This window comes from Geotrypetes seraphini, chromosome 5 (assembly GCF_902459505.1).
Source record: "Geotrypetes seraphini chromosome 5, aGeoSer1.1, whole genome shotgun sequence".
NCBI classification, from domain to species: Eukaryota; Metazoa; Chordata; class Amphibia; order Gymnophiona; family Dermophiidae; genus Geotrypetes; species Geotrypetes seraphini.
The window spans coordinates 206553588-206971833 of NC_047088.1; the positions used below are offsets into that span (position 1 = coordinate 206553588).

Here is a 418246-nt window from a genome sequence, read left to right on the forward strand (position 1 = left end):
GGCATCTTCCAGCTTCCCCCCTCTGTGGTTCCTCTACATGTGGCAGAAAGAGCACTGAAACCTGCCATGCTGGCCAGCGAGGTCTTTCCTGTACACATCATATCCACAAGAAGTTGTACCAGGCAGAGGTGGGACACACACAGTAAAGGCCCTGCCAGCTAAAGTGCACTCTCTGTCCTATATAGAGGACCTACAGTGGGAGGACCTGGAGTGATGCTGGACCCAGGAGGGGGAGAGCTGGTGCAATGTTGAACCTGGAAGGGCAGGGGGATAGCTGGTGTGGTATGATCCAGAGGCAGAGGAAGGTGCAACCTCAGGCAGCCCCTACCAATTGACAGCCCTGGTCACTATATTTACATTTATATGATTAAAGAGGAATGCTTACCTGGATGTTTTTGCAATTTTTTGCTTAGCATTTATTAAGCACACATGAATTTTTTTGTATCTGACTAACTATACTGCAGTCTGTATGTTTACTAAAACTACATGATCAAATGCATTGTTATTTCTTTTTCCTAATACAGGTAGGTCTAGCCTTGCACCAGCTCTAGCAGACATAAATTGAAAGTGCAGAACAAATATCTTCCACGATGATGTTATGCGGTTCTTAGACTTTAAGATCAATAATGGACTTTGTTTTCTGCTGCCATCTCTTTTATAAGAAAACTCATTACAGAAGATCGTGAGCAAGAAAATGGATTAGATTTAGTATTAAACACAACCAGCAAAGTATTATTTGCAGTTAAAAGACATCAATCCAGTAAATTGCACAAGTGAACTGTGCCTGATATAATGAGAAATTCCATAGCATGTACAACTGCAGAACTTCAGTTCTCTTTCAGTGTTCTGGTCAGGAAACAAAAAGATGTTTCCTGGAGTTTAGTAGTCTTATTGTCTAAGTCGAGAAGGCAGGACTGGGTATTTAAAAACAGATGAGAGTGATGGGGAGAGTTTAGTTTTGATTGTCAGTGAATTGTGGGGTTCCTTAGGGTTCAATCATCTCCCCCTTTCTTATTTAACATTTCTTTGTTTCCATTGCTAAAATCAATTTAGCCACTAGGGGGATAATTTTATAACAGGTCACTGGGTTAAGATGGTAGGAAGGCACTTATTTTTAGCCTATTTTATAAAGACTTATAGATGCCTATGGGCTCCTTTTACAAAGGCACTTTAGGGCCTTAACGCGTGGAATAGCGCGCGCTAGCTGCTACTGCCTCCTCTTGAGCAGGTGGTAGTTTTTCGGCTAGCGCACACTAATCCTGTGCGTGCACTAAAAACGCTAGCGCACCTTTGTAAAAGGAGCCCTATATGTCTTTACAACTACCGTACTAGAGGTAAGCTGGTAGAAATCATGGCTAGCTTGAAGCCTTGGACATTTACACCAGTTCAGGAGCTGATGTAAACATATACATCAACAATCTGCATGACTGTATTTTATAAATAATGCACATACTTTCATTCATTTCTGATATATCTCCGTGCTTGTATTTTATGGCGCCCCTCCCCCGTCTCGCGCCCCATACCTTTTTAACTTCTCTGATGCGAGCAGCATGTCGGCTCGCCCTTTGATGCCACTTCCTAGGCGTGGGACCTGGAAGTGACATCAGAGAGAGCTCTGATGCCAGTGTGGGCAGCAATATTATTTTTATTTAAGCATTTATATACCACTTATAGTCTAAGTGGTTTACATTCAGGTACTCAAGCATTTTTCCCTGTCTGTCCAGGTGGGCTCACACTCTGTCTAATGTACCTGGGGCAATGGGGGATTAAGTGACTTGCCCAGGGTCACAAGGAGCAGCAATGGATTTGAACCCACAACTTCAGGGTGCTGAGGCTGTAGCTCTAACCACTGTGCCACACACTCCCCGGAGAAGTAAAAAAGGTACAGGGGAAGGCAAGGGGCGGGCACTAAAGATATAAAATCTAAAAGCATACTGCCCAGTGCAGTTTACATAAAACTATTTAAAAAAAAAAACCAATGACACACTAAAAACATTTAAAAAACAACTCACCCCCACAAATAGCAGAAAGCGTCCATCATTCGCCCTACCCCATTAGCAAACTCCCACAAATCAACATTCCTCCTCTTCCTCCTAAATTACCAGCATTCAACATCCAAGAGCATATTATTCCAAAGATCTGGTTCTCTCAGAGAAGGCTCCAGTCTGGAGCCCACATTTTCTCAACATCCCTACAATTGGCACCTGTAACAAGATACCCTAAACTGATCATGAGAAAATAAGAATAGCCATATCGGGTCAGATTAATGGTCCTTCTAGCCAGTATCCTGTTTTCACAGTGGCCAATCCAAATCACAAGTACCTGACAAAACTCCAAATAGAAGCAACATTCCACATTACCAATCCCAGGGCAAGCAGTGGCAGAGGGTAGGAGTGAAGGGCCACTACTCGGACTGGAGGAGGGTAATGAGTGGTGTCCCGCAGGGGTTGGTGCTCAGACCGCTGCTTTTCAATATATATATCAATGACATAGAAAGAGGGATGAAGTGCGAAATAATAAAATTTGTAGATGACACCAAACTAGTGGTGCTCGGACTAAAGAGGACTGTGAAGAATTACAAAGGGACCTGAACAAGCTAGGGGAGTGGGCGATGAGATGGCAGATGAAGTTCAATGTAGAGAAATGTAAAGTATTGCATGTAGGAAGCAAAAATCCGAGGTACAGCTATACGATGAGAGGGATGTTATTGAGTGAAAGAACCCAGGAAAGAGACTTGGGGGTAATAGTGGATAAGACAATGAAGCCGTCGGCACAGTGCGCAGCGGCCGCTAAGAGAGTGAATAAAATGCTAGGTATAATCAAGAAGGGTATTACAAACAGATCGAAAGAAGGAATCCTGCTGTTGTATCGGGCGATAGTGTGTCCGCATCTGGAGTACTGCGTCCAATATTGGTCGCCTTATCTTAAGAAGGATATGGCGTTACTCAAGAGGGTTCAGAGGAGAGCGACACGTTTGATAAAGGGTATGGAAAACCTTTCATACACTGAGAGACTGGAGAAACTGGAGCTCTTTTCCCTGGAGAAGAGGAGAATTAGATATGATTTAGATATGATAGAGAATTAGATATGATAGAGACTTACAAGATCATGAAGGGCATAGAGAAAGTAGAGAGGGACAGGTTCTTCAAACTTTCAAAAACTACAAGAACGAGAGGGCATTCGGAAAAGTTGAAAGGAGAAAAATTCAAAACCAATGCTAGGAAGGTTTTCTTCACCCAACAGGCGGTGGACACCTGGAATGTGTTTCCAGAGGGCGTGATAGGACAGAGTACGGTATTAGGGTTCAAGACATGGATGACCCGTTTCAGAATTTTGAGTTCACACCTGGGGACGTCTACAACGAACTGGCAAGGCTAAAGGTAAACAAGGCCATGGGACCAGACAATTTACACCCAAGAGTGCTCAGAGAATTGAGAAATGTTCTGGCGGAACCGTTGGCAGTGCTCTTCAATCTCTAAGTACGGGGATAGTTCCGTTGGACTGGAAAACAGCCAACGTCGTTCCTCTACATAAAAAGGGTTGCAAGGCTGAGGCTGCGAACTATAGACCGGTAAGCCTCACCTCAATAGTGTGCAAACTCATGGAAACACTAATTAAATATAAATTAGATACGATCCTGAACGAGGGAAATCTCCGGGATCCCAGCCAACATGGATTCACCAAGGGTAGGTCATGCCAGTCCAATCTAATCAGCTTCTTTGACTGGGTAACAAGAAGACTGGACTCAGGAGAGTCCTTGGACGTCATGTACCTGGACTTCAGCAAAGCGTTTGACTTCTTTGAATGCAAGACAATCTTGCTAATCTCACATACCATGAACTTCTTATTTACCTCTAGCTGAGATCATTTTAATGCACCTTTTTTATATATATACATACTCCACAGTACAATTTTTCCTTTAAGTTAGTTAACCTGCTCATATCATTGTAAAACACTTAGAAATGTTGATAAGCGTTAAAATCAAATTTTATTTTATTTTTTATAATTCTTTATTGATTTTTAAACAAGAACAGTGTTATATAAATAAAAGAACAGTATATTATTGCATTCAGTCATAACACTATTATCTAAATAGATAACAGAACTATCATTCAATAATTACATTGTTTTGCATATAGTAATAACATAAGAACCAAGTAAATAATATAAAATGAAACCAAGTTACCTAAAATATCATTATCAATATTTCCTCCCAATCCCCCAACTCCCCACCCTCCCTGGATGTGTAAAGATAAATAAACCAAGAAAAAAGTAAGACAAAATACTGTATTATATTTGTACAAATGTAGTCAATGGGCACCAAATTTTGTTGAATATTCCACTAAGCCCCTACATTCTGCATTAATTCATTCATATTTGTATATAGTACACACATTCACCCACCAGAAAGTATAATTTATTCTATCATGATTCTTCCAATTACTTGTAATCAATTGAATGGCTATACCTGTAAGAATTAAAAATAGATGACTTTTATACTTTAAATAAACTTGAAACTTGATAAGCTGTCTCTTAAGAGGTTTTAATATCTATTGTGTTAGCACTGTAAATACCACGCTGTCATAATGCATATTGTAATTTGAATATTTTTACTGTTATAATTGTCTATTGCCTATGTTTGGCTTATTCTTGCTGTATACCACCTTGGGTGAATTTCTTCAAAAAGGCGGTAAATATACATGATACTTACAGTATTTGGATTCGGCATTCAAATGTTGAATAAAAGTGCCCTCTTGTGGTATTTTCAGAAAATGACATCCTGTCAGTTAAACTAAAAATTTCCTTTGTAATAAATCTTGGGTAATATGCGTGTTTTCTCCAAAGCAGTTAACCTGGATAATGTGCTGGCACTGATGCTGTGCAATCATCAGATCAGAGAAATATTTAGTATTTTTTTTCAAATCACTTTTATTGCGAGCGCATTATTACAAAAGAATCAATCAAATCAGCAGTACATCTTGTTATTGAACATGAGAAACATAAAATGCAGCAGTTACAAATAGAATACTAATCCTTCCCAATGACAGCAAAAATGACATAAGTAGAATTGTGTTTATTAAAATTTGATATACTGCTTATAATATTTCTAAGTGGTGTACATATATTTAAAAAGGCTAAAAATATAAAAATTGCTCAGGTAATCATAATGACAAAGACATATATACGTGTATGAAGGGGAAGGCGGGGGAAGAAATACAATATTCTATAGGAAATAAAGACAATGAAAGGAAAACACAGAAGGGAAGGATTAGCATCGTGTCAGATAGTGAATGCTTTGGGTGATATTAGCAATCAAAAGCATCCTTGAACAGAAATGTTTTAAAGTTTGTTTTACATTTTGAAAGGGAGACATCTCCACGAAGATGTGATGGCATATTGTTCCATAGAGTTGGAGCAGTGACGGAGAATATAGATTTTCTGGTTGTGTCATATATTATGGGCTCTTTTTATCAAGCCGCGCTAGTGGGGTTAGTGCGTCAGACATTTCATCACACGCTAACCCCCGCGGCCGGCTACAAAACTAACGCCTGCTCAATGCAGGCGTTAGGGGCTAGCATGGCAGATGGTTTAACGCACATTAAACCCCTACCTCAGCTTGATAAAAGGACCCCTATGTGTCGGGTTGAAGGGATTTCTAGTAGATTATGATTTCTGGAGTGTAATGAGTGAGAGGGAGTATATGGGCAAATGAATCCCGGGGATTGCATCGTTTTTGTTTTGAAAGTTAGAAGAATTTTATAACATAAGGAGGATAACGACATAACAAGTAGAGCTTGCATCACAGTTTTCTAAATTTAACCTTGACCTTAACAGTCCTCCTCCCAACACTTTGGGCTCCTTTTACTAAGGTGTGTTAGCGGTTACCTCCATAGAACTTGCATTAGTATTTTTCATTTAGCGCAGGGTTTGCGCACGCTAATCTTCAGCATGCACTAAAAACTCTAGCGCACCTTAGTAAAAGGAGCCCTTTGTCTCTAACCCTAACAAAAACACCCACCCTAACCCTCCTCCCAAACCTTATGCAAACAGTAAGTTATTCAATATAGAACTGCATTGCTGATGAGAGTATTCCAGTATGGCTCCCAAATTGACTGAAATATATTTCAACGATTTGAATCAGTATCTCAGACACTTCTTCTTTCATACAGTACCAAAGTAAATATGGAATCTTAGCTATAAGTACAGTACCCCTGTGAATATTGAAAAACTGCGAATATGGTTTTTCATCTGGGGAGGCAGGATAAGGCAGCTGGAGCGCGGAATGAAGGAAATCACTTGCGGTTTGCTCCGACCGCCTCTTCCTGCACTAAAATCAGGCTTTACCAATCAGGAGCTGCTTTGACACGCAGCTCCTGATTGGTAAAGCCTGACTTAGAACAGGAAGAATACCGCGAATGACCGGGACAGCGAACCACGAATGACCAGGGGAACATTGTAATGCTTTGGCCAGAGACAACTCAGACTCCTCTTGAGGCTTAGCGGCTAAAAATCTTCCTCTGAAAAACACGGCTTCAGGTTGAATTGGTAAATGTGTCTTGACCACAAAGGACAAAAGGGCATGTAGTTACCTCCAAAATCTATGTAAACTCGGGCACTACCAAAACATAATATGTAAGTGTTGCTCTTGGTGCTTGACATTTAGGACAACTGCCATCCGTCTGTAATCTGGCTTTATGGGCACTCCAAGGGGATATATACACCCTCAACAAAAAACATATTGGGGCGTGTGTGGTGCAGTGGATAGAGCTACAGCCTCAGCACCCCCAAGGCTGTGGGTTCAAATCCCACGCTGTTCCTTGTGACCCTGGGCAAGTCACTTAATCCCTCATTGCCCAAGGTACCTTAGAAAAAGTGTGAGCCTACCGGGATAGATAGGGAAAAATGCTTGAAGTACCTTTATGTAAACCACTTAGGCCATAAATGGTATACAAATACTTAAATAAATAAAATAAAAATATTCTAACTCGATAAATAACACATATGAATATCAGGGGTATACTCAATATCTTTGAACAAAATACTATTCAATGGACAGCCAAGGCCAGATCCTCAGTTCGAGGCCAGAGCGGAAAACGAGATCTCAGGCATCAGTTCACCAAAGTACACATGATAAGCACTTAGTTTAAGTTTGTGGTGTTCTCTTATTTGTAAGCAGTTATCTATAGCTTGTGTTCTTTCATATGACAGGGAAGTGGATGGCAAACTAGCAATATAATGTATCAATTGCAAATACCCATAAAGGTCTCCAGATCTAAGATTGTGGGAGGCCTGCAAATCAGAAAATGAAATCATGTGTGAATGAGTCTAAGACATCCCCAACATATACCAGGCCTTCCGATTTCCATCTGGGAAGACTCTATGCCAGGCCTAAAATCTTGGTTTCCTGCAATTGGGAGAAAAAATGAGCAAGAAGGTGTTCCCCTCACATGCTTCTGAAACTGTCTCCAAACCCACCTCATATATTTTCACAATACCTGACCTTTATATATATCAGGGAGTGCACTCATGAGTGCATGAAGTAAGCAAGCCCCTGACATAGGGGACAACATGGAGACTTCAAGTTGTGTAAGTGTAAAATCCTCAGTATTTCTTAGCCAGTCTCTAAAATGACGCATACTACATGCCAGATTATAACATGATAAATCTAGTAATCTCCAGCCTCTCTTATTGCCTGTCAGACACAGCACACAAAGGAATTTACACACCCTCTTTTTTGCCCCAAAGGTATTTCCCCCAAATATTTGTTAACAAGGGCCTGATCCTTATACTTAAAGATGGGCAGTGCTTGAATGATATAAAGCCATTTCAGCAGTAATAATATGTTATCAAGGAATATTTTTCCAGAAACCATAAGGAGTCATTTTTCCCATACTGCGAGTCTATCAATTGTAGCTGTTAACACAGGTGGCATATTCAAATCATATAGTTTAGTTACTGTATCAGGGATCTTAGTTCCCAAACAACACAGCATTGTGGTTGCCTCCTTTAAGCAAAAATTCTCTCCAAAATCTTGCATTGTGCAATTTACAGGGAAAGCCTCCGATTTGGTAATATTTAATTTGAGCCCAGAGAGTTCTCCATAGACTTTAAAGGTACAGTATGTAGAATGTGCGGTAGAGCCCTTTTAGGATCAGCCATTAGCATTATGTCATCTGCAAAGGCAAGACACTTAACGTCACTACCAATTTTGACTCCCATAATATTTATATGTTGTTTTAAAGTAAGTAACAGGGGCTCCAAGAACAATATACTGTATATAGTAAAGGAAATAGAGGGCAGCACTTCTGAGTGTGTCTCTTTAACAGAAAACTTGCAGAGGGTCTTACATTTATCATTATTTTGGCCGATGGATTATCATCTAATACCTTTAAGGCATCACAGAAAAAACTTCAATTAAAAAAAAACAACCTTTTTTATTTAAATGTATTTAAATTTCTTATAAACTTACAAATCAGTCAAAGCAACTGCTGCAAGAAAATCTATACAAAATCAAAAATATTCAACTAACATATTTAGCATTCTAGCCCACATTATGGAGGATGGATGAGTGAAAGACAATGCCCAAAAGAATAGAGTAAAATTAAGTTACATTTCCAGAACTCAAAAAACCCCCACATTTTCCTTTTTACCCTGAAAAACCCAATCAAGTAAATATTATATGGTACTTTACTGTGAAGGAAACTTTCTAAATGAGTAGGATCCAAAAAAATATACTGTATATAAGAATTATTCCCTGTTGTTACCAGACACAAGGAAATTTTAAAAAGAAAGTACCTCCCATTTCTAAAATCAATTATGAATGATTCTAAAACGCTTCTTTGTACTCTGGGATAATGAAATATATAATTCAATTGTCATTCATATGGTAACACGGTCACAGCCTATAAAATCATGTCTAAGCCTGTGTTTCTCAAACTTTTATTCAATATGGCCACGTCTTAACATCTGAAAATTCATTCGACTCTACATGAAACAAAATAGCAGGTTTCTACCCTCTTTTTCCTTCTTCATTCCAAAGCAGTTGGGGCAACAGTCTGGATGAATGTTCTCAAGCTCACAGGCCACATACTGACTGCTACTACTGGGCATAGGCCACAGTATAAGTCCAGAGGGAGAGGACTGGCACTGTTTCCATGGCCTTATCCATTCATGATGTCACTTCATTCAGGCTTCCAATCTACAGTTCAAGAACCACTGGTCTAAACAGTCTGCAATAGAAAAAATACATTTGCCAGGGACAGGAAGACTAAATATTGGCAATCCTTAAGCTGTAATCTAATATAATAAAATGGTAGGCCACGCATGCGCACTAAAAAAAACGTGTTCCCTGATCCGTCGCGAAAACACAATTGCGCATGCGCGGGTTTTACGTCACCACTTGCTCGCGGCGGCTTTCAAATAAAAATAAAAAATTACACAGCTGCAGCGGCGTTCCTCACCCCCGCCTCTCACTGTCAATGGTACCGGCTCCTCTCTCGAACTGCACCAGGATCGAGAGAGGAGCTGCAGCGCCGGCTTTCAATTTAAAACAAAAAAAATTAAAAAACCCCAACTGGAGATCGCCGCTCTCACCCGGCTCCCACTGTGCAACCCCCCCCCCCAACTGGAGATCACCGCTCTCAACCCCCTCCCCCCCAACTGGAGATCGACGCTCTCAACCCCCTCCCCCCCAACTGGAGATCGCCGCTCTCACTGTGCAACCCCCCCCAAACTGGAGATCGCCGCTCTCACTGTGCAACCCCCCCCAACTGGAGATCGCCGCTCTCCCCCCCTCCCCCCCAACTGGAGATCGCCGCTCACACCCGCTTCCACTGTGCAAACCCCCCCCCCCCCATGGGAGGATGCGCCGCAACAAAGTGCTGCACAGGTACTGGAGGGGGAGAGACATATCGCTTCTGCACCGGTACAAACATCCCTCCAGCGTTGGCACTCGCTGCACGTTAAACAGGCTGCTTCGGCCTTTCTCCTGCAGTTGAGTCCCTTTTCCGCGTCACTTATTACGTCATCAATGACGCAACAGAGAGCCTCAACGGCAGAAGAAAGCCGAAGCAGCCTGTTTAAGTGCAGCGAGTGCTAACGCTGGAGGGAGGTTTGATATTAAAGTCTTGCTAGGAGGGTCGCAGAGTCAGCGGGGGTTGGGCTGGGAGGGGAGAGAAGCGTCTGCCTCGGGTGCTTCAGGCAGCAGCAGCGTTTACAATTCGCTGCTGTTGCTGGCTTCAGACCTTCCTCTCTGGCCGGTCCTGCCTACTTCCTGTTTTCATGAAGACAGGACCGGCCAGAGAGAAAGACCTGAAGCCAGCAACAGCAATGAATTGTGAATGCTGCTACTGACCAATGAAGTAGTTAAATGAGGAAAGGGAGCAGAGGGGGAGAGAATGCATTGGAGGGAAGGAGGAAGGTATGCCAGACCAAGGCAAAAGGAAGGAAGAGATGGAGAGAGGCCATATGGGAGAGAAAGAGAGAGATAGAAAGAGAAAAGAGGGCAGTGAATGGAAGGGGCAACATAGAGGGTGAACAGTATTCTAGCACCCGTTAATGTAACGGGCTTAAAGACTAGTATAATATAATTGGTCACAAGGTGATAAGTTTTTGACATGCAATTTGCAGAAGAAAGATTTTTTAAAAATGCAAAATATTTTTTTTCTTTTGAAATGCTGACTTTTTTGGTTTATCTTTGTTTTGTAGAACATCTATCAGTATCTGGTATCAGTGGCCTATATCTTCCATTTAGGAGAATTCTATTTGAAAAGGGACCCTTCTCTCCACTCAAGCCCTGCAGCAAATTCTAGTAGCACTTAGTTAAAGTAGAAATATTTCCACTTTGGCTCTCAAGAGGAATTTTCCATTCACCAAGGTCCTGCAGAATAAAATGCACTTCCTAATTGCATTGTTGTTATGATGTTACCATAATAACGAAGACCTAACTGTCTCCTGGGAGATTAAATCATACTGAAATGAATGTTTCATGAACACTTCTGTAGAGAACAGGTACATGTTAGTGGGGGAAAAAGGGAGAGGGATGGCAAACAGCTTTCACGAGAATTTTAAAATGATTTTATCTTTATTTCTATTCATTTTTAGCAAACAATTATCAATAGAAATAGGTGGACTTCACTATCCATACAAATTAACCAATTAAAAGCAACAATACAAAACAATAAGATATCAATAGCAAGATATATAAAAGAGGATTATGAGTCCCATCAAAAGAACATGTGAATCTGCGTCACGAGGATAGATAAGGGTGAGAAATCTAGAGGATTAGGAAAACACTTGCCAACTGACCTACTTCCATGAGGGCCATTTGAGGCTAAGTCCTGGATTTCTGGCTACCCGAGCCAATATAGTATTGGAACACAAGCACAGATTTGATGGGTAGAAGCTTGGAGTACAAATGCCAACACACCTTTTGGAGGGTGGTGCTAAACCAGCACTGTAATCAAAGACTCCCTCCAGGACCAGGCTAATTTGAAGCTTAAGAAGCTCATGGAAAATGGAAATAGAAAGTCATTTCATGGGAAATAGTCAGTCTTTGCTATGGCCTGAATTGGATGGTCCTGGAGAGCAAGAAGTCCTTACCATGTCCTAGAGGCAGAGCTAGCCACTCAGTTTACTGATTTGGGAGTATGGCCCTAGCAAAAACTGGAAGTAGTAAACATAGTAACATAGTAAATGAGGCAGATAAAGACCTGAATGGTCCATCCAGTCTGCCCAACCATACATGCTCCATAACTTAATCATTTAATTTAAATGGTCCTTTTTCTTAGATATTTCTGGGCCAGAAACCCAGAGCCCTGCCTGGCAGTGTGCTTAGGTTCTATCTACTGGAGTCTCCTTCAAAGCTCATTCCAGCCCTTCTTAACCATCCCAGTCATCGAAGCTCTCCCCAGCCTGTCCTCAACTGAATGTCCATATACAGGACACAGACCGTGCAAGTCTGCCCAGTACTGGCCTTAGATCCTGCAATATATACCCATTTTCTGATTAGAGATCCTCTGTGTTCATCCCACACTTGTTTGAACTCTGTCACTGTTTTCTTCTCCACCACCTCCCTCAGGAGTGCATTCCATGCATCAACCATCCTCTCTGTAAAGAATAATTTCCTACCATTACTATTAAGTCTACCACCCCCAACCTTAAATTATGCCCTCTGGTTTTACCATTTTCCTTTCTCTGGAAAATATTTTGTTCTACATTAATACCTTTCAAGTATTTGAACATCTGAATCATATCTCCCCTGTCCCTCCTTTCCTCTAGGGTATACATATTCAGGACTTCCAGTCTCTCCTTGTATGTCTTCTGGCGCAAACCTCCTACCATTCTTGTCGCCGTCCTCTGGACCGCTTCAAGTCTTCTTTTGTCCTTTACCAGATACATTCTCCAAAATTGAACACAATACTCCAAGTGGGGCCTCACCATCAACCTGTACATGGACATCAACACTTTCTTTCGTCTACTGGTCATGCCTCTCTCTATAAAGCCTAGCATTCTTCTGGCAACAGCCACCACCTTGTCACACTGTTTCTTTGCCTTTAGATCTTCAGACACTATCACCCCAAGGTCCCTCTCCCCATCCATGCATATCAGCCTCTCACCTTCCAGCAGATAGGGCTCCTTCCGATTTCTAATCCCCCAAATGCATTACTCTGCACTTCTTTGCATTGAATTCTAGTTGCCAGATATTAGACCATTCCTCTAATTTTTGCAGATCCTTTTTCATATTTTCTACTCCCTCCTGAGTGTCTACTATGTTACAAACCTTGGTATCATAGAAACATAGAAAATGATGGCAGAAAAGGGCCATGGCCCAACAAATCTGCCCACTCTAATGACCCACCCCCCTAATTTCTTCCTTGAAGTGATCCCACATGCTTATCCCATTTTTTCTTAAAATCTAGCACGCTGCTGGTCTCAACTACCTGCAGTGGAAGATCATTGCAATGATCAACGACTCTTTCGGTGAAGAAATACTTCCTGGTGTCGCTATGAAATCTCCCACCCCTGATTTTCAACAGATGCCCTCTTTTTGCCGTAGGTCCTTTAAGAAAAAAGATATTTTCTTCTACCTCAATACGGCCCGTGACATATTTGAACGTCTCAATCATGTCTCCCCTCTCTCTGCGTTCCTCGAGTGAGTATAGCTGCAATTTACCCAGCCGTTCCTCATACGGAAGATCCTTGAGTCCTGAGACCATTCTAGTGGCTATTCGCTGAACCGACTCAACTCTCAGTACATCTTTTTGATAATGTGGTCTCCAGAAATGTATACAATATTCCAGATGAGGTCTCACCATGGATCTGTACAATGGCATTATAACTTCAGACTTCCGGCTGACGAAACTTCTTCAGATACAACCCATCATTTGTCTAGCCTTGGATGAAGCTTTCTCCATTTGATTGGCAGTCTTCATGTCTTCACAAATGATCACTCCCAAGTCTCGTTCTGCTGCAGTTCTTGCTAAGGTCTCACCATTTAGGGTGTAAGTTCTGCAAGGATTTCTGCTGCCAAGGTGCATGACCTTACACTTTTTGGCATCTGCAAAAAGACAAACTTTTCCTTCTAACCCTTCAGCAATGTCGCTCACAAACAGGATCAGCCCAAGCACCAATCCCTCAGGGACTCCACTACTCACTTTTCCCTCTTCCAAGCGAATTCCATTAACTACTACCTCTGGTGTACATTCCTTGGATCTCCAACAATCCCTCTTAATACCCCATCCCTGATCTGAAGTCCTCCCCGCACCTTTGCTGGGTATTGATTCATGCCATTTGCTTTTGTCTTGACCTTTTGACTCATGTTTCTCCACTTTTTTTCAGGTCATTGGAATCTCTATTGTTATAGTACACAGCACTAACTTTGTGTGGCAGCTGATTTTAGTGCCTGCATTTCCAAAAAGTTTTTTTTTCTTTATGTGTTACCTCACATTCCATCAATTCTACCTCAACAGAGGCAATATTAGCCATTTTATGTAGAATATTATTTGGCAACAATTCTACATGTAAGTGCTGACAAGAGTGTACACTGCCATTTACATGTGAAAACACCAGATACATTGAAAATGTTTATGGGAATTTTGGTTCAAATATGGTTTACTATTGGGGGCGGGGGGCAGAGAAGAAGATGTTAATAGATATTTAAATGTATGCATTTATAGATGATTCAGGAATGATGTTTTAATGACTATTTTTAGATATGTTTATAGATAAGGGTAAGGGCCATGGATTTGATCTGCTACCTTTCTGAGGTACTTTATTATATGCAGGTACTTTATCCCTAGTGGGCTCACAATCCAAGTTTTTGTACCTAAAAGAACATAAGAATAACCTTACTGGGTCAGACCAATGGTCCATCAAGCCCAGTAGCCCATTCTCACGGTTACCAATCCCGGTCACTAGTACCTGGCCAAAACACAAGGAGTAGCAATATTCCATGCTACTGATACAGGGAAAGCAGTGGCTTCCCCCCTATCTAATCTAATCTAATCCTTAGGTTTGTATACCGCATCATCTCCACGTTCATAGAGCTCGACGCGGTTTACAGTAGGAGAAATAGGAAGGAACTACAACAGAGGGTTAGAGGTAGAAGTGTGAAGAAAATTTAGAGGACTTGGGATGCCAAGATATAAGAGTTTCCTTGATTCCTAAATTGGAGAGAGACTTACATTTTTTGAGAAAAGCCAGGTTTTCAGAAAACTTGGAGAGAGATCAAGTTCCGAAGAGGGGAGGTAAGGTTGTTTCAGAGCTCAGTGATTTTGAAGTGGAGGGAGGTCCCTAGCTTTCCTGTGTGGGAAATGCCTTTTAGCAATAATAGACTATGGCCTTTTCCTCTAGGACTTGTCCAAACCTTTCTTAAAACTAGCTATGCTATCCACTCTTACCATATCCTCTGATGCATGGGAGGGTTAAGTGACTTGCCCAAAGTCCCAAGGAGCCATAGTGGGAATCAAACCCAGTTCCTCAGGCCACTGTACTAACTATCAGGCTACACCTGAACTCATAAGAATTTGCTTTAGTTGATACATTGACAAGTACACTAACTTCAATGTTCACTATTCACTGTACCACCTCAAGGGGTTGTGGTGCCTCAAACCAATATTTACTTTGGCAGCCCTATTCGGAGGCCCAGATCAGCTCCCCCTTCCCCTGCTCACATCAACTCCCTTTAAATTAACTCTCCCTCCCTCCTGCCCCTCCCATCTGCTTCAGCTTCTTTCCAGCCAACTTTCTATGGGTAGAAGTAGCTATGAAAATAGGCTGCCTCTACCTGGCACTACTGTGATCTTTCCTCTGTGTTCTATCTCTTTGATGTAACTTCCTGTGGGTGAGCCACAGCGGAGGAAAGGCTTTGACCTGCCAGTGACTTGAGAGATGCCAACTCATGCAGGGGTGAGAGAGTTATATAGATGCCCAACCTGCAAGAGGAGGGGATGATGGACTTGTAGGAGGACATATCAACCTCAGGTGGCCCTGGGCATCCTCCTGGGCTTACTCAGTGGATCAAAAGCACTAGACAAATTAAACTGCAAAAAGTAAAGATGATCTCCTTTTGCACAATGATGCTTCAATTTCCAATACCAAAGGGCCCAGCCCAGTCTTTGCACTATACTGTATTCCTTCCAAAATCTTAATTGAGGCTCATATACAATATAAAAAAGTTATAATACAATCAACCCTTCCATAATTTTTACATTCAAAGGAATGGAGACTACAGGTCTATAATTAGTAATTTCTTGTAGTCCAACATTTAGATTTTTGGGAATCGGGGGTCAGAAATACTTCTTCCAAATAAATCAGATTACTCTGTAAAAAATTCCATACCGTAACTTTAAAACTTAAAGCCCCCTACATAAGATTTATTGGACAGGCATCTAAAATATAATGGGCCCCTTTTACAAAGCTGCAGTAGCAAGTCCAGATGCAGCAAGAATGACACAGCCCACAGGAATTGAATGTGCTGCGCCACATTTGCTGCATGGGAAAAGGGGCCCAATGTGAAACAGTATATTTCCTAAATAAAATACCAACTTCTGCAAATTGTATCGACAAATTTATCCCTGTTATAAAATCATCCTCTGTATTCTCTATTTTAAATCTAATTATCTGCTCACTAACGGGTCCTTTGACACAGCTGCTTATAAAAGCCAGCTTAAATATCTCCACCTTCAACTTAAAATATTTGGCTAAAGAATCTGCACTTGGATGGGTAAAATTTCTATATAAATCAAATCCTTTGGCTAGTTAATCTTAAAACAACTTTTTTGATTCAGGGCATCTTCATCTATCTATTATACAACTCTGTCTTGGCTTCTTTAAATTGGATTTTGTATCTTGCAAACATTTCTCCACAAGATTAATTTTCTTCTGTGAGAACTGACGGCAGCCATTCAGGGAATGGCGCGGGCCCAGTCTGAAGCGTGACAAGCTTGCTCCTGCCTTGTGCGTCACTGGCCCTGACATAATGAGACAGCCGTCCAGTGACAGAGGGGCAGGAGCGCGGAAAACTCGCTCTTGCTGATACATCACTGGACCACCAGGATTTAAGGGGGATTTCAAAAGGTATGGAAGGGGGGGTGTAAAAAATTGTTAGTTGGCTGGGGTGGATCCCTCCTGTCCCAGCCTACCACTAGATCACCAGAGGGGGGACAGAGTAGAGGGCAGGGTGGTGGGACATAGTACAGAGCTTGATAGGGAGGAGGGACAGGGTGCAGAGCCTAGCAAGGAGTATGGGGCTGGCTACAGAGCTTGGCAAGGAGTGAGGGGGGCTGGGTGCAGAGCCTGGTATATGTTATGAAACATATTAGTACACCATTTGGCTCAGAATATTTCTTTTTTCCTTCTCTAAACCTATGTGTGTCTTATGGTCAGGTGCGTCTTATAGAGCAAACAATACAGTAATTTGTACATTGTTTTCTCTATTTGTCTCTACGCTTTTGTTACGCTGATCTAAAATGTTCAGACTTATGAAGTAATCTATAATAGAAAGGTAGATAGTTTCTTATAAACATGTCCCTTATTTATAAAGAAAAATAAAATATTCTTTCACTTATCAAATATCATGGAACACAGTGCTGAGGGACTTTGTGGTCCAATTATTCTTTGTTGTCTCTTAAATCTTTGTATATTCTGTAAAATGTAGCAGGAGAGATGGTGGGTGCTGTATAGAATTGGGTTTGGGTTTCCTGAACCCTATTCCTCATGGCTCACTCAGTAACTGAGCCCTGATTTCCATCCAGACTCTCTGAACAGCTCAGCTACAAGCTCACTTTTGGACTGTTACTCTTTTGACTGTGTGTGACAAGCAAGTTAATTAGATTTAGGGTTCATTTTACTAAGCCGCGTTAGGGCTTTAACGCGTGGAATAGCATGTGCTAAATTGCCGTGCACACTAGACCTTAATGCCAGAATTGAGCTGGCATTAGTTCTAGTCATGTAGCGCGGGTTTAGTGCACGCTAAAATTCTGCATGCGCTAAAAACGTTAATGCAGCTTAGTATAAGGAACCCTTAGAATTTGAAAGGGTGTAATATGTACTTATTGGTTTAAAAGCTAAGGTTCAGGATTTTTTTTCTCTTCCATATTTTGTACCACAAAAATATATCTTGCTCTCCATTTTATTTTTTGTTTTTTTGGAAAACAGAGATGAACCTATGCTATATCAATCATGGTGGGTTTACATGGAAAGAGAGGCCTCATCCCCAGCATTTCAGACGGATTTTTTTTTTACATTTTAGCTAGTGATTGTCAGGTATGATACCGTCAATGGTCAGCAGAGGGTGCCTATGCACTGAAGCAGAGCTCTAGAAATTCAGATGAGGGTAATTTGCTTTCTGTGGCTGAGCTGCAGTTCCATGAACTTAGACTGAAAATTGAGACTGTCCCCTTCTGTGAAGCATCCTGACTTTTCATTTTGATAAGGCAGAAAGATATCTCCTTCTCCATATCTCACAGGGGCCCCAACTGCTGGGAGAAGGTCCCAAAGCCTGTCTGTTCTCAGCAGTGGCGTACCTAGGGTATGTGGCACCCGGGGCCCATCATTTTTTGACACACCCCCCCCCCAATGTAAAAAAATATTTTCTGTAATGACCATGAAACGGAATAAATGGTCAGAATAGAAACAGGCAGTGAAAATTTTCTTATATTCCAAACATAACATAACATAAATTATGTCTGAATTGTTATGACATCAGAAGTACATATGGAGTAGTTGCAGGTGATGCTTGGGACAGTTCTGATTGTGTTAGTTCGGTTTTATGTGTTTTTTGAATAGAAGGGTTTTTATTTCTTTTGAAGGTTTTGCAGTCTGTGGTCGATGTCAATTGGTTGTAAAGTTGGGGGTCGAGTGTTGCAGCTCGAATGGCTAGGAGGTTGTCGAACAGTTTTTTTCTTTTGACGTTTTTGGTTGGAGGGTGTGTGAATGGTGCGTGAGTTCTCCTATGTCTGGTTGAGGTGGATTGAATTATTTAGCTGAAGAAATTAGCTGAAGAAATTCCACACACATTAATTCTCTTCCATTTTTGTTCCCATTATAAAAAACACTGATAAGTTCCCAGAAAAAAAATACATTAAAATAAGAAGTGAAAACAAAGGCCCCTACAGATGAGAACATAACATAAGAATAGCCTAACTGGGTCAGACCAATGGTCCATCATGCCCAGTAGCCCATTCTCATGGTAGCCAATCCAGGACACTAATACCTGGTCAAAGCCCAAAGAGTAGCAACACTCCATGCTACCGATCCAGGGCAAGCAGACACTTCCCCCATGTCTTAATAACAGATTATGGACTTTTCCTCCAGGAATTTGTCCAAATCTTTCTTAAAACCAGCTACACTGTCTGCTTTTACCATAACTTCTGGCCACTTCATTTTTAAGTTTAGATTTTTCCTTTCAAACAGAGACGTTGCTAGATGTCAAATACAGCACAAGGTAACTTCACATGGACTTAGCTGTGCAGGAAATGTGAATCTCCTCATACACCCACCATATAGTGCAAAAATGTGCAAAGGTCTGTTTTTTTCTTTCGATCACTACATAGCCTAATGCCACACAAGCAGCGCTGTTACAAACATATTCTGTAGGTCAATGCTAAGGATAACAAAGTTTCCTTCCTTGGACCAGAAGGAGATACTGATAAACCACTGGAAGAGATCCCAAAACAACACCCAAAGACCCACTTAGTGTGTGAACCAGTTGAGTGGAGTGGACTAACTGGGGGGTGGAAAAGGGCCCGGAGTTTGCTCAGCAGAATTTCCCAGACCACCTCTTCCTCTCAACACATTGACACGCTGCCACCACCACCACTAGGAACACCTCACTGGGTAGGCCAGCTATGCTATAAACTTTATAAAACACATTATTATATTTTCTTATAAAGCACATATTTTAACTGAACTCTCTGACATCCTCAGCCTTTCCATTCACAAAAATAGAAGGAAGAAAAGTTCCCATTTCCTGCTGTCTCATGTCCCCGGCCTATACAATATTTTTTTTCTGCAGACCCTTCAAAAGTCTGACCAAATCCTCGTTTCACTTTCATTATAAAGTCCTGAGGATGCCATCTTTCCCCAATCCCAGGTCCTAAAGTCTAAGACAGTAGCGCAAACTAATGCTGCCAGATTCAGGAAAAAAAATTTCGATTCGATTCAGCCTATTGAATTGGTTTTTCAATTCGATTTTCCTGCCCAGTTGGGTGATTTTTTTCAAAACTCCTGGTGGGTTTTATAGCTTTTTCACCCCCTTTGGCTTCTCCTAACCACACTGGCGCTGTGGTGTAAATAAAATAAAGAAACAAAAAGGACTTTTCCTCTCTCTGTTAAATCCTAGCTCACGTTTGCAGTCCAACACCAGCTCTGGCAGGATACACATTTCAAATCTGACATATTATAATCACAAAACAGAAAATAAAATTAATTTTTCTACCTTTTGTTGTCTGGTTATATTTCAAATCTTGTTGGTCCAAGGCTCTGGTTTTCTTCTGATAACTTGCTTGCCAGGGTCTCCTTCTTTCTTCTTTCTGCGTGCTAACTATCCATCTACCAACTCTGTCCTCCCTTTCCATTTCCCTCCCCTCCCCTCCCCAGGAAGTCTGGTATCTTTCCTTTTTTTCATCTCCCTCCACAGATCCACCTTTTACCCTTTCATCCGGCATCTCTCCCTCCTTCCCCACCACCCCAGAGTCCACCATCTCTCCCTTTCTTTTCCCAATTACCCTCCTATCCAGTATCTCTATCCCTCCTCCACACCATCCCTTGTGTCCAATTTCTCTCCCTTTCTGTTCCTTCCCTCCCTAAATCCCATGGTCCAGTATCTCTCTCCCTCTCCTCTATTTTCAGACCCATTATTTCTTCCTACTCCCCCAAAGTTTGGCATATGCACGTCTCTTTGAACACCCCCTTCCCTCCATGTACTTCTAAACCAGGGTCCCCCCCAAAGGCCTGTCCCCCCTTAAAGGTCTGCCTGTCCCCCCTTGAAGGCCTGCACCCACCTTGAAGGCCTGTCCCACCCCCTTGTAGGCCTGTCCCCCCCTTGAAGGCCTGTCCCTCCCCCTTGTAGGCCTGTCCCCCCCTTGAAGGCCTGCCTGCCTGTCCCCCCCTTGAAGGCCTGTCCCCCCCTTGAAGGTCTGCACCCCCCCGAAGGCCTGCACCCCCCTGAAGGCCTGTCCCCCCCTTGAAGGCCTGTCCCACCCCCTTGTAGGCCTGTCCCCCCCTTGTAGGCCGGCCTGCCTGTCCCCCCCTTGAAGGCCTGCACCCCCCTGAAGGCCTGTCCCCCCCTTGTAGGCCTGCACCCCCTTGAAGGTCTGCACCCCCCCGAAGGCCTGCACCCCCCCGAAGGCCTGTCCCACCCCCTTGTAGGCCTGTCCCCCCTTGAAGGCCTGCCTGCCTGTCCCCCCCTTGAAGGCCTGTCCCTCCCCTTGAAGGCCTGTCCCCCCTTGAAGGCCTGTTTCCCCCCCGAAGTCCTGCACCCCCCCTGAAGGCCTGCACCCCCCCCCGAAGGCCTGTCCCCCCCTTGAAGGCCTGTCCCACCCCCTTGTAGACCTGTCCCCCCCTTGAAGGCCTGCCTGCCCTCCCTTGAAGGCCTGCCTGCCCCCCCCTTGAAGGCCTGTCCCTCCCCCTTGAAGGTCTGCACACCCCCCCCGAAGGCCTGTCACCCCTTGAAGGCCTGCCTGCCCCCCCCTTGAAGGCCTGTCCCCCCTTGAAGGCCTGCCTGCCTGTCACCCCCCTCCCACTTGAAAGCCTGCCTGCCTGCCCACCCGCCCCACCCCGAAGGACCGCTCGCTCCCCTGGCCTCCCCGCACCACCTATGAAGCAGCACTACCTATGCTCCCGGCCTTGCCGTTCAGTCCCCCCCCACCACCACCGAAGGACCGCTCGCCCCACTGACCTCCCTGCACCACCTATGAAGCAGCCGCAGCAGGATCGTGACGTCAGCTATCCCTGCGCTGCTTAGGCGCTGCTTCCTGCGCCGCGGTCTCGCCCCTCCTCTGATGTCAGAGGAGGGGCGGGACCGCGGCGCAGGAAGCAACGCCCAAGCAGCTCAGGGATCATTGATGTCGCGATCCTGCTGCGGGCTGCTTCACAGGTGGTGCAGGAAGGTCAGTGGGGCGAGCGGTCCTACGGGGGTGGGGGGGACTGAACGGCAAGGCTGGGAGCACCCCCTCAGGGCTGGCACCCGGGGCGGGCTGGCACCCGGGGCGGACCGCCCCTCCCGCCCCCCCCTTGGTACGCCACTGGTTCTCAGTGAACCTTTCCTAGGCTTGCTGAGGGGGGACCTACCCCTGGCCTGATCCCACCTCCTGTGTACATACACCAGGGGGCACCAGTAAGCCCTTCCTGGAAGTCCAAAGTAGAGATCTGCATGGGAACGGGGATTGTGGGAATCCCATAGGTCCCACAGGACTCCCGCAGGGATCCCTCCAGGTCTACAAGATTACCGCAGGGAACCCCCCTCCCCCCCCTCCCGGCTAACGGGACTCCCACGGGGATGGAACCTGGGTTCCAGAGGCCTGAAAAAGAGAATTAGTAGAAGATAGACAAAAGCAGAAACTGGGACTAAGATGATGGAAAAACAAAATATTCCACCAGCTACAGAAAGGGAGATGTTTATTTTGAGAGGGCCTAAGCACGAAGTGGGAAGCCAAACCCCCTCTCATGGTTATGCCACCAATTGTATTTAGTACAAAATGAAGTACTTTGCTGAGTTTGTTTTGGGGTTTCCAGTTCAGTTTTGGCACATTTTTCTTATGCAACCATTGTCCTGAAAAGTGCCTCTCTCAATTCTGCTTTAAATGATTTTGATGCTGTATTGCTGCATTAAAAACCATTTGTGGACCTTGGAAGGACCTCTCACAAATTACCTATGCCAAATGGTGGAACTTGATTTTTTTGCTCTACAGATATGAGCTTTATATTGCCAACAAATCCAACTATTTTATTTCTTTTAATCAGAAATGGTCGACCCTACAGTCACATGACCTAATGTCTATTCTAATTCTTTCCGGTGATGTATGCATCTCTTATTTCTGTTCACTGTTATTTGATTATATTGTATTTTATTGTTGGTTTAAAGAAACTAAGACTTTAAAAAATAATCAAAACTGTCAGAAGTAATTGCTGCTTTTTATGGAGACAGGTAACTTTTATGAGGGGACGAACAGGGACACAGGAGATTCCTCATGGGGACAGAGGGAATTCCTCACAGTGATGGGCGGCGATGGAAGAGATTCCGGTGAGGATGGGCGGGAACAGGTGGGGACTGGCGAGATTTCTGTCCCCGCACAACTCTCTAGTCCAAAGCCTGATGTCACCTTCTGAAGGGGTACTTTAACTTTTCATTTTAACAAAAGAGAGGCACCAGCTCTCCATCTCCTCTCTCCGTGTCCCCATGAAAGGGTAGGGGCTACCACCCTTCCTCCAACCACTGATCAAGTTGGCATATTGGACCTGAATGGGGAGTGCCCTTGCAGGCAGGCTTGTCCAACGTTCATGAAAACAGTTTCTCCTTACCTCTTTGAATACATTCCTGAGGACTCATGCTCAGCAGAGCCAGGTGCCATTCTGCGAGGAGTCAGTCATCAGCATGGCGAGACTGAGATGGCCGCAATCCCCCACCATAGACAACTGAGCTCAAGGATGTGAAAAGGGTCCAGCCCTTTCCCTGCAGTCCAAAGAGAAAGGTCCATCTATCTGCCCCACTCTTGTGCAGCATAATAAGAGGTAAAGGGTGAGAAAAGAAAAAAAAAAAAAATCTAAATTGTTATGATGATGGTATCACAATGCTTATATTTGCAAAAATAAATATTGTAAGTACAGTATTAGGTCTTTCTTTAAAAGAGTTAGATTGTTTGTTTTTGTGAAAAACATAGATTAACGATCTGATCCTCCTGCACAAAGCAGAGAGTCTGGAAATGGGGGGTCCTGGATCCTGGCAGAAGATCAGTATGTATGGGTGGCAGTGATGTTCTTTTCAGACCAGGTAGAGATATAAAGAAGAGTGGAGCTAGGGTTAAGGAGGTGTCAAGTTCTGGACATTAGGCTAAGAGGAGGAGGTGCATTTGATAAATACATATGGCCCCCAGAGCAGGTGGAACAGGAAGCAGTTTTTTTCAGCAGAACCAACCTTATTTGCATATAGTAAGGTGGGTAGTGTGTGGGGAAATCCAGATAGGCTCCCCAAGTCAGCAGGTAATTGCGTCGTCAACGAGGATGACCAATCACCTCTTGGGCCTCCCAGGCAGCCAAATTATGTACCAAGGATCTCCAAGTCCAATAGGAAGGAGGCTCAGAAACAGTCCAGGATTGCAAAATGCATTTGCGAGCAAGAAGACATACCTTACGACACCATAGGAGACCCCCCTTAGGGAGGCTGGGGAAAGCCCCAGGTAGATCTAAAACCAAGTGCTCCACAGTACCCGAAATTGGGCCCCGAAAGAAGCCCTGTAAGTAATGGACTATGGACTTCCAAAAAGCTTGTATGGTCCAACAGTCCTAAAAGAAATGAGAAAAAGTATTGGGATCCCAGCCACATTTCAAACAGAGGGTTGAAGCAATGCCTCCCACTTTATGTAATTGGACCTGAATATAATAGGCTTTGTAAATCACTCTGACGTAGAATTTTTGAAACAGCGCTCCCATTATTAAGCGAGGAACCCCCTGCAAGGCACGCAGAATGTCTCAATGGCTAAGGTTTCTGTAGAGTTCCCGACCCCTACCTCCCTGTATCCGCGAGATATCTTTAGGTCGTACAAATTCAGAAAGGGCTTTATACAACGCTGACACCGAGGTAGAACAAAGCTCCACCCCAGCAAAGAATGCCCGAAGGCATACTCTCATCGGCTGTGTGATTCGCTCCTGAGGAAGAGAGAAAACATAGTGCTTAGCCTGAAAATAGGCAAAATTATCACCCTAGCATCCACCCAAGCGATCATCAAAAGCAGCAAGGGGTTTCAAACTCCCTTCCTTAGTCAACAAGTGTTCCACAAGAATAATACCTCAGACTGCCCAACTATGAAAAGTAGGGTTATCCCGGCCCGGCAGAAAGGCCGAGTTTCCATGGAGGAGTAACTGATTTGTCACCCTGGGGTCTCCTCCCAATTTACTGATCAAACTCCCCCATACAGCGTGCATAAGAACACTGGGACCGAACAAGGCAAGAAGCTCCTTAGCGGGCATATGTAAGAGACTAGATAAAGAATGAGGTGCATAAAAAGCACGTTCAAAATCCAAGGGAGTATGTTGGTGCGTACCCTGTAACCAGTCTTTACCAATGGGGGAAAATCACCATACGAATCAAGGCGATACAGCCCATCAATGTTAAAGGGAGATCACCCCAGGCCTCAAGATGAGCCCTAGTATCAGCCAAAAGCCTAGAAATATTAAGCAAATAGAGTTGCGCCGTAGAGACTGAGAGATGCACCCCCAAATATTTAAAAGAGCCCACAGCCCACCGCAAGGGGAAGAAAGCGCCCCACTGAGCCTTCAAAGCCAAAGAAGATGGTAGAGCCTCAGATTTAAGCAAATTCAAACGAAAACCAGCATAATCTCCATATTCTCTAACAGTTTCCAAAAGGGCTGGCAGATGAGACAAAAGATCGTCCGTGAAAGCTGCAAGTTTAAAACTCTGAGACCCCAGGGTGACCCCCTTAATATCCGGGTTAGAGTAAATATCACGAAGAAGCGGGACAAGGGCCAGGACAAACAATAAAGGGGACAGAGGACAGCTCTGATGGTTTCCTCTATAAATCTCAAATAACGAGGATCTACAGCCGTTAACCCACAAAGTAGCTTGGGAGGTAGCATAGAGTGCGCGAATAGCTGAGACAAAGCGGCCCTGAAAACCATAAGTGGTCAAAGTAGCAAACAAATAATCCCACCTAACATGGTCAAACACCTTCTCAGCGTTGAAGCTAATAAGCAAAGACGGCGACGCAATCCGAGCGCTATATTCTAACGAGGTCAAAATCCTACACAAATTTTTTGCCACTGAACGGCCCTTAACAAACCCACCTGAGACTCCCCGGGCCAAACGACTGGCCAAGATCTTAGCCAAAAGCTTGACATCAAAGTTGAGCAGTGAGATCGAACGATAAGAGCCCGGTAGTGTAGGATCTCTCCCAGGTTTAGGAAGAACTATAATTTGAGCCACATTAAGATGTTCAGGCATCGCTTCAGCATTGACCATCACATTAAACATGTTAACCAGGGGTGACACTATTTCACATTTCAGCAGTTTATAAAACTCAGTCCTATACCCATCAATGCCAGGGGCTTTCAGAGTAGAACTTTGAGAAATAGCGAGCTCCACCTCCCCAACATCGATAGACACATTCAATCTTGTCAGCTGCCCCTCAGTAAGACAAGGGAGATAAATGCCATCCAAATAGAGGTCCCCAGGGAGCCCCAAATCTGGGGGCGGAGCACAAAATTTGGCATAAAAACAGCGAAAGACCTCACAAATGTCAGCATCACCTGTAACCCGATCTGAAGCACTGGTCCAAAGGTGCAAGATCTTCTTACGACTCTCCCTCTAGGAAACTAGTCAGGCCAAAAGAGTGCCCCCCTTATTGCCATGAACATATAAGCAGTATTTATAATAGGCAAGAGACCACGAAGATTGGAGATGCAAAATCTCATTCAGTGCCAAATTCTGTTTGTTAACCAGTGTAGGTTGGATGTCAAAAGCACAGCGAGTTTTCATCAATTGTCAGACAAACGAAGCAACTCCCGGTCGTGTGCTTTCCAAACCCTACCAACATAGCTAATAATAGCCCCTCTAAGAACCGCCTTTGCCGTTTCCTAGTATAAAACTGGATCTCCCGCATACTGGCCATTATGGAATTGGTAATCCTTCCACGCCTTCATGAGATAGGGCAAAAAATTAGGATCTTCCTGGAGCCATAAAAGGTAGGCCCAGGACCCCGGGGGACGAGGTTCTATGTCCAAGTTCCCTTCTATCCACACCCAAGCGTGATCTGAGATCGTATAGGGCCCAATCTCTGCTCACTGTACCTTGGAGAAAAGAGACCGAGATAGCAACACATAATCGATACAAAATTGAGTGGAATGAGCACGAGACAGATGGATATAGTCCTGCTCCCCGGAGTGAAGGAGTCGCAAAATATCCAAAAGGCCCAAAAGCTGACACAACTGGGGGAGACCTATAGCCTCAGTGACCACACCACCTGGAGCAGAATGAGATTTATCCAAAGAAGAGTCCCAAGCTACATTAAAATCCTCGCCCAAAAGCATCGGAGGATGAGCGCGCTTCAAGAGGAGAGCCTTCAAACAAGCATAGAAAGATTTATCATATGTATTGGGAGCATAATCACAGCCAACCAATACCGTAACTCCCACGATCACCGCCGTACAATAGGCATAGCGGCCATTTGCGTCAACTACCACCGGCGTAATCTGGGAGGCCACGGATTTACGAAAAAGGATAACCATTCCTCGCTTTTTCCCAACAGCAGCCACGGTTATACAGCATTCAACCAACCCCTCCGTAATTTAGCATGCTCTAAGTCAGTAAGGTGTGTCTCCTGCAACAATGCAATATCCACTGAGTCTCTGCAGGTTTTGTATAATTTTTGTTCTTTTAACAGGAGAATTAATACCTTCAACATTCCAGGTAACTAGTCGCACCATTCAACCATCATAGAAATGGATCAAAAGTTGCAAAAATGGAAGAAAAAATAGGAATAGTCACCAGGATGCCATCCCAGCCTACAGTATCCAGCAACAAGACAAGCGCTCAAAAAGAACTGGGCTCCCAGGGTCAATCACCACCATAACAAAAGCAAACAGACCCACCCAAAGAAATGGAAGACAAAAGAGAATCGCAAAAGCAGACAGTGCAAAAGAAGAGAACCCCCACCCAACCAAAGCACCCCAAACCCACCACCCCTCCCCCCTGTCCAAACTCCCTGCTTCCTCCCAAAACCCAAACCCCCAGTACTCCCCTCCCTATCTCCGCAAACCACCACTAACCCTGACCCCCCTCCCCCTCGCCCCAAAGATCCAAGTCACTACCAAAGGAACCAGGCCCAAAGGGACACCACCCAACCCAAACTTAATTAAAGGGACAAAACAAATTCTCTTCCGAGACAATGAAAGAACACACACAGGCCCATATAGCCAGTTAGTATAGACCCCTCCAAACCCAACCACAAAAGCACCCCACCCAACTAGCAACCCAAGCACCCAAAGCACACACGCCAGTCATCCACTACCCCTCACACACTAGAAAACAAAACCAAGTCGAATGGGTGTCCTCAAAGTGCCAAACTCCGGCCAGTCCCCAGGCAGGGGAGCTCACGATCAGGAAGATAGTCACACCACAGCCCCCCCTCAGGCTCACACATCAAACAGAACCCACCACCAGCCAGCACCCCAGTCCAACCATAGAGTCCAGTTGAGGTAACCAGAATCCACAAGACTCATCACGGTAATATTCCTCACAACCAGGGATGACAGGGAAGTCCAAAAAGCAGGCAAACGGGTAGTGGTGTCCACAGAATAGACCAAAGGGGGGTGCGAGCCAAGATGATCCAGCAGCCACAAGGAAGGACAGCCACTGAGGGGCAGAGGCCACAGCAGAGGACTTAATCCAGAATGTAAGCCCAGTACATAGCAGTAGATCCAAAAGAAGCTGTCAGCTAACAAATGTGGGCCTCAGAAGCCGGGCACAGAATGGCAGGGCAAACCCAAAGAGGTCTCCAGCAGGGTAGTCGGAGCACAGGCCAAAGAGGGCAGCAAGTGAAGTCAACAAAGGTCGCAAACATCAGTGGGAAAAACAAAGACAGTTCAGCAGGTAACAAAGTCAAACTGGTAGCAGTAAGAGGGCAATCATGGTGCTGTCGAAGATGGAGAGCCACCTGAATCCTCCAGGTGGTTAAGAAAAACCTGGAACTCTGCTAGTCTCATAGAAGCAGGTGGTGCCATTATGCATGATTCGTAACTTCACTGGATACAACAGAGCGAAGCGGATCTTGCAGTCAAATAATCTGGAACAAATAGGGCTAAACCTCCTTCGCTGCTGGGCCACTCCCGAGGAATAGTCCTGGAAGCAGAGCACCCTGCGGGACTGATAAGTCAGCTGACGGCCCCCTCTAAGTGCTCGCAACCCCGCTTCCTTATGGGCAAAGTTCAAGACATGCAAGATGATTGCCCGCGGCCTCTCAGCTCCCTCCCGCCTCGCACCAAGCTGGTGAGCGCGTTCCACCATCAAGGGGCCCAAGTCTTCCGGAAGCTCCAGAAACTCGGACAGCCACCGCTCAAAATAGACATGAACATAAGAACATAAGAATTTGCTTCCGCTGGGTTAGACCAGAGGTCCATTGTGTCCAGCAGTCCGCACCCGCGGCGGCCCATCAGGTCCATGACCTGTCATGTTATCTTGATAGCCCTATAGCCCCCTGTTTTTATCTATACTCTTTCCATACTCTTATCTACCCTTATCTGTATCCCTCAATCCCCCTATCCTTCAGGAATCCATCCAATCCCTCTTTGAATCCCCGTAGCGTACTCTGCCCGACCACTTCCTCCGGGAGTGCGTTTCATGTGTCCACAACCCTCTGTGTGAAGAAGAACCTCCTGGTATTTGTTCTAAACTTCTCCCCTTCCAGTTTCTCCGAGTGCCCTCTTGTGCCTGTGGTCCGGGTCAGGCAGGGTCTCCGGAAGACCCACAAAGAGCAGGTTGTCCGGTGGGCACAATTCTCCAAATCATCCAACCGCTGCTCCAGCACTTCCAATTTGCGCCACGAAGTAGTCTGGCTCTCCATCACACTGCCAACGCGATTCTCCAGGTCGCTCACCCGCTGCTGGAATTGGGTGAGATCACGACCCACTGCCTCCAACTTGCCCTGCAGTGTGTCCAATTTTGGATCCAGGGTGAGGCAATCGCCGCGGTAACCTCATGTGTGATAGCCGCCACCCATGTAGGCGCTGACAACGGACTAGCAGGGCTCGCATCCTGTGCCATCTTGGGCTCCGGTATGCGGCCCCGATCTTTAGCCTTCTGGAGGGTTTTTGAGGCGCCGGCAAGATTCTCAAAGGGAACACAATAAGTGCTGCGATCCGTAGAGCCCCGGGAGAGTGAATTAAGCAGAATATAAGAACATAAGTAATGCCTCTGCTGGGTCAGACCAGAGGTCCCTCATGCCCAGCAATCAGCTCACGCGGCGGCCCATCAGGTCCAGGACCTGTATAGTAATCCTCTACAGTGTTCTCCCCAGAAATTTTTTCAAGCCGGGTGGCATGAAAAAGTAGCCGGGTGGGGCGGCACGGGGAAATTTGGTGGTGGGGAAAATTAAGGGCTCCTTTTACTAAGCTGCAATAGCGTTTTTAGCGCGTGCAGAATTGCCGCGCTACACGGCTAGAACTAACGTCAGCTCAATGGTCATCTAGCACGTGAGGCAATTCTGCGCGAGCTAAGCGCACGATAAAACCGCTATTGCAGCTTAGTAAAAGGAGCCCTAAATGTGTACTATTTGTATTAGTTAATTATTATTAGTTACTTTCCAATGCTCAATATGACTGCCTTTCTTAAGGATTGACACTTGTTCCATAATTTTTTTTATTAAATTTAAGAAGTATCCAATTCTAGATGTGAATAATTAGATATTTACCCTCTTTCAAATGGTACAGAGCAGCGTGTCTCAAACTTTTTTTTAACTCCGGCACACTAAACAGAGCAAATGTTTTTTGTGGCACACTAAATGCAGCAAATGTTTTTCATGGCTGGAAAAAATTTCTGGGGAGAACACTGTTGCCTTTAGTTTTCAAGGTCCAATCACATCAAAGAATGATGCTTATCTGGGCAGTTGTATAATAAAAAGAATGGATAAGATAACATGAGAAGTGAAATTGTCATGAATCAGAGGGATACATACCCTGTAGGTCCTAAAAGCAGGCTTGTGGATTAGATATAAACTATGAAGGCAGTGGTGTATCTAGCATATGTGATACCCGAGGCCCATCATTTTTGACACCCCCCCATCTGTATGAAAAACATGACTTTTAGTAACAATCCACACATCACACAAGAGTGTACCTAGGAAAAGGCAGCATCTTACATATTGCAGTGAGCAGTACATCAATACACCCATTGTAAAACTAAACAAGCCAGACTAGTACAGATCAATCCTACACAGTCAATCCTAACTGAAAACCATATCTTTCGAACACACAGAACACAGAAAACACCTTTGCCTAGTAAGGAATATGTAATCACAAACTAACCCCTCTCCCTTTTACAAAACTGTAATGTGTTTTTAGCCATGGTGGTAACAGCTCAGACTCTCATAGAATTCTGAGCAATTACCACCATGGCCGGTGCTAAAAAACACTCTACAGTTTTGTAAAAGGGGGGATAAAATAGAAAAACATAGACAAAGGTTAAATTGAACCACCAAGAAGCTGGACTCCGCATACAATGCAACACCACAGAAACAGCGATGCATCTCCCCTAAAGCAAAAAAATAAATAAATATAATTTTTTTCTACATTGTCTTCTCTGGTTTCTGCTTTTCTCATAGTCTTGTCACTCTCTTCTTTTCATCCACTGTCTACCCTCTCTCTGCCCCTTCTATATATGGCATCTTCTCTCTTTGTATTCCCCTTCCATCTCTCCCTTCACCCCTATTATTCTGGCATCCATCTTCTTCCCTTCCCTCCTTCAATGGTCTGGCATCTCTCTCTTCTTCCCTTCCCTCTCCCACACCCCCATGGTCTGGCATTTCACTCTCTCCTCTCCCTTCCCCACACTTCCATCAGCATCTGCCCCCTTTCTTTCCCTCCAACCCAATTCCATCCAGTATCCTTCCCCCTTATGTCTCTCTCTCTCCTTTCCCTGCACACCAATTCCATCAGCATCTCCCCCTTTCTCTCCCTCCACCACCCTTCCATACCATCCTGACCCCCTTTTTCTCCTTCCACCACCCTTCTATGCTCCTCTCTCCCTCCAAACCAGCAAGGTCCCATGATGACTTCTTCTGTTGCCTCTGCCTCTGGAAGATGTAAGTGACGTTGGAGGTGGTGGGCCAGCAGACGCAGGGAGTTGCGGCAAGGTTCCGCAATGACTGCAGCTACCGGTCCACCCCTTCCGACGTCACTTACGTCTTCCAGAGGCAGAGGCGGCAAATGCAGTCATCGCGGGACCTTCCTGCACTTCAGTGCGGCTGCTGATTCTGCTTCGGAATAAGTACGGCAGCCGTGCTGAGGTGCAGATGCCATTTAGAGCAGCTCGAAAGTTCTGGATCCAGTCGGCTATGTACCCCCCTAGGGCTGGCACCCGGGGCAGTCTTCCACTGTATGAGGGGACAAAAAAAAATAAAAAGAATGGATAACTTGACCGATTTAGACGTCATACAATTATAACCACAAAAATATGCCATAAAATGTAATTCTAAACTCAAAAGACTCCAGACGAAAAGCAGACTATAGAAAGGAAACCAGAAAAGACCAAACCCATAGTACTAAGATCCAAATGCTAAAATCGGACATGTCCATTATGAAGAGAAGTGTGGATCACCGCTAATTAAAACGAGTGAGTCTTTAAAATATTAGACAGTAACGGATAGCCAGACCTGGTGGACGGAAGTGACAAATACTGGAGCCAAAACCAGAGCACCGTGATGAAACTTGAATGGAAATATGGATACCTATTTGTACTTTTGAGTAAAATTACGATGCAAACATGTCATAGCAAATAATAAATATGTGTAAACTAAAACCAAGAACAACATATTGTAACACCAAACTCAGAATTAATGAAATAACATGCTAAAAGAACTTACCCCCCCCCCCTAAAATGGGCATATACATACTTAAAATGATGGCTGGTTACGAACAGTATGCCTAGACTATATAGACCTAAACAGGGCAAAAGTAAACATATGGGAAATGAACAGCTGATAATACAGAGTGTATTTTCAAAACATAAGCCCATAGTAACTCAAAGACAAGCCGACCGGGTAGATGAAAAGTGAAACCTGGGAAAGATCTAAATTATTGTTCAAATGAGCTTCCATTAAAACCAAAGAATAAAACCACAGCATCAGGAAAGTAAAAAAGGGAGAGTAAAATGGACTTACCAAAAAGGTCTCTGCACTGATGAGATAAACTCGTACGCAGAATAAATGTGACATGCGACAGTGGGGCTATGATATTTGATCCGTTGAAAGAGGCACCAAAAAAGTGTCGGCAGTGGATTGAATGCACACTGATAGGGGAGGGGCATCGGGCTGTTAAAAAAAGGCTGCTTTAATAAATAAATGAAAATATTGGTGAAAAACTAAATAAAAAACCAAAACCATGATAAAATGCCGAACCTAACTGCAAGTGGTAGTGAAAGTAGCATAAGGCACCCGTAGTACTGTTAGTGCCAGAGCAGCTCCTTGTGACCCTGGGCAAGTCACTTAATCCTCCATACCCCCAGGTACGTTAGATAGATTGTGAGCCCACCGGGACAGAGAGGGAAAAATGCTTGAGTACCTGATTGTAAAAACCGCTTAGATAACCTTGATAGGCGGTATATAAAATCCTAATAAACTTGAAACTTAGAATAAAGGACCATGCTGTACATGAGGAGAAAAAGCAGTTACTTACCGTAACAGGTGTTATCCAGGGACAGCAGGCAGCTATTCTCACATATGGGTGACGTCACTGACGGAGCCCAGATGCGGACACCTCGCAAGCAGACTTGTTTGAAGAAACTCGAAGTCTCGAGTCGCCTGCATCGCGCATGCACGAGTGCCTTCCCGCCCAGCGCAGGGCGCGTCTCCTCAGTTCAGATAGCTAGCAGAGAAGCCAACCAGGGGAGGTGGGTGGGTTGTGAGAATAGCTGCCTGCTGTCTCTGGATAACACCTGTTACGGTAAGTAACTGTGCTTTATCCCAGGACAAGCAGGCAGGTATTCTCACATATGGGTTACCTCCAAGCTAACCAGAATGGGATGGTGGGAGTGTTGGCAATTTAGGAGAATAAATTTTGTAATACTGTTTGACCAAACTGTCCATCCCGTCTGGAGAAAGTATCCAGACAATAGTGAGAAGTGAAGGTATGAACCGAGGACCAAGTAGCAGCTCTACAAATTTCCTCAATAGGTGTAGATCTGAGGAAAGCTACTGAAGCTGCCATTGCTCTGACTTTATGGGCTGTGTCTCTACTGTGAAGGGGTAATCCAGCCTGGGCACAGCAGAAAGAGATACAAGCCGCCATCCAGTTGGAGATGGTACGCTTAGAAATAGAATAGTCCAACTTATTTGAATTGAAGGAAACAAAAAGTTGAGGAGCAGTTCTGTGTGGTTTGGTGCGCTCCAAGTAGAAAGCCAAAGCACGTTTACAGTCCAGAGTGTGAAGAGCTGATTCTCCAGGATGAGAATGAGGCTTTGAAAAAACACTGGAAGTACGATGGATTGGTTGAGATGAAATTCCGAGACCACTTTAGGCAGGAATTTAGGATGAGTACGGAGAACCACCTTGTCATGATGGAACACAGTGAATGGTGGGTCAGTAACTAAAGCTTGCAGTTCACTTACTCTTCGAGCGGAAGTGAGGGCTATGAGAAACACCACTTTCCAAGTGAGATACTTCAGATGAGCCTTATCAATTGGTTCAAATGGAGGCTTCATGAGTTGAGTAAGGACAACATTGAGGTCCCAAACCATAGGAGGCGGTTTGAGAGGAGGTTTAACATTGAAGAGTCCTTTCATGAATTTGGAAACCACTGGATGAGCAGAGAGGGGTTTCCCTTCAATAGGCTGATGGAAAGCCGCAATTGCACTGACATGGACTCGGATGGATGTAGACTTGAGGCCAGAATTGGATAAGTGCAACAGGTAGTCCAAAACAGAAGATAAGGAGGAATGCTGAGGTTCCGTATGATGAGAAAAACACCACGTAGAAAATCTAGTCCACTTTTGGTGATAGCATTGTCTAGTGGTAGGCTTCCTAGAAGCTTTTAAGATATCTCTTACAGATTGAGAAAACTGAAGAGGAGTTACATTGAAAGGTACCAAGTTGTCAGGTGTAGAGACTGCAGGTTGGGATGAAGCAGAAATCCTTGACTCTGTGTAAGCAGAGAAGGAAAAACTGGTAGAAGGTATGGCTCCCTGGTGCTGAGTTGAAGTAGAAGGGAGTACCAAGGTTGTCTGGGCCACCGAAGAGCGATTAGAATCATGGTGGCATGATCGTTTTTTAACTTGACCAGAGTCTTTAGAATGAGAGGGAATGGTGGGAATGTGTAGAGGAAGAGATTTGCCCATTCCAGAAGAAAAGCATCTGCCTCGAGGCGGTGAGAAGAGTATATCCTGGAGCAGAACTGAGGCAGTTTGAAGTTGTGGGGAGCCGCAAAGAGGTCTATCTGAGGGGTTCCCCATTGTGAAAAAATATGATGAAGAGGCGAGGAATGGAGAGTCCATTTGTGAGGTTGCAGAAGATGACTCAAGTTGTCTACCAAGCAATTCTTCGCCCCTTGAATGTAGACAGCTTTGAGGAAGGTGTTGTGGCGGTTGCCCAGTCCCAAACCTTCAGAGCTTCTTGATAAAGGGAGGCAGATCCCGTCCCTCCTTGTTTGTTGACATAATACATGGCGACTTGGTTGTGCGTCCGAATGAGGACTACCTGGTCACGAAGAAGATGTTGAAAAGCGTTGAGAGCCTTGAAAATCGCTCTGAGTTCCAACAGATTTATGTGACATTGACGATCCATACTGGTCCAGTGGCCTTGAGTACGGAGACCATCTAGATGAGCGCCCCAAGCGTAGGTCAAAGAGTCTGTCGTGAGGACCTTCTGATGAGAGGGTGTTTGAAAAAGCAAGCCTCTGGAAAGATTGGAAGAGAGCATCTACCAACGGAGAGACTTCTTCAAGGAAGGAGTGATTGAAATGTTTCGAGGAGGGTCGCAAACTTGCGACCATTGAGATGCCAGGGTCAACTGAGGAATTCTGAGGTGAAGTCTGGCAAAAGGAGTCACGTGTACTGTGGAGGCCATGTGACCCAGAAGTACCATCATGTGTCTCGCTGAGATGGAAGAGCAGGAAGACACTGTATGACAGAGTTGAAGAAGAGCTTCCAGACATTGTGGAAGGAATGCTCTGAGTTGGACAGTGTCCAGAACAGCTCCAATGAATTGTAGATTCTGAGAGGGCTGAAGCTGAGATTTGGGAAAGTTGATTTCGAATCCCAAACTTTGTAGGAACCAGGTAGTCCGTTGGGTTGCTACAATAACCCCTTGAGATGTGGATTCTTTGATGAGCCAGGGAAATACCTGAAGACCATGGTACCGCTACCACTACCACTACCAGGCACTTGGTGAACACTCTGGGAGACGAGGCCAGGCCGAAGGGTAGTACTCTGTATTGATAATGCAGATTCCCCACCCAAAATTTGAGGTATTGACGGGAGGCCGGATGAATGGGGATATGAGTGTAAGCCTCCTTGAGATCCAGAGAGCATAACCAGTCGTTCTGCTCGAGAAGGGGATAAAGAAATGCCAGGGACAACATTCAAAACTTTTCTTTGACTAAAAATTTGTTGAGAGCCCTGCGATCCAGAATGGGTCGCAGATCGCCAGTCTTCTTCGGAACAAGGGAACTGGTTCGATGGCATGGAGAGAAAGCAGAGCTTGAGCTTCCTGAAGAAGGGCGGTCTGGGATGGATTGGAAAGATACTCTCTTGGAGGAAGCTCTGGTGGAACCTGAGTGAAATGAAGAGAGTATCCTTCTCTGATGATGGTAAATACCCAGAGGTAGGATGTAATTAGAGACCATCGGTTGTAAAAATGATGGGGTTTGTTCAAAGAGGTCAAGGCAGATGACTCTATGCACGGTCACCTCAGTACCAATAATACAAAAATAGAAAAATACCCCATCCCTTTTTACTAAACCACGATAGCAGTTTTTAGCGCAGGGAGCTGCGCTGAATGCCCAGCGCTGCTCTCGATGCTCATAGGCTCCCTGCACTAAAAACCTCTATTGCGGTTTAGTAAAAGGGGACCACAGTGTAAAATATAGACAGCAGATATAAATTCAGACACATTTTTATCACTAAATTTAAAATAAAATCATTTTTCCTACCTTGTTGTCTGGTGATTTCATGAGTCTCTGGTTGCACTTTCTTCTGACTGTGCATCCAATCTTTCTTCACTTCTTTCAGCCTGTATGCTTCCTCTCCTCCAGACCTCATTCCCTCCCCCAACTTTTTCTTCCTGTCTCCCTGCCCTTTCTTTCTTTCTCTCTTCATGCCCCCTTTTTTTCTGTTTCTCTTCTTTCCTTCTGTCTCCCTGCCCTCCCCCAAGCCACTGCCATCGGGGAACAGGCCCTCAAGCCGCCGCCATCGGATAACAGGCCCCAAAGCTGCTGCTGCCCCAAGCTCTCCCTGCTTCGGGCCGACCAGCATTCCTCTCCCCGACGTCAATTCTGCTGTCGGAGAGGAAGTTCCGGCCCAGCCAGGCAGCGATTGGCTGGCCAGAACTTCTTCTCCGCCGGCAGAATTGACGTCGGGGAGAGGAAGGCTGATCGGCCCAAGATCGCAATCGACCTATTGGGAGAAATGCTGCCGGGTCCTGCCTTCGCAGAAACAGAAAGTAGGCAGGACACGGCAGCAAGAAGATCAAATTGTAAGCTTCACTGACCTGTATCCTGCCTTAGCCCGTAGCGAATGCATGCTTTGGGGCTCTAACATGTGCGTGCCGGCTTCTCTTCTCTTCCTCCCCCCGGACATAACTTCTGGTTTCGGAGGGAAGCCGGTATGCACACGTTAGAGCCCCGGGCATAAGTTCGCTACGGGCTACGGCGTGAAATCTCCAAGCTGGGTTTTTAAAAAAATGTTGAGTACCGGCGGCAGCAGCAGAATTCACGAGCGGATGATAGCCGGGTGGTCATCTAAATTACCCGGGAGGACCGCCCAGGCTAAAGGCCCTAGGGAGAACACTATACCCTTCTATCCCCTTTCCTTCAGGAAATCATCCAATCCCTTCTTGAACCCCAAAACCGTACTCTGTCCTATCACGCCCTCTGGAAGCGCATTCCAGGATTAAGTAGGCTGGTGGCCGGAGAGGAAGCTAACCGCGTCCTCCTCGGAGCATGGCGTCACGTGACCTCATGATTTTATTTTTTAATATAGTGATTGATTTACATCTGCTGTCTGTTCAGGAAGAAAAGCATTTGTTTCTTTTCCTCTGGGGTTGTACTGCATGCAGTCTTGCATCTTAGGGTTTGTTTGTATATATTAGTACTTTAAGTTTTTGGTCCTGTATTTGCATGGGGTTATCTGTGTTCTGGTAGGAATGAATATTGAGAAGCATACAGTGTGCTTTGTGTAGTTTAATTTTGTGGTTAACCATTATGTGTTGTTAAAACGATTATATTGTGTGTGTGTGAGTATATATATGAAAAATGAATGGAAAAAATGCTGTTACAATTAGTACTATTATGGGGGTGGGGTCTGGAGTGGAGATGGGTGAGGTCTGGCCCACGACTTAGCTCAGTGTTCTTCAACTGCTGGTCCACAAAATACTGTACTTTTTCACTCCATAAGACGCACCCTGGATTTAGAGGAGGAAAACAAGAAAAAAATATTCTGAACCAAATTCCCCTTGCCAGGCTCTGCACCCTATCCCCCCTCTGGTGGTCTAGTGGTAGGCCGGGATAAGGCATAAGGCAGGTAGGGACAGGAAGATGACTTTTTAAAATATGCAATGAAAACTCAGTAACAACTATAGAAAAAGACAAATATAGAGCAAAATATAGACAGCAGATATACATTCTCAAAACTGACACAAATAAAATCATTTTTCCAACTTTTGTTGTCTAGTGATTTCTTTCTTTTTTTCCTTCCTCAGGCCCAATTGTCCCTGCCTCCCTCCCTCCTATGTTCCCCTCACTGCCTTCCAGCCTTTGTCCTCTTCCCCCCCCAAACTCAGGCCCTCAATGCCTTTCAGCCTTTGTCTTCTTTCTCTCCCCTTCCCCCCGTTGTCTGGTGATTTCTTTCTTTCCTTCCTCAGGCCCAACAATTGTCCCTTTCTCCCTCCCTCCCTCCTGTTCCTCTCACTGCCTTCCAGCCTCTGTCCTCTTCCGCCCCCACCCAAGCCTGCCTGCCCGCCCACTGGATTTAATTATCTCCTGCTGCTGCTGTGAGGACACATCGCCGAAGCAGCAGTGGGGGGGGGGGGGAGGGGGGAATCCTGACTCAGCAGTGCAGCACCCAGATGGGCCAGGCGGGTGCAGCGATTGCACACTGCCGGCACTGAAGCCTTACCCCCAATGGAGGTAAGGCTTCTGGGTGAGCGGCATGCAATCGCTGCACCCGCCTGGCCTTTACCTTCTACTTTCGGCGACAATGAGCAACCAGCAGTGGTGGCGACGGTCCTGCAAGGTAACGGGGGGGGGGGGGGGGGATTTGGGTATTTGCTCCATAGGACGCACCCTTTTTTTCCACCCACTTATGCATCTTATGGAGTGAAAAACACATTGCTCTATCCAATTCTCTGGGAGGGCTGGAGACACAGCACGGAGGGGTGAGAGAAAGGGAGAACTAGAGAAACATCATGGAAAGGAGAGAATGATGGAGAAAAGGACATGGAGTAGGATAGTGCTGAATGGGAGGGGAGACACAGAAACAGCAGGAAAGTGAGGGGCACCCACAGGGAGGGGGGTGGTGCTGGAAGGTGGGGGGGGGAGAGAAGCACCATGGGGAAGGAGGATTGGAAAAGTCAGAGAGAAGCACTAAAGAGCTATACAGAATGGGAAGAGGGATCAAAGAAAAGGTGGAATGTGGGTGTTGGGAAGAGAGAGAGAAGCACCAGTGGGGGAGGAGGATTGGATAAAGCAAAGAGAGAAGCAATAAAGAAGTACAGAGGATGGGAAGGGGAATCAAGGACACGGGTGAACGAGAGTGCAGGTAGGGTTATGTGTCCTCTTTTTTGTCTTCACAAATATGGTAACCCTACTTATGGATATAATTATTTCTAGAGCGGGCGTGAAGAAGAAGAAAATAACTCCCGGTGCATTAATGCTTCCCGTTTTGGTGGCAAAATAACATTGTATAAGAATTGCTCCAAATCATCGCTTCAGTAATTCAGTACAGCTGCATTCGCTTTCATTCTCTACCTAAGTAGATGCACCAAAGCTCGCACTGACACCCGTATGGGCCAGCAACATCAGATATCAATACCTGCACTACTGGGGCGTGGGCACAGAGGCTGCACGAGGAGGAGGTTGCCACACACACGCGCCAGTAGATCAGGTGACCTCTAATGCTGTTGGGCCCGCGCAGGTTCTATTGCGAGCCACATTGCATCCGTATGGGCAGAGAACAGGTATCCGCTAAGTTGAATTTATTGAAGGATAGAGAAAGCGGTCTTTGGCTCCTACGAGGACTCCGCAGCAACTGCCTCCGTCCTCGCAAACCCCGTTTCCGTGAACCTCTCTAGTTTAGTTCTTTGAGATCACCCGCAACAGGCCCCGCAGCTTTCCTTCTCTGGCGACTCGCCCTCCTCTGACGCTATTTCCTGTTTCCGGCAAGGTGTCCCACCTCAGAGAGGGAGAGGTTGTGTCATAGGGAACAACAAGCATCTGAGAAGGAAAGCTGCAGGATTGTCGGTGGGCAGCGTCAGGTAGGAGTTTGCTGGTGGGGAGTGTTTGAGGGAGAGATGCCGGATCACGGGCAGGCAGGGAGAGGGGAGACATGCTATACCTAGGAGAACGGAAGCAAGAGGGAGAGATTGCAGACTACGGGGAGGAGAGACACAGGTCCTTTGGTCCTTAGATGCGTGTGCGGAAGGATGCTCAGTGTGTGAGAGCAGCGGCATGCATGTGACTTGGTATTTTTGTATGGATTCGTATTTTTTTAAATGTCTTACCTCCCTTGTACGCAATACAGTCTGCGCTTTTTGCTTCCACACTGAGTGGTAGAATCCATTTCCAGATGAGACCAGACCAGTGCTGCAGCCTGATTGATTTCTCTCTGTCGTTTTGAGAGTACTGTCAATATTAGAAGAAAAAAAAAAAAAAAAGAAGACACTATACGGCAATGAATGGCTTTAAATGTAGCGTTCCTAAATATATTTTCCCCATAACGGTACTAGTTACTGACTTTGACCTTGAAAAGATGCTTCTTCATAAGAATTGCCATACTGGGACAGACCGAAGGTCCGTCAAGCCCAATATTCTATTTCCAACAGTGGCCAACCCAGATCCCAGGCAGTAGGACATACCTGCAATGAGACATCACTAGATTCCAGACTTTAGAAGTGGTCTAAATAACTTTATACCAGTCTATTGTAGAAAATACTGTGTACAGTATATACACTGGGATTAGTTTGCGGTAGGGCTAAACGGATTTCAGCCAATAAGAGAAGATCCCATGGTGGAAATAGCTTGAAGATGTCAAGGGATGTAATTAAGGAACAGCAAGAAGAGTCATAATTCTCTCTCACTTTTTTTTTTTTATTATATGACTTTAAAAAACCACTGTAGTTATTAAATTTAGTTGTGTAAAACATATGTGTAGTGAAAAAAGCTCAGGGTTCTCTTTTTGTTTCTCTGAATGTTTGTACATAATGTTTTACTGTACTGGAATTTATTCTTGTACTTTTGCATATGCTACCTTGTCTCTCCTGTTATGGTAATGCAACCTTTTACAAAATACTAGTGACACATTTTTATTTAGATGATATATTTATTTACATTGATGCATTTATTTGCTTTGACTTGCCTTACTACTAATGTATTCAATGTGAAGAAAACAAACTCAGTTTGGCAACAAAAATAATTGAAGCAAATGATGTGTTGATTTAGACATGCTAGTTTATAAAAGGAATCTAGAAATGACCCCCCTCCCCCCCAAACTTCACAACCGATAAAGGAAGGAGGGGAGTTGTGCCTTCTTTCAGAAAACCAAACCAAAACAATGTGTTTCAGGTTGGGAAATTTTGCTTGTTTGTTTTATCTGTAGTTCTTTTTCCTATAGATCTTTCTAAATATTAAATGATTAATTCCATGTTTTTTTGTAAGTTTCCAATCCTGTCCATAGATAACTAGCACTCCTGTCTGTTGATATTTCACCATATGCTAATTCAGGCCAAAAATTAATCTGTGTACTTAGAATGTTCCATAGATCTTTTAAGTACCATCACTTTACGTTTTTGCTTTAATTACTTACCATTGTTCAGGACAGTTCTTTCACAATGAAAAAAAACAAATTTCACTACAGCATACCAAAGTACTTCATGCGAGCAGATAGATATCAGTTTTTCAGCTCTTAAAACATTTTAGTAATAAGATCAGTTAAATAAAATTCTTATCCTTAATTTTACACTAGGTCTTTGTATTACATGAGATATTTACAAAAGAAACTTGAGATTACTGATGATCTAAAAAGCATGGGTATAAAACTCGATCACATAAGGGGCCGAAATCTAAAACGCAGGATAAGTTGTATACCGATCGGTAAAACACGCAAAATATCTGCCCAATTTAAAAAAGCCAGCAGAAGCCCTGACAGCAGTGACAGGAGGCTGTTTCTCCTGTCACTACTGTCGGGGCTTTAGCAATCCGTGCAGTTGGCTGGGGGCGTGCCAACAATCCTCTCCATTTGCATGCAGGTTTTTAGTGAATTTGTTGGCCTGCATGCAAATGGACACAGATCGGAGGTTAGTGAATATAGCCCTTAGTCTTAGTAGAAGTATAGATCCTTCCTCACCCTGAGACATCATTCCAGCAATCCACCTGGTTATTTTCACCTCATCATTCCAGCAATCCAATTGGCTATTTTCACCTCATAGATGTTACCATACTTAATCTCAACTTTATTCAAATAGTCATTCTAGGCATAGGCAGTGGAACGCTTTTTTGTTTGGGGGGGGGGGCGAAAGCTCCGCCCCAGACCCTGCCCAATCTCCACCCCAGACCTCGCCCCATAATAGTACTAATTATAATACAATTTTTCCCATTCATTTTTCATATATGCACACAGTATAATTTTATTAACAACATAGTTAACCACAAAATTAAACTACACAAATCTACTGTATGCTTCTCATCATTCATTCCTACCAGAATACCCAGCCTTGGTCACACATGTAGAACACTATGCAAATACTGGACCACAAACTAAAAGTACTAATATATACAAACGAAACCCTTGACTAAGCACTCGGGATTCCAACCACCTTTCAGTGCTTGCTGGAATTTCAAACTAGAGACCCAGTATCGCCTGACTCCATATACTTTCTCATGCCAAAGAAAGGCTTTGAAGAGTGGCAGCCTTTTCTAGATCTTCAGCATGTGACTGCAGCTATCAAGATTCCATGATTCCGAATGGAGACCGTGCATTCGGTCATTGCAGCAGTGTCTTCAGGACAGTTTCTTGCTTCTCTGGATCTTACAGAAACGTGCTTGCACATCCCCATTTTTTTGCGGGTTCAGATTGAAATGGCATTATCAGTTCTCAGCCCTACCCTTTGGACTGGCTTCAGCACCCCAGACCTTCACTATGGTAGTGATGATGGCTTACCTGCGACAGATGGGTCTCCAGGTAAATCCTTATTTAGAGGGCTGGCTGATCAGAGCTCCCTCATTGGCCAAGGGATGCCGCATGTTGGAGCGGGTGCTCCAGGTGCTGGAAGACCTGGGATGGAGTCAGATTCAAAACATTAAAAAAAAAAAGACACAAAAATGCACCAACTGACGCCCACGCACTCGCTTGGATACCTGGAAGTTCCTTTCAACATGGCAGCGGGCCGTGTCTCTCTGCCAGACAGAAATTGTATGCTCAGCTTTCTTTACTTCTGGAGCGGCCGGTTCTTTCGGCATGGGATTGTCTTCAGGTTCTGGGTTCAATGGTTTCCACGTTGGATGCAATTCCTTAGGTGACGGTGCACTTGCGTCCTCTACAACATGCTTTGCTCTCTCGCCAGGTTCTGCACAGGGATGCTTTGCAGACCTGTCTAACTTGGACTCTGGAAGCTGAGCAAGCATGGCCTGGAGGCTTCTCCTGCAACCGCTCCGCTGGGGTGTTCCACTACATGTTGCCTCCTGGATTGTGGTGATGACAGAGGCCAGCCTTTGGGGCTGGAGAGCTCATTACAAACGTTGTCCTGTTCAGGGGTGTTGGACACCATCTCAGTGACTGAGGTCATTCCATTGGTTGGAGCTCAGAGCCATTCGACTAGCTCTGTTGAGAATATAGAAGACGTTGGTGGACCAAGAGATCCTGTAATAGGTAGGGCGATAATTGGTAGGAAAATCTTATCAATTATCTTCCTATCAATTTCATCCTACGAATTGTCTTCCTACCAATTGTTTGAATCCCAGAACATGCCTACTCTTTACTCCAGACTTTCCCTCAGTGTTATTAAAACCTATTTTTTAGCACATGGGAAGCATATGCAAAACCTACCACAGGACACCTCAGCACACTCCGCAGTAGTGCTTTTTAAGCTGCAGCAAGCACGTTAGCCTTAGTAAATGGGCACATTTCTATGCTGCCTTTCAAATGATCAAAGCACCCTCACAACAAATTTAGGGACTTTTTTTACAAAGCAGTGATAGTGATGCTGCTGCAGTAAATGCACCAAACCCATTCAATTCCTATGAGCTTTGGCAGCACTGCTACCGTGGCTTTCTAAAAGGGCGATGCAATATAAAGTACTGTCGATAATTCATCAAGTCTTGTATTCTAAAGCACCTGGTTGTTTTCAAGATATGCTGGAGTGGTATTGTCCAAGAAAGACATTAAAATCTGAAAATGATATGAGATTATCTACATAAAATGAGAGGAACATAATACATGCTAAAGTTAGAAATTCAATGTTCTCAGTTGTAGGTGTGACATTCTAGTTGCTAGGTCAGTTGCGCTTATGTAAGCCTAGAGATATCTTTAAGAAACTTTTGAAGACACAACTATTTGTTGATGTGTTTATGTGAATGGATTGTGTATGATTGGTAGTTATGTTAAGATCTGCGATATCTTTAGAATTTGGAGGAGATATTGTTTGTTGATGGAATTATATGACTAATTATAAAAATGGACAGACGTGTGGGTAGTAGCAGCTTTTATTAGATATAAGATGTATTGTTTTAAATACTGTGTTTGTTGATTGTAAACTGACTACCGTATTTTTCGCTCTATAAGACGCACTTTTTCTTCCCCCAAAAAGTGGGTGGAAAGAAGCACCGTCTTATGGAGTGAAAACCCAACCCCCCTCCGGCAGTCTGGCGCTGCTCCATGAATGCCTTTAAAGCCTGTCTGGCCGTTTTATGTGGATGTTTGTATGTTAACAAATTTGAAAAGGAGTTCTTGTATCCATCTGAGTATCATCAACATATACTATTGTGGAAGCAGTACATCGACGATGTGTTCCTCGTGTGGACAAGTTCTGTAGAACTTTTTCAATCTTTTTTAACCTGGTTAAATGGTTGTAACTCTCATTTTCAATTTTCAGCTCATACAAGTTTTGTTCAGGTTCCGTTCCTGGACATTCTAATAACGCTGGATGGGACAAGTTTCTCTACTACTTTGGTTTTGCAAGGATACAGATTGAAATAACCTTTTACAGAACACCAGTTTCTACCCCAAACATCTGAGAATTTTTGAGGCTTCGCCGCTTAAGCTCACACAAAAATGAGTTTATTGAACGAGCTAAGGAGATGACAAACCGGTTCCTGGAAAGGGGTTACCCGGCCCAGGTGGTTAAATGGGTTTACAAGCATGCACTCTTAGCTCTCCATGAATGCCTCTTATAAAAAAAGATAATTAAACAGCATTGGCATGTGATGGGTACCCACACAAAGTGTGTTAACAATTTCCTCATTTTTGCATTCGCTTGTCAGTGCAATTTGAGGGAACGCTTGACTAAATCCCAGTATTTACCTCCTACTGAAATCTCAGAGTCTTCTGTTGGACACAGACCATGTGCTGCTGTACAGTGTGTGCTTATGCAGTTAGCACACAAGCTTTCATTCACAATGGCAACACTTAACACAGTACGAGGCACGTATGATTGTCTCACAACAGCAGCTGTATATTAAAATTTTTTTTGTCCCTGCCCAAATGTTTATGTAGGTTGCATTATAGAGCCGTATTCATGAACACCTTAGCAGAATTCGGAGGGAGGTTATGGAAGCTCCCTTAGCACAGCACAGGAAAGATTATCTCACAAAGTGACGGACCTTAGATTTCTAGTTTTGGACACTGTCTCTCTGCCACGTGGAGGGGATCTGGCAAGAGCCCTATGGAGAAATGAGCAGCATTGGATTTACCATTTACATTCCATGCACTCTGATGAACTTAATCGAGTGGTGGAATGGTGTGCATTTTAATGATCAGTTTGTGTTATTCTGGTTTAATTCCGCTGGGGTTTCTGCACTGGATTATCATCTTCATATGGTTTTCCCTTATTTATTTTTCATGGTTTTTCACACATTCTTTATATATATTTTTTTACAACGAAAGTTAGGTCTTTAAACCTCAGGTAGTGTTGAAGTTCACTGCAACAGACCCGTTGACTACATGAGCTATGATGTCACCAGAGCTGGCCTTTTAGCCTCGTTCTGATGCCGGTCTTTTTCCCGGGGCGTCTTTTTTTAAGCTACAAGTGTCAAAGTCAGAGGGTTCAGGTACCTGCCTGCTAGCCATGCTAATGTGATTTTATTTTTGTATTGTCATTGTTAGAGTAGTACATAGGGCTAAATTCACTAAGCTCACTGATCATGTCCCGACCAGTTCACGAGCCTTTTCTGACCCCGACCCAATTCACTAACCTGCCCGATCCTATCCGCACCCGATGCGCACATGAAAATGAGGGGAAATGCATGCATAAGTAGGAAGGCAACGATTCACTAAACCAACGAAGGAATATCGATTGGGCTGACCAATCCAAAAAGAAGCAACTGCTGAGGACCAGTCGTTCATGTCCTTGCCGACTGTCCTGAAACCATCAAAATAAAAAAAATCTCCCTTGTGCAAAAAGTTATCTGCCATCATTTAAAGGCAGTCTCTAGGTTAAGAACAAGTTAACTTTTTTAAAGTTGTTCTTAAGTCAGATTTTTATGTAACTCAGAATTTGTAGATTTTAAGTTTCTTGCTGCTTACTCTGCTCCCAACTGACAAAAGGGCCAACTGTCCCTACCACTCTTCCCTCTTAAGATACTGCATGCACAACCACAGACTGTGTTCTTAATGTAGACATGCATCATTCCCGAATCTGCTACAGGAGAAGTGTAGGAGTCTATGCCACTGGAAATACTGCTCAGTGAAATCAAATGTAGCCGTGACCGCGTTCTTAAGTCTGAGTCGTACTTAAGTCCGGCGTCTGTAACTCGAGGACTGCTTGTACTGTGTTGATCAGGGACTTGAAACCAACAATCAAGTCATTAAAGATTATTCTAACATTTTTGGAGCATCTGTTTCACAGTTCACAAAACCGCTGTACATTCAGTGAAAACCTGTGGAGAAAGTAATATGATTGCTTTGCTAGACCACTTGAATGTGTAGAAATAAAGACCAACAAAAAATTAAAAATTTTAATACATCTTTTGACTAGCTTTCAAGAGAGAATCTGCATCTCAAATGCAAGAAACACATGGTGCTTCTTTTTTGTTTTTTTAACAGTTATAAGATGGGAGAAACTTGTGTGTAATATGCACACTTCTCTTGAATTTGCAGATAGGCCAAAGTGGATAATATTGCATCAGTGTTGATCAGTTTTACTTCCTCTTTAGTTTGGTACCCATCTGTCCAGTACAGTGTGTTCTAGCCAGTATGCCTGCCTTGTTTAGCTTGTGAATGATGAGATCTGAATAAGCTTTGCCAGAGAATTATTTTTTTTAATCTGAATTAATAAATCTTCAGATGGAAAATCAGATTTACCCTGATATATCTAATTAGGACAAGTAGGTCCAGGGATCTTGCTAGACCACATTTAACATTTCTTGCAAATATTAAGGCCTCCTTTTATGAAACTGCGAAAGCAGTTTCTAGCTCGGGGAGCCACGCTGAATGGCTCGCGCTGCTCCCGACGCTCATTAAACATAATTATAAAGTTTTACAACTATTTCCCCTCACTTGAATGTGGCTTTGTCAATGAAAGGTAATGTTTTTTATTGCATGCAATGAAAGTAATTTTCATAACTTTGCTTAGAAATTGTTCTCCCACTCAGAGGAGGTTAAAGTATGCATGCTATTTAATTCTGAAAATCAGCTCGAGTAGAAAAAACTACCCATGGGCCTGCACATCCTAAGCATAGTTTAAAAATTGGCCTCTATCTTAATTCTTGCTCAAAATACATTTAAATACTCTAAGACAGGGGTGCCCAAAAGGTCGATCGCAAAGGCAACACGTCAGAGAGGAAGTTCCGGGCTCTCTGACTTCAGAATTGATGTTGGCGGGGGGGGGGGGGGGGGGGGGGAAAGGCTGCTGGTCTTTGCGGCGTCGGGAAACAGGGAGAACTCGGCAGCAATGGCGATGGTGGTTTGGGGGCCTGTTCCCAGATATCAGCGGTGGCTTGGGGGCCTGTTTCCAGACGATAGCCCCGGTGGTGGCTTGGGGAGAAAGTACGGGGAGACAGAAAGATGGGGAGGCAGAATGGGGAGACAGGGAGGCAGAATTGGGAGACAGACAGGGAGACAGAAAGAATGAAAAGGGGCATGGAGACAGAAAGAAAGACAGCAGAGAGAAAGAAAATAAGAAAGGGGGCAGGGAGACAGAAAGACAGCAGAGAGAAAGAAAGTAAGGAAGGGGGCAGGGAGACAGAAAGAAAGGGGAGGGGCAGGGAGAAGAAGGAAAAGGGGGAGGGAACGGAGTGTGGCAGGGGGCAAGCAGGGAGAGAGGAAGAGAAAGTTGGACTCATGGAAGGACAGAGATGTTGGTTGGGGAATGGAATGAGGTCTGGAGGAGACAAAGCATGCAGGAGGCAGAAAGGAGGGAAGAAATATTGCATGCACAGTCAGAAGAAGAAAGTGCAACCAGAGACTCATGAAATCACCAGACAACAAAGGTAGGAAAAATGATTTTATTTTAAATTTAATGATCAAAATGTGTTCATCTTGAGAATTTATATCTGCTGTCTATATTTTGCACTATGGCCCCCTTTTACTATACCGCAGTAGCAGATTTTAGTGCAGGGAGCCTATGAGCGTCGAGAGCAGCATGGTGCATTCAGCACAGCTCCATGCGCTAAAAACTGCTATCGCAGTTTAGTAAAAAGGGAGGGGGTATATTTGTCTATTTTTGTATAGTTGTTACTGAGGTGGCATTGCATATTTTAAAATCATCTGCCTTGACCTCTTTGAAAAAATCCCCCCCAATATAAATGATAATTAACATTTTCTCTGCGTACAGTGTGCTTTGTGGTTTTTTAAATTTTATTGTTGGTAGGTCATTTTGACTTGGTCATTTTAAAAGTAGCTTGCAAGCTCAAAAAGTGTGGGCACCCCTGCTCTAAGAGACCCTCTGGGACTTCAATCTTGGTAAGAGGTTCATATATTATTTAGTGTTGCAAGCAGATAAAAAAAATATTATTACAGAATCCTGTGCTGGAATCATGCAATGGTTCCGAAACCATATAAACTAGAGACAGGGAAAGGGGATGTGGGTTTGATATGTTGTCTTTCTGTGGTTATAGTCAAAGCACTGGATAAATGCAAAGTGATGCACACTGGGAAGAATAATCGCCAAATCATAGTTTCCAGATGCTATTGTCCACATTAGGAGTCAGCACTCAAGAAAAACATCTAGAAGTCATTGTAGATAGTATGATGAAATCTGCCCAGTATGTAGCAGCAGCCAAAAAAAGCAAACAGGACGTTAAGAATTGTTAGGTGAGGGATGGTAAGAACTCATTTTGAATATTGTCTTTAGTTCTGGTCACCATATCTCTAAAAAGGAATTGATCTTTAATTTCATTTATGGACTTCGGGGCCGTTAGTGCAGCGCGGCTTTGTAAAAGAGGCTGTATATTTACATAGGTTCAAGGCGATGGGGAGCATACAGAGAACAGTTAACCATTAATAAACCAAGCAAGAATATATATACTTATAAAATAAGAGACATTGTCCTTAACTTCTGGATTTAAAAAGTTTCTTACAATGTAGTAGTATACAAGATATTGAGAAGAGACAATTGTTTAACATAATAACATTATGTCAGTAATGTCGGCTAATCAATATATTATTCAAAAATTACCACTCTTGAGTAGAATATTTTAGACCTTGGAAGTGTAGCTGCATGAATCGGCACATTCCATGCAGATTTATCACACCATTGTCTTCAGTCCAACAAACTCATAATTTAACAGTTTAATTTTTCAATTTCTATATCTCTCATCTTATAAACTGTTTAAACTCAATGATTTAGTATAAATAAATAATATTCATCTTTTAAGTTTAGAAACGGCTAGGGGGATCTCACTCCGACATAAAGCTACAGCAAAACATAGGCTTTATCAAGGATATTCCCCTGTAATAAAAGGTATACCTAGTTAAGGTATAAGTTCTAAATATTTTTCTTAGACTTAATTCTAGTGGTGTAGACAGGGCAGGAGTGATGTCCCAATCATGGAGATATTTTGAGAGCAGAGCCAGAATGAGCAGGAGAAACAGGGGGGGATCACTCCTGCTCCAACTACAACCCTAGATCACCAAGGACTTCAAGATAGGCCCAGAGAAGGAAGGGGGCAACTCCTGTTTGGGGGAAAGGCAGCAAATGGGACAAAGCAGAAATTTTCAGCTTCCACTAAAAATATATTGTCATTTCCAACCAAAACTGAATATATGGTCAAAAATTATTAACCTTCCAGTTAAAACTGAAACTGGGCAGAAAAAGTATTTGGGGCCAGTTCTGGCATTCCAACCATAACTGCAACCAAAAATTCAGTTGGCCTCTAGTGCTTAGGCACCCTGGTAGCATTTATGTGTATATGATTTCAAGTGCAACTATGCTAAACTTTTGTGCCTAAATTCCATGATGTAGCAAGGGTAGGAGGCACCTGGGGCGGTAGCGCCCCCCACTTCGTGCCTTCCTCTCCACCCAATGATCCTTCCATGCTCCACCCCACACTCGCGCCCTCTCTTCTCACCTCTGTACCTCTTTAAATCTTTGCCAGTGCGAGTAGCTTCTCTGGCCTGCTGCTCACTGGTGTTGGCTTGCCCTCTGATGCAACTTCTTGGCTCTGCGACTCGGAAGTGATTTCAAAGGGAGCCAGGCCGGTGTGAGCAGCAGGCTAGAGTAGTTACTTGTTCTGGTGAAGATTTTAAAGAGGTACAAGGGAACGGGGAAGGGAGGGCGCGAGCTTGGGGGAGGGGGAGTGGAGAGGTGCTGGCACCCCCACCAAAACGGCACCTGGGGCAGTTCTCCCCCCCATCCTTTGCTAAGACACTGCCTAAATTCTAGAACTGCTCCTGTTCCTAAACTTTTGGAATCCAGTCTGTTGAGTTTTTCAATGCCTAAATTGAACTGGAGATTTCAATACTATTTGATTAATAAATGTTGCCTAATATATTAGGGCTAAAGTGATTTTTATCCCTTCCAGGTGACTTATTCCAAGTCTGATATATCAGTGTTTTTCAACCTTTTTGTACCTATGGACCGGCAGAAATGGAAGAATTGTTTTGCGGACCGGCGGTTGAGGAGTGCTGGTGTGCACTTGGGTGCTGCTACTGGACTGCCAAGGGAGATGGAGGGGGGGAAGGTAGTGACTTTTCCTATTAGGAGGCTGCTCCTCAGCCTACCTGGGGGTTCGGAGGTCGCGTCTCGCGCTGTGTCTTGCTGCTCCAGTTTTGTGCCGTATGATACAGCAGCGGGACCTTCATTTCTTTTGGCCGGGTATGGGAGCGGGGAGACCTTCCGGGGAGGACCGAGAGGAGAGCGCATGCCGGGGAGGTGGTGGCTTTCTTTGCATGCACAGCGGATGCCTTCGGGCAGCACAGTCGGTGGACTCGCCACGCGGCGGCCGCTTCACACGCCTCCAGCTCTCTAGTGGCCTTTGACCCAGAGTTGCCTATTGGCCACTGCACTAGGTTCGTGCAAGCTCTCCGTTGGCGGCCCCGGCACTGCCTGGTAGTGTTGGAGGACGGCTGCACTGGTGTTTTTGCCTGGGTGGTCCATGAGGCGTTTGAAGTGAGCCACCTTTTTAACTTGGTGCTTGCAGGGAACGCACTCCTTCACAGACCGGCGGGAGATTTTTGCGGACTGGCACCGGTCCACGGACCAGCAGTTGAAGAACACTGTGATGGATGTTTATTCCTGTATATAATATTGAAAGCTCAGGCATTCTTATTTCCTTTGCTTCTTTAGTGAACAGAGCTAAATGCAAGATGTCAGAATGGGAAATGAGTGCCAAGGAAGTAGTCACATTAATTATTCAGAGAATTTTGCACAGTGAGCATAAGAAAATGTTATTTTATGACCTGCTCTGGTGATTCACTCCCATATTTATCATTGGAAAATTTCCAACATTGCTTTAAGGCAGTTACTAACCACTTTTTCCAAAAGAAAATACCATCTTCAATTTAGTATTCTTGTAAAATGAGTTTATTTATCATATATTTCACTTAAAACTAAGCGGATAACAATGTGGTTAGCACTACAGATTAATTTTTGTATTTGTGTGTGATCAGGTTCTCTACTTGTGTTATGAACTTAAGGCTTCTTTTACGAAGGTGTTCTAAACGCGTGGAATAGCGCACATAGCTGCTACCGCCTCCTTTTGAGGTGCGTGCGATAAAAACGCTTGCGCACCTTCGTAAAAGGAGCCCTTAGTAATGTTTGGTTGTACATTCATCTTTTTCTTAGATGTATTTAACGCTTAGGGGGCAGTTATCAGCATGGGCACAGCACAGGTTCAATTTTATACAGTTAAGACCTGTTACTAATAATCTGGGTTAACAGTAAAATAATCCATTTTAATGGTATCCCATGTCAATAATTTCCTCACCTAAATGAAAATAGCTGTTTGTGTATTTTTACAGAAAGACAATATTTAGGGTCCCTTGTACTGAATTGTGGCAAGTACCGTATTTTCACGCGTATAACGCACACCCGTGTAAAACGTGCACACGGGTATAGCGCACGGGAAAAAGAAATTTATGTAAATAAATTAATATATAGCGCACACATGCGTATACCGCGCATGCTGCTCATTGAATTAAAACCTTCTTCTGCCCCCCTTGAAGTCCTGTCCCCCCTTAAAGGTCTGCCTGTCCCCCCTTGAAGTCTTGTCCCCCCTTAAAGGTCTGCCTGTCCCCCATTGAAGTCCTGTCCCCACCCTGAAAGCCTGATGCCCCACCCTGAAGGACCGCTGGTCCCCCCACCCTGAAGGACTGCTCGCACCCCCACCTGAAGGACCGCTCGCACCCTCCCCCCCGATATCCGATTCATCCCCCAGCTCCCCCCCCCCGCACCGTTTGCGGTGGAGAAGCAGCCTACCATGGGTTCGCGATGCCAGTGAGCCCTGCTGCTTCCTCTGCCGGCGGTCCTGCCCCTTCTCTGAGCCCTGCGCTGCTTCCTCTGCCACGGTCCCGCCCTTTCGGGGCAGGACCACGGCAGAGGAAGCAGCACATGGCTCAGAGAAGGGGCGGGACCGCCGGCAGAGGAAGCAGCAGGGCTCACTAGCATCGCGAACCCACGGTAGGCTGCTTCTCCACCGCAAACGGTGCGGGGGGGGGCTGGGGGATGAATCGGATGTCGGGGGGGGGTTGCGAGCGGTCCTTCAGGGTGGGGGGCCAGCGGTCCTTCGGGGTGGGGCATCAGGCTTTCAGGACTGAATCGGACGTTGGGGGAGGGGAACCAGCAATGTAAAAAAAATTGTAAAACGCGCTCACGCATATAACGCGCATGGTTATGCTCGGTTTGTAAAATCGTGTATAACGCGCACGTTATATGCGTGAAAATACGGTACTAATGTGTGATTACTGTAACAAAAATTGGCTTACAGAAGGGGCGCTGAGGAGTCCCACAGTAATGTTTTGATGTGCGCGTGCTACCAACTTGCTAAAAAATAAAATATGGGGTTTTTTTTTAGTGCTGGGGGCAGGTCTGGTTAGTATGTAGGCATTGCTGTGCGCTAACTGATTAGCGCAAGTTGGTTGATTTATTTATTTATTTAAAGTACTTATAACCCACACTATCTTGCCATTCTACACAGGGAATAGCATGTGAGTCCCTACTGCTTGCAAAATAGGTGGTGGTAGGGGAAGGCCCTAACGAGCCTTCGTAAAAGGAGCCCAAAAATTATTTATTCGCAAAGACCCAACACTTGGGGCTCCTTTTACAAAGGTGCATTAGGGCTTTAACGCGCAGAATAGCGCACGCTGAATTGCCGCATGCGCTAAACCTTAACGCCAGCATTGAGCTGGCGTTAGTTCTAGAACTATAGCGTGGGTTTAGCACGTGATAAGTTCGTGCGTGCGCTAATTTCTTTAGCACACCTTAGTAAAAGGAGCCCTAAGTGTTTCGACGAAAAGCCTGCATCAGGGGTCTCAAATAACAAACAAGCAAATATCAAACATATACCGTACATTCCAATATATGAAAAAAGGATATTTTTCTATATTCTAATATATGCAAACAATACCAAAAAATTTAAAACCTATTTCATTGTGTTAAAAATACAAATTTATAAAACATCTCATCGTGTATTCTAACATGTAAACATAAAACGTTAGCGGCGCATGCGCTTTTAAAAAAGCGTGATTCCTGCCGCTGTGGTGTGTGATCTGTGGCTGTGTTCCATTTTAGAACCCGGCCAGGGATCACTCTGGCCACTCCCCTCCTCCCGTCTTCACCAACCCGAAGCAAGTTCAACACACCTCCCGTCCTCACCTCACCAACCCGAAGTAAGCTGGAACATACCTCCCGCCCTCGCTCACTGCTGCTGCCGCTGCCGTTGATCCTCCTCTTCGGGGCAGCCTGCGATCGTGGCTGGCTTTGACGGGCCTCGCGGGCCGCTTTCTGGCCTCGGTGGCACGTTCCCTCTGACGCACGGGATCGCATCGGGGGGGAGCGGCCTGCGAAGTTCGCTGGGGCTGGCCACCATGATCGCGGCCTGCTTTGAAGAGGAGCAGGTCAGAAGACGCCGGGATGGAAAGAGGGTAAGCAGGGGGATTAATTCAGGGGGCCAGAGGGAAAGGGGGCTGCTTTGGGGGGAGGGGTGTGCTGAGAGGAGACAGAAGGGGCCATGGAGAGATAGGGAGAGGGAAAGGGGGCTGCTTTGGGGGGGAGGTGTGCTGGGGACAGACAGTTTTGCTCTGGGGGGAAGACAAGGGGCCATGGAAAGACAGGGAGAGGGAAAGGGGGCTGCTTTGGGGGAGGGGTGTGCTGAGGGGAGACAGAAGGGGCCATGGAGAGATAGGGAGAGGGAAAGGGGGCTGCTTTGGGGGGGGAGGTGTGCTGGGGACATACAGTTTTACTCTGGGGGGAAGACAGAAGGAGTCATGGAGAGACAGGGAGAGGGCAAGGGGGCCGCTTTGGGGGAGGGGTGTGCTGGGGGGAGACAGAAGGGGCTATGGAGAGATAGGGAGAGGGAAAGGGAAAGGGGGCTGCTTTGGGTGGGAAGTGTGTTAGGGACAGACAGCTTTGCTCGGGGGGGAAGACAGAATTGGCCATGGATACACAGGGAGAGGGAAAGAGGGCTGCTTTGGAGGGAGGGGTGTGCTTAGGGCAAACAGCTTTGCTCTGGGGGGGGGAAGACAGAAGAGGGCCATGGAGAGACAGTTAGGGAGAGGGAAAGGGGGCTGCTTTGGGGGGAGGTGTGTGCTGGGGGCAGACAGCTTTGCTCGGGGGAGGGGGTGGAGACAGAAGGACACAGACAGCGGCCAAGGAGAGAGAGATAAAGAAACACAGACAGATAGATACATCTATTCTAGCACCCGTTAATGTAACGGGCTTAAAGACTAGTGTAAACAAATATATTTAAAACATTGTAATATCTAATACCATCTGATGAAACTCAAAATTAAAATCTTGTACCATCATGTTATCAAAAATTCAAATATATAACACATATATCATATATTCCAATATACAGTATGTGCAAACAATAACAGAACCTAAAACTATATTCTAATTAAAAATAAAAAAATAAATGATCACTTATCTTCCATTACTATGAATTGCATTATCAAAAACCATTCAATATTTTAGAAGCCAATAGTACATTTACATTAATATTGTACGTATATAGTTGTCTGATATAAATTTCTCGACAAACAATTGAGTCACAAATAAAAATAATCCTTTAATAAAAACACCTGTTAATACTTGTATGTCAAAATGATTTGTCAGCATATGTATTGTGACAGGGACCCCACGTAGGTTTACCATATTTTCTTCTGCAAAATATCAGACACATGACCCCAGCCCCATCCAGTTCTACTCCCAGCCCCGCCACCACACAGCCTCCTCTCTTCCCTGATGAACTCCAGCCATGTCTGGAGGGCCTGGAGCATGCGTGGATGTGTGTGATGCTCAGAGGCCCTCCAGATGCCATCAGAGCTCAGGGCTTTCCAAAAACCAGGACAAACTGCCAGGTTTTGGAAAGTCCATCTGGGAACCCAGACAATCCTCTAAAAAGAGGACATCTGGTAATCCTAACCCCACACAGCGCAGCCATGACATTGAGTCATGTAACAGTCAAGTCCCTTGTCCTACCCCTGAGTTCATTGCTAAGCTGAGGGTGCCCCAGAAGAGAAAGATAAGACAACCCAGAACCTGGAGTTTATACTATGCCTTTCAGAAGCAAAAGATTAGAACCCAGACTAGAAAGTAAAGGTCCCTTTAAGAATCTGCCTGAGGCTACCGGGGAGGGGGGGTAGGGGATGGGGGGTGGGGGAGTGCATAAGGCAGAACCCTTTTCTTGAGGAAGCTTCACAGGTGAAGGGAGGAAGAGGGAAAAGTTTAGAGAAGCTGACGAGCTGAGGGAGAATGACCAGCACTGTGTGAGTGACTGGGAAAGGTCTGAGGAATTAAAGCCTGAGAGAGATCCAGGAGGAAAGTAACTGTCAAGACCCTGAAATGGACCAGGAGAATTCCTCTTGCCAAGACCTCAATGCTGAGGAAAGCATGGACCTGTGCTAACAGCTAAATGGCATGTTAGAATATTTTTCTGGTTTTTCTTTTGGACATTATTCTGTGCTGTATGGGGGTTTTTTTCCTGAGCCACCTGGGTGTGGCACTGAAGGCTGAGAATTTATCTGTTTGAGCTAGAGTTGTTACTAGCCAGAAAGAGAAAAGTTTGGGTTGGGGGGGGTTGTTTTTTCCCTTATGCAAACTGAGCCCTAGTGTATGTGCTGGGACTATTCATTCAGTTCTAACCAGGACTTTGTGGACTACAAACGTAAAACTCATTTTTGTGGAGATATTTTGTTTTCGTTTTGGCCATCTGACTTAATTGAGGAAAAGTGTGAAACATTATCCTGATGTGTTTGGTGTTTTTTGCAAGAACTGTGAGCCTCATAGCAATAAAGCCTCAGAGTAGTTCACAACAATGTGCATAGGAGACACTATGTGCTCCTTTTACTAAGCTGCGATAGCGTTTTTAATGCATGCAGGATTTTAGCATGCGCTAAACCCATGCTACGCAGCTAGAACTAACGACAGCTCAATGCTGGCGTTAAGGTCTAGTGCGTGCGCTAAAACCGCTATCGCAGCTTAGTATGTATTCTTTTGAGTTTATTGGTGTTTATGTCCATATAATTAACTAACATGTTTGTGATATTATAACAATAATAAAAGAACTATGTATATGGTTGAAAAAGCATATAATTTGGTTTCTTTGCTAGAAATGACTGCATTTTAGTATGCATTTTAGTATTTTTAATATCTGTTATTCTCTCTCTCAGTATTTATACAAGAGATTATGCGGTAATTAAAGGTGGAGGATAAAAAGATGGCACAGCCAAGTCTTGTACCACCAGGACCTGAAAACTTCCGGTATTTTACTAGAGAATCTCTTGAAGCTATCGAACAAAGAATTGCAGATGAAAAGGTTAAGGAATCCAAACAAGACAGCAGAGATGAAGATGATGAGAATGGTCCAAAACCAAACAGTGACTTGGAAGCAGGAAAGTCATTGCCATTTATTTATGGCGACATTCCTCCAGGAATGGTTTCAGAGCCTTTGGAGGACCTGGATACATATTATATCAATCAGAAAGTGAGTGCTCATTCACAGGTGGAATTTTAAATAGTGCTATGTTTAAAATATTCCTGGTTTTGGAAGTGACTTATTTTTTATGCCATCTTGTAAATATAAAGGTAGTGATATAATTTTACTCTGATATGGCTGATTTTAATTCTGCTTTAGTTATGATAAGTTTCTACCTTTTTAATATTCTGTGTATCAGGAAATGATGTAAAGAACATCTGCAGAACAGAATCCAGAGTTTTTGCTACTTGTGTATTTAGAAATTTTATATTTTTACAGCATGACAGAAGAGCCTCTTTGGTGACAGATATGCTAGTATGTATTTGATAGTGTAAATCCCTCAATGATAAAATTATTTCTTTTAATCTAGAAAACATAGTAATCCAAGTATCCAAGTTTATTTTTCCAATTGGTCAGATGTGCTTTTGGGTATTGATGCTTTCTTTCCATCTATTCTTTGTAGACATTATGGGGTCCTTTTATTAAGGTATGCTAACGAATTGGCATATGTTTTGTACCATTAAGCCCAGAGGTATTTAGTGGGCTGCATGGAATTTAGCATATGCTAAATCCATTAGTGTACATTAGAAATTTTTTTTTAAAAAACCTATATATAACAGTCAATCTTTTCTGCAATAATTGTATTTAGGGTTCAAATTCTTATCATTTTTATATTGCTGGTGTTTTCTCTGCTATGTCAAATATCGAACAGTATAATCTCGTTATAACGAACTCACTTATAACGGAACCTCATCTATAGCGGATGAGGTCCACTGGTCCTGGCCGAGTGCCTTTATAAACATGCAGAAAATCATCGCATATAGTGGACTCACATATGACGGACTTTTGGATATAACGGACAACCAATTTGGTCCCCAGAGCCACTGTTAGCTGTAGTTTTGTTCAGCTATAACGGATATGCAGGCTCCGCCTACAAGGCGCGTGGCGTGCCAGTGATATAGTATCAAAATGCAGCCCAGAAGAAAATGACAGATTATTTTTCTTTCCAGTACAGTACGACATAATGTTTTAGAACATTGTTAGGATTGTTAGTGTCGGGTCCCCCACAAGGTAAGGTGGTAGGGGTTACATGAGAGGCGCCCTTACAAACGCCAGGTCCCAGGTTCAGTTCCCTCACTGAAGATTCACCAGGAAGTAGACTCAAATAAGAAACAGCCAGAATGATTGCATAAAGAATATATTATAGAAATAGTCTTACAGAAAAGCAATATTCAGAAGCATTACCATTAAGCATTACACTTAAGGAGAGAGCAAAGCAGTTTCCCTGCCTTACAGAGTTCAGAGGCAAAGAGACAGAGAAGCGTGAAGTTCTAGGGAGAGCCAGAGAGAGAAAGGGGGATGGGGTGATGGACTAAGTTTCGGGTTCCAGAGATCGTCCAGAGAGAGAGAAAGAGATAGAGAGAAGGATAGACACAGAGATAGATAGCTCAAGAGATAGACCCATGTGTGTTGCAGAGAGGAGGCTTTTATAGTTTGGAATCTTATTCTGAATATAGAAACTATTGAGCTTCAATAGAAGTTAAATCTCCCCCTCCTTAGTAAACTGTGCTAGACAGAAGAATAATAGGCTGAAGTCATATATGTATTTCCAGTATGTCGTTGACAATAGTTTCTGATTAACTTTAGTTATCTGTGCACCTGGACCCATCGTCCTAAGCACTGGACCCATAGTCCTAAGCACCTTCTTAATGAGACATTAACACATTAACACCTTTTAGCTAATCATGATTTAATCAGGGCTACTTAAAACCGTCTTCCTGGATGCTTTCTGTGAATAAGCATTCAGGATCTATTTGCATCTACATTCCAGAGTGAGATAATTTCCCATAGGCCTTTGCTGATATTAGTTCTGCCAACTGAAAATTCTGATTGCTAGCAATAGCTATGCTGACAAACATCTTTTAGTATTCTGGTTTTGCAATCATTTTGTGCCATACCAATGTTTTGCTGAGTTTTGTTATTGATGTTGCTGATATGCTTATGCAGTGACTGTTGTTCATTGATTGTACGTTGTTTCAAGTTGACCTAAATAAAGTTTTTAAAAAATGCAACTCTGGATATAATGGACTCTGGATATAATGGACTGTTTTTCCAGGTCCCTTGAAGTCCGTTATAACGAGATTATACTGTATCTGACTTCTTTTGTTAAATGGTAATAGATAACAACCCAAAGCTGTTGCTAAAACCAATTGACAGTTTAAAAATCCCTAAAAGCTAAAGATTTTACTCATCTGAATACCTTTCACTTGTATCTCAACGTATCAAATGAATAGAGCTAATCTAATGGAATAGACCAAACTGTAGAAGGGAGCAGCTTGGCTATATTTGAAAGTCAGACTTATAGACATGCCCCTTACAGCTGTGTTGCACTAAGATATGGAGCATATGCTTTTCTTAAGATTCTTGATACCTTATGGGAGAGGACTTAGGCACTTAGGCCAATCAGAACATTAAGGAGGATGTTGGGAAGCTATCGGGGGGGGGGGGCAGGGGGCTCCGTCGACAAGAGGGAATGGGCAACCCTCCTGCCATCTTTCATTTTAAAGGTGTAGGGGGAGGGACCCCGGCATCAGGAGGGAGTGAGTGAGCATCCCTCCTGCCGATCTTGTACAGGCTGTGGGGGGCCAGGAAGCGGAAGATGAGTGGGAGTGTCGGCAGGAGGAGGGAATGTCTGTGTCAAAATAATGCCTTACTGAACAAAGCTGTTGTAATAGGAAGAAGCTGGTTTTACAAAGGGATAATATCTGATTCATAAAAGATAACTGATAGTCAAATATAATACCTAGATGACAAACTAACAGGTTTAATAATAGAATTGAAAAGATTTAGGTCAAACTGTGGAGCTGAGCGTCCTCTAGTAAACCAGCACGCAGTTGTTGTTTTTTTTCTGCATTAAGAACAAGTTTGTGCGATGCTAGCTAATCTGAAACTAGAACGAGACAATCTTGTAATGGTTTAAGTGATAGAGAGTTCTGATTTGTAGGAAAGAGAATTAGTATATCATCTGCTGAGAAATGGTAGGAAAGAGGATTAGTATATCATCTGCTGAGAAATGAAAGCAAAGACCAGTGGATTGAATAAGAATAGCTAGTGGGCTAAGAAATAAATTGAATGGAAGTAGAGAAAGGATAGATCCTTGTGGAACACCACATTGTAGTTCATAATTATGTGAAATTGAAGATGTGGGAGATACATTGTATGTTCGATTAGACAGAAAAGAAGAAAATCAGGATATAACTGCCCCACTAAGTCCAAGAGATGAAAGGTGAGAGAGAAGTGATGAATGATCTACAAGATCAAAAGCTGCAGAAAGATCTAAGGAAACTGCAAGAACAATGTTGTTTTATCTAAATGAGAACAGCTGTTATAACAATTTCTGTGCTATGATGGCAAAGAAAGTCCTACCAAGATGATAACAGAACAAAACGGAGTTCATAGCTGTGCCTGTGAAGCTCGCTCCTCCACATATTCACTGTATCAAGTGAGGCTCACCCAGAAGTAGATGACCTTGGCTGTGAAAGGCAGGATCTATAATATCTTTGGAGAAAAAGATGGTTCATGGCCTAAACCAGGCCTAAAACCTACAAAAGGTAAGTAGAGACAACCCTACAATGGAGAGGGTGGTGGATGCTTGGAATTAGAGAATGACACGGTGGCGGTTTACCCGCGGACACCGCATTTTAGCCGCGGGTCACCCGCCGAAAACGGGGAAGAAAACTAGCAGTCGCTGCGGCGACGGGGACAAGGCCATTCACCGCCCGCGGGGCGGTGAATGGTCTTGTCCCCCGCAGTGAGGCATGAAGGATCGCGCGGTCCCCGCAGCTCACACCCGCCCGCCCAATCGATTCCAGTGTCCAGCCAGCTCTCTCCCCTCTCCTCACCCCAGTCCGCAGATCCTCCTCCTCGGCGACCCGCACGCTACCAGAGAGCCGCGCACACCCGCCGCTGCTCAGCCTCGATCTTCTGCTCTGACGCAACCGGAAACAGGAAGTTGCAGCAGAGCAGAAGATCGAACACTGAGCAGCCGCGCGTATGCGGCTCCCTGGGAAAGCGCGCAGGTTGCCGAAAAAGAAAACCCACAAACCAAGGTGAGGAGAAGGGAGAGAGCCGGCCAAACACCAGGATCGACCGGGCAGGCAGGTAGTGGCCGCGGGGACCGTGCGATCGCTAGTGTTCCCGGCTCAAATTGGAAGGAGGGAGTGAAAGGAAAAAGGCTTATATGGATGCAGCGGGGACGGTGACGGGGCGGTGAATGGGATGGCAGTGGCGGTGACGGGGTGGTGAAAGGGATGGCGGTGACGGTGATGGGACGGTGAAGGGATCGGCGGTGACGGGGCGGTGCAGAGGATGGTGGGCCGGTGACGAGGCGGTGACGGGGACAGATTTTTTCCCCGTGTCATTCTCTACTTGGAATGCCCTGCCAAGGTAGGTGGTGGAGAGGAAAGCATGGGACTTGTCACAAGTCTGATGGAACTATCCCTTTGAGGACTCATCAAAGGAAACAGAATTTCTTCAGCCTTTTCCAAATACTTATCTGGAACATTTCTTCAGCCATTTCCAGATCAGGTGTGCCATAGATAGTACTTCCTCAGCAACATTGAAGTCTCTTCCCATTAGGTTGACAGGAAGTGTTGGACTTATGATGGAAACTTTTTTTTTTTTTGTGTGACGTGGAGCCTACTTGCACAACTACTGGCTCAGATGTAACATGCAGAATAGAGCTACCAGGCAACCTTTCTGCATGAACAATTTTGCCCGATAAAGAAGCGGAGAAACTCTGAATTCTTTAGCACTGAATGTGAAGCTCCAGTCAACCAAGAGGCAAATTGGTTGTCCATTCACAATGGTACTGAAAGAACACTCTACAGAGAGAGGAATAAGAGAGTTGAAAGTATCAACTTGAGAGTTGGCCATTTGTTTCTGCGACATTATTTAAGTATAAGGTCTGGATAATACTGGTCTCTGGAAGTCCGCAAGGAGTGTGCTGTGGGTACTGGTTTTCCAACAGAGGGAACATTTACTCTCCGGGGTGGAGGGGGGGCAGGGATTACTACACCTAATAATCATTTCTATAACACTATTAGATGTACTTAGTGTTGTCCACATTTATATGCTGGTCCTTTCTCTGTCCCTTTTTTCTTTTTAGACCATAGAGCAGGGATAATCCCAGAAAGATAAGGTAGCAACCAAGCAAAGGTAACAGTAAGCTATTAAGTAAACAATAGTACTGAGTCAGATAAAAACACCTGGAATATGTAGACACCGTGCACTTACATAGAACAACTTAGGAATTCCTCATTATATACAACAGCAAATCCTCACTATAATGACTTGTCACAGCAGTGCTAAAAAATAAATTCAGTTCATCTACATTCCATAAACCACTAGCCAACTGCACCACCACCCAGCAAAATTCAAATAAGAAAAACAAAGCAGAATAAAATATTATCTTGCTCTAAACTCTGTGATCTGAGTGTTGGCCAGACTGAGTCACAGCACAGCCTGTTAAGGATTTACCTTGAATCAAGAAATTCAGTGAAAAAGAATGTCTAATAAGTCATTAAAATGTGATTGCTTTATTCATTACTGTGTACAGTGATTTTGTCAGCAATGGAAGAAAATCAGAACCCAGAGGGACAGACTGGCTTCCTGAATTTGATATTCTCCAATCAGCAAAGTTCACTTTTTTATAGCCAAAAATGTCTCAAAACTGAGATAAACAAGAATCAGAGAAAAGCAGGACACAGATGTCCTTGGATCAAAGTGTTAAAACAGTGCTAAAATAGGTGGAAGTTTTCTGTTGCCACCACCTAGCTGACCAATGTCCTTCTTAACAGATCTTGTTACTTCTCGTTTCTGGAGAACAAACTAGTTTTCTTGCCTTGCTTAGGCTTGTAGTTTAAAACTAATTTCTAAGGTATATATTTTTTTCTTCTTAAAACAGAAATGTTTTAAACTCTGTACTTCCACAAAAACTACTGACTGAATTCTGTAGCTTGATGTAATATATTGTGGTTTGCTCTGATAGCCCAGTGGGAGGAGAAGAGAGGGTGTGTGAATACATTCCGAACAAGGAATTTACGTTGTGTCCTACAAAATCCCTTCTCCTGAAATACTCAGTGCGGAACTTAATAGGAAGTATTTGGTGATCCTACTTTACCCCCGCACTAGCGTTTATAGCGCCAGCAGTAACAGTTCGGACACTCATAGAAATTCTATGAGCGTTGGAGCTGTTATCACAGCAACCAGCACTAAAAACACTAGTGTGGCTTTTTAAAGGAGGGGTTAATGAGGAATACAATGCAATAAATGAAGACCGTTGTATGTTAAATATTAAAGTATCTTTTATTTTATGTTGCAGACTTTTATAGTATTGAATAAAGGGAAGGCAATCTTCAGATTCAGTGCCACATCTGCCTTGTACATTTTAACTCCTTTCAATCCTCTTAGAAAAATGGCTATTAAAGTTTTGGTACATTCATATCCTTTTTAAGTATTTGGTTTAAATGTAATGCTGCAAAACTATTGTTTCCTTCTTCTATAAAGTTTTTCTAGTATCATTTTGTTACAGTATATGCACATATTATTTTCTGGAAGGATATTAACATTTTTCTTGTTCTAGAAATACAGAACATATAGATTATTGAATTCTAGCTGTTTATGTAATGAGGTGATCATCCATTAACTGATGTAATGAGACGTATAATTTATTTCTGGTAACCTGATTTAAAATATTTGGATACCTATTCATAAGACCTATAAGCCATTATGTTAATATAGGTGATTGTGTTATTTAGGGGTACATTTACTAAAGCGCACTAGCCGTTTTAGCACGCGCTAAATACTACGCGTGCATAACGCTAATGTGTGCATTATAGTCTACGGACACGTTAGCGTTTAGTGTGCGCTAATATTTAGTTTGTGCTAAAGCGGTTATCATGCTTTAGCAAAAGGACCCCTTAGTGAATAGGTCCCTTGGATAGAATGGGGCCCATATTAAATAACATGTGTGTTAATTTGCATTTAGGCTACTTTGAACCACTCATTCATGAAAAGGCCTACTTATACCACACACATACCAAAATACTATCTAGAAGAATATAAATATATAACTGTATAACTTCAAAGGAACAATTAACCAGTTTCTCTTAATAAGTGGAGAAAAAAGACTTCTACAAACTCTACAAACTTTTAAGTCCGCTTCCAAAGCAAATACATACTTCTAAGAAATTAAGAGGTCCGACACACCATAGGTCAAAATACTCCACTTAGTCACGAAAGTGTTTAAATTCAATAATCCAAATGAAAAATCAATAAATCCATATAAGTATTCAAGTTCTATAATCCCAATTTTCAAACAATGTACTTTTCTTCGCATGGGTACTGTTGCAGGAATACAGAAAGGCCCTGATTCTGCAAAATGTGTCTAAAGTTAGGCGCTGTTTAAGCATCTAGGTTAGGCGTCCTTTGTAGAATTGCGCTCAGTGTCGTTCAGCACTGTTTAGAAGTCTAACTTTTTAAGCGTCCTTTAGAGCGGTGTTCTTCAACCACCGGTCCATGGACCAGTGCCGGTCCACAGAAATTTCCTGCCGGTCCACAGGGCCAGCACGTGCATCAGGCCCAAAACAGTGTTCTTCAACCGCCGGTCCACGGTGTGATCGATGCGGCATTATCTTCGAGCCAGCTCCCTCTTCCTAACTGATTCAGTGCACAAAACCACAGGCAGTGGCTCCTACGGGCATCCTGCGCCTGAACCGGAAGCCTTCTCTCTGACGTTGCAACGTCAGAAGGAAGGCTTCCAGATGAGGTACGGGACGTGCAAGGTGCAATTAGTACTGTTATGGGGGTGGGGTCTGGGGTGGAGATTGGGTAGAGATGGGTGGGGTCTGGCCCACGACTTAGCCCAGTGTTCTTCAACCACCGGTCCACGGACCGATGCCGGTCCACAGAATAATTATTTTATTTCTGCCGGTTCATAGGTGTAAAAAGGTTGAAAAACGCTGCTTTAGAGAATAAGGTTTTAGGTGAGATTTAGACGTCCAAACAATGTCCTTAATGTTATAATATTTTATTGTTATGTTATTAGAATGGCGATTTTGTGCTGTTTTTCATTATAATCATAATACTTGGAGTTGGATCTGTTTAATGCTTTTATTTACAGTATTTCTCTTCCATCAGACAGGGTGACTGAGATTTGAACCAGCAACATTAGGGTAGAAGGCTTTAAGTTTAACCAGTGTGCTACAGAGTGAGCTAGCAAGCTGCATAGCAATTGTAAAACTAGGTCTTATAGGCATTGTAAGGAAGTCTACTTTTGAGCATAGTTTAGGCTTCAGATAGATCTGAGTTCTAAGGATGGAACTTAGGCACAGTTTGGACATCCTTAATGCGATCTGCTAAATAGCTCTCTGGGTTTTTATTTTTGCTTTATTAAACTCAAAATATATTTAATACATTTAATAATAGGCAAATGGGATCTCTCAGAGAGAGAAAGAGATAATGGTTACTGTGGATGGGCAGACTAGATGGACCATTTGGCCTTTATCTGCCGTCATGTTTCTATGTTTGTACCACATAAACAGGGCACATCAATACAAAGATATTGCATGCCAAACCTTCTATTTTTCTGGGCAAACAGAGGAAAAGATCCATTAACTGAAGCACAGCACATGAAAAAAACAGCTTTATGTTTCTTGCTAAAAAGCTACCCTTTTTTTCTCACTAAATATTGCTCTAATGAGGTCATTTTTGAAACAGGTAGATTCAGCAAATAAAGCACATGACAAAAATATATAGATTGCATACATAACTTACCTTAGCATGGCTTCTTCTTCTTTTTTTTTTTTGTTCAATAATTTTTATTGAGTATTTTGAAAAATACAGGGAGCAGTTCAAATACATAAAAACAAAATAAAGCTTTGTGTATAAAGAATCTGCAAATATGTATTTAACTGTAGAAGACCATAGCAGTAAGAAAAGCTCCAAGTATTGGAACTGCGTGTGAAGACTATATAAGAAAAAGATGAAGGAGAACAAGAAAAGAAAGAAAGAAGAAAAGAGGGACAGGAGTGTCTACGAAGTAGAGCGTACATAGGAATCCAGGAATGACCAGGGTGATTTTTTGCTCTTCAAATTCATGGAGGTTCGGAATGCAATTTTATTCTCATATGCATAGGATTCAAATCTATGATACATACTCAGAGAGTTCCACCAAAAAGTATAGTCTAGTAACGAAGATGATTTCCAATTTTTCAGAATGTGCATGAGAGCAGTCACAAACATGGTATCGATGAGCTTAGGAGGACAGTTTGATTGTGCGAAACAGGGATGTTGAGAGCGAAGGATTATAATGTCCATAGAGATCTCTTCCGAGCAGTTGGTGATAGATTGTATGGTGTTCCAAATTTGAGTCCAAAAGGATCGGACCAGAGTACAATGAAAAAGCATATGATCAAGAGTTCCCTCCTCTTTCAAACAGCATGGCTTCTACTTCATTGCAAATGGAGGTTTGCAGCTGCACAATGGTGACCTCATTGTGAGATCATCAAGGTGCACCTGCAAGATAGAATGCCACAATTAAAATATGTGCTGGGGGGGAGCTGGTTGGGATTCAAACCCATGACCTCTGGAAGATGAGCACAGGGCTTTTCTTTATTGAGCTACTGATGCCCAGTGATATGATAGCTTAGTAGATTCCTATGGATGCTCTAGGTCGCTCAGTGTTATGCAATTGAATCGAAGAACGCCCAAATTGAATCATTATCCAAACCACACCCATTCCACGCCCATACCTATTGAGTTAGGTGTGAGTTTTAACATGGGCATCCATGAAATTGTGGCTGTGTCTACAAAGTGGTGTCTACGTCCTTTGAATGCCTAAGTACCAATTACCGCTTGTTAACCAACCCAGCCAGCTGATTAACCGTTCCCCTTAACTGTATCCATGACATATTGTTTGTCTGTCTTGCCTGTTTAGATTGCAAGCTCTTTCGAGCAGGTACTGTTTTCTTACTCTTTGTGACTCTGTACAGTGCTGCGTGCGTCTGGTAGCGCTATAGAAATAATTAATAATAGTAGTAGTAATAGTTAAGACCCTTAATTGGCTCATTAACCACTTAGATTGGACGTCTAAAGCGCGCCTAACTTTAAGCATGACTTAAACATAGAAACATAGAAATAGACGGCAGATAAGGGCCACGGCCTATCAAGTCTGCCCACCCCAGTGACCCTCCCTATCTATCTTTGCGGATAGATCCCACATGTCTATCCCATCTAGCCTTAAAATCTGGCACACTGCTGGCCTCAATAACCTGAAGTGGAAGACTATTCCAGCGATCAACCACCCTTTCAGTGAAGAAGAACTTCCTAGTGTCACTGTGCAGTTTCCCGCCCCTGATTTTCCACGAATGCCCCCTTGTTGCCGCGGGATCCTTGAAGAAGAAGATGTCTTCTTCCATCTCGATGCGGCCCGTGAGATACTTGAATGTCTCGATCATATCTCCCCTCTCTCGACGTTCCTTTATAGAATCGGGGCCAAAATGTTTTTTGTAGTTACAGACAGCTAGTTTCTTATGGTGCCCACTTCATAGTGTCTTCTCGCCGTTAGTTAATTCATACAAGGCTCTGTTGTTCTGGGTAACACTGAGGCCTTTTTCCACTTATTAAGAGAAACTGGTTAATTGTTCCTTTCCAGTTACACAGTTATATATTTGTATTCTTCTGGATGGTATTTGGGTGTATGTATAGCAATTTCCAATCAGCTCCTGATTTATAGTCTTAGGCCTTTTTGTAATCATTTTAAGAGCTAATATTATTAGTAATTGATGGATTTTAAAATATTAACAATTAAAATCTAGGGAGCTGATTTAGTAAGGTGCAATAATCCATACTATCATTACCTTAGGTCACGCACATATTTACTCCTTTTTGTTCCCCATTATTTTCATTTTCAGGAATGCACTAAAAAAGGCTTAGTTTGGTAAATGGTATCCTTTAAATATAAGTGTATTCTGTTGAATTATGAGACTTTCTGATTTAGATTCCTTGACTAAACTCTACCTTATTCAGTATGTTTATTATGTGCACTATTTTGACCAATTGTGTGTTCATGACCATGACTAGCCCTCCAGAATGGACCAAGAATGTAGAGTAAGTAATTTTTATTGCACTAAGAACTTTGGTTTTTGATGTGACTTAAATCCTGAGAATGCCTGAAAAGAGAGATTTCTTCAGTCGTGTCATTAAACCTAGCTTTATTATTGCTGGCAACCGATTTGAATTGTGTGATGGCTTAAAAGGTGTAAGGCAAAATTCATTTATTTGTTTATTTTAAAATTTTCTTTCCTGCCTAACACCTAGGTGGGTTACAGCTACACATAACACAATTCATTCATAGAGAAGACAAAAACTACACACATTAGTACATAGTAGTGCTGCCCGATTTCCGATTCAAATCAGGTGAATCGATTTGCTTTTAAAAAAATTGGCCTTCTGAATCGGTGACCAATCCTCCTCCCCATGCCTTCCTAAAGCAGGAGTGGCAGCGTTGCCTGTTGCTGGCTGTCCACTGCCGCTGCTGCTTTAGGGAGCGAGGGGGGAGGATCAGTCGGGAAGGCCTGCCCCCCTCCTCCGAAGGCCTGCATGTTCGGCCAGCTTCCCTGCTCTTACCTTAACATAATACGGCAACCTGCAGGATCACTGGTGCTGTAGTGATCCTTGCAGCTGCCGTTGTCATCAGCGGCACGTTCCCTCTGCCGCGGTTCTGCTCGCGGCAGAGGGAACGTGCAGCTGATGATGGCAGCAGCTGCAAGGATCACTACAGCACCGGCCATCCTGCAGGCTGCTGTATTATGTTAAGGTAAGAGCAGGGAAGCTGGGGGTACATGCAGGGCTTTGGAGGGGGTGGGCAGGCTGCAAGAGAAGCTGGGAGAACATGCAGGCCTTTGGAGGGGGAAGGTAGGCCTTCAGAGGAAGCTGGGGGAACATGCAGGCCTTCAGTGGAGGCAGGCCTTCAGGAGAAGCTGTGAGAACATACAGCCCTTCAGGGAGGGGGGGGCATGTCTTCTGGGGAGGGTGGCCCTGGAGTAGAAGTGCATGGAGGGAGGGAAGAGGGGGTTCAAAGAGACATGCATATAACGGGGGAGAAATAATGGGACTAAAAACGAGAGGGAGGACATTGAGATTTAGGAAATAAAGAAACAGGGTGAGAAGTTGGACACAAGGGATGGTGTGGAGGGGGTGGGGGATAACAATACTAGATAGGAGGGTAGTTGGGAAGAGAAAAGGAGTGCTGGTGGACCCTGGGGTGGTGGGAAAGGAGGGAGAGATGCTGGATGAAGGGTAGTTGAGAAAAGGAGAGATGGTGGAGTCCATCGCTGCAGCTCCAGGGGGATGGAGATGAAAAAAAGGAAAGATGCCAGACCTGGTGGGGGGTGGGGGAGGGAAGGGAAACGGAAGGGAAGGACATAGATGGAAGATGGATGGTTAGCAGGGAGAAAGAAGAAAGAAGGAGACCCTGATCAGAAGACAACCAGAGCCTGGGACCAATATTATTTGAATAATGATCAGACAACAAAAGGTAGAAAAAAATAATTTTATTTTCTGTTTTGTGATTACAATATGTCAGATTTAAAATGTGTTTCCTTCCAGAGCTGGTGTTAGACTGTGAACATGAGCTAGGATTTAACAGAGAGAGGAAAAGTCTTTTTTGTTTGTTTATTTTGTTTACACCACAGCACCAGTGTGGGTAGGAGAGGTAAAGGGGTGAAGAGGCTATAAAATAAACCCACCAGGATGTTTGGAAAAAAAACCCCACCCAATTAGGCAGGAAAATCGAATCGAAAATCGATTCAGTAGGCTGAATCGCATCAAAAATTTTTTTCCCTGAATCGGGCAGCACTAGTACATATTACCCTTTCTTCACACATTAGTACATAGCATCCTTTCTTCTTTTATATTGACCTCAGCAACAAAACTCCTTCACAAATAAATGAGTCTTGAGCAGCTGTCTAAATTGCTGAACATTTTTGCATGAGCATAATTGACCTGGTAATAAATTCCACAACCTGGCCCTTCCTATTGAAAATGAGTCCTGATTTGTTGGCATATAATGTGCTGAATCCACTAACAAATGCATTGTTGTTTCTGGTCTTATTATTCCTAGAGTAAGCAGCATAAAATCTGTTTTACTGCTTGGATTTTGCTAGGTACTTGGGACCTGGTTCAGCCACTGTTGGAAACAGGATACTGAGCTTGATGGACCTATGGCAATTCTTATGTTTTTATCTTTTTGGCATACACAGTGCTAATGTTTTTTGTAGATACCCTGTTGCCTGACCATACAAAGCCTGATGAATTCAGAACCTTATATTGAACCCTACATCTTACTGGTAGCCAATGTATTTGCTTTAAAATTGGTGTTATATCAAAACTCGAGCTTCTGCATTTTGAATTAACTGTAGCATTTTGATTTTGCAATTTGCTTTTCCTAAATATAATGCTTTACAGTCATCCACTTTACACAGAACAAGACGCTGCAGAATTGTATGAAAATCCAATTGTGAGACCAATGGTTTTAATTTCTTCAACCAGTATAATTTGAAAAATGATGATTGTACCACTTGTACTATTTGTGCACTCATTGTCAACTTGGAATCTAACATAATTCCTAATAAATGAATCTCTCTCTTTATAGCTATCACAAAATCTCCTATTTATTTTCACTTCCATAGGCCAAACCTGTTCTGTTTTTCTTACGAACATGACTTGTGTTGGCCTCATTCAGAATTAGTTTATTCTCACTCATCCATTCACCAACTGAATTCATACATCTGTTTAATCTGTTAACAAATTCCTCTCCTTATCCATGTACAGGAAAGAACTGTATGTCATCAATGTAAAGCTGAGATATTCTACATTCAGTTTCTTAAAATTTCACCTATGGATGCCATATACACATTAAAAAAGAAGAGACAATAAAATAGACCCTTGAGGAGCACCTGGTCCCATTCGCACCAGTTCAGAAATTTCACATTTATTCAAAACTTGCATTGTTCAATCTGTTAAATAAGATGAAAACCATTCAAGGACTTTCCCATTCACACCCAGTCACCCACCTAGCTTTAATAGAAATAAATTCAAGTCAATAGAATCAAATGCTCCAGAAACATCTATAGAGACGAAACAAAAATTCTGATTTTTATCCATTCCTTTGCTCATCTGATTGACAGTTGATATTACCAGTGCCTCTACACTCTGTGCTCTTCTAAATCCATCTACATACTGAACTAATTGATCCAATACCACTTTCTCAATCATTTTTCCAAGAAAAGGTAAAACTGAGATTGGATGATAATTACTTAATATATCTTGATCCAGTTTTTCTTCTTTCAAGAGTGGCTTCACATTTTACTTGACTTGGAAATTCTCCCGAAATTAATGATTTATTGACCATAATTGTCAAAATTGGAGCAACTTGATCATTCATTGATTTTAATATTCCTGATGAACATGGATCAGCTAGTGAATGCGTTGGAGTTATCTTCTTCACAGTTTAATATAATTCACTTTTTCTAGAGTTTTAAACTCATCCCAATTTCCTAATTCATTATCACTCATAATACTTGCATTCCGCAACTGCACAGAACCTCCAATTTGATAATCTCTCTATTCTATTTTCTTTCCTAAATTCCTAGCAATCACAGGTCCTTGTTTCAAATCTTTCTGCTCATATCCTTTCACTAACAGTTTTACTGTACTAAACAATTCGTTTGATCCATTCAAAACTGTTTTCACTTTTTGTTTATAATATTCACCTTTCTTCTGTTCACATAAGGCTATACAAACTCCATCAATTGTAATTTATACCTCTAAATCATCAATATCATTTGATTTCTGCCATCTCCGCTCTGTTTGGTGCTCTTCACATCTAACCCATATAATAGCAGAACATTGCCATGGACAAGGTATATAATTTTGTCTCACCAGAATCTCCCGTTCAGGTGCTATCTTATCTAATGAGTCAATCAAAGTTGATTTCCAACAATTAAGCATTTGATCTACTGACAAAACTTCATCAAACTTAAGTTCTAGTATCCATGCTGCAGCCAAATCTTTTATTTCAAAGCGATCCCTCACTTCAGTCTTCATAAATATCTAAATCCTGTAATTTTTTCCTTTTTCACATAAAAAGAAAACAGCTTATGATTACTCTATCCAATGGCAATATGAGGGGTGTTCAATAATTTAACTACTTCAGTAGGAAAGAAAAGAGTTATCAAAATTTTTTTAATTTAATTTTCGATATACCATATATACTTGAATATAAACTGATCCGAATTTAAACTGAGGTGCCCTTTTTCCTCAAAAAAAGGATAAGAAAAAGGTTGACTCTAATATAACCTGAAATTATAAATTTGGGTAATCCTGGTGAGAGTCTGCAAAGATTAGATATCATTGCGTATATTTTAACACACTAACCATGAGACCATTGTAGGAGGTCTGAGAGACGCAAGAAAGGGATAGAAGATCACCAGAGTTTCTTCACAAGAATGTTTCTAAGGTTGCCTGGGGATAGGATCAATACCTCCATAAAGGCTGGAAACACAGACCTGGTGAGGGAATTGACACAGCCACACAGGCTAGAGACAGCCAAAGCTATGGGGATAGGACACAGAAGCAGTCAGTAGCGGCCAGTGAGGACAGTCAGTAGCAGCCAGTGAGGACAGGGAAGAAGAAGTGCATCAGCAATAAATTTTAGGCAGGTAATGGAGACAGAGAGCCTTACCATTGGTGCTCCAAGTAGCAGATTCCAGAAGAGGAAAACAGCTGTTGCTGGTGTATGCCAATCCAGTGCGAGCCCTTGAGCATCTGTGTGCATGCTCAAGGCCTAATGACTCCTGTCCCCTCTGAGATTCCCGGACATCGGTTGGAGATAGTAAGAATGCAGCATCATTGGGGGTGGGGAGGGAACAACATAGAAAGCATCAGTCAGGGAGGAGACACTTTCTGCCAAACTTCCCGAGAGAGAAGGAGAGTCTGAGTAGCGGTGGTGTTTGACATCACATGCTGCTGCCGAACCAACTGCCTAAAAGATCTGCCCGCCAATGGCTTGCTGGAGGAGGCACTTTCCGCTGGACCCCTGGGGAGAGAGGAGAAGCTGAGTAAGCAGCATCATTTGATGTCAAACGTTGCCACCAAAACAACTGCCTAAAAGATCAGCCCACCAGTGCCTTGCTGGAGAAAGCACTTTCTACCGAACCCCCCTGGAAAGTGGGAAGGAGAGGCTGAGTAGCGGTGGCATTTGATGTTTCATACTACCGCCGAGCCAACTGCCTAAAATATCAGCCCTCCAGTGGCTTGCTGAAGGATGCACTTTCTGCTGGACCCCCTGTGAGAGAGAGAAGGAGAAGCTGAGTAACAGCGGCATTTGATGTCACATGCTGCCGAATCAACTGCCTAAAAGATCGCCCCTCCAGTGACATGCGGCCACTGGGCATGCAGCGCTGGGCATTCCCTTTGGATCCCTGAAAGGAGCTGAAAGGAAATAGAGCTTGATTTATGACTCTCCTTGAGGTAAAAGTTTCTTTATGATTTTACTATCATGGTTAGACGGAAAGGAAAGGTGAAGGGTGCAAGTACACCAAAAACGATTTGTCCTATGGACAAGTATGTTCAATCTAAAACACCCATTGTGAATATGGGTGACTTGTCCATATTGGGTGCCTCTTTGAGTGACGGTTGGATGCTCTACTTCTTCCCCTCCTTTTACTCCTCCTGTTTGTCTACTTGGGGTAAGTTTCCAAGAAGGTACAATCCCAAGAGACAAAATATCTACAGATTCAAGTTTAACTCTTCAAGTGCAACCAAAAGCTGTTTCTTTATCGTCCCTCCAGAGAGGCACAGAAAGGGATGAGTTTACACTCCTCTACCAGCAGGTGGAGACTGAGACACTGACTTCTATTAGTACAAGTGGGCTGTGCAGTCCCTCTTACAATCAGTCTTTTCTCAGTCTCCAGCAGGTGGAGTGGTCTGTGTTCAGTCTGTGCTGAGGTTTGTTAAGACCTGTTGGATCTGGTTAGTGAATCTTTCTTGTCTCTTTGTCTGTCTGGAGTGAGCTTGGGGGACTTTTGGGGGTCCTACCAACCTCAGGGGTGTCACACTCAGAAGGATTGAGTCCCTTCCCCCACCTCCCCACGTTTCTCTGAATCTAGAAGAGCCTCAACTGTATGCCTTGCCATCAATACCGACACCGACTTCAGTTTAGAGTGCCTTTGGTCTGCTTTTTTCTTGATACAGCTGGTTAGCTGTGAGAAGAAATAAAAAAGAGAAAATAAAAGACACAAGAAATAAAAGGAGCTTTGTATTGAGGGGAAAAAAGGCCTGAGGACGCCGTTTTTACATGGCGTTGTTGTGTGTGGGTTTTTGGCACTTTCATTATGAGTGCTTCAAAAAAACAGAAAAAGTGCACCTTTTGTGGGCGACGTTCGGTGGATGTGGTTGGCAGCTGCACGAAATGCTCCGACTACCTCGAGGGAAACCTGGCTTCGGGTGTCGGTGTACTGGTTCCTCCTTCACGTGTGCATCGCTCGTTGGCGGGGGTGAGCCCCGGGCTTTCCCTGTCACCCACGCTGGGGTTTCCTCAGCTGCCGGTGGTCTGTCGGATTCGGTGTTGTGGTACGCTGAGGATTCTATTTCAGCTGCATCTGGGACTGCTGGTGTTTCTGTAACAGCGAGGGTCGGCTATGCCTTGGTGCCGCTTATGTTTTATGGTGACAGTGTAGCAATTTTTTCCCTCAGTTTTGGTGGAAAGCACGTCTAATTTGCCCACGGCCTTAGACAACCTTCCTCCTGTTTTGGAAAGGCAGGAGCAGTCTTATATGTGTCTTCTGCTCCAAACATAAATGCTGTGTTGCCACCGGGGGTTTTATCCCCTGATTTGGTGTTGGCTCTGTGCAAGGCTTATTTACAGGCAGCTGGGAGTCCTGCTTTGGTGCTGGGAGTCTTGGGGTCATCTAGGGGGGGGAGGTTTGTCCCTTCCATGTCCGTCCCCTTTCAGTCTCCTGCTGCAGCTGCCTCAGTCCAACCCCCTCAGTCTTTGTCCAAGCGGCTACAGGCATCTTAGGACGAGGATTCTTTTATGGCTGATAAGTTTTTTCTGGATCAGGGATGGGATCTTGGGGAGAATCTTACAGATCCGTCAGGAGGGCCTGATTTTTTGGGTGGAGACTTTTTAGAGGCACCAATTGGTTAAGATGTGTCTGTTGTGTGCATATTTCAATGGGAAGAGTTGCATGAGCTCATTCTTCAGGTGTCTTCGATTTTACACTTTGAAGAAGAAACTAAGGACCCCTCTTGTTGTGGACCCTGTCCTGAGAGAGATCCGTTCAGCATCTTGCTCTTTCCCTATGCATTAGGATATTTGGGATGTAGTGCATGCTTAGTGGAAAGTTCTGGATGCGCCTTTTCGTGTGGTGTAGTCCGTGGCATGCCTATGTACCCCATCCCTGATGGTGATAAAGATACCAAGTCTCCTGTGGTTGATGCGGTGGTCTCAGCATTCGGTGCAGACATACTGTGTTGGTTGAAGGCTGTTCATCCCTAAGAGACCTTCAGGAAAGTAAAATTGAGGCTCTGCTTAAATAAAGTTTTGATGTTGCAGCCCTGGCTGACCAGGCAGCGATTTGTGGCGGTCTGCTGGCCTGGACTTGTTTCCGGTGGTCTGAGAGAGTTCTTGACCGCAAGTCCGCTGACTGGTCCTTAGTAGATCAGGAAGTGGCTAAGATTGAGCTAGGCAGTTCTTATCTCTCTGATGCCATGTATGATCTTATGCGTGCCTCGGCTATGTCCATGGCTATAGCAGTAGCTACCATAAGAACATAAGAAATGCCGCTGCTGGGTCATACCAGTGGTCCATCATGCCCAGCGGTGGCCCTTTGGTCAAAGACCAATGCCCTAACTGAGACTAGCCCTACCAGCGCACGTCCTTGTTCAGCAGGAACTTGTCTAACTTTGTCTTGAATCCCTGGAGGGTGTTTTCCCCTATGACAGACTCCAGGAGAGCGTTCCAGTTTTCCACCACTCTGGGTGAAGAAGAACTTCCTTACATTTGTACGGAATATATCCCCTTTCAACTTTAAAGAGTGCCCTCTCGTTCTCCCTACCTTGGAGAGGGTGAACAACCTGTCCTTATCTAAGTCTATCCCCTTCAGTACCTTGAATGCTTCGATCATGTCCCCTCTCAGTCTCCTCTGTTTAAGGAAGAAGAGGCCCAGTTTCTCTAATCTTTCTCTGTACGGCAGCTCCTCCAACCCCTTAACCATCTTAGTCGCTCTTCTCTGGACCCTTTCGAGTAGTACCGTGTCCTTCATGTATGGTGACCAGCACTTCAGGTGAGGGCGCACCATGGCCCGATACAGCGGCATGATAACTTCTCTGATATGTTTGTGATCCCCTTCTTTATCATTCCTAGCATTTTGTTCGCCCTTTTTGCTGCCGCCGCCACAACACATTACGTAGACGGCTTCATCGACTTATTGATCAGAACTCCCAAGTTCCTTTCCTGGGAGGTCTCTCCAAGTACTGCCCCGGATATCCTGTATTCATGCATGAGATTTTTGTTACCTGTGGCTTCGGGATTGGTTGGCAGATGCAGCATCTAAGACTAAGTTCAGTAAGTTCCCCTTTCGGTGCTCCTTTCTTTTTGGGGATTTATTTAGGATCATACAAAAAATTTTTTTAGAGACTGCGCTTAATACAAAATACAGCAGTCCGTTTGATTTTTGGCCTTAGAAAGTTTGACCATGTAAGTCCTTTTTATTTAAAATTACACTGGTTGCCTTTTGAGGCGAGAATCTTATTTAAATTTGGATGTATCTGCTTTAAGCCATTATTTGATTTAGCTCCTGGATATCTTTCTTCTCTGTTTAAAGTACATAACCCTAACAGGATTACCCGAATTAATAATATGTTTATGTATCCATCTTTGAAATCTGTCCGATACAAGAGATTTCATGAATGAACATTTGCTTTTCAAGCAGGAAAAATGAATGCCTTGTTGAGCTCCCTTATTCCTTCAGTCGATTCTTATTACTCTTTTATGAAGTTATTAAAAAATAAATTATTTGAAAAAATGTAATTTGAATTCTTGTATGCTTTGTTAAATCTTTACTGTTTTAAATTTTTATTGCACTGCGATGGTTTTTATTATTGTATGTATCACTGAATTTGTTCAGTTTTTTCTTTTATGTAAACCGTCCAGAACTTATGGTTGGGCGGTATATAAAAATAAAGTTTATTATTATAGATAAGCTGGTTCAGGCTTTGAGTGACTCTAAAGTGCCTCGGTTACCGGAGGATCGACCTCGCCAGGCTTGACTCAAATATAAACAGAGACCTCCATTTTTGGGCCTTTTTTTAGCCCCAAAATCTCACAAGAACATAAGATTTGCCGCTGCTGGGTCAGACCAGTAGTCCATCATGCTCAGCAGTCTGCTCAAGCAGCGGCCCTTAGGTCAAAGACCAGTGCCCTATTTGAGTCTAGCCTTACTTGCATATGTTCTGTTCCAGTAGTAACTTATCCAACCTTGTCTTTAATCCCTAAAGGGTGCTTACCCCTATAACAGCCTCCGGGAGAGTGTTCCAGACCTCCACCATTCTCTGGGTGAAGAAGAACTTCCTTACATTTGTATGGAATCTTTTCCCTTCTAACTTTAGCGAGTACCCTCTCGTTCTCTTCAGTTTATATTTGAGTATATACAGTACAGTAGTCCCCTGATAGCTCCATACACTTCATCCACTTTTCCTGCAATGACTTTAACCCCTTTGAATAGAATTCTTCTGTTTGACCTTCAGACCAGGACGTCACAGCTTCCTTGATGTTTTCATCACCTGAAAACTGCTGTCCATAGAGAGATTTCTTCAAAACTCAGAACAGGAAATAATCCGAGGGAGCCAGGTCAAAACTGTAGGATGGATGGGTCAACTGCGAAACCCACATTCTTGGATGGCAGCCTGTGATTGTTGTGACATGTGCACCGGTGCATTGCCGTGAAGAAGCAGCACACCTGCTGTGAGTTCTCCTCGATTGACTCCTGCAAAGCGATTATTGTGTTGGTGTAACTCTCCCTGGCTATGGTTGTTTTCTGTGGCATGAACTCCAGAAGCAAAAGTCTTTCATCATCTTGGAAGACAGTTGCCATGACTTTGCCTGCAGACTTTTCTGTCTTGAATTTTTTTGGGATGAGGGATGACTTGTGCTTCCACTGCATTCACTCCATTTTGGACTCAGGATCTCTGAGATAGATCCAAGTCTCATCTGCAGTCACCAAATGAAAAAAATTCACTTAGTTTTCATGGAGCACCTCCAAGTTATCCTGACAGCACTGGAGCCTCGTGGCCTTCTGACATGGCGTCAGCATTCTTGGACATGCCCAACTTTTTCATTAATTATTTTCCAGCTATTCAGGAACCCTTAATTCATCTGTCTGACAAAATTAAATCCTTGACTTTCTTGCATATTTCTGTGGAAGATGTTTTCACAGGCCATCCAGTGTGAGGGTCTTCTTTAGTGGACTTTGTATCCCACAAACTGACGCTCAGAGTTTTTCACTCAGCTACGTCAAGAGGCTTTACAGTTTTTGAACCAGTGTCCCCTGAGAAAGGCATTTGTATACATTGAAACTAGGATCCTTGTTGGGACAACGTTTTCAAATAAAGACTTTGTTTTTGGTTGAAAGGACATCTTCCTTGCCAGCATTATCATATAACATTAAAAAAGTTTTAAGAAGACATTGCCATATTTTAGAAAATAAGCCCTGTTTTCAAAATAAGAGACATATTGTAGCAAACTTTAGGGATAGAAATATCAAAGAAATAGTTATTCCTTCCACACTACCATCAACACAATGAAGAACATACCATACATATGGTCGTTTTCCCGTGAGAAAGGTTCAGTGTGTGTAGTATCATTAAGTATTACAGAATTCATACAACCACCTACCAACAAGAGATACATTTTGAGACATCTCTCCAGTTGTAAACTACAGAATGTAATATACATTATCATCTGTCTGTGCATTATTTTATATAGGAAAGACTATTAGGAAGATAAAAACTAGAATGATTAAACATAGGCATAACATTAGGAGGCAACGTTTAAATGCACCTTTAGTTGACCATTGTATATCTTTGAATCATTCCTTTAATGATCTATGTACACAGTACTCCCTCGAAATTCGCGGGGGTCCTGTTCCAGGAAGTCCTGCAAATTTTGAAAAACCACAAATATGGTTTTTATAGGCAGGAGAGGGCAGCTAGGGCGCCGAAGCAGGAGAGAGCAGCTGGGACACCAGCAGGTGCAAAATCACTCGTGGTATGCTCTAACTGCCTCTTCCTGTTGCTAAAGTCAGGCTACACCAATCAAGAGCTGCTTTGACATGCAGCTCCTGATTGGTGTAGTCTGAATTTAGTACAGGAAGAGGCGGTCAGAGAATACCACGAATTAGTGAGTCTGCGAACTGCAAATTCGCGGGTGAACACTGTATTTTTGTATTTACTATAATTGAAAATTTCAGCGGGGGGGGGGGGGTAATATGGATCAAATACTCTTGCATAAGGAACAGTATCTCATATTTGATTTTGATAATGTTTATCCAGCAGGCTTGAATCAATAAATAGACTGTGCAGGGTGGGTTTTTTTTTTTAAATATAAATAAAAGTGCTTCAGTAATCTTTATTATTCATTTATTTTTTGCTGTATTTTTAACATAGTTGGGATTACATTCATATAGTATTGTACATGCATGTTAACGTACATTGAGCATCACTTAATTTATTGAGACCTTTAAGTTTTGCTGGCGGTGAATAGTCTTGTTACTTTAGTTTTTCATAATTTTTTACATAATATTCTTTTTACTATGGCCCTCTTATATTAAGCTGCGGTAAAGGTTTCTCCCATGGCCAGGACCGCTAAATGCTCAGATGCTGCTCTGATGCTCGTAGGAATTCTATGAGTGACTAAGCAGTATCAGAGCATTTAACGCTGTGAGCCATGGTAGAAAACTTCTACCATGGCTTAGTAAAAGGGGGAGTAATATCTTTTAAATTTTAGTTTATTTCAAGTTAGGCCTACTTTTGATGGCATCATTAACAAGTGTCCACTATGCTGAGACATATTTAAAAAAAAAAAAAGGAGACGTAAAGTCTGCGTTTTTTCCACAGGGAGGAAATTGGGAGCGCAGTTAACAGTAAATATCTCAAACGTTTATGGTCCAAATGTGGTGACTCAGTATTTCAGAGATGTTAATATTGGGCTTTTGTATTTCAGTTCATTTTCTTGTGAGAGTTGTTTTCTACATTGTTGGAGTAAGTCAAATTTTATGTGTCGCAGCACTTAACGTCACACTTGTAATGGTATAAACAATGGTGCTCCACCTAACACTTTAAAGATGTTATTGAACAATTCACCAGTTCATTCACTATGGGGTAGTATATGTTAATATAAAACTGTTAGGTGGTATTTCCCAACTAAACAAAATCAGTCAAGGCCTTAAATTAGTGCTCAAAAATTAACAATCCCAAGGTAGATAAATAATGTAGAACACTGAAAACAACATATGATGCACAATAATATCCAAACAGAGGAGAAAAGACCTCAAAGAATCCCTGGAGTCTAGTCAATAGAAAGACACCAATTTAGTGTTTAGGGTATTATCATAGGTCAAAAACCTCTGTTTGATTAATTTTTAATTAAATACTTATGTTTAAAAGATTTTTTGATAATTTATTTTTTAATTTAGATTTCTTTAGATTTCATTTTCTCTCATGCTCAAATGAGAAGAAGAAAGCCAGCAACCATTCAAGATCAAACCATTAGCAACGCTGTACATGACATATTGAGTTGAACACAAAAAAGGCACTTATCTTTTCTAACCCGACGGAGACCAGATCTATTTCACACTAACAGGCTTCTTCAGGGGAAGTGCTGTGAAACTTAATACTGCCTATACCAGCTAATTGATGGTTGCTCGATCTTATGTTGCACGGTCGCCACTGACATACTCTCATGTGGGGAGTGTGTGGCGCAGTGGTTAGAGCTACAGCCTCAGCACCCTGAGGTTGTGGGTTCAAATCCCACACTGTTCCTTGTAACTCTGGGCAAGTCACTTAATCCCCCCCATTGCCCCAGGTACATTAGATAGAGTGTGAGCCAACCAGGACAGATATGGAAAAATGCTTGAGTCCTGATTATAAACCACTTAGGCTATAAGTGGTTTATAAAAATAAACACATTTTATATACTTGTATTTATATACCATATTTTTTGCTCCTTAAGAGGGTGGAAATGTAAGTACATCTTATGAAGTGAAGATACAAATTAAAGCCCGCTACAACCGCCACATCTTTTAAACCCCCCGCCACTGCATATTTTAACCCCCCCCTACCGCCACATATTTTTAACCCCTCCTCCGCTGCCGCATATATTTAAACCCCTGCCACCGCCGCATATTAACCCCCCCCGCCATAGCTGCATCCTTAAAACCCGCCCGCCCGCTGCCATTGTACCTGGTGGTCCAGCGTATTTTCCAGACAGCGGCGCCACAGGCCAGAAGCACAGAGATCAGGAGTAAGCCCTCTGCGCTCCTGCCTGGGTCCGTGCCGATCTCCGAATTACTGCAGTCAGCTGTCGCGGGACTTGCGAGAACTGACTGCAGCCATTCAGAGATCGGCGTGGGCCCAGGTAGGAGCGCAGAGGGCTTGATCCTGATCACTGCGTTCTGGCCTATGCACTGCTGGCTGGGAAAGATGAGAGCCATCCAAGGAGGGAGGATTTTAAAAAGGTACCGAGGGGGTATGATTAAAGGTACGGGGGGAATGTGTGTGATTTAAAAAGGTACTGGGGGTGTGTGTGTGATTAAAAAAGGTACTGGAGGGTACGTGAGGGGATGATTTAAGGTATTGGGGGGGGCACGTGGTTGTATGGGGGGATGATTTAAGGTACATGGGGGTATGGGAGAATGATTTAAGGTACTGGGGGGCACGTGGTTGTATGATTTAAGGTACTGGGGGGCACTTGGTATTGGGGGATGATTTAAGGTACATGGGGGATGATTTAAGGTACTGGGGGAGTACATGGGGGGTATGAGGCCTTCCTTTCTGCCTGCCTGCCTGCCAGCCAGCTACTAGGCCTGCCTGCCAGCCTGCCAGAGAGCCACTAGGCCTTCCTTCCTGCCTGCCTGCCTGTCACTAGGCCAGCCTGCCCGTCACTAGGCCACAAGGCCTGCCTGTTCTGTGCCCTGTCCCGGCCTACCACTAGACCACCAGAGAGGGGGACAGGGTACAGACCCTTGCAGAGAGGGGGGACGACAGGATGCAGAGCTTGGTAGGAGAATTTGGTTCAGAATGTTTTTTTTCTTGTTTTCCTCCTCTAAATCTAGGGTGCTTCTTATGGTCAGGTGTGTCTTATGGAGCGAAAAATACAGTATACAGATTTTATTTTTAATATCTTATTATAGGGGTCTCCAAAGTTTGGCCCGTGGGCCACATCAGGCCCATGAAGAATTGTGCAGAAATGCGCCAATTGGACTAATTTTCCAATGAGAATCCTCACAAAAAAACCCTCAAACCACAGGGTGTTGACAGAGTTTAAATGTATTAATTAAAATTGTGTTCAAAATATATTATTAATCCATATTTTTAATAAAGTTGTGAATAATATTAATAAGTTGTGAATAATAGTAATACTCAATAATAAAGTTGTGAATAATATTAATACTGAATTGTAATTGTATACTTCACGGTATTTCTTTGTACTTGTTTGGCCTCGATCGACAGTGTCAATTTGTGGCGTTGTAGGTAGCTCTGGTGCCGTGACTACCGTATTTTTTGCTCCATAAGATGCACTTTTTCCAACCCCAAAAAGGAGGTGGAAATAAGGGTGCGTCTTATGGAGTGAATACCCAACACCCCTCCCCCCCCCCGTAACCTTTTTTTTTTTTTTTAATTGTCACCCTCCCTAGCTAGATGCGGCTGCCTGCCTGGTCCCGGCAAGTAGTGATGGCTGACGTGGCTTGCGGGACGAGTCCTCTTCTTTTCCCTTGCAGACAGGCAGGCCCCGGCCCTCTCCCCGTTACCTTTTTTTTTTTTTTTTCATTCTGTTGCCCTCCCTCGCTAGAAGCGGCTGCCTGCCTGGTCCCGGCAAGCAGTGATGGCTGACACGGCTCGCGGCTCAAGTCCTCTTCTTTTCCCTTGCAGACAGGCAGGCCACGCCCCCCATTACCAGCGTTCACATAGTTTATTTTGCAGCTGACTTAGGTCACTATCCCGCGGCTTCCCTATTTTCGGGGTTCTACATGTCAGGAGTGTTTCAACAGCTTTTGCCACTATTGCAATGATATACCTTGTGTGTATGTTTCCCCACTCTCTCTGCTTGAAAAGACTTAACTACTTTAATTGCAACTGTACTGTTATGCCTCACGGTGCTTAAGAAAGAGATTCTGCCCTGTTCTCAGCCGCCCAATCTTGGTTTTTTTGCCGTTATGGGTCGACAGAAGGCAAATTTGCTGCACAGTGATGTCAGCGGCATGAGAGTATCCTGTGTTTCATACGGGTATCTTGTCTCTCTCGGTGTCCCTGAAGGCTGAGTCTATGTAGGTTTAGGGGTTTTCTTATTCTTTGTGCCTCTGTGCAGCGCTGTGTGTTTCTGGTAACACTAAAGCACTGTATGTGTCTGGTAGCACTATAGAATTGATTCCTGAACTGTCTTTTCTATTTCTAGTGTGCCAGGGACTGTAATTTTCAAAGCTTCTTGCACAGATTTCTCAGGTCGCCATCTTCTCATGGCACCTGCTAGTCAGTCCCTCAAACTGGCAGGAAGAGCCGTGTGGCTCCTTCTAACCAGGGACAAGTTATCTATTCTCCCAAACCCATAGAGTAGCAAATGCTATGTGGCTGTTGGAATCATCCCTGAAGCTCTCTTTAGGGATGTGAGCTTTATTTGATAACAATTAGGGTGCAGATTGTTTCCTATGGGGCGGTCAATGCAGCTTCTGAATTACGTCTAGTACGTCTTCACTTTAAAGGCAGTAAGTTTTTGGCTAACATTACATGGAGTTAGCACTGTTTTCAGAATTCCAACATACTTCTTCTTATATCATCGCAAAGCTGGATTTTTCTGGGAACGTTCCTTTCTTCTTCCAGAATTTACAGCTCTTGTCCAGCCGTTCCCCGACTGTCTGCTTTTAAGTGTTACTTGTACTCGGGGCAGTAGTTTTAGTTCTTCCGGAACTAAGGGAAGTTATTCCATTTGCTTCATAGTGCCTAAGACGTGGGAATTGGTCAGTCGGGGGCTGGATCTCATTCTGGTAAATTAGTTTCTCAGAGTTAGACATTTCTGGAGAAAAACTGTGAGAATATTTACAATTTCCCTATGGACACCGAATTTGCACTATCTTCGCTTAGCTCTCATTGAGCAGCACTATCAGTTTTGGCAGATGCCATTTGGCCTAGCCATGGCTCCATGAACATTTTTGAAAATGAGGGCAGTGGTGGTGTTTTGGCACAAACAGGAGATTCAGGTACTTTCTTTCTTAGACGACTGCTTGATTCGGATGTCTTCCAGCCAGGTCAATTTGTCAGGCACAAACGGGTGATTTCTTCTATTTGAACTTCTTTTCTTCAATTCTTTGGATGTGAATCTTCAAATTTCCAAAGAGCTCTTTTCTCCTGTACTAATTATTGGAATATCAGGGGATGTTGTTCATGTAGGAGAGGAATGTGTTTCTTCCCAGAGACTGGGGCGACAGGTTACAGTCTCAGGTTTGCCTTCTTCAGTCACCAAGAACAAGAGTATGGGATTCTATACAGGTTCTAGGATCTATGGTGGTGACTCCACTTGGAACTTCGGCTTGCTTTCACATGAGAATGCTACAGCAGTCGCTTTTTTTCCAGTGGTTCCCGGTATCTCAAGACTCCAATTGTAGTATCTAGAAGACTCCTCAAGCATCGCTCAATATAATTTGGTGGCTCAGCGAGATTAATCTTTTCAAAGGCATGCCTCGGTCTTTGCTGGACTGGCTCAGTCACCAAACATCCCAGGCTGTCGGGTTGGGGGGCTCAGTGCCTTCAATCCTTAGCACAAGGAGTCTGGTATTAAGAGGAGACTCAGTACTCGTTCATTCTTCTGGACTGAAGCATGGTCAGACTACTGTTTCAGGAGTTTCAGACCATTCTTCTGGAATGACGATAAAGGTCTTTTAAGAGAGTGTTATGACAATGGTATTGCTCTATAACCAGGAAAGTACATGATGTACTCAGTTGGCAAGTAAAGTAATGGTTCTACTTTAATGGGTGGAATTTCATCTTCCTCTTCTGTCAGCGCATCATTTTACAGGACAGGAAAAGGGTTTAGATAGACTTTCTCACCACAAAATCTGAGCATGGACTGTCTATTGTATGTTAAAATGTACAGCGCTGTGTACGCCTTTCAGCGCTTTAGAAATAATAAATAGTAGTAGTAATAAAATCTTCTACATCCTGGAAATTGGGAACTATTTGCTCAGGCGTTCCAGCTCTTTGTATAAAAGTGAGATCTCCTAGAACTAGACCTCATGGCCTCGTCTCGAAATTCAAAGCTCCCTAGCTTCTTCAGCAGACGCAGGGAGTGGCAGTCAGAGAGGGTAGCAGTGTTGCTTCTTTCTCGTCTCTGGTTTCTCTTTTTAAGTGTTTTCCCCTGGCTGTTAATTGGATGGATTTGCCATCTCAAGCTCGCTTTCAGGGCACAGTAATTAGAGAATCTCCAGATTGGCTGCACCATCCTTGCTATGCAGATATGATGAGTCTTTCGACGGTTGAACTGTTGAGATTCCTGGTGTCCCTGGATTTTTTCACCTAGGGTCTGATCAACATGAATATTCATCCTATTTTGGTATTACGTCATAGCTTTTGAAAAGTCATGGCTGATGTGTAAGGTTTATGCGAAGCAGGTTATTTCTTCTCTTCTCCAAGCGATACAGACGTCTTCACCTGTGGCTTATGCTTCCGTTTGGAGGCTTTTCCTTTCTTGAGTACTTCTCAACATTGACACCCTTCCAGAGTTCTATGATTTATATTCTTTCTTTTTTGGCACAAGCGTATTGCCAAGGGCTTAGCATTTAATTCCCTTCAGCTTCAAGTGGCAATCTTAGCTTGTTACAAGGGCTAGGTATCTCACTCTTTACTTACTTCTCAGCTTCATGTAGTTCAGTTCCTAAAAGGAGTACAGTATATTCATACACCTCTTAAGAAGCCCTGTCCGGAGTACAGTCTTAAGGTACTTCTTCGCAGTTTACAGAAGGCTTTGTTTCAACCTTGTCTTTTAAGACTCTTAAAGGCTGTGACATTGAACACGGTGTTTGTTGTGGCCATGGCTTCAGCTCAGCAGTTTTCTGAGTTGTAGGCCTTGTACGGCGGAGATTCTTATTTCTGATTTACAGATTCTGGGGTGTCAGTTCAGACAGTACCACAATTTCTTTCTAAGGTGGTGTCATCCTTCTTTTTATGCCGCTCTCGCTTTTCCTTCCTTCTTCCTGGGAGGAGGAATGGGGAGGCAAGCTTTTCATCACTGCATTTTTAAAAAGTGCATAGCATTCTCCGCAATCTCTAGGTTTCTAACGACTTTTAGTCATTTAGATCACCTCTTTTTCAAGGGATGCGACACACGTATGGCAGAGTCCAAAGCCTCCATCGCTTGAAGGGTCCAGGAGGACATTCTTTACGCTTACTTGGCGGAAGAACTTCATGACCATTCAGCCAGAGCAGGCGGCTACTTGGACATAATCCACAGGTTTTTTTCCTTGGAGGAGTTTTGTCATGCGGCTACTTGGTCTTCCAAGAATACTTTATCTCAGCATTACCGATTGGATGTGGAGGCAGCGTTTAGTGCTTCGTTTGTTGCAGAGGTGGTGTTTGCTTCCCACCCAGATTGAAGATTGCGTTGCTATATCCCATTGGTCTCTGGATTCATCTGCTGCTGTTGCTAAGGAAGGAAAAATTATGTTCTTACCTGTTAATTTTCTTTCCTTTAGATGCAGCAGATGAATCCAGAGCCCTACCCTTTCTGGATATTGACTGTTGGTTTTTTCTTTTGCAACTTTCGAAGTCTGTTATTCTTGATAGTTGTACTCTGTGTTATTACCTTTTGAAATTTGTTATGGGAAAGAAGTTTTTTACATGCTAAGCATATTGATGGTTACGAATGCTTGGGCAAGGAGCAATACTGAAGATGCAGGAGGTGTGCCAGCCAATAGGACCACCTGTTAATCAGTCTCTATCTCCACCTGCTGGTAGATGTGTGTATCCCATTGGTCTCTGGATTCATCTGCTGCGTCTAAAGGAAAGAAAATTAACAGGTAAGAACATAATTTTTCCTTATTATTTCTGTAGCGCTGTCATTTAACCCTGTTGGTACTGCCTTTCACTTTCCTGAACTTTATATAATATTTGCTATATATGAATGTTACATGAAATGAATGTATTATGTTTAAGGCCAGTATTACAAATGACTTATTCGGGTAACTTTTGCAACGCAGTGAATACCCTTTGTTTTAAAAATTTTGCCAGTGGGCTAAGAGGGATACAGTTTGGCTGTACAAGTTCATGTCAGGTCAAAACTTAGGCCTAGATTCACTAAACTAACCAATCTGGATCGTTGTTGGGTGATTCGTGGCTGAGTTCTGCCGAACGACCGATTCACTACAGATTCAGCATGCAAATGATCTGATCGGATGCACGCCTACAAGCGATCCCACAGATTGATGTAGGGCGATCGAGACACATGCGCAGGTTATCCTTGTTGGTTGTAGATGTGATTTGCGCATACGCTTGCTCTTGTCAAGTTATTGTGCTTGGAATAGTTTTTACATGTGTAGTTGAAGAGCTAACGTGTGCCTATACAACATCAGAAACAGGCTTTACCTGCAAGAGACACTGCAACATCCACCGCAAGCCCCCGACGGGACTTCCGACAGCAAACAGCAGCAGCTTTAAATCCATCCACACTAAACTTCACGAGCCCCGCTCCCATTCTGCGTTTAGGCAGGAACCCGGGGAAGCACTGCCCACTCTCTATTTCATAATGTCCATCCAATCAGCGCTACAGGGGGGAAGGAGTTCCTTCGCCCACAGAACGTTGTGCATCCAATCATGTTAGGCGCTACCTGTGGCTCTCGGCCAGCGTCTGCTAACTCCTCTTCCCTCTCTCTCAAGCTTTGCTGCAGTCTCCCATAGGACAGAAAATATAAGGGGCTGGGCGAGAGCAGCCAGATTATGGAACAGAATATACTTTAAACCCGCAGGTTAAAACCATGGGCTCGCACTGCACAGCGCTTTTTGCAGAATATATAGGGAGTAGTGTACAGTTTTAGTTTTATTTTGATGGCTGTTTTGTAACCTCAATACTGGGATTTCAGGGCGGCAGAGAGCAGGAGAGTCGGCAAGGACAGTAAGCGACTGGTCTTCAGCAGTCGCTTCATTTTGGATTGGCAAACCCAATTGGTGTGTCTTCTTCTGTTTAGTGAATCGATGGCTTCCTATTTATGCATGCGTTTTCACCTCATTTGCATGATCGGATCGGATCGGATCAGGTAGGAGATTGATCGGCCAGAAGATTAGTGAATCGGGTTGGGGAACAATCGCAAACTGGTCGGGACACGATCGGTGAGTTTAGTGAATCTAGGCCTTAGTCCTGTAAATAAAGGAGCAGACATGGGAGGGGAGGGGGGTGTCCAAGGGTGGGGCTTCAATTTAGCTGACTAGTGACAATATTCAACTAGTCTACTGTGCTATCTAGATGTCTTGGCCATAGAAATAGTAGGTTTAGAAATAATCAGGATATTTGTATATTGCTGAGCTGCCATAGTCAACAGATCAGAGACTGGCATATCTTTTTGAATATCCATAAAAAGACATCTAGATATCTTTGCAGATTTAACCCCACTGAATATTTATGTTTTCATTTCCATGCATTTTCTTTCATTAGCACTTTCAAGCAATAGAGTATGCCTATAGAATATTTCAGAAGGGTTTGAATATAGTGGGTCAGATATATTAAAGGCCCTTTCCCATTTTGTTTACCATGGAGAAAGTACTACATCTGGTGGATCGTGAAGATCGATATATGTGCTCTGAAGATGTGTTGCTTCTAACTTTCTTGGACACTGTTCTTCAGGTACACATTCACTGGAATCTATACATTTGAATCTCTTATAAAAATTCTGGCAAGGGGCTTCTGCTTAGAAAAGTTCACTTTCCTTCGAGACCCATGGAACTGGCTTGATTTCTGTGTTATTGTTATGGCGTAAGTATTTTATTTTGCATTTTCTCAGCAAAGCATGAAGTTAAAAGCATTAACTATTAATATTACTATTGAATGTCTCTGTTTGTATTTCTTTAGCCTAAAACAGGGGTTCTCAACACAGATCTTGCCAGTCTGGTTTTCAGGATGTCTATAGAAAAGGTGCATGAGAGGGATTTGCATGCACTGTCTTGTGTGTCCTGAGGACTAGTTTGAGAACCCATAGTCTAAATAATAACACCTTTGTTAATGTTTATGCTAGTTGATACATTTTTGTATTTCATCTTCTTAGTGGCTTAGTGAGGGTGGTAGGCGCCTGCAGCGGTGACTCATTCTCCTCGCTCCTTCCCCACATGCTCCTCACCGCGCATGCACCCTTCCCCGTACCTCTTTAACTTCAATGGTGCGAGCAGCATCTCCAACTTGATGCCTGCATTGCCTTTTCTTCTGTTGTCACTTCCTAGTCACGGGACCCGGAAGTGACATCAGAGGGAGATCCAAGACCGGCGCGAGCAGCAAGTTGAATCTGCTGCTCACACCATCAAAGAGGTAGAGGTACGGTGGGGAGGAAGTGAAGGCACATGCATGGTGCGGGATGAGTAGGAAGGTGCGAGGGGCAGAGAGGAAGAGAGGTGCCGACACCCCATCAAGATGGTGCCTGGGGCAGTCTGCCCCCTCCTTACTATGCCACCGCATCTTCTAATGATTAAAAAGAAATTGCAATATGTTTTGACAGTGCTCTGCTTTTCCTGTTAATTTCAGGGGATGCTGTTCATCATATCTCATTCTAAAGTTTTTCAGAAGAACATGGATTAATGTGAGGTTTAAAGTGGCATAAACATTTTGCAAAAAATCTGTTGTGTGATTTTGTTCAGATAAAATAGCATGAGATTGTCATGAAAGCATATTAAATAGTTAAAGGCAAACTGCAAAGATATAATCCTGAACAGAGGCGTTTAAAAACTTCAGTTATTTATGGTTTAGACTGTCAAAACTATGAATATTTTTTGCAACATAATGATTCTCTTGCATTTTGTAAATTTTTTATAAACATGTTCTGAATAATATGCAACAACTTCTTTTATTTTTTTTCTAATCTTTATACCTCTAGGTCCCTCTTACCATTTCATCTTTCTTCAACCGAGATATAAAATGTTGTAAAAATAGTTGGTCCTTCAGAGTCTTTTATTTTCCTTTCTCACGCTAACACTTTGTTACACAGGCTTCGTTTAAGAGCTGTTTAACTATAGTGTACTGAAAGAGCTGTTTAACTATAGTGTACTGAAATGTGGGTTTAAGATGGCTTAATGTGGGATTTTACCATGCACTAAACTCATATTTAATGTGACAACTTTTTATCGCTCTTATTCTTCCTATTCAGGTGGCATTAAGGGCCTGATTCTCTATAGGATGCTGATCTTGGCGGATGTCTAAGAGGTGACCACTGATTTTGGCAATTACACATCGGCATCATAAAGAGAATTGTGTCTACATCACTGAATAGACAACTTAAATGTAGGGGGGTACGGCTTCTGTTCTTTAAGACAACACAATTCTGTATAGGACACCGGTCTCGGTGACTGAGAATTGCGCACTGGTATCCTATACAGAATCTCATCTTGTCTTAACAGATGGCTAATTCCTCCCCCGCCCCCCCCCCTCCAATTCTCTAACCAGCGCCCATGTAACCTGCACCATTTAGCCAATTCTGCCTGCCTGATTGCCATCAGCTGATTGCGGCAAAGGAATCCCCGATCAGCTGAGCGAACAGGACTCCCCAAAATCATGGCTTCGGGGAGTCCTGCCAGCTCAACTGATTGGGGTGTGTATAATGTGGTGGCGAGAGAGCTTGGGTATATCTCCCGCTGCTGAAGAGGGTTGGGAGTTGTTGGTTGGCGACGGGAGAGTGTGGGCATCTCTCCTGCTGCCGAGGAGGGTTGTATCGGTTGGTGGTGGGAGAGGGTGGGCACCTCTCCCGCTGTCAAGGAGGGTTGAGGGTTGTGTCAGTTGGCAGCTGGAGAGATTAGGCATCTCTCCCTCTGCTGGAAGGGTGTGTCAGTTAGTGATGGGAGAGAGTGGGCATCTCTCCCGCTGCTGGGGGGGCTGTGTTGGTTGGTGGCGGGAAAGAGTTGGCATCTCTCCCACTGGCAGGGGAGTGTTGCTTGTCGGCAGAAGAGAGTTACTTGTGGCTCAGTTTTTTTTGTTGTTGTTGTTGGTTTTTTTGCCTTTATTCTGTGCATGTGCCCATCGCTATCGCCAGCAATGGGCACATGCAAATTTAGCAAATCTTCACTACTATCCGCCAACCTCATTTGCTTGAGCAATTTTTTAAAAATGACTCGCGTTTTTGAAATCGCTGCAAGTATGCCTACCACAGCATCCCATCTGTATTTAATGCCAATTTTTGAGAATTTATAGCATAACTTAGTAGCTGGAATATTGGTATTTTGGTGGGTGTATGCACAGACATGCACATATTTGCTAGTATATTGGTCATTTACACACATTCCTGGTGCCTAAATGATGGTAAAAAATTGCCCCTTAAATGTGAATCCCTCAGTTCAGAAAACTAATGATGACACAACTCTAACATGAAAGAGGAGAGCGACGTTTCTGATAAAAGGGATGGAAAACCTTTCATACGCTGAGAGACTAGAGAAACTGGGTCTCTTTTCCCTGGAGAAGAGGAGACTTAGAGGGGATATGATAGAGACTTACAAGATCATGAAGGGCATAGAGAGAGTAGAGAGGGACAGATTCTTCAAACTTTCGAATAATAAAAGAACAAGAGGGCATTCAGAAAAGTTGAAAGGGGACAGATTCAAAATGAATGCTAAGAAGTTCTTCTTTACCCAACGTGTGGTGGACACCTGGAATGCGCTTCCAGAGGACGTAATAGGGCAGAGTACGGTACTGGGGTTCAAGAAAGGATTGGACAATTTCCTGCTAGAAAAGGGGATAGAGTGGTATAGATAGAGGATTACTGCACAGGTCCTGGACCTGTTGGGCCGCCGCGTATGCGGACTGCTGGGCACGATGGACCTCAGGTCTGACCCAGCAGAGGCATTGCTTATGTTCTTATGATTCCTGTGCTGACTCATCTGCATCTCAGAAACATAAAATACCCCGCAAGCATAAAAATATAAACTGTATATGATCTATGTATGATGTGGATATATGTTGTTTTAATAAATTGATTGTCCTCACTGTGGTTTGACTTTGTGTCCCTTCCCCACTCCTTTTTCATTCCCATATCCTGTACGTGGGGTTGTGATTTTTCCTTCGTATTGTGTGATACGATGTTACCTTTTAACCCATTCTGAGCACTCTGGGAAGGATGGGGTATAAATCAAATAAATCTTAGGGAGCCGCCCACGGCTTTCTGCACACTGCGGCAGTGAGGAGGAGGGAGCCGGCCAGAAGATAACACTGTGGACCACATTGCACCATGGGCCACATAAAATGGCCAGGCAGGCCGGATTTTGAGTTTGACACCTGTGGCTTAAAGGATGTGCCTTTTGTCTGATTTTAGTGATATTGTAGAGAAAGAAACAGCAGGTTTTGGAAGTCTGTTGTATATGTGAAGAGAAGGAGAGAGATGAGTGAAAGATTACCCCAAGTTTGCGAGCTGACAGAATAGGGAGAATGAGGGTATTGTTCACAGAAATAGAGAACAGGAGAAGATGAGAAGAGACAGGTTTAGGTGGAAAGATAAGGAACTCAGTCTTGGTACATGTTTAATTTTAGATGGTGGTGAGTCATCCAGGTAGAGAGATACTGTAGGTCTGCGAGTCATCTGCATAGAAGTGATACTGAAAGCCATGGGAGGAGACTAGAGCACTAAGGAAATAAGTGTAGATGAAAAGAAAAGAAGTGGTCCCAGGACAAAGACCTGAGATACACCGTCCGAAAGCAAGATGGCAGTAGAGGAGGATCCACCTCAGCATACCGTATGTTAAAGTTGTGATGGGAAAGACAGGAAGAAAACAATATGATAGCAGAGCCCTGAAATCCAAGTGAGGACAGTATATAGATGATAATTTACCATGTCAAAGGCTGAGGATGGAATAGAGGCCTTTGGATTTGGTCAAGAGCAGGTCATTGGAGACTTTCGTAAGCTGCAGTAAAGGCAAGTGGTGCTTCTTACTAGAGAATGACACGGGGAAAAAAATCTGTCCCTGTCACTGCCCCGTCACCGGTCCACTGGCCCCTTCACCGCCCCGTCACTGTCACTGCCATCCCATTCACCACCCCGTCGCCGTCCCCACAGCATCCATTTAAGCCTCAGAACTGCAATATTTAGCTTATTCCTTCCTTATAAATCAAAGTTCCTGCTGCTTTGTTTATAAATTTTTATCAACACAACTAATATACTACTTTATCCTAAAGAAAAAGAAAATAAATATAATTATTTTTTCTACCTTTGTTGTCTGGTTTCTGCTCTCCTCATCTTCTCATTCAATTCCTTCCATCCACTGTGTGTCTTCTCTCTGTGTCTTCCATTTGCTCTGTTATTGTGCCTCTCCCTTCACTCCCCTCCCCAATTGGTCTGGCACCCATCTTCTTCCTTCCGCTCCCCCATAGTCTGGCATCTGTCTTCTTCCCTTCCAGCATCTTCTCCCCACTCTGTCTTCCCCATTTCCCTTCAGGGTCTGTTCCTTTCTACCCTCCTTCAATGTCTGTTCTATTCCTTTCCACCACAACCCTTCCCTCCCTCCTTCACCATCTGTTCCTTTCTACCACCCTTCAGTTCCTCTCGCGTGGCTTATCTATCTACCTCCCTCCCTCTTATTTTCGTGGCACGTTACAATGTAATTTGTGCAAGCCGCTAGAGCCTGCGAGCTTGGTCCCAGTCCCATCCCCACAAACCATCTCGCTTCTGTGTTCCTATTTTCCCCATTTCTAATATCTCCCCTATGTATCTGGCATTGCCCCCCCCCCCCTGTGTCCATATACCATCCCCATGGCATGTCCCCTTTATGTCTCTGTCCCTATGCCCCATGCACATAATTTCCCCTCTTTCTGTTACCTTTCTGTGTCCAGATTTCCCCTATCTTCCATTCAGTTTATAAAATGGAAGTTCATGCTGGATGATTCCAGCACAAGAATGTCCCTATCACTTATTTTCAAATAGGCTGTATCCTGTTCCAAAATACATATAAGATGGACGTTTGTGTGGGAAATTCTGACTTGGTCGTCCATGTGAAAATGCCTCTTCACATGTTTCATTAAATCAAAATAGATCAACCAACAGCTACCCCCGCATTTACTTCTGTAGGAAGTTTTTTTTCTGCATCTATAAGTACATCTGTAGAAGGTGATTTCCTATGCTCTGATGTTCCTGAAGACTGACTAAGCTACATTTCTGCCATGCCAGACATTATGCATGGGGTGTGGGGGGATATGTGGTCCAGCTATACAGGATCCCATGCCCCACTAAAACCGTGCCCCATCCACTGTCAGAAAAAGGTACTCTTTTGCCTGTATGTATTAGATATCTGATTCAACTGCTGAAGGCATTTCTCATTGTACTATGTTTTCAAGCAAAACCATGCATAACTTTATGTCTGGGGTTGGCATTCCAGCTGAAACAGTGAAGGTATGCTTTGCAGTTCTGTCTCAATATGGATAGAGTTGAATTCAGGTGATACCTGGCAGATACACTTTAAAATCTGCACTTACCATATCTCTAATAAGGACTTCATCTTATTGCTATATGTAATTATTAAATTCTTGCCTGAACCTGGACCCAAAGGAGCTTTTCTGTTGTTTGTCAAGTCAAATTGTGACTGTAAGCACATGGGATCTCTTAGAGATAGGAGGAGATAGTAGATGGGCAGACTGGATGGGCCATTTGGCCTATATCTGCCTTCACGTTTCTATGAATCCAAACTGATTCCTGCAACCATGGACCCTCTTTTTTGAGACACTAAAATCCATGCCCATGAAAGGTGCTATTTCATGTGCATTCTTTACTAATATCTGTGTTTTAATTACAGGGAATCACTGATCCAGACCCTTCTACTAGGTGGACAAATCCTTGTTTTGTGGCTCTAGATGAGCCATTATCCAAAAGGGAGATTCTTTTATTTGTATGTAGAATTAATGAATTACTTTTTCCTCTAATAATTCTAGCTCTGGATTTTGCTGCTGAACTTCTGGCGAATCTACTGGACTATATAAATATAGATGGTGGGTGTACTAGTGCTGTGAGGTAGTTGAAATATATATCTCTTGAATCTGACCTTCCATCCACAGTTGCCAAGTATATGCTCATATGAGGTGTTTTTATATATGTGTTCCATAATAACAAAGGTGTGTCTTTTCTAGACCTGGTTGTTATGCCTCCAGAGGAGAGTGTGGCATCGTGGTTAGAGCTATAGCCTCAGCACCCTGAGGTTGTGGGTTGAAATCATGCGCCATTCCTTGTGACCCTTGACAAGTCACTTGGTCCTCCACTGCCCCAAGTACATTTGATTAGACTCTGAGCCCACCGGGACAGATAGAGAAAATGCTTGAGTACCTGATTTATAACGTATTCTGAGCTCCTTTGGGAGAACGGGCTAAAAAATATTGAATAAATAAATAAAACGATGGCCTCTGAATATGAACCTGGATACAGGTGGCCCTATGGAGTCTCTTGAGAGTGATATTAAGGGGGAGGATATTAGGATAAAGACTGGCTGATCTCACTCTGTTGGATTGCTGGAGTGGGAGAGTGGAGCTTTGTTCTTGAGCCAGCTAGAATTAGATATTGGGAAGGCAGTCGCTAGGAGCCTGTTCTATGAGGGAATGTAGGTACACCTGTGTTCCTTTATAGAATACCTAGTCTTTAAGCCTGTTACATTAACGGGTGCTAGAATAGATGTGTCTGTCCGTCTCTTTGGCTGCTGTCTGTCTGTAGGTCTGTCTTTCTTTCTTTCTGTGTCTCTCCTTGACCACTGTCTGTGTGTCTGTCTGTCTTTCTGTCTCTCTCTCTCCTTGGCCGCTGTCTGTCTTTCTTTCTGCCTCTCTCTCTCCTTGTCCGCTGTCTGTCTTTCTTTCTTTCTGTATCTGTGCTTGACCACTGTCTGTGTGTCTGTCTTTCTCTCTCCTTGGCCACTGTCTGTCTGTCTTTCTTTCTGTCTCTGTTGCTCTGTGTGTGTGTGTGTCTTTCTGTCTGTCTGTCTCTCTTTCTCTCTCTCCTTGGCTGCTGTCTGTCTTTCTGTTTCTCTCTCTCTCTCTCTCTCTCTCCTTGGCTGCTGTCTTGTCTGTCTCTCTTTCTCTCTCTCCTTGGCTGCTGTCTGTCTTTCTGTTTCTCTCTCTCTCTCTCTCTCTCTCCTTGGCTGCTGTCTTGTCTGTCTCTCTCTCTCTCTCTCTCCTTGGACATTGTCTGTTTGTCTTTCTGTCTCTTTCTCTTTCATTGGCCGCTCTATGTCTGTCTTTCTGTCTCTCTCTCTCATTGGCCGCTGTCTGTGTGTGTGTCTGTCTTTCTGTCTCTTTCTCTCGTTGACCGATGTCTGTCTGTCTTTCTGTCTCACTCTTTCTCTCATTTGCCTCTGTCTTTCTGTCTCTCTCTCTCTCCTTGGCTGCTGTCTGTGTGTCTTTCTGTCTCTCTCTCTCTCTCTCTCCTTGGCTGCTGTCTGTGTGTCTTTCTGTCTCTTTCTCTCTCTCTCTCTCCTTGGCCGCTGTCTTTGTGTCTGTCTGTCTCTTTCCTTCCCTCCCGTTCCCCGCCTGTGCCCCGCTTCCCTTCCTTTGGCTGCCCCCCCCAACCCCCTCTCTGCGGCAGCGCCACCAGCCTCCAGCGCCATGGCAGCGAATTAATAAATCCTCATCCTCGACCCACCCAACAAACTCAAATTCTGAGGTAAGGAGTGTTGGTTCGCTGCCGGGCGGACAGAGAGTGCGGCTCCTGCGAGCTGCAATGGTACTCTGACCCAGAGGGGAGAGTGGAGACAGAGGAGAAGGCCGTGCGACCAGGGAGCGGCAGTGGTTATGGCCTTCCCTCCCCTAGCTCCATAGTTCGGTCACCGCCGCCTCCTTCTCTCCCTGATGTTAGCTCTGAACGTCCACACGCACACGCCGGACTCTTTAACATTCTGCCGGCCACAGAGCTATGGACACATGGAGCCACCAGGTTTGAAGTGTGCATGCGCGCTAAGGGAATTATTATAGCGGATGATTCCATAGAGCAGGGGTGTCAAAGTCCCTCCTGGAGGGCCGCAATCCAGTCGGGTTTTCAGGATTTCCCCAATGAATGTGCATGAGATCTATTAGCATACAATGAAAGCATTGCATGCAAATAGATCTCATGCTTATTCATTGGGGAAATCCTGAAAACCCGATTGGATTGCGGCCCTCCAGGAGGGACTTTGACACCCCTGCCATAGAGCATCAAGTGCATATGATCTGATATATATCTTAAAACGCTAGCCAGAATAGCCAGTGATCCTAAGTATGATGGCATATTTTCATAGTATGCATTATACGCCAATACTAATAGCAAACTTGATTCGATAGTTAATGAGTAGCCAGTGTTGCTTTATGAATAGTGGTGTTACATGATCACATTTAAGAGCAATACTCAATAAATAGATTGGACACATCCCGACCTGGATGTGTCCAATCTATTTATTAGACAACTCAGTTCTGTAGCTTATCTAAAATAGGGTGATTTACATGCTTAATTAAAGTAGTTTAATAATATTGTACAAATTCAGACAGTCCTTAATAAAAATAGCAACTCTGAGTAAGCTTTTTCTTATATGTGGTTATGGGTCTGTGATGGGTGTGTCTTTAAATTAAATGCAACTAATATGAGTATGTATGTGTGTGTGTGTGTGTATATGTAGTTTACCTGCCTAATTTTCCATCAAGAATTTTTTTGAATTCTCCTGAATTGATCACCTCAGTTTTATCCTCAGCAACAGATCCACAGCATAATTATGCACTGTGTGAAACTATTTTCTACATTTTGTCTTCAGTATGCTGGTCATTAGTTTCATGGAATATCCTCTTCTTTTATGTTTAGTAGGATGTTCACTATTTAACTTTGCTACCCCACTCATGATTTTATAAACTTCTATCAAATTCCCTCTTGGTCATCTTTTCTTCAAACTGAGGAGCCCTCAGTCTCTCTCCAAAAGTGAGATGTTCCATCCCATTTATCATTTTTGTCACACTTCTCTGACCCTTTCCTAGTTGCACTTTATCCCTTATTGAGAGGGGGCTGTAACAGGTATCTATACCGAGGCATAATGATATTCTCAATTTTGTTCTCCATCCCTTTTTCAAATGGCTCCTAATGTATTTTCTTTTTGTAGCAGCTACAGTGAAATGAACTGAAAATTTCATTGTATTATTCACAGTGATGCCAGGATCTTATTTTGTGTGTGTGTGTGGTGCTTCCTAACTTGGAACCCTGAATTTTGTGGTCGAGATTATTTTTCTTATTTACATCACTTTGCATTTGCCAACATTTATTTATTTTTTCTTGTTTTAAATTATTTTATTCTTTATTTCACCTCAACCACATTGAAGGTTGTTTGGTCTTTGACCTTTTTTAATGCCCATCCATCCTGCAATAACCAATATCTCTCTGTTGACATATTCAAGGTCTGGTAAACAAAGGAAAGAAACTATTTTCTATTTCTATTTATTTATTTTAGTATTTATTTTAGTATTTAGTATTTATTTTAGTATTTAATATTTCCAGTGGTAGTTCACGATGAGTTACCATTTAGGTACACCAGGTACTTCCCTGTCCCATTAAATTTCATTTGCTACCTAGATGCACATTCTTGTGGTCTCAAAATTCTCACAATCTACTTCCATATTAATGACTTTGAATAATTTTATGTCCTCTACAAATCTGATTCCCCTTCTTGTCACTCCTGTCTCCAGATCATTTATGAATATGTTAAACAGCACAGGTTCCAGTAGAGACCCTTTGAGGCTCCACTGGTGACTCTTTTTCATGTAAGTAGTTGACTGTCCTCATCTTCATTTCCTGACATAAGAACATAAGAATAGCCTTACTGGGTCAGACCAATGGTCCATCAAGCCTAGTAGCCTGTTCTCACGGTGGCCAATCCAGGTCCCTAGTACCTGGCCAAAACCCAAGGAGTAGTAATATTCCATGCTACCAATCCAGGGCAAGCAGTGGCTTCCCCCATGTCTTTCTCAATAATAGACTATAGACTGTACCTCTAGGAAATTGTCAAACCTATCTTAAAACCAGCTACGCCATCCGCTCTTACCACAAACCTCTGGCAATGCGTTCCAGAGGTTAACTTATCTCTGAGTGAAAAAAAATTTCCACTTATTGGTTTTAAAAGTATTTCCCTGTAAGTTCATCGAATGTCCCCTAATCTTTGTAATTTTTGACGGAGTGAAAAGTTGATCCACTTGTACCCATTCTACTTCTTTCAGGATTTTGTAGACTTCAATCATATCTCCCCTCAGCCGTCTCTTCTCCAAGCTGAAGAGCCCTAACATTTTTAGTCTTTCTTCTTACGAGAGGAGTTCCATCCCCTTTACCATCTTGTTCGCTCTTCTCTGAATCTTTTCTAGCACCGCTGTATCTTTCTTGAGATAAGGAGACCAGAATTGAATGCAGTACTCCAGATGAAGTCACAAAACGATATAGGGACATTATAACATTCGTAGTCTTGTTAACCTTCCCTTTTTTTTAACAATTCCTGTTTGCTTTTTTGGCCACCGCCACACATTGGGTGGAAGGTTTCATCATATTGTCTATGATGACATCCAGATCCAGATCCTTTTCTTGGGCACTAACCCCCAAGGTAGACCCTAGCATCCAGTAACTGACCTTTACCCAGTTTGCAGTCTATTAAAGGGCATTGCCTTCTATCCTTTAACTTTTAATTTCTTAAGGAGTCTCTCATGGGGGACTTTGTTAAACATTACCTGAAAATCTAACTACCTTAACATCAACTGGTTCCATGATCTCTACTTATTTGTTTATACTTTTTAAAAAAATCTAAGCAATTAGTAGGCAAGACTTGCCTTTGCTGAACCCATGCTGGCTCCTTTCCATTTAGCCATCTGCTGGCAGTTATCTGGTACTGCTGGCATTCAGATTAGTACCTGGATAACTACCCAGATAAAGTTAGAACAGTCTTTATGCTGTCCTTTGACTGGATAATTACTTGGGCTCTGCCCAAAGATCACTTCTGTAGTAGCCAGATAGTGCTGAGGTGGTCTGACTGGATATTCAGTAATATTACTGTATCTGGATAATTCTGGTGAAAATCCAGATACAGACCAGGACAGTAGGACTTATCTAGGTTCGTCTATCTGGCCAGTAATTTTGTGATTTTGGTATAGCTTTGATCACTTTGCCCAGCATCAGTATTCGGCTCACTAATCTATAGTTTCTCAGATCACCCCGGTGCTATTTTTAAAAAATTGTTACATTGGTTTTAAGGGGTTGCCTCCTTCCCCTAGGTAGTGTGTATTAGTGTGGAAGAATTCAGGAAAAATTGTAATAAGAATACGAAAGACTGCTCAGATTAATGAAGTTTTTGCACATCTCTAATCACTAAAGAAATTTGAATGAATTTGCATATGATTATCACCAGAGGTTTTGATGAAAGATCAAAGCAAGTAAATAAATTCTTGATAACTATGTTTTTCTATAAAGATAATATTTTCTATTTGTGGTATATCAAATAAAATTGAACACCAAATCATTTAATTCAACAGGTATGTAACAGAATTTGTAAACCTAGGCAATGTTTCAGCTCTTCGAACTTTCAGAGTGTTGAGAGCTTTGAAAACTATTTCTGTAATCCCAGGTAAGAAGTAGTCACTATAAGGCAACTAGGTCCCTTATACATCCAACTGTTTTTTTGTGTCTTGTCATTGTGTTTGTGTGTGAACTCCCCTATTACAGATATGTGACAGAATTTGTGGACCTGGGCAATGTCTCAGCGTTGAGAACATTCCGAGTTCTCCGAGCCTTGAAAACAATATCAGTCATTCCAGGTGAGAACCAATGTAGTTTAAACACTTAGGCTGACTTTCATTAGAATAAAACTGAGCTTACTGTGTTGTGTTTTTTTTTTGTAATAAACATAAGCCTTGTTGCTTCCATTCATGATGCAAAAGTATAAAAGCAGAATCTAGAGAGAACAGATTTCTTGCTTTTTACATAAGCTTTATTTTCTTATTTAAGTCAGTCTTAAGAGTTTAACAAAATTTGCATGAGACATTGCAGTATCTGGCTTGTGATGCATTTATCTTATGATGTCAAGTTTGCTTTTATATATTCAACCCAAAAAATTAAATAATGTACTCAGTCCAAATTTTCCATAATGTTAGTAATTCCATGAAGAAATACCCAGTTTTCTAGTCATTTACACATGTATGTGAATATTTATGCACATAAATGAACAGTTTTCAGCAAAATGATATTCAGTAAGTATACACCTAGTTGCAATAGCAGTTATTTTGTGGACAAAGTTAGGATGGCTTGTGGATGAAAGTGCATAATTACATTCATAGCTTATAAAATTTTATAACCTACTGACTGCCTTTTGCAGTATAGGGCATGAGCATTTACACCAGCTGTATTGCTGGGCCCCTCCTTCTTGTACAATAACCTCTGGAAGCTTCACCTGTGGGTTGTGTATCTATTCCAGCCTTTGATGCAGAACTTAGAAATAAAACCAACCCCCTCTGCGAGGTCACCTCTGCGGACACTCCCCTTGAAGCTTAGTTTGTTTCTGCAGCCTTGCTGAGAACTTCTAGTTTCTTCTGCTCGTGATTTTATTTTTCAATTGCTAGTCTTTTATTTTCTTCGGTGCCGCAGGTATTGCCCAAATGCTGCGGATTCACTCTGAGAGTGTTCCTTCGACGGGAGATTGCAGACTTTTCCTTAAAGATTGTCTGCTTCTGGAGGGTGCTCTGTAAGCTTAAACTGCAGTAAGCCCTCTAGACAGCCTGTAGATTGGATCATGTCTCTGGGATTGGGAGCCATCTCTCCCCTGGTTTGTCCGCAAAGGGGTAGCGTGCAGGCTGCTGTGGTTCCGTGGAGGTACGCTAGGATCGGAACTGGACTGCGTGTCTTCCTTAATTCTCCTGAAGGGTCCTGCTAGTCGTGCTCCTCAGATATTGATCTCCCTTTGCTTGGACTGTGTATTGCTGGCTGCCATTGAAATGCATTACAGCACATGTATCAGAGCTGTCTGTGTACCTCTGGGTTTGGCGATTTTGGGGGTGCTGAAATCGGGGTTTTGAATGGTTTCCTTGTATGCCCTGGTCCCCCCACCTGTAAAACAATAAAAATCATCTTTTTTCGTGGTTCCCTGCTTTCTTAACAGGCTGTTCTCAGTCAAAATCGGCACCCGCAGTGGCTATGTTGAATTTTCATTAAACTTTTTAAAAGTGTATTTTTTGGACTTAGAAGCTTTGTTTTTGCTCTAAACTTCATATGTTGCCTCCTCAGGACAGGATGGCATGGATTCATGCCTTAAATGCGGCAGATGGTGTCTGGATTCGCAGCTGTGTATCCTGTGCGCTGCGGGCCACGAGGGGGTGTATGAGATGTGTGTGGATCCCGCGCTCCCCTCCTCCTGAGAGGCCCTAACTCCCTTTAATTCCACCGGGAGTCGTGATTGCTGCGTCTGGGGCACCTAAACTGGGCGCGGATGGCGCTTTAGCGAAATGTAAGCACAGTTCCAGAGAAAAGTCTCCTCAGTCTGCTAATCTTGTAAGATCTGAGACTACAGAGCGGTTCTGGCCGCCAGTGACTGTTTTCCCCCAGAATTTGTGGATCTGAGCTATCTGGCTGTATAAAAAAAGGGGGGCTTTACCTGTATCTCCCACTCAGACTCCAGTACAACAGTCTGTTCCACCTTCGGATGTCAATTTGTTTCTTTGCTGGAGTACCAGAAAGCAGGCGGCTCATTCCCGCCCTTGCTTCTGCTTCGGTGTCTGCCTTTGCTGTCGTCTGTTTCTTCGGCGGAATCAACAGATGTGTGGCTACTTAGCGGATCTGGGTGATACCCAGAACAATAGGTTCTGAGACCTTGCGGACACCAAGCAGTGTGCCGGCTCTTCAAGACTAGCTGCCTGCCCAACCTTATTTCTAGGTCACTGTGAACACTGGTTTCAGAACACGCAGTTCAGGCAGACTGTCCAGTTCTGAGCCTCCGCTGTTAGCCTTATTGCTGGACAATGTGGTTTTGGCAGAAGTGTTGTTAGAGATCTGGGAGTCCCCGGAGGGTTGCCTTAACCTTGGACCATGGCAAAGTTGTATCCCATGGCATTGGACTTCACTTAGCGCCTGGTCCCACCGACAGTGGATTCAGCTGTGGCTCAGGTCGCTAAGCGTACCTTTTTACCTTCAGATGGAGGGGGTTGTCCTGCAGGATGTTCAGGACAGAAGAGTGAATTTTGTTCTCAAGCTATGGCGGGAATGCAAGCTGCAGCAGCGGCCACTTCCTTGTGGCCTGAAATCTGATTTTTTTTTTTTTTTTTACAGACGCACTCTATGACATCTTGAACTAAGTTTGGGAGCTTCTTCAGTGTCCACTCGGCGAATGATTTGTATTCGCTAGTGGTTGGGTGCACCTTCATCTAAAGGCTACGGTGAGCAGGATCCCTTTTTGGCCAGGGTTTGGATGACCTTATGGCCAGTGTTCAGGACTGTAAACCTGAGGTGCTCCCTGGCTCTAGACCTCATCCGACCAGGGGTATGGGACAGCCATATTTTCATCTCTGCCAGCACACTTCTCGGTTCGCCAGACCCCTGGCGGCAGGACAGGTTTTCGGAGCTCCCTCCAGACCTCGCTTTGGAGATGCAGCCCACCAACAGTCTTCAAACTCCTGGCTTTCTGCCCTCCCTAGAGAAACTTATGACGCCAGGTCCCTTGCGAGGCCCCCCAGTTTGGGGGCCAGCTTTCGGCCTTCCTTCTGGAATGGCAAATGGTAACCTCAGACCAGTGGGTATTCAAGGTGCTCAGGGATGGCCTTCGACTACAATTTTTCCGGCCTCTGCTGGATTTCTTTCTGTCCCTTCCTGTGAGAAATCGGGCCAGGGCCAGCAAGGTGCAAGTCAAGGTGTGCAGGTTGCTGGATCTGGCAGCTATAGAGCCTGTCCCAAAGGGAGTCTTGGGCTCCGGGAAATATTTGATTTACTTCATCAGGCCAAAGAAGGACTCCGAAAAGTGCAGACCTATTCTGGAACTGAAGGCAGTGAACACCTTCCTGTGAGTTCGTGTTTCTGGATGGAAATAGTGCATTCAATGGGGGCAGCAGTGGTGCCCGGAGAGATTTTGGCTTCCTTGGACCTCTCAAAATCATACCTCCATATCCTGAATTTTTCCGGATCATCGTAGGTTTCATGGTCTCGGGAGGCACTACCAGTTCACGGTACTGCCCTTTGGGTTGGTGTTGTCACCCAGATCATTCACCAAAATCATGGTGGTGGTGGCTGCCCATCTGCGCTGTGCTTGACTGGCTGATCAGAGCTCCTTCTTTGAAGGAAGGCCATTTGGCGGTTTGCCAAGTGGTGACTTTGCTGGAAAGTCTTGGCTGGGTGATCATTCTCAAAGAGTTGCCTCGAACTGACACAAGACTTGGAGTACGTGGGAGTCCGGTTTCATGCGGGCAGCAACCATGTGTTTCTGCCAGGATCCAGGAAGCTCAAGCTTTGGAGTGCAGTTCGGGACATGTTAGTTGCTCTAGCCCCGATGGCCTGGCAGTATCTGCAGGTATTGGGTCTCATGGTTTGTGACCATCTTTGGGATTCTGTGGGCAAGAGCTCGCATCCGTCCTTTTCAGTTGTCCCTTCTGTCTCGGTGGCATCCTCAGCAGGATGCGCTGGGGGTGAAGTTGCCATGGTTGGCGGCAGCCAAAGCTGTATGGTGTGGTGGTTGAACCCGGTTACCCTGAACAGAGGGCTCCCTCTGCGAGCCTTGGACTAGATGACCCTGTCAATGGACATGAGTCTGTCCGGCTGGGAAGCAGTTTGCTAATCTATGCCGGTTCAGTGTCGGTGGACTGCATTGGAGAGAAGATGGTTGCTCAATTGACTGGAGCTGCGAGTGATCCGTCTGGCTCTACTGCGATTTCAAGGGAGTCTCTGTGTGTTCTCGGAGATTGCAAAGGCTGTTGACTATGTCAACCATCAGGGAGGCATGAGGAGTCCCCTGCTGAGCCTGGAGGCTCGGATGCTCGTTGCATAGGCGGAGCAGCATCTGATGGCCTTGTCCTTGGCTCATGTGGCTGGAGTGGACAATGTGCCGGTAGACTTCCTCGGTTGCCAGATTCTGGACCCGGGAGAATGGTCCCTGACCAGGCTAGCATTTGAAACCATAATTCATTGTGGGGTTGTCCTACCTTCGATCTGATAGTGTCCTTGGGGAACCGGAAGGCAGACAGGTTCTTCAGCCACTGACGAGAGGTCAGCAGCGCAGGGCTCGGCGCTCTGGTTCAACTGTGGCCAAAAGGGGAACTTCTGTATGGCTTTTCCCCGTGGCCTATGATAGGGCATATGCTGCACTGGGTGGCGTCTCGCGCAGGTCCAGTATTCCTAGTGGCCCTGTACTGGCCCAGCCATCCTTGGTGCGCAGATCTGGTGCAGTTGAGCTCCAAGGGGGGTCTACGTCTTCCTTGCCATCGGAGATTGCTCACGCAGGGCCCAATAGCCCTTCCAGTTCTGGACCACCTTGACCTTGCAGCCTGGCGCTTGTACGCGTGGTCTTGAGGGCTAGGGGCTTCTCTTCTGCTATCATCGCCACGCTTCTTTACGGCAAGAGGAATTCAACGGGGTTGGCCTCCGAGAAAGTGTAATGGTGCTTTCAGGCTTGGTGTGCGGGGGTTCGAATGGATCTTTGGCCCCATCGATGGCACATGTTCTGGACTTCCTGTAGGCTGGCCTCAGGATGGGTCTGGCGGTTTCTTCTCTCTGTATCCCCTTTGCGGGACTGTTATCTTTGACTCCCTCTTCTCTCGGGGTTTCTCTGGCATCTCCCCCAGATGTTGTACGCTTCTTACGGGGGGCGGGGAGGCTGCGGCCTCCCTTGAGACTGCCTTGTCCTACATGGGATCTGAATCTGGTTTTCCACTTGCTGGGTGTCCGTTCTATGAACCCCTGGATGGGATTTCTCTGAGAGATTTTACCATCAAGACTGCTTTCCTTGTTGCGGTAGCTTCCGCACAGAGAATGCCAGAGCTATAGGCTCTATCGTGCAGGGATTCTTTTCTCTGCATCAAAGAGTCTGCGGTTGTTTTGAGGACTGTGTCTTCTTTTCTTCTGCACATGGTTTCCACAGTTCATGTAAACCAGGTAGTTTGGCTACCCACTTTTGTTCAGTCGGGTTCTAAGTCTAAGGGCCGTGTTTTGCGGTCTTTGGATGTGCGATATCTCCTTTGAGATACATGGAGGCCACACATGACTTTCGTCTTTCGGACCCTCTGTTTGGCGGGACCCCCGCGTCGGGGTCGGCCTGCTTCCGAGGCTACCATCTCTCGATGGTTCCGTGCTGCCGTTTCCGCTGCTTATGTGTCAGCGGGGACGAAACCTCCCCATGGGGTGCAGGCTCACTCTACCACAGGACTGGCTTTCTGGTGGGTTGAATCCTGTGCTGAATCGCCTGATGTGCTTTGTAGGGCGACCACTTGGGCCTCTCGTCATGCCTTTCCAAGTTTTCCAGATTTGATGGGGCGGCCAAGCATGATGTAGCTTTTGGGGTTTCAGTCCTGGCGGTGGGCACATCAGGCCCCCTCTGATGCTTTGGGGACTGCTTTGCTACGTCCCATAGGTGAAGCTTCCAGAGGTTATTGTACAAGAATGAAAGATTAAGTTACTCGCTTCTGTTAAACTTCCTTCTTGTAAATATTCTCTGGAAGCTTCACACCCGCCCATCTATTTTGTCTGATTTGCAGGTCGCCTGCCATTAATTAGTAAGTTGTCTTTCTATCTTTGACCAGCCTCACTAAAATATCCATGAGTGTCCTTTTATGTAAGGTTACGGGGTTTGAGGGGTCCCGGGGTGGTGCCCCTTCTGCTCTTTAGACTGTGTCTTCTTTAGTGCCCTGTTACTCAGTTTTGCTGGTGAGAAATGTTACAATTTCTTATTATGCTAACTTAGCTTTTTTTTGGCATTCATTGATTATGTATTTGGTTATCATGAGCAGCATTGACTTGTAGTGGGGAGTCCCCACCCCGCTCTCTTTTTCTTGTGTTTCCTGTTTGTATTAAATCCTCCTGGCTTTGCTGTCTACTGAGCTTCAAGGGGAGTGTCCGCAGAGGTGACCTCGCAGAGGGGGTTGGTTTTATTTCTAAGTTCTTCAGCCAAGGCTGGAATAGATGCACAACCCACAGGTGAAGCTTCCAGAGGATATTTACAAGAAGGAAGATTAACAGAGGTGAGTAACCTAATCTTTCATTATAGAATCATTTGTGCAATATTTTAAACTTGCAATCCCTTTAACTAATGAGTTCAGCTAGAAAACTAAAAGTTGATAAATAATGACGTGGGCACTGCATGAATGAGTATTTTAAAATGCTTTACTTTTCCAAAATCTATGCAGTCTCAAAACAATCTAATTGAAAGTAATTGAATAAGCTCTGTAGTTGGACTAGTAAGGCATGCAATTTAAAAATGGCTAAGGAAAGTTTGGACAAGAGGCATGGATAACATAAAAAAGTTAAACTGTTTTTCATTCAAGCGAAAATGACGTGAAGCATGAATGAAAAAACTACTTGTTGTTTTTTTTTCTTCTAATGAGTTTAATTTATTGGAGTTCATAGTTGCAAATGTACACATCTTGTTCATATTCATCTCCTCAAGTCATCAGGCTTTTCAGTTTTACTGCTTGAGCATTTATTATACTGAATGTCTCGCTTCTGCATGATACTGAATTTTTCTGATTGTAGAATGTTGTTTTACATAGTAGCTGTATATAGTTAAGTAAAAAGAATAGCATCTGCTGTTTTTCACATTTCAGGCTTGAAGACCATTGTGGGAGCCCTGATTCAGTCAGTGAAGAAGCTTTCGGATGTTATGATTCTGACTGTGTTTTGTCTGAGTGTATTTGCACTAATAGGGCTGCAGCTGTTCATGGGCCACTTGAAGAATAAATGTGTGCAGTGGCCTCCAGATGAATCTGCTTATGAACTTATTATTGTTCCTGACTTCAACAGTACAGTTGATGAAAATGGTGCATTTGTCAATAAAACCGTTCAAATACTTAATTATGAGGAGTACATCAGCAAAGAAAGTGAGAGCCATGGATGTGATTTTTCTTAATTATTTGCTTTGTGGCTATAAAAGTGCAGAAGATGGATTTTTTTCTTATAAGAGATGAACAGGAGTTGATCCAGAATGGTTCAAAAGAGGCAATTCTATAATAGGGTACCATATTATGGCAGGAATTGAGCATTTTCTATAAGAACACTAGTGTAAACCTGTATCAGTGGGACAAAATTTAGGCATGAATCATTGCCTAAATGCAACATTTATGTGCATAACTTATTCAGTAAGAATCTTGCATAAATGTTGGCCCCACCTATGACCTGCCCGTGTCCCTCTCTTGTAAATGCGCCCTAACAATTATGTACCATGCCATTTTAGTACATAATTTTAGAATAGCACTTAGGTACGCTACTGCCATTTCTGCCCGTAAGTGTACGTGAATGGCAATATTCTATAAATTTAAGCTCACAAAAGTACTTAAATTTAGATGACATGTTATAGGATAAAGGGAAAATAGATGAAATGAGTTCTAGCTGTTTTATTCTAAATATTTAATTTCATAAGTGCAGTTTCCATGTTCTTGGTCATATCATTTGCTCAACTGTTGAACTTCTGTAACAAAAAAAAAATCTTGATGCAAGGGTGTGATCAAAATGTAACAAATTAATTAGTTTTAGTAATATTTATTCTTATACCAGACAGTGACTTTTACATACAAGCAGCATAAATAGTAATTGTACAATCAAATGTGTTGTGATAAGTTTGTCAAGTTTTGAATTCCATATCTACTGGATTTGTATGTTTCAGAGAAAAGTGAAAAACCTTGGGTCTCCCTAAGCCAGTTTAGTAGCCCTGTAGTATAAGATTCATGATAAAAGTTAAAGAACGATAACAAAAATTTGTTGTGGAGATCAAGCAATAACAAAGAAATAAGTAATAAAAATAAATTGGGTCCAATAAGTAAATATAAAGATTATGACAAAAAAAGTAACCTGTTGAAAGAAAATTGTATAATCTTATGGTAATTTCTTCCTGAGAAGCATCAAGTAGCTTCTGTGGAAGTAAATTTTTAATTAGGTATTGGTGCCTCACTTAGAGGTCTATTTACTAGGTAATAATGGGGCACTTTTACTAAAGTGCATTAGATTTTGCAGGTAATGCACTTTAATATAAGAAATAGTGTTAGGTGCAAATCTAATATGGCAATTATGGTGGGGTGGGGGGGCCTGGAGGTGCCCAGCATTTCACTTGCAGAGCCTGCATTAAAATATCAATTAGTGCACAGTATTGAGGTAGCAGTTAATGTATAACTCTTTAGAGCCTCCTATTTACATTAGATAGCATATAGTAAGTACAGTGTGTTAAGTGCCAAACACTCATTCACCTATGCCCCACTCAGTTCCCTTTCAAAAAATGACTTTAATACATGATTTACCATGCGCTAACCTTAAAAATGGCCATGTAAGCTCTTGATGTTTGTGCATTAGCAGATAATGCACATCAAACCACATATTAACAGCCTAATGCATTTTAGTAATACTTTGAGTGAGTATTAAAAGCTGAAGATAATGACTGACGTTTAAAATGTACTAACATGTAATTTTTGTAGCACTTATAGAAGCATTATTGATATCACAAAACAATTTTGGCCAATATGTAGGAAGAATTAATGTACTGTGCCACATGCAGATGCACAGAAAGCAGCTCATTAATTTTAAAAAGATACAGCATAAACAGCAATACAGTTACATTTATTATCCATGATGAACCTATAAAATTTAATAGGAAGTAATGTGCCTGACAATTCTCTTGCATCCTCCTTGCCCCTCCCACTCCCTCAGGATCCTTAGCTATCACCAAATCAATCCCCCCATCTTGCTCCATAGTACTTTCAAAAATAGCTAAAACTCCTCCCCTCAATGCTCCTCTCCCTTTTAGCTTTCCTTCACCAACTAAAGTTCTGATGCACATGGCATACGAGCCCTGACAATTGGGTTAACTTCCCCTAACCACATGCTGTGCAGAAGGAATCATATATTTTTTCTTCAGCTTCGCCTCCTTTCTGAGTGGGCTGTACTGCCTATCTTCAGTTTTTTTTTCCTTCTGCACGTGAGGTGAAAGGTGTCTTTTAATCTGCTCTGATAAGTTTTGTTATTTTGAGATTTTTTTATTTGAACTTTGAGGCTTTCGGTGCACAAAAGGTCTCCAGTAGCTCTGGGACAGCTCTGCCTGGGAGAAAACGCAGACCCTCTGAGTAGCAGTCTGTAGCTAACAAGGCAACCCTTTCAAGGAACCTGTGTAGCTGGCCTGCACTAACACTTAAGGAGCTCGGGGACTGTTTCTCTGGGAGTAAGGCTTGTCCCTAATTTATCAGGCACTTGAGTGCAGGCTGTTGGCCCCACAGTGGTCCGGGAAGCTTTTGACAGGTGCTGGCTGCGTTTTCCTCCCCTTGTTGCTGAGGGTCTGAGGTCTCAGTCTGGGTTTGACCTGACTGGCAGCCCGAAGATCACAGCTTCCTGGACTAAGGACATGCTTGTTTGAGGCAGGGTTCTTCTCCACTCTCCGGCTCCAGCGTGAGCTGAAGCAGATTATTTGACCAGTGCAGCCCAGCCCAGTGATTAAAGGCCATTCTTTAGCACTCTCCAGACCAGTAGAGGTTAATCTTTACGAATGGTATATATCCAATCATGACCAGCAGGTGGAGACTGAAAACAAAACTGTGGGACAGTATATAATATACTCCCTTCTCTATTTACATCAGTCTTCTTTCAGTCTCCAGCAGGTGTTGAGTGATCTGTACCCATCTCCCTTGGTAGGGCTGTTGGAATTTGTTTAGGGGGTTTCTAGTCCCTGTTTTTGGCCGGACAGAGCTTGGGCGGGCCCTGTTTGGGGGTCCATCCGACCTCTGGGGTGTCAAACCCGGCGGGTCTCAAGCGGGGTCCCTCCCCCCACTTCCTCCACCTCCCCGCATTTTTTTAGAGGAGCCTCAGCAGTAAGCCTTGCCCCCTAAATCAAGCAAGGCATATTAGAGCCTGTGGAGTCTGTTCTGTAAAAAAAAAAAAAAATAATAAATCCTGAGGTAGTGCCGGTCTGCAGGGTTGCTTCCCTGTCAGTTTAATGTTTTTTACTGTGTTTTTTCTTCTAACCGGCACTTTGTTTCTAGCTAGGTCGCGTATGGAGCAATTGTGCCCTTCTCCGGGTGAGTGGGACACAATTAGGTCCAGCCGCGAGGCACTCGCGGCCGGACTGAAATCGGTAGTTTGGCCCGGTGAGGTGGTGGAGCTCCGTCGGCAGCGGCTGCAGGCGCCCAGAGCTCACCGCCGATGGTGCCTCGCGAGTCGGCTGGGAGCAGTGGGGAAGCCCGGTCTTCCCCAACTGCCCACGGAGGGATTCCCCGAAGGATTCCCTCTCAGCTGATTTTTTTTGACAGCTGATGCCGACTTGCCTGTTTTAGCGGCTGGGACTGTTCAGCCTTCTCAGCCGCTACAGGCCATGGAGGGAGCATTTTTGGCGGGAACTTCGCCATTTTCTCTGTCTGGCCCCTCCATTTTGTCTGCAACCTCAGGTGACCTTCCCCCTGATTTCCAAACACAGGGGCAGGTTTCAGCAGGGACCCCTGCTGGGGCAGGGAGTCCCTGGGGACCCCCCAGGGGTTTTTTGTCCCCAATTTAATTTCTTTCTTTGTGCAGACAATTGGGGGGTCCCATGTACACCTGGGGGGTTTTGGGGGTGGTTTCCCTCGCGCCTCCTATGGCTTTGCCTCCCTCTTTTCGTTTGGCGTCCCCTCTTCCTCCTCCCTCATCCAAGCGCCCGCGGGGGGGCTTGGATTGCGAATTGGTGGTCGGAGGAGCGTGTTGGCATGGTTGAGGACCTGGTTGCTTTGGCGGGCTTCCAGGATCCTCTAGAGGGAACGCCCGCTGGCAGCGGGGCGGCGGGTTTCCCGTCTTCCAGAGCAGATGCGTCCGTGGTGCGCTTTTTATTCAGAGGGATGAGCTTTTAGACCTGATGTAGCAGGTCTCCTTGGTGCTGCATTTTTGAAGTTGCACCACCGGAGACCCCGCGTATGGGGGCCCCTCTGCTTCAGGGGGTCTGTCCTGTTTCCCGCTCTTTTCCTTTGCGTCAGGATTTTCGGGATTTTGTGTTGGCGCAGTGGCCTACGGGCGCCGTTTTGTTTGGTGTGCGCCTTGGCTCATGGGTATCCCATCCCGGAGGGGGATAGGGCTACCTTAATTTCGCCAATGGGGGACGCGGTGGTCTCGGCACTTCCTAAGCGGCATACCGTGTCTGTTATGGACGGTTCTGCTCTTAGGGTCTCTGAGGAGCGTACGTTAGAGACACTTCTTAAGTATAATTTTGATGTCTCTGCCTTGGGGGTCCAGGCAGCTATTTGTGTGGAGCTGGTGGCTCGCACTGTGTTTCGGTGGTCTGAGCATGTCCTGGATCGTGAGTCTGATGACTGGTCCTTAGTGGATCAGGAGGTGGTGAAGTTTGAGATGACTGCCTCGTTCCTCTCGGTTGTTCTTTGTGACTTGGTGCTGCTAAGTCTGGGACTTTTGGAGGCCGCACGCTGTACCTTGTGGCTTCGCGCATGGTCGGCAGTTGCCGCGTCCAAAACTGAACTTCCCAAAATTTCCCTTTCGGGGGTTGTTTTTTGTTTAGAGAGGACTTAGATCCGGTGGTTCAGACTCTGACAGACTCTGAGGTGCCCCATCTGCCTGAGGACTGTGCCCGCCCGGCATCTCGGGTTGGCATTGCCCGGGGGTGTCTGCAGGAATTTTGCAAGTTTCGCCTGGGGCATGGGACTGCTTCTTTCCAGGCTTCCGGTTTTTCCCCGGGGTTTGGTTGGCTTAGCGCATGCAGTCTTTTCAGGGGGCCCATCGGGGGGCTGGGAGTTCCCCCCCGGTTCTCCTGCTGCCCGTCCTGCGCGATGTCTCTTTGCCGGCGCCCCCTTTGGTTCCCGTGGGTGCCCGGCTTCGCAACTTGTTTCCCAAGTGGGCCAAGATCACGTCCGATCAGTGGGTCCTGGTGGTGATGCGGGACGGTTATGTACTTGAATTTTGCCCGCTCTCTGCCGGATCATATCTAGCCTCTCCATGTCAGGTGGCATGGGAGACGCTAGCCTTTCGCCAGACCCTTCAGCGCTTGCTAGATCTCAAAGCAGTTGTCCAGTGTCCCCTCAGGAGTGCGGTATCGGCTGGTATGCCATTTCCTTTATGGGGCCCTAAAGGGAGGGGACCTTTCGGCCCATCCTTGGTTTAAACTGAGGTCAACAGGACTCTCAGAATTCCCTTTTATTCGCATGGACACACTGCAATCTGTCCTTCTGGCGGTTCAGCCGGGGGAGTTCCTGACTTCTCTCGCTCTGGCAGAGGCCTACTTGCCTGTTTCCATTCGGGCCTCTCCTCAGCTCTTTCTTTGCGATATTGGGTCTGCACTATCAGTTCTGTGTGCTTCCCTTGGGCCTGGCCACGACTCTCCGGACGTTCGCCAAGTTGATGGTGGTCGTCACGGCGGAATTGCAGTCAGAGGGCATTCTGGTGCACCCCTTCTGGGATGACTGGTTGTTTCGGGCGAAGTCGTTGCAGGAGAGCGCCCGAGTTACGGCTCGGGTGGTTGAGTTTCTTCGGTCACTGGGCTGGGTGGTCAACCTTTCCAAGAGTCGGTTGGTCCCCGCTCAGCATCTGGAGTACCTTGGGGTTCTGTTCGACACCTCCTTGGGGAAGGTCTTCCTTCCAGAGGCCCGGGTAAGCAAATTGCAATCTCAGATTCGCCTTCTTTTGGCGTCCCGGTATTCTCGGGCGCAGGATTTCCTCCAAGTCTTGGGGTCGATGGCAGCGTTCCTGGATGTTGTGAGGTGGGCGCGGGCCCACATGTGTCTCTTCAGTATGCTCTGCTCCATAGATGGTCACCCCAGAGGCTCAATTTGGAGGTCCCTGTCCCTCTGCGAGGCTTGGCGCGCTGCAGTCTTCTTTGGTGGCTCCAGACCTCTCATCTGGTCCAGAGGATGAGTCTGGATCTATCGCAGTGGACGGTGCTTCTCACGGATGCCAGTCTCCTCGGTTGGGGGGGCTCAGTGTCTAGGTCACTCAGCTCAGGGCACCTGGTCCATGGAGGAGGCGTCCTGGTCGATCAACATGTTGGAGACCAGAGCCGTCCCTCTGGCGCTGTTAGCCTTCCGCTCCCTCTTGATGGGCAAGTCGGTCAGAGTCCGGTCTGACAATGCCACAGCAGTGGCTTATGTCAATCGTTGAGGCACCGAGAGCGCTCAGGTGGCGGAGGAGGCGGCTCGGCTCATGCTTTGGGGCGGAGTCACGCCTTCTGGACCTCTCGGCCTCTCACATGGCCGGGGTGGAGAATGTTCAGGCGAACTTCCTCAGTCACATATTAGATCACAGAGAGTGGTGTCTCAGCCCTGTGGCTTTTCAGTTGATAATGCAGGCTTGGGGTCAGTCCCTGATGGACCTAACGGCCACGAGTGGCAATGCCGAGGTGTTCCGCTTCTTCAGTCGTCGCAGGGATGGACTGGCCGAGGATCTGGATGCTCTGGTTCAACCATGGCCAACAGAGGGGCTGTTGTGCATGTTCCCTCCGTGGCCATTAGTGGGCAGAGTTCTTCTCGCATTGTTCGCCATCCGGGTCTGGTGGTTCTGGTGGCTCCAGATTGGCCTCGACATCCGTGATACGCAGATCTGGTGACACTCTGGTGGCGGATCCTCTTCCTCTGCCTCCCTTGGACGACCTTCTGACGCAGGGTCCCATTCCCATGTTCGACCCGTCTCCCTTCTGTCTTACGGCTTGGCTTTTGAAAGGGTTCGCCTTGGTAAGAAGGGGTATTCAGATAGGGTGATTTCTACACTCTTGGGGTCCTGGAGGCTTTCTACCTCTCAGGCTTCTGTTTGGATTTGGCACTTCTTTGAGGGGTGGTGCCAGATGCGGGGAGTGGTCTCTCTTCGCGTTTCTGTGCCTAACATCTTAGAGTTCTTGCAAGATGGCCTGGATAGAGGCCTGGCTTTGGCTTCTCTCCGGGTTCAGCTTGTGGCCTTGTCAGCCTTTCAGGGGTTTGTGACGGGTCAGCGTTTGACAGCCATTCCTGATGTGATTCGCTTTTTGCGGGCGGCCAAGGTGCTCAGGCCTCCCGTGCGGTCCTCTATTCCCTCTTGGAATCTCAGTCTGGTTCTCTCTATTCTGATGCACCCGCCCTTCGAACCGTTGGGCGGCTGCTCTTTGAAGGACCTTACTCTGAAGACGGTCTTTTTGGTGGACATTTCTTCCGCTAGGCGTGTTTCTGAGCTACAGGTTTTCTCTTGTAGGGCTCCCTTCTTGGAGTTTTCTAGGGAGCAGGTTGTCTTGAGGCCTGTTCCTTCCTTTTCTGCCGAAAGTAGTTTTTCCTTTTCATGTCAATCAATCTGTGGTCCTCCCGGTCTTGGGTAGTTGGGAGGGCTCTTCTGAGCAAAGACAGCTGAGCAAGTTGGATGTTGGTCGGGTCCTTCGCTCTTATGTGCAACGGACCCAGGAGATCAGGAAATAAAATCATCTCTTTGTCCTTCTGACTGATCCTCTTAGGGGGGCTGGCGCTTCTAGGGCTACTATTGCATGCTAGATCAAGGAGACTATTGCTTCCGCTTCTCTTCTGGGGTAGCAGCCCATTCCGGAGTTTCTCAAAGCTCATTCTACTCGGGGTCAGGCGGCTTCTTGGGCTGAATCGTCGCTCGTGCCTCCAGTGGACATTTGTAAGGCTGTGGTTTGGTCTTCCTTGTATTCCTTTGTCAGACTCTTTCGGGTAGATGTTCTGGCGCGTCAGGACGCGGTGTTCGGTGTGTGTGTTCTGGTGTCAGCCCTTCGGGGGTCCCGCCTGTGTGAGGGACTGCTTTGGTACGTCCCATTCGTAAAGATTAACCTCTACTGGTCTGGAGAGTGCTAAAGAAGGAGAAATTAGGTTCTTACCTGCTAATTTACTTTCTTTTAGCTTCTCCAGACCAGTAGAGGTCCCCACCCTGTCTGTTGTTGTTGTTGTTGGGGCTGTTTCGTGGGCAGTTTTTGTTTTTTTGCTGCGGGTTCTAGTATTTTTCTAGGGCCGGGGAGAATTAAAGAACAGCGGCTGTGGCTCGGCTGGCTTAGCTGGCGAGCTGTGGGGACATTTTCCTTCTGGTATTTCTCCTCTGCATTTTCCAACAGCATTTGGGTATGTTATTTGTTACTCCTGTTCGGAGTATTGTTTTCTTTCTGTTTTCCAGTTCTTAGTTCTGCTTGGCTATTCGGCAGACTGATGTAAATAGAGAAGGGAGTATATTATATACTGTCCCACAGTTTTGTTTTCAGTCTCCACCTGCTGGTCATGATTGGATATATACCATTCGTAAAGATTAATCTCTACTGGTCTGGAGAAGCTAAAAGAAAGTAAATTAGCAGGTAAGAACCTAATTTCTCCTTTGGAGGTGGGGGGGGGGGGTTCTCAGGTTGGCAGTTTTGATAGTTTCTGGAGCAAGATATAGGGTCACCCATGTTGATGGAGTTGGAGCAACTGTGTATCTGGATGGATAGGATCAAGTACTCAGTGACCCAGAAGCTCCAGTAGGGAAGGCAGGCTGTCGAAAGCAGTGCAGAAGGAAAAGAACTTGTGGAATTGAGAAGGGCACGGTTTTCAGTTGGGAATCGGACAGAAACAGGATATTTTGAGGGTGAAATCTGCTCTGAGGATAAAATTTGCTGCATCTCTGGAGGATACTGAAGGGAAAATACTGTAATTTGGGGCTAGCCTTCCCTTTGAAGATAGTGATCATGAGGAAAGAATGTGAATGTATTTATTTTAATTAATTATAATCTTTTTATCCTGCTTAATTATCAAAGGCAACACCCATTTACTTTATTTAATTTATTTTCTAGCCTGTTGTCCCCCAAAGAGCTCAGAACGGGCATATTCTGTAATTAACAGGTTACAATTTGACATAATTACAGTACACGTTTACAATACAAGATTGTATCCACAAAGAGAATTTCCAGGTTACAATTTGCCATAGTTATCCTTAACGGTGCTTGTTTTCTCAATACAAGTTTTTATTCTAATGTAATACATTGGGATCTAGTCCAATGTGCATTTCTCTGTAATTGATTTGTCATGGGCAGGTAATGGCTGTTACTCCTCTTTTGTGTATATGGGAGCCTGCTAAAGCTTGATAGCCTAAGGCAGTGTTCTTCAAACTTTTGAAACCTATGGACCTGCGGAAATAAAATAATTATTTTGTGGACCGGCACCAGTCTGCAGACCGGCAGTTGAAGAACAATGGGCTAAGTCGTGGGCCAGACCCCACCCATCTCTACCCAATCTCCACCCCAGTCCCTGCCCCCATAATAGTACTAATTGTAACACCATTTTTTCCATTCATTTTTCATATATATATATATATATATATATATATATATATATATATACACGCACACACACAGACACATACATAGACAATATCATCGTATTAACAACACATAATGGTTAACCACAAAATTAAACTACGCAAAGCACGGGACCAAAATCCAAAAGTGCTAATACATACAAACAAACCCTAAGATGCAAAACTCTGCATGCAGTACAACCTCAGAGGAAAAACAAATGCATTTCTTCCTGAAAAGTACAAAATACAGACAGCAGATATAAATTCTCAAAACTGACACAATTCAATCACTAAATTAAAACATTAAATCATTCCATCTACCGTTGTTGTCGCCCTCCCTCCATGCTGTGCCTTGCCTTCTGGCTTGCTCCCGCCTGGCTATTTTATGCGGCCCCCCCCCCCCCCCCCGGTGTAATCTTCGGGCCGGCTCTCTCTTCCTCAGTGCTGCAGTGCACAAAGCTGTGGGCAACAGCTCCTTACGTATCTCGTGCCTCATCTGGAAGCCTTCCCTTTGACGTTGCGACGTCACAGAAAAGGTTTCCAGTTCAGACACAGGACGCGCGTAGGAACCTCTGCCCATGGCTTTGTGCACTGCAGCATTGAGAAAGAGGGAGCCGGCCCAAAGACAACACTGCATCGATCGCACCGTGGACTGACAGCTGAAGAGCACTGTCTGGGGCTTGATGCATGTGGACCGGCAGGAAATTTCTGTGGACCGACACTGGTCCACGGACCGGTAGTTGAAGAACACTGGCCTAAGGGACATATCATACCTAGTGTAACTCCATCATTGTCCTTAGACCAGGTTAACTGTTTTATCAGGATTTTATCATGTACTTTCCAAGGAGGAGACTAAGTCACAGTTTCTATCACTGGAGTCTAATTGTGCTATAAACTCTGCTAAAAAGACAGATTAATCATTTTTACAACGGCCTAGATGGCAACGCCCTTCTAATGGGAAAAGCTGTTTATAGTGACAAATTATTGCCCTGTCTCCCTCCCCTTCTTATGCAAGCTACCTTAATGTGCGGTTAACTGCCTTTGTCTTAACTTTCTTTCATCTCGAGCTATCCTCAACCTGCTTAAATCTGGCTTTCACTCTCTTCATTCTATGGAAATTGCCCTTGCTAGAGTCTCCAATGACCTTCTTCTGGCCAAATCCAAGGTCCTCTGTCCTCATCCTCCTTGATCTATCTGTGACGTCTGACAGTGTAGATCACTACCTATTCATCAGTACACTGTCCTTGGTGTTTCAGGGCTCTGTTATCTTATGATTTTCTTCATACCTTTCCCATTGCACTTTTAACATAAGCTCTGCAGGATCTTTTTCTGCAGCCATTCCACTTTCATTCAGTGTACCTCAGGGCTCTGTCCTGGGATCTCTTATTTACTCCATCTAGACTTCTTTCTTTGGTGCTCTTAATATTTTCCCACAGCTTCCAGTATAACCTCTGTGCTGATAACTCAGAAATCTATCTCTCTACACCTGAAATTTCTACAGGAATCCAGGCATGAGTCTTGGCCTGCCTATCTGACATTGCTATCTGGATGTCTTGCCGCCATCTAAAATTAAAAATTTGGCCAAGATTGACCTAGGAAATGACACGGGGACAAATTTTTCCCCATCCCCGCGGGAACTCATTTTCCTCCCCCTTGTTGCTGCCCTACCCTATTCCTGCAAGCTCTGTCCTCATCTGCACAAGCCTCAAACACTTTAAAAGCAAAGGTGTTTAAAGCTTGTGCAGTTAAGACAGAGATTACAGGAATGGGACCGCCAAAACACACGGGGACGGGAAGGGGAAATTGAATTCCTGTGGGAACGAGGAAAAATTTGTCTTCGTGTCATTCTCTAGACTGAACTCATCTTTCCTCCTAAATCCTTCTTTCCCCTTTGTCCTTTCTCTATTTTGATGGATAATGCTCTCATTCTCCTTATTGCATCAGCCCGCAACCTCAGGGTCATCTTTTACTTGTCTCTTTCCTTCTCTCTGCATATCCAGCAAACAGACAAATCCTGTCATTTCTTTCTATACGGCGTTGCTAAAATCCAGCCTTTCCTCTCTGAACATGCTACCAAGACCATCCATGCTCTCGTCACCTCCTGCCTGGACTACTATAACATGCTTATCCCAGGACAAGCAGGCAGGTATTCTCACTAGTGGGTGATGTCATCCAACAGAGCCCCGATACGGACGTCTCACAAGCATATTTTGCTTGAAGAAACTCAGAAGTTTCAAGATGCCCGCACCGCGCATGCGCCAGTGCCTTCCCGCCCGATGCTCCGGGCGTGTCTCCTCAGTTCAGGTAGCTAGCAGAGAAGCCAACCCAGGGAAGGTGGGTGGGACGTGAGAATAGCTGCCTGCTGTCCCTGGATAACAACTGTTACGGTAAGTAACATTGCTTTATCCCAGGACAAGCAGGCAGGTATTCTCACTAGTGGGTGACCTCCAAGCTAACCTCAATGGGATGGTGGGAGAGTTGGCAACTTAGGAGAATAAATTTTGTAACACTGTTTGGCCAAACTGTCCATCCCGTCTGGAGAATGTATCCAGACAATAATGAGAGGTGAATGTATGAACCGAGGATCAAGTGGCAGCCTTACAAATCTCCTCAATCGGTGTCGATCTGAGGAAGGCTACAGAGGCTGCCATTGCCCTGACCTTATGGGCCGTGACCTTACAGGGAAGGGGTAATCCAGCCTGGGCATAGCAAAAAGAGATGCAAGCCGCCATCCAGTTGGAGATCGTACGCTTCGAGACAGGGCGTCCCAACTTGTTCTGATCAAAGGAGATGAAAAGTTGTGTAGCATTTCTGTGTGGTTTGGTGCGATCCAGGTAGAAAGCCAAAGCACGTTTACAGTCCAGAGTGTGAAGAGCTGATTCTCCAGGGAGAGAATGAGGCTTTGGAAAAAACACTGGAAGGACAATGGATTGATTGAGATGAAATTCAGAGACCACCTTAGGCAGGAATTTCGGATGAGTGCGGAGAACCACCTTGTCATGATGAAATACTGTGAAAGGCGGGTCCGCCACCAAGGCCTGAAGCTCACTGACCCTGCGAGCAGACGTGAGGGCCACCAGAAAAACCACTTTCCAAGTGAGAAACTTTAGTGGAGCCTTGTTGAGAGGCTCAAAAGGAGGCTTCATAAGTCGAGAAAGGACAACGTTGAGATCCCAAACCACTGGAGGAGGTTTGAGAGGAGGATTGACATGGAAACGTCCTTTCATGAATCTGAAAACCACAGGATGAGTAGAGAGGGGTTTCCCTTGTAGAGGCTGATGGAAAGCCGCAACAGCACTCAAGTGGACTCGAATAGATGTAGACTTGAGGCCAGACTGAGACAGGTGTAAAAGATAGTCCAATACAGAAGATAGGGAGGCTCGCTGAGGCTCCTTAGAATTGGAAATACACCATGAAGAAAATCTAGTCCATTTTTGGGAGTAGCATTGATGAGTAGCAGGCTTCCGGGAAGCCTCCAAGACATCCCTCACCGCCTGCAAAAACTGGTGAGGAGCTACGTTGAGAGGAACCAAGCTGTCAGGTGGAGAGACTGCAGGTTGGGATGGAGCAGAGATCCTTGATGCTGAGTAAGCAGTGAAGGAAACACTGGAAGAAGGAATGGCTCCCTGCTGCTGAGTTGAAGTAGAAGGGAGAACCAAGGTTGTCTGGGCCACCGAGGAGCTATCAGAATCATGGTGGCCTGGTCGGACTTCAGCTTGACCAGAGTCTTCTGAATTAGAGGAAATGGAGGAAACGCATACAGAAAACGATTTCCCCAATCCAGCAGAAAGGCATCTGCCTCGAGGCGATGAGGAATGTAGATCCTGGAGCAAAATTGAGGCAGTTTGAAGTTGTGGGGAGCAGCAAAGAGGTCTATCTGAGGCGTCCCCCATTGTGCAAAGATCTGATGAAGGGGCCTGGAATCAAGTGTCCATTCGTGAGGCTGGAGGAAACGACTTAAGTTATCCGCCAAGACATTGTCCTTCCCCTGAATGTAGACAGCTTTGAGGAAGGTGTTGTGGCGAACCGCCCAATCCAAGACTCTGAGAGCTTCCTGGCAGAGTTAGGCCGAGCCCGTGCCCCCCTGCTTGTTGACATAATACATGGCGACCTGATTGTCTGTACGAATGAGGACCACCATGTCGTGAAGCAGATGTTGAAAAGCTTGAAGAGCATTGAAGATGGCTCTGAGCTCCAGAAGATTGATCTGATGGAGCCGGTCCGCACTGTTCCAGAATCCCTGAGTGCGAAGACCATCCAGATGAGCTCCCCAGGCATAGGTCGAGGAATCGGTCGCGAGTACCTTCTGGTTGGGAGGAGAGTGAAACAGTAAACCTCTGGATAGATTCGAAGAGGTCATCCACCAAAGTAGAGACTGCCGAAGAGCAGGAGTGACTATGATGTGTCGAGTCAACGGGTCTGACACCTGAGTCCATTGAGAAGCCAGGGTCCACTGAGGAATCCTGAGATGAAGTCTGGCAAAAGGCGTCACATGAACTGTAGAGGCCATGTGGCCCAGGAGAACCATCATGTGTCTCGCTGTGATGGACTGGCGAGAAGATACAGACTGGCAGAGACGAAGAAGGGCCTCCATGCACTGAGGAGGAAGGAATGCTCTGAGACGAATGGTATCCAGGACTGCCCCGATGAAGGGGAGAGACTGGGTAGGCTGTAGATGAGACTTGGGAAAGTTGATCTCGAAGCCCAAACTCTGCAGGAAGCAAATTGTAGCCAAGGTCGCTGAAATGACCTCTGGAGCTGAGGGGGCCTTGATGAGCCAGTCGTCGAGGTAGGGAAATACCTGAAGACCCCTGTTCCGGAGTGCAGCGGCCACCACGACCAGACACTTCGTGAAGACTCTGGGAGACGAGGACAGGCCGAATGGAAGCACTCGATATTGTAGATGCCTGCTGTCCCTGGATAACAACTGTTACGGTAAGTAACATTGCTTTCTGGCAGGTCTTCAGCTAAGTCATATCTCTCTGAGACTCTCCCCTTAAATCTGTGCCGAATTCTGCTGCACGTCTCATATTTCGCCAGTGTCATGCTCACATTACTCTTCTTCTCAAGTTGCTTCAATGACTCTCCATCCATTTCCTTATTCAGTTCAAAGTCCACTTACATAACATAACACAATAAATTATTTCTATACCGCATAGCCAGTAAGTTCAGTGCGGTTTACAACTATTAAAAGAAATAATACAACAATGAGATATAATAAATTATTTCTATACCGCATAGCCGGTAAGTTCAGTGCATTTTACAAATATTAAAAGAAATAATACAACTTAATGAGATTTGATTAATTAATAAAAAGGTGTGTCTTCAATTGCTTTTGAAAATAACAGTAAGACAGAGGTTTCTGTTCCCTATCCCATAAAGTTGCCTGATAAGAGAGCAGACGTTACATAGAAACAGAATATGACGGCAGAAGAGGGCTGGCGGCCTAACAAGTCTGCCCACTCAAGAACCCTCCCTCCCACAAGTCTGCCTACTCAGGAACCCTCCCTCCCTGGGTTATCCATCTTTTAAGCATAACTCTGTAGCACCCCCACCTCTTTGTCCCATCGACTCTTGAAGTCGAGCACGCTACTGACTTCGACCACCTGGTGTTGAAGGTTATTCCATCGATCAATCACCATGAAGAAGTATTTTCTGGTGTCACCATGGAATCTTCCCCCCTTAAGTTTTAGCGGATGCCCTCTTGTCACCGTGGGACCCTTTAGAAAAAAGATTTCTTCCTCCACTTCAATGTGACCCGTTATGTATTTAAATGTTTCTATCATGTCCCCCCTTTCTCTGCGCTCCTCGAGAGAATATAAGCGCAGTCTGGTCAGACGTTCTTCATATGGGATGTCTTTAAGTCCTGAGACCATCCTAGTGGCCATTCTCTGGATTGACTCCATTCTCTTCACATCCTTTTGATAATGTGGCCTCCAAAACTGGACACAGTACTCCAGGTGAGGTCTCACCATGGATCTGTATGACTTCAGGCTTTTGGCTGATAAAGTCCTTCTGATACAACCCAGCATTTGTCTAGCCTTTGCTGAAGCTTTCTGCACCTGATTGGCAGCTTTCATATCATCCCGGATGAGTACTCCCAAGTCCCTTTCTGCAGTAGTTCTTGTTAAGTTTTCACCATTCAAGATGTATGTTCTGCATGGATTTCCGCTCCCAAGGTGCATTACTTTACATTTTTTTGCATTAATGTTTAGTTCTTTTCCTGTCCCTGCCCCATTCCTGCAAGCTCCATCCTCATCTGCACAAGCCTCAACCACTTTAAAATCATAAGTGTTTAAGGGTTGTGCAATTAAGGCAGAACTTACAGGAATGGGACAGGGACAGCGACAAAACTCACGGAGATGGAATGGGGGAATTGAGTTCCTACGGGGACGGGGACAAATTTGTCCCCATGTCATTCTCTAGGTTGGCTCAACACCAAAGATTGTACCAGTAATTTGAATGATGCAGTGTCGAAGTAAGGTCTTATACTGCGTAATTTTCATAAAGTATAAAAAACTTTCCGAACTAGTGCATTTACCTGATCCTGCATAGTTAAATATTGATCTAAAATAACATCCGAGATTTTGATAGTGGTTTGTATTAGGTACATAGTATTATTTAGTAATAGAGATGTTTCAGTAAAGTTCTGATCTGAAGATGCATCAAAAAATTTTGTTTTTTCTGAATTTAATTTTAATTTAAATTCTAGCATCCATGTTCCAGTAACCTTGAATATCTTTTCTACTTCATTTCTAATAAATGAAATTGAATGAAAGAATGGCAAGATGATGGTGATGTCATCTGCATAACTAAATGTTTTTAATCCCAGAGTAGTCAATTTTGTGCCCAGAGAAGACAGGTACACATTAAACAATAGAGGGGAGAGAGGAGAACCCTGCAGGACTCCGCATGGGCTCCTCCATTTTCCAGATAATTCATTGTTAAATCTGACCTGATATGAGCATGTTGATAAAAATCCTTCAAACCAATTGTACACTTTTTCATGTAGTCTAAACATTCGAATAATTCTACAAGATCCACCAAATCAAAAGCATTGCTCAAATCAAATTGCATGATCAACACATTAGAACCCTTACTCAGCAGGTCATGTACATAATCCAAAAACGCGGCTATCACTGTTTCAGTACTAAATGAGGGCCGAAAGCCCAATTGAGTATCAAGTAGAAATGAGTGAGATTCTAAATAGTTCAATAGCTGAGAATGAACCAAACCCTCCATAATTTTATTAAAGAATGGGATTGATGCTATTGGTCTGTAATTATTAACTAGTGGTAATGATTCTTTTTGATTTTTAACTATTGGTGTAATCAATATATGTCCATCGCTTGATGGAAAAATTCCATCATTCAACAGGTGAGACAACCAGCTGAATAAATCTGCCTTGAAGTCCATCGAAGCAGATTTCATTATTTCAGGTGGACAATGATCAAGATGGCTAACCGATTTCCCATATTTGATGTATAATCTTACAAAAAGATCCCAATTTGTTTTTTCAGATTCTTTCCAAAGTAAATCTACATGAACTACATCAGAAATGGACAGCTGCTGCTGGATCTTAGTAGACTCTGAGTACATAATGTTCTTAGATCAATAATTTTTGAGTTAAAATAATGAGCCAGCTCCATTGATGAAGGAGGGAGAATGTGTGTTGATTGTTTAAATGAAGCAGTGTCAAATATATTAGATAACTAGATCAAACAATTTTTTGTATTAGTCATTGAAGACCTAATTTTAGCTGAGTAATAAAATTTTTGTTTTTCCTTTATTCATTTTTTGTACTTACAAATGTAGTCACTCTGCAGCTCCTCAGTATCTCTCCTCTCTTATCCTTCCCTATGCTCTGCCCTGAGAACTCCTGTCATCAAGCAAATCTCTCATGGCTGTATCCTTCTCCCTTCGGCCAACTCCCGATTCCGTCTCTTCTACCTTGCTGCACCGGGACTTGATACGTCGGGTTCCATCTCTGACGGTATTCAAATCCAGACTGAATGCCCACTTTTTTGAAGCTGCATTTAGGTCTTAACCCATCCAACTTGTAAAGGACTCAGTTTTACTGGTCATTCCCTCCATAGTCGCCACCCTATCCGACTTATCATTCCCCTTCTATTCCTTACCTGAGCAGTGTACAAAGGTTCACCTTTTTGTCCTGTGTCTGTCATAATTAGATTGTGAGCTTTTTCAGGAAGGGACTGTCTCGTGTGTTTAATGTTCAGCACTGCTTGTGCCTGGTAGCACTATAGAAATAATAGATTGTTGTTGTTGGAGAAGAGATGGCTCAGTGGTGATATGATAGAGGTGTATAAAATACTGAGTAGAGTGGAAAGGGTAGATGTGAATCACTTGTTTACTCTTTCCAAAAATACTAGGACTAGGGGGCATGCGATGAAGCTAATAAGTAGTAGATTTAAAACAGACTGGAGAAAATATTTCTTCACATGATGTGTAATCAAACTCTGGAATTTATTGTTAACAGAATGACAGAAGCATCTCTTTCACTTCTACATCTTTCAAACAGTTCTGGCTTCTAGCACCATAGTATGCTCCAATGAGCCACAGGTTTAACTTACAGTTTCTCATTCAGGAGCACTAACCAGTTAAGTGCCACTGAATATCAGTCATAGCCCCACATAAGCGATTTAACCAGTCAGGAGACTCTCCTGGCTGCTGAAATCATTTTGAATATTGACTCGTTGATTTTATGTAGATGTTGAATTTCAATAATAGAAACAGAGAAACATTATGGCAGATAAAGTTCAAATGGCCCATCCAGTTTACCCATCTATAGTAACCATTATCTCTTTATCTCTAAGAAATCCCACGTGCCTATCCCATTCTTTCTTAAATTCAGAAACAGTCTCTGTCTCCACCACCACTTCCAGGAGAATGTTCCATGCATCTACCACCCTTTCTATAAAAAAGTATTTCCTTAGATTACTCCTGAGCCTATCACCTCTTAACTTCATCCTATTCCATCTCATTCCAGAGCTTCCTTTCAAATGAAAGAGACTCGACTCGTGCATTTATGCCTTGTAGGTATTTAAACATCTCTATCATATCTCCCCTCTCCTGCCTTTCCCCCAAAGTATTCATATTGAGAACTTTAAGTCTGTCCCCATACACCTTATGGTGAAGACCACACACCATTTTAGTAGCCTTCCTTTGGACCGACTCCATCCTTTTTATATCTTTTTGAAGGAGCGGTCTCCAGAATTGTACACAATATTCTAATTGAGGTCTCATCAATACTTCCTTTTTCTTACTGGCCATACCTCTTCCTATGCGTCCTATTGATAATGTATGTGATTATTGTTCAGTTTGTAAACTACTTAATCATTTATTAATAGTGCTAACATTATTGTTTATGTATCACAGGTCTCATTGCATGAAAAGGGCCTTGTAGTACATAGCACTGTTAATAAATGGCCACTATTATAAGCAATATGGGGACATTTCTTTAAATGGGTGACTAGTAGGAGCTGCTTATATAAAGGACCAAAAATGCATGCCTATAATTAAAAATGGAACGACATCTCTGTATGACAGCTATTTAGAAATCTTTTTGTAAACCGCATTGAATCCTTGTAGAAACTTGCGGTAAAGAAGAAAATGTATGTATGGTTAGGTGCAAGCACATATGTCAGCCATAAGTGTGCATACCTGAGTTCTGAAGATATGCATGTAACTTAGTATTAGTTACACACACAAGTGTGAATCCTGCCCATGTAAATTATGTACTATGTAAGATACACACATATTTAAGAAATAGCACTTAGGCAGAATTTTGGCATATATGTATGCATATATGTCATTATCCCAGGACAAGCAGACAGCATATTCTTAATGCATGGGTGACGTTACCGACGGAGCCCCGGTACGGACACTTTTAACTAGAAAGTTCTAGTTGGCCGCACCGCGCATGCACGAGTGCCTTCCCGCCCGACGGAGGAGTGCGTGGTCCCCAGTTTCTTCGTTTTCGCGGAGCGAAGAAGACGCATGTGTTTTCAACGGCCGTTGAAAAACAAATTTTTGCCTTCCCGCTCGCGTATTTTCTAATTTTTTTTCTATTTTCTCCTTCGGATTGTCTTTATTTTACTTTAAAAAAAAAAAACAACTCGTCGAGTTTTCCTTATTTTTTCAGACCGGCCCCGGCGGGGCCTGTTGCCACCATACAAGCCTCCGGTTTCGATTTTGCAGAGGCCGTCTTTCCCTTCATGCCCCCTCAACCGGGCTTTAAGAAGTGCCAGCGGTGTACACGCCCGATCTCTCTCACCGACCCGCACAATTGGTGCCTACAGTGCCTGGGTCCGGAGCATCGGGCTGACACCTGCACCCGCTGTGCTACTCTTAAAAAGCGCACATTGAAAAATAGGCAGATCCAACAAAATATTCTTTTCGGCACCGGATCTGCCATGGAATCTGCCGCGACATCGACGGCACCCCAAAAGTCGGCACCGACTACTTCGACCGGATCCTTCTTCGGGATCGCTGGCCCCAGGTAAGCCGGCTAAGAAGCCTTCCACTTCCCTTGAGCTCCCTCCTGCCACGGTTGCAACACCGGCAACCCCGGCACCGCACCGACCCCGCAAACGCTCCGCTCCGATATCGGTGAGTGCCTCGTCATCGGCCTCCTCATCGCCGGAGCGTAGAGCGGCACCTATGGTACCGAAAAAGAAAAAAGCGGTACCGGTGCCCCCTCTGGACGACCGCATTGCGGCCATACTCCAAACACAGTTACAGGAGCAGCTGCAGCAACAACTCCAACAACTCTTGCCGGCGTTGCTGGCACTGCACCTTCCGGTACAGGACTGGTCCGAGCCTCGCACCGTCACATCGGTGTCGACCCCCCTCGGTACCGCTCAACACTTCTATGCCGGTCCTCTCGGCTGAACCACATCTCTCCCAACCTGCGGTACAGACCCGCTCCGATACCGATCCTTCTCGGTACCACGAACGACACCGGTCTTCCTCTCCCGGTACCGCCTCTATACGCTCCGGCAAGTCTCTCTCTAAGACCCGCCATGCCGAGCCCTCCACACCGATGTCCCACCGTGCGCACCCCGACATCAGGGACCCAGACTTATGGGAAGATTCCCCACACGGTACCAAGGAAGACGCTTCATCGACGGACGAGGAACCCTCGGTGGCTGATACCGTTTCAAAACCTGAACAGTCCTCGTTCACCAAATTCCTCAGGGAGATGTCAGCTGCTCTTTCTATTCCCTTAGAGTCTGACTCTAAAAAGTCACAGGCCTTTCTCGATGCCCTAGACTTTGAGCAACCTCCCAAAGAATTCCTCAAGTTACCCGTACATGACATCCTACGGGAAACTTTTTATAAGAACTGACCCTGGGGCCCCTCTTTTTATAAGAACTTTTTATAAGAACTGTCCTCACTGTCCCTGGGGCCCCTCGCAAATTGGATAGCTTGTACCGGGTCATTCCCATCCCAGGGTTTGACAAGCCGCAATTGCCCCATGAATCTCTCCTGGTGGAGTCCACCTTAAAGAAAACTCAGGGCTCCAGTGTCTATGCCTCCACCCCTCCTGGCAGAGAGGGAAAAACTATGGATAAGTTTGGCAAGCGCCTTTTCCAGAATGCAATGCTGGCCAACAGGGCAAATAATTACTCCTTTCACTTCTCCTTCTACATGAAGTATCTGGTGCAACAACTCTCCTCCTTATAAAAATACATTCCTGAACGTAAGGTCCCTCTTTTTCAACAACAAATTTCCAGTCTGCTCCAACTCCGGAAATTCATGGTGCGCTCTATTTATGACTCATTTGAGCTGACCTCTCGAGCATCTGCCATGGCTGTTGCCATGCGGCGTCTGGCATGGCTGAGAGTTTCTGACCTCGACATTAACCACCAAGACCGCCTGGCTAACGCACCTTGCATTGGTGATGAACTCTTCGGGGAGTCCCTGGACTCAACAACCCAGAAACTCTCGGCTCACGAGACCAGGTGGGATACTCTGGTAAAACCTAAAAAGAAGACTCCACCTGCTCGCACCTACAGACAGCAGTCTTCCTACCAACGCAGGTTCTCGGCCAGACCTCTCAACCAGCCTCAACAGCAGCTGCGCCGATCTCGGCAACAGCATCAAACTCAGGCTCGCTCTCAGTCTCACCAACCTGCCAAGCCTCTACCTCCGTCAAAACCATCTCAGCCCTTTTGACTCTTTTCTCCAGGGCATAGCCAGTCTCCCACCATCATTGCCTCTTCCTCAGCCTATCGGAGGTCGCCTCCAACTCTTCCTCAGCCGTTGGGAGGTCATCACATCAGACCAATGGGTCCTCAACATCATTCGCCACGGCTACTCTCTCAACTTCCAGACTCTTCCACCAGACAATCCTCCCATAGAGTCTGCTTCTCACTCCTCCCAATCCCTCCTCCTCCTGAGGGAGGTCCAATCCCTCCTTCTTCTCAATGCCATCGAAGAGGTCCCCTCAGACCAAAGGGGTCAGGGATTCTACTCCCGCTACTTCCTGGTTCCCAAGAAGACAGGAGACCTCCGTCCCATCCTCGATCTCCGGGATCTCAACAAGTGTCTGGTCAAGGAAAAGTTCAGAATGCTCTCCCTTGCCACGCTTTACCCTCTTCTCTCTCAACACGACTCGCTATGTTCCCTAGACCTCAAAGAGGCCTACACTCACATCCCAATCAATCCGACTTCACGTCGCTGTCTACGGTTTCAGATACAGCACCATCATTATCAGTACAAAGTGCTACCCTTTGGCCTCGCATCATCACCCAGGGTGTTCACCAAGTGCCTTATTGTGGTGGCGGCCTTCCTCAGGTCTCACGACCTCCAGGTGTTCCCCTACTTGGACGATTGTTTGGTGAAAGCACCTACGGCTCCGCTTGTGCTACAAGCCACTCAACACACCATCTCGTTCCTCCATCTCCTGGGGTTCGAGATCAACTACCCCAAGTCGCACCTGCTTCCCACACAGCGACTTCAGTTCATTGGTGCAGTTCTCGACACCACTCTGATGAGGGCGTTCCTCCCCTCCGACCGACAACGGACCCTGCTCCACCTCTGTCGTCAGGTGCTCCTTCATCACGCCATCTCAGCTCGGCAGATGATGGTCCTCCTGGGCCACATGGCCTCGACGGTCCATGTGCTTCCTCTGGCGCGACTCCACCTCAGGACACCTCAGTGGACTCTAGCCACCCAATGGTCACAGACTACGGATCCTCTTTCTCATCCCATCTCTGTGACATCGTCTCTTCAGCAATCTCTTCAATGGTGGTTGAACTCCTCCAATCTTTCCAGGGGTCTACTCTTTCATCTACCCCCCTCACTCCATGATCATAACCACAGATGCCTCCCCCTATGCATGGGGAGCTCACCTGGGAGATCTTCGCACCCAGGGACTCTGGACCCCTCAGGAGCGTCAACATCACATCAATTTCCTGGAACTCAGGGCCATGTTCTGTGCCTTCAAGGCCTTCCAACACCTTCTCTACCCGCAGGTTCTTCTCCTGTGCACAGACAACCAAGTCGCCATGTACTACATAAACAAGCAAGGCGGCACCGGATCTCCCCTCCTCTGTCAGGAGGCCATCCGCATCTGGACCTGGGCCACGGCCCACAGTCTCTTCCTCAAGGCTGTCTATATCCAGGGCGAACAGAACTCCCTGGCCGACAATCTCAGCCGCATCCTTCAACCTCACGAGTGGACTCTGGATCCTCCCACACTCCGCTCCATCTTCGCTCGGTGGGGCACTCCTCAGGTGGACCTTTTTGCAGCTCCTCACAACCATCAGCTGCCCCAGTTCTGTTCCAGACTCTTCTCTCCTCATCGTCTGGCCCCGGATGCCTTCCTGCTCAACTGGATGGATCAGTTCCTCTATGCCTTTCCTCCACTGCCTCTGATGTTGTGGACGTTATTCAAACTCCGCAGGGACAGAGCCACCATGATTCTCATCGCCCCTCGGTATCCTCGCCAACACTGGTTCTCCCTCCTGCTCCAGCTCAGCTCCAAAGAGCCCATTCCTCTTCCTGTGTTTCCTACTCTACTTACACAGCAGCATCAGTCTCTACTGCATCCCAATCTGTCTTCGCTCCACCTGACAGCTTGGTTTCTCTCGGGCTGACCTCTCCAGACAATCTGTCTCAGCCTGTCCGTCGTATTTTGGATGCCTCCAGGAAATCGACCACCCTCCAGTGTTGCCATCAGAAGTGGACCCGGTTCTCCTCTTGGTGTCTACTACATCACCACGATCCCACCTCATTGGCGGTGGAAGCTGTTCTGGACTATTTACTTTCTCTATCCGACGCTGGCCTCAAGTCTACCTCAATCAGAGTCCACCTCAGTGCCATCACTGCGTTTCATGAGCCTATCCTTGGAAAACCTCTCACAGCTCATCCACTGGTTTCCTGGTTCATGAGAGGCCTCTTCACTGTCAAACCACCGCTGAAGCCTCCTCCAGTCGTCTGGGACCTGAATGTGGTTTTATCTGCCCTCATGAAACCTCCTTTTGAGCCTCTTGCCTCAAATTCACTCAAATTTCTTACGTGGAAGGTGCTTTTCCTCATTGCCATCACCTCTGCCAGGAGGGTTAGTGAGCTACATGCACTGGTTGCCGACCCACCTTTCACTGTTTTTCACCATGACAAGGTGGTTCTGCGTACCCATCCTAGATTTCTCCCCAAGGTGGTATCGGACTTCCACCTCAACCAGTCCATTGTATTGCCTGTCTTTTTCCCTAAGCCCCATTCTCATCCTGGGGAACAGGCGTTACACACACTAGACTGTAAGCGTGCCCTTGCATACTACCTTGACCGTACCAGGACTCACCGCTCGTCCCCTCAGCTCTTTCTGTCCTTCAACCCTAACCGTCTAGGTCGTCCTGTCTCTAAACGGACGCTTTCCAACTGGCTTGCTGCCTGCATTGCGTTCTATTATGCTCGGGCCGGTCTCTCACTGGAAGGTGCTGTCACGGCCCACAGGGTCAGAGCTATGGCTGCTTCTGTGGCTTTCCTCCGCTCCACGCCCATCGAGGAGATCTGCAAGGCTGCCACTTGGTCCTCAGTTCACACGTTCACTACTCACTATTGTCTGGATGCCTTCTCCAGACGGGATGGACACTTCGGCCAATCTGTGTTACAAAATTTATTTTCCTAATGGCCAACCATCCCTTCTCCCTCTCTGTTAGCTTGAAGGTCACCCATGCGTTAAGAATATGCTGCCTGCTTGTCCTGGAATAAAGCACAGTTACTTACCGTAACAGGTGTTATCCAGGGACAGCAGGCAGATATTCTTACGTCCCACCCACCTCCCCGGGTTGGCTTCTTAGCTGGCTTATCTTAACTGGGGACCACGCACTCCTCCGTCGGGCGGGAAGGCACTCGTGCATGTGCGGTGCGACCAACTAGAACTTTCTAGTTAAAAGTGTCCGTACCGGGGCTCCGTCGGTGACGTCACCCATGCGTTAAGAATATCTGCCTGCTGTCCCTGGATAACACCTGTTACGGTAAGTAACTGTGCTTTATTATAACATAGGTACCTAATCAGCTTGTAATTATTAGCATGTTCTTTATAGAATTACTCTGCACAAATGTACTGATTCTAGTACTGATTTTTCACTTGTTATTGAAAATGTCTTTAGTTTACTGAATTTCAGGAGTGAGGTATTCCCATCTTAGGGCTCCTTTTACTAAGCTGTGATAGTGATTATAGCACGCGCTAAACCTGTGCTACGTGGCTAGAATAACGCCAGCTCAATGCTGGCGTTAGCGTCTAGCGTGTGCAGCAATTCTGCGCACGCTAAAACCGCTATCACAGCTTAGTAAAAGGAGCCCTTAATGCTCTGCAACCAAAATTAATTATAAAATTTGGCTGTGTATTTTAAAGTAATGGTCAGTGCAACAATAATCCCCCATTCTTAATCATGATTTCTATTTGTTTATTGCATACAGTGGTGACCTTTATTTTTATTTATTGTGTTTTCGTACAGGTCATTTCTACATATTGGAAGGGGCACTGGATCCTTTGCTTTGTGGTAATAGTTCAGATGCGGGGTAAGAAAAATATCCCAAAAATGTTAATCTGTAATATGCAAACTAATTAGCAGTATGTAAGCTGAATGAGTAATGGAAGCCTCAAATTATTCATGTGGTCACCTGTCTTAATTTTTTCTATGCTATTCTGCATAACACATAAAAAAAGGAAAACTATTGGTCTTTGGATGCTATCTGAAGTGTTATAAGTGCTTCTGCTGACTACTAATAAGTGATGAGTCTGTGGGTTGATTTTGATCACTCTATATCACTACACATGGGTTTTCTTCTCGGTGTCAACATAAGTGATTTGATTTTAAGTATTCACATATGCTTTTTTTGATGGAACTTTACTTGGCAGTAAATCGCCTAGAACTGAAAGGTATTGGCGGGATAGAAGATACCAATGTAATGTAATGTAAGTGGATTTATTGTTTTAGCAGTTCTTTTGAAAAAGGCAATATCAACATTGGTTTAACATAACTTAATTGTGTACTATTCGTGAAAGTCTCACTTTTGATGCTTTCTAAATATGATAGTATGTTTTTATGAAGTCATAGGACATTTCTATGTTGAACTTATATTTGAGCCTAACGCGGTATGTACATATTTTTTTATATTACTGCTATTCCATTGCAACCATAGTCTCATTTTCATGGTGGATATTTGATATCTTTTATAACGGGTTAAGTGAGAATCATTTTATTCCAGCTTTTTTAAGGGCCATTCCAGCATATTTCCATAGATTAATGTACTTGGCACACCAATTTATATGTGCATAAGTGCATAATTCTTCACAATGTCACTCTAATTAGGGTGGTGGACCTAATCAGAAGTTCTTAAGTCCTAATTTTTTCATATTTATGGTTACATATGTTGATGTTTGCAGTATCTTTTATATATTGCTCCAACTTGAGATTGACTGTGCTCTGCATTTCCTAGTGTTTGATTCTACAAGGTATGTTTCTAACATTTTCTTTGAGTTTTAACAATATATTGTTTTAATATATTGATTTAATCAGATTTGATTATGATTTATATTTTTAATCCTCAGTTTTATTGCTTTGTGTAAAAATATAACCGATTCTGGTTTTTATGATTGTTTTATATGTTTTTTTATTTGTATACATTATGTTTAATGTTTAATCAATGTATTTATTTTATTATTAATGTGTATATTTATTGTTGTTAACATTACATGTGCCCGTTATTTGTAGACTTCCGAGGCAGGCAATGTTGGCTGAAACATGTGTGTCAAGTCATTTAAACAATAAAGCAGATATTTTGAATCAGTCAGGTATACCGTGTTTCCCCGAAAATAAGCCCTAGCATGATTTTTAAAGGTATTCCTAATATAAGCCCTTCCCCAAATATAAGCCCTAGTTAGATCCCTCCCGAATGTCCCCAACACTCCTTGACTCCATCCTTGACAACAGTACTGCCCGATTCACCGATGGCAGTACTTTCTCCCCCTCTCCCTCCCAACATGTGCATCATCTTTCCTCCCCTCTCACCCATCCCCTTGTGCATCTTTCCATCTCTCCCTCCCAACCCCTCACACAGAACCCTGCCAACCCTTCCACCCATCTGCCGCATTACTGATGCAGTGACGCAGCACAGAGAAGGCCCCGGCGGGGAGGGCTGTGAATCAGCCTGTTCAGAGTGCTGCTACCGCTGCTTTTTAGAGCGGAGGTATGTCGGTCTCGCAGTGGGAGGGACGGCGGGGTTCTGCACAAGGGGATGAGAGGGAGGGATGGAAAGATGCTGCACAAGGGGATGGGTGAGCGGGTCGGCAGAGTTCTGCTGCATGGGGGGATGGAAAGATGCTGCACAAGGGGATGGGTGAAAGGGGAAGAAAGAAACTGCACATGGGGGGGAGAAAGGAAAGAGGAAGAATTGGAGTGGAGGAGAGGAAGGGAGCAATGATCGCTATACATGAAAAAAATAAGACATCCCCAAAAATAAGCCCTAGTGCGTTTTTGGACCCCAAATCAATAAAAGACACTGTCTTATTTTCAAGGAAACATGGTACCAGTGTCTTTGGCCATGTCCATTGTTTGTTTGATATTTTGGGAGTGAGCCTTATTTCTATTCAGCACTCTGGTGGAAGCAGCATGTGGAAGCAGGAATTGAAGAAAATAGTGTAAGTTTAGGAAAATCAAGTTGGTCAGTTTTTCAGTTAAATAAAATTGAAGAAAATAGAAATTTGTTCAAAACAGAAACTAATATAAACCAGAGAACAAATTCATATCAAGTTTATATTAAATTACCAGACCTCAAATACCCAAGGCACTACTTAAGGAATCTTTCATGCTCTTACTGGGGTGGTATATTCATCATTGGTCTTGGTAAAGTGACTTGTGCTGTAGATATTTTAAAAAATATTTTTAATATTGATTCCAATAAATATAAAGTGTATAAGGTGCTAGAGGAAGGAAAGAACTTATCTTTTGTGCCCGACGGCTGCCCAACCATTTCACACTCGGTTTCATCAGGGGCTATGCCTCCTTATATTACTGCACCAAACTTTTTTCACAAACTTTAACGGAGCCTCAATGTCCAGCACCCGCATGAAGTGCCTGTCTCCCTTACCGGATGGCTCTTCATCAGTTCAGGCAGAGTGGTGCAGAAGGTGAGTCATGAGAACTGACTGCAGCCAATCGGGGAGCGACACCTGACCAGGCAGGAGCGCGAACAGCACGCGCCTGCCTTCTGCGCCGCTCTGCCCGAACTGATGAAGAGCCGTCCGGCGAGGGAGACAGGCTGGAGCAGGGAAAGCTCCAACAGACTTCAAATAAAGGTACCGGGGGGCTGCCTATGGGGGAGGAGGGGTATTTACTCCATAAAACGCACCCTTATTTCTACCCCCTTTTTGGGGGTGGAAAAAGTGTGACTTATAGAGCAAAAAATATGGTAAATTGTTTTTCCAGTGCAATAGGTAGTCATTCTGGACAGTAGAGTATTCTTCCCATGCTCATGAGCCATGCAGAAGGAATCCATTCCAGGTTTTCACCTCCTCCTCTTCCAGAGGGCTCTGCTGCCCCCTTCAGTTTTTTCCTTCTGAATGCAAGCTGGAATTGTCTTTCGGATCTGCTCTTTATATTTCTATATTATTTTCAGTATTTTTTGTGGCTATCGGTACACCAGAGCTCACCTCTGTGTGGAGAAGAAGCAGACTTGGGTCTGCAGCAAGCAGGTTAATCCCTTGGGGACCTGTTTGGCCAGCCTGCAGAAATCTTTATGGAGCTCGGGTTCCATATCCCTAGTAGCTTAGCTTGCCTGCTGAATGCAGGGGCTTGAGCGCAGACTGTTCTGCTGCATTTTTGCCTCCCCCCCTTCACGTGCGCTGTTACTCAGGAGTTGAGGATCAGTCCAACTTTGGTCCGACTGGCAGCTTGAAGATCTCAACATTTGGAGGACAGGCTGGTTGAGGCAGGGATTCTTCTCCCAGATCCAGCTCTTCTTAGAGCTGAGGCAGGCTGCAGCAGCTTTAGAGTACATGTCACACACAGTGAGTAAGGCTATTACAGCCTATGAGCAAAGTTGGGGGGGGTCTGAAAAACCATTTTTGAAGCTGTTTTCCACATCTTCTAGGGTTCCCCACCTCTAAAATCCTGTTTTCGGAGTCTTTTTAATTTGTTAAGGTGTCTTTGAGTCATTTGGTAGTGCCAAAATACTGCCGCAGCAGCCATCTTAGATTTCCTGATTTTTTTTTTTTTTTTCAAAGTTATCTAGATCCTTCAAATCGCACCTTTTTTACCTCATAACTGGCAGGGATGTAGTCCTCAGGCTCTTTTACCCCTAATTCATGCCAGTTTTGCGCTAAATGGACACTGGAAGAGTGAGTGAAGGGAAAGGGTAGAGGTCTTTAATTGCTTTTCTTTATTTGGGGGTTATGTCAATTTTAAAATTTTCAAACGGGGTCATACTGGATAAAATTTTGGGAAGCAATTGCTTAAGGAGAACACAGATGAGGGACTTCGAAGCAACCCATAGTTTTGGTATTCCTGTATGTGCCATTAATCCTGCTTGTCCATGGAGAAAAACCATCATTTCATGCCTGTAACTGATATTCCCTATGGACAAGTAGGAGTGTTACTTTTTTCCCTTCTAAGCTGTGATATGACTGAGAGGGGCTTGCATGTTAAGCCTTTCTAGCTCTTCCAAGTAAATGCTCTATTTTTTTGTGCCATTGAATGATTATTTATCCTACTCACATAAAATAACAGCTAGGGGTAAGCAACATTTCTTTTCAACAGTACAATATTGTAATTTATCTGACTGGTAATAACCTTGTAGGAGTAGCTAATGGTTAGATCAGGGGGCTATAATAAAGAGACAAGCCAGGGTTCAAATCCTAATTATTCTTCTGATGATTTTTGTGACCTTGAACACTTCACTTAAAATGTAACAGGGAAATAATTTGTATACTTACTTGTAGCTTGTCTTTACTAAAATTCAGAAAAACTAAGTAATTGAATATCAGATCCACATGATCATTTCCTTTCTGCTTTTGCTTTATAGTAAGTGTCCTGAAGGATATGTGTGTTTGAAAACTGGTAGAAACCCTAATTATGGGTACACAAGCTTTGACACTTTCAGCTGGGCATTTCTATCACTGTTCCGGTTGATGACTCAAGACTACTGGGAAAACCTTTATCAGCTGGTAAGAACACACAGGAATATTTTCACTTGGCTTTTCAATTCAGTAGAATGTTCTTGTAATGTTATAGATCCAAATTGCTGAAATGCCATTTCTAGTACAATGTGTCTAGTAGTCCTGAACACTAGAGTTATGTATCTGAACTGGCAAGTTGCTTGCATAATGATCACTTATCTTTCAACTCCCCCTCAGTTTTAATTCTGCACACAAGTTGCTCAGATGTGCTTATGATCTGCTCTGTGGTTTTATTATTTTCGGGATTTTTCCTGTCATTTAAATTTGAGGCTCGTTGCTCAGAGGTTTCCTCTTGTTAGGACCTCTGGGAGACGATGTAGACTCATGCAGTGGAAGTCTTTTGCTAGCAGGATCAGTCCTTGGGGGACACCTGTAAAACACTTGCAAACCGCATTACTCGCAAACCGAGGTTTGACTGTACTTTTATAATTAGCTGTTTTGTACAGCATCGATCTGGAAGGTTTTGCAGTCTAGAAATATCCTGTAATGTAATGACATATGAGTAACAATGAAATCCATAAATATTAGTGATGATTGCACACAGTTTTGTATAATTTTGATAATGTTATACTTGTTTTGGGGCAGAACAAACGTATAGTTTTGTTAGTTCTCCCCGTTGCCCTCCTTCCAGTGATGTCTTCCATTACAGTAGTTCTTGACTGCTTTTGTATATACAAATTGAGGGGGCATGAGCAAGCCTTCTGGGAAGGAGGCGGAGTTGAAAGTTGAGTGATGTGATATTCTGCAAGCAACTTGCAGGTTCAGATGCATAACCCTAGCATTCAGGATTACTAGACACAGCTACAAGAAAGAAGTTTTATCAAGGTAAGAACCAAATTTTTCTTTAGCTAAATATAGCACTTTCTTAAGCAGAATATTCGTCTCTTCAATCCACAGAGACTGCCCTTACCAAAGTCTGCAGTGACTTGTTCTTGGCCAGATCTAAGGGCCTTTACTGTAGCTTCATCCTTCTTGACCTGTGTGCTGCTTTTGATACTGTTAATCACTTACTACTCTGACCTCCGAGACAAAGATTCATATATCATTCATTCTAGAACAAATTGAACTATGGATGACCGACTTCAAATTGAAGCTAAACACAGACAAAACTAAATTTTTCCTGGCAAGCCCTAACGACAAAATCAAAGTCTCATTGATCTCCTTAAATGGTCAGGTCTTCCCTATTGACCACTCCATTAAAATTCTGGGAGTGACTCTGGACCACCACCTTACTCTAAATACTCACACAGATTTACTGGTTAAAAAATGCTTCTCGTTACTTTGGAAACTCAGAACCATCAAAAAATACTTTCATGCGGTATCTTTCCGCCTACTGGTTCAATCTTCCATCTTAAGCATGCTCGATTATTGCAACATAATTTACTTGGGATCCTTCAAAAAAAACATTCTAAGACTCAGAATCATTCAAAATTCAGCAGTTCGACTGATCTTTGGGCTGAAGAAATGGGATCACATAAGCCCCTATTATCAAAAACTCCATTGGCTTCCCCTGGAGGTGCGAATTCTGTTCAAGTTCTCTTGTCTGTGTTATAAATCAATACTTGGTCTGGCCCCCACTTACCTAGTTTCCCAATTTAATCTGGCAAGTTCTATTAGGCCCACCGAAGAATACATCTGTTCACCTACCCAACAATAAAGGCCTGCCACTATAAAAGATTCCTGCCCAGAACTCTCGCCTTCCAGGCAGGCAAATGAAACGATTGGCTGAGTAACGTTATCTCACACTCCTCAACCTACCTCAATTTTAGAAAATTGATAAAAACGAGTTTGTTCAATCAATTTGTAAACTAAGAATTTTATAGCACTGCAAATTCAATCATTAACCTTAAGAACTTTATAGCTTTCTACTTCTTCCATTATATAAGATGGTATAGATGTCTTTTAATTGTTGACCTCTTCGCTGATTGTCCAACTCTTCTTGTTGTAAACCGCCTCGAACTTTTCATGGCTTTGGCGGTATATAAAAATAAAATTATTAAAATTATTATTATGATAAGCTGTACTCGCTTGGATTCTGTGAATATGTCCTCTCCTGGTTTGCCTCCTACCTCGCCCAACTCACCTTTAGTATAGGCGAAGGTGGGTTCTCTTCTGCTGCTATCCCACTAGCAGTTGGCTTACCCTAGGGCTCTTTCTTAGGACCTCTCTCTCTCCACCTCTTACCTCAGTGCCCTGATCTCCTCCCATGGCTTCCAGTATCACCTGTATGCCTTCCTCTGGACAACTTCAAATTTTTTTTTATCCTTCGCCAGATACGGCCTCCAAAACTAAACACAATACTCCAAGTGTGGCCTCACCAATGACCTATACAGGGGCATCAACACCTCCCTTCTTCTGCTGGTTACTGCTCTTTCTATACAGCCTAGCATCCTTCTGGCTAAAGGCACCACCTTATCACACTGTTTAGATGACTTTAGATTGTCAGACACAATCACCCCAAGGTCCCTCTCTCAATCTGTGCTTATCAGCCTCTCACCTCCCAGCACATACCATTCCTTCGGATTTCTACCCTCCAAATGCAGCATTCTGCACTTCTTTGCATTGAATTTATTTGCTAGACGCTAGACCATTCTTCTAACTTTTGCAGATTCTTTTTCATGTTTTCTACTACCCTCCAGGGTGTCCACTCTGTTACAAATCTTGGTATCATCCGCAAAAAGGCTAACCTTATCTTCTAACCCTTCAGCAATGTCACTCACAAACATATTGAACAGAATCAGTCCCAGCACCAATCTTTGAAGCACTCCACTATTCACCTCACCCTCCTCTGAGCAAATTCCATTTACCACTACCCTCTAGTGTCTCTCCGTTAACCAGTTTCTAATCCAGTTTACCACTTTGGGCCCTAACTTCAGCCCATGGAGTTTGTATAAGAGCTTCCTATGAGGAACCGTGTCAAAAGCTTTGCTGAAATCTAAGTAAATTACATCTAGCACATGTCCTTGATCCAGTTCTCTGGTCACCCAGTCTAAGAATTCAATCAGATTCGTTTGGCACGATTTACCTTTAATAAACCTATGTTGCCTTGGATCTTGTAATCCATTAGATTCTAAGAATTTCACTATCCTTCCCTTCAGCAAAGTTTTCATTATTTTTCCAGTAACTGAAGTGAGGCTTACCAGCCTGTAGTTACCTGCTTCATCTCTGCAACCACGTTTCTGTGAAGAGGGACCACATCTGCTCTTCTCCATTCCTGCAAAGCCTCTCCCCTCTCTAAAGATTTATGGAACAAATCTTTAAGAGGACCCGCCAGAACCTCTCGGAGCTCCCTCAATATCCTGAGACGGGATCCCATCCAGTCCCGTAGCTTGGTCCACCTTCAATTTTTCAAGCTGTTCATAAACACTTTCTTCTGTGAATGGTGCAGTATCCATTCCATTCTCAGGTGTAACTTTGCTAAACAATTGCGGTCCTTCTCCATGTTTTTCTTCTGTGAACACCGAACAGAAGTATTTGTTTAGCATATTTGCTTTTTTCCTCATCACATAGCAGTTCGTTACCTTCTTTCAGTTTCATAATTCCATTTTTTAGGTCTTTCACTAATATACCTGAAAAAATTTTTGTCTCCCTTTCTTATATTTATAGCCATTTGCTTTTATTTTTTCCGCCACTAGTTTGGAGAACCATTACGGTTTCCTTTTTCTCTTGTTTTTATTTATTTTCTTCACATAAAGGGCAGTAGCTCTATTGCACCTTTCAACTTGGACCACTATTTTTCCACTTTCCTTATGTCTTCCCAGCCAACCAGCTCTTTCTTCAGGAACTATCCCATGCTACCAAAGTCCGCACATTTGAAATCCAGGACTTTGAATTTTGTGTGGCCATCCTCCTCTTTGACTGTTATATCAAACCAAACTGTATGATCACTACTTCCAAGGTGAGCCCCCACTCGGACATTAGAGATGCTTTCACCATTTGTGAGCACCAGATCGAGTATCACTTTTTCCCTCGTGGGTTTTGTCACTATTTGTCTGAGCAGAATCCACAATCTCTCTACTTCTTTCCGATTCCACAGATGGAACTTTCCAGTCCATTTCTGGCAGTAGCACTCGTAGCCCTACTCTTCTTTGCTCGCACCCTAGCCAGCAGTTTAACCGTCTTCTCTAACTGTAACTCCTACCCCGTCATCCTGTTTGTCTGTCTTGATTGTTTAGATTGCAAACTCATTCGAGCAGGGACCGTCTCCTTTGAGACTCTGTAGAGTGTTACGTACATCTGGTAGCACTCTAGGAATAATTAATAGTAATAGTCTACAGTTTTAAGTATATAAAGTAGATAGTGGTCTTTATACCAAATATATACTGTATATCATATGTATTTTCCCCCAGACTCTGCGAGCTTCTGGCAAAACCTACATGATATTCTTCGTTCTGGTGATTTTCCTGGGGTCTTTCTATCTAGTAAACTTGATTCTGGCTGTTGTTGCCATGGCTTATGAAGAACAGAACCAAGCGACACAAGAAGAAGCAGAGCGGCAAGAAGCAGAATTTCAACAGATGCTTGAACAATTAAAAAGAATGCAAGATGAAGTACAGGTAGTATAAATATTAACTGTATGTCATTACATACATACATACATACAGACGCACATGTACGTATGTATGTATAGTATGTATGTATTAATAAAAGTATCAGTGTAAAAATGCCAAGCAGATTTGTACATAACAATAACCTTACTGGATCAGACCAATGGTCCCATAACCAGATTGACAATCATTTCCACTTCCCTTAACAGTTCTGTCTTGCCAGGCTTCTTCAGCAATTACTCACATAAACCCAGGCTGAGTTCCAGCTGGGACCAGGGTCTTCACAAATAAATAAGGTGACCTTTTTTTTTCCTTTGAAATCTTCTGGTTTTCTTCTCATGCAATCCCTAGACACCTATTTCTTATAACAGGGTTTAAACCTCTAAACTAAAGCTATTCCTCATTTCCCTGGGATTCCCCACATGTATAGCAGCCCAGTGAACATCCTGGGAGGATTCTTTCATTCAGGATCTCCCTCCAGGAGACTTCTTAGCTCAGGGCCTCTGATCTGTTAACCACCTCCCTGCCTGAGCCCTATTTCTCTGGCTCAGCAGATTAGCAATGCCTGCCCTAAGGTGGCTCAACTTCAGCACCAGTGAAGGAGTTTTCATAGGGAAACCTGCTGCTATACCACTCACTCTCTCACAGGCACACCCACATATGTATACATATATGCATGTAAATGCCAGCATTCCACAAAAGTGTTATTCTTTAAATATGTGCATAACTTATATAGCATGTATTTTACAAATGGACATATGCGTTGGTGGAATCTGAAAGGGGGTTCACATTTGCACGTACCACTTAATAGAATGTTATAAGTTACATGCCTATCTCTGTCATTCAGGCATGGGCCGTTACCAGCTCTATGGCTAGCATATGTACTTATGCTTAAAATACATGCATATCTATGCATGCTGTATTAGCATTCTGTAATGTAAAGCAATGTTTTTCAACCTTTCTACACCTATGGACCGGCAGAAATAAAATAATTATTCTGTGGACTGGCATCAGTCCATGGACCGGCGGTTGAAGAACACTGGGCTAAGTCATGGGCCAGACCCCGCCCATCTCTACCCAATGTCTACCCCAGACCCCGCCCCCATAATAGTACTAATTGCACCTTGCATGTCCCTTGCCTCATCTGGAAGCCTTCCCTCTGACGTTGCAACGTCAGATAAGGCTTACGGTTCAGGCGCAGGATGCCCATAGGAGCCACTGCCCGTGGCTTTGTGCACTGAATCAGTTAAGAAGAGGGAGCTGGCTCGAAGATAACACCGCATCGATCGCACCGTGGACCGGCAGTTGAAGAACACTGTTTTGGGCCTGATGCACGTGCTGGCCCTGTGGACCGGCAGGAAATTTCTGTGGACCGGCACTGGTCCATGGTTCGGTGGTTGAAGAACACTGATGTAAAGGAAGATAGGTGCCTGCTTCCATTTATAGAATGTACTCCAGGCATCCTCTAGGTGCCTATATTTAGGTGCACTGTTATAGAATTGCCCTCTATATAGTGATGTGGCAAAAAAGTGTTATTCAGCCAGTTATATGAGCAGATGTGATATTCATCAATGTTCATATAATTACCGCATTTACTTGAATATAAACCATGATTTTTGAGCAAAAAAATGTACTAAAAATGGGGATCTCGGTTTATATTTGAATCTATCCACTCTTCCTCCCAGTAGCATCCCTTTTTCTCCACCCGGAAATAGCAGCTTCCCTGCCATCAGCCCTCTCCCAGACCCAGCAATTTCCCCGCTGTCAGTGTGCCCCTCCCTCTTCCTCCACTCCAAAGAGGCATGACCCACTCTCTCTTAGAACCAGCGCTAGGAACCCCAGGCCTATCATGCTTCCCTGGTGGTCATGTGAGGCGTTGGGGTAGGAGAAATTCCCACTCGCTCCTGCCCTTGCTTTCTTGATCCTAAAAATGGCTGCCAAAATTTCCAGCGGCAGTCTCGGCAGCGATTTTTAGCACCAAGAGAGCACAGATAGGAATGAGTGAGAATCACTCATGCCCCAAAGCCCAGCTAGATCATCAGTGAAGCATGGAAGGCCTTGAGTCCTACCGCTGGGTCTGGGAGGGAGGAGTAGTCGGTTATGCCTCTTCGGAGTGGTGGAAGAGGGAGGGAGGGCCAAGATGACTATGGGGAATAGACTGCAGGTACATATGAGCTAACGTATGTGTGATCTGGGTGATGTGTATGTGTATAACCTGAAAAATACTATATTGAATGAATGGAATTGGCAGCTATGCCTGTTCTTTGAAACAGTGGCAAACCTCCCCCCCCAAATGATTTTTTTTCTTGGCCACACAGCTTGTGCAGCTTGTCCAGTGTTTGAAAGAACTCCCATAACCATCTGCAGATTACTTAAAATATTACTGATAGCTTTGGGAAAATAATTATTATGTTTGCAAATCTTGAGTAACTTATATATTTAAAATATAGAAGAACCTGTTCTATGTTTTATTAACACAAGTGGAGGAGAGTGTGGTGCAGTGGTTAAAGCTACAAACTCAGCACCCTGAGGTTGTGGGTTCAAACCCATGCTGCTCCTTGTGACCCTGGGCAAGTCACTTAATCCCCCCATTGCCCCAGGTACATTAAATGGATTGTGAGCCCAACAGGACAGACAGGGAAAAATACTCAAGTGCCTGAATAAATTCATGTAAACCATTCTGAGCACCCCTGGGAGAACAGTATAGAAAGTTGAATGGATGAATGAATAAATGTCTTTCTGAATTTTTCTTACCAGTCAGTATGGAAAGATGCTCTCTTTCTGGCCTGCCTTTCTGTTTTACTGTAACTGAACTAAGAGAAAATATCCCATGGTATTTAAGAATATACCGTATTTTCTTATGGAGATAAACATTGCTTCTAAGTGTCCAAAAATATCCAGAAGGCATATTTTCATAGTAAAAATACTGGGTAGAGTCATGTGAAATCGGATAACCACAGTGATCTGAGCATTTGTCTGAGGTCTATATTCACTAAGCAAACCGATCGTGTACCGATCGGTTTGCGACCACTTAACTATCAAATTTCCCTCTGGCCTGATTCACTAACCTCTCCTGCGATCCGCTTGGAATCCTTGCATGCAAATAAGGTAAAACGCATGCAAATTGGACAGCGACCCAATTCACTACACCAAATTTCCGATCTGACTGGACTGGCCGATCACCTGATCAACTGCTGGGGATCAGTCGAAAACTTATTTCCGACTGGAAGCCCTGCTCTCTGCCCTGCAATCTCTCCTGCCTGCTTGCCCTGAATGCTGCCCTGCAATCTCTCCTGCCTGCTTGCCCCGAATACTGCCCTGCTATCTCTGCTGCTTGCCCTCATGCCGTCCTATTCTGCCTCGATCTTCCCCTGCCGCATCGCCGTTCTCCTGCCCTTCCCCGCCCAGCGGGTTTAAAGTGGGTTTTGTGAGGGCGGCAGCTGGCAAAAGCGGGACCAGCTTTTAGGAGCTACGTGGGTTGGGGTCAGTGGAGCTGGTGGCGTTTCCATGAAGTCAAAAGTAAAAAAAAAAAAAAAGATCGCTGCTCCTATGGTCTGTGCATATGCGCGATTGCGCATGCGCGAGCCGTACAGGCAGATGGGGGCGTTCCTCCAATCGCCCTCATCTGCATGTTTAAGTTTACTGAATCAGTCGGACCTGCCGGGATTGGGCCCTTAGTGAATCCAGCCCTAAATGTTCATATAAGAAAACCCTTCACACATTTTCCTGACATACAGGTAATTAGTCAGCGCCTAACAATGAATGCTGTTCACCTAAATTACTCTCTATAGAATACATTAGTTAAAGCATACCACAAAAAGGGAAGCAGGACGGAGGCTGCAAATTATAGACCGGTAAATCTCACATCAATAGTGAGTAAAGTTATGGAAACACTAATCAAACGCCAATTAGATATGATCCTGAACGAGGAGAATCTACGAGATCCCCATCAACATGGTTTTACGAAGGGAAGGTCCTGCCAATTGAATCTGATTGGCTTCTTTGACTGGTTAACAAAAAAGCTGGATATAGGGGAGTCCCTGGACATCGTGTACCTAGACTTCAGCAAAGCGTTTGATAGCGTCCCGCACCGCAGGTTATTGAGCAAGATGAGTTCGATGGGATTGGGTGAAACATTAACTGCATGGGTTAAGGACTGGCTTACAGGAAGACTTCAGAGGGTGGTGGTAAACGGTACCCCCTCTGATACGATGGAGGTGATCAGCGGAGTACCGCAGGGCTCAGTCTTGGGCCCAATCCTCTTTAACATCTCCGTAAGAGACTTGCCTGAGGGGCTTCGAGGTAAAATTACATTATTCACCGATGACGCCAAACTATGCAGCATAGTAGGCAAAAGCACAACAGACAAAAGCACAGTGCCCGACAATAGCTCAGTGCCCGACAGAATGACGCAGGACCTACTCCTGCTGGAACAATGAGACTTGGCAACTAAGTTTCAATGCCAAAAAATGCAAGGTCATGCACCTTGGCGGGAAAAATCCATGCAGGACCTACACCCTGAATGGTGAGATCCTAGCAAGGACAGTGGCAGATTGCGACTTGGGAGTGATCATTAGCGAAGACATGAAGTCTGCCAATCAAGTGGAGAAAGCTTCATCCAGGGCCAGACAAATCATGGGCTGTATCCGTAGAAGTTTCGTCAGCCGTAAGCCAAAGGTGATAATGCCACTGTTCAGATCCATGGTAAGACCCCCATTACCAAAAAGATGTGCTGAGACCGCATTATCAAAAAGATGTGCTGAGAATTGAGTTGGTTCAGCTTATGGCCACCAGGATGGTCGCAGGACTCGAGGACCTTCCGTATGAGGAACGGCTGGGCAAGTTACACTATACTCACATGAGGAACGCAGAGAGGAGACATGATTGAGACGTTCAAATATGTCACGGGCCGTATTGAGGCAGAAGAAGATCTCTTTTTTCTTAAAGAACCCACGGCAACCAGAGGGCATCCGTTGAGAATCAGGGGAGGGAAATTCCATGGCGACACCAGAAAATATTTCTTCACCGAAAGGGTGGTTGATCACTGGAATAATCTTCCGCAACAGGTAATTGAGGCCAGCAGCATGCCAGACTTTAAGAAAAGATGGGATTGGCATGTGGGATCACTTCATAGGCGTAGTTAGGGGGTGGGTCATTAGTGTGGGCAGACTAGAAAGGCTGTGGCACTTTTCTGCCGTCATTTTCTATGTTTCTGTATAATTAGTTCCTGTGCTCTGCCCTTACAGTAAATTGACTGTGGGATGAAGAGGGGTATGACTGGAAGGACAGGAGAGAGGGGCTAGACCTGGGTGGGTTGGTGGGGAGGAGGAAGTAAGCTGCTGGAGGGAATGGAAAGAGATGCTGGGTTTTGTGGCTCTGCCGGTGCCGGCTTGTACGATGGCCCCGGTCAGCGCCCAGAATAGCCTGCGTCTCACGTGCTTCCAGAAGAGGCTGGAAGTCCTGCTGGTTTCATATTCAATCAAGAAGCACAAAAATGGTCAGGAACAATGAAGTTCAAAGTAAAATAAAGTCCCAATTTATTGAGTTCACAAACCCTGGACAGGGTTTAGTTCATTCTTTCCATGAACAAAAGCAAACATGAAAGAAAAACTGGGTTGCAAAAACAAACAACCTACACCTTCCTTGCAGGTATAACAGGTGAGTAATTCCAGAGTCTGTGCTAGTCCATTCTTAATAAGTCTGCCTTTAGTCAGCAGGCAGGAATAAGACTATAGCCCTTTCTTTGTAGAATAAAAGTGCTGCACTCAGGCCTGGATTGAAGCAGGCCTGGCCCCAACCAACTTAGAAGCAGTTGGTGGGGGAGGGGAGTAGTTGAATCCACTAATTCAAATCTGCATTTAAACAGTTGCCACAATTGGCCCCACAATCCCAACCAAGGATCTTGTGTGGATTCTCCCCAATCTACCACCCCTATATAGAGTCCAAATTGCAGTCTCAATCAGCCTCCAAAAGGCAAACACAAAGAAAAAACTTTCAAACAAAATAAACCTGATTTGAGACTTCCAGGTTTAGGCACCTTTGCAGTGTGAGCCCAGCACTGCTCACTGGCTCCACACAAGTACATGCAGGTTTTCAAAATCCCCAACAGTCCACAAAACTAAGCACAGCAAACAGTAAAGGAATTGCACTTAGCTTTCATCCATTGCGGTGGTTTCTGAATCCATGGCAGTGTCCATAAATTCCATGGCCTCTGGGTTGGCTGGCTGGCTGGCTTCAGAGACAGGGGTAACATCTGCCATCTCCACATCCTGATTCTGAGAGGGTTCAGGAGCCCAGTCCCTTGAGCCTCCTTCCTGGGCTGCCCCAGGACAGATTGATTTGTTTCTCCTGAGCTGAGCCTCTAAAGCCCTAAGCTGGACATGCCCTAACCTACAGGTGGGAGGGACGATCTGTAGCTTCTGCTGGGCTTTCTGATTAGCCCTAATTGGGTTCAGCAGTTGTGCCTTGGCTGTGTTGTGAGCCTGCCTCCTAGGCTGTTCTTTTATCAAAGGCACCTCCTGCTGCACCGGGCTATTCCCACTCTCATCTTTCCCTCCCCAGTCCTCTTGTTGTAGGGCACCCTTGCCAATGACTGAGCTCTGGGAACTGTTTGTAGGAGGGCTGCTGTACTGGTCTGCTCTCCTAACAGTTAGGGGTTTTTGTCCCTTCTCTGGCACAACCCTCACTCTGGTGTCGGATTTGTGACAGTTTGCAGGAGAGAGAAGGGAAAGACAGATGCCAGACCAAGGGGTGAACCCACAGAGGGAGGGTGGCAGGCAAGCAAACCAGATGTTGGGAGGGGGGAGGTAGAGGGAGAGGAGTTAGATGGGCTGGAGTCAGAGAGGAGAGGCACAATGCATGGGGAGGAAAAGGGGAGAAGCTGGGCAGGGAAATATAGGGTCACAGAGAAAGAGAGAAGCTGAACATGGGGGAAGATAGAGACACAGAGATAGAAGAAGATGGATAGGCTCAAGAGTGATAAATCCCCCGGACCGGATGGCATCCATCTGAGGATCATCAAGGAACTGAAAGGGACCATAGCTGAACTGCTTCAACTAATAGCCAGCCTGTCGATCAAAACGGGAAAGATTCCGGAGGACTGGAAGGTGGCAACTATTACGCCGATCTTCAAAAAAGGTTCGAGTGGAGATCCGGGAAACTACAGACCGGTGAGTCTGACCTCGGTACCGGGAAAGATGGTAGAGGTGCTGATAAAGGACCACATCATTGACCACCGTGATGGACACAATCTGATGAGGACCAGCCAGCACGGTTTCAGCAAAGGCAGATCTTGTTTGACAAACTTGCTGCACTTCGAGGGAGTAAACAGGCAGATAGACAAGGGCGACCCGGTCGACATTCTATATCTGGACTTTCAGAAGACATTCAACAAGATTCCGCATGAACGACTACTTCGGAAAATTGCGAGCCATGGAATCGAGGGTGAAATACTCACGTAGATTAAAAGCTGGCTGGAGCAGAGGAAGCAGAGAGTGAGGGTAAATGGACAATACTTGGACTGGAAAAGCGTCACCAGTGGGGTGCCGCAGGGCTCAGTGCTTGGACCCGTGCTCTTCAACATCTTTATAAACGATCTGGACATAGGTACGACGAGCAAGGTGATTAAATTTGCAGACGATACAAAGTTATTGAGAGTAGTGAAGACACAGGGTGATTGCGAAGATCTGCAACGTGACATAATCAGGCTCGAGGAATGGGCATCGACATGGCAGATGAGGTTCAATGTGGACAAGTGTAAAGTGATGCATGTCGGTAACAAAAATCTCATGCATGAATACAGGATATCCGGGACAGTACTTGGAGAGACCTCCAGGAAAGGGACTTAGGAGTTCTGATCGACAAGTCGATGAAGCCGTCCACACAATGTGTGGTGGTGGCGAAAAGGGCAAACAGAATGCTAGGAATGATAAAGAAGGGGATCATGAACAGATCAGAGAAGGTTATCATGCTGCTGTACCGGGCTATGGTACGCCCTCACCTGGAGTACTGCGTCCAGCACTGGTCGCCGTACATGAAGAAGGACACGGTACTACTCGAAAGGGTCCAGAAAAGAGCGACTAAGATGGTTAAGGGGCTGGAGGAGCTGCCGTACAGCGAAAGATTAGAGAAACTGGCCTCTTCTCCCTCGAACAGAGGAGATTGAGAGGGGACATGATCGAAACATTCAAAGTACTGAAGGGGATAGACTTAGTAGATAAGAACAGGTTGTTCACCCTCTCCAAGTTGGGGAGAACGAGAGGGCACTCTCTAAAGTTGAAAGGGGATAGATTCCGTACAAACATAAGGAAGTTCTTCTTCACCCAGAGAGTGGTGGAAAACTGGAACGCTCTTTCGGAGTCTGTCATAGGGGAAAACACCCTCCAGGGTTTCAAGACAATGTTAGAGAAGTTCCTGCTGAACAAGGACATACGCTGATAGGGATAGTCTCAGTCTCGGTGCTGGTCTTTGACCAGAGGGCCGCCGCGAGAGCAGACTGTTGGGCATGATGGACCACTGGTCTGACTCAGCAGCGGCAATTCTTATGTTCTTATAATAGTGGACATGGAGAGAGAAGATGGCAAATGGACAGGAGATCTTGGTGAGTGAGTTAAGAGAAGACAGGGAATCAGAAATCAGAGCCTGAGGGGTGTGGCTTGGAGCGTGCACAATATGGAAGTGTAATCGCGTTGCTCCGCTCTCCCAAGCAGCAATTTTAAGATTATATACACCTTTTCGCCTTATTTTTGGCTTCGAGTGAGGAGTATCTGTGATCGGAAGATGGCTAGTACCTGGCAGTCAAAAATTGATGCGGCTTTTGTGGCGTCCGGCATGGCGAAGCGTGTCAAGCATGATTATGTGACGCCGGCAAAAGCTCCACTTCCGGATGATGGAGAACTGGATAAAAAAGAAGTGATGGCTGAACTTAAAAATATACAGAAAATGCTACAAAAGAATACGGATTGTATTCAGGAAGTCAAAGAGGAAGTTATAATCACGAACAGGCAGATGGAGATTGCCAATCAGCATGTGGCTGCTCTGGAGCATAAAGTGGAGCAGTTGGAATTAATGGCTGCTCAGTTCAAGGCTGATAATAAAATCATTACAGACCTACCAAAAGCAGCTGGAGAATTATGAAAATCATGGACGGAGAAAGAACGTGAAAATCATTGGATTAGCGGAAAACTTGGAAGAGGGAAATCCTATTCAGTTTTTGGAGAATTTATTGCCAAAGTTATTACAGCTGAACTCAAAGCACCCCCTTGAAATTGAACGGGCACATAGAATTCCATTTAAATGGTCTACTAGTCAGTCAAAGCCCAGACCTCTTATTTTTAAGCTTTTGAGGTTCCAGCAAGCCTTTGAAATTTTGAGTTTGGCAAAAGCTGATAGGAACTTAAATTATAAAGGCTCAAAATTACTATTCTTGCCGGATTTTGCAAAGAATACTGCATCTTTGAGACAGCAGTTCCTTCAGCTTCGACCTCAACTGAAAGAGAAAGGCTTTAATATGGCTTATACTATCCTGCAAAAACGAGGGTGTCGTATGGGAATAAATCACTCTACTTTGCGGATCCAGAGAAATTTAAGAACTTCTTTGTCACTTCAGAGCCAATGACTATTTAAAGGTCTTTCAAGGAAAAAAAAAGAGAGATGAAGAGGAGTAGAGTTTCTGTTTCTTCATATTATGTTTTATTTCATGAATTGGAATTTTTATTTTATTTTAAACTATTAATAGAATTGTATATTGTTTATGAATGCACTTCATTTATGAGATTTTCTTTACTTTCTGGTGTAGGATCTTGGCATTCTTTATAGTAACATTTAATTGTGTGATTATATGTTTGAAAGGATAAGTTATGATATTCAGTTTGGAAAGTTATGTTATTTGGACATGCTTTTAAAGATCTGACTCAAACTACTGTTATGCGTGATTTGATTTGATTTTTTTTATTTTTGTATGAAATTTTGAATATCATATTAGTTGTGATTCTAGTTATAAAATACATCTATGAATTACATATTTTAATGAATTAACAAAGGGGATTTTAATTGATATGTTATGGAATAAAGATGGTTGGGGATGATATGTGTTAATTCTATAAGAGTTCTTATGTAAGCTGCATGGAATTTCAAAATATGAATTATTCAAAATGTGTTTCTAACAGATGAACATAATTGTAAGTTGATCAAATGAAAATATTTTACATGAATTTCAAAGTATAGGAGGTTAATTTTATGAATTAATAATTTGATTAATTTTATATATTTGATATGAATTTATATGATTTCTTTCTTTTAGACTATGATGTATATGGTCATTTTATTATATGGGGTATATGTATTGTTTTATTGATGTCTATGATATTAATCAATTATTATAATAATATATTTATAAGAAGAGGGATTTGATTATATATTGCCTGGGGGAGGTGTTTTGGTTGCATATCCTATGCGTGTTTCAAGTTTATCCATTTTAAAGGAAGGTATGGTTGGGTTGTGGGTTGGGGTTTTTCTAAAATTAGGGGTAAAAAGGTCTTGGATGAATGGGGGAATTATATCAACTTTATTTGTTTCTTGGAATTTTTGTGGGTGCTGGTGTCTGGTCATTTCAATTTGCATAAGTTTACATATTATTGTTGGTTTATACAGGGGATTTTAGATGGAGATTAAGTTTTTTTCTTTAAAAGTCAATGGCCTTAATCACCAAATTAAAAAGAAGAAAATGTTAAATTTCCTTAAAAAGCAAAATGCTGATGTATATTTTATTCAAGAGACACATCTGTCAATAATAGAATCTAAAAAATTGGAAGGGGGGTTGGGTTTCTAAAAATTTTTTTGCTCCAGCAATTGGGAAAAAAGCTGGGATTGCCATTTTAATTAATAGGAAATGTACAGCTGATTTTCAAATGATGGCTTCGGACCCCTTAGGTAGGTGGGTACATGTTAAAATGAGCATGGGAAATACTACCCTGGACTTGTTAAATGTTTATGCTCCAAATACGAATCAAATGGAGTTTTTTAAGAACTTACAACAGTTATTACTCCCACTGGCTGCCTCTAATCTGGTGGTGGCTGGAGATTTCAGTGCTGTAATGGATCCAATTATGGATAAAAATCCAAGTAAAATTATGAAATCATTAGGGTTAGATAATTGTGATTTAATAGATATATGGCGTATTCTTCATTTTAATGATCGGGAATTTTCTTTTTGTTCACAGGTTCATAATTCCTTTTCAAGAATTGATTATATTTTTGTTTCTAATAAAATAGCACAGAATGTAACAAAAGCCACCACTTGTTCTATTGATCACTCTCCTCAAAAATGGATTTCCTGTCCTATTAACCCTCTTTCTTCCTCCCCTCTTAAAGTCAATCAATTTGTACCTTTACTTAATCTTTGTAAACCGCATAGAACTTCACGGTATTGCGGTATATAAGCTGTTATTATTATTATTATTATCATATCCTTTTATCTGATCATGGTGCTGTATGGATTGAGTTAAATTCTGAGGAAAAAGATTGTTCTAAACCTGTTTGGAGATTTGATAATACTTTGATTGCAGATTCAAATTTCATTGAAGATTTTAAATAAAAAATGATTGAATTTTTTTCAAATTAATACCTCAGCTGATATTAATATGGAAATGTTATGGGATGCGTTTAAAGCAACCATGAGAGGTAATATTATTTCATATTCGGCTTATATTAGAAAACAACTTAAGAAGTAATTTTCTGATTTGGAGAAAGAAATTAAAATATTGGAAAATAAGTTAATTAATAGATGGGAATGGAATACCTTACAAGTATTATTAAAAGCAAAAGCTAAATATAATGAGTTGTCTTCTAAATTTGTAAGGAATGATTTGTTTTCTCAACAAACTCAATATTATGGTAACTCAAATAAGACGGGAAGGTTACTGGCAAATTATCTTAAAGCAAGGAAAAGGAAAACAAAAATTATTATAATAAAAGATAAGCAAGGACAATCAAACAATAAAATTGAACAGATTTTAAAACAATTTCTTACTTTTTACTATGACCTGTATTCTTCTGAGTCTTATGGAGATAGAGAAAAGGATGGATTAGAATTTTTGAATTTAATTAATGGACCAAAGATTCCTGAACATATAAAAGGAAGTTTAGAAGAACCTATATCTCTAAAAGAGTTAGTAACAGCATTGAGATCTCTTAGAGTTGGATCCGATCCAGGTGGTGATGGTTTTATTGTAGAGTTCTATAAATCATTTCAAATTACCCTGTTACCTTATTTGTTAAATTTGTATCAATATCAACTGACTAAAGGTTGCATTACAGGTACTATGGCAGATTCATTAATTATTGTCTTACCAAAGCCAAACAAAGATCCCACTTTCGTATCAAACTACAGGCCTATTTCGTTAATAAATGTAGATGGAAAACTTTTAGCTAAAGTATTGGCTTTAAGATTGGCTAAAGCTCTCCCTTTTATTATTAACACTCACCAAACAGGATTTGTTGCAAGGAGACATTCTTCTAATAATACTAGATTGGCTTTTCATACTTTAAATTTAACAAAAAACATCAATGACCCGGCATTCTTAGTTTCTTTGGATGCAGAAAAAGCCTTTGATAAGAGTTGAATGGACTTTTATGTATCAGGCACTAGCATGGTTTGGTATGGGCTCTGGTTTTATTCAAATGATTCAGACACTGTATAGCTCTCCTGGTGCAAGATTATATATTAATAAATAATTTATCAGATCGTTTTAACTTGCGAAGGGGGGTTAGGCAGGGTTGTCCTTTATCTCCTTTGCTTTTTGATGTTGTTTTGGAACCCTTGTTGATAGCCATTAACCAGGCAAAGGGGATACAAGGTATTTCATATTCGAATTGGGAATATAAACTCTCTGCTTATGCGGATGATATACTGGTTTATTTGAGAGACCCAGAGACTACCATTCCATGCTTTCTTGAATTGATAGAGAAATTTGGAAAGTTTTCAGGATATAAGATTAATTGGAGTAAGTCTGAAGTCCTTCCGCTTAATGTCCATTGTACCAAAGGATTATTTGATTCATTCACATTTGTTTGGAAAGAAGATGGACTAAAATACTTAGGCATCACTATTAAAAGTACTATTGAGGACACAATGAAGGAGAATGAAAAACTTTTATTAAAGAAAATAACAGAAATGTGTGAGCAATGGAATCCTTTACATTTATCTTGGTGAGGGAGAGTTCAAACTATTAAAATTATGATTTTGCCTGTGGTTTGTTATCAAATGAGTATGATATCAATTTTTTTTCAGGGGTCCTTTTATAAAAAGTTAAATGGTATTCTTACAAAATATGTTTGGTTGGGTAAAAGGCCTAGAATTGCTTTAGTATCTTTACAAAAGACAATTGTGGAAGTGGGGGTAAATTTTCCAAATTTTTATAGGTATCATCAAGCATATATATTACGTCAGGGTATGTATTGGGTCCTCCCAGAGCTCATGGAAAATGTCCCAGATTGGTTGTATTTAGAGTGGCGACTCCTGTTTCCTTTACATCTTGTTCATCTTCTTAGTATATAAATGCCTATCAAATATAAAGTTAATAGAATTCTGATTGATACCTGGAAAACCTTACAATATATTAATAATTTATCACCTATTCCAATTTCTAAATCATTAAACCAATCTATTTGGCTAAACAAGGTTAAGATTGGCGGATTTCAAATCGTCTGGAAGCATTGGATCATTGCAGGTATACGAACTTTGAATGATGTCATTTCAAACGGTACTCTGCTTAGTTTTTCACAGTTGCAACATAAATATGGTTTAAATAAGTCACAAAGTTTTAAATGGTTGCAATTGAAGCAGGCTATTCAGGAGAGGTTCCCTGAGTGGAAAGATCTTAATAATCAGTATAGTTTGGAATTACTATGCTTTCAGGCGGATTTCTTGGGACACCAAGCTGCTCAGTGGTATAAATTGATATATGGTTATTTGAATAAAAAACAAAAAACTGGTCTTAGGGACATTTGGAGCATTGAGATTAAGCACCAAATTTCTGCATCTCAATGGCCACGAATTTGGTCTTGGAGAATTAAATGTACAGTATCGGCATCTATGAGACAAACTTAGTTCTTTCTGTTACATAGGGCTTTTTGGAACCCAGTTCGTTTACAAAAGTTAGATAGCTCTAAGTCTAATAGATGTTGGCTCTGTAATCTGGATGCAGGGACTTTAGATCATTTAATTTTTTTTTTGTCCTTGTATTAATGCCTTTTGGAAGTCAATTTGGTCCCAAATTAATTCTTTATTAGAGAATCATGTTGCCCTATCCTGTGATACAAATTTATTTGGAACATCGATGAGATCAAAAAGTCAAATTTCAGCAAATAATAATAAACTTCTATTAATAATGACAGGAGTTACCATTCAGCATATTACGAGAAATTGGAAAGACTATACAAGACTCAATTACACCTTTTGGTGGAATTCCTTATGTTATATATATAAAATGGAAAGAATTATTGCTTTACAGAAAGGAAATTATACTAACTTTAAAAAGATTTGGGGGCCTTTGATTGCATATTTGCATGATTAGACACCTTTTTATATAAAGAATAATATTATGTGGGATTGGAGAGGTATAATTTGTATGAGTTGATTGAATTTATTATTATTGTTGGGAGGGGTGGGAGGGGGGTATTTTGGTACTTAAGGCAATATTAGATAAGATTTTCAAGTGATTTGTATGATTATTTGATTACTATTATATACTTGTTGAAAGAATTGAAAACGAATAAGGAATTGGAAAAAAAAAATAAACCAGAGCCTGAAACCAACATGATTTGAAAACTAAAATGATCAGACAGCAAAAGGTAGAAAAAATAATTTTATGATTAAATGTACATCCTGACAGAGCTGGTGTTAGACACGGCTGGGGCCCAGGGCAGAAATTTAGGAGAGGATCCCAGCTGGCTTACAGCAGGCTGCAGGCTTATTAGCAGAATGCTTTTTCAACTTCCAACAGGCTTGGGGCTGTATCTGTCTAGGGGGCTAGAGGTAGTTTCCCTAGTTGTGTACCCCCTTAACATCATACCTAGCATGTGCTAGCTTTATATTTTGCTCAGTGTAGGAAGAAATTCATCTCTTTTTATTTCTTAGGTGTACTAAATGCAAGGTCTGGATTCTTGGGATTTGATTTAATTTATGTGTATGGTTTGGGATCACTTATTCTGTATCTGGCATTTGTGTTATGTGTATGTGACAGAGATATTATTTTACCATGAATTTTCTATGTAATATTCTATAGTAATTTGTTTAGTTTTCTCAATGGATTATATTGATATTTTAGGGTCCTATTTAATATATAAGATCTTAAAAACTATCATCTAGGTAGAATCCTTATTTTGGAAGTTAGTACTGGCATGGTAGATTTGCTCAAGGTTCTGACTGACATTTTTTGTTTTCTAGATTTTTGTATTACTTTACAATATGCCTGTTATGGAGATAACACTAAAAACAAAAATGTTTGTGTGGTGAATTTTATAGGGAAATGTCCTAGCTCTGCTCTGTATCCACTGTTGGGAAAGGGCCAGGGGGATTTTGTGGATGCAGATATTTGGGGGAAGCACTTGTATGTTGGGGAACAGTGGCTCAGTAGGGTTTGAAGAATAAACCCTTTTGTACTTATAGACCCCCTACATAGCCTGCAGCTACTGAAGCTTGCACTGCTATCCTCATTGAAGATATTGGGAATGGGGTAGTGGTGGGGCAGGGAGAGGACATTGGTGCAGTTGTTTCTCTAGTGTCCACCCACCCAAAATGACTTTGCATTGTCTACTGTCACTTTTATTTGAATACAACCTGAAGAAAAAAATGGGTGACACAGCAAAGCTTATTTTATTTTGCATTTACCATGGAGGTCATGTGTCTGCTGCTCTCTGTGTTTGCCTTTTGTTTGTGGGTTGAGAATAACTTGCTGCTTCAGCATCAAAATATCAGAAGGTCTGTATTACTCAAAGTATTTTTGATGGAATCTGCAATCCTACACCACATGTCAGTCTATGTATAATTCTGAAGGATAGATTTTGGAAAGATGGTAGTGATACAGAACTTGGTTTCTTCACATCAGTAGAGAAGTCAAAAAGAGAAGTAGCAAATATTACAGGTGACTCTCAGAAAGAGACCAAAACACACACACACAGTAAATGACATCAAAAACATAAAATCGTTCAGCACAAATAGTGAGTGGTTAAGGGTATGTATTGCACTAATGTTTAACACAGGAGTATCCAATCTCGGTCCTCAAAAGGCGTAGTCTAGTTGGGCTTTCAGAATTCCTCCAATGAATTTGCATGAGATTATTTGCATGTGCTGCCTCCATTGAATGCTAATAACATAAGCATAGCCAGGGGGGTGCAGTTGCACCCTCTCTAATTGACCAAAAATGAATGCAATGCTAAATGCTTGCAGCCAGTCCTGCCAGGACCTTTCCTCAGCTGTGTCATGTCTGACGCAGCAGAGGAAAGGCCCTGGTGGGACTGACCACAAGCAGCCTATTTATAGTGTTTCCACTGCTGGTCGGCCACCGCTGCTGCTTTGGGAGGGCTCGTGGGTATGAAATACCGGCTGCACATGCTGAAGGGGGTCGATTTGAGGCCAGACTCTCACAAGGGAAGGAGAGGTTGTTGAGTAAGGAGCAGGATGGCAGGGAGATGCCACAGGAGGGGGAGTGGTCAGAGAGTGAGAGAGGGCAGACCCGGAGAAGGAGGAGGGGAATGGGACAGATAGTGAACTGCAATTGGGGGAGTGGAAGAGGAGGGGATATAGATGGTAGACTCACAGTGTGAATGAGAGGGGAGGGGACGGAGATGGATGCTGGACCCATAAGTGAGAAGGAACAAAATGATGAGGTTTGGAAAAGATCACTAATTTCTTATCCAGATTCTTTGATATTGTCACTGGAGGAAAGATTTTCCAATGACAATTTATCCGCATTTTCTTCACTATTATTGTACCCTGCTGTTATTTTGGAGATGTCCATCAAAGAGTTTAGCAAAAAAGTGCAGTGTTTCTGTGATGTTTATAATTTGGAACATATTGATAGTGAGGTAGAGCTCTGGTACAAGTTTTGGTGAGAGAAGAAAGCAAAGAACAACAATATGAAGGAGCTGACAATGGAAGAATTGGTGAAAGAAGCGGTGACCATTTTTCCATAAATGAAGCATGCTTTGTTCATTTCTTCATGCCAACACGTTTCAAGTTTATTAGGTATTTATATACCGCCTATCAAGGTTTATCTAAGCGATTTTTACAATCAGGTACTCAAGTATTTTCCCGATTTGTCCCGGTGGGCTCACAATCTATCTAGCGTACCTGGGGCTACGGAGGACTGAGTGACTTGCCCAGGGTCACAAGGAGCAGTGCAGGGTTTGAAACCACAACTCCAGAGTGCTGAGGCTGTAGATCCAACCACTGCGCCACACACTCCTATTGAGCATTCATTTAGTACCTTGCGCAGAGTGAGAACTTGGTTGCGCTCAACAATGACAGAGGATCACTTGAATGAACTGTGTATATTGAGTGTGCCTCGAAAGCTGGTTCAGGAAAGAAGGATAGAAATAGAAAAGGAGGTTCTGGAAAGGTTTAGCGCAGATAGAAGAAAAATTGTTTTAGTGTTCGTTGAAGACTAAGGGGCTCATAATTGAAAGATAAATATGTCCAAAAACCGGCCTAAGTCGGCACTTGGACGAACATTTCTCAAAAACGTCCAAGTGCCGATACTAAAAAAGGTTTTGGACGTATTTCTAAATGACCTAGGCCTTCATAGTGCCGCTGAACGACCAAAGCTAAATGGGGCGTTTTGGGAGGAGTGTCGAGGGCAGGAGATGGGCGGGACGTGGGCCAGCTTAGACTTAGTCGTACAGCATGTATAACCAAAAGTTTAACAACAGAGCCTAGACAGAACTTGGACGTTGTGACTTAGACCATGTAAAACATCAGTAGAGAAGTCACAAAAACCCACCTAAACTCACCAGATAAGCACTGCAAACACATAAAACAGGCCCCCACACACTATTCCAGTGATCACCAACCCCCCTCCACCCCCATAGAAATATTAATCATACCTTTAAAATTCAGCCTCCAGACCATCATCACCTGGCCACCTGGCATAGGAAAGCCTAGTCGTCCAGCACAGAGGTGGCTTAAGTTGTCTTGGGGGTGGGTTAGGGACCCATAGAGAGGAGGTCCCATGCCCATAAGCCCCTGTAATCACTGCATTGATATGTAAACATGTGCACTCCCCTATATACCCCCCAAACCCTTTTTTACTGGCATATAAGTGGCTCCTGTAGCCAAAGGGCTATTGGGGTGGTAGATAAGTGGGTCTAGGGGATTCTGGAGGTGGTTTGGGGGGGCTCACCGTAACCTATAAGGGAGCTGTAGGGAGGAGAAGAGATAGCATCCTTTTTGTGAAGTTCACAGCAGTGCCCTGAAAGGTACCCCACTATTTAGGTGGCATGTTTGGGTGTTCAGTCCATCACTTTGCAGACCCCACCCACGTCCAACAGGGCTTGTTCTAGGCGATTTGGACTTGGACGAAAAGTTGAATGAAAATGTGTTATAAAGATGGATGATTTAGCGACTTGGACGATCAGATCGGCAGGACGTATAATTAGACGATTTTCGAAACAAAAAAAATTTTAGACGTATTTTTTGAAAATGTGTCTTAGGCTGTTTTTTTACTTTGGACGACTTGCGAGTTGGACGTAAACGGACTTAGACGTCCCTTTCGATTATGCCCTTCCACGTTTAAAATAAAAACATTTTTTTTAGCCTATTTTGTCATGTCCTCCAGCCTTCATCCTTGAATAAAGTCTAAGATCATTTGCACCCCCCCTGGCTTGGATCCTGGCTATACCATGGCAAATAGGTCTCATGCATATTCCTTGTGGAAATCCTGAAAACCTGACTTGGTGAGGGCCAAGATAGGTTACCTCTGGTTTAGCTTACCTACTGAATCCCCTGCTATAAATATCACCACATGTCACTGGTAAATAAGTTGCAACATTTTTTATTTCCAAACTTAAACCACTTAATTATATGGACAGTGGCTGAATATTGCTGCTATATTTATAGCTACTAGTGCTGCGCTATTTATGTATATTCGGGGCAACTGCATATCTAGATAAAAACACTGAATATATTCAGTAAGTACAGCAATCATTTTATTTAAAAAGTTAATTACCGGTATTACTGTAAACTGCTCTGTTGGCCTGGCTGAAGGGCAATATGTAAAGATTAACATTAAACATTAAATAGTTCCACCAGCTATATGAATAAGTGCATTTGAAGGTCTGGCTTGTGGTTTTATGTTTTGTTTTTTTTAAACTACAACCAGCTTTTAAAATAAAACATTCACTGCTGTGGCTGAATACTGAGCCATAATTATTTTGCCAACTAATTTCACACACAAACTTTGTGAAGAAGGGCAAGTAAATCCTTAATTTATGCTGTTTATGTATTTGACATATTGATTGCCTCTATCAAGTACCTTAGGGCAGTGTTTTTCAATTTGATCCTGGAGTACCCCCTTACCAGTCAGGATTTCAGGATATCCATAATGAATATGCATAAGCTTTACACTGCCTCCATTATATGCAAATTTATTTCATGCTTATTCATTGCGGATATCCTGAAAACCTGACTGACAAGGGAGTACTCCAGGACAGAGTTGAAAAACACTGCCTTAGGGAACATACCCCTTTGTAGCTTAGAAAGATTAAAGAAGTTGTGGTGGTTTACTGTCCAGAGAACTAATACAATGGAGCTGCTTAACTTTGTAACTGGTGAGCAGAAAGTGTAACACAATAATTTCTTAAATGAAAATAACCACCTAGCAAGGTCACTGCTAGGGCTTCTGTTGCTGCCCTATAATCTATTCCCCTAGCATCTCTTTTTTTCTTCCTCCCCCCTCAACCTGGTCATGTCTCTTTTCTCTTGCTCCCCACTCAAACCTGGTCATAAGAATAGCCTTACTGGGTCGGACAAATGGTCCATCAAACCCAGTAGCCCGTTCTCACAGTGGCCAATCCAGGCCACTAGTACCTGGCCAAAACTCAGGAGTATCAATAGTCTATGCTACCGATACAGGGCAAGCAGTTGCTTCTCCCATGTCTTTCTCAATAACAGACTATGGACTTTTCCTCCAGGAATTTGTCCAAACCTTTCTTAAAACCAGCTACGCTATCTGCTCTTACCACATCCTCTGGCAACGCATTCCAGAGCATAACTATTCTCTGAGTGAAAAAACATTTCCTCCTATTGGTTTTAAAAGTATTTCCCTGTAACTTCATCGAGTGTCCCCCTAGTCTTTGTAATCGATCCACTTGTACCCGTTCTACACCACTCAGGATTTTGTAGACTTCAATCGTATCTCCCCCTCGGCCGTCTCTTTTCCAAGCTGAAGAGCCCTAACCATTTTAGTCTTTCCTCATACGAGAAGAGTTCCATCCCTTTTACCATCTTGGTCGCCCTTCTTTGAACTTTTTCTAGCGCCACTATATCTTTCTTGAGATAAGGAGACCAGAATTGATTGCAATACTCCAGATGAGGTTGCACCATGGAGCGATACAGGGTTATTATAACATTCTTAGTCTTGTTAACCATCCATTTTTTAAATAATTCCTAGCATCCTGTTTGCTTTTTTGGCTGCCACCGCACATTGGGCAGAAGATTTCATCGGATTGTCTATGATGACACCCAGATCCTTTTCTTGGGTGCTAACCCTCAAGGTAGACCCTAGCATCCGGTAACTGTGATTCAGGTTAGTCTTCCCAATGTGCATCGCTTTGCATTTGTCCACATTAAATTTCATCTGCCATTTGGACGCCCAATTTCCTAAGGTCTGCCTGCAAATGTTCACAATCCACATGCATTTTAACAACTTTGAACAGTTTGATGTCATCTGCAAATTTCATCACCTCACTCATCATTCCAATTTCCAGATCATTTATAAATAAGTTAAATAGCACCGGTCCCAGTACAGACCTCTGCGGTACTCCACTGTTTACTCTCATCCATTGAAAAGAATGACCATTTAACCCTAACCTCTGGGCTCCTTTTATCAAGCCGCGCTAGAGGTTTAATGCGCATAATAGCATGCGTTAAGCCACCGGCTGCGCTAGCTGCTACCGCCTCCTCTTGAGCAGGCGGTAGTTTATGGCCAGCGCGGGGGTTAGCGCGTGATGAAACGTCGCGTGCGTTAACCCCGGTACTGTGGCTTGATAAAAGGAGCCCTCTGTTTTCTATCTGATAACCAATTCCTAATTCACAACTGAACTTTGCCACCTATCCCATGATACTTTAATTTTCTCAGGAGCCTCTTGTGAGGAACTTTATCAAAATCTTTCTGAAAATCTAGATACACTATCTTTATCCACATGTTTATTCTAGATACACCTTTATCCACATGTTTATTCACACCTTCAAAGAAGTTAAGCAAATTGGTGAGTCAAGATCTCCCTCGGCTGAACTCATGCTGACTCCATCTCTTCCCCTCCACCCCGGTCCAGGAATGGGACAATTCAGCACGGCCTTTTCAAAGCAGTTCTTTCAGCATGGGACAGTTCATCACTGCCCTTTCAGTATGGGCTGTTCCATATTTTAATATTAAAAGTCATCCTTTTATCCTGGAAGTCTTCCCTCTGGACAACTTTCTGTTCCAATATAATGGAAAACCTTATGATGCACCTGATTGATTTGTGATGCTGCCCTCCCCCCCTACTTTCAAACCTTGAAGTCACCAGATAATGCAGAGGCAGAAAAAGACCACAGGTGGGTGAAGGGAAAGGTAAAAAGCACTGGTGGGGGGAGCGAGCTATACCCCCTTTTTCAAACCTTGAAGTCACCAAATGATGTGAAGGCAGGAGAAGATGACCACAGGTGGGTGAAGAGAAAGGAAAGAAGCACCAATGGGGCGAAGCGGGGAGGGGGGAGAAGTATTCCCCCCCTCTCTTTCAAACCTCGCAGCTTCAGCAAGGTAAGTGTTTGCCATTACAACGGCTGCAATGAAACAGCCGTGGTTAAACAGCCATGCTGAACTGCCCTGTGCTGAAATAGCCATGCTGTATCATCCTAGACACTCCCCCCCCCCCCCCCCCCCCCGCAGCCAGCATCTCCCTTTTCCTTATCCCTGGTCCAGCATCTCTCCTTTTTTTCCTCTTTCCTCCCCCAATCTAGCATCTCCCTTTTCTTCCTTTCTCTCCCATCTCTCACCCAGCATCTTTCTTTTCTCCTTTCTTTTGCACTTGTCCTCTGTTGCCCCTTCTCACTTCTGTCCCCTCCAATCCATCCAGTTAGCATCATCCTCTCTCTTATCCCTAAGCTCCAGCATTACCTCTTCTCTCTTTTCCTCCTTCTACCCACCCATATTTACAGCATCATATCCCTTCTGTCTTTCCCCATCCCCGGTACAACATTTCTACCCTCCCCTCTTTTCCCTTTCACTTAAGCATCTTCCCCTCAATTATTTTTAAATGTGTCATATATGAGGTTTCTTTTTAGGTATTCTTTAATGTGACTTATTTTTCTGCCTGAATCTTGCATAAATTGACAGCATTTGAAATAATGATTCAGACATTTTTTTATAAATTATCAGTTTATTTGATAATAACAATGCAAACTTGTAATTGCTTTTTGGAAGAACCACCTCTGAAATCTAGAAGGCATTTAGCTTGCATACATTAAGCTGTCTTTCTGAATTTTCTCCTCTGAAAGAATAACCTTCCATTATTTATGCAGGTATTGAGTTAAGTTTGTACTTGTAGAGTAGTAAACACAATGACTTATACTAACTGGACCCTAAACTGGATTTAGGACCTGAAATAAAGCTTTTTTTGTAAGCAGTAAGATTGTTTGGTAGCTGTTTTAGTTCACTTTTAAAGGTAATAAATAGAAATTTAAAAAAAAAGAAAATAAGATAAGATATCTTTTTATTGGACTAACTTAAAACATTTTTGGATTAGTTTACGAAGGCAACACCTTCTTCAGATCGGAAATGAGTAAATGTTATAAACAATAAAACAATACTGCTTTGTCACCCTTTTGTCACTCATCAATCTCTCCCTCTGCTTCACTCACCCAGCTCCCCCTGATTCTCACCTGTCCCACCCCTACCCTTTTCCTATGAGACTGTCATTGGAATGCTTTTATGTTTTACTTATATTCTTATATTTGTCAACATTTGCTTATTTCCAATCTGAAAAGGTGTTGCCTCTGAAAGCTAATCAAAAATGTATTAAGTTTGTTTAATAAAAAAGTATCATTTTATTTTTAGCTATATATTTTGATATATAGTATTCTATTTATTTTACAAGCAATAAATAAACCCATGTTTGCTAAATATTGAGAACACCTGGTATATATCTTATTGCTGAGAAAATGAAAAAAGCACAAAGGACCATCCAGATTCGGGAATGGAAGTGATGTTTATTTAGGGACCCTGCAAAGTCCATGTTTCAGTATAAAGACGCCTGCCTCAGGGGTCTGCTTACTTCCTATATAATATTCTTGCAGCTTCTAACAAAGTTGCTTCTCTGAACAGCAAAATCCCTGTGAGTGGTAGAAGGCAAAATGAGCAGGAATTTGTTGTTCAGAGAAGAAGCTTTGTTAGAAGCTGCCAGAACAAGTAATATACAGGAAGTAAGTAGACCCCTGAGTCAGGCGTCTTTACGCCAAAACACAGCCTATATTGGGTGCCTAAATAAACTTCGTGACCATTCATTCCCAAATCTGGATGGTCCTTTGTGCTTTTTTCATTTTTCTGGTGTGGGTTGTATTTTCATTTTTCTGGTGTGGGTTGTACTTTGACCTCTCCTACACTGATATTTGAATACCTTTTTGATAACAGATTGCAGCAACAGCAGCGGAAACCATGGCTGAATCAAGGGAATTTAGTGGTGGGACTGGTTTTGATGGAATGTCTGAAGATTCTTCTGTAACATCAAAGCTGAGTTCAAAAAGTGCTAAAGAGAGAACAAACAAATGGAAGAAAAAAACCCAGGAAGAGGATTATAATAAGAAATTCTCTAAATCTGAATCAGAAACCAGTATGCGAAGGAAATTGACATATGAGAAAAGATTCTCATCGCCACATCAGGTACATAAGTCCTGTTCTGTACTTGAATGATCTTAACCAACAAATAAAGGACATGTCTTCATTTTTTAATTAATTTTGTTCATTACACTTTCCTTAGTTTTCTTCCCCAATTTATAATCCCATTAGATAGAAATAGTCAAAATTATTTTAAAATTCAGTATCGGTAAGTATTCAGAGTAATATCCAGTTGCAGTGGACAATATTTGATTTAAAAACCAGCTGCTGCAGTTATCATATCCATATATCTACTAGCACTAAATATTTGTGCATAACTTGCTTGTTATTGTGACCCTATGTACGTTTAGATTGTAACCCGTCTAGAATTGTCAGATAATATGGGATGATAAATGTTTAAATAAATAAATCTAAGTATCTGTGATACTAAAATCAGTACCAGCATAAACATAGAAACATGATGGCATATAAAGGCCAAATGGCCCATCCGCAATAACCATTATCTCTCTCTGAGAGATCCCATGTACCTATCCCAGGCCCTCTTGAATTCAGGAAGTCTCTGTCTCCACCACTTCTTACGGGAGACTGTTCCACGCATCTACCACCCTTTCTGTAAAAAAGTATTTCCTTAGATTACTCCAGAGCCTATCACCTCTTAACTTCATCCTATGCCCTTTCATTCCAGAGCTTCTTTTCAAATGAAAGAGACTCGACTCGTGCGCATTTACATTGTTTAAGTATTTAAACGTCTCTATCATATCTCCCCTCTCCCGCCTTTCCTCCAAAGTATACAGATTGAGATCTTTGTCTGTCCCCATACTCCTTATGACGAAGACCATGCACCATTTTAGTAGCCTTCCTCTGGATAGACTCCATCCTTTTTATATCTTTTTGAAGGTGCGGCCTCCAGAATTGTACACAATATTCTAAATGAGGTCTCACCAAAGTCTTATACAGGGGCATTAATACCTCCTTTTTCCTACTGGCCATACCTCTCCCTATGCAACCTAGCATCCTTCTAGCTTTCACTGTCACCTTTTCATTCTGTTACAATCACACCCAAGTCCTGCTCTTCTGTTGTGCACATAAGTTCTTCATCCCCTAATTTTCCTTCGGGTTTTTGCAGCCCAAATGCATGACCTTGCATTTCTTAGCATCATATTTTAGCTGCCAAATTTCAGACCATTCTTCAAGCTTCACCAGGTCTTTCTTCATGTTCACACCATCCGGTGTACCTGAGGAGGGACTCTAGGATATTACCATTCTCTCTGCTGGATAATCCCTTAAAATATCAGAGCCACCTTAAGAAGTAAGGCTTTTTCCCTGGACCAGGGAGAGGCAAGAGGGGAGGAGTCCAGGCAGCAGCTGCCAGGATAGATGAGGCAGGGCCAGAGGGAAGTGGTGAGAGGCCAGAGAGAGAAGAAGGATTCTTTTAACCACAGGCTTTAACTCCAACTAGTAGACATGATTAGGGTTACCATATTTGTGAAATTAAAAAAAGGGCACATGCCACCACCCCTGGCCCGCCTCCCACTTGTCTCGCCCCCCCCCCCCTTTCACCAGTTTCACCCCTGCCCTTCCCCCCCCACAGACTTTTCACCAGTCTCACCCCTGCTCCGACCCACCTTTCACATATTTTCTTAGTCTCCCTTTCCATCTTCTGTACCCTTTTAATGCTTCTCTCTTTCCTTCCAACTCTCTCTCCTACTGGTGCCTCACTTTTCCTCACCTACCCTAGAGCCCCCCCGTGGGTGCTTATCCCTCCCCCCACTGGTGCTTTTCTCTCTCACTTTCCACAACCCCCTTTCCCACAGTCTCTTCTCTCTCTTTCTTCTCTCCAGCTCCCCTCCCACCGGTGTTTCTCTTTCTTTCTTTCTCTCTTTCTCTCTCCCTCCCTCCAAACCCCTTCCCCCCATCTCTCTATCTCATAAGAACATAAGAAGCGCCATCTCCGGATCAGACCTTCGGTCCATCAAGTCCGGCGAGCCGCACACGCGGAGGCCCTGCCAGGTATACACCTGGCTTATTTTATAGCCAACACGATTTAGAGAACTGAGATTTTCAGAAAGCTGATATTTTTAGAATAAATTATAAGATAAAAAATTTTTTAGAAAATAATTTGGAATAAAATCAAAAATTTTTTTAGTTGAGGTTAGGGACTGGAAGGCTGCCGATGATTAGAGCTAAAGAGCCAGGAATGTACGCAGACTTGTAAGGTCAGAGTCTATGACTTGCGTAGGCTCGTTGACTGAGGCCCTTCCAGTTAGTTACGGATATCCGTTGCACTCTTTCATATCTTGTGGGAAATTAGGGATCTCTATTATTTTATAGCCAACCATATCTTTATATGCCTCTCTCAAGGAGATATGCATCTAGTTTGCTTTTGAAGCCTAGGACTGTCGATTCCGCAATAATCTCCCCTGGGATAGTATTCCAGATGTCAACCACTCTCTTTGTGAAGCAGAACTTCCTGATATTAGTCCTGAACTTGTCCCCCCTTAGCTTCATTTCATGTCCTCTTGTCCGTGTCAAATTGGACAATGTAAATAATCTCTGCTCTATTTTGTCGATTCCTTTCAGTATTTTGAAGGTCTCGATCATATCCCCACGCAGTCTCCTCTTCTCAAGGGAGAACAATCCCAGTGTTTTAAGTCGATCCTCATATTCCAGTTTCTCCATACCCTTCACCAGTTTAGTCGCTCGTCTCTGCACCCTCTCCAGCAGTTTTATATCCTTCTTTAGGTAGGGAGACCAATGTTGGACGCAGTATTCCAAGTGTGGTCTGACCATTGCCCTATAAAGCGGCATTATAACTTTCTCCGATCTACTCGAGATTCCTTTCTTTATCATGCCCAACATTCTATTTGCCTTCTTTGCCGCTGCCGCGCATTGTGCCGACGGCTTCAGGGTCCTATCTATCAGTACACCCAGATCCCTTTCTTGTTCACTTTTTCCCAGAGTTGCACCTGACATTCTGTACTCGTATTCCTTATTTTTACTGCCTAAATGCATTACCTTGCATTTCTCCACGTTGAACTTCATCTGCCATTTCTCCGCCCATTTTTCTAACCGACACAAATCGCTCTGGAGTTCCTCACTGTCCTCCTGCGATCTGATTGCCCGGCAGAGTTTTGTGTCGTCTGCAAACTTGATGATCTCACTGGATGTTCCGTTTTCCAGGTCATTGATATAAATATTAAAAAGGATCGGCCCAAGTACCGAGCCCTGGGGTACACCACTAGTCACTTTCTCCCAGTCGGAGAACTTCCCATTAATGCCCACTCTCTGCTTCCTGTTATCTAGCCATTTGCCTATCCATCTTTGTATATCTCCCTCTATGCCATGGCTTTGTAGTTTCCTGAGAAGTCTTTCGTGTGGAACTTTTGTCAAATGCTTTCTGGAAGTCCAAGTATATTATGTCCACCGGCTTTCCACTATCAATTTGCTTGTTTACGGTCTCAAAGAATTGGAGTAAATTCGTCAAACACGATTTCCCTTTCCTGAATCCATGTTGACTGGGTTTCATCAAGTCGTGTGTGTCCAAGTGCTGAACTATGCTATCCTTGATCAGTGATTCAATCATCTTGCCGGGGACAGACATAAGACTCACAGGTCTATAGTTGCCCGGTTCTCCTCTCGATCCTTTTTTGAAAATTGGCGTGACGTTCGCTTTCCTCCAGTCGTCTGGTATCTGACCAGTTCTTATTGACAGGTTTGCAAGTTTTTGCAATAACTCTCCGATTTCAACCTTCAATTCCTTCAAGACTCACACGGCGGCCCCCAGGTCAAAGACCAGTGCTCTAAATGAGTCCAGCCTCACCTGCGTACATCCCAGTTTAGCAGGAACTTGTCCAGCTTAGTCATTTTTTTCATCTGCTTCTAAGCTTTCAGGATAAGCACTTTCAAAGTCCATGGTCTCTACCTCTTCAGCAGCTCTGGTTTTTCCCTCTGAACAGAAGGACATTTGTTCCTCTAAGGCTTCTCCCTCTTAACAGCTTATTACAGGATTCAAATCATATCTGGACTCCCCAAGCCGCCTCATTTGGCTAGTTCTGGGAACAGGGAAAAGCATCTTGCCTACCTTTCCTCTGTCCAAGTGATCTGTTCAGCTGCCTTCTCCCTGAGACTTCGGCTGTTTCATTGCCCTACCAGGTGTTGCTGACCTGTTTGTCTGTGGTTCTCTAGAGCTGGTAGATTTGGGAGAAACTGCTTGTTGACTTGCATATTATTTCATTCTCCCTACACTACTCCTTTTCTGAGAGCTTTCTGAGTTATATGTTTCCTCGACCTTCCTTTGCCTACAGGTAACATCTTTATGAAAGGGTGAATAGGCTTGTGTAGAGGCAAACTCTTTCTCCGTACCTGCCTTGACTTAAGTTGACCAGTATTAAATGCTCTAGGGCAGGGGTGTCAAACTTAAATCACATAAGGGGCCAAAATCTAAAACACAAGCTAAATCACAGGCCAATTTTTTCATTAAGATACTTACCCCCTCCTTTACTAACGTACAGCGTGGGTCCCAGCGCCGGCAGTGGCAGCAATTGCTCTGACGTTCATAGGACTTCTATGAGCATCGGATCAATCACTGCTGGCACCATAACCCATGCTACGCACCATCAACGGAGGGGGTTAGTCTTAGTAGAAGTATAGGGATACAACCTCTCCAACCTCACGCCAACTATGTGTTATATAGAAAATAAATAAGACTTTTCCTCTCTCTTTTAAGTTCTAGTTCACGCTTGCTGTCTAACACCAGCTCTGACAGGATACACATTTCAAATCTGACATATTGTAATCACAAAATAGAAAATAAAATTATTTTTTCTACCTTTTGTTGTCTGGTCATTTTGCTTTTGGTCCCAATTTCTCTTTCTGATTTTGTCTATCTTCTAATTCTCTTTTCAGTGTCTGCTGTGCATTTTTTTTCTCCTCTTCTCTCTTGCTCCAGTCCCCGTCTCCAACATATTGATTTTTCCCTTTCAACTTCTCTTTTTTTCTTTTCTTTTCTGCCTCTGTCCACTCAAATCTCACCTTCTTTCTCATCCTAAGCCTTCTTTTTAAATTTTCAGCTACCTATCAATTTTCCATCTTCTCTTATTCTGTAGCTCTCCCATTTCCCATCTCACTCTTTTCCAGCCTCCTATTTCCTTCTATTTCTCCTCTCTCCTCTTGATCCAACATTTTGCTCTCTCTCTTTTCTGTTGTTCTTCTTCCCTCCTCCCTTAATGCTGAACAATGAGATGGAAGGAAAAAAAAAAAAGAGATGCTGCATCTCTTTCTCCCTACCTTTCATCTCCAGATCCAACTTATCTCCCTTTCTCTTCCCAACTGCCCCCATCCCATCTCTCCCCCTGTCTGCCTGCCTCCCTCCCCCCAGATCCATCATTTCTCTCTTTCTCTTCCCAATGGTTCTCCCTTCAAGTATCTTTTTCCCTCTTCCTCCACACCACCACAGGTTCAACCTCTCTCCCTTCATCTCTCTCTCTCTTCACCGCCCAGCATGTCTTTCCCTCCAGTGCCGGTCCATTTCTCCTCACAGCCCAGCATGTCTTTCCCTCCAGCGCTGGTCCATCTCTCCTCACAGCCCAGCATGTGTTCTCTTCCTCGCCGGTCTGATGTCACCGCCAAGTTGAGAAATCTGCCAGCCTCGGCAATTCAGCAATGTTGTACGTGTCACCCCCTCCTGCTTTTTGCCTGTCACAGTCTTGTCTCCAATGAACGCACCTTCCTGTTTCCGCTTGGGTGGACCATGGCAGACAGAAAGCAGGAAGGGGAGCTCCGGACAACACCGTCGCTCACTGCCGAGATCAGCAGACTTTCCAGCATGACGGCGGCATCAGACTGGCACGGGAGGGAAGACACGCTGGGCTATGAGAAGGGGAAATTCGAGAGCATTGCCGCGGGCCACATAAAAAGGCCAGGCGGGCCGAATTTGCCCCACAGGCCTTGTGTTTGACACGTGTGCTCTAGGGCTTAGCACTGGCTTGCTAACTCTGGGTATCTGTACTGGGGCAGGGACTACTTTCTTCAAAGTCTGCTTTACCTCATACATTCCTCTGTGCTCAGCGTTTTCCCTGCCACATTATCCACTTATTAACACTGGGTCCAGGCTTCTAACTTGCAGTACTAAGTTTAATTATAATCGAGCCTTTCCCTTTCTGACACTCTACAGGGTTCTTTAGTTATGTCTAGCACTTAGCATCCAAGACTTTTAAGAAAATCCCTCACTTAGCTGTAAGTGGATATTATTAGCACTATCTGCAAAACCAAACTTCACAACAGCTTCAGAAGGTACTATAATTGCAACACATTACTCTTGCTCAGACATGTCAGAAGAATTGAGAAAAGGAAGGGGCAAATCCTACAGGCATCATGTTATACCCATTCTCTTACTGCTGTGCTTGGGAAGCAGCTGTTTAACAAGATTTGCACATGAAGGGAAATTTTATAACTACACACTCAAAGGTACTTTCTTCTTTATGCATGTTAGTGGAAAGAAAAATAGTTTGAGTGGTGCAGCTTCGAAACTATTTTTGAGAGGCAGGGTTTTTACCAGTAGGGCTCAGAGGCTTGAGTTCTGTTGGGCTTTTAGCAGGAGCTTTATACAGGGGACTTGGAGACCTAATTTCTCATTGTGGATTGGAATTGAGTTTTATTCAGTGCTAACCAGCCCTTTTTACTTTAGGATAGTTAATAGGGAAAAAGGTACATGCTGAGAACATTAACGATAATATGGTCATGCTGCTGTGTTTATAGCTAACAATATCTCTTTTTTATCTTTGCAGTCATTGCTGAGTATCCGTGGTTCCTTGTTTTCCCCAAGGCGCAACAGCAGAACAAGCCTTTTCAGTTTTAGAGGGCGAGCAAAGGATCTAGAGTCAGAAAATGATTTTGCAGATGATGAATACAGCACATTTGGAGATAATGAGAGCAGAAGAGATTCTCTTGTGCCGGGTAGACATGGGGGACGACGTAACAGTAATATTAGCCAGACCAGTAAAGCATCTAGGATCCTATCAGTGTTTCCAGTGAATGGAAAGATGCACAGCACTGTGGACTGCAATGGAGTGGTTTCCTTAGTCGGTGGTCCATCTCTCCCTGCATCACCTGTTGGACTGTTTCTGCCAGAGGTATTGTAGCTGTTCAGTTCCTATGACTTTATGCAATAAAAATGTTTTCCATCATTTAGATTTAATCACTCATTTACTAACGCATAGCGTGGGTTTTAGCACCAGCAGTGGTGGTAACTGTTCCGACGGTCATAGAATTCCTATGAGCGTCGGAGCAGTTACCGCCGCTGCTGGCGCTACGCGTTAGTAAAGGAGGGGGTTAGTCTTATCTTTTCCTAGTTTTTCCATAGAGCTTCTGAATGGGAAGATGACATGGTATACAAATCTAAGGATGAGTCGGCAAACATGGGAAAAATTCCTGAATGCATACTTATGGTACTTATATTAGACAACTATGAATAATCTAAATAAGTAACATAACATAACATTGTGCTTATTGACCGCGTAACCAGAAGTTCAATGCGGTTTACAAAAAGTTATAAAAGTAAACATGTATTGTGTGAACTATTGAGGTTGCATAGATTGCTTTATTCAAAAGATTTAGGCAAGTAAAATCTGCTTTCTTCTGCATTAATTTGGTCATTTAGAAATATCCTGTCTTTGGGTAACAATTGTTTTTGTGTGGACACAGTTAGCTGGACAAAAATGGCTGGGGCTGGAAGCGTAGCAAATATGAGATAGTGCCATATTATGCACTGCTAACTGAGAGGCTCTGTGGCAGCCAGCTCTTTCTTTTGCATAGATTTCCCTGGTGATTGTGCCAGAGTAGCAAATAGTAATGTGGGCACTTGGTCTTTGGCATTACAATTCACACAACTAATCTTAATTCAAACCCTATTGTGTGTTATTGCTTTTATTATATGGGATAAAATTTAGTAATGCTACACAAAACACGCATGATAAGGACTAGAATTGACAAGCTTAATTTAACAATAATCATGTTTCTAACCCATGGCTTTCTTTCTAGGAGGTTTACAGTTTGTACCAAACCATTAAGAGAATGAATTCAGAAGTCTTGTTATGATATATCATGACATACAGTATAGTTCAGCCTTAGATTCAGGTGATAGGAAGCCCTTGAAAGGCCAGGGCTGGATGTTGAGTCATTCAGTACAAAAGGGCCGGTGAGATCTACTATAAATTTTGTTTGTGGAGATGCTGCAGTGGTGCTGTTAAACTTACCTTATAAGACAATGACAAGATGAAGGGAAGTTGAAGGAATTTCCTCCTCTTCCATTCCTTTTCCCTGGGGTTGCATATGTGTACACACATTTCATTTCTGGTCCTGTTTATCTTGACTATTGCTATAAAAATCTTTGACCTGGGACTACATGCCACAATTTGTCTCAAACCACAGTTCTAAAGATTCTTAAACTTGACCATTAAGGGTTACTATTGAACAGTGTCTGAGTCTTCCTTCTTTTTGTCTACCATGGCTTGTAGGCACCTGTTAAATCTGTAATCTCTTGGTTTGTAGTACTCAACAGACACTTTATACATTTTTTTTAATTTCTGGGGGGAGGGGGGAGAAAATGAAAATGTCTTGCTATGTATACAGTATAGTTAGGTTGGCATGGTGTACTTTTGCCTGGTTTGGCTGCCTGTTTTCTTGCATTTAATAAATAAAAAAATAAATAAATAAAGATAGGCCTGCTATTTATGCGGCCTATTTTAACTGCTAAACCTAGCCTTTGACATTGAAATCCTCACTTAATTGCTTAAGTCATGCAATATATCTGGTTAGCAGATAGCCGCTAACTGCAAATATTCAGTGGAGATAGCTAGTTATCTCCCACTGAATATATGAAGTTAGGCACTACAATGCTACTTAACTAGCCAGGAGCCATTCCTGACCAGTTAAACAGTTTTGAATATCAGCCAGATTATGATACTTGCACAGATGTGATCTCTGATTTATATGTCATTTTAATTCATCAATGTTTGTCTTGCAGGGTATCACAACAGAAATAGAGACGAGAAAGAGAAAGTCTAGTTTCTATCAGGTTTCAATGGATTTTTTGGAAGATCCTACTCAAAGGCAAAGAGCCCTGAGTATAGCTAGCAGGCTAACAAACACAATGGAAGGTATGGTGTTAAGACTGAAGAATTTTTAAGCTGTTTGTCAACAAGCAAGATTGAATCAGGCACAAAAGGAGTGATTTAACTGCTTAGTTAGACTGGCCTTGCTGAAGTGACATAGGAGTGATTTTAAATAAATAAAAATGTCATCAGATGACACTAGGATGGAACAGCTTTCTTTTCCTGAGCTCAGAACTAATGTAAAGGTCTAAGCATGTATGAGGGTTCTTCTGCAAAATATTTCCGCACTTTCTTATTTTCATGCTCAATCTTAAACATTCTTTTCTGATGGCATTAAGAAGTTAGTAGGATGCTGGGAAAAATGTATCGTAAAACAGGGTGATTATGTGGAAAAGTCATGTAATTTGCTTTTGAGATATTTAATAAGTAGTTAGTTTTCAAAAAAAATAAAAGTGCGGAAACATTTTGAAGATCCCTCGTATGTCTCTTCCCTTGCACCACAGTCTCTTTATTTTTTTCAGTTTTATTATTTGTATAGCATTACCAGTGCACACAGTCCTGTACATTGGACATGCAAGAGACAGTCCCTGCTCAAAAGAGCTTACAGTCTAATTATGACAGACACGCAGGACAAAAGGGGGAGTCGGAACATAGTGCTCGTGAAGGGAATTGCAGGGGGGTTGTTGAAGAAAGATAGCTAATTATGACACTTATCAGCCTTATATCCTGTGGCGTGCAGTCAGGGTCTTCAGGTGATTTGCCCTACCTCCTAAAGGCCCTGAGGGCACTGCTCTGAATTTTATTGGTTGAGCAGGCAACAGGCAGCTGCTACTCAGCCATTCAAATTTAGATCAGTACTGTCAGGGCCTTCAGGGGGGTTCAGAGAATCCCCAGCCTAAGAACCCTGCTTTTTTGTTTGTTTGTTTACTTTTTGTTTGATACAGTTTGACTGGTTGAGCAGGCTCCCTATTCAACAAATCAAATTGCATCAAACAAAAAAATAAAAAAAGTAGGGCTGTAGAGCTGGGGATTCAGTGAATCCCCTGAAAGCCTTTATCGCATACCACTGCTTATTTCATACCTTTGGATGTAGACTATCACTAAGAGTACTGTTATGGAATGTGAATGAATGTCCCATGCAGCCCAATAGAATTAATTGCCTCTTTAATTATGGCGAGGTAGAGGGATCGCTCTTGAAAACAAAGAACAAAATATTTTCTGTGCAGAGAATGCTTTACTCTGAGCAATACAATGTGTCTGCTACTGATATTGCCTTCATTCCCACATGTAGTCACTTCAGAAGGGCACCAGTTTTAGCTGAGACATATCTGAACAGGAGAATTTTCCTAATCTGCATGGTTCAAATAAAGTAGGAAAGCACCATCAGCTCAGTTCAGATGACAACAATCATGGTGCTACCCGAAAGTAGAAAAAGTTCAGTGCTAATTTTGAATCATCACCTGCCTCTATGAAGACTCATCACAGTTCCAGTGCAGACAGAGCTTTGGTTCCTTCTGGCACAGATCATTCTGCTCAAGGCAACATTTCCAGTTTATTCTCAAATTGTCTTATGCATAGAGATGTCCAGCATAGAACTAGAAAACAAACATCCTCTCTTCTTCCTCATTTAAAATGCAGGACTCTTTATTCTTTCCTCTCTGTCTTAGCACAATATCACTTCACTGGACACTTGAATGGCTGACAAGTCTTCTTCATCCATATCATTGCCCTTATTGGAAAAAAAATGTTCCTTGAGTTTTTCCCATTGCTATTGCAAGGACATCTTAGAACTGGAGTATTGACATGCCACAGCCATCTCTGCCTCCCCCATACCTCTTGAAAAGTTCACCAGCATGAGCATCATCTTCCATCTCCTGCTTGCCTCATTTCACCTCTGACATCACGTTCTGGTCCCGCAAGTAGGAAGTGATGTCAGAAGGGAGCCAAGGCCGGCTGAGCGAAAGGTTGCAGATGTGCGGGGGGGGGGGGGCAGAGAGGAGGAGAGGCACTGGTGAGGGGGATTAGGGAGGCAGCGAAGCAGAGAGACATCAGCGGGAGGGACAGAAGAGAAGCACTGGCGGGCGGGAGAGGAGAGGCAAGTACAATTGATCGCAGTTCACTGAGGAGAGGACAATTCATCAAGCCATTTCATTGCGTTCATGTTGAAATGTGCCACAACGAATCATTCCATTCCAGTTACAAATGCATTCCATTAGTGTGTATGGGAAAGGGAGGGTAAGAGAAGTCAGAAGCAGTGTGAGTACTTAAGATATACTGTAAAAGGAGGGGAGGAATGAAATCTAACCTCTGTATTTTTATTCAGGAAAAATTCATTGCTATTCTGTGTGAGGCAGATGAAGTTTCAGCCCATCTAATCTGACCGCTTTATGATGTCTTTGACACCTCTACCAGAATTTCAGCATCAGCTGTTGCAGGCAGAAACCCGTCCTGATTGTATGTGTTGTCACAGGGCTCCACCTGCTGGCCAAACTTTGTGTAGGACTTCTTATATGCCACTCTGAAAGATTTTTCCCAGACATCTCCCTGATAGCAGCAGTTTACATGAAACCAAGGGTATTCACACTTAGTTCAGCATTAATCATATGAGCAATATATTTTTCATTAACTTTCTCACATCAACATTTTCTGGCAGCACATCTCTCAAAAGTAACAAAAAGAAGTCATACTGGTTTAGCAACCATCGGTACACGATTAGTGTGGTGGTTTTTTTGGGGGGGAGATTTTGATGGAAGGAATGATACAATGACTCCCCTGAGCCTGTCGGTTTAAAATCCATGCCCGCTGCTACAGTGGTCATCTGTCTTGGTACTTTTCTTAGACCTTACCTTTGTTCCCTGGTTATTATTACTTGCTTGATCTTGTTACTCTTTTTCCCCCTATTTCAGTGTAGATAGGAATGTAGAGCTGGTTCCATGTTCACCTTCCATTTGTGCAGTTGCAGCAGTTTGGTGGGTTCTCTTAAATGCATTTCCTCCTACTGTCTTCAGGTTCAGTGGCTTGGGTAGCCAGAGACCATCATCCTCCCTAAATACATCAAATTAATAGGACCAGAGTTTCTCACTGAAAGGTCTTCTCTCCTACTGTCAGGCAGGCAGGGGAGGGGGGAGATCTTTGTTCTGAAACAGTGAAATCTTGGCCTTCAGCAGGTGTTACAACATTGGAAATCAGCTTCTAGGCTCAACTATCCCTTCTGGTGGAACTCAGTTTGCCTATTCAAACGCTTCGAACAATATGTTATTGAGAAACTTTATCCTCTACCACATCACCCACAGAATCAACTATGGACACCTATTGACGATTTTATAACTGCAGAAAACTGTAGTTTATCATTGTCACCATAATATTCTTTACTTTCATGACATGTCTAACTGTTAATTTGATTGTGGTTTTGATATCTCCTGATAGTTCTGTTTACTGTTCTTTGTCTATTTGAAATACTTAATAAACAGATTGAACTAAAAAAAAAAAAAGTTCAACAGGAAATACTGTACTTCTAGTAGAGGCACTATAGATCTGTTTCTAGCACACATTCCAGACACCCTTTACATGCATATGAACATGTTTAATTAGAACGTTTGCATGACTGCCTTTACTTATTTGTATTACATATTTTATACTTTTGTATTTTATTCCAGAGCTTGAAGAATCGAGAGAAAAGTGCCCACCTTGCTGGTATAAATTTGCCAACACATTCTTGATCTGGGATTGTTGTGAATCATGGTTAAAATTAAAGCATGTTGTTAGGCTGTTTGTAATGGACCCATTTGTGGACCTCGCTATTACCATCTGCATTGTGCTGAATACTTTATTTATGGCCATGGAACATTACCCAATAACTTCAGCATTCTCCAACGTGCTTTTAGTAGGAAATCAAGTAAGTTTTATCTCTAGGTTGTATGACAAATAAAAGTCAAGGTTGAACAAATATCCTAATTTCTTTTATTATATCTTGGGTTTAAGATTATGGTTATTGCAGTGTCACTGATTAAAGTGATGCTACTGTTACTACCCATAGCCTGTCATAGAAAGGCAACTTGGAAAACTGGAAAACACTAAACATGGAAAACACTAAACATGACACCGCTTCAGCAGGAAGTCATTTGCTCCTATCATTGTTATATCTACTATTATTTAACTTTATTGCTGCCCTTCTTGGTTTTGTTTCCTTTCTCTGAGGACAAGCAGGCCTTCGTATTCTCACAGTTGGGTGACATCGTCTAACAAGAGCCCAGCACGGACACTTGCTATCTAGAAGTTTGTAGAAGTTTTGTTTCATTGCTGCACTGCGTATATTTTTTTGCCCGACACACAAGAACAGTCCCTCAGTCTTCGTTTTTCTACGGAGCAGAGAGATGTGTCTTGGTGTTCTCTTACCTCAGCAAAATATTTATTTATTTATTTTTTTTGCTAAAGTGATAGTGCCCTCCCAAGCAGGATTTTTTATTTAATTTTCACATATTTTTCTTTTTTTTGTGAGCAGTTTCTATTTTATTCTAGCCTAAGTATTAATTTTTTGTGACTCTTTCTCACGGTTCTAGGCCAATCAGGGCCTTTGGCCCCTCCTACTGCATCCCAAGATGCATTGGGAGGGATAAACCCGGTCATTGCAGTATGCGGCCCTGTAGGCAGGAGAGTGAACTTCCCTCCTGCTGTTTGCTCTTCCAAAGGTATGGGGGGCCCAAGAATGATGGGGGGATGTGGAGGGGATAGAGATGTCGGGGAGGTATGGAATGTCAGAGGATGTTGGGGATGTGCGGGAAATATCAGAGGGAGGGATGTAGGGCTCCTTGGCTCAGCTGATCCTGGCAGGAGGAATCCCCATCAGCTGAGCTGCCAGGAATCCCCTTAAATCGGCTCAGCTGATGGGAGCTTCCTTCTGCCACAATCAGACAAGGTAGTTGGTGGGTACGTCTACAAAACTTGTTTTTGTACATTTTTCATATTGACGTTTTTATTTTTGAAAATGGGCAAAAAAGGTAGGCATCCTAAGAACCAAAACTTACGCTTTGCTCATTTTCAAAAATAAAAGATTAGATGTTTGGCAGCTTTGGACATTTTTCCTGCTGGGTTTGTGGACGTTTTGCACAAAATGTCCAACCTCAGACTTAAGCACATTTTTGATTATGCTCCTCCACGTATTTTGGTATTAGATCTCTAGTGTGTATCTAGTTAGGATTTAAAAAATTGTATTGAAAAAACATGCACTATTAAGGATAACTATTGCAAATTGTAACCTGGAACCTCTATATTTGTTGGTATTGGACTTCTCGTTTGTAACAAGTTAGGATACAACCTTGTATTGTAAACTTGTTCTGAAATTATGTCAAATTATAACCTCTTAACTATGTAATATGTATATTTAACCTGTAACCCGTTCTGAGCTCTTTGGGGACAACAGGATAGAAAATAAATTAAATAAATAATACACACATAATTACAAGTTTCAAACCCAGCATGGGGTCTCGGTTTATATTTGGGCCAGCACCCAGCACCCACTCACCCCTATCCCAGAGTTGTTGCAGGCCTCCACTAGGCTCTGCACCCTGTCCCCCCTCCCTGCCCTGTCCATTGTACTTCATCTGTGCCACGTAACTGGAATCCCTGGTAGTCCAGAAGTGTAGCGAGCAGGAGCAAGCTTTCTGCACTCCTGCCCCGCTGCTAAACCGGTTGCTGAGCAGGAGCGTGCTTTGGTGCTTCTGTTCGGCGCTGAGTGACTTCCTGAATGGCTGCCGCAAATTCAGGATGCTGTTCAGCGCTGAGCAGCAGTGCCAAAGCACGCTCCTGCTTAGTACAGCTAAAGCCAGCACTCATGGCAGTGACTAGCTTAGCAGTGGGGCAGGAGCACAGAAAGCTTTCTCCTGCCCGCTACACCTCTGGACCACCAGGGATTTCAGGTACGCAGCAGAGAGGAGGTACAGTGGACAGGACATGGAGACAGTGCAGAGTCTGGCAGGGAGGGAAGGGAGCTGGGTGGAGTGCCTGGCAAGGAGGGGGCTGGGTGCAGAGCCTGACAGTGGAGGGAGGGAGGGGGCACTGGGTGCAGATCCTTGCAGAGCATGGCACTTGAATATTAAGCCGCCATTCTTGTATTCGAGTCAACCATTTTTCCTCCTTTTATGGGGGGGAATGCAGGTCTCGGTTTATATTCAGATCGACTTATATTCGAGCTTATACAGTGTTTTTCTAATGCAGTTTTGCTTTACATCAGCTTTAGCACACAATTTTAGCTTTTATGTGCATCTCATTGCTTTATTACCTCCAAAGTAAAATAAGAAAAAAAATGTGTTTTAAAAATGATAACATCAGAGTATTCTACTATCCTTGGCCTCTTAATTAATACAGAAAGCCATAAAATATCAACCCCGGTTGAGACTGGATACCCCAATCTAGAGCCTAGATTAGATGATGTGTTTTGCATGAACAAAATGATTTAAGGTTTAAATGCTAAAAGTTACCTCAGAGGATGAAGTTTCAAGTTTGATTTGAATCTGATTAGTAATGGAGTATGGAGAGCATGGGCTAAGACTGAACTGGCACAAGTGCCCTTGTTGCCTGAGCTGGCTCAGTACTGTTCATCAGAGATAGGCATTGGCAAAGGCAGAGGAGCCAGAGCAGAGACAGCCTGAGTTTAGGGAATTCTATGTTTTCAATAGTAGGGGTGAAATTTTGGAACTCATTGACAGGTCAGTTACGATTATGTAAACTTAGGGATACTTTTAAGAAACTTTTGAAGACAGTTATTTGTCAATGTATTTATGTGAACAAAAATACAGTAAGTATTTCTGTGATACTTTTAAAAACTCATGAAGATTTAGTTATAGGACAATGCATTTATGTGAACGAAATGAGGAGTTCATAGTGGAGGATGTAGGAGAGTCTATGAGTATATGTTGTATTGTTGTTTATTTTGTACGTTGTTTTGTAAACTACCTAGACATTAGGCGGTATATACATTTTTAAAATAAATATTCTAGGCATCCAGTTTAGCAAGGTGTAAAGTGGTATGTTAAAGATTTGGTACTGGGGCAGAAGGGAATAGCAAAGAGTAGTTTGCCTGATCAATGATGTTGAAGATGATTTCTTTGAGAGGAATGGCAGTGAATATTTTTGGAATGAATACATTTTTAGGCAACTAAAACAATTTAATGTGAAATGAGATGTTGGAGCCAATGTAATGATTTGAGAAGAGGGGTATGTGATCATAGAGGCATGATCTAGATATTATTGATGCCATTGAAGAGAGATTATTCAGTGGTAAATCAATGAAGAAGCAGGTTCCAGTATAATTTAGTATAATTCAGGGCTTCAGTTAATACGTATCTTGATGTAAGTTCTTTTTGCATAAGATGCCAAAGCTGAGTGCTGTAGAGTGCCTAGCCTGAATGTATCTGTAAATAAACTTATTCTGCACAAAAAGGAAGATTTCTAGTCCTTCCTTAATTTTCTGAGTATATTTGCTTAAACATTTTTTAATGCAAACTTGTTGATTGATGTGTGGCCAGTTTCTCAGTCCAGATATCTTGTTTCTTCTCTCTCCTACTGCCCTGTGCTGATTTTCTCTGGAATTTCTGTAGATGGTTCTACAGCATTGTTGCTTTTTGCTTGCAGAGGGAAATTTGATGGTGATTCTTGAAGCTAGTAGAAAAAGGTTTTGTTTGCAGAGTGCATGGGGTTTAGCCCTCTATACAGATTAAGCGAGAGAGCTAGTGAAATCTGCAATAAGTTCTTATTTGTCTTGTCAGCTTGTAGGAGTTGAGGTTACATGTTGGGTAGTAATCCAGTCATAATGCAGGATTGTGAGCCTGCTGGAACAAATAGGGAAAATGTTTAAGTACCTGATTTGTAACCCATTCTGAGCTTCTTTGGGGAGGATAGCCTAAAAAAAAAGATGTTCTTTCCTCAATAGCACTCAGTCGTTTTGTATACAGTCAGTGTGGTGACAGACGTAATGATGCTGTTCTAAAAATAATTTAAAATGTATTTTTAGGTTTTTACTGGGATCTTTACAGCAGAAATGATTTTGAAGCTGATTGCCCTGGATCCATACTACTATTTCCAGGAAGGCTGGAATATTTTTGATGGTATTATCGTTAGCCTTAGTTTGATGGAACTTGGTCTTTCAAATGTGGAAGGGTTATCAGTTCTCCGATCGTTCAGACTGGTAAGCACATTAACCAATCAAATGTTCTTAATTTTCAGTGGTATACTTCTATTAACTGTAGCTGCATCATAGGACTCATTTATTTATACACAGCAAAGATGTGATAAATAGTACTGAAGTTCAGTGAGTTTCCATTATTTCCTATGGGGAAACTCGCTTTGATAAACGAGCATTTTGGATTACGAGCATGTTCCTGGAACAGATTATGCTCGTAATCCAAGGTACCACTGTATTTTATTTTATTTATTTATTACTATGTTCTCAGGATATCCCCTATCCGAAAAGCACTACATTAGATCTTTTGTTTGTTTCTTAAAGGTTTCATCTGAAGAACATATTCTTCACAGTTGCAAAAATTGAGAGAAAGGAAGACTTCTCTTTAAAGATTCAGGGTGAAAACTAGAAAAATGTAGTAGAGAATTGCTATCTGTAGATTTTCTAAAGACCATAGTGGAAAAGACATTATTCTCTCTTTGCACAAGAATATCAAGAAATGGAAGTTCTGAAATACTTTAAGTTAAAGTGAAATCAATCTTTCCATGATGTGTTTAAATTTTTATTAAATCAGAAGGGAAGCATATACAAAAAGTGATAAACTAATACAATGATAGCACTGAAGAAAATAATCTGCTCCCTAACAATTTTTTTTATGCGGATCACCTCCCTCCACCCCAATTCCTTCCCACCCACCACAACCCAAAAGATGCAATGAAGATCAAAGAAGTAATCAAACATGATAATAAATAAAAAAAACAGCTTACATCTAGCAGCATTCAAGCAAAGAGAACAGTGAGTTCCCAATCAAATTCAAACAGAAACTGATCTAGAGATAGGAACTCAGTATTCAGGAGGGACCTAAGGCTCCCGGGCCTATTCTGATTGGCCCAGGCGCCTTAGGCCCCACCAGTAGGCGGAGCTTTGGGACGGATGGGCCAATCCGACCTCATTCCTCTGTTGGCTGCCTGCCGGACAGGCGGGTTTGGCTCCCGTCTGTCCGGCCAACTACACAAAGGTACGGGGAAGGGGGGTGGGGGGGTCGTGGGGGTCGGCCAGGGGGGTCGCGGGTCGGCTGGGGGGGCGGTCGGAGGTTCTTGGGGGGCGGTCGTTGGGGGGAGGGGGTTTGCATCGAGGGCAGGAGGGCCTGGGATCCCTCCTGCCCGTAATGTAGTGCGGGGTGGGGGTAGGGGGTCGCCGTGGCCAGGAGGGTTTGGGCTCCCTCCTGGCCCGAACAACTAGCGGGGCGGGGGGGTCGCCAGAGCCAGGAGGGCTTGGGCTCCCTCCTGGCCCGATATTGTCGGGGAGTTGGGGAGTCGGCGGGGCAAGAGGATTTGGGCTCCCTTTTGCCCCGATCGTGTCGGGGAGTTGGGGGGGCAAGAGGGCTTGAGCTCCCTCTTGCCCCGATCGTGTCGGGGAGTCGAGGAGTCGGCGGGGCAAGAGGGCTTGACGTCAGAGAAAGGGCGGGACCGCCGGAAGAGGAAGCAGTGCAGGCGCAGGGCTCACAGAAGGGCCGGGACCGCCAAGAGGAAGCAGCAGGACACCGGTAGGAGCTTCTACATGATGGGGGGTCAGGAGGCTGTGGGGGTGCGAGCGATCCTTTAGGGTGGGGGTGCGGGTGCGGGTGGGAATGCGTACGAGTGGTCCTTCGGGGTGCGGGTGCGTGCGAGTGGTCCTTCGGGGTGGGGGTGCGAGCAGTCCTGCGGGGGGGTGAATTGGACGTCGGGGGGGGCATCAGGCTTTCAGGGTGGGGACAGGACTTCAAGGGGGAGAGGAGAGTGGGTGCGGGCGAAATGAGAGTCGGGATCTCCAGAGGAGAGTTGGGGCGGGCGAAAGGAGAGTCGGGCGGCGACGGGAGAGTCGGGAAGCATGCGCGGTATACGGGTGTGCGCGGTATATAAAAATTTCTTTACATAAATTACAGTTTCCCGAGCACTATACCCGTGTGCGCGTTTTACACGGGTGCGCGTTATCTACGTGAAAATACGGTAGTCTCAGCACTAATATGTATTGCACATATTGATAATTTGTTACTACAGAGCAACGCTGAACAGACGTATAAATGGTTACCCAGTCTCACAGAAACAAAGTAAAGCCCAACCCATGCTACTTCATGTGGTGCCAGTTCTAAAAGGGCATTATAGAGCCTGGATAATAATTTCTTGTACATAGGCAGCTTAAAATAAATAGTAACATTGGGAGTTTGATGTAAATCCCTTTGTATCTCTTTTCTCTGCAACAAAACCCAAATGTGAAATATTGATAGAAAGGAATTTTTCACTCTATTATCTCCTACAGATATTAATGGGACACAAGTCTTTACAGTATTTGATTACCAACTGAGCTAGATTTTTACACAAAAGACCAAAATATTCTAAAGAGGAAGGAGAATAATCTTGTAATAAACTATAGGGATGTATCAAACTTGAAGTTCCTATTTGCAACTTAAGTAATTCCCAATCAGTATGAATATGACGTGAGTATGAATATTCAGCATTTGATCTCCCCCCTCTCCATTATCTCTTAACTATGGAGGTGTCAAATATAGATTTGGAAGGTAATATTTTTTCAATGCTTGCCCAATGTTTTTCTACAGGCTGGCCAAAATGTGCTTTTAACTTCCTCAAGAATTACCACTCTATAATCGTGCCATAAATGGGGGACCTTTACCTTAGTGGTTGCGACTTTGTTTTAGGCTCTCCGGTTACACAAGGCTTTCAATATGATTTTGCTTGTAGGAAGGGCTGCCTGCTGGGTTTACGAGTAACAGCTGACCCAAGAAACACCTCAGTTGGACAGGGCTGCTGCTGAAATGGTTTAGAAGTTTTACCACTAGTATCTGTTGACTTAGGGAAGCTTTTCATTTCAGTGAGGAAAGAAAATGTCACTTCCCATTAATTGTAAGTACTAAACGAGTGGGATACCATAAGTCTACCTGATATCCTTTACCCTGAAGACCTTTCTTAAATGTCCATAGATTTTTTTCATTTGCACATCATTTCCAGGCTGAGATCTGGAAAAATTCTGATGTGCAGATTATCATAGTGGCAGACTTTATCTTGCCTGGCTTTGTACAAGATGCCTTCTGTGATTTGATAGCACAGCAAATTAGCAATCGGGCACAAGGACCCGCTCAATCTCATAAAGAGACATTATGGAGGAATCAGGATAACATGTAGTAAATATTTGATGTTCCATAGAGTCAATACATATTATCATCTCATATTTAATTGCTGATTTGTGATTAAAATGAGGGGATTAAAAAATAAATTAATAGGTGGGAGGCAAGGAGCTCTTTCAAGCACGTCTGTCCCACATGAGCACTCACCGGAAGTCTCTAGCTTGCAAATTATTATTGTTAGTCTCTCTTTCCAACCAAAATTGTCTAGTAATCTCAACATTTGGGGAAATAGTTTATGAGAATACTAGGCATTGTACATTTTCTATCCAAGTACCGAGCTCTAGAATAAGCTGCCTAAACATCTAAGAATGCAGATCTCACTTGATAACTTCAAGTTGGATCTTAAGACTTTCTTTTTTGCTAACATCTTTGGCTAGACTTCAAATTCCTTCATTTGCAAATGTGGGAAGCGGACTCCAGCCATGCAGCTGCTGTATCAATTTGTACACATACACACACACCTAGAATACCTCATAGCAAGTACAAGAAGTAGATTTGGACAAGCAGGGCATTATCTCAGGAGTTAAAATAACTAGATAGATGAAACTGTTAACTGGCATTTTTGTATTTTTGTTGGGGGTGTTTCAGGGATAGAGTCGGCATTTGTCAAGTTAAATGCCGATATTTAGCACTTAACTGGGCAGGATAACTGCTTAAACAGTACTGCATAAAAGTCAGTCCTATATTTATGTAGTGTCATATAGCCAGTTAAATGTTGAATTGATCAGATACCATTTTCTTTACGTTAGTGAGACATATATAGGAAACTACACCAAAGGGAGCAGCAGTGATTTTTTTCTTTGAATATGGTGTGGCCCAGGGGGTTATATCAGCATATTGAATGAAGGCTGACAGCGTCTTTTATAATGGGGCTCCATTTTGATATTTTTAGATACAGGGAAGAATGGTTGTGTTGAACCTCTGAAGCAGCCGGAATGTATGGCGAAACAGAGATCTTTGTCAGGTCATGATATCTGTGGATATGATATGGATTAGTTTATTGGAAAGACTTAAATTTGGTTGAAGAGAATGAATGCAGAAGGAAAAAGTTTTTTAGATTTAAGATAAGTGAGTTTCATTCATACCAAATGATGTTCCAGTGATGTATATTTTCTGCTTGCATGTAGCCATTTTGAACTGAATATGAACTTAATTGAAAAAGCTGATAGGTGGAGGGTTTTTTTTTGTCTATGATTGTTCGTAAATAAGGCAGCCTGAAGTTGTTATAATGAAACTGCTACTTAAATCGGAGGCTTTTTTTTCTCCATCTAGGTGCATCATTGTTCGTAATTTGGCTCATGCAGCAGGTTGCAGTACTGGATTGAACTTTAGCTATTACAACAGTATATTGAATATTAGTTTTTGTGAATGAACTTGTACCCTTTTAACTTGATTCAATTATTTCAATTATCCCAATATTGACAGGATAAATGTTACATCAGATAGCGCTAGGGAGGTAAAATTCCTAAACATAATAAATGACTGCTTCTAGAAGTAATTGTTCTAGCTGAAAGGGGGCGAGCTGTTTTAGATATACCGTATTTTCACGCAAATAACACGCACCCGTATAAAACGCGCACACGTGTATAGCGCGCAGAAATCACGATGATAAGCACAAAAACTTTGGTATAACGCGCTCACGATTATACCGCGCATGCTGCCCGACTCTCCGTTCACCCCCCTGACTTCCGTGCACTGCCCCGCCTCTCCGTGCGCTGTCCCGACTCTCCGTTCACCCCCCCCTGACTTCCGTGCACTGCCCCGACTTTCCGTGCGCTGTCCCGACTCTCCGTTCACCCCCCCTGACTTCCGTGCACTGCCCCGCCTCTCCGTGCGCTGTCCCGACTCTCCGTTCACCCCCCCTGACTTCCGTGCACTGCCCCGACTTTCCGTGCGCTGTCCCGACTCTCCGTTCACCCCCCCTGACTTCCGTGCACTGCCCCGCCTCTCCGTGCGCTGTCCCGACTCTCCGTTCACCCCCCCTGACTTCCGTGCACTGCCCCGCCTCTCCGTGCGCTGTCCCGACTCTCCGTTCACCCCCCCCCTGACGTCCGATTCATCCCCCCCCCCCGGCAGGACCATTCGCACCCCCACCCCGAAGGACCGCCGACTCCCCGACAATATCGGGCCAGGAGGGAGCCCAAACCCTCCTGGCCACGGCGACCCCCTAACCCCACCCCGCACTACATTACGGGCAGGAGGGATCCCAGGCCCTCCTGCCCTCGACGCAAACCCCCCTCCCCCCCAACGACCGCCCCCCCCCCAAGAACCTCCGACCGCCCCCCCAGCCGACCCGCGCCCCCCCTGGCGACCCCCACGACCCCCCCTTCCCCGTACCTTTGGAAGTTGGCCGGACAGACGGGAGCCAAACCCGCCTGTCCGGCAGGCAGCCAACGAAGGAATGAGGCCGGATTGGCCCATCCGTCCTAAAGCTCCGCCTACTGGTGGGGCCTAAGGCGCGTGGGCCAATCAGAATAGGTCCTGGAGCCTTAGGTCCCACCTGGGGGCGCGGCCTGAGGCACATGGTCGGGTTGGGCCCATGTGCCTCAGGCCGCGCCCCCAGGTGGGACCTAAGGCTCCAGGGCCTATTCTGATTGGCCCACGCGCCTTAGGCCCCACCAGTAGGCGGAGCTTTAGGACGGATGGGCCAATCCGGCCTCATTCCTTCGTTGGCTGCCTGCCGGACAGGCGGGTTTGGCTCCCGTCTGTCCGGCCAACTTCCAAAGGTACGGGGAAGGGGGGTGGGGGGGTCGTGGGGGTCGGCCAGGGGGGTCGCGGGTCGGCTGGGGGGGCGGTCGGAGGTTCTTGGGGGGGGGACGGTCGTTGGGGGGGAGGGGGGTTTGCGTCGAGGGCAGGAGGGCCTGGGATCCCTCCTGCCCGTAATGTAGTGCGGGGTGGGGTTAGGGGGTCGCCGTGGCCAGGAGGGTTTGGGCTCCCTTCTGGCCCGATATTGTCGGGAAGTCGGCGGTCCTTCGGGGTGGGGGTGCGAGTGGTCCTGCCGGGGGGGGGGGATGTATCGGACGTCGGGGAGTCGGCCGGGCAAGAGGGCTTGGGCTCCCTCTTGCTCCGATCGTGGATGCGGGTGCGGGTGGGAGCGCGTGCGAGTGGTCGTTCGGGGTGGGGGTGCGAGTGGTCCTGCTGGGGGGGTGAATCGGGCGTCGGGCGGGGTGGGAACTATGTTTGAAAACTTTCGTATACCGCGCTCACGCATATAACGCGCGAGGGGTATGCGCGGTAGGTAAAAACGCGTATAACGCGCGCGTTATATGCGTGAAAATACGGTAGTCCTTAGTGGAATTCAAGTCATAATGCATTAAGTAATGGTGTTGGGTCTGCTGGGAAATAGTGATCATAACTGATCGAATTTGAGCTAATATCTAGTGTGAAGTTAGAAAGGAAATTTACTGTTGCAGCGTTTAACTTTCGAAAGGGTGACAGTGGTAAAATGAGAAAAATGGTTAAAAAGAAATTGAAAGTATCAGCTGTAAAGTATCAACTGTAAAGAAATTGAAAGTATCAGCTGTAAAGTAAAGCTATAAAGGGTTAGGACTTTAAATCAGGCATTGGCGTTATTTGAAAATACCACCTTAGAAGCCCGGACCAGATGTATTCCACATTTTACCAAAAGTAGAAAGAAGAGCAAACGACAGCCAGCATGGTTAAAAGGGAAAGTGAAAGAGCTATTAGTGCCAAAAGAACATCCTTCAAAGAATGGAGAAAGGATCTGAATGAAGAACATAAGAACATAAGAAGTGCCTCTGCTGGGTCAGACCAGAGGTCCATCGTGCCCAGCAGTCCGCTCACGCGGCAGCCCAACAGGTCCAGGGCCTGTATAGTAGACCTCTATCTATATCCCTCTATCCCCTTTTCCTTCAGAAAATTATCCAATTCCTTCTTAAACACTAATACTGTACTCTGTCCTATCACGCCCTCTGGAAGCTCATTCCATGTGTCCACCACCCGCTGGGTGAAGAAAAACTTCCTAGTATTGGTTTTGAATCTGTCCCCTTTCAGCTTTTCCGAATGCCCTCTCGTTCTTGTAGTTTTCGAAAGTTGGAAGAATCTGTCCCTCTCCACTTTCGCTATGCCCTTCATGATCTTGTATGTCTCTATCATATCCCCTCTAATTCTCCTCTTCTCCAGGGAAAAGAGCCCCAGTCTCTCAGTGTATGAAAGGTTTTCCATGCCCTTTATCAAACATGTCGCTCCCCTCTGAATCCTCTCGAGTATCGCCATATCCTTTTTAAGGTACGGCGACCAGTATTGGACGCAGTACTCCAGATGCGGATGCACCATCACCCGACACAATGGCAGGATAACTTATTTTGTTCTGGTACTCCTCTTGATTATGCCCAGCATTCTATTCGCTCTCTTAGCAGCCACTGCACACTGTGCCAATGGCTACATTGTCCCGTCCACTATTACCCCCAAGTCCTGTTCTTGGGTACTCTCAGTCAATAACATCCCTCCCATCGTATAGCCATGACCTCGTGTTTCTGCTTCCCACATGCAATACTTTACATTTCTCTACATTGAACTTCATCTGCCATCTCGTCACCCATTCCCCTAGCTTGTTCAGGTCCCTTTGTAATTCTTCGCAGTCCTCTTTGGTCCGAGCAGCACTAAATAGTTTGGTGTCGTCTGCAAATTTTATTATTTCGCACTTCGTCCCTGTTTCTATATCATTTATAAATATATTGAATAGCAGTGGTCCGAGCACCAACCCCTGCGGAACACCACTCGTGACCCTCCTCCAGTCCGAGTAGTGGCCTTTCAGTCCTATCCTCTGCTTCCTCCCCGCCAACAAATTTCTGATCCATCTGTGTACGTCTCCTTCCACCCCATGGTTCTTCAGTTTCTGAAGTAGGCGTTCATGGGGTACCTTGTCAAAGGCTTTCTGGAAATCTAAATATACGATGTGTATGGGGTCCCCTTTGGCCATCCGTTTGTTAATTCCTTCAAAGAAGTACAGTAAGTTTGTTAGGCACGATCTCCCCTTGCAGAAGCCATGTTGGCTGGTTATCAGAAGTTTATTTCTTTCAAAATGCTCATCGATGCTGTCTTTTTATCAACGCTTCAGCCATTTTCCCCGGAACCGATGTCAGATTCACCGGTCTGTAGTTCCTTGGGTCACCTCTCGATCCCTTTTTAAAGATGGGCGTAACATTGGCTATCTTCCAATCCTCTGGGATCACGCCTGTTTTCAGGGATAGATTGCAAACTTGCTGTAGTATTTCCGCTATTTCCTCCTTTAGTTCTTTCAGAACCCTTAGATGGATTCCGTCCGGACCCGGCGATTTGTCAGTTTTTAATTTTTCTAACTGCCTACGTACATCTTCATGGATGTTAGTTTATCTGTTTGGGCTCCTTTGAAGATTTGCTAAGGTTCTGGTATGTTGGATGTTTCCTCTTTTGTAAATACAGATGAAAAAAAGATGTTTAGTCTTTCCGCCACTTCTTTCTCCTCCTTCACCACTCCCTTCCTGTCTCCATCGTTCAGCGGTTCTACCTCCTCCCTAGCCGGCTGCTTCGCTTTAACATATCTGAAGAACAGTTTGAAATTTCGTGCTTCCTTGGCTAGCCTTTCTTCATATTCTCTTTTGGCTTTTCTAACCACACGGTGACATTCTTTTTGATACTTTCTGTGCTCTTTCCAGTTCTCCTCAGTTTTGCCCTTTTTCCATTTCTTGAATGAGTTCTACTTATCACCTATCGCTTTCTTCACTTCTTTGGTTATCCATGCCGGGTCTTTTGTTCGATTCTTTTTGCACCCTTTTCTGAATCTTGGTATATGTAGATTTTGCGCATCGATCACCGTGTCCTTGAATAAAGACCAGGCTTGCTCTACAGTCTGCCATTTTTTGGAGGTGTTCCTAAGTTTCTTCCTTACCATTACTCTCATCGCTTTGTAGTTTCCTTTCTTGAAGTTAAAAGTTGTTGCTATGGTTCTCTTTCCCTTCGGTATTCCTACTTCAACTTTGAACTTGATCATATTGTGATCGCTGTTTCCCAACAGTCCCACTACTTCCACTTCCTTTGCAGGTCCTCTTAACCCATTTAGAATTAGATCCAAAGTAGCATTCCCTCTCGTCAGTTCTCTAACAAGTTGATCCATGAAGCAATCCTGTATGGCCTCCAGGAATCCGGTCTCTCTGGTGCATTTTGAGCTTCCAAGACTCCAGTCTATCCCAGGATAGTTGAACTCTTCCATAATAATCGTGTTGCCGCTTTTGCATTCTCGCTTCATCTCGGCTTCCATTTCTTCATCGATAGCTTCAGTTTGCCCAGGTGGACGATAGTACAGTCCCATCTTTATCTCGGGCCCTTTCTTTCCCGGTATTATAACCCATAGCGATTCCAAATTGTTGGTTGTCGCTGCTGTATCCACTCTGGTCGAGTGTATGCTTTCTTTTATGTATAGGGCTATTCCTCCTCCTTTCTGACCTGAACTGTCCTGGCGGTAGAGTTTGTACCCCGGCAGTGCTGTATCCCATTTGTTTTCTTCATTCCACCATGTTTCGGAGACCTCAAGGATGTCTGTGTTCTCAGTTTTGGCCATGACTTCTAATTCCCCCATTTTGTTCCTTAGGCTCCTTGTATTGGTATATATGCAATTTAGGTCCTGGTATTTTTTTGTCTTCCCTTCCTTTCACTGTGCTTCGAATTTTATTTTCTTCTCCTGTGCTGCAATTCTTTTATCCTCCTCTTCTTGGTTAGTCAACTCCTGTGTTTTGCCCGTTGTTTCTTCCCAGCATTTTTCCCCCTTAGTATCTTTGCAGGATACCTTCTTCCAAATCGTCGACACTTGGTTGACTGTCGGCTTTCCCCTTCTACTTAGTTTAAAGCCTGCTCTGTTCCTCTCCTGACGTTGTTTGCTAGAAGTCTAGTTCCCGCCTCGCTCAGGTGCAGTCCATCTCTCCTGAAGAGCTTGCTTTTACCCCAAAACGTTGTCCAATTCCTCACAAAGAGGAACCCCTCTTCTTCACACAATCTCCTCATCCATGCATTTATTGATTGTAGTTCCAGCTGTCTCTTCACATTTGCCCTCGGTACTGGTAGGATCTTTGAGAACGCTATTTTCTGGGTCCTCATCTTCCACTTCCTTCCCAGGATCTTGAACTGTTCTATCAATGCACTTCTTCTGTAGTCTCTCCTGCTAACATCATTTGTCCCGATGTGGATCATTACTGCAGTCTCTGCCATCTCTGCTCCTTCCAGGATCTTTCCAATTTTGTCCATGATGTCCTTTGTTCTCGCTCCTGGGAGACAGGTCACTAGTCGATCCTCTCTTCCACCTGCTATGTGGCTGTCTACGTTCCTTAGGATTGAATCTCCCACCAGGATCGCAGACTTTCCCTTTTTCAATTTTCGCTTCAGTCGCAGGTCTGTGTCCTTAGTGTGCTTTACTGCTTCCTCCCCTTCCTGCAGAGTTCTTCTTCCTTGGAGTCCAACTGCTCTTGTCCTCTATTCCATGCGGGTGTATCTTCATCCTTCTTACGATGTTCTTGTTTTTCCACCCTCCTGTAGGCCTCTTCGATGAACTCCTCAAGCTCCCTGACTTGTTCCTCGATGTGCCTCTCTCTCTGTCTCTGGGTCTTCAGCTGTCCTGGGTGGGTCTTCTGTTCTGAACGCGTCTTCTTTGATGTGAAGTCCCTCCAGTTCTTGAATCCTGTACTTCAGTCGACTAACCTCCTTCTTCAAGTTTCCCAGTTCCTGACACTGACTGCATACATACGACTGCCTCCCAGAGGGGAGGTAATCATACATATGGCAATCCGTACAGTACACTGGGAAGCTCATCTTCTGGATTCCCTCTGCTTCCATTGTTGTCCGTGTATTTGGAGTACTCTATAATTAATGTACCGGTGCCTTTTGCTCGTGTGTGGGTGTGCTTTCTTCTGTACCTGTTTCTTCCTTGTATGTGTGTGCTCCTTCTGTGCCTGCCTCCCCCTTACCTTTAGTGCCTGCCACTTCCTTACCTTGCTGCCTTTTGGTTGTGTGTGCTGTCTTAACTTTTACCTTACCTTTCCTGTGTGTGTGCGCTCCTTCTGTGCCTGCCTCCCCCTTACCTTTAGTTCCTGTCGCTTCCTTGCCGTGCTGCCTTTTGGTTGTGTGTGCTGTCTTAGCTTTACTTTACCTCTCCTGTGTGTGTGTGCTCCTTCTGTGCCTGCCTCCCCCTTACTTTTAGTGCCTGCAGCTTCCTTACCTTGCTGGTCTGCCCTGGTGTCCTTGATGACTTGGCTCTTCGCAAAGGCCCTTCGCAAAGGCGCGCTCGCTAAAGCGAGCGCCTTTGCTGCTCACTGAATGGCTGCGCGCCGTTGGCTCCTTCCCTTTTAAGGGGGAGCTGGGCTTTGGAGTGTTGGTGACGTTGGAGAGGTAGGCGGAGCTATCTCTCGCCTCTGCCCCTCTCAGTCTCCTGCCTGCCTCGCTCTCCGCTCCTGCTCCCGACTCTCCGCTCTTCTTCTCTCAGTCTACGTTCCTGCTTCCGAGCCCCAGCTGCTGTTCAACCGCCTCCCGACTCTCTTCTCCTTTTCACGGCCTTCGCCTCGCCGTTGGCTCCTTCCCTTTTAAGGGGGAGCTGGGCTTCAGAGTGCTGGTGACATTGGAGGGGTGGGCGGAGCTATCTCTCGCCTCTTCCCCTCTCTGTCTCCTGCCTGCCTCGCTTTCCGCTCCTGCTCCCGACTCTCCGCTCTCCTTCTCTCAGTCTCCACTCCTGCTTCCGAGCCCCAGCTGCTGTTCAGCCGCCTCCCGACTCTCCTCTCCTTTTCACGGCCTTCGCCTCGCCGTTGGCTCCTACCCTTTTAAGGGGGAGCTGGGCTTCGGAGTGCTGGTGACGTCAGAGGGGTGGGCGGAGCTATCTCTCGCCTCTGCCCCTCTCTGTCTCCTGCCTGCCTTGCTCTCTGCTCCTGCTCCCGACTCTCCGCTCTCCTTCTCTCAGTCTCCGCTCCTGCTTCTGAGCCCCAGCTACAACATAAGCACTGGCAAATTAGATGCAAAGCATTGATTTATCAAAAAAGGCTAAAAGAAAATATGAACTAAAACTTGCCACAGAGGCAAGAACTCACAATAAAAATTTTGTTAAGTACTTCAGAAGCAGAAAGCCAGTGAGGAAATCTGTGGGATAGTTAGATCATGGAAGAGGACAAGGACATAATGGAGAAATTGAATGAATTCTTTGCTTTGGTCTTTACAGAAGATGATGTAAGAGATCTAACTGTACCGTTTGGTTTTCAAAGATGACAATGCAGAGGAACTGAAAGAAATCTCAGTGAATTTGGAAGATATACTGAACCAAATTGCCAAATGAAGGAGCAGTAAATCACCTGGATTGGATGGCATGCATTCTAGGGTACTGAAAGAACTCAAACATGAAGATTAAAGGGAAGAGTTCCAGGGTTGTTCTGTGAAATTACAGACCAGTAAGTCTGACTTCAGTTCTGGGCAAAATAATAGAAACTGTTGTAAAGAATAAAATTACAGAACACATAAATAAACATGGTTTAATGAGTCAGCATGGATTCAGCCAAGGAAGTCTTGCCCCACCAATTTGCTTCATTTTTTTAAAGACATGAATAAACATATGGATAAAGGTGAAGCAGTTTATATGTATCTAGATTTTCAAAAAGCTTTTGACAAAGTTCCTTAAGAGAGACTTTTGAGAAAATTAAAAAGTCATTAGATAGAAGGCAATGTTCTGTTGTGGATTAGGAATTGGTTATTGGACAGTAAACAGAGGGTAGGTTTAAATGGCCTTTTTTGTCATGGGAAGAGGATGAATAGTGGAGTACCACAGAAATCTGTACTGGGACCAGTTCTATTAAACATATTTAGAAATACCCTGGAAATCAAAACAAGTGAGGTGATTAAATTTGCAGATAACACAAAACTTTTCAAAGTTGTTAAAAACACAAATAGACTGAAAAATTGCAGAAAGACCTTAGGAAATTAGAAGACTGGGAATCCATATGGCTGTTGAAATTTAATGTGGACAAATGCAAAGAGGTACACATTGGGGAAAAATAACACAAATCATAGATACCTGATGTTAGGGGTCCATCTTAGGAATCAGCACCCAAGAAAAAGATCTAGGTTTCATTGTAGACAATGCACAGAAATTTGTACATTTTGTGGCGGTAGCCCAAAAAAGCAAACAATGCTAGGAATTATTAGGAAACATGGTAAATAAGACCAAGAATTTCATAATATCTCTGTTTCGCTCCATAGTACAATCTCACCTCGAGTATTGCATTCAATTCTGGTTACCTCATCTCATAAAAGATATAGCAGAGTTAGAAAAGGTTCAAAGAAGAGTAACCAAAATGATAAAGGGATGGAATGCCTTTCATATGAGGAAAGGCTAATGAAGATAGGGTTCTTCAGCTTGGAAAAGAGACGCCTGAGGGAAGGATGTGATTGAGGACTACAAAATCCTGAATGGTGTAGAACAGGTAGAAAATCTTTATTTTTTTTAGTAGAAAGACTAGGTGACACTCAGTGAAGTTACATGGAAATACTTCTAAAACAAATAGGAAGAAATATTTTTTTTTACTGAAAGAAAAGTTAAGCTCTAGAACTTGTTGCCAGAGGATGTGGTAACAGTGGTTAGCATAACTGGGTTAAAAAAAACTGTGGATAAGTTTCTGGAGGAAAAGTTCACAGTCTGCTGTTGAGATAGACATAAGGGAAGCCACTGTGTGGCCTTGGATTGATAGCATGGAATATTGGTACTATTAGGGTTTCTACTAAGTACTTGTGACCTGGATTGGCCACTGTTGGAAACAGGACACTGGGCTAGATGGACCACTGGTCTGACCCATTATGGCTATTATGTTTATAAGAATGTACATAGTAGGGACCTGGTAGATCAACTGGCTTCCAGGTGGATCCCATGTTTCTTTTGCTGAACTTCTGATCCTCAGAATCATTGCTGTTATATCAAGCTATCATATCGTTTATATATGTCAAGTGGGTGAGAGGGATGAATACTGCTGGGAGTAGTTATTTTTAAAAGGCTATTTCCATGTTCATCTGGGGCAGACCTGCACAACTCAAAAATGATCCGGGGCTGCAACGAGGTCGGAAAATGTAGCGAGGGCTGCAGGTAGTGGCCACAGCCCGAAGCACCCGGAAGTGCGTGGATGTTGCTGTGATGACATCACGCGCATGCATGACATCATCATATTGACATCCACCCAAAGATTTACCAGGAAGCAGGTGGGTGGACGGACAGTAGGAGTTCACCGTGGCGCGGGCAGCAGTGAGAGCCTTATTGGGCCGAATGTTGTGCAGGGCTGATCTGGGGTAAAGCTGCATACTTTGCCCACTTTTTAAGCTTTTGAAAATCACCACTCCCATGGGAAGTGGAGAATAATCAATGTACAGTTCTATATGTACTTCTGTGTTTGGCAATGCTTCTCTAAAATACCCTAGGAATTTTCAGTGTCCCAACCCAGACGCCTTAATTCCTCTCTCGATGTCCCATCTAAAACTGTGTTTAACATTTTTGGCACCCCTCTCTAAACCTATTCTAGTTACACTATCCTTTTTTAGATGGGGGCCTTTACCTTGTAGAGATTTAATGATATCCTTTGGTTTGTTCTCTATCCTTTTTCAAATAATCCTGAACATTACTGCAGCTTATCATGGGAGTCATCCTGCAATACGCAGTTACTGCAGGTTGGTGACTCCCGTGATAAAACTATTGTTCTCAACTGGGAAAGGCCAAAATTACGTATAAACCATGTATGGTCAATTGTAAACCCCTGGTTCTAATTTATTACACTTTGCTCACATGCAGCTATTATGTCATAAATGTTTTCAGGCATTAGAATTACTTCATTTAATTTGAAACTAATAATTGATTTCAATTTTTTTTTTCAGCTACGAGTTTTCAAATTGGCAAAGTCTTGGCCAACATTAAATATGTTGATAAAAATTATTGGCAACTCAGTGGGGGCTTTAGGAAATCTCACATTGGTGCTGGCCATCATTGTCTTCATTTTTGCTGTGGTTGGAATGCAGCTCTTTGGCAAAAACTACAAAGAGTGTGTCTGCAAGATCAATACTGATTGTAAGCTTCCACGCTGGCATATGAATGACTTCTTCCACTCCTTTCTGATTGTGTTCCGAGTCTTATGTGGCGAATGGATAGAGACAATGTGGGATTGCATGGAGGTTTCTGGGCAAGCCATGTGCCTCATTGTTTTTATGATGGTTATGATTATTGGAAACCTGGTGGTAAGTAATAAGAAATTATTTTCTGAAACAGAAAAAAAAAAAAAATACCCATATGAGTGGATAACAATTGTCACAAGCAATTTGATGTATTTCTTTAGGTCTGTAAGATTTTTTGCAACTTAAAGGTCATTTGTTTTCAGCTCAGGTAATAAATAGAAATAAAACCAAAAACACAGAAAAGAAAAGGGGACAGTACCTTTTAATTGAACTTTGATTACCTTTTGAAAGCTAATAAAAAATGTATTGTTAGTCCAATAAAAAAAAGGTATCGTCATTTTTCCTGTGTTGTGTTTTATTTTATTTCTATTTATTGCCTTTAAAAGTGGATTAAGACTATCACATCACTTTACAGTTCAGAGAAACACATTTATTAAAAGATTGGTTGTATTGTCAATGGTAGCTTGTGATGTCTGTTGTCCCTCTCCTAAATTGTGTTACATTTTCTGACTCTGTTCTTATTTCTGCTTACAAAGAATAGGAAAGGTATTTTAGACTTTTTCTACGATTGACTAAACAGTTTAAATTCATAGGCTTGGTGGTCTGATCAGTGGCGTAAATGGCTTGGTGACCACCCAGAGTGAATCACCCGCCTCCAGGCAGTTTGGGGAATGAGGTGCATGGAGTGGTCACGTGGGCGTGGATCCTTATGCATGCAGCTGTCGGCTCTGCCAGTCCCCTACCCCAGGAAGTTGACATCAGAAGGGGTGGAGGCTGACAGAACTGATGGCCACACAAATATGGACTGCAGCCCTGTGACCACTCCACACACCCCTCAACTTCCTGTACCTGGGGAAGACTGCCCCTCTCGTCCCTCCCTTGGTATACTAGGGGCTGATTCAGAATTTGGGAATTTACTCTAATATTTTGTGTAGCAAGTTGTGACCCATATGTGCTATTTTTATCACATTGTTCTTCCCTATGCTGTTTTGCCACATTCAAAATTTTCTGAATACTCTATTAAAATGGCTGTATTACATATGTCATATACATGTGCTTACAAATACAGAGTTGAAGATAGGGACTTCATCAACAAAATATGTATACATCATCTTATGATGCCAAAAATGAAAACTTTTATTTCTGGATCTATTACTTATGAAATACAGATTCTGTAGCACCTGGTAGACTGGTCCTTACGAATGGGTTATATACCTCACTGCTACCAGCAGGTGGAAACTGAGAACAAACTTGTATATATCAGGATAGCTTCCCCTCTTGCAATCCAGTCTTCCTCAATCTCCATTAAAGCAGGTGGTAAGACTAATTCGACTCCCCTCTTAGTACTGTTAGAATTTTGTTTTGGAATCCAGGGTTCCCCTTTTCTGCTGGATAGAGCTTGGACGGGTCATGTTTGGAGATCCGTCCGACCTCAGGGGTGTTAAATTCGGTGGGTCTCGTGCTGGGTCCCTTCCCCCACCTTCTTCCACCTCCCCACATTTTTGTAGAGGTGCCTTAGCCAGCAGCCTGGCCCCCTGATTGGTCAGCGCTCCAGCTTTGAGAGCCATGGAGTCTGTTCTGACTAAGTGAAAACAAACAAACAAAAAAATCCTGAGGTGTGCCAGTCTAAAGGGCTCAATTCCCTTTAAAACTGACATTTGTATTATTTTTTCTCATCTAACCGGCACTTTTATTACAGCTAGGGTTTTTTTTTTAGTCTCGTTGGCAGCGGTTGCCGGCGGCCAAGGCACTCCGCCACATGTACCTTACTGCCGGAGTGGCTGGGGATTCTCTTTTTGTGTTGGTTGGTTCCTCAGTCTCAGCGTCAGGAAAGTCCCAGGCTTTTCAGACACGACAGGCCGCAGGAGCTCCGATTTTGGCAGTTTCAGGTCCAATTTTGGTGGGAACCTCCTCCTTCATTTCTGTTACCTCAGGTGACCTTCCCCCTGTTCTGGGCAAGGTATGACAGGGTCCCCTGCTGGGGCAGGGAGTCCCTTGGGGCCACCGTGGGTTTTTCCCCCTGAATTTATGTGAGCACTGTGTAAAGCTTATGTGCTGGCGGCTGGAGGTTCCGTGTCCACTCTGGGGGGGGAGGGTTTGCCCTCGACGTCTTCCTTGGTGCGGCCCCAGGCAGCTGTGGTTTTGACCCCCTCTACTCCTCTCGTCCTAGTGCCCGAGGGTGTCTTGGGATGAGGATTTTTGCCCAGAGGAACAAGTAGTTATTGATGAGGACCTGGACCCTTGGGGAGATTTTCAGGATCCTCTTGGGGGGTCGGATTCCACCAGGGAGGGGTTCGAGTACCCCACTGCTGGTGAAGATGCATTTGTGGTGCGCATTTTTCAGCGTGAAGAGCTGCATGAGCTAATTCTTCAGGTCTCCTCAGTTTTGCATACGGGGACCCCTTGCTTAAGGGAATCCGCTCTGCTTCCCGCTCTTCCTAGGCATCAGGATATTCAAGACATTATGCTCACACAGTGGCAGGTGCCGGAAGCTCCCTTTCATTTTGGCCGCTCCATGCCACGCCTGTATCCCATTCCTGAAGGGGATAGGGACACTCTGAAGTCCCCTGTGCTGGACGTGATGGTCTTGGCCATCTTTAAGAGGCATACCGTGCTTGTTGAGGGCAGTGCCGCCTTGAAGGACCCAGAGGAGCGTATGTCGGAGTCCCTCCTTAAACAGAATTTTGATGTGACAGCTCTGGCAGTGCAGGTGGCAATGTGTGGCGGGCCGAGCATGTGCTTGACAGTAAATCTGAGGATTGGAAATTGCTCAAGCGCAAGGTAGCAAAGATTGAATTGGGTTCTTCTTATCTTTCAGATTCCATGTATGACCTCTTGTGAGCTTCTGCCAAGTCATTGACGTTTGCAATGGCAGCTATCTGTACCTTGTGACTTTGCGCTTGGTAAGTGGATTCGGCGTCCAAAGCTAAGCTTTCTTTTAAAGGATCTTTCTTGTTTGGTGAGGACCTGGACAAGTTAATTCAGACTCTCACTGATTCTAAAGTGCCTCATTTGCCTGAGGATAGGCCTAGGCCGCTGGCTCGAGGTGGGGCTGCTCGTGGGCATGGGTGTGATTTCCGCCACTTCCGCCCTGGTCGATGGGCTGCCTTTTTCAGTCTCCTGGGCTATCTAGAGGCAGGTTCTTCCAGCGCATGCAGTCCTATTGTGGGGCCTGCTGGGGTGCGGGTAGTGCCCCCGACGAGTCCCCTGCCGCCCATCCTGCCCAATGAATCCTTGCCGGCACCCGTCTTGGTTCCGATGGGTGCCCGGCTGAGGGATTTTTATCCAAAGTGGACAGACATCATATCCGATCAGTGGGTTCTGGAAGTGATTCGGGATGGTTATGCTCTGGAGTTTGCCCATTCCTTGCCAGACCATTTTCTCACTTCTCCCTCCCAGGTGGCGTGGAAACAGCAGGCCTTTCACCAGACCCTTCAAAGATTGTTAGATCTCCACACAGAGGTTCCAGTTCCCCCGCAGGAGTGGAGCACAGGTTGATACTTGATTTACTTTGTGGTGCCAAAGAAAGAAGGAACCTTTCGGCCCATCCTGGATTTGAAGGGGGTCAACAGGGCTCTTTACATGCCTTCCTTCTGCATGGAAACTCTGCGGTTTGTGATTCTGGCGGTTCAGCCGGGGGAGTTTCTGACTTCTCTAGATCTGACCGAGGCCTACTTGCACATTCCTATTTGGGCCTCCCATCATCACTTCCTGCGCTTTGCGATCTTGGGGCAACAGTATCAGTTTTGTGAACTTCCCTTTGGTCTGGCCTTGGCTCCGCGGACATTCACCAAGATGATGGTGGTCGTTGTGGCGGCGTTGCAAAAAAGAGGGCATTCTAGTTCATCCTTACCTGAACGACTGGTTGATTCGAGCGAAGTCGTTCCAGGAGAGCACCCGGGTCACGGCTTGAGTGGTGGAGTTTCTGCAGTTGTTGGGATGGGTAGTCAACCTTTCCAAGAGCCGGTTGTCTCCATCTCAGCGCCTGGAGTATCTAGGAGTGCTGTTCGACACCTCCTTGGTGAAGGTCTTCCTTCCGGAGGCTAGGGTAAGCAAATTGCAATCTCAGATTCGCCTACTTATGGCGTCCCGGTGCAGAATTTCCTCCAAGTCTTCCCTCTATATAGTGAGGTGGTCACAAGCTCACATGCATCCTATTCAGTATGATCTTCTTCAAAGGTTGTCGCCTCAGAGGCACAGTCTGGATCATCTTGTTGTGCTTCTGGGCTTGGCTCGGTGCAGTCTTCGTTGGTGGCTCCAAACCGCCCATTTTGTTCAAGGGGCGAGTCTGGACCAGCCGCAGTGGACAGTGCTGGTCATTGATGCCAGTCTTCTCGATTGGGGAGCTCAGTGTCTATGTCACTCAGCTCAGGGCACCTGGTCCACAGAGGAGGCTTCTTAGTAGATCAATATCTTGGAGACCAGAGCCATCCATCTGGCACTGTTAGTCTTCCAGTCCTTTCTGATGGGCAAGTCAGTCAGGGTTCTTTCGGACAATGCCATGGCAGTGGCCTATGTCAATCATCAGGGGGGAACCAGGAGCACTTTGGTAGCACAGGAGGCGGCTCTGCTCTTAGTTTGGGCGGAGTCGTACCTTCAAGAAATTTCAGCCTCCCACATAGCTGGAGTGGAGAATGTTCAAGCAGACTTCCTAAGTCGTCATGTGCTAGATCCCAGAGAGTGGTGTCTAAGTCTCGTGGCCTTTCAGTTGATAGTGCAGTCTTGGAGTCAGCCCCTCAGGACCTGATAGCCACAAGTGTCAGTGCCAAAACACCCCGCTTCTTCAGTTGTCGCAGATACGGTCACGCTAAGGGCCTAGATGCTCTGGTTCAACCATAGCCAACAGAGGGGCTGTTGTATATGTTCCCTCCGTGGCCATTAGTGGGCAAAGTTCTTCTCCGCATAGTTCGTCATCCGAGCCTGGTGGTGCTGGTGGCTCCGGACTGTCCCAGGCAGCCATGGTACACAGATCTGGTGAGGCATCTGGTGATGGATCCTCTTCCTCTGCCTCTCTTGGATGACCTTTTGACTCAGGATCCTATTCCAATGTTCAATCTGGGTCCCTTCTGTCTTACGGCTTGACTCTTAAAAAGGGATGATTTTAATTTAATTCATTATTTTAAGATTTTATTATAGTATGAATTGATAGTTTGCTGGTTGGGGATTTCTTTCGATTTCCTGGTCTTTATGTGTGCTGTCATTCACTTATATTTGTTATGGGGGATGGGTGTGGGAGGGTATATAGGGGTTTTAAGGGAGGGTAATTGGATGTGTAATTGGGATAATTTATATATAAGAATTAAAATATTTTCAGGTCATTTTCTTTGGTTCCTTAAAATAAATATAAATATAAATGTATTTTAAAATGTATTCGTTGAATGTTAATGGACTCAATCACCCTATAAAGAAAAAGAAAGCCTTATCTTTTCTTAAAAGACAGGGGGCAGATATTTATTTCCTGCAAGAAACTCATTTATCTGCATTAGAATCAAGTAAGCTGAAAGGGGGTTGGGTTAAACAGTGTTTTTTTTGCCCCTGCTGTAGGCAAAAAAGCTGGTGTGGCTATCTTGATACATAAAAAATGTATGGCTACTTTTACTATGTTATCTATGGATCCTTTCGGAAGATGGGTCCAAGTAAAAATGAGCTCAGGGAAAGATACCTTGATACTGTTCAATATCTATGCACCTAATTTGAATCAATCTGAGTTTTTTAAAAACCTTCAACAAATAATTTTACCATCATCTTCCTCCAATTTAATTTTGGCAGGGGACTTTAATGCAGTAATGGACCCTATTTTAGATAAAAAGCCTAGTAAAATTTTAAAATCTTTAGGATTAGATAATTTGATAAATTCTTGTGGTTTAAAAGATATTTGGAGGATTTTTCATTTCAATGATCAGGAATTTTCATTTTATTCCCATGTTCACAAATCATTTTCTAGAATTGATTATTTTTTCGTTTCAGATAATTTAGTACAGAAGGTTAAGAAGGCGAATATAGATTCAATTATACTTTCAGATCATGGGGGTATTTGGATTGATTTTGAGATAGATGAACAAGAAAATAATAGACCTGTTTGGAGGTTTAATAATACATTGCTAGCAGATTCCAATTTTATAGAAAAATTTAAGTTAAAAATAAGTGAATTTTTTCAGTTTAATGAATCAGAAGAAATGTCTCAGGAAATTTTATGGGATGCCTTTAAAGCTACCTTGAGAGGACACATAATTTCGTACTCAGCATATGTTAGAAAACAACTAAATAAAGATTTTTTAATTTTAGAACAAAATATTAGAGAATTGGAAATTAAATTAAAGGAAAAATGGGAACAAAGTATTTATCAGAATTTGCTAAAAGTAAAATTTAGATACAATGAGATATCATCACAATTGGCTAGAAAGGAGTTTGTGTCCTATTGTATTATGGAACCTCAAATAAGGCGGGAAGATTACTAGCTAACTATTTAAAAGCAAAAAAAAGGAAAGCTAATATAATGGCTATTTCAGATGATAATGGAATAATTCATTCTCAAATTAAAAATATTTTACAACAATTTTTGAAATTTTATGAAAGCTTGTATTCTTCTGAGCATTATTTTAATAAAGAGAAAGATGGTTTTGAATTTTTAAAGTTGATTAATGGGCCTAAAGTTCCTGATCATATGAAAGAAAATCTCGAAGCACCTATAACACAAAAAGAAATTCAGAGGGCTTTAAAGTCCCTTAGAGTTGGATCCGCTCCAGGAAGTGATGGATATACGGTAGAATTTTTTAACTCTTTTCAAACTATTTTGTTACCCCATCTTTTCAAATTATATCAGTTTCAACTAAATAAAGGTTGTATTTCAGGTACTATGGCAGAAGCTTTAACAATAGTTTTGCCTAAGCCAAACAGATCCCATGTTGGTTTCAAACTATAGGCCTATTTCTTTGATTAATGTTGATGGGAAATTGTTAGCTAAAATATTGGCTTTGCGTTTGAATAAGGCTCTCCCTTATATTATTGGTATGCATCAAACAGGTTTTGTTGCTCAAAGACATTCTTCAAATAACACCAGATTAGCTTTTCATATTTTACATTTAACAAAGGATATGAAAGATCCGGCTTTCTCTGTTTCTTTAGATGCAGAGAAAGCATTTGATCGGGTAGAATGGACTTTTATGTATCAAGCAATGGTTTGGTTTGGTATTGGTTCTCGATTTATACAAATGATTCAATCCCTGTATAGCTCCCCATCTGCTAGATTATATATAAATAATACTTTTTCAGAAAGGTTCTTTTTAGAAAGGGGAGTTAGGCAGGGTTGTCCATTATCTCCTTTGTTATTTGATATTGTTTTGGAACCTCTACTTTTAGCTATTCAACAATCAAAGGAGATAGAAGGTATTCCTTATGCAGGTCGGGAATATAAAATTTCTGCTTATGCAGATGATATTTTGATTCATTTGAGAAATCCGGAGTCAACCATTCCACATTTATTGGATTTGATTGATAAATTTGGAAAATTTTCAAGTTATAAAATAAATTGGAATAAATCAGAAATTCTTCCACTAAATGTACATTGTATAAAAGGCTTATTTGATTCGTTTCAGTTTAGTTGGAAGAAAGATGGAATAAAATATTTAGGAATTTGGATAAAAAGTACATTGGAAGAAACAATGAAGGTAAATGAAAAATCCTTATTACTAAAAGTTACAGAATTGTGTGAGCAATGGAATCCTTTGCATATTTCTTGGTGGGGGAGAGTGCAAACAGTAAAGATGATGATTTTGCCTATAGTTTGTTACCAAATGAGTATGTTACCAGTTTATTTTCAAGAGTCAAATTTAAATAATATTTTGACAAAATTTGTTTGGCTTGGGAAAAAACCAAGAATTGCTTTAATATCGTTGCAAAAATCAATTGTGGAAGGTGGGGTAAATTTTCCAAACTTTTATAGGTACCATCAAGCCTATATATTGCGTCAAGGTATGTATTGGATCCTCCCTGAGCTTACTGATCATCAACCAGATTGGTTATATTTGGAACGGAATTTGGTGTCCCCTATAAGACTTCCACATGTATTAAGTATCAGATTTCATAAATATGCTAAGGACAATATAATTTTATTGGATACTTGGAAAACTATTAAATTTATTGATAAATTAACAGAGGTACCAATAATGAAATCTACTTTACAGTCCTTATGGTTAAACTCCAAGATTCAAATAGGCGGTGCTGGAATCGCTTGGAAGAATTGGATGCAGGCAAATATTAGGACATTAGATGATCTTATTTCTAATGGTAATCTGCTTGAGTTTTCACAACTGCAGCATTCATTTGGTATTTCAAACACTCAACAATATAGGTGCTTGCAGTTGAAGCAGGCTATTCAGATGGGGTTCCCTGAATGGAAAAATTTGAAAACTTATTTTAGCTTGCAAATCCTTTGCTACCAAACAGATTTAATAGGACATCAGGCTGCCCAGTGGTATAAATTGATTTCTGGATTTTTAAATAAAAAACCAAAAAATAGTCTTAGAGATATTTGGAGTATCGAGTTAAAACAGCATATTTCTGTTTCTCGTTAGCCACGAATCTGGACTTGGAGATTAAGATGTACAATGTCAGCATCTATGAGACAAACATGGTTGTTTTTATTACATAGAATTTTTTGGACTCCAGTTCGGTTGAATAAAGTAGATAGTTCTAAATCTAATAGATGTTGGCATTGTCATATTGATATTGGGACTTTGGATCATCTTTTATTTTTTTGTCCATTGATACTTGGCTTTTGGAAGTCGATTTGGGGGCAAATTAATAATATTCTTCAATCCTCTATTCCTTTGACATATGAAGCAATAATTTTTGGAACAATTCTGCATGATAAACCCACTTTAGATAGAAATAATAGTCGCCTTTTCATGATCTTATCAGGAATAGGGGTTCAAATGATCACATCTAATTAATTTTAGTTTTTGGTGGGCAACTGTATGTGCAACATATAAATATGAAAAGATTATGGCAGAGCGTTTAGGGTTTGTTAAATCCTTTAAGGGGATTTGGGGTCCATTAACTAATTTTGTCACATTATAATTAAAGTGATTCCTTTTTCTTTATGTTAGATTCCTTTGCACATCCAGGGTGGGTGGGGGGGGGGGGTGTATTATTTATTTAGAGGTATAAATTTCATAATATTCTATAATATTGATGAGTATAATATAATATCATTACTGTTATAGGTTACGAAGGATTTAAAATTTTTATTGTAATATTTCTGATGTTAATAGTGTATTTTCATATAGTTTTTTTTTTTTCGATTTTTCAAATGTATACATTGTCAAGTTCAAAATATCAATAAAGAAATAAAAAAAAAGGGATCACCTTGATAAGAAGGGGTATTCAGATAAAGTGATCTCAACTCTCATGGGGTCCCGGAGGCTTTCCACCTCTCGGGCTTATGTGAGGGTTTGGCATATATTTGAGGAGTGGTGTGCTGTGTATGGAGTGGTCTCTTTTCACGCTTCCCTGCCTACCATCTTAGAGTTCTTGCAGGATGGCCTGGATAGGGGACTGGCTTGGTCTTCTCTCTGGGTTCAGCTTGCGGCCTTGTCAACCTTTTGTTGGTTGTTGAAAGCTCAGCTTTTGACTGCCATTCCTGATGTGATTCTCTTTTGCAGGCAGCCAAATTGCTCAAGCCTTCTGTACGACCCTCTGTTCCTTCTTGGGATCTGAATCTGGTTTTGTCAGTTCTAGTATGCCCTCCCTTTGAACCATTGGGTGACTGTTCTTTGAAGGACCTTACTCTTAAAGTGGTCTTCTTGGTGGTCATTACTTCTGCTAGACGTGTTTCTGAGCTACAGGCTTTCTCTTGTAGGGCTCCCTTCTTGGAATTTTCTAGGTAGTGGGTTTTATTGAGGCCTGTTCCTTCCTTCCTTTCTGCCAAAGGTTTCTCCTTTTCATATCAATCAGGCAGCGGTCCTCCTGGTGTTCGGTAGCCGGGAGGGCTCTTTCGAGCAGAGACAGTTGCACAAGTTGGATGTCGGATGGGGTCCTTCACTCTTATGTGCAGAGACCCAGGAGATCAGGAAATCCGATCATCTCTTTGTCCTTCTAGCGGGTCCTCGTAAGGTGGATGGCGCTTCTAAGGCTACTATTGCACATTGGATCAAGGAGACTATTGCTTCCGCTTATCTTCAGAGTATCTCAAGGCTCATTCCACTCGGGGTCAGGCAGCTTCTTAGCCTGGTCTTCTCTAGTGCCTTCAGTTTGGTCTTCTCTGTATTCCTTTGTCAGACACTACTGAGTGGATGTTCAAGCGCGTCAGGACGTGATATTCAGTGAACATGTTCTGGTGTCAGCCCTTCGGGGGTCCCACCCTTAATGGGTACTGCTTTGGTACGTCCCATTTGTAAGGACTATACCAGTCTACCAGGCGCTACAGAAGGAGAAATTAGGTTCTTACCTGTTAATTTTCAGTCTACAGGCTAACAGAAAGAAAATTAGCAGGTAAGAACCTAATTTCTCTTTCATTTCCATAAATTACAACATGCAGTAACTAAGGGGCTCTTTCATTAATCCATGCTAAAATTTGCAGTTACCATCACATCTTAATGCTGTAAATTTAATGCAGCAACTAGTGGAGATGTTCCCAACATTTGCTTTAATACCTTGTTTCCCCGAAAATAAGACACAGTTTTATATTAATTTTGGGCCCATAAAATGAGGTAGGTCTTATTTTTTTCATGTGCAATGATAATCTCTCCCTTCCTGTCCTCCACCCCAATTCTTCCTCTTTTCTTTCTCTTCCTCACATGTGCAGCATCTTTCCTCCCCTCTCACCCATCCCTTTGTGCCTTCCTTCTGCAGCATCTTTCTATCCTTCCCTCCCATCCCCCTGTGCAGCAGAACCTTTACACAGCATCTTTCTGTCATTCCTCCCTCCCATCCCTTGTGCAGCAGAACTCTTGCACAGCTTCTATCCCTCACTTCCTCCCATCCCACATGCAGCATCTTTCTATCCCTCCCTCCCTCCCATCCTCCCCCCCACTGCGCAGCCGAACCCCCGCTGACCCTTCCATCTCTCCCTCCCATCTGAACCCTGCCGACAGTGAGACCAATATACCTTCTTCTAAACAGCAGTTTCGGCAGCACTCTAAACAGGCTACTTCGTGGCCTTCTCCCGCTGGGGTGTTCTGTGTGCCATGTTGCTGATGACATTATCAGTGATGCGGCAGAGGGAATGCCCTGGCGAGATAAGGCTGCAAAGCAGCCTGTTTAGAGTGCTGCCAATGCTGCTGTTTGGAAGAAGGTATATCAGTCTCGCGGTCAGCAGGGTTCGGATGGGAGAGATGGAAAGGGGGGGGGCGCTGCTGCTGGTGAATCCAGCGCTTCAACTAGGGCTTATTTTTGGGGTAGGGCTTATATTAAGACCTATCCCAAAAATCATGCTAGGGCTTATTTTCGGGGTACGCTTATTTTCGGGGAAACATGGTAGGTGCAACATCAGATTTGCAGCTATCATGTAGTGCTGTGCTTGGAGTTAGCACAGAATCACTTGGCACTTCCTGTCTAGGTGGTGGTAAGTGGTCCCTTGCTGACTGCAAAAGTATCAATTAGCATGCAGTATTTGCAAGATTCTAATCACAGAAAACGTTCCATGCCTAATTCTCAGGCCATGATGAGGAGTGGAGGTGTGGCCTAGTGGTTAGAACTGCTGCATCAACACACTGAGGTTCTGAGTTCAATCCCAGCCTGTTCTTTGTGACTCTGGGCAAGTCACTTAATCCCTCTTTCTAGTGTAATGTGTCTAGTAGTCCTGAACACTAGGGTTATGCATCTGAACCCACAAGTTGCTTGTAGAATATCACCACTCATCTTCCCAGTAGGCTTGCACCTGCCCCTTCAGTATTTTCTTCTGCAAGCAAGTTGCTCAGATGTGTTTCTGATCTGCTCTGCGGCTTCATTATTTTTGGGTCTTTTCCTGTGGTTTTAAGTTTAAACCTCAGAGCCCAGAGGTTTCCTTTTATTAGGACCTCTGCCTGGGAGAAGATGCAGACTCACATGGTGGAAGTTTGCTGCTAGCAGGATCAGACCTCAGGGACACCTGTCTAGCCAGCTTGCTATAATATTTTTGGAGCTCAGGAGCCATCCCCTGGTTAAGTGCTTGCATCCCTGATTTATCAGGAGTTTAAGTGCAGGCTGTTTGGCTTCTTCATGGCTTGGATAGGACTAATAGGCCGGCTGTGTAGTCCTCTCCCTGTTGCAGTGAGTGAATTTCCAGTGGATGAGGCTTATTCCGACATTGGTCCAACTAGCAGCCCAAAACCAAGTTCATAGAGCCAACCTGTGAAGCAGATTTCTCCATTTGTTCCAGTTGCATTTCTGAACTGAGGCAGGCAGATACCACATGGCACAGTGAGTATGGCAATTATAGTATATGGGGAAAATGGGGGGAGGGTCTGGAAAAGTGAAATTTGAGTGTTTCTGGGGCCAGAGCTAGGGTCCCCATACTCCCCAAATCCTTTTTCTGTGGTTTTTGAACTTCAGGTGAGCCTACTCCACCTCGACCCCTGGACTGTTTTTTAGCATGAACGGACATCTTGGATTTTAGCCTCCATCTGCCTCAAAACCCATTGATTTTTGCCTAAAATCAATAGGAATGGTCTCCTCAGTCCTTTTATCTTTGTATCATACCAGGTTTGTTCTGGATGGTCAACCAAGGAGCATTCATGTGCCGTTTGTCATGAGGCATGCAGGGGAGGAATGGGAGCATTGGGCTCAGCCTCATCTGAGTCCTCCAGGCTGAGGATCTGCAGGGACTCGATCCCAGGGGAGGAGGCCCTTGCCAGAGGTCTCCAAAGGAGATTTGGCAAAGTGCAGATGCGTGAAAGTGTCTGACCCTAGGAAGACCTTCAGAGAGTCCTTGCCAGAGTCATCAAGACCCCCTGTGCAAGGCCTCACCCCAGATTTTGTGAACCTGATGTGTAATACTTATTCAAACTGCCAGGTCCCCCAGCATCTGCTGAAGGCACAACAGTTGTGGTGGCACCAGGAATTGGTCCTCAGACCGCTTCACGTGCAGATGACCCAGAGCTGTACCAGGAAGTCCAGTCTGACATCGATTGGGAGGATGGATGTGGATTCAAAGCCCTTATTGTTCCAGGATGCAGTTTCCCTGGCAGAGTCAGGTTCTCTGCATAAGACCAGCGGGCAAGAATTAGTGGTGGCCCTAGACCAGGGGGAAGATTCAAGGTGCGGTGGCTGTTCAAGGCATCAGCACTTGGGTATAATAACTAATTCACTCTATGAATTGCATATGGAATTTCTGCTAGCCTCCATGTCACAGTGCTCAATTAAGAGTGGCTCAGTGGCTCTGATCATGTTCTTTCCCTCGCATCCTGAAGCTAGTCACTGACCACTGGGAGTCTCCAGAGGGGTCTCTGTGAGTGGCCAAGCTTAACTCCATGGCTCTGGATTTTCAACAGCTATATGTTCAGCTGAAAGCTGGATTTGCTTGTAGCATAGGTCACCAAACAGACTTCCATGCCCAGTGAAGGAGGTGTGATGTTGAAGGATACTCAGGACCACAAGGTAGATGTGGTTCTCAAGAGGCAATTTGAAGCTTTAACATTAGGAATTTAAGCAACAGCCGCAGCAGCTTCCTTTGTGCTACATGCACTTGGCTAGCTCGGATCCTAGTCTCAAAGGAAAATGGGGACCCTCAGCCGATGCTTTCTGGGGTGAATTATGTAGCAGACACTATTTATGACATCAAAAGGGTCATGAGCAAGGTGGCAGCCTTTTCTATCTCTGCCAGACAGATGTTCTGGATCAGACAATGAGCAGGAGACTCAGTTTCTAAGGCCACTCTCAGCAGGCTTCCCTTCAAGGGATGACCTGATGGCTAGTGAGCCTTTAACATGCATTAGAGAGGAAAACGGGGGGAGTTTGCCTTGAGACAGCCCTAGTGGCAAAACATGGTCGTGTCGGCTTTTCCATTCCCTCCCTGACGCGATTACAAAGCTAAGTTTTTTGCTTACAAAGTTTTTTGGCTATTAACTTATACTATTTATTTAAATAAGAAGACAATTTAATATTTTGAAGATCATTAGGATTATTATGAATTTTGAGCACGTTTCTGCACTTTAAAATTTTCCAAAAAATGGACTAACGTTAAGACACTGTGGAACAGCGCTTCAGCTACCTTCTATCCAATAAGTGTTATTCCTGAAGTCATAAAAAAAATTACCTTTATTAATGTGACTTTACTTGATAATATTCTTACATAAGCAGTGTATATTTAGTTTTAATTTTTTATGCTTATCTAGAACTTTTCAAAAATCCATTTAGTGCCCTTAGCTCAATACAGTGTTATAGACCATTCCCCTAAGGATTTGCTGGGCAGTAAAGCCCGTGTGACTCGGAGCTCAGGGTGTGGGAATTTTCGAGGCTTTCAAAGCTTTTGTTCTTACTTTATTTCTATTTTATGGAATTTTATGGTTGTTTTTGATATTGGAAACTGCCTAGACTTAAGGTGTTACATAAATGTATTAAATAAATAAATACTTGGGTTTCCAAGCAACGCAGAGGTCCTTTCAGGGATCATGACAGAGGTTCAGCAGAGGCAGAAGGCAGCAAGCCTCTGGCTCTCACCCCTCTCCAGCCTTCAAGAAAGCACAGTGAAGCCAGGCCAGTGGCTGCATCCTCCCAGATAGGGGGCAAGCTGTCAACATACTGGATGGTCTGGGCACAGATAGGCGCAGATCATTGGGTCCCGGAGGTTGTTCAAGAAGGTTACAAGATCGAGTTCTGTGCCCCCTTTCCATACCTCTTTGTAAATTCCACGGCTGGCCGGAGAGAGTCCTCAGAGTCTGGGCAACAATTCAAAGGCTCCTGGATCTTTGTGGTGTAGAGCCAGTTCCAGACGATGACTTGGGCTCATAAGAACATAAGAATTGCCACTGTTGAGTCAGACCAGTGGTTCATCGTGCCAAGCAGTCCGCTCACGCGGCGACCCTCTGATCAAAGACCAGCGCCCTAACTGAGACTAGCCCTACCTGCGTAAGTTCCGGTTTAGCAGGAACTTGTCTAACTTCTTGAATCACTGGAGGGTGTTTTCCCCTATGACAGACTCCGGAAGAGCGTTCCAGTTTTCTACCACTCTCTGGGTGAAGAAGAACTTCCTTACGTTCGTACGGAATCTATTCCCTTTCAGTTTTAGAGAGTGCCCTCTCATTCTCCCTACCTTGGAGAGGGTGAACAACCTGTCCTTATCTACTAAGTCTATTCCCTTCAGTACCGTGAATGTTTCGATCATGTCCCCTCTCAATCTCCTCTATTCGAGGGAGAGGAGGCCCACTATCTCTAATCTTTTGCTGTACGGCAACTCCTCCAGTACCTTAATCATCTTAGTTGCTCTTCTCTGGACCCTTTCGAGTAGTAATGTGTCCTTCTTCATGTTTGGTGACCAGTGCTGGATGCAGTACTCCAGGTGAGGGCGCACCATGGCCCGGTACAGCGGCATGATAACCTTCTCCGATTTGTTCGTGATCCCCTTCTTTATCATTCCTAGCATTCTGTTTGCCCTTTTCGCCGCCGCCATACATTGCATGAACGGCTTCATCGACTTGTCGATCAGAACTCCCAAGTCTCTTTCCTGGGAGGTCTCTCCAAGTACTGCCCTGGATATCCTGTATTCGTGCATGAGATTTTTGTTACTGACATGCATCACTTTACACTTATCCATGTTGAACCTCATCTGCCATGTTGATGCCCATTCCTCGAGCCTGGCAGATAATCCATATACTTCATAGTGCCAAAGAAAAGCTCAGATGACTGAAGGTGATTTCTGGACCTCAAATCGGTCAATGCTGCACTGAGAGTACTATACTTCCACATGGAGACTGTTCAGTCATTGCGGCGGAGGCACCTAGAGAATTTCTTGCTTCCCTCAATTTGAAGGAGGCCTATCTCCACATTCCTATTTTTCCGGCTCACAGGAGGTACTTGTGGTTCCATGTACATGAGCAGCATTTCCAATTCTCCATTCTCTCCTTTAACCTTTCCACAGAACCTCACACCTTTACTAAGATGATGGTGGTTGTAGCAGCACACCTGCACAAAGCAGGGATCCAGCTAAACTCATATTTGGACGATTGGCTAATTAGGACCCTGTCCAAGGAAGAAGACAAACTGGCAGTCTCGAGAGTGGTCAAACTCCTGCAGGACTTGGGATGGATAGTCATCTTCAAGAAGAGTCGCTTGGAACTGACCCAGTGCTTGGAGTATTTGAGATTTTTGTTTGGCACAGCTGTAGGCCAAGTTTTTCTTCCACAGCCATGCAAACAGAGACTCCAGAAGCAGTTATCGGACCTGCTACTGAGTCTATCTCTGATGGCATGGTATTATCTGCAGGTCCTGGGGTTGATGGCGACTGCCTTAGAGATGATCCCTTGGGCCATGGCACACATGAAACCCCTTCAAGACTTTCTCATATCCCACTGATCTCAGACAGACTCGCTTCAGCATTCATGGACACCAGATGCAAAGAACAGCTTCTGGTGGTAGCTGCAGATAGCTTCCCTCTCAAAGGGCATACCACTCTGTATATCCTCCTGGAAGATCCTAATGATTGGGGGGGTGTTTGCAAAGGTCGTCTAGTTTAGGGTAGTTGGTCCTCGACCCAGTAAAAGTGTTCCATAAATTGCCTGGAACTCAGAGTCATTCGACTGGCGTTTTAGGCCCTGGAAGGCAAGGCAGTCAGGCTCTTCTCGGACAATGCGACAGCAGTGCTCTACATCAACCAACAAGGAGGCACCAGGAGCGCCCTGTTTTGTCTAGAGGCTCAGCTCCTCTTTCGGTGGGCAGAAGCTCATTTTCAGGCACTCTCAGCCACATATGTTGCGGGAGTGGAGAATATTCAGACAGACTATTTCAGTTGGCAGATGATCAACCCAGTGGAGTGGTTATTGTCCCCACTAGTGTTCAACACCATTGTTTGGCGATGCGGTGCCCTATAATGGATTTCATGGCTTTGGCGGCAAATACAATAGTGGATTGTTTTTACAGCCAAAGATACAAGCCCAGAAGCGCGTCATTGGACACATTGGTCCAGCCATGGCTGGAGAAGGGGCTTTTGTAGTTGTTTGCCCCGTAGCTCATGCTAGGTTGAGTCATTCGCAGGATCACGAGTCATCTGGGGCTGGTTGTCCTAGTGGTGCCCGATTGCCTCTGCAGACCGTGGTGTGCAAACCTAGGTTACCTATAGAGTTACGAAGGTCGCAGGTTGTTGGTTCAGATGGATCCCCTGACTCAGGACCTGATCCCTATAGAGAATCCAGAATACTTTGGGCTTATGGCATGGCCCTTGAGCGGGCTACCCTAGTAAGGAAGAGATACTTGGAGGTGGTCATTTCCTCTCTGCTTAGAGCCAAGAAGCCCTCGATGGTGGCAGCCTTTGCCACGGTCTGGAAGACTTTCCGACAGTAGTGTACTAAGATTGTTGCAGGGCCCTTTCAAGCCCCAATCTCTGTAGTCCTGGAATTTTTGCAAGAGGGACTTGAGAAAGGTCTGTTTGCCGGATTGCTGGAAGTGCAGTTAGCAGGCCTTTCATATTTCCAAGTTCAGACAGAGCGAGTATCTCTGGCCTCTTACTGAGATGTGGCAAGAATCTTTAAAGGGGCTATCAGGTTACATCCTCCAGTGCACCTACTGTTCCCATTCTGGAACCTTAATTTCATTTTGAAAGGTTTCAGTAGGGCTCCATATAAGCCCTTAAAAGAGGCTTCACTCTTAGATCTGACGGTCAAGATAGGGTTGTTGGTAGTGATTACATAGGTGAGATGAGTCCCTGAGTTAGAAGCTCTCTCTTGCAGGGAGCTATTTCTGAAGATTACGGAAGCAGGGCTTTCCATGCACATGGTTCAGTATTTGATTCTGAAAGTAGTCTCTGCCTTCCATGTCAGTCAGGATTCCATTTGCCTGCCTTTCAGCTTACGGGCCAAAGGAAAATGACAAACTATTGCATTTGCTAGACATCAGGAGAGTGCTTGTTTGGTACCTCGAAGTTACCAATGAGTTTTGAGTCTCTGACCAGTTATGCTAAGGAAGGCAGATCTGCATCCAAGGCTTCGATCTCCAGATGGATTAAAAAGGCAATTTCCTCTGTGTATGTGGGCTGTGATAAGAAGTCGCCAGTCGCATTGAAAGCAAACTTGGGCAGAGGCTCGGGCGGTCTCTACCATGAAGATTTGTAGAGCAGTGACATGGTCTAATCTTCTTACCTTTACCAGGTTCTATAGAGTAGACATGGCAACCAGGAAGGATGCTGCCTTGTGTCCTTAGTATTAAAAGAAGGTTCAGTAGTCCCACCCTAGACTCAGGGAACTTCTTTAGTACGTCCCTAGTTTTAAGACTACACATTGCACAAGAAAGAAAGACTAGGTTCTTATCTCGATGATAATTTTTCTTGTAGATTTGTCTAGTAGTCCTGAAGCCCCGCCGTGTGAGTAGGCTTTGCCTACCTTTGGTCTTAATTTCAGTCTGTCTGACTGAAGAATTTCTCTGTCTCTGCTAAACTGGAAAAAAAAATGGATATCAATTCTGTTTCTGCTTCTTAGAAGGACATGCAAGTAGCTTCAAGCTCCATAAATGTTAGTGCCGGCAGTTTTGTATAATTTTGATAATGTACTTGTTTCAGAACAGAAGTATACTGTTGAGGAGTTCTCCCCGTTTTACTCCTCCCACTGATGTCTACCATTACAGTTCCATCAAGATCATTTTACAGTATTGGTCTTGACACAGCTGGATTACTGTAATTCCATTTATGTGGGATTAAGCAAAGGAAATGAGAAACATTTGTAATTGATTTAAAATGCTGCAGCCAGACTGATTTTTGGAAACAAAAAATTTGATCACGTCACCTCTGCTGAGGAAACTACTTTGGCTTCCATTTCAATTGAGAGTTCAATTTAAATGTCCCTATATAGTCTTTAATATTCTACATGGACTATTTATTCCTTTGATGTCTTTATCTCTAAACACCATGAGATCTTCGGACACAAGAACAACTCATATGAATAAGCTCTGTTTTCTATCATTGAGAGTGTCGCCCACCAGGCCTCTAATCAGGACAGCAGAGGACGCTGGTGGGGACTAGATTCGGGTCCCTGGCGTGTTCCCCTGGAACTAGGGTAACCCTTAGGAATAAACACTGGCCCAGGAGCTTGCCCATGACCAGCCGATATGCTGGCTGTAGTAGCCAAAAACACCACCATACAAAACAAGTAATGAAAAGAAAAAGTAGTCTTTATTTAGCCCTTTCACTGGGCTTAAAGCAAAATAGTCAGGCTGGCAATTGTAAATCACAAAGGCAATCCACACCACAGTTTTCATGAAACTCAAAAAGAAAACTTTACAGAGAAACATGCAATGCCAAACAGAAAGAAAATACACCATAAACTGCACCACTGAGTTGTAGCTGTTTGCAATGGCTTGTGCTACAGGTGGTCTTATAGGTTTAATCAGGTCCTGTAATTGCTTTATGCTGGTAAGTACTTCAAATAAATGAAGGTTGTTCCTTTTCCTCTTGGTTGAAGTGGTAAGTGAGGTCTGGCTTGCACAAAGGAGAAGAAATTCACAAATTAGCATTTTTTTTTTTTTTTTAAACCTCAAAATCAATGCCAATCCTCTTGGTCTGACTTCCAGGGCTCTTGAGCCTTCTCCCCAGGAACCCATTCCCAATAGTCCACACCTGGCTGCAATTACTGCCAAACTGAGCAGTAGGGAAAAAAACAACAAACTTCACAGCCAAAAAGAAATGCAGGAAAAGAAAAAAAACTCCAAAACACTGATAGGGGAAAAGAGACAAAACTCCCCCAAGTCAGCTTCCTGCTTCTTCCTATAGAAGCTTCGGCTTCCCAGCCCCAGTTTACACCAAACAGGCAAAGGAGAAAAAACCAATTCAAAACAATTCAAAGGTTTAACCTTTCAGGGACCCATCTCCATAACTTCAGGAAGGTAACTGACCTCCTCTGGCCCACAGATGGTATCCATAGCTTCCCAATCTGGAGGTTTGGGTTGAAGCCAGTCCCTCCTCAAGCATGTCTACTTCTTGGACCAACCATGGCTCAGCAAGGCACTGCTTTGCTCCCTTGTTCCTTTCCACCAGCTCCTTCTGCTGCTTCCAGCACTGCTCCTGAGGCTGTTTCACCTGCTTCTCTTGCTCCTCCCCTGGCTCCTCCTCTAGCTTTTTCAATCCCTACATTTTATGCTTGGAAGAGCCATGCCCGCTGCACCTGGAGCAGAGGAGGGGAATTGATTCTCTAAGTTGAGGAGCCTGGCTTCCTCCATACTGCTTTTTAAGGGACTGTCTCAAAGTAACAGGCTTCTCTTTAAAAACAGTAAACCTTGGCTCAACAATAAACCTTTCCTGAGGTCTCCTTTGTGTGTGGCTAGGTAACCAGTCCCTGACTTGCTCAGCTTCACTGCCTGGGGAGTAGCCAGCTAGTGACCTGGTCAGCTCTTTTGGTAAGGGCCCTTAAGTTCCTAATGCTGCCTTTTCTTGGGAGTAAGCCAGCACTGGTGCTGGGTTGGTCACAAGAGGAATCAAGTCCATTAGTAAAATTTCAAATTCCTTTCCATACTTACTAACTGCGATATGGAATGGACTACCTCCTCAAATTAGATTGTGTTTCTCTCTTCAGATCTTTTGCAAAACCTTAAAAACCATTGTTTCATCGCTTTTTAGGCAATAGCTCCAATAAATGTTAATGGATCTTTCTTTGTGATATAATTATGTAAACTGAATCGAGCTCCTATTTTTAGGAGATCTATCATCTATGATTTGGTATATAAGACTTAAGAATGAGATTAGATTAGATTCTTGACTGCTTTTGTACAAACTGAGGGGGCAGGAGCAATCGGAATTAAAAGATGAGTGATATCTTTCTGCAAGCAACTTGCGGGTTCAAATGCATAACCCTAGTGTTCAGTACTACTAGACACTTATATTATCGAAATAAGAACCTAATTTTTCTATTGCTGCACGTACCACAGTTGGATATTGAGCATAACAATATAATACAAACAGTGGTAGTAAGATTTCTTTATAATACTTTCTCCCTTTTACTAAACTGCGATAGCAGTTATTAGCGCAGGGAGCCGTTCTGAATGTTCTGCGCTGCTCCTGACGCTCATAGAGTTCCTATGAGCACCGGGAGCAGCGTGGAGAATTCAGCACGACTATCGCGGTTTAGTAAGGGGAGGGGGTTAAATTACTGGTTTAAAAAATAATGGCACATCAACTCTTTTCATTATAAATAAAAGTAACAAGTTACACGGTGTACACATACTATTCATCCACAAAGTAAAATTCTCATTGTATCAAAAAGGCACCAACATTTATTTAAGAGAGAACATCATATAACTCTTCATCAAAGTCTGACTTTCAGCTGGTATAGATTTAAAAATATGTATCATGAAATTACATAAGACTTCAGAAGAATCACAAAACTGGCCAAGTACATGCATAGGCAAGTGCAAAAATAATTATAAATGCTAATCCCAAAAGGTAGGGGCACAGTTGTGTAAAAAAAAAAAAATAGTCTCTTAAGTTTCAATTTATTTGATATGCTGCAAGTTCTCAAAAATAAATCTAAATTGTTTCATGGACTATATATATATATATAAGTATTTATATAACACTTATAGCCTAAGTGGTTTACATGCATGTTTCCCTGTCTGTCCCGTGCAGGTTCTCAAGCATGTTTCCCTGTCTGTCCCGGTGGGCCCACACTCTATTTAATGTACTTGGGGCAGTGGGGGATTAGGTGACTTGTCCAGGGTCACAGGGAACAGTGTGGGATTTGACCCCACAACCTCAAGGTGTTGAGGCTAAAGCCCTAACCACTGCGCCACATAACTCCCCACTAATGCAAGGAAGGTTCCACAGCCCAGGAAAAATTAAAAGTCAACTATTAAAATCTGCTTCTTAACTCACAAGGTTATTAGTTCACTCTTCTTCATCTAAGATTTAAGAAAATAAAGGTAATGTCTTCTGGTAACGGTGACGTTGGGTTTGGACATCTTTTAGTATTCCTGACATGGCTCTATTTTTTGCCAGCTGCATAGCTCTTTCAACCAAGGGAAACAAGTCTGGGTTCAAACTTCATCCCATTTATCACCTCTTCCATTAACAGCTCTACAGAATTTCTGGAACATGTTTATAAAAGTATCACAAATTACCTTGCATAGGTTAGGATTTGTTTGCATTATATAGAGGCAGATTTTAGAAAGGAATTACAAATCAGAATTGAGGCATCCATGTCAGGTCATCTCAAGTTCTGCTAGTATTTTATAACAGAATCTGCCAATGTAGAACCTGTTTTAAAATACATTCAAATGGATGTTTTTTTGCACAGGTTATATTTTTATTATTATATTTATTTATTTATTCAGTTTTCTATACCGTTCTCCCAGAGGTTTACATGAATTTATTCAGGTACTCAAGCATTTTTCCCTGTCTATCCCGATGGGCTCACAATCTATATAATATATGTGACAGGATTATCCATTTTGGAATCACAGACATCTAAAATGAACTAGTCAACATGAGCATATAACATTTATGTGCCAGCACATACAAGTTTGTTATAAAATAGCAACATAAATATATCAGCCATTTTAAATAAATGTTTATTTTCCTGAAGCTCTCACAGGCCACTTTCAGTTTCTGGTGGGGGGAGGGAGACTTCCCCTAATCCCTCTAATGGAGCACTTTTCTGAACCCTAGACTTACTGAATAAAAGATGTAAATTCCGATACTGATCTTTTTGGATATACAATAAATGTGCATTCCTGTTCAAAAATGGGGAGTACATGTATATTTTTTAATCCTGCCCTAGTCTTCCCAAAGCATGCCCAGGTCTCACCTGCTTGTGATATTCACGTTTTAGAGCTTTAGATGTGTAAATTCTGGCTTTCTAAAATACGTATTTAGATGTTTATGCAATAGAAACATCTAAATGCCAGCTTATTCTTGTCTAAAACATCACAGGGCATCATTGGGACCCCCACATGTCAGTGGTTATAGCTTCCCCTTTAGCAGGCACTTAGATTTGCCTCAGGTCAGCTGTAAATACTGACTTCTGTATTTCCAAACCAATATGGATTCCCTATATTAAAATAGGGAATACAAGTCTATATTGTAAGCCTGCCTAGACCCCACCTTTCTCCCTCTCTACCCAAATCCTTTTGCTATCTAGACATTTCCGGCTTACCCATGAATGAGCACTGTTTTAAAATAGCATTGAAAATTCTATGTCTCTCCAGATGTTTAAAATGCTTCTAAAATAACCACCATAGTTTGTAATGAATATTGGAAATAAATACACAAATTAATCCAAATGGTGAGGAATCATCATACCAAGACATTTTTATATATCATATTTTCTTTTTCTTGATTTTCAGGTCTTGAATCTTTTTCTGGCATTGTTGCTAAGCTCATTTAGTTCAGATAATCTTGCAGCTACAGATGATGATAATGAAATGAACAATCTACAGATTGCTGTGGGAAGGATACAGAAGGGACTAGATTATATTAAAAGAGTTTTACGTGAATGTGTCCAAAAAGCATTTTTTAGAAAAAAGAAAGTTATAAATGAAATCACACCACCTGAAGAGCTTCACAACAGGAAAGCGAGCTGCATGTATAACCACAATGCAACTCAAATAAGAAAAGACCTTCATTTTCACAAAGATGGAAATGGAACAACCAGTGGCAGTGGCAGAAATGTTGAAAAATGCATAACTGATGAAGGTGATTATATGTCATTCGTTGATAATCCGAGCCTTACTGTAACAGTGCCTATAGCAATTGGAGAGTCGGATTTTGAACATTTAAATACAGAAGATTGTAGTAGTGAATCAGATCTGGAAGAAAGCAAAGAGGTAGGATATTATTTATATACAAATGTATGAGTATAATGTCAGAGTGATGTTTCTTAATTTGTCTTTTTCCTACTATAGTAGATAGATTTAATCATATAGGCCCAGATTCTCTAACTGGCGCCGTTGTCGGCAGCCGCCTTAAAAGCGGTGGCCAATCATGTGTCAATCGTGTGCCTCTGGCAAAGGTGGGCACAGGAAATGTAAGCTAGGGTTTTCCTGGCCTGCATTTCCAGGGCCTACCTGTGATATGAATTGCACCTCCATAGGTGCTTTAGAGATGTCTAATGCTACTTCCAACATTAGCCACACTTAAGTAGTGTTAGGCAGCCTAAAGCACCTATGGAAGTGTGATTTTTTTAGGCGCTGGTAGGTGCTTTGAAACTCAGTTAAAAATGCCATTTAAACAGTATTTTTTACTGAGCTTGGGCGCCTACTAGCACCTAAAAAATCGATGCCATTTAGAGAATCCAGGCCATACTGGCTAGTTAATTTCTTAAGGTATTTTCATTTATTTCTTAATGTATTTTCATAGAAGTCTCATCTACCTACTTTTGTTTATTACCACAGAATTTCAGATTTGTTTCTTCAAAAGGCACTGTTAACTCGATTTAGCATTTGTGTTTAACCTACAGATTGAAAACTTCACTGTTACATCTTCCTAAATGCAAATTAACAAAATATCTGCTGTATTCACTATGCAAATATAGACCCTCCTTTACAAAGCCATGCTAGCATTTTTAGTGCCGGCTGTGGCGGTAATAGTTTGGACGCTCATAGGAATTCTATGAACGTCAGAGCTGTTACTGCGGCGGCCAGCGCTAAAAACATTAGCGCGGCTTTGTAAAGGAGGGTTTAAATTTGCATAGTGAATACGGCAGATATTTTGTTAATTTGCATTTAGGAAGATCTAACAGTGAAGTTTTCAATCTGTAGGTAAAACACAAATGCTTTTAATTCATGTATTAAATTATGATTTAAGATTCCCCCGTCCTTGAAAAAGTAACATAACATAACATTGTGCTTATTGACCGCGTAACCAGAAGTTCAACACGGTTTGCAAAAAGTTATAAAAATAAACATGTTAAATAGAATAAGATAATTCATTAAGCAGTCAAATATTTAGAAAAAAGATAGGTCTTCAATTGTTTTCTGAAGTATCCATAAGAATGGGTAATAAGCAACAATATTCGGAATTCGTTGTCATGAAGAACTGTCTGAGAGGCCAAGTATTGCAAAATGCGTCAGCAAGGGGACACAAACTACACATAAGCTAAGTCAAATAACTTCATAATTTATATTTATAAAACAGTTTAAAAAGTATTTATAAAAAAGCTAAAAATGCCAGGCTGGGAGTAATGAGGATTCCTACCACCATGAGATATGTTACTCAGGTGGATATCTGAAAATCCCTGATAAGCTTGTGCATTGGTGCTTCTACAGTGCCTTACAACACTAACTAATTGAGGAAGAAGTTTGTTATTGAAGTGATCAAGAGAAGAAATAAGGGTGTATTGATAAAATGGTTTGTATGGTACAGCCACAACTTGAATACTGAATGCAATTCTGGTTGCCATATCTCAAAAAGATATAGTGGAATTAGAAAAGGTATAGAGAAGAGTGACAAAAATGATAAAAGGTTTTGGACAACTTTCCTATGAGGAGAGGCTAAAGCAGCTAGGGTTCTTCAGCGTAGAGAAGAGATGGTTCAGAGGTGATATTTTTTTATTTATTTATTCAATTTTCTATACTGTTCTCTCAGGGGAGCTCAAAACAGTTACATGAATTTATTCAGGTACTCAAGCATGTTTCCCTGTCTGTCCCAGTGGGCTCACACTCTGTCTAATGTACCTGGGGCAATGGGGGGATTAAGTGACTTGCCCAGGGTCACAAGGAGCAGCGTGGGTTTGAACCCACAACCTCAGGGTGCTGAGGCTGTAGCTTTAACCCTGCGCCACACTTTTATGATAGAGGTCTCTAAAATACTGAGTGGTTTTAATGGATGTACAGTAATTTACCTTGAGCTACTACTGAAAAAGGCAAGAACTACTATTAATTATTTCTAAAGCGCTACCAGACGCACGTAGCACTGCACAGAGTCACAAAGAATAAGAAAACAGTCCCTGCTCAAAAGAGCTTACAATCTAAACAGGCAAGACAGACAAACAGGATGTCATGGATACAGTCAAGGAGAACGGTCAATCAACGGGCTGGGTTGGAAGGCAGAGGAGTAGGGTTAAGGATTGAAAGCTATATCGCTATATCAAAAAGGTGGGTTTTCAGTCTGCTTTTAAACAAGGGAAGGGGCTTAACGGACAAACTCTGGTAATTTATTCCAGGCATAGGGGGCAGCTAGTTGAAAGGAACGAAGTCTGGAATTGGCAGTGGAGGAGAAGAGTACAGCTAAGAGCAGCTTATCTGAGGAACAGAGTTCTCTGGGAGGTGTATAAGGAGAGAGAAAAGAGGAGAGATATTGAGGGGCAGCAGAATGAACACACTTGTAGGTCAGCAATAGGAGCTTGAACTGTATGTGATGGCAGATAGGGAGCCAGTGAAATGACTTAAGGAGAGGGGTGACATGAGCGTAGCAAGGTTGATAGAAGATAAGTCGTACAGCAGAGTTTTGCACAGATTGCAAGGGGGAGAGGCAACACTGCGGTATACAAGTTAAGAGTAGATTGCAGTAATCTACGCGTGAGGTTACAAGAGCTTGGACAAGGGTCTGGGTAGTGTGCTGAGAGAGGAAGGGGCGAATTTTGGTGATATTGAAGAGAAAGAAGTGACAGGTCTTAGCAATTTGTTGGATATGCATAGAAAACTAAATCCAAGTATCTTTTATCCTGTGGTACAAAATATTCTAAGTAGATTTAATAATTAGAATAACAGCACATGCCAATTATAAATAAAGTTTCAATAGTGATAAAAGGTAAGAGAGGCTCTGAGATGTTCCTTTTCATTGAAATATTGGCATGCTGACAGAATCACTTTAAAAAAGTGACCCATTGTCTAAACAGCTTCTTTCTTTCACTGGTAAGTGCATTAAGAGAGCAACCTTTAAAAAGTACTTTTACCTTAAGTCTTTACATAGGTTTTCAAAGGAAAATTTCATGAAAATCAAGTCAAGAAAAATATGCACACAAATCTGCAATAAACTGCTTGGTCCTAAGAATGTCTCATTGTTCTGTAGATAAACTTGTGTTTTATGAGATTACAAACATAAGTTCACTTACAGATAGTATGTACAATCTTCAAAGACCTCCACCTCTACCACAAAGCACTGTATTTTGCCTGGAAATACCTTTGAAAATTGCCCTCCCTGGGACTAAGCCTATGAACTATTTTAATTAGCAACAGTTTATTGACAGTACAATATACACTGCCTTAGCAATAAAACCAAGCTGCAATATTAACAAGGCAATCATCAAATAAGTTATGATAATGTATGGAGAGAGAAGAGAATTAAGTAGACTTAAAAGCTAGACGAACCTGAATAGAAATAGTGCAACCATGTTGAGTACAAAGCTTTGATGATATATTCCAGTTCTGTTGAAATCATAATAATGGTGGTTCTGTTCAATTGTATATTTCCTATATCAGAAGTTTGTAATACCTCATTTTGTTTTCACTGGTTTATATTATTGTATTGTGAATGTTTTTAAACTCAGGTCAAACATGTGTGTGGTAAAATATCTGATCACAGTGTAATTCCTTTTTGTTGGATCAGTAATTGGTCAGTGTTTGGATAATGTTCCTAACAATTTTGAAGTTCTGAGATTTTTTCAGAGTAGAGAACTGGAAGTAAAGGGGTACTGTCTTAACCTTTATTGCTTACCCTTCTTACTTCTCACAGGGGTAAAACCTATCTGGAACAATCAAGGATGCAGCTCTGATGCTGTTTAACAGGACAGAGAAATGTGTCACCACTTTTACAAAGGTTAACCAAATGATACTTTATAATTACAATTAATTTTGATCAGCTTGCATGAAACTCAGCTTTGTCTCTTGCCTTCCATTGCAGTTCAGCACAAACACACAGCTGTGTGCAAAACTGAATCATGCGACTTAAATCACGGCATGGTCAGGCAAGATTGGCAACTTCTCGATTTTTTAATCTACCTAGTAACTTCTTCAAGAACCTTTATACATTTAAATGTAGCTCTTATCAAGCGCATGCTATACAGGCTTTTTCAGATGATTAGAAATCTGTATCATTTGTCAGAATCAGAATGTGAAAATTAACTTCTTCATGGAAATTTCTCCCAAATTATACATGTTTTGCTGATAAATATAGCAATGGGTATATTCTATATTATTGTTACATAATATATAATTTAGAGTCAGTACATTTGAATAGTTTGCTTAAGCTTCTGCGCATAGTTTTTCTTTGAAGAATTATGGATGCTCCTTTAATTGCTTGTAAGTCTTTATTGAGGTTTACCTTTTTATTAGAAATTTGAACACAGCAAGTAAATAATACCAATATATATATTTTCCACATTCATTCTCCCCCCACCAAAAAAATAACATCACCAATCTAGATTTCAGGCCATAAGAATACTTTTTAGACTGCCTCACAAACTGTGCCCTTTTACTTAAATGTAATACTGCTAACTTGGAGCTAAAGAATTCAATGTTCTCCAGCAAATGAATTTTTTTTAAATTTAAGAGCCAGTTTATACCATTTGGCCGAGCTACAGTTCCTGTCAACGCAAACAAGATTATGGCTGTATGACAGCTGTTTATAAACTAGTAACATAAGAATAGCCTTACTGGTTCAGACCAATGGTCCATCTAGCCCAGTATCTTATCTTCACGGTGGCCAATCCAGATCACAAGTACCTGGCAAAAACTCAAATAGTAGCAGCATTCCATCACAGCTTTTAGATCCAGATCCTTGTTTCCCATACATTGAGCATTAGAATATACTGCTTTCCAGACATTGCCCCCTTTTCCCATTTGTGTAGAACTGTTTAGTGATTCACTTAATTGAGGGTTTATACTCAACTGGAGGATTCATCATGCTGCCCCAAAAATTCTAGTTTAAAGCCTTCTTCTGTAGGCTAGTCAGTCTGCTGATGAAGACACTTCTTCCCTTCTTTGATAGATGCACACCATCCCTGCTCAGCAGCCCTTGGAAATTCATCACATGGTTCAGGAAGCTGAAACATTCTCAACGATACCATCTGCATAGCCATGCATTTATCTCCAGGATGCGAGCTTCTCTGCTTTTGCCTCCGCCTTCCTACCCCTTTTCCTCTTGTTTTTGTGAGTCCTGTATTGCCAATTGTCATGTCCTCTGTTCATGACCAACCTTTCTCCAGTTTTTCTAATTTGTAAACCATATAGATTTGGATCACATCATTTCTTGAAGATAGGACCTACTCTGATTTTACTTCTCAATTGACATCTTCAACCTTTAAACTGTCCTGTGGCGTGCCACAGGTCTCTGCTTTATCCCCAGTTTTGATAAATATTTTTCTTGCCCCTTTAATGACTATTGTAGAGGAATTTGGTGTCAAGGCTTACTGCTATGCAGATGATATGTTACTTGTTGCTAAAATTGATCTGAACAAATTAAACTTAGACAATCTTCAGAATTGCTTATCGGCAAAAAGATCATGGCTGAATTCAAACAAACTAATTTTAAATATTGATAAATGCCACTATTGTTGGATCTCAGGACAAGGAATAAACCCAACTGGTAAACTGTCATTTCTAGGCAAAACAATTCCTTCAGTTCAAAAATTTAAATATCTCTGTGTGATTGTAGACCAGGGATGGGCAACTCCAGTCCTCGAGAACCAGAATCCAGTCGGGTTTTCAGGATTACCCCAATGAATATGCATGAGATCTATTTGCATGCACTGCTTTCAATGCATATTCATTGGGGAAATCCTGAAAACCCGACTGGATTCCGGCCCTCGAGAACCAGAGTTGCCCACCCCTGTTGTAGACTCTCATTTAACATTCAATGATGAAATCTCTGAAATAGTTTAATAAAAAAAAAGTTGGTACATGCCTTTTTCAATTCCAAAATTGACTATTGTAACATTATGTATGTTGGCATTTCTAAATTCAATCTTAGATGCCTCCAAACATTACAAAATACTGAAGTTATTAGGACATAAAGGGCAATTCAACCACATCACCCCTCTTTTTCTGCATTACCATTGGTTGCCCATATCATATAGAATTCAGTTCAAAATCTTAATATTAACTCATAAATCTTTTACACTCAACCTAGTTACTTGAATTTATTAACAATTCCATATACACCCAAACGTACACTTAGGTCATTGCAAGACAATAGATTGATAATACTATCTGTTAAAAGGACCAAGTGGGAATCAAGAAGATCAATGTTTTGGTTTTTTTTCTACTTGACCCCTTGCTTATGGATCCAGTTTCAAAACTTTCAATGCTTAGAGCCCAGTTAGCCTTTAAAACACTATTGGAAACCTTTTTATTTTAGTTAGGTTTTGATGAAGGAATCCCCCAAAATGATCACTTTTATTAGTTTTCTTTGGGTGATGACAGTGGGCTCTCCTTTTTGACATAATGATTCATTTATTTATTTTGTATGAATGTTTGGTTCTTTTTGTTAGGTTTGTCCTATGTTCTTTGCCTTTTAATCATAATTTATATTGTAAACCATTGAGAACTGTCGCAAGCTTTGGTGGTATGTCTAGTTTTAATAAACATAAATATTTACTTGTTAATATTTGTTGTATATCAAATAAACCGAACTGAACATTAATCAAAGATGGATCTTTCAGTTTGTTGTGGACATACTAGTACCTCATTTCTAGTCCTTGGGGAACGCATGTGAATATGTGCTCCCCATACTATTGTGAACTCTTTCTTCAGTTTGGAAGTTCTTGTCAAAATTGACTTTTACATCTATATCATACTCTGCAGTGCATTCCAGTGCCAGAATGAGGAAAGATTTGAGCTCTTCTGTATCATAAGTATCTTTTTTTCCCCCCACCAAATATACCTTCCTAATAATCACGGTCCTTATCCTCTCACTTGCAGGGAGGCTGGATCATCAGATCAAATGCACTTTTGGTCTGGATGTAAATGATGTACCCTGATATTTCCTACAAACTGCCCAATTATATGCTAATTACTCTGCAATTTAGGGCAAAATAAAAACATGTGACCTACTATTCCTATCTTTCACGACAGAATGCCATACTCTAAATTTATTACTATATGAAAATATTACCAGAACTGCAAAATACATTTGCACTCTGTTGTGGAAGAGTGATGCTTTATAATCATCCGTCATACAACTATAAATCTTGTGTGCATTGTTTCTATATGGTTACTACGGATGGGCTGACTGGATGGGCCATTTGGCCGTTATCTCTCATTATTTTTCTATGGTATGAACTGACTCATAAATTTTAAAAAAATAATAATAATTTGCTAGAGAACGCTGAGTTCTTTTACTCCAAGTTATGTAAAATAATGAAGTAGTACATTAGAACTATGTGCCCCTTTTATTAAAATGTGTTGTTTTTACACTTAACTGCAAAATTTAAGGTCTAGTAAGTGCAAAGTCTGTACAGTAAATGCAGGGGGTCAGACACTTCATATAGGTACTGTGTTATATGCATTTGCAGGGCTATCTACCATTTAATGTTGTGCTGGCCTTCAGCACAGGTCTTCTGTGGTAGTTCAACCTGACCCCCACTGCTAAAGGCCCTCTGATCCAATCCCTCCTAATATTCCTCTGAGCACAGCTCATCCATACATGGAACCTCCCAGGCAGATCCACCTAGATGGCATCTCCCCCCAAACTTTATCCCCCCCACAGAATAGACTCCCTTGATCTGTCCCAGAGTAGCCTTGCCTGATCCCATCCCCCCTCGCAGAGAAGATACCTAAAAAATCAGACCACCCATACTCCGATCTTTCCCCGGACTTTGCATGGAATTTGCTCTGGTAGTCTAATAGTCACAGACCCCCGTCCCCTCATCCCATCCTGCTGCAGCACTGGGTTCAGAATTGTGCTAGTGACTCCTAGCAGTAGTCTTCGGGTACTGCTGCTTAAGGGTCAATCTGCCAAGTAAGGGCAATTGTGCCTTATATGACAAATTGACTCCTACCAGCAGTACCACAAGATTAACAGTAGGAGTTATGGGCACCATTTTGAATCAGGTGCCAGGAGGGGAGCAGAAGATTGCTGTCATCCCAAATCACTAGACTACCAGAGTATCCCCCAGATTAATCCCTAAGGGGGAGTATGGGATGAGGAGAACAGGGTATTTGGGAGGCTGATTTCCTATGGAAGGGTTTGAATAGAGGAAGATATGCTCTGTGGAGCAGATTGAGGGGACATAGATTGTGGTTACAGGTTGCAGGCTGCTGGTTGCAGTTTAACAACCAACTTATGAGATGGTGTTAAATGCAGGGTGACAGCATGCAGCAACAATCTGTGTTTGAATAATGTCACACTAGCTGTCACACTAGCCACTCCTCAACTCTTCCCCTATTATGCCCAGAACCTGCCCACACGTATATTGACAGCTATTGGGTCTCATTTTCAAAGCATTTAGGCACACAAAGCACCATGAGTTATTATGGTACTTTGTGTGTCTTAAGTGGGGAATGCACAAAGCTTTAGCAACCCAGTAAAAAAAAAAAATACTGGGTTGGGAGCGATTTTAATTTACTGGATGATGCTCAGCATAATAGCATGCAAATTGTGTGGAGAAGTCCCGGTAAAAGATTGGGGGGGGGACTGTGCCTAGCACATGGTCAGAAGAGCAAATCGGTAGGTACCCCTTTTCCTCCTCCTCCTGTCAATCTTGCTGTTGCTGCAAAAAAAAAAATTTTTGTCGCAGTTTGTAATGTATTTGCATAGGGTTCTCGGTGGAAGCCCCCAAGAATCCTTTTGAGCATCGGAGGATGAGCTTCTGTGCCACATAAGATGGTTTAACAAGTCTTACCCTCACAGAAAGCGTTTGAGCATTGGGACCTAACTGCTTTGAAAATGAGCCCCATTGTGTTTTAAAACCCATGCTAGCTGCTTAAGACAGCTGATTAAGAGGGCTCCGGTGTTATTCATCCACTCCATCACCTTTTTTTGTTTGTTTGTTTACTATTCCCTTAAGTTTTGTTTTGTATTTAACTGAACAAGATAATTCCATATATTTGACTAGGTAATACTTACCTACTAAACTTGATATGTGGAAATTAAGACTACCGTAAATCCTTTCCCCTGTTTTCAAGCAAAGATTCCACTCTATAAAATAGCTAGTTGATTTGTAAAAGTATTGTTTATCTACTTTAGGCTGGCAGAGCACATGCTCAGTCTGCATGTAGCATAAAACATGTAGCACTGCATACAGGCTGGTATCAATTGTGAGAGCAACTGAGAGACTGGTGCAGCACAGGACAAGTGAACTTACAGTAACCAGGCCATGGTGCAGCATCAAGGAAGTGAGAGCAGTGGCAGTCTGTGGGAGAGTGCAGCATGAAGGTTTTTCTGGGAGATGCTATATAACATGACATGGGGGGAGAGAAGCATGGTGGCTGCCTGCTTGGAAGAGGCAATAGCATAACACAGGGAGGAAGGCACAATGGTGACTTGCACAGAGACCAAATCTGCTCAACTTTTTCTTTTTCTAGCTACTAAGTACAGTTGGGTGTAAAATTTAGATACCCAAGTTCAAATTGTATGTTTCAGATAATCACTAAGGGGCACTTTGACTAAAGCTTAGTGTGCATTAACAGGCATTCTAGTGCAATGTGACTAGTAGCCCTGAATGCTAGGATTATGCATATGAACCTGCAAGTTCAACTCTGCCTTATTCCCAGTAGGCTTGCTCCTGCCCTCTCAGTTTTTCTTCTGCAAGCAAGTTTTTCAGATGTGTTTCTGATATGTTCTGTGTCATTTTTTTTATTTTGGGGAGGGGGGGTTCCTATCATTTTAAGTTTGAGGCTCAGTGCCCAGAGGTTTCCTCTTGTTAGCATCTGCCTGGCAGAAAACGCAGACTCACATGGTGAAAATCTGCTGCTGGCAGGATCAGCCCTCATGGACACCTGTCTAGCCAGCCTGCTGTAAATATTTTTGAAACTTGGGGGGCCAACCCTTGAGTATCTGCTCTCATCCTTGATTTATCAGGAGCTTGAGAACAGGCTGTCCGGCTCCTTCCCAGCTTGGTGAGCCGGCTGAATGGTCCTCCTTTCATCATCGTGGCAAGATAGCTTCTGGGGGTTGAGGCTCAGTCTGACCAGCAGCCCAAAGATCAAGTTCGTAGAGTGAATCTGTGAGGCAGAGTTCTTCTCCATTTGTTCCAGCTGCGCTTCTAAACTGAAGCAGTCAAGTACCACATGAGTAAGGCAATTATAGCCTAAGGGGAAAATTGGGAGTTTTGGAAAAGTGAAATGTGAAGGTTTCTGGGGCCAGAGCTATGGTCCCCCTCCTCCAAAACCCCTTTCCCTATAGATTTTTAACTTCAGGGAAACTCCTGGGCTGGTTTTGGTGCAAATTCACTGGTGGTGGCCACCTTGGATTTTAAACGATCTTTTTTTTCTTTTTATCTGCCTCAAAACCCCTCAATTTTGCTTAAAATCAATAGGGATGGGCCATCAAGCTTTTCTACCCCATGTATCAGGTTTGTGCTGGATGGCTAGTCAAGGAGCATCCATGTGCCAAGGGGCACAAGGGGGAGGGGCAGGAGATTTTTAATTCAGCCTCCTCTGAGTCCTCCAGGACTGGGGATCCACAGAAGGCTCAATTCCAGGGGAAGAGGCCCTCTCCAGAGCCCTCTGAAGGAGATATGGCAAAGTAAAAACGCATGAACACCGTGGAACCCAGGAAGACCTTCAGAGACTTGACAAATTTAAGACTGGTCTAAAAACTTTCCTATTCTGCGATGCATTTAATAATCTTTAGAACCATTATTCCTCTTCTTCCTATTCACAACAATCTCTTTGACAAAGCAACCCCTCCCTTTATGTACTACCCAAACCCCTACTATCTCCTTTTTCTTCTCAAATATGTAACTTTACCCATCCCTTTATTCCACCCTCACTTTCCAGTACGTCTGGTAATTGTTTTTTTTATATGTTCACACATTTTTATTTTTCTCAGTTTTCCCTATCTTTTTAATTCGATTGTTAACCGGCCAAATATTAATTTGATGGTTGGTATATCAAAATCAATAAAACTTGAAACTTGAGAGTCCCTGGCAGAGTCATTGAGACCCCCTGTGCAAGGCTTAAACCTAGATTTTGTGAGTCTGATGTACAATGCTTATTTAAACTGCTGGGGTCTCCCAGCATCTGCTGAAGTCGTGACAGTGGTAGCAGCACCGGGAATTAGTTCTTAGCCCATGCCATGTGCAGATGAGGACCCAGAACTGGACCAGGAGGTCGAGTGTGACATCAACTGGGAGGATGGAAGATCCAATTCCATGCCCTTATTGTCCCAGAATGCAGTTTCCCCAGCAGGATCTGGTTCTCTTCATGAGACCAGCGTACAAGAATCTGAGGTGGCCCTGAGTCAGGGGAAAGACCCTACAGTGCAGCAGCTGTTCAAGGCATCAGCCTTCCTGGGCATATTAGCTAATTTGTTGCATGAATTGTAGCTGAAATTTCTACCAGCCACTGCAGCTCAGTGATTCTGACCACATTCTTTTCCTCACATCCTGACATCATGAAGCTAGTCACTGACCACTGGGAGTCTCCAAAGGGGTCCCTGTGAGTGGCCAAGATTATGGCTAAGTTTTACTCCATGGCTCAGGATTTTCAAGAACTGTTTGTTCAGCCAAAGGTGGATTTACTGGTAGCACAGGTCACCAAGCAGATTGCCTTGCTCATTGAAAGAGGTGTGATGTTGAAGGGTACTCAGGACCGCAAGATAGACATGATTCTCAAGAGGTAATTTGAAGCTTTAGCCTTAGGAATTAAAGTAGCAGCCACGACTTCCTTTGTGGCATATGCTTACCACACTCACTATCTTGGATTTGTCCTCGGAGGCAGATGAAGACCCTCAGCTGATCCTTTCTGGGGTGAATTATGTAGTAGATGCTCTGTATGATGACATGAGTCATGAGCAAGGTGACTCTGGACCAGACAATGGGCAGGAGTCTTGGCTTCTAAGGCCACCCTCAGCAGGCTTCTCTTCAAGGAGCAAATGCTATTTGGAAAGGGTCTAAATGACCTGATGGCCAGTGTTACAGACCCTGGGTATCTCAGAGTTTGGGGCATGGGAATTTTCAAGGTTCTTGAAGATTCTGTTCTGATGAAGAGGTCTTTCAGGGGTCATGACAGGGGGCAGAAGGCAGCAAGCCTCTGGATCTCGCCCCTCCCAGCCTCCAAGAAAATGCAATGATGCCAGGTCAGCAGCCACATAATCCTGGATAGGGGTAGGCTGTCGGCCTCCTGGACAGTCTGGGTATAGGCACAGATGTTGGGTCCTGGAGGTTGTTTGAGAAAGTTACAAGATCTAGTTCTGTGCCCCCCTTCCAGACCTCTTTGTAGATTCCCAAGCTGGCTGGAGAGAGCTCTCAGAGTCCAGGCAATGTTGTAAAGGGTCCTGGATATTCAAGCCATAAAGCCAGTTCCGGATGAAGACTCATGCTTAGGTAGATACTCCAAATACTTCATAGTACCAAAGAAAGACTCAGACAACTGGAGGCAAATTCTGGACCTCAAGTCGTCATTGCTGTGCTGAAAGTACTGTTCTTCTGCATGGAGATCGTTCAGTCATTGCAGCAGTGGTGCCTAGGGAATTTCTTGAATCCCTGGATTTGACAGTGGCCTATCTCCACATTCCCATTTTTCCAGCTTACAGGAGATACTTGCGGGTATAATAATAATAATAATAATTTTATTTTTATATACCGCCATGCCCATCGAGTTCTAGGCGGTTCACAACAATTACATTAGGATCCGCATTGACATGCCGATTTACAAACAATGAATTGGGTTTACAAACAATGTATTGGATTTACAAACAGTGTATTGGATTTACAACATCTTCAGCCGAACATGGCTGAAGGAGCGGAAGTGGGAAGTAGAGAGGGAGGGAAGGGGTCAATAGAGGGGGGGGCCGGACCGAACGGGCCAATTTATAACGATTTATTGGATTTACAACCACTTTAGCTGAACTTGGCTGATGAAGAAGGAAGAGGGTAAGTGAGCTGGAAGACAGCGATCAGTAAAGGGGGGAAAGGGTCGGGCGTGTGGCCAGGTAATTCCGGAGAGGGGGCGTTAGGGGGCTTGTTTGTTGAATAGATAAGTTTTGAGTGTTTTTCTGAAGTCGAGGTAAGTGGGAGCCTCGAGAATCATTTGGGCGATCCATGGGTTCATCTTGGCTGCTTGGAAAGCGAAGGTTTTGTCTAGGAATCTTTTAAGATGACAGAGCTTAAGCGAGGGGTAGGCGAACAGTTGAATTCTGCGGGATTTCTTGTTGGTGTAGTAAAGGTTAAAGAGGAGATTGATGTATCTTGGCGAAAGGCCATTTACCGATTTGTAGCAGAAGCATGCGAATTTGAAGAGCACTCTGGATTCGAAAGGCAGCCAGTGAAGTTGGTGGTAGAAAGGGGTGATATGTTCCCATTTCTTTAGGGCTTCAGACATGCCAATCGTTGTTCGCTAATACTTTCGCGATACAACCAAAACTTTGATGTTTGGCTATGGCTGTGGCTTCTTCATTCGCCCATTTATAAATAATTTTTAAATTTTTTATATATTTTTTAAACTTTTTTTTCTTTCAAACATATAAAGTGCTTCTCTTAAATATCTGTAAAAAAGTTAACTTAGCTTTTTAGAAATTCTCCTTAATAGGATCGGGTCGGGGCTTGTCACATCGACATGTTTCGCCTGAACGGCTTTTTCAAGATATCAACCCCTATAAAAATGAAAGAAGATATCACCACACATACCCATTATTAATGATTAATATCCCTCAAGGGAGTCATACAGTAAAAACATACTAACTATATGCTCACCCTTAATTTTATTATTACCAGGCCATCCCGATATCTGCTACTTTTATGATCTGTCAAAGATGGCCGCGGCGTCTTTTTTCTCCATTTAAATACCACCCCCATTCGGTGATCTCATCTCTCAACTAGCGAATCAGGGCCGTCCCATTAGATTAACGAAGTCCACTCAATTTCTTGGTTTAAACCCCCCGGCATCACCGTATTTAATTTGAAAATCCATTTTTGTTCTAACCAATTTAGCCTGCGCTTGTAGTTTCCACCCTCCCACCCTTCTTTTATATGAGATATTATGCGCCATTTTATGTCCATACTCTCATGTCCCAGGGACTCCCAATGTTCAACTAGAGGGGCTTCCATTATTTTATTCATGATCCTGGATTTATGCTCATTGAGTCTGATGTTCATCTGGCGACTTGTTCTGCCCACATACATCAACTTACAGGGGCATATTATGACGTAAACTACATTATGCGTCTTACATGTAGTCGTCGTGTTAGCTGTAATGTTAATCTCCCTACCAGGGGGTTGCCATTCAATTCCTTCAATTGTGCTACTGCACCATTGGCACCTCTGGCATTTCTGATGCCCAAGTATAGACTGTACTTCATGCTCCTCTATATTGTAGCGGTATCTTGCTAAATGTTCTCCTATATTTTTACCCCGTTGGTAAGTGATGGTAGGAAATTCTTCAAAAACATTAGGGATTGTTTGTAAGATATGCCAGTACTTTTTCATACTATGTATTATATATTTCGACTTCACATAAAAGGGCAAGACACATGTCATTCTGGTATAAAGTTCATCGGAATCCTTCCTCTCAGTCACCGTAGTTGATGACGGTTGTAATAGTAACTCCCGATTAGCGTATTTTGCCCTCAAAAACGCTTTTCGAATAGCTCTATTTGGGTACCCTCTCATTTTTATCCGCTTTTCCAGTTGTCTAGACTGGGATATGAAGTCTTGTTCTTCTGAGCATAGACGGCGTAATCTGAGAAATTGCCCTACCGGCAAATTGTATTTCAATCGGTACGGGTGGTGACTATGAAATTTCAATAATGTATTTCTCGCCACAGGCTTTCGAAACAAAGTAGTAATGAACCTTCCTTGTTCAAAACTTATTGTAAGATCCAGGAAGTTGACCTTGCCTTGGTCATAATCAGCTGTAAATTTTATATATTGATTCAAAGCATTCAGTTCTCCTATGAATCTTAATAGCGCTTCTTCAGAATCCCTCCAGACGATAAATACGTCGTCTAAAAAACGTCTCCACATCCCCACCTTTTCAAAATTCTGCATAGAATAGATAATATTTTCCTCCATACTTGCTAAATACAGGGTGGCTACCGAGGGGGCCAGCGTCGCCCCCATCGCCACACCCTGTATTTGATGATAGTACTTCCCATTGAACCAAAAATAATTTGCTGTTATAACCATTTTTGCTAAGTCCATCAAAAATTCTGATTTTATTCTAGGTTCCCCTATACGTTTCTCCAGCACTGTTTTTATGATGTCTAACGCTGCCTGTTGCGGGATCATGGTATAGAGTGATGTGATGTCCAAAGAGGCCAATATAGGTACTTCTGTGGGGCATTCCATATCTCTTAACATGGTGATGAAATGGGAGGAATCTTTGATGAATGAAGTAACTTTCATAACAAATGGTTGTAAAAAACAATCCACAAATTGTGATAGCGGTTCTAAAACCGAGCCTTTTGTGGATACTATTGGCCTACCCGGAGGGGCCTGTAAGCTCTTATGCACTTTTGGGACCAAATACAATTTTGGAGTTCTGGGCCATTGCTCCATAAGAAAATTAGCTTCTTTTTTCGTTAACATGCCATTTTTTAGTCCTGGTTCAACTATGGTCTTAATCTGTTCCTGTAACAATTTTACTGGATCTGTATCTAACAGCCGATATGCTGTCGTGTTGTTCAATTGTCTCTGAGCTTCCAAATTGTATTGGTCTCTATCCTGTAATAATAAATTATTAAAAAACACCTGTAAAAACTCCTGAAGATAAGATGACTAATTTTAGGGGTTACACGGAAGAACAAGTCCAAAATCTCCTTTTGAGACCAGCCTTATTAGATGACACTAGCGAGTTGGGTTCACATACATTATGGGAAGACTGGGAGAATGTCCAGAAAAGAAAAATACGGGCAGAGTTACATGGAAGTACTCTTATACAATATTTAAAGAAAACAATGATTCCTCGGGGTTTGAGAATGCTTAAGGAACCGCGATTATTTACTAATGACAAAAATTTTTTAGATAAGTGGATTGCCATTCTAAACCAGTGTAGCAGAGATCTGATGGTATTGATTGTAGAAACAACAACAAAAGTGGAGGAGGAGTTGAAGATTAAATTGGATATTATGGAACAGGAATTGAAAGACAAATTTCCAATAGAGGAATTTGAAAAGAACCTTTCGGATTTTCAGCAGTCTTTAGTTGCATTTAAAGAGACATTGAAACAATCAAAGATAAAGAAGTTCAGGAGAGATGAGTTTGATTATATCAATGAAAAGGTTTACACTTGGAATAAAAAAGATGCGCGGCAATTCAAACAAAAGAAGGTAGCATTCGAAAAATCGTCTGACGAATCTGAATACTCAAGTGAGGGAGGAAATGAAAATGAACAAACTACGGTCACCACTGCAGCCCCAAAAATTTTTTTAGGGGGACCCAGAGGAAGATCAAGAGGGAAGAGAGGGCGAAATGTAGCCCCGAGAGGATCAATGGGCCCGGTGACACGGAACAGTCAACAGTCATAAATCTAACTAACTGTATGTTGACTAAACATCAGGAGGAGGTTCTACAGTTAGGACTCAATTTCATTCCCACTAGTTTATATGATCCGTTTGCTATAAGAGTAGCATTTTTTTAATTTATAAGAAAAATACAACTACCGTATTTGCCGGCGTATAAGACGACTTTTTAGTACCTTAAAATCCTCCCCAAAGTCGGGGGTCGTCTTATACGCCGGGTACAGTTTACATGCCCTTACTTGCGGGGCTGGATGTACTCAGTCGCGCGGCTCTTCTTCTCCCTACCTTCTCTGCTTGCAGCACAGAGCCGAACGGAAGTCTTCCCGACGTCAGCGCTGACGTCGGAGGGGAGGGAGGGCTTAAACAAAGCTTAAACAAAGCCCTCCCTCCCTCCGACGTCAGCGCTGACGTCGGGAAGACTTCCGTTCGGCTCTGTGCTGCAGGCATGGCAGGTAAGGAGAAGGAGAGTAGCCTCGCGGTTCGAGGGGCGGCCGCCCCGCCCCGGTTGCAGCACAGCCGGCCAGGTTCCCTTACTTTTGTGGCACTTCCCCGACCGACCGATAACAGCCCGGGTCCGACAATCCTCCCTGCCCTGTAGCCGCGAATCTAAATACCTTCTTACAGCAGCTGTAAGAAGGTAATTTAGATTCGCGGTTAAGGGCAGGGAGGTTTGTCGGACCGGGGCTGTTGTCGGTCGGTCGGGGAAGTGCCACAAAAGTAAGGGAACCTGGCCGGCTGTGCTGCACCCGGAGCGGTAGAGAAGGTGTGCGGAAGAAGGGGTCGTCTTATACGGCGAGTATAACACAAAACTCTATTTTTTAACTGAAAGTTGGGGGGTCGTCTTATACGCCCAGTCGTCCTATACGCCGGCAAATACGGTACGTATATTTTTCTGTGACAATCCTCCCAGTATAGATATTTCAGTGAAAAAACCCCCTAGCAATTGGATGCCTCCGGGAAGTATGCACCATTCCGTTCTCACTTTTCAACAACTGGTTGTATTAGATCTTGAAAAACAAGAAAAAGAAAACATGGGGCGGTTTATCCCGAGAAATATGGACAGACATCAACATATAGCATTGAAAGAACTTGTGGAAAATAAACAAATTATGATTTTGAAAGCGGATAAAGGGGGGGGCCACGATATTACAGGATAGAGACCAATACAATTTGGAAGCTCAGAGACAATTGAACAACACGACAGCATATCGGCTGTTAGATACAGATCCAGTAAAATTGTTACAGGAACAGATTAAGACCATAGTTGAACCAGGACTAAAAAATGGCATGTTAACGAAAAAAGAAGCTAATTTTCTTATGGAGCAATGGCCCAGAACTCCAAAATTGTATTTGGTCCCAAAAGTGCATAAGAGCTTACAGGCCCCTCCGGGTAGGCCAATAGTATCCACAAAAGGCTCGGTTTTAGAACCGCTATCACAATTTGTGGATTGTTTTTTACAACCATTTGTTATGAAAGTTACTTCATTCATCAAAGATTCCTCCCATTTCATCACCATGTTAAGAGATATGGAATGCCCCACAGAAGTACCTATATTGGCCTCTTTGGACATCACATCACTCTATACCATGATCCCGCAACAGGCAGCGTTAGACATCATAAAAACAGTGCTGGAGAAACGTATAGGGGAACCTAGAATAAAATCAGAATTTTTGATGGACTTAGCAAAAATGGTTATAACAGCAAATTATTTTTGGTTCAATGGGAAGTACTATCATCAAATACAGGGTGTGGCGATGGGGGCGACGCTGGCCCCCTCGGTAGCCACCCTGTATTTAGCAAGTATGGAGGAAAATATTATCTATTCTATGCAGAATTTTGAAAAGGTGGGGATGTGGAGACGTTTTTTAGACGACGTATTTATCGTCTGGAGGGATTCTGAAGAAGCGCTATTAAGATTCATAGGAGAACTGAATGCTTTGAATCAATATATAAAATTTACAGCTGATTATGACCAAGGCAAGGTCAACTTCCTGGATCTTACAATAAGTTTTGAACAAGGAAGGTTCATTACTACTTTGTTTCGAAAGCCTGTGGCGAGAAATACATTATTGAAATTTCATAGTCACCACCCGTACCGATTGAAATACAATTTGCCAGTAGGGCAATTTCTCAGATTACGCCGTCTATGCTCAGAAGAACAAGACTTCATATCCCAGTCTAGACAACTGGAAAAGCAGATAAAAATGAGAGGGTACCCAAATAGAGCTATTCGAAAAGCGTTTTTGAGGGCAAAATACGCTAATCGGGAGTTACTATTACAACCGTCATCAACTACGGTGACTGAGAGGAAGGATTCCGATGAACTTTATACCAGAATGACATGTGTCTTGCCCTTTTATGTGGAGTCGAAATATATAATACATAGTATGAAAAAGTACTGGCATATCTTACAAACAATCCCTAATGTTTTTGAAGAATTTCCTACCATCACTTACCAACGGGGTAAAAATATAGGAGAACATTTAGCAAGATACCGCTACAATATAGAGGAGCATGAAGTACAGTCTATACTTGGGCATCAGAAATGCCAGAGGTGCCAATGGTGCAGTAGCACAATTGAAGGAATTGAATGGCAACCCCCTGGTAGGGAGATTAACATTACAGCTAACATGACGACTACATGTAAGACGCATAATGTAGTTTACGTCATAATATGCCCCTGTAAGTTGATGTATGTGGGCAGAACAAGTCGCCAGATGAACATCAGACTCAATGAGCATAAATCCAGGATCATGAATAAAATAATGGAAGCCCCTCTAGTTGAACATTGGGAGTCCCTGGGACATGAGAGTATGGACATAAAATGGCGCATAATATCTCATATAAAAGAAGGGTGGGAGGGTGGAAACTACAAGCGCAGGCTAAATTGGTTAGAACAAAAATGGATTTTTCAAATTAAATACGGTGATGCCGGGGGGTTTAAACCAAGAAATTGAGTGGACTTCGTTAATCTAATGGGACGGCCCTGATTCGCTAGTTGAGAGATGAGATCACCGAATGGGGGTGGTATTTAAATGGAGAAAAAAGACGCCGCGGCCATCTTTGACAGATCATAAAAGTAGCAGATATCGGGAAGGCCTGGTAATAATAAAATTAAGGGTGAGCATATAGTTAGTATGTTTTTACTGTATGACTCCCTTGAGGGATATTAATCATTAATAATGGGTATGTGTGGTGATATCTTCTTTCATTTTTATAGGGGTTGATATCTTGAAAAAGCCGTTCAGGCGAAACATGTCGATGTGACAAGCCCCGACCCGATCCTATTAAGGAGAATTTCTAAAAAGCTAAGTTAACTTTTTTACAGATATTTAAGAGAAGCACTTTATATGTTTGAAAGAAAAAAAAGTTTAAAAAATATATAAAAAATTTAAAAATTATTTATAAATGGGCGAATGAAGAAGCCACAGCCATAGCCAAACATCAAAGTTTTGGTTGTATCGCGAAAGTATTAGCGAACAACGATTGGCATGTCTGAAGCCCTAAAGTAAAGTTTTCACACATTGGTCAGTTAGATAGAAAACACTTTGGAATTAGACTAATGTGAAGGAGGTGACTTAATGTTTACCCATTTCTTTAGGCCATAGATGAGGCGGACGGCGGTGTTTTGGATCACTTTTAGTCTCCTGGTGGTTTTCTTCGTGGAGTTCAAGTAAATAATATTATAGTAGTCTAGAATGCTGAGAATGGCAGATTGCACTAGAAGGCTGAACGAGGAGTCATTGAAGTATTTTTTTATGGTTCGGAGTTTCCAGAGTACCGCAAAGCATTTCCTGACGCTGAGGTCGGTGTGAGATTCTAAGGATAAATGTCTGTCCAGCGTAACACCCAGGATTTTTATGGTGTTTTCAAGGGGGAAAGGCCTTCCTTTTAGTTGGATTGTGGTGTCCTTGATTTTGTCGTTGGGGGAGGCCAGAAAAATCTTGTTTTGTCGGAGTTTAGTTTCAGCCTGAATGCTAGCATCCAGAGCTCAATCTGGTTGAGGATATTTGTAATGTAATCGAGTGTTTCGGGTGAGAAACTAGTAAAAGGGATGACTAGTGTGATATCATCTGCATAGATGAAAAATTTGAGTTTGAGGGTGTGTAGTAGGTTACCTAGGGAGGCTAGGTAGATATTGAACAGGGTGGGGGATAGAGGGGAGCCCTGCGGTACACCACAGGTGTTTTCCCAGCAGTATGAGAAAGCGTTGTTCTGGTGTACTTTGTATGATCTATTTTTTAGGAACCCCTGAAACCAGTTGAGGACCTGATCAGAGATACCAATGTGTATATGTACTGAAGCAGCATTTCCAGTTTTCCACTCTCCTCTTTATCCTTGCCACTGTGTCTCATTGGTCTCTGACCCTGAAAAAGGACAAATTATTGCATTTGCTAGACTTAAAAGTTACCAATGAGTTTCAAGTCTCTGATCACCTTTTTGTTCTGATCAGTCATGCTAAGAAAGGCAGGTCTGCGTCCAAGGCCTCGATCTCCAAATGGATTAAAATGGGAATTTCCTCTGCTTATGTGGACTGTGGTAAGCAGCTGCCAATTGTGTTGAAGGCATATTCCACCAGAGGGGTGGCTATCTCATGGGCAGAGGCGTAAGCGGTCTTCCTGTGGAGATTTGTAGAGCAAGTCCTATAGAGTAGATGTGGCAGCCAGGAAGGACGCTGCTTTTGGGTTTTCAGAATTAAAGGCAGGCTCGGTAGTCCTGCCCTAGACTTCAGGGATTGCTTTGATACTTCCTAGCGTTCAGGACTACTGTACTAGAAAGAAAGATTAGATTCTTACCTTGATAATCTTCTTTCTTGTTGATGTGTCTAGTAGTCTTGAAGCCCCACTCTGTGAGAGGGTTTTGCCTGCCTTTGGTCTTAATTTCAGTCTGTGTCTGACTGTGAAGAATTTCTCTGTCTCTCAGCTAAGCTGAAGGAAAAAAAAAAGGGGATATCAAGCTTGAGTTTCTGCTTCTTAGCAGGACATGCAAGTAGCTAAGAGCTCTATAAATGTTAGTGCCTGTTGCACACAGTTTTGTATCATTTTGATAATGTTATACTTGTTTCAGAGCAGAGCAGAACATAAGTATAGTTGGGGAGTTCTCTCCATTGCCCTCCTTTCAGTGATGTCTTCTGTTACAGTAGTTCTTGACTGCTTTTGTACAAACTGAGGGGGGCAGGAACAAGCCTACTGGGAAGGAGGCAGAGTTGAATGATGAGTGATATCATTCTGCAAGCAACTTGCGGGTTCAGGTAAATAACCCTAGCTTTTAGGACTACTAGACACATCCAGAAGAAAGAAGATTATCGAGGTAAGACCCTAATCTTTCTTTAATATATGCTAAGGTCCATATGACCCAAAGGCATAAAATGGCACACACAGCATTTGGCACGCTGTAATATCCATTTACACCTGCTGAACTTTAGTAAAAGGGCACCTAAATGAATAGAAGCTGACAAAACCTCTATATGCCACAAAGTTAAATGTGATCGGGTCAATAATTAAAGTAGTTTAAAAGACTAGAAATGGCTCCAGTTAAATCACTTGTTTGGAGCAAACTGGTCATTTTCCATTTTTTTTTTCCAATGATATTTTATTGAAAATTTTATAAACAGGTAACAGTACAAGCAGTAATTAGGCAAAATCAAAATGTACATAATAATACAGCAAATGACCATTATCATAGAACAAACGAACATAAACATTACCTCTGCCGGGTCAGACCAGGGGTCCATCGTGCCCAGCAGTCCGCTCCCGCGATGGCCCCCCAGGTCCATGACCTGTAAATTCTCCACTACCTAAATTGTTTATGCCCTAATCCTGAAGTACCCTGCATAGTAACCCTGCATATACCCTGTAATCCCTGTAATCCCTTTCTCCTTCAGGAAGTCATCCAATCCCTTTTTCAAACCCAATATTGTACTCTGTCCTATCACCTCTCCTGGAAGCGCATTCCAGGTGTCCACCACCCTCTGAGTGAAGAAGAACTTCCTAGCATTCATCTTGAATCTGTCTCCTTTCAGTTTTTCTGAATGCCCTCTTGTTTTTGATGTCCCCACTAGCCTGAAGAATCTGTCCCCCTCCACCTTCTCTATGCCTTTCATGATTTTATAAGTCTCTATCATGTCCCCTTTAAGTCTCCGCTTTTCCAGGGTAAAGAGCCCCAGCTTCTCTAGCCTTTCAGTATATGAAAGGTTTTCCATGCCCTTAATCATCTTTGTTGCTCTTCTCTGGACCCTCTCGAGTATCGCCATATCCTTCTTAAGGTGCGGTGACCAGTATTGGACGCAGTACTCCAGATGTAGGCACACCATCGCTCGATACAGCGGCAGGATAATTTCCTTCGTTCTGGTAGTGATACCTTTTTTGATAATGCCCAACATTCTGTTTGCCGCCTTTGAGGCCGCTGCACATTGTGCCGCTGGCTTCATCGTTGTATCCACCAATACCCACAAGTCTTTTTCTAGGTTTCCTTCCCCCAGTACCCTCCCTCCCATCGTATAGCTGTACATCGGGTTCCCTTTCCCTATGTGCAAGACTTTACATTTCTCTACATTGAAGCTCATCTGCCATCTTTTTGCCCACTCACCCAGCTTGTTCAGGTCACTTTATAGATCTTTGCATTCCTCAACAGTTCTGACCCTACTGGATAGCAGCAATACATACAAACAAAATCATTACAATACAAGCCCCATGCCTCCCCCCCAAAAAAAACCCTCCCCCCAACTACTCCCCCCCAAAACCTAAACATTCCAAAATACCAACATAAATTACAAAAGAGTTTCCTTCCAGACAATATAGGGATTCCAGATCTAACCTGTCATTTTCAGTGGCACTTGACTGTTCCTCATCTAGCATCACCCTCATCTCTCTCTCTTCCCTCCCCATCCAGCATCACTCCTGTGTGTGTCTCTCTCTCTCTCTTTGTCTCCTCTCCTAGATCAGTGACTGTGGCAGCAGCATATTCAACAGTGATTAAAAAAAAAAAAAAAAAATCAAACTGGATGCATAAGACCTTTTCTGGTGCTAACTCTGCTGATCCCATACCTTTGATGCAAAATGTTTGTTTTTTACAAATATTTTTTGTTTGTTTTTTTAAAATACTGTATTTGTATTGAAAGTATCTGGGCAAATTCATACATTAAAAAGAGTCGCATTACATTATCTGTATCAAACTGTGAACCACATGCAGGATACCCAGCAGCAAGATAAACAAAATCCACCATTAACCTGTATAACAAATACTACGTACATAAGAACCAGTGGTCTATCATGCCCAGCAGTCCGCTCACGTGGCGGCCCTTTTGGTCAAAGACCACCGCCCTAACTGAGACTAGCCCTACCAGCGTACGTCCTTGTTCAGTAGAAACTTATCTAACTTAGTCTTGAATCCCAAATACAATCACACATGTTAGTCCAACGTAGAAAGTACTTGTCCAGCAAAGCAAACCATCAACCCAGTACATAAACATGTCAATCTGGCCCAGGCCACCTTAGGATACAGAACATGCAATTCAATGTGGCTGTCTCAGCTGCAGTAACTTGGCTGGTGGGGATTTATTTCATTTTTTTTGGTGCAATAATGCTCCTGCCCCACAGGAACAGGCTACATACCTTACTCTGCTACCCCTGATTGCTCAGTTCGCTGACAGGGCCTGTCTCCTGCAGAGAACTCCCAGTTGTCCACACAACAAACAAACTGATGGTGCATCTTTTCTCCCGCTACGTGAAAAAAGGATTAGAAGTAATAAGTAAAGATTCATTATCCCAGGACAAGCAGGCAGGTATTCTCACTAATGGGTGATGTCATCCGACAGAGCCCCGATATGGATGTCTCACAAGCATGTCTTGCTTGAAGAAACTTAGAAGTTTCGAGATGCCCGCACCGCGCATGCGCCACTGCCTTCCCGCCCGATGGATCGGGCGTGTCTCCTCAGTTCTTTTCTTTCCGCGGAGCTGAGAAGTTTTACTTCAATTCTGCGCTGACTGAATTCACGTTTTATTGCCTTCTAATTCTGCGATTTTGGATTTCTTTTCCTCTTTTCGTGTGTTTTTCTTATTTTATTTCAAAAAAAAAAAAAAATTTTTTTTTCTTCCGGCGAGTCGGCCAGGTCGGCCACGTGGCTCAGGCCCGGCTCCTTCAATCTAGCGGTGGAGCTTTTTCGGCCTATGTCCCGGCCAATCACCGGTTTTAAAAAGTGTAGCAAGTGCCAGTGCGCGATTTCGCTGACGGACCCGCATCGACGCTGCCTGCAGTGTCTTGGTCCAGAACATTTCCCGAAATCGTGCCGGCCTTGTTCCACTCTAACAGCGCGAGCGTTTAAGCGGTGCTGCCTGTTGTGGGAGTCGATGTTCAAGATGGAAGCTGCAAAGGAACCTTCAGCTTCGACTTCATCGGCCGCTTCGCCTGTCCATGCGAAACCAGTGAATACTCCTGCTACTCCAGGCCTTTTGAAGCCAACTTCGTTTACCCCGACTTCGGCCACGAGTTCGACGTCAGTGCCTGTTCCCGTCTCCTCGGCACAGGTACCGCCTTCCACTATTCCACCGGTGGTCATTAAAGTGCCGAAAGCTACCAAGCAGAAGCACTCGACCACGAAGGAGCGCGAAGACCGTGCTGGAGGACCCCCTTTCGGTGCGGATCCCTCCATATCGGCTTCGCTACGGTCCCTGCTGGAAGCTCAGTTCGTCGAGCTCATGCATACTATGGGACCCAGGTTGATCGCCTCCATCCAGGGTGACCTCCCGGTCCCTATCCCAGGGGGCGGGCCGCCCCTCCCCATCCTCCTCGTCGATCGATCTCGTTGCTTGACGAGGAGGAGCGGCGGAGGGCGGCTGGTTCCTCGAGGCGGGCTTCCTTTAGCGATATGCCTCCTTTAGAGCCCATTACGCCTCCGCGCCATCACGGTGCCATTCCTCCGACTGATAATCGAAGTCCTGGGCATAGTAAATCACAGGAAGAGTTCTTCCGCACTCCATACCAGGCCTGGGCTGCATCGCGTGAGGCGGCTTCCATTCCACCTCTTCGCTCTACCGCTTCCAGTCCCATACATTCACTGGAAGCTTCGGGGGACCGGCACCGGGAGGGGCATCGATCCAGACACTCATCTCGGCACTCCTCGCGCCATTCTGAGGTGTCGCCGCAGAAGAAGCTGTCACATCTGGGGTACTCCTCTTCGGATTTATCTCCCCTGGAGGGGCCGGAGTACGAGGAACCATCTACCTCTTATTCTCCTTGTCGATCCCATGTCTCTCTGGATCCTGAGGCTTCTACTTCCTCCAGTCCGTCTCGAAGTCCCGTACTGGCGGACCAGTTGTCATTTTCTTCATTCCTCCGGCAAATGGCTGATGACTTGGATGTGACTTTGGACACTGGGTCTCGGTATTCTAAAGAGTACCTCGACACCATGCACTTGCCTAATCCTCCTGCGGAGTCTCTTCGGCTTCCTCTACATAAATTGCTGGATCAAACATTCATGCGATGTTTTGAAACGCCGTACTCCATCCCTGCGGTCCCGAGCAAATTGGATGCAAGATACCGCATTGTTCATCACAAAGGATTTGAGGGCGCTCAACTCTCTCACCAATCCCTGCTGGTCGAGTCCTCTCTCAAGCGTTCTCATCCCTCCCAAGTCTATGCCTCTGTGCCACCGGGACGAGAAGGGAGAACGATGGATAAGTTCGGTAGGAGGATCTACCAGAATTCTATGATGGCGTCTCGAGTGCTCAATTATAATTTCTTTTTTTCTTCATATTTGGAGTTCTTCTTGCCGGTGCTCCGCAAGTTTACTCCTTACATTGATTCTCAGGCTCGATTCGAGTTCGAGGAAGTGGTAGCCTCCCTTTCCCAGCTACGTCTCCAGCTGATGCAGTCCTCGTACGATGCCTTCGAACTCTCGGCACGTGCTGCCGCCTGCTCCGTGGCCATGCGTCGATTGGCATGGCTTCGAACAATTGACATGGATCTGAACCTACAAGACAGACTTGCCAATGTGCCTTGTGCGGGCGCCGATCTATTCGACGAGTCTATCGAGACTGTTACCAAGAAACTTTCGGATCATGAAAAGTCTTTTCAATCTATCCTTCGGCCTAAGCCCAAGCCTCAGCAGTCTCGACCTTCTAGACCGCCTTTGATTTATCAGCGGCGCTACACCCTTCGTCAAACTCCTGCTGCGAGACAACCGGCGAAGAGACAGCCTCCCCAGAATGCTCAGCAGAAGCCTCAGCCGCCGGCTGCACCGAAGGCTACTCAGCCTTTTTGACTCTCTTCCAGGGAGCATAACCGATCTCGTTCTGCATCCCCCTATTTTTCCCATTGGGGGTCGCCTCCATCATTTTTACCATCGATGGGAGGCTATTACCACCGACCTCTGGGTCCTTTCCATCGTAAGAGAAGGATACTCTCTTCATTTCCATCGGGTCCCTCCGGACCACCCTCCAACTTGACGCAGACCGTCCTTCTCCTTCAGGAGGCTCAGGCTTTGCTTCGGCTTCGGGCCGTCGAGCCGGTCCCGGTGGACCAGCACAACCGGGGGTTTTACTCCCAGTACTTCCTCGTCCCGAAGAAGACGGGCGACCTGCAGCCCATTCTGGACCTTCGAGTCCTCAACAAGTTTTTGGTAAAGGAGAGGTTTCGCATGCTGACCCTTGCTTCTCTCTACCCCCTCCTCGAGCGGAATGACTGGTTATGCTCTCTGGATCTCAAGGAGGCCTACACTCACATTCCCATTCATCCGGCCTCCCGCAAGTTCCTCAGATTTCGGGTGGGACATCTACATCTGCAGTATTGAGTGCTTCCTTTTGGCCTGTCCTCGTCTCCCAGAGTCTTCACGAAGTGTCTGGTGGTGGAGGCGGCCGCTGACCTCCGGAACAGAGGTCTTCAGGTATTTCCCTACCTCGACGACTGGCTCATCAAGGCCCCGTCAGCTCCAGAGGTCATTTCAGCGACCTTGACCACGATCTGCTTCCTGCAGAGCTTGGGCTTCGAGATCAACTTCCCCAAATCTCATCTGCAGCCTACCCAGTCCCTTCCCTTCATCGGGGTGGTACTGGACACCATTCAGCTTCGAGCATTCCTTCCTCCGCAGCGCATGGATGCTCTTCTTCATCTCTGCCAGTCTGTATCTTCTCGTCAGTCCATCTCAGCGAGACACATGATGGTCCTCCTGGGCCACATGGCCTCTACAGTTCATGTGACACCTTTTGCCAGGCTCCATCTCAGAATTCCTCAGTGGACCCTAGCTTCTCAATGGACTCAAGTGTCAGACCCGTTGACTCGACACATCATAGTCACTCCTGCTCTTCGGCAGTCTCTACTTTGGTGGATGACCTCTTCGAATCTATCCAGAGGTTTGCTGTTTCACACTCCTCCTCACCAGAAGGTTCTCACAACCGATTCCTCGACCTATGCCTGGGGAGCTCATCTGGATGGGCTTCGCACTCAGGGGTTCTGGACCAGTGCGGACCGCCTCCATCAAATCAATCTTCTGGAGCTCAGAGCCATCTTCTATGCTCTTCAAACTTTTCAACATCTGCTTCACGACATGGTGGTCCTCATCCGCACAGACAACCAGGTCGCCATGTGTTATGTAAACAAGCAGGGGGGCACGGGATCGGCCTCCCTCTGCCAGGAAGCTCTCAGAGTCTGGGATTGGGCAGTTCGCCACAATGCCTTCCTCAAAGCTGTCTACATTCAGGGGAAGGACAATGTCTTGGCAGACAACTTGAGTCGTCTCCTCCAGCCTCACGAATGGACTCTCCATTCCAACCCCCTTCATCGGATCTTTGCACAATGGGGGACGCCTCAGATAGACCTCTTTGCGGCTCCTCACAACTTCAAACTGCCTCAGTTTTGCTCCAGGATCTACACTCCTCATCGCCTCGAGGCAGATGCCTTTCTGTTGGATTGGGGGAATCACTTTCTGTATGCGTTCCCTCCATTTCCTCTCATTCAAAAGACTCTGGTCAAGTTGAAATCACACCAGGCCACCATGATTCTGATAGCTCCTCGGTGGCCCAGGCAACCTTGGTTCTCCCTTCTACTTCAACTCAGCAGCAGGGAGCCGGTGCTTCTTCCAGTGTTTCCTTCTCTACTTACTCAACATCAAGGATCACTGCTTCATCCCAACCTGCAGTCTCTCCACCTGACAGCTTGGTTCCTCTCAACGTAACCCCTCACCAGTTTTCCCAGGCGGTGAGGGATGTCTTGGAGGCTTCCAGAAAGCCTGCTACTCGACAATGCTACTCCCAGAAGTGGACTAGATTTTCTTCCTGGTGTGTGTCCAATTCCAAGGAACCTCAGCGAGCTTCACTATCCTCTGTGTTGGACTATCTTCTACACCTGTCTCAGTCTGGTCTCAAGTCTACATCTATAAGAGTCCACCTGAGTGCTATTGCGGCTTTCCATCAGCCTCTACAAGGGAAACCTCTATCTGCTCATCCTGTGGTTTCCAGATTTATGAAAGGACTTTTCCATGTTAATCCTCCTCTCAAACCTCCTCCTGTGGTTTGGGATCTCAATGTTGTCCTTTCTCAGCTCATGAAGCCTCCGTTTGAACCTCTCAACAGGGTTCCACTTAAGTATCTTACCTGGAAAGTGGTTTTTCTGGTAGCCCTCAAGTCTGCTCGCAGAGTCAGTGAGCTTCAGGCCTTAGTGGCGGATCCACCTTTCATAGTTTTCCATCATGACAAGGTGGTCCTTCGCACTCATCCGAAATTCCTGCCTAAAGTGGTTTCTGAGTTTCATCTAAACCAATCCATTGTACTTCCAGTGTTTTTTCCAAAGCCTCACTCTCATCATGGAGAATCAGCTCTTCACACACTGGACTGTAAACGTGCTTTGGCTTTCTATCTGGATCGCACCAAACCGCACAGAACTGCTCCTCAACTTTTCATCTCCTTTGATCCGAACAAGTTGGGACGACCTGTATCGAAGCGCACCATCTCCAACTGGATGGCGGCTTGTATCTCTTTCTGCTATGCCCAGGCTGGATTATCCCTTCCCTGTAGGGTTACAGCCCATAAGGTCAGAGCAATGGCAGCCTCTGTAGCCTTCCTCAGATCAACACCGATTGAGGAGATTTGTAAGGCTGCCACTTGGTCCTCGGTTCATACATTCACCTCTCATTATTGTCTGGATACTTTCTCCAGATGGGATGGACAGTTTGGCCAAACAGTGTTACAAAATTTATTCTCCTAAGTTGCCAACTCTCCCTCCATCCCATTGAGGTTAGCTTGGAGGTCACCCATTAGTGAGAATACCTGCCTGCTTGTCCTGGGATAAAGCAATGTTACTTACCGTAACAGTTGTTATCCAGGGACAGCAGGCAGCTATTCTCACGTCCCACCCACCTCCCCTGGGTTGGCTACTCGGCTAGCTACCTGAACTGAGGAGACACGCCTGGTCCATCGGGCGGGAAGGCACTGGCGCATGCGCGGTGCGGGCATCTCGAAACTTCTAAGTTTCTTCAAGCAAGACATGCTTGTGAGACGTCCGTATTGGGGCTCTGTCGGATGACATCACCCATTAGTGAGAATAGCTGCCTGCTGACCCTGGATAACAACTGTTACGGTAAGTAACATTGCTGTCCATTAGGTGGCCACATTCAGTCTCTCCAGAAATGCCTTCGCCTCCTCTGCCAATTGCAGCACAGTTGTTTCCCCAGCGTGCCACACTCGAAGCTTAGCAGGATAAATTAAGGCAAAAGACACCTTTTTTGCATGCAGCTCGGAGCAGAATGAAGACATTAACTTCCTTTGAGCTGCCACCCTAATGGAATAGTCCTTAAATAACAAAATGCTTTGTCCGTCATAGTCCAAAGGCCCCGCAGTGCGATATGTTTTAAGGATCTCCTCTTTCTCCCGTAATGAATAGTAGCAGGCAATAGCTGCTCTGGGGTGGTTCTCATTTACCTGCTTGGATCTCACACGGTGTGCCCTTTTGCAGCCATATTTAGCAGCACTCAAATTAAGGCCCAGTTTGCCCGGAAGCCACTGGTGGAATATATTATAAAAGTCCCCATCTTTTATAGTTTCTGGCAAGCCTATCAGCCTTAAGTTATTTTGCCTATTCCTATTCTCTTGCTGTTTAGTCTTTTCTTGCAATTTCCTCACCTCTTCTTGAACTAGCGTGATGTTATTTGCTATAATCACACTCTGATCCTCTTGTGCAGATAATCTTTGCTCCATAATTCTCCTGCCCTGGGAGTCAAACTTTTCATTTAATTGCAGTTTATTGAGGCTATCCGCTAGTGCTGCCGTTACGGATTTTGTGATCTGAATCCAGTCACCAGCTAGCCCCAGTGAATGAGGCCAAGTCCACCGCCATTTTGATTTGAGGAGAATGTGACTTTTCTTTAATCCCTTTTGGGAGTTTTGCATGCATACTGAGTGCCCCAAAGCTTCGGATAAGTCGGCGGGAGGCAGGATACTGGGGAGGCAGGATACCCCTTCCCATCTGGAATCCGAAGAACCATCCAAAAAGCTGGGAAGCTGTCCGAAAAGGCTGATGTTTAGTTGGGGAGGATGGAGCTCCCCGGTCCCATGTCCTGTTAGGCAGATCGCATCACGTGACACCCCCCTCTTCCGATGCAAAATGTTTACATCAGATGGGTGGGAGTGTCAGAGCTAGCAGCAGCATGTACAGGGAAACTGTCCCTCAGATCCTCATGATGCTTTTACTGCTGCCACTTTACAGTAAGGCAGTAAACCTAGAACCAGTGGCAGCAGGAGGGGAGGGAAAGGTTACAATTTGGGCTGATGAACTTAGTCTCCCCAAACTTCTTATAATATCTGCCTATGCCCATGAAGTATTTACTGGAAAGAAAGACAGGAGATTTCAAAATATTTCTGAGGTAGAAGAGTTCTTGTAAGGAAGCAAGTAGAAAAATTGGAAGCTATTATTTCGGCCAGAGGGAGGGAAAGGTCACAATTTGGGCTGATGAGGCTTAGAGCCTCTTCTATCAAACTGCGCTAGCAGTTTATAGCGCAGAGAGCCGCGCTGAATGGCCCGCACTGTTTCCGACGCTCATAGGAACCCTATGAGCGTCGGGTGCAGCACGGGCTATTCAGCATGGCTCACCGTGCTACAAACTGCTAGCGCAGTTTGATAGAAGAGGCCCTTAGTCTCCCCAAACTTGTTATAATGGCTGCTTATGGCTATGAAGTATTTACTGGAAAGAAAGAGTTCTGTAAGGAAGCAAGCGGCAAAATTGGAAGCTGTTATTTTTGACAGAGAATATATTGTAAAGTACTAATTGAAAAGGTGTCCAAATTTTGCATTTGTCCTATTCACTGTTTACTTATTTTGAATTTGTAAAAAAAATAATAATAATCTGCAAATAGTAAACATGCATTTAAATTTGCAGAAAGATATTGGAGTAAATTCTATATATGTTGCCTAAAAAAATTAGCACTAAACAGCCTCAGGAGTTAAGCACAGTTTATAGAATCATGCATAGTGCCTGTCCACATGACTGACAATGAAAACCAGGCCTAAATGCCTGTGCCTAGGTTGTGCGTGAATTGGGCATATTCTAGAATAGTGTGCCTAGCATTTAGGAATTCTATGAGCATCGGAGCATTTACCGTACCAGCCCATGCTAAAAAACCTCTAGCGCAGCTTGATAAAAGGGGCTGATAGCAATCAGACCAATTTCAATGTGTGTACATTTTGCATAACCAACTGGAGATTTCATAGTGTAACCATTCTTTAACATATTTTGACAAATTGCCAAGCCTAAGTATTTTAAGATAAGTAATGCTTGTGACATGACTCATTGGTTTGGTAATAATAATAATCAAATCTGGTTCTCCATACTCAATATACCAGTAGTTTATGCCAGTGGAAACTCTACAGAGGCTCCCTAAATCAGACCTAAGCCCAACCCTAGTCTACTGAGACTTAAAAGCATGGTTCATTTGTAAGCATCACGTTGAATGTGCATACAGGGTGGGGTTATACTCAAAGGTGAGGCACTGAATAGTAGAGTGTGTGCACAGGTTGGGTTTGCACATGTATGTGGGGCAGAAAGTGGTGGGGTATAAATGTAGATCAGAGTTGCATGTGTAGATTAGGGAGTGTAAGGTTGGCTTTATGTACAGATCAAGGTTGCATGTGCTGATCTCCCAGAAGAAGTGGTGTTGACAGAGACTGTGTCTGAATTCGAGAAGGCATGGGATCGGCATGTGGGATCTCGAAGAGAGAGAAAGAGATAATGGTTACTGCGGATGGGCAGACTAGATGGGCCATTTGGCCTTTATCTGTCGTCATATTTCTATGTGAACCAACATTCTGCATATTTAAGGCTATTATTCATTTGACTTTTTTCTGTCATTAAATTTACCACATAAATCTGAATATGGTAGAGAAATATAAGTACAGTACTGTATAATTGCACAGGGTTAGAATATGCCACAATGTTGTCAAAAAGGAGTTAAATTAACTGCAATATTCAGAAAGTGCACCCTGATTAGTTATGAAGAAATCTTCCTTGGAGTCCAAAAATTAATATTTTAATAAAATCTTAGGATGAATATATATTATTTTAAAACAATGGGCTCCTTTTACTAAGGTGTGCTAGCGTTTTTAGCGCATGCAGGATTTTTAGCGCACGCTAAACCCGTACTACGCTTCTAGAACTAGCTCAATGCTGGCGTTAAGATCTAGCTCACACGGCAATTTAGCGCATTAAGGCCCTAACGTATCTTTGTAAAAGGAGCCCTATGAATTGGGAGCTGACCCACTAACTCAGTTATATTGCTGCATACTACTACCCAGTTGAGTCCCTAAACTGGATCTTCTATTTGCCAATTTGGGGTGGAGATGCTACTGGGCAGCCTTCACAGTCTCGAGAGATCAGGAAGAGGGTATGGTTATTATTTAAGGGCCTGTAATCACAGTGTTCAGGAAAGAATCTTAGTGCATGGCTTCTAATCTCTGGAGTAACCAGAATAGATGTATTAGAGTGGAGAATATAAAACTACGTTCAAAGCACAAAATAAGAACAGACTGTGTAAAACAATGATCTTGATGAGGTTTATTATGACGAGTCACATAAAAGTACAAATCCAAAATGAAATAATCTCCACTTCATGAATTAAACACAGGCCTTTTTTTTTTAATGAAAAAGCTATGATGCCAGAACCCAGTTTCGGTTCCATTTGAGCTGGAAGTGTTAAAAGGATTAGGCAGAATGAGGGAAACAAAAGTACAAAGAAGTGCTGAAAAGTTTTCAACCTAATAAGCTTCCTAAATTCTGAGCATTATTTTGCCACTGTAGCTGAAAAGATTGTTATTTTATTTTGCAATGTGCCAATTTGCGAAACATAATACGGTACTCTCGTTTGACATTGTTTGAGATCATTGATTATGGGGGGCACTGCTGAGCCTGAGTGAGATGGCAGCTTCGTTTTTCAGCTCCTGCTTCATAACTGAATAAGTGAGTGGATAACTATCTGCTAAGACCTTGTGAAGAGAATGTTGTCTTCGAAGATAGGAAAAAGACATAACCTAAACCAGCATCACCGAGTAAAGCGACAGCCAACAAAATGGAGAATGCAGTTTCAAACTAAATTCTAGAAATGAAATCACTCAAAGATATCATGAATGACACGAAAGAGATCATTAATTGAACCATGTCAACAAAAAGTATGGAATTTTCAAGTGTGGAACTCCAAGCCGTCATGAAGTTCCTATTCCTGCAGAAGAAACTCCAAAGGAAATCCATTAATGTATATAATATCCATCACACTCCACAGTGAAAAATTGGTGTGCAAACTTTCAGCATGGAGATTTTGAGACCGAAGATGCAGCAAGGTCTGGGAGGCCTCAAACAATGTCAACGCCTGAAATTGTGATCATGTCCATGACCCGATTTTAGCAGATCAATGAATGTCAGCTAAAACAATTGCTGACACACTACAGATTAGAGAATGACACGGGGAAAAATTCTGTCCCCGTCACCGCCCCGTCCCTGGACCACCATCCTCTTCACTGCCCTGTCCCCGCCGTCCGCTTCACCGCCCCGTCGCCGTCTCTGCCGTCCCCTTCACTGCCCCGTCACTGTCCCCGCTGTCCCTTTCACCGCCCCGTCCCCGTCTTCAGCGTCTTCTCCTCTCCATCCCCCCACCCCCAGCACCCTTCACGCGGTCCAGCAGCTTCCTCCCACCGGCCAGTCGTGCATTTCCCTCCCTCCCTCCTTTTCCCTTACCTTTTCTTGTTGAAATTGGCGATTTCCATAAGGCAATGAGCTGTATTACAGCCGGAGCCTTGAAGTCGCGTTGGGTTGCCTGCTAGAAAAATCTCCTCCGATGCAACCAGAAACAGGAAGTTGCGTCAGAGGAGACTTTTCCAGCAGGCAACGCGACGCAACTTCAAGTCTCCGGCTGTAATACAGCTCATAGCCTTATGGAAATTGCCAGTTTCAACAAGAAAAGGTAAGGGAAAAGGAGGGATGGAGATGCATGGCTGGCCGGCTGACGGGAGAGAGTGGGCTGCCGGATCGAACGCTCGTTCACCGCGCGTTCATGCTTGTTCACCGCCCCGTCTAACCATTCACCGCTCCAAGGGGCGGTGAATGGCCTTGTCCCCGATCTCGCGGTGACCTTATTTTTGGTCACCGTTTTGGCGGGTTACCCGCGGCTAGCCGCGGGTAACAACCACCGTGTCATTCTCTACTACAGATATCCAGGGAATATACTGCTAGGTATGCAGAAGCTGTCAGCCAAGTGGGTGCCCAAATGTTTGAATGCTGACAAAAAACGTTGACTGGACACTTCCAAGTTAATTTTGCAGTGCCAACTTTCTGTAACGTCTATTTACCATTGATGAAACATGGTTACACCACTATGATCCTGAGACAAAACAACAGTCCATGTAATGGCAGCACTCAGGTTCTTCAAGACCAAGGAAATTCAAGACCCAAATGTCAGCAGGAAAAATTATGGCCACAGTGTTTTGAGATCAGTAAGGTGTTGTAATGACTGACTATCTTCCAAGGAGCCAAACAGTTAATGCAGAATACTAGTGTAACTTGCTGTGTTGATTAAAGGAGACATTGAAAGAAAAAAAGGAGAGAGAAGCTGCAGAAAGGAGTTCTCTTTTGCAAGACAATGCACCTGCTCACATGGCTGGCAAAACAATGGATGTTCTGACACAGTTGGGGGTTTCAGTGCATAAACCATCCACCCTACTCAACAGATCTTGCTCCATATGACTATTTTCTGTTTCCAAACCTTAAAAAGAGTTTGAAAGGATGACAATTTTCGAGTGATTCAGAGATGACTGCAGCAGAGCAGTATTTCAGTGACTCAGGATGAGTATTTTTTGGAAGGGTTACAGAAACTTCAAACATGATGTGCCAAGTGTGTTGAATTTAGTAGTAGTAAGTTTCATGATTACATATCATTCCCTTTTTGGTTGGGCTGAGAACTTTTCAGTACCCCCTCATAAAAAAGTTTGCACATTTATCTTGCACAGTTTTGACCTAGTAGAATATTATCCAAGGTTTCAGTTTTCTGTAGATTCTTGAAAGCAAAATACTGCACATGAAAAATATCTAAACAAGAAGTTCTACTCTGAGCTGTATGTTCATCCACGCTTATATATTCAAAGGAGTTTAAGCAGGCATGAGAGACTCCTGACCACTTAAAACTATGATCAATGGACCAGGAGAGGATGATCAGAAGTATTTAATTGGGTGGTGCTGCTGAATATCCCCTTTAATCACCATGGCACTGTCTGGTTACTGCTGGGGTGGTCTGGGTCTGGATAGAGCCATCAGATATGTTGACAAGGACCCTAAATGGGCAAGTTGAACTGCCTTAGCACTAAACATGGACTGGCAACTCCATGCTTTCCGGGTCTGCAGCTGACCCCAGTTATTCAGCACTATTGCCCGAACATGGCCCAGCATTGAATATTTGGGTCTAATTTGCTTGACAATACTCATTGCTGCTGGCTGAATCTCAAACAGCAAAATAAAACTTTGATCAGTCCTTTTACATTTACCTGGCAGCTCTAAGCCCTTCAGACACCATCATGTGACATTCCCAGTCTTTATAATGTACTAAATTTTACATGAAAGTTTTTAATAATATTTTTGTATACACAATTAACGTTTGCTGAAAATAGCCACAAAATTGTTCATAAATCAGTCTGTAGGGGACAAAATACCATGAATGAAGTTAGCTTCCTTTTATCAAAGCTATGGTAAGCACCAATGCCTGTTTACTGCAGCATTAAAGGGCTTTACCGCAGGATACACTGAGGCATCATGCAATAATTTTGAAATGTATGCATTCAAATTGTGCATAAAAAAGATCTTTATTTCTTCTCCAAGGGGGTGTTACATGCTAGCAGAGAAGGCATTCAGCTATGCTAATTCCTTTACACTGATTAGTGTATGATTAGCATGAGAGCTCTTACCAAATGGGTGGTGGTTAGGGCCCACATGCCAATGGCCACATGGCAACATTAGCACGTAGCTATTAATGCTGAAAATAGAAAATTAGCCATTTCCTGGCTCTGAAAAAAGTGGCCACAGTGCATAGGAAAGGCCTGCAGAAGGATGCACAAAGGCTACAGCTTTGTAAAAGTGCCCCTTAATTTGTTATACAGAATATACCAAGTGTATATGCATGAGATACATGGATATGCAATAAGCCTTATTTATATTAATTGTTGCATAAATGTTTACATGAATTTGTGTTTAACTGGCACATAATAATTGTATTATGTAAGGAATGAGATATCCTTTATCTAAATATTCTGATATTTTAAATTATTGCAGAGAAACATTGTTATAAATCAACTTGCTAAAATATTTTGCAAAATATTTTGAGCCTGTTTATTGCCAATTATTTTTGGAAGCGCATGAAGTAATTACCCTTTAAATCTACTAAAATACATAGATTAGAATTTTTATTCCTTCTTTTCATCATTTAGACATAATGTCGAATTGTCTGTATTTTGATTCCACATTCTAGATTTTAAAAAACATTTTAGTCTCCATTGTAGGTAGACTATTCCTTCTTGTGAAGATTAAAAAAATAAACCCTCTGGAAATAAAAGAAGACAAATAATGGACTATTAATAAGAAGTAAAGCCTCTGATTTATACTCCATTTCACTGTGTGAACAATGTCAAGAAAACATCTGCAAATACTGCTACAACACATCCATCTCCATCTAAGTTCTCATAAGCAAAATGATAAATGCAAATGTGCTTATATCATTCTTGTTGTACATATGCTGTCAAGGCAATCATTACTGGTGTTATACATTGCATTGTGAAAACATTGTTTGAATGATCAAAACTACTTTGATTTTGACTGGTACTCATACTTGTTCTTGAATATACATACAATGCTCCCATATATATCTTTAGTCAGAATTAGTATAAAAATATTGTTTAGCATAATCCCAATTTTAATTGAATGGTTCAAAGTGTATAAGTTGTGTTGCCTCATTTCAAAGTGAATACTAAAGAAACAACAACAACAAAATCTATACAATGCATCATTTTTATTTCATAAGAGTAGACAGGTATGCGTACCACAGTAACAAGTAGTTTCAAAATGCATAACATGATATGTGTATTGCCTTAAAAGAATGCAATCTAGCAGCTATGGCTGTAAAGCAACTCAGTGTACATTTGTTGTGAAAATGCAAATGTTTGGAAACCATTCACAAATGATTGGTAATATGTATTTTCATGTCAGAAACTATTGCTGTTGTAAGGAGGTATACCATAAGCCTTTTCAGCTCATGCATTTTTAATAGTCTTACTTGTAATAGGCATGAAAATATTTTTGTACTCAGTTTACTGTTGGTTTGGTCACAATATTGGGGGGGGGAAACCTGTTATGATGTTGACAAGTATGTTAACCATCAAAGGTTGTTAAGTAACTCAGAATAATGAGTAATGAAAAAGCACTTTCATTATGGTATTATGTGAGGTTTGGACAAGATGAAACATTGCCATGAGGATTTCCTTGTATGACCAAAGTTTTATTTTCTACAAGAACAAAAAAATATGAAAGTTGATACTGTTTCTAATCTTGTGACCTTATCTATAGTAAAGAAAATTGACATTGCATTTTTATTTCTCATAAATCCAAAAATCTGTGGAGCACGGAAATGAATGGTTAATTCCAATATGTGTATAAATATGGTGTGTTTGCAACAGTGCTATAATAAAGTATGATATTGGGGGTGGGGTTTATTTGCAGAAGCTAAACATGTTGAGCTCTTCTGAAGGCAGCACAATTAATATACTTCCTGGAATACTAGAAGGCGAAGGGGAACCAGTTGAGGCTGAACCACAAGAATCCCTTGAACCAGAAGCTTGTTTTACAGAAGGTAAGAATTAGTAGCATGTTAAATAAAATGTAAACATGTATTTGCTTATGTTTATCACTTATTTAAGTATATGAACTTCAGCTGTTTGATACTGGTTTAGCTGGGGGCAGAGTGGGGCAGGGCTGGGGGCGGGGTCATGTGTCCTCTTTTTTTTGTCTTAACAAATATGGTAACCCTACTGGGGGGGGGGAAATTCATCAATATGTGCGTCTGTTAAGATGGCTTATTTTACCACAAGTTGTGCTATTTTACACACAAGGTCTCATTGCATAAAATGGGCCCCTGTGCTAAAATAGCATGACTTGTGATAAAATAACCCAATTTAACAGTAGTGCACATTGATGAATTCCCCCCTGAGTTAGCAATCTGGTTTCAGTCCCACATGCTGAACACAGAGAGATCCTCACCAACTATAGAATAAATTACCTCAAACTATAAATAGAAATATGTAGACAAAATTAACCTGAAACCCAAGAAGCCATACTGTGCGTGTCATGCAACACCTGAGAAATGGAAAGTGTATTGTATTTCCCCTTGCACTGTGTAAAATATAAAGATTGCAGATATAAATTCCCAAAACTTCCAATCATTAAATTGAAAATAAAATTCTCTTTTTTGGACGCATTGTTCTATTTTTTAAACTGAAGTTTAAGGTATAGGTAGGGGTTAGGGGGGGCTTCCAGGGTGGGGTGTTTGCACTTGGGAGTGGGTGGGGGTTGGGACGGGGGCTTATTTGAAAAATTGTTTTGTTGTACTTTTGGTGATCTCGACCTTCTTGTACTCTTGTTTTGTATTATGTATTTGCTGATTGTTCATCAATGAAACATACACTAAATTGAAGTTTGAGTAAAGCCAAACAACAATAATAATAATAAATTTATTTTTATATACCGCCGTACCCGAGAGTTCTAAGCGGTTCACAACAACTGGATAAGATACAAACAGTACGAGTTATTTAAAAAGACAGCAGTTGAAGGCATCTAGTGGAAGAAATACATAAATTATAAAATGCATGCAGTATAAAAGAATATGGAGAATTTTACAAAGCAAGATAAAAATATAAAAAAGTAATAAGGCCCTGGCCTATTAAGTAATTGAGTTTTTATCTGTTTTCTAAAATCCAGGTAAGAAGAGGCTTCTAACACACACCGGGCATGCCAAATCTTTAATTTAGCTGCCTGAAAGGCAAAGATTCTTTCACAAAACCTTTTATATTGGCAAAATTTTACTGAGGGATAGGCAAACAGATGTAATCTTTGAGAACTCTTGTTTGTATAACTCAGATTAAAATGAGAGGTTAGGCAACTCAGAAGCATGCCAAATGTTATTTTGTAACAGAAACAAGAAAACTTGAACAGAACTCTGGATTCAAATGGCAGCCAATGGAGCTTTTGATAGGAGGGGGTGATATATTCCCGTTTCTTTTGGCCATAAATAAGGCAGACAGCCGTGTTCTGGACCACCCTCAATTTTCTAATAATTTTCTTGGGAGCGTCTACATAGATAATATTGCAATAGTCGAGAATACTCAGGATAGAAGATTGGACTAGTTGACGAAAGGAAACTTCGTCAAAATATTTTTTTAATAGTACGGAGTTTCCAAAGCACTGAAATACTTTTCTTAAACACTAAATCAGAATACTTTTCTATTGTAAGATGTTTATCTAAGGTTACTCCTAGTATTTTTAGAGATTGTTCAATATTATAATTTATCCCATTCACATGTATCATAGTTTCCTTGATTTTATCATTAGGGGCTGCTAAAAATAATTTGGTCTTTTCTGTGTTTAATTTTAGTCTAAAAGCAGACATCCAGAGTTCAACCTGACTTAGAATGATTGATAGGGAATTTATAAGCTCAGATGTAAGAGAGCTTAGCGGGATAACAATAGTGATGTAATCTGCAAAGATGAAGAATTTAAGCTTTAAACTCTGAAAAATTCACACACATAGCTGAATCAACAGTAGATGCACAGTGGTTTCTTCAGTGCACCTATCCTGTATACATACAGCCTAGAGCTGTCCGATTCAGGAAAAAGTTTTTCGCTTTGATTCAATTTTACCAATTAAATCGATTTTTCGATTCTATACAATTTGATTCGCTTTCTATGATATAGCTGTAAAATTAGCTGGTGGGTTTATTTCACAGCCTCATCACCAACCCTACCCCCTTTGCCCTCTCCAACCCCATGCTGGCACTGTCATATTTACTTATTTATTTATTTAAAACATTTATTATCCGCTTTCAGCCAAAGTGGCTCACAATTAACATGCACATCCTCAAAGACATACAGATTTACAAATGTCTTAAAGACCAACTACATAAATAGAGCAAATTAAAATAGAGGTACATCTCATCATATCTATCAGCAAGGAAAGATGCATCTTCTTAACCAGGGAAACAAAGCAAACACTGTTAGGTCCTAGCTCCGGCTTACTGTCTAACACCAGCTCTGAAAGGATACATATTTCAAATCTCATGTATAATTTTAAATCTTCAGGTAGCCAGTAGCAGCAATGAGGTGAGCCTGCTCCAGAAGTCTTCATTCTGCAGAGACTTCTTGTTCCTGTGTAGGTGGGACACTGTAGATTCCATGGCAGGCTGACAGCAGCAGGCTCACCTTGTACGTATATAATGTAAATCATACAGATTGGTACCCAACTATCCAAATTTGAATCCCCAAGTATTTAATAGGCATTTTGACTCAACAAAATGAAAATTGCACTTTCAAGACAGCAACCTCTCACTGACAAAGATATATTAAGGACCTCCAATTTAATCATGGTCACTCAAAATCCTGACAAATGGCCAAAGGCCTTCAATTGTTGTACTACCACCACTGGAGATTCCTGGGGGTTAGTCAGGGTGAGTAAGACATCATCTACAAAGAGACAAATCTTATGGTCCTTACTATGTACCCTGAGCCCCTTAATATCCTCTTGCTCCTGCACCCGTTGGGCAAAAGGCTCAATCATCAGGGCAAATGAGAACAGGGTTAGAGGGTACCAAATTCAAATGGCTCTGAATAACTCCCATTAATCTTTAAGCATGCTAACTGGGAATTCAGCACAAGATCCAGGGTCTCAGCCCCATTCAGCCCAAAACCTAGAACATGAAGGGCCAGAATACCCAGTCAAATGCCACTTCCACATCCACCAAAAGCAAAAAAACATAGCTTGGTGGGTATTTTGGGCATTAGCTATCAAGTTTAACACCCGACTAATATTATTCCTTGCCTACCCACTACAAAGCCCGATTCATCTGAGTGCACTAACCTAGAGACCACTCTCATAAACCTATTTGCAAGGATCCTGATTAAGATCTTGATGTCATCTTCCAGCAAGGAAAGCAAGTGATAACAGCCACATCTATTAGGTCCTTTCCATCCTTTAGAATTAGAGAATGACACGGGTACAAATTTTTCCCCATCCCTGCAGGAACTCGATTTCTCTGTCCTGTCCCCGCAAGTTTTATTGCTGTCCCTGCTACATTCATGTAAGTTTTGCTTTAACCACCCAAGCCTCGAACACTTATGATTTTAAAGTGTTTGAGGCTTGTGCAGATGAGGACAGAGCTTGCAGGAATGGAGCAAAGACACGTAAATAACTCTCCAAGACGGGAAAATGAGTTCCCATGGGGACAGGGAAAAATTTGTCCCTGTGTCATTCTCTGTTTGGAATATGAGTAATCCCCACCAGTCACATATAATATGGTTGCTGAGACCTCTCTTCCAAAGAATTAGAGTATAACTAGTGCACCTACCAACACATGCTAGAAGCATTTTAAAAAATTTCATTTTGAAGCCATCAACTTCTGGTGACTTATCAGCCTTCATAGTGTGCAACACATGCCATCTCCACTCCCAATATGGGCTTATCCACTAACTCCATTTCCTGCTTCCTGACCCCAATGTTTAAGTAAACAACCAGTCTCTTGGTCCCCCACCATCACCTCAGGCACATATAGTGTTCTATAAAAGTTAATAAATTACTCTTGTATTTTTTGATCATCAATAAGATCCTTGATGCAGGTAATATTGTTCATAGAATGCTGCAGCTTTGATCCATGCACTAGCAAACACTGGCCTTATCAACATATTGAATCTTATATACCGTGTCAAACTGAAGGCTCAAAATGGTTTACCACAAATTAAAAAAATACAATCAACAAAAATCAGTACAATGATACACTTATTTATTTTATTTTATTATTTATATATACCACTTATATTCTAAGGTACTTTATCATATTTCCCTATCTGTCCCAGTGGGCTCAAACTCTAGCTAGTGCAACTGAGGCAATAAGGGGATTAAGTGACTTGCCCAGGGTCACAAGGAGCAGTTTGGGTTTGAACCAACAACCTCAGGGTGCTGAGGCTGTAGCTCTAACCACTGCACCACACATTCCCCACAGGGGTAGTAAAGAAGAAAGCACACTATCTGGTTTGTTCGTGTTGGGCTGGTTTGGAAAGATACAATCGTATTCATTTTGGGAGTGTATAACACAAGTAGGAGCATATGGGACCATTAGAATGGAAAGGTAGGAAGGTGATCCAATACAGAGCTTTAAAGGTCAATAGAATAATTTTATACTGAATAAGGAAAGAAATGAAGGGGAAGCCAGTGATGGCGCTTGAAAAATGGAGAAACGGTATAAGAAACAGATAGATTTTGCAGTGATTGTAATTTCTTGAGAGATGATTGAGGCAAACTAGAGTAAATAATGTTGTAATAGTCAAGCTTGGAGATAAGGAGGGACAGAATAAGGCCATGAAAGGCATTATGATTAAAGTATGATCTAATGGCACGAAGTTGCTTCAAGGTGAAAAAAATGGACTTAACCAAAGATGAGATGTAAGAAAGAAAGGTGAGGTAGGAGTCCTAGGCTCTACTATTACTCCTGTTAAGTCTTTTCACTCTGTTGACCAGGCTAGAAAATGACATGGGGACAAATTTGTCTCGGTCCCCGTGGGATCTATCTCCATCCCCATCCCAACCCCACAAGTTTTGTCCCTGTCACATCCCTGCAAGCTCTGTCCTCATCAGCACAAGCCTCAAACACTTTAAAATCATAAGTTTTCGAGGCTTGTGCAGCATCTCCCTTTCCCTACCCCTCCAGGTATCCAGCTTCTCCCATTTCCCACCCCCATGAGTATTTAGCATTTCTCTTCCCCAATCCTCTTTCCAGGTATCCAGTATCTCCCTCTCCCTTTTTCACTCTCTCCATATGTCTAGCACCTTCCCTTCCTTTCTATAACCCCATTTAAGTATCTAGCATCTCTCCTTCCTTCTCAGGTGTCCAGTAGTTTTCTTTCCCTTCCTAAACCCACCCCCAGCATTTCTCCTTTTCTTTCCATACCTCCCAGGGGTCCAGCATCTTCCCATGCTTTCCTCTCCCAAGTAATTCCCCATCCCCTCCCTACTCCTCTTGATCCATCATCTCCCCTACCCTTCCATTACCCCTGATGGACCTGCCTCTCTTCTTGTCACTGGTGCCCTAACTCATCCTAGGCCTGAGGCTGCAACTAAACTACACAAAGGGCCTTTGGGCACATTCACATAGTTAAGGCCTACCATGTATTGATCCCCTTCAATACAGACTTCTATAAGAGAGGGCTGGATGTAGACGGCCTTGCTATGCCGACTGTCCTTTAATGCTGGAATGCTGCTATTTTGTGCACTGGTTCCACTGCCCAAATTGTGCAGCACCAGATGAACATCTAGTCCACCTAGTATTGGGCTGGCCCTGATCCAAAACAGGAAAGCAGTAGGTGTAAGCCTGGGTCCTTTAAGGTTTGTATTTGTTCAAGGCTGCAACACTCTGAGTGGGTTTTCAAATTTTTACAGGCAGTATGTGCAAGAGGAGTGAATGCAGGAGCTTACAGGCCCCCTTATACTGTCTGGTCCTATCAGTATAAAGGACTGTAGGAAAGATAGAAGGAAGAACAGGGAGTGAGCACATCCACTGATTCTTTAACCCCATTTGTGGTCACAACCCAGAGCTTTGGAACCTGTATTCTATTGTACAGTATATGTGTTTGAATTTAGAATTAATACTAGCAAGAAAGCTTGCAGTTTTTAAATTCAAACAAGCAGTGTTTTCTAATGAGATTTCACTTGCGCACATGGTAAAGGAATGCACAACTCATCTAAATAAGCCCTTTATTTTGCATAATAAAATAGTAGGTTGACCCTATTATATTAATCAGTAAGCATAAGTCGATAAAGGATGGTATAGAAGAAAGTAGCATAAGAAGCAAACAATAAAAAGGACAGCACTGGCCTTGATTATATTAGTTCAGTATTCATCCTTCTATTGTGACACATCTAACAGATTGAACATTATACAGTAGTATATTAGATGTCATTAATTGTATTTAAAAGTGATATAAGTGAAAGGTAAACTATTCGGAAAATTGTGAAAAATTCATTTCAAACAAGTGCAAATCAACTTCTTTTTGGCTATCAACATCCCAATAGTGAGAACTGTACCTTTGAAAGGACAGAACTGCAGCTGCAGAACATTGTTAAACCTTCTATTTGAAGTGCCCTTCACAAACCCTTTTTTCTTTTACCCCTTCTCCAACATGCTCCTCAATTTCATCCCTTCTCTTCACCTCACCCCTTCCTTTCTATGCTTCATTTTAAATACTTTGGTCATTCAACACACTTTTACACATATGCCTACTCAGCTGCTTTGCCCTCGCTGCCACAAAATCTCTGAATCCATATCAGTCTCTGACTCTTCTTCTTCTATCCCCAAATTTCTAAGATCACACAGTCTTGCCCAGTTCTTTGAATTCCCACCTACTCCCTGAGTCCTTTCTCTCCCTTACTGCCATCTTGTCAGTCCTGAAAGTCATTTTGATGAATGGGGACACTTGCCACCTTCAGGGTTCCCCTTCTACAAGAACCGTTATCCGCGCTTTTCAATCTTTCTCTAAGTACAGGAAGAGTCCCGTTGGATTGGAAAATGGCTAACGTCATTCCACTCCACAAAAATGGATGCAAGACAGAGGCTGAGAATTATAGACTGGTGAGTCTCATATCGATAGTGAGTAAACTTATGGAAACAATAATCAAATGCCAATTGGATATGATCCTGAACGAGGAGAATCTACGAGATCCCCATCAACATGGTTTTACGAAGGGAAGGTCCTGCCAATCAAATCTGATCAGCTTCTTTGGGTAACAAGAAAGCTGGATATAGGGGAGTCCCTGGACGTCGTGTACTTGGACTTCAGCAAAGCATTTGATAGCATCCTATACCACAGGTTATTGAGCAAGGTGGGTTCAGTGGGACTGGGTGAAACATTAACCGCATGGGTTAGGGACTGGCTTAGAGGTAGACTTCAGAGGGTAGTGGTAAACGGTACCCTCTCCATTACGACGGAGGTGATCAGCGGAGTGCCGCAGGGCTCGGTCTTGGGCCCGATCCTATTTAACATCTTCGTAAGAGACTTGGCTGAGGGGCTTTGAGGTAAAATTACATTATTCGCCAATGATGCCAAACTATGCAACATAGTAGGCAACCGCACAACAGATGAAAGCACAGTGCCCGACAAAAGCTCAATGCCCGACAGTATGACGCAGGACCTACTCCTGCTGGAGCATTGGTCAAAGACTTGGCAACTAAGTTTCAATGCCAAAAAATGCAAGGTCATGCACCTTGGCGGCAAAAATCCATGCAGGACTTACACCCTAAATGGTGAGATCCTAGCAAGGACTGTAGCAGAACATGACTTGGGGGTGATTATTAGCGAAGACATGAAGACTGCCAATCAAATGGAGAAAGCTTCATCCAGGGCTAGACAAATCATTGGCTGTATCCGTAGAAGTTTCATCAGCCATAAGCCCGAGGTCATAATGCCGTCGTACAGATCCATGGTGAGACCCCATCTGGAATACTGTGTACAATTCTGGATGCCACATTATCAAAAAGATGTGCGGAGAGTTGAGTCAGTTCAGCGAATGGCCACCAGGATGGTCTCAGGACTCAAGGATCTCCCGTATGAGGAACGACTAGGTAAGTTGCAGCTGTACTCACTCGAAGAACGCAGAGAGAGGGGAGACATGATCGAGACGTTCAAATATGTCATGGGCCGTATCGAGGTGGAAGAGGATCTCTTTTTCCTTAAAGGACCCAGGGCAACAAGAGGGCATCCGTTGAAAATCAGGGGTGGGAAATATCATGGCGACACCAGAAAATATTTCTTCACTGAAAGGGTGGTTGACCGCTGGAATAATCTTCCACAACAGGTAATTGAGGCCAGTAGCATGCCAGATTTTAAGAAAAGATGGGATTGGCATGTGGGATCTCTTCATGGAGGTAGTTAGGGGTGGGCCATTAGTGTGGGCAGACTAGATGGGCCGTGGCCCTTTTCTGCCATCATTTTCTATGTTTCTAGAAGACCACTGCACCAGGTTTATACTTTTTCATGCCTTCTCCCCAGGCTCACATCATCTCTCTCAAGATACATCAGTCTCCCCACCTCTATGCACATCATCTCTCTTTCCCCTTTGAAAGCAACTGACATGTTCTATCCAATAATCGGAGTTAGCAGAGAAGGAGAGGGAATCTGGGGGCGGGGTAGGGGTATTCTCAGGCAATATCCTCCTTTTTAGTCAACTGTGGCAATAATCATGACAGCACGATCCCATATTTCTGGACCAGGCTTACAGTAGTGATCACAGCCACAAGGGAGAGAGCAGGAGCCCACATTTCTGGATCAGACTGGCAAGAGTGATTGCCTATAGAGGATGAAGCAGGATGCAGCATTCCCAACCTGGACTGATGGAAGCAGTGATTGTGGTGGAAGCACAGGTAGATTTGGGATGGAGTGATGCTGATTACCAGTGGGAGGAAGGGGAATGCATATCTAGAAAACTAATGCAATGAATAATAAGGAATGTGCAGAGTTGATTTATCTATATATTTACTGTATAACTTTATACAGATGTCTCACCATTTAAAATGTTTATCAGGCTGTGTTAGGAAGTTCACATGTTGTCAAGTCAGCATTGAAGATGGGAGAGGAAAATTATGGTGGACATTAAGAAAAACCTGTTTCAGGATAGTTGAACACAACTGGTTTGAGACCTTCATTATCTTCATGATTCTCCTCAGCAGTGGATCACTGGTAAGTGGTATTTTGCTTGCAAAATTCCTGACTCAATCACTCAGTAAGTCAGTGCAGAGTCCTGACAGTAGTGACAGGAGAAGCAGCCTCCTGTCGCTGCTGTCAGGGCTTCTGCCAGGGTTTTTTTTTCTTTTCTTTTTTTTTTTTTTATGGCACAGATATTTTGCATGTATTATATCTGGCCAATTAAAAAAAAGAAAAAAAAGCTCCCCCCAAACAAAATACTCCCTCCCTCCCCAAACCCCAAAAAATGGCAGGAGGGATGTCCACTCCATCCTACCTTCGCCCTTCCCCCGCTAAATATCCCCTCAAACTTAGATATGGCAGGAGGGATGCCCACTCCCTCCTACTGTCAGGACCTCGCCCAGCCCACCCCACCACCGGTACCTTTACATTGGGAGCAGGAGGGGTGCTCCTTCGGCCAGCTCCTGCGCAATGTTGGCCTTAGGCCCTGCCTCAGTGCATCATATGATGCACGGGGAGAGGCCTAAGGCCATGATTGGCTCAGGCACCTCGGGCTCCTCCCTTGGGAGGGGCCTGAGGCCCCTGAGCCAATAAAGGACTTCCTTAAACAACTGGCAACTGAATTCATTGATTTAAAAAAAAACTGCAGAAGCTGCTTTTGAATTTAAATGAACTATTGCTAAATGACATCATTTATGTCTTGTCTGCCTTTGAGGTGGCAACAGGAGTCTTGTCTGCTGATCAGACTTCTACCATCTGCAACATCCTTCCATCATGTACCCAGCTGCTCATGCTTCTTACTGTTACTGCAACAGATTTTTCCATTATTGCTAGCATCAAGGAGCATTTCCAACATTTAATAGACACTTATTTTCCTTTTCATCCACTACATAGTTTTGATTCTCTTCTACACCCCTTTCTGAAAGACAATCTAATTATCTTCCCAGATGATGAAAAAACACAAACAACTAAAATTTTGGGAAAGCTGTACCAAAATCAGATCAAAATGGAAGGCTGTATTTGTGATTTATAAACAACAATTGTACAGAATATTGTTCTTTTTATATTCTAGTTCAAAATTTTTTATTGAAATTTTAGAAAATTTACAATATCCATCAGTAAGAAACATGTAATTAATTCAGTACAAATAAAGTTGAAATCAAATAGTTAAACTCTCTATCTACATGATGCTTGCCAATAATCACAATCATACATAAAAGATAGAGATATGAGAAAAGGAGAAAAATAAGAAAAAGGCAGATAAAGAGATGGTCATCATGAAGTGTGATTAAGGTTTTTCTGCACATATTGGTCAGAAGAGTCCAAGGTGAGCAATTCACAGATGGAGATGAAGATGTAGAGGGAAGGCTGTTTTTTTCCTTTGCAACTTGTTCATATTTTTTAGATAAACATATAGGCCCTGATTCTACATAGTGCGTCCCGATTTTAGGCAGCTGTAAGCGTCCTACAGCTGTCTAATCAGCCAATCGGGATGCACATTTTTTTTTAAAAAATGCTCCCCAAGCAGGCTTTCTATATTGAAGGCGAGGCCCGCAAGACACCTAAGCTCGCCTAAGGGCTTTAGGCGGGCCTTAGGTGACCCTAGGGTGCCCAATCCCTCCTGCTATAAGTATACCGACCGCCCCCCCCCCCCCCCCGACACTACCGATCGCTGGCAGGAGGGTGCCCAATCCCTCCTGCCAGAAGATGCCCCCCCCGACACTACCGACCACCCCCCCCGACACTACCGATCGCTGGCAGGAGGGTGCCCAATCCCTCCTGCCAGAAGACGCACCCCCTCCACACACACCCCCCCCGCGCTAACAGCCCTCAAACCTCCCCCCAACCAAACTAACCTTTCCTTGTTGGTCAGACGGGACTTGCCCGTGCAGCCGGCAGGCCCGTCTCGTCGAAATGAGGCAGGCCCGCCCCTTCCCGGACCATCCTTCCGAAGCCTAAGGCCTGATTGGCCCAGGCTCTAGAAGCCTGGACCAATCAGGCCTTAGGCATAGAGGGTCCGACCATCCCCACTAAGTCTAAGGCCTGATTGGCCCAGGCGCCTTAGAGCTTGGGCCAATCAGACCTTAGATTAAGTGGGGATGGGCAGACCCGCTATGCCTAAGGCCTGATTGGTCCAGGCTTCTAGAGCCTGGGCCAATCAGGCCTTAGGCTTCGGAAGGATGGGCCGGGAAGGGGCAGGCCCGCCTCATTTCGATGAGATGGGCCTGCCGGCTGCACGGGCAAGTCCCGTCTGGCCAACAAGGAAAGGTTAGTTTGGTTGGGGGGAGGTTTGAGGGCTGTTAGCACGGGGAGGGGGGGTGCGGAGGGGGTGCGTCTTCCGGCAGGAGGGATTGGGCACCCTCCTGCCAGCGATCGGTAGTGTCGGGGGGGGGGGGGGCGGTCGGTATACTTATAGCAGCAGAGAGATCCCTTGCCGCAATAAGTATAGCGGCCGCGTCTACTTACAATGTAGACCAGCATTTTGTTGGCCTACATTGTAAGTGTCTCTTCCTCTACTAGGGAGATGCGTAGGGCCGCTAAGGTTCGCTTAAGGCCCGCCTAAGGCCCTTAGGCGAGCTTAGGTGTCTTGCGGGCCTCACCTTCAATATAGAAAGCCTGCAGGGGGAGCATTTTTTTAAAAAAACGTGCATTCCGATCAGCTGATTAGACAGCTGTAGGACGCCTACAGCTGCCTAAAATCGGGACGCACTATGTAGAATCAGGGCCATAGAGTTCCACCAGAAGGTGTAGTCCAAAAATTTAGCTGATTTCTAATTCTTCAATACATGTAGGATACCAATTGCAATCAGAGAGTCTATCAGCTTAGGTGGGCATTCAGAGTTAGCAAAGCAGGGATGTTGAGAGCGAAGAATGATTACATCAAAGGTTAAGTCTGAAGTGCAGTTGGTAATAGCTTTGATGGTTTTCCAAATTTGAGACCAAAAAGGTTGGATGTTATTGCCCCAGAAGAGCCTATGATCTAAAGTTCCATCAGTAGTGTTGCAGTGCCAGCATGTGGCATTTGGTCTCAGTTTGGCTTTCCACATACGAAAAGGAGTCCAATTAGCATGCCACATGAGAAAGTAGAGGGATTGCGATATTCTTGAAGAAAGTAGTGGGCGATTAGTTTTGGACCCAAACCTGCACCAATCAATATCATAAGTTGCAGTTGTAAATTTGTCTACTCATTGCTTTACTAAATCAGGTGAAAATTTATAGCGATAGTCTCTTAGATTCCGAAACATGAAGGAAACAGCTCTCACACTACCTTTTAACAGTATTTAATTTATCTGGATAATTAAATTTCAAATCAGTAGTGTTAATATCAGAAACCAGAGATAGCCACTGGGTATAGTAATGTTGAATTTGTGGAAAATGTGTGCTTAATATCAAAAATTGAATCATGGAGTATTTGCTAAATAATTATTGTACAAACCAAATTCCAGCTTTTTGCCATTTTTTTCCAAGAAAATGGCTTACCTTTACACTTGATAATTGGGTTACTCCATAATGACATGGAAACATAGAAATATCAGCTGATTTATCAAGAAAGCGGAACACATATTGTGTTGCTCCCAACAAGGTGAATTTTTTGAGCTGTTTGGGAATATGCATGATACTGAGGGCTTGCAAGGGAAAAGAAGAACAAATATGTCTCTCAACTTCTAGCCAAGTGGGTTGTTCTAATGAGTATTGATTGTATAGCCAGTATGCTCCATATTTAGTGAAGGAAGCTAAATGGTGAAAATAAAAATCTGGCAGGTTCATGCCTCCATTTTCTCTAGCAACTCTCAATTTGGGAAGATAAATTCTTGGTTTTTTGTTATTCCAAATAAATTCAGAGTGGTTTTTTTGTGAGCCATTGATAGAACAATTTGCTACAAAGGGAAGGTAGTATAGATAATATAAAAGTGGTTTGGGGAGCTAGAGTCATTTTTGTGGATGAGATTCTCCCCCACCATAACAAATACAGGGGTAACCATTTGGTAATTGATTGGTTTACCAAGCTTTTGATTCTCAAAATATTTAGTTCCTTAATGTGTGAAGATGCCCAAGTATTTGATGGCTGCGGCCGACCATTTAAATTTGAAATGAGATGATTTAGATATGGAAATGAGATCATTTAATGGAAATACCTGATTTCTCCCAATTGACAAACCAGATAGGGAAGAGTAAGCAGTAACTAGCGTAATAAAAGCTGGCAGTGAATGAAGTGGGTTACGAACAAAAGGAGAACATCATCCATATAGGCAGCTAGTTTAACTTGTCTGGATCCCACTTGAATACCCTGAACTTGTGTACAATGTTGTATGGAAGAAAGTAGGGGTTCTAGGGATAGACTAAATTAAAGCGGTGAGAGGGGACAGCCTTGGCGGGTACTCCTTGTAGCCACCACCAGAGCCTCTAAGCAGGTTTCACAGTGCCCCTAGTGACTACAGCTAAAATCAATCTGGACGTAAGACTCAGAATGGAGTCAACCCTGCAGGGACTGCAATACTTTATACAAAAAAACAAACAAACCACAACATTCCAGGTGAAACAATTAACAAAATAAATTTAATGTCAGAATTTTCCAAGCAAAAATAAAATGGCCAAGCAAACACAAAAAAACAATTTCCAGAACAAAACTTCAAGGGAAAATCCTGCATAGAGCTCAGGATTTCTCCACACAGTTCCCTTTACTCCAAAACTGTATTTTATCACTCTAACAGTTTCTTTTCTGCAAAGTTCTTGCCCCTAGCCTGCACCCTGCAGGTCTCAGGTAACTTCAGCTCCTTAGTTGTAACAGTCCCAAATATTCATTCAGCCCAAACATGCAAGCCTTCTGCTAACAGCACTGCTAGGGCCAGGAGAAGTGCCACAAGTTTGCATTTATTAAAGCAAAAAGAAAAACAAACAGCTTTCAAAATCCCTCCAAGATGATGGCAAACTTCTCCCACTAAAGGCACTCTCTGCTTCTTATAAGCTTGTGCTGAGAATAAATATAAAGAATGTAATGTAATGTAAAGAAAAACACCCAGAGCTCTGGCATACCGTGAAAAGGCAAAAATAAAATTATCCTCAATCAGAATGGCAGGAGCAAAAACAAAACCGTTCCATGCAAATGTCCCAATTCAGAAAACAAAACTCACAGTTCATCATTTAGTCGTTTCAAATGGCAGCCAGACCCACCTCCATCAGTTCTGGTGCTGCTAACAATTCTTCCTGAAATTCCATTGGCTCCTCTAGGTCTGGGGCTGTAATCTCTAGAGTGGACCCAGATTCCTCCACTTCCATCGGGTCACAGGCATTACCCTCGCTGGAGCCAGCAACCTCTTCCTTAGGGAGAGACCTGTGCTTTCTTCCTAGCTTACCTAACTGCTTAGTGAGATCCACAGGCTTTTCAAGAGGGGAGCCATGCCCTGTTCTGACTGAGCCTGCTCTCACCTGGGCCTCTCTCTGGCTCCCCTGGTGGACACTAGGGCAATAGCTTTCCTCCCTATTCCTAGGGATAGGTTTAAAATCTATATCCCTAGCTCTGCTGTGTGTAGGATAGGGCCTGTGTAGGGTTTTCTCATCCCCCCATTCTGGGTCAGTGGCATCCTCAAGCGGGTCAGACTGGTGCTGGGAGCTGGCCTTGGCAATCCCTTTTTTGGACCTCTTGCCACCCTTTCTTCTAGCTTTCACAGGGACCTTGGCAGGCCCAGAGCCTGACTAGTCACATCCTATTAAGGGAAAAGATTTTTGTGAGAGAGTTATTAGAATTCTCAAAGTAGGATGCCAATATAAGGTTTCAATCCATTTTATAAAGTATTTATCAAAGTTGAAACAACTCAGAACCCGCAGCAGGAAAGGCCATTTGACACGATCAAAGGCTTTTTTGGCATCGATGGCCAAACCTCCTACGGGCTCTGAGATGTCTTTAACTAAATTGTTAATGAGATGAAAGAGCCGTAAATTGTCACCCATATGTCTATTTTTGATAAAGCCAACTTGGTCCTTATAGATTAATGAGCTTATTGCTTTGTTTAAACGATAGGATTTTTGCCATGATTTTGTAATCTAAATTAAGTAATGATATAGGTCTGTAATTTTTGATTAGAGTGGTATCCCTATCAGGTTTTAGAAAAAACTATAATGGTGGCTTCAGCAAAATTATATATATTTTCTGGACTTTGGTGAATGTAATTGTAATAATTCAAAAGATGAGGAGCCAACAATGTATTGAATGTTTTGAAGAACTCATTGGTAATTCCATCTCAACTGGGAGCTTTGTTATTAGCTAAAGTGGATATAGCAGATAAAATTTCTGAAATCAATATGGGGATTCCAGTTCTTGTTTAATTTTGTTACCTAGTTGAAGGTGAGAAATATTCTCTAAATAGGAATCAATGTCAGATTCAGTGGAGTGGAATTCAGACTGATATAGGTTAGCATAGAATTGTTCAAATTGAGTAGAAATTAAGGCCCTCTTTTACTAAGGTACGCTAACTGATTAGCACGTTCTAATCGAGTTAGCGCACGCTAAACGTTAACATGTGCATGTTAGTCTATGGATGTGTTAGCATTTAGCACGTGCTAATTGGTTAGCTCACCTTAGTAAAAGAGGGGGTAAAGTCTTGATTTGTCACAGTTTGCCCTGTATCAGTCTGAATGGAAGTGATAGTGAATTTCTTCTTTTTAGTTTTGAGATATTTAGCTAGGGATTTTCCCATTACATTATCACCCATATAATGACCCGAGGCACGAATGAAAAGATCCTGTCTGGCCTTGTAGGAAAGAAGAGAGTTATATTCATATTTGAGTTTCAGAATTTGATAGTATGTTATAGGATGTTGAGAGGGATCAGTCATATGTTGTATTTCCAATTGATAGAATGTTCTAGCTCTCTCTTTTTGTATGGATAGATTTTTCTTCCAGGATGAGAGTTTAATGAGTTCACCCAGTAGAGCAGCCTTATATGCTTCCCATAAAATAGAAGGGATGACATCCTGATCCTTAGAATTCAGTAGAAAAAATTGAGTCATGAATTCTTTAATTTTATTAGTAATTTCCTCATCCATTAATAAGTTATTATTTAATCTCCATGAAGAGGACTTTTTAACAGAAGAAGTAACCCAGAGATGTAAGGAAATGGAAGCATGATGCCTGAGTGTTATAGGGTGAATGATAACATTTGTCAGAACCTGAGTAAGTTGCAAAGATATGAGAAAAAAGTCTATTCTTGAATAAGTATTATGTGGTAGTGAGAATATTCTTTATCTTTCGGATTTAAAAGTCTCCAGGGATCTACCAGAGAGAAGTTATCAATGAGATTATGAACTTCTAAATGAAATTTGCATTTGGAAGATTTACAGAAGGGCGATCTGTCCATAAAAAGGTCTTGGGTCTGATTAAAGTCTCCTATAATTATAGAATGGTTCGTAAATTCTAATAATGTGGTCTGGAGATCCTAAAGAACTCTGGATGATCATGGACTGGAGCATATAAATTTAGCAGGATAAATTCTACTGAATGCAACACAACATGCGCTAGGCACCACCTTCCCTCTGTATTTGTTTTATATGAGAGAATGGAGATTGGCATATTAATTTTAAAAAGAATAGAGACTCCGTTCTTCTTTTTATTAGTAGCTAGAGAGAATATATGATTGGAGTAACCTGGAATGGAAAGTTTGAGAGCAGAGGGAAGGTGGGTTTCTTGAAGAAAAATAATATCTGGGTGTTTAGATTTGAGTTAGTTGACGATCTTTGTTCGCTTAATGGGGGCGATTCAAACCATTCACATTGAAAGAAATAATATGTAAATCAGCCATCATCAAAATTATACAGCATTATGAAATTAGGCAGAAACCCCCCCCCCCAATCTTCTCAGAAGAGAAGTAATACGTATGAGTTGAAAGACCACTTAAATACAGAGTGATTATTGGAAGCAATAGAATATATAGAGAAAAACAGTGATTGTCAGCACAAAACACATCCACAAAAAAGGACATGCTGTTGTGCATAGAAATACACAGTTTATGGGTGTATCTGTAAGGACATTTGAGAAAACACTATGGTGTATCCCGCTGCCTCCAAGCTGTGACTTAATGTTCAATATCATACTTTCACGGTGTAGGCATGAGAATTCATTGAAGATCATTTTGATGGAGTCCAGGAAGCTTTGAGGTCCGCCAGGTCCACGTATGTGGTGGTGCGGTTATTATATGTAAGTGACTTTCATCCTGGCAGGGTACATTAATCTGAATTTTGCTCCAATGTCTTTCACTTCTTGTCGAAGAGAGAGAAATTCTCTAAGTTTGTGAGCAGTTGTGTTTGCAAGATCAGGAACTATAAAGAACTTTTTCCCTTGATGCAGAAGCTGAGGGTGATATTTCACCACAGACATAATTTGTAAAACGTGTTGGAAAAGTAGGATCTTTGCCACTAAAGGTCTCGGCAATTTCTGAAATGTGGATGGTTGTGAGGGAATACGATGAACACGTTCGATTTCCAGCGTTTCCACAAATTTGAGGCCTAATACTTTAGGGAGAAATTCGGTCAAAAATGTTATGGCATCAGACCCTTCAAAGTTTTCAGGCAGGCCAATGATTCTTATATTATTTCTCTGCTTCAATTCGATAAATCTTCTTTGTCTCGCTGGAACATGATCAGCATTTTATACCGACGCAGCTTGTTCTTCTAGTGCATCTATGCAATGTCATGCATGAACAAACTGCACATTAAAGGATTCAATTTCCGCGCTTACCAGCTTTGTTTCTTCCACTTGCTCTTTCATAATTACTTTGAAAGATTTCATTTCAGTGATAAGCAGTTCAGGTTGTGAGTCCGTATGCTTCAACGACATTTTTTTCCGGCAAACTGGGACCTGGTTTAGGCCCTTTCCCGCTGGGTTGGGCCGTTGAGGTCAGTTCCAATTTGTTATTTTTTGGAGGGGCCATCAATAAATGATTGCCCGACTTTAATTTAAGTAAATGAGAAAGTTATGCCGAGAAGGGATGAGATAATCTTTGAAATTAAAGTTGGCATGGAGGAGCTTCTATTCCATGCACCTACTCATTGTTCTTGCCAGGCTCCGCCTCCTCCTTTTTATATTTTAATAAAAAGATCTAACGATAAAATCATAAGTATTCAAAGCTTGTGCAGATAAGGACAGATCTCACGGAAACAGGATGGGGACGGAGACGGCATCAAAGTCGGTGGGGACAGGGACACAGAGCCTGTGGGACGAGGACAAACTTTGTCCCCATGTCATTCTCTATCTCTTTTGCATATACTCAGGATGGGCTGACCCTGCACGATCTTGTAACTGCTCACAATGTGAGGGCTGTGGATGCATCTTTAGCCCATTTGCTCCGCATCCATTGAAGAAATTTGCAAGGCAGCAACATGATCTTTCATCCACACCTTCATTGCTCACTACTGTGTGGAGCAAAATTCCAGGCAGGATATCCAATTTTTGACAAGCAGTAATGCAAAATCTTTTTAATACTTGAATGTCAACTCTGCTCTCTGGCCCTTTTCTTCACCATGCTCACTTTCTATTTCAGATACCAACCTCATTTATAAAAATATGTATGCCTGGTAGTTAGTGAGTCCCACATGTGAGAATATTTATGCCTGCTTGTCCTCGGAGAAATCAAAGTTACTTACCTCTAGTAGGTGTTCTCCGAGGTCAGCAGGAATATATTCTCACATCGCTCCCTCTCCCCGAGGAATTGTTGTCTTAGCTTTTATGCGGTAATGGTGGTCCTGTGCTTGAGCATCAAGCAGGAGGGAACCAGCACATGCATGGTGGGAACACTGCCTATAAAGATTTGAAGTGACAGTGCACGCGGCAGTGTCCCACTGGGCTCTGTTAAGGATGTCACTCATGTGATAATATATGCTTGATGTTCTCAGAGAACACCATCTATAGGTAAGTAACTTTGCTTTCCCTTTAAATTACAGTGGTTAGAAATTAAATTTAAATTTAGATCACATTTCTAACCACTGAATTAAAAAAACAAACAAAAAACTAGTGGCTTTGTAGTCCAGTCCTAAGACCAAGAGCCCTAAGTAAGAGAGTTTAGCCTATACCATGAGTAGGTGATCTACACATTTAGAAGTAAGGATGCTTCTAAAATAAGAGACTTAGGTCCCGATTCTCTATGGTCCAAATTAAAATCCTATGGGTCGCAATAATGCTGGTAAATTTTTCAATTTCAAAACAGCAAGCAGTGTTCAAAGAACTTTGCATGCAAATGAGTGAGCAATGACATAAATGATGGAAATCCCATCGGATCAGTCATTGGAGAAAGCGACTGGCATATGCTCAGAATAGTTCACAGAAAGAGACATAAATGTGCGCATGCACTAGGAAATGCTAAGTCGTAGGCATGCATGAGTGTGGATCATAGGCGTGCCTTATTGTAGTGCATCATAGGCGCACATGATAAGTGTCCGTCGATCCCATTTTGAGGGAGGGAGAGGAGGGAGCAGAGAATTACCTACAAACAAGCCATACAATTGTGAAAATACGTAAATACGTATGCTTTTTTCTATACTGTTTCGGCAGCACATAGTGCCCTTACCCTGTATTTTTTGTTTTTGAACTTTTAACAAACATGCATGAGACACACCTAAACTAAACTAAACCTTAAGTTTATATACCGCATCATTTCCACGGATGTTGTGGAGCTTGGCACGGTTTACAAGAACTTAAAATATAGGAAGAGAAGGAAAAAAAAAAGGTTTACATGAACTTATATATAGAAGAGAAGAGTAAGGGGGGATAGAATTACATTTTAGTGAAAAGCCAGGTTTTCAGTTGCTTGCGGAATAATTGGAGGGAGCCCAGGTTCCGCAGCGGGGTAGTAAGGTCGTTTCAAAGACCTGTGATTCTGAAGAGAAGAGATTTTCCCAGTTTGCCTGCATAGCGAATACCGTGTAGAGAGGGGAAGGATAATTTATTCCTTTGGGTGGGTCTGGTAGAGTCGGGACTCAAGGAGTTATAAGATAGTGGGATTAAGGGAGGAAGGATGCCGTGAATGATCTTAAAAGCCAGGCAGGAACATTTGAAATGGATTCTGGAAATCACTGGGAGCCAGTGAAGTTTGGCTAGGAGTGGGGAGACATGGTCAGACTTGCGTTTTGCAAAGATCAACTTGGCTGCAGTATTCTGGATTAGCTGGAGTCTTTGAAGAATTTTTTTGATAGGCTTAAGTAGATGGCATTGCAGTAGTCTAATTTGGAGAGGATGATGGATTGGACAAGGACGGCGAAATGTTGTTGGCGAAAATAGGATCTTACTTTCCTCAGCATGTGGAGGCTGAAAAAGCATGATTTAGCCAAGGAGTTGAGGTGGTCATTGAGGGAGAGAGAAGAATCGATAATGATGCCAAGGACCTTTGAAACATGTGCAGGAGACATGCTTCTTTTTTATTTTTTTTTTTAGTTCAATGATTTTATTGAATATTATAGGAATTATAAACAGAAGGCAGTTCAAACATATAGAATCATAATAAAAATCATGTATCAAATATTCGTATCTACAATCATTTGAATAAAACTAGATTAATGAAAAGGATCCAGAGTATCTGGAACTGCTTAGAAAAGGAATAGAAGAAGACAGAGAAGCAGGAGGGATAAGAGAAAGATAAAGGAAGAGAGAGAGAATGAGAAATAGAGAGAGATAGAGAGAGAGAAAGAGAGAGGCAGAAGTGTCTATAGAGCAGAACGAACATATGAATCTAAGAATGGCCAAGGTGATTTGTTTCGTGTCAAGTTTGTGGAAGATCGAGAAAACAATTTCTTCTCATACGCATAAGATTCAAATTTGTGGTACATACTTAAAGAGTTCCACCAAAAAGTGTAGTCTAGCAATGAGGATGATTTCCAGTTTTTCAGAATATGCATTAGAGCTGTCACGAACATGGTGTCAATGAGTTTAGGCGGGCAATTTGATTGTGCAAAACATGGGTGTTGAGAACGAAGAATTATAATGTCCATGGAGATCACTTCTGAACATTTAGTGATAGATTTTATGGTATCCAAAATACGAAGCCAAAAGGAGTGAACCATATTGCAGTGGAAAAGCATGTGATCGAGAGTTCTGGGTGCTTTCAGACAGTTCCAACAGGTAGAGTCTTGTTGTAGATTCGCTTTCCATTTACGATATGGAGTCCATACTGCATTCCACATAACAAAGTACATTGATTGTGAAACTCTGGATGATAAAAGAGGACGATTTGTGGAAGACCAGAAGAGTTCCCAATCTATTTCAGAAAGCGTGGTTTTCAAAATAGAGTCCCAATGGTTCATAGATTGAGTTGAAAAAGTGAAGAAGTGATCTCTTAGTATACCATAAAAAAGAGATATTGCCTTACCCTTCAGTAAAGCCAGAGTAGACCAATGACGAACAGTATGAATAGAGGTCATAAAATCAGGGCGTATATGTATATTATCTAATATTCCAGTAAGCATAAGCCATTGTGATCGTACAGAGGATGGGAGTGAGTATGTGGAACGGAAAATATCAAAGGGGACAAAAGAATTAGAGGAGATCAATTGATGAACAAACCATACACCCGCCCGCTGCCACCTTTTCCATGAGAGGGATCTTCCGTTGATCTGAATTTTAGAGTTATTCCAAAGGGACATGAGTGGGCCTTCATCAGCGTGAATTTCAGCCGCTGCATCTAATAGGCGTAAAGCATGCTGCGTTGCACATAATAAAGAATACTTTCTCAAGTGTCTAGGTATTGACACTGTAAGAAAGCACGAGACGTGTAGTGGTGTACATAAAAACCGTTCCATTTCAAACCATGCTGGTTGATCTTGAGGGTTCGAATCAACTATCCATTGAGCTCCATATTTGGCTAATGATGCAATGTAATAGTAGTAAAAATCTGGTAGATTTAGACCGCCATTAATCTTAGAGGCCTTCAGCTTGGCGAGAGCAATACGAGGTTTTTTCTTGTTCCAAATAAATTCAGAAATTTTCATATTAAGCCAATGAAAGAATTTTTTCCGGCATAAAAGGGGAAGCATAGAAAGAATGTAATTAATTTGTGGAGCCAGAGTCATTTTAATGGAGGCTATTCTACCCCACCAGGACAGATAAAGCGGAGACCAACGCGTTGTAGTATTTAAAATTAAATTTTTGATTTTGGATATGTTAAGATCCTGAGCATGATCTGGATCTTTATGAATTAGGATTCCCAAATATTTCACAGCTCCTTGTGACCATGGAAAAGAGAAGTGAGCTAGATCTGAGAAGGAAATATGGTCATTAAGAGGAAAGATCTCCGACTTCTCCCAATTGACAGAGTATCCCGAGAGACGAGAATATTGGGAAACTATGTAAATGAGATGGGGTAGAGAGAAAAGGGGATCTCTGAGAAAAAGGAGAACGTCATCAGCATAAGCTGCCAATTTAATGTCTCGATTGGATGAGGGAATACCTTTTATTAGGGAACACTGTCGGATAGCAGATAATAAAGGTTCCAATGCTAGATCAAATAATAATGGTGAAAGGGGACAGCCTTGACGGGTACCTCTGTAAAGGGAAAATCTATTAGAGAGAGAGTTATTAATCAGGATACGGGCCGTGGGTTGACGATATAATGTTTCTATCCAATTTGTGAAAAAGGAACCAAAGTTGTACCATTTCAGTACTCGGAATAAGAAAGGCCACTCCACTCGGTCAAAGGCCTTTTCAGCATCGATGGCCAGGCCAATCACAGGCTCCGACATTGTTTTAGCGTGAGCATTTATATGATGAAATAAACGTATATTATCTCCTATATATCTTTGTTTGATGAATCCTGTTTGATCTTTATGTACGAGGGTTGGGATCACTGTGTTAAGTCTTAGTGATAGAATTTTCGCCATGATTTTGTAATCCAAATTGAGGAGAGAGATAGGACGAAAATTTTTAACCATAGTAGCATCCCTATCTGGCTTGGGAATAACTACAATGGTGGCCTCAGTGAAGTTAAATTGTTTGTCCGGAGTGGAGTGGAGGAAATCATAATATGTTAGAAGTTGAGGTGCCAAGAGAGCTCGGAAACTTTTAAAAAACTCACCAGTAAAACCATCTGGTCCAGGGGCTTTCCCAGCGGGTAAGGTGGATATAGCAGTCTCAATCTCATTTGTAGTTATAGGAGCATCTAGTTTTGTTTTAATAGATTCCGATATAGTCGGATGATTTAAAGAAGCAAGAAAAGAATCTATGTCCGAATCAGGGGCCGAAGACTCAGAATGATATAGGGCAGTATAAAATTTTTCAAATTGGGAGGAAATCAACGGTCTGGTTCTTACTAATTGTCCTGATGGGTCTTGAATAGCTGAAATGTGTAAACGTTTTGATTTGGTTTTGAGATATCTAGCTAAAGGGCGACCCATGAGATTATCTCCCATATAGTGACCAGAAGTTGAAAGGAGACATGCTTCTAACACCATATAACAACTCTACTGGCACCTCCAGACCTGCCAATAAATTTGGAGCATTAAAGGTCGGCGCTTCATTTTGTGTAGCATCAGCCAATGTCTGGCCATCACCAGAAGTACTCATTTTAATACATTTTGTAATGATTATCAGAGGCTGTTACAAAGCAGGGAAAAGACCACTGAAATATTTGATGTTAAACCTTTTGTGCTGCAAGCGTTTTGTCATTTTAGCAGCCCATTTCTGAACTGCTTTTGGATAGTGTGGTTGCATAGTTATCTTATTTGCACAAGGAATGCCATCATAAATATTTGATAACAACCTTTTTTATTATTATTTACTTGCCTGCTGTCCTCAGACCAGCTGCTAAAAATCAGAATGTTGTTCTAGACCTGTGGTGCATGTTTAAAAGCCTTACAATTTGTTACATTTATACTGCGGGCCAGTGAGGTAAATGCTCCGACGCTCATAGAATTCCTAAGAGTGTCAGAACATTTACCTCACCAGTCTACAGTAGAAACCTCTACCACAGCTTTATAAAAGGAGCCCAATGTTAGATAAAATAGCTACTTTGTACCTCTTACTTGTTTTCGTCTGCTTTAACTTTTTATGTATAGGCATTTGAAGATATTTATATTGAACAGAGAAAGACTATTAAGATCATCCTGGAATATGCTGATAAGGTCTTCACTTACATTTTTATTTTGGAAATGCTTCTAAAATGGATAGCATATGGATTTGCAAAATATTTCACTAATGCTTGGTGTTGGCTGGATTTCCTCATTGTTGATGTAAGTATAGTTAATTTTTTTAAATTTTACATTGTTTTGAATTTTCTCCACATTTTGTTTAGCTGTCAGTAATATGAATAGAAACATAGACACATAGAAAGATGACGGCAGAAAAGGGCTATAGCCCATCAAGTCTGCCCACTGTACTGTCCCATCCCCTTAAGTCTGTGCCCTAGTGGCCCAAACCCTTAACTCGGCCCTCGCAGGGATCTCACATAGGTATCCCATTTATTCTTAAAGTCTGGCATGCTGCTGGCCTCGATCACCTGCACCGGAAGCCTGTTCCAATGATCAACCACTCTTTCCGTGAAGAAATACTTCCTGGTGTCTCCATGAAATTTCCCGCCCCTGAGTTTGAGCAGATGCCCTCTTGTGGCCGAGTGTCCTTTGAGAAAGAAAATATCATCTTCCACCTCGATACGTCCTGTGATGTATTTGAATATCTCGATCATGTCTCCCCTCTCCCTACGTTCCTCGAGAGTGTAGAGCTGCAATTTGTCCAGTCTCTCTTCGTACGAGAGACCCTTGAGCCCGAGGATCATCCTGGTGGCCATCCGCTGAACCGAATACTGTACCTGAATGAATATATTTTATTTTGAAGTCAATATTTGGCCTTAGTAGTTATGTATTAGAACATATGCCCTTTAAGTGTATCAATGCTGATAGTATTGTAATATTGTGCTTATACCAAATCATTGATTACCGTAATCTTTACAGCAAGGATTTTTTCTTAGAACCTAAAGAAACATATAATGGAGGAATTTAGTGATCCTCCTTGTTGAGGGGCTGTTTTACTAAAGCTTAATGCACACTTAGGGCTCCTTTTACGAAGCCGCGGTAGCGGTTTTAGCGCACGCTAAACTCACACTACACGGCTAAAACTAACGCCAGATCAATGCTGGTGTTAGTGTCTAGCGCAGCCGGCAGTTTAGTGCGCACTATTACGCGCGTTAAACAGCTAACGCAGCTCTGTAAAAGGAGCCCTAAATGCTGCAAGTTCTATTTTATACCTGTGGGCCACATGATATTTAGTGCATGCTAATGTTCATTAGCATATGCTAAACTTTAGTAAAAGAACTCCTTAGTCGTTATTAGCCAATTTTCCTTTTACCTTATTAAGAATATTAATTAACAGGCTAACTTTTTTTGTTGCATTTCAAAAATAATATTCACAAGCATTGCACATGATAAAGAAAAGAGCATTTAACAAAAACATTTTTCGAAAGAGGTGAGGTACAAAATGAAGAAAAAAAATGTACTGCAGAGTCCTTTATAAAGAGAGAAAACCAAATAAATATATCTCTGAAGCTAAAGGACAGACAAGGTAATATTAAGCAAAAGAATGTACAGAGTGGAAATTATATATCAAATTACCATACATACTTGGATGTAAACCAATCCGAATATAAACAGAGGTAACCTTTTTTTCTTCTAAAAAGGGGGAAAAAGGTTAACTTGAATATAAATTGAGGGTTTATATTAAAGTGCCCTGCTCTGCCAGGTTCTGCACCCAGCCCCCCCTCTCTCCCTCCATGCCCTGCTGTGCTCTTCATCCAGCCTCCCTCCCCTCCCCCTCTCATGCTTCCCCTGCCCTGCCAAGCTTTGCAACCTCTCCCTACTCCTCCCCATAATATATTTCAGGCATTTCTCCTGGCCTGCCATAAGCCCTGGTGGTCTAGCGGTGACCCGGAACATGAGGGACCCTCCTTCCTCCTGTCCCGGTTGACTCTAAAACATCATCCCCCCACCTCTCAGATCTCTAGAATACCTATCTTGAAAGCCCTTGTGGTCTGGCAGTGAACCAGGGCTGGAGTGATCTTACACTTCTGCCCCATGCTAGCCACTATAGAAACATGACGGCAGATAAAGTCTGAAATGTCTGCCGCGAGTTCTCACAGCAAACTTCACAAGACTGCAGGAACTCTGAGAACTCTCAGCAGCCATTTTAGATAGCAGCTTGCATGGGGCAGGAGTGTAGGAAGATCACTTCAGCTCTGGTTCACTGCTGGACCAGCAAGGCTTTCAAGATAGGCATTCTAGACGTCTAGGAGGTGGGACAGAGGTGGAATGTTTTAGAGTCAACTGGGACAGGAGGCAGGAGGGATCCCTCCTGTACTGGCTCACCTCTGGACCACTAGAGCTTACATCAGGCCCGGGGGAGGCCTGCAACAGGTCCAGGAAGGAGGCAGGAGGGCACCGACTCAAATATAAACAAATACCACCATTTTGGGGCCATTTTTTTGCCCCCCCCCAAATCTCAATTTATATTCAGATATATACGGTATACAAGCCTAATATCTTTTAAGTTACTTCACAGTAAACAGGCCCGGGAAGCTCCATTATCCCAGGAAAAGTAGGCAGCATATTCTCACATGTGGGTGACATCATCCACAGAGCCCCAGTATGGACAGCTTTAAAAGTACATTGCCACTTTAAGAACTTAAGAAAGTTTGTGAACTGCCCACACCGCGCATGCGCGAGTGCCTTCCCACCCGACACAGGCTTGCGGCTCCTCAGTTCTTAGTTTTCCACGGAGCTAAGAAACCGTGTCTCTGAACATTGTTCAGTTTTTTGCCATTTGCCTTCCCGTTCACGCATTTTTTATCTTTCAACTCTTAAGCTTTTTAAAAGTTTACTTCCTTTAAAAAAAGAAAAGTAAACGAGGCCGAGGCCTTCATTTTTCCATACCATTGATTTGGCTGACGCGGTCTTTTCAACCTTTTCGGGCCGCTATTGGGTTAAAAAAAACAGTGCTGCAGGTGCCCAAGGCCAATCTCTCTTCCAACAGTTGGTGCTTCCAGTCTCTTAGCCTAGAATGCCGGGGGGAACTTCTATCTGGTGTACTAACCTGCAGAAATGTTTGATAATCAGCCAGAAACTTCAACAGGAAAGATTGTTCGGGACCAGCATGGGCATCGATTAGACTTTGCAACCTTCGTCATCAAAGACATCGACATCAGCATCAGGAAACATCGCTCCACTGGTAAGCCAGTTCAGAGGCTGCCAGCTTCCTAGCCAGCATCGCAGGTCACTTTTGCATCGAGTCTCTTGATGCCAACCAAGTAGCAATGGCCACTTTCCAGCTTGCCCCAACCTTGAGGTGTGCATTCTCATTGAGGTCACCCTCTTCGATGCTACTGGCAAATAAGCCAAAGGTGCCGGTGCTTTTCTTCTGGGTACAGCTCGATGCGCTGTTCTGAAGGAATTTGGGTGATGCATGTATACTGATTACCCCAGTATCGAATCCCTCGGTACTGGCTTAACCTAAGTACATGGCTATCAGGTTCTAAAGTACCGCAGCTGGTTCATCTAGAGTGACATCAACGTTCCATGTCTAGGTATCGATCCTCTCACCACTGGTCCAGTTCTTCATCGACAATCCAATGAGTACCGTTCCTCCTCGCATGCTTTGAAGAGAAAAATCGCTCTCTCCGGATCTTTGAAGAGAAAAATAGCTTCGCATCATACTTCTTCCTACTCATTGGACCGATACCGGACTTGAAGTAAGAATCGATCTTCTTGATGCATTTCTTCACCAGGGTCTTCATATCCTTCTGAATTGCAGTCTGATTCAATTCAGGACTTCTCTGAGCCTACAACAGAGGCTTATGACACTCCTTTGGAAAATCTCCACACCAGTGTCCACCAATGGCTAAATCTTATACTGAAAGACTTTCTTTCAATATATGCATTTGGCAGTTGGGGAAAGAGTTACCACTCGAGCTGGAAGCTGATTCTGCCTACAGTGCTGAATGGAGGGCTTAGATTATAATCAACCTCCTAAAGAACTTCTCAATGAGAGTCTTCATAAGGACTAGGAAACACCCTTTATCATTACAGGGGCTCCCAGAAACTTTGACTCTCTCTCTCTCTCTCTCTCTCTCTCTCTCTCTCTCTATATATATATATATATATATATATATATATATATATATATATATACCAGTCACTAGTGGTACAGTTGACTTTGAGAAAATCTACTCCATCAAGAGTCTTTGCTTTCAGTGCCATCAGCTCGTAAAAGCCGCACTACGGGCATGTTTGGATGTTCTTTGTTCCAATACTCCGTGATGGCGAACAGAGTACCAAATTACAATTTCTATATCCTCTGCTATGTAACATAGTAACATAGTAGATGACGGCAGATAAAGACCCGAATGGTCCATCCAGTCTGCCCAACCTGATTCAATTTAAATTTTTTAATTTTTTCTTCTTAGCTATTTCTGGGCAAGAATCCAAAGCTTTACCCTGTACTGTGCTTGGGTTCCAACTTCCAAAATCTCTGTTAAGACTTACTCCAGCCCATCTACACCCTCCCAGCCATTGAAGCCCTCCCCAGCCCATCCTCCACCAAACGGCCATATACAGACACAAACCATGCAAGTCTGCCCAGTACTGGCCTTAGTTCAATATTTAATCTTATTTTCTGATTCTAGACCCTTTGTGTTCATCCCATGCTTCTTTGAACTCAGTCACAGTTTTACTCTCAACCACCTCTCTTGGGAACGCATTCCGTAAAGTAGAATTTCCTAACATTGCTCTTGAATCTACCACCCCTCAACCTCAAATTATGTCCTCTAGTTTTACCATTTTCCTTTCTCTGAAAAAGATTTTGTTCTACGTTAATACCCTTCAAGTATTTGAACGTCTGAATCATATCTCCCCTGTCTCTCCTTTCCTCTAGGGTATACATATTCAGGGCTTCCAGTCTCTCCTCATATGTCTTCTGGCGCAAGCCTCCTATCATTTTCGTCGCCCTCCTCTGGACCGCCACAAGTCTTCTTACGTCCTTCGTCAGATACGGTCTCCAAAATTGAACACAATACTCCAAGTGGGGCCTTACCAATGACCTGTACAGGGGCATCAACACCTTCTTCCTTCTACTGACTACGCATCTTTTTATACAGCCCAGCATCCTTCTGGCAGCAGCCACTGCCTTGTCACACTGTTTTTTCACCTTTAGATCTTCGGACACTATCACCCCAAGGTCCCTCTCCCCGTCCGTGCATATCAGCTTCTCTCCTCCCAGCATATACAGTTCCTTCCTATTATTAATCCCCAAATGCATTACTCTGCATTTCTTTGCATTGAATTTTAGTTGCCAGGCATTAGACCATTCCTCTAACTTTTGCAGATCCTTTTTCATCTTTTCTACTCCCTCTTCGGTGTCTACTCTGTTACAAATCTTGGTATCATCTGCAAAAAGGCACACTTTTCCTTCTATCCCTTCAGCAATGTCACTCACAAACATATTGAACAGGATTGGCCCCAGCACTGATCCCTGAGGGACTCCACTACTCACCTTTCCTTCCTTCGAGTGACTTCCATCAACCACCACCCTCTGGCGTCTATCCGACAGCCAGTTTCTGACCCAGTTCACCACTTTGGGTCCTAACTTCAGCCCTTCAAGTTTGTTCAACAGCCTCCTATGAGGAACTGTATCAAAGGCTTTGCTGAAATCCAAGTAAATTACATCTAGCATATGTCCTCGATCCAGCTCTCTGGTCACCCAATCAAAAAATTCAATCAGGTTCGTTTGGCACGATTTACCTTTTGTAAAGCCATGTTGCCTCGGATCCTGTAACCCATTAGATTCAAGGAAGTACACTATCCTTTCTTTCAGCAAAACTTCCATTATTTTTCCAACAACTGAAGTGAGGCTCACCGGCCTGTAGTTTCCTGCTTCATCCCTGTGACCACTTTTATGAATAGGGACCACATCCGCTCTCCTCCAATCCCCAGGAATCACTCCCGTCTCCAGAGATTTGTTGAACAAGTCTTTAATAGGACTCGCCAGAACCTCTCTGAGCTCCTTTAGTATCCTGGGATGGATCCCGTCTGGTCCCATTGCTTTGTCCACCTTCAGTTTTTCAAGTTGCTCATAAACACCCTCCTCTGTGAACGGCGCAGAATCTACTCCATTTTCTCGTGTAACTTTGCTAGACAATCTTGGTCCTTCTCCAGGATTTTCTTCTGTGAACACAGAACAGAAGTATTTGTTTAGCACATTCGCTTTTTCCTCATCACTTTCCACATATTGGTTCCCAGCATCTTTTAGCCTAGCAATTCCATTTTTCATCTTCCTCCTTTCACTAATATATCTGAAAAAATTTTTGTCTTCCTTTTTTACATTTTTAGCCATTTGTTCTTCCATCTGTGCTTTCGCCAGACGTATCTCTCTCTTGGCTTCTTTCAGTTTCACCCTGTAGTCCTTTCTGCTCTCCTCTTCTTGGTTTTTTTTATATTTCACGAATGCCAACTCTTTCACCTTTATTTTCTCAGCTACTAGGTTGGAGAACCATATCGGCTTCCTTTTTCTCTTGTTTTTATTGATTTTCTTCACATAAAGGTCCGTAGCCATTTTTATCGCTCCTTTCAGCTTAGACCACTGTCTTTCCACTTCTCTTATGTCCTCCCATCCTAACAGCTCTTTCTTTAGGTACTCTCCCATAGCATTATAGTCCGTACGTTTGAAATCTAGGACTTTAAGTATCGTGCGGCCGCTCTCCACTTTAGCCGATATATCAAACCAAACCATTTGATGATCGTTACTTCCCAGGTGAGCACCCACTCGAACATTAGAGATACTCTCCCCATTTGTGAGGACCAGATCCAATATCGCTTTTTCCCTTGTGGGTTCCGTCACCATTTGTCTGAGCAGAGCCTCTTGAAAGGCATCCACAATCTCCCTACTTCTTTCCGATTCTGCAGACGTAACATTCCAGTCTGCATCCGGCAGGTTGAAATCTCCCAACAGCAGAACCTCCTCTTTCCTTCCAAACTTTTGGATATCCACAATCAGATCCTTATCAATTTGCTGCGATTGAGTCGGAGGTCTGTAGACTACACCCATATAGATAGAAGTTCCATCTTCTCTTTTCAGAGCAATCCATATCGCTTCTTCCTCTCCCCAGGTCCCTTACATTTCGGTCGCTTGGATATTGATCTTTACATAGAGAGCTACTCCTCCACCTTTTTGACCATCTCTGTCCTTCCTAAAAAGATTATATTCTGGTATGTTTGCATCCCATCCATGTGATTCACTGAACCATGTCTCTGTGATAGCGACAATATCTAGATCTGCCTCTAACATCAGGGCTTGCAGATCATGAACTTTGTTGCTTAGACTACGAGCATTTGTGGTCATTGTTTTCCAGGTATTTTTCAGCGATAATCTCCTTTTTCGTATGGATTTTTGTTTCGTTTCACTTTCTGTTGCAATACTAAGAAATGAGTTGCTGATATTGCTTATGTTGCAGTCTTTACTACTATCACATCTTTTCTTTTGCCGGGGGTGGTCTCTATAATTGTCCTTCGTACATACACCACCCCCACCTTCTAGTTTAAATGCCTAGAAAAATATTGTCTAAATTTCTCTGCAAGGTTTCTTTTTCCTGCTGTAGTAATATGTAGCCCATCAGTGCAATATAGCTTCTTGTCCTTCCATGTATTTCCCCATCCTCCTTTGTACCTGAAGCCTTCTTGATGACACCAGGCTTTGAGCCATCTATTAAAGTCCTCTGTGTTTTTCACTCTTTGCTCCCCCTTTCCATATGCAGGCAGTATTTCAGAAAAAGCTAAAGTGTTTACAAAAGGTTTCACGCCCTCACCAAGCTCCCGAAAAGCTTTCTGTGCTGCAAGTGTGGAGTTGTTGGCCAGGTCATTTGTTCTCAGATGGATGACAACATCAGTGTTAAAATCCTTAGTTTCTTCCTGTATTTGCCTGGAACTCCTGGTAGCTGAGGATCCTGGAAGACATTTCACTATTTTGGTCTCCTCGACTTGTGTTCCAAGGTTAATGCCTCTGATGATGGAATCCCCCAACAGTAATAGTTTCCTGTTTTTGGCCTTTTTATTTGTGCTTAGGGTGTGCGCTCTCTTGAGTTACCTTCATTGGTTCCAGTCCCACCTCCCTTCTGTTTTCTTGAGTATCGCAGTGCACTAGTGGAGCGAAGGAATTCTGTAGAGGTAATATTTGTGAAGGTGGATGTTTCTGTGTTACATGTAAAGCATCTTTTTCGGAAATTGCCTTCTTTTGATGAATAACTTCCTTCTCAACATCTACAGGAATTTCATCATATCTCTCAATCCTTTTACCTACCTAGAATGTGTCAGGCTGGATCTGCTTATCCATGGTCTAAGGAGGAATCTAACATGGGTGTAGAGTCTGTAAAGTTGGGTTCCTCCACATGGTATTCAGCAGCAACTTGACATGCATCAAATGAGTTGTGACTGTTTCAAGATTCCACCATGGGGCATAGAGCCTGTAAGGTGGCTCTTTCCTTTTGTTTCGATTCAATTATATGTGAAATGGCGGGATCTAACAGGGGTGTAGATTCTGTAAGTTAGATTCCCACCATCTTAAAACTTTCCACTGTTTTATCCTTGAAGCAGGATCAACCAGGTTTTTTTTAATTGCAACATGTCTTCCACTGTTTCATCAGTGTTTATACAGTACCATCTAGAAGACATCCATTTACTTTAAATCTTTTTCCCTACACTTGTTCCTTAATGAAAATTCACCACACCACTTTTACTCCATCTTCTTCTGATTCCAAAAGCTCGGAGGTTTGGGAGTGGCTATAGGGGAGGAGGAGGAGGCTACTATTTTTAAAAAAAAAAAATTTTGTCAATGACTTTCTCTTCACTTAATGACTATGCCCCCAGATTATCCTCCAAGAGAGTCTTTTTTCAAGTCATCTCTTCTTCTCGAGAGATGGTATCTCTTCTTCTCGTCAAAGAAAAATTTCACCTCTGCAGAAAAACCATGGTTTTTTACTTTGGTATTTCCTCATCCCAAAAGGGAAGAGAGGTCTACGGCCAATTTTAGACCGCAGGGGCCTGAACAAATTTCCACTGGGGAGGAAAAGTTTTATATGTTGCCTCTGTTAACTTTATATTCCCTCTTGGATCACAATGACTGGTTATGCTCCCTAGCTCTGAAAAGAAGTTTCTTCTCATATTTCAATGCATCTGATCTTCTGGAAATTACTCAGTTTTCAGATAGTGCAGCGCCAATATCAATATAGAGACCTGCCTTTTCGCCTTGCATCCTCTTCCAGAGTATGCATCAAGTGCCTGGTTGTAGTGGCAGCGGCATTACAGAAGCAGGGTCTCCAGGTTTTCCCTGTCTGGATGATTGGCTCATCATTGATCCAATCGCTGTGAGTTTTCGCAGTGACTTAGTCTACAATTCTCTTTTTTTAAATTTAATTTATCATTTTCAAATTACAAATCAAGCATCCACTTGTACAGAAAGATAAAGATAAGCCAATAAAGTATTCATTCTAACATCTCAAACATCAATAAAGAAGAAAATCAATATAGCTTAACTTCAGCTCAAGTCCACAATTAGGATCCAAGGTATACATAGTGAAAAATTAAAAGAAATTTAGCAAACTAAATTGCTGGGTGAAGAAAAAAACAGGCCCTTTAGACTGAGACAGGATAACAAATAATCAATATAGCCCTCATAATTCCCCTTAAGTCTGAGGCGCTGTAGACAAGAATGTTGTCAGCTGGCTTGGATCAAAGAAAACATATTTTTTCATACAGTATTGTATCACACATTTACAAGGGTGTCAGAGAAAAAAGGTCACCCCCAAAGCTATAACTCCTGGTTTTAAAAGAAGAAATTTGTGTCTCCTTTTTTGCGTATCTCGAGCCAGATCTGGAAAAATCAATATTTTAAGTCCCATAAATTGTTATTGTCTATTTTTAAAGAAAAGCCTGAGCAACCAGTTTTTATCTGGTGCTATGGCTACTGTAATCAAAAGCGTCGCCGGGTTAGCCATTTCTATGTCAGAAAGTTCCAATATTGCTGTAACATCAAGTGGTTGCTGGTCCCCTTCTTGTCTTCAGAAATTTCTAAAATTTCCATCATATAGCGTTTCACTATATCTCTTGGAGATATTGTTGCAACCCTTGGAAAATTAATCAATCTGAGATTATTATTTCGGGAAGTATTTTCTAAGAATTCCAGCTTCCTTCTCAAATTGATATTGTCCTTAATTAGTGTTTCTCTAGTCTGTTTAGATACTTTCAATTCTTGGTGGATATTTTCTAAATAACTTTTTGTATCATCAAATTCAACTTTGATGTTTTCCACTATAGTCTCTTGGACTTTAAATCTTTCTTCCAACTGTTTCAGGTGAGGTTTAACTGACTTTGCCAAGTCTGCCACAAGATCCCAAAGGGAATCCAGGGTTACCTCTCTGGGTTTTTCAGTTGTATATGAAACACTTGTATAATGAGAAATCTCATCAGTTGGCATCCCCTCTTGGACAGCACTGCTCAGGTTCCAGTTTACTCCTACAGCTGTTGGACTCTGTCTCCTCCAAACTCTCCTGCAAACGGGAGTTTGTCTCCATTCTCCCCTTTCTGCTCTCTGTGGCCTCCAAGGGAGAATACTGCCCATGCTCCAGAAGCACCTTCTTTCGTGGGGAGCTGGTAATCTGAGGAGGAGGGGGAAGTGCTCTAGCATCGGGGCTTAGCGTTGTCTCCAAACCCAAGGAGATCGCATCCGTTCCGCCTCTCCGGTGCATCTCCAGCGGGTCTACCGACACTCGGGGTGTCTCCTGCATGCGCCGAAGAAGCTCCTCAATGTTGCCGAACGCTGTCACTCCGGACTGCTGCGAGGCTCCAGCGGTACTGCGTCCTCTTCATTTCAGTATTGAAGGGAAGGCAGGTATCCAGAGCACCGACTCAAACGTTGTTAGAACTACGGCGTGTTGCTCAGCTGAGAGGGTCTGCAGCCATCTTGGATCTACAATTCTCTTTTTCATCAGTTGGGATTCAAAATCTTTTTTCTAAATCCCTACTTCACTCATCTCAAAATTTGCAATTTATCGGAAGCTGTGCTACAAACCATTTATTTCAGAACATTTCTCCCTCTACAAAGACAACAAAATTTGATTCAGCTTTGCAATCAGACTTATCTTCCATCAATCTTGGTCAGACATCTGATAGTACTCCTCGGTCACATGGCTTCCACGGTGCATGTTACTCCGTTTACGAGACTTCATCTCAATAAACTCTTGCATGTCAGTGGTCTCAAGCTTAGACCCATTGTCTAAACACATTACACTTTGACAATCTCTGCAGTGGTGGATGAGCTCTTCTTTCCTTTTCAGGGTTTTTTTGTTCCACACACCTCCACATCAGAAGGTTCTAATCACGTACTTGTCCTCCTGCACTTGCAGGGTTTATATGGACGGTCTTCGCAATCAAAGTTGCTGATCTTCTAGAACCAGTTTTTGTTTATCTAAATCTTTCGGAACTCAGAGCGATCTACGATACTATCGAAACATTTCAACACATTGTGACTACCTACATCCTCCTAATCCCCACGGCTTCAGCAAAGGAAGATCTTGCTTGATGAACTTGCTGCACTTCTTCAAGGGAGTTAATAGGCAGACAGATAAGGGTGACCCGGTCGACATTGTATATCTGGATTTTCAGAAGGCGTTTGACAAGGTCCCACATGAACGACTACTTCAAAAAATTGCGAGCCATGGAATCAAGGGTGAAATACTCACGTGGATTAAAAACTGGTTGGCAGATAGAAAACAGAGAGTGGGGGGTAAATGGACAATATTCGGACTGGAAAAGCGTCACGAGTGGAGTGCCACAGGATTCAGTGCTTGGACCTGTGCACTTCAACATATTTATAAATGACCTGGAAATTGGTACGACGAGCAGGTGATAAAATTTGCAAACGATACGAAGTTATTCAGAGTAGTGAACACACATAAGGATTGCAAAGACCTGCAATGTGACATAAAACACACTCGAGAAATGGGTCGCGACATGGCAAATGAGGTTTAACATGGATAAGTGTAAGGTGATGCATGTCAGTAACAAAAATCTTATACACATATACAGGATGTCCGGTATTTGGTGAGACCCCCCCAGGAAAGAGACTTGGATGTACTGGTCGACAAGTCGATGAAGCCGTCCTTGAAATGTGTGGCGGTGGCAGCGAAAAGGGTGAACAGAATGCTAGGAATGATTAAGAAGGGGATCACGAACAGATCGGAGAAGGTTATCATGCCGCTGTACCGGGCCATGGTACCCCCCCCCCCCCCACACCTGTAATACTGCATCCAGCACTGGTCGCCGTAGTTGATGAAGGACACAGTACTACTCGAAAGGGTTCAGAGAAGAACAATCAAAATGGTTAAGGGGTTGAGGAGTTGTCGTACAGTGAGAGATTAGAGAAACTGGGCCTCTTCTCCCTTGATCGAAACATTCAAGATAATGAAGGGAATAGACTTAGTAGATAAAGACAGGTTGTTAACCCTCTCCAAGTTAGGGAAACGAGAGGGCACTCTCTAAAGTTAAAAGGGGATACATTCCGTACAAACGTAAGGAAGTTCATAGAAACATAGAAGATGACGGTAGAAAAGGGCTACAGCCCATCAAGTCTGCCCACTCTGCTTACCCACCCCTTGTCTATGCCCTAATGACCCAATTTCCTTATCTTGACCCTCGTAGGGATCCCACATGGGTATCCCATTTATTCTTAGTCTGGCATGCTGTCTGCCTCGATCACCTGCACTGGAAGCTTGTTCCAATGATCAACCACTCTCTTTTCTTCACCCAGAGAGTGGTGGAAAACTGGAACGCTGTTCCGGAGGCAGTTATAGGGGAAAACACCCTCCAGGGATTCAAGACAAAGTTAGACAAGTTCCTGCTGAACCAGAACGTACGCAGGTAAAGCTAGACTCTAGTAGGGCACTGGTCTTTGACCTAAGGGCCACCGCATGAGCGGACTGCTGGGCTTGATGGACCACTGGTCTGACCCAGCAGTGGCAATTCATGTGTTCTTATTACATAAACAAGCAAGGAGGTTCAGGTTCTTTCCTTCTTTTGTCAAGAGGCCCAGAAGTCTTGGAATTCGATCACATCACCCCAATACTTCATGAGCTCCATTGACTGCTGATAGGCATGCAGGTCGAATTTAAGGTTTTGTGTGTGATGTTTAAGATGCTTCAGCATAATTGTCCATCTAGTGTTTGCTCTCTGTTGCATCGGCATTGCCCTTTGCATGAACTACGATCTTCCAATAGTTTAAGTTTGGAAGTTCCGTCATTAACGGTTGTGAAGCTTTCTGAGAACTGCAATTCCATGTTCTCTGTGCAGGGCAAGGTGTTGTGGAACGCCCTACCTTTGTTTTTGCACCAATCTTCCACATTTTGGCAATTTAGGAAAGGAGTGAAAACTGTGTTGTTTGAACACTCTTTTGGTGTGAGTTCGGTGACAGCTTGAGCGACGGTGGGTTTGGTGGGTTTTCTTCTTTTGTCTTTTGCTGTTTTTGTTTTGCTGTATTGTAATTGTATGTACTATTTATTGTTACTTTGTATGTGATTTTTGTTCCCCGCTTAGATTTGTGGATAGGAAGGTTATAAATAATTTTAAATAAATAACTGTGCGATTGCTCACATTACGTATATTTTTGAATGCAGTATGCATTCAAGAAAAGCAGCATTCTCTTGCAGACGGGTTCAGCGGTTTTCTCCAGCCACATGAGTGGACGATCAGATAGACCTGTTTGTGTCCCCCCACAATCACAAGTTGTCTCAATTTTGCTCCAGGAGGTATTCTCCCCAACGCCTGGAACCTGATGTGTTTTCGGGATTGGACACTCAAGCTTCTTTATGCATTTCCTCCAATCCCTCTCATCTTCGAGATGCTTGTCAAGCTCAAGCAGGAATTGGCCACCATGACCCTGATGGCCTAGGCATCCTTGGTTCTCCCTTCTACCTCATCTCAGTATTAAGAAACCAATGGTAAATAACCAAAGGTAAATAACATGGAGGACTGCGAAGATCTCCAAAAAGATCTGACAACACTGGAAGAATGGGCCAAAAAATGGCAAATGAGTTTCAACATAGGGAAGTGCAAAATCGTACATATAGGGGAAAAACCCCTGATGTTCACTTACAAAATGGGGGGATCAGCGCTAGGGGTGAGTGACCTTGAAAGAGACCTGGGAGTGATGGTAGACACAACATTGAAGGCGTCGGCGCAGTGTGCAACAGCCTCAAGGAAAGCAAACAAAATGTTGGGTATCATTAAGAAGGGTATCACGACCAGAAAGAAGGAAGTCATCCTGCCACTGTATCGTGCTATGGTGCGCCCGCACCTGGAGTGCTGTGTTCAATTCTGGTCGCCGTACCTCAAGAAGGACATGGAGGTACTTGAGAGAGTTCAAAGAAGAGCAACTAAGCTAATAAAGGGTATGGAGGACCTCTCATATACTGACAGACTGAAAAGGCTAGGGCTTTTCTCCCTGGAAAAGCGGAGACTTAGAGGAGACATGATAGAAACCTTCAAGATCATGAAGGGCATAGAAAAAATAGACAGGGACAGATTTTTCAAATTAAGGGGATCAACAAGTACAAGGGGGCATTCAGAGAAATTGAAAGGGGAGAAGTTTAGAACAAACGCTAGGAAGTTCTTTTTCACACAGAGGGTGGTGGATACATGGAACGCGCTACCGGAGGATGTGATAAACAGGAGCACGCTACAGGGGTTCAAAGAAGCTTTGGATAGGTACTTGGAAGACAAAGGGATTGAGGGGTACAGATAAGAGTAGAAGTAGATTATAGGGATGGGATTAGAGGTAAGTTATAAAATTAATCAGGGATCACTGTTCAGGCATTAGGCCTGATGGGCCACCGCGGGAGCGGACCGCTGAGCAAGATGGACCTCTGGTCTGACTCAGTGGGGGCAACTTCTTATGTTCTTAATGCCTCTTCAGACTTTTCCATCTCTTCTAACCCAGAGTTACAGATCTCTTCTGCATCTTTACACCTGACAGCTTGGTACCTTTCGGGTTGACATGGACTGGGTTTCATCTTTATCATCCTGTCAGGCTGATCTTAGAAGCATCCTGAAAACCGTCTGTGCAGCAGAGTTACCAGCAGAAATGGACACGGTTTTCCACTTGGTGTACTTTTCATCATCATGATGCTATAGCCACCTGTATATCTGTAGTATTGCATTTCTTCTACATTTCTCCAATTTAGGCCTCAAGACCACTTCGATTCGAGTTCATCTCAGTACTATAATTTGTAACCACATCATATGTATTATTATATTAAGAATGAATATGAGCATGGGAGAAAATAATTGTTTAATGTAATAATTGTACAGTGAATAGTGTGTTTTGTGCAGTTTTTCTGATTTACCATTTGTATTGCACTATTGAAGTTTGAAAATAAATAAAGATTTTAAATAAATAAATCGATCTATCATGCTTCCAGTATTCTTTCCTAAGCCTCTTTCTCATTCTGGAGAAACGGCTCTTCATACTCTCGACTCAGATGTGCCTGGGCTTCCTACTTACAGAAATTCAGCCACATAGCGCATCTCCTCAACTTTTCATCTCTTTTGATCCTAATAAGTTGGGACATCCTGTTTCCAAGAGAACTATATCTCTATAGTTAGCGGTTTGTATCATTTTCTCTTATGCTTAGGCTTGGCTGCAACTGGGAGTTGCTTCACAGCCCACAAAGTCCAAGATATGGCAGCTTAACTTGCTTTCCTACGCTCAACTCCTATTGATGAAATCTGTACAGCTGCTATTTGGTCCTCAGTTCATACATTCACATCGCATTACTGTCTGGAATTTAATTCCAGATGGGAGGGTCACTTCAGCCAAGCAGTATTGTAAAATTAATTTTCTTAATGGCCCAAACTTCCTCCATCCCATTCTAGTAAGCTAAGGAGTTCCACATGTGAAAATATGCTGCCGGTTTGTCCTGGGATAACCTGACATACATAGAAACATAGAAGATGATGGCAGATAAGGGCCATAGCCCATCAGGTCTGCCCACTCTACTGACCCACCCCCAAGTCTACTATCCTAGGGATCCCACTCCTGGTGACAGGTTCCCTTGGCTTAACCTCTAAGGGATCCCATATGGGCATCCCATTTGCTCTTAAATTCTTGCACGCTGTTTGCCTTGATCACCTGCACCGGGAGCTCGTTCCAAGGATCAACCACTCTCTTGGTGAAGAAATATTTCCTGGTGTCGCCATGAAATTTCCCGCCCCTCAGTTTGAGCGGATGCCCTCTTGTGGCTGAGGGTCCTTTGAGAAAGAGAATCTCTTCTTCCATCTCGATACGGCTGGTAATATACTTAAACGTCTCGATCATGTCTCCTCTCTCCCTACGTTCCTCGAGTGAGTACAGCCGCAAATTTTTCAGCCTTTCATCGTACGATAGATCCTGGTGGCCATCTGTTGCACTGACTCTACTCTCAGCACATCTTTTCGGTAGTGTGGCCTCCAGAATTGCACACAGTATTCCAAGTGAGGTCTCACCATGGTTCTGTATAATGGCATTATGACTTCAGGCTTCCGGCTTCAAGCTATCATGCCGATATGGTTTATATCACAATGGGGATTCTCAGAATGCCACCCTGTCCAAATAGGAACAGCGTGACAGCACTCTTCACTGATTCTGCCTAATTGTGTGATATAGATTACTTTTATATTTTTTTTTTTGCTTGTATTAAATATGCTTTCATCTTGATTTCATATTAAATACTGAATTCTCCATTTCATTTCATTTTGAATTTGCTTATCTTATTTCATTGTTTGATGCTAATATAATTTAACTTAGCTTTATGCTGATGTTGCACTAGTCCCCACCAATGCGTTTCTGATCTTCCTCTGAATAGGGGTTTGTGCCGCAACAATTGCATAAGTGTATTCACTTCCCTAGCATAGCGACCAGCTACCATTACCAATTACAGGTGTTATCCAGGGACAGCAGGCAGATATTCTCACAACCCACCCACTTCCCCTGGTTGGCTTCTTAGCTTGCTTATGGAACTGAGGAGCTGCAAACCTGCATCGGTCAGGAAGGCACTCGCGCATGCACAGTGCAGGTAGTTCGTGAACTTTCTTAAGTTCTTAAAATGGCGGTGCACTTTTAAAGCTGTCTGTACCGGGTTCCATGGAAGATGTCGCCCACATGTGAGAATATCTGCCTGCTGTCCCTGGATAACACTTGTTGCGATAAATAACTGTGCTATTTTTGCATCAAACAAATACTTTACCTGAGAATATATGCATTGCCATACTAGGACAGACCAAAGGCCCATCAATTCCAGTATTCTGTTTCCAGTAGTTGCAGGTCCAAGTTCCTGGTAAGATCTCAAAGAGTAAAACAGATTTTATGCTGCTTATCCCAGGAATAAGCAGTGGATTTGTTTAAGTCCATCTTAATAATGCTTATGGACTTTTCTCTTAGGAAATTGACCAAACCTTCTTTAAACCCTGCTAGACTAATTGCTTTTACCACATACTCTGGCAATGAATTCCAGAGTTCAATTACACATTGAGATAAGAAATATTTTCTCTGATTGGCTTTACATTTACCACTTAATAGCTTCATTGCTTGTTTCCTGGTCCTTGTATTATAGGAAAGAGTAAATGAGTGATTCACAAGGGTAAGAGGATTCTGCACCTCCAATAGTGAGAGCTTTGCTAAAACTGAGAGATCAGGGAACTATGACCCTCATAGTCCCTTACTGATTGACACAGATCTGATTCTTTATCTGGAAACTATACCAATCCTAATTGTACAGCGCTCAGATGTACCCCATCCCTTACAGCCTGAATGTTGAGAGGATAAAGTGAAGGACAAATTTCTCCAAGTGAAAGATAAAGTTCTCCAAGGACAGTAGGCTAAGTATTAACATCTGAGTGACATCATCTGCATGACTCCAGCAGGCAGGAAGGCACTCATGCATTGATGGTGTGGGCCTATTAAAGACTTCTTAAAGTGACAGGTACACTGAGTATTGTCCACATTGAGGCTCCACCAGGGACACCATCCAAATGTGAGAATACTAGCCCTGCTGTCCTTAGCAAATACCTACTACATGTTTGTAACTTCACTTTTTCCTGGGGCACCCTCCAAGAACAGAAAAATTCTTACTGTACCTAAAGATATAAGACACCTGCAAGCCTGAAGGCTGTTGAGGTATACATTCAGATACAGTAGGTAGTTTTCTATTCCTGGAATGATCATATTTGCCAAAAACATTTTTATTAAGGTATAGTGGGATTAGAAATTGTATCCCTTGGTTTACCATCCACACTGTACATTAGATAGATTGTGAGCCCTCCGGGACAGATAGGGAAAATGCTTGAGTACCTGATTGTAAAACTGCTTAGATAACCTTGATAGGCGGTATATAAAATCCTAATAATAATAATAAACACTGCAGTTACACTAAACTACTCCTTTGTTGAGCAATGACATCTGTATGTCCATTTTAATAAGATAGCTGCTAGACAGATGTCCCTATGCCTTATTTTCCCCCATTTATAATTTAAACATTTCAGTTTGTGAAATGGTTGTTCAGGATAGATGCCTCCCACTCAAAAATTGCTGTGAGAAGGACAGTTTTTGAGGATCAATGAGCAGGATGTCCCAATTCTGATTTGGATGTTCTTTCAAAAATGCCTGTCCACATCATTTTGAAGAGAGCAAAACAGTGGATGTTTCCCATACCAACAGGATTTAATCCATTGGTATTTCTGATACAACTCGTTTCCTTTTTGTTTTTCTTTCACATTCTTTCCTTGATCATAGTAGTGCTTCAAGAAGAAATAGTTTTCAAAAGCCTTTAATACATCATGCATTCATCTGTGTGGAAGACTTATCAGAACAAAACATTTTTTTGTTTGTTTTGTTTTTGTGTAGGTCTCTTTGATAAGCTTAATTGCTAATGCCTTGAACTACTCAGAACTAGGTGCAATTAAATCCCTTAGGACACTAAGAGCATTAAGACCTCTACGAGCCCTGTCACGATTTGAAGGGATGAGGGTAAGAAAGATACATAATTATGAAGTAATGTATAAATAGAAATTGTGCATGCAAAATAAGCTTGAAAGAATGATGAATTCATACAGAAATAAACAATTTACTTTTTCCCATAATTAATAGATATTTTGTAGGTTACCTTTACACAGTGTTGTTATTTGTATTTCACTACAAGGTATATGCAACACTTTATAGAAACATATAAGAGTTCCCACTCTTTGGAGCTTATGATCAGTTAAGACAGGTGGATTATACATACCAGTCTAAGCGAATAAAATGCTTTGAGAACATAAGAATTGCCGCTGCTGGGTCAGACCAGTGGTCCATCGTGCCCAGCAGTCCGCTCCCGCGGTGGCCCTTAGGTCAAAGACCAGTGCCCTAACTGAGTCTAGCCTTACTTGCTTACCTTCTGGTTTAGCATGAACTTGTCTAACTTTAGGGTGTTTTCCCCTATAACAACCTCCAGAAGAGCATTCCAGTTTTCTACCACTCTCTGGGTGAAGAAGAACTTCCTTACGTTTGTACGGAATCTATCCCCCTTTTAACTTTAGAAAGTGTCCTCTCGTTCTCCCTATCTTGGAGAGGGTGAACAACCTGCCTTTATCTACTAAGGGCTCCTTTTACTAAGGTGAGCAGGGTCTTAACACGCGGAATAGCGCGCGCTAGACCTTAACGCCAGCATTGAGCTGGCATTATTCTAGAAGCATACCGTGCAGTTTAGCACGCGGTAATTTTGTGCGTGCGCTAAAAACGCTAGTGCACCTTAGTAAAAGGAGTCCTCTGTCTTTTCCCTTCATGATTTGGAGAGCTAAACTAGGTGTGCTGTAGATCAGTGTTTTTCAACCTTTTTGCACCCGTGGACCGGCATAAATAAAAGAATTATTTTGTGGACCGGCAAACTACTAGGACTAATATTTTAAAACCCCGTTTCCGCCCCATCTCCGCGAGCTTGATCACCTCAGTAACTATAGAAAAATAGACAAATATAGTGCAAAATATAAACAGCAGATATAAATTCTCAAAACTGACACGTTTTGATCACTAAATTGAAAATAAAATCATTTTTCCTACCCTTGCTGTCTACTGATTTCATGAGTCTCTGGTTGCGTTTCCTTCTTTCTGTGTATCCTTTCTTTCATTTCTTTCTTTCTGCACTCAGGCCCAACAATTGTCCTTTCTATTCCCTCCCTCCTTCCTTCCTATGCCCTTAGTGCCCCCAGTGCCTCCTTCCCATGTCTTTAGTGCCCCTTCTTGTCTTTAGTGCCCCCAGTGCCTCATTCCCATGTCTTTAGTGCCCCCAGTGCCTTTTTCCCTTGTCCTTAGTGCCCCTTCCTGTCTTTAGTGCCCCCAGTGCCTCCTTCCCATGTCCTTAGTGCCCCTTCCTGTCTTTAGTGCCCCCAGTGCATCCTTCCCATGTCTTTAGTGCCCCCAGTGCATCCTTCCCATGTCCCTCTCACTGCCTTCCACACTTTGTCCCATCCCCACCCCCGAAGCCAGCCTGCCTGCCTGTCTACCTCTCTTCCTCCCTCCCTGGCCAAAGCCAGCCTGCTTGCCTGCCTGCCTGCCACCTTCCCTCCCTGCCCCGCAAAAAAAAAAAGTCTCCCTCCTTCCTTTCCCCTTCTCTTACCGCCCTGCCACTACTGCTAAAGCCGACAGGAAGTCTTCTTTCCGATGTCAATTCTGACGTCAGAGAGGATGTTCTGGGCCAGCCAGGTTATAATCGGTTTGTAAAATCATGTATAACGCGCGCGTTATATGCGTGAAAATACGGTAATCCATTCCAGGCACCAATTTCTTCAAATCTAAAAAAGCTCTAAACTGCTCCAGTAAATAGAATACAGTGGAATCTCGGTTTGCGAGTGTTTTGCAAGACGAGCAAAACACTCAGCAAACTTTTGACTTGCAAACCAAGCACTGCCCCGATAAACGAGCACATAAAGTCCAGGAAGCGCCGCTTCGGGGGATTCCTTTTCCGTCTTCCGGCCAGCCTTCCATGTCGGGTGCCTTCCGCAGGTTGGAGGACCTATGTCTGGGCCTGCGTGGCCTGGTGTCATCCCCCCATGCGTGTTGTGTGTGACGCGCACAGCGTCAATCATCGGCATTGTGCGTGGCATGCGGGTGGGGCAGCGCTCAGCTGGGTGGGCTCGGGTGGGGGCTCTACAGCATACAGGGGGCATCCGACGTGGAGGCTTGCTGGCGGATGGAGGCGGCATCCCTCTGAAGCAACACTGCGGGTTCTCCGGTGGCTGGCACATTAAAGGCATTTCCCCCGAAACAGCACTGTGGGGTTGTTCTTCATGACAGACGGAGGAGGCGGACAGAGGAGACGGTGCTGCAGCACCCGGCCCCGACAGGTACATACCCCGGGTTCTGGAACCAATCGTTGCTGTTGCCACTATTGTCTATGGGGATCTTTGCTTTGATAAACGAGCATTTTGGATTACGAGCATGCTCCTGGAACGGATTATGCTCGTAATCCAAGGTACCACTGTATATATTTTATGCCAAGATATTTAATCAAACACTTGCATAGATAAGCGAAAAGAATTGGAGCACCTAATGTCATTGCTTCAGTTCTCAATGCTAGAAATAACTTCCTTCGTTCCTCTGTTTGTTGAGTCAAATCGGGAAACATCCAAACTCTTTTCTTATATAATAATACTTGTGAATTATGAAAGTACAATTTAAATATGGCATTAACATCTTGCTCAAATACAAATTATACCAGTAAAATAACTCATTCAGATGTTTCCAATAAACTAGTTTCAAGCAAATCCATAACATTAAGATTTTCTTTTCCACTTATATTCATTTGCTCCATCTCTGGGTTAACTCCTGTTTCTTTCTTTACTGGCAAATAATATATTTTATTTATTAGCAGTATATTTTCTGAGGAAAATCTCAAAAATTCAATTAAGTACTTTTTAAATAATTCCAAAGGAGTGTTTGCCAGAGATTTAGGAAAATTCAAGAGGCGCATATTCAATCTACAATTATCAATTTTCAAGCTGTTCTATCTTTCTAGTAAGTAAATTTTTATCCTTTACAATCCCAGATGTCAAGTCTTGAAGGCTTTCCATGCTATCCTTAACTTATTTCAGTTCATCTGAAAATTCCTTTGTACCTTCCAACTTTTTACCCAAAGCATCCAGTGTACTCAAAAACAGGGAAATATCCTGTGAAGACTTGGTGACTGTAGCGTTTAGCTTCTGAAGAGCCTCTCAAAAGCTTTCCAACATCTCCACCGGCGATTTCGGCAGCTAGGAACAAACTTCTATTCCAGCTCCCAGCTCTCTCTATTCCCTCAAACCTCTTGTGGCATCCGCAAGAATCGAGGCTTCCCCCATGAGAACAGCTCCACAGGGGTCCCCCCAGCTCAGCCACATTAGGAGCAGTGCACAGTGGCAGAACAGCATCCAGAGGTGAAAAAGATGTTTCGAAGTCTAATTCTTCGGCATCTCCTCTTGCCGAAGAAGCAGCAGCAAACTCTGAGATGGAATGTTGCACTGGAGAAGACGTTCTTGCCAATTAAGAATCAGAATGGACACTTCCCTTACATTTAGAATTTGGCATGTCGGAGAAAAAAAAGAGGTAAAACTTTGCAAATCTCCACCGTGCTCAATCAGAGACGCCGTCACCCTGCTGCCGCCATCTTTGACTGCCCTTTTGCCTTTGTAAGAGTTAATGTAAGACAAGGTAGTTAGGGTTGGGTAATACCAGTAGTGTAGTAGAGGGGAGGGGGGGCAGACCACCCCAGATGCCATCTTGGTAGGTGCGCTGGCATATCTCTGCCCCCCTACGCCACGCTCATGCCCTCCCTCCCAACCCTCCCCCACCCAGTACCTCTTTAAATCTTCATCAACACGAACAACTTCTCCAGCCTGCTGCTCGTGCCAGCCTGGCTCCCAACTGAAATCATTTACTGGTCGCAGAGGGAAAGCAATCACTGGTGAATTGGTTCGAATCGATTCAAAACCAAAAAAAATCAGCCTCCCGATTCGGCGACTGACCATCCCCCCTTGCCCCCTAAAGCAGGATCAGCAGTGCTACCTCTTGCTGGCCGGCCGCTGCTGCTCCTACTTTAAAGGGCGAATGGGAGTGTCAGTCAGGAAATGCTTCTGTCCTGCTTCCCCCTTGGCCTCCCGGCATCAATTTACCTAATTTCATCAGCCTGAATAAGATCGCTAGTGCTAGAGATCTTTGCAAGCTGCCTTCGGGTCTTCTGAGCTGTCTTTGCAGCTTGCAAAGATCGCTAGCATTAGCAATCTTATGCAGGCTGATGAAATTAGGTAAATTGATGCCGGGAGGCCAGGGGGAACACGCAGGCCTTCCCCAGGGAGGGGGAGGTTGGTTGTACAGGCCTTCTGGTGGAACACGCAGGCCTACCGGGAGGGGGTGCAGTCCTTTGGGGGGGTTGCACAGGCAGGCCTTCAGGGGTGGGGTGTAGGCCTTCAGGGGTGGAGTGCAGGCCTTCAGGGGGGGACAGACCTTCGGGGAGCCAGACCTTCAGGGGAATGGACCCTAATGTAGAAGTACACGGAGGGAGGGAGGGAAAGGGGGGGGTTCAAAGAGACGTGCATATGCCGGACTTTGGGGGGAAGAAATAATGGGTCTAAAAATAGAGGAGAGGGAGAGAGATGATGGGCAATGGGTTTTAGGGAGGGAAGGAACAGAAATGGAGAGAAGTTGGACACAAGGGATGGTATGGAGGGGGATAGAGATACTGGATAGAAGGGTAGTTGGGAAGAGGAAGGGAGAGATGGTGGACCCTGGGGTGGTGGGGAAGGAGGGAGAGATGCTGGATGAAAAGGTAGTTGAGAAAAGGTGGATCTGTGGATGGAGACGAAAAAAAAGAAAGATGCCAGACCTCCGGGGGAGGGAAGGGAAACGGAAGGGGAGGACAGAGATGGCAGATGGATGGTTAGCATGGAGAAAGAAGAAAGAAGGAGACCCTGGCAAGCAAGTTATCAGAAGACAACCAGAGCCTGGGACCAACAAGATTTGAATAATGACCAGACAACAAAAGGTAGAAAAAACTCATTTTATTTTCTGTATTGTGATTACAATATATCAGATTTGAAACGTGTATCCTGCCAGAGCTGGTGTTAGACCGCAAATGTGAGCTAGGATTTAATAGAGAGAGGACAAGTCTTTTTTGTTTGTTTACACCACAGCGCCAGTGTGGTTAGGAGAAGGCAAAGGGGGTGAAGAGGCTATAAAAGGGGTGAAAAGGTTATAAAATAAACCCACCAGGATGTTTTTTAAAAAACTCCCAATTGGGCAGGAAAATCGAATCGAAAAATCGATTCAATAGGCTGAATCGAATCAAAAATTTTTTTCCTGAATTGGGTAGCACTAGTGCACAGTGATTTTACAAATATTCAAATAAATTGGACAAACCTTTGGTTATACAGCTATAAATCAATCAACCCTGTTTCCCTTTTCATAGCAAGTTGAATTTTTCTAGCGCATGTTAAACTACAAACCAAACTGAAAAGGATTTCATTAAAAATCTAAATTAGGTTTCCATTTCTGGGGCTAGGAATGACTTTGTAACTAGTTGGAGATCTTTGCTTACGAAGAACAGTGACCTGCCTCAACCCTGATATATTAACTACTAAGTAGGACTGAACAATTAAAGTGTTAATAAAGCAATGTGTTAATTGTTTAACGATGACAAACATTTTTATTTGATTAATGAGTCTTAACTGACAGCACTTCCTATGCACTGCACAGGAAGTGAAGTCAGGCTAAGACGAATTGGAGGAATGTTGTATTACTGCTTTCTCTCTGCCATTGCCGCCACTGCCCACCTCCAGAGAGCTACCTTGCCACCGTCGCCCACCCCAAGAGAACTGCCTTGCTGCCACCACCCACCCCCAGAGAACTGCCTTGCAGGCGCTGCCCATTCCAAGAGAACTGGCACACTGGCAATGGGTCACGAGCAGAGTTCCGTAGGGGTCGGTGCTGGGACCGCTCCTGTTCAATATATTTATCAACGACCTGGAGGCGGGAACAAAATGTGAGGTTATTAAATTTGCGGATGACACTAAATTATACAGCAGGGTCAAAACCATGGAGGACTGCGAAGACCTCCAAAAAGATCTGACAACGCTGGAAGAGTGGGCCGAAAAGTGGCAAATGAGCTTCAACATAGGAAAATGCAAGGTCATGCATGTAGGGAAAAAGAACCCGATGTTCACTTACAAAATGGGGAGATCACCGCTAGGGGTGAGTAACCTTGAAAGAGACCTGGGAGTGATGGTAGACACATCATTGAAGGCGTCAGCACAGTGCGCCACAGCCTCAAGGAAGGCGAACAGAATGTTGGGCATCATTAAGAAGGGTATCACGACCAAGACGAAGGAAGTAATCCTGCCACTGTATCGTGCAATGGTGCGCCCGCACCTGGAGTACTGTGTCCAGTACTGGTCGCCGTACCTCAAGAAGGACATGGCGGTACTTGAGAGAGTCCAGAGAAGAGCAACTAAGCTAATAAAGGGATGGAAGACCTCTCATATACTGACAGACTGAAGAAGTTGGGGCTTTTCTCCCTGGAAAAGTGGAGACTTAGAGGAGACATGATAGAAACCTTCAAGATCATGAAGGGCATAGAAAGAGTGGACATGGACAGATTTTTCAAATTATGGGGAACCACAAGCACAAGGGGGCACTCGGAGAAACTGAAAGGGGAAAGGTTTAGAACAAACGCCAGGAAGTTCTTTTTCACTCAGAGGGTGGTGGATACATGGAACGCGCTACCGGAGGATGTGATAAGCAGAAGCACACTACAGGGCTTCAAAGAGGGTCTGGACAGGTACCTGGAGGATAAAGGGATTGAGGGGTACAGATAGGAGTAGAGGTAGGTAATAGGGATAGAATTAGAGGATTAGAGGCAGTTACAAAATTAGTCATGGACACTGTTCAGGCAATTAGGCCTGATGGGCCGCCGCGGGAGCGGACCGCTGGGCAGGATGGACCTCTGGTCTGACTCAGCGGAGGCAACTTCTTATGTTCTTATGTTCTTAACTGCCTTGCTAATGCTGCTGCCTGCCATGGTCTACTATAGCCCCTCCATCCCACTAACCTTTTATAGCTTGTTAGTAAGCTCGCCGGCTCCAGTCTCAACTCTTAGGAGAAGTGGAAGGATATCGTAAGAACTTAATGAGTTCTGCTGTCTTTCTTTAGCACCTGTAACAACAAGTAAGCAATGCTGCTTTCTCTGAAAGCAAACAAGATAGTAAGTCTGTACTGATGAGAATCTTTAGCTAAATTTAATTGCACCATATGTACCTTCCTGTACACTACTGTCTGAGTCACAGCATTTCTTGGAAATGCCTTTATTGCAGTTCATTATTAAAGTCACAATTCATTCTAGGGTCTTTAGTGTAGTAGGCCCACAAATGTGGAATGCACTACCTGATAATCTTTGTCAGATTTTCAGTGTTTTTATCTTTTCTTAAGTCTTTGAAGGCTTATTTTTTTCAGGAAGCTTTTGGTCAAATATGACGAGAGGAATTTGTAGTTGGCGCACTCAGAATTTTGTTGTTTTAAATATTGAAATGTAGGTTCTTTTAATGATTTTATTGCTTGATTAGAGAATGATGTTATGTTATGTTGTTAGTCTATTAATGCATTTGTGTGTGTATTGTAACCTGCATAGATATTTGAGATATGCGGGATATAAGTGTTTTAAATAAATAGATAAAGGCTTCCTTTAACTGAAAAAGGGGAAACAAAAAACAGTTGCGAACAAGCAGCGATTTGGTTTTGTTGGCAACAAGCCTTTTTCAACATATGTTGTGGGGAGGTGGAGTGTTAAATGAGTGAGCTAGGAAATAAAAAAAATAGGGGGGGAGCTTGAGGAGATGGAATTGAATTTTAAAGCCCCCAGTTACCTTTATGCCTGCTGGCTGATAAAACTTTAGCCTGGCCTGACCCAGCCCCCCTTCCTCCCACATTTATTTCGTTATCTGATATACCGCCCTTCAACACAGCCATCTGACCATAATCTATCTCCCCCAAAACTTCTATCTTCCCCCACATTGCCTCATGTCAGACTTTTGCCTGTTTCTGCAAAGACGCTCCAACTACACTATCCTTCTCTTAAATCAATACATAATTGCTAAACTGCATTAGATGTCTTTAATAGAAATTACTGCATGCTAACAGCTGGTGCAGCCAAATGTAGCAAGTGCCACCTTAAACCGCTAATGTGAAAAATATAATTTATGGACAGAGACTGCGCCTTAAACACATTAATGCCATCTCAAAATGTTAGCTAACTGCATGTGCATTATTACTTTGCAGTTGAAGTTTAATTCTATTAACTAGGCACTAACATTTGCACATGAGTTACATAAAGGTGCAAAATAATAACACCTATGTGTTGTCTTATGCACGTAAGAATGTAAATGGCAATATTTTGCCTAAGCTTAATTCTGCAAATACCCCTTTAACTTACATAGTGTATATTTGCAAGAGGGCATACACAGGGGCAGAGAATGGATGAAGCATTGTTGGGGCTCCCACTTAGGCACGTAACTTACAGAATACTGCTAGTTATGCACATCCCTGCCGCATTTAGACACCCATATTTAATGCCAGCTCCATGGCTAACATAATGTGAGTGCAAGCTCATAGATCAGGAACAAGTTTTCCCCAATGAATATGCATGAGATCTATTTGTATGCAGTACCGCCATTGTACGCATATAGATCTCATACATATTCATTGGAGAAATCCTGAAAACCCGACTGGGATGTGGCCCTCAAGGATTGAGAATTCCTACCCCTATATTAGATGTTAGGTGTGCTGTGGAGTGATGGAAGCTGCTTTGATTGCATCCAATTCCTGCTTAAGATTACAGAGCTCTTCCTTAATACTTGAAAGCTGAAGACAGATGGGGCAAGCCCTAAGTCTACCGATAGTGTGCCTTGGAACTAAAGCACCACAATGATTGCACTGAATAAAAGTTATCCTGATTGATTGATTGGTTGGTATGGGAACTGACTGATATATAGACAACCCAATAGTAAAGAATACTTATCAGTAGCAAACCCAGGGGTGGGTGGGACAATATGGCCTTACTTTAGCAGCTAGCCAAGCAGATAAGAATTTGGTATATAGGTAGTGTAAGCACAGGATGGGTGGGATGAGGGGTGGGAGGGAGTAACCAGAGATCTGTGTTAGCTATGAAACCTATCTGCAATGTTATTTTCTATTAAAACACTTTTCTATAACTCTGCAATAGAGCCTGCCTGTAGACAGAAGGTAAGAGGAGACTAGCACAAATACTTTAAGGCTAGCACAAATACTTTAAAGAAAGAAAGAAAGAAAGTTATTAGAAGGGCCACTGATAAATATCTAGTTTCCACCAAGTCTGGCAGTAAACAGATTTAACAGTTTTGAAAAGTTAGTCTAAGCTGTGTGCACAAGTTCAAATTAAGAAACATATTTATTTTTTTAATTGAGAAAGTACAGAAATTCACAGCAACAGAATCATAAAAAAATCCAAAACCAGCAGTAAAGTATTAGCCAGCTACAAATATGAGAGAATTCAATGTTACACTTAGCTCAAACAGTGAGGCCACAGGCAAGTCCAGGCACATGTTTGAAAAAACCAGAGGGCTTTCAGTGCTATAACCACACTTCTGCTTGCAATAGAGCCTACCCCCAGACAAAAGGTGGGGGTAAGTAAGTTTGTTTCTGTCAGTATTGTTTCATATGTAATTGTAAGCATAACTGTACATGAGTAGAGGGATTGTGAAACATTCAGTTGTAAATATACAATTTTTGGATCAATCTCTTTATCATACACTGCTTTTCATCCATAAGCTTACCAACTACTATCTATTTTTTAGTCAGTTTTTATATCACTATTATTTAAGTTTGTATCTCCTGCATTATTTGTCATTTTTGCTATGTTTAATATTTATCTCTTTTTTATTTTAGAGAACACAAACTGTATGACATCATCTTACCTCTACCAGGTCTTTATTTTTATTTTTTTTACCATCTAGACATCAGTTATTATTTTATGACAAATAGCTCCAAAAACAATGCATTTTACTTTGTAGAAATGAACATAGTTTTGAATTTATGAATAAACTGGCTTAATAAAAGATTGTCCTAATCCTCAGCTTAAATGTATATTCTTACATGTATTATTTTTTAATTTTTTTAACTAGGTAGTTGTGAATGCCCTTGTAGGAGCAATTCCATCCATCATAAACGTGCTTCTGGTCTGCCTTATATTCTGGCTCATTTTCAGCATAATGGGAGTGAATCTGTTTGCTGGCAAATTTTATCACTGTGTTAATACTACCACTGGTGAGATGTTCCCAGAGACTGTAGTGAATAACGAAAGTGAATGCTTTATGCTGATAAATCAAAATCAAAGTGCCCGATGGAAGAATGTGAAAGTAAACTTTGATAATGTGGGAACTGGCTATCTTTCTCTTCTTCAAATAGTAAGTTGATTATCATATATATATGTGTGTATGTGTGTGTGTTCTTATTAATTAATAGTGCATTTGTCAGTTTTATTTTTGTATTAAATGAATTAAAGCTGGTATAATTGACCATCATATGTATAATCATTCCTTAACCATTTGAAAACCAGACTTATATACTGTACCTTAATGTTTTACCTCCCACTGTTTCTCTTCTTCCCCCTTTTTACTGCTCTGTTTCCACTCCTTCCCCCTGAATTTTGACCAAGAAGTACAGAGTACTTCCCACTGAAACAGAATGTTCAGCATATTTATTTATTCAATTTTCTATACCATTTTCCCAGGGAAGCTGAGAATGGTTTGCATTAATTTATTCAGGTACTCAAGCATTTTTCCCTATTTGTCCTAATGGGCTCACAATCTATCTAATATACCTGGGCAATGGGGTACCAGATGGCCTGATCAGGGTCACAGGGGACAATGTAGGCCTGAACCCACAATCACAGGGTGCTGAGTCTATAGTTATAATCTCTGCACCACTCTCGGACATCATATGGTGTAAAATTGCAAGGCAACCATTGTCTGATAGAGATGTCAAACATAGTTAACAATTATTGTGATACATAAAATGACAAAACATGGTATGGTGAGTGTAGAATGGCAGAACATAGCATGGCAGGCATAGTTTTACAAGCATGGCTGACATAGTGAAACATGACATGGCAAAAATGGTAAGACCAAGCATGCATAGTAGACATGGTACAGTAAACACTGAGGCCCTGATTCTCCAAAAGTGCGTCCCGATTTTAGGCAGCTGTAGACGTCCTACAGCTGTCTAATCAGCCAATCGGGATGCACGTTTTTTTTAAAAAAATGCTCCCCAGGCAGGCCGCCCGGGAGAGGCGTCCTATACTAAACGCCGATTCTGTAACCGGCGTCTTTAGAGAATCGGGTTAAATTAGACGCGGCCGCTATACTTATGGCAGCAAGGGATCTCCCTGCTGCAATATGTATAGCGGCCACGGTTGTTGCGGCCGCCTGTCCCATCACTGACAGGAGAATGCCTAACTCCTCCTGTCGGAACCCCGAGCCCCCTCCCCCCCAAATTCGTAATCGCCGACAGGAGGATGCCCAACTCCTCCTGTCGGAACCCCGGACCCCCCTCCCCCCCAAACTCGTAATCGCCGACAGGAGGATGTCCAACTCCTCCTGTCGGAACCCCGAAACCCCCTCCCCCCCCAAACTCATAATCGCCGACAGGAGGATGCCCAACTCCTCCTGTCGGAACCCCGGAACCCCCTCCCCCCCAAACTCGTAATCGCCGACAGGAGGATGCCCAACTCCTCCTGTCGGAACCCCGGAACCCCCTCCCCCCCAAACTCATAATCGCCGACAGGAGGATGCCCAACTCCTCCTGCCGGAAAGCCCAACGACCCCCCCCCCGCCCCAACTAATCTCCCTCCCCCAACTAACCTTTCAATGTTGGTCAGCTGGACGGGTCTTGCTGCCGTCCAGCCGACGGGTCTGCCTCGTGGAAATGAGATGGCACGCCCCTTCCCGGCCCATCCCCGCTAAATCTAAGGCCTGATTGGCCAGCAAAAATTTCCTGCCGGTCCGCAGGGCCAGCACATGCATCGGGCCTAAGACACTGTCCTTCAGCCGGGAAGTCTGTGGTTGGTGTACTCAGTTGATATTTGTTAGACTTCCCTGCTGGCACGCCCTACTGGCATTTCAGGGCCTGTCTGGAGGGCCTCTGCGCATGCGTGGATGTCGATGTGATGATGTCATGCATACACATGTTGTCATCACGGTGACGTCCGCGCACTTCCTTTAGTGTGCCTTGGCTTTAGAAAGTTTGAGAAACACTGCCCTAGAGGAAAGGAGGGACGGGGCGATATAATTCAGACATTCAAATACTTGAAAGGTATTAACGTAGAACAAAATCTTTTCCAGAGAAAGGAGAATGGTAAAACCAGAAGACATAATTTGAGGTTGAGGGATGGTAAACTCAAGAGTAATGTAAGGGTGGTGAATGCCTGGAATGTGCTCCCGAGAGAGGTGGTGGAGAGGAAAACAGTGACAGAGTTCAAAAAAGTGTGTGATGAACACAGAGGATCTTGAATCAGAAAATAATGGTAAATATTGAAGAACTAAGGCCAGGGCAGACTTCCACGGTCTGTGTCCGTATATGGCCTTTTGGTTGAGGATGGGCTGGGGAGGGCTTCGATGGCTGGGATGGTTTAGATAGGCAGGAGTGAGCTTTGACAGAGACTTCAGTAGTACTGGGCTGAGCTTTGGGTTCTGGCCCTGAAATAGCTAAGAAGAAGGAAAATTTAAATTAAATCAGGAATGTAAAGAGTGGGTAAGGTTGGGTAGACTGGATGGATCATTCATGTCTTTGTTTGCCGTCCTCTACTGTGTTACTATGATTTGGCAAATTCAAAACACAAAATCTCTTCTTCTTTAGCAGCCATTCTGTAGTTTATGTAATTCAATATTTACAGTTGTCTTGCTGCATGGACCTAGTTTCAGGTCAGCTTCAGCTCCAGCTCACTGACAAATTATCTAATATTCATGACAAGCTGTTCAGGTCCCAGTGGCTTAAAGCATCATCGTTCTGTTTTATTTCTATCACCGTGCTTAATGAACAGGGTGAGATTTTTACTTTGAAAGGGTTTGGAAGGCAGTGTTTGTTTTTTACCAAACAAAACAGTAACCACTGACTCAAAAGTTAATTGTTGACTCATTTAGACCAGAAAACATTATTCTAGGAACTCTAGTAGGTCATCTATTTGCTCTTTGGCAAATCCGAGGTAGGCAGCAATATTATTTTTAGAAAGCAGTGTTTTCTTCCTAGCTAATCTCTCATTGAACACCATGCCCATTCATTTTTTTTCCTGACAGTCAATTTATGAACCCTCACTTTAGCTACAGCAATAGAGGCCTGCAGATCCTTAGATATTAGTCTGGGGTTCTTTGTGATTTCATGAATGATTCTCTGGATGAACTATGTAGGTCAAGAGCTCATGGGTAGAGTCACTGTAGTTTTCAACTTTCCATTTAACAGTGGATAAAGTGGATAAAGAGTCACAAATGTTTCAAATAGTCATGTGACCCCTATATGAGAGACTCCACTCCTTTGTTTTCTATACCTACCTTGTTCTGGATTTTTTTTATTTTTGTACCCCTACATGACTGCGTTCTGTTTTGGGAATTCTTGTTAAGTCACATCCTCTGTCACTTATTCTTGGGAATATGGAGTGTATATAATCCCTTTTGCATATCTCTATGCAAGCTAATCTAATCTAATCTTCGATTTATATACCAGGTCATCTTCCAATGGAGCTTGACTCGGTTTACAAGTAATTAAAGACCAGCAGGAAAACGAACAAGAGCATAAGAGAAAAATAAGTGTTATAGAGCAATCAATTCGTTGAATCTTTAGGTAAACTGTTCAAGTATTGTGTAAATAATAAAGTTTTTAGGACTTTACAAAATTGTGGTAACTGACCTATCAATCTGACAGTCAGGAAGCCCATTCCACATTTCTACCAGTTCATAAGCAAAAGATTGACTGAGTATACCGGCCGATTTAATTCCTTTGAAAAAAGGGAACAGTCGTTTATCTCTGTGTGTTCCTCGAATGGCAAGATCTAAGGGTATTCCACTATAAAGGGACCAAAGGGCCAAATATTCCATAGAGAAGCTTAAAAATGACGCAGGCACATTTAAACTAGATCCTAAAATTGATTGGGAGCCCATGAAGCTTTCTCACCATAAGAGAGACATGATTGTACTTTCTCTTCTCAAAGATGAGTTTAGCTGCCGTATTCTGTATTAATTGAAGTCTTCTTAAACTACCCTGTTTGATACCTAGATATACAGAATTACAATAATCCAACTGGGCAAGTACAATAGAAACATAGAAACATAGAAAGATGACGGCAGAAAAGGGCTATAGCCCATCAAGTCTGCCCACTCTACGGTCCCACCCCATTAAGTCAGAGTGCTGCTTGACTCACGTAGAGATCCCACGTGGATGTCCCATTTATTTTTAAAGTCGAGCACGCTAGTGGCCTTGATCACTTGCACCGGTAGTTTGTTCCAGTGATCCACCACCCTTTCTGTAAAGAAATACTTCCTGATGTCACCACCAAATCTCCCTCCTCTGAGTTTGAGCGGGTGCCCCCTTGTGACTGAAGGTCCCTTAGGAAAGAATATGTCATTTTCCACCTCGACACGACCTGTGACGTACTTAAATGTCTCAATCATGTCACCCCTCTCCCTGCGCTCCTCTAGAGAGTAGAGCTGCAACTTGCCCAGTCTTTCCTAGTATGAGAGACCCTTGAGTCCAGAGACCATTCTAGTGGCCATTCGCTGGACTGACTCAGCTCGAAGTACATCTTTACGGTAATGTGGCCTCCAGAATTGCACACAGTACTCCAGATGAGGTCTCACCATGGTTCTGTACAGTGGCATTATGACTTCAGGTTTACGGCTGACGAAGCTTCTATTGATACATCCCATCATCCGCCTTGCCTTGGATGAGGCCTTCTCTACTTGTTTGGCAGCCTTCATGTCTGCACTGATGATTACTCCCAAGTCCCGTTCTTCTGAGGTCGTAGCTAGTGTTTCTCCATTCAAGGTGTATGTTCTGCATGGATTTCTGCTGCCGAGATGCATCACCTTACACTTCTTTGCGTTGAAGTCCAGCTGCCATGTTGAAGACCAGTTTTCCAACTTGATCAGATTCTGTGCCATACCATCCGTGAGATCGCTTTCACCTACTATATTACACAGTTTGGCGTCATCGGCAAACAGCGCTACTTTACCCTGAAGCCCTCGGGTCAAGTCCCTTATGAATATGTTAAAAAGGGATGGTCCCAGGACTGAGCCCTGCGGCACTCCGCTAGTCTCCTCCGATGTCTTAGAGAGGGTGCCATTGACCACCACCCTCTGAAGTCTTCCACTCAGCCAATCATTGACCCATGCCGTTAGTTTCTCACCTAACCCCATCGATTTCATCTTGTTTAATAGTCTACGGTGTGGGACACTGTCAAACGCTTTACTGAAATTCAAGTACACTATGTCCAGAGACTCTCCCGAGTCTAGCTTTCCTGTCACCCAGTCAAAGAAGCTGATAAGATTGGATTGGCAAGACCTGCCCCTAGTGAATCCATGTTGACAGGGATCCCTCAGATTCCCCTCATCCAATATCGTGTCTAATTTCCCTTTAAGTAGAGTTTCCATGAGTTTACACACTATTGATGTGAGACTTACTGGTCTGTAATTCGCAGCCTCCGCTCTGCAACCCTTTTTGTGCAGAGGAACAACATTGGCAGTTTTCCAGTACAGGGGGACTCTCCCCGTACTTAGGGAGAGATTGAAGAGCATGGCTAACGGTTCCGCCAAAACATCGCATAGCTCTCTGAGCACTCTTGGGTGCAGATTGTCCGGTCCCATGGCTTTGTTCACCTTGAGTCTTGACAGTTCTCTGTAAACATCAGCTTGTGTGAACTCAAACTTCTGAAATGGGTCATCCATGCTTTGCTTTGTATCCAGCTGAGGCCCGTGCCCTGGTGCCTCGCAGGTAAAGACTGAACAGAAGTAATCATTCAGTAGTTTGGCTTTATTGGAGTCAGTTTCCACATAATTCCCGTCTGGCGTTCTAAGGCGTACTATCCCGTTTGTGTTCTTTTTCCTGTCGCTAATGTATCTGAAGAAGGATTTGTCCCCTTTCTTGATGTTCTTTGCTAGAGTTTCTTCCATACGAAGTTTGGCTTCCCTGACTGCTGTTTTGACCGCTGCAGACTTTGTCCTGTATTCAATGTTTGCTTCTTTTCCCCCCATGCGTTTGTATGATAGAAATGCTCTTTTCTTCTCCTTGACGAGGTGTGATACCTCATCTGTGAACCATTGGGGTTTCCTTTTTCTTTGTTGTTTGGTTACCGATTTTATGTAGCGGATAGTTGCCTCATGAAGGATCGATTTCAAGGTTGTCCACATAGCTTCCACATTATCAGTTACTTCTTGAACCTGTAGCGTCTGGTAGACGAAATCTCCCATGCGTGCGAAGTCAGTGCCCCTGAAATTGAGTACCCTTGTTTTTTTTTGTGACCTAGGGAAGCCTTTCTTAAGGTTAAACCATACCATGTTATGGTCACTGGTGGCTAGCGTCTCTCCCACCGAGACGTCCGAGACGCTTTCCCCATTCGTAAGTACCAGGTCCAGGATGGCCTGGGCCCTAGTGGGTTCTACTACCATTTGTTTGAGCCGTACTCCCTTCATGGACGTTAATATCCTCCTGCTATCACAAGTTGTCGCTGATTGTGTGTTCCAGTCTACATCAGGCATGTTGAAGTCTCCTAATAGAACAGCCTCCCCCCGTAAGGTGATGTTCTCAATGTCTTCAATTAATTCTGAGTCCTTTTCCTCCGATTGTCTCGGAGGTCTGTATACCACACCAAGGTACAGGCATTTTTCTCCACCTCTGGCCAAATTTACCCAGATGGATTCCCCAGTATACTTGACATCTGTGATCCTGGTTGTCTTAATGTTCTCTTTGATATAAAGTGCTACCCCACCACCTAACTTACCCTCTCTATCTTGTCTAATCAGGTTGTATCCCGGTATGGTTATATCCCACCCATGAGATTCTGTGAACCATGTTTCGGATATTGCTACTATGTCTATGTCTGCATTAACTATTTCTGTTTCTAGTTCTAGAAATTTATTCCCTAGGCTGTGTGCGTTAACATACATAGCTCTCCACTCTTTCTGTTTGCTAATCTTGATGAAATAATGCTCTAACTTTCCTTAAAATACATAGACAAAAAAAACAACACTTTTTTATCAAATAATTTATCTGTTCATGAAATGTGAGTGATGAGTATAGGACAATACCCAGCACTCTGGAAGAAAAATCTATTTGTAATGAAATACCTGTTTTTAGTGTGACAGAGACAAGGAGATTTTCCAATTTTGGCCCAACCCAAAGTAATTTAGTTTTGGCAGCATTCAGCTTCATTTGAATGGAGAGTGCCCACATTTGAAGTTTAGAAATGCAACAGTCTATACTTGAGACTAACGGCCTCTTTTACAAGCCGTGCTAGTGGCTGCCCTGCACTAACGGCCCTGAAGCCCATAGAGATTTAAAAGGCTTCGGGGCTGTTGCTGCTTGGCTTTGTAAAAGAGGCAGTAAGTTGTTAAGATTGGTATCAATTTCCAGTAAAATGAGGATATCGTCTGCATAGGTAAATATAGTCTCTACAGATGTGAGACAAAAGTTTTTCAATGAGATCATATAAATATTAAACAGTATCAGCGTCAAGGAGAACCCTGTGGTACTCCACAGCTTGGTTTCCATGAAGAGGATGTCAGACCCTCCAAATGTACCTCATAGGTTCACAATGATAAGAATTTACTAAACCAGTTCAGAACTACTTGATTTAAACCAATATCTGAAAACATACGAATCAAGATATCATGATGGACAACATCAAATGCGTCCAACAAGTCAAATTGCAGGAGTACTGCATATTTATTTTGCATCTGTAAATTTTGAATCTTTGAAATTAATGACACTAAAAGGGTTTCCGTGCTAAAATTTGGTCTGAACCCATGTTGGAATAGTAACAGAATGGAAAATTTCTCCAAATAGTTGGAAAGTTGGCTAGAGATAATAGATTCCATCATTTTTGTCAGTAAAGGTATATTTGCGATTGGACGGTAATGGGAGGGAACTGAAGGATGCAAATCGGTACTTTTCAGTAGAGGTGTTAGGATTATGTTCCTCATACCCAGCGAGAAATGACTATTTTCAAGGAAGTGATAATATAATGTAATAGCCATGTAATAGCCTGTGAGGGGATACCCCCCAAAAAGATAAGAAGGAAAAAGATCCAATTTACAACTACACTTTTCAATTTTTCACACAATTCTAAAACTTGGAATGAAAAAAAAAGAGAAAATATTTTTAACTCTTATTAAAAAATTAATGGCTCTTAATGAATATCATATCTTTGTCACCAAGGTAGATGGTTAATACATCTGGTTATGTCGAGTCTCTTTAATTTGAAAGGAAACTCTGCAATGAGAGGCATAGGATGAAGTTAAGAGGTGATAGGCTCCAGAGTAATCTAAGGAAATACCATATTTTTCAGACCATAAGAAGCACTTTTCTACCCAGTACCTTTTTAAAGTTGCGGTAGTGCAGCGTGCTCTACTGCTGGACGGCTGGCTTTGATAGCTGAGCGGTGCGATGCAGGAGCGCGACCTTTGTGCTTCCTGCCTGGTGCCGCACTGTTCAGTGATTGGCTGATGTCAGTTCTCAATGAGAACCAGCATAACCTAAGGGAAGAATGGACCTGTAATGAGAGGTCAATACCTAGAGCCAGGAGATACACTGCACAACTTGAAACCCAGTTTACTAAAGCATGTGTTGAAAAGTTTATGGGAATTGTATGAATTGATTTACGACAAGACTCCTGAGGCAGGCCCTTCAGGCCGAAACACGATCATGTCGAGTCCATTACAGTAAAAGAGACTCAACACCAATTGGTCACCTTTGTTGTTGTGTTTGCTGTTCACTGGTGTGAAGGCAGTTTCTTCTGTTTGTTTCCAAGATTTATATATTATGTACATCGTATCCCAGAAGACATCTAGAAGTTGGACATGATTTGACTTTAGAACACATTGGGATAACAACTGACAGTTTTAAATGTGGAAGAAAAAAATCCCATATGATTGGAAATAAAAATATTCTAAAAAAAAAAAAAAAAAAGAGACTTCCAACAATGTTCAAGTTTTGATTAATCTTGATAAATCAGTGGCTCCTTGTAACACTAGTATTAGCCTCCTTTAAAATGAACTGCTTTACTCATGCCACACTTTTGATAATTTCTGTTATTACTGGCAATTTGATGACTCCTCTGTACTCCAAGACTTGTCAAATAAAAATTCTAAAATGTGGAAGCCCTTGTTTCATATTAATTATAGAGATCAATATTTAAAAGCTTTTTTCCCACCACCAATAAATGCTATTGAGACAGATATTCAGCAGCATTATTCAGATAGTACTACCATCTATGAGAGGAACCATAGACATCTGGGCCAATCAGAACCTTAGGCCCCTCCCTGGTGCATCCCATTTTGTAAGAGGCGAGCCTGCCAGCTGGAGGGTAGGTGTCTTCCAGCAGGACTTGTGAATAAAGTGGGGGGGAGTGAGGGGGTCATCGGGTCATGGGGAGAGTTTTCGTGGTGGTCTGGTAGATGGCGGGAGGGAGTGGTTGGTAGAGTGAAGGGATTATGTGAGTGTGATAGAAGAAAGCGGGTATCTCTCCCACTGTCAGGGATGGGTGTCCAAAGGTTGTGCGAGCACAGCAGGAGAGAGTGGGCATCTCTCCTGTTTCCAGGGATGGATGTGTGGAGGTGTGAGCACGGTGGGAAAGAGTGGGCATCTCTCCTCCCAGTCTTCGATTTGGGTTGTTTTTTTTAATATGCGGGTGTATTCTGCAAATGTGTTGTTCGCTACCATCAGTGATTCATCTCAAGTAAATTTAGCGAGCCTATGCTCCATGAACCTCATTTGCATGCACTGCTTTTGGAGAATAACTCACCTTTTCAAAATCATTACAAGATTGCCTTTGACAGTTTTTACCGTGAAGCTTTGAGAATCTTTTCCTCAGTATTAGCGTGCCATAGACAGAGCCAGACCTTGGGCACAGTCTCTCCAATTGGCTGGAGCTCAACGTACCACATATAACATAGGAACATTAATTTTTTTTCCTTACTTGTATAGTATTCCCAGTGATGAGAGCTAGTAAACAGCTAAGATTATGGCAAGAAATTTTCAAATTTGGTCTCTGTTCTGAGAAAGTACTTAAATAGGCCTGAGAAAGTACTTAAATAGGCCTCACTGCATTTGCATGTTATAACAAGGAACAATATGAGGGGCTTAATCGAAAGGGACGTCTAAGTCTGTTTACGTCCATCACGCAAGTCATCCAAAGTTAAAAAGAGCCTAAGACACATTTTCGAAATAGATGTCCAACTTTTTTTTTGGCTTTCGAAAATCGTCTAATTATACGTCCTGCCGATCTGATCGTCCAAGCCGCTAAATTGTCCATCTTTATACCACATTTCCGTCCAACTTTCCGTCCAAGTCCAAAATGCCTAGAACAAGCCCTGTTGGACATAACATAAGAAGTGCCTCTGTTTGGTCAGACCAGAGGTCCATTGTGCCCAGCAGTCCGCTTGCGCGGCGGCCCAACAGGTCCAGGACCTGTGTAGTAGTCCTCTATCTGTACCCCTCTATCCCCTTCTCCTTCAGAAAATTGTCCAATCCCTTCTTGACGTGGGAGGGGTCTGCAAAGTGATGGACTACACACCCAGACATGCCACCTAAATAGTGGAGTACCTTACAGGGCACTGCTGTGAACTTCACAAAAAGGGTGCCATGGCTTCTCCTCACTGCAGCTCCCTTATAGGTGATGGTGATCCCCCCAAACCACTTCCAGAATCCCCTAGACCCACTTATCTACCACCCCAATAGCCCTTATGGCTGCAGGAGCCATTTATATGCCAGTCAAAAAGGGTTTTGGGGGTGTATAAGGCAGTGCACATGTTTCAATATCAATGCAGTGATTACAGGAGCTTATGGGCATGGGTCCTCTTCTCTATGGGTCCCTAACCCACCTCCAAGATGACTTAAGCTGCCTCTGGGCTGGACGACTAGGCTTTCCTATGCCAGGCGGCCAAGTGATGATGGTCTGGAGGCTGAAATTTAAAGTTGTAAATAAAAGTTTTATGGGGGTGATCACTGGGGTAGTGTGTGTGGGTCTGTGTTATGTATTTGAAGTGCTTATCTGGTGAGTTTAGGTGGGTTCAGTCTATGCTCCGTTGTTAAACTTTCGGTTATACATGCTGTACGATTAAGTCTAAGCCGGCCCACGTCCTGCCCTCAACACGCCTCCCGAAACGCCCCGTTTAGCTTTGGACGTTGAGCAGTACTATGAAGGCCTAGGTCGTTTAGAAATACGTCCAAAACCCATTTTTATTATCGGCATTTGGACGTTTTTGAGAAATGTTCGTCCAAGTGCTGACTTAGGCCGGTTTTTGGACGTTTTTCTCTTTCGATTATGAGCCCCTATGTCTTTATTCTCACTGAGTCTTGAAAAAGCTGCAATGGCATGAGTTCATCAGTGTACTGAGTTCATAGCTCTCTGACATAGAGTCCATAAATAACTTGGTTAAGTTCAGGCTGCCCTATAGGCTGCCCTATATTATCATCATAAAATTGGACTTTCGACATAGGTGCCCTGTTATAAAATTATTTCCCCCTTATTTATATCTAAGTATTAAATATATTTTTTGTATTGTTTGTAGGCTACATTTAAAGGATGGACAGAAATTATGTATGCAGCAGTTGATTCTCGAAACGTTAGTATATATTTTAATATCATTTTATAATTAAATCAAGGCATAAATAATGAAATATTAATGTCCATTGTGTCATGCTTTGAGTTATAAACTGCATGTTATTAATTATCTGTTTAATGTAAAAGTGAATGTCAAATTTTAAATCTAATGGTACACCCTATAGCTTGTGGGTATTAATATTTGAGATTTTTGAACATGCTGTCAAAACTGATTGTGCTTCTTCTTGCTTATGGATCATTCCACATCAAGTGGACCAATTTTGAAAATCATCAACGACGACCTCCTCCAATGTGGACATTCATTAGGGTCTCAAACTAAATCATGCAAAATTTTTGGGCTGGATCTATATTGGTTTGAAACTTATAGACAGCTGAATGAAGATCACCTTTAGAGTACCACACTCCTTATAACACAAAGGGCTCCTTTTACAAAGATGCGCTAGCGGTTTTAGCGTGCGCTAGCCGCTACCACCTCCTTTTAAGCAGGTGATAATTTTTCAACTAGCACACGCTAATCTTGTGCATGTGCCAAAAATGTTAGCGTACCTTAGTAAAAGGAGCCCAAATGGCCACTTTGTTCAGGTGCTGCAGACCAACAAAACCTGTCAGGGGACTGAAATTTTTTAGGATTAGTACAATTCCTGGTACTAAGTTCTTGTGAAAAGTTTGGAACTTGCTTCCTTTTTTATGGGCCAGTAATCTATGTGAAAAATGTTACAATAAGAAATTTAAGGCTTACTTTTGACTCCTGATTGCTCCTAACCTGTACTTTCAAAGTCATAACTGGACTAGTAGTCATGGCCCATGATGTACATAGAAAACATAGAAGATGACGGCAGAAAAGGGCTACAGCCCATCAAGTCTGCCCACTCTGCTTACCCACCCCCTGTCTATGCCCTAATGACCCAATTTCCTTATCTTGACCCTCGTAGGGATCCCACATGGGTATCCCATTTATTCTTAAAGTCTGGCACGCTGTCTGCCTCGATCACCTGCACTGGAAGCTTGTTCCAATGATCAACCACTCTCTCTGTGAAGAAATACTTTCTGGTGTCGCCATGAAATTTTCCGCCCCTGAGTTTGAGCGGGTGCCCTCTTGTGGCCGAGGGTCCCTTGAGAAAGAAAATATCATCTAGGATTTTGCACTAGGAGGCTTTTCAGCCAACTGGAAGCAAATATATCTAATATACATGCGCACTTCTATTTGCGTGTTCCGTGCGCTGTAGGTCTGTGGCCGAAGTAGTGCGCATGCGCACTAATATGTCACCAGCACAAGCCGGACTGCAGTCAGATGACGATCTCGGTTCCTCCTGCCGCCGCCGATCTCCGTTCCTCCTTTGCCGCCCACCCCCTTCTCTTCCCGCGGGCCCGAGTGGCGATTCCAGCAGTGTGTGCATCAGTCTTCACACGCTTCTTCAGGCACTTCTACTGCCCTGATTTGCTCTGCTGCGTCTCTGACGATGTCATCAGGGACGTGCCAGAGTAAATCAGGGCAGTAGAAGGATCCGAAGCAGTGTGTGGAGACTGATGTAAGCGCTGCTGGAATCACCACGTTTGTAGTCCGGACCGCGGGAAGGGAAAGGGGGGGTAGAGGAAAAGCTAATGCTGCTGCACAGGGAACTGGTGGGGGGAGGGAAATGGAGGGGGAGGGAATGCTGCTTTGGACAGACAGACAGAGGGAGGAAGGGAGACAGAAAGAAAATAAGAAAGACACAAGGGCAGGTGCACAGGGAACTGGTGTGGGGGGAGGGAAATGGAGGGGGATGGAATGCTGCTTTGGACAGACAGACAGAGGGAGGAAGGGAGACAGAAAGAAAATAAGAAAGACACAGGGGCAGGGAGATACAGAGAAAGACAGACAGGCAAAGGGGGACAGAGACAGACAGAAAGGACAGCGGGAGCAGCGTCAGGAGGGGTGCGGGATGCGGCAGTGGGAACTTTTCCAATGGGTGCAACTGGGTGGCTGTCGGGAACCTCTGATCAGGGGCAGAGCAAGGTAAGAGTATCATAGGGATAAGAAGGAGGAGGGGGGATAAAAAAGGAAGGGATGCCTACTGCTGAACAGGGGGAGAAGGAAAGAGATGCTGATGGACAGGGGAGGTGAAGAAAAAGGAATGGAGGACTAATGTTGGATAGGGGGAGAAGGAAAGAGGTGCTGCTGGACAGGGGGGAGGTAAAACAAAGGGAGAAGGGCTGCTGCTGCATAAGGAGAGCAATGAAGGGGTGGTGGTGGACACAGGGGAGGTAAAAGGAAGGGAAAATGGACAGGGGGAGCAGACAAGGGGTGGTGATGGACAGCCAAGGAAAAATAAAGGCAGAAAGAAAGAAAGCGGCTAAGGAGAGAGAGAGAAAAAAATAAAGACAGACACACACACATATGTTCTAGCACCCGTTAATGTAACGGGCTTAAAGACTAGTAATGACATAAAGACGTGATGTTACTTTTTAATACAAATTTACACCATTTTTGGGTGCAAATATCTCTATTGTGTAGTTTTTTTTTATTTTTTTATGTCATTTGAAAGAGCATCTTTTTTTATTGAAAAAGTCACCCTGTTTCATCTTGGACCCGACCTTGATTTGATCAGAGATAAGGTCCCAAAGACATGCATCTTTTGCAGATACATTGTTATGCAGAACCATCTTTGGCACCCTATTGTGTAACAAGCAATTGAGCTAGAGATCATACATTTTACAATGCAGTAAAGCTTGTTGTGCTTATCATCTTTGCTCAGATATATTTTCATAAATTAGTCATCAAAGTTGTTGCACAATTGTGTTATGTTAATTACCTTGCGTTGGTCAGTGGTAGTTGAGCCTCTGCCAATGCAGCAGAATTGGCAACCCCATCTCCTAGAGGCCACTCCTAATAGCCAAGCAGGGTACCAGCCAAAGGTTGCCAAGCTCTGTTTAAGCACAAGACAAGAAAAGGCACAGAATAACAAAATTGCTTAAACTGCAGATTTTACAAAAATTAATTTAATGTGTTTCCTGACTTGCAAAATATTTTTGAACATCCCATCAAGGGTTGACAAAGTGACTTAAATGTACTGCCTGCTTGATGAAGTCGTGGGTGAATCCAGGGTAGTAATAATATGTTTTCTAGAACCCAACAGGTTCCTTTTTGATGATGTGAAATCTAAGGAGCATTCATAAATATTTGAAGTGACTCAATTTCATCTTTTTATTCAGGCATTGATTCTGGGAATGTTGGATTACTGCAGTATCTTGTATTTACCATGCTCAGCAGCTATAATAAAACAATTACAGACCATACAAAATATGAGTTATGATTGATTATTAGCTTTTTTTTCTTGAATAAACATGACTATATATCATCAGTTTATTTCAAAGTACATTGGTTTCCTTCCTGTTCAAGCCCAAATTTTATTTAAATGTTATTGTTTATTACACAAATTTTGTATGGATTTGCACTCATTTATCTGCATGCTAGATTTGTTTGACTGAAGTGGCTAGATTAAGGAGAATTCAAAAACCCTTTGCTTACCCCCAATTAAGGGAACAAAGAAATTGAAGATATTAGAAGGATTATTGCAAAATTGGATATAGAAGTTATAGATTATAGAGCTTTACAGAGAAAAATTAAAACAATGTTATTTCAGAAATATGTTAATCTCAGCTAAATTGAGGATTATTTAACTGTAATGTTATTATCTGTAATTCCTGGAAATATTCAGTTTTTATCTTGATTATAATCCTCATGGAACTACAAGGCCAAGGCGGAATGTAATGTCATGTTTCTAAGGGGTGGCTAATAAAATAACCTTACAGCAAAAATCACCCCAGTATAAGCAAAAATTTCTTCCAAAGCTACAAAACTAGTGCTTAAAGGGACACAGTATGGGAGAAGAAACTCAAATGTGAGATAGTAAGCTTCAAAAAGCAGATTACTAGGCATCTACTCAGCTGCTTATAGCCAAAGGCAGAAACCCTCTGGGTTCCAGCCGCACACCATCATAGGCACCCCACTGTGTGCTAATTTAGTGCCTTTAAAAGTGCATTAAGGGCTAGATTCACTAAGGACACCAATCGTGTCCTGACCACTTTACGATCACTTAGCGACCCCGACCCGATTCACTAATCTTCTAATCTGATCTGCACATGCAAATGAGGGGGAACAGCATGCAAATATAGGCAGGCAGCAATTCACTAAAAAAAATGAGGGATACCGACTGGGCTGGCTGATGAAAAAATAAGCGACTGCCCTGCTCTCTGCCCCAACTCGCTACCATGCTCTCTGCCCCGACTCTCCTCTTGCCGCCCTTCTCTCTGCCTCGACTCGCCGCCTTGCTCTTTGCCCCAGCTCTCCTCTTGCCGCCATGCTCTCTGCCCCGACTCTCCTGCCCTTCCCCGCAGTGCAAGCTTGTGGGTTTAAAGCGGGTTAAAACCACGGGCTCGCGAAGTAAAAAAGTTAAAAAAAATAATAATTCAGAAGTTCTGTAAGCATGCGCAGACCATCTGTAGGCAAAGAAGATGGTCTGCACTTACATCAGGATTGCTGTTCAGCGATCCGTGCGGTCGGTTGGGGGCATGATTCCGATCGCCCCCATTTGCATGCAGTCGTGACGTGAGTCAGGCGGCCGCAACCTCATGGATTGGATCCGTGATGTTAGTGAATCTAGCCCTAAGTAATTAAATAAGCTAAACATTACAAAGCAAAAGAAAAGAGTTTCTCTGCCCCCAATCTGTGAGCCAACAGGAAAAAAGACAATCAGCAAAGCGAGTATGTTCAGCAAGCAGTAAATAATGATTACTTAGCTGAAGCCGCTGGAAACGCTGCACAATTGATCTGTCAGTTGTGTTTTCTTTCTAAATGCAGGTACCATGTTCACAGACTGTAGAAAAATAGAATTTGGGGGTGCAAATAGTTGACCAAAATATCTCGTTCCTCAATTGAGATCTCACATATGTGGCCAATCTACCAAGAATTGTCATAGATGCAAGCTAAATACTGACCCCCAAGTTGGAGGCTAGATACTTGAAGGGCAGAAAAATGTTTGTCTTCTAGTACACTTGCAATGAATGAGGTGGTATCATTTGAAATTTTGTTAATGCATATTTTAGTTGCATCAGTGGGCTTGAATTGATGATTTTCCCTTGTCCAAGCAATTGTATGATCTTTGCTAAACCTCTCATCCTGAACAGGTCTGATTTGATTCAGTATTCTCCTTTGAGATAAAGAAAAATTTGATATCAGGGGACACTTTTGTCGTAAAAGTCAAACAGATCCTTTGGTGTCAAAATTTGGTTCTTGAGAAGGCACTGTAAGCTAGCACAGGCAGCTAAACATTTTATACCATACCATACTGATTCTTGTATTCCGCAAATGTTGACTAGGAATCATTGCAGCTTACATAATATTAAAAATGATACAGAGGTATATACCACATGTACATGAAAGCACATTTACTTACCGTAACAGTTGTTATCCAGGGACAGCAGGCAGCTATTCTCACATATGGGTGATGTCAACAGTGGAGCTCGGATGCGGAAGCTCGCAAGCAGACTTGCTTGAAGAAACTCGAAGTTTCGAGGCGACCGCACCGTGCATGCGCGAGTGCCTTCCCACCCAGCGTAGGGCGCGTCTCCTCAGTTCAGATAGCTAGCAGAGAAGCCAACCAGGGGAGGTGGGTGGGTTGTGAGAATAGCTGCCTGCTGTCCCTGGATAACACCTGTTATGGTAAGTAACTGTACTTTATCCCAGGACAAGCAGGCGGCCTATTCTTACATATGGGTGACCTCCAAGCTAACCAGAATGGGATGGTGGGAGCGTTGGCAAATTAGGAGAATAAATTTTGTAATACTGTTTGGCCAAACTGTCCATTCTGTCTGGAGAAAGTATCCAGACAATAGTGAGAAGTGAAAGTATGAACCGAGGACCAAGTAGCAGCCTTGCAAATTTCCTCAACAGGAGTGGACCTGAGAAAAGCTACTGAAGCTGCAATTGCTCTAACTTTATGGGCTGTGACTCTACTGTGTAGGGGTAATCCAGCCTGGGCATAGCAGAATGAGATACAAGCAGCCATCCAGTTGGAGATGGTACACTTAGATATAGGACGTCCCAACTTATTTGGATCAAAGGAGACAAAAGGTTGAGGAGCAGTTCTGTGTGGTTTGATGCATTCCAAATAGAAGGAAGTATGTTTACAGTCCAGAGTGTGAAGAGCTACTTCTCCAGGATGAGAATGAGGCTTCGGAAAGAACACTGGAAGAACAATAGATTGATTGAGATGAAATTCCGATACCACTTTAGGGAGGAATTTTGGATAAGTACATAAGACCACCTTATCATGATGAAACACCGTGAAAGGTGGATCAGCAACTAAGGCTTGCAGCTCACTGACTCGTCGAGCAGAAGTGAGGGCAATAAGAACCACCACATTCCAAGTGAGATACTTCAGATGAGCCTTGTCAATTGGTTCAAACGGAGGCTTCATCAGTTGAGCAAGGACAACATTGAGGTCCCAAACCACAGCAGGCGGTTTGAGAGGAGGTTTGACATTGAAAAGTCCTTTCATGAATCTGGAAACCATCGGATGAGCAGAGAGGGGTTTCCCTTCAATAGGCTGATGGAAAGCCGCAATTGCACTGAGATGGACTCGGATCGATGTAGACTTGAGGTCAGAATTGGATAAGTGCAAAAGGTAATCCAAAACAGAAGATAAGGAGGAATGCTGAGGCTCCTCATCATGAGAAAAACACCATGGAGAAAATCTAATCCATTTTTGGTGATAGCATTGTCTAGTGGTAGGTTTCCTAGAAGCCTCTAAAACGTCTCTTACAGATTTAGAAAACTGAAGAGGGGTCATGCTGAGAGGTACCAAGCTGTCAGGTGTAGAGACTGCAAGTTGGGATGAAGCAGAGATCCCTGACTCTGTGTAAGCAGAGAAGGAAAAACTGGTAGAAGGTATGGTTCCCTGCTGCTGAATTGAAGTAGAAGGGAGTACCAAGGTTATCTCGGCCACCGAGGAGCAGTCAGAATCATGGTGGCATGATCGTTCTTCAACTTGACCAGAGTCTTGAGAATGAGAGGGAATGCATATAGGAAGAGATTCGTCCATTCCAGAAGAAAAGCATCTGCCTCGAGGCGATGAGGAGAGTATATCCTGGAGCAGAACTGAGGCAGTTTGTAGTTGTGGGAAGCTGCAAAGAGGTCTATCACAGTGTTCCCCACTGTGAAAAAATGTGATGAAGAGGCGAGGAATGGAGTGTCCATTTGTGAGGTTGCAGAAGACGACTCATGTTGTCCGCCAAGCAATTTTTCGCCCCTTGGATGTAGACAGCTTTGAGGAAGGTGTTATGGCAGTTTGCCCAGTCTCAAACCTTCAGAGCTTCTTGACAAAGGGAGGCAGATCCTGTCCCTCCCTGTTTGTTGATATAATACATGGCGACTTGGTTTTCCATCTGAATGAGGACTACCTGGTCGTGAAGAAGATGTTGAAAAGCGTTGAGAGCCTTGAGGATCGCTCTAAGTTCCAACAGATTAATATGACACTGACGATCTGTACTGGTCCAGTGGCCTTGTGTATGGAGGCCATCGAATTGAGCGCCCCAAGCGTAGGTCAAGGACTCTGTCGTGAGGACCTTCTGATGGGGTGCGTTTGAAAAAGCAAGCCTCTGGAGAGATTGGAAGAGAGCATCCACCAACGGAGAGACTGCTTCAATGAAGGAGTGACTGTTATGTGTTGAGAAAGTGGGTCGCAAACCTGCGTCCATTGAGATGCCAGGGTCCACTGAGGAATTCGAAGTTGAAGTCTGGCAAAAGGAGTCACGTGTACTGTGGAGGCCATGTGACCTAGGAGTACCATCATGTGTCTCGCTGAGATGGAAGACTGGGAAGACACTGTATGACAGAGTTGAAGAAGATGTTGTTGTGGGAGGAATGCTCTGCGTTGGACAGTGTCCAGAACAGCTCCAGTGAATTGTAGATTCTGTGAGGGCTGAAGTTGGGATTTGGGAAAGTTGATTTCGAATCCCAAACTTTGTAGGAACCAGGTAGTCCGTTGGGTTGCTACAATAACCCCTTGAGATGTTGAATCTTTGATGAGCCAGTCATCGAGGTAGGGAAATACCTGAAGACCATGGTTCCGTAGAGCTGCTGCTACCACTACCAGGCACTTGGTGAACACTCTGGGAGATGAAGCCAGGTCGAAGGGCAGCACTCTGTATTGATAATGCAGATTCCCCACCCAAAATCTGAGATATGGACGGGAGGCCGGATGAATGGGGATATGAGTGTAAGCCTCCTTGAGATTCAAAGAGCATAACCAGTCATTCTGCTCGAGAAGGGGATAAAAGGATGCCAGGGACAACATCCAAAATTTTTCTTTGACCAAAAATTTGTTGAGAGCCCTGAGATCCAGAATGGGCCGCAGATCACCCATCTTCTTCGGAACAAGGAAGTAACAGGAGTAAAACCCCCTGTTCTGCTGTTCCAAAGGACTGGTTCAATGGCATGGAGAAGAAGCAGAGCTTGAGCTTCCTGAAAAAGAAGGGCGGTCTGGGAAGGATTGGAAGGATACTCTCTTGGAGGAAGCTCTGGTGGAACCTGAGTGAAATGAAGAGAGTATTCTTCCCTGATGATAGTGAGCACCCAGAGGTCGGATGTAATAGTCATCCATCGGTGGTAAAAATGATGGAGACGACCTCCTATAGGAGGAAGAGAAGTCAGAGTCAGAACGGTAGAGGTTATGCTCTGTTTTAAACAGTCAAAAAAGCTGAGTAGCCTTAAGTGCAGCAGAAGGTTGAGGTTTTTGTTGCTTCTGAGGCTGCTGTTTTTTAAGAGGAGGGCGATTGTAAGGAGCCATCCTCGGAGCAAAACGCCATTGATAGATAGGAACAGGGCATGTAGGTTTGGCAGGAGCTGGCTTTGGCTTAGGTCTGACAATAGAAGCAAAGGATTTTTCATGTTCAGACAATTTCTTGGTGGCTGCCTCGATAGACTCATCAAAGAGGTCATTGCCCGCACAAGGAATATTAGCTAAGTGATCCTGAAGATTAGGGTCCATGTCAATAGTACGAAGCCAGGCAAGGCGACGCATAGCTACAGAGCAAGCAGTTGCCCGGGCAGATAACTCGAAGGCATCGTAAGATGACCGGAGGAGATGTAAGCGGAGTTGTGATAAAGAAGCAAGGACTTCTTGAAATTCAAAGTGCTTTTGAGTATCCAAATAAGTCAAGAATTTTGGTAATAGAGAAATGAGGAACTCAAAATAAGTAATAAAATGAAAATTATAATTGAGGACTTTAGAGGACATCATGGCATTTTGATAGATGCGACGTCCAAATTTGTCCATAGTTTTCCCTTCCCTTCCAGGAGGAATGGTGGCATAGACCTTGGAAGGATGGAACCTCTTCAAGGAGGACTCAACTAGCAGGGACTGGTGAGATAACTGTGAGTTGTCAAACCCTTTGCGATGTATAGTTTTATACCTAGAGTCCAATTTGCCTGGAACAGCCGGTATGGTATAAGGTGTCTCCAGGCATCGACCAAAAGTCTGAGACAAAAGCTTGTGAAGAGGAAGCTTAAGAGACTCTGCCGGAGGTTGAGGAAGATGCATGACTTCGAGATACTCCTTAGAGTATTTGGAACCAGCATCTAATTGAAGATCCATGTCAACAGCCATCTGACGAAGAAAAGATGAGAAAGATAGCTGATCTGCCAATGCTTTGCCTCGAAAAGGACTCGAGGACGTCGAGCCAGTCTGGGTCAAAGATGAAGCTTCGGCAGGAAAAAAGGCATCAAAAGAATATGGAGACTTGGACGAAGCAATCGAAACCGCTGCATCCTCGAGGTTCGGAAGTGGAGACCTCGAGCGAGGAGTCAGCGGTCTAGTCGAAGTAGGAGTAGAGCAAGGCTTAGTTGAAAAGGGATGTTCTTTAGAAGAAGAACTATGCCTGGAAGTATACCTCGATGAAGGCCTCGATCGTCGGTGAGAATAATGCTTGGAAGCAGATATCGAAGATCGAGGAGACTTCGCCTCGGAGACAGAAGCAGCCGATGCCACCAAAGAATGGATAGGACTGGAGGCTGTAGAGCGAAACTCCAGAGGCTTGATGGAAGAACCTCGATGCACTCCCAAAGACTCTGCTCCTTGTATAGAGTGTGAGGATTCCTGCCGAGGCACTTGCAAAGATTCTGCTCCTTGCTTCACGTGCTTGGATACCAGACCAGACACTCGCAGAGACTCTGCTCCCTGCAAAGAGTGTGTAAGTTCAGACTGAGGCAAAGAAAGCGGCTCGACCTCATGGGAGTCTGCTGAATGCCCAGGCTGGATGAGAGGAAGAAGCTTCGGTCCCATATTAGTAAGGAATTGAATGAATTGCTTCTCCAACATGGTCTGGAAAGAAGCCGGCAAGGATGGATCTGTGTCTGAAACCGGACCACCTACTTTGGCTGGAGGCTCCACTGAGGCAGTGTAAATGTGCTTCGACTTGGAAGTCTTAGGCACTTTAAGCACCAGCACTGGAACCTTCTGCTGAGCTATCGGACCTGAGGAAACAGGGGAAGATACAGCAGGTGTCGTCGAAGAGAGAGCTGCTGCAAACGACGAAGGTCTGATGAGGCTCGAGGTGGAAGCAGTAGAAGCAGGAGGAGTCTCGGTCGAAGGTGAGGCCGAGGGCGCCTTCGATTTGAGGGATCGGAGGAAGAATCCATCCTGAACAGCTTCTCCACCAAAAGGTGACGACGTTTAGGGGCTCGAGGTTGAAGAGTAGCACAGCGCTCGCACGACTTCGGGTGATGTTCCGGCCCAAGGCACTTGAGGCACCGACGGTGAGGGTCTGTAAGAGAATCCCACGCTGGCACTGGCTACACTTCTTGAAGCCCATTACAGGCCGGGACATAGGAGGAAAAATAGCCGCCGCAAGATCGAAGCCCTTGGGCTGCGGCCGAGTGGCTTGCCCCGGCAAATGGATGGAAGATTGAAAAAAATTAAAAAAAAAAATAGAAATAAAAGAAATAAAGAAGAATATCGATTCGTGAAGAAAAAAATACAAACCGCGGTTCAGAGAAGGCACGAAGTAATGAAGTTAAATGCAGAGAGTCAAAGATGGACTTCTCGGCTCCGCGGAAAACTGAGAACTGAGGAGACGCGCCCTATTCTGGGCGGGAAGGCACTCGCGCATGCGCAGTGCAGTCAACTTGAAACTTCGAATTTCTTCAAGCAAGTCTGCATGCGAGCTTCTGCATCCGGGCTCCGCTGATGACGTCACCCATATGTGAGAATAGGCTGCCTGCTTGTCCTGGGATAATACGTTGTAACAGATCAGTGCAGTGAAGAGAATAGATGTGTTTTCAGTACCTTCCTGAATTGGAAGTATATGTTAAGTCGTTGTAAGTTGCTTGGACTTCAAAGGTGGTCTTGAAGAGAGCTTTTCTCCGGACCTTGCATGGGGGAGGGGAGTGGCAGCTTCCAGCGTTGCGTTGTCCTCAAGTCATTGAAGGATTGTAAGATCGGGATGGCAGAAGTGAGTCCAGCTGAGTTTTCTCCATATATGGCTTTATGGACCATACATGCAATTTTGAAATGAACCCTGCTTTTAACTGGTAGCCAGTGCAATTCCTTAAGCAGTGGACTTGCCCTCACATATTTGGTTTTGCAAAAGATGACCCCTGCTGCTCTGTTTTGGAGTACCTGCAGTTTCTTAAGGTCTTTCTCTGCGATGCGGCCGTAGAGGGAGTTAGGGGAGGAGGACTGCTTGGGCCACTGTCCTGAAGTTTTTCAGGCTTAGGGCTGATCTGATTGTTCTCAACTGTCTTAATCGAAAGAAGACCTTCTTGACCAGTGAGCTGACTTGGTCTCTCATGGTCAATTCTGAGTTGAGCATTACCCCAAGAACCCTTGATGTTCTGCTTATAAGTACCTGCTCGCCCGTGTTCAAGGTGATTTCCCATGGAGGTGGTGTGTTATGGCTGCCAAACCAGAGCACCTTTGTTTTTTGTTTGTTTAATTTGAGGAAGTGCTGGTGAGACCATGAGTTTAAGTCTTCTATTAGTGTAGTGATGTACTGAATTGTGTCTGGTACTGAGACTTTAGCTGCACATTTATGGTTCCTCCCATCCCATCACAGATGATTTTCCATGACTGGTGCCTAAAAAGTTGCATTCAGCTGTGACATGAAAGTCATTATTATGATTTCAAAGATTAATAAAATTTTTAAAGTTTTTGTATTGAGCAGCAGAACCATTGTTAAAGTAGTGAATACGCTCTAAAACGGATAAAAGTCCAAATGCTCAGTGAAATGAATCAAGGAAAACTTATAAGAATACAAGAAGAAAACAGAAGTGACATCTGTTAAACAATAGAAAAAACCTGCAATTTTGTAGAATGGACCAGATGGAAATAGGATGCCTAAGTCATAGTTTCATCAAGATAAATAAAACATCAGAAAGGGCCAGGATCTGTCCATCAAAGCAGCCATTTTACCATTAAGGGCACAGTGGTGTTACAGGCGAGGGCAAAATCTCTGCCTCAACACACTGCTAACATCACATTTCAGTATAATATAGTTTCTTACAAAAGTAATACTTTTGCATGTCTAGGCTGGATGAAGGATAGGAAACAGAGAATGGGGGTAAATGGACAATACTCTGACTGGAAAAGCATCACGAATGGAATGCCACAGGGTTTGGTGCTCGGACCCGTGCTCTTCAACATATTTATAAATGACCTAGAAATTGGTACAACAAGCGAGGTGATTAAATTTGCGGATGATACAAAGCTATTCAGAGTAGTGAGGACACAGAAGGATTGCGAAGACCTATAACGAGACATAAGCGCACTCGAGGAATAGGCCGTGAAATGGCAAATGAGGTTCAATGTGGATAAGTGCAAGGTGATGCATGTCGGTAACAAAAATCATATGCATGAATACAGGATGTCCATTGCTGTACTCTGAGAGAGCCCCCAGGAAAGAGACTTGGGAGTACTTGTAGACAAGACAATGAAACCATCCGCACAATGTGCGGTGGTGGCGGCGAAAAGGCGAACAGAATGCTAGGAATAATTAAGAAGAGGATCACATACAGATCGGAGAAGGTTATAATGCTGCTGTACTGGGCCATGGTGCGCTCCCACCTGGAGTACTGCGTCGCTGTACATGAAAAAGGACATAGTACTGTTTGAAAGAGTCCAGAGAAGAGCGACAAAAATGGTTAAGGAACTGGAGGAGTTGCCATACAATGAGAGGCTAGAGAAACTGGGCCTCCTCCCTTGAGAAGAGGAGACTGAGAGGGGACATGATCGAAATATTCAAGATATTGAAGGGAATAGACTTAGTAGAGAAAGAGAGATTGTTCACCCTCTCCAAGATGAAGAGAACGAGAGGGCACTCTGTAAAGTTAAAAGGGGATAGACTCCGTACAAACGTAACGAAGTTCTTCTTCACCCAGAGTGGTAGAAATCTGGAACGCTCTTCCAGAGACTGTTATAGGGGATAGCACCCTACAGGGATTTAAGAAAAGGTTAGACTGCTGGGCACGATTGACCACTGGTCTGACCCAGCAGTGGCAAATCTTATGTTCTTATGCATGAGGTAAATAACAGCACAACTTAATATCCATTTTAAGGGGTCATTTATAAAAGTAAATGGCAAAGCTAAAAACATGGTAAGCATAGAAAAGTGACATCATGGGTCCTTTTACGAAGGCACGTTAGCGGTTTAACACACGCTAAACTTCCGGCCGCGCTAGCTGCTATCGCTTCCTCTTGAGCAGGTGGTAGTTTTCCAGCTAGTGTGGGGGTTAGCGCGTGATTAAGTCACATGCGATAAAGCCGCTAATGCGGCTTCGTAAAAGTAGCCCTATGTCTTTCTCATTATATTTTTGCTTCCAGTTGGCTGCAAAGCTTCCTAGTGCAAATCCTAGACAGTCTTCATGGGCTATAAGTACTGGTCTAGTTATGGTCTGAGTCAAAGTAGGCCTTAGATTTCTTATTGTAACATTTTCCCACATACAGTAGAATCTCAGTTAACCGGTATTCAATTAATCGGCACTCTCATCCAATGGCAAAAAAACTTGGCAAAAAAATTATCTCCCATACTCCTCAGACAATGTCCAAAATGATGCTCCAGACCCAACAACCCCCCTTCCCTCCCTATAGCCCCAGAGGCATCATCAGCAGCCACAAATCTCCTTTCCTCCCTCCAGCTCCCGAAGCATTGCAGCAGCCACAAATATCCCTCCTTCCAGCTCCCGAAGCATTGCAGCAGCCACAAATCTTCCTCCGTTCCTGAAGCAGCAGGCAGCTGGTCCTGGCAACCCCTCTCCCTCCCTCTGTTCCTGAAGCAATAGAGCCAGTCCTGACAACCTCTCCCTCCTTCCCTCCATTCCCAAAGCAGTAGAGCCAGTCCTGATAACCCCCTCCCTCCTTCCCTCCATTCCTGAAGCAGAAGAGCATCCTGACAACCCCCCTCACTCATTTACCCAAAGCTGTAGTAGCACCAGGCGAGTAGAGGCCCTTGCTGGGCTGGCCAGAAGCTGCCAGTTTACCAGCACTTCCTCTGCTCACTGGTTGCCACTACAGCTTCAGGTGAGGAGAGAGGGTTGTCAGGACCAGCTCTTCTGCTTTGGGAACAGAGGGAGTTGGGGTGTGGGTGGAAGGGGGAAAGAAGGAAAGAACAGATGCTAGACCTACAAGTGGGGGGGGGGGGATGATAGTGAGGTGGGAAAGGAAACCAAACTTATTTTTACAATAACTCTCAAGCAACCAGAAACTACAGTTATCTGGCATCCACCAGTCCCCATGGGTGCTGGGTAACTGAGATTCTATTGTAGTTTGCTGGCCCATAAAAAGGGAGGTAAGCTCATGTTAGGTTCCAAGTTTTGCACAGGGACTTAGTAACATGGGTTGTACTAATCCAAAAAATTTCAGTCCCATGACAGGTTTTGTTGGACTGAAACACATGGACAAAGTGGCTGTTTTGTATTATGTGGCGCTTAGCACTCTGAAGGTAAATCTCAAACCAATAGAGATCCAGCCAAGAAATTTTGTATGGTTTTGTATGAGACCCTGGGAACAACATAAACTTGTATTCAATTTGGAGGAGGTTGAACATGGGACAGGCATGTGGGATCTCTTAAGGAGAGAAGGAGATAGTGGATGCTGCAAGTGGGCTGACTGGATTGACCATTTAGCCTTTATCTGCTAGCAATTTATTTATTTAAAAATTTATACACTGCCTAAACCTAGGCGGTTTACAAGAGACATACATAATGTTTCTATGATAGCAGATGAAGACTGAAATAGTCTAACTGGTCTGTTCCATAATGTGGTTAGGATTGTTAATTGCTGTTCAGTACAGGTTAACCCCCTCGCCAATGCTCTCATTTAGGTTCTGATTGCCACTCTGTGCAGGTTGCTCCTCATGTTTTGTTAAAAGTGAAAAAAAATTAGTTCACTGAATTGAGCTGAAGCACTCACTCCTGAGTTCTATAAAGCTGAGTGCCCAAATATCTGACTAACAGGCAACTTTGGAAATGGAAGTTATAGAATACTGCCAGTTGCATGCCTAACATAATTGTTAAATTAGGTGCCAATTGACCTTAATTATCAATAGCACTTAAGTTACATTAATTGGTGCTAATTGGCAGTAATTTATATTTTTCTATGTCACTTCTCTTAAGCACTATTCTATAAACTTAGCATCTGAACGCTATAATACGAAGAGGTCATGCTCATGGGTGGATCAGAAGTGTGTCTTGCAGTTGCATGCCTAAGTTATACTATGACTTAACATGTGCAACTGCCAGTTGAAGATGTATCTAAGAATGTAAGAACAGCCAGACACATCTAGCCGAGTTCTGTGTTTCCAACAGTGGCCAATCCAAGTCACAGTACCCGGCAGAAACCCATTCCAGGGTGAGCAGTGGTTTCCCCACATCTGTCTCAACATCATGCTATGGACTTTTCCTCCAGGAGCTTGTCCAAACCTAATCCAGCTTTGCTAACTGCTGTAATCACATCCTCTGGCAAAATCGGAGTCAAAAACTTGTGACTTCCTGTGGCTGTTGGAGAGTGGGGAGTCATTTCTGCCTGGGAGAGAGGAAAGACCTGGCGGCTTTGCTGTACTTTGTCAGATGTTCCCGACCTTCCCGTGCTGATTTCAGTGGGCGGGGCTACATCGGAATCAAAAACTTGCTGCTTCCTGCAGCATGGCTGCAGGGCGTGGCCAAAGGGGCATGCCCCTTATGAGCCCCTTTGGAGTTCCGTTGGAGTAGATAATATGGTTTGATAATTTTGCCTATCTTTTGTCCCTGTTGTGAGCATGGGGAAGTGTAAGGTAAAACCTAAATTGTTACCAACTAGTACTCCAACTCTTCCTAGCCCTATTGAAAAACACTTAGTTTTGGCATTCCCTCCTCTCCTATCGCAGGAAATGTATCGGGTGCCTCATTAAATTCCAGGGAAAGAATTTCCCCGGGTCCACCCATCTCTTGGTTTTCTCCAGAGGAGACTTGTCCTAATGGTAGTCTTCCTTTAGGAGAAAATACATCATCAGCAGACTCATTGGCACAACAGCCACAGATAGAATCCCCATTAGAGTGTAACAAAATTCAACCAGTTGAGTTTCCTACTGGGAACTTTATCTAATAAGGAAATTCCTCAGAATATAACTTTAAGAGATATAGGTCTGAAGCCTTACTACAGGGTCCAGTACAAAAGCTTTGTGTTTTTTCAGATCAAGTAGTGTCTAAAATGGAAAAAATAGATGAGAAAATTAGTCAGTTGGAAGAAGCAGTTCAAAAATCAGAATCTCAGATGGGAACACTACAACAAACTAGTACTTCTGCAATTAAGGATAGTCTTTGGTTGCATAGGCAATGTGAGATTATGGAAAACCATATATGAGTTTCTAATCTGAGAATATAGAATTTTCCAAAATGTCCACTGCTCTCACCAGAAATATTACTTAGAAAATATTTTAAAGAGGTTCTAGAATTGGGCAGTGCTGAAACTATTGTGTTGAATAGATGTTTCTATCTCCCAGTGAGGGGATTGGTTAACCAAGAGGAGGGTATATCTGATGGACCTAACCAGAGGAAAGATCCATTGGAAAATTTAACCTTATTTCTTGAGACAGGTCACGATGATATTTCAGAGCGAGCCACCCTCTTGGTTACCTTTGCCTCAGAGAATTGTAAAAGTATGGTGTTGAAAAATTATTTCTTGAAAAAAGATTTCCTCTTTTGTGAGCAGAAATTACAAATGTTTCCAGATGTGTGTAAAGCTACCCAATATAGGCGGAAACAATTACTTCAATATAAATTTTGAGTATTACCATTAGGAGCAACCTTTTTCTTAACATTTCCTGCCAAATGTATGGTTACTTATTTAAATATGTCATATGCCTTTTTTGAACCTGATCAATTGGAAATATTCCTGATAGATAGAGAGACAGATGTTCAAACTAAAACTTAAAATAAGAAATTTACAGGCATTTTGCTTTTTTCCTGTTGGTTATGTATGTTTAAGAATTGCCTTTTTCTCTTCCTTGATGTGGTCTCATATTACTTTAGAAAACATATATATATATATGTTTTCTAAAGTAATATGAGACCACATAAAAATATAAAAGTTAGGTTGAAGGCCATCACTTATCTCTGGAAATTAGCCATGAGAAATTGATCTACATTTTTGGGATATGTTGGGTACTTGTGACCTGGACCAGCCATTGTTGGAGAGAGAATTCTGGGTTCTATTGCATTTTGTGTGATTCCGCAGGGCTCGTCTCATATTCTTATGTAGTAGCTAAGAAGTGAAGGTAAAGCCAGATGTGCTCATGACATGGATCAAGAAATAAACTAGGTGAACTAGACAGCCTTAGTGTCTTTATCTGACATCATGCTGTATGATCCCTTGTAACTGCTTAATGACAAGTTGAATGTCAGCCATGGAGTGATTATCCTTTATTCCAGTGATGGATACAGGTCTTCACATATGATGTACTGCTGACAATGTAACTTATCTTGAGCAACAAAAGTATTGAAGTGGTTACTTGGTTTCATAAATCAATAATTTCACTTGATTTGAAATTTCAACAAATAATATTGTTTAATGCTAACCTTTTTTACTTCTTTGTAGTTAAAAGATCAACCTAAGTATGAAGAAAATCTGTACATGTATATTTACTTTGTGATCTTCATTATCTTTGGATCATTCTTTACCTTGAACCTCTTCATTGGTGTCATCATTGATAACTTCAACCAACAAAAAAAGAAGATAAGTTTTATGTTTCACCTGTAAATTAAAACAGTTTCGATTGTTACAAATAATTTGAATTAATTACTTTATATAAACAAATACCTTATTAAAACAGGGATGTTCTCTGTATTTTAGCATGAAAATAGTAAGGAGGAGGACAATTTTGAAATCTCAGACACAGCTTAACTGTCAGGAGGAAAAGACCTTTGCAGCTATGTTCTCTCTAAGCAGAGCGTTTAAGCAATTGCTCATACATTCTAGGAGCATCACTCGCAGATTTTATATGATCACTCATTGCTCATAAAAATACTTGTAAATCTAGTTTTTAGAACTTGTTGCTCACATGAAAATTTTTTTTAGAACTTGTCGCTTGCACACAAAATAAATTTGCACACACCTGCCCAATCCTTAGAGGGAGCATTGCTTGGTAGTCAGCACGCAGCACTGTTGTCACCACTAATATGATGTAGAGGCCCTTTTATTAAAGCTTAGTGCATTTTATTCCTATGTGCTTCTTGGGATTTGGCACATGCTAATTCCATTAATACATGCTAAGCTTTAGTAAAAGGGCCCCTTAATATGTTTGCTGTCTTACAAGTGAGCACAGATCTATGAGGGCCACCAAGTGAGTGGACTGCTGGGCACGATGGACCACTGGTCTGACCCAGCAGCAGCAATTCTTATGTTCTTATGTTCTAGTATTAATTTGAATCATCCTCTGAAGAAGTTAGAGAGTAAAACAGTGGCTGCATATGTTTTACAGAGTTAAATGCTGTTTGACATTTTTCATTCCCATGAGTTTTGTACTTAAATGGATTGAAAACAAAGCATAAACAATAATATAAAATTTGAGCACTAATTTTGTACTACAAGAGATTTTTGACTGATAAGACATTGGAGTATGTAAGGCAGCAAACGCATTTTGGCCTGGATTCTGTAAACGGCACTGTTGTTGGCCACCTTAAAAGCAGCCACTGATCGCATGTCAATCATGTTTCCCTGGCCTACATTTCTGGCACTTACCTGTGATGTGAATTGCACCTCCATAAGGTGTTTTAGGCTGCCTAATGCAATGTCTGGCTTTAGTCATTCAGCGGCCTAAAATGCCTACAGAGGTACAAATCCGGCACCAAATGTTTAAGTTGGTAGGTATTGAAATTCAAAAATGTTGTTTAAATGGCTTTTTTTTTTCTGAGCTTGGGCACCTAAAATATTAGCACCAGTTCTTCGAGAATCTGGGCCTAAATCATTTACTATAAGTGGTAACCATAGTGTTGCATGCCACTGACTGCTGAAGTATTTTCCTCCTGATAAACTGTTGCTGGGGTTTTTTTTTTCAGTGGTTCTGACAAGTTTATAGTTTTAGGGCAATTGTTTAATTACAGAGGCTTGCAAGTACATTTTTCAGTGAAAATCCTCAGTTTCCCTGTGAAAATATGGGCAGCTGCAGGAAAGTTCTGAATATAAGAGAATTGAAGAGGCTAAGGCTTTCCAAAAATCCATTCTGGCAGACAGGAGAAGGAGCTGAATCATGTATGAGAATAGGGTAGGCAGTAAAGATGGTGACTTGCCTGCTGCAGCTCTTAATTCCACCATCTCCTGCTTCTGATTGGTCCTGACCAGCAGAATTAAGCAATCTAACCACCAAAGGCAAGGAAACCATTTCTTCAACTTTTGCAGTGACAAGGAAGGAAGGCAGGGGGAGGGGTGGGGGAGGAGGACAGAAAAGAATGGAGGATGGTATTGTGTGGAGAGAGAGCAAGTGAGTGAGGATGAAGGCAAATTTTTTGTATCTCACTATTTTCTTGGGAGTGGGGAGAGAGGAGGAGAAAACATGTACAACCCAGGGCTCTTTTCCTTCAGCTCCTCGACTGTGGTGAGTCACTGGACATTAGATATTGTACTGTACTGTGTAAGCAAGTGTAAAACTACTCATAAGAAAATGCATACTTTGCCATCCCACCTCAGCCCTGACCAAAGCACTATAAAAAGCAGTGTAGTTTCTTATCCACAGTAGGTGGGATGGGGGGGGAGAGAATATTTAATCTAGGTTTTCATTTAAATAAAATCTTTTGATTTGTTGTCCTCACAGTCTGTGAAGTGATAAATGTGAGCCTGCAATATATAGGGCTCCTTTTACTAAGGTGCGCTAGCATTTTTAGTGCACGCACAAAATTACCACATGCTAAACTGCGCAGTACGCTTCTAGAATAACACCAGCTGAATGCTGGCGTTAAGGTCTACACGGCAATTTAGCACAAGCTATTCTGCATGCTAAGGCCCTAATGCGGCTTAGTAAAACGAGCCCATAATGTTTGATTTCTTCTATCTTTTTGAAGTGCATGTAAAGCAGCCATTTCTGCTAGTTCAAAATCTGCTCTTAAGTATATATGCAATTTCATGCATTATGTTACATTATCTAGCTCTTGTATTCCGCCAACTCCCACCAACAGTGGTTCAAAGCAGGTAACAAAAGAATAAAGAATACAATTAAATATTCAGCAAATATGCATTAAACAAGCTTCAGTCTAGAGGGAGTTGTCAGTGAAACAAATGGAAAGGAAGTTGGAACACTAGGATTAATGTGCTGTTGAGAAGCAGGATAGTAAAAGTGAAATCAGATTGATAAAACAGGCTCTGTTTGAGAATTGATGGAGCATACAAGCACCATATTCTAGCTAGGACTGAGGCAGGACAACAAGGCAGGACAAGGAAGTCATCCAGAAAGTTAAAAATTATACAGTAGCAATTGTCAATTTAATTGAGTTAATGGACATCAGTTGTTTTGCTGTTGTATTATCTCTATGGATAGGATTATAATCAATTTTGATTTTTATTTCTTTACTTTGGAGGTCAAGATATATTTATGACAGAAGAACAAAAGAAATATTACAATGCAATGAAAAAATTGGGATCCAAGAAACCACAAAAACCAATACCCAGACCATCGGTAAAGAATGATTTTTATGGAAGATTTTTTTTTTTTAGATTGAAAATAAATACAGTGTAGTATATTATTTCACAGTACAGTGGTACAAGAAACCTGAAGCAGAATGTAGAAAGATGTTTATATGAGTTGTGATATGTTCTACTACTAACTTATTCCCCCTTTTACTAAACTGTGTTCTTGTGAGCGTCGGGAGCAGCATGGAGCATTCAGAGTGGCTCCCTGCACTAATAACCAATATCGCGGTTTAGTAAAAGGGAGGGGGGTTAAAGAGGTGATTTTACAAGGGTGAGGTCGTTTTCATATATATAAAAGGCTTGATTTACGCATGTAAATTGATATATACATATGTCAGAAAAGCACATACAGATTTAAAGAGTGTGTGGTCTGGTTTGGCCTTGAAATTATATAAGTAGAAATTTGTAACCGCTTACTTCAATTGACTGGAAATAAGTTTGCATTGGTAAAATATAGCAGTTTGTTCAATGTTATTAGATGTTCAATAGATATATTTATTAGATACTTCAATTTTTTGTTTTAAGTCTTCACAATATGCTAACCTCCAAACAATTAATTCCTGGTTGAGGCATTTTCTGGCAAATTGATCCTCAGACAACTTATTTTCATAAATGATTTTTTGAATTGAATTGATAGGTATTTCTAAAGTGTTACTAAAGTGCTTCTTTCAGTGCAATAAATAGTTCTAAAAAACTCCAATTCTTAAGAAACTTTATATATTGTACTTAATTTTATATTTTGTACTTAGCTTTTCATGCTTGCTGATTGCATGAGTCACTATTAGTTAATCTTAAACATCGGGTATTGACCTGTACTCTGTGACATGTTTCACCACAGGCGAAATCAAGAAGTAGTCCCCTGTGAGATGAAGCAAGTAGATAAAGATCATTGGTTTCTAAATCTTTTTACAAAAACATCTAATTAAATCAATTCAGCCTAACTTTAAAGTTGTAACAATCATAAAGTTACCCCTTCAATGTTGATCCGCTGCATCCCGACCAAGCCTCTAAAGTGCTAAGATGGCGGCGGCGTTTTTTCTTTAGACTTTTAATCTCGTGAGTTCATATACGTCATTAATGACGTCAGCTAAGCCCGGGAGATTCAAAAACCAAAAACTTTATACCAGTGTCATCCATTCTATCTCCTGTGAGTCCAAAAGGAGTTGCCATATTCAAAGTGAAAATCCAACGTTATTCACTGTTAAGTCTCCTTTCGTAATTTCCTCCCTCCCACCCTTGTTTTATGTGGTCAATGATTCGCCATTGGATATCGTCCACTGTATGAGCCTTGTCCAACCAATGTTGGACTAACGGAGCTTGGATATTGCCTGTGTTGATTCTAGACTTGTGTTCTGTCAAATGCACCTGAATTGGGTGACTGCTACATCCAATCATGCCACAAGGGCATGTAATTGCATACACTACATTATGTGACTTGCATGTGGTGTGTGAATGAGATTCAATCGTGATGTTCCTATTGGGGGTAGACCATCTCTTCCCCTCAATGGTCTTTTCACACCATTGGCAGCGTCCACATCTGGCATGATATTTATTTACATCAGACCTTGAATATTCCTCGTACTGGTTCTTGGATAATTTTTCTCCAAAATTTTATCCCAACAAGCACAATCTACCCTCTCTGAAGAATCATCTATATCTATTGATCGATCAGGACCTATTGTAGAACAACTCTGATGAAGAACAAATGGTATGTATCATTCCGTACTACGATCATTCCTATGTATTGATTAAGCAGTATGAAAAAACACTGGCACGTTATCCAACTGACAGCTCCGATTTTTTGTGAGTTTCCAATTATTGCTTATAGTAGAGGACAAAATTTGGTAGAAAAATTATCCAAGAACCAGTACGAGGAATATTCAAGGTCTGATGTAAATAAATATCATGCCAGATGTGGATACTGCAAATGGTGTGAAAAGACCATTGAGGGGAAGAGATGGTCTACCCCCAATAGGAACATCACGATTGAATCTCATTCACACACCACATGCAAGTCACATAATGTAGTGTATGCAATTACATGCCCTTGTGGCATGATTTATATTGGATGTAGCAGTCACTCAATTCAGGTGCGTTTGACAGAACACAAGTCTAGAATCAACACAGGCAATATCCAAGCTCCGTTAGTCCAACATTGGTTGGACAAGGCTCACACAGTGAACGATATCCAATGGCGAATCATTGACCACATAAAACAAGGGTGGGAGGGAGGAAATTACGAAAGGAGACTTAATAACAGTGAACAACGTTGGATTTTTCACTTTGAATACAGTGACTCTTTTTGGACTCAACCAGGAGAAAGAATGGATGACATTGGTATAAAGTTTTTGGTTTTTGAATCTCCCAGGCTTAGCTGACGTCATTAATGACGTATATGAACTCACGAGATTAAAAGTCTAAAGAAAAATACGCCGTGGCCATCTTAGCACTTTAGAGGCTTGGTCGGTATGCAGCGGATCAACATTGAAGGGGTAACTTTATGATTGTTACAACTTTAAAATTAGGCTGAATTGATTTAATTAGATGTTTTTGTAAAAAGATTTAGAAACTAATGATCTTTATCTACTTGCTTCATCTCACAGGGGACTTCTTGATAAAGCCTGTGGCGAAACATGTCGAAGAGTACAGGTCCTTACCCGACGTTTAAGATTAACTAATAGTGACTCATGCAATCAGCAAGCATGAAAAGCTAAGTACAAAATATAAAATTAAGTACAATATATAAAGTTTCTTAAGTATTGGAGTTTTTTTTAGAACTATTTATTGCACTAAAAGAAGCACTTTAGTAGCACTTTAGAAATACCTATCAATTCAATTCAAAAAATCATTTATGAAAACAAGTCGTCTGAAGATCAATTTGCCAGGAAATGCCTCAACCAGGAATTAATTGGTTGGAGGTTGGCATATTGTGAAGACTTAAAACAAAAATTGAAGTATCTAATAAATATATCTATTGAACATCTAATAACATTGTACAAACCCTTGAAATGATATATGCAATCCATATTTTGCAAATTTTCCATACCAGCATTTACACCAGCTTTTCACTCACCACATAACTGTGGGCTAACTTATCTGGAGGAGAGCTTGTGGGTGGAAATTGTATTTACTCCTCATACAATGAAGCCATTTCAAAATTCCAAAAATTGAATTTCAGAGTTTGGTTCCTTAACTGGCTTACCATGTATGTATAAGTTTAGAAAATCCAGCACTTGAACAAGTAGGTAGCAAAATACTCTGCCCACGATCCTGATTTTATAAAAGGATATGTATATGATCATGCAAAAAGAGTGCCTAATTTATAAAAGCTTCCCCATGGAACTCAATTCCTGTCATAGTACCAAAGATTTATATACCCATCTCATCATCAGCCCTTTCAATACCACATTCAAACTTCATCTCTCTTATGTGAAAAAGTTTTAAATTTGCTTAATTATTGATTATTTTAGGTTATAAAAATAACACTTATCTTATAATCAGTTCAGCTGAGGTAAACAGCCAACATGTTTCATCCGATAGGACTTTTTCAAGGACCTCCCCTGTTACTGCCGAAACCACCATTCACCCCAGCATCTTCCGGACTATACAAGATAGAAGAAAATATATGGACTCCCCAATAGTTTTTCAATGATATTTATGAGTTTGTTTGGGGATATAGATTTGAAGTGTCTGCATTTCTACTTATTTAGTTTATAAAGGCAACACATGTCTTTTTATAAAATAAACTTCTAGATCCATTCCCAATAGTGTGCAAAAGTAAATGCTAAATCACATATTTACATCTGCTCCAAATCAACTCCAGCCCTGCTTCACCCAAACTGGGTCCCCAGGGATGCCTCTGTATAGTTTGCACCATCTTGTTAGTAAGCATAGGCATATCTACGTATACTAGGTGCAATTATATGAAAGGTCTTTTCTGCACATAAAACCGACTTTACACATGGAAAAACCTTCACACAAATAATCTCAATTTTTCAGCACCCTTAGGTATATTTTACAAAAGGTTCAGCATTCACATACCTTTAATAAAATGCAGTACACATTCTGAATATCCTGAGTGGGACTGATCCCTTTCCTTGTCCAGACAGCTTCCCATACTGTAAGTTGCCTCAAATTTGGATCATAAAATGTCGATTTGGGGTTGCAACCTGGGCAGGCTGTTTTTAGAAACATCAGCCCATGCCCCTTGGGGTTGTATGCGTTCTGTGACTGCATTTATGGAGTTATGGCCACAGAAAGTTTGATAAGTGCTGACCTATACAAAATTGGAATTCCCCCCTCAATATCTTTATTAAATTTTTGAAAAATTTAGTACAAATCTAGAATTTTAATGTGAATTTCTTTTTATTAAATATTTAAAAAATGAGTGCATTAGCCGAGGACAAGCAGGCAATATTTTCTCGCATGTAGGTAACATCATCAACGGAGCCCTGGTACAGACAGACAGTCAGCAAGTAAAGACTGTAGAAACTCAAACACAATCCAGAGGACAAAAGCTGTCTTCTTGACCCAGACACTTATCTCATACACACCCAGTACCAATAAAATACCATACATTCACACCACACCATGCACAGTTATAGATTTCTCTTTATTCTCCTCTTCATTCTGGTTAGCTAATAATTTCACAATATAATCAAGTTGATGGGAAGAGACGTGAATTAAACAATAAAAATCTACTGGAAAAAACGTTTTTCCCAGTAGATTTTTATTATTAGCTAATAATTTCACACATACTAATAGGAAGAAAAGTAATACAAAATAGAGAAGAGCACTAATCATATAGCACATAAAGCTATCTCAGGAGAAATCAAACAACTCAAAAAACAAAGACAGATTTGAGGATCTGTAGTCCTGGCCCAGAGACATATTCTCTGAGACAGAACAAGACCTACTTGCTGAAACTAGGAGTTTAGTTTTTATAGGTTTCTCAGTCATGAACAGAGTAGAAAAATATTGATTAGTTCACATAACCTTTTAGTGTAGTCAAGGTTAAACTATCAACCTTCCTTTGTTTCTTATTAATCTCTTTAATGTGTGTAGCCAAACTCTGGATTGTGCTATGTCTTTGTTACTAACAGAACGTTAATTGGCCCCTTAATTGGAGGGGTTATGATTGATGCTCGTGGAGAGAAGGTTGAAGCAGTCAGATTCTTGTACAATCCCACTTAATTCTGGGACTAGTGGGTTATTTCCCTCCTCCCGCCAGGGATCTGTAGGAAGCCTCAAAACCTTTGAAGTTTTTACCCCTTCACACCTTAACACTGAGCATGCTCCTGTGTACTCCAGTTTCAATTCCTACAGGTCAGGTTGAAGGAGCTTATTGTTTCTGCCTGTATTTCTTTTTGTGATTTTTACAGTAAGTTTTGGTCAGGTTCGCCCTCGTGTTGTGGAGGTTCACTGCAGGGAAGTCCTTGACCATGTTGGAGAACATCTGCTTCTGGGGGTTCCCTGCTCAGAAGTAAGCCCCCTGGACAGCCTTCACATTGACTCGGAGTGCAGGGACCTTTCCCTTGTGAGCTGGCTCACCCCAGGTTCATCCACTAGTTGAGTGTAGCGCAGGCTGAGCGGTTCCATGGAGGCATGACCGGGATTGGAGCCAGACTGTGTTCTTCTGCTAGGCATTTGCACGATGTGTCCACAGGTAGCGGAGGTCTCCGGCCGTGGTTGTCAGGCCCGTGGGGCAGTCAGAAGAAATCCAGATTTCCAGTTCATTTGCGGTGGATGGCTGTCGGTTGCACAGCCATGTTCTACGTGCGCTGCGACCCGCAAAGGGGGCAAGATTTGCTCAAATGCGGTGCCTTTGACCTCCGGGGAGGATCTTCAAGCACCTTATGCCCCGACTCCCACAAAATTGGCATAAGGGGGCCCTGGAGAGTGTGCTGATGGCATTTTCGTGAACTGCAAGCATGGCTCCAGTGATAAATCTCATATATCTTCCAAGCATTCCAGATTTGTCAAGCAGAAGTCAGCTTCCGCTGCTGCAGAGGGTTTTCCACCAGAATTTGTGAATATGCTTTATCAGGCATACTTAAAAGTCTATGCCTGTTTCCCTTCCAACGGCCTCGCTGCCAGTCACAGGGATCCCTGCTCCATGAGACCAGAGTCTATCTTCTTGCCTCCCTGCAGAGGTACCAGGGAGTAAGCCGGCTGTGCCCACAGTTGTGCCAGACACTCTTTCCATTTTTCTGCTTTCGCCGGGCAGCACCGCGGCAGACATGGATGTGGCGAATCTGGCGGATCTCCAGGATCCAGACCCATGTGGCGCCTGTGATTTGGGGGAGGACCCCAAAGTATGCAGATTCTTTAAGCCCGTACACCTTGTGGATTTAATATCTGAATTTCTGCAGGAATTGAAGCTGCTCGAGTCATGGCATGGCTTGAACCCATGGAGGATGGCTTTAACAAGCACTTTATTTTCCTGAAGGTGGATTCTTCGGTGGCGCAGGTCACCAAGTGAACATCTCTCCCCAGTGATGGGGTGGTCCTGAAGGATGTCCAGGACCAACATGTGGATTTCATCCTTAAGCGTCTATTTGCTTCGGCCGTGACTGATGTTAAAGCAGTGTGTCACACCTGTGCCCTCAAAGAGCATAACGGGCAGTCAGAGTTGACAGCCATTCTTGATGTAGATGACCCATAATGTTTTTCATACTGTAATTTCCTGACTTTTAGTGACCTTTTCTGCAGTTTAGAGCAGAATGGGCAGGAAATATCATGATATTCAGGCCTTAGGCACTGGACACACCAGTTATGTGTGTCTGTACTTGAAATGGTCTTATTATACAAAGTGTACCACTTAAAGCTACTAGGAACTTTGGACATTGAAGGAAAGATTGCCAATGCGAGGTTGAAGGACTCAATGGTCCAAGGAGGTCAAGTAGATGTCAGACAAAAAAAGGTCTGACGCTCCCAATCAGAAGACAGACTGAAGAGAACTTTTTAATCATAATTTAGTTTTACTTATATTACAAAATTGGGGTTTAGAGAGTAAAGTATTGAACTGGATAAGCGGGCTTTCATCTCATTGATTATATAAGGTTAAAAGGTCTAATGAACGGTCTACTATCTACTAGGTGGAAAACCGGTTGTGGGGTGCCACAAGGTTTGCCCCTTTCCCCAATATTATTTAATGTTATGATGCAATCCTATTATTTCTAGAGTGCTACTAGATGTACACAGCGCTGTACAGAGTCATGAAGGAGACAGTCCCTGCTCGAAAGAGCTTACAATCTAAACAGACAAGACGGACCAGACAAACAGGATGCCAGGGTAAAGCATTGGAAGTATATAATGTGTTTAGTTATATTTATGCAGATGACATTAATATTCTGTTACCTTTTTGGCAATTCTATTCTCTGTTTTAAAAGCATTTCCATTAATTTACTTACCATAGAAATCAGACTTACTGGCCTGTAGTTCCCTACCTCTTCCTTACTTCAACTTTTGTAGAGAGACCTCATCTGGCAGACGAAGAAGACTGTTGACCTGTGGAAGGCTGGATTATGTATAAAAATGCTGGAAGGGATGAAAAATAGAATACCCAGAACACCTAGCAACTTTAACACCGATGCTCATCCAGCAACTTCAGCATCAACACCAGTACTGATGGTAGTGTCTAATTCATTGTGCTGCCTGCTTTGGGAAAGCCTCGTAAAAAGGCTATGAAGCATAAGCATATTTCCCCCTCCATGCATGCTTTGGCATCATCTCAGGCATCTTTACCGACAAGCTCTAAGTGTCAACGCATCAATGCCAGATCACCATCCTTATAGTTGGTGTCACCCCTGAAGCATGCCTCAACATCAAGGTCCCCAACGCTTCGACACACAACTTCTGCGTCTGTCTTTTACTAAGTACATCAGAAAGGGCAAGCATTCCCAATAAATATGGAGTCTGAAACAGAGCCTCAGGCAAAACATATGGATGCACTTGATTATAAAGAGTGGCCTAAAGACTGCATAAAGGTTCCTCTTCACCATCCCATGAAGGAAGCCTTGTTTAAAAACTGGGAATCTCCACTTCATGTCCCAGTAGCTCCACAAATGTTGGACACTCTTTACCGTATTCATCTTATCCTGGCTTTGACAGACCACAGTTATAACACCAGTCTCTGGTCATGGAGTCCATCTTGAAAATGGCTCATAGTTCCAGAACTTATCCTGGAAGAGATAAGTACTTGTCCTGGAAGAGAAGGTAGAACTCTGGATTGGGTTGACCTGAGAGTGTTTTAGGGCTCTATGCTACCAAACAGAATTCTGAACTATAATTTTTATATGACATTCTATCTAAGGTCTCTCATACAAAAAATGTCTCTATGACTACTAAATTCCATTGGAGAATCTCTCTTCTTTTCAACATTTCATAGTACATGGTACGATCTACATTTGATACTTATGATATTACTTCTCGCATTTCTGTGGTCTTCATAGCCATGCAAAAATGATTAAGAATCTCATTTCTCAATGCTAACATTCAAGACCATCTCTCCAGCATACCCTGTACAGGGGAATGATTTATTTGGAGACGATTCAGGATGGCCATTTCAGCACAGGACAGTTCATCTCAGCTGTTCATCACAATCCTTTCAGCACTGGCTGTTTCATTTCTTAATATTAAGAAGCCCTCTCAAAGTCAACCTTGTACTCCAGAAGCCTTCCCTCTGAACAACTTTCTGTTCCAATATAAAGGGAAACTGTATGATGCCTCCGCCCCCCCCCCCCCTTTCATACCTTGAAGTCACCAGATGATGCAGAGGCAGGAGAAGAAGACCACAGGAGGGTTAAAGGAACGGAAAGAAGCACCAATGGGATGAGGGGGTCTATTCACCCTCCCCTTCTTTTTCAAACCTCACAGCTTCAGCCAATGTCGAAATAGGAATTTTCAGTGGTGACGGCTCCGAAGTTTTCCCGATGTCCATAGCTAAGCTGAACAGATTCTGTTAAATATGATAGGCTTTAATGGAGCATTTTTTGCAAGGTGGAACATTTAATGCAAGATTCAATCCGGTGATTAGGGCCCAGACACTGGAGACACCAATTATGGGGGTCAGTTATTGAGAAAGGCCTCCGACACCTGCAATACCTTTTAAAACCCATCATAGGTTTTAAAATCTGGGAAAAATCTCGTCAGCAAGATTAAACTCAGTGGTGAAGAAAAACCCCACTGAGGGAAAGAACCTCAAGGCCGGAGCCCAAGGTTGGACAAAAAGAAGTAAATATTTTTATTATTTCTTTTTAAACAGAAAGAAAAACTTAAAGAGATCAACTATATAAATAAGAAAAAGAATGAAAAATGCAAAGTGAGATAGCAATGCTGACTGAACGGAGTTCAGTGAAAAAGAGACTTTGCTCCACAGAAAATGAAGAACTGAGGTGCCGCAAAGTTGTTCGGGTGAGAAGGCAGTCGCGCTTGCGTGGTGCAGGCAGTTGCAAAGTTTCTTAAAACTTAAAATTATAGTTCACTTTTTATTCTGTCTGTACTGGACTCTGTGGATGACGTCACCCATATGTGAGAATATGCTGCCTGCTTGACCTAGGATAAAGGAGTCCTTGTGTATTTTGCCTGAATGTGAACAGGAGCAGCCATTTTACAAAGATACACTTTGAAAAATTGAACAGAGGAAATTGGTAACTTATACATGTACGCTACACATATTTGGTATTTCACAACTTACACATCTAAGTTACATGAGTCTGCTGCCATTTTTCAAAACTACATGTATAGTATACATGACGCTAATTGACAATAGAGGCTTCAATCTTTATTTTCATTTTGGAGAGGGGAATAAGCAATAGGGGGTTACAATCAGTGGCATACCTAGCTTATGTGACACCCGGGGCCCATCATTTTTTGACACCCCCCCATCTATATGAAAAATATGATTTTTAGTAACAATCTACATATCGCACAACAAGAGTGTACCTAGGAAAAGGCAACATCTTAAACACTGCAGTGAGCACTAGAACACCAACACATACATTGTAAAACTAAACAAACCAGATCCTGCACAGTCAATTGATCCAGTACAGTCGATGCTATCAGAAAGCCATGTCCCTTTCAACACACAGACAGATACACCTTTGCCCAATATGGAATACCGTATTTTCACGCATATAACGCGCGCGTTATACGCGTTTTTACCTACCGCGCGTTATATGCGTGAACGCGGTATACCAAAGTTTTAAAACATAGTTCCCACCCCGCCCGACGCCCGATTCACCCCCCCAGCAGGACCGCTCGCACCCCCACCCCGAACGACCGCTCGCACGCGCTCCCATCCGCACCCGCATCCACGATCGGAGCAAGAGGGAGCCCAAGCCCTCTTGCCCGGCCGACTCCCCGACGTCCGATACATCCCCCCCCCCGGCAGGACCACTCGCACCCCCACCCCGAACGACCGCTCGCACGCGCTCCCACCCACACCCGCATCCACGATCGGAGCAAGAGGGAGCCCAAGCCCTCTTGCCCGGCCGACTCCCCGACGTCCGATACATCCCCCCCCCCGGCAGGACCACTCGCACCCCCACCCCGAACGACCGCCGACTTCCCGACAATATCGGGCCAGAAGGGAGCCCAAACCCTCCTGGCCACGGCGACCCCCTAACCCCACCCCGCACTACATTACGGGCAGGAGGGATCCCAGGCCCTCCTGCCCTCGACGCAAACCCCCCTCCCCCCCAAGAACCTCCGACCGCCTCCCAGCCGACCCGCGATCCCCCTGGCGACCCCCACGACCCCCCACCCCCCTTCCCCGTACCTTTGGTAGTTGGGCCAGAAGGGAGCCCAAACCCTCCTGGCCACGGCGACCCCCTAACCCCACCCCGCACTACATTACGGGCAGGAGGGATCCCAGGCCCTCCTGCCCTCGACGCAAACCCCCCTCCCCCCCAAGAACCTCCGACCGCCCCCCCGCCGACCCGCGATCCCCCTGGCGACCCCCACGACCCCCCCACCCCCCTTCCCCGTACCTTTAGTAGTTGGCCGGACAGACGGGAGCCAAACCCGCCTGTCCGGCAGGCAGCCAACAAAGGAATGAGGCCGGATTGGCCCATCCATCCTAAAGCTCCGCCTACTGGTGGGGCCTAAGGCGCGTGGGCCAATCAGAATAGGCCCTGGAGCCTTAGGTCCCACCTGGGGGCGCGGCCTGAGGCACATGGGCCCAACCCGACCATGTGCCTCAGGCCGCGCCCCCAGGTGGGACCTAAGGCTCCAGGGCCTATTCTGATTGGCCCACGCGCCTTAGGTCCCACCAGTAGGCGGAGCTTTAGGATGGATGGGCCAATCCGGCCTCATTGCTTCGTTGGCTGCCTGCCGGACAGGCGGGTTTGGCTCCCGTCTGTCCGGCCAACTACTAAAGGTACGGGGGAGGGGGGTGGGGGGGTCGTGGGGGTCGCCAGGGGGATCGCGGGTCGGCTGGGGGGCGGTCGGAGGTTCTTGGGGGGGAGGGGGGTTTGCGTCGAGGGCAGGAGGGCCTGGGATCCCTCCTGCCCGTAATGTAGTGCGGGGTGGGGTTAGGGGGTCGCCGTGGCCAGGAGGGTTTGGGCTCCCTTCTGGCCCAACTACCAAAGGTACGGGGAAGGGGGGTGGGGGGGTCGTGGGGGTCGCCAGGGGGATCGCGGGTCGGCTGGGGGGCGGTCGGAGGTTCTTGGGGGGGGAGGGGGGTTTGCGTCGAGGGCAGGAGGGCCTGGGATCCCTCCTGCCCGTAATGTAGTGCGGGGTGGGGTTAGGGGGTCGCCGTGGCCAGGAGGATTTGGGCTCCCTCCTGGCCCGATATTGTTGGGGAGTCGGCGGTCCTTCGGGGGGGGGAGGGATGTATCGGACGTCGGGGGGGGGCATCAGGCTTTCAGGATGGGGACAGACCTTCAAGGGGGGACAGTGCACGGAAGTCAGGGGGGGTGAACGGAGAGTCGGGACAGCGCACGGAAAGTCAGGGCGGGCGAAAGGAGCGTCGGAAGCATGCGCGGTATACCCGTGAGCGCGGTATATCAAAGTTTTTGTGCAAATCATCGTGATTTCTGCGCGCTATATCCGTGTGCGCGTTTTATACGGGTGCGTGTTATTTGCGTGAAAATACGGTAATCACAAACTAAAAAAAAATATGTAGACAAAAGTTAAACTGAACTGCCAAGAAACCAGACTCTGCATACAATGCAACACCACAAAAACAGTAATACATGTCCTCTAATACTGTGCAAAATATAAAGACAGTAGATGTAAATTTGAAAAACTGATATATAACAATCACCACTTTACAAATTAACAAATAAAAATAAAACAAATAATGAGAAATATGAAAATACCATTTTATTGAACTAATCCCCGTAAGCTCGGTCCTCATCCCCACAAACCACCTGATTCCATCCACACAAGCCTGGAATTGTTTTATATTGAACTTATTATATTAAAGTATAAAAAGAAACAATATTCTGTACAATTGTCAATTTATAAATCAGCGTCTTCTCCCCACTCTCTCTTCCCCATTTCCCTTCAGCGTCCTCAGCCCACTCTCTCTCCACTTTCCTTCAGTGCACGCACATAAAAACAAGCAAGTAATTTTATATCATTTTCATTCTATTTATGCATAGAAATTAAAGTCTAAATAATGCCAGTCACATAACAAAACATGATTTTACAAAAATAATTCCCTGCAGTCAAGCCTGCAAGGATTACTAGATGTCTTTCAGCAGCTCCCCTCCCTCCCTCCCCGTTACCTTCGTGGCCAAGTCAAAATGATCTACCAACAATAAAATTTTAAAAACACAAAACACATTGTACGCAGAGAAAATGTTAATTATCATTTATATTCCGCGGGTTTTCAAAGAGGTCAAGGCAGATGACTTTATGCAGTGTCACCTCAGTAACAACTATACAAAAATAGACAAATATACCCCCTCCCTTTTTATTAAACCGCGATAGCGTTTTTTAGCGCAGGGAGCTGCGCTGAATGCCCCACGCTGCTCTCGATGCTCCCTGCGCTAAAAACTGCTATTGCAGTTTAGTAAAAGGGGCCCATAGTGCAAAATATAGACAGCATATATAAATTCTCAAAACGGACACATTTTGATCACTAAATTGAAAATAAAATCATTTTTCCTACCTTTATGTTTGGTAATTTCATCAGTCTCTGGTTGCACTTTATTCTTCTGACTGTGCATCCAATATTTCTTCCCTTCTTTCAGCCTCCTGTATGCTTCCTCTCCTCCAGACTTCATTCCCTCCCCCAACTTTTTTTTGTTTCATCCTGTCCCCTTCTTTCTTTCTCTCTCCATGCCCCCTTTCTTTCTGTATGTCTGTCTTTCTCTCTCTCTCTGTGCCCCATTGCTTTCTTTCACCCTGCCCCCTTCTTTCTTTCTCTCTCCATGCCCCCTTTCTTTTTCTGTGTCTGTCTTTCTCTCTCTTTCCACATGCCCCATTTTTTTTCTTTCTTTCACCCTGCCCCCTTTCTTTCTTTCTGGCTCCCTGTCCCCCCCTTGCTTTCTTTCTGGCTCCCTGGCTCCCCCCCCTTTCTTTCTTTCTCCCTTCCCTCCCCCATGCCACCGCCGCTACCACCACCATGCTGCCACCACCGCCGGGGAAAGGCTGCCACTGGCCATCGGAAACAGGCCGGCGCCGAATTCGCCCTCCTTCTTTTCCCGTGGGCCGACCAACTCTGGCTGCCCAACGTCAATTCTAACGTCGGAGAGGACGTTCCGGGCCAGCCAGGCAGCGATTGGCTGGCCCAGAACGTCCTGTCCGATGTCAGAATTGACGTCGGACGGCTAGAGTTGCTCGGCTCGGGGAAGAGAAGCAGCAGGGAGGGAGAATTCGGCGCCGGCTTCTTTCTTTCCCCGGCGGCAGCCTATTCCCCGGTAAGTGGCTAGCTGAACACCCCCTCGGGCCTTGCACCTGGGGCGGACCGCCCCACCCCCTGCCCCCCCCTTGGTACGCCACTGGTTACAATTCCCTTAACCCTTCTTTAAAGGGCTGGCCCAAATCAAAAATTGGAGCAGTCTCATAAATGCAGATACTGAAATATCAGGGCATACAATTGCATTTCTTCTTCTGAAATGAGAAATACACAATGTACCTGTAGATGTGGTCCTGCCCAATTCTGCTCCCTTGCAGTCTTCACATATACATGTTTTTAAAATTGGATTTTATGTGTGTGTGCAATATATACATATAAACCCCAAATAGAGCTTCTCATATAAAGGCCAAAATATAATTAAAAAGAAAAGATTGCTCATATAAAATTTCTCTCTCATTCTTTTTCCAGAATAAATTCCAAGGCCTAATCTTTGATTTTGTCTCAAAGCAAGCATTTGATATTGTTGTCATGATTCTTATCTGCCTTAACATGATAACTATGATGGTAGAAACAGATGACCAGAGTGATACCATGGAAAACAATTTATACTGGATAAATTTAGTCTTCATTATTCTTTTCACGGGAGAATTTGTGCTGAAGTTGATTTCACTGCGCTATTACTACTTCACAATAGGTTGGAATATTTTTGATTTTGTGGTGGTCATCCTATCTATAGTAGGTAAGAAACTTTTTTTAATATAAGAAATAATGTGTAATGGAAGGAAGGAATATTAATTTTATGAATTTTATTCTTGTTTTTATTAGGTCCAGTCTAAAAACAAGACAACACAGAGTGCCATTTTCGATATGACATCTAAGTCTGAATTTGGACATTTCCCACAAGATGTCCAAAGTCAGAGGCAGAAAAATGTACATTTCAAATGGGACGTCCAAATAATTTTGGGGGGAAAATCACCTACTTGGATGTCTTGGACACCAGGACATCTAACAAGAGACAGTCCCTGCACAAAAGAGCTTAAAATCTAATTATAACAGATACACAGGACAAAAAGGGTGAATTAATATATGCTGTGGTTTTGCATCTAAACCACATTATATGTCATGAAGGAATAGTTGAGAGGGGTCCCATACGCCACAAATAAGTGCATGCTAATCAGATCTTGGCAATAGTGTCACCTAATTTAAACACAAAATATTAGCCACAATTTTGATAAACTATAGCAATCTGTATGAGGTAATGACCCACTGTACCACTGGAAAGAAGCTGGGGGTAATAACTGTTTGGGTGTTTCAAAATAACTATGCTATTAGATACCAGAATAGGATCTATGCAGGAGGTGAAATAGAAGTGAATAAAGCAAGACATGTTTAATGTAGCACACTAGATCCTCCCAACACTGAGCTGTGGCATGAATTAGCTTTATCACTTTTCAGACATTCAAAGTCACAATAGAAAAAAGGAGGAAAAATTCTAAGGACCATCATGTTAGCATGGTTTAAGGCAGGGCATCTCAAAATAGGCCCATGGGTTGGATGCAATCCACAGAGCTCAATTTTATGGCCTCACTATACTTTTCCTGTCTATGGCTGAATCCAGCCTAAGGAGAGTTTTTATTTTTTTCCTTTTTCATATACAACAGTGGCAAAGGTCACAAGGCTGGCAGTGTTCCCAGTCATCACCAGCCAAAGAAAATGGTGGTAATATGGTTACAAATCAGCAACTTCCAAGGAAACAAACCCCTCCTCCCACTGGCTCTCAAAGTTCAGAAACAGAGAAAAATGAAGGCAGATATTGCCTATCTAGTCTTCCCAACCATGCTATCTACTATCCATTCTTCTTCCTTAGAAATCCAATGTACTTGTCCCAAGCTTTCTTGAATTCAGATATAATCTTTGTCTCCACTAGGAGGCCATTACAATCATTACAGAGCTTCCTCTCAATTGAAAGAGACTTACCTCCTGCACATTTATGCCTTGTAAGTAAACCTCTCTATCATATCTCCTCTCTCCCACCTTTCCTCCAAAGTATACATATAAGAATATAAGAACATTAGAATAGACATACTGGGTCAGACCAATAACATAAATCTTTATTTATATACTGTGAAAGCCTTTCAGTTCTTCTAGTCCAGTATCCTGTTTTAACAGTAGCCAATCCAGGTCAAAAGTACCCGATAAAACCCCAAATAGTAACAACATTCTATTTTACTGATCCCAGGGCAAGTATTGGCTTCCCCATGTCTGTCTCAATAGCAGACTGGACTTTTCCTCCAGGAACTTGTCCAAACCTATTAAACCCAGCTATGTTAACTGCTGATACCACATCCTCTGTCAACACGTTCCACAGCTTAATTATTCTCAAAGTGAAAAAATATTTCCTCCTATTGGTTTTAAAAGTATTTCCCTGTAACTTCGAGTGTCCCTTATCTTTCTAATTTTTAATAAAGTAAAATTCAATTCTAGTGTAAAAGGAATACGAGAAATTCAATTCTAGTGCAAAAGGAATACAAGTCTTGAAGCAGTGGGTTATTCATCTATAATTGTGAGTTGTGTAGAAGGCATCATCTACATTTTTTGACTCTGCCTCCTGTATCACTAGGCTGTGCTGTATCTCCTCAGTTTTACCTTCTGTACAGGAGCTTGAGGTTTCTGTCTGATCTGCTCTGTTACTGGTTTATTGTTTTCGGGATTTTATCCTGAATTTGAAGCTTCTTGGTACTTCAGAGGTCCCCAGTTTTACTGAGGCAGCTCTGCCTGGGAGAAAACACAGACTCGTCAAAGTACAAAAAAGTGTACAGGCACTTAGAGAGAAAAATTCATTCACAATGTCTGTATTCTATCTGTTATATTCTTTTTTCCACTTAATAACTATGCAGTTTATAATGCTTGCCTTTCCACATATTCTTTTCTGTTATCCTGAAAACAGATGTCAGTCTTTACGGCTGGGGGGGGGGTCATTGTGAGGATCATCCAGTTCAAGGCCGATGGTTACCATCTCAGAGGAAATGGTCCACCAACAGATTGGAGCCACAAGCCATTTGTCTAGCACTGCAGACTTTGGAGAACACCCTGAAAGGCAAATGGTCAGGGTTTTCTTGGACAATATGTCAACAGGCAGAGAAGCACCAAGAGTACCCCATTGAGAATGGAGCCCAGTTGCTATTTTGCTGGACAGAAGTCCACCTGCAGGCTCTATAAGCAGCACAGGTAATGGGCATCGACAATGGGCAGGCTGACTATCTCAGCCAGCAGACCTTGGACCCAGGGGAGTGGCCTTTGTCCCAGAAGTCCCTTGAGATCATTGTGAGACACTGGGAGCCTCCAGCATTCGATCTGATGGCATTAGCAGCCAACAAAAAAAAAAGGGCTTGGTTCTTCAGCCAAAGATTCATGTCTGGAAGCGCCAGTATGGATGTTCTAGTACAACCTAAGCCAAGTAGTCCTGGTTGCTTTAGATTGGCTGCATTTGTCTTGGTACATGGATATGGTTCAACTACAGAGCGACAATTATCTCAAACTGCCACTTCATCTGATTCTTCTCTTGCAGGCTCTAATTGCCCTGAAGGATCCAAAACACTTTGGGCTTACAACATGACTTTTGAGTGTGCAACCTTAGCACGGAAGGGCTACTCGGAGATGGTCATAACTACCCTCCTGAGATCTAAGAAATTGACAGCTGTCTTACCGTGTGTTAAGGTTCAAAAAATGTTTCATTGCTGGTGTGCTAAGCTAAAGGTGGAACCTTTTAAGGCTACAATGTCAGTAGTCCTTGCATTTCTTCAAGAGAGACTCAAGAAGGGCCTGGTGTTTGGTTTCCTCAAAGTGAAGGTAGCAGGCCTCTCATGCTTTAGTGCTCGAGTGGAGAAGGTTTCTATGGCCTCTCATCCTGCGGTAGCCAGATTTGTTGAAGGGAGAGTTGCGGCTGAATTCTCCTGTGTGACAGCTGGAATCTTAATATTGTTTTGCATGCTCTCAGTAAGGCCACATATGAGCCCTTACAAGAGGCATCGCTGATGAATCTTACCATTAAGATGGTTTTTCTAATATCACCTAGCAAGAAAGGTCTCAGAGCTGCAGGCTTTGTCATGCATAGAGCCTTTCCTCAGATTTATGGAGGCTGGGGTATTGCTGTGCACAGTACCTTCCTTTCTGCCAAAGGTGCTTTCAGTCTTCTTCATAAATCAGGAAGTCTGGCTACCCACGTTCCATACCCTAGGTTTGATGAAAAAGGACAAAATTTTGACATTGATGGATGTTAGGAGAGTTCTTCTCTGTTACCTTGTGGTGATGAATGATTTTTGTCTCTCAGATCATCTTTTGTACTAATGAGTCTTGGCCTTCTGTAGAAGCCAGCTTCTAAGGCTTCCATTTCCAGATGGATTTGCATGGCTATTTCTCCAGTGTATATTAGGTGTGGTAATCAACCACCAATTGCTTTGAGAGCATATTCTATGAGGAGTGTGGCTTCTTCATGGGCGGAGTCCCAGGCAGTTCTGCCTGAGGAGATTTATAGGATGGCTATGTGGTCCACTCTCCATACTTTCATGAGATTTTACAGGATGGATGTAACGGCATGACTGGAAGCCCCTTTTAGGTCCTTAGTGCTAAAAACAGGCTCATCTACTCCACCCTAGACTCGGGGTACATCCTGCTGGTTCAAAACTCATATGCCTTATGCACTAGAAGGAAAGATTAGGTTCTTACCTCGACAATCTTCTTTCTAGTAGAAAGGCATATGAGTCTTGAAAGCCTGCTCTGTCAGATTTTAGTTAGCGTGCTTATGGAATCGGATATGTATGATTTCTAGATACAGTCAAACCTCGGTTTACGAGTGCCGCAGTTTGCGAGTGTTTTGCAAGATGAGCAAAACATTTGCAAAATCTGCGCCTTGAAACTGAGCATTGACTCGATTTGCAAGTGCCCCACCCCGTGACCTGGCATCTCCCCCCTCGCGTCGCGCCCCCCCCCTCCCGGCCGCTGCGATCCGGCATTCCCCACCCACCCAAACACAATCTCTTACCCCAATGTGGCACCGGCACCAGCACCAACACACAGGACAAGTAGGTGCCCGAAAATCCTCCCTCTTGCATGGCTGGGCCTTGAGCATCTGCGCATGCTCAAGGCCTTCTAGTTCGAGACTTGGCTTTGTCGAGGAGTTCCCCATGTCCCTCCTCTTTATTTCTCTTCTTATAGTGATTTTCAACTGCTTTTGTACGTACTGAGAAGATACAGCACAGCACAGTGACACAGAAGGTGGAGCTGAAAAATGTAGATGATGCCTTCTGTACAACTCGCAATTAGAGTTGAATAAGCCACTGGTTCAAGACTTATATGCCTTTCTACTGGAAAGAAGACTGTTGAGATAAGAACCTGATCTTCCCTTCACTTGTACCTGTTCTACACTAATCAGGATTTTGTAGATGTCAATCATATCTCCTCTCTTTTCCAAGCTGAAGAGTCCTAACCTCTTAGGCTTTCCTCATATGAAAGGACTTCCGTCCCTTTTATCATATTGGCTGTTCCACTGTATCTTTTCTGGGATACAGCGACCAGAATTGAACGCAGTACTCAAGGTAAGTTCGTGCCATGGAGCAATACAGAGGCATTATAATAATCTTAGTCTTATTTACCATCCCTTTTCTAATCATTCCTAGTGGGTGGAGGGTTTCAGCATATTGTCTAGTGTCATCATATGATCGGGCCGAGCAGTCAGCACCCATCACACATCTGTCGCCAGGTACTCTCTGGTCCTCCTTGTACTTCACCAAGACTGTTATAACACAACAGTTAAACATCACATCATTCATACAGTCTTAGAACCCCTGACCAGGTTCCGCCAGTTCCTCCTGGTCATCTCCCTGAACTTCACAGTCTTCCGGTCATCTTCCAATGCCATTACTGGTCGCCACTGGCCCTGCTGATCCCTCCACTGGTTGCTTGCCAGACCTTTGGCCAGTTCTCACCCAGGTCTATAAAGCTGCTTCCCTGGGGTACCCTCCTGGTCACCCCCAAGGTTTTCCGGGCAGGCTATTAGTCCCTGTAGGATTCCATACTTTAGGTGTTCAGTCCCAACCCACAATCCGGGAGTTGCAGAAATCCACAAACTTTTCTGAGCTCCAACCCCACGCCGGCTCTGTGATGTAAACAAAATAAATAAAAAGACTTTCCTCTCTTTTAGGTCGTAGTTCACGCTTGCTATCTAACACCAGCTCTGACAAGATACACATTTCAAATCTGACATATTGTAATCACAAAATAGAAAATAAAATAATTTTTTCTACCTTTTGTTGTCTGGTCATTTTTATTTTCCATCATCTTGGTCCCAGTTTCTTTTTCTGCTTTTTCCCTATCTTCTACTAATTTTCTTTCCAGTGTCTGCTGTTCATTTTTTATCTTCTTCTCTCTTGTTCCATTCCCTCCTTATGCCTGTCTCCAACGTATTGATTTTTCCCATTCAGCTTTCTTAACTTTCTTTTTTGCTTCTCTCCACTCAAATCTTGCCCTCTTTCTCACCCTTCTTTTTAAATTTTCAGCTACCTCTCAATTCTCCATCTCCTCTCAGTCCCTAGCTATCCCATTTCCCATCTCACTCCTTTCCCAGCCTCTCATTTCCTTCTATCTACTCCCCATTACCACATCTCTCCACCTCTCTCCCCGTGATCCAACATTTTGCTCCCTCTCTTTTCTATTGTTCTTCTTCCCTCTACCCCCCCCCTCCATTGATGCTGAACAGTGAGATGGAAGGAAAAAAAATAGATGCTGCATATCTCTCCTTTCCACGCCCAGGCCTAACATTTCGCCATCTCCAGATCCAACTTCTCTTCCTTTCTCTTCCCAACTGCCCACCATCCCATCTCTCCCCTTATCTGCATGCTTGCCTCCCTCCCTCCCCCCAGGTCCACCATTTCTCCCTTTCTTCCAAACAGTTCTCCCTTCAAATATCTCTTTCCCTCTCCTCCACACCACCCCAGGTCCAATTTCTCTCCCTTCACAACATTACCAACCATCTCTCTTTCTCTCTCTCTGCCCTCTGTTTCTGGCCCCATAAGCTCTCCCCCCATGCCCAATCTGGCACTGCATTTAATATCTTCCCCCTTCCTACTTTAAAAAACCCCCCAAAGAATCAGTTAGTCCAGGAGGGAAGACATGCTGGGCCGTCACTCCAGATACCAGCTCAAATTTGAACATAAGAATTGCCGCTGCTGGGTCAGACCAGTGGTCCATTATGCCCAGCAGTCCGCTCACGCGGCAGCCCCCAGGTCGAAGACCTGTGCCCTAACCGAGACCAGCCCTACCTTCATTCGTTCCGGTTCAGCAGGAACTTCTCCAACCTTGTCTTGAATCCCTGGAGCATGTTTTCCCTTATAACAGACTCTGGAAAAGCATTCCAGTTCTCCACCACTCTCTGGGTGAAGAAGAAACATAGAAACATAGAAAGATGATGACGGCAGATAAGGGCTATAGCCCATCAAGTCTGCCCACACTATTTACCCACCCTCTTAAGTCTACTGACCCCCTAAAGTATAATTGTAATTATACTGTCACTCTACTGACCCACTCATTCAAGTCCTAGTGACCCTATCCCTTGGCATGACCTCGTAGGGATCCCACATAGGTATCCCATTTGTTCTTGAAGTCTTGAAGAACTTCCTTATGTTCCTATGGAATCTATCCCCTTTTAACTGCAGAGTGCCCTCTCGTTCTCTCTACCTTAGAGAGGGAGAACAACCTGTCTTTATCTACTAATTCTATTCCCTTCATTATCTTGAATGTTTCGATCATGTCTCCTCTCAGTCTCCTCTTTTCAAGGGCGAACAGGCCCAGCATCCCTAATCTCTCACTGTATAGCAACTCCTCCAACCCAATTAACCATTTTAGTCGCTCTTCTCTGGACCCTTTCGAATAGTATCGTGTCCTTCTTCATGTACGGCGACCAGTGCTGGACGCTGTATTCCAGGTGAGGGCAGTATTCTCCCCAGAATTTTTTTCCAGTCGGGTGGCACGAAAAAGTAGCCGGGTGGGGTGGGGCGGAACGGGGAAATTTGGTGGTGGAGAAAATTAAATGTGCATGATTTTTATTAGTTAATTATTATTAATTATTTTCCAACGCTCAATATGACTTCCTTTTTTAAGGTTTGACACTTAGGCAGTGCTCCAGTAGCATTTAAGCCACCCTTGAAAAAAAAGTAACGAAGATTCTCTTATTCCGAATAACTACTGGCCAGTATCAAACCTTCTATTTCTTTCAATCAACTTCAAACTCATGTTGAATCAGTTAATGCTTTGCATCCTGCGATAGCAATTCTGCCACAGCAAATGCACTGAAGTCCATAGAAATTGAATGGACTATATAGTGCATTTGCCATGGGAGAATCACTACTGTGGCTTTGTAAAAGGGGCCCTTACTGAGTGAACTCCATAGTCACCTAGACCAGTGTTTCCCAAATTCTTCAAGCCAAGTACACCCTAAGTCTAACAAATACCAACCAAGTACCCCAGCCCAAGCTCCGCCTCTGACCCCACCCCCATTATAGTACTAATTGTAATGTAATTTCTTCCATTCATTTTTCATGTACACACAATAAAATCTTATTAATTCATAATGGTAACCACAAAATAAAAACAAAACCACAAAGCACACTGAACACTGAGAAAATGTTAATCATTTACATTTGGGGGAGTTTCAAAGAGGTCATGGCAGATATGCAGTCAGTAACAACTATAGAAATAGACAAATTTAGTGCAAAATATAGACAGCAGATTATAAATTCTCAAAACTGACACATTTCGATCACTAAATTGAAAATAAAATCATTTTTCGTACCTTTGTTGTCTGGTGATTTAATTAGTTTCTGGTTGGACTTCCTTCTGACTGCATTTCTTTCTTTCTGCCTCTTGCATCCTTCCTCTCCTCCTGACCTCAATCCCTTCCTCAACCAACATCTCTCTCTTTCTCTCCATGAGTTCAACTTTTCTTCCTCTCTCCTCCACCCCTATTGGCAACATGCCTCCCTCTCTCTCCTTCCTCTGTTATGATCTTGCATCTCTCTGTTCTTTCTCAGGGACTCTCCCACTCCATCTCTTCTTTCTGCACCTCCCATAGTCCAGCATCTGCCTCCTGTTTTTCCACTTTGGTCCAAGCCTCTCTCTCTGTCTTTCTTCTGCTTACACCCCACCCCAATGTCCAGCATTTGTTCTCCTTTCTTCTGGGTCTTTCTCTGTCTGTCTCTCTCTCTCCTTCCTTCCTCCCTCGTCTAGAATCTTTCCACCTCTCTACAGTCTCTCTCTCTTCCCTTTATACACCCCTAAGTCCAACATTTGCCTTCCTCTCTTCTGCCTCCCCTTTGTTTCAGGTTTCTCTCTATATATATCTTCCTCCTGCTAACATTTTGAGTCCTCCCACCTTTGCAGCAGAGGAGGGAATGAGAGAGAGACGGATACATTTTGCCAATGGGAGCGGAGGAAAAAGGAAGAAAAGCTGGACTCGGAGGGACTCCAGAAATACATTCACAGATTCGCAATACAGGTTAAAATTCAAAACAAACAACAAAGATTACCATACCAGTGCACAGTTTTAGTTCTATGCAAGCCCCAAACATCTCTGAACAAATCTCTCCCTTCCTTCCCTTCCCACCTACTTGCCCAGGACTTTAACTCTGAACCCTTTCCATATGTATATACGTGTGTTCAAAAGCATTGTAAAGTAGTAATACTATCCGAAACATAAATCCATATTAATAACAACGTTTGCAACTCCTCTCAACTGCCTCACTCTATGTTGTCCAACTTTAACCCATATGTATGAATAAACAACCAAATCTGTAACTCCTCTGGTACATTCCACTCCATGTATGTTAATTTGTAATAAAACAACAAGGCAAGCAGTCCACCAAAGAATCCAACTTGAAACAAAAGAAGATAGGCAGACAATAAGGAGATTTAAATCAGGTTTCGTGGGAGAAGGGAAGCCGACACGCATAGTGTTACCGTTAGAGCCCCCGAGGATGGGTTCAAATCACTTGCTGGCGCTTTTAAAAAAAAGTCAGGCTGAGGTGGGAGTCATAAGAACATAAAAATAGCTTTACTGGGTCAGACCATTGGTCCATCAAGCCCAGTAGCCCGTTCTCACAGTGACCAATCCAGATTACTAGTACCTGGCCAAAACCCAAGGAGTAGCAACATTCCATTCAGAATCCTAAAGAATAGCAAGGTTCTGGAATTCCAAAGAGTAACAAAATATTCCAGAACCACATTCCATGCTACCGATCCAAAGCAAGCAGTGGCTTCCCCCATGTCTTTCTCAATAACAGACTATGGACTTTTCCTCTAGGAAACTGTCCAAGCCTTTCTTAAAACCAGCAACATTAACCATTCTTACCACATCTTATGGCAATGCGTTCCAGAGCTTAAGTAATAATCTCTGAGTGAAAAAAATTTCCTCGTATTGGTTTTAAAAGTATTTCTCTAACTTCGAGAAGATGGAAATTTGATAGGGTAAGAAAGAGGCAGTTAGTGAGTATGAGCTAGGACCTATCAGAGAGAGTCTTTTTTTTTTTTTTTTTTACAACAGCACCAGTGTGGAGTTGGAAAGGGGTGGCGGTGGGGGGCTGAAGAGGCTACAACCACCACCCCCCCCCAAATCAGGCCATTAAAAAAAGGAAAGGAAACACCTGATTGGGCAGGAATAGTGAATTGAATCAAAAAATCAATTCAGTAGGCCGAATCAAAAAAATTTTTCCCTGAATCGGGATCACCTTAAACCTTAATTCCTAGTTTCCATTCAGCAAATTAAAATGAATGAATCACTTAATTGAGCAGAGATGAAATATAAATCCCAAAAGAAACATGATAAAATGAACTCTTCGTTGTGATTAACTCTAAACTCAAAAGGTTCATTTCAAAATGAAAGGACAACTCAAACTTTTCTACAAGCTTTAAGACCCAATACAATACAAGCACTGGCTAGGTGCTGAATTCCACATTCAAACAGACCTGTAATATTACTTAAAACAGATTAGAAAGCATAATCCTATCTTTAAATGACAAAAAAAGCTTACCTTAATAGGAGCTGCAGAAAACTTAACCTTGTGCTATGGGTCTGGATGTTCTTCCTCAGAAATCCCGGTGATTGCAGGACAATCGCGCACCAAACATTTGCGCGCCAACGCACACTGAGACCCGACAATTCTTTTATTTTTGATGGTTATGAAGTAACCCTGATTTTTGAGGGGGGGGCACTACACTTAAAACATTCAGTTGCTATTTGTTCTTTCTCCCCCCTCAAAAAACAGGGTTACTTATAATCCTCAAAAATAAAAAATTGTCGGGTCTCAGTGCTTGCTAGCGTGCAAATGTCCACTGTTATCATTGGATTCCTCTCTATCGCTATTAACTTAAAAAAAAAACTCTCTAACCTCTTGGATATGGGCCCCAACTTAAAAAAAAAACTCTCTAACCTCTTGGATATGGGCCCCCGTATTGAAGATTGATTTGTGTGCTTCCGGCGGCTCTTCATCAGCCCGGGGAATCGCCATCCTCCAGTCAGGTGAGTAAGATCAGCAATGCTGCCCCTCCCCCATCCCCCCATCGACGAAAAGTAAAAATAAGTTAATTTTAAAAAAATTTGCTCTCCATCAGCGGGCCCCAGGCATGTGCCTACTGATACTAACAAGACTGACTTGGGACACGGTGTTCTCTATCTCAAAGAACTCTTGGGCCTTATGGGGAGAGAAGTGGAAGACGGCTGGCCTCATATACCCAACACTCTCCTCCGGGGCAGCCAACATCGGAGGCACTGGCAACTTCCCCAAAAAGTGATGCGGGAGAATGCAAAGAGGTCCTGCATAGCGCTCCAACGCCAAGATAAAAAATATTGTTGCGGGAGCGACGCATTCCTCCAATCAAAATCTGCTCCTCATTGCTGCTGCTCTTCCTATTGGCTGAACTGATCGCAGCTTCCACTGCTTCCCGCTTCCAGCTGTACCGGCCGCTTGATGAGGATCAACCAGCTGGAGCCTTACAGACCCCAAAGCAGGGAACTTGTTTGTGTTGCAGTTACAAAGGCAGTGTGGGAGAGACGCCCTGAGGGAAGGGGGCATAGTCGACACGGAACTTTTTTTTTCACCAAAAAATGTTGCTTACTCAGAATGTTACTCATGGAGGAAAACAGCCGGGCGGAGCGCCCGACTGAAAGGCCCTAGGGAGAACACTGGAGGGCGTACCATAGCCCAGTACAGCGGCATGATAACCTTCTCCGATCTGTTCGTGATCCCCTTCTTAATCATTCCTAGCATTCTGTTCGCCCTTTTTTCCGCCGCTGCGCATTGCGCAGACGGCTTCATTGACTTGTCGACCAGTACTCCCAGGTTCTTTCCTGGGGGTCTCTCCAAGTACTGCCCCGGACACCTTGTATTGGTGCATGGGATTTTTGATACCGACATGCATTACCTTACACTTATTCACATTGAACCTCATTTTCTATGTCACTGCCCATTTCTCGAGCGTGGTTATGTCGCATTGTAGATCTTCACAATCCCCCTGCGTCTTCACTACTCTGAATAACTTCATATCGTCTGCAAATTTAATCATCTCACTCGTCGTACCCATTTCCAGATCATTTATGAATATGTTGAAGAGCACGGGTCCAAGTACCGAGCCCTGCGGCACCCTACTGGTGATGTTCTTCCAGTCCAAGTATTGTCCATTTACCCCCACTCTCTGTTTCCTATCCGCTAGACAGTTTTTAATCCACGTGAGTATTTCACCCTCTATTCCATGGCTTTCAATTTTTCGAAGTAGTCGTTCATGAGGAACCTTGTCGAACGCCTTCTGAAAATCCAGATATACAATGTCAACCGGGTCACCCTTGTCTATCTGCCTGTTTACCCTCTCGTTATGATCACTGTTTCCTAGCAGACCCAACAGAGTTGCCTCCTGTACTATGCCTTGCATTCCACTAAGCACCAAATCTAAAATAGCTCCCCTTCTTGTTGGTTCCTAAACCACCAGTCACTCAAAGAAGGGAGGAGGTTTCGAAAGCTGTGATTGACATTTTTGTGCAGGGTGTTTGCAAAAATGGATAGAGTACCCCAAGGTTCAGCATACCATTCCTATTGCACTGGAAATAGAAAATTAGCAGATTTAAATTCCAGAAGTCAACATATTCACATCACCAAATTGAAAGGTTGGGTTTTTTTTGTGTGTGTTTTTTTTTAATCCTTTGCTGCATGACAATTTCATTTTTCTAATCATTTTGGCTTCCGTGCCTGGTTTCTGCTATCCTCAGTCTTCTCTTTATTCTCCTTCCAGGATCTCCTGCTCATAGTACTACTCTTCCTCATCTCAGACATTGATATCTACTTCTTAGCTTACTTCAATTTAATTTTCTTTCTCCTCTGTCCATTAAGATTTCAATCCTCCTCCTTATCCACTCCTCAATCTCCCTCTTTTTACTGCATCTGCGTGAAAGCCTGGCTGGTTCAAGGGTTGAGTGCTGGGTTAGTAACAGGGAGATGTGGGTTCAAGCCTCAGCTAGGGAGTAGGGGGTGATACTGTGCCAAGAGAAGTGGGTTCAAGTTTTTGATGGGCCGTGGCCCTTATCTGCCGTCTATTTCTATATTTCTATGGGAGGGTCACTGGAGTGGGCCGTGGCCCTTATCTGCCGTCTATTTCTATGTTTCATCTACCTACAGCTTTCTCATTCCCTCATCCTAGCCACCATTCCCCATCTCTCATTTTCCTCAACCTTTCAGTAATTTCCAATTCCTGTGTCAAGCATCTGCTCTTCTCCATTAACAGGGAAGTTATCAATGGAGGCAATGTTGAGTTATTTTACCAAAATGGGACCACAGGGTCCCATTTCATGTAATGACGCTGTGCTAAAATAGTATGACTTGTAGTAAAACAACCCATATTAATGATAGCCCATATTGATCACGTCTTCCCCTTAGCATCTTCCCTCTTTTGCCTTCTCTATCACCCCAATGTCCAGCATTTTTGTCTCTTTCTATCCCTTCCATGCATACAGCACCCCTTACTCTCTCCTCCATGTGTCCCATATGTCTCTGTGTGTGTGTGTGTGTATATATATATATATATATATATATATATATATATATATATATATATATATATACACACACACTGTATACACACACTCCCTAGGTTCATCATCTCCTCTGTTTCTCAATTCTCACCTCCCATGTCCAGCATCTGTCCATTTTTCTAATCCCTCGTGTCCAATCTTTCCCCTCTGTCTCTGTTTTATTCCATGTCCAACTAACCCCGCTATCTCCTTACAGCCCTCTTATCTCCATTTGCTCCCCCAAAGCTAACATCTCCCCTCAATCTATTTGCCCTATCTTCTTTGCCCGTGTTCAACATCTCCCTATGGTCTCCCAAATTCAGCATCACCCTTCCATCTTCATATGCCCCTCATCCATCCCATATTTTCCTTCCATCTCCGTATATTGTCCTATGTTCAGAATTTCCTCTCTATCTACCAGCTCCCTTCTCCCATGTGTCCACTATGTGTATGCTACCTCCTGATCTCTCCCCATATCTGGCATCTGCTGCTGCACTCTCTTCCCACCTTTCCCTATATCCAGTTTCTCTCCCATTTCCCTCTCTGTGTCTATTTTTCCTCCAACTCCCAGTGTCTTCATTGTGTCCAGCATCTGTCCCTCATTCAATTTTGACTTCCATTCACACATGTTCAACATTTCTTTGGTCTCCCTGTGTCGTCGTCCTCCCCCCCCCCCCCAAATGCCCATATCTTCCCTCCCTCCATTCTACCTCATGGTCCTTCATTTCTCCCTCTTTCTTTCCTCTCCCTTCCCCATTATCTAGCATGCCTTTTCCCTCCCCTCAATGACTGGATCAAGTATCTCCTGCTCTTAACCGCCCTCTGTACCCAGGTTAGCTAACAACTCACTCTATCTTAACCCCCCCCCCTTCCCCCCACTGTGTTTGGGGTTGGGTATCAACATCCACCCTCTCTTTTAAACCGCTTCATGACCAGGTCAAATATCAACTCCCTCCTTTTCTAACCCTCTTCCATCAACACAGTTCTGCTTCACACAGAGAGTGGTTGGCATCTGGAATACTCTCCCAGGGGAGATTATTGCAGAATCGACAGTCCTAGGCTTCAAAAGCAAACTAGATGCATATCTCCTTGAGAGAGGCATATAAAGTATGGTTGGCTATAAAATAAACCAGGTGTATACCTGGCAGGGCCTCCGCGTGTGCGGATCGCCGGACTTGATGGACCGAAGGTCTGATCCGGAGATGGCGCTTCTTATGTTCTTATGTTATGTTCTTATAACACCTTCTCTCTCTTAATGCCTGGATCGGGTATCAACTTGCCCCCTCTCTCTTAACTGATCCCAAGCACAGGTTAGGTATCAATCCCATCCCTCTCTTTTAACCCCCTCCGTGATCTGATTAGGTATTTTTTTCATTTCATTTTATTACAATTTAGAAATTGCCTTTAGCTAAGGCAGCATATTCCAAACAGCAATGTTACTTACCATAACAGTTGTTATCCAGGGACAGCAGGCAGCTATTCTCACTAGTGGGTGATGTCATCCGACAGAGCCGCGATACGGACGTCTCACAAGCATACTTGCTTGCAGAAACTCAGAAGTTTCTAGATGCCCGTACCGCGCATGCGCCAGTGCCTTCCCGCCCGATGGTCCGGGCGTGTCTCCTCAGTTCAGGTAGCTAGCAGAGAAGCCAACCCAGGGGAGGTGGGTGGGACGTGAGAATAGCTGCCTGATGTCCCTGGATAACAACTGTTACGGTAAGTAACATTGCTTTATCCCAGGACAAGCAGGCAGGTATTCTCACTAGTGGGTGACCTCCAAGCTAACCTCAATGGGACGGTGGGAGAGTTGGCAACTTAAGAGAATAAATTTTGTAACACTGGCCAAACTGTCCATCCCGTCTGGAGAAAGTATCCAGACAATAATGAGAGGTGAATATATGAATCGAGGACCAAGTGGCAGCCTTACAAATCTCCTCAATCGGTGTCGATCTGAGGAAGGCTACAGAGGCCGCCATGGCTCTGACCCTATGGGCTGTGACCTTACAGGGAAGGGGAAATCCAGCCTGGGCATAGCAGAAAGAGATGCAAGCCGCCATCCAGTTGGAGATGGTATGCTTCGATACAGGTCGTCCCAACTTGTTCGGATCAAAGGAGATGAAAAGTTGAGGAGCAGTTCTGTGTGGCTTGGTGCGATCCAGGTAGAAAGCCAAAGCACGTTTACAGTCTGGAGTGTGAAGAGCTGATTCTCCAGGATGAGAATGAGGCTTCGGAAAAAACACAGGAAGAACTATGGATTGGTTGAGATGAAATTCAGTGACCACTTTAGGCAGGAATTTCAGATGAGTGCGAAGGACCACCTTGTCATGATGGAATACTGTGAAAGGGGGATCTACCACTAAGGCCTGGAGCTCACTGACCCTGCGAGCAGAAGTGAGGGCAACCAGAAAAACCACTTTCCAAGTGAGAAACTTCAGCGGAGCCTTGTTGAGAGTCTCAAAAGGAGGTTTCATAAGTAGAGAAAGGACAACGTTGAGATCCCAAACCACTGGAAGAGGTTTGAGAGGAGGATTGACATGGGAAAGTCCTTTCATAAATCTGGAAACCACAGGATGAGCAGAGAGAGGTTTCCCTTGTAGAGGCTGATGAAAAGCCGCAATAGCACTCAGGTGAACTCGTATGGGTGTAGACTTGAGGCCAGACTGAGAGAGGTGTAGAAGATAGTCCAATACAGAAGACAGGGAAGCTCGCTGAGGCTCCTTACGATTAGAAACACGCCAGGAAGAAAATCTAGTCCACTTTTGGGAGTAGCATTGTCGAGTAGCAGGCTTCCGGGAAGCCTCCAATACATCCCTCACCGCTTGAGAAAATTGGTGAGGAGTTACGTTGAGAGGAACCAAGCTGTCAGGTGGAGAGACTGCAGGTTGGGATGGAGCAGAGATCCCTGATGCTGAGTAAGCAGCGAAGGAAACACCGGAAGAAGGAACGGCTCCCTGCTGCTGAGTTGAAGTAGAAGGGAGTACCAGGGTTGCCTGGGCCACTGAGGAGCTATCAGAATCATGGTGGCATGGTCGGATTTTAATTTGACTAGAGTCTGGCTACCAATAAATCATAGGATATTGTACAAAATTATATTTCTAATTTTTAAGACTTTAACATCTAGCGAGCCACAATTCATTTCAAAATCTCTGATTCCTTACAAACCACAACGATCCTTACGTTCATCAGAATCAAACTTACTAACTATCCCATCTCTAAAAATCATCGGTACACGGAGAGCAGACATCTTTACTGTAGCGGGTCCACAAGCGTGGAACTCCCTTCCTCAGTACATCAGAATGGAACACGACATCTCAGCTTTTAAAAAACTTTTAAAATCCTATTTGTTTAGGGATGCCTACGATCTTTAAAGCCCTAATGGATTTACTTTGTTAAAATTAATTTCCTCTTTGAGTGCCTTGTAACAAATTACCCAACCTTTCGTTTTTTCCCTTTTTTCTTAAACCCTTATTGTAACTTTGCCCCCTTTCCCTCGCTTTCCTGTTAGTCATTATTGAAAATTGAAATTCACTGTTTTTAAATGTTTATTAATGTTTCTATGTTTTACGATATTATGTACATCGCTTAGAATATTTAAATAGGCGATATATCAAGAGTTAAATAAACTTGAAACTTGAAACTTGTCTTTTGAATGAGTGGAAATGGAGGAAACGCATACAGAAAGCGATTCCCCCAATCCAGCAGAAAGGCATCTGCCTCGAGACGATGAGGAGTGTAGATCTTGGAGCAAAATTGAGGCAGCTTGAAGTTGTGGGGAGCTGCAAAGAGGTCTATCTGAGGCGTCCCCCACTGAGAAAAGATCTGATGAAGGGGCCTGGAATGGAGGGTCCATTCGTGAGGCTGGAGGAGACGACTTAAGTTGTCCGCCAAGACATTGTCCTTCCCCTGAATGTAGACAGCCTTGAGGAAGGCGTTGTGGCGAATCGCCCAATCCCAGACTTTGAGAGCTTCCTGGCAGAGGGAGGCCGAGCCCGTGCCCCCCTGCTTGTTGACATAATACATGGCGACCTAATTGTCCGTGCGAATGAAGACCACTATGTCGTGAAGCAGATGTTGAAACGCTTGAAGAGCATTGAAGATGGCTCTGAGCTCCAGAAGATTGATTTGATGGAGTCGGTCCGCACTGGTCCAGAATCCCTGAGTGTGAAGCCCATCCAGATGAGCTCCCCAGGCATAGGTCGAGGAATCGGTTGTGAGAACCTTCTGGTGGGGAGGAGTGTGAAACAGCAAACCTCTGGATAGATTCAAAGAGGTCATCCACCAAAGTAGCGACTGCTGAAGAGCAGGAGTGACTATGATGTGACGAGTCAAAGGGTCTGACACCTGAGTCCATTGAGAAGCCATGGTCCATGAGGAATTCTGAGGTGAAGTCTGGCAAAAGGCGTCACATGAACAGTAGAGGCCATGTGGCCCAGGAGAACCATCATGTGTCTCGCTGAGATGGACGGGCGAGAAGACACAGACTGGCAGAGACGAAGAAGAGTCTCCAAGCGCTGAGGTGGAAGGAATGCTCTGAGCTGAATGGTATCCAGAATCGCCCCGATGAAGGGAAGAGACTGGGTAGGCTGTAGATGAAATTTGGGGAAGTTGATCTCGAAGCCCAAACTCTGCAGGAACCAAATCGTGGTTAGGGTCGCCGAGATGACCCCTGGAGTCGAGGCGGCCTTGATGAGCCAGTCGTCGAGGTAGGGAAATACCTGAAGCCCCTGGTTCCGGAGTGCAGCGGCCACTACCACCAGACATTTCGTGAATACTCTGGGGGACGAGGACAGGCCGAATGGAAGCACTCGATACTGCAGATGCAGATGTCCCACCCGAAATCTGAGGAACTTGCGAGAGGCCGGATGAATGGGAATGTGAGTGTAGGCCTCCTTGAGATCCAGAGAGCATAACCAGTCATTTTGATCGAGGAGGGGGTAGAGAGAAGCAAGGGTCAGCATGCGAAATCTCTCCTTGACCAGGAACTTGTTGAAGATCCTGAGGTCCAGAATAGGCCGCAGGTCGCCCGTCTTCTTCGGAACAAGGAAGTACCGGGAGTAAAACCCCCGGTTGTGTTGGTCCACCGGGACCGGCTCAACGGCTTGAAGCCGGAGCAAAGCCTGAGCTTCCTGAAGAAGAAGGGCGGTCTGTGTCAAGTTGGAAGGATACTCTCTTGGAGGGTGGTCCGGGGGGTCCCGGTGAAACTGAAGAGAGTACCCTTCCTTGACGATGGAAAGAACCCAGAGGTCGGTGGTGATAGCCGCCCATCGATGATAAAAGTGAGGCGACCCCCAATGGGAAAAACAGGGGAAGGCAGAACGAGATTGGTTATGCTCCCTAAGAGAAAGTCAAAAAGGCTGAGGAGCCTTGGGGACAGTAGAAGGCTGAGGTTTTTGCTGAGCCTTCTGTGGAGGTTGTCTCTTCGCAGGTTGTCTCGCAGCCGGGGCCTGTCTAGGTACATAGCGCCGCTGATAGATCAAAGGTGGTCGAGAAGGTCTAAACTGCGTCGGCTTAGGCTTGGGATGAAGAATGGACTGAAAAGATTTCTCATGGTCCGACAGCTTCTTCGTCACGGTCTCGATGGACTCGTCAAACAAATCTGCTCCCGCACAAGGAACGTTGGCAAGCCTGTCCTGGAGGTTCGGGTCCATGTCAATGGTCCGAAGTCACGCCAAGCGACACATAGCCACAGAACAGGTGGCAGCCCGTGCCGAGAGCTCGAAGGCATCGTAGGAGGATTGCATCAATTGAAGGCGCAGCTGGGACAGCGAGGCGACCAACTCCTCGAATTCGAAGCGAGCCTGAGACTCGATGTAAGGCGTAAACTTCCGAAGGACAGGCAGGAAGAACTCCAAATAAGTTGCAAAATGAAAAGTATAATTGAGAACTCGGGAAGCCATCATCGAGTTCTGGTATATACGTCTTCCGAACTTATCCATGGTCCGGCCCTCTCTGCCTGGAGGCACCGAGGCATACACCTGGGACGGATGAGACCTCTTAAGGGAGGATTCGACCAACAGGGATTGATGAGAGAGTTGAGAGCCCTCGAATCCCTTGTGATGCACTGTTCGGTACCTGGAATCTAACTTGCCAGGAACAGCCGGAATAGAGTACAGCATTTCAAAACACCTCATGAAAGTTTGATCGAGGAGTTTGTGCAGAGGAAGACGAAGAGACTCTGCCGGAGGATGAGGCAAATGCATGGTATCGAGGTATTCCTTGGAGTATCGGGAACCGGAGTCCAAGGTGATGTCCAGGTCATCCGCCATCTGCCGGAGGAAAGATGAGAAGGATAATTGGTCCGCTAGCACAGGCCGGCGGGACGGACTGGATGAATTCGAGGCCTCGGGATCCATAGAGACCTGTGATTGACAGGGCGAGAACGAGCCACAGGGATCCTCGAACTCCGGTCCCGGAGGAAGAGAGACATCCGAAGAGGAATACCCCACACGAGGCAGCTTCTTCTGAGGCGAGACTGTAGAGTGTCGAGAGGAATGCCTTGAAGAATGCCTGGACCGATGCTCCTCCCGATGTCTGGAAGGGGATCGAGATCGGCGGTGCTTAGAATGGTCCCCAGAAGCCTCCAAGGAGTATATGGGACTTGAAGCAGTAGGATCCTAGAGGCGGGAGATTCGATGCCTCTCGAGATGCATTCCAGGCCTGATAAGGAGTGCGGAAGAACTCTTCCTGTTTGCGATGCCCAGAGCTTCGATTACTCGAAGGAGGATTCCAAATATCCTCGTCCGGAGGTGTAATAGGCTCTAAGGGGGGCATGTCACTAAAAGAGGCCCGCCTCGAGGGACCGGCTACCGAGCGCCGCTCCTCCTCGCTGAGCAACGAGAGCGAACGGCGAGGAGGAGGGGGCGGCTCGCCCTTCCCCCCCCCCCGAGGAGGAACCGGTTGGTCACCCTGGATCGTGGCCAGCAACTTGGGTCCCACAGTGGTCATGAGCTTGATGAATTGAGCCTCCATAATAGAATGTAATGAAGCCGACAAGGAGGTAGCCGCACCTAAAGTGGGGCCTCCTGCACGGTCTTCGCGTTCCTTCGTGGTCGAGTGCTTTGGCTTGGAAGCCTTCGGCACTTTGAGAACCACTGGTGGAATGGGAGGTGGAGGTACCTGATCCGAGGAGACGGAGGAAGGCACCGGAGCAGGAGGCGGGGTCGAAGCCGGAATGAAGGAAGCCGGCTTCAGGAGACCCGGCGTAGCAGGAGTGGTGGAGGGCTTTGCAGATGCAGGCGAAGTGCTGGTCGAAGTCGAAGCTGAAGGTTCTTTAGCAGCTTCCATCTTGAACATCGACTCCCACAAAAAACAGCGACGCTTAAACGCACGTGCTGTGAGAGTGGAACAAGGCCGGCACGATTTCGGAAAATGTTCTGGACCAAGACACTGCAGGCAGCGTCGATGCGGGTCCGTCAACGAAATCGCGCGCTGGCACTTGCTACACTTTTTAAAACCGGTAATTGGCCAGGACATAGGCCAAAAAAGCTCTGCTGCAAGATCGAAGGAGCGGGGCCTGAGCCACGCGGCCGACCCGGTCGAATCACCGGAAGAAATTTTTTTTTTTTTTTTAGAAAATAAGAAATCGAAGGAAAGAAAATACACGATAAAGAGTAAAATAACTCAAAACCACGGCAATAGAAGGCAAGAAACACGGTTCAATTAGCTAAGAATTGAAGTAAACTTCTCAGCTCCGTGGAAAGAAAAGAACTGAGGAGACACGCCCGGACCATCGGGCGGAAAGGCACTGGTGCATGCGCGGTACGGGCATCTCGAAACTTCTGAGTTTCTGCAAGCAAGTATGCTTGTGAGACGTCCGTATCGGGGCTCTGTCGGATGACATCACCCACTAGTGAGAATACCTGCCTGCTTGTCCTGGGATAAATATATGTATATTCCAAACATAAAAACAAGTTAAAAATACACACCAGAAACTAAGCTTTTACTACATGTCCCAAATCTGCCTGTTGGATTAAATACTGCTTGTTTCAAAAGTCATTTAAACATTGTAAAATTTTTCTGCTCCCTAAGTGCCACTGACAGCTCTCTCCCTCTCTAACCCTCTTTTAATCTATGCCCCTCCTGTGCCCAGGTCGAGTCTCTCTCTCTCTCTCTGCTTGGGCCAGGTATCACCCCCACCCCCAGTACCCCAGTTGGGCCTCTCTTAACCCCTTTTTCATGCCTAGATTGGGTATCAATATAATATAAGAACATAACAGTTGAAATATTGGGACAGACCAAAGGTCTATTAAGCCTGTTTCCAACGTTGATAACCCAGGTCACAAGTACCTAGCAATATCCCAAGGAGTAAAACAGATTTTATTCTGCCTATCCTAGGAATGAGCAGTGGATTTCCCCAAATCCATCTTAATAATGGCTTATAGACTTTTGTTTTAAGAAATTATCCAAACCATTTTTAAACCCTGCTAAGCTAATCACTTTCATCACATTCTCAGGCAACAAATTCCAAAGTTTAATTACAGATTGAGTGAAGAAATAAATTTATCTGGTTTGTTTAAATCTACTACTTAGTAACTTTATCTCATGCCTTCTAGTCCTAGTATTTTTGGATTTACATCTACCTATTCCACTCAGTATTTTATAGACCTCTCTCAAATCTCCCCGAGCTGTTTCTTCTCCAGGCTGAAGAAGCCCTAGCCACTTTAGTCTTTCCTCATAGGGAAGTATTCTCATCCCTTTTATCATATTTGTCACCCTTCTGTGTACCTTTTCTAATTCTGCTGTATCTGGGTCCTAGTCTCAGATTTTTCATAAATTACAGGAAAGTATTTTGTATGTCAGTTTGCTAGAATTGTCAATTTAGGAGATATAAATATCTGTTTTAGATTGTAAGAATTTTTTAATCAATAGCCATTTGGAACTAATACTATCTGGTCCCACCCACAAGAAAGGTCATACACTTGATTTTGTTACTACCAACATTCCTCATTTGGTTTAATTTGATTGATTTGTCTGCATACCATGGTCCCAACCATTTTTTATTGTCTTTTAATTTTCATCTTTATATGTGAAATACTTCTCATAAATTATCTAAGAGGTGTGTTTTAACTAGGGGAAAGATAGATTCTGATCAAATTTGGACCAATGTGCCATCTCAGCTTAGGTGGTCTTTACAGGATCCTGTTGTTATGTTTGAAAATTAAGATCATATGGTACTGCATGTTTTGGATACAGTTGCACCTATTTGTGATGTCATAGTAAGATTTGCTAAGCCTTCTCTTTGTTCACTGAGATAGACAACAAGAATATTGTTTTCAGATTGTATAGCAATTTTTTTTTCACTTGCAAAAGTACCCAACCTAATAATTTCAAAATGGAAATATCCTAAAGGAGTTTTAACTAGGGATTTATGCATTCATTTTCAATGGAATGATTAAAAAGAAAGAAAGAAAAGCAACAAATGAAGGCATTCTCAGGTTTCATACGTTTTAATGAGCCAAATGACCAGTGGAACAGAATTAGCCATATGTTCATTCATTTCATTCATTTTTGACAGTAAAATACAGCTTGCAAAGCAGATATAGTAGGACTATTTTGGGAGAGAGGAGGCAAAAGCACTAGGCACATGTAATTTTTGCTGTAGTTGGGTGGAGAGGTGTCCACTTAGGTGTAATTAGGATTAGGGTGGAAAATATCACATGTACATTAGATTTTTCAATCTGCATGAATTATTTTCCAGTAAATAAAACAACAACTGTTTGCAGCCCCCCACCCCCCTGATCCTTTGTACCCATAGATAGAAACCTTTGTACCCATAGATAGAAACCTTGCATATATGTTTTCGCAGTAAAGTCTGTGGATAGTTTGTATTTAGATGGAATGTTTAAAAATTACATCCTAAAATTGTTTTGTCTTTAAATGTAACTATGTCTATTACTAAGTAACTCTATTTTTCTGCAGGTTTGTCTCTGGCTGAAGTGATTGAAAAATATTTTGTATCACCTACTCTGTTCAGAGTTATACGACTCGCCAGGATAGGCCGAATCTTACGGCTTATTAAAGGTGCTAAAGGAATAAGAACATTACTTTTTGCTTTGATGATGTCACTTCCTGCTTTATTTAATATTGGTCTTTTGCTATTTCTGGTGATGTTTATCTTCGCCATATTTGGAATGTCCAATTTTGCTTATGTGAAAAAAGAAGTAGGAATCGATGATATGTTCAATTTTGAAACATTTGGCAACAGTATGATTTGTCTCTTTCAAATCACCACATCTGGTGGATGGAATAGTTTGCTAGAACCAATTCTTAACAGTGGACAGCCAGACTGTGATCCACTTAAGGATCACCCTGGAAGCTTTGTTAAAGGAGATTGTGGTAATCCAGCTGTTGGAATTTCCTTTTTTGTCAGCTACATTATTGTATCTTTTCTAGTTGTGGTAAATATGTACATTGCTGTTATTTTGGAGAACTTTAGTGTGGCTACTGAGGAAAGTGCCGAACCCCTGAGTGAAGATGATTTTGAGACATTCTATGAAGTTTGGGAAAAGTTTGATCCAGATGCAACCCAGTTCATAGAATATAGTAAACTTTCTGACTTTGCAAATGCGCTAGATCCTCCTCTTCGTGTAGCAAACCCAAATAAAGTTCAGCTTATTGCAATGGATCTCCCCATGGTAAGTGGTGATAGGATTCACTGCCTTGACATCTTATTTGCTTTTACAAAACGTGTTTTGGGGGAAGGTGGAGAAATGGATTCTCTTCGCCAACCAATGGAAGAACGATTTATGGCATCTAATCCTTCCAAAGTATCCTATGAGCCAATTACAACCACGTTACGACGCAAAGAAGAGGAACTTTCTGCTATTGCTATTCAGCGCTGTTTCCGTCGTTATCGTTTACGGAAACCAGTAAAACGGTTTTCTTCTTTGTATAACAAGGATACATTTAGTGGAGAGAATAGTTTACCTATCAAGGAGGAGTTGGTTATTGATAAGCTGAATGAAAACTTAACTACAGAAAAGACCGATTCAAGTCCCTCCATAACTTCTCCACCCTCATATGATAGTGTAACAAAGCTAGACAAAGAGAGACATGAAAAGGACAAAATAGAAAAAGAAGAGAAAGGCAAAGATGTCAGAGAAAGTAAAAAATAACATGCAAACAAAAATATCCATTTATATGGCAAATTGTTTACAACCTTCGAAGATGTCCCATTTTGTCAATGGGACTCCTTTATTAGATCTATGCCAAACTGACAGTTCTTTCAAATACATTTATAAGGTCAGTGCCTAAAATAAGATAGTTACCCCTTGTCAAAAAGTATGTTAGAATCGACAAGGTTACTGTTTTTTGCTGCCAGCTGACACTGTTGAAGAAGTCAGTCACATCTTCTGGGACCATCTGAAGGGATACAAACCCATACTGCTCATGTGTTTTGTATAAAACACATTAGTACTAAAATAATATTCACTGTTTGTATTAAAACTACCATACTTGCCATATGTTTACAAAATTTATGTTTGTAAAATTATTGAGCTTTTTATTATGTTATGTGACTATTTTTATAAATAGTTGTTATAGTATGTTGGGAAGGTAGGTTATTATGTACTTCAAAAGGTATAAGGACCAAGTGTTCCACTGTAATTTTCTGCAATGTGTACAAAACAGCAAGGTGTGTGAGTGCTTTCATGGGAAAATCAGTTACAGAAAACAATAGATTTTAACTAGTTAAGTGTTAATTAGTGTGAAACCAAGAGGCTCTTTTACTACAGTTTGGTAAAGTTTGTATTTACCCCCTTTTACAAAACCACAAAAGCGGTTTTTAGCACAGGCCGGCACATTGAATGCTCTGCACTGCTCCCGATGCTCATAGGAACACTATGAATGTCGGGAACAGCGCAGAGCATTCAGCGTGCCAACCTGCGCTAAAAGCCGTTTTCATAGTTTTGTAAAAGGGAGGGTTACTGTGTGGCAATTTTTGCAAAGCTTGTGCACTAACAATTGGGAACATTTCTGGCATGTTCCCATACAGTTACAGCGCGGAGAAGTTATTTCTCATGCAGTTAAATGTATCCGCACTAACTGCAGCAGTGACAGTGCAAGGCAAATCCATACCCTTCTTCATCCATAACCTGCCCATTTTTCACCACATAACAAACTGTGCAGTTAAGCATATGAATTAGTGTCTGCTGTCATGCCAGCATGATAATGGTTATCACAATTATGTGCTAAGTTACCACTTGCTAATTCACATGCTAACTGCTTAGCATACTCTAGTAAACGAGTCCCAAAGTGTTGCAGTGCTTAACTAGTTATGCCAGGGGTAGGCAATTCCGTTCCTCAAGAGCTGGAGCCAGGTCAGGTTTTCAGGATATCCACAATAAATATGCATGAGATAGATTTGCATCTCAAGGAGGCAGTGCATGCAAATCCATGTCATACATATTCATTGTGGATATCCTGAAAACCTGACCTGGCTCTGGCTCTGGCTCTGGCTCTCGAGGACTGGAATTGCCTACCCCTGAGTTATGCCATGTCACACCTAAAAAAGTCTTAATATACCATGAATATCCTATGCAGTCTTCAAACAGAATAGATGGCATTGCTTTAAACAACCTTTTAAGTCTTACCTAGTGCAATTTTTATTCCAAACTCTTGAGACACAGGTTTGTTTGTTTTTTGTCAAGTGCCCTTCTGTATAAAACACTGAATTAACTGTCTTAGAATATGGAATTGACCAAAAAGGAATCCGTACTATTGTACTGCTTCACCAATCAGTACTATTTAGCTATCACCTCAGCAAAAATGGCATCTGATGTGTCATTGAAACCTCCTCTATTATGTAAATATTTATTTTAATCAGTAATAGATCTTTGAGCAAATAAATAATAATTAAACAGTATTTATTGCATCAAGCATGTACCACAAAAGTGTAGCTCACAAGCTTTCAACTGATAATATGAAATATCCTGCAACATCACTGATATTTTAAGCTATGACAGATGCATGCTTATATTGCCAGTGCTGATGTAATCTGTACCTTCTTCCACTGTTCACAAGTCTTTGATATAAGAAGCCGTGTCAGTGGTAAAGTGGAAACCAATTGTTCAACAAGACTTCAATCTATTATGTCATTAAGCAATAGTTTTCAGCTGTTTAAAAGCTTCTTTTCTTCCTTTTTTTGTTTTTAAATTTAAGTGGATCATATTTGGTACATAGCCAGACTTCAGTGGAGGTTTTGCAAACTGCCAAACTTATGTAAAATATGTGGCTAGAATTTTCTAAGTAAATATAAATAATGTACAAAATCATATTCTTTTATTTTTAGCCTTTTGTACTTAAGCTGAAAATATACTTTAGGTGATGTCAGTCACTTTTTCCATAGCACTATATTACTGAAGGATACGGAATGCAAAAAGAAGTGGGTAGTTGTGGGTTTCTCCTTTTTAATATTCTACATACATAATATGAAACTGATTGAGTAAAATTAGACCACAATTTACTTTCTTCCAGTTATACTCTGCAATTGGAAGAGGATGGAAAGGTTTCTCTTGAATTTAGTAATTTTCAAGCAAGACTTCCTATACCCTACTCCCAGTGTATTTGTTTACATAGATTATTTTATTTTTGTTGATTCATGCTACACGACAAATATTTTAAGTAGAATATGGGGTCCATGATCTCTTCAAACAAAAGAAGTGTGCATAATCAATTATGTTGGTCATTTTGGCCCATATTCTATAAACAACAGCTCAAGTTAAGCGCCGGTAGGCACCCTACCAGCATCTAACTTAAGTGAAAAAGGCCATTTAAAAACAATGTACCCCCCTTTTATGAAGCTGCATTAATGTTTTTTACTGGCGGCCATGGTGGTAAAACTCCGACGCTCATAGAATTCCTAAGAGCGTCAGAACTTTTACTGCCGTGGCTGGTGATAAAAAACGCTAACGCATCTTCATAAAAGGGAGGGATAGTTTAAAAAATAATGTTGGTGCCTACCGGCACTAAATAAAACAGCACCTGCCATCGCTGCTATGGAGGCGCTTTATAACAATGCCACTGTAGGCATGGCTCATGCTGGAAGTCATCCTTTGTATTATCTCTGTTGTCTCTTATTCTGTCGACACACAATACCACATACAGTCCAGTCGCGCAGAAGAACATTTGAAGTGCCAATGGGGTATCAGATTACCCTCCGAGCAGCATAGCTCTAAGGGTTAATTCCTCTTATTTCCCCGGAGTCACATTTCTCACTATTTTTATTATGTTTCCTTTCTTCACTTTTTATTTTTTGTCTTTAGCCTTACTTTTTATCTTTAATCTTTCTTCATTCTTATATATAAATAACTTCATAAATATTTTCTTTCAATAAATAATTTCTTTCAATAATTAAATATTTGACTTAGCTTAGCTTTTCAGCCATTACTGTGAGTTCCCTCAGCCAACGCATTTCGCTCTCTTTCTCAAGGCAGTAGGGAGGCTGAAAAACAAAACCAAACTAATAATAATATTAAACCCATACAGTCCCTGCCCTATAATCACTAACGGTAAGGACCTCTCTTACCTATTTCCTTTCACATCACTCATTCAGCCGTCGGCTCTCCAAAGATGGCCGCGGCATTCTGGCTCTGAACTGAAATACTCCCACTCCAATGACATCACATCTGGACACCCAGGAATTTCAAAAGCTATCAGATACTAATGTTGGTTTAAACCTTTCATTTTCAATTCTTAAGTTTGTTTCAACTCCCCCAATTTCATAGTTATAACTACTCCACCTTAAAGATCTACCTGTTAAATATTTAATTACTGAAAAAAATTATTTATTGAAAGAAAATATTTATGAAGTTATTTATATATAAGAATGAAGAAAGATTAAAGATAAAAAGTAAGACTAAAGACAAAAAATAAAAAGTGAAGAAAGGAAACATAATAAAAATATTGAGAAATGTGCCTCCGGGGAAATATGAGGAATTAACCCCTTAGAGCTATGCTGCTCAGAGGGTAATCTGATACCCCATTGGCACTTCAAATGTTCTTCTATGACTGGACTGTATGTGGTAATGCTGGAAGTGGCATTAGGCATAGTAAAGTGCCTCTGTATGAAAGATAGATGCTGGAAATGTAGGCCTTGAAAACCCTGCCCTACATTTCCGGTGCCTACCTTTCACAAAGCCACGATTCTGTAAATGTGATTGACATGCGATCAGCGGACGACAGCGCCATTTATAGAATCCGGACCTTTGTGTTTTGCAGAAGCAAAATTAATTGTAGATTCCTTTAAAACTATTGACTTCTAGTGTGTTGGTGAACTGCATGCAGGAAAATGTTATTACCCAAAATGATAATAAATTGCATTACAAATGAGTCAAAAGAATTAAAAATGAGGGTTTTTTAAAATTATATTTATTTGGTTTGTCTTTATATTCCTAAGTGAGTAGAATTTAGAAACTATTTAAATAAAATGGAAGAGAGCTTAGATGATACTGAAAGTAAGAACAGTAGATGAAATGTGCATGTCCCCTCTCATGATGTTGTTAGGTGCCATTGACTCGTGCTCGAGTCCTAGTAACTTGATAAATTGTGGATCTAAAAAGAAATTGGTTTTGTGCTAGTCCAGAGAGGTTTTCCAGCATCATCCCCATGGTTGTCTTCAATGTGACCAGCCATCTGATTGTAGGTTGCCTTCTTTGCATGATTCCTTCGATCTTCCAAACATGATGTCCTTCTCCAGTGATCTCTCTCTTCTGATGGTGTGACCAAAATAAGGCAGTTGTAACTTCATCATTTGGGCTTCTAGTGACATAGCTGGTTTGATCTTTTACAGAATCAATTTGTTAGTTCTTCTGGCAGTCCACGGCATGCCTAAAGTCCATTTTCAGCACCAAAGCTCAAATGAGTCAGTCTTCTTTCTGTCTAGTGTCCAGCTTTTCCATCTGTAACCATAACTGACCACTGAGAAAATGAGTGCATGAACAAGTCTGATCTTCGTTTAGAGTGTTACCTCCTTGCCTTTGAGTACTTTATCGAGAGCCTTCCTCCTTGCTAGTTGCTTCTTTGTTTACAAAAGAGCCCAGGAGATTGAAATCCTTTACAACTTCTATCGCCTTCAAGCTTAAAATCTTCACTATTTTCTGTGTTCATGATCTTTGTCTTGTTTATGTTCAGTTCTAATCCCATATATGACTTTCGGTTTTTATTTTTATCAGTAGATACAGCATGTTGTCTTTGCTGCTGGTGATGAGCGTTGTATCATTATCATTGGAAACTATCATTTCGCAACTATTAAATGGTTAATTCAGCAGTTTCAGAGGTCTTCATATTCTAGATCCAGTCTAGCAGTTCCCAAACTTGTCTTGTGGGACCCCCAGCAGTAGAGAGTGCATATTCAGATCTATTTTCTGTTTATTCACTGAAGATTCTTTGGAAACATGATTGTCTAGGCCAGCAGTGTTCACTCATTTTTAAGTTGGAGCCACTTTGGATCCAAATGAGCCGAAGGAGAGCTGCAAAATATCTTCCTTTGTAAGGCCATGACACTGTTTATCAGTGTGTGTCAATGATATCCACCCCACCACCTGCCTTCAAACATTTTATTGAGTGTATCCTCCAAAAGGTGGACATTTTCGAGTGCATTCTTTTCTTCTATTTAAAAAGTCCTTCAAGCATGCAGATCTCCCTTTCACCTTTATGTTTTGAACTTGAGTAAAGAAGCAGAGGGTAGCAGAAAAAAACCCCAGAATGATGATGAGGGCCACCCCAGATGTTTCCAGGGGCTGCCATTGGCCCCTGAACTTTGAATTGAATAACTCTGGTCTAGGGGGTTCGCAGTATATGTTTTGGAGCTCATAATCTAGCCAAATATGTTTCTACTTGGCCCAAGCATCAAATGCTATTAGCATAAATCTGCAAAATTCCCAATAAGTGTGAATAACAGTGTATCAGGGGATATTCGGCTCACTGTAGTTTTGATCAAGCACCAAAGAAATGTTTTGATTGAATAGGGATCAAATCCACTACTCACAGCTCTAATAATATTCAATAAATATAAAGTGCTCAGACCCAAACCATAAAACGTTCGTGATAACTACAAACTTATGGCTGTCTTATGGGACCATCATTGCGCTTTACTGTCCCATAAGACAGCCATAAGTTTGTAGTTATCACGAACGTTTTATGGTTTGGGTCTGAGCACTTTATATTTATATTTAATCAATATTTATTGAATATTATTAGAGCTGTGAGTAGTGGATTTGATGTGTATTGATCCTCACAGATTATTACTTCAATTTCCCTAGTAGAGTATAATTGATTGAATAGAGGAAATATTCAGTTTTTTTCACACACAGATTTTCTACTCCAATATGGTGGAAGGAGCCATCCGAGATCCTCAAGGCAGTTTTCATGATTCCCAATTGCCCTGAGGTTGTTCACTTTGAAAATTGCCTAATGAAAGAAAACTCACAGACCCATGCCCCCCTACTTTTTCTGTAAATATATTTTGTGGTGAAAACCATGCATAGTTATGAAAATAAAAATTATGTATGGGTTGAAATTTCTGCTCTAACCTCGTATCTGGCAATGGCTCCACTCACTGCAAAGTGTGGGCATTGTAAAACAATGTGCCTGCTTTAACCTGCACATAAGGGGGCAATTTTATAAATGAGCATATTTAGGCACCTTGAGGCCACACAGTAGAAGTCTGTTCTATAATGGAACCAATGTGCCTAGGTTCTGTTATAAAATACTAGTGTAACTCTGTATTGGCTCACCTAACATGTAAATGCACCAGAGCAATAACTGTTCCAGCCCTCCCCAGGTATTTCCAGAATAGCAGTTAGGCAGAATATTGGCATTTATGCACATAAGTACACGTTTCTGTCATGAGGCAATCATATAACAATGAGGCTGTATTTAGGCACCAACAAGGTGCCCATTCTATCAAAGAAATTAGACACCTACTTTTCATTATAGAACTCTTAGCATAACAGGTGAAATGCATGCCTATAATTTAGGCAGAGCACTTATGCCAGTTATAGAGCTGGTGTAATTACTCATGACTGAATAGCAGAGATGGGGAAGTCAGGCCCTGGGAAGATGAAGGATATTGCTGTTAAAGGCTGTGATCAATGCCAATGGATAGCCTAGTCCCTGTCAGCAAAAGTGAAGAACTGCAGTAGTAAAAAAATTTTGCACTTCAAGTGGGAACACAATTTGTAGATAAAAGGTAGAAGAAAGTGCAGGGGAGAGGAGGAAAGAGAGAGCGTGAAGAGGGTGAAAGGGCAAAAACAAGTAGAAAGAGCAGGAATAAAAAGAAGGGGGGGGAGGAATGGAAGATTCACCCCATTTCTGCAAATATATCCCTTTCCAAAGACATCCCATACACAACACCACCACTAACAATAAGTCCTACCCACAGTAGACCTTGTAGATTCTTGATACATCACATTTCTGTGCTGTAGTCAAAGTGCTTTGCATATTTCATGCAGGTACTTTCTATACCACACACACCAAAATTACTCATCTGTAGCAAGTGTTCTCCTAGGACAGCAGATAATATATTACCACATGTGGGTGACATCATTCCATGGAACCCTGGTGTGGTCAGTTTAAAAGTGTGGTCACTTTAAATTTTTTAGAACTGCTCGTATCATGCACATGCTAGTGCCTTCCCACCTTATGCCAGCTTGTGAGACCATTAGTTCAGTTACAAAGCTAAGAAACCAATTAGGGAGGTGAGCAGGTTGTGAGACTATATACCTGTTATCCTTGGAGAACACCTGCTACAGGTGAGTAACTTTGCTTTCTCTGAGGACAAGCAGTTATATATTCTCACATGTGGGACTCCCAAGCTGCCAGGATCATGCCTCTAGAAAGAGGATTATAAAAACATAAGAATAGCCTTATTAGGTCAGACCAATGGTCCATCAAGCCTAATAGCCCATTCTCATGGTGGCCGATCCAGGTCACTATTACCTGTCCAAAACCCAAGGAGTAGCAATATTCCATGCTACCGATCCAGGGCAAGCAGTGGCTTCCCCAATGTCTCTCAATAACAGACTATGGGCTTTTCCTCCGGGAAATTATCCAGACTTTTCTTAAAACCAACTACGCTATCCGCTATGAGCCTGGCAAAACCTAAAAGGGTAGAACTGCTTGGTTAAACCAACTATCCTATCTGGAAAGATTCTCCAAACAGTAGTGGGAAGTGAAGATATGGACTGAGGACCAAGTAGTTGCTTTACAAATGTCCTCAATAGGAGTAGAAGCCCTTCAAATGATTGAGTTGGTTGGGTAGAGAATCTTCACCCAAGCTAAGTATCACTTCAATTTAATATCAATGGACGATGAATAATAAACCTGAATAGGGCAACAGTTAACATTGTTTACTATAAAAGTCCCCCTGAGATACATACGATCAATGATAGTCTGCATATGGGTCTTTCCTTATGAGTAGCTCTGAGGTCTGACTGCAGACACTGGAGATCGGTTGTCTTTGTGAAGGGAATTTTGACTGTTACCACTCTTAAACAAAGCATGTCAATATTAGGTGTTTTAGTGTGGTTCTCAATAGGAGTAGAACATAAATGGGCTACTGAAGTCACCATAGCTCAGAACTTATGAACAGAGACACAGCCATCTAGTATCAGTCTAGTCCGAGTATATGCGAAGGAGATACAGTCTGCTAGACAAGTAGAGATGGTTCTCTTGGTGACAGGAACTATCAAGTTTCTTAGGATCGAAAGAGACAGAGTTGAGTGGTAGTTCTGTGAGGCTTGGTGCAATCCAAGTAGTAAACAAGGACACGTTTACAGTCCAAGGTGTGAAGAGCTGCCTCACTAGGGTAAGAATGTAGTCTTGAGAAGAAGTCAGATAGGTCTATGGACTGGTTGAGATGAAATTTAGAGACAACCTTTGGAAGGAACTTCGGATGTGTTCAGAGAACAAGTATAATGGTAGAATCTTCTATAGGGTAGACTACAACGGGAACTCATAGCAGCCATTTTGATGACGGCTTTGCATGGGGCAGGAGCATAGGATGATCGCTTCTGCCCCGCGTCACCGCTAGATCACTAGGTAAGGTCTGAGGAGGTTCGGGCAGCCTGCAAAAAATGAAGAAAAAAAATTGCGAATAAGCGAGTAGGGAAACAGCGAAGCCGGAAGGAGATCTGTACTTCATTTTGCAAACAGTGCCTCCTGTGTCTCCTTGTTTGCTCAAGTAGAACACAGTGACTTGATTATCTGTATGAATGAGAACTACTTCATTTTGCAAACGATCTTAAAAGGTGCAGAGGGCACTGCGAATTGCTTAGAGCTCCAAGAGATTAATGTGGAGAGATTTATCCTGAGGAGTCCATAAGCTTTGCTTGTGCAGGCCGTCAACGTGAGCTCCTCAGCCTAACATGGAAGCATCTGTGGTGAGTAGCTTCTAGTGGGGAGAAGACTGGAAAAGAGGGCCTTTGAAGAAATTTGAAGTAAGAATCCACCACTAAAGGGAGTGATGAAGATCTGAAGTCACTTGTATTAGTGCAGAGAAAGATACAGTCTTGGGTCTGAGAAGAGGGAGTCCATTGGTGTACTCCAGTGAATTGCAAACTGTTGCTGCAGTGAGTTTCAAAGTGTGCTGTGAAACCCCAGCTGGCTGATTGCCTACAGGATGTGCTTCTCATGGAGAGAGGCACATCCTGTAAACAACCGGTACCAGTGCCTCTACTCCTCTCTACACCTCTCCCGTTGACCACCCCCTCACTGCTAGCTCAAGGTACCATCTGCAGGGCCTTCGCACATGCATAGATGTTGACATGATGACATCAACGCATATGTGTGACATTGCTTCAACGTCCATGCACTTCTGGGTGCCCTTGAGCCGTAGCTGGAAATAGTTTACGAGATACTGGTATACTCTAAGGTGAAGACAAGCAAACAGAGTGACATAAACAGTTGGAGCCATGTGACCCAGAAGACATAACATATGGCATGGTGCAGATAGGGTGAAAGCATCTATTCACTGGAAGAGAGAAACCCATGGGAAGGAGGAGACATTCTGACACAGGTGGATAAGATTGTTGACTCTCTGTTGAGGTAGAAAAGCCTGAGCCTGCATAGTGTCTAAAAGGGCTCCTATGAATTCTAAGGCCTGTGTTGGTTGGAGATGTGATTTCTGGTAGTTTACTGCAAATCCCAGGAATTCCAACAGAGGAACTGAAGAGGATGTAAGAAATCTACCTGAACTGGAAATGGTTTTCAAGGGTGATGAGGCGGAGGATTTGAAAGAAATCTCAGTGAACCTGGAGATTTGAAAGAAATCTAAGTGAAAAAATCACCTGGACCGGATGGTGTATATTCCAGGGTACTGAAAGAACTCTAACATGAAATTGCTGATTTGTTGTTAGTTATCTGTAACCTGTCACTAAAATTGTCTGTAGTACCTGAAGATTGGAGAGTGGCCAATGTTACGCTGAACTTTAAAAAGGGTTCCAGGGGGAATTACAGACAGATAAGCTTGGCTTCAGTGCCAGGCAAAATAGTGGAAACAATTATAAAAAATAAAATTGTAGAATATATAGACAAACATGATTTAATGAGACAGCATGGGTTCAGCCAAGGGAGGTCTTTCCTTACCAATTTGCTTGACTTCTTTGAAGGTATGAATAAACCTGTGGATAAAAGCGAGCCAGTTGATGTAGTATATCTAGATTTCCAGAAAGCTTTTGACAGAGTTCCTCATGAGAGGCTCCTGAGAAAATTAAAGAGTCATGGGATAGGAGGAAATATTCAGTTGTGGATTAAGAATTGGTTATCAGTCAGAAAACAATGGGTAGGCTTAAATGGCCATTTTTCTCAATGAAGGAGAGTAAATAGTGGTGTGCCGCAGGGATCTGTACTGGAACCAGTGATATTTAACTTATTTATAAATAATATGGAAATTGGAATTACAAGTGAGGTGATTAAATTTGCAGATGACACTAAACTGTTCAAAGTTGTTAAAATGCGTTCGGACTATGAAAAACTGCAGGAAGACCTTAGGAAATTGGAAGACTACATTTCATCTGCCATTTGAAAGCCCAATGTGGACAAATACAAAGTGATGCACATTTGGAAGAATAATCCAAATAATAGTTATTGGATGCTAGAGTCCACCTTGGAGGACAGCGCTCAAGAAAAAGATCTGGGTGTCATCGTGGACAATATGCTGAAACCTTCCGCCCAATGTGTGGTGGCAGCCAAAAAAGCAAAGAAGATGCTAGGAATTATTAGAAAAGGGATGGTAAACAAGACTAAGAATGTTACAATCCCTCTTTATCGATCAATGGTGCAACCTCACCTTGAGTAATGCATTCAGTTCTGGTGGTCTTATCTCAAAAAAGATATAGTGGCACTAGAAAAGGTTCAAAGAAGAGCAACCAAGATGATAAAGGGGATGGAACTCCTCTCGTATGAGGAAAGACTAAAGAGGTTAGGGCTCTTCAGCTTGGATAAGGGGCCTTGATATCCAGATATGCTTATGAGACACCAGCTGAAGGGATGGTGAGTGGTCATCTGTGCATTGATGCTTGGATTGTGTTGAGGGTGTGGACGCACATGCTAATACATTTCTGATAGGGGAGAAATGTTTGTGCTTCTTAGCTCTCTTATGAGGTAGCATCAACAATGAAAATATTGAATCCTTGCCTTGCATCATCTACTCAGTTGGTGTAGGTACCAATGCTAGAGTAGATTGAGGTTGAGCATCAGAGTCTCTAGCCATGTTGGATGTCCCTGAAGTTATACCAAAGAGCTTCTCAAACTGAAGTTTCCAGGCTTTAAGCAACCTCTTCTGCATGCATGAGCAGAGGTTGCATGAAATGTCTCAATGGTCAGGACCAAGACACTGTACACACCAGTTGTGCAGATCAGTGTCTGAAATGATCCTATTGCATCAAATGCACCATTTGAAGCCACTAGGCACCTTGGACATGAAGGGGAAAACCCCCAACATGCAGTCAAAGGGCTCAATGGCCTAGGGAGCATAAGTAAATATGAACCCAAAAAAGTCTTGATGCTCCTGGAATAGGAAAATGGTGCGGGGGAGGGGGGAGCCCAAAGACACAAAGAAAAAGTTGAAAATTGGGAAAAACTCAACTAAAACTGGAAAAAATGTAAAGAAAACAACAAATTAGAAAAGTAAAGATAAAAGCCCAAGGGAAAGCACAAAAAAGTGAAAAGTTTGACGCGCTTAGGAGAACTCTGAGAACACAGTTTCTTGGCTCCATAGAAAATAAAGAGAGGCGTAGCCAGTAGAAGGAAGAAGGTGTTGATGCCCCTGTGCAGGTCATTGGTAAGGCCCCACTTGGAGTATTGTATTCAGTTTTGGAGACCGTAACTGGCGAAGGACGCAAGAAGACTTGAAGCGGTCCAGAGGAGGGTAACGAAAATGATAGGAGGCTTGCGCCAGAAGATGTATGAGGAGAGACTGGAAGCCCTGAATATGTATACCCTAGAGGAAAGGAGGGACAGGGGAGATACGATTCAGACGTTCAAATACGTGAAAGGTATTAACGTAGAACAAAATCTTTTCCAGAGAAAGGAAAATGGTAAAACCAGAGGACATAATTTGAGGTTGAGGGGTGGTAGATTCAAGAGCAATGTTATGAAATTCTACTTTACAGAGAGGGTGGTGGATGCCTGGAATGTGCTCCTGAGAGAGGTGGAGAGGAAAATGGTGATGGAGTTCAAAGAAGCGTGGGATGAACACAGAGGATCTAGAATCAGAAAATAATATTAAATATTGAACTAAGGCCAGTACTGGGCAGACTTGCATGGTCTGTGTCTGTATATGGTCATTTGGGGGAGGATGGGCTGGAGAGGATTCATTGGCTGGGAGGGTTTAGATGGGATGGAGATTTAACGGAGATTTCGGCAGTTGGAACCCAAGCACAGTACCAGGTAGAGCTTTGGATTCTTGCCCAGAAATAGCTAAGAGAAAAAATTTAAATTGAAACAGTTTGGGCAGACTGAATGGACCATTCGGGTCTTTATCTGCTGTCATTTACTATGTTACTATAAAACAAAGAACTGATGGTCCTGTGAACTGACATCAGGTAGGAAGGCACCAGCACATGAGCAGTTCTAAAAAAAATTTAAAGTGACAGTACACTTTTTGACTGTCCATACCTGGGTTCTATGGATGTCACCCATGTGAGAATATATAGCACAATTACTTACCGTACCAGGTGTTATCCAAGGACAGCAGGCATATATTCCCAATGATGGGTGACGTTACTGATGGAGTCCCAGTACGGACCACTTTAAAAGTGCATCGCCACTTTAAGTCTTTAGAAAATTTGCGATAGCCCGCACCGCACATGCGCGAGTGCCTTCCCGCCCGACGTAGGTGCGTGAGCCCTCAGTTACGATAAGCCAGCTAAGAAGCCAACTCAGGGAGGTGGGTGGGTTGTGAGAATATCTGCCTGCTGTCCCTGGATAACACCTGTTACGGTAAGAACTGTGCTTTATCCCGGGACAAGCAGGCAGCATATTCTCGCTGATAGGTGACCTCAGTACTAACAAGAATGGGATGGTAGGAGTGTTGGCCTTTAGGAGAATAAATTTTATAAAACAGATTGGCCGAAGTGCCTATCCCATCTGGAGAAAGCCTCCAGACAATAGTGAGAAGTGAAGGTATGAACTGAGGACCAGGTGGCAGCTTTACAGATTTCCTCAATGGGAGTAGATCTAAGGAAAGCAACAGAAGCTGCCATAGCTCTGATTTTGTGGGCTGTGACACGACTCTCCAGTGCCAGTCCAGTCTGAGCATAGCAGAATGATATACAGGCAGCCAACCAGTTGGAAATTGTTCTCTTGGAAACAGGATACCCCAAGTTGTTTGGATCAAATGAGATGAAGAGTTGGGGAGAAGTATGATGAGGCTTTGTCCTGTCGATGTAATAGGCCAAGCACACTTGCAGTCCAGAGTGTACAATGCTGTCATCAATGATGTCACCCATCAATGAGAATATGCTGCCTGCTTATCTTCAGAGAACCTCAAATACAGATGTCTCCTACAAAGACCCTTGCATAATCCTGTAGGTATTTTTGTTCCTGGAGGGCTCACAATTACAAAATAAGTTAAAAATGGGGATTTACTTGGAAGATGGGAACAATGAACTTTCTGCTATTCTGGAGGATTCATTTTTGGAAGTTTAAAGAGCAACTCTAGTTTAATTTGCCTTTGAGCAAGACTTGAATGCCATCATGCATTTATACATACACACTGGCACAAATTCACAAACAAATTGCCATACCTAGATCTTGCCTACTGACATGTAAAGTAAGTAATATAATTGGGTTTAAGTATTATATAAAACCCAATTAAACCTTCATTTAAAAAAAAAAATAGCTGCTACTACAGGGCCTCTGGGACAGGCATCTAGGTCCCTGACGGCTACAGTACATAGTTGTGGGGGGGGGGGGAGGGGTTTCCAAATCTTTATTAATAATTTAAATACATTTTAAAAAATTTTGTCTTTCAAATTCAATCATTAATTAATACATTAAGTAATTATAAATCTTATTTCATAGTATCTAAAAAGAAAAAAATTAATTTCTTATACAACTTCTCTAAGCATCTCAAGTTGTTTAGTCAAATTAATTCCCAGATATCATAATGATTGTTGTGAACGAATAGTTACTAGTAATCCATCTACAATCTAAATCTGATAGGGTAAGATCCAAAATTTCCGACTTAGACATTTATACGAAATCTTGAAATTTGTCCATAAATTGTCAAAGTTTCCACTATAGCTTTGAGCGAAGTAAGAAGATCTCGTATTGTAAAGAGAATGTCATCTGCAAACAATAATATTTTTGTTTCTAACCCGCCACATTTTATACCTAAAATATTTGAAGCCTGTCGCACAAATTGTGCAAGAGGTTCCATGGTCAATGCAAAGAGTACAGGTGACAGGGCACAACATTGATGGGTTCCTCTCCCCAATGTAAAGCAACCAGTATATCCTTCATTTATATTGATTGATGCTAAGGGGGCCTTATATATCAACTGAAGCCAGTGTAGAAAATTTCCAGCTATCCCCACCTTTTCTAAAACTTGAAACAGGTAGGGCCAGTATACCCTATCTCCCTTTTCGGCATCAATGCCCAGAATAAGAGTCAAATCTTGTCCACCAGTTGTTTGCCATATTAAATGACAGGCTCGTCATATGTTATCAAAAGTCTGGCGACCCCGTACAAATCCCGATTGATCATCAACTATTAATTTTTGTAAAGCATTTAGCTAAAATCTTAGAAAATAATTTATAATCCACATCTAATAGTGAACTAGGTCAATAAGAAGAACAAGATGTCAGATCTTTATCTGGTTTTAATATCTCAGTTATACCTGCTAGGCGCCATGAATAGGGCAATTCCTGTCTATCTGTCAACGTATTTTTAAAAATGTAATAAAGGGGGGATCAAGATTGTTCGAAACATTTTATAAAATTTGGCAGTAAAGCCATCTAATCCTGGAGATTTTCCCACCGGCATATCTTTAATAGCCCATGTTAATTCTTCTACTGTAATAGGTAAAGATGGAAAAATTATGTCCTTACCTGTTAATTTTCTTTCCTTTAGACGCAGCAGATGAATCCAGAGACTAGTGGGATACCACACATCTACCAGAAGGTGGAGATAGAGAAACTAATTAATAGGTGGTTCTACTGGCTGGTACTCTCCCTGTATCTTCAGTATCGCTCCTTGCCCCAGCATTCGGAACCAGTAAAACCACACACACACATATATTCTAGCACCCGTTAATGTAATGGGCTATAAGACTAGTACTATATAATGTAGGAAGAATTTTTACATTGTAGCGTTTTAGCTATTCTTTCTTATTTGGGTTTTTTAGATTTACAACCAATTTTGACTTAGACAGCTTTTCAAAAATGCCCCTTTAAGGGTCCAAATTAATTATTATTTTAAATGCATGGAATAGGTTCCCGGTTGAGGTGGTGGAAACAAATACTGTGTCTGAATTCAAGAAAGCATGGGACAGGCACATGGGATCTCTTAGGGAGAAGAGGAGATAAGTCTGCTATCATATTTCTATGTTTAGATGGAAACCATACTTGTCTTTAATGGTATTGTATGGGGGTTGTCTTAATATTTGGGATGTGAAATATGTTGTATTAAGTATAGCACACTTCAAATCTCAATAGCAGATATGTCATATACAATTCTGTAAATAAATAGAAACACAGGCCTGGATTCTCAAACCGGTGCTAATTGTTCAGTAAAAAAAATGACATTTATTTACTGAGTTTCAAGGTGCCTACAGGTGCCACCAGATTTGCACCTTTGTAGGCACTGTAGGCCGCCGAATGCCACTGGGTGTGGCTAATGCCAGAAGTGGCATTAGGAAGCCTAAAGCATTTACAGAGGCACAATTCACATTACACAAAGATGCAAGAAATGTAGGCTAGGAAAACCCTGACCTACATTTCCAGCGCCTACCTTTGCCAGAGGCACGCTTCTGTATCTGGTGCTGTTGCATGATTGATATGCGATCGGTGGCTGCTTTTAAGGTGGCCACCGACAAGGGCGCTGGTTATAGAATCTGGGCCATAGTAAATATAACAATTTTCAACTGAAGGAAAAAAAAAAAAAAAGGAGGTACTCCAGACTGTAAAAGTGTAGGGCAACTTAACTTTCCATAGGATATTCTTGGCCTAATTTAATAAAAGGATGTCTGAGAAGTCCAAATTAGGCACATATATCTGTCCCCAGTACACACGAATGCTGACATTCACATTTACACATGCTCTGAGGTGTGCACTCTGAGCATTTATTCACATTTTATAAAATGCACACATTCAATACAATACCACACCTCTTTCACCCAAACCTCCCTGAGAAATATGGGGCTCATAATTGAAACAGAAACATCCAAAAACCCGCCCAAGTCAACTCATAGATAACCTAAAAGACAGGTCGTCCAAGTGCCAATAATCAAAATGGGTTTTTAGACATATCCAGAGATATGTCTCATTTTTAGGCTTCTGAATCTCACTTTGCATCCACAACTCAAAGGGACATGGGCTGACCTAGACTTGGTCATCCTGCAGGGATAATCGAAAGTTTGACAAGACTGCCTAGATGGAACTTATACATTGTGACTTAGGCAATCTAAAAACAGGTTTAAGTGTCCAAAAGTTACTGCAGAGACCAGATAAAGACCCACACACACTCTTCCCCCCCCCCCCCGCCCCGTGTTCACTGACATCATTGCACTCCTACAAAGATCAGAATAAAAATGTACATACCTGCCTCTGGAACACAGCATCTGGCATAGGATATGGCTTAAGTAGTCTGGGGGGTGGGCTAGCGAACCATAGAGAGGAGGACCCAGGCCCATTAGCCACTCTAACCACAACATTCATGGTAGAAAATGTGAGCCCACAAAAAAAAAAACCTAAACTCTACTGTACTGCCATATAGGTGTCACCTGCAGCCCTAAGGGGTATTGGGGTTGTAGACAGGTGTGTTTTTTTGGGGGCTCACCATATCCTATAAGGGAGTTCTGGTGAGATGTTTACCCTTTCTGTGAAGTTCATAGCAGTGCACTGGAAGGTGCCCCACCACTCTGTTGCCATGTCTGGGTGGTCATTCCATCACAATGTTAGCCCCTCTCAAATCCAAAAGGTCTTGTTCTGGGTGTTTGGGACTTGGACAAATTTTTGGTCGAGAATGCGGTCTGGATGATCAAATGCCTGAATGTACAGATAAGACGATTCTTGAAAAAAATATATTTTAGACGTATTTTTTGAGAATGGACATTTTCCCACTGTTGACTTTGGGCGACTAGTGCCCTAGGCTTAAAACAGACTTAAGACGTTTCTTTTGAGTATGCCCCTCCATGTGCGATTATGCTTCTCCACGTGCATATAAGTACATGAAATTAACCTAAGGCCAGGTTTATATTTTTATTCATTTATATGCCTAATAAATCTTTCACAGAATATTTATCAACCAAATATTTTTCTATTTATCCAAACATTTTTTTAACAAATGTGATAAATGTGCTTAGGAACACCCAAAGTGCCTTTTGAATCATTCACTCACAGCAACTATTTTCTATCATTATACATATGATAATATGGCATATCTGAGTATTGATGACCTCATACTTTAAAAAAAGCTTTAAAAATGCAAAAACTTATCTGAAATTTACATATGTCCCATCAAATTTTTCTCTTCATCTCCAGTGCTTCATATAGAAAAAATTTGCTCAACAGTACACTGTTAACATAATAGAGATGGTGCCTTCATATGAGGTCATCAACACTCTGAGCATGTTTTCACATTTTGTGAAAGAGTTATAAGGTATATATAAAACCTGGGTCTTAGGTTAAATTTCATGTGATATGCAGCATTTGGAATTATATTAGTATTTTATATTTATTCATTGGTGCTCCCATTTTTCCATTTTGTCGCTAGATGTACTTCAATAAAATTTTACAGCAGTATATGTAGATATAAGGCTAGAAAATGCTTTATAAAATGAACCTCTGAGTCCTCTTTTCTATGAAGGATATTCAGTGTAAAACCCCTTATGCCAAAGTTCTCTACATGCTTTAACAAAATGGCATGGTCTCAGGTATCAAATTGTCAAATGCTGCATATATGTCTCATTTTTCAAGTTAATAGCACTGTCTCATTTCTGTGACAGTCTAGAATCCCAACTGATTTGGCCAGAGAACCTGACAAGTTTTAACACTCTAAAAATATCTGACACCCACCTTCTCAATAATTTTACAGTACTCAAAGATGGTAAATTTGATACTGGGTTGGACAGGTGCTGTACAATGATTGATCTGCTGAACTCTTTTTGTAATTGGTCTCACAATTGCCTCCTTGAGTAGATCAAGCACCAGTTGCAATGACACATCTATTGTGTCACTGAAATGTGTAAGTAATTAGAAATCAGGAGGAGCCAGGTAGTATGTAATTACATTTGAACTACTAAGATTTTTTCTTAGCTTCTACCAAAATTACTACTGTAATCTAAGTGCCATACACCTTTTTGACCCATTCTCAGTTTGGACCCATCGTTCTTATTAGCTGTATATAAGCTGAAAGCCTCCCCTGCCTCAATACTTGCTCCAATTCTCAGAAGAAATTTTGGCTCAATAGGTTTCCTGTCTCTACAAGGTAACATTTGCAAGGGCAACTGTTATAACAGACAGGGAGGGTACTTATAACACAGTAGAAAGCAGAAATATAATGATCAAATACAGATTTGTTTCTGAATTAAGTCAACAATAACCACTCATAGTCGGGAAATGAATTGGGGCTGTCTTGCTGCTGGAATGGAACTAGGGAGGGAGCAGGTTTCATGTAGTCAGGTGGAGCTTGTAGAGGATGTGATGGGGAATGTTCATATTGGGGATATGATCACGGTGATAATTTCATGTTGGAGATCAAGGAAGGTTATTTTGTGGCAGGGATGTGATGGAGGGTTTATTGATGTGGGTGGGGGATGTTATTGCAGGGGTATGATAATATCAGGGAATTGAGAGGAGGGAAGTACATCACCAAATCTGTTCAGTATAATACATTTTTATTTTAGCAGAGGACCACCATATTAGTTGTGATGCCTGATAGTGCAAATGCTCTCACACTATCAGCCACTACTTGTAATGCAAATTCAGGCAGAGCAGGCTTAGTAGGAAGATGGCAAAAATGCTACACACAAAGAGGCAAAAGGAAAGGAGAAATGCAGAATACCAGGGGGGAGGAAGAGTTACAGTATATTTGAAAATAGACCACTCCAGCTTATACTCGGGTTAAGTTTACCCCTCTTTTGTTACCCCTCCTTTCTGAGAGAAAAATTAACTCAACTTATATTCGGATAGGCTTATATTCAAGTATACGTATACAGTAGTCAGATCCCAGAGGAGCAGACAGTGGCACCACACAATAGCTTCAAAGGGTTCATTGAGGCATTATAGGTTCCTAACAGAGGATCTCAGTTTCCCACTTTAAGCATCAGGCTGACATAGCAAGATAGAAATCTATAAATACTCTTCATTGCACTTAGTTTTGTGCATTGACCACTTTACAGCATTAAACCTTTTCAAATTGATCAAATGGTGTTTATTTTGTCAGATATGAAGGGTGATTCTATAAGGGAGTGCTTACATTTCTACAGGGCACCTGTTTGGAGCCTAATCTATAAAGGAAAGTCGGTGCCAAGTATAACCAGCTATTTATATGCATGTATATGTTTAGGTGCAAGCACTTATGTCAGCCACAGAGTTGGTGAAAACATACATAAATGTACACACTACCAACCTCCAAAATATACCATATTAAAGATTTGTGAAATTATGGAAGTGTGTAGCCAGATCATTATTTATGCCTGTATATGTTTATAATACTGGCATTTACATGTATACTTGCCTAACTTTGGGCAGCTCCATATAGAATTATCTCCATACTTTGTAAGATGTTTATACCTCTGAACTTTTCTAGCATAAAATGAAAGCAAGTCTGATGAACCAATTATTAGTTGCTGAATTTAGGTATGATGATTTTGAGTCTTCTTTTTGTCCCAATTAAACACAAGTATCAACACTGTGCCTATATCATCTAAAGATGTTTAAAGTTAACCAGATTGATACTTAAAATCTCATGGATGCTTATCAGTTTATAGTGATGAAATATGTCAAATTCTAAAAGACTGTTGTAATACTTCTAGTGGGGGTGGGTAAATTGTGCAGTTCCTCCATGTTGTATGGTATGTTGGTTTCATGTTTTTCCATATGTATTTATTCATATTTTTATGTTCATAAATGTCTGTATTTTTGAAAATTATAATGTTTTATTAAACTATTAAATGCAGCATATTTCATTGTTTCTCTGCATGTGTTTTTTCTTATCCTTTATTACTTCTGGTAGAATTCTACACAACTACGCAGCACAGAATTTGTGCAGAATTCTGTGCAGACCTGTTGTCTCCCGAACTCCTGGTCCTCCCTTCTCTTACATAGGTCTGGCCTCTGATCGACCCCCCTTTCCCATGTGGAGCTAGTATCTCTTACCTGCAGGCCCTCCCAAAGCAGCAATGATGGCTACCATCAGAGGCAGTGCTGTAAACAGGCTGCTTGTGGCTACCCCCCTCCCCAGGGCCTTTTCTCTGCTACATCTCACCATTGCTAGGATACTCATTTGAAAATCACTTCCCAAAATGTAGCCAGAAGTAGATGAATTGCTTTACAACACTTGTACTTTAGGCTGTACTGAAGATGGATGGGATTAAGGTGATGAAGGAAAATAAAGCACAGGGACCTCATTTTGAAATATGCTTTCATTCTAAAAGGTGCTTTCATATGCACGCGTTGCATCTACAGAATAGCAGGCGAAAAGTCCACAAGCAGTGATTTTTAGCAGTGATCTTTGCCTATTCTGAAAATTTAAAGGAGAAATCAGGAATTTTCTATTTCATATTGTGCTTGCAGTTTCAAGTTTTATTAAAATTTGATAAAACACTAATCATACATTCTAAGCGTTTGACAGTTTAGAAATTAAAATAGGGAACAATTAATAAACTCATTAGTGACACGACATTACTTACATGAAAACAACAGGATGGTAGGGAGAAGTACAATTAAGGTTAAAAACAAGAGGGAAATGGGAGGAATCATGTCAATGCTGAATATAAATAAAACTGAATTTGACAAGGAAGGACCCAGAGATCATTTAGCAATCATAGGCATCTTTAAATAAGAAGCTTTTAAGGTTGCCCTTAAATTTATCTAAGTTCTTCTCAGACATTAAATGTAATGGTAACAAATTCCATATTGTAGGGGCTATAGTTACGAATGAAGTAGCCTGTGTACTATCGATTTTTAAGGATAGGAAATGAAGAAGGCAGATCTTAAAGTTCTCGAAGGATCTTGAGGAATAAGGAACTTATAAATAAAAGGTTCCTTGGAGTTCATAGTTTTAAAGGAGATTAAAGCAATTTTATAAGTAATACGATGGTGGATTGGTAACCAGTGTGCACTTTTTAGCAAAGGAATGACATGGTCAATTTTTTTGTTGGTTATAATTTTTATGGCAGTGTTTTGTATTAATTGTAAGCGTCGGATGTCTTTTTGACAGACACCTTTGAATAAGGAATTACAATAGTCAAGTTTGGAAATTATGAGGGAGTGAATTAAAATGTTAAGAGACTGAGGATCAAGAATGTTAGCACCTTCAAATTACACATGTTCTTCAAGATTGCACTTGGGTTTAGATTTACTAAAGTGTGCTACGTCAGTGCATTCCAACACCATTAACATATGTTATTTATAAATAAGTCCCATAGCATAAAATGGGCCCTTGGTAATTAATCTGTGTTAATTTGTGTTAGTATGCTGTAACATGTAGTGCCATTTAGTAAATTCAACAACTAAATATGTTTATGTATGTTTTTAATTTGTATCCTGCCTTTTCCAAAGTGGATCACAACAAAATACATACATAATCCAAACACATCCAAACACAAACATAACAATAATCTCAATGATCACAGCACATACATAATAATGATATCAAACATAATAAAAATCTCAAAAAAATATGTCCAGCGCCTACACCCAAACATATAATTCAGCTCCCGTATTTCATCTTACAGAAAAGGTGTCTTTTAAACAATTTTTTTAAACTAAACTTGTCTGTTGACGTATGTACCAAGGAAGATTATTCCACTCTTGGACACCTATACAAGAAAACATGCTGACTCACATAAAAACAGTTTTTATCCAATGTACTGTTTTTAAGTACACACATTATGACACAGTATGCCTACTTTTATCTGTAGTAAAGGGAGTAGGTGGGTGAATATGTTTACCTGCATAATAGTATTTGATAATTGCTCCTTTGTGTTTGTTCTGATAACTGGCTTATATATTAAAATTCACCTTACATATATACTTTTGGTGTCAGTCTCTGATTAGGTGAAGAATCTAGTTTTACAACTGTTTTCAAAGCAATTTTTCAGAAAGAGTCCTAATTTGGAATCCATTCTGGACCTCTACTACCCTGAGCTTTTTCTATATCGCTTTAAAGTTTTAGTTTTGGATATTGGTGGGCAAGACAGATTTTTTTGCAGATGAGATAAAATTTGACAAATGTGAAAGAATCTGGATATATGAATTAGTTGCCTAAAAGGGCACATGAAGCAAATAAGGATGCATGCAAAACCTCCTCCACCTCACCCCACTCCTTCATATACAGAGCATATAGTACACAATAAACCAGCAAAGAAGTCAGCATTTAAGATGTAATCTCTTCCAACATCATGAGAATTGCAATATAAATAATACAGTAACTACTTTGTATCTCAGTGGGCAAACTTAGGGCTCCTTCTACAAAGCCATGGTAACAATTCCCATGCAGCAAGTGTACAGCTCATTCAGTTCCTATGGGCTGAATAACATTAGCCATACTGGGACTCGCTACTGCTGCTTTGTAAAAAGGGCCCTTAGTTATTTGGGGATCAAATTTGAAATCATCCAGCATATGAACTAGTCTTGGAATAAATGAAATCAAAGCACTAAAATCTATGTTGGTCTTCTAACAAAGAAAAAGGCTCCTTTATACATTTATTTGAATGTGTTTGGTCTAAATAACTACATGAACAGGCTACATACCCGCTAAGTTATTATCTCTTTCTCCAGAGAAGGCCAAGGGAAAAAACAAACTACCAGACACAAATGTGTAGTTTAAACATTCAAGGCCTTGGGAGTGTATTTGGCATCCTACTAACTGGTAGGATGGCATCCAAAACGTCTCACCCAAATACAAGTGGCTGGCCACTTTATTGGGATAATGATGACATCAATTAATTAATTATTAAACATTCATAATTGGTACATCTTCCAATTAAATTACAATTGTGTCACTAGGATCCAATTACAAATTGCATACTCCAGCAATATTCTATTGGTTCTATTCCAGTCACATGGTTTCTGGTTAATCATACTTCTTAGGTCAATGTGACACCTAGTTTATGGTTTGTTATTTTTATGACTTTTAGCTGCAGTCAACTGTTATGTTTGGTCTATCACACACTTCCCAGACATTAAAACAAAAGATATTTTTCTCTCTTCTCTGGTAACAGAAAAATATGTACTCTGCGTGCTGTCCAAATCTCTGAAGCATTTCTATCATTCAACTCCATCTTTTATATATACATATTAGTGTCTTTTCAGGTTTCCAGATAAGAAGTGTCTCATACATATAGGATTATGCCCCTCCCCCCTTATATCCTGCATAATACAATTATCACCATCAAATGTAGAGAATGACATGGGGACAAATTTGTCCCCATCCCTGCAGGAACTCAATTTCCCTGTCCCGCCCCCACGAGTTTTGTCGCTGTCCCTACCCCATTTCTGCAAGCTCTGCCTTAACTGCATGAGCTTTGAAAACTTATGATTTTGAAGTGTTTGAGGTTTGTGCAGATGAGGACAGAGCTTGAAGGAATGGGACAGGGACAGGAAAAGAATGAGCCAGGACGGGACAGGAAAATTAATACCCGTGAGGATGCGGGAAAATTTGTCTCTGTGTCATTCTCTATTTGAATGTATTAATTTACAATCTTTTTGGTCTGATATATGATCTAAAATTGCAGGTTGTCAAGAAGGTACCTGCAAAATGAATAAATATGAAGATAGATGGAGAGAGGTGGCTTTGTAAATTATAATATGCATTTTCAAGATATGTAAGAATTGCAAATGTTTTTACTGGAAATAGTATAATAAGGAAATAGGTCTTTTATAGCCAATGAATTTAATACAAGTTGCAAAAGAGAACTATAAGCACTATAATGCATACAGAGCCAAAAGAATAGAATTGATCCAATACAAGTTTTGGCAGAACTTTCATTTAATATTTGTTGAAGCCTCCCAGTCACAGTTTATTTTAACCAGAGAAGGAATGTCCTCCAACAGGATACCAGGCTACATTAAAGGTACCTCAGCATAGTGTCCACTGAAACTTTCCAAAGAAGGCCCAACATGGATCCACATACTTTATAGCAACAGGATCTTCTCTTCATCGACTATCAGAGGGAACTGAATGACCACTGTGGAATCTGCAATATTTTCTCTCTTCCCACCCTTCCATTCTCCACCATCTCTCTCTTCCTTTCCACTCAGTCATTGGATCCAGCATCATTCACCCTCCATTAATTCCTCCCTCCCGTTCTCTATCATCTTTTTGCCTCCATTCCTATCCCCCACTAGTTTAACAGGTAACTTGGTTTACAGGGTTGCTAGCAGCAGCAATTCACTCACCAACCTAGAAGCCTTCCTTCTGCTGTGTTCTGCCCTTGTGGAAACAGGAAGATGGATTATAGGGGTGGGATGTGGCAAAGGGAAGGCTTCAGGTTCAGCCACAGGCAGTATGAGTGAATCATTGCCGCTGCCAGTGACCCCTGTAAACAAAGCTTACAATCTAGAGTAGACAGACAAACTGCCAGGTCTTCAGGCAATTGATGGACCAAGAAGCCGCCAGTAGAGACCAACATCCTTGTGTCACTCTGCCCATACAGTGAGTCCCCCAACACAGCAGACTCACATTGATGTCACTATCACCCAATTGGATGGAATCTGTGGGACCCCAGGAAGGAAGTGATTGGAATAGTCCCATACTGTGCTGAGCCTTGGAGGAAGACCCAGATGGTGGTCAAAAGCCTGAAAACCAGGAGGAGTTGAAAGCCCACCTATTGTCTTGCCAATATGCTATCTCTTCCAGCACCAGCACCAAGCTTAGAAGAAGACTGAGTGTGGCACAGGCTCTGTAAGCATAGGCCCAATTCGAGTGCTGTTATGTTCTGTCCAGCTCTAATAGAAAGTCTGCCTTTCAGAGAGGTGGGGTGGGAGTGTGGGGCAAGGCAGCGCTTGAGCGGAGGCCTATGAATACAAGGCTTGTATTAAATCCATCTTCTTTTAAGCTTGGACTGGCGCAGGAGGAGATGGAAAAGTGGTAGTGGTATCTTACAAAGGAAATTCTCTAGTGCAAACTGTCCTCCAAATTCTGCTGCCTTAGGCAGATACCTAGTCCACCTATTGGCAAGGTCAGTCCTGTACAGAATTTCCTCACATAATTGCTTAGTAATCTGGGTCAATTTCTTACTGCTGGTGGAATTCTGTGCCACTGTGCAACACAGAATTTCAGTAGAATTTCTCTTTTCTTTGCAGAATCTCCTTCCTCTGTGATATCTGTCCCTAAAATGTTGTTTCTATGAGTCATGACAGCGATTTACACATGCTGCCTGCTGCTAACCCGGAAGCCTCTCCTTTGCTGCGCAGAGGCTTCTGGGCTAGTGGCAGGCAGTATGTGTGAATCGCTGCCACTGCTAGGATCCGTTGAAGCTGTGATTGGGGTGGGGGCAGAGGAGGAATGAAGATACTGCACAAACTGATATGGCTTTTTAAAAAAGTGAAAAACATGTCTTAGGGGTGGAGGGGAAAGGAAAAATGTTGGCACATAATGATGGAGGGAGAGAGAGAAATGCACAAGGGGGAGAGAGATGTTTGACCTAGGGCACGAGGCAGGGAGCGAGAGGAATGAAGGATAGTGGGAAAGAAACAGAATATGGCAGTTAGGAAGGGAGAGAATGCTGCATGGGGGGAGTGGGAAGAGAGATACTGGATGCAGGGTACAAGGAAGGGAGACATACAGATAATGGACATGGGGTGGATGAGAGGGAGGGAGTGATACACAGGTGTTGGATATGGGAGAAAGAGGTAGAAATGTTGGATCAAGGAGCATAAGGGAGTGATGGAATGATGCCTGACAATGGGAGTAAGGGAAGAGAGTGGGAGAAATGCTGGACCATGGATGAGAGGAAAGAGAGAAACAGTAGTAGTAATAGTAGAAGAGACGGGGAGAAGAAAGGCTACGAAGGTGGGAAGGGAAGGAACAGGGAGCAGATGCTGAGCTATAAGGATGAAGGAAGATGCTGAGAATGGTAGAACCCTGAAAGAGGAGAAAGGCTACGAAGGTGGGGAGGGAAGGAACAGGGAGCAGATGCTGAGCTATAAGGGTGAAGGAAGATGCTGAGAATGGTAGAACCCTGAAAGAGGTCAGGAGGGGGAGGACAGGGTGGAAAGACACAGATGGGAGGATAGTTATTACAAAGGGTAGAAATATGGTAATGGGGAGTATGTTGAAGATGAAAGGAAATGGAGGGTTGAGGAAGGAATGAGGTGGGGAATGGGAGAGAAGGTAAAATTATATCCTTACCTGATAATTTTCTTTCCTGACTTCAATTACAGGGAAGATGGTGGAAGCTATGATCAAGGACAGTATTTGCGAGCACATCGAGAGAAATGGCCTACTGAGAACAAGCCAGCATGGATTCTGTAAGGGAAGGTCATGCTTAACGAACCTTCTGTACTTCTTCGAGGGAATAAGCAGTCAGGTGGACAATGGGGAACCTATAGACATCATTTACCTCGATTTTCAAAAGGCTTTCGACAAGGTGCCACACAAAAGGCTGCTTAGGAAGCTGTGGAACCACGGGGTGGGAGGGGATGTGCACAGATGGATCAAGCACTGGTTGTCGGGTAGACTGCAAAGGGTCGGAGTGAAGGGCCAATATTCTGACTGGCAGGGAGTCACGAGCGGTGTGCCACAGGGATCGGTGCTGGGGCCGTTACTCTTCAACATATTTATCAATGACCTGGAAAAGGAGGCAAAGTGTGAGGTTATAAAATTTGCAGACGATACCAAACTGTGAGGTAGAGTTAGGTCCAGGGAGGAGTGTGAGGACCTGCAAAGGGACCTGGACAAGCTGGAAGACTGGGCAAACAAATGGCAAATGCGCTTTAACGTGGAAAAATGGAAGGTCATGCATATAGGGAAAAAGAACCCGTTGTTCAACTACAAATTGGGGGGGGGCATTGTTGGGGGACAGCAGACTTGAGAGAGACTTGGGTGTGCTGGTGGATGCATCACTGAAGCCATCTGCACAGTGCGCAGCAGCCTCGAAAAAAGCCAACAGGATGCTGGGCATCATAAAGAGGGGCATAACAACCAGGACGCGGGAAGTCATCATGCCATTGTATCGAGCGATGGTGCGTCCACATCTGGAATACTGCGTTCAGTATTGGTCGCCGCACCTCAAGAAGGACATGGCGGTACTTGAGAGAGTCCAAAGGAGAGCAACGAAACTGGTAAAGGGGCTGGAACACTGCCCATACGCCGAGAGATTGGATAGGCTGGGGCTCTTCTCTCTGGAAAAAAGGAGGCTCAGGGGAGATATGATAGAGACCTTCAAGATCATGAGGGGCATAGAGAGGGTGGATAGGGACAGATTCTTCAGACTGAAGGGGACAACAAGTACGAGGGGGCATTCGGAGAAACTGAAGGGAGATAGGTTCAAAACAAATGCAAGGAAGTTTTTTTTCACCCAAAGGGTCGTGGACACATGGAATGCGCTACCGGAGGAAGTGATCAGGCAGAGTACGGTACAGGGATTCAAACAGGGATTGGACGGATTCCTGAGGGATAAAGGGATCGTGGGATACTGAGAGAGGTGCTGGGATGTAACACAGGTATAGAAAGCTAACCAGGAATAAGTATAGAAACCCAACAGGTCGTGCATGTGCAAGACCGGAGGGTTAGGACTACGATGGGAAGATAGGACTTAAATGAGAAACCAAGGTGGCAAGGGAGCCCCTTCTGGTGATGCAGACAGGTCATGACCTGTTTGGGCCGCCGCGGGAGCGGACTGCCGGGCAGGATGGACCTATGGTCTGACCCGGCGGAGGCACTGCTTATGTTCTTATGTTCTTTAGTCACAGCAGATGAATCCAGAGACTAGTGGGATTATGTCCACCAACCAGCAGGGGGAGATAGAGAGCACTGAATTGACCTCAGGTATATCTTGGATGCACATTCTCCTGGCCAATCAGGTCTTCTCAAAGCAGTTGAAATAAATACTATAAAAGTAAATCATATAAATCACATCAACCACATTAAACATATGAGACATAAGACATCTATGGAACTTCTTTCGTCACATATGCTACCTGAATCAATGATACATCAAAATCGAGACTGCAACTTCAGTCTAAAGGCAAGCCCAAACTGCTCCTGAAAGCGACAAACCCCGCACCAGGGTGGGTATTTGGATCCATCTGCTGTGCCTACAGGAAAGAAAATTATCAGGTAAGGACATAATTTTACCTTCCTTGTCATTAACAGCAGATGAATCCAGAGACTAGTGGGATGTACAAAAGCAGTCCAAATGGAGGGAGGGAAATAAAGTGAACTGAAAAACCTGCCCTGCAGCACATGTCTAAGGAAATACGACACCCAGAGAGTATGTATCCTATGAACATACAGAGGGTAACCCCTCTAGCCCGTGTGAGCAGGAGCAATCCTTGCCTAAGAGCACCATGCTGTGGAAAACCCCAGCTACAGTGTCCCTCCAAAAATAGTATGAGTGCAAAGCAGTCTGCTAATGCAATCACCAGGCTTCTAATAACCTCCTGTGG

General features: G+C 43.1%; 1 protein-coding gene across 1 annotated transcript; it reads left to right on the forward strand.

The window, feature by feature from the left end:
* The first annotated feature begins 40022 nt into the window (after positions 1-40022).
* Positions 40023-389989, forward strand: LOC117360618 (sodium channel protein type 2 subunit alpha-like). Its single transcript, XM_033944654.1, has 27 exons — positions 40023-40128; positions 57351-57664; positions 64038-64156; positions 68735-68824; positions 89877-90005; positions 101899-101990; positions 108963-109235; positions 134583-134646; positions 139150-139291; positions 143653-143859; positions 167736-167984; positions 174725-175069; positions 176962-177094; positions 180706-180944; positions 185058-185231; positions 200287-200643; positions 224032-224511; positions 263473-263602; positions 272588-272742; positions 287736-287909; positions 306637-306759; positions 316947-317228; positions 328596-328649; positions 346753-346890; positions 349718-349822; positions 364115-364385; positions 387669-389989. Exons 2-27 carry the CDS (start codon positions 57398-57400, stop codon positions 388862-388864), a joined length of 5988 nt encoding a protein of 1995 aa, XP_033800545.1. The 5' UTR covers positions 40023-40128; positions 57351-57397; the 3' UTR covers positions 388865-389989.
* The last annotated feature ends 28257 nt before the right edge of the window (positions 389990-418246 follow it).

Excerpts from the sequence above, each read along its gene's own strand:
- LOC117360618 (XM_033944654.1), top strand. The coding sequence starts at position 57,398 with ATGGCACAGCCAAGTCTTGTACCACCAGGACCTGAAAACTTCCGGTAT. Across the intron at positions 90,006-101,898 it reads TTCTGTGTTATTGTTATGGC|ATATGTGACAGAATTTGTGG; the intron begins GTAAGTATTTTA and ends CCCCTATTACAG. Across the intron at positions 139,292-143,652 it reads GGGAAAACCTTTATCAGCTG|ACTCTGCGAGCTTCTGGCAA; the intron begins GTAAGAACACAC and ends ATTTTCCCCCAG.